At 42.7% G+C, this 576716-nt stretch overlaps 1 protein-coding gene across 6 annotated transcripts; it reads left to right on the top strand.

Moving 5' to 3' along the window:
• Window positions 1-223725: 223725 nt before the first annotated feature.
• On the top strand, window positions 223726-550551 carry KIAA1217 (KIAA1217 ortholog). 6 transcript variants are annotated; one of them, XM_060292855.2, is made up of 21 exons: window positions 223726-223862; window positions 233382-233665; window positions 380576-380774; window positions 431032-431230; window positions 435176-435269; window positions 472929-473761; window positions 498208-498312; window positions 498777-498826; window positions 505329-505495; window positions 517443-517618; window positions 521557-521687; window positions 522178-522325; window positions 524774-525203; window positions 527562-527745; window positions 529483-529646; window positions 530436-530594; window positions 545485-545520; window positions 545669-545746; window positions 545859-547454; window positions 547975-548097; window positions 548807-550551. In XM_060292855.2, exons 1-21 carry the CDS (start codon window positions 223793-223795, stop codon window positions 549299-549301), a joined length of 5721 nt encoding a protein of 1906 aa, XP_060148838.1. In that variant the 5' UTR covers window positions 223726-223792; the 3' UTR covers window positions 549302-550551. The 6 variants fall into 6 exon arrangements, with proteins under 6 accessions (XP_060148838.1, XP_030693020.2, XP_030693024.2 ...); XM_030837160.3 differs by lacking the exon at window positions 545485-545520 and adding an exon at window positions 541280-541399; XM_030837164.3 differs by lacking the exon at window positions 545485-545520.
• The last annotated feature ends 26165 nt before the right edge of the window (window positions 550552-576716 follow it).

Genomic DNA, 576716 nt, shown 5'->3' with positions numbered 1-576716 from the left:
GGACCGGGGCACGAACCCGTGTCCCCTGCATCGGCAGGTGGACTCTCAACCACTGTGCCACCAGGGAAGCCCCTCATTGTAGTTTTGATTTGCATTTCTCTAATGATTAATGATGTTGAGCATTCTTTCATGTGTTTGTTGGCAATCTGTGTATCTTCTTTGGAGAAATGTCTATTTAGGTCTTCTGTCCATTTATGGATTGGTTTTTTGTTTTTTTGTTACTGAGCTGTATGAGCTGCTTGTAAATTTAGGAGATTAATCCTTTGTCCGTTGCTTCATTTGCAAATATTTTCTCCTATTCTGAGGGTTGTCTTTTGGTCTTGTTTATGGCTTCCTTTGCTGTGCAAAAGCTTTTAAGTTTCATTAAATTCCATTTGTTTATTTTTGTTTTTATTTCCATTTCTCTAGGAGGTGGGTCAAAAAGGATCTTGCTGTGATTTATGTCATAGAGTGTTCTGTCTATGTTTTCCTCTAAGAGTTTGATAGTGTCTGGCCTTACATTTAGGTCTTTAATCCATTTTGAGTTTATTTTTGTGTATGGTGTTAGGGAGTGTTCCAATTTCATACTTCTACATGTAGCTGTCCAGTTTGCCCAGCACCAGTTATAGAAGAGGCTGTCTTTTCTCCACTGTATATTCTTGCCTCCTTTATCAAAGATAAGGTGACCATATGTGCGTGGGTTTATCTCTGGGCTTTCTGTCCGGTTCCATTGATCTATCTTTCTGTTTTTGTGCCAGTACCATACTGTCTTGATTACTGTAGCTTTGTATTATAGTCTGAAGTCAGGGAGCCTGATTCCTCCAGGGCCATTTTTCATTCTCAAGATTGCTTTGGCTGTTCGGGGTCTTTTGTGTTTCCATACCAATTGTGAAATTTTTTGTTCTAGTTCTGTGAAAAATGCCAGTGGTAGTTTGATAGGGATTGCAATGAATCTGTAGATTGCTTTGGGTAGTATAGCCATTTTCACAATATTGATTTTTCCAGTGCAAGAATATGGTATATCTCTCCATCTGTTGGTATCATCTTGAATTTCTTTCATCAGTGTCTTATATAGTTTTCTGCATACAGGTCTTTTGTCTCCCTAGGTAGGTTTAATCCTAGGTATTTTATTCTTTTTGTTGCAATGGTAAATGGTCGTGTTTTCTTAATTTCACTTTCAGATTTTTCATCATTAGTGTATACGAATGCCAGAGATTTCTGTGCATTAATTTTGTGTCCTGCTACTTTACGAAATTCATTGATTAGCTCTAGTAGTTTTCTGGTGGCAATTTTAGGACTTGCTATGTACAGTATCATGTCATCTGCAAATAGTGACAGCTTTACTTCTTCTTTTCTGATGTGGATTCCTTTTATTTCTTTTTCTTCTCTGATTGCTGTGGCTAAAACTTCTAAAACTCTGTTGAATAATAGTGGTGAGAGTGGGCAACCTTGTCTTGTTCCTGATCTTAGTGGAAATGGTTTCAGTTTTTCACCATTGAGGATGATGTTGGCTGTGGGTTTGTCATATATGGCCTCTATTAAGTTGAGGAAAGTTCCCTCTGTGCTACTTTCTGCAGGGTTTTTATCATAAATGAGTGTTGAATTTTGTCGAAAGTTTTCTATGCATCTATTGAGATGATCATATGGTTTTTCTCCTTCAATTTGTTAATATGGTGTATCACATTGATTGATTTGCGTATATTGAAGAACCCTTGCATTCCTGGAATAAACCCCACTTGATCATTGTGTATGATCCTTTTTCTGTGCGGTTGGATTCTGTTTGCCAGTATTTCGTTGAGGTTTTTTGCATCTATGTTCATCAGTGATATTGGCCTGTAGTTTTCTTTCTTTGTGACATCTTTGTCTGGTTTCAGTATCAGGGTGATGGTGGCCTCGTAGAATGAGTTTCGGAGTGTTCATTCCTCTGCAATGTTTTGGAAGAGTTTGAGAAGGATGGGCGTTAGCTCTTCTCTAAATGTTTGATAGAATTCACCTGTGCAGCAATCTGGTCCTGGGCTTTTGTTTGTTGGAAGATTTTTAATCACAGTTTCAATTTCAGTGCTTGTGATTTGTCTGTTCATATTTTCTATTTCTTCCTGGTTCAGTCTCGGAAGGTTGTGCTTTTCAAAGAATTTGTCCATTTCTTCCAGGTTGTCCATTTTATTGGCATAGAGTTGCTTGTAGTAATCTCTCATGATCCTTTGTATTTCTGCAGTGTCAGTTACTTGTCCTTTTTCATTTCTAGTTCTATTGATTTGAGTCCTCTCCCTTTTTTTTTTTTGATGAGTCTGGCTAATGGTTTGTCAATTTTGTTTATCTTCTCATAGAACCAGCTTTTAGTTTTATTGATCTTTGCTATCGTTTCCTTCATTTTTTTTCATTTATTTCTGATCCGATCTTTATGATTTCTTTCCTTCTGCTAACTTTGGGGGTTTTTTGTTCTTCTTTCTCTAATTGCTTTAGGTGCAAGGTTAGGTTGTTTATTTGAGATGTTTCCTGTTTCTTAAGGTAGGATTATATTGCTATAAACTTCCCTCTTAGAACTGCTTTTGCTGCATCCCCTAGGTTTTGCGTCATTGTGTCTCCATTGTCATTTGTTTCTAGGTATTTTTTGAATTCCTCTTTGATTTCTCCAGTGATCACTTCGTTATTAAGTACTGTATTGTTTAGCCTCCATGTGTTTGTATTTTTTACAGATCTTTTCCTGTAATTGATATCTAGTCTCATAGCGTTGTGGTCGGAAATAATACTTGATACAATTTCAATTTTCTTAAATTTACCAAGGCTTGATTTGTGACCCACGATATGATCTATCCTGGAGAATGTTCCATGAGCACTTGAGAAAAATGTGTACTCTGTTGTTTTGGGATGGAATGTCGTATAAATATCAATTAAGTCCATCTTGTTTAATGTATCATTTAAAGCTTGTGTTTCCTTATTTGTTTTCATTTTGGATGATCTGTCCATTGGTGAAAGTGGGCTGTTAAAGTCCCCTACTATGATTGCGTTACTGTCAATTTCCCCTTTTATGGCTGTTAGTATTTGCTTTATGTATTGAGGTCCTCCTATGTTGGGTGCATAAATATTTACAATTGTTATATCTTCTTCTTGGATTGATCCCTTGATCATTATGTATTGTCCTTCTTTTTCTCTCGTAATAGTCTTTATTTTAAAGTCTATTTTGTCTTATATGAGAATTGCTACTCCAGCTTTCTTTTGATTTCCATTTGCATGGAACAACTTTTTCCATCCCCTCACTTTCAGTCTGTATGTGTCCCTAGGTCTGAACTGGGTCTCTTGTAGACAGCATATATATGGGTCTTGTTTTTGTATCCATTCAGCCAGTCTGTGTCTTTTAGTGGGAGCATTTAATCCATTCACATTTAAGGTAATTATCGATATGTATGTTCCTATTCCCATTTTCTTATTGTTTGGATTTGGTATTGTAGGTCTTTTCCTTTTCTTATGTTTCTTGCCTAGAGAAGATCCTTTAGCATTTGTTGTAAAGCTGGTTTGGTAATGCTGAACTCTCTCAGCTTTTGCTTGTCTGTAAAGGTTTTAATTTCTCCATCAAATCTGAATGAGATCCTTGCTGGGTAGAGTAATCTTAGTTGTAGGTTTTTCTGATTCATCACTTTAAATATGTCCTGGCAGTCTCTCTGGCTTGCAGAGTTTCTGCTGAAAGATCAGCTCTTAACCTTATGGGGATTCCATTGTGTTTTATTTGTTGTTTTTCCCTTGCTGCTTTTAATATGTTTTCTTTGTATTTAATTTTTGATAGTTTGATTAATAAGTGTCTTGGCGTATTTCTCCTTGGATTTATCCTGTATGGGACTCTCTGTGCTTCCTGGACTTATTAACTATTTCTTTCCCATATTAGGTAAGTTTTCAACTATAATCTGTTCAAATATTTTCTTAGTCCCTTTCTTTTTCTCTTCTTCTTCTGGGACCCCTATAGGTCGAATGTTGGTGCGTTTAATATTGTCCCAGAGTTCTCTGAGACTGTCCTCAGTTCTTTTCATTCTTTTTTCTTTATTCTGCTGTGCAGTAGTTATTTCCACTATTTTATCTTCCAGGTCACTTATCCGTTCTTCTGCCTCAGTTATTCTGCTATTGATCCCATCTAGAGTATTTTAAATTTCATTTATTGTGTTGTTCATCGTTGCTTGTTTCCTCTTTAGTTCTTCTAGTCCTTGTTAAATGTTTCTTGCATTTTCTGTATTCTGTTTCCAAGATTTTGGATCATCTTTACTATCATAATTCTGAATTCTTTTTCAGGTAGACTGCCTATTTCCTCTTCATTTGTTAGGTCTCGTGGGTTTTTACCTTGCTCCTTCATGTGCTGTGTGGTTTTCTGTCTTCTCATTTTGCTTATCTTACTGTTTTTGCACAGCCTGCAGGTTTGTAGTTCCTGTTGTTTTTGGTGTCTCTCCCCAGTGGCTAAGTTTGGTTCAGTGGGTTGTGTAGGCTTCCTCGTGGAGGGGACTAGTGCCTGTGTTTTGGTGGATGAGGCTGGATCTTGTCTTTCTGGCGGGCAGGTCCACGTCTGGTGGTGTGTTTTGGGGTGTCTGTGGACTTATTATGATTTTAGGCAGCCTCTATACTAATGGGTGGTGTTGTGTTCCTGCCTTGCTAGTTGTTTGGCATAGGGTGTCCAGCACTGTAGCTTGCTGGTTGTTGAGTGAAGCTGGGTGCTGGTGTTGAGATGGAGATCTCTGGGAGATTTTCGCCGTATGATATTACGTGGAGCTGGGAGGTCTCTTGTGGACCAGTGTCTTGAAGTTGGCTCTCCCACCTCAGAGGCACAGCACTGACTCCTGGCTGGAGCACCAAGAGCCTTTCCTCCACACGGCTCAGAATAAAAGGGAGAAAAAATAGAAAGAAAGAGGATAAAATAAAATAAAGTTATTAAAATAAAAAATAATAATTATTAAGAAAAAAATTTAAAAAGAAAAAAAAATGGAGAGACAGAACCTTAGGACAAATGGTGAAAGCAAAGCTATACAAAGTCTCACACAGAAGCATACACATACACACTCACAAAAAGAGGAAAAGGGGAAAAAATAATATATGTTGCTCCCAAAGTCCACCTCCTCAATTTGGGATGATTCGTTGTCTATTCAGGTGTTCTGCACATGCAGGTACATCAAGTTGATTGTGGAGGTTTAATCCGCTGCTCCTGAGGCTGCTGGGAGAGATTTCCCTTTCTCTTCTTTGTTCTCACAGCTCCCAGGACTCAGCTTTGGATTTGGCCCCGCCTCTGAGTGTAGGTTGCCAGAGGGCATCTCTTCTTCGCTCAGACAGGACGGGGTTAAAAGAGCAGCTGATTCGGGGACTCTGGCTCACTCAGGCCGGGGTGGGGGGGGGGCAGGGGGGAGGAGGGAGGGGCACAGAGTGCGGGGCGAGCCTGCAGCGGCAGAGACCAGCGTGACGTTGCACCAGCCTGAGGCGCGCCGTGCGTTTCCCAGGGAAGTTGTCCGTAGATCACTGGACCCTGGCAGTGGCGGGCTGCACAGGCTCCAGGAGGGGAGGTGTGGATAGTGAACTGTGCTCGCACACAGGCTTCTTGGTGGCGGCAGCAGCAGCCTTAGCGTTTCATGCCCGTTTCTGGGGTTCGCACTGGTAGCCGTGGCTCAAGCGCGTCTCTGGAGCTCCTTTAAGCGGCACTCTTAATCCCCTCTCCTCATGCACCCCAAAACAATGGTCTCTTGCCTCTTAGGCAGCTCAACTTTTTCCCGGTCTCCCTCCCGGCTAGCTGTGGTGCAGTAGCCCCCTTTAGGCTGTGTTCACACCGCCAACCCCAGTCCTCTCCCTGCGCTCCAACCGAAGCCCAAGCCTCAGCTCCCAGCCCCGCCCGCCCCGGCGGGTGAGCAGACAAGCCTCTCGGGCTGGTGAGTGCCGGTCGGCACCGATCCCCTGTGCGGGAATCGCTCCACTTTGCCCTCTGCACCCCTGTTGCTGCGCTCTCCTCCGCGGCTCTGAAGCCTTCCCCCCTCCGCCACCCGCAGTCTCCGCCCGCGAAGGGGCTTCTAGTCTGTGGATACCTTTCCTCCTTCACAGCTCCCTCCCACTGGTGCAGGTCCCGTCCCTATTCTTTTGTCTCTGTTTTTTCTTTTTCTTTTGACCTACCCAGGTACGTGGGGAGTTTCTTGCTTTTTGGGAGTTCTGAGTTCTTCTGCCAGCGTTCAGTGGGTGTTCTGTAGGAGTTGTTCCACGTGTAGATGTATTTCTGGTGTATCTGTGGGGAGGAAGGTGATCTCTGTGTCTTACTCTTCTGCCATCTTCTCAAATCTATACTAGATAAAGTCTTATCCATCTTATCCACATATGATGTAGGGAAACTGGATACACAATGAAAAGCTGAACTTTGGCATCTACTTCATCCTGCACAGAGAAATTAATATTAGATGGATCTAATAATAAAAGCTAAAACTGTAAAGCATCTTAGAAGCCAACATAAGTCAATCTCTTCACTACCTTGTTTGGCAAAGATTTGTTTTCAGAAATGATACTAAAAACTCTAAATGTAAAAGAAAACATTGATACATTATACTTTATCAAAATGAAAAACTTCTGCTCATCAAAAGATGACAAGCATTTAGAAATGAAAAACTATATTCTCTGTACATAATAAACTCTACAAAATAATAATAAAAGACAGAAAGACAGTGAAAAAGTTGGAAAATGAGTTGAATACATACTTTATCAAAAAAAGGTATACAAATAACAAATAAACACATAGAGAAGTGGTCAGCAGCCTTGGTCATCAAGGAAATGTTAAATAATTCCGCAATAAGATATCATTCCACGCTAACTAGAATGGCTGAACCTAAAAAGATAGATGACACCAACTGTTGATGAGAAGATGGAGAAAGTGGAAGAGTCATGTATTGCTGATAGAGATACACATTGGAAAAGTTTGGCAGTTCCTAATGAAGTTAAACATACATCTCCTTTATGATCCATTCAGTCCAGTTCTAAGTAATTAAACAAGAAAAATAAAATATACATCCACAGAAAACACTTCTACAAGAATGTTCATGACAGCTTGCTTCATTATATCCACAAATAATGCAATTTGCATCAGTAGGAGAATGGATAAACAAATTGTGATATGTTCATACAGTAGAACACAACTCAGCAACACAAAGGAATGAAATATTGATACCTACAACCACATGGATGATTTTCAAAACCATTAACGAAAGATGCTGGGGCTTCCCTGGTGGTGCAGTGGTTGAGAGTCCACCTGCCGATGCAGGGGACGCGGGTTCGTGCCCCAGTCCTGGAGGATCCCAAGTGCCGCGGAGCGGCTGGGCCCGTGAGCCATGGCCGCTGAGGCTGCGCGTCCAGAGCCTGTGCTCAGTGACGGGAGAGGCCACAACAGTGAGAGGCCCGCATACCGCAAAAAAAAAAAAAAAAAGCTGGACACAAAAGACTGAATACTATATTAATCCATTAATATGAGGTTCAAAAGGAGCTCAGAACTAATTTGTGATGTAGAAATTTGAACAGTGGCTGCTTTTGGAGAGAGGTGGGGATCAATTGCTAAAGGAGATAAGGAAACTTTCTGCGGTGAGATGGAAATGTTTTGTATTTCAATTGAGAAGGTGGTTATAGACGTGTATATGGTCTTCCCTAGGTATCCATTGGGGGATTGGTTCCAGGGCCCAACCAAGATACCAAAATCTATGGTGCTCAATTCCCTTATATAAAATGGTGAGCATTTGTATCTGACCTACCCATATCCTTCTGTATACTTTAAATCACCTCTGAATTACTTATAGTATGTAATACAATGTAAATGCCATGTAAACAATTGTAAATACAATGTCAATGCTTTGTAAAGAGTTGCCAGCATGCTGCAAATTCAAGTTTGGTTTTTTGCAAATTTCTGCAATTTTTTTTCAAAATTTTGTTTGTATTTTTTACTGAAGTATAGTTGATTTACAGTGTTTCAGGTGTACAGCAAAGTGATTCAGTTATATCTATATATATATATACACATATAAAACTGAATCACTATATATTCTTATATGTATATATATTAAAAACTGAATCACTATATATGTATTCTTTTTAAGATTTTTTTCCATTATAGATTATTACAAGATATCAAATATAGTTCCCTGTGCTATACAGTAGGTCCTTGTTGGTTATCTGTTTTATATATAGTAGTCTGTATCTGTTAATTCCAAATTTATCCCTCCCCTTCTGTCGCCTTTGGTAACCATAAGTTTGTTTCCTACATCTGTGTGTCTGTTTCTGTTTTGTAAAAGAAGTTCACTTGTATCATTTTTTTAGATTCCACATATAAATAATATTCTATGATATTTGCCTTTTTTCTGTCTGACTTATTTCACTTAGTATGATAATCTCTAGGTCCATCCATGTTGCTGCAAATGGCATTATTTCATTCTTTTTCATGGCTGAGGAGTATTCATTGTCTATATATACCACATCTTCTTTATCCATTCATCTGTCAATGGACACTTAGGTTGCTTCCATGTCTTGGCTATTGTGAATAGTACTGCTGTGAACATTGGGGTGCATGTAAATATCTTTTCAAGTTAGAGTTTTCTCTGGGTATATGCCCAGAAGTGGGATTGCTGGATCATGTGTTAGCTCAATTTTAATTTTTTAAGGAACCTGCATACTGTTCTTCATAGTAGCTGTACCAATTTACATTCCCACCAGCAGTGTAGGAGGGTTCCCTCTTCTCCACCCTCTTCGAATACTTTTGATCCCTGCTTGGTTGGATCTGTGCATGCAGAACCCCCTGATAGGGAGGGCCAACTGCACATTTATCAAAACACAAAAAATTACATTGAAAATCTGTGCAAAGTAAATTTTATCTCAAAAAAAAAAAAACCAACCAAAAAAATCCCCTCATCTCAGAAGACTAAGGGGCTTTCAAAATTCTTTTATTATACCAGAGAGATTTTTAAAATCAAATATCTCTTCATTTAAAATAAGTGGTGTTTGCTGGAACTTGTAAATGATTCTTCAGTATATTTAGTTTCTAATAGTGGTAATACTTATTAGTTTAAGGGTCCATTTCTGTAGGATTCTGCGCATATGAAATTACAGGACTATTAGCAAGAAAGAAGCAGAAGGTCTGTTCTGATGTATAAAGGCTACCCACAGCTACAGAGGGCTTTTCAAGTCTCTGTACCTGTTTCAGCTCTTGCGTAACTGTAAAGTCTGGTTTGTACACCCTGAGAATATTTGGCTGTGGAACTTAGTCTCATGATTAGTAAAGGTCTACATAGATAATAGTTATAAGCCACACAGAATTCTTTCCGGCCATACCCACTTCATGAAACACGGCTAACCCTTCTTCTGGGCAGTTTCCCATCCTTCTCCACAGGTTTTTGCCTGAAGAAGTGCACACAGGCTGTGTGCCTCCAATGTCTGTTCTATTAAAAAGAAAAAAACAAAAAAAAGTAAGGGAGCTACTTGGCAGGTAGAAGAAAAGATCATGTAGAAAAGCAACCTGACTAAAATCCCATTAAGGCTTCCTGATTTATTTCAGGTCTCAGATTGTGTAAGTGTTTTTTTAACTATGTATGTATTTATTTTAAATTGAAATTTTACCCATACACACAGCCATGGTTGAGTTTAAATTCACCCTGCCCATAACAACAAATTTTCAGGCAAATGCAATTGACATCTTCACCTTCCAGAGAAATTAAAAAACTGTAACATAGAACAGCCCTGTGTAGAAATGATCACTGCTAAGTGTTGTTTTCATCTTTCTTTTCCTTTTTTATTATTCTAATACTTAACCTGGCAGGACTTTATCATCACATAACAGTCTACATATAGACTCTTCAAGAGTCCGTAAAAACCCATCTTTCTAAGGGGTGAAAGGTTTGTATAATATTCTGGTTTGAAGGGATGGGGGAGGGGGAGGAGAGAGTTTGAAAAGACCACTTTATTTATTCCTAGTAGAATTAAAATGTAAAGATCAGATGTATATACATGTATAATGAAACATTTGTGACTTAAAAAAAATGTAGTTAAAAATATTTCAAAGGAGCCTTTGTTTTAGCTGCCCCAAATCTGTATTATGACTTTTAAGCGGTGAATATTGATCTCATTAGCTAATTCTCCATTTCTACGACTTGTAATTAGAGTAATCACATTATATGCAATCAGTAGATAAACATCCCAAGGTTTTCTTCTGGCCAATCCTATACATTTCATCCCATAACAAAGCTTTTCACCTAATTATTCAAAGCAGTAAAAGTAACATTTTTGCATTTCATAATCTTTCCTCTCCTTCTCTCTTTTTTTCAGCAAGAGATAGTAATAGGTGGTGACTGCAGTAGAGTTAAAATTGTAAAATTACCATTAAATTCCTTCATTCATTCAATAAGGTTTTATTGAGTGCCTTACCATGTGGCTGGCACTGTTCTTGGCAAGGAGATAAACAGGAAACTAAATAGTTTAAACTCTAGTATGGTAATACCAACAAAGGTAAGTACATAGGTGACATCATAGATGGTGATGATTAATAAGGGGGAAAGTTATGAAGAAACATCTAGATAAGGGGAAATGTACCTAATCCAATTTTGGATAATTGAGAAATTACTGCATTCCCATCAACTCCCAGCCCTAACAGAGAAGAGCATCTTCTTCCTTAAAGCATCAACTCGGATCCTTCCAACACTGGTCATTTACTCAGTTACCTTTCACCCACCGCCATATGGAACAGAGGCTTTGCAACATGTCTGTGACCTAATCTGATAATCTTCTCCGAGTTCTTATATACAAAAATATTACACATTGTCCATTTGTTTGCCTTCATGAGGTTAGTTCATGAGTGTGTGCTGCTGGTACCAATGGAAACCCAGTAGAAACATGGGAAGTTAGCCTGTCAGTAGATAAGGGCTCAGATTCTAGAGAAAACTGCCTTGGTTCAAATCCTATCTCTCACCAGCTGTGTGAGCGCAGCAAGATACTGAATTTCTCTGTGTTTCAGTGTCTTCAGTTATAGAGCGAGGATGATAATACTTCATAGCATTATTGTGCTAATGTGTACACAAAGCACTTAGAACAGTGCCTGACACATTGTTTATTAAATAAAACAACACAGAGAAGACCACTTGGGGTATTTGTTCAGCAGGGTTTCAAATTTAGGTTGGGTTGAACGTTAAGTTCAATACCACAACCAAATGCTATTTTGTTAATACCTTGAAGTGATACTGGATTTACTGACGTTTTCTTCTAGACTTAAAGAGGTGAGAGATACTGTATCTCTTAGTTATGTTGTGGTTTTGAAAAGAAAGCTGAGTCCCTTATATCAGAAAAGCTTTATTTGTTCTTTACTCTTTACTGTCATTTTCCTTCCACTAAAAGGTAAGCTCCATGAGGGCAAGGATTTTATTTTTGTTCTGTTTCTGTTTTTGCTTTGTTGTTGTCTTGTTTTGTTTATAGATGTATCCCAAGTGCCTAGAATAGTGTTTGGCATGTAGGAGGCATTTAATACATTAGATAAATACATGAACAAAAGAATGAACGAATGATGAATGAATGAGCGAGTGAATGAAGTACAATGTAAATAGAAGTCTGAGGAGCTGGGTTTAATTCTGGTTTAGTCACTGATCCTGACAGGGCTTTATTACTTATCTATCTGTAAAATTTACTCATTTTTAGAACTTTTTTGAATGCCAGTCTATACAAGTTAATCTGCTAGACTGTGAACCCTCAACAGGCTCACAATTTGGGAGCATAGGTATGAAAGGGACATAAATAAGTAACACAAGGTAGAAAGAACTAGGTATTCTTAAAAGAAAAAAAAAAGAGCAGTGAATGTAATACAGTGGGAGAGGCAAGTGGAGGGATCAGAGAAGATTCTTTACTGGTCTTTTATCTTTTAGGGATAGTTGGGCTGATTTATGTGATCTTCTCATGAAGTCTTCTTAAATAAATCTTTTGAAAATTAAGATATTTGTCAAGTTCACAAACCCTGTGAAAGCCTGACAGAAAATACATGGGGAGTTCTAGTAAAACAAAATACTGTCATGTGCAAAAGCAAATAAGCAGTGAGAGGACAGTTGTTTTCTAGGGGACTCTGATGAGATTTTGTAAGTCTGATTATTTTTCAGTTGGTTCATATATATTTACACCTCCAGTTGTTTCGTTACTTCTCAGAGTTATTTATGTTATTTAATTTGTAGAAATACACAAGATTGTATGACATATGCAGAGTGAGAATGTGTTTCTCTGACAATGATTACTTATAATCGTACAGGATAACATTACAAATGCATTAAATCCAGATACCCCCAAAGAAACTGCAGCTGTAATTTTCACTTAACAGAAAAGCAGACATCAACTTTCCTTTATTTTTTACTTTTCTTAGATTTAATCTTTATAATATCGAAGAAAAGATTGTCTAGTCTTTTTTTAAAAGCCCCTCTGTTGAAAGTCATTTATGATCTTGACAATGAAGAGGTCCTGTGAATGAAATTTTTATTTTAACCAGTTGAAAGGTGTTCAGTTTTGTGCAAATAAAGCAATTGAGAAATATCAAAATGAGAAAATTGTAACTTCTTTTTTTAAAAAAAGTACCTATCTGTCTATCTATCGGGCTGTGCCAGGTCCCAGCTGCAGCATGTGGGACCTTTGTTGCTGCAGGCGGGATCTTCATTGAGGCGTGAGGGGTCTTCAGTTGCAGTATGCGGGATCCTTTAGCTGCGGTATGCAGAATCTTTAGTCGCTGCATGTGGAATCTTTAGTTGTAGCATGCGAACTCAGTTGCAGCATGCATGCGGGATCTAGTTCCCCAACCAGGGATCAAACCCAGGCCCCCCGCATTGGGAGCATGGAGTCCCAACCACTGGACCACCAGGGAAGTCCCGTAACTTCTTGATAATTAAAATTCTCTGGTTTGTTTGCTAAGCCATCTTCAGTTGCACAGGAAGTGAATGCAGTGGGAGAGCATGACAATCTGGAATCAGAATAACAACAGCTAACATTTACTGAACACCTGTTATATATCAGACACTCTTTTAAGACTTTAAATTTTTTTTTTTTCTTTTGCAGTACGCGGGCCTGTCACTGTTGTGGTCTCTCCCGTTGCGGAGCACACAGGCTCCGGACGCGCAGGCTCAGCGGCCATGGCTCATGGGCCCAGCCGCTCCGCGGCATGTGGGATCTTCCCGGACCGGGGCACGAACCCGTGTCCCCTGCATCGGCAGGCGGACTCTCAACCACTGCCACCAGGGAAGCCCTAAGACTTTAAATTTTTAAACTCATTGGATTCCATGGGAGGCTGATAATTTTATTATCTCAGTCATATAGATTAATAAATCAAATGAGAGGCATTAAGGAAACTGCAGTCTTCCAGGGCCACTAAGTGGCAGAGCAGAAATTTAAACCAAGATCGCACTCCCTTTAACTCTTTAATCCCTAAAGACTCTGTATCAAATGTGTTGACCCACCAGGCGAATAGCGGTTGTGTAGTAGTTGTAATTATGGCAACTATCTAGGCTCTGTCTACAAAGTTGAGGACATTTTTCTCCATAAGATTATTAGGATTTTTGGGTAATTTTTACACTGAAGTGTTGTGAGAATTCTATGATTGCTTTATGAGAAGACAGCAGTTAAGATCAAGTTGAAACGCTGAATGGTGGAGTATTTCAACATTATTTCTCGTATGTTTCCATAGTGTTAGCTTTACATTTCATCATTTCTGATCCACGGAAGTTTTAAAGACATAAATGACAAGACTCAATCGCAGACAGGAGGATGGGGGGAAAGAAACATTTAATGAGCATGTAATGGCGCCAGGCTTGTGCCAGGGCCTTTACTGGTATTATCTCAGACAAAACACAAAAGAATTCTGTTACTCATTTAGTCACTAATTCATTCACTGGGGATGGTGATGGAAATGAATTTCAATTTGGAGAAGTACAGATGAAAGTGGGGTAGGGTTAGGGACTGGGATGGGGCTGCAGTTGGGTCCAAGAATACAGAAAAGGATAGGATGGAGATGGTTTTGTGTTGGGAATGGGAAGAGGTTGGAGACAGCATATCACCATCCGGCATATTATATGTATTACTTATTTGTTTATTGTCTCTTTCCCCCTACTAGAATATGAGCTCCATGAGGGCTCAGATTATTTTTGTGTTTTCTCTGCTGTTGCCTTTCTGTGGTCTAAAACAAGGCCTAAGCTATGGTAGGCGTAAATACTGAATGAATGAATGAATGAATGAGTGAGTGAGTGAATGAATGAATGAACAATTTTATAAATATTCAACTTGCTGTGCCAATACTGGAGTGTCCATGATAAAAGAAACTGCCTTGGCTCTTAATAAACTTGCAGTTGAGAGATGAACACATAAACGGGATATTACCATTGATGTGAAAGGTATTACTGTGACAGGAGGAATTCAGAAGGCACCTCTGTGATCCCGTGAACCTAATCCAGCCCTAGGGAGGTAGAATGGCCTTCCTAGAAGAGACAAGAGCATCTAAGCTGAGACCTAAGGCAACATAGCAGTAGCAGAAAAGCTAGAGGGAAAGATATTTCAGTCAAAGGAAACAATAAGAAACAGGCTGACAAGTAAGAAGCAGCAAGGCAGGTTCAGGGAACTCTTAAGATTCTCTTAATGTCCTTGTTTTAGTTTTGAGAAGATTGAAGGTCAGAAAATAAAATAATTGGCCCTAGGTCACAGTGAATCAAGATTCCAATTCAGTTCTGTCTACATTCAAATGCCATAGCTTTTCCAGTCTGCTGTATCCATGTGACCTCACAGACCTGAATCTCTTGGTGTATCAAACGCCCTCTTCCTATTCATGTAGCTATAGCTTTCCACATGGAAAACATTAGTCTCATTTCTGACCATTTAACATATTCCTTAGAGAACCACAAAGCTAACTTTTCTGTTTTCTCCCATGCGATGCAGACTGGGACCAAGCTAAACATACAGGGAGTTGTGTTCACTTACTTAGGACACCAGAGATTCATTTTGTGGACTGAAATGTACATTTAATCAATGTAGCTTAAAGGGTTGGAAGAATTCATGCACCATCCAAAAAGGTGGATTTTTCTCCTGGGAAATAGCTTGCACACAGGGAGTATCATCCTTGTTCCAGGAGAGTAACTGCTCAACAATTGTTGGGCCAAATTCTATCATAAGCAGAGATGAATTGATGGAAGATTGGCTTGTGTCCAGCCAGTACCATGTGCATCACGCAGCCTCATTGCACATCACCTGTTGGCCAGCTTTGCCTTCTTCTGAAACCTTCCTTTGTCCTTACCCACAGAACCACACATTTCTGAGTTGGAAATGTTTCTGTCCTCTTATTTTACATTTCTGCTCTAACCATCACCACCCATGTACTCTAGACCTTTCTGTCTCCCCGCCATTTCTGTGTACTCAGCAGGTATCGTACAACGGTAGGAACGTAGTGAGATTCAAGTCTGTAAAACGCAGTCCTGTCGTGATCTGTGCTTGAAACCATGGGGGCTGTAATAGTGTCCACTGCTGAGAGAAACTGCCCCCGACCGAATGCTACAAACAGGGCAGTTCTAAATACTTGGAGTCAGCTAGGGATTCAAGAGTTCTTCTTTCATGGCAGTGTTAACAAGACTCTTCAGTACTCTTCTGGACCATTTTCTTCCATCTAGGAACAAGGTACTAGGATTTGGAAAATCTGAGTCTCAGCTTTAGCTCTGCCGATTAGAATTCCATAGTCTTCATGAGCCTCAGTTTCCTAATCTATGAAATGGAGACAGTAACACTGGACTTGCCTACTTCCTAGTGTTGTCAAAAGGAACAAATGAGATAGTGTGTGTGAACATAACCTGTAAACCATAGAACATTCCATAAATGCAAGCCATTAACATTATTATTATTATCCATGGGTTGAGATACAGTTGGGTGTTTTTATTCAGCTCTTTGACTGTGACCATCCATCATTTCAAGCAAGAGGACTTGGCTCAATGATGTATCAATAGAAACGTATTGCTGAGTGTCGGTGGCACCTCCGAATCACTTGGACCACCTGAGCTCACCTGAGGAAAGGCAGCAACACAGATTTCAGGGATTTCACACAAGGGGTCCTGTTAACGTCACTTCTTGTCTACTTTCTGGGAGAAGACAGTCGAGAAATTCTATAATTCTGTTTGATGATATCAAATATTATTGAAAGACTAATTTTAGGACTGGGCTGTTAGCAAACGTGAGGTACATGGTCTAGAAGGTATCACATCGTGGCTGAAAATATGGGTTCTGATGTCTGCCTGATCTTCTAACACAGTGTTTTAGTTGGGTTTGTACTTGCTTATGCTACAGGGACAAATTAATCTTGAAATACCCATGGGTTAACATACTGTAAAGGTATTGATCTGTTATGTAAACTCTGATGCAGGTCAAGAATGGTTCCCTTCCATCTCCAGTGTCTCAGGAATTCAGGCTCCTTCCAGCTTGAGGCATTGCTGTCTCAACATGCAGCTTCCAAATTTGCCAAGAAAAGGAAAAAAGCCGGTATAAAATTGACACACCAGCTCTTGAATGCCTTGGCCTCTAGTGTCACCCGTCACTTCCATCCCTGTTTCATTGGCTAGAAAAGTCTAGTGGTTTTGCCTGACCACCAGAAGTCTGGGTAGCATAGTCCTCCAGTGTTGCCAAGAAGTAGGGGAGAACCAATATGGAGAAGCATTAGGGGTCTCTACTGTACCCAGCTTTATCCCCTTCTTAGCCAAGTGAGTTTTGGCAAGTTAGGTTTCCTTATGTATAAAATAGAAGTAATGATAGTTTCTGCCTCATGTGGCTATTGCACTGACAGATCAAATGAGATAATGAATCTAAAACACTTAGCATAGTACCTGGCACAGAGTAAGTACATAATAAACGTTAGGTATTATTATTGTCGTTATGGACGAACTGATTGACCTAAGAGTTCATTGCATCAGGAGCTGACTTCTGAATTACTTGGTGGAGAGCGTTCAGCACAAGAGTCAGTTTATTTCCAGGAGGCTTTGAGTTTTTTCCCAACAACGATTAAAGCATTATGAGTTTCATAATTTCTAAATGAAACTCTTCTCTTGCTACAAAACCAGTATTTTCCTGATTTAGGTCAGTTTGATCCAAAGGCCGGATGAAAATGCATTTGTGTGATAAGATGTCAGCTCTTTGAAGGGTTTGTCATTTTCTGCATCCATTGAACAAGGCCGTGGTGTGGTTTTTTTTCCGGTGGCTGTTTTGTTTTTATTTAAAACCATCTGGAGCTTTCTTCCTCTAGTAAGTCAAGTGCCAGAAAAATTAGAGCAGGTATAATCAGCAGGTAGGAAAATTCTCATGCGTCCTGGCCACTGGTTCACTCCTCAATGAAAAGGGAGGGAAAATGAACATGTACTGATTACCTGCTCTGCACTGAGCACTTGAAGTGTCATTTCAGTTAATCATCACAGCACATTTGTGAGGTAGGTACCATCCTTCAGTTTACAGATCAGAAAACTGGTTCTCAAGAGGGTCCAGTCACTGGTTCAAGGTCTCAAAGCTAGTAAATGGGGCTTGGATTTGAGCCATGGTTTGAGGGAGGGGGAAGAATAATAGAAAGAATGAACACTTTGCAGTGAGGAAGAGCTGAGTTTGAACCCTGACTTTGCATTTACCAACACTGTATCTAGACTAAGTTACTTAATCAAGTCTATCCATCTGTATATAATGAAGAGAATAATACTACCAACAGTAACAACCAACACATAGAGGGCTTCTTGGCAAGGATTTTTACATAGGGCTTACTATTCCAAGTCCTTTTAATGTGCTTCACGTGTATTAACCCACTTAGTCTACACAACTATCTCACTGAGATGGGCAGCATCATTATCCCTATTTTACAGAAGACAAAACTGAAACATTCAAGGATTAAGCAACTTGCCCAAGGTCACGTGGTTAGTAACTAGCAGAGTGTGAATTCAAACCCAAGCATCCTGGCTCCCCTCAGTGTGGGTTCTTAGCTCCTATAGCTGTCCTCCACTCAAGGTAATAAAGTTGTGCAGTGCAGATGATAAATGAACAAATGAAGTGCAGTGCCCACCCACAGGAGGGCCTCAGCGAATGCACATCATTATCACCATCACCTTTCCACTCTACAATTCTGAGATGATATTTCCAACAGATGATATTTCCTCTGAAAAGGGGCGATGTGGTCTGGGGACCACTGACCACTGGCCCAATGATGAATGACTCTTCACTCCCTTTATCCATCCAAAGGCCCCTCTCCTGCCCTTTATAGTGTCTTGGATGCTGTCCTCCATGGACCAGACATTTACATCGCTCTCATCATAGGGAAATCATGTTTGGGATGTCACTGTCCAGCCTCCATTAGTCCGTATAGGGCAGGTTGTCTGCCCCATGGAAAGGCTGTGGGTGATGAAATGCAAGGAGATTAAGGAAGCAAATCTTGGCATTTGAGACCATCCATCAAATGGCAAGTTAGCTGGAGAGTATAATTGCTTGGAGATTTTATCATGTATTTGGTTTTTGGTAATGGAGAGCCTTAACTATAATACTCTTAAATTGATTCACCATTACTTGTGTTGTTAGCCTGGTTGGTAAGAATGGTTCCTCATTTCCTTTCAGTCCATTTCATCACAGAAATCTACCAGACGAAGAGAAATTCTGTTTTCAGATGAGCAGTTGAGTGGACAGGAACAATAAGAGAAAATGTGGACGGCCTGAAATCTTTAGATTAGATACGGCATCTGATAAATTTGGAGGAAACACTGAAAGAGGGAACTACTTGCCAGCTGAACAAAAAGCTAATAAGCTATATTGACTACGGAGATCAGTTATAGTAAGTTACTACGAAAATAGTTTCCAAACCTCCAGGCAAAAGCACAGACTCAGTGAAGACAAATAACTCTCAGAGTCGTTCTGTTAGGTGAATCCATAAGCGAGCTACAACTTATGAACAACTCTTTTTTTTTTTTTTTTTTTTTTTGCGGTACGCGGGCCTCTCACTGTTGTGGCCTCTCCCGTCGCGGAGCACAGGCTCCGGACGCCCAGGCTCAGCGGCCATGGCTCACGGGCCCAGCCGCTCCGGGGCATGTGGGATCTTCCCAGACCGGGGCACGAACCCGTGTCCCCTGCATCAGCAGGCGGACTCTCAACCACTGCGCCACCAGGGAAGCCCATGAACAACTCTAATGGCCCCATTTTATCTTCTTTTCTAACACTGAATAAAAAAAGTAAAAGTTGGGGTTAAGTGAGAGTGTGGCCTTTCGTGGTACTTTTGTGCTCCTAGATCTTTTGACATTTTTACCCCACATTTAAGACCTAAAAAATATACAGACACACACACACACACACACGCATTAGTCTTAGCATTATTGTGTATCCTATGAATGGCTGTGTGTCCTTTGTAACTTAGGAGGAACATTACAGTAGTTCAATATACATCATTGCAGACATTATGTTCAAGGCAGTAGGCTAATTACCTCACTGCATTAAGATAAGGTGTCTTTAGCAGTCACCTTTATGCACCTTCTAATCGGTTACCAAATCCTGTGGACTCTACTGGGAGGACCTTCCCCACCCCACCTCCTCCCTGCCTTCCCTTTACCCTCAGGTCCTGCTTCCCACCCACCTCCCCATTCCTCTTCCCTTCCTTTGATCAGGCATCTGTCCTTTAAAATGTAAATCTCATCATGCCCCTCCCCCACTGAGAACTATACGGTGGTACCCAACTGCCCTCAGCATCACGACCCTATTCACCTTGACCTTACAGGATCTGGTGTGTGCTGCCCTCACGTACCTGGCCAGCATCCGCATGTTCCCGGTCCAGCTGCACTATTCTCCAGTCTCACTTGCTCTTGTTCATTTCCTCAAATGAGCCCTGTCCTCTCCTGCTACATCTGCTGCTTCTGCCTGCACAGATTTTCACCCTCACTTCACCTAGCTAGCTCCTATACGCCCTTCAAGCAGTCTGCACTCTTCTCTGTGTACTCTGTACTGTGACGATGTCGCCATCATCACAGTTTGTTTGCATACTTAATTGTATGAGTAAGTTGCAAGTCCCACAAAAACAAACTCCCAGACCTTTGTGAGGAGGTGATTGATTGCTGTATCTGCAGCATCTAGCCCACCTCCCCACGCATAGAGATGCTAAATGTTTGTTGAACGAATAAATGAAATAACTTACTATTCTTGGAGAGAAAAAGAATATTTGCAGCTAACCTAACAGAAAGCTGAAAGAAAGCCACCTTGTGGAGTACAGATAAGACAGCCATTCATTCCCAGGGGTGGGACTGAGAAACTCTCCATAGATTAACAGGGACTTGTAAGGATGAGCAGAATTCAGATATGCCAAATAGAGGGAAAGTTCCTCCCATTCAGAGAAAAGCACGTGGCCAAAGGCAGGCAAGCACATGGTACTTTGAGGAATGACAAGTCTAGTAGAGCTCAGATGTAAGGGGCTATATAGTGGCAGGTTGCTGGAAGGGAAGGTGGCATGGGAGGTGGATGCCACACCAGAAAGTTGGGGCAAGTCTATAAATAAAAGGCAGCCTTTACTGTCCTTGTGAGGGAGAACAGCATGACCCCAGATGATTTTAGCAACACTTTCTAGGTGAAAAAAAAAAAAAAAGAAAGCCTGAACTTGGCTAACGGTGAGAATAAAGCAGGAAACAGATGCAAGAGAGAGTGCAAAAACTGAGATTTCTTTTCACATTGAAATCAAATGCAAGTTTCACATAAGGATTTCTTGAGAACAACTGTGACTTTTCCCCAGTGAACAATTCATTCATTTGAAACGATTCTTTCTAACTTTTCTGGGAAATGAAAGAAAGAGATGGAGAAGATTGGTTGATTGTTTCGGTTGCAAGAGAGATGAACTTAACCTCACTAGTTTAGGCAAAATGGAGAATGTATTGGCAGCCTGTCGTGCTGTAGAAAGGCTAACTTGCTGCTGGAGACTCTTTTTACTTCTTGTCATTTTTCATCTTTGTTTTACTTTGGGTATCAGTTTTGCTCTCTCAGCTACTTTCTGAGCTTTTTCATGCAAAAGTCGTTACCACGCTTTCTTTTTCTTTCTTTCTTTCTTTTGTTTTGGCCGTGCAGCTTGTGCGATTTTATAGTTCCCTGACCAGGGATCGAACCTGGGCCCTCGGCAGTGAAAGCGCAGAGTCCCAACCACTGGACCACCAGGGAATTCCCCACCATACTTTCTTTAGATGTTATTCGAAAATTCCTAGAGAAGGGCTCTCAGTGACCTAGCTGGGAGCTGTACATGCACTCCTGGGGCCTAGAAGAGCTGTTCTATGACAGCCCCTCTCTAGAACCATAAGCTTGACATTGTCTGGTGGAATGGATCTCTAAACGAAGAGGAGTTCCATTAAGGAAAGAAGAAAAAGGTCTGGTGAGACAAAACAGTACATATCTCCTACATACACTGTGGCATACAGCATCTGAAGTGCTGGATATTGTCACATATTAAGGTGCCAGAAATGAGCACAGCTATTCACATGTCTCTTCCTGGCATTCATTCACTTGTCTTATAATAATCCAAAATACCTTCTCCAGTGGGCCCTGCTTGCAATTTGAAGAAAACAGAAAAGCTTTTTTAATTTTCCCCTCTTACGGATCTTGGGTTTGGTTAACTGAAAGATTAGGCTCTTCTTTTAATGAAGTTGGAGAGCCCTCTTTTCATTCCAGAGATAAAAGAATATTTGTGAAGAAAAGGAAATAACTGAACATAATATTTCTGCTGCTTCTGATTCTACTTTGTTTCATAGTTGAATAATGTGCTAGAGGGCCAAGGGGAAATAAATAAATGGAACCAATATTTCACTTAAGAAATTTAAACAAAGCAAAACAAATACCCATGAAAGCTCCAGGAATCTAAGCCCGTTTGACCCATCCTAATGGGTTCATTAAGGCTTTATTCCCCTATCTATGTTCAAAACAATTCATTTTACAAAGAACAGATGAATATGGGCTAATTGCTCAATAGCTCATCTTATATTTCATGTAATCACTCTTACATTATTTATTTTATAATAGCAAAATAAGATTTGACAGATGTGGATTTGAATAACTACATCTGAGGGCAGATAATTTAAAGCACGTTATACTTAAAAGAGATACCTTGATACTCCTAAGAAGCCCAAACCACTAAAATATGAAATTACAATACATTAAGAATGTTCAAATTATATTTTTATGGATTATAAATTGCAAGATTTTTTTTACAAAGCCTCCAGGGAATTTTAGAATTTGCATTGGAAGCCATTCTGTGGAATTCATAAAACACTTTAAAGATAGGAGTGTTCATGGGTCGCTAAGGGCTTCTGTAGGGCCCCATAAAAGTGCAGTTTCCATAATATATCATATTAATACATTTAAATTTATTTATCTTTGGGCCTTTCCTCCAGCAGTAACCTAACAATCATCCTATCTTTTACTTTTTATGTTATACTTCCTTATGCTTATATTCAGATATAAATCTCTACTTTCATTATATTTCATGTGGCCTTTTCCGGACCACGTTATCCAAAGATAATATTTGAAATGGCACTGAGAAACATTTTTGTGAAGCTCTCAGCCAGCAGTGCTGTGGGTCGGGAGCAGGTTGAAATGAAGACTTTTAAACATTTCCTAATAAGAATATTATACAGCAATAAATTTCATGACAGTTTCTATAATTAAAAAAAAAAATTCAGCAAGCATTGCGTTCAAAGTTGTTCCCTATTCTCTCTGTGTGTACCATGGGTTGGCTGGTAAAAGGGCACTTTCTCATGTGTTCTCACACCTAGAAACTATCTTAAAAATAATTCCTGTGCTTTTTTTTTTTTTAATGTGGCAAATTGAATGAAACAGATCTAATGAAGTCTAGAAAAATTATTCTTTTTAGAAGCAGCTGAGCAAAGATGGTGTATGAGTTTGCTAAGGCTACTATAACAAAGCATCACTGACTTTCTAGCTTATACAGCAGAAATCTATTGACTCGCAGCTCTGGGGGCAGAAGTGCAAAATTATGGTGTCGACAGGGTTGGATCTTTCTGACAGCTGTGACTGAAGGATCTGTTTCAGGCCTCTCTCCTTGGCTTGCAGATGGCTTTTTTCCTGTGTCTCTTCACATTGTCCTTCCTCTATGACATTGTATTTCCTGACATTGTATTTCCTCTATGAGTATCTGTCTCTGTGTCCAAATTTCCCCTTCTTGTAATAACGTCAGTCATATTGAATTAAGGTCCACCCTAATGGCTTCATTTTAACTTGATTACCCCTGTAAAGACCTTTTCTCCAAAGGCAATCATATTCTAAGATCCTGGAGTTTTAGGACTTAAACAAATGAATTGGGGGGGCACTCAGTTTAACTCGTAACAGGTCGGTTGGCCTGGCTGTCTGACCACGTTGGCCTGCACTGGCCAAGGAACTTCTTAGGTGTTATTCTTGTGGAGAGTGGTTGAGAGAGTAGGTCCTGGAGTTGGAGGACCTGGATTAGAATATCACTTCTGACACTTGTTATCTGTCTGACTAGGGACGAATACTTAACCTCTCAAGATCTCAGTTTCCACATCTGTAAAATAGGGGTAAAAAAGAACCTGCCTCATTGGTTGTTCTGAGGCTTAAATGACATATTCTACAAAAGTGCTTAGTAACTGGAATAAACTCAAATATGGTACCTCCTCTTATTATTTTTATCATCATTACATTTTCTGTCTAAAGTTACGGTTGCCCTCCGTTATTGGAATGTTTCAATAATAACACCTTTTATAATTATGTTAAAAAAAAAAGGAGGTCCCTTGGTCTATTTGTAGTTTGGATGTGCATCAAGGAACTTGAATGAAGCTACTATGTACCATGCCTGCAATCTGATTATATTTAGAAAACTAGTGGCAGACTGAATGGTCCCCTCCTTCCATTCCAGCGAGTACATATAAAAGTTCTGATTCCATCTGTGACATAAAAAAATTATTTGCACACATAGGACTGGAGTGGAAGTTAACTGGACTAGAATTTCTAGTCCAGATTCTGCTACAGTCTCTCTGTATTTGTTTCCTCTTCCGTACAAAAGAGGATCCCTGACCTGAGGGTAAGGTTTTGTCATTCAAACCTGAGCAGGAAGGGCTTCTCTTCAAACACAGCCACTAGCTGCCTATCATCAGACAGAGCACATGAGGAGGGGGTGCCCAGGCTCAGATCTTGCTTCATTTGTGTTGGGTATTTTACAGACAAAATCTTAAAAAAAATATTAAAAAATTGAAAATCTAGAAAGGAAAAAAAAAAGGGAAAAGATTTTCAGGTCCCAGGTAAGGATCTTCTTTATTTTATTTTATTTTATTTATTTATTTTTGGCTGCATTGGGTCTTCGTTGCTGCGTGTGGGCTTTCTCTAGTTGCGGTGAGTGGGGGCTACTATTCATTGCAGTGCGTGGGCTTCTCATTGCGGTGGCTTCTCTTCTTGCAGAGCACGGGCTCTAGGCACATGGGCTTCAGTAGTTGTGGCACGTGGGCTTCAGTAGTTGTGGCATGTGGGCTTCAGTAGTTGTGGCTCGCGGGCTCTAGAGTGCAGGCTCAGTAGTTGTGGCTCACAGGCTTAGTTGCTCGCAGCATGTGGGATATTCCCGGACCAGGGATTGATTGGCAGGCGGATTCTTAACCACTGCACCACCAGGGAAGCCCCAGGTAATGATCTTCTTAACTCAAGTATTGGGTTGAACTACAGTGAAATGGACAATATTTGACCTTTTTTGACCTACAAAAGTAGCAGTTTCATATGGAATGGATGAATTCTCAGAGAAAGGAACCAAGCTGATAGGTATATGCTTAACAGGGAAGGCTCTCCAAGAGGTATGTGTTGTTTCTTTTCACTTCTTTACTCATGAGGTCTGGCTTTATGGAATTTCACTTCTGGAAAGCACCCAGCATGACCTTTTTTGTTGTGGTTTTTAATAGTTTTATTGAGATATAATTCACATACCATACAATTCACTCATTTAAAGTGTACAGCTCAGCACAACGTACTAAAAAGTATATTCACAGAATTGTGCAATCATCACAATTGATTTTTGGCCCCCTGAAAAGAAATTCTGTAGCTCTTAACAGTTAATCCTCATTACCAACCAATTTCCTAGTCCTACACACCACTAATCTACTTCCCATTCTATAGATTCACCTATCCTGGGCATTTTATGTAAATGGAATCATACAGTGTGTGGTTTTTTATGACTGACTTCTTTCACTTAGTATAATGTTTGCAAAATTCATCCATCTTGTAGCATGTGTCAGTACTTCATTCTTTTTTGATTGCCAAATAATATTCCATTGCATGGATATACCACATTTTATTTATCTATTTACCAGTTGATGAAGATTTGGATTGTTTCTACTTTTTGGTTGTTATGAATAATGACATTACAAATAACTGTGTACAGGCTTTTCTGTGGGTATATCCTTTCATTTCTCTTGGGTGCATATCTTAGAGTGGAATTTGGGGGTCACAAACTACGTTTAACATTTTGAGGAGCTGCCAAACTGTATCCTAAAGTGGCACCGTTTTACATTCCCGTCACAATGCACAAGTGTTCCAATTTCTTCACATCCTTCCCAACACTTAATGTCTAATCTTTATTATAGCCATCCTACTGTGTGTGAAGTGATACCTCATTGTGATTTTGATTTACATTTCCATACTGCAGGTTAAGCATCTTTTCATGTGCTTATAGGCTAATTTGAGATCTCAGTGTCTCATGAGAACCTTTGCCCATTTTTCAATTGGATTATTTATCTTTTTATTATTTAGTTGTAAGGATTATACTTTTTTTTTCTGGATACAAGTCTCTTATCAAATATATGATTTTCAAATATTTACTCCTATTTTTGTGGGTTGTCTTTTCACGTCCTTAATGGAATCATTTGCAGCACAAAAGTCTTTAATTTTGTTGAACTCCAAATTATCTGTTTTTTTTCTTTTGTCATTTTTCCTTTTGGTGTTGTATCAAAGAAGGTTTTATCCATGGTGACAAAGATTTACTGCTGTGTTTTCTTCTTAGAGTTTTATAGTTTTAGCTGTTATATTTAGGTCTATGATCCATTTTAAGTTAAATTTTACTTACGGTATAAGAAAGGGGTCCAACTTCCTTCTTTTGCATGTGAATATCCAGTTAATCCAACACCATTTGTTGAAAAAACTATTCTTTCCCTCATTGAATTGTCTTGCCAGCATCACCTTCTGAATATTCTAGAATCAAATGTTGATCGATGGTTGATGAATTTTTATGGTTATTTTGTTAAACAAGAATTTCCTTTCTTGTGAGAGAATTTACATAGAATTTACATTACACTTCATGGGAAAATTACCACATAACGTTTTTTGTTGCACTCCAGTTTTCATACACATTTGTCAGTATTAAGATTCTGCTTGAATTGAAAAGCCTCAAGTTTGAAAGGCTCTATATATGTCTTTGAATTTTCTCTATCATTGTAAAATTGTGATACCACTTCGTCAGCTGATGCTGATGAGTTCAAAGTTTTTTATATCCTTGTTATTTAGGTGCAAAGAGAATTAAGTATAGGAGAAAACAAGAGCTCTAGAGAAGGAAAAGGGAATTACTAAAGAATGTTATATCCTGATCGTCATAATCATAGCTACCATTTATTGAGCACTTACTCTGCACTATGCATATTGTCTGATTTAATCCTTGAAGCGGCCTATTTTACAGATTAGGATCTAAGACTAGGCAGATTAAGTGATGTCTCCAAAGTCATGCTATTTATAAATGGTAGAGCTGGGATTCAAAGCCAGGTCTGAGTGAATTTAAAGTTCAAAGACAGCTTACTGCCCATTTCTGAAATGGTTTTCAGCCTCACGGAGGCTCATGCTGAAATCCCATAAAATGGCATCCTATATTAGGGCAACAAATTCATGTATTTGTCCAGATAAGAGACAGTTATTTTGCGCAGATTGAGAAATACCAGTTAGCAAATTCATAACCTGCTAAATATACTTCAAACAAGCACACTGCTCCCTCCTGCAAAAGTTCTTCTTTATCACAGGCAATCAGAGGTAATGCTGAGAAACTGGCTCTTGTTGTGGGTCTGTTTGCTTCTGTCAAGTCTTAGATTTCACACCAATCTTGATCAGCAGGTTTTTTCCCCATGGGATCAACTTCTGATCAAGACAGAAAGTATGACTAGAAAACAACAACAACAACTCTTATTTCAGCTCAGGAAGGAAATGCGACCACGTTCAGAATGGGCTTGCACGTTCAACACTCTGGAACAATCCTAGAATCAGATGTTAACAAAGTAACCTCCAAATATGTAACCAAGTTTGCCAAAGTTGGAAGTGAAAAAGGATGTGACTGATAGGGAAGAAACTGAGGTTAATTCACTGACCGAAAGAAAGGAGCATTCACATCGACTGTATATACCCCAGATTGCAAAACACAGCTTAGAAGGCTTAGCCCCTAGCTTTCTGGGGCTCATTATTAATAAGCTGCATAATGAAAGTTTTATACTGGGCAGAGGAGTAAAAGCCTGTGCTGTGAAGGACTGGGCTTGAAGTCTATGTCCAACAATTCCTAAGATGCTAACCATGGAGAAATTACAGAGCCTCAAATTACGGTTTCCTTGTCCATAAAATGAGGCTGCTATGAACTGTTAAATACGTAGTCTGATATAGAGATCAGGGACCTGGGCTTTGTACTTATTTACACCAGGGTCCAAATCCTAGTTCCTCTTCTTATCAACTGTGTGATGTTGGGTAAATAACTAGCCTCTCTGAACCTCCGTTTTTGCTTCTACAGATGGTGTTATTAATACAGAGGGCTTGTGGAGATTAAGTAAGATAACATGGATAAAGCACATAAAATTGAACTTGGCTCATCTTACATGCTAAAAAATACACGTACCATCTGCTGTTTATTATCTGTTGTTTATTATCATCACTACTACTACTGTTTGTGCTACGTGAAACACCTAGTACAACGCCTACTGTGAAGAGGAACTCAGTATCTATTACTTCTCTCTCCCCACATTATAATTTGTAAGAATCTTCATAAGCTTAATGATTATCCTTCCCTCCTATGGATGGGTATTTCCTCCTTGGCCACCATGTAAACGCAGAAAACTTCTGGCTCCTTTTCATGAGTTCTGGGTGTAGCTGTGTTCTTTCTTTCTCCTTAGCAGTTAACTTGAGAGATTTCGTTTAATTACTCAAAGCGCCTTGCAGAAAGCATGGCTTTCCTGGGTCAGTGGTGCACACAGCTGATACACACAGAAGTAGAGGAGCCGGGGTGATGGCTTGCGAGTGCCCTTTCTCCTTACATGGAAAATAGGCATTTTCAATTAAGAATCTCTGCGGAAGCCACTGGCTGCAGACGCAGAGACTATTTTTATCCGGAGAAGCTGGTCCCTAAAACTTTCTTTGCCAGCTGATGTTACGGTACCCTCACTCCTCTTGTCTGGCTCCCTGCATTCCTTTAGACTGGAAGTGAGATCGGGTTTCAGGGAAATGCTTGGCAGGCAAGCAGGACACATTTTATAAAAAGCAAGTAGCTGAAATGAAGATTTCAACCTGCTGTCCCCACAGCAGCGTCTTCCAGCTGTTCGTTTCTACTCTGAAACTAAATTAGAAATACCAAAATTCCTTTGAAAATAAAAGGTAAAAAACGAAGCACTTCCTTGGTTCTGATGAAAATGCACAGGCCGGTGCTTCCCTAACTTCCTTGTATGAGTCACGTCGCGAGGAACTTACAAAGAGGGACTCAGATCACTTACCAGGGTAGAAGCGACTCCCCATGGAAGATGCTGTTGGTGGGAGGAAATGTGAGGGTCAACTATTCCGAGCTGACTTTGAGGCCCCAGTGGTTATGCTCAGAGCCTCACAGGTACAAGGGTCCCACCCTGCCACCAAACAGCACACCTCCGTGTTGGATTGAGTTCCTGGAGATTCCCGCTACTCTTGCTTCCCTTCACTTGTGAAAATGTCACAGTGGATCCTTGTAATAGGGGCTGTTCATCTGGAAATAGAGGTGTTTCCACGTGGCTGTTACCGTCCCATGCCCAATTCCCTTTTTGACCCACTGCACCTATTTTCCAGACACCTTATCTGGGCTAGCCACGCAGATAATGAGGAACTCACCTGTCTGTGTAGGGACTGCTGCTAGTAGCAGTTTGTGCCTCTCTCTCTCTCTCTCTCTCTTTTAATGTATTTTTTTAAGTCTTTATTGAATTTGTTACAATATTGCTTCTGTTTTATGTTTTGGTTTTTTGGTGACGAGGCATGGTGGGATCTTAACTCCCCGACCAGGGATCAAACCCTCACCCCGTGCATTGGAAGGTGAAGTGTTATCCACTGGACCGCCAGGGAACTCCCTGTGCCTCTCTTTTGATTCATCCTCCACAGATCCAGAATGAACTCAGAGACTCCCAGTTCAGTGTCAGAACTAGCCAGATCAACCAATCACATCCACTTATTTTTAGTTGAAGGATTGAATTGAGTCTTAGGGAGATAAAGCAATTAATCTACAACCACCCAAGCAGTTTGTGGCAAAACTGGAACTAGAAATCAAGATCTTTCTTCGTCATTCCAGACTGCCCCTTTTCCTGTTACCAACCAGTGGGGTAACAGGAGTTACCCCACTGAGTAACTGAGTAGCAGCTTAACTGGATGTATTCTTCCTCTACAAGGTTAGAAATGGTCTAGTCACAAATGAACTGCGACTGTTATATCGTTGATAACGACTTAGGCAATATTAAAATACGATAATTTGTGCCCAAAGACACAACTGCTATTTCTAGGCAGATGACACATACATCTCTGCCAGAACTCTCCCCCTTGACTCAGGCTCACATAATATTTTGTACACGAGAAAATCATTCCTTAATACTCCATCAGCACAGATTTAATGAGTACCTCCAAGAGGTTCAGTACTCTTCTAGGTGCTCTAGAGATGAGAGGAAAAGACAAAATTGTCAGTACAGATTTAGAAGGAGTTAACTGTGGAGGAAAGTTAGAAGGAAAATGTCCAAAGACTTTGGTTCCCAAAGACACGCTGCATCTGGAAATGTCAATGGCTGCTCGTGGGCAAGTAGGGATCAGAGATTTTATATAAAGTCCCACTGAGGACAGTGTTGTATCGCACTGACCAGGTCAAGGGAAAACTCTTGATGTTTCAAGATGAAATATACTTTACTTTGCTTAAATCAAGACTCTGTGTGTGGGTTTAATTTGTTCTAAAGGGCTATAAGAGCAAAGTCAGTTGCAGCCAGAGAGCTAATAAAACCCCTTGAGACACCACTCTCTTTCTCAGCAGAATAATAGCTAAAAGTTAAAGATGATTGTGACTTTTAGTCTTCAAGCCTTTCTGCTGACACAGGTCTCTTTCCTTATATACGGAACGAGGGGTACCCTTGAAAAAATGTTGCCTCTAGAATTAGGTCCTTCTTGGTTCCATAAGGATGATTTGCAACCCAAGGTTTGAAAAGAATTTTGATTTAGTTGTGAGAAGAAAAGCATGTTTTGAAATGGTTTCAAACTCTGTCAAACTTCTTTTCTTTAACCAGTTATGTACCGTCTTTCAACCCTAGTTTTTAGAATGTTATAAATGTTTATAACTTTGAAGTTTATAAAACACTTTCATTTCCCTGCTTAGAGATGAGGGGAGAGCAAGGATTTTTTTTTCCCCCTACTGATCAGTACTATTTATTGAGCATTTACTATGTGTCAGGCACGGGGTTTTGTTTTTAACATGTTTATTGGAGTATAATTGCTTTACAGTGGTGTGTTAGTTTCTGCTTTATAACAAAGTGAATCAGTTATACATATACATATATTCCCGTATCTCTTTCCTCTTGCGTCTCCCTCCCTCCTACCCTCCCTATCCCACCCCTCTAGGTGGTCAAAAACCACCGAGCTGATCTCCCTGTGCTATGCGGCTGCTTCCCACTAGCTATCTGTTTTACATTTGGTAGTGTATATATGTCCATGCCACTCTCTCACTTTGTCACAGCTTACCCTTCCCTTTCCCCATATCCTCAAGTCCAATCTCTAGTAGGTCTGCATCTTTATTCCTGTCTTACCCCTAGGTTCTTCATGACCTTTTTTTTTTTTTTGATTCCATATATATGTGTTAGCATACAGTATTTGTTTTTCTCTTTCTGACTTACTTCACTCTGTATGACAGACTCTAGGTCCATCCACCTCACTAAAAATAACTCGATTTCGTTTCTTTTTATGGCTGAGTAATATTCCATTGTATATATATGCCACATCTTCTTTATCCATTCATCCGTTGATGGACACTTAGGTTGCTTCCATGTCTTGGCTATTGTAAATAGAGCTGCAATGAATATTTTGGTACATGACTCTTTCTGAATTATGGTTTTCTCAGGGTATATGCCCAGTAGTGGGATTGCTGGGTCGTATGGTAATTCTATTTTTAGTTTTTTAAGGAACCTCTATACTGTTCTCCATAGTGGCTGTATCAATTTGCATTCCCACCAACAGTGCAAGAGTGTTCCCTTTTCTCCACACCCTCTCCAGCACTTATTGTTTCTAGATTTTTTGATGATGGCCATTCTGACCGGTGTGAGATGATATCTCATTGTAGTTTTGATTTGCATTTCTCTAATGATTAATGATGTTGAGCATTCTTTCATGTGTTTGTTGGCAATCTGTATATCTTCTTTGGAGAAATGTCTATTCAATTCTTCTGCCCATTTTTGGATTGGGTTATTTGTTTTTTTGTTACTGAGCTACATGAGCTGCTTGTAAATTTTGGAGATTAATCCTTTGTCAGTTGCTTCATTTGTCAATATTTTCTCCCACTCTGAGGGTTGTCTTTTCATCTTGCTAATGGTTTCCTTTGCTGTGCAAAAGCTTTTAAGTTTCATTAGGTCCCATTTGTTTATTTTTGTTTTTATTTCCATTTCTCTAGGAGGTGGGTCAAAAAGGATCTTGCTGTGATTTATGTCATAGAGTGTTCTGCCTATGTTTTCCTCTAAGAGTTTGATAGTGTCTGGCCTTACATTTAGGTCTTTAATCCATTTTGAGTTTATTTTTGTGTATTGTGTTAGGGAGTGTTCTAATTTCATTCTTTTACATGTAGCTGTCCAGTTTTCCCCGCTCCACTTATTGAAGAGGCTGTCTTTTCTACATTGTATATTCTTTCCTCCTTTATCAAAACTAAGGTGACCATATGTGCATGGGTTTATCTCTGGGCTTCCTATCCTGTTCCATTGATCTATATTTCTGTTTTTATGCCAGTACAATACTGTGTTGCTTACTGTAGCTTTGTAGTATAGTCTGAAGTCAGGGAGCCTGATTCCTCCAGCTCCGTTTTTCTTTCTCACGATTGCTTTGGCTATTCGGGGGCTTTTGTGTATCCATACGAATTGTGAAATTTTTGTTCTAGTTCTATGAAAAATGCCTGTGGTAGTTTGATAGGGATTGCATTGAATCTGTAGATTGCTTTGGGTAGTAAAGTCATTTTCTCAATGTTGATTCTTCCAATGCAAGAACATGGTATATCTCTCCAGCTGTTTGTTTCATCTTTAATTTCTTTCATCAGTGTCTTATAGTTTTCTGCATACAGGTCTTTTGTCTCCTTAGGTAGGTTTATTCCTAGGTATTTTATTCTTTTTGTTGCAAAGGTAAATGGGAGTTTTTTCTTAGTTTCCTCTTTCAAATTTTCATCAATAGTGTATAGGAATGCAAGAGATTTCTGGGCATTAATGTTGTATCCTGCTACTTTACCAGATTCATTGATTAGCTCTAGTAGATTTTTGGTAGCATCTTTAGGATTCTCTATGTATAGTATCATGTCATCTGCCAACAGTGACAGTTTTTCTTCTCTTTTCTGATTTGCATTCCTTTTATTTCTTTTCTTCTCTGATTAATGTAACTAAAACTTCCAAAACTATTTTGAATAATAGTGGTAGAGGGGGCAACCTTGTCTTGTTCCTGATCTTAGAGGAAATGGTTTCAGTTTTTCACCATTGAGAATGATATTGGCTGTGGGTTTGTCATATATGGCCTCTATTAAGTTGAGGTAAGTTCCCTCTATGCCTGCTTTCTGGAGGGTTTCTATCATAAGTGAGTGTTGAATTTTGTTGAAAGCTTTTTCTGCATCTGTTGAGATGATCATATGGTTTTTTTCTTCAATTAGTTAATATGGTGTATCACGTTGATTGGTTTGCATATATTGAAGAATCCTTCCATTTCTGAGATAAACCCCACTTGATCACGGTGTATGATCCTCTTAATGTGCTGTTGGATTCTGTTTGCTAGTATTTTGTTGAGGATTTTTCCATCTATGTTCATCGGTGTTACTGGCCTGTAGTTTTCTTTTTTTGTGACATCTTTGTCTGTTTTTTGATATCAGGATGATGGTGGCCTCGTAGAATGAGCTTGAGAGTGTTCCTCCCTCTGCAATCTTTTGGAATAGTTTGAGAAGGACAGGTGTTAACTCTTCTCTGAATGTTTGATAGAATTTGCCTGTGAAGCCATCTGGTCCTGGGCTTTTTGTTTGTTGGAAGATTTTTAATCACAGTTTCAATTTCAATGCTTGTGATTGGTCTGTTTATATATTCTGCTTCTTCCTGGTTTAGTCTCAGAAGGCTGTGCTTTTCTAAGAATTTGTCCATTTCTTCCAGGTTGTTCATTTTATTGGCATAGAGTTGCTTGTAGTAATCTCTCATGATCCTTTGTATTTCTGCAGTGTCAGTTGTTACTTCTCCTTTTTCATTTCTAATTCTATTGATCTGAATCTTTTCCGAATTTTTCTTGATGAGTCTGGCTAATGGTTTATCAATTTTGTTTATCTGCTCAAAGAACAAGCTTTTGTTTTCTTGATCTTTGCTATTGTGTCCTTCATTTCTTTTTGATCTGATTTTTATTATTTATTTCCTTCTGCTAACTTTGGGGGGGGGGTTGTTCTTCTTTCTCTAATTGCTTTAGGTTTAAGGTTAGGTTGTTTATTTGAGATGTTTCATGTTTCTTGAGGTAGGATTGTATTGCTATAAGCAGTTCCCTCTTAGAACTGCTTTTGCTGCATCCCATAATTTTTGGGTCATTGTGCTTTCATTGTCATTTTTTTCTAGGTGTGTTTTCATTTCTTCAGTGATCTCTTGGTTATTTAGTAGTGTGTTGTTTAGCCTCCATGTGTTTGTATTTTTTTTTTAATTTCTTTCTTTCTTTGGCTGCATTGGGTCTTCATTGCTATGTGCGGGCTTTCTCTAGTTGCAGCAAATGGAGGCTACTCTTCGTTGGGGTGCGCGGGCTTCTCACTGTGGTGGCTTCTTTTGTTACAGAGCACAGGTTCTAGGCACACAGGCTTCAGTAGTTGTGGCACACAGGCTCAGTAGTTATGGCTAGTGGGCTCTAGAGCGCAGGGTCAGTAGCTGTGGTGCACGGGCTTAGCTGCTCCGTGGCATGTGGGTTCTTCCCAGACCAGGGCTCGAACCTGTGTCCCCTGCATTGGCAGGTGGATTCTTAACCACTGCACCACCAGTGAAGCCCCATGTGTTTGTATTTTTTACAGTTTTTTTTCCTGTAAGTGATATCTAGTGTCATAGTGTGGTGGTCGGAAAAGATACTTGATACAATTTCAATTTTCTTAAATTTACTAAGGCTTGATTTGTGACCCACGATATGATCTATCCTGGAGAATGTTCCATGAGCACTTGAGAAGAAAGTGTATTCTGTTGTTTTTGGATGGAATGTCCTGTAAATATCAATTAAGTCCATCTTGTTTAATGTATCATTTAAAGCTTGTGTTTCCTTATTTATTTTCATTTTGGATGATCTGTCCATTGGTGAAAGTGAGCTGTTAAAGTCCCCTGCTATGATTGTGTTACTGTCGATTTCCCCTTTCATGGCTGTTAGCATTTGCCTTATGTATTGAGGTGCTCCTATGTTGGGTGCATTAATATTTACAATTGTTATATCTTCCTCTTGGATTGATCCCTTCATCATTATACAGTGTCCTTCTTTGTCTCTTGTAATAGTCTTTATTTTAAAGTCTATTTTGTCTTATATGAGAATTGCTACTCCAGCTTTCTTTTGATTTCCATTTGCATGGATTATCTTTTTCCATCCCGGCCAAGCATTATTACCTTCATGTTACAGATGAAGAAACTAAGCTTCAGAGACATTAGGACACTTGCCCAAGGTTATACAGCTAGTAAGTGTCAGAGTTAGATGAGGAGAGAGGTCTTTTCTGATTTCATCCAGTGTTCCTTCTGTCACACTCCAGTAGCTTAGTGTAGAAGGAAGGAAGGGAGGGAGGGAGGGAGGGAGGAAGGAAGGAAGTTAGTTAGTTGAAGAAAGGCAAGGGTTAGGACTGGTGGATACCTACTAAGGTAATCCAGCTTCCTGAAAAGCAAAACAGTTGGAAATGAAAATCCTCTCCATTTTTATATGTTTTAAAGCCCTCCCCAGTGTCATATAGAATGAAAAATTAATGAACACCTGTAAAAGATTTCATTGCCCAGCTCCCTGTGACCATGATTTAAAGGTAATGTTATTTTCTATATTAATAGCTGTTCCCAATGATGTTTCCTTTTACATTAATGCAGATGCCAGGTAATTTGGAAGAGACCAAATAGACCAAGGAGCTGCTCAAATTGCTTACTCCGCAGCCCTCTAATTTGAAAAGAGAGCTTCAGGAGCAGTTACTACCACTGGGACCACGTCTGAGGTCATTAGATGCACACAAGCTACTCCTTAAGAATAACATCCCCTATTTCTTATCCTTCGGAAAAACTTGTGGACTCCTAGTAATTGTAGACTAGAATTCCATTATCACAATACTCCCACTGAGTTTCTCTGCCACTGCTCATTTCTCAAACATTTTCCTTAAACATGACTGCTTACCCCAGCACAGATAAGGGAGTAGGATGACACATTGTGCTCATAAAACGGCAATGATCATCATCATGGTGATTTCAGATGAAGAATGGAAACGTCCTGAGTCAGAGATCCAAGCTGAGTAGTCAGAGACATCCTCAAGATTTTGCAAACTCTTAAGCCGTGTCTTTATTCTGGAAGAGCTGAGGCTGCAGCACCTTCCTTTAACCTGCAGCCTGACCTCCCTCAAGGAAAGAGAAACTTCTGAATGTTCCCAGGTTCTTTGCTCCCCCTCTTCTGATCAGAAACGTATTTCTCTGCACAGAAAACAAAGGAAATGTATGGATGTCTTTTCTGACACTGGCTTGAAGTTACTCTGATAAATTAACCTGAATTAGAGGAGAATTTCTCAAGTCTGGTGAATAGTTCACATTGAATTCATGTTGGAGGTTTGTATATGCCTTTGGCCTTTGAAGCACAATGCTGTGGAGAATTAAGGGACTAGCTGTAGAAATAACAGACTCCAGATATTTCCAGTAATAGATGTACCTCCATCTATGTAGAATGTGCACATGTTACTCTACAAGCATGTACTAATACACAAAATGCTTTTAAACACACACGTAGAAAATGCAGGCTGAAAGATGGCATAACTATAAATAGGAGTTGTATTTTTTTTCTTTACTTTTAAGAATCACCTTAAGTTCTTCCTTAACCAGAGTTTTAAAATCCTCTTATGAGGTCACGGGACTAACCATCATGTTCCACCCGCCATTTGCTCTCCAATTATCCTGTGAGGATTTGGTAAGGAGAGCGATCTTCATGTACTTTACTTGATTTATTTCTACTTGCTTGTTACCTGGGTAGCAAAATGAGCACGGCACATGGATGGTGGCAGAGTTCCCAAATACCAGGAACATTAGGCAAAGAACAGTGGGGCAGAGACCCAGCTGCATCTTTCCCTCAAAGTCATGTCTCCAATGAATGACTATATGTCTTTTTTTAAAATTAATTAATTAATTTATGGCTGCGTTGGGTCTTTGTTGCTGCACGTGGCCTTTCTCTAGTTGCGGCGAGCAGGGGCTACTCTTCATTGCGGCGTGCGGGCTTTTCATTGCGGTGGCCTCTCTTACTGCGGATCACGGGCTCCAGGAATGCAGGCTTCAGTAGTTGTGCCACGCGGGTTCAGTAGTTGTGGCTTGCAGCCTCCAGAGCACAGGCTCAGTAGTTGTGGCACATGGGCTTAGTTGCTCCGTGGTATGTGGAATCCTCCCAAACCAGGGATTGAATCCGCATCCCCTGCATTGGCAGGTGGACTCTCAACCACTGCACCACCAAGGAAGTTCCTGGTTTTTTTAAAAAACAATTTTTTTTTAGGTGGATCCTTTTTTAAAGTCTTTATCGAATTTGCTACAATATTGCTTCTGTTTTATATTTTGGTTTTTTGGCCTTGAGGCATGTGGGATCTTAGCTCCCCGACCAGGGATCGAACCCACACCCCCTGCATTGGAAGGTGTAGTCTTAACCACTGGACCACTGGGGAAGTCCCTATATGTCTTTTTTTTTTTTTAATTTATTTTTGGATGCATTGGTTCTTCGTTTTTGTACATGGGCTTTCTCTAGTTGTGGTGAACAGGGGCTACTCTTCATTGCAGTGTGCAGGCTTCTCATTGCAGTGGCTTCTCTCGCTGCAGAACACAGGCTCTAGGCATGTGGGCTTTAGTAGTTGTGGCACGCGGGCTCAGTAGTTGTGGCTCACAGGCTCTAGAGTGCAGGCTCAGTAGTTGTGGCGCATAGGCTTAGTTGCTCCACAGCATGTGGGATCTTCCCGGACCAGGGCTCGAACCCGTGTCCCCTGCATTGGCAGGAGGATTCTTAACTGCTGCGCCACCAGCTGAGGCCCTCCCCATATGTCTTGATTTAAATGCTCTTATATAAAATCACTTTGAACCACAGAAAATAGAAGAGAAAAAATCTTACTCTTCCCAACATTCACTAGATATATGGACTTGAGATTTCAGTGGAATCTTAGAAGTGATTTTGATGTTCTCACTGAGTTCCAGAGAAGTTGACTGATGTGCCCCGGTTTACGTAGCCAGTCCCAGTGGGTGGCAGGTCTAATGCTCAAATCCGTCTCTGCTCGTTCTCACTTTAGTAGAATTCATATTTTAAGGTGGAAGAGTGTTAATTCCCGGGGCATGTAAAATCCCACATTTTATGCTCCCTTAAAACCTTTTTCTCTTCATGCCTTTCCTAAGGGAAAATATATTGTAATAAAGTCTCCTATGTGCCCTTCTTTTTTTTCTGATTTAAGATAATTTTTTCCATTTTATTGTAAAATAAAACATAGATACAGAAAACCACACAAAACCCATATTTTTTGTTTGTTTGTTTTCCTTGGGAGGATTTGAGAGCACAGTTGCCTGACCCTCAGCAGGTTAGCTGTGCTGCCTTTCCCAGCTGTGCCCCTCTCCCCACACAGCTGTCCTTTCCCATCCAGTGCTCTAGTGGGGAAGCCAACTTACAGCATCACAGTAAACCCCGCTCCCTCCAGGGCCCGCCCATCCTTGTGTCTCTGGATGGGCTGCTGCAAAGCCCTCAACCTGGGATGTTCCTTTGCTGGTATCAACTGATTTTCTATTTTAAAATAGGACTTCCCTGGCTGCCCAGCGGTTAAGACTCCGCTCGTCCACTGCAGGGGGCATGGGTTCGATCCCTGGTTGGGGAAGTTCCGCGTGGTGTGGCCAAAAAGAAAAAAATAAATTATTTCTTTCTTAGTCTTCATCTCTTTGCCCTGCTTTCTGGGGGATTTATTTAACTTTATCTTCCAGCTTGATTATCAATGTTTAAGTTTTTAATGATTAACCTTTTAAAATGTTGGCTATTTTATTTTCCAAGAATTCTTTTTTTATTCACTGATTGTTTCTCTTTTATGGCCTCCTGGCTTTATTTTATGGAGACAATATTTTCTCTGTCTGATGATAGGGTTGAACATATTTCAAGTTTTCCTCTATTCTTTGCAGTTTCTCATTTTCTGACGTGATTTTTCTTCCTGGCGTTCGTCTTTGTCTCTTCCAGGAGGAGGCTTTGTTCAGGGTCTGATGACCTCGGCCGTCTGTCCTGTTTGAGGCGTGGGGGGTCTGAAAGCTAGATGGAGGGTTCATGTGGGGAGGGCTGGCTGTGCTGACAGGTGAGCATCTCGGGTGATCAGGGGACCATGCAAACAGATGACAGATGGTGTTATCTGGAGACTACCTCTCTGAGGTCTTAAGTGTCTGCAGAGCTGAATCATTTGATTTAAGTGGCTGGCAGCATTCTGGAAGCAAGACCAGGGAAAGTGTCCAAAGATCCCACCATTCAACCTGTAGAGTTTCACCTCATCTTGTTTTGAGTGCTTCTCTCCCTGGCGGTCTTCACTCCACCTGGTGCTTTGAGTCCTGGGTTCATCCAGAAAGAGTGCGTCAGATTTCCTGTGGGCAGAGTGTGTTGGGTGGGTAGAGAAGGAAGGGGACAGCCATCTTGTAAGGCATTAGAGAAGCCCACTACTCTTTCAACCATCCCCCTACTTTGGCCTTCTTCCCCTTCTAAACCCCCCGCTTCCTGGTACCTGGTGTCTCCAAGAGCTCTGCTTTCATCACTTCTGGAGGGAGAATCAGCTGGCTACTTATTGGCCATAATTCTGCTCTGCACAATCTGTTATCATTCCTCTTTCATTTTCCTTTCCTAATATTTGTTAAAACTTCTCATCTTTGCTGTTTACTCCATGTTTTCATGTCCATATGGTTAATGCCTTTTTAGGTTTTACAAAAGAGAGGAGATAAATGGATGTGGTTAATTTGTTATTTTAAAATCTGATATTGGGACTTCCCTGGCAGTCCAGCGGTTGACTCCGCGCTTCTAGTGCAGGGGGCACGGGTTCGATCCCTAGTTGGGGAACTAAGATCCCGCATGCCACATAGTGTGGCCAAAAATAAAATAAAATAAGATAGACTATCTGATATCACTAGGCTTCATTTGCCTTCTCAATATTAGCCATTATCTCCATAAAGGAACTTCAGTTATATGGTCAATTGCTCAAGGTTACTTAAAAATTTTAAATAAATTAGACCGAAGTATAAAATGTCATTTATGTGCCAGGCGATCCTTTAAGACAACAGAAAATTTATCGCCTGCTCACATGGCAGTGATTTTAAACTGGCGAAAACATTTATCGGTAGCGTCTATATGAGATTTGTTTGGGTACTTTTTGAAATTATAAGGAAATTTAGTTTAATTCAGATATTCATTTCAAATTATAGCATTTTAGATTGAGTCTTCATTTTAGAGAAATTTTCCTGAAATAATTTCTTTGAAATTTTAACAACTTCATCTTAAGATTATAACCATAGCTTTCCTCTTTAGAAAGCATTCGCTAGATTTAGGCAGCCCAAACTTTATCTCACGCTCCTTGTTCAAGAGGAAGAGGTTTAATGCCAAACACATTTGACAGATCAAGAATGGGAGGCAAATAGCAGTCACTAAACACCTGTAATTCTGAAATCGCCCTGTGAAAATGTTGCTATAGGTCATGAACGAGAGCGTTCCTTGATCGGTCCCAGTATCCACCCTGGGAGCAGCCCCCAGTACGTGGTTCTCGGTTGCTCTTGGCTCTACCTGCCAGGAGGTCCTTCCTTTTGGATCGTCTTTCGTGGCCGCATCTGAAGAAGGTTGTATTGAATATATCCTTCCTGGTAGCTGAGCAGCTTTCTCTGCCACATCCCTGCCTAATTGTTGGCTGCCCTTAGGTCTTTTTACAGCCTAACAGTCATAGGTTCTTTTAACTAAAGCTGGCAGTAATTCTGCCAATATAATTATCTCAAAAGCTCTGCAGGTTTTCCATGTATTTGATTCCGGTCAATTCCTTGTGTTTAAGGCACACCCACCATTCTTTTCCTGAGGCAGTGTCTTACCAACTTCATCTTTGATTTGATAAGAAACAGTTTCATTTCCAACCCTACAAGTCCCCAAAACTTCTGGGCTCTCTATTCTGTTGGCAAACTGGCCTTTTCTGAATTCATCTCTTTCTTACAGTACTTTACCAAAGGAACCAACTCATTCTGTCAACATTTTGCCTCAAAACTTTCTCACCCAACACATTATTATGAATATTTTCTGTGCTCTGAATTATCACAGAGGACAGTCTTATCAGTTGGTTTGTCAATTCCATAACATAGGTCACAATTTTTCAGTTCTCCTATAATGATTTCCTTATTTCCTGGTCAGCTGATCTCATAGCCAATGCTGCAGTGATTTCTGTTGCTAGCACCCTACTTCTAGGTATCAATTTCTGTGTTAGTCAGCATTTGCCATGTAACAACCAAAATCAAAATCTTAAAGGGCAAAACAGCAAGTAAGTATTTGTCTCGCTCGTGGTTCTTCAGGTTTGCTTGGCATGGCTCCAGGCTTTAGGTTGGGTTCAGTTTGGCTCCCCAGGTCTCCTCATTCCCTTTGGACTAGTGACTACCTGAAACATGTTCTCATGGTGGATCACAAGAGGGGTGATCAGAGATGCATGATGCCTCGTAGAGTCTTAGGTCAGAAGAAAGTCACTGTCACTTCTGCCCCAGCTCTGTTGTCCAAAGCATGTCACATGGCTAAGCCCCAAATCAATGCCTACTTCACTTCTCTGCAAGTCATGTGGCAAAAAGAGGAAAAGAGTTGAGACAAACCATCAATTTATCTTATATTTCATAATGTACCTTTGTTTTAATATAATTGCTTAAATATTTACCCTGAAGACTTTAAGTAAAAGTGATATTCCAGGATTATTCCATGGCTTTGAATACTTCTGACATTCTACCGAATGCCACACCCCCACCTCCCAGTACATTTCGTCCAATTTAGAAGGCGGAGCTTCAAAAAAATTGTGCCTCAAGCGTTGGGATGGACGATGATCTTTCAGGTCCCTTCTGATAAGTATATTCTGATTCTGTGACAAGGGATAAGGGAGACACTGAACACTTCATCTGGTTCACAATTTTGCCTTAGGCTGGTTTGAATCAAATTATGTCACTTCTGAAATCTGGCCTCACATGCTCCCTTTTTTCCAGCAACAAAATTATGAGGAGTGAGAATGAATGCGAGAGAAAGTCTTCCTTTGAAAACACGTACAGATTGTTCAGCCTGTGAGCATTGCGAAAGGAGCAATGCAAGAATACAATGTCCTTTTACTCATTAATTCATTCATCAAATACCTTTTACACATCTGTCATGTGTCGGATGATGATGTTAGTGGCTAAGGATGTGATTTTGCGGTGGTTAACAAAGTGGTCTAGGGATGCTGCGTGTCCCTGAGAAATTTCAGGTGGTCCTCAAAGGCCAAACTATTTCTATAACAATCCTAAAAAGTTATTTGCATTTTCACTCTTGTTCTTAATATCTTAATAGAAGATAGAGAAGCTATCATTTATTATACCAGATACTTAAAAGGTTTCCAGAAATATAAAACAATGCCACTCTTCTCACTATTTTTTGTTTTATTTGGGAAAAATATAGCCATTTTTCATAAGGAGTATTATATGTATGTTACTATGTAAAGATTTCATTATTGTTATTTTAAATGAATTGGTAAATTAACACTGTTAAATATACGCAATTTAGTTTTCCATTATGGTAAATATTGGTAGATATAAGCCGTATAAACAGAAGCTCTTATGGATATCCTCAGAAAGTTTTAACAATGTAAAGGATCCTGCGACCAAAAAGTTTATGAACTCTCTCAGTAGAGAGAGTACACGAAAGCAGGGTGGATCCTTCCCGTTTGGAGCTTGTATGGAATTATCTGTAGGCAGCCTGGAAACACTCCCTTCTATGTACTGCCCACTATCACGGGAGCTGGAAGCCTGAGAACTCATTTCCCAGAATCCCTTGCCAGGAGGGCTTCAGATTAGATTCTGCCAATGAGACACATTCTCACAAGATGTGGAAAATAGACCCAAGCCACAGCACTACTCCATGGGCGGGTGTCTGGGCTCTAGTAGATGTGAGATTTTCAGCAGCTCTTGGTATTGCTATAATTACTGGTTTTGGTGATTCAGGCAGCTATGATTATCACCAATCATTTCCTGTACTTCCAGAAAGTTCCTGACTCTCTTAAAGCTAGTGGCAAACTTTACTTGTCCTCCTCCCGTCATTTCAACATTTTTGTAACCCTAGTTTCCTTATTTTTCTCTCTTTCTGCTTGTCATTACCTGGAGAAGTTTTCTTTTCCTGAACCAGCTTACTTTATAGCTGGAGAGTCAAAGACCAAATGAACAAATAAATTACAAAATGCATGCAGACTATAAGTACCACAAGAGAAATAAAACGAGTGCTGTAATATAGACTAAGAATGGACACTTTAGGTTAAAAAATGTGTACATGAGAACTGTATAATCTGTTCAATGGTGCTGATTCTGTATCTGTTTTTTGTTTCCTAAGAAGGCATTCAGTTGTTTTTCTTAAAGTTTCAAAGCGTGAGGAAATAAAAGCATAAAATTATATCAGTAAAATGACATTGACTTTTAGAAATTACTACCAGTGTTCCTTGTCACAGTGATTTGTGAATGTGTTATAAAATTTTACAGACTCTTACCATATGGAAATGTTTTACATAGAAATTCTTGGGAACATAATTTAGAATCTTGTTACAGAATAGCTTGATATAAAACATTGATTTGGTGATGTGATTAATGAAAAGCAAAATTTCCATTAATTTTATTTTCATTTCTGAGAACATTTCTACTTCATTAACTCTTCTAGAAATATCAGCACAAGCTAAGTCCTGTGAAACATAACTTCCAGTAACTGGAGAGAAAACTTAGATTGTAGCAACGAAATATATCATACCTCAGCTTTGCAGAAATAAGTGATGTTCACCGTCAGTAATTTATTTAATTTAAATATTTTGCCAAAGTTGGAAGGAAGACAGATGTTGCAATTATATTCATCAGAGAAAATGGATGCAAGGTGTTTGTGTGTGTGTGTGTGTGTGTGTGTAGTAGAACTAGATTTCCCTGAAATTTAGAGCTGTCTTCTTAGGTCTATAAGACAGAAAATAATGTGGCATGGAGGTACACACGTTTGTCATTATAAACAGTCTTAGAAGTCAAATACCAAATCAGTTCATTTTCCAGATTTCAAAACCCAACAGGGCTAGTGACTGTTCCAAGGGGACACCCAGAATGCAGCCACTGCCTCGATTCTAGAGCAGTTAGTGGAGCCCAAGATCCACCAGCCACTGAGAATTTTCAGAGCCAACTTTCTGGAATTTGTATTATGAAAACAACAGACCTTTAAACCTCTGTCTGAATATAAAATTTACTATAATATTTTAAATACTTTTGAATAACTCTGTCACCCTTCTCATTGTGTCATGTATAATGAAGTTTAGAGATATTAAGGAGCTGAGTGTATTGCAAATATATTTATTGGGATTAATTCATTGATGATAAACGATACAAAGAGAAGGGCTCTTTGATTAAGATTATTGTCTCCTAACTTCAAAAGTGAATCATGGTACTTTGTTCCCAACTAAGCAGGTGCTATAAAAAGTCGCACCTGAGTCAAGGGATTGGATTTTCATAGTTTTATTTGTGAATTCTCCTTAAACCTTTCCCTTTTCTACTTCTTTTCATTAAAGCCTTTAAAAATCATTTTTATCTCGTTCCAGTAAATATCAGTATAACTCCATCACTATTGTTAATATCCTTTGAAAAATGAGGTGGTTTTTTGGTTTATAATTAATTGCAAGAATCCACATTCTTTTCCTAATTTGGTTTCTATAGGTACCTTTCTCTTCTAATGATGAGTCATATCTGTGGGTGCTGAAAAGAAAGGAGGCTATCTAAAATATATTTAAGAAAAGCACACACTTTATTTTTTTTTCTGTGTTTTTTCCCCCAAAGGAGGCATATCTGTTTAAAGTACCACTAGCTTTGTAAAATCTAAATTACTACAGGAGGAATGACAGAACCATGATCAAATGAAAGCTGAGGAATTGTGTTTTAATTATTTTTAAATTGCTGCTCTACATCATTTATACAAGAGGTCCTGATGAACAGACAAAATGATTTTTTAACCTGGTAGCAATGGGTGTTACAGGTAATAAATTGATGAATAAGGTGAAAGTCAGAGAGAGAAGAAGGGCTAAAGAGAAAAGAAGTAGGTTATAAGGGCGTAGGTGCTGGAGGTAGAAAGAACCTTGCAGAACAATTTAATATTCCAAATCCCTCATTTTATAAATGAGGAAGTTGCAGGCAAGTGAGATAAAGTGACAGTAAAACAGAGAACCTGCCCCTGGAGAATCAAGAGTTATCTGACTTCGTCTGTACATGAAAAGCAAAGTGAGAAACGGAGACGCTTCTCTCTGCTTAAATTACATTTAGAACCAGAATCATCAAGTTGTGCTAAGTTGATTGGGTCATCAAACTACTCGGGTATTTCTCCGATTTCTACTAACAGTTGTGCTTTGCAAACCCAGCCTCTGTCTGTACAGGAAAGGAAAGGTCGGATCCTGGGACCCTGAGGCTACCTGGACAGCATTTAACGTCACATACAGCTCAGCTTTGTGCTGAAAAACGACCTTCCCACAATCCTGTTTACATTGGCTTCTCGGCTATTTTCCATGTACTCCATCATCTTAGCACCCGAGATGGGCACAGCCCTGGGTTCAGTGCTTAATGGGAATATAAAAGTCCAAGGAGCTTGCAATCTAATTAGGGAAGAAATTGATGGGTGCAGAAGTGAAGTGACAGATCACGTGCCTCTGTGTGTGTGAGAAGTTCAGCAAAGGGAGTGACTACTGCACACTGCCCTGGATTTGAGCTGGACCAGGAAAAGTGGATAGGTTCTAGATGTATGAAGTTGATGGGAACTGCATTTGAGGGAAGGAACAACATGTGTACACACTTTACGTTGGTAATAAACACCATGTATATCAGGATCCAAAAGGAAAAGTATCTGTAGGGGGATCAGGGTTTCATAGTGAGGAATAGTTAGGCAGATACATTTTACAAGGACTGGAATACCAAGCTGAAATACTTTATCTAGTTAAATACAACAATCTTACTACCTCTTCATGGTGGAAAGTAGGAGAGATAAATTGCCTTGCGATCCATTAAAACAATGACATGAAGCCAAGTTGCATGATTTCCCAAAAACCCATCATTTCATGAGCTACTCCTCGGGTAAAATTACTTTTCTGACTGTAACAATATAAAAGAATACTCTCCAAACCACAACATTGAAACAAGCTGGAGTGCTTTGGGTTGTGCTCCCCGGGCGGATTTATAAGTCTTTATTGCTTTTTCATTGTGGAAATTGTTTTGGCAAATATGAATTCAGAAGTGCATTCAAAAAGCAAAAGCTTACGAAGTGGAGAGACTAAAAATATAATGGATCTGACAAAGCAACAGAGAAATAGAAGTGATGGGGCTTGAAGTTCCGGTAAATGTATCAGTATTTTGTGTGACTGAACCAAAAGGAGATGAAACACCCTGCTTACCCCATAATGACCTCTTAAATGTGAAAATGAGACCTGAGAGAAACAGGAAAGTGGTGGGCAGATGGAGGGAGCCTCTAGAAGAAATCACTTGGATGTGCTCCTGGCATGATGTGAGGGTGAGGGTCCACCAGGATAAGGGATGGTCCCCATAAGATATGTTTATTTGGCAGATAACAAACGTCAAGGGAACCAAGTTCCATCATTTTTTCTTGGCTTCCCTCATGCTGGGATGTCTCAGCCAATGGTCTGGAGGGAACCTTTGAGGTCAGGATATGAGCTGTCACGGGGTCCCCATCGTTCCCTGTCACTGTGAAGCTCAGCGTCCCTGTTGGTTCCTACAAATGGGCCAGAAGAGCCAGTTTGGGGGTTGTGGCTAGGTCACACAGCTTGTCCCACTCCACCGGGCTTGCAACTCCAGAAGGGACGTATATGAAGGGGGATGGCAGATAGGGTAGAGCAAGGGAGGGCAGACCCACTTAACCAGCCAGATCAACTGAGTCAGCGCTTCAGGATAACAGAATCAGTGATGTCACAGCCAGCTTTCATTTCATCCTTCATTGTACAAACATGTAATTTAAGACACTTGCAGTCACTTCTTCCCATGGACTCTGATAGCTTTATTTTCATCCCCAGCTGCATACGTTGACTGAATAGCAAGCCTCGGGACTCCTGCTATGGTCGCCACTCCTTTCTTGTGCTGGGCTATTTGCTCAGCCCCTGATCCCAGCTGGAAGCAGTCAGAACCTTCAGGACCTCCTTGTGAAGCTCTGGTGACCAGGTCACTGTCCAGTCATCTCAGATGTCTCAGAGTCAGGAGCTTGGCTAAAGACATGCTGGATGGAAGCAGGTCTTCTGAGTCTTCCTGGGGCTCAGCCCAGGCTCCTAGGCATTCAGGAGAACAAAGAAACATTCCAGAGGTTAAAAGCCCTCCTGCTTCTCCTGGGTGGATGGGGTCCTACTCCAAGTTTAATGACTGCTTCAGCTCATGGTAGATTTGAGGATCCCTAGAGGAAAAGGGAGAGATGTGAGTGACAGAGCCAGCTCTCTTTGAACTAACCTGGTAATGACTGTGTTGTATTCCTAACCCAGCCTAGCCTAGAGAAAGCCTCATGTGGAAAAGCCTTCCTTGGTTTCTAAACCACAAGTTCATGCTGCTGAAGCCAAACATGACCTCAGTGGTCCTTTAGCTGCCATATCCTATACCTGACTTGGGAGTGTGAGGGTGTGGGCATTTGAGGAATGGGGGGGTCAGGGACGCCGACAATGCGAAACTTCCTTTGCGCTGATTTTAGGGCCTAGGACAGTCCCTCTGTGTAACACCATCTCACACGTGGGCAGTGTTGCTGGGTTCGTTGAAATCCTGAATCTCCTGCACAGGGCAGGCTTTGGATAAGTGGAGCAGAAGAGATGTATGAAAATTGAGGAGGGGCCTGAGACTAAATGTTTATAAGTCTAAACCCAGAAGGCTTTCTTGAAGGGGTTGCTGTGGAAGCCAAAGATCTTATCTGGGATTGACCCCCAATTTGAGGACGTTTCTGAGCGTCGTTGAGCATGACACCACCAGGGGGCAGTAAGAAGCTGCGTCCGTTACTCATCATTTCAGTCTTGACCAAAGTCAAATCCAAACCACACAACCCTTTCTGTCCCTGTACAGGAGCTTCGAGAAAGCCCTCAGGTGGCATTTAAACTTTAAAGCTTTGGCAATGATTAGTAAATCTGACAGCATCATTAAGATTATGCTGGATCTTCCCCTTAAAGCCAATACCAAATTCAGTTTTACTGGGAGTATGTCGCCGTTCATTTTCTCATCTAAAATGGCCATTTTTCGCTGGTTTCACTGTCTCAAATAAGAATGCAAATTTAAATAAGAATGCATTATGGAATGCTCCTGCCCTAAGTTGTAAAAAAGAAAATTTGCGGGCTTCTCTGGTGGCGCGGTGGTTGAGAGTCCGTCTGCCGATGCAGGGGACACGGGTTCGTGCCCCGGTCCGGGAAGATCTCACATGCCATGGGGCGGCTGGGCCCATGAGCCATGGCCACTGAGCCTGCGCGTCCGGAACCTGTGCTCCGCAACGGGAGAGGCCACAACAGTGAGAGGCCCGTGTACCGCAAAAAACAAAACAAAAAAACAAAAAGAAAATTTGCTTTCTTATGTAAAGCTTTGCTTCCAGTCCATGTTATTAAAATTTAAAAGTCTCCAAGGTCAGTACAGTATACCAGAGACGGATTCACCCTCAGATTAATGTTCTGTTCAGCTCTTGCCATGTGTCAAGCATTGCCCTGGGAATGGCATGGAGAACTTATGGCCTCCCAGGGCATCAGACGAAATAACAGAAGAGCCAGTTCCCTGGTACTCTGTTAGCTTTTAGGGAATAACTGGTCAATTTGGAAAATGAAAGAAGAAACAATAGAATAATTTCTGGAACCATCACAGCTTAGGGAACCTGACATGTTCATAATCTCAGATTTTGGGGTAGTACTCCTCAAGTGAATTTTCTACTCTATCAATTCCATCCCAGCCAAATTAGGGTAAACAGCTTTCCCATTATTAAGAGAGCATTTCCCCTTTTCTTAAAGTTTTCATCATTTCCTCACTAGTATTAAGTACTTTCTTAGAGCAGTTTTGCAAATATATGATACTTGGGAATAGACACAGGTTGAGGGGGTGATCCAGGACCGTCTCCTTAAAGCTTTGAGAAGTTTGGAAGAACATTGAGTTTTTCAATTGAAACAGCAATGAAATAATGTCACTGTATTATGAACAGGTGCTGCCTTCTTGCCTAATGTGTCTTAATTCTAATTAGTTAAACAGCAAAACTGAGCCCTGATTTTTTGGCAAGGTTAAGCATATGGTTGAGTGCGCTCGGCACAGGATAGCAATTTACAAACTCTGAATCCTGGTCCCAGGTCTATTATTGACTCCGGGAGAGTCATTGAACCTCTTGTTTCTTATTTATCTGGAGTGAAATGGAAGTAATAAAATGGGCCTGGGAGGCCGTGATTAATGTCACAAATGATGGAAATATGCTTTGCAAATTCAAATTGATATTGCAGTGCTGATGTGAACCCCTAGCAAAGGGGCATGTGTCCTGTTTCATAGACAAGGAGACCCTTTTCCTCCTTCTTTTGCCCACCTCTATCCTCTATGTCCAGACACTCCCAGAACCTTACCCAGCCCTTCTCGCCTTTATGTGAAGCAAACATGCAATAATTTCGAAGACATTTAGAAAGCATCTTATCTTTACAGGAAGCAAGACTGTGAGAGTCAAGTTACTGTAGCTGTGCTTGCACCCTTTCTTGCTTCAGAGTGATGGGGAAGGGGTGGGGTTTGGGGAAGATAGGGGCAAAGTGGCTTTATTACGTAGGAAGGAGACAATTTCTCTACCAGGGTATAGCATTGGACCAGTACCTCCTGCAGTGGATTTGCCCTCACTAGACAGTGAGCATACAAACTAGAACCAGGTGATTTTCCTTTTTATTGTGTACCCAGCAGCAGGTACAGTGCTTGACACAAAATAGCCACATGATAAATGTCTGTTGGAGGAAAGATGGGGGAAAAATCAGCTCATTCAGCTGCAGTGCTAACAGTCACACCGAAGTGCTCAGAAGCTGCATTTTCCGTGAAGATCTAAATAATGATATTTTCATGAAATAACAGGAAGTAATACCACTCAATTTTATCTCAATGTGTGCATAAAATAAAAATTTAATACATTCATAAATGAATTTTAACTTCCATCTTTGTCGGTTTTTTGGAGGTTTTTTTAGCTGTCAAAATTTTCTACAAGCCTGAGTGCCAAGAATGAAAAAAAAAAAAAATGAAGAGAGATGCTAGTTTAAACTTATATTGTGGAATTTCCAACTAAACGTAAGTCACTCACGTCGGAAAATGTAATTTCAGTCAGATGGATTTTATTCTTGTTTACTTCTAAGTATCCAAAATATTTTTAAAAGTAAAGGTATAAAGAGGAGATGCAAATGCCTTCAAAACCACTGTTATTTCTCAGAAGCCCAGCATTGCTTGAGAATTGAAAAGCAGCATAGCTTGGTGGTCTAATCTTTTTCAAAAGTCGACGTAATTCCCAGGTCTCACCTACAGATGATTTGTACTGGGACTTCAGCAGTTTGTTCTTTCAGTGTTCTCTTGAAAAGAAGCAGCCACATTTCAAGACTTTCTACCAACTTAGGGAAAGTTCTATCGTGAAAGGAAAAGAGAACTAGGTATTATTTCGGGAGGAGTTATATTCCCTCAGATTACCGCATGTCCCCAAAAAGCTATTGTTGAAGGGAAAATAGATGACCGCGTGGGAGAAAATGTAGGCTTAAAGCCATTTTCAAAAGAAATGCTTTATTTTTTTTTTAATGCCTTGGATCCATATTCAATAAAGAGCTTTGCTAATCATTTTTCCTAATTACTTTGGCTAACTCATATTTGATGCAAAAATTTATTGTGAAGACTGCAGTAAAGTGTAAGTTGCTCTCCCATGTAATTAGTTTGTTCTGGGAGCTCATTTTTATTATGAAAATAGTTTGCGGTAGGTAGTTATAAGGGAGGGGGCTCAGGCTGGAGGGCTTCGGGATAATATTTCCTGTATGAAACCTTCTCTACCATGACAGTTCATTTTATTCCCTGGAAGTCAAACATCTACTTTACATCTAATTTCAGATAAACAGACTCAACAAGCTCAGGCCCTGGACTGTCTGACAGCATTTCTGTGGCATTCCAGTTGTGAAGGGAATTAAAGGCTTCAGGCATCAGTGGCCGTGTATTTCCTTCCAGAGTACCTATTTCTGGGGTCCTGTTTCTCTTTCTAGCTTCCCTCTCCCTCCTGGTGCCAAATTGATTGCATGGAATATACAGGGACTGATGGAGGATGGAGGGAGGGGAAAGCCATGCCCATACCTGAGTGACTACCCTTTGGAGACATTGACCACTTTTGTTCATGGTACCCTGAAGCCAAGAGGAAAAGGGGAGGTGCTTTCATTTTCTTTTCTAAAACCAATCTCTCTGCCAGTGCCCCAGATCCTATCCATACCAGCCCCCAGGAACTTTCTCTCAACTATTTTCTGTTTTATCCTCCACTTGGCTGTTTCTCCTTTGCCTTCAAACACGAGTAAGTTCATTTGTATTAAAAAGAAAAAAGAAAAAAAAGACTTAATCTTACCAGTCTTCAAACAAATGTTCTTTCCCTCGCGCTTCTTTGTGATTCACTTCCTGACTTTTATGTACTTGGCAGTTTTGGCCCTATCCTGAAATACCTTTATTTCTAACACGTTAACTTAATAAAATCAAACCTCAGTACAGAAAAGAACTCCAGGAGACTATCTGATCTCAATCCATAACTTCAGGCGTCGGTGGCCATGCATTTTTCCCCCAGAGAACCTATCTCAAGGACCTTATTTCTTTTTCCTACGTCCTTCTACCTCCCGGTGTCGATTTCACTACATGGGAGATGGATGGAGAACGATGCTCTGCCTGTATCTGCAGTGATTCCCCATGTTTCAGATAAGGGACTGGGACCAACAGCCAGGGGAGGCTGTGTCTTTGGATAAATCTTAAGGTGGTGTCTCATGCTTTTCAATCTTTTAACTATGTTTGATACAGTTGAAAGGCTGGTTGGGTTTCCAGGACATGGTGTTTTCAATTTAATTTTGAATAATAGGGGAGAATTGGTTAAGGACCTGGACACTTATAAAAAGTCACAATAATCCTGTGGATCAGTAAAGAACTACCATAAACAGAGGGCCTTCTATGAGGAAAACTACCGGCATGATTCTAAAAGAGAAAGATTACTGACTTAAAAACGATTCAGAGCTGAGTCATTGTTTAATTAGGGTTCTTTACTTAGACTCTGGAAATATTTCCAAGACAAAAAGGAGGCACTGACTAAGCTACAGTATAAAAGACAGTATGTTTAGATATTATTCAAATACGCACAATTGAATCTCTTTCACTGGGATAGTTTTATAGTCACCTTTCCGAGAACAGTTCTATCACTGAAATAGCCATATATAATTTTTTCCTTTTTTTTTTTTTTTGACTATTCTTCTGGCCACTAATATTAAACAGTTGGTAAGAAAACTCTGCGTTGCATCTTAAAATGAAAATATATATACGTTAGATTGCCTTGTTGTACGTGTATTTGGTGGTGTTTGTTTTGGTTGGTCTCTTGAGTGATTCAAACAGGAAAATTCAGAAGAACAAGATGAACGCTGTGTATTTGCTCTGGGGAGAGTTCCTAATCACAGGAAATTGCAGGAAGCTGACCTGGCCTAGGAGACTGAGGGTTTGCAGACTCTGAGCTGCTAAGGCCCATCTTGGACCCTGGGCAGAGCCAGCTGGGCTCTGACAATCAAAGAGCAGGAGCAATGTGACAAAGGCAAGGCCACTGACATCCTTGCCACTACCATTACGTATAACCATCCCATTGTCTTTGAGTCATTCCCTTGGGGTTTAGAGAGGAGCTCAGGTCTCCTGCCTGGGCCCTGGCTGCTAAAAAGTGATAGGAGAAAGGGAAGGAAAAGATCTGAGAAAGATTACTCTTCCAGCTTCCTTAGACTGGAGGATGAGAAGACAGGTTCTCTCAACAAGTCTGTACAGTGGAGAGAATTTCTCTAGAAAAGAAAGGGGCCTTGGATTTTGGACAGCTCCGCCTGCTGCCCTCCCCCACCCTCAGTACTCATTATAGAGAGAAAATGTATTAGAAGACTCTGGCTAATAAAAATTCCATCTGCCCTCTGTTGATTTATTAAATTACTATAGAACTTATAACACTGTTCTAAGCGTGGTTAATATTGAATATATTGTAATAATTTCTAGCACTGTATACTTTTGTAATCCAACTCAGTTAAAAGTACATACCTTTACACAATTAGAATCAGGCATTGAGGAATATAACATGCGTGTTTTAGGGGGCGACGTCATTTCTTCAGCTTCAGATATCACCCTTGTTTCACATTAAACCAGCAACATCTAGCAAAGGGTTTAAATGCTTTATTTAATAGGAACTAAATTAACAAGATCCTCTGACCTTTATACTCTTCAAATAATTTTTCTTTAACTCTGAATACCATCATTTCACATTTAGGAGAAATTTCATCTTACATTCTCACATTCTATCTAGTGCAACCAGTTTGGATTTCTCAAATGAGAAAATTTCATCGTTAGCCAGTGGACCAGAGGGAGAAATTCAGTTGCAAAGAAGGACAAGTTTCACAATTGCTTTTCTCACAAAGATTATGCTAGTACAGGATAACCCTCTGATAATTAAAGTGTCACTCTGAATCGTAGACTGTTTTCCATAATTCTGCTACTAATAGTAATTTGTAGTATCAAACAATAACATTTCATTCATTCAGACTCAGTAGTTTCATATTCCTCTTATCTCGAAGTCTCTAAATTCTGAAATAATTTGGAATTCAGCTGGTTTGAAGTCAATATTTACTAAGCAAACTCTCTCTTCCAAAATCTTACAAACTGGGTAGCAATACTCAAAATATTCTAGGGGCCTCTTTATTTTATTCAAAGAAAAGATTTTTGGGTAGTACCAAGCATTTTTATTTTTTTAACAACCAAATGATTGCAAATGGCTGTTTTAGGGTCAACAATTAAAAATGTGTTTGTGACACATTTTAATTGTGTTCAATGAATTTTTTCATAGTTTCATTCATGATTTTCTTTCCACTTAGCAGTGTGTTTCTCTGGTTATTAAGAAGGATCGATGTAAACAGATTTCCATTTGGGGAAACATTGGCCTAGAGGGTTGTACTATTCTGTGTGCACTCAGTTCACTGACATCAACTAAACTACCAGAACTTCTGGCAGCATAGAAATCTGTGGACTATAGGGAAAGATGGCAAAGTCAAGTTCTATTTTAGAGGGTTCCTCAGTGATCCTGGAATCTTTCTCTGCAGACGAGGTGCCTCTTGATCTCATCCGTAATTTCAGTATCTTTATGTTGGGCAACTCATGTTCTTCGGTGGCCCAGCCTCCTGCTACGGGTCCTGGATCCCGTGGTTATTTCCCATTTAGTACAGCTGATGGAATCCAGGCCTCTCTGTGCAGCAGGCTCTTGAAATAATGCAGCAATCAGAGCTGCCCATCACTCCCAACAAAGGGAGCAGAGAGGCCCATCAGAGGCGGCCCAGCCGTTCATTCAGTCTCTCTGATTCTCAATTGGCCTTCCTGATTTCCTTCCGCCCCCCAACTACACAAGCCTGCCCTTATTTTCATGGTTGATCTAGTTTAATGTGTTTCCATTCTTTGGTAGTGTCTAACTTAGGTTTTGTGAAAAACTGGAAGTTAAAGCCTCTGACTTTGGGTAACTTGTACAAAGGCGTATGTGGGATTACGGGGCATTCTGTGCTACCCGTCATACATGTATACATTGTATTCTTTGTTCTTCCTGTGTTTTTTTAATCAGCGTGAATCTCTAATTAGCAGTTGCTGGGTGGAACCATGACATTATTATTTGTATTTTTCAGATGGAGAGACTGAGGTCCTGAATTTGTACTGGTTGTCCTGTGTGCTGTGTGTCCAGAAGACGGAGCTGGAGTTCCAATCCAGAGCCCCTGGGTGTCGCCCCAAAAGACTGTGCTACTTATCGGTGGAGGACGCCGCCTCCTCATTTTCTTTCTAGGTAGGTCTATCTTTTTATTAAATCACAAAGCGAGCATTCATCATCTTGACAGTGAACGAATTATGAGCTAAAGGCCTGTCTCTGAATCTTGGCTTCTGTTAATTCCTCCCTAAGCCCCGAGGAACAAAATGTCTGAGTTGAACCGTTCACTCTTCCTCCAATGTGTATTTATTCTGATATGCAGCTGTTTTATTTTTCTTTATCCATTCTTTCTTTGAGCTTGCAGGCAGTGCCGTCGATATAGGTATTGCTTTTCAGGCTATGTTTTATGTTCACTTATATGCCTGTCTTTGTGTTCAGACTCTGGCTTGAAGCCATCATGATGACTAAAGAATATGAGAATGTTCAAACATGATGAACTTTTCGCAAACAATTTGTGAACCTCTGTAGGTATCTGATGACTTTGTGTCTACGGAGTGAAGAGAATGAATCAAAAATAAGAACCCTTTTAGTCCTACCCCATGATATGATTTTGATCAAATTCAGGGTCCCACAAAAGTAGCAAAATTAATTTGCCAGTTTCATTGAGGTCCTTTTACTTTGCCCAGATCAGCCTATGGAGGTGGACTTGGGTGTCTGGAATGCTGGGATGACCGGATTGACCTCCAGCTTTAGCTGTACTCATTTGGCCCAAATTCTGATCATAAATCCACCAGTTCAATAATTTATACTAATAAAAGCAATTTCCATTTTGAGTTTTCTCCCATTGCAGAGGTCCTCATAGAGCCCTTACCATTGCAACACAACGTTGTAAAATTTTGATATTCGATCCAGAGGAAGCTAGGAAAGAGACTAGATAGACACTGTCCCAGTACAGTCCTTAGCAACGTGGACCTGCTTTAGTGAGCAGTGTGAATCAGCACGCAGCCACACTGCTTGTTACCCAAGAACATCATGACTTGAGAGTCACTGGCAAGAAGTCATTGAACTTGGTTTCAGCAACCTCAGAATCGGTAATTCATGGCTTCCATGTTTGTACCAGCTCTGATGCAGGAAGTTCACCGAGTAATACAAGAGTCAGACTTACAGAACAGCTCCCGAATTCAGGGAACCAAAGAGGGCGTTTCCTCCCCTTCTGTAAAGGGACAGTGTTGGTGGAACACCATCAAATAAGAGAGAACCTGTGGATGCCGGACTGTGTACAGCTAGAGAGCTGGTTAGTAGGTCCTAGTGACTCTCAGCCAGAAGCTGAACCTCAGAAAGGGAGTTCAGGAGTCCTCTTAGCTCCCGGAGATTTACTCTGATTTCCCTTCGTAGGCATATGGAGTCAATTTTCTACTGTCTCTATAAATACTGTTGTGTCTGTCTCTCTGCCAAACCAGCTACCTTTCTCACCCCAGGGAGAAGCCAGAGATCAGACATTCCTACACTACAGCCCCATTAGACATCATAAGGGGAGGGAGGCGATTTGGCAGTCAAAATGATGTGTGTATTTGAATCTTGAAAGAGCCAGGCTAAACTTAGAGTCAGTGGGCTCCCATAAATAACCTGTGTTCCTCTCTCTTTGTGTGGTTTGGACTAGAATGCCTTTCTCTTTAGAGTTGTACAAGCAGCCAGGATCAAAGAGTCCCCCGTTTATGGACGCGTAGTTCGTCACCAAGTCATCATACCGTTCGTGCTCAGCGGGGGGGCTTGGGCCCCAGCACTCGTAATTTTCTCCTGTTACTATTTTGTTGCATGGATTGGGTCTGGAGGGCACTCAAAGAACTTGCAACTACTTTAAGTCACTTTTTAAAAAAAGAGTAGAGATGAAAATTCACTTTCAAAGGAGGGTTAAAACTTAACTGGCAACTTTCTGGGCTGTGGAATGTGGTAAGAGGGAAGAGGAAGTAAAGAAATTGACCCATTACCACATGGAATGTGGTTTAAAAAGAATAATAGAAGGCAGAACAGTATCCTGTGTAATTGACTTACCCTGGAGTCAACATTACGGAGAGCCTTTGATAAGCAGAGCAGAACATATACAGGGATTTTTTTGTTTTGTTTTTTTAAAGTCCAAACTAGATAATGTATTTGAAAAACAGACTTTGAACTAGTTTGCTAGAATGTAAAGAATAAACATGTTTCAAAGTATAGCATTGGTGATGTTAACAGTCCCCGGATTGTGGATAATCACAGTGATTCAAACTAGTAACTACTATTTGTTCAATGTCTACTGTGTGCCTGTGCTGTGCGGTATACGTGGTATCTTTTAATCCTCCCAGCCACACACAGGGAGGTGTCTTCTCCCCACTTATACACAGGGAAACGAAACTCCACAAAGTTTAAGTGCGTTGCACAAGGTCACTCGGTCATTAAGTGGTGAGCCCAGAATCTCTGGAGTGAATCAGAAGTGGCGGCCAGTTAGCCTGTAGGTAGTGTTTCTGAATCCTCACTCCTCCTCTGGCCTCTGTTGCAGGAGTTGTCGGAGCTCCTTTGCTTTCTGAGTTGGGGGGCTTTGCAGTCTTGTGCTTGCAGCCATTCAAGCCAGGGTCCATCATCTCCAAGTCCTGCTTCCCTGCCTTCCCCATTCCCTCACCCACAAGTCCCGCTCTGGCTTCTAGAACTGCCACCGACCACACGCAGGCCTTCTGCAGGGAGCAATCCCTTGAAGGCATGATGAAGAAAGTGCTTAAAGAAAATACTTTGTCAGGTCTGTTGCCCTTGAAAAGGGCAATAAAGGATCCTTATTGGACTTCTTGTTTAATTTGTATACAGTATGTCAAATACTTTCTTTGAAAGGCAACTCAAGATAGTGAATGAGTCTGTGTGTTTGTCCACAGGGGGTCAGGCTTCATCCCTGCCCCTCGTACAGCATATTGCATAGCTAAGGTCCTGGTGTTTTTGCGTGAATATCAGGGACTAAGTATCTAGTAAAATAACTCCTATCACATGCTTGATCAGTTACAGTGATTGCCGAAGAACATTTCTTCAAACATATTCTTTTAACAGGAATCACGTTCTAGTTCCTTATACTTTGTTACTTAAATCTTAATCGAAGCTGAACTGTGTGAATCTAAAAAAAAAAAAAGTATGTGGTGTAGTGCAAAGAACTCAATGAATAGAGTCAATACAAAGTCTCAGTGGCTATGGAATCTCTGGGAGCCTTTGTCCTTGTCACAGGTAAAACCTGCGTCACAGGGATGCCACAAGATCAAATAATTCAGATGATGGGAAAACTACAACCCTCTACAAATGTTACCTTCTTTCTGTTCCTTTCCTGTGTTATTACCTTTTGTTTGTCCCATCTCTTTATAATGCTTTAAAAAATAGTTTAAAAGGGTCAGAAATAGAAGCAAAGAATCAATCGATTCTTTTTTTACCAATTTAATTGAAAAGCAATTGAGCACATCACGCAAAATCCTGAGGCTCTTCCCCCCGCCAAGTTTTCTTGAAAGATTTCACACGTGCAGCGTAAGAAATTGTGAGTCAGCCTTCTCCGATCCTGACTTTAAGAGTTGCAGAAATCATCTGCCAGGCAGCACATATGTTCTTAGTTCCATGAGAGGAAGAAAACACATTTGCTGAAAAGAAATGGAAATTTTAAAACCAGTTGAGTTGTAATACAGACACTTCAAATTTTGCTAGCTTCTTTTTCCCTCTGGTGCCTGACTGCTTTCCTGGCCCTGACACTTTCTCCTGCTCATGAGGCATCTGTCACCCCAAACTCTCTCTCCCTGGGGCGTGGGCTCCAGTTGGCCGTGGAGGGAAGGCACAGGAAGTGCAGAATGACAGAAAGATGGAATGATGATGCAGAAATAATAAGTCGACAGTGACTATTTCTTGAATGCGAGGCACTCAAAGGCTGTAAATCCATTTTCTTATTGAGATCTTGTAACAATTCAATGTGAAAATAAGCTTTAGTAATAAACTGCAGTCTGCAGTTCAGGGAACATGGCCTTAGCAGACGAAGTACTTGGCCAAGGTCACACAGCTAGTGAGCCAGGCAGAGGTGAATCATAACTCCCCCCAGTATAACATTACATACGGGACCTCCAGACGTGGGGGAGGTATTTTCTTATTTTCTCCTGGGCAGTTGTCTTCAAGGAAGCATACTCACGACCCCCTAACATCCTAAGGAACCGACTGCTGGCCAGTACTATTGCCTCTATGTTAACATTGCAGAAACCAGATGCCAACAAGTTGTGGGTTTCTTTTGAAGCAAAAGAGATCAATTGTAGGGGAAATGAAACTCTCAACTCAGTGCTCTACTTAAGACATTTTAGGGCTTCCCTGGTGGCACAGTGGTTACAACAGTGAGAGGCCCGCGTACAGCAAAGAAAAAAAAAAAAAGAAATTTTAAACTCATTTTATGATGCTTTTTGCCCTTCTTCACATCTCACTGAAGCTGTTCTGTTCCTCGGTAATTGGTACTTGGTGGTTCTCGTGGACTGTCGGTCAGCATGTTTTTATTCATTAAAATGTGTGAGTAAAAATCGATGCGATGGGAGAACCACGGCAGCCTCGGCCACAGAACAAAGGCTTTTCGAAACCAGCATTTCTCCCATCACATCTGGGTAGATGTTTCATGTGGGTTTTCTTTCCCCAAGTATCCAATGGCATGATTGCATGTTTAGACAGAATCGACAGTGACATTTTCTTCGACCAAATAAAAAAAAAAGTAAAGAAAAAAAAGGAAGAAATTTCTACATTTAACTAGAAAACCTAAAGGCAAGTTGGATAACACTCTGAAAATTTATTTCCATTTTGTGATCTAAAGCAGACCTCAGGTGTTTCTGCAGACAGGTGGTACAGTTGCAGGTCTGCTGTGAGTCCTTGGGTAAAGGATTGTGTTGACTTTCTGAGAATATTTCAGGATTCACCATCACAAAGGACTTTGAAACATGGTGTTAAACTCCCATTGAAACGGGTCACAGTGTAAATGTTAAAGAGGAAACCAAGCCAGGTAAACCCAGGATGTTGGCTCCTTGTCAAACCTCACCATTTGAAACCCCAGCTCAGGGACTTCCCTGGCGGTCCAGTGGTTAAGACTCTGCGCTTCAAATGCAGGGGGCTCAGGTTTCATCCCTGATCCCACATGCCATGTGGTGTGGCCCAAAATAGTAGAAACCCCAGCTCAGCCTTCCAGAAGTCCTCCAAGGGAGCCTTCTCTAAGCCCATCCTTGTCACAGACACCAGCCCTGATGCTTCCTTGATCCCGCTAAAACTTAGCCAAGAAGCAAAAGCTCAGAGAGTGCCATTTTGCATAAAACTATCAGGCAGGAACTAGCACAACAAGGGAGAAATTCCTTAGTCACAGAAATCCGAGGGTTTCGATGTTAAGACAGCAGTCTCTGTCTTTCAGATGAGTGGGGAAAATTCTCCCTTGTGCCTTTGAATGAGGGATTTCCCTAAAGACAATACTGAACTCTGTGTTTAGTTGCTGAAATTCTGCAGCCCTGGGATTTTTTTTTTTTAAAGTCAGAGCTTTCAGAGGCATGTATAGCCCATTATAATGAACTGCAACTTAGGAGCACCCAGTAGATACAAGAGAATTGAAGGCTTTTTAAATACAGTCAACCAAAATATTTAAACTTTGGCTAGATCAAGCCGACACTGATTTCCACATGCCTCAGTCAGTAGAAAAATGTACCTTTTAAAACTAGAACTTTTTTTGGTCACTGATGGCATCTTAGCCCATAACATTTTTTATGATTGAAATGCAGTTAATCTTCATTATTCACAGAGTCTGTATATGCAAATTCACCTGCTCACTAAAATATATTAAGTCAATACTTAGGTGCTTTCACAGTCATTCAGGGACAAGTTGCCGAAAACGCACACACGTTCCTAGCTGAGGTGCACCCTCTGCCTCCCTGTTTGGCTCGTACTGTAAGAAAGTGTCTTCTTCATGGCCTTAGTGTCACATTTTTCACAGTTTTGTGCTGTGCGTTGATGACATCACCATTTAAAATGGCCCCCAAGCGAAGTGCAGTCGTTCTCCCTAGCGACCCCGAGTACAGGAAGGCTGTGACGTGCCTTACAGAGAAAGCATGCGTTCGATATGCTTCGTTCAGGTGTGAGTTACAGTGCTGTTGGTGGTGAGTCCATGTTCAGGAGTCAACCAGATATGTTAACTAAGATGTCCTTTGACCGAAACACATAAAACGAGGTTATGGATTCATTGTTTGATGAAAAAGTTGTGACCAGAGGCTGTCATGAACCGTACCCTGTATTCTCCCCTAGGAGCAGTGGTTTAGTACCTGCTAACTCAGTATTCCATGGATACTACAGAGCATGAGTCCTGCAAATAATGAGAATTGGCCGTATGTGACTGAAAGCTCTGTACTGTCTGCTCACTTGAGTGGCTCTGTGGTGTGTAGAGAGTCTTCACTTACCATCTCAGGCGGGACTCAGAAATGTCCTGCTGTGTTTGGGACGGGGGTTATGGAGACTGGATGAGAATCCAGTGAATTTTATACATGAGGCAAAGAAAGGGAAGCTGGTACTGGAATGTGGAGAGAGAAGAGAAACGTGGCCGTAGGTCATGGCCAGGATTGCCATAAAGGAAGGGAGGTGGAGGTGGAGGAAGAAACTGAAGAGAGAAATCTGAAAGTAGAAGAAAAAATGCATGTGTTCATAGTGAAACTCAGAATCGGTACCCAAGATAATGCCATTAACCATAGAATGTGTCATTGAAAGTGTTCAACATACTCCTCCCACTGGATTATAGAGCAGGAACATTAATATGCATAAGATGTCATCTGTTGTATTTTCTTGAGAAGCAGTAGGTGAGATACGGAGACATTCAGCAGAGCTTAATGACAACATTTTTACATAAACTGAGCTTTGTTTATTTGTTTCGTTTTGTTTTGGTTTTGCCTCGTGTAAGGTCATGACTCATTGTTTCACAGCTACCCAGAAGAGACAATTTTGATTTTGAATAAATAGCATCTGTAGAAATGTTTCTCTTAAGCCAGGGGCACTTGGATGCACTTAAGGTAATGGAATTTTATAACCTATTTAATTTGCGATGGCAAGAGAGAGATTTTTACTAGCTAACTTAGAGAAACGACGTGTTCTCATATTCATGCAAAAGGTAATTTGTTTTATAGGCAGAAAGTAGAGTTTACAGTTTGAAATAAATAAATCATTGCTTTAAACAGTGTAGGAGAAAGCATACTACTTCAGAAACTATTGCTTGTTTACAGGCATTTGCCTGTTGGAAACAAAAGACTGAAATGAGAGCCCCTGTATCATTAGTCTGCTATGTGAGAAATGAGAAAGTATATACAGGGACCCAGAGCAGGAGAGAGAATTTCCCATAATCCCATGTGGACATGATAAATTGTACCATTTGGCCACTTACTGGTATATTAGATCAATACAGCATCTAACTCATGAGCTTCAGTTAGAAATCTCAAGTCTGATGGAAAAGTATTTTTTTGTATTTCAGGAAAGATTCTCAAAACTTTAGGAAAAATCAGTGCTGACGAAATATGGCCAAATTATATCTTCACATATGAAAAAGGTACTATTTTTTTCTAGGAGTTTGAAAGTCATTTTGAGCATTAAGATTTTTTTCAAGCAGTGTTAAAATCACATTGAGCTGCTGCTAATGAGTTATATCATACTCATATTTTTTGAAAATTAAACAAAATAAGGTACAAAATATACGAGACAAAAATTAATACAAATTTTTCAGTAAGTATTAGCTATTCTAATAATATTGTTTTTATAGTGGATGTTGACCCTACAATAGTATGTAATTATCCAAGTGTCCTAAACCAAGTATCATTCTCTTTTGATTATCATGCAAATGGCCTTGTCATTCTCGAAAACCCCTAGAACCAACGAAGTAAAAGATAGTAAATAACGAAGCAAAAAGGAATTTTGAGGGCTAATAAGTACTTCCCTGAATCCTCCAAGACATTTCCTATAAAAGACTATGCACTGATTTTGCTGGTCTGCATTCATATCTGCTTTGTTAGGGTAACTAAAACTCACTGCTATAACAAGCAACTTCAAAATCTCAGTAGCTTAAAACACTAAAGATTTATTTATTGCTAACGTCACAGTTATGTAGACTCCGGTGACTCCTCTGGGGGTTCTCCTTTAAATGGTTTCTTCCACCTTATAGCTTCCCCAGTCTCAGAGGAAGGGAAAGAGTTTGTACTGTGGTTAGGGAAGTTTAGGGCCAGGCCTGGACATAACAACATACTTTCCACTCACATTCTTTAGACCAGAATCTCATCCTAAGACCACAACATAACTTCAGATTATTCTGGGAAGTGCTGTCTTCCTGTTTGCATGGAGAAAAGAAACAGGATATGCTTTACTGATTCTTCAGAGATACTAAAGGTTTAAACTTGCCAGTGTGCTCTATTTCTTAGCACGCCATTAAATAGGGTTAATAATTTATTATAAGGACACCATTTGACACCATAATTTTTTTTTTTTTTTTTTGCGGTACGCGGGCCTCTCACTGCTGTGGCCTCTCCCGTTGCGGAGCACAGGCTCCGGACGCGCAGGCTCAGCGGCCATGGCTCACGGGCCCAGCTGCTCCGTGGCATGTGGGATCTTCCCGGATCGGGGCACGAACCCGCGTCCCCTGCATCGGAAGGCAGACTCTCAACCACTGCGCCACCAGGGAAGCCCAACGCACTAAACTTTAAGTGAAACACTTCCTGATATAGCATGTCTAAAATTCGGGATCAAATAAAACATCTAATTAATTTTCATGTATACCTGAGCTGTTAACCATAAACATAAAGGAATACCTGCAAAGGCCACAGATTATACGAAAGTGCAATTCCACAGAAGTACAGAAATTTATTCTGAGGTGTTTGCCTATTCCTTGTGACCTGGAACCTGGGTTCCAATGGTTACACACAGCAGATAAGAAACAAAGCCTAGGACGAGAGCAGAGTAAGAAGATAGATCAGAGACATAGATAAAAAGCAAGAAGGGGGATTAGTATAAAAAAATCCCACATCTCATAGAGAATTAATAGAGATAATTGCTTGCCTCAGCCTTCATTCACTCTGAGAGGAGCAGGAGAAAGAAAATAGCCATCTTCAAAATGCCTAACCTCAATCCTACCAGGTAACCATTGTAGCCACCAAAAAAGGGCAGAATTTGAGTTCAAAGTGGCATCAAGTTGATAATCTTCCAGGTACTTGACAGGAGAAATGCAAATCTTCTCTAGAAGAATGCATCTTAAACCTAAGCCTCACATTTAGGAAAAAAGTTTCCAAGGAACATGAACTCACACACAAAAAAATTACCAAACACAAGGGAATAGAACACTATTAGCAAGAGCCAAGAGAAACAGCAAAGTGAAGAATTTCAAAATTGGAGTTTTTATACCAGGAATATGTAAGTTTTATATCTTTAATACTCTCAAGAAACTAAAAGCATATAGCAAGTGTCAAAGTTACATGACATTAAACTGTGGAATTTAGAAAAAATTAGCTTTCTGGAAATGGGAGATATAATAATTGAAATTAGAAACTGCTTTAAACATCAGGTTAGACTAATTGAAGAAAGAATGTGTAAACTAGAAGATAGATTAATAGTAATAATTAAGAATGCCATGTAAACAAAGAGGAGGTAAGCATGAAAGAGGAGTTTAAAGGTAAAGAAAATATAGAAGGGAAGGTAGAACACATGTCAAATTGGAGCTATAAGACAGGAGTGGGCAAATTGTTCCTGTAAAGGATCAGAGAGTAAATAATTTAGGGTCAGTGGGCCACAAGGGCTCTATCAACCCTGCCATTGTAGTGCAAAATGACATTCTGAGAAATACTCAACTCTGTCATTGTAGTATAAAGCACCCATAGATAATAACATAAACAAATGCGCCTGGATGTTTACTTACAAGAAGACAACATACTTGATTTGGTGCATGGATCATAGTTTGTCAACTCCTAGCCTAAGAAATAATAGAAAATCAGGGCAGAACAAAATTTGAGAAGATAGTGGATTACATCTCAATCAAGATGCCCTCCCACCAAAAGTAAAACAATTAAATCTCGAAAAAAAAAAGAAAAGGTACAATAATGGCTGGGAATTTTCCGGAAATAATAGAACACAACAATTCTCAGATTCATAAGACCAAAAACTCCAAAGCAGGGTAAAGTAAAAATAAATTCACAACTAGATAAATTATTGTGGAACTGCAGGACAAGAATGACAGAGAAAGATTTTAAAAGTTGCCTTAAAAATTATTAACTTCAGTCCCCTAAAAAGATGTAGAAACTGGACAAAATTTTCAAAAATATATCAGGGCCCTGGAAATTGACCTAAGACAAACAATAATTGTGAAGCATTTATTCATGAAAAACTGCTAGAACTTTGAGTGAGAATGGTAGAAATCTGTGATCTTCATACCTGGAGTTAGTCCAGACACCCCACTACCAGCAGCAGCTTGGCTGATGCTATCTATAGTTTCACATGAGTGGGGTTGGATGTGAAAACCAGAAGTTTAACTGTCAGAGAGGAATGACTTGGAATGAAAGGTGAAAACCCACACTCAAGAGTTTTGTCAGTAAAAGTAGCAAAGTTGATAGGAAATGAATTGGAAAAATCTGGTGCGCTTCACCTTAAACTTGAGGTCCCATTTGAGTGAGCAATGGACAAGCAAGAAATTTAATAATGAGATCTTGGAAGTGAGAAAATCCCAAAGAAATGACAAAAAAATTCTTGGAACTAATAAGCAATTATAGCAAGGTAGGAGGATGCAATATATAAATGTTAAATCATATTAATATAATTATATAAAAATGAATATAATATATTAATATATTGTATAATAATGATATACAAATATTAATTGATGTGTTAATATTAAATTAAGTTGATGTTAATCTTGATAATTAGTTATGTGTTATGCATTAGTTACATCAATTAGTATTATTATAAATTAATTAATATTAAAAAGTCAATTGCTTTCCTATATACCAGGAATGAACAATTGGAATTTGTAATTAAGAACACAGTACCAGTTACATTAGCACCAAAAAAGTGAACTACTTTAGGTATAAATCTAGCAAACTATGTACAGGATCTATATGAGGAAAAAACTGTAAACTCTGATGGAAGAAGTCAAATATCTAAATAAATGAAGAGAGATTTCATATTCATGGGTAGGAAGATTCAATTTCCTAACTTGATCTATAGATCTGAAGATTTACATCCAAAATATACAAAGAACTCCTGAAACTCAACAGTGAGAAAATGAACAACCTGATTTTAAAATGAGTGAAGTCTCTGAACAGACACCTCACCAAACATGATACACAGATGACAGATAAGCATATGAAATGATTCTCAACATTATTTGCCACTAGAGAATTGCAAATGAGAGCAATAATAAGATACTATTAAACACCTATTAGAATAGCTAAAATCCAAAAATCCAAAACACTGACAACAGCAAATGCTGACAAGGATGTGGACCAACAGGAACTCTCATTCATTGCCAGAAGAAGTACAAAATGGTACACTCACTTTTCAAGATAATTGGCAATTCGTTACAAAGCTATGTGTGGGCTTACTATAAGATCAGCAAATGCATGCCTAGGTATTTGCCTAATGAGTAGAAAAAATTATGTTTACACAAAAACCTTCACATGAATGTTTATAGCAGCTGTTTTCATAATTGTCAAAAACTGGAAGGAACCAAGTTGTCCTTCAATAAGTGAATGGAGCAACAAATTGTGGTACATCCATACAACAGAATATTACTTGGCAATAAAAAGAAATCAGCTGTCAAGCCATGGAAAGACATGGAGGACACAAATGCATATTACTAAATGAATTAAGAGTTTGTAAAGGCTACATACTGTATGATTCCAGCTGTACAATATTCTGTACAATGCAAAACTATAGACACTAAAAAAATCAGTAGTTGCCTGTTAGGAGAAGGAAAAGGGAGGAGAATAGGGATGAATAGGTGGAATATTAGGAAATTTTTAAGGCTGGGAAATTGTTCTGTATGATACTCTAAAAATGGACACATGACATTATGCTTTTGGCAAAATCCATAGCATTGCATAACACAAATTGTGAACCATGATCTAAACCATGGACTTTAATCATTTTATACCAGAATTGGTTTATCAATTTTAAATGTACCACATTAATGCAAGATGTTAGTAATAGAGAAAATTTTGTGCAGGGGGATAGAGGGTATATGAGAAGTGTCTGTACTTTCTTTGTACTCCCTCTATAGACCTAAAATTGATTTTAAAAAAGAAAGTCTCTTAGATTGTTTTTAAAGGAATCAAATGAAAATTCTAGATTTGAAAAGTAAAATAATCAAAATGTAAAATACTTTGGATGGTTTCAACAGCAGTTTGAGATGCTAGAAAAAATAATCAGTGAACCTGAAAACAGATCAATAGAAATTATCCAATATGAATATTATAGAGAAAAAATATTTTAGAAAAATGAACAAAAGCTCAGAGACCTGTTGGACAACATCAAATATACAAATATGCATACAGTAGAAGTCCCAGGAAGAGAGGAGAGAGTCAAACAGGCAGAAAATTAATGGCCCAATACTTTCCAAATTTGATGAAAACTATTAATATACAGACCCAAGAAGTTCAGTGAACCCTAAGTAGGATAAAGAGAGAATCTAGACACATCACAGTTATTACTCTGCTGAAAAAGCAAAAGATCAAGAGAAAACCTTGAAAGTAACAAGAGAAAATTAACTTATTATGCACAGAGAATGACAAAATAATTAATATATGACATGAGAAACAATTGAGACCAGAAGGTAGTGGAATGACATTCATTCAATGTACTGGAATAAAAAATTCTCAACCAGGAATTCTCTATCCAACAAAACTGTCCTTCAAAACTTTGGGGAAATAAAGACATTCCCAGATGATCAAAGACAGAAGAGTCATTACTCACAAATCTGCCTTACAAGAAACATTAAAAAAAAAAAAAAAAAAGTCAGTATGAAAGAAATGACACCAGACAGTAATTTAAATTCAAAGGAAGAAATAAAGAGATTAAACACAGTAAACATGTAGGTAAATATAAAGACAACTGAATTTTTTTTCTGTTAATTTTTGTAAAAATCATAAAATTATATGAAGCCGTAAATTAACACTGTATTATTGGGCTTATAACAGATACACATGCAATATATATGACAATATTAGTGCAAGGGTGGGGGATAAAGCTATATTGGAGAAAAATTGCTGTATTTTACTAGAATTTAGTCAGTATTAACTTGAAGTAGATCATGATAAATTGGTATGAATCCCTAGAGCAGCCCCTAAGAAAATAAACTAAAAAATAAAGCCTAAAAATAATAAAGGGGGCTTCCCTGGTGGTCCAGCAGTTAAGAATCCATGCTTCCAATGCTGGTGATGTGGGTTCGATCCCTGGTTGGGGAACTAATATCCCACATGCTGCATGGCATGGCCAAAAAACTAAAAACTAAGAAAAAATGTTTAAATAATAAAAAAATAAAGAAATTAATAGTAGTACACTAATATTTCTTAAACACAAAAGGCAATAAAGGAGGAAAATAGGAAGAAAAAAGACATGAAACATTTAGAAAACAAATAATGACAAATAATGTATAGGCATCTAACACCAAAACCCCAAAATACATGAAGCAAAAATTGGAAGATTAATAGGAAAAATAGATAATTCAACAATTATAATGACAAATTTCAGAAGGAAATATAGTGGCAGATTTCACAGAGAAAAGATAAATCATCCAAAGGAACAACAATTTGACTATATCTGATATCTCAATAACAATGGGGGCCATACACAGTAGAAGTATCTATAAGGATATGAGGAAAAATAACTGTCATGCTAGAATTTTATACCTAGCAAATTATCTTTCAAGGATGAGAGTAAAAGGAAGACATATTTTTCAAAATAATAAATAAAAACTGGAGCATATTTTACCAATAGGACCTCCCTAAAGAGATGTACTGGGGCTTCCCTGGTGGCGCAGTGGTTGAGAGTCTGTCTGCCGATGCAGGGGACATGGGTTTGTGCCCTGGTCTGGGAAGATCCCACATGCCACGGAGAGGCTGGGCCCGTGGGCCATGGCCGCTGAACCTGCACGTCTGGAGCCTGTGCTCCACAACGGGAGAGTCCACAGCAGTGAGAGGCCCACGTACCGCAAAAAAAAAAAGAAAACAGAAAAAAGAAAAAAAGAGGTGTACTGTACACATCAGAATGATAATTTGAGATACAAGTATTAAGATTTGCCTCTTTTAGTATGTGTAGCATACTTCAGTAATTTTAAAAGTCATTTATGTTTCCATATAACAGGAACAAATAAAAAATAAAACTTGAAAATGATATCATTTTCAATAGTGCAATCAATGTAGGCTATCTAGGAATACATCTAACAAAAGGTGCATAATTCATAGGCTATTATAAAACATGATTAAAAGACTTCAACTCTTAAATAAACATGGGAATATATCTAAACAAGCAACTATAAAACTGTTAAAAAACTGACAATTTTACTGATGATGATGTTTAATTTATACTTTAAAAAAATCAAGGGACAATTAATCTTAGACTCCACTAGCATATAAATAAGGAGGGGATGATTGAAATAATATTTTCTGGGGCATTGTGATTGTTCTGAAGAATGGGGAAGGGAAAATATTCATTATTTTTAGAGTTATTAAAGATAAATATTTAAACACATAAGGTAAACATTAAAAATAGCATGTGTCTTTCAAAACTTATAGAAGAAAAGGTTACAAGAAAGAAGAAGAAAAAGTCTAAACAAAGAAAAAGGATCAAAGAAAAATCAAACAAAATAAAAAGGGCAAAGTATGAGAATACAAATAAATCTAAATGTATCAGAAATCACAATCAATATAAATGAACTATTAATGTAAATCATTACATTAACAGTTTAAAGGAGCAAAACTATGATTATTCCAAAAGATTCAAAATGAAAAATAAATGAAAGTGCATGATAAAATTCAGCAATCATTCATGGTCAAAATTTATAGCAACTAAAAACTAAAGGAAATTATTTAAAGTAAAAAAAAGGTCTACAAAAATCCTACAGCAAATCCGACCATATTGAAGTATTAAAATAATTATCTTTATTCAACAATAAGACCCAAATGCTCACTGTGACCATTTCATTTCAAAATTGTACTAGTCATCTTAGCCATCACAATAAGAATAGAAAAAGGAAAAAAAGGTGTAAGGATTAGAGATGAAGAAACAAAAATGTAGTTTTTTGCTGATTACCTACCTAGAAAATCCAACTGATTATTAAACTTAATAAAGCAGTTGGTAAAATTGCTATATGTAAGATCAAGCTAAGTTAACTTTGTACTTGAGCATATGAAGAAACTGGGATTCTCCTTCTTTGCTGAGTAAAGAGTAAAATTTTACAACCATTCTGACAAACTATTTCTCTTCATCTACCAAGCTAAATACATATAAACTCTGTAACCCAGAAGTTTCCCTTCAACACATACAGGTATAATTAAGGTATAATTAAGGGAAATAAGTGCTTATGTTCCTCAAAAGATATACTAGAATGTTTTTAGCTGCTTTATTCATAATATAAAAAACTGAAAGAGAGGAACCAAGATGGCGGAGTAGAAGGACGTGCTCTCACTCCCTCTTGTGAGAACACCAGAATCACAACTAGCTGCTGGACAGTCATCGACAGGAAGACACTGGAACTCACCAAAGATACCCCACATCCAAAGACAAAGGAGAAGCCACAATGAGGCAGTAGGAGGGGTGCAATCACAGTAAAATCACATCCCATAACTGCTGGGTGGGTGACTCACAGACTGGAGAACACTTATACCACAGAAGTCCACCTACTGGAGTGAAGGTTCTGAGCCCCGTGTCAGGCTTCCCAACCTGGGGGTACAGAAACAGGTGGAGGAATTCCTAGAGAATCAGACTTCGAAGCCTAGTGGGATTTCATTGCAAGACTTCGACAGGACTGGGGGAAACAGAGACTCCACTCTTGGAGGGCACACACAAAGTAGTGTGTGCATCGGGGCCCAGGGGAAGGAGCAATGACCCCAGGGGAGACTGAAACAGACCTACCTGCTAGTGTTGGAGGGTCGCCTGCAGAGGCAGGGGGTGGCTGTATCTCACCGTGAGGACAAGGACACTGGCAGCAGAAGTTCTGGGATGTACTCCTTGGCATGAGCCCTCCCAGAGTCTGTCATTAGCCCCACCAAAGAGCCCAGGTAGGCTCCAGGGTTGCGTTGCCTCAGGCCAAACAACCAACAAGGAGGGAACCCAGGCCCACCCATCAACAGTCAAGAGGATTAAAGTTTTACTGAGCTCTGCCCACCAGAGCAACAGTCAGCTCTACCCACCACCAGTCCCTCCCATCAGGAAACTTACACAAGTCTCTTAGGTAGCCTCATCCACCAGAAGGCAGACAGCAGAAGCAAGAACTACAGTCCTGCAGCCTGTGGAACAAAAACCACATTCACAGAAAGATAGAAAAGATGAAAAGGCAGAGGGCTATGTACCAGATGAAGGAACAAGATAAAAGCCCAGAAAAACAACTAAGTGAAGTGGAGATGGGCAACCTTCCAGAAAAAGAATTCAAAATAATGATAGTGAAGATGATCCAGGACCTTAGAAAAAGAATGGAGGTAAAGATTGAGAAGATGCAAGATACGTTTAACAAAGACCTAGAAGAATTAAAGAACAAACAAACAAATGAACAATACAATAACTGAAATGAAAACTACACTAGAAGGAATCAATAGAATAACTGAGGCAGAAGAATGGATAAGTCACCGGGAAGACAGAATGGTGGAATTCACTGCTGTGGAACAGAATAAAGAAAAAAGAAAGAAAAGAAATGAAGACAGCCTAAGAGACCTCTGGGACAACATTAACCACAACAACATTTGCATTATAGGGGTCCCAGAAGGAGAAGAGAGAGAGAAAGGACCCAAGAAAATATTTGAAGAGATTACAGTCAAAAACTTCCATAGGGCTTCCCTGGTGGCGCAGTGCTTGAGAGTCCGCCTGCCGATGCAGGAGACACGGGTTCGTGCCCCAGTCTGGGAAGATCCCACATGCCGCGGAGCAGCTGGGCCCATGAGCCATGGTTGCTGAGCCTACGCATCCGGAGCCTGTACTGCACAACGGGAGAGGCCACAACAGTGAGAGGCCCGTGTACTGCAAAAAAAAAAACTTCCCTAACGTGGGAAAGGAAATAGCCACCCAAGTCCAGGAAGTGCAGCGAGTCCCATACAGGATAAACCCAAGGAGAAACACACCGAGACCCATAGTAATCAAATTGGCAAAAATTAAAGACAAAGGAAAATTATCGAAAGCAGCAAGGGAAAACCGAAAAATAACATAAAAGGGAACTCCCATAAGGTTAACAGCTGATTTCTCAGCAGAAACTCTACAAGCCAGAAGGGAGTGGAATGATATACTTAAAGTGATGAAAAGGAAGAACCTACAACAAAGATTACTCTACTCAGCAAGGATCTCATTCAGATTCGATGGAGAAATCAAAAGCTTTACGGACAAGCAAAAGCTAAGAGAATTCAGCACCACCAAACCAGCTCTACAACAAGTGCTAAAGGAACTTCTCTAAATGGGAAACACAAGAGAAGAAAAGGACCTACAAAAAAAAAAATTAAGAAAATGGTCGTAGGAACATACATATTGATAACTACTTTAAACGTGAATGGATTAAATGCTCCAACCAAAAGACAGTGGCTTGCTGAATGGATAGAAAAACAAGACCCATATACATGCTGTCTACAAAAGACCCACTTCAGACCTAGGGACACATACAGACTGAATGTGAGGGGATGGAAAAAGATATTCCATGCAAATGGAAATCAAAAGAAAGCTGGAGTAGCAATACTCATATCAGATAAAATAGACTTTAAAATAAAGAATGTTACAAGAGACAAGGAAGGACACTACATAATGATCAAGGGATCAATCCAAGTAGAAGACATAACAATTATAAGTATATATGCACCCAACATAGGAGCACCTCAATCCATAAGGCAAATGCTAACAGCTATAAAAGAGAAAATGGACAGTAACACAATAGTAGTGCGGGAGGTTAACACCTCACTTACACCAATGGACAGATCATCCAAAATGAAAATAAATAAGGAAACAGAAGCTTTAAATGACACAGTACACCAGATAGATTTAATTGATATTTATAGGACATTCCGTCCAAAAACAGCAGATTACACTTTCTTCTCAAGTGCGCATGGAACATTCTCCAGGATAGATCACATCTTGGGTCACAAATCAAGCCTCAGTAAATTTAAGAAAATTGAAATCATATCAAGCATCTTTTCTGACAACAGCGCTATGAGATTAGAAATGAATTACAGGGAAAAAAACGTAACAAAACACAAACACATGGAGGCTAAACAATACGTTACTAAATAACCAAGAGATCACTGAAGAAATCAGAGGAAATCAAAAAATATCTAGAGACAAATGACAATGAAAACATGACGGTCCAAAACCTATGGGATTTAGCAAAAGCAGTTCTAAGAGGGATGTTTATAGCTATACGAGCGTACCTCAAGAAACAAGAAAAATCTCAAATAAACAATCTAAACTTACACCTAAAGGAATTAGAGAAAGAAGAACAAACAAAACCCAAAGTTAGCAGAAGGAAGGAAATCATAAAGATCAGAGCAAAAATGAATGAAATAGAAACAAGGAAAACAATAGCAAATATCAATAAAACTAATAGCTGGTTCTTAGGGAATATAAACAAAATGATAAACCATTAGCCAGACTCATCAAGAAAAAGAGGGAGAGGACTCAAATCAATAAATTTAGAAATGAAAAAGGAGAAGATAAAACAGACACCGCAGAAATACAAAGCATCCTAAGAGACTACTAAAAGGAACTCTATGCCAACGAAATGGACAACCTGGAAGAAATGGATAAATTCTTAGAAAGGTATAACCTTCCAAGACTGAACCAGGAAGAAATAGAAAATATGAACAGACCAATCACAAGGAATGAAATTGAAACTGTGATTAAAAATCTTCCAACAAACAAAAGTCCAGGACCAGACGGCTTCACAGGTGAATTCTATCAAACATTTAGAGAAGAGCTAACACCCATCCTTCTCAAACTCTTCCAAAAAATTGCAAAGGAAGGAACACTCACTTTTCATGTGCTTATTTGCAATTTATAAATCTTGTCCGGTGAATTAAGTGTTCAAATATTTTACTCATTTCTAATGAATTTGTCTTTTTATTACTGATTTGTAAGAGGTCTTTATATATTGTGGATGCAAGTTCCATTATCAGATATGTGTTTTGAAAATATTTCTCAATCTTTGGATTACCTATGTAAGTGTCACTTTTAAGGAGGAATTTTTAAAAATTTTGATAAAGTGCAGTTTAACAGTTCCCTCTTTTGTGGTTCATACTTTTTGCATCTTACCTAAGAAATCTTAGTCTAACATAAAGTCAGGTTTTCTCCTAGAAGTTTTAAACTTTTCCATTAACATCTGTGATGCATTTTGAGTGGATATTTGTGTTTGGTGTGAGATTTGAGTCTTGTGTTTTGCCTGTGATACCCAGCTACTCTAGTGTGACTTATTGAAAAGACTATCATCTTCCCCATTAAATTGCCTCAATGCCTTTTCCAAAAATCAATTAACCCGACATTTATGGGTCGATATCTGGAATTTCTATTGTGTTCCATCGATGTGTATGTCTATTCTTATTCTAAACACATTCTTGACAAATGTAGCTGTGTAATAAAATCTGACACTATGGAAAATAGGTCCTCCACTTTTGCTCTTCCTCTTCGAAATTGTGTTGGCTATCCTAGTTTGTTTGTTTGTTTGTTTGTGTGGTACGTGGGCCTCTTACTGTTGTGGCCTCTCCCATCGCGGAGCACAGGCTCTGGACGCACAGGCTCAGCGGCCATGGCTCACGGACTTACCCGCTCCGTGGCATGTGGGATCTTCCAGGACCAGGGCACGAATCCATGTCCCCTGCATTGGCAGGCGGACTCTCAACCACTGTACCACCAGGGAAGCCCCCCTTTTTTTTTTTTTTTTTTACATTTCTATATATTTTAGAATCATTCTCCAATTTCTACAAAAAAGCTGCCTAGGATTTTGAATGGGGTTGCAATGAATCTACAGATAACTCAAAGCAGAGCAATAGCTAGCCTTTAATCCATGAATATGGTATGTATCTCTACTGATTTATCTCTTCCTTAATCTTTCTGAGCAAAATTTTGTAGTCTCTGGCATACAAGTCTTGCACATATCTCGTTAAATTTATCTTGAAGTATTTCACATTTTTGATGCTATTATAAATTTTTTAATTTCCAATAACTCTTTCACTAAAATACAGACATTCAGTTAATTTTAAATTTTTAATTTTCTTGTTTTTATGTACCTTCACGTATTCCTTTTTTTTTTTTTTACATCTTTATTGGAGTATAATTGCTTTAAAATGGTGTGTTAGTTTCTGCTTTATAACAAAGTGAATCAGTTATACATATACATATGTTCCCATATCTCTTCCCCCTTGCGTCTCCCTCCCTCCCACCATCCCTATCCAACCCCTCTAGGTGGTCACAAAGCACCGAGTTGATATCCCTGTGCTATGTGGCTGCTTCCCTCTAGCTATCTGTTTTACGTTTGGTAGTGTATATATGTACATGCCACTCTCTCGCTTTGTCACAGCTTACCCTTCCCCCTCCACATACCCTCAAGTCCATTCTCTAGTAGGTCTGTGTCTTTATTCCTGTCTTACACCTAGGTTCTTCATGACATTTTTTTTCTTAAATTCCATATATATGTGTTAGCATACAGTATTTGTTTTACTCTTTCTGACTTACTTCACTCTGTATGACAGACTCTAGGTCCATCGACCTCATTACAAATAGCTCAATTTCGTTTCTTTTTATGGCTGAGTAATATTCCATTGTATATATGTGCCACATCTTCTTTATCCATTCATCCAATGATGGACACTTAGGTTGTTTCCATCTCTGGGCTATTGTAAATAGAGCTGCAGTGAACATTTTGGTACATGACTCTTTTTGAATTATGGTTTTCTCAGGGTATATGCCCAGTAGTGGGATTGCTCGGTCATATGGTAGTTCTATTTGTAGTTTTTTAAGGAACCTCCATACTCTTCTCCATAGTGGCTGTACCAATTCACATTACCACCAGCAGTGCAAGAGTGTTCCCTTTTCTCCACACCCTCTCCAGCATTTATTGTTTCGAGATTTTTTTGATGATGGCCATTCTGACTGGTGTGAGATGATATCTCATTGTAGTTTTGATTTGCATTTCTCTAATGATTAATGATGTTGAGCATTTTTTCACATGTTTCTTGGCAGTCTGTATATCTTCTTGGAGAAATGTCTATTTAGGTCTTCTGCACATTTTTGGATTGGGTTGTTTGTTTTTTTTGTTATTGAGCTGCATGAGCTGCTTATAAATTTTATAGATTAGTCCTTTGTCAGTTGCTTCATTTGCAAATATTTTCTCCCATTCTGAGGGTTTTCTTTTGGTCCTGTTTATGGTTTCCTTTGCTGTGCAAAAGCTTTGAAGTTTCATTTGGTCCTGTTTATTTATTTTTGTTTTTATTTCCATTTCTCTAGGAGGTGGGTCAAAAAGGATCTTGTGATTTATGTCATAGAGGGTTCTGCCTATGTTCTCCTCTAAGAGTTTGATAGTTTCTGGCCTTACACATAGGTCTTTAATCCATTTTGAGCTTATTTTTGTATATGGTGTTAGGGAGTGATCTAATCTCATACTTTTACATGTACCTGTCCAGTTTTCCCAGCACCACTTATTGAAGAGGCTGTCCTTTCTCCACTGTACATTCCTGCCTCCCTTATCAAAGATAACTTGACCATATGTGCGTGGGTTTCTCTCTGGGCCTTCTCTCCTGTTCCATTGTTCTATCTTTCTGTTTTTGTGCCAGTGCCATACTGTCTTGATTACTGTAGCTTTGTAGTGTAGTCTGAAGTTAGGGAGCCTGATTCCTCCAGCTCTGTTTTTCGTTCTCAAGATTGCTTTGGCTATTTGGGGTCTTTGGTGTTTCCGTATAAATTGTGAATTTTTTTGTTCTAGTTCTGTGAGAAATGCCAGTAGTAGTTTGATAGGAATTGCATTGAATCTGTAGATTGCTTTGGGTAGTAGAGTCATTTCCACAATGTTGATTCTTCCAATCCAAGAACATGGTATATCTCTCCACCTGTTTGTATCATCTTTAGTTTCTTTCATCAGTGTCATAATTTTCTGCATACAGGTCTTTTGTCTCCTTAGGTAGGTTTATTCCTAGATATTTTATTCGTTTTGTTACAATGGTAAATGGGAGTGTTTTCTTGATTTCACTTTCAGATTTTTCATCATTAGTGTATAGGAATGCCAGAGATTTCTGTGCATTAATTTTGTATCCTGCTACTTTACCAAATTCATTGATTAGTTCTAGTAGTTTTCTGGTAGCATCTTTAGGGTTCTCTATGTATAGTGTCATGTCATCTGCAAACAGTGACAGCTTTACTTCTTCTTTTATGATTTGGATTCCTTTTATTTCCTTTTCTTCTCTGATTGCTGTGGTTAAAACTTCCAAAACTATGTTGAATAAGAGTGGTGAGAGTGGGCAACCTTGTCTTGTTCCTGATCTTAGTGGAAATGCTTTCTGCTTTTCACTATTGAGGACAGTGTTGGCTGTGGGTTTGTCATGTATGGCCTTTATTATGTTGAGGAAAGTTCCCTCTATGGCTACTTTCTGCAGGATTTTTATCATAAATTGGTGTTGAATTTTGTTGAAAGCTTTCTCTGCATCTATTGAGATGATCATATGGTTTTTCTTCTTCAATTTGTTAATATGGTGTATCACATTGATTGATTTGCATATATTGAAGAACGCTTCCATTCCTGGAATAAACCCCACTTGATCATGGTGTATGATCCTTGTAATGTGCTGTTGGATTCTGTTTGCTAGTATTTTGTTGAGGATTTTTCCATCTATGTTCCTCAGTGATATTGGCCTGTAGTTTTCTTTCTTTCTGAAATCCTTGTCTGGTTTTGGTATCAGAGTGATGGTGGCCTTGTAGAATGAGTTTGGGAGTGTCTTCCCTCTGCTATATTTTGGGAGAGTTTGAGAAGCATAGGTGTTAGCTCTTCTCTAAATGTTTGATAGAATACACCTGTGAAACAGTCTGGTCCTGGGCTTTTGTTCGTTGGAAGATTTTTAATCACAGTTTCAATTTCAGTGCTTGTGATTGGTCTGTTCATATTTTCTATTTCTTCCTGATTCAGTCTTGGCTGGTTGTGCATTTCTAAGAATTTGTCCATTTCTTCCAGGTTTTCCATTTTATTGGCATAGAGTTGCTTGTAGTAATCTCTCATGATCTTTTGTATTTCTGCAGTGTCAGTTGTTACTTCTCCTTTTTCATTTCTAATTCTATTGATTTGAGTCTTCTCACCTTTTTTTTGATGAGTCTGGCTAATGGTTTATTAATTTTGTTTATCTTCACAAAGAACCAATTTTTAGTTTTATTGATCTTTGCTATTGTTTCCTTCATTTCTTTTTCATTTATTTCTGATCTGATTTTTATGATTTCTTTCCTTCTGCTATCTTTGGGGGGTTTTTTTCTTCTTTCTGTAATTTCTTTAGGTGCAACGTTAGGCTGTTTATTCGAGATGTTTCTTGTTTCTTAAGGTAGGATTGTATTGCTATAAACTTCCCTCTTAGACCTGCTTTTGTTGTATCCCATAGGTTTTGGGTCATCGTGTCTCCATTGTCATTTGTTTCTAGGTATTTTTTGATTTCCTCTTTGATTTTTTCAGTGATCACTTCGTTATTAAGTAGTGTATTGTTTAGCCTCCATGTGTTTGTATTTTTTACAGATCTTTTCCTGTAATTGATATCTAGTCTCATAGCATTGTGGTCGGAAAAGATACTTGATACAATTTCAATTTTCTAAAATTTACCAAGGCTTGATTTGTGACCCAAGATATGATCTATCCTGGAAAATGTACCATGAGCACTTGAGAAAAATGTGTATTCTGTTGTTTTTGGATGGAATGTCCTATAAATATCAATTAAGTCCATCTTTTTTAATGTATCATTTAAAGCTTGTGTTTCCTTATTTATTTTCATTTTGGATGATCTGTCCATTGGTGAAAGTGGGCTGTTAAAGTCCCCTACTATGAGTGTGTTACTGTCAATTTCCCCTTTTATGGCTGTTAGTATTTGCCTTATGTATTGAGGTGCTCCTATGTTGGGTGCATAAATATTTACAATTGTTATATCTTCTTCTTGGATCGATCCCTTGATCATTATGTAGTGTCCTTCTTTGTCTGTTCTAATAGTCTTTATTTTAAAGTCTATTTTGTCTGATATGAGAATTGCTACTCCAGCTTTCTTTTTGTTTCCATTTGCGTGGAATATCTTTTTCCATCCCCTTACTTTCAGTCTGTATGTGTCTCTAGGTCTGAAGATGGTCTGTTGTCGACAGCATATATATGGGTCTTGCTTTTGTATCCATTCAGCTAATCTGTGTCTTTTGGTGGGAGCATTTAGTCCATTTACATTTAAGGTAATTATCGATATGTATGTTCCTATTTCCATTTTCTTAATTGTTTTGGGTTCGTTATTGTAGGTCTTTTCCTTCTCTTGTGTGTCTTGCCTAGAGAATTTCCTTTAGCAGTTGTTGTAAAGCTGGTTTGGTGGTGCTGAACTCTCTCAGCTTTTGCTTGTCTGTAAAGGTTTTAACTTCTCCATCAAATCTAAATGAGGTCCTTGCTGGGTAGAGTAGTCTTGGTTGCAGGTTTTTCTCCTTCATCACTTTAAATATGTCCTGCCAGTCCCTTCTGGCTTGCAGAGTTTCTGCTGAAAGATCAGCTGTTAACCTTATGGGGATTCCCTTGTGTGTTATTTGTTGTTTTTCCCTTGCTGCTTTTAATATGTTTTCTTTGTATTTAATTTTTGACAGTTTGATTAATATGTGTCTTGGTGTATTTCTCCTTGGATTTATCCTGTATGGGACTCTCTGTGCTTCCTGGACTTGATTAACTATTTCCTTTCTCATATTAGGGAAGTTTTCAACTATAATCTCTTCAAATATTTTCTCAGTCCCTTTCTTTTTCTCTTCTTCTTTTGGAGCCCCTATAATTCAAATGTTGGTGCATTTAATGTTGTCCAAGAGGTCTCTGAGACTGTCCTCAGTTCTTTTCATTCTTTTTTCTTTATTCTGCTCTGCAGTAGTTATTTCCACTATTTTATCTTCCAGGTCACTTATCCATTCTTCTGCCTCAGTTATTCTGCTATTGATCCCATCTAGAGTACCGTTAATTTCATTTATTGCGTTGTTCATCATTGCTTGTTTCATGTTTAGTTCTTCTAGGTCCTTGTTAAATGTTTCTTGCATTTTGTCTATTCTATTTCCAAGATTTTGGATCATCTTTACTATCATAATTCTGAATTCTTTGTCAGGTAGACTGCCTATTTCCTTTCAGTTGTTAGGTCTGGTGGGTTTTTATCTTGCTCCTTCATCTACTGTGTGTTTTTCTGGCGTCTCATTTTGCTTATCTTACTGTGTTTGGGGTCTCCTTTTTGCAGGCTGCAGGTTTGTAGTTCCTGTTGTTTTCCGTGTCTGCCCCCAGTGGCTAATGTTGGTTCCATGGGTTGTGTAGGCTTCCTGGTGGAGGTGACCAGTGCCTATGTTCTGGTGGATGAGACTGGATCTTGTCTTTCTGGTTGGCAGGTCCACGTCTGGTGGTGTGTTTTGGGGTGTCTGTGGACTTATTATGATTTTAGGCAGCCTCTCTACTAATGGGTGGGGTTGTGTTCCCGTCTTGCTAGTTGTTTGGCATAGGGTATCCAGCACTGTAGCTTGCTGGTTGTTGAGTGAAGCTGGGTGCTGGTGTTGAGATGGAGATCTCTGGGAGATTTTCGCCGTTTGATATTATGTGGAGCTGGGAGGTCTCTTGTGGACCAGTGTCCTGAAGTTGGCTCTCCCACCTCAGAGGCACAGCACTGACTGCTGGCTGCAGCACCAAGAGCCTTTCCTCCACACGGCTCAGAATAAAAGGGAGAAAAAGTAGAAAGGAGGAAAGAAAGGAAGGAAGGAAGGAAGGAAGGAAGAAAGAAAGGAAGAAAGAAAGGAGGGAGGCAGGGAGGAAGGAGGGAAGGAAGGAAAGAAAGAAGATAAAATAAAGTTATTAAAATAAAAAATAATTATTAAGAAAAAAATTTCTTTTTAAGTGAAAAATACAGAACAAAACAAAAAAAACGGACGGATATGACCCTATGACAAATGGTGGAAGCAAAGCTATACAGACAGTCTCACACAGAAACATACACATACACACTCACAAAAAGAGGAAAAGGGGAAAAAATAATAAATCTTGCTCTCAAAGTCCACCTCCTTAATTTGGGATGATTGGTTGTCTAGTCAGTTATTCCACAGATGCAGGGTACATCAAGTTGATTGTGGAGCTTTAATCCACTGCTTCTGAGGCTGCTGGGAGAGATTTCCCTTTCTCTTCTTTGTTCTCACAGCTCCCAGGGTCTCAGCTTTGTATTTGGCCCCGCCTCTGCGTGTAGGTCGCCAGAGGGCGTCTGTTCTTCGCTCAGACAGGACGGGGTTAAAGGAGCAGCTGCTTCGGGCACTCCGGCTCACTCAGGCCGGGGGGGAGGGAGGGGTATGGATGCAGGGCGAGCCTGCGGTGGCAGAGGCCTGCGGGATGTTGCACCAGCCTGAGGCGCGCCATGCGTTCTCCCCGGGGAAGTTGTCCCTGGATCCCGGGACTCTGGCAGTGGCGGGCTGCACAGGCTCCCCGGAAGTGGGGTGTGGATAGTGACCTGTGCTCGCACACAGGCTTCTTGGTGGCGGCAGCAGCAGCCTTAGCATCTCCTGACCATCTCTGGGGTCTGTGCTTTTAGCTGCGTCTCGCGCCCGTCTCTGGAGCTCCTTTAAGCAGCACTCTTAATCCCCTCTTCTCGCGCACCAGGAAACAAAGAGGGAAGAAAAAGTCTCTTGCCTCTTCGTCATGTCCAGACTTTTCCTTGGACTCCCTTTCGGCTAGCCGTGGTGCACTAACCCCCTGCAGGCTGTGTTCACGCCGCCAACCCCAGTCCTCTCCCTGCGCTCCGATGGAAGCCCGAGCCTCAGCTCCCAGCCCTGCCCGCCCCAGCGGGTGAGCGGACAAGCCTCTCGGGCTGGTGAGTGCCGGTCGGCCCTGATCCTCTGTGCGGGAATCTCCCCGCTTTGCCGTCCACACCCCTGTTGCTGCGCTCTCCTCCGCGGCTTCGAAGCTTCCCCCCTCCGCCACCCACAGTCTCCGCCCGCGAAGGGGCTTCCTAGTGTGTGGAAACCTTTCCTCCTTCACAGCTCCCTCCCACTGGTGCAGGTCCCGTCCCTATTCTTTTGTCTCTGTTTATTCCTTTTTATTTTGCCTTACCCAGGTAGGTGGGGACTTTCTTGCCTTTTGGGAGGTCTGACGTGTTTTGCCAGCGTTCAGTGGGTGTTCTGTAGGAGTTGTTCCACGTGTAGATGTATTTCTGGTGTATCTGTGGAGAGGAAGGTGATCTCCGCGTCTTACTCTTCCGCCATCTTCCCTTTTCTTCTCCTTATTCCTTCTTTGATATTCTTCCTTTCCTTATTAAGATTTGAGTTTCTGACCTGTATTATTTTCCTTATCTCTAAAGAACTTCCTTTAATAGTTCTTACAAGACTGGTCTACAGGGAACAAATTCCCTCCATTTTTGTTTGAGAAATTTTTTTTTTTTTTTTTTTTGGCTGATGCCTCATGGCATGCAGATTAACTCCCCAGCCAGGAATTGAACCCACGCCCCCTGCAGTGGAAGCACAGAGTCTTAACCACTGGACCACCAGGGAAGTCCTAACATTCAGTTAATTTTATGTATAGATCTTGTCTCTTGTGACCTCGCTAAACTTATTGGTTCCAGTAGCTTTATTGTAGCTTCTTTTGTATTTTCTACATAGAAATCATGTCATCTATAAAGACAGTGTTACTTTTTTCTTTCTAATCTGAATGTATTTTTTTTTTCTTGTGTTGCTGTACTGGCAAAAATACCTCAGTAAATTGCTGAAAAGAAATAAGAGCAAACATCTAGTCAGAGAGAAAGCAGTCATTCTTTCAGCATTGAAATGTTAGCTGTTAGTGTGTTTTTTTTGTTTTTAATCAATGCCTTTTATCAGATTAAAGGTGTTCTCTTTTATTCTTAGTTTGCTAAAAGTTTTTACTGTGAATGAGTGTTGACTTTGTTCAAATGCTTTTTCTGGTTCTACTGAGATGATCATATTTTTTCTTCTTTTTTTAATCTGTTAAAATGGTGAATTACATTGATTTTCAAAAGCTAGAGTAACTTTGCATTTCTGGGTTATATCTTTCTTAGCATAATATATTATCCTTTTTATATAGTGCTAGATTCAAATTGCTAAAATTTTCTTAGAGACTGTTGCATATATTTTCATAATAAATTTTGGTCAGTAGTGTTCTATCTATTCTGATAATGTCATCTAGTTTTGGTATCATGTTAACTTGGCCTGATAGAATGAGTTAGAAAATATTCCCTTTGCTTCTATTTTTCTGGGAAATTGTGGGTAGAATTTGTGCTGTATTTCCTTAATTTTTTTTTTAGAATTAAACGATGAAGTCATCTCAGTCTGGAGTTTTCATCATGGAAAGGTTTTTAATCACCAGTTCAATTTTCTTTATAGATATAGAGATATTACCTAAATCTTCTTGAGTGAGTTCTGATAGTTTATATCTTTAAAGCAATTTGTACATTTCGTCTAGGTTGTTAAATTTATTGGTAAAAAGTTACTCATAACAATTTCTGTAGTGATGCCCTCGCCTCCATTCCTGATATTGATAATCTGTGTAATTCTTTTTTCTCAATTAGGCTGTCTTGAGTCTCATAAGTTTTATTGATCTTCTCATAGAATTACCATTTGGTTGCATTGATTTTTCTCTGTTACTTTTCTGTTATCTTTTTCATTGATTTTTGTTCTTCATTGCTTTTTCCTTTTTATTCTTACTTTAGATTTAATTTTTTTCAAGGTTGAAGCTTAAATCATTGTTTGAGACCTTTCTTATTTTCTGGCAAAAATACCCATAATATAAGGCTATATATAATGCCATAACCTTCCTTTTAAGCATGTTTAGCAACATCATTCAAGTTTTTTATGTCATGTTTTCATTTTCATTCAATTTAAAATATTGTATAATTTTCCTTGCTATTTCTCCTTTAACTCATAGATTGTTTAATATTTGGAGATTTTTAAAATAGCTTTCTGCTACTGATTTCTAATTTAATTCTGTTATGATCAGAGAAAATACTCCATGCATTTCCATATCTCTGTGTAGCACCCTCCTGTGATATGTTGCCCTAAAAAGTGTGCCTTTGCTTCCCTGAACTTTGAACTCTGTCTCCTCAACTCAGAGAGACAGCTGGCCTCAGTTTGAGTGTCCCTTCCCTTCACTGTGGTCTGGAAACTCTCCCAGACAGTAACCACAGACATTTGTTGGGCACACCTCATTTGTTTTTACTCTCACAGCAATCACTTTCCTGTGTTGTGCATTGTAGAATGTCTGAAAACCATTGTTTCATATATTTTGTCTATTTTCCCAGTTGTTTTAAGAGGAAGGGTAAATCTGGTCTCTTTTATTCTATCATTACCAGAAGCAAGCCATAAACTGTTTAAAGTCAATTGTGTTTCCTCAAAACAGCAACAAACAGAAAATGTAACTTTAAAATGATACCTTTTTCAGTAGCAGAGATAAGGTACCCAGAATATATTTAACAAAAAATGTGCAATTTGTAGAATATTATTAACTATGCTAAAAATAAATTATTTAATACCTAAATAAATGGATGGAAATATAATGTTAATGGATAGGAAGATTCAATCACATAAATTTATCTGTAGATCAATGTAATACCAATGAAAAAAATTTTCAGCTTTATTGAGGTATGATTGACATATAACGTGTAAATTTAAGGTGTATAATATGTGCATTTGATATATTGAAAAATGATTACCATGATAGCATTTCCTTTGCTGTGCAGATGCTTTTTAGTTCTGTGTAGTCCCACTTGTTTTTTTGCTTTTGTTGCCTTTGCTTTTGGTTTCAAATCCAAGACCCATGTCAAGGAGCTTACCCTCTTTTCTTCTAGGAGTTTTATGGTTGTAGGTTTTTCATTCAAGCCTTTAATGCATTTGACTTGATCCCTGTGTATGGTGTAAGATAGGGGTCCAGTTTCGTTCTTTTGCATGTGGCTGTCCAGTTTTCCCACCACCATTTATTGAAGAGTTTATCCTTTCCCCATTGTATATTCTTGGCTCCTCTGTCATGAATTAGTTGACATATATGTATGGGTTTATGTCTGGGCTCTCTATTCTGTTTAATTGATCTATGTGTCTGTTTTAATGCCAATACCATTCTCTTTTGATTACTGTAGCTTTGTAATATAGTTTGAAATCAAGAAGTGTGATGCCTTCAGCTTTGTTCTTCTTTCTCAAGATTGCTTTTGCTGTGCAGGGTCTTTTGTGGTTCCATACAAACTTTAGGATTCTATTTCTGTGAAAAATGCTATTGGAATTTTGATAGAGGTTGCATTGGATCTGTAGATGGCTTTGGGGAGTATAGACATCTTAGCAATTTTAATTCTTCCAATCCATGAGCACAGAATATCTTTCCATTTATTTGTGTCTTCTTCAATTTCTTTTATCAATGTCTTACAGTTTTCTCTTTCTGATAGTTTGTTGTTAGTGTATAGAAATATAACTGATTTTTATATATTGATTTTGTATACTGCAACTTTACTGAATTTTCAAATTTGTTCTAACCATTTTTTGGTGGAATCTTCAGAGTTTTCTGTATATAATATCATATCATATAAAATAGAGGTAGTTTTACGTCTTTCTTTCCAATTTGGCTGCCTTTTATTTTTCTTGTGTAATTGCTCTGACTAGGACTTCCAATACTATGTTGAATAAAAGTGGGGAGAGTGGGCATCCTTATCTTGTTTTTGATTTCAGAGGAAAAGCTTTGAGCTTTTTACCATTGAGTATGATGATAGTTGTGGGCTTGTCATATATGGCCTTTATTATATTGAGGTATATTCTCCCTACATCCAGTTTGTTGAGTATTTTTATCATGCAAGGATGTTGAATTTTGTCAGATGGTTTTTCTGCATTTATTGAGATGATCATATGATTTTTATTCTTTATTTTGTTAAAGTGATGTATCACAATAATTGATTTGTAGATGTTGAATCATTCGTACATCTCTGGAATAAATCCCACTTGGTCATGATGTGTGTTCCTTAAAGTACTGCTGAATTCAATTTGCTAATACTTTGTTCAGGATTTTTGCATCTGTGTTCATCAGGGATATTGGCCTGTAATTTTCTCTTCTTGTAGTGCCCTCATCTGGTTTTGGTATCAAGATAATTTTGGCCTTGCAAGATGAGTTTGGGAATGTTCTCTCCTTTTATATTTTTTTGGAAGAGTTTGAGAAGGGTTGGTATTAATTCTTCTTTAAGTGTTTGGTACAACTTACCAGTGAAGCCATCTGGTCCTGGACCTTTCCTTGTTAGAACCAGTGAAATATATGATAGCTTTTGTTTTGTGTGGAACTTAGCAAGATGTTCATAAAATTGCATGAAAGAGCAAAAGACTAGGAATACCCAAGACACTCCTTAAGAAGAACCCTTGCCCAGCCAGATATCATGATTTATATGAGTCAGATTTGCACAATCTGTTTGGATAGATTGGGTTTCTAATCCTGCCTAGATACCATTTATTTCTCTGAGCCTCAGTTTCCTCATCCATATAACAACAGTGCCCACTTCACAGGGTAATGATGAGGAATAAATAAGTTACCATGTAAAAAGTACTTGGAACAGTATCTGACATATCATACATGTCAACATGTATTAGCTATTTTATTATTATTTAGTTCTAATCATTAAGACAGCAAAGACAAAAGGATATTTGTCTATTAAGGGATAGACAAAGAGATAAACAAAACATATTCAAGAATTCAGAAAAGACTCACACAAAAATGGAAATGAATAAATGACAGAGCTGACATTGCAGATCCATGGGAAAGGATGTATTGTGGTGTGGTGTAATTGATTGCTTGATTATCTACGTGGAAAAAAATAAAAACGGATCCTTTCCTCACACTAAAAACAAAAACAAACCAAATGTTCATCAACGGCAGGATGTAATATGCTCCAGTCATGGGCCACTATATAAAGTGAAAATGGATGAATTACAGTTTGTCATGTACATACATATAGGAATCTCAAGAAACATAGTGCTGAGCTAAAAGTAAATCACAGAAGCACAAATATTATTTGAGGTCATTTATATAAAGTAAAAAAAAAAAAAGCAAAGCCAAACAATATAATGTTTATAGATATATGCACATTTGCAAAACTATGAAAAAAACCAAGAGAATCATTAAAACTTAATCCAGCAAAGCTGTCACATCAGGGTCCAAGGGGCATGTGACAATTGGAAGCACTTAGAGGATTTCACATTCTCCAAAGGTAGTATTTTATATCTAAAGCTTGGCAATAGGTGTGTGGGTGTCCTTGTATTTTTTTTTATCTTTATATTTTAGTATAGATCCTTTTTATATTTGCTGTATCTCAAAAATTTTAAAAATTATCTGAGTAGTATCTAAAAATCTAAATATCATTTATGTGGTATATCAGTAGTTTCCCACTTCCATAAATAAGTGTTATATTTGGTATTTTAAAATTTTAATACTGTGTAATAAACTCTTTGTCATAACCTTAAAAAAAACCCTCTATGTTGTAAATATCCCACGAAGAGTTTTTCCAAACAGCAGATTTTCCAGGGGTTAGAATTAGGGGTCTCCTGAGGACATAAACAAAGACGTCAAGGAAGCAGAAGTGAAGGAAGCCAAGGGCTGTGAAATGACGTTAAAATCTAATGGAAAATGAACTTGTATTTCACAGTTTTCTTAACTGCCCATAAGTGGGTACATTTTTCGTCTATGATATTTTTTTTTAGGGAGGAAAACAATTATCTGAATAATCCTACCTTGGATTGGAGTTGCAAAACAATCCAAAAAGAGACCTTTAGAGCCTCATCTGGTTTTGGAAATTAGAAGTGTCTAAAAACTGAGAAACACCAAACCTCTCTTTAAGATACATGCCGCTCTGTTTCTCTGCATAAATACCTACATTGCCTTGTTTGTGAACACGGGTCTGCAGAGATATGAGGGTTATGTGAGGGCTCTTGCACAGCATGGCATAAATTCTTTCTTTCATCCACTCTAAAGAGTATTCAGGGACTGGGCTGAGCTTCTTTTGCTTCATAAAGCAAATGCAGACTGATCGGTGGATCTTTATTCACTCAGAAAAAAAGTGGGACACTCTGGTATAGGAGCTTCTATAATATAATTCAGGGCAAATTTTGGAAAGTTGAGGCCAAAGCATTTGCTAGCAAGGATTCTAAAGCTATGAGGGGAACCTCTCCCTCACTTCGAGGAGGGTGTGCTCTTCCTTTCAAGAAAAAGAGATGCTCTCTAAGGAAAAGAAAGGACAGTGGCAGGGAAGCAGAGATAGGAGACAAGTTGTGAAAGGGTGGTTTTAGAGTCTTTCTGAGGCAGATCCACCTCTACTTGCTCTTTACTGTTAGAGCAGTCATTTACATTTGTCTTTGTTAAAGTAAGGAAGAGAGAAGGGAATTAAATTCCAATTCCAAGGGCTTTGCATCCTCTGTTTGCAGTGTGGCTGTGTGACAGTGCAAGGGGACTTGTTGGGTCTGCTGGCAGCCATGGTTTGGCCAAACAGAAAAAAATCACATCTCTTTTCTGGTAGCAGAATGACTCTGCGCCATCTCCTTAGATCCATCTTGCAAAAACAGAATTTGCATCTAGGCGTTGCCCAGAGGCTACAGAAAAATGGAGAGAGGGAGAAGGTGGACCATTGTCTAGCCCTAGTTTCACAAGGAGAAATTACAGTGCCAACTGTGTACAAATCTGAATATGAATAATTTTTATTGTGATAAAATATACCACTTTGACCATTTTTAAGTGTCCAGTTCTGTGGTAGTAAGTGCATTCACATTGTTGTGCAGCTATCACCACCATCCACCTCCAGAACTTTTTTATCTTTCGTAATTGAAACTCTACCCGTTCAACACTATTCCCCATTCAACCCCGTCCACAGCCCCTGGTAGCCAGTGTTCTACTCTCTTTCCCTATGATGTATTTGACACCCTAGGCACCTTATAAGTGGGATCATACAATATTTGTGCTTTTATGACTGGCTTATTTCATTTAGCATAATGTTTTCAAGGGTCATTCATGTTACAGCATATGTCAGAATTTCCTTCCTTTTTAAAGCTAATACTCCATTGTATGCATACACCACATTTTGTTCACCTATTCATCTATCGATGGACAATTAGGTTACTTCCATCTTTTGACTACTGTGAATAATGCTGCTATGAACATGGGTGACAATTATCTGTTCAAGTTCCTGCTGTCATTTATTTTGGGTATATATCCAGAAAGAAAATCACTGGAGCATATGGTAATTCTACACTTAATTCTTTGAGGAACCACCAATACCATTTTACACAGTTGGCTGCATCATTTCACATTCCCACCAAAAGTGCACAAAGGTTCCAATTTTTCCACATCCTTCCCAGTCCCTGTTATTTTCTGACTTGGGGGGATTTTTGTTTGTTTATTTGTAACATTCATCCGAATGGGCATGAGGTGATTTCTCACTGTGGTGTGTTTTTTTGTCTGTGTTGGGTCTTCCTTGCTGCACATGAGCTTTCTCTAGCTGCGGTGCGCGGGCTTCTCATTGCGGTGGCTTCTCTTGTTGCGGCTCTAGGCACGTGGGCTCAGTAGTTGTGGCTCACGGGCTTAGTTGCTCTGCGGCATGTGGGATCTTCCCGGACTAGGGCTCGAACCCGTGTCCCCTGCATTGGCAGACAGATTCTTAACCACCGCGCCACCAAGGGAAGTCCCCTCATTGTTGTTTTGATTTGCGTTTCCCAAATGATTAATGATGTTGAGCATCTTTTCATGTGCCTGCTGGCCTTGAATAAGTTTTAAAGGTGTGCAATCTTATATTCAAAGAGCCGGTTTTTAATTTCACTGTGTCTTGGTGGCTGGTTTCTTTATTACTTTTGTGTAAAATTTACTGTGGTTTGAATAAAGAGAAAAGAGAATTGTAATCGTTAAACATTTAAAAACAACATTTGTGTTGTCTTTGGAGCACATTTCAAAATGTTTAATGTTTAATGGATGCACTTTCTCATCATCTTGCATCAAAAGTTAATTGAATATATAGCACATTGTTAATTCATTCAGTTTTCTTATTCACATCATGATTTCTTGAACCCCTTACCACCATTAAATCAGAGCATTTTAAAGCCTATGGAAACCAGAAAGGATTTCTCTGGTATTTCAGAAAAAGCAGCAGGTATCTGTTGAACTAAAGGTCATTCTATATTTCCCCAAGTGCCTGGAAGTTCTGAAATAACCTCTTCTTACTTTTTCCTTTTTTAAGATTTGGCTTTTACTAACCTGGAATATTCAACATGTTGGATGTTTTATAATAACTAAGAACATGAGCAAGATAATTTGAAATTATACACATGGAGCCCCATCACCTTTTTAAGTTACTGCAAGAATTAATAAGCTCATGTGCTTGCCAAATAATCATTGTGTGTTGCTTGCCTCCTTCAAGTCTTCATTGGATTTATCTGGGTTTTTTTTTTTTGCTTCTCAGAACTATATAGATCTAGTTAGGATTCTTTAAAAGGAAGGTGGGCGGTGTCCTTCATCACCATTGCCTCATGTGCATTTTAGAGTAAAAGGTACTGCCTCTTTGAATTACAAGTATTTTAAAACCTCACAGATGAATCTGAATACACTATTATTACCAGTAAGTCATAAGAATAACTTTTAGGTTACTCAGTGTTTTCAAGCTGTTATATTTTAAGTTATACTTTCAATAATATCACTGAAATCCAGCCTATTAAGAAATAGCTTGTCTTTACTTTAGGATTCTACTGTTAAATATAAAATTTTAACTTGCACTTAGAGCAGATATGATTCTTAAAATGGCACATGGGAAACCAACCGTCTGTAACTACTGAATTCCAGCCTCTATCACAACCTGGCCGTCTAACACATTTTTGGACAACTTTTTCAGACTGCTTCCAAATCTACGCTTGGTTCCGATAAGTTGTTCTGCCTCCTCTGTATGGGAATGTTTTGCAGTAAAAACCAAAAAAGTTCTTCTTGGCACTGACAATTTTATAACATACCGAAGCATGTCCTAAATAACTTTAAGGTTCTTTTACAATATAGAAGTGCAGATGGGTGACATCATGGTGTAAAGCAACTTTTATTGAGCTCATAAAAAATTGTTTTTTAAAGGATTCTTAGAAATTAGAGTTGTTAAATCAAGAAATCTCTCTGTCACGTTTAACTAGGAAATTGAAGAATCTGAACATACAAGCCTTTTTCTGGAATCTTAAGCATGAAAAATTTTACAAGGTACGTTCAGACCACAGACTCAGTTATTCAAGCATTCAAACTATTCCTCTGTACATCTAGCAACCTATATAAATTAACTATAGGTACAAAATGGCAAAGCATGGTAGAATCCAGCCGACCAAAGTGGTGGGTGTTACTCCTGGTCCTGCTGTGTTTTGTCACTGTTAGAATCAATATTGGCTGTTCATGGAGATCATCATGAGACTTACCTTGAGTCCCTGAATGTGATGTAAGGTCTAACTAGAGGGAGGTAATCTGAGAAATTGTTCACATCTAGATTTGGAACCAGAGCACAGTGTGCTCAGTCAGACGTAGAATGAGACAAGGAATCCATAAAGCAGGTTTTAGTCAAGGAGATAGGAATCAGAACGATATTGTCATTCACAGACGGTTAATTGGCGGCTATAGAACAGAGATCAGCAAATAACAGGTAACTCTGTCACACCTGTTTTTATAAATAAAGTTTTATTGGAACACAGCCTTGCCCAATCACTCATGTTTGGTCAGTGACTGCTTTCACACTCCGATAGCAAAGTTGAATAGTTCCAGCAAGGATCATATGGCTCTCAAAGCTGAAAATGTTTACCGTCTGGCCCCTTACAGAAAAAGTTTGCTGACCTGCTGCTATATAAAAGACCCTGCTGGGATACCTAACTAGTCTTCAGGAAGGACAAATAGGAAAATTCGTCATTTACATCCACAAAAATTATTACCTTTAATTCATGTGTTATTTTACAATTGTCAGAGTGCTTTCGTATTCATTATCTTACTTGATCGTTGCAACAACCCTGTGATAGAAACAGAACAGATACTAGGACACCTTTTTCAAGGTGATTTGGCTGTGAGAGGGGAAGTGACTTCTCTGTGGCGACATAGCAGATGGGGGTGCTTCTATAGGCAGGGTGAGCTCCGAAGGCAGACCCATCTTACCAAGTTGTTTTGCTTGACGTGTGGCCAGAGAACAAGGGCAGGAGGCAGGGACAGGAAAGGGCAGGACGCCTGGGAGGTGCTGGTACTCAAGCACCTGTTCTCCTCGGGAGAGCGCGGCCGCCCCCTCAAGTTCCTTCTCCCCCAACCTTCTCCACGGGCTTGTGGGCTCCACCCCAGAAGCTCCTCACTCACACCTTCCAGGCGGCCGCTCTCCCACCTGCTCCCCAGTGCAGGATCTGTGCTTCCAGCCTGGAACTGCTTGACCCCCACGATTCCAGACTCGGGCGCACATTCTCTGCAGGAACCTCTTGCAGCTACGGGCTTGCGGTGCATTCAGGGGGTTGGCACGACATCTAAGAGGACAGAGGCACTTTTCCCAGGTCACCGCTGTGACTAACAAGCACTGAATGTTCACACTCACTGTGCAGTGTGAATTACAGTCAGACTTTTTTGGTGTCTAGAGCTGAGGGCAGACTCTCAGGCCAGACTGCATTCAGATTTCAGCTTCGGTACCTTCACTCTGTGGGATTTGAGGTGAGTTTCTAGGACTCTGAGTGCCATAGTTTACTCATCTGTAAAATGGGGATGAGAGCACACACCAAATCGGCCATAAACACGGTGGTCCAGAGACCAGGGATGTTCATATTTGTCCGACGAAAGCGTTGCTCAGGAAACCCTAACATCTGTCATCAGTTTTCTTCATGTTCTTCCTCTTAGGGTGACTGTGAGGGAGAAATAACTTAGAACAGTGTTGTGTATATAAAAAATGCACAATAAGTATTAACAATCACTATTAACGATCATTACTCTCAAAGAGAGCCAGGGTCCTGTAGCAGCCTGTCATGTTTTCATCTTGGGAGGCATCTCTGTTGTCTTGGGGGACCTGTTGCCGTTAGCCTCTGAACTGGACATGCATTGTCATCTACAATTTCTCACCTGCCCAAGGGACATCCTGCAGGTTGGGATAACTCAGTCCCTGTCTGCAACTCCAACAAATCCAAGGTGCACTGGGAAGACACTAATCATTCCAACTTCTGAGGCAGTGTGGCTGCCTGGGAAGGTGGCCAGGGCCAATGCAAGTCTCCAGGTCAAGGGGAAAACCCCAGTTAGACAGGACACAGAACTCGCATCACGCGAGACTTCTCTTACGGATCGTGAAGCAATGAGGGAGCGCATTCCCTTATGGATGATCTCAATTTCCATGTCAAAACAAAAGGAAGTTTGTTCAAAACCTATAGGAGGGGTTTGGGTGGTTACAAAATCAGAATTCAGGAGCTATAGCACAGGGTCAGAGCCAGGAGGAAGAGAGTTCCTGGGAAGAGCTGGGCGGTTTACCCAAGCCCCGTTCTCCAAACATCATAATGTTGTCTCTTTCGTGAGGAATTATGTCAGCAGAATGTGGATTTTTAGGGGAGTGGGCGGAGCTAGAGGCGTCCAGATGTGAAGCTAAATAAAGATATATGTGGGGGGGGGGTCTGGGAAGAGCAAAAGTACAATGAACACTAGTGAGGAACTTTTAGTGATAATACTAAAAATGGGTCAGTAAGATGTTCTAATACTGAAAGAGTGGCTAGTTTAAAATAGGGAATGTTAGAGAAGGAAGAAAATGTCTTTCTGAAGAGGATTATCCGTCAATTCCAGAGGTGCTGACAGTGAGATTGTGAGACTCAGGGAGAAAATCTAGAGTGCCTGGGGGGTCAAGGTCATCATCAGTACATGTAAGAAGTTTGTTACAAAGAGTCTTAAGTAGAAAGCTAACATCAACGTCCAGAGTGTTGACCAATGCTGTGATTAGGTCATTGTGGAAAACAAGTGGGAATAAAGCCCAAGAATTCAAAGTAAGCCTGAGTCCAGAAACTCAGCTAGGGAATGATCTTAGTCTGGAAGTGTTGTTAGGATCTGGAGTAGATGGACAAGTTGCCTGTTGATCACAGGAGAGGTATTGTCTGAAATTGTCTACTGTAGATTAAAGGAGCTTTCTTGGAACAAGCTGATAGATGTGTACTCTTTCCCAGAGAAAGGGAGGGTTTATTCTGTATGGGCTGGTCTCTACCCTGAGCTCACTCACAATTCAAACAAGAATCCTTGTGATCCAATGGCAGCTTCCTAACTTTGGAATCAAACAATGATAAAGTAACACAGACCACAAATTTTCCTCTTTCCCTTTTCCCTTTTGTGCTGGGAATCTCGGAGCCAAATTTGCTATCTGACTGAAGTGTGGAAATATATTTCCATGTTCTGACTTTTCTTCCAGCCTCTATTATTATTTATTTCTTACTTTAACTTCACATTAAGTTCCGTCTAGTAGTGTATGTATTTTGTAAGTCAACTAAGATCCTTTTCTGAAATGAGACAAAGAGAGAAAAACATTAGTAAAACCTCTGCTCTTAATTTCCATCTTCCATTTCTGTCAGGGTTTTGTTGGGCTGGTTTGGGGTTGCAATGGGCCAGCAAACGCTTCCGTGTCAGCTTTCACTTATTTTCTTGGTTTAAAGTAAACATATACCACCATTGTTAACCAGACTTTATGATGGCCTGAGGGTTTGATGTACACGAAGTGACAAAGCATCCCAGGATACTTCCAGTGAGTAGAGAGGAAAGATATTGAACCATGTGGTATTCTTCAATGTGCTTTAAAATATTGATCTTGTGGATGAACTAATGTTGTTGCTTTTTTTAAATAAATTTATTTATTTTTGGCTGCGTTGGGTCTTCGTTGCTGCGTGCGAGCTTTCTCTAGTTGCGGTGAGCAGGGGCTACTCTTCGTTGCGGTGCGCGGGCTTCTCATTGCAGTGGCTTTTCTTGTTGCAGAGCACGGGCTCTAGGCACGTGGGCTTCAGTAGTTGTGGCACATGGGCTTAGTTGCTCCGCGGCGTGTGTGATCTTCACAGACCATGGCTTGAACCCGTGTCCCCAGCATTAGCAGGTGGATTCTTAACCACTGTGCCACCAGGGAGGCCCCCAATGCTATTTAAATGGATGCATTTTTCCTGCAGACATGTAAAGTCTATTGTCTGAGTGACAAGGTAAGACAAGTATTACAGCTGAAACCAAGTATATTTACTGAAACTCTGATTACTTGACAAGTGAAATAGGTTTGGTGTTCTCAGACAGTTTCCCTGGAACCCCCATAAGGGGCCCACCAGGTAACCTGCTCATGACAGGTGGTCTCTAAAACTGGAAGGAGCAAACAGCCCTGCAGGTGGCCCTCCCCCCTTAGGTGCAGCAGCACCTGTAGGGCAGCCAAGAAAAGCCTGGTCTGGGCACAGGGAAGGGAGATGCCCTGGCACGGCTCCAAAGCCTGCGGAGCATCAGAGTCACTTGAGAATCACTTTTTAAAATTTTTTGGAACCCCTCCTGGGTGTTCTCCACCATTTGAATCCACTGGGCCTGAGATGGAGGGAGCCTCAGGGATGTACTTGTGTATATATATATATATATATATATATATATGTGAGTGTGTGTGAGTGTGTATGAGTGTGTGTGTGTGTGTGTATATATACATATATATATACACACACACATACATATATATTTTTTCTCAGGGGTCTCCAGAGAAACAGAACCAATAGAAAAAGATAGATAAAAAATATATACATAAATAAGATGTTTGTTATATATATACACATATACATACATATATATGTGTGTGTATATTTAACAGGATAGATATAGATATATATATATAAATAGGATGTATGTTTTATATATATATATACACACACACATACATAAATATGTGTGTATATGTTTAACAGGATAGTTAGATACATATAAATAGGATGTATGTTATGTATATACAGATATACATACATGTGTGTGCATATATGTTTAACCAGATAGATGGATAGATAGATCTAAATATATATATAAATAGGATGTATATTTTTTATATATATACACACACATATACGTATGTTTGTGTGTATGTGTAATATGTTTAAAGGATAGATAGATAGATAGATAGATGGGTCCTATTGGTTCTGTTTCTCAGGAGAACATGACTAATGCAGTCCCCGCCTGTACAAGCAGCCTGCTCCGTAGTCGACCTTGTGTTTTCCCTCTGCTTCATGAAATGTGTCTAATTATACTGGGCTCTCCCAGAGAATGAAAGTGCACTGCAATGAGCCGTAATTCCATTCCTCAGAAATGCTTGTATCCCCGTTACACAGGTAAACCACCTGCTTCCAATGGCGTTAGGATGACATTACGCTTCTTTCCTCATCCCTATCCTTCCAGCCGGCTGCCCAGGCTACAGTCACTGCCATGTGCCGTAGGTCTTCAGCAGCCATGTGCTTTGCACACCTCGGGGTCCAAGATATGTCGTTGTTGGTCATGGTTCTGAGGCATGATTTAAAATGTGAGCCTGGCCTTGAGAGCGGACACTTGGCTGGTGAGTGAACTTTTCTGACTGCCAGATGCTACGTCTCAACTCCGACGTTCCCCGCTCGACTGTCTGTGATGTGGTCAGAGTCAGTTTCTTTATGAAATCTGTTCTTGAAAAAAAAGCTGACTGCTAGTGCTGATGAAGAAAATGAAGAAACCCACAGAGGCCTAAGAAAGCAGTGGTTCTCAGGCAGAAGTAGAAAATAATGTGGATAAAGTAGAGCATGGAACTATCCTATTTGGACAGAATTACAAAGAGTAAAGGGGTCACTTAAGTTTGTAGTTATACTTTCTGGTATTTAAAGAGATGGATTTTGTGATAGCACAGTATTTGCAAATGTAGTGAGTAGTTCATTTTGTTGGCAGGACGCATTTCTCATGTTATCAGGGGTCTTCTCTCACATTGCTTTCTCCCAGATCTACGGGTTGGAAATCAGGAATGTAATCTTACAGTGGTCTCTCTGGTCTGGGTCAAGGATTTGATTTTGTACCTCTCACATTTTATAAGGCTGTACTAGACCTGTTGGGAATCATTAAAACTGTAAACTTTTAGAAGGACACAACAAGGAAATTCACATTTATTGGGTGCTATCATGTGCCAGACAGACAAGGTGCAGATTTGTCACTTTGGTTAAATTACTATCACCCAATTTTATTGATGAAAAAAAAAAAAACTTGCCCAGGGCCAGGCCCACATTTAGAATTTAGAGGTAACTTTAGGTGCAATTGATTCCAAAATTTATACTCTTTCCAGCTCATAATTCTGCCTCTGAAAAGTGCTAAGTAGCTGAGCATTAATCAACTGTAAACGGGGAATAGCACGGTATTTACACAGGGAGTGAAGTAGTGTGATCACATATTCCCAGAATCTTTTTATAGTTCATAGAGTTTGTGTAGACTCTCCCTAAGGGAAAACAGAATAATTGAGCTTGGAAACAGCTTAACCCCAGTCATAAAAATCGCTGACATGGGAAACTAAGAGGAAAATGGTTGCCCTTAGTGGGGAAAGGGTTGTGTGCCCCTGATACAGGCTGTGTGTTCAGTTGGTGGAAGGAATGTTTTCAGCCTCAGAAAATATGACCTCTTGAACACACTTTGTTTTTATATCACTACTATTGGTCTTTCAGAAAACATGGTAATTACAAGTATTCATTTGTTCATTAGAATGAAGTCTAAACTCTTTAAAAGGTGAAATCATTTATATCTTTTCCTCAGACGCCCCCCCACCTCACACATACACACACACGCGCACACACACGCACACCACACCACATCTCACTGACACACAGCTCCCCTTATCATGAATTAGTAGGTATCCCATGGCAGCCAAACAGGTATGGAAATTACATTCTTCTGTTTTCTCTCTATTCCACGGTTCTACACGAGTTCTGTAAACAGCAGAAGTAATTTGTAGGTGGGCATTCATTATATGGTCAGCCCTTGGAATATAATATAGAAATGTGCTAAAGTAAGGAAATATTTGCTTAAACTAATGCCTGGAAACTGAATGTGGTATGCACTTCATCGTAGTATAAACTGCATATCTATGGGGATATACGTATGCGTATAGCTGATTCACTTTGTTATAAAGCAGAAACTAACACACCATTGTAAAGCAATTGTACTCCAATAAAGATGTTAAAAAAAAAAAGAAAAAAACCCTGCACATCTGGCTTATTTTCATATATTGTACCTGAGTGGGTGGGTGATATTTACATTCTTTTTCCACTTTTGAGCTGTCTGGTGTCATCCAGTCTGTGCATTCTAGGAAGTTGTGTGTGTGTGTGTGTGTCTATTTTACATTCCCTCTTCCAGCATCTGCCGTTGACTCTGAGTTGGAGCATGTACCATTGCAAAACTGTCACCGGCATCTTCGAAACACACATGTACATTCCACAGGTCAAGTAACTGGGCTATGTGACTGCATGATGGCTTTTTGTTTAAAAGAAATCCAAGTGGCAAGCCCAGCACTTTCTATCCAGCAGCACTTTATACTGTTAACTGTGGCAGCTGAAAAGTGAAGCTCAAAGGATTTTTTAGAAGCTGCTGCCCCAGCAGGTAGCATTCTGGGGTTGGTTCTTTTTATTGTTGTTTGTTTTTTTTTTTCCTTCTGCTGTTTAAAATGTCCAAACCCTCTCGCTTGGCTAGACCTTTCTTTGCTAATGCAGCTTCTAAGCTGCCAACATCTAGAAGGGATGATTTAAACAGCAAACAGAAAAAAAACAGCTTAGGGGAGAAGATTTTGAAAACTGGAAGAGAAGGAAATTTGGTCAAACAGCAGCAGGTGCAAACGGCAGCCACTCCTGCCCAGCGGAAGACTTCGCCACACAAAGGTAATGTTTTAAATCAGCTGCTTTTGTCAGTTTAGGCTTAGAAACTTCTCTCTTAATAATACTGCCACGTAACTTGAATAAGACTCTTTATGGTTTCAAAAACTTATCCGTGTGAGCGTGACATTTCTAAAATCCTAGAGTGCCTTGCTAAAATAACCAATAATTAGGAAGATGGAGGTATTAGAACTTTCTTTCGTGAATTAAGGAATGATGAAAGAAAAACTGATTGCTTTCCCTTCTCTTCGAGAATGAGAGATGTTACTCTTGGTTGTGTTTCACAGTCTTTCTTAATCCAGTTATATACACATATTAAGTTATTAATCCAGTTAATAACACATACTAAGTTTCTTTTTTTATTGCTTATCTATATGAAAAGAAACAAAAAAAGAAATAATATGTTCTAAAAACACATCATTAAATAGCAAAAGAATTTTTGCATGCTTAGTTTTTTGCAGTCTCTTTGAAAAATGAATTTGTGTCTGAAATGATAATCTAACGATATGGTTCCTGGCCAAGCATGACAAAAATCTCTGCTAACGTTGTTACCTGAAGCATTTAAATGAGTCTTCTCAGGTGATTATTAGAATGTTTCACTGAACAAGAATACTGTTGAGTTTTTGACATGGAATTGAGAAATGGAACAACCAAATAAAGCCGTCTATTGTTTTTGTGTATATAATCACAGAGGGCAATGAAATCATAGCTTAAAATATCATCATAATTTCCTTCATTATACCAAGACCCACATATTCAATCACTAAACATTTATAATAGTTATTTTAATACATTTTGAACTCTCTATCAAAAATGTAATATTTTTAGCCCTGTGATTTTGTACTAAAATAAAAAATTGTTTTAATATACTCATTCTTATAAATAGAAGTTTTTATTTTGTAGAAAAAAATAAGTTCATTGTATAATTTTAGTCCTGATCTCTTCTCTATTAAAAACTGTTACCAATGAATATGCAGTTATACCTTTTTGTGCCAGGTGCTATTTTAAGGATGCAAATTTCTGTCTGGAAATTTAAAATTTTTCCCTTAATGTGGCTTATTATTGATTTATCCCCTGTGATCAATGAAGTGTTTGTACAAAAACTATTTCATTAACCAAACTGCTTTATAAAAGACACATACAGTGAGCACTGAAGGACTTTAAAATGCTTAATAGGCTGAGTTTCAGCTGCCTAAAAGGAAAGTTCTCTTTGATGTTATAATAGTCTAAAAAATTCTTCTAAAATGGAATGTCAATCACCTCAATCTGAAGAGTGTCCAAACATTTATATGGTGTGTATATATATATATATATATATATATATATATATATCTGTGTCTGTGTCGGGTATACTGGGGAGGGAGTTTTTAAACAAACAATCTAAGGCTAAATGCTTATCCCGAAGATTACTCAAAATACTGACCTTCTTTCAGCAACCTATGGGGTTTGAATGGACTTAGTGTGTGAAAATAGTTTTTCTTTAATAACAAATTTGGTTTGGGGGTTAGTTAAAAGTTATTTGAAACCAAGAATGATTATCAAGGTACAAGGTCCCTATAGATAATGCACGTTTTTGTAAAAAATAAACTGGGGGCAGATTAAAATATGGTGGTATTTCCTTTGCGTCTCCCTGAGAGGAGGATCCAGGCTGTCCAAAAGGAAAACTTCAAGAATTTTGAAATTGGCAGCAGGACTGAATTATTTGGAACGACAATACTCATCAGAATGTATATTTGTTTTTCTTTTTAATCAGAATCCTTTTTTCATGGCCACACATCATATCATACAGAACCAATAGGAACCTTTAATTGCTGGAGAACAGGGCTAAGGCTCTCTTTATAGGATAGTCATGTTGTATTAGGCTTTTACTTAAAGTGGTTATTATAAGATCAAGAAATCCAAATAATAGTCATGCTATCTTAGATTGCGTTGAGTTGGTATATGCGTTCCTACCCATGGCGATAGGATCTTAGTGTTCGCTCTTTAGAATGTTTATTTCATGTGATCCACAAGGTTTAGTTTAGTCTCTTTATGTAAGTTCTTGTGGACCCGACTTCCTTTTTTCCCTTGTGTAATTTGTTTGGTAATGTATGTGTATTCTGGTACCTTTTTAACTTAAAAAAAAAAGTTAGCCTCTCATTTAGTTTATTCCTTAAATTAGTGCAGTGAGCTTTCCCTTTGCTTCTTTTCTATGCCCCCCTCTCTACCTCTTAAATTTTATCTTCTGTACTTTTGTTTTCTTATTAAAAAGGTTGATAACAGTTATTTTTTCGTTATCATAATTCATGGTTTATCTATAGGCTAATTCTAAAAGTTGAAAATCAATAAAGTATATAAGTAATAAGAGTTCATAAATATTTTCATTGCTAAGCCAAAAAGTGTGCTGTCATCATTTTCTCTTACAGCCTTAAAACTCTTTTTATTCTTCTCTCCTCAGCATTTCCAATTCTCCCAAGGACAAATGGCTCTGATCCTGTTTATAAAAACTCATTTTCAGATACTTCTCTCTGTATCCCTCAGTCCTTCAAGGCTTTTCTCCATAACCTTTCAGGATCAAGAAGTGTTGACGAGAAGTCCCATGTCGTTCACACATTCCTTTGTAGGTGATTTTTTTCTCTCTCTCTTGAAGCTTTGAGGATATCCTCTTTATCCTTGATGTTCTGAAACTTCTCTGAAGTATTTAAAAGTGTGGGGTTCTTCCCGTTCACTTTTACTGGATATTTGATGAGCCCTTTCAATTTAAAGAGTAATAGTCTTCAGTTCTGGGAATTCTTTTTTATTATTACTTTGATAATGTCTTCCTCTGTATTTGCTCTAATTTTCTCTTTATGGATCTCCTATGAGTTCGCTGTTAACTCTACTGTATCAATTTTCTCATACTTATCTTTCCCTTATATTTTTTATCTCTGTCTTTTTATGTTTCTAGATTGTTTTCGACCTTACCTTTCAACTCCTCTAACTTTGATCATCATCATATTTTTAATTTCTAAGAAGCTTTTCTTCGATTATTTTGAGACCTAAATACATGGGGGTTATTTTCTATATATAAGCAGTAGATCTGTGTGCTTTATTTACCTGATGTAGTTATCTTTGTCTGTTCCAGCTTGAAGGTACAGTTCATCCAAGTTTAATGATGTGAGTAACCACATCACTGTGATGTTGGTGTGCTTTTCATTCTGAGCCAATAGTCCATATTGGCCCCTAGAACAGAAAAGCTTGGCAATCAACAAACTTTAGGACAACAGCATTAATATCTAATTTTCACCATGAAGAACTTTCTTCATGATGAAAACTGTCCACATGGAAGATGAATGTTGAAGTGTATATTGAGATGTACCAACAATTTTATTCAGAATCAGGGTACGAGTCAACATCTGAGAATGTGACATTTCTTCCCAAGTTTTCTGTACTCCCCTGAATTCTGTTTAGGTATATTCCCTCAAATTGTCTTGTCCTGATTTTATTCATTTATGTAGCCTCTTAACTCTTCTAAATAAAGGAAAGCATTTTTTTCAGAAGTGGCAGGAGCGCTGACCACTATCTTGGTTTGAAAAAATATCTTCTGTCTCCTGTACATGTGTAATGATGATGATGATAGACTTCAACCTTTATTGAGGTCATCCTATGTGGCCAGCACAGTTCTAAGCACATTATCAATATATTATCTCAGATAATCTTTAAAACAATCCTCTGACATCCCTAGTCTGTAGATGATAAAACTGAGACAAAGAGTTTCAGTTATTTTCCCAAGATCGTAAGGTAGACAGAAAAAGGTAGAACCAGAATTCTGCTTCTCGCGCTTTTGACTCATGCACCTACACACTTCGCCACTCTGCTAAAGCACCTTTTTAGACAGAAAAACAATTCTTTCATCAAAGAAGTTATTAAAAATTAATCAAAACCTTGAGATTGGATGGACTGGTCCCTGAAAATAACTGTCTGGTGACACTTTGTAGTTCAGAATATGCTCTTCTGTTTTCAGCCTTTTGATTTGTTGCCCAGGGTGGCTGTTTCTCAGATAAAACGAAGAAATGAAGAGGGAAGAGAACAAATTTCAGAGTTAATAAATATATTACAATACTGTAAATGTTTTTTGAATATTGAGGCATGAAAGGTTGCATTGAATATAGGACCTTGCAATCCCAACATGTACACTCTTGCCTACAGACTTGAGAACGTGTGGGTGCGCGCGCACACACACAGAAACACAAATACTCTGCGTACAATTCTAGGAAGGCTCTTCCATCTCATGTGACCTGGTGGTCCAAGTACAAGCCTGTAGGACACAAATCACTCAAGTCTAATTCTTTTCTAACACAGGCTACCTATGTGGCCTTGAGCAAGGCAATTATCTCTCCTGACTGAGTTTCGTCAACCATTAAAGAATAATCATATGTGGTTTATGGGGTGAAGTCGTGGTGAGGATTAATGACTTAGTTAATGTGTGTCCAGAGCTTTCAGGAGCACATGTGCTGCGTGAATACTCTAAGTCAAGCACAGTGGGGTCTCTGTTTACCTTCAGTTGCTGTGGAACTGTATTTTTCCACAGATATCACACATGTACTCCCACCAGGAAATCTCCACGATCAACCCCTGATTGCATGCCTTACACTCTTCTGTTTGCACATGGGGTAACCCCACGTGCATCTTATTTGCCAAAGCACATATCGACTGAGACTGTCTCTGGATACCTGGTGTCCAGTATTGTCCACCTCTGTAAGTCAAAAAGATTAATAACCAGAGCACAAGTGTGTTTTCTCTCTAGTAGGCTTCAAATTCATTCTCGATACTGCTGATGACTACAGTGACATTAAGCCCTTGTACATTAGACTTTCACACAGGGAAGTAATGTGGAAGGTAATCATGTCTATAGGTAGGCAGTGTTGCTAAAAGGTGTCCTCAATGGACTGCTTTTACGTGTAACAAGCTGTTAATACCAGTGAACAGTCATCAACCACTGGTAGGGCCTGCACTTTGTCTAGTACTTTCCAAAAGCAGCAGTGGTTTTGTACTGATCGTGTATGTCCTTTATCTGGTTGCCTTTGTGACCAACACCTCTCACTTTAGAGGAGAGCTGAGGTCAAGTACACAGTAATTCTTCAACAAGGCAGTGGTAACATGCTCACACAGTTACGGAAATCATACTTTTGGCTCTTTATTGATAACCATTCAGTCCAGAGTCATGCATTACACATCTGTATAGCTCTGTATAGCTCTGTCATGCATTACACATCTGTATAGCTCTTACACATCTGTATAGCTCAATAATAGGTTATTATTGAAACTCACGTGGCCTACCTTGGACAGTTGTTTTACAAATAAAATCTAAACATACTTAATGCTGCTTACCAGTATTTAATGGCATTTTTTTCTTCAACTAGACGCAGTGTGCACTATGACTGTGTGAATATTGAAAATGAACAGTTTCTTCCCGAGTTCGCCTTACTTTCCTTGATTAATCTTATCTATATTTATCTTCTTCTACCTAGTAAGATGAGAAGAAATATAACATGTATTCCCATATTTCGTTTGCTTACTTGATGCTGTTAAAATGTAATATGTCAGAGAAGGAGTATGAGACCACCTCTTAAAATTAATCTGGGGTTTTCTTTGAGTACATCTGTGTGTTACTAGTTACTTTGAGATAGTCAATTTATTCTAGAGGGGTCAGTAACTCACAAGTCTGATCAAAAATGAAATGCCGAGCTTCCCTGGTGGCTCAGTGGTTAAGAATCTGCCTGATAATGCAGGGGACACGGGTTCAAGCCCTGGTCTGGGAAGATCCCACATGCCGCGGAGCAACTACGCCCGTGAGCCACAACTGCTGAGCCTGCGCATCTGGAGTCTGTGCTCCGCAACAAGAGAGGCCGCGATAGTGAGAGGCCCGCGCACCACGATGAAGAGTGGCCCCTGCTTGCCACAACTAGAGAAAGCCCTCACACAGAAACAAAGACCCAACACAGCAAAAATAAATAAATTAATTAATAAACTCCTACCCCCAACATCAAAAAAAAAATGAAATGCCCCCGTACCAAAGAAGCATAGGCTACTGAGGAAAAAAAGAATTAACAGTCTCAGAACTTTAGAGTGGGATAAAAACGTTAAAATCATCTAATTTATCTCTCTCTTTTGGTACATATGGAAAAAGCCTAGAGTTGCTTCTTTTGATCAAGACTGAAGGTGCACTCTTTGAGCCAGTGTCTTCCAACTCAGTGCTTTTTTCCCTTTCCTTTAGCCTACACGGAAAAGGCAAAAACTACTAGAACGTCATGAAGCTTCCCTTCAAATGTTTGCTTCCTTGACATGGACTCCTTTTGACCTCTGATATGTAACATCTCTTGTGCTATGCAACCTACACTCCTAGTTCTCTGTTACTTGCTTCTTCCAAGTTTAAGATTACTGGGCAACGAATGGCCAATGGTTGTGCTAATTCTTTGTTGGATATTATATACGTAATTAAATTATAATCAGAGCTCATTTAATACTGAAAAGTTGTGAGCACTATCTCTTATTATGTTTATGTTTGGTTGCTTATCTCTAATGAACCTGATAAAGAAATATATTCCTTACCTTGATAAAGGTAGAAAATCATCAAATGATTTTCTGTCTCTCCTTTAGCTAGAGTTGAAACCTAAAGTAACAAACTATTTTTACAAATCTGTTTCTAAAATCTGTATTATTCAGTACCTTCCAAAATTTAGATCTGTGTCCCAGTGAAGTTTTCCTTCTATAAAAAGCTTAAGAGATTGTATACAATCACAAATGAGAAATTTGCCAACCTCAATAGAATATTTTACTACCTGGGCTACTTTTTCACTTTCATTCCCTATACTCAGCTTTTTACTTTGTTGTGTATATTGCTTCTAACTTTGAGTTGTCAGGTCTAATGAGCCAGATTCTCTTCAAAATCCTTCTATTCCATTGGGTTTATTTAAGCAATAAGAATTTGACCATTTGAAAAAAAAATCAGAATTAATATAGATGAAAGAGTTTGTGGTTACCTTGCTATTTGGGGATATAGTTATAAAAATTCTTCCAAGCTAATAAATCATCTCTGTGTATCATTATATGCCACATATGTTCTTAAGAATAGTTTCATTGATTGTGGCCATTTAGGAGCAAACTACCATGAATCTCTACTTGTCTGTCTGCCTACAAGGCACTTATCTCTTCTATAATCACATAATACCAAACATCTTAGCTCATGTCCAGATATGGGTAGGATGACTGTCTGGGAATTTGAGAACCTACACAGAAGAAAGGCCTTCTTGGTGATGCTGCTATACCTGGTTAACTATTATGGCTTCTTGAGTTAATCATCTCTAGGGTCTTAAATTAAGTCAAAAACTCTACCTCTGTGTTTTTTTCCCGCCTTTTTGCAACAGGAAAAAAATCTCAGGTGGGTTCAGGTTCATTTTATTTTCCATGTTTCCAAAGTGTACATTTACATTGCCAAAATAAACTAGAGAAAACCACAAACAAGTAAAGAATCCTTTCTTATAGAAGAAATTTCAGTTGAATGTTATCTGTCAAGAATAGAATTTTTGTTATATTTTGTACTTCTTGATAGTTCATCTTTACAAATACACAAGTTAGGCTTTAAAGGAAATTAATTTTTTAAACATAAGTATTTATTCAGACCGTGAAATATTATCCTTATATTTGACATGCTTATCATATTATGCTTATATCTACATATGCTTATCATATGCATTATGAATATGTATAATATGCTGGTATATTATATGTATTCATTACTTTGAAATTAATAAACTTAGGAAGTTCCAGTTGAATATGTGTTAGATAGATAGACTTTTTTGAGCCAGTATTTTAATACTTGATCTTGGTAATTAGGTTGTTTTCTGATAATATAATTGCTACAATCCCCTACTCACCTAAAAAAAATAACTCACTGACTATCTACTGTATGTCCGACATTGTGCTAAATACTAGAAAATTTAAAAACAAACAAAACAAAACCTAAAACATGGTTATTGACTTTGAGGAAGATCATATTGAGATATCCAGGTTATCTGATCTAAATAGAATTCTCTGAATAGGTTTATATACAACATTGAAATGAGTGCATGGAAAAAGCAGAGCAGGCTACTTCCCCCAGGTAATAGGAGTTTATACCAGGTAGGGAAGAAAGGATTATAAAAGACCACATTGCATTTATAAAATGGCAAAGTAGACCAGTGTTGACAGAGTAAAACAGAACTGGGGGAAAAAGAGATGGAGGGAGGGAGAGGGCTATTTGGAATGATTTCAAAAGAGAAAAAGATGTTCATATTTCCATTCCTTCAGTAAACAATTATTGGGCCCCTACTATTTGTCAGGTGTTCTTCTACGCTCTAACCAGCTCGAAGGCCATGACAGATGAAGGCTGTGGTTGCACAGGGCTTACTTTATAAAGTGGGTTCTGTGATAAACAGTAAACAAGGCAAAGTCACAGAGTAATGGGAAGCAAGGCAAGGAACTGAGAAAGTCAGAAGTTCTGTTTGTGATATGAATGTGGACCGGCTAGTCAGTATTCAAGAGACAATGCCAGAAAGGAAATTAGAAACGTGGATCTAGAGATCAAAACAGGGCAGGGGCTGCTGATACAGAAAAGTGGATCACCAATATATAAATATTATTTAAAGCCATGGGACTGGATGAAATCACCTATGGAGGATGTAGAAAAGAGACTGTAGCCCATGTCTGAGAAGAGAAGGTGGCCCAGGACTCCAGAGCACCCCAATATTCAAGGGTCAACACAGGGACAGGGGTAGGACCAAAATCTTAAGGCTTGTGTACACCAACTTGAGAACGTTCTTTTAAAACTCCAGGCCAGAGTATTCTAAACAATCTCTCTCAACAAAACAAATGCATTCATGCCCCCATCTGTGGATACAAACAAATACCCCAAGTAAGAATTTTCTTTGAAATGTTTTATATTTAAAATTATGCAAGCCTGAACTCTAGACCATGATATATTTTTTTGAAGATTTTTTTTTTTGATGTGGACCATTTTTAAAGTCTTTATTGAATTTGTTACAGTATTGCTTCTGTTTTATGTTTTGGTTTTTTGGCCACGAGGCATGTGGGATTTTAGCTCCCCGACCAGGGATCGAACCTGCAACCCCTGCATTGGAAGGCAAAGTCGTAACAACTGGACCACCAGGGAATTCCCCCATGTTATATTTGATATAACATCACATTTAACTGAATTACCATCAGAATTAAAATGTTTTCGACTGTGTTTAACTTATAGCTTTAGGTATCCACAAAAGCCTATTACATATCATGGGGGTACCCCTGTTACACTTTAAGAAGAAAGATTCAGCAATGGGGAGCCATTAAGAGACTTTCAACATCATTTCATTCTTATTTACAATTTCATATTTATATCACAGAATTATTTTATATGGCTTATTACTATTTGGCTGGCTATTCTTCACATATCCCTGAGAGTAGTGTTTTCTGTTTTTTGATTATGAACTTCTTTCTCAGAAGGTGAGGGTTCATTTGCTACTTCAATTTCTAGCACAACATAATGTGAATCTTTTTATGGTGAAACGTCTATTTTCATTCTTCGAGATTTGTGAAGACACATCTTGAATATTTAAAGATAATACACTAGGAAAACTTCACATCTGTTCTATTTGCACCCTATCTATTAATTTCACAAAGATTTTAAAATAGCTGTAACTAGAAGAATCAACAAAAAATAATAATGGAAATAGTACATAACAGATGTTCAGAGAATGCCGTCCCAGGAGAACAAAGCTAAAAACACCGGATTTTTAAAAAATACCATATATATCTTTTGTAATGCCTGGTTAATCTGACAGGAAAACAAATGAGTTTCTCAGAGGCCAAAAAACAAAAAACAAGAAAGCTTCAATGCAAAGGAATAACTGAAAGCCAGACCCATCATTTGCTGTAACGGTGTCTGTCCATCCCTTGTGGCCCAGGAGATTTTAATAGACACCTCCAATGGAGAAGAAGGTGTCTTGGAAAGAAGATGCTCTATATCCAGGTATCTAAGAATTCCCACAGGTAAAAGTCCAAAAACATGAGCCCCCAATAAAAATTCACAAAATATGTAGAGGAACAAGTGACCATAAATAAGAGTCAGAAAGGGAAAAGAATTGCAGAATTTCAAAATCTACATAAATTGCCAATATTAGAATTATCAGATATAGACTATGAAGTAAGTGTATTATATATATTGAAAGAATAGATTCTAACAATATTGACCTGTAACATTTGAACAATAGATTTTCTAGGAATGAAAAATGTAATAACTAAAGAAAAAACTCAGTGGACTTGTTAAATGGTTCACTAGCTTGATAGACTTTTAAAATTCCTAATAATACAGCACTGAGAGACAAAATGATGGAAAATATGAAATAAGGGTTAAAAACACAAACAATAGAGTGAGGAGGTCCAACGTAAGTCTAATTGGATGTCCAGAAGAAGACCATATGGAGACTAAGAGAGACGTATTACTTGAAAAGATAATGGCTGAGAATATTCCAGAGCTGATCAAAAGACATTAATATCTGAAGTCAAGACACCCAACAGTTCTTAAGAAAGGTGCGTTAAGAAGAAAACACCACCACACCTAGACAGAAAAATTATGATAAATAATTATTTAATTTTTATATCTATGGAGGGTTATGATCAAACAGCAGTTGATAGATCGGTATACAGCAGTTCCTTAATTTTAATAAAATGTGTCCTCTGTAGATATGTCTATGGATAATACATTAACATGTAAGTTACTGGTTACTAGTTCTTGTTATAATTGGGCCAAATACATTTGAGAGGTGTGTGTTTTCCGGCCACATCTTGCTTTTTGACCCAAGCAGAAACACAATAGTTAAAACTCAACGTAAAGTGTAAGAGCTACCACCTGTTTTCCCATGGGGGCAGGGGAAGGAACATCAGTGCTAATTTGTTCAAGTTTTGCTGAAAGTGTTTTCAACTCATTTCCATTTGCATACTATCAGATGAGAGAAAGGTTGGAAAAAGGGGAAACTATATAGACAACACTATGCAAATGGGCATTAGAAATTGGAATTCTAGAATGAATATAAATTGTTTTATACTCAGGGCATGTATATGCGTCACTGAAAGCATGTCTCTATGGAATTCAACAAGTAGTCATGTTCCTTGGATGACATTGTAGTCTTGTAAATATTTGTAAGGATATTGCTATAATCATCATGTCTTGAGTATTCGAGAAAGTAGATACTATATCTACTAAATAAATCACTATATGTTTTAGCATACCTATTGAAACCGATTAAAGGGAACACTGTACCGTCACTGAGGGAATTAGAACTTCCCTTAATGTATAATCCCCAGTTACTGAGATATTGTTTCTTTTCCAGTTATCCATCTAAACAGCTAGAAAGTCTAAAAACTGTGCAGATAATTATGTAATCCTCTTCTCTATTTGTGAATCAGGAGTGCACAAAATATTGCAAGTTTTGTTTGTAAAACCTTCATTGGGGAAAAAAAAGTGGTTTGATAAGTGCTTTTATACTCACTGGTTTATTTATACATATAAAACTCTACCAAGGGACTTCCCTGGTGGCACAGTGGTTAAGAATCCGCCTGCCAGTGCAGGGGACACAGGTTCAATCCGTGGCCTGGGAAGATCCCACATGCCACGGAGCAGCTAAGCCCACGTGCCACAACTACTGAGCCTGTGCTCTAGAGCCTTCGAGCCACAGCTACTGAAGCCTGCGTGCCTAGAGCCCGCGCACCAATAGAAGCTACCACAATGAGAAGCGCGCGCAGCGCAACGAAGTGTGGCCCCTGCTCTCCACAACTGGAGAAAGCCCGCGTGCAGCAATGAAGACCCAATGCAGCGTAAAATAAATAAATTTATTTAAAAAAACAAAAAAACTCTACCCAGCTGAACTTCATGCACTAAACATTGGTCGTCCTAAGGCTAACTTTCCTCTTTCCACTTGTACTCAGGTAATCTCAGTGTTTCTCCAGATATGACCCTTAATTGCTTAGTGAAATCAGCAAAAATAGAGAAGAGGAGGGGGTGTTTTTAAATCTTTCTTTATAACTTAATATTTTGTTAAATAGACACCTTGCTTAATGATTTCTGATTTTGAACCACATGTTTTGGGAAGTCACGTTTCTGCTTTGTTGATCTTCTAATGCCAAAAAGTGAGTAAAAGATCAAGTATTATACATACAGCCTGGTGTGGATTTACACAAGATGAAGAGCATATCTACACCGTGCTGAATGGTTAACTAAATGCCTTCAGTTATCAGATGACCAAACGTGAACCATGACTGCTGCAATGACCCTGAAAAGGCATTATTCCCCATCATTGTCAGAATGTAGGGGGGAAATGTGGTGAGCATTGAGGAAGGAATGGGGGAGTATGGCACAGAAGGAGAGAGAGAAGTGAGATAAGGAAAATATATTTGGAAAATGACAAAAATAATAGAATATTATTTTGCTTATTATTTCACCATCTTTTAACTCAGCAGACAGAATCCTTGATTCAGAAGTACTTCCTCAGCATTACTTTTTTTTTTTTTTTTTTGCGGCACGCAGGCCTCTCACTGTCGTGGCCTCTCCCGTTGCGGAGCCCAGGCTCCGGACGCGCAGGCTCAGCAGCCATGGCTCACGGGCCCAGCCGCTCCGCGGCATGTGGGATCTTCCTGGACCGGGGCACGAACCCGTGTCCCCTGCATCGGCAGGCGGACTCTCAACCACTGTGCCACCACAGAAGCCCCTTCAGCATTACTTTTTACGAATGTTACTGAAAAGCAAAAAGGGAAAATGTCTACTCTGTTTTAATAATAAAATCCAATTCCAGAGGAGAGATATCTTAGAAGCACTAATTTAGTACAGACATCCTAAGTGGAAGATTGGTCAATTCATCAGGAAAGAAGAAATAAACATTGTTCTTTCCTAAATGTATAAGGTAAACATAAATCATGATAACACGATCATTTGTGTGCTGCTATTGAGATGTTTAATCTGAGTTCTCAGTAACATGTTACCTTTGTAAGATTCATTGAGGGGCAGTGTGTGCTTCCTGACAAATGTGGTCAAATAGCTTCAAGGATCATTAGGTCATTCAAAGGTCAAATGACAAGTGTCATTATTAAGTAGCCACCACCACAGAAGCCTTAGCTGTGCTTCAAACACTGATAATTCAGCAGGACCTGGAAGACTGGTGAGAAGGGGGTGAGTGACATCAAATTTATGATATCAAGGTAACTTTGGAAGCAGTTTGGAGGATTGGGAGTTGGAGATTAAGAACATGGACAGAACTAAAAGTAGAATTACTAGATGATCCAGCAATCCCACTCCTGGGCATATATCCAGACAAAACTATAATTCAGAAAGGTACATGCACCTCTATGTTCATAGCAGCACTATTCACCATAGCTAAGAAATGGAAACAACCTAAATGGCCATCAATAGATGAATGGGTAAAGAAGATGTGGTACATATATACAATGGAATACTACTCAGCCATAAAAAAGAACAAAATAATGCCATTTGCAGCAACATGGATGCAACTAGAGATTATCATACTAAGAGAAGTAAGTCAGAAAGAGAAAGACAAATACCATATGATATCACTTATATGTTGAATCTAAAATATGACACAAATGAACTTATCTGTGAAACGGAAACAGACTCACCGACATAGAGAACAGACTGGTGGTTGCCAAGGGGGAGGGGTCTGCGGGAAGGATGGAGTGGGAGGTTGGGATTAGCAGATGTAAACTTATATATATAGAATGGATAAACAACAAGGTCCTACTGTATAAAACAGAGAATTGTATTCAGTATCCTCTGATAAACCATAATGGAAAAGAATGTTAAAAAAAAAAAGAATGTAAAAAGAAAAAGAACACAGACGGAGAGTAAGTAAACCCAAAAGAGAGGGACAGGATCCGGGGCAGGTGAATCTTTTCTTTCACTCTCTTGGGGAACTTCTCCTGCCTCTAGGAATCACATTCGCTTTCAAGTGTACAGAGCAGCTCTTTCAACCTCCCTAACAGTCCCCCTTTACAATGAGGAAACTGAAGCTTAGAAAAGTTAAGTGCCTTATTGAGAGGTGTCAAAAGTTGGAGAGTTGCAACCCAAACTCAGGGTCCTCTCTCCCCTGCTCTCTCCTGTCCTAACCAATAACATACAATAAAAGCCTGTTCTCCTTATTATGCTAAGAGAATACTAGAAAAGAGGTAGAGAGACTTGAAATCTCGTGAGTTCAGACATTTTTAAAAGGATGCTATTATACTCTCAGATATAATAAGTTGAAACTACTATTTAAAGGAGATTCAGATGTAAGGGACTATTTCGGATGTAAAGGAGGGTCAAGGGAAGAAGCATTATTTAGGGAAGAATTTGGCCCAAGGAATGGAACTGGGCCTTGGGGTTTGGAGACTGGCCACTATTACAGAGAGGAAGCCCAGATGGAGTGGTCCTCTGGGGACCCTGAGAAGTCATGCCACCTGCAGAAGGGACGTTTTCTTTTTTTTTTGGCCGTGCCATGCAGCTTGTGTGATTTTAGTTCCCCAACCAGGGATAGAACCCAGACCGCCAGGGAATTCCCTGTGCAGCTTTAACATATTAGACTGGCAACTTTCTAGGATTCTCCCCAGCAAAGCCAAATCTATTTACTTTGAATGAACTACTTTTCTCTCCTGTGAGAATCTTCACATTGGACATTCACCAGCAATGCCAATGTGTGGGCAAGTTCCTGAGCTCTAACATTGGTGTTTCCTGCGACTAGCTGAGTGACCCTCTCTGAACCCCAGTTTTCTCGAGTGGGATGCAGGGCACAGTAGATCGTTGGTTTCTAAGTTTCCTTCCATGGCTTTCTTATTCCATGAGAGTGTGGTCAATGCCATGGCACTTGGGGTCCTCTTGCCTGTGGAGCACACTGGAGGGCTTTGTTAACCCCCTTCATCCCTCCTTTGATGGACTGATTCCGGAAAGGATTTGTCGTGTCCATTATGTGCAGGGATTGTGGGAAAAGACACCTATGAAAGAGACATGAGTAAAGGAAACAAATACTGAAAGGCAGAGAAGAGGAGATGTCCTGGGATGTGTAACTGTGAGGTTTGGAATAGAGACAGAGTGTAGGGGCAATGGGAGAGCAGCAGTCACTTACACCCCCAAGGAGGGCATATGAATTTATCGTAGGTCCATGAGGCAACTCTGAGCACCAGAGCTGGGTTTGGACACTTCCTGTCCACACCATTAAGCTTTCCTGATCTGCTGTTTATCAAATGACCACCTCTTATCATTTTCTCTCTGTATGAGGAGGGTAACCCTCTCCTTTTCCCATAGAAAATAAATGGCATAATACCATTTTCCCCTTCGTGGTATCATATTGTCATTAAAAGGAAATAAGGTAAGCCTATTGAAATACAAATAAGGTATCTGATTATTCCTATTCCTTTGAAATACTGAAACAGGCTTCCTGTAAAAGATCTGTGGATGCTCTTGGATAAGAGACGACCCGTTCCTTGATAGAACATTTTCTTGCACCCAGATTGATCTTTTGCAAAGGGGAGTGCCGCTCCTGATGCTGTTCATAGATAACTTCTGGGACGGTGGCACAGCTCACATCTACATCCTTAGCACCCACAGACGTGGCCCCGACGTCTATAGTAATATTCGCATCCCCAATGCCAGACTATAGGTGACACTACTGAGATGAAACACTGATATAACCGATAATCTCTTCTGAAAATTTAGAATTGGATCTGAGAGATGATAGGAAGTTTCTGTTGGTACTTAGACCAAAATACCCTGGCACATCCAAGTTTGGCCCAGTGCATAGAGAATCAGAGAAAAACAGTTTACAGGGAGAAAAAAATAAAGAGACGTGCAGAGAGACAGATGAGAGAGGCAGAGACAGATGAGACTGCTGAGTCCAGACTCTCCTGAGGTCCTTCTGTGCATCTCTGTGTCTTCTATGAAATGTTGCCGCATCCTTTAAATCTTTTCGCTTAAGCTAGCGTCAGTGGGTTTCTGTTGCGTATAACCAAAGGATCCCTAATTAAGTGTCTGGATTCCAAGGCCTTTTCTCCCTTTCTTATTTTTTTTTAAGGTTTCTTGTAGGTGTGTCAGTTCTGGCTAGCAGGGTGAGAGATGAAAACAGGCTCATTGTACTGGTATTGGCTGTTGGCTGTGCAGGCTTTTTCAAACTCTGATGATAGTCTAAGCTGTTTGGTTGTTTATCCAGTGCTCCTGGGTCAGTGTTTGTCCTTGGTTTTATTAAAAAGGATGGAGGAATAAGCAGGGATACTCTGTCCTTGGCATGACTAGCATTGCTCAGTGGCACATCTGTTTTCCTAAGTCATTAATGGGTCCTTCCGGAAGCAGCCAATCCTTCCTCAAGCATTAGGTCAGCAATCCTGATTAGAATCGCATCAACCACCCATGAAACTAGAAGCTTCCCTGTGATTTATTGTTACAATAAAACCTCACTAATTAATCATAATTAGGAGGAAAAGCCCATCTCAATTTTAAGGTTCTGAAAGAAACAACATTTTAATTTCTTCCAACTTTACATAGTGATTTAAATTAGGTTAACCAAGCATATTTGACTTAACGTATAAATAAAAATTATTTCTAGATAGCACATCGACTTTATATGTGCACTTTTGGTATGTAAGTGGTCTTTAAGAAACAGATTGTTTTTCCAGGCAATTTAAATATTCTACTTACATTTTTAGAGTATTAATAGTTCAGCAAGTGCTTTTTCCCATTGAAAGCACAGTGGCTAACTTAATCTTAGCACGACATGCAGAGAGACAGATGAGAGCGAGAGAGATTATTTTTAAAATAATCTGTCAAAATTATTTTTAAACAAGTAGGTCCTGAACTGTAGAGATTATTGTTATTTTTGGATCAATATGACAATGATTAGGGTAACAAATGGGTTGAGTTCGTGTCATGAAAGCCTGTTTGAAAGATTTTCTATATTTTTCACCGGGGTTTACATCACAGTCACAAATAAAGCTGATTTATTTAAGTCTAGTGGGATGATTGTATTGTGGATGTGCTGAAAATTGTGTCTCCTGCCCATTTGATAACTCTGTGATCTTTACACTATGGTTCCAATTTACAGAGAGACAAGGGTACATGCAAATAAGCCTGGGACAGAATGTTTGGTGCCCCGTATCATTTCCCCTGATTGTTTATTTGCTTTTATGAAGTCTAAAGAAAATGAACTAGGAAGCCAAAACTGATGCTGTGAATAAAGCTATCTTAAAAGCTATGCTGATTTCAAGCATGCAGGAATGTCTCTATAGGACACCTGATGTGTGCTGCATTGGGCTGTCATGGCCCAGAGTTTTTATCTTCTGTTTGGGAAACAGATAAAAGCTGGGACGAGGGAGCTGGACACAGCATTTGGATTGACCCTGGGACCACATTTGCTGCGGAGTCCAGAGGACCTGACTTGTGCTGGCTGTTCGCCTCCTGCCGGTGCCCCCCCTCCCCCGCTCCCCCCCCTCCTTCCTGTTACATTGGACACTGTCAGCTTCCTGCCTCACTTTTCACCTGAGCCCATAAAATTATCTGCACAGTCTAGTAGGTTGATGCATGCTTGAAAACTAAGGCAAGGTTTTAGAACCCTTGGAAACTGCCTACATGCTGGCATTCCTTCCCCTAGGAGGAGAAGCTGCAGCCTAGCCCCGTTGGGCCCAAGAAGAGCATCTTCCGACTTCACAGGGTCAGGTCTGCTAGAGGTGTACCCCCTTGGCAGATCTCCCAGGCAGGTAAAGACAGGGCTAAACACGGCATTAACGTTGCCAGAATTAGTACAGGAAGATGAAAAGAAGCTTTCTGTCATTGAAAGCCATGGGGCTTTGTCCCCACTTGCCTCTGGACAGGAATGACTGAGGAGAGCAGATAACTTATCCTCCAAGGAATTTACTATGCTCGCCCAGGGTACCAGCTTCCGTCCCAGTTTTGGGGGGCTTCAACATTTTTGAGTATGTCTGTTATTTGTTTGCCACCTTTACTTCCTTTTTACAACTTTTTACTTTATAAAAATAAAGCATGTGTCAGATACCACGATCGAATTTTCCTAAAGAGGGACAGGAGGGAAGCAGGGCCTATGGCATGAGCACAGCCTTCCTTCCAGGGCCATACTGCGGTCTCTCTCCCTGCTTTCCTCCAGTCGTGGTTTCCTGATCACAGCGGGCACCTGGCCTAGAGGACGTTGCTGGTACAGAGCACCTGAGTATCACCCTGGCTGGGCTCTAATCCAGGCCCTACTATTTGCTATTTGCATAACCTCTGGCAGACTCCTTAGACTCTCCAGGCCTTGGTTTTATGAAAAATACAACTGAATGATATAAGAGGATGTGCTCAATGATCACTAGTTAGCTTCATGACGTAAGAGTTAGGGTAATAGATGGGCCTTCATATATCCTGGGGGAGAATTGGTCTCCACATCTTCCCAAGCACCTCGACGCAGTAGAGGAATAGCACTTTACGTTTCTGAGTACTTGGACAGACATCTCAATATTTTGTTCATCGACTATTAATTAAATTATGTTTGCTTAATTGGTGAGGTGATAAAGCAAATTTAAAGCCAAATGCAAATCTAAAATTACATCATTAAGAAATTGCAACTAGTCCCATAGAGGGGAAGGGGGAGGAGGGAGCTGAGGCTGCCCTGGGTTTCAGCCTCAAGTGGTGAGTGATGACAGCTCTGTTCACCGAGGCAGGGATTGCAGGGTGGGGGGTGGGGCCACAAACAGGTTGTTGATCATCAGTCTATCTGAAGACCTGTTGGGTTTCAGGTGCCCTGGGAACATCTAGGGGAGATGTCCAGTTAGAGGCTGGACCTTGGGTGAGAAACCTAAGAGCTAACACGTTATAGTTACTAATGGTTTAGTCTTTGCATCTGCCTTCTTCCTGTCCGGAACACTCTCTTCGGGGAATCGCCACAGTTGGCTTTCTGTCTCCTTCAGATCTTTGCTGAACACATCGTCCTTGCAGTCCGACCCTTCCGGGCACCCAGTTTTAATGGGCAAGTGTTTTCCACCCAAGCACTCCCTGTCCGCCTTCTCTGCATCATATTTCCCCCATAATATGTAGCATTATCTAAACTACTATACATTTTCCTTATTTTTACTTAATTGTCTCGCTTACGATATTCTATTTATTAGAATGTAAGCTCCATGCAGGCAGGGATTTTTGTCTGCTTTGCTTACTTCTGTATCTGCAGTAGCTAGCAGGGGGCCTGGGACATATAAGCCGTCAGTAGATAGTTGAGTAAGAGAACGAGTCCTTCCTGTGTGCCTGCCAGTAAGTGCTTCGTATGTACTCTCTCCGTCTCGGGGAGAGAAGTTTAGGAGCTACAGCTTAGGGTTAGTAATGAGCGCCATGAAAATGAATGAGATCTGCAGAGAGAAGAAGACCTGGAACAGAAAAATAAAGAACGTCATCCTGTCAGAGACAGGCAAATGTGGAAGTGGACTACACACAGGAACCCAAGAAAAGTCACTCAGAGAGCAGGAGACAAACCAAGCCGCTGTTTTGCTGTCAGACCAACTGGGGGACCATTTCAAGAGGGAGGAAGCACCTGCAGGTGTTGGATGCTGCAGAGAGGTCGGCTTAGATAAGGCACAAGAAGAGATTAAGAGAGGTGAACCTGTAGAGCGTCCCCAGCTTGTCCGCTGCATCTGATTCAGATTCCTACTGACAAACCTCTTACCAAAATGGGCGGAGTTGTTTTTACTATCTCCTCTGACAAAGCATACTGCAAGGATATAAATGGCAGAGTTTACTTTTAAGCAAAATGTAGGTAATGATATATAGTTCAGTGGTTCCTAGACTGTGGAATATCAAGAGCTACAAATATTTGAGAAGAAAAAAATGGGTCACTGAAATGTGAGATTGCCTTGCCAATCATCTCGTTATTCTGCTCAATGCATATCGGGCAGCCTGACCACAGGGAAGGAATAAATTCAGAATCATTTAGGAGACATGACACCCAGACAACAAGATCATCTCTGTTGGCTTGGCTTCTGGTCCTCAGTGTAAGTCAGAAATGCTTTTGGGAAAAGGGTATGACTTCCGGTCCTTTGCCCCCAACAACTCACCCTATTGCGGGCGCTCTCATTTGCTCTGCTGCTTCCTTTGCCTTTGCCTTGACTCACATCTGTGAAATTCTGGATTGAATCAGAGAAAACAGTGGTTCCTAGAGGTGCCAAGGAGTAGCCTGCGAAGTCTTTAGCACCTTTGACCAGTAATCTCCATCAGTCTCCCCACCCCACAAATAAATACATAGCCATGTAATCTCAGTTTTTAAGTGTATTGGTTATGTCACTTGAAGGCTAGCCCCCTGGCTGCCCTCAGTGTCCCCCTACACACACACACACACACACACACACACACACACACACACACACACACACACACACACACACACCTAGCACTGGGCAGGTGAGATTCTATGCGATGTGGTGGTCTGGTGCTGGTTGTTAATAGAGTGAGGCTTTAAAAGGAGGCGAATACTGAAAACAGGGCGGAAGTAACTCCAAAAAAGAGCCTTGACAGAGGAGGCTTTTTTCCAGAGGCTTTTGGCAGTTGAGCAAATTAGTCATTCCTTTTGCTTCTGACAGTATTTCAAACCAGTATAGCCTCCCTCATTTTTGGAGAGTACACATACTCTTTCGTTATCAGATTGACATTAGCCAGAATATTTTAATGTCAACAAAGACACGTGAATGATTGTTCCCCTAATTATTTCTTATTTCCCCTTTGGAAGTTTCCATGTGTACAAGATTTTAAATAAGGAGTATGTCCAGATTAATTTTTTTTTTTTTTTTTTGGTTCTTGTAAGAATCCTGAATTTTATCAAGGATGCAGTTTAAGTGAACTTGGAATAAAGCTTTAGTTTCATATTTTCTGGCTAATGTTCCATAAATGTCGTAACTTTGCTGTTTAATGGGGAATGTGTTTTTTTATATAATAGATGCACCAAACATTAATGGAGGGAAGAGAGGGAATGACTGAGAAATGCCATCTCAAGCTCAAGAACATCAAAGTTAGCAATAAAAATAGAAGGTTCTTATCACCAGGAATGGGAGGAAAACAGTCACAGACATTGAAACAGATACAGCCCAGTCCGTGCTCCCAGTTTCCCATGAGTCCCTCATGGGGTGACCTTGACCCAGCAGTTCAACTATCTCATGCCTGTATTTCCTTCATCTGTTCATCGAGGACTAATTGCCTAAAAGACACGGAGGTTTCCAGCTGGTGCAGGGGGGTTGTTACAGTACTTCCATGACATGGACCTAGGTCACCCCACTGTCCTCTAAGGCCCTGGATAGGGGCACTCGTCTAATCTGGAGATTCACGTATGATATCTGTGGTCTCCAAGCTCAGCAAATCCATTAATCCTTAACTGAAAGCCACTCTGCAGGAAAAGGTTTAATACCAACCATGACTAAGGGCGGCAGAGAAAACGGTCTGATTTATTTGGAAGTATGAATCCTAGAAAAGCTTTAAGAAATGTAGTTTTGTTACTCTGACAGATTGATAGTAACTAGGATCAGGTTAAATCTGGCCTAATGGCAATTCTTTAACAAACACTGAGACAAATTTTTAAGAGTCGTCTGTTTTTAATGTGTTTTCTTTGTGTGCTTCTAAAGGCACCTCTAAAGTGGGGGTCCTTGAAAATTACGGTCCTACATAATTTGCGCATTCTTCTATGACTATATTTATGTTACTCTTTGGCTTAGTATTTATTTCAGTGTTAAATTTTACATACTTTCCAAATGAGTCTCAAATTGTTAACTAAAGGGGTCCAAATATATGAAGTTTTATTATTGTGATAGTTATCTTTTAGCCCAGATTTTCTCTGCTCGTGCAGTGCTTGGCAAACATAATAAATGTTTGAATAAATGAATTAGTGAATAAGTGAATGAATGAATGAATGGCAAAAGGCCATAGATTTAACCCTTATACCCCTTAGTTGGTTTCACGTTATTCCATTCTGCAGAGACAGAATCCTAATTCTGACCATCTATTTAGTGCCATCTGCAAAGTCCATTTGTACAATCTAGGCTTAGTTCAGGCTGCTATAAGAAAGTACCATATATTGGGTGGCTTATAAACAACAGAAATTTATTTATCACAGCCGTGAAGGGTGGAAGTTCAAGATCAGAGTGCAGCATGGTCAGGTTCTCATGAGAGCCTGCTTTCTGGTTCACAGATGGCCATCTTCTCACTCCGTCCTCACATGGAGAAGGGTCAAGGGACCTCTCTGGGGTCCCTTTTATAAGGGCACTAATCCCATTCATGGGGGCTCCACCCTCATGACCTAATAACCTCTCAAAGGCCCCAACCTCCTACAGTCATCACATTCAGGATTAGTGTTTCAACATATGAATTTGGGGGTGACCCGAACGTTCAGTCTGTAACAGCCACGAAGGAGAGCATATTACAGCCGTGTGACATGGGGTTTGTTCCATCACAGCAGAGTCTTCTCGCTCATGGTGACAGATCTCAGCATGCTTCACATTTACACATTTAAGAGTAGGAGGGATTAATAGGGGTATGCACTTCCTGGATGCACAGGAGTTAGAAAGAGCACATTGTGAGTCATTCCCTCTGTACACCAGACCAAGCTGCATCAGGTTACCCGGGGCTTCTCGGATGGGATGTGAAGGAGCAGGGCATCTGCTGGTTTCCCAAACCATGTGAGTGGACTGTCCGCTATTGACGAAGTAGCCCAAATGTCCCTGCTCTGGGCTCCCTGGTCCATTCCCATTCCACATCTCCCAGTGGCCCCAAAACTGTGTTGGCATAGGACAAACTTCAAGGATTAGGATGAGAATGGCTTTTCCCTGGAGAACAGGTTTATGGCTTTGGGACACATGGCTTTGCTTCAGCCAGGCTCAAGGAGTCCTTTCCAAACTCACATTCTCCAAGTCTCTGTATTCTTTTTTTTTTTTTTAATTGAAGTATAGTTGATTTACAGTGTTGTGTTAATTACTGCTGTACAGCAAAGTGATTCATTTATATATATATACATTTTTTAATATTCCTTTCCATTATGGTTTATCATAGGATATTGAATATAGTTCTCTGTGCTATAGAGTAGGACCTTGTTGTTTATCCATTCTGTATATAATAGCTTACATCTGCTCACCCCAATCTCCCACTCCACCCCTCCCCCAAACCCCTCCCCCTTGGCAACCACTGGTCTGTTCTCTATGTCCGTGATTCTGTTTCATAGATAGGTTCATTTGTGTCATATTTTAGATAATTCAAAAAGATACATGCACCCCTATGTTCATAGTAGCATTATGAACATAGCAGCACATAGCAGAAGCACAATAGCCAGGACATGGAAACAACCTAAATGTCCATCGACAGATGAATGGATAAAGAAGACATGGTACATATATACAATGAAATATACCCAGCCTTAAAAAAGAATGAAATAATGCCATTTGCAGCAACATGGATGGACCTAGAGGTTATCACACTAAGTGAAGGAAGTCAAATAGAGAAAGACAAATACCATACGATATCGCTCACATGTGGAAAAGTCTCTGTGCTCTAACGCCTCTTGGCCACTCTGCCTTGCTCTCTGCCTTCTCCGCTGGGGACACCTCGACCACTCACTGAGATTCAGTCACTGTAGACACTTTCTTAAACACGTCTTCTCTAGACTTTCCAAACAGAGCTAAGCTTCCCTTTCCTGTGCTCCACAATGACACAAATCACATTGGATTCTAGTCTCTGCTTTCCAAGGGCATTTGTGACAGGGGTGGGGGAGCGGTGGAGAAGTAGGAAGAGGGGCTGTGAGCGTTTTGAGGGGAGGGTCTCTCTCTGTAACCCACACCAGATCCCCAGCCCCCAGCATAGAGTGGCTGTTCTCGAGATTCTGGAGTGATTCAAAATCAAGCGACAACTTCCTAATCACAGAGCTACTTCCTGACATTCTCAGCCCTGCTTTAATGGTGCTAAGTATTTTGGAAGGAATTTCTCAAAGGTATACACAAATGTATTTATAGTATGGCAGGCTTGCAGTATATAACAGCGTAGCTGAGAAAATCAAAACAATAACCAAAAGTCATTAAAGCACTAGTCACCTGTGTAGATTATTTTGGGATTCACAGCCCAAGTTGCCATCTGCAGAATTCTTCCCTGGTTATATTAGACTTATGACTGTCTTCAAGCCTTTTCCAAAAATAAGAGGTTATGTTTCCTGATGTTAAACATCTCGTTTTTTCAGGTACATTAAAATGAGATTACTGCAGCAGGTTCTTTTGTACAGAACTATTCCACAAAACGTTTATTGGTCCCTATGAGTTCTGAAGGCATTAAATCGGATATCCAGCAACTGTGTTATTATCAGTCCTGGCTTACAAATTGCTCTGCACCATATCACAGTGAGGCTTTATGGAATCTGAGTGATTGGCTGGAGTCATTCAAATATCCCCTGAAGGTCTTAAATCCATCACTTCATCCACAATCTACCCAACAACGTGCATCATTATCGTTCTGGGGGATAGAATGCTCTTTTTCTGAATGGGTCATTCTTGTTACACTATTTTCTTTTTAAGGGTAGAAATAGATGAGGAAAAAATATAGCCTGCTTTACTCATTAATGAGTCAGAGGAAAAGTCACCACCGCTTCGAATTATCAAGGGTCAATGTCAGGGTCCGTAACAAGGAAACATGTTTATTTTATCAAGAAGCCTGGCTAAGATGCCAGACTGTACAAGGTTAGGGGAATTTCCATGATCATGTCACCTGCCCTCAAGTCCTGTACACACCCAAGTCCTGTGACCTGGGGACTATTTGGTGACTTGGTGGTTATTTGTGACATTGAGATCAAATTTTGAATATCAGAAGAGTATTTTTATAGAAAATGAGGCAAAAACATACCTCTGGGGATGAATCTGTAGCTTTTCTTCTTTTCCTGGCACCTGCTTCATCACTGCTGGACAAGCAAATGTGACAGACGTCCTCCTCCAGAGATGGTGATTGGCTCTTAGAGAAGAGAGGGAGCATGATGTAATCATGAGACAGTCCGGTTGGGGTCAAGGGTTTACGTGGTTGGGTCATCTGAAAGGTCTGACCTTGTCCTCTACTGTCCCCTGTGAGGTCACTTTAAGGTCAGAGTAGGGCTTTGAAAGGCTTGTGGCTTTCCTGCTCTCCCAGTAAGACGGAGTGGGTACCTTCTTCAAATCAAAACCCAGTCCCTCCCAGCCTCTCAGCAATCTTACTCTGCCCTTCTCCCCCACGCTCTTCTCTTTCCCTCATCTTCAGGCTCTCCCTGTCTGCTTTTCCTTCTCACCATCATTAAACACACGCAAGTCTTTTTTATCTTTGGGTTTTATCTTTCAAACCCTCCCTCCCATAACCTCCAACCACAGCCCTGTTCAGCATCTCTGTGTCAGTTAGAATTCTCCAGAGCCTTGCTTTCACTTACTGTGTCCCCCTCCTCTCTCCTCTTCTACGTCTTAACCCTCTCCAATCCTGTTGTGACCTTACCACCTCCGCAAAGTCTTTACAGTACTTATGATCATCAAGTTAAACATAGCGGCTTTACCGTAAAACTCAGCAATCACACGCCCAAGAGAAATAAAAACTTATGTTCAGGCAAAACCTGCATGCGAATGTTTACAACAGCTCTACTTGTAATCAACAAAAACTGAAAATGGCCAGCGTATCCTTCAACCTATGAATGGCTGGACAATTTGTGGTATGTGTATCGCAAGATGGAACCCTACTCAGCAATGAAAAGGAATGAGCTACTGATTCATGTAATAACATGAATGATTCTTAAATATATGTTGCTACATGAAAGAGGCCAGGTCCCAAAGGCTACATATGTATGATGCCATGTGACATTTTGGAAAAGACAAAACTCTAGGAGTGGAAAATAAATCGGTGGTTGCCAGGAGCGGGAAGAAAGGTTGAACTACAAAGGGATAGCGTGAGGAAATCTGGGGGCGAGGGAACTGTTCTGTCTCATGACTGTGGTGCTGGATAGATGGTTCTTTGCATTTGTCAAAACCCAGAGAACTCTATAGCACAGTAAATTTTACTGTATATTAATTTTTTTAATATCAACTAGGATATAGGGGACCAACCCAAATGGAATTCAAACTAACAAATGAAAAAACAAAATAACACTAAGGACCCCCGTGGCCCCATGGTGCATCCGGCACCTTGACAGACTTTCTGCCCTTAGCTTTCTGGCATCCGCCCTCTTACTTTCCCGCTGCGTAATCGGCTTCTCTTTCTGAACCTCCTTTGCAAGCTCTTTCTTCTCTCCTCAGCCTTTCCATGTGGCCGTTTCTTGAGCCTCAGGCCTAGGCTACTCTTTTCTCACTGTACAAGGTCTCCCTAAACAACTTCATCCACCCCCATGGTCTCAATCACCAGATACACCCATGAATTTCCAATTTCTGTCTCACACTGGGACCTCTCTTCTGAGCTCCAGACCGATGTATGCTACTGCCTGCTAGAAGTATCCACTTTGGACTAAACTGTCCCAAGCTCAGCTTCGCACCTAAGGCTCCCCCACACTCATACCTGCTTCTTCTCCCGGGCCCCCAACTCATTAAAGACTAAGAACTTGGACTTCCTGCTTAACTTCCCTCCCCATCTCTTCCTTCTCCTCACTGCTGATCCCGGCATCTCGTTCTCTCTTGAATCCACATGTTTTGTCTGTTTCCACTGACGACCGTGGTACCACCCTGGTCCAACCCACCCCATCTGTTGCCTCCAGTCCCACCCCCCACCCCCATTGGTCACCCAGCAGCGTCTTCTTCAAACCTTCTCCACTGTGTAGCTGGAGTGATCTTTTTAAAACACAATAAATTGTTACATTTCTCTGCTTGAAACCTGTCTGTGGTTTCCCATTGCTTTTATAATAAAGCCCCAGTTCCTCAACGCATCCTCCCAGGAGTTGTGTGGTCTGCCCCCTGGTGACCTTTGGCCTTTCTTCCCCCATCTCTCTGCCCCCTTCCCTCTTCCCACAGATGCATCAGTCTCTTTACCCCATCAGGCCCTTTGCGTACACGGTCCCCTTCCCCTGCACCTCACTAATTAATCATCATTCCCCCTTCAGGCTTCAGCTTAAATGTTGTTCTAGGGAGGCTTTCCACGACCCAAGAGACCAGCTTTGCTTCCCTCGTTACGTGCTTTCACAGTTCCTCTTTCTGAGCATTTATCTGAAATATCAACCCCCTTCTCTAAAAGGCAAGAAAGAAACGGGTCTGCCTATTCATTTCCCTAGAGCTAAGGATGATGTAGAAGACTCCGCAGGTATGGAACAAATATCTGTTGGAAGGAAATAAATGAGTTTAGTAGTGCACAGCACAGTGCATTGCATACAGGTAGTGGTGCGCCACTGAATGCATCGGTGCGTGCGAAGAAAAGAGGAGAATGTGTCCAATGGTGTTAATTTGGTAGTCGTGGGCAGGGGCGACGGGGGAAACCTAAAACCCAGAGATGACCATATGATAGGCAGAGTATGGGGTAGTAAGATTCTGGGTTAGAATGGTGACAGTACGAATGGAGAGGAAAAAAGACATTATAGGATATGATGACTCATTGTATTTGGAAGTGAGAAGGGAAAACAGAGAATCAGAAATTAGGGTCTGGAGAGTTTTAAAAAATAGTAAGACATTAAGAAAAGAGAAGTAGGTTTCAGAGGAAGCTGATGATGTCAGGTTAGTAAACTGTCCTGGGGACGGTGAGGCTTGCAGAGAAGAATTCCAAGTGGCCTAAAAAAGAGAAGTCAGATTCCAAAGACTGTCTGCATGCCTTCTCCAAATCAGGACCATCTGCAGGGAACGCTGGAGTGAAACTGTTGTTTATGCAGATCATTTTCTCCGCAAGTGGTCCCCTTCTCTTGGGCCTGGGGGGCGGGGGTTGTGTGAGGTCAGGGCCACAGCAGCGTGGGAGGTACCTGCATTCTCTTCCAGGGAAGCTGCCTGGAACTGGAAGCCGCAGTCTCCATAGTTCAGGGCGTCCTACCCTCCCTTCCTCTTGCCTTCCCACAAGGTGCCAGCGGCCTTTGGCACAGGGTGACGCAGAGGAAAGGCCACAGAGCTCGACAATAACGCAGTGACCTGTGCGTGTGTGGGTTGTGGACCTGGTGCACTCTGGCTTTCTGAGAAAAAGGAAGAGGAGTAGCCATCACTAAGACACGTGGGTTCTACGGAGACAGCGAGGCTGAGGGGGCCCTGGGCAGGGGGGACTGGAGGAGAGGTTGCAGAGACCTGTCTCAGTGTAGGGGCTGAGAACTCACCCAAGTGTGGACGGGATGGAACTCTTTTGCCTAACTTAGAGTGAGGGGAGAGGATAGAGAGTGGTTTTAGGCTACACGGCCTAGAGAAAGGAGATGTCTGAATATGGAACTGAGGTTTGCAGAAACCCAGTAGGGAGGGAGCCAGGACTGCTCAGCTGAGCTCTGCAGGGGTGGCTTCTGGCCCGGGAGGGTTTTGCCCAGCTATGTCCTCAGAGACCAGAGGCCCAGGTTAAGGGCTCAGACACTCTAGTGGAGCAAGATCCATGCCAGTCACTCTCCGGCAGCTCTGGAACCAGGGGAAGTTCTCTGAGCTCTGCGGGGAGATGGGAAGTGGGTTTCACTTGGGCTCCATAGTGTCGTTCTTTGTTCAGACTCCAGACTATTTGACTATCTGATGAGAGCAGTTTGTAGTTCTCATCTGTCTGAGTGAGAGAGGGAGAATGTGTGTGTGTGTGTGTGGCTGTGAGATAGAGAGAAAACACTTCTGTCTGAATGTGCCAGTGTCCATCTTGGCCGGGATTCAAGACCAGACCACACCCACTTGAGTCCACCCATGGCTGAAAAAACAGCAAGAAAAGCTTCAAGGCTCCCTCTCTGATCCCGCTCACGAATCCTACTCTTGTGTCGGCAAATCATTTCCCAGCTCATAGGAGGAAGCCTTTTATCAATATTATCCACTGCAGGGCTTCCCTGGTGGCGCAGTGGTTGAGAGTCCGCCTGCCGATGCAGGGGACACGGGTTCGTGCCCCGTTCCGGGAAGATCCCACATGCCGTGGAGCGGCTGGGCCCGTGAGCCATGGCCGCTGAGCCTGCGCGTCCGGAGCCTGTGCTCCGCAATGGGAGAGGCCACAGCAGTGAGAGGCCCGTGTACCGCAAAAAAAAAAAAAAAAAAAAAAAAAAAAAATATTATCCACTGCAGGGGTCAAGTTTCCTAGTTCTGCCACTGGGGAGATTATTCCCACCTGCAACACAACCAAGCTTCACCTTCCTGAAAAGGAAGACTTAATTTTATTTACTTGTGTTTTGTTTGGTGGCCAATAACATCCTACCTGGTAGAAGGGTGATGGTAGCTATTAATGCATCATTAGGACAATCCATTTCTTTATTTGGCCTCCTTTTCTCTCTGGTCCTCACTCTAGCAATCACCCTGCAAGATCTGTGGGTCTTATTGCAGTGGTCTTCAGATCTTTGAGGGTTTTTTCATCACTCCACCAGGAAACAAGGGTATGAGACTGCTGTTAGGAGAGTTATGTTGGTAATGAGCCCAGGTTGTTACTCTACTTGGCCAGTAACTTCTAAGGACACCAGGATGCACGTCTGTTTCAGGGACTGAGAATAAAAGGTGTCTCTGCAGATGGCAGCCTTGTGGGTGTATGTTCTAACGGTCCCCAGAGAGAACTCTCTGTAACTCCTGGTACTGAGTCAGGGGAGCAGCAGTAGTAATCTGGAGAGATTTATCCTCCCCCAAATACTGTATATTCCATACTTTGGGCCCCAAAATTATCAAAAAAAGAATGACAACAAAATAAACATAACTAAAAGTTGCCAGATTATAACATACACTTTCTCAAGTCTATCTACCTATCCTCAGCTTTTTCCGTAACTAGGATGCATTTTCACTCTTATATAAGGCTAGCACTTAATACATAAAGTGAATATTGCTTTTAACAAGACTGTCATTTAGTTTGTGTCCTGGCCCAGTTTAAAGAGTTGCCTTAAAGGCAAGAAATATTATTAACTCTTCTCTTTCCAAACAATTCTAAAAGGATATCAGTTTTTACATTAGAGGATGTATTTCTAGTAGAGTGCAATTTGTATTATAAATAATCTAAATTATCCCAGATAGTTTGCTTCTCCATTTTCTTCCTTTTAGTATCAGTTTTAGGGAAATTGTTTGTTGACATGTTTCTTGTAAGATGGGCTAGGAAAAAAAAAAACTTAGCTATGCAAGCCTGTTATTAACTGCTCTAAGAAAACACATGCAAAGAATATATCCAGGGGACCTAGAGCGGGTATTCAGTAATAGGAACTTCCTGGCCATTTTGCTGGGAATTTTAGCTCTGCTAACAAGCATTTTTAAGGTTTTATGATTTTTTTCTTTTTCTTAAAAAAAAAAAAATGTTCCACGTGTTACTATTGTCCAAAAGAACTAAAACAACAAACTGCAATTTGCTCACTCAAATCACAATAACAGTCAAGGTCAAAATATAGTCACAGCTTGGAGAAAGCAGCAACCTGTGTTAATAGCAAGAACCCAGCTGATGGGACATCTCAGGAGGAGATGCTAGCAGAGGGCACACGGGATTGGCACGAGTTCCATGGTTTTTTTCTCAAATGGGTGTTAATGGAGCTTTGTAATATGTTTATAGATTATTCATGAAATCCCCTAACAAGTTTAAATGCTGTAAAAAAAGATTTCTTTTCATTAACACTAGTTTTAAGTAGTTAAGTAATAGTTAATGGCAACCGCCCAGGGCATCCATTCTTATGGAGATGGCTAGACTGGAGGATGCTTAAATCCAGGATTTGAATGTGATTTGAAAACGTTTGCAGAGTTTTCATGGATTCATGTTTTGGTTACATAATATTATTCCTATGCCTGGGAGCCGATTTTCAGTTAAATTGAAGGGCTAGAGTCATTAAGATTTTCTGAAACAATTCAGTGATCCAGATATCCCGATGTAAATATTAGATCGAGCCGTATGAAATTACCACCGTTAGGTCATTTTGCCTATAAAAATGACAGTTGCATAGCGTTTAGCCTCGTATTTTTCACTTGGAAATCAGTCGTATTGTGCTTTTTTCCCTTCCAGTTTTATTGGAGATATAACTGACATACAGCACTGTATAAGTTTAAGGCGCACAACATAATGATTTGATTTACGTACCTTGTGAGATGATGATCACAGTACATTGAGTGAGCACCCAGCATCTCACATCAAAATACAAAAGAAAAGAAAAAGAAAACCCGCTTTTCCCTTGTGATGAGAACTCTTAGGATTTCCTCTCTTGACGACTTTCATTTATCACACACAGCGGTGTTCATTATATCAATCATATTATACATTACAGCCCTAACACTTGTTTATCTTATAACTGGAAGTTTGTACCTTTTGACCACCTTCATCCAGTTCCCCCTCCCCCCGCCTCTGGTAACCACGAATCTGATCTCTGTTTCTGAGTGTGTTTTCTGAAGTGTAATCGGCCTACAACACTATGTTAGCTACTGGTGCACAACATAGTGACTCGATATTTCTATACATTTCAAAAGGTTCACCATGATAAGTCTAGTTACCACCTGTTGCCGTACAAAGATATTATTGGCTGTATTCCCCGCGCTGTGCATTTGATCGCCATGACTCATTTATTTTGTGACTGGAAGGTTGTACCTCTTAATTTCCCTCATCTATTTCACTCACCACCCCCCAACCCTCTCCTCTGGCAACCAGCTGTTTGTTCTCTGTATCTACGATTCTGTTTCTGTTTAGTTTTGTTTGTGCATTTGTTTTTTAGATTCAACATATAAGTGAAATCTTATGATGTTTGTCTTTTTCTGTCTGACTTATTTCACTTAGCATAATACCCCCCAGGTCCATCCATGTTGCTGTAAGGCAAGAGCTCATTCTTTTTATGGCTGAGTAATGTTCCATTTTATTTATATATATATAATTTTATACATATAATTATATATATATCACATCTTCTTTATCCATTCATCTATCAATGAGCTTCCATATTTTGGTTATTGCGAATAATGCAATGAACATAGGGATGCATATACATTTTCTTTTTAAAAAATTTTATTTATTTATTTATTTTTGACTGTGTTGGGTTTTCGTGGCTGTGCACAGGCTTTCTCTAGTTGCGGCGAGCGGGGGCTACTCTTCGTTGCGGTGCATGGGCTTCTTGTTGCGGTGGCTTCCCTTGTTGCGAGCACAGGCTCTAGACACGTGGGCTTCAGTAGTCGTGGCACATGGACTTAGCAGTTGTGGCTCTTTATATGACAGAATAAAACCCCTGTGTGTTTACGCTTCAGTCATGGGGGTGGGGAAACTCACTTACCTTCAGCTGAATAATAAGCCAGGAAAAAGGTTCTCATTGAATATCTCAGCTTGTCTCGCCTTTCTGTTATCAAGAGTCTATGCCAGATGAACAACAGAATACATCTCAATCTGCTCTGATCGGTTCGCATATTTTTCTGCCTAAATGCACAGGATAGAACCAAATCCTCTTGCAAAGTCCCCATCAGCTATTTCATAACCCATATAAATATATATAGTATATCTTGGAATGTCTTGGTACACCAAATCTCCTAGCGATCAGAATTTTTTTCCTGATAAAAGGCCCTTGCCCTCACAGAAGGGATGAAGAATATTGCTTAGTGTTGCGAAGGGGCAGAATAGTTCTGGCAAGGTGCTGGCTGTGATATCATTGATAAGTTACTTCCTGTTAGTTGTGGAACTGATAAAGTGGAAGAGAAAAAAATAAATGAAAAATTCGTGGTTTGATCACATTACTCTACGACATGGTTGGTGACTCAGTGGAGTTGCTCGCACAAAAGCAGATCTGGGGGTGAACCTAGGAGAGGGTTCAGAGCACCCAGCAAGAATCCTGTGTCAAGGCAGGGAAGAGGGGGTAGAGAAAGATGCTGTGGGAATTAGCAGCCAGGAAGGTTCTGGAAGCCTCCAGATGTCACATTTGACCTCTTACCGTAAGGCAGGCTATTTTACTTTATCCACTAGTTGTGAGCAACTGTGTAACCATAGGGATCGTTTATAACAGAAGGAAACCACACATCTTCATAAAAATACTAACCTTGATTGAGGCAGGGACAGAAATGCTAGGATTACCTCAGAGCCAAAATTATTTAGGTGGCAAAAATCAGATAAAGCCACCTGATAATCATGTTATTAACTAGAATTCAATGACTGAAGGGCTCTTGAGCTTAAAAAGACATCGTAGGCTGGATAGTAAATAAGAGCTAGAGGGAGTCGAAAAAACGTGGCACTTTAAGTTTTAAAAGATGTTAGCAAAATACATCTTAGAATTTACTACCCTGAAAGCCTAGCTTAAATCTGTTGTGAAACAGTTGAACAAATATTAAGAGAAAAGAAACCTTTAAGCCAACTAAAGGTTAGAAAAACCTGGAGTTAGAAATCATGTTTTTTACTCACTCGATTGCTTTTTCATGGAATGATAAAATTAATGGATAAGGAGAATGCAATAGACATAATATACCTGAACTTCCAAAAAAGCAGTTATTGTGGGCTTCCCTGGTGGCGCAGTGGTTAAGAATTCGCCTGCCAATTCAGGGGACACGGGTTCGAGCCCTGTTCCAGGAAGATCCCACATGCTGCGGAGCAACTAAGTGTGTGCACCACAACTACTGAGCCTGCGCTCTAGAGCCTGCGAGCCACAACTACTGAAGCCCACGTGCCACAACTACTGAAGCCTGAGCTCTAGAGCCCGTGAGTCACAACTACTGAGCCCATGAGCCACAACTACTGAAGCCCGTGTGCCTAGAGCCTGTGCTCCGCAACAAGAGAAGCCACCGCAGTGAGAAGCCCGCACACACAGCGGAGAGTAGCCCCCGCTTGCCGCAACTAGAGAAAGCCCATGCACAGCAACAAAGACCCAACGCAGCCAGAAGTAAATTAATTAATTAATTAATTTTTTTAAAAAAGCAGTTATTGCCATGTCACTGAATTTTCCTCGATAAGTCAACTCAGACCCGCCAAGATCTAAATATGTCCCCTGGATTAAAAAGTAGATAGAAATCTTGGTAACATCGAATAATGATGATGGGGGCGGGGGTTGAAAAAGCAAAGAGCTCCCAAAACTGGCTGTAGCTTGCCTTTTACTTTATTCATCACTCTTTTCCTTAAAGATCAGAGAAATGGGATCAACACTATGAATTAAAAAAAAAAAATGCCACCATGGATGTTTAATTTATTTAATGTCACAAATGGAAAGAAACATAGTAACTCTTTTGTCTACCTTCCCAGTGGCCTTTTTAATTTTTCATTGTGATAATTACCTTGCTTTATGTAGCTAGTTGAGTTCATTAACTTTTCAGTTGAATTGTGGTCTTTTTTTTTTTTTTTTTCCAACACTGTAGAGTTCACTGGGTATATTACTGGGCAGTATTTACATTGATCCACAGCTTTACGGTCTCTGGATGCTTCCCACTTTCTGTCAATAATTCTCTGTGTGCCCGAGAAAACCAGCCAAAAGGAGACTAGATGGAAATTGGGTGATGGAGTGGAAAGTAAGCAAAAGGGATCTGAAATGAACAGAAATCCAGATGGACATTCAGGGGGAAATGAAGAATGTTGAAAAGGAGAGAAAGAACGCTTAACAGTTAAAAGATGAATGGAATGCTGGATCCAGAAATAAATATAAAAAGAAACAGAATAAAAAGAAAATGATGAAAGATGAAGCTATGCTAGAGGGTTTAGAGCAATAGAGGATTTGGTTTGAGAACAGTTTGGAATTGGGGGTTATTGAAAAAAAAATTCAGTTTGATTGCAGCTGACAATTCCTATGTTTTTCTTCATTCATCATGTTTTTACATACCCGTCAAGTGCATAATGGCTCTGGTATAACTGTGGTTGAAAACCGGACTTTGGGACAGTCTTACAGACTTGAGTTTGTACAAGAGAATTGTAGTTCATAATTTTCCTTCTCAATATTGGTAAATCAGTTAATCTCTGTCTTCATATGAGGATGGACTAGTTGTATATTTGTATCCATCGTAAAAAAGTGAAGTATCAGCACAGATGTTCCGAGCTCTCCTTTCTCCGTATGTAAAGTAGGACGATCTGTGATTTTATTCATTGGCCTCAGGGAGCAAAAGGAAAACAAAAGCGTAAAAACATGAAGATTCATTTTCCAAAAGAGTTTGTGTTCACTATTAGTGATTGCCATGATTGGGCAATAAAAACGTACAAATTTCCGGTTGGCATCCCTTTAACAGTGAAATGAAAGTATGTAATTATGCGGCTGGAGAAGAGAAATACATGTAGATTGGGGCATATATATGCAAAGTCCTGACCAATAGCTTTTTTCCTGTCTTCCTGTGGCTCCACCTGAAGCAAATACATTACAAACCTTTGTTGCAAAGTGTTACGGAAAATAATTCATTAATAAATGTTAAATGTTCCCAAATGGCAAAATGGCACAGGTTTTAAGTGCCTATTATGCCGGTAATGTCTCTGCATTGTAAATTTGAATTTTAAATTGTCAGGGGATAAATAGTTAGGTTAGAACAATGCAGGTTTTAGTTTCCTCAAAGTGCATATTAAAAGTCAGGGAATTTGACAGCCATTCACCAAAACCTATTTTCAAATTATGTTTTTCAGACGTGACATACTTTTAATACTTTTTTCTTTATGCATTCTATTAGCTTAACTATTCAGACTTTTAATAGCTACGATGGGCATTGTATTGACATTTTTAGTGACACATTAATGTATGCCAAGAATGATTGTGCTATGCGGTTTGTTTTACCAGTAGTTATTTTTGATGTTAGCTGTTTGGTGCAAAATACAATTCTTACGTGTTATGGGAGCATAAACTTTATTGCTGTCTCATTACCATGCAGAGGCCGAATATGAGCAAAAGAATAACATCCTATATTAATCTTCCAAAGGTTGGTTATGGGTAACCCAAGTGATGGTATTATAGTTTAATTAGTGGAATAGGAGGGAATGAATAGGTTCAGTGCTGCCTGATAAATGTAATTCTCTCATGGAAAGATTTGTACAGTGAAAACCAATAAAGGAGTGCTGATGGAATGGCTTTTTGTCTAGTTCAGTAATGCAATCATCTCTTCTATGCCCATTAAAAAAAAAAATCTCCATCCTAAGGCTATATTTTGTAGTGTCATTTTAGGTATTCATTTTGGGGGAAAATAGTTGCTTCTTCAACTTTAAAGAATTAGATCCCATTGAACTAGAAAAAAAGCATCTAAAATAGCTTAAATTGTTTTTTTTTTTTTTTGGAAATGCAAAAAGTCATCACACTGTACATGAGTGAAGTGGTGTTAGTTTCAATGACTGTGTCTGACATTTTTGTGCTCTGCACAAACACTTGTCCTTTGCTGATGGTCCTGTGGAAATTTCCCCTGGACAGAACAAAATCAGAGGGGTGCATTCACGGCAGAAAAAATTTAGATGAGGGGGTTGGTAGTTTTGAGGGTTTATTTGGGGTCAATTATGGGCATTTCCCTGTAACTTTAAGATTTTCTGAACACAAATGCGTTGGAAGAAAGCCAGGCATTACTATGTATACAGAGTGGTAGGTACCTATACGCATACTATGAGTGTTAGGTTGTGTCTGAAGGTAAAACAAACGGCAGTGTCTTTCTCTTCCTTCCACACCAGTATGCTTACCTGTAAGTCCTTCTAACCTCATGTGTCTGTAGCTGTTTGGTTCAGCTGACCGGGAACCAATAGCCATGAGGCCAAGATATTTGACTTCTCTGTAGGCCAGATAGCCTTATTTTGTTCCATAGGCTGCAATCTGTACCTTGGTGGAGTGGGTTGAATAGTGTCCCCACAAAATACATCTCCCAGATCCTCAGAATGTGACCTTGCTTGGAAATAGGGTCTTTGCCGAGGTTATTAAGTGACAATGAGGTCATAGTGGATTAGGGTTGGACCTGAATCCAATGACTAGTATCCTTATAAGAAGACATGAGAACACAAAGATTAGAGAGGAGAAAGCCATGTGCAGACCCAGGAGGCAGAGGTTAGAATAAAGAATGCCAAGGAATGCCAAGGCTTGCCAGCAACCACCAGAAGCTAGCAGCGAGGCATAGAACAGATCCTCCCTCAGAGCCCCCGGAAGGAACTGATTCAGCCTCACCTGGATCTGGGACTTGTGGACTCCAGAGCTGTGAGAGAATAAAGTCCTCTTGTATTAAGGCACCGGGTTTGTGTTATCTTGTTGTGGCAGCCACAGGTCACGAGACACCTGGACGGACAGCTTGTTCACATTCTACCTGTCACAATGGCATCCCAGTGAGACTGTAGACAGGTATACTTCTAGGTCCACCAGTGGGAGTCAACAGTCTACCAGTCAGGAAAAGAATGCATCTTCACAATGAAAGGGTGTAACTAATGTGCCCTCGTCCATCCCTGCCAAACAGCAGCTCAGGTTCTCTGCCTCGGAAACACCACGTCCAGAACAGGGAATCTCAGTATGACCGCTAAATTCTAACATCTCTCCAGTACAAAGTCTGATGATAAAACACTGAGAAAGCTCTTTCAGAAGCCAGGCTTTTCCTCCAGGTGTGTCCTTAATGAGGGATTCGTATGGTTGAAGATAATGGAATCCAATCTATTTTAAACAAAAAGGAAATTTTGCTCAAAAAATTGTTGGAGGGCTTCCCTGGTGGCACAGTGGTTGAGAGTCCGCCTGCCGATGCAGGGGACATGGGTTCGTGCCCCGGTCCGGGAAGATCCCACATGCCGCGGAGCGGCTGGGCCCGTGAGCCAGTGGCCGCTGAGCCTGCACGTCCGGAGCCTGTGCTCCGCAACAGGAGAGGCCACAAGAGTGAGAGGCCCACGGACCGCAAAAAAAAAAAATAATAAAGAATCGAGACAGCAACAAAAAGCATTAAACCAAGTGTGGGCCCCTCTAGACGTGGGCCCTGTGTGACTGCTCTGGTCACAGCCCAGGATGCTGGCCCCAGCTCTCGCCATATTGGCCTGCTAATCGCACCTGCAAAACAGATGCTTCCTGCACCGTTGCTCCTCCCCACCTACATCAGGACCAAATCCACGTCTGTGAGAGCGCAGAAGCCTGCAGAACCCTGGCTGCAAGGGCATCTGAGAAAAACATCCTTTCCGGCAGTGCAGGCTCTTGCCCAATGGAAGCACTCTAGGAGGAGCTGGGAAAGACGCTGGGCTGCTCTGCTTATCTACCCAAATGCACAGACGCCAGAAGCAAAGATGCCTTTTGCGGAGCGATGTCTTCTCCCTCTGTTGTTTCGAGACCCATCCTGCTCTGTTGTGGCTTTTCACTCACGACACCTGACGCACAGCGGACCGAATGCCATGCGTGCCTTCTCTGTGGGAGGCATGTGTTGGGTGCTGGAGATGCCATGGTGATGAAAGAAGATGAGGTCCCTGCTCACTGGAGTTTCCCTCAAGTGGGTGGAAATGAAACATTAACGCCTGAACAACCAAGTGGGATGATGTCAGGTGACCATTTCTGGGGGGCAGAGTTGCTATATTCCAAAATACATCTCAAAACCATTCTCTCCCCTTGAGCATCAATGGTACCATTTTATCCCAGCCAACACCATCTCTTAGCTGATCTCCTCATTTTCACTCTTACCTCCCTCCAATCCATCCACCACGGCACGGCTAGGCAAATCCTTTTGAAAACCTAAATCAGATCATGGACATTCCGTTGCTTAAATCCTCCCCCTAGTTTTGGCCTGTCCTTGGAAAAAGTCCATACGTCCTCATGAGTCCTACAAAACTACATGCCAGCTGGTCCCTGTCTGTCTCTAACCATCCCCCACTTGCCCACTATGCCGCACCAGTGTCCTTTCTGCTTCTGGGGACACGCCAAGTTCCTCCTGACCTCTGTCTTTGAACTTACAGATCTTATAGTTCACGGGACACGGCAGTCCTTCTCAGCTTGCGGCATTCAGCTGACGGGTCACCTTCTCAGAAAGGTTATCTCTGGCTACGTACCTAGGGCAGAATCTTCACACCACCCCACAGTTACGCTACAGCATGTGTTTCTCCCCAAGCATATCACAGTCTGAAATTATCCTGTTTATCTGTTTCTGGGTTTCCCCTTCCTCTCCATGAGGTCAGAGACCCTACCTTTGTGATTCAATCCTTCACCCCAAGCTCAGCACAGTGCCTGACACATAGTAGCAGCTCTAGAAATATTTGTTAATGGGCTGACTTTCTGACAGATGGATGAGTGGAAACACAGCTACGCTCACGGGGCCTAGAAAGTTGGATCAGCGTTCCTTATTTAAGGAGAAGGAATTCAACTTAAAAACCTGAGCAAGATTTGGGGTGGCTGGAGAGTTTGGGAAAATTGAAGCAGAGATTTCAAAGTGACAGGCCGTAATCAAATCATGCAAGTCAGCTATTCTGGAAAAAATGCAGGCTGGCTTCGGGGTGAAAAGGCCAGGCCAACAACTGTCCAGTAGGACGGATGATCTCACACTTGTTCAGGGGTTGTTCTGAGGTTATTCTCTTCCTGTTCACGTGGTGCACGTTGTCACAGTGAAATCGCTGGAACCAGATGGCCTGTTCTTCTCCGGGGGCTCCAGTGGCCCCTGTAGCACTGGAGCGGCTCCCTGCTTCTTATACCAGCCCCCTAAGGACAGAGGGACTAAGTGCTGGAAAGGCCCAGCTACCATGCTTGAGGGTTTTCTTTTTAGGTTGATTTCCCAGCTTTCTGCCCAGCCCCAGATTAAGGCAGACAACTGTCCAGATTCCTTGGGGCTGAGGAGGTCCCCGGATGGCAGGACCTTCAATTTTAAAGCTAGGAAAGTCCAGATTGGGACAACGGAGTCACCCTTCCACCAGGCCACCGAAGGAAGGTGTCCAGCATCCTTATTTTTTTCCTCAAGGTCTTAGTCCTGGCAGCTTGCTGTAGCCGCTTCCCACCCCACATCCTGACTTGTGATTAATGTTCATTGTTTTTCCCTCCACCTGTGGCTTTATGTACTTCTCACTCTCAGCCCTGCTTCTTTGGCTTCCCTCCTTGATGGTGTCCGGATTCTGCCTCCAAGTGTGTCATCCTACACCACCCTTATATGGTCTGATCCATTTTGTACCCCGGGAGCTCAGGGTTTCACCTCCTCCTTGTAACCCCAAGAAGCCCTCCTGCCTCGTCTACTCTGGGAGGAGTAGGAGAACGTTTAGGGACATTCCTTAAATACAATTATAATGATACCTCTGACGATACAACTCAGGGGAAAATAATGCCTAACTATTCATAGTAGTGACCCTCTGTCACATTGAAGATGGGTCTGCAAGCTTTTTCTCTAAAGCTTGCAGTAATCTTTTCGGCTAGATGGTAATCTTTTAGGTTGTGTGGACCATACAGTCTCTCATAACTACCGAGCTTTGCCACTGTAGCATGAAAGCAGCCAGAACAGTATGTGAACAAATGGGCCTGGCTCTTCCAATAAGACTTTATTTACAAATACTGGCAGTGAGCCTGATTCAGCCCCTGGGCCATAGTTTGTGGATCTCTTATGTAGAGCATGCTTCCAGATAATTAAAACATTTCTTTTCTTAAGTCCACAGAAGCTTTCTTTGTCCCCACCACACAGATAGGCCATAGCTCCACGTACACCTTACACACCTTCTTCTGTATTCCTGTCTTTCCCTCCTTTAATCATTCATGCCATCACTCAACTGGGCTTATGGAAACATCTGCCCCACAAAGTGAATTCTTGCACAACGACATTGATATGGAAAGAAAGATCACGTGGAACTTACTTTTAGAGGATGTTTAATGCCAGTTTGTAATATAAAAGCTGGACATGGAGTCTGAGCCAATAACTAGGATAATTGAGATGAATACCTAGTTGATGCTTTGTCAATGGGATTGCTAGGTTAATAGGGTAAAACTCCTCTGATGAGGAGGATCACCGTCACCCCAAATAGTGGCTTTAAAGGGAGGTTTTGAGATGTTCGCTGTTTCTGGTTTTGTTTTTCAAACTAAAGAGTATTAATCTGTGGGATCGGGGGCAGGCCTCTGTAGGCGTGAGTGGCTTACTAGAGCGCTGCTTTCATCCTATGTGCAATTTAATATTCCTGAGCCAACCAGCATCTTCGTAGCATATTTTGAGTTGTGCTGTCCTTAGAAGTATACTTTGTTTTCATGTGCCCCTTGGCCATCTGTATGTCTTCTTTGGAGAAATGTCTGTTTAGGTCTTCCACCCATTTGTTGATTGGGTTGTCTGTTTCTTTGATATTGAGCTGCATGAGCTGTTTGTATATTTTGGAGATTAATCCTTTGTCAGTTGCTTCGTTTGCAAATATTTTCTCCTATTCTGAGGGTTGTCTTTTCATCTTGTTTCATCACGAATTATTAGAGAAACGCAAATCAAAACCACAATGAGGTATCACCTCACACCAGTCAGAATGGCCATTATCAAAAAGTCTACAAACAGTAAATGCTAGAGAGGGTGTGGAGAAAAGGGAACCCTCCTGCACTGTTGGTGGGAATGTAAACTGATACAGCCACTATGGAGAACAGTATGGACATTCATTAAAAATAGACCTACCACATGACCCAGCAAGCCCACTACTGGGCATATACCCTGAGAAAACCATAATTCAAAAAGACACATGTACCCCAATGTTCATTGTAGCACTATTTACAATAGCCAGTATATGGAAACAACCTAAATGTCCATTGACAGAGGAATGGATAAAGAAGATGCGGTACATGTATACAACGGAATATTACTCAGCCATAAAAAGGAACGAAATTGGGTCATTTGTAGAGATGTGGATGGAACTAGATTCTGTCATACAGAGTGAAATAAGTCAGAAAGAGAAAAACAAATATCATATATTAACGCATATATGTGGAATCTAGAAAAATGGTACAGATGAACCTATTTGCAGGGTAGGAATAGAGACGCAGACGTAGAGAACCGACATGTGGATGGGGTAGGGAGGAAGGGGATGGTGGGACGAATTGGGAGGTTAAGATTGACATATATATACACTACCGTGTGTAAAGTGGATAACTAGTAGGAACCTGCTGTATAGCACAGGGAGCTCAGCTCGGTGCTCTGTGGTGACCCAGATGGGTGGGAGGGAGGTCCAAGAGGGAGGGGATATATGTATACACATAGCTGATTCACTTTGTTGTATAGCAGAAACTAACACAACATTGTAAAGCAACTATACTCCAATAAAACAGAAAAAGCATGACAAAAAAAGTATACTTTTTAAAATTGAAGTATAGTTGAATTACAATGTTGTGTTAATTACTGCTGTACAGCAAAGTGACTCAGTTATACATACATATATCTATATACACATTTTTTTCATATTCTTTTCCATTATGGTTTATCACAAGATATTGAATATAGTTCCCTGTGCTATAAGAAGCATACTTTCAAACGGAGAAGGGGTAGAAGGGGAAAGAAAACACTGGTAACATTTTAAATTAATTTTCAGAATACGATCCATCGATTGTGCACATACATGGAAACTGTTTATCTCAGGTGAGAAGTCAGGAGGTGAATGTGAAGAGACAGGGAGAAAAAAAAGGGGGAAAGAAGCTTGTATTTCAGCAGAACGGGCTTATGTGCGTTTACCTGTCCCAGAGGTTGGATGTGATTGGAACAGGGACGATGACGAACAGGGCACTAACATTCTGTTGACCCTCTTCCTCCAAGTCCTCTCGGCTGGTGGGGTTATTGCAGAAGAAGAGAGTTCTCTGCAGAGCAGCAGCAGCCCATGTGGGCTCATTGCTGAGCAGATACTGCTGAGTCTAGAAAACGGAGAGCCTTAACAAGTAAATTCCACACCCCCTCGAATTTGTGCCTCGGTAGGGAAGCCTCAGCAGGAAATCCTCCATATGTTTTCCTTTACTACAAGGAACTTCAGAGAATGAGTTCATTCTCTTCAAACATCCTCTCACTGCTGTAAAACGGCACTGGCTGGATGATGAGAAATGTCACCAGGAACACAAGAGGACGCCTACAAACGGAGATAGGGGAGCAGTTACTCTTCTGAATTAGATATTAGTTTGGGAGAAGTTTTATTTTTCCTTTGCTGCTTACATTCTGGACTTCGCGGGCTTTTTTCATTTTGGTTTTCTTTTTTTAAGGACAGTCTTTTGTTTTTGACTGCTTCCTAGTAGAGCTTGGATACTTGGAGAAATAAATATCAAAAGAAGATTTCTCAAAGATTTGTCCTATGGAGGAATGGAGCTCATACCCTGAGGACCAAAGGATTATAGCTCAGATTAGCCTTTGCTCTTAAACAAAAAAGCCAAATTTAAATTCAGGATTACTTGAAAAATATCACTGCAAGTAAGTACTTTGTCTTTATTGTTTTCTTTCTTCCTTTTTAATCTCCTAATAAGCATCTTTTTGGCCTATTGTAATCTCAGTGAAGTTAACAGTTGGATTCTAAATATAAGTAAAATGATTTTGCTAGCTCGTAAATTAATTGCAAGATGAGATATGAAGTGTTCTGCTCTTAACAGTTTAGCAGGTAATATTTATAGAAATGTTTATGTTATCATGCCAAGAATCACTTAATTTCATTAATGTCTCAAGTGAATATCTTTTGCCTCATTTCCTCCAGTAATATAAACTCTATTTTAGATTGGAAAATAAGCCAGTAAAAATGTCTTCTGAAAAGAGCATGGCTGCCCTAGCAAGCAATCAACTTTTGTTGACTTCTCTGGAATATTAAGGGAGATTTGCTGAAGGACCTGTAAATCTACAAAGTAAAATTTGCTACAACTCTGACTCTTGTGAACCCCTTTTGAAAATATGATGAAATCAATGTAGCAAATGTGAAAAAAATCTTAGTGGCGAAAGGGCATTGAAACATCAAAATATTTCAGCTGCTATTACCTTTTCTTAATTACACTATTAAACTGAGCTCCAGCTGTGCATACGTTGTTACCTGCTCAGGACTCCAGGAGTCAAGAGCTGTCAAGCTGATCTAGCAGGATGTGGTAGACGGTGCACAAGTCATCAGGGAGGAAACTAGAAGTGGCCAAGATGTCTTGTTTCCCTCCAGATTCCTAATTTCCACCACCCGTCCCTCTGCCCTCCCTTCCTGATGTGGTAACTGCATCAATTTGTTAGGAGGCGTCCTGCTCCCTCCCTGGCAATCGTAAATAAAGAACTGGCTGCTTTCAAAGTCAAGCCACGTCTGATTGATCTTTGGACAAGAATGAACATAGGAATGATCTGTGCTTTCTCTGCACTCCAGTTCCCCCACTGTACCACTAAAGCCATCCTCCGGGACCCAGCTTTCCGTACACCAGCTGGTCTGAAACGATGTATTCCAAAGAAAGATAATGGTGAAAGTCCCTTCCATGAATGGAGCGTGTTGCACTCCTTCCTCCCTCCAATTTCCCCTAGTCTGTAGAGACTGTCTGCCTTGTCCTCTAAGAAACATGATTCCTGTTCATCACTGGTTGCAAAGCCAAATTCTCCCAGCACTGGCCTCATGACTGTGCAGCCTGTCAGTTAAAGATCATTATCTGCCAAGCCATCTGTTGTTCTCCCTTAGGAGAGGGTGTTATTTCAGTTCTGTAGGTATCCTTTAAATGTTCCCTACATGTTGTGTAGTAGCTAAATGTAGCCTGAGGGTTAAGTCCTGTTGATAGCAATGGGAGTCTGTGTCCCGCTCTTGAAAGTGTTAGTGGTAATGGTGTAATCTTGGATGGCCCAAAAGAGAGAGGTGAGCTGGGGACTGTGAAAAATGCAGCCAGATGAGAGGCTGGTCTTTGCCATCCTGGAAGGTTGTTGCTTTCATTTTATTTATTTATTGATTTATTAGAAAATTAGCTATAGGTAGAATTGTTTGTTTGTTTGTTTGTTTATGGCTGCGTTGGGCCTTCGTTGCTGCCTGCGGACTTTCTCTAGTTGTGGTGAGCTGGGGCTACTCTTTGTTGTGGTGCATGGACTTCTCATTGCGGTGGCTTCTCTTGTTGCGGAGCATGGGCTCTAGGTGCATGGGCTTCAGTAGTTGTGGCACACGGGCTCAGCAGTTGTGGCTCACGGACTCTAGAGCACAGGCTCAGTAGTTGTGGCGCATGGGCCTAGTTGCTCCGCGGCATGTGGGATCTTCCCAGACCAGGGCTTGAACCCGTGTCCCCTGCATTGACAGGTGGATTCTTAATCACTGCGCCACCAGGGAAGTCCCAGTTGTTGCTTTTAGAGGAATTACTTGCTTCCTGATTTAGTTGTGCCTAAGGGCTTGTGCTTCTGTTATGGGGCATCGTGTTGTCCTACCAGCCCCTGTTACGGATGCTGGCTACCCATCAGCGATGGCAGTTTGGAGGCTTGACCCTTACAAAGGAGACCCATGAAGAATGTGAGCTTTCCTACTTGTCACACTCCTCCTTCACTAGTTAGGAAAAAGATTCTGCCTTCTTTAAGCGGTCTATGCTCTATCTGCTAAGTGAGAGTGGACCTCTATAACTTCTCGCCCTCAATAATGGAACTTACATTGCTGAATTTCAAAAGCCATCAGGTCATCTCTGCAACCTTGGAGAACTTTCCTTTTGTAAAGAGAATGTTTCCTTTGCTTTGAGGAGCTCTTTTATAAACTTATGTCCTGGACAAACCTGAAGTACCCTGTCCTGTGGTACTAGCAGGTGATGACAATGACGATGATGATAATGACATGTAACCAGTGTTGACTGCCATCTTTTGCCAGGTGTGATACTAAATATCTATGACACTTATGACATTAAATCTTCCTTGCCTTACCTGTAATGCAGATAATGTAGACAGCCTCCTTCACACATTTCAATGGAGGAGGAACAAAAGAGATAAGAACGTTCCTATCAACTGGCATCCTGTCTTCTTTTTGTTTGTTGTCTTTGTATCTTTCATTCAACTGTCTAATGACCAAGGTTATGGATTGTCCAGGTTCCTTTCTGCATGACTTTAATTCATGGATAACATTCCTGGCGGAACCTAGGCAGTGGGCTGGGGTGGAGTGGCAGGTGAAATTGGAACTTCAGCAGTGAGCTTTAGGGCATGTATTGGAAATGGATTTCATTTCTTTCTGCTCTGCATTAGACTCTGTGTAGAGTGTGGCTTCACCCACATCATGCTTCTCTATGGTTCACTTTCTTCAGGGTTATGGGGATAATTAAACTTTGTTGGCTTAAAAGCATCAAAATCCTGGGGAGAAAACAGCACATTCGTGAGCAAACGTGTTTTAACTGTTCATGTTGGGCCAGGTTCTCATTGGGAGCAAATAGTACACTTAGAAGATAGAACACAGTCTTTCAAATTACCAGAAGGTGGGTAATATGGAGGGAGAGGGTTCAGATTTTTTTTTGCAATCATAAAACGTATATTTTAAGTAAGGTTTACTATTAATATCTACTGTTATAAAGATTTTATTAACATATGACAAATTGAGATAAGCTGGTTTGTAGATGATGATTCAGGACAAATGACATATGAAATAATCAATGAGTAAATGAATAAAGAAATAATACATTTATTAATTGGGAGATGGAAGTCATTGGGGATTTAATAACACTTTTTTTGCTTTTTGATATTGTTTCTAATCTGGGTCATGGAAACATTTTAAGATAATTTACTGCCTTGATTATATCTTTGATTCAATGATTGTTTATTGAGTATCATTTAGGGCATCACTCTCTGGAATAATCCATGATTACATTTGGGAACAAATGTAGGGCTATAGGGTGAGTGAGTATATTAGATGAGGAGAGAGAACAATTGAATTCAGAAATACTAACCTCTCACAACTTCAGATTCACAGAAATTTGAAACTAGGATAGATTTTGGATCATCTTATCCAACTCCTTTACATTATATAAGAGGAAACCGAAGTCAAAAACTGATTTACACATCACTAATTAGCTACAGAACTAGGATGAGAATTCTAGTCTCTGGCCTGCAAATCCAATAGCTTTTTGTTTACTTTTCAGTTCTATGTTTTTAATATATTATTTTTTTAATCATTCAAAAATAAAGATGTGCTCCATGATCATGCCAATTGCATTGCTTTCGCCTTTTAAATATCTTAATGTAAAATGTCTCAAACACACAAAAATAGTATCATGATTATCTGCAAACACACCACCAAGATTAACTATGTTATTTTGCTATCTTCAGTTCAGATAATGTGTAAAATAAAAGGAAGCACATTACAAATACAATCAAAGCACTATCCCCACCTTTCTCCCCTCTTCCCTCCCAAGAGATAGTTATCCTTAAATTGCTATATATGATTCCTATGTACTATACTTTAGTACTTTTACTGTGTGTGGGGGTTTGTATATGTGTGAGGGGGTGGTGGGTTTTTAGGTCCAGACGTGGATATATCTATGTGAGGTTATATCTAACATCTATTTGTGGTTATACTGTTGCTTTGTGTTCAAATTTTAAGATATATAAAGCATTGTCTTTATATATTTATATATTCTCTAACTTTTTTATTCAAAGTTGTTTTGGAGATGTATCCATGTTGATACATAGGTATCTAGTTGATTTTGTTATAACTGCGGGATAGTATCACATTGCATAAATCATCGAAGGTTGATTTATCCATTTTCTTACTGAGGGAAATTTGCATCGTCTCTGCAGTTTTGCTATCTGAACAGTACAGCAATGGTCTTTGTATGTATCTTCTTACACTTGTGCTAGGATTTCTCAAGAAGAGTTCAACCTAGAAGTTGAACTGTCAGGTCATAAGGGTACACATTTTCCCTAGAGATTGTTAAGCTCTTCTGCAAACTCTACTGGTTTATTTGACCACCAACAATGTTGAGCAGTAGTTCTAAACTCTGCCTGCAGAAAGAATCAGCTAAGGAGCACTTTAAAATGACCAATGCCTAAGTCCCACCCCAGACCAATTAAACCAGAATCTCTGGGGATGGGAGCCAAGACAGTTTTCAAGTTCCCTGGGTGATTCTAATGTACAACTAGGGTTAAGAACCACTGATTTAGCATTTTTCTGTTTCCCCACATGTTTTCCAACATTTGGTATTATCAGACATTCTGTTCTGCTAATCTCTGGGTGCAAGGACTCTGTAATTACTGGTGAAGCTGAGTATATTTGTACAGTGTTACTGAGCATTCCAATGACTTCCATTGAGAATTATGTGTGGCATATTTCACCCATTTTTTTCTCTTTAATTGTCTTTTATTATTGATTTGTAGGCACTTTCTTTACATTCTGGACAGTAATTGTGAAAGGGGGGCATATAATTGCCAAATATCTACCCTAGTCAATAACTTATCTTTTCACTTATTTGTGCTATAGAAGTTTAAAAATTTGTGCTATAGAAGTTTAAAAATTTTTTAATATACTTAAATCTGTCAATATTTTCCTTTATGCTTTGTATGATGAGAAATCTTACATATTTTCTATATGATTTTGTAAATCTATGTTTCTGTCTTTTCTTCAAAAAGTTTTACAGTTATACTTTTTCCCAATGAAGTTTTTAATCTGTCTAGAATTTATATTTCTGTATGGTGTAATGTATTGATCAAATTTTATCTTTGCTTTTTTTTCTTCTTCTTTTTGGTTCTAGTACAGTTTTCTAACTAGTCCATCTTTTCCCAGTGACATTTAGTGCTATTGAGACCTCATATGTCTTTTTTCCATTCCATCCTTGTACCAATACCATGTTTTAATTATTACAATCTTATAATAAATGAACCATTTTAAACTATTTTTCCAAAAATGTGCATTGCCTATTCTTGAATATTTACTATACCATATGAATGTATGTGCAACACCGTTACATGAAAGACAGTGCTGTGAGTTGGCTTACAGTTGCTTTGAATTTATAGATTATTGGGGGGTGATTTCTCTATATAAATTCGAGTCTCCCCATTCAAGGGCATAATTTAGCTCTCCATTTATTTAAGCTTACTTTCATGTCTTTCAATATATTTTATAATTTTCCCTACAAATATTTTCCAGATTTTTGTTAGATTCATAATTGTTGTTGAAGTGAATTATTTTTATTGTAAATTTTATTTTTTCCTGAAATGTTCTAACTACTGGCTGACGGTTCATAGAAACATACTAGATTTTTGTTTAACTCTTGTTTCCAACCATGTTGAACTCATTTGTTTTAAAAGTTTATCAATTACTTAGATTTTCTAAATAATCATATATACAAATAATAACAATCCTGTTCATTCTTGTAACATTGATACGTTTTATTTTAATTTAACTGAGTATAAAGATTTAATTGATTAATTAATTTATATTCTCTATATATTTTTTTCTACTTGCTATCATGATTAGGCACTCCTGCACAAGGTTAAATAGAAGCATTGACAGCAAGCATCCTGTCTTGTCCTGAGTTTTATATAAAATCCCTTTGACTTTTTCACCATTAAGTATATTTTCTTGAGTTTTTACTGGATATTTTTTATCAGGTTAAGAAAAAGTTTCCTTCTAATTCTTCTTTGCTGAAATGTTTTATTAAGAAAGTATTTTGAGTTTCAAATATTTTCTGCATCTGTAGAGATGAATTTATGGTGTTCCCCTTTTAATATGTTAACTGGTAAATTATATTAATAAGTTTTCTAAAATTGAACCATCCCTGTATTCTGGGATAACGCCTTGATCATAATTTTTAAAATATTCATTCTAAGTTTGGTTTGCTAATATTCTGCCTAGGATTTTTATATTTATAGATGAAACTGGCCTGTAATTTTTCTTACTCATTTTACATCAGTTTATCTTCTTATGGGTTAAAAAATGATTATCCGCTTATTCTATTCTATGGAAACATTTAAATAAGATTAGGATTACTTTTAATTTGAAACTTGATAGAACGTATCTGAAAAAATCCTAGGTCTGTGTGTGTGTGTGTGTGTGTGTGTGTGTGTGTGTGTATACAGACTTTAGTGATTCCATTTCTCTTAATATTAGTCAATTAAGGTTTTCACTTCCTTCCTGAGTAATTGTTAGTTACATTTATAGTGAATTTACCATATTGGCTAGATTTTCAAATGCATTGACATAAAATTGTTCCTGATATTCTCTTTTTTAACAATTTCTACCTTATCTGTAGTTGTTCCTTTTTTTCATACTAATATAGTCATTTGTGTTGTCCCTTTCTCTCTTTTTAAATCAGTATTGCAAGAATGTTATCAGTTTATTAGTTTTTTTCAACTAATAAACAATTTTTGTTTTTCTAGGATATCTCTGTCATTAATTGGCAAATACCCTTGGCAGTCAAACCATAATTTAGTTGGGTATATTATTCTAGATCAGCAGGTATTTTCTCTAATTCATTTTATTGGGTTGGCCAAAAAGTTCATTCGGGATTTTCCGTAACAACTTACAGAAGAACTCAAATGAACTTTTTGGCCAACCCAATAAAATATTCTATTGATTTCTGTTACTTATCTTTGGTTTTGGAAGTCTACTGTGCCTATTGTTATCCCTTGGTGCAACTTATCTTTTCTCTCTGGATACTTTTAAAATCTCTTTTAAGATCTCTTTGTAGTTCTGCTGTTTCACTACAATGTATCTCATTGTGGATTTGTCCTTTATTTATCTTGATTACTTCTTAACTCATAGGAATCATATATTTAATCTATTCTGGGACATATACAGGCCTATATCTTTGAATATTGATGCTTTGATAATTCTGTTCACTCTCTGAAATTAATATTAGACATGAATATTTTGTTCATTTCATGCTCTCTGTCTCTTAATTTTATATTTATCCCTTTATCTCACTGTGCTGCATTCTGAGTTGTTTCCTTAAACCTGTCTTTCAGACCACTGATTATGTCGTCAGCTGTGTCTATTCAGCTGTTTCACCTCTCCATTGAATTTCTCATTCCATAGCTATAGTTTTCATTTCTAGATAGTCTACCTACCATTATTTTAATACCGTGTTTTTCTTTTCATATGGCTTGTATTCCTTTTGGTGTTAGTCATTTAAAATTTATGTGAAATAATCTCTTATTTTGTTCATTTATCCAAAGTCCTTAGGGTTCAGAGTCTTCTATTTGTTGTGTCTGGTGGTATGATTCTTCTGACGGATTGTTTCTTCGTGTGATGAGTAATTTAGGACAATGGGCTCATCCTCAGTAGGGAATACTGTATAAAAACATGCAACCAGTGTCCCCTTCAGACATTTTGCATTTGTTTTTGCTTTTTGTGTCCTAGGATGAATCCTTAGGCTAATTTCTTGACTCACAAATTCCTGGACCACACAAACAATCCTGATTATAAATTCTGGCACTATCTTTTCCCTTCACTTGGTATCTAGATAGAGACAGACAGGCATCTTTACCGTGTCCATTTGCTGGGACTCTATCACCTGTCCGTACCCTTACATTGGAATTTAAACCCAACCTTCTGGGTTACTGAGACATGTAAGTTTCCTCGATGCAGACCACACTCTGTTTGTGCCCTTACCATACTGCTTTTTAGATCCACATATCTTACCCCTGGCCTTCTCTCTTGCATGCTCTTTCTCTCACTCTTGCTTTCTTTTTTTGCAAACGTAGTAATGCATTTAAAAGAATAGCATCTTGGGCTTCCCAGGTGGCGCAGTGGTTGAGAGTCTGCCTGCCGATGCAGGGGACACGGGTTCGTGCCTCGGTCCGGGAAGATCCCACATGCTGCGGAGCAGCTGGGCTTGTGAGCCACGGCCGCTGAGGCTGCGTGTCCGGAGCCTGTGCTCTACAACGGGAGAGGCCACAACAGTGAGAGGCCCGCGTACCGCAAAAAAAAAAGAATAGTGTGTTTTTATCTGTTTTTTATAAGTGGGAAAGTTTTCAAATTTTCTTGAGAAAAAAATTCAGAACAAGAAGTCCTAGTTTGGCCTTTTGGACATTAAAAAAGAAGCCTAAGAATTTCACAAATCATATTCTCCATGCAAACTTTTCTTGCTAGTTTCTGTAGAAATGTAGTTTATCCAAAAATCAGCGTGAAAATTATTAATGTAACTCTGAATGTTTTGCTGTGTAACTGCTGAGGAATTGCATTCCTTTGAACTTCTACGATAAACTCAGCCACAGCCTGGTGTGTTGAGAATAACGGGGTGAGGAGGGGCTATATCCTACTTTGAGAAATTTTTCAGGGAGTGTTCTGTAGAGGAACAAATACTGTTTTCTGAAAAAGTGCAAGCATCATTTGCTTTTTCTTAGTGAGAGACCAGAAGGATATATATTTTTAAAGGTTATAATGAAACCCCAAAGCCCTTTCTGGCTCTATAATTCTGTGATTTTTTTTACTATCTTGAGAAAATTTCCCAAAAAATCTTATAGCCTTTGTGCAGCTTTGTAACCAAATCCTAGGAATCAAAGTTCCTTAATCTTCCTAAGATGCTCTCCTTTTCTCTCTGTCATTCACCCTAGCGTCTTAGCAAGTCCATAGATATGAAAGGGACTGTATTCAACCTTTTTTTGCCGTTAATGTTTTTTGATCTGATTTTTCCACGGGATGTCAAAGAATACATTGCCAAACGAAACAATTATTTGACTAAAGAGAACGTTACTTATTGAATACTATCTAAACATGACATATTTCAAAGTATACACTGTTGGAAGTTTTCAAAACTTCCGCTGAACATGCTATAATTTTGAGATATTTTGCCCCAAAATTCTCTTTGGAAGCAACAACTTAATAATAAGACACAGTTGAAATAAAAACAAAGGATTCTTTTAAAAAAATATCAAATATTCTTTCAACACTCGATACCCAAAGTTATTTCTGAGGCCTCACCATATTATTTTAGATTAAATATCTAAAACAAATTATTACAAAAATAAACCCATCCCTTCGCTGGATTTCATTCTGTGTTTGGATTGGGGTGGAGTCAGTTGTTAGGTGCATGACCAGAGCACAGGCGCTGAGTCTTTTTATTTTCTTAATTATGAATTATCGTTTCAAGCCCTCATTGGCGGTTTACCATGGCAGTAATCCCTACCAAAACAGTTGTTCGTCTAGATCCTAAGTGGTTTGCTAGAACATTAACCTTGACTTGACCCCTGATGGTCACAGGGTCAATAATTACAACTTCTAGAAAAACTATCAGTAGGGACTGTACCCTGAATTATGTTACTTGCCTTTAAAAATAATTATAGTATGTTTGTCATTCAGAAGGACTAGATCAGCAAGGCTAATGAAAATGTTTAAATCCTTATCAGTTGGAATGAAAAGGGCTGGCTCCAGAAAGTGCTGACCTTGGAATTTTTGTGCCGCTTGTGTTGATCCTGTTTGCTGATGCACATGACCTACTGATGTGTGGCTTGGCAAGCCATAGAGGCTTATTCACCCATGCTGGATGGGAAAGGGGTTTCCGGGCCGCTCCCTGGGCTGTGGCATTCCTCTGGTTCTCTAACAAAGCTTTCAACTGGCGTCTGGGACTAATGAGCATACAGTCCCAGGAGCAATGGAGCACAGTTTTCCGTCACCCATTAAGACGAGCTCTAAGCCCCAAGCTTATCAAGCCTGAACCAGGAGAAGCTAGGGCCAAAGGCTGAAGATAAAACAGTCACTAATAGTTTCATAAACTGCGTGAATAATTCCACGTTAACAATAAATACTGCATGTTTAGTGATATTACCTAAGCCCTAATAGCCAAGGTGCTCACTGACCCTGGCCATTAAAGGCAACATAGCTCTTTTCAGGAGAATCTGAATTAAGCCTACTTTACATAAAGTTTAGTCTGAGGACATTTCTCCAAGTAATCTTCCCCCTCTTTGTGTAGACAAGCGACCTCATTCTGCTAGGGTCACAAGGGATGAAGTAAGTGCTAGAGGTGGGCCATCCTGAGCTGGTGGGAGATGTACAGAAAATCCTGGTGCAGATGATTCTGCCTTAGGATGTCGGTTATTTTTGCATTTTAATTTAAGCTTTCAATTATGTGCCTTGCTGCAGTGTAATCGGGGAATAAATAGATTAGAGGAAAACAGGGTGAAAAACTACTCATAGTCGTTACATATTATTTATTCTATTTTGTCAAGGATGTCAGAAATATAAGGTCATTAAAAATCAGTAAGTTGCTGGAAATGGGGATGATGGGAAGGGGGAGTCATACCCCTTCCCTGAGACCTTAGCATTGATGTTTGAAAGGACACTTGAAGATCCTATTCGGCCACTGGTATATTGTAGACTTCATACATATAAGTGGCATAAGTGAATATGGAGACCTACTCAGTAAAAATATTTTAAAAGTCTTTAAAGTACATAATCATTAATTTGTAATTCTAAAGCTGTTATATTCTTCCCCACTCGCATTGGTGATCTTGATTTTACACAGCCATCCCTGTACTATATGGCTCTACTATTTTTTGTCCTATATATTTGCATCCTACCATTTCTACTTCTCTGTCTCATTTATTTCACAATTCTGTTTGAGAATCCCTGGAGACCTGGCTTAAACTTCCTTTCATCCTGTCCAGATTGGCCATCTCGTTCCAGTTTTTCATTGAGCTCGTCTTTCTTTCCTCTATCATGGCATTCCATCGTTGCTCTTAATCAGGTCTGATTCACGGTCACAGGTCTCATGGGTCTCTGCCCATGTACACTGTTCCACGTTACCTTTGATGCCCCTTGCCTCCTTCTTCCTTTCTAATAGGACCTGCATCCTTAACATCTACAGACTAGTTGAGAAACTTGTTGATCATTCTCTCATGCCATCTCTCACACAAAATGTTTCTTTGCACATCCCCTCTGCCCTCAGTATATAAATTAGAACTCAACCTTTCAATGTAAACTTACTCGATTTGGGACTCTTGGGTATTTGAAGTATAACTTGAGCAACACTCCTTTCCTATGTTAAAATATGTGTGATTGACATGTATTGGGAAGGCAGGATATGACTGGATACCAGATTATAGGCAATTGTAAGGCAGTTACTAGGTTTCATGTTCTGTAGCATCTCGTGTGAATCCGTGAACTCTTAATTTGCAGAATCAGTATCACAGAAGCTGATGGTGGTGGTATCCAACCCCCTAAATGAACTTCTAGCAAATATATAGAGTTGGCAGAGTGCCGTGGAGTTCTAGCATTATTTAAATTATTCTAAAAAAAATATCCAGGAACCACCCCAAACAGATAAGTCATCCATATGCTTATAAAAATCAGAACAGTATCCATTGGAATTACCTTTTCAAGCACCTAGCGACTGACATATACAAGTTCTCAATAAGTACTAAATCTATCATCATTGGAATATGTTTCCAATACCATATGATTGATCACCATCATCAACTCTTCCAGCAATTTTTCTATAAAATCTGTAGCTAGTTTATGGTTACGTCAAGAATCCCAAAGCCACTGTGAAATCAGTGCAGCAATTGGTGGTCACAGCTCCTTAAACTGAAGTTCTTTAAACTAAGGATACAAGCTTCCACCTTCCCTTGATATGCCTAAAAGATAAAAAGTTAACATTTTTCAAGATTGATGAAACAGTGATAACAGTTCTTCCTCATGGAAGAATGAAAATATACATCTTTAGATTACTACATGAATGATTTAATTCACACATAAAGAATTATCACAGTTCAGTATTATTAAATATTGAAACAGAAGTAGAAGATATATGATCACCTTTCTTATATTTTATTAAAAGTAGGGTAACACATTGAGATCCAAGGTGGATTTGGAGACTAATTTAAGCTCTGCAGACCTTGGATTTTATACTTATCAATAATGGTTCCCCTGTTCTTTGATTACATGGGTTTCTTTCAAGGTATTTTTAACTTTAGAACGCTGAAGCAAAGATATTCAGATTCAACCTTGGAATTTAATACATCATCTCTTTCGCCAGAGACATTTCACTGATCCTGTGTTATTTAAAGGCCAAATGGAACTGTTATGGTGAAAATCTGAAAAGAATGTCAGAACTAACACAGTATGGAGATCACATTTTCACAGAAATAATGATTCCAAGTCTTGTCATTTAATTTGCATGGTTGAATGAACTTGTCTTTCTCCTACTCCAGAAATACAGCCTACCACGTCCCGAACTGCAGCCCTTTCAAAAAGAGGTCAAGTCCCTGGGTTAGCATTCCACAATCGCGCCTACTCCACAACTTCAAACCCAGTAACAATTTTTTAATTAAAAATGAATTCTAAGCCTACAAGCTTATCCTTTCTGAGAGAATGATGGGAGGAGGATAGAATTGCTCTATATTTCTTTTAACTAAAAATGAAGTCACTTAACGTAGAAATTTGTATCTCAGGTAGGGGCATGTGAACTATCACAGAAAGGAATAGATCGTGTTACCCAGAACCCAAGGACCACTGATGGTACCTTCTCAGGACAGCTGACAAAATTCTTCCTAGGAGAATTTCCCTGGGTCGCTTTCATGAGTATATTATTAGCATCCTCTGTGTTAGTGGGCATAGTTCTATAATAAACAATGTCCACATTTCAGTGGCTCATCACTAAAATGTGTGTTTATTACTCACAACATAGTCCATTGGTGTGAGGATGAACAAAGCGTGAGGGTTCTGCTCTAAGCAGTCACTCAGGGACCCAAGCTCCTTCAACGTGTGACTTTGCTATTTCTAGGACCCCTGCCTTCTCTGCATTCAGCCCACCAGAGGGAGCCAATCACAGAGGACTTCCTGGGAGGTTACCTGGGGCCAGATCTGAAAGTAGTGTCTGGCCCTTCTGTCCTCATCCCATTGGCTGGAACTCAATCATACAACCCCATTTAACTGCAAGGGAGACTGAAAAATGAAGCCTAAACGGGTGCCAAGAGGAAAAAAAATAGGATCTGATGAACCCTGAGCAATGTCTGTCACATCTTCAGTAGTTTTGAGTTGGGGTTGATTAACAGGGTATGTGAAGATAGCCCCATGGTTGGTCTTGAACACTAGTAGCTATAAGAAAATATTGGACCAAGGGTGCCCATCCCAGGAAGCTGTAACGATATGTTCCCTGCTGGGGAGGGTGCTCAATTTTAATGTTGTGAGAAATATAAGATGAATCAGATATTGTTTCTGCCCTCAGGCAGTACATAGTCTCCTGAAGGAGTAGGCTTTCTGTATAACTAGCTATGTTCTAGCTCATATAACAGGCTATTAAATTGGAAGTTTTTACTGAGCCTCCTAGATCTAATAGACAGGAAATGCCAAAGTTAAATACCAGATCAAGGTTCAGATTTTCAAAGGGCTACCAAAAATGTGTTCCATAACCTAAAATTTTCTTAGCTACAAAGGGGATATAAATATAAAAGGTCTCTGAGACTGAAAGTTGAGAGAGGATATCCTGAGGAGGATTTCTGCTTAAAAAATAAATTAAAAAAAAAAATTTTAAACATGCTGTGTTTTCATCCACATCCATGAGGATGAGGGCTGGGGGCTGTCTGCCACCCCACCTCAACTCTAGTAAGACTGACTTCTACAGAACCATCTAGAGAAGTTGACCTCTACCTCCTGAGGTTGGGAGAGGGGACACAGTAGACTGAGGTCTCCCTTAATTCTGAGAAAGCTGGAGGGGGATACACCATGACTGGTTAGCTGTTCTGATGGCAGGAGCAAAGAGAAGTTGTTGCTGGGTTGAAGTCAACCTGCATAGTGGCATCTTAGATTCTGTCCAATATGGCGGCCCAGGGGTGATGAGACCTCAATAGAGAAATGCTGGAGGTGGACCGCTAGATGCCCAGGGGCTAAGAAAGGAGCAGCAGGCTGGACTAGAGCTGCAGTGATTGAGTCAGCAAGTCAGGAGAAGACCTTAGAGTGGGAGAGTGAAGAACCCACAAAAGTGATCTTAGAGAAAAGTCTAAGAGAAAAGTCTAAGTGATCTTAGAGAAAAGTCAGCTTTCAATATTGGCCACACTCTCTTATGATCCTGTCAGTCAAAGAGATCTTTCCTGTCCCTCTTATCTGTCTTCCATACTTCAACTGTGGGGATGGAGGTTGGTCAGAAAAAGCAATTAGCGGATGAAGAAAGATGGAAATGAGGGACTTCCCTGGTGGTGCAGTGGTTAAGAATCCACCTGCCAATGCAGGGACACGAGTTGATCCCTGGTCCGGGAAGATCCCACATGCCGCAGAACAACTAAGCCCGTGCGCCACAACTACTGAGCCTGCTCTCTAGAGCCTGCGAGCCACAGCTGCTGAAGCCTGAGCGCCTAGAGCCCGTGCTCCACAACGAGAGAAGCCACTGCAATGAAAAGCCCGCGCACCACAACGAAGAGTAGCCCCTGCTCACCGCAACTAGAGAGAAAGCCCGTGCATGGTAATGAAGACCCAGTGCAGCCAATAGATAAATAAATAAATAAAATTAAAAAAAAAAAAAGAAAGAAAGATGGAAATGAGACAGATGGAGGAAACCAAACACACTCTTCATGTTGAAGACACCAGTTTGCCTGCAGGCAGCCTTGGATGGGAGATGATGATGGTTCAGCTTTGAGTGATGGTTCAGGGCTGATGAATCCCGAGCTGGGCATTCTCATTTCTGAATTGAGACTGTGTTTTGTAACCGGCAGAGAACGTAGAACTTTTCCTTAACTAGGGATGAAAAGTATAGCTCTGCAGGAATTTTCATCAGGGACAGTGGAAGAGCTAACTTCTTTGATTAGGCTTAAAGGGACAGTGACAGGCGAAAACAATGCTCTTTTTAAAAAAAAATTATTTATTTTATTTTTGGCTGCATTGGGTCATTGTTGCTGCGCACAGGCTTTCTCCAGTTGCGGCGAGCGGGGGCTACTCTTCATTGTGGTGCGTGGGCTTCTCATCATGGTGGCTTCTCTTGTTGTGGCTCGAGGGCTCTAGAGCGCAGGCTCAGTAGCTGTGGCACACGGACTTAGTTGCTCCATTGCATGTGGAATCTTCCCGGACCAGGGCTCGAACCCGTGTACCCTGCATTGGCAGGCAGATTCTTAACCAATGCGCCACCAGGGAAGCCCAACAGTGCTCTTTTATGACTACAGCTGGCATAGCTGATTTGTTCATTGTGCCGTTCATGTTTGAATTCTGGTGAAGTGCCCTAGGAGAAGTACAAGTAGAATGCTCTGGGAGGCCGTATAAACAGTGCTTGCTTCCAGCTGGAGTGGAAGTGTGCCTAAGGTAGGGATGTGTGGAGAAGAAGGCACATGCAGCAGACCTGAAAAGTAGATTGAAATGTGCAGAGATTTGGGATGGGCTAGGGAGGGTAGCTGGCTGTTGGAGCTTTGTTACAGGCATTTCTAGCAGAGCAAACAATAGAAAAAGCAAAGGATGTGTCAGTGTACATTCATCCTTGGGGAAAAAACAAAACAAAACAGAAAAGTGCCATTCTCATGAGGGATATTGGTAACAGAGAAGGCTATGCATGGGTGGCACAGAGGTAGATGGGAAATCTCCTTACCTGTCCCTCAATTTATTGTAAACCTAAAATGCTCTTTTAAAATTGTCTTTTTTAAAACAGGTAGGGAGACAGAAAAACATAACAGATGCCTATAGAATAGCAATTAGTTCCATCTGGCTGAAGCCAAGCATGGGGCAATAATGGAAAATAAGGTGGAAAGTGTTGGCCTACAGCTTAGGTAAAAAGCATTAGGCAAGCTTGAAACCTCAGCAAGGAGTCTGCAGAAAAGGCAAGGAATCAAGGACGAGGCAGGCTACCAGGGCAAAAGGAGAAGCCTTGTAGTCGGGCTGACCTTCATGGTAGGCGGCCAGACGTCTACCTCACAGTGTCCAGCAAGGTACAGGGCATTAGTTTCTATCTAGATAGACCAGGTTGATGTCTAAGGGGGGATAATGTGGTAAGTAGGGTGTGAAAACAAGAACCTGTAGGCAATGAAGATGATAAATTCAGTAAGTTGTACCTGAAGGTAGGAATTTCACCTTGGATTAGGTTTGGGAGTCAAATCTATACAGATAGGAAAGGCTTCTTTTCAGAAAGGCAGCTCCACCACACCAGTCCTATGACCTCTGACCAGTAATCTAACTCCTCTAAGCCTCAGTTTCCTCATCTATGAAGTGGTAATAATAATAATATATGATAATTCAGGGCTTCCCTGGTGGCGCAGTGGTTGAGAGTCCACCTGCCGATGCAGGGGACACGGGTTCGTGCCCCGGTCCGGGAAGATCCCACATGCCACGGAGCGGCTGGGCCCGTGAGCCATGGCCGCTGAGCCTGCGCGTCCGGAGCCTGTGCTGCGCAACGGGAGAGGCCACAACAGTGAGAGGCCCGCGTACCGCAAAAAAAATAATAATAAATAATAATAATAATATATGATAATTCAGTCCACACACAGATTACCCAGCATGGTGCCTGGCACATTTTTGGTGACCAGGAAAAGCCTCTTCTCTCTCCTTCAAGAGGAGGAGGCTGGAGATTCCTAATAAGCAGACTGCAAATCAGGTTATGGTCCCTGTCTTGGTGAGGGAACTAGAGAAAAAACTCTGTAAGCCACAGCAGATGCTCTGTTTCATGGACCAAGCCAGTGGGGGGCGGGGGTAGGGGTGGGAGGGGGCTTGAGAACAGTGGGTCTCTAGATGCCCTTCATACTGAAGTTAGAGCAAAGAGCACCCACCTTGTGGCAGTTCTCAGCCTGCTGGCCTTGCCTGGGATTGGCTGAGGGACTGGGTAGGGCTGAGTTTGCAAGTCTCAAGCTCTCAGTGTTTTAAGCCTGTCTGGGAGGCAGGAGAAGAATGGAGAGTGGAGAGCAGGTGTGCAGGCCAGGAAGTTTGAACATGATTCCAGTGCAATCTCCGGCTTTCAAGGAGGGCAGAGCTGGAAGAGGGGAAAGACCTGAGACTTCACGTGTCCATGCAGCCGGGGAGATGGCAGGGTGAGCTGGTGGGGCAGCCCCAAGAGTGAAAACAGCATGGACCATGGCCTGGAGGCAGAAAGAACAGTAAGAGTCCAGGGATGGGCTCTAGTCATTGTTCTGCCGCTAAGCTTTCTGAGCCTCGGTTTCTCCAGCCATCAAATGCGCTTACGGTGACACTTTCCTTACCCATAGGCTGTGACCTGAAACTTCATCTATGCAGAATTTAGCCAAAACAGAAAAGTAAATTAAGATGGTCTTTGGGCAGTCAGTGTAGGCGTGATTACAACCTTCATGCTGAAAGCATGAGACAGTACTCCTCTCCAGTTTATTCATCAAGGACTATGTACTTAATTTGGACACAATTTTAATATGCTTGACATCCTAGTTACTCTTCCCAGGAAACTGAAGATGCAAACAGAGAGGGGGCGTTAGAGTAGGAGGCGAGCAGAGGAACAAGCAGGGCCGGAGAGCCCACTGCAAACAGGAGATAAAAGGAAGTAAAGGAATGATTTTAGAAATAGCAATGTGGATCCACTCAGTACAGGGACAGACAACGTGTGTCTCTCCATGGGCTCTGGGGACTATGCAGATTTGTGCTCTAGTTTCTGGAATCTGCAAAAAACATGACTAGTCTATGTTTGATAATTGAGTCCTCAAAAAATGGATAAATTATAGAAGAGACAGAGCAGGGAAGTAGAATGTATTTTTAAAGTACTATTGAAAATTATAGAATTTTAAAAATGTGGGCCTTCCAAGGCCCAAGTCTTCATTATATGGATATATTCATTTATCCAATATTTGTCTCTTATAGATCACAGTATTCTTATACAGACCCACTGTGACTATAAGATGTTCAGACTGCTTAAAAAAAAAAAAAAGAGGAAACAGGTATACCAGAACATAGTTAAACGAATGGTCATATCGGAAGGCTAGAAACTTATATTGATAATCCTACCATTAGGTAGGATTTTTTGTGTGTCATTTGTATTTATTGAGTATATATAGCCTTTTTAATAAGTTTATAATAATATAAGGCAACAGCTTCCTTACTTTAGAATCTCAAGTTATTATTTACAAAGAAAACCACCAATGACAACATATTTTAAGCCTGGTTCTTCTAGAAAACACTGGCTGAGCACTTTATTCCATAAGGACACACTGGCTGGCCCTTGAAATTAGCTCAGAGTGAGGCTGAATTATTCGTATTGTTCACTTTTTGATGACATTCAAGACATTAGGCCTACCGTAAAGGTCAAAACCCTGCCACCACTGAAAAGATTAGTTTAAAGGTACCATAAACCCTGGTGTCAGGATCCAAAGTGGAGTGTCAAAGATGGTTTGAATGATGGTGGCATCATTAAAATAAGGTGACTCCTTTGAAGGGGACAGTGGTCATTTAGTGTGTAAGTTCGGGCATATATGTTTTAAAAATGCATCCCATGGAATCCCATTGGAGAAGGCATTGATCGTTATTAGTACCTTTACAAAAGTAAAAAGATGGTTGTCATAGTGGATGCTACCTTGGAGCCTGCAGACTGCAGAGGCTCAAGTTCACCCTCACTGCTGCCGGCAGGATTAGAGTTCTCTGTCTGCCCCCGGCAGCTGGGCAGGTTGATGACTGAATCCTGCCAAGACCCAATGGCTACAGATGCCTGGGCTTGTAGCAAAGCATCCGTGGGCCCTCAGGAAAGTGCTTTTCCAGTGGTGATTGAGAACAGAGACCGACTCCTGGCAAAGAGCCTGATGTTCCACCCACACCTGCTTTGAAAGGCCACACCACATTTGAACGAACCTGCTTTTCCTGAAATGTCTAGCACCATGAAGGTGGGCCGAGAGCCAGCACTTTTTGCCCAGACTTTCTTTCAAACTGTTATGAACTGAGTTCATTTTTTAAGCATGTAGTTTTAAAACATAGAGTAAGATCATATTATTACGTAAAGTATCGTAAGCCATTTATAACTCTACCAGGATGTGCCAAGCCTGAACCTGAAAACTGTGAAGATGGTATGTTGTATTTGGAAGGTTTTAGCATAAAAAATACCTTGTTCACCCTAATGACTAGGAAGCATTAAGGTTTAATTATCTATGTATTCTCTGATTAAACTGATGTCATGACATCTTATTAAAAACACTTCTTGGGACTTCCCTGGTGGTGCAGTGGTTAAGAATCCACCTGCCAATGCAGGGGACACGGGTTTGAGCCCTGGTCCAGGGAGATCCCACATGCCGCGGAGCAACTAAGCCCATGTGCCACAACTACTGAGCTCACGTGCCACGCTCTAGAGCCTGCGAGCCACAATTACTGAAGCCCTCGTGCCTAGAGCCCGTGCTCCACAACAAGAGAAGCCACCGCGATGAGAAGCCTGCGCACTGCAACGAAGAGTAGCCCCTGCTCACCACAACTAGAGAGAGCCTGCGCACAGCAATGAAGACCCAATGCAACCAAAAATAAATAAATAAAAATAAAATTAAAAAAAAAAAACACTTCTTTTCTACTCATGGTCTTAAAAAACCAGATTTAAGTAGACATGTCAATTCATATTTGGCAATTCTTTCAAAAGCACAAATGAATTCTGTTGGGATTTTTTTTAATTGCAAAGGGCATTTGTTTTGCTTTAAATAACATAACTTAAAATATAAAACTAATATATTCTTAATGTAGATTTGAAAAATAGAAATTTAAAAAATCTGTAGATAATGACTATTAAAAATTGGACTTGATCAAAAATTAAAACTTACTCTGCAAAAGACACTGTTGAATGAATAAAAAGGCAAACTATGGACGGGGAGAAAACATCTGAAAATCAGATGTTGACAGAAGACTTGAATAATGAACAGAAGACAAGAATAATGAACACTTAAAACTCAACAGTTAGAAAACAACCCAATTAAAAAGCAGCTTGTGACCACCTAGAGGGGTATTGTGACCACCTAGAGGGGTGGGAGGGAGATGCAAGAGGGAGGGGGTACAGGGATATATGTATATGTATAGCTGATTCACTTTGTTATAAAGCGGAAACTAACACACCATTGTAAAACAATTATACTCCATTAAAGATGTTTAAAAGAAAAAAAGCAGCAAATGACTTGAACACTTAACCATAAAGAAACATTTATGGCTGGCACATAAGCACATGAAAAGGTGTTCAACTTCATTAGTCATTAGAAAAAGGCAAGTTAAACCATGATAAGATGCCACTATTAACCTATTAGAATAGATAAAATGTAAAAGATTGACAATGCCGCGTGTTGGTGAGAACTTTCACATACTGCTGGTGGGAATGCAAAATGCTGAAAAACAGCTCGGCGGTTTCTTGTAAGGTGAAACACACTCTTACAATATGATCCAGCAATCCCACTTCTAGGTATTTCCCCTAGAGAAATGAAAACTTGTGTTCACACAAAAACTACACAAATATTTATAGAAGCTTTATTTATAATCTCCAAAAACTGGTAACAACCCAAATCTTCTTCAGAGGATGAGCGGGTTAAACATACTGTGATAAATACTGCTGACCTGAAACAAATAGACTGCCAGGTGTTTCTCCAGCAAAGATGGGTTTATTTGGGATCAGCAGAGAACTGCAATCTGAGTCGGCAAGGCAAGTGCAAGTCCTGGAAGGGCAAGGCTTTTACAGAGGGGAAAAGGAAGTCGGGAGGACTGCAGTAAACAGAGTCCACGGCTTGTCATTGGCTGAACCTTGCCAGGTCTTTCTTCTTCCTGTTGGGCTATGGACACAGGGTATGAGAGCTCCCCCTTCTGGTCTCCCTATTTATTTAATTGAGGTTTCTGTTTATAAATTGTTTTGCAATACATATAGGGGAATAGTCCTCGACAATAAAATGGAATGAAATTTCTTTTTTTTTTTTTTGCGGTACGCGGGCCTCTCACTGTTGTGGCCTCTCCCGCCGCGGAACACACGCTCCAGACGCGCAGGCTCAGCGGCCATGGCCCACGGGCCCAGCCGCTCCGCGATATGTGGGATCCTCCCAGACCGGGGCATGAACCCACGTGCCCTGCATCGGCAGGCGGACTCTCAACCACTGCGCCACCAGGGAAGCCCATGGAATGAAATTTTGACACGTATAAATCAAACAACTTGTATAAATCATAAAATAGTTATGCTGATTGAAAGAAGCCAGACAAAAAAGTTTACCTAATATATAATTCCATTTGTATGACATTCTCAAAAACCGAAAGTATAGTAACAGAAGATCAGTGGTTAGGTATTACGGGATTGTGACTGCAACTGGATTATAAAAGGGAATTTTGATGGGTGATAGAACTTTTAGGTATCCTGATGGTGGTAGCAGTTACATGAAACAATATATGTGTTTAAATTCATAGAACTGTTAAATTCATAGAACACACATGCACAAAAGTTAATTTTATTGTATATCAATTAAAAAAATAAAATAAAATAGGGCTTCCCTGCTGGCGCAGGGGTTGAGAGTCCGCCTGCCAATGCAGGGGACACGGGTTCGTGCCCTGGTCTGGGAAGATCCCACATGCCGCGGAGGGGCTGGGACTGTGAGCCATGGCCGCTGAGCCTGCGCGTCCGGAGGCTGTGCTCCTCAACAGGAGAGGCCACAACGGTGAGAGGCCCGCGTACCGCAAAAAAAATAAATAAATAATAAAATAAAATAAATAGTATCATGAGTAGGCATAGGTACTAGGATTCCTATGAGAAAAATTAATTTTACTATTAAATTATCACAGCATAAATAATTTTAAAGTAGTTCCAGAATTTTAGTTCTCTTCATACTATAGGCTACAGCATATTTGAGAGCAATAGCCACAATTTTGCAGAAAAAACTGTCCTCCCCCGCTTTTCCAACTTCGAAATCTTTATTCCGTAACGTTCAGGAGATCACAGAATTTTTCCAGCCATCCAGACTAATCTTTTCCGTGCAGTCACTGAGCAGTGCTGGCGTGTTAAATTTGATAATGGAAAGAGTTACTTGATTAAGAAATTGAATCGTTCTTCAAGGGTCTCCTGAGGGTTTACTCAGTGATGCGAACAAAATGGTCCAATGCACAAACAGGTAGAATACTTGCCTTCCCAGACTGTAAGTGGACAGGAGAGAGTGTGGAGGAAGTAAAAGACAGCCCCTTGGAAACAGGAGGAATGATTTCTGGGTCAAAGAATATCCTCTTCAAGGTCCAGAGAGTTCCATTGTATTGAAGAATAATCCTGCCTGCTTGGTACAAAATTGCACAAAAGGAAGTGGGGTTGTTTTTGGTGGGGGGATGGGGGGTGGCAGGGAGGACTGCCAGCTCAGGACTTAGTGAAATGCGAATTCTTAAATTGAAATGAGATCGTTTTCCTGCCCTGACTGTGGATTCAAGCCCCCAGGTGTTCAGTGGGAGAAGGTGTTGTAATCTCTGCCGGTGTGTTCTAGCTGGAAGACTTGCTTGGAGGAGGCATCTGGGCTCCTTTCAGTCGTGGCTCTGGCACAGGTGACTCCACGCTCACACCTCTGTGATCTGTGTTGAGGCTCTGGGAGTTTTGTGACTTCATGGCAGCCACTCTGAGAAATAAGAACTGGGTGATTTCCTTAAGGGGATGTTGAACCTTTGGGTATGCGATTTTGGCAACACTTTAAAACAACAAATATCTCCATGAGAAATAAACTTTAGGTGTATTGTGGACAAGAATGAAAAGGACTCTTCCTTCCAGAACAAATGGGTGGAGGAAAAAGAATGGGGAGAGTTAGTGTTGATCTTGCAACAGCATTTAAATATTTGGGTTGGTTGGGTAAAGAATTTATGAGCAATATTCTTCACCCTCAGATGGTTATTAGCACTGTAAATTAGCATTGTTCTTAACCCTCAGATGATTCCATTGGAGAGGGTCAGATCATGACTCCAGAGAATTTCCTCCGAATTCTGAGTCCAGTCACTGGATTGAACAGCTGTGGTCTAGTGATATTCAGCCACTGTTCTCTAACAAATACATATCTGGGGCCCATCGAACCTCTGATGCCAAAAAGACATAGATGATAAAAGCAAATTGAATCTGATCTCTACTTTTGATCATTCAGAATGAGCCAAGATCAACATACACATATAGTACAAGCTTACGGAGCTGTTATATTTATTTTTTAAATGTTATTTTAATTGACTTATTAAAACTTAGAACCAAGTAACCCATAACAATGATGTTAATATAAATAATGATTCGATTCTTAGGCTATCCTTTGAGGATCTATTTAATCTATGACAGAGCTGGACCATGGAAACTTGTCACACACAACCTTCCTTCTCTTGGAAAATGAATTCCAATTTGAGACACAAAATAGACGGTGCACATTGTTCCATCCAGGCAGCTAGAGAAGGACCCCTTTACCCTCAGTGGATTCTCTGGTGGGCACACTACACATTTTCTTAGGGTAGAAACAAAGCAGAAACACTAAACCCCTTGCTATGGGGTGAATGTCTGTGTCCCCCCAAATTCACATGTTGAAATCCTAATTCCCCAAGGTGATGGGACCTTTGGGAGGTACATAGGTCATGAGGGCAGAGCCCTAATGATTGAGATTAGTGCCCTTCTGAAAGTACTGTTCTCAATACTAAAAAAACAGCATATATACAGGAAGAGAAAAAGAATTTATTACTAACGTCAAAGACCAAAACTACCATAATTCCACAGCAGGAGAAAGACATGAATCTACACCATACTGAAACTGTTTTCTTACACCGTTAAGAAGTAGGACACAGAGGAGAAATAGTAAGGAGCAGTTCTCTGGTTGTTTCAGGTAGATTCTTTAGGGTTGCAAAGGGCACAGTGATATGCACTTTACCTTAGTTGAAGAACATTTAAAGTTAAATAAAGAAATAAGGAGGGAAGTGTCTCCATAGCTGCATGGAAACCTGGTGGAACAGGAAAGCGGTGCAGGATGCAGCTGGAGCCTTGCTGCCCTCTGGTCACAGCAGCTGTAACGACCCGGTTATCTTGTCAGCTTGTAAACCTGTGCCCCACCGTGTTAGGGGCTCACTTACTTTCTGTTTCTACTTCTACTTATTTTGCTGCTGTAACCTACTAGTGAACCTTCCCTCTGTGCCCCATACTCAGTCTCACTAAGAACCAGGGTTTGAATGGTTCAGCCAGTCAGCACTGAGATGTGCGGCCTTCTTCACACCCTGGCCTCCTATGTGAGCAGGGAGCAGGATGAGTAAAAAGTAATACACATGTTGGCTGTCTGCATCATTAGACTTGAACCTACACAATCTAGACAGAGAAGTGAAAAAACAAAGGATCCAGAAATAAATAGGAAACTATAATAGAATTTTTAAAACTAAAAATAGAGTTACCATATGATCCAGCAATCCCACTCTTGGGCATATATCTGGAAAAGACAAAAACTCTAATTTGAAAAGATCCATGCACCCCAATGTTCATAGCAGCACTGTTTACAATAGCCAGGACATGGAAGCAACCTAAGGGTCCATCAACAGAGGAATGGACAAAGAAGATGTGACATATATATATATATGTATATATATGTATATGTATATATATATAATAGAATATTACTCAGCCATCAAAAACAATGAAATAATGTCATTTGTAGCAACATAGTTGGACCTAGAAATTATCATGCTAAGTGAAGTAAGTCAGGCAAAGACAAATATTATATGATATCACTTATATGTGGAATCTGAAATAGTACAAATGAACTTATTTACAAAACAGAAACAGACCCACAGACATAGAAAACAAACCTATGGATACCAAAGGGGAAGGGTGGGGAGAGATAAATTAGGAATATGGGATTAACACATATAAACTATGACATATAAAATATTCAATAGATAAACAACAAGGATATACTATATAGCACAGGGAACTATATTCAATATCTTGTAATAACCTGTAGTGGAAATAGTCTGATACATATGTGTGTGTGTGTGTGTGTGTGTGTGTGTATATATATATAAAACTGAATCACTTTGCTGTACACCTGAAACTAACACAATTATAAAGCAGCTATACTTGTTTTTTAAAAATCTAAAATTTAAAGGATCAGAAAAATTGTATTAAATAAAGAATTTTATTTTTATTCATGCATACACTCAAACTCTGAAGTATGGTACTTTTCAGTCTTCAGTAAGGGACTACATTTTCAAAGTATGTATCTCACTTTATCAGTCACCTATGACATATTGGTAATTCAGAAGCCTTTCATTGATTAATGTTAGGAAAACCGAACAAAAGAATATTTATGTAGCCTCTCTTGTAAAGCAAAGGCAAAAGGAAATAAAAGGAAAGATACGAAGCAAAAATAAATGTAGAGTGAGCCCTGGTAAGGGTAGAAGGGGTGCAGATTTTAAAATGTGTTTGGAAGCCTCGCATCTGCTCTACCCTCTTGCTTCCAAGGTTGGTTACAAGGATGAGAGGGGAAAATGTTATTGACTCAGTTTTGTGATTCATGTAAATTCACAAAGAGAAAGCAATGTAAATGAGACGGACTTTTTAAAGTAAGAAATTCAGAAATCCGGGCGTTAAGGGCCACCAGTACAAAACAGGATATGTAATCAGTATCTTTACTGAATAGATAGGATGGAGGTGATGTATTTTTAAAAGACGTCTTTTTATAGGTCCAAACTGAAATGGCAGGATTTGAGTACAATGGCAGATCGAATTCCCCTGGGACGATTTCCTACAGTTCTGCTATATTTAGATGTTTTGTGCTTACTTCTTCCTTAGGTCCTACCGTAGCCTGTCTCCAAGTTAGTGTCCTCCAAGTTACTCGTGCATCTGCTTTTCCCTCTTAACCCCACCTCTCACATCCTTTATAATTTATATATCCTGCTTCTCTGTGAGTTTTCCAATCCTGGACAAAGAGTTATTTACAACTGCCAAGTGGGCACAATGGTTTTGTAAACAGGGAACTCATTTGAGTTAATGATTATCATCTTATTTGGGTTTTCGCTGCAGGTCAAAGAACACTTTGGAACTTGCTTTAGTATGAGATTGAACATTGTAGAGGGTCTCTTTTGGAGTTGCACAGAGAGAACACAAGCAAAAGTCTCCCTCCACGTGAACTGTCTGGTGTTCACAAAACCTACCTCTGCAGTTCCTATTTATTTGATCTCTGCCCTATCAGCAGCAGCTACATAAACAGGTCTTGAATTGTTAGAAAATCGGGATAACAACCTTAAACGATTGGGTCAAGGTTAACTCTGTCCTATTCTTCCTTGTCTGTTTCACTGGAGTTCCGGGCCTTGCCCACAAACACATCCGGTGTTGATAATCTGAGATTACTCAAGAGCTTAAATTATAATTATTTTACACACCTATACAGGTGGACAGGTAGCTCTTTTATAAGAGGTAAAAGGTAGCTCTTTTATAAGAGCTATTCTGGCCATTAATTCTTATAAAAGAATCATATAAACAAGACTTCAAGAAAAGCAAAGCCAGAAAATAATCGTTGACTGAGTAACCAGCATATGTTTATGCTTTTTTTTTTTTTTTTTTTTTTGCCTTTGTAAGAAATTCAAGGTACTTCCCTGGCAGTCCAGTGGTTGGGACTCTGCGCCTCCACTGCGGGGGCGTGGGGCGCGGGTTCAATCGCTGGTTGGGGAACTAGGATTCCGCATTCCAAGCAGCTCGCCAAAAAAAAAAGAAAGAAATTGAAAGGAGACAAGCATCTACCTGTGATAAGAATCAACCACTAAGTTTTGCATTTGTAACATTTGGTCAGGAAAGATACAATGATTGAGCTCCCCCTGCACATTTTTCTGTTTTTTCAGCACATCTTTAAAAGTATTTGGTGTGAATACCCTTTGACGTTTGAAGAAAATTCCAAAGTTGCCTGTTATCATTTATAGATTAAGTTTCTAAGTTGTATAAGGTTTATAGAGAAATACTCTCTTTTTAGAAATTATCTCAAAGAGAATCTAGGCGCTGTTGCAGGAACTGTCAACTTGATCTATAGAGGACCTGGGTCACTAATTTCACACAATCTGATCACTATCAAGAATATATTTATTACCTGATTGAAATATCAAACAAGGTGAATACATCCTTTGCCTGCTAAGCCCTGATGGGAGAAGATAGGCCAGGACGACCCACCTTTCTACCTCCCAAATATGGAGGAAGAAAGGTGCTTCTTTAGGGATCTGAGGTTGCTCTGTCTTCAACATCCTATGCTTTGGCTTACAAACTTCAGTGCACCTAAGAATCACTTACGCATCTTGTTTAAAAAAAAAAAAATTCGTGGAGATTCTGACTCCAATACAAAAAGATTTGGTGAGGTCCCAGGATCTGCAGTTTTAATTAGCCTTTCTCAGCAGTTCTGGAAGAGTCTGGGTAATAGCTTCTGCTGGTTGACAAATGTAGGACATCTTGTTCTGTTCTACCACTGTTTTCATTGCAGAGATCAAATAAGCACCCTGTTTCCTTTTGAAAGTTTGCAAACTTAGTTTTTTTATTTTTGTAATTCAGTGAGGCTAGGGTGAGAGTGAAGAGAAGATAATCTTTATTTCTCTAAATACATTTTGTTTTCTAGGAAAAGAAAAACGTTTCAAAGTGATCTATATCGTCAGTTCTTAGAGAGCCTCCCTAAACCTTGAAAGCACCACTTTGGGAATTCTTGGAGGGGTCCAGTTAATATCAGAGTTTTAGAGAGTAAGTTGTCCAGCAGATGTGCTGGGTCTAAACAGGGGTAAAATCATCGTAATGTCAGAGATGTACATTGAACAAAGTCATTTAGTCATCTGCAAAATGAACTTTCTACTCTGTGACTAGATTCACTTTGCAATGACGTATTTTAGAAAATACAAAATAAAAGCTATTAAACTTAATGTATGTGTTATTGAAACACTGGTTTTTAAAAATATAAGGTTAGGGGGCTTCCCTGGTGGTGCAGTGGTTGAGAGTCCGCCTGCCGATGCAGGGTACACGGGGCAAGGATCCCACGTGCCGCAGAGCGGCTGGGCCCGTGAGCCATGGCCGCTGAGCCTGCGCGTCCGGAGCCTGTGCTCCGCAACGGGAGAGGCCACAGCAGCGAGAGGCCCGCATACAGCAAAAAATAAATAAATAAAATAAAATAATAAAAATATAAGGTTAAAATATTGTCTTAAATATAAATAGTCACTTTTGAGCATATAAGTCCAAAAGAGCTAAGGAGTTGTGTTTTTTTTTCTCCAGCTTCCTAAAAATAAGTTGCCTTTGAATAAAAACCATATATGGAATATTTATCCCTAAAGGAGATTTTTTTTTCTTTGTTTTAAATGACTAAAACTATTTTGCATTCTTAACTACAGCATTCATTCCTATGAATAGATTTGAATTTTTTCTTGCACACAGTTGAACTGAGCTTTCTAGAACACTATCTAGTGTTATGTGCAAGAACTGCTACTTCTGATGCTAATCTTTTACATCTAAATAGAAAGACACCGGTTTCTAAAGCTAAAAATAAAGTTAAACTAAGTATTTTTCCTACTTACTGATATTTAATTGTACTAAGAAAAGATGTATACTTTTAAAATCTGAATATATATTTTCATTTCTATGAACTGTTTATTCCTGACCCTCAGACCTTAATCTCTTTTGTGTGTCAAAAAAATAATATGAAAACTGCTGTGAGTTCTTATTGTTGTTGACACAGATAACCTCATTCTGTCCTAAAGTGAGAACCTTTGGGTTTTGTAAAGCCCCTGCTTACTGCCTGGCATTGGGTTTCCCTATGACATCGTCCTTAAGGCCTCCTGGATTTTATAGATGCCCGATGTGAATGATTTGATAGAACTGACCGTTTATAAAAGGGTATAATATCAGCAACAAATATTTGCTCCTCAAGAATAGTTGTGTGTGTGTGTGTGTGTTTTCATGTAAGAAAATAGAGGTGGTTTGTTTATAAACGGGTACTGGATTTCATGTGCGAGCTTGAAGTGTCTGGAGGTAAGAAGAAAAAAATAAAGACAGATTTTCTTTTTCAGTAGGACTGCAAGAAATTCTGTATTTTTCTTAAGCATATTTTTAGAAGGCAGGAAGACCTTGTTCACCAATGTGTCCCTAATTGGGAGAAGAGAGCCAACACTGAGAATTTGTTTAAGAGGATGGGCAGGTCTTGCTTCCATATCTTCAGGGACTGGTCTGATTCTGGGTCCACTGGAGCGTGTGGGCCCGACTGGGGAAGATCTATGGGAACGGAAGGGCTTGTTTAGAAGCAATCCTGGAGGTTCCACTGATTTTCAGGTCTACCTTTCCCTCCCTCCTTCTACTCTTTCATGCATTCTTTCAGTTGTCTGGGTGGAGTTCAGCTATCAGACCTCTTTCCCTTGCCATGAGCAGAAAGCAGCATAAATTGGCCTGGGGGTGGTATGAGGTAAAGATAATAATCAATTGATTACGCAACAAAATGATTCGGATATATCAGCATCACGCATGTCTGCCTCCAAGGTCACTGTCATGGGGAATCTCTTCCCCTCCCTCCTTCTCTAGGCTCTTCGTGTCTTCCCGGTGACTTATTCTCAATAAGTGGATGATCTCACAGAGCTGACATCTTAAAAAAGGGCATCATTTTCCCATGAGGATTTCAGTAGTTGGAACTGGAGAGTGTTATCCCTCCTGGGAGACACAGAGGCAAGACTGGCCTGGTCGGCAGCCTTGAGAATTCTGGATTCCAGCTCACACCTGAAATGGACAAGCATGTTATCCGTAGGGGCCAGGAGTAAGATGAGCCAGGGGATGAGGCTTGGAAGACCGGAGAAGCTGAGATCAGACCTCCAGATCCTGGAGATGAAGCCAGATATTCAGAAGCCCATTGTGCCCGGAGCTGAACAGAGAGAGGTGATAAGTCAGAAGGAGGGAGGCACACTTGAGGCAATTGCTAGAACTAAGTCCTAGAGAAATGTCCCAGTTCTTGTATTTGTGAGAGCTTTGTAAAGACAGACATCACATACTTTGCAATTCCACAGTAGTTTGTGCTGCTCAGATCACATTGGGCTTATTTTACCTGGTTGAATAAAAACCTCATGTTAAGAGTCAGGAGACGGAAGCTTTGAGAGACTAAGAAAGTGACTTGCCCAAGGTCACTCTCCCCAGGCAGGGCTAGAATCTGGCCAGAGGAGGGATCTTCCTGGAGTTCATTCATTGAGCATGTAGCATGTGCCAGGCATGCTTTGAGATTCCATGCTACAAGCTGGAAGAGAGGTGTCCCAACAATTCAATGCTGTGACATGTTTAAGAGAGGGATGGACCCAGTGCTGTAGGGAGTGGTGTCATCTGGGTGTGAGTGCTTCATGAGGACGTAAAAGCTCCCTGGAGAGAGAACGCTGTCTTATCCCAGGAAAGAATACATCTGTCTTCCTCTCTACTTAATTTCCTCCCTAAATTTTGCTGAATGTCCCGTTGAGGGTCCTTTGCTAGATGCACTATTAGCTTTTTATGTGGCTTTACCAGAGAACCATGGGACTTCCCTGGCAGTCCAGTGGTTAAGACTCCAAGCTTCCAATGCAGGGGTTGAGGGTTCGACCCCTGGTTGGGGAACTAAGATCCCACATGCCGCACAGTGCGGCCAAAAAATAAATAAATAAAAATAATGCTATATAGACCCAAGGGAAGGATTTAATCCAGTCCCCTCATTTTACAGGCTCAGGAACTGAGGGCCAGAAGGGATGGGTGGATCACTTGAGGTCACACAATGGGTTAGTGGCAGTGCTAAGACGTGAATCCAATTCCAAATTTGGTGTTTTTTCCATACTAACCCCAATCATGTAAGTTTTCAGATAAAAGTTAAGTCCCTTGCTATTAACCAAAGTAGTGAAGTTTTGTGACCATAGGCCAGACCTGACATTTTAGGTTAGAACAGGCTTTCTCTCTTGTTCTGCCTCCTTCTTTCCTCGCTCTTACTTCTTAACTTCCACTGTCGCAAGAACGCTTTGGTTCTTGGCTACGGATAATAAACTCTCTCTGTCTCTCCCTCTCTCAGCACTGAATATATCATGCAATGAGTGTATGATTTTCTTCTGATGTGCTTTTATGTATTTTAAACTCTGGTTTGACTAGTGTGCCTTTGCTGTAAATGCCCAGATTGCAAATGGTAGCGAGGCGCTGTAAAAACAAAACGCTATTATTCTGGTAGATATCCACAGCTAGAGACAGAGCACCCGTTCCCATTTCCTTTCCTTCTCATTTACTGGATAAGTACTTAGCCTTTTCAAAACCCTTCCTGGTGAATAAGTATGTAAAATATTTGCTGTATGTGTCAAAACTGGAAGTTAATGAATTACAAAAAAATTCTTATTTTGTGAAATAGCATTTTCTAGCTCTTTCAGCATGAAGGATACAAAAATAGGCAGTGGCTTTCAGTGTAATGATGGTCTTTACAAAGGGGAGATTATGTTACTTCTGTGAGACTTCACAATCCCCCTCAACATCCAGTAAATCTCCTTTTGGACTAAATAAGGCAGAACATATTATGCCTTTTTCATTTATTGTCTAACACTTAAAACAAACAAACAAACTTTACCTTGTACTTCCTATTAAAAAGTACAAGTTCTCTTTGTCAAGAAAGATTGTATTGCTTTATTTTAAAAGCAATGCCAAATGTTTTAGCAAGAAGGGAAGACTCCAAGTTTGGATTTTTTTTTTTTCTCATTAAAAACAATCTCTTCCTAGAAACTGTGGCATGCTCTCAAGGTTCTTTATTAATGAATAAATAAGTTTCATAAGACCCGTAGAGAAAAGGAAAGAAATTCATGCATGCTGGAGTTAAGAATAAACCTAAGAACAGTTTTGTTTGAAAAAAAAATAAATTCTTGAATGTCAACAAAGCTGACTTACTCAATAGGGTGCCTGCTAGGTGCAAATCCAGTGTTCTTGGGCCTTAGGGCCTATTGTCACCTTCATGAACTGTTACCCCAAAGTCAGTAGGCCCATCACAGGCAGGCCCTTTATCCTTTCCACCATGAGGTCTGGCTGTGGGACTGTCTGGTTCACTCTGGGGTTGATTGACTACAGCTGGTCTTGGAAGCAAATGTTCCTTCATGTAACATTAAGGATTGCAATCCTGCACCCTAGGATCCACCAACAGCTGAAACAGCAGACGGGAAAGGGTTCGTTTACACTTTTGAGGGTAAGGACACCACTTGTGGTTATGTCTGTCTGGAATCTTATTCTGTGTTTTCTAGAGACATTTCACTCTAAACATGGGAAGTAATAAAAACATAGACAGTGGTTACACGACATTATGCTTGTTTCAGGAAGAGCTTGGAGCTTTACACATTTTCTCTAACTCATTTTTGTTTCACCTTGGTTTTAGGAATAAACCTAAGTAATATAAATAAACACACACACACATAATTTATAGAGATACGGAGACTGAGCCACTAAGGTCTTAGAGGCCTATTGTAGTCTAATCAGGACTGGCAGTAATTCCACTGACCTATATACTGTTTTCCGTCTTCTGTCCCCACTTTGCTAGATCACTGCCTTTTCACTGACTGTGTTATTATCTGATTACAGTAATGGAAGGATTAGGACTTTGGAACTAGCTGACCTATGTTTCAATCCTGGCTCACTGATGTGGTAGTTGTGTGATATAGAGCTCCCCACTCAAAGTCTTAGTTTGTTCACCATTTTTTAAAAAAAGGATAATTTCTACTTTTTGGAAGGATTAAAGGAGATAACATAAGAGCACTTGGTACTGTATGATTCGACTTATATGAGGCACCAAGATAGTCAGATTTATAGAGACAGAAAGTAGAATGGTGGTTTGCCGGAGACTCGGGGGAGGAGAATTCGGAGTTATTGTTTAACGGGTTCAGAGTTTAAGTTTTGCAAGATGAAAGGAGTTCTGGGAGTGGATGGTGGTGACGGTTGCCTAACAATGTGAATGCACGTAATGCCACTGATCTGCACACGTAACATTGGTTTAGGTGGTATATTTCACGTGAAATGTGTTTTCCACATATAATACTCCGTGCGTTGCCAGGCCACTTTTGTTAAGCTGCCACTCCTGCACCCTTTCCTTGTCTTCCTTTTTGCCCCTGGCGGATGGCTGACCTCACTGGACATCTGATCAGGGGTTATCTGGAACTCTCTCAGCAGGGCAACTTGGGCAGATCCACGTAACCCTAAGTCGCAATGCTGAGTCCACTGCTCAGAAGCTCAGAATCACAGATTGTCCGAGATGACAAGCTCAGAGAATATCTAAGTCCCACATTAAACACAAGAAAACTGAGGTCCATAGAAACGGAGTTTTTTGCCTAAAATGACATGGAAAATCAGTGGTGGAGCTGGATCTAAAACCCAAGCGTATAAATTCCTAGTCCAGTCTTGGGAATCCTCTGCTTCCCAAGAGATCATGGATCTGTGGACATATCTAGACATCATTTGGGCCCCTCTGGTACCTCAAATTAGGGTAAGGGTTTTCTGTACTCTGATAAGATAACCTCAGAGACTAGGATGTAAAACATTACCTTGAAAGGCAGTTGTTCTAAATAGCTTTATGGAGGTATAAATGAGCTACAGAACTATAGACATTTAAATTGCACTATTTGAGGACATATGGAATATTCAACTCTTTATAAAGTCAAACCCATCTATCTTTTCCTTAGTGATATGTTCTCCCACTTTGAAATTCAGAAAGTCTTTGTCTACTGGAGTTTATTAAAGATTCATTTCATCTTCAAAAAATACTAAATTGTATGATCTGATAAGACTTGTTGTATGTATATACCGTGAAGCCATCACCACCATCAAGATAATGGCATGTCCATCGCCGCCACAGTTTTCTTGTTCCCATTTTTTTTTTTTTTTTTTTTTTGTGGTATGCGGGCCTCTCACTGTTGTGGCCTCTCCCGTTGCGGAGCACAGGCTCCGGACGCGCAGGCTCAGCGTCCATGGCTCACGGGCCCAGCCGCTCCGCGGCATGTGGGATCTTCCCGGACCGGGGCAGGAACCCGTGTCCCCTGCATCGGCAGGCGGACTCTCAACCACCGCGCCACCAGGGAAGCCCCTCTTATTCCCATTTTTAATGTTGCTCCCTATCCTACCTTGTCACCAGACAACCACTGATCTGTGTTCTGTCACCATAAATTGGTTGGCGTTTTCTAGAATGAATGGAATCATACATACTCTGTTTTTCCTCCGTCTTTTACCCAGCATAATTATTTTGAGATTCATCTATGCTGTTGCATTTATCAATAGTTTATTCCTTTTGTTGCTGAGTAGTAGTCCATTGTTTGGATATACCACAATCTGTTTATCCATCTAGCTGTTAACACGTATTTAGGTTGTTTTCAGTTTGAGGCTATTACATATAAAGCTGATATGGACATTCACGTACAGTCTTTGCATGGACGTCTGATTTCTGTATTAACCATGTGTTTCTGATGTGACGACATCTGGTGATCTTGGAGAGGCTGCCCCCCAGTCAAGTGTGCATTTCATGTGCAAGCTATTCAATCCAGAGCACTTACTCCCCAGTGCCTCTTTTTTGGTGCTCTTACAATCTGGGCCACTATCCCCCTGCACTAACTACCCCCAGGCCAGGTATCAGACAACAGCTAGGAGCAACCTCCACACTTTGGAGACTGTTGAAATCATTCATACTAGCCAGTCCGCCTTACCCTGACTCGTTCATTCCTTCTCGAAAACACCACAGTAAAAGCTCTTGCCTTTATCTTCGCCTCGCTCCTTTTGCCTCCTGATTGAGCCAAGTGCTTCCTGGTGTGGTACCCCTGCATGGTGTGCCATGCCTCCAGTTTCTAGGCAACTGTGAGTAAACCATCTTCCTTCCTGACAGTCATTTCTACATCTGCATGTCTTACCAGACCTGATTAAAACAAATCCCAGTTGCATTTTTAAACACTTTCATTGCTCTTGAGTAAATCCTAGGAGTGGAATGGCTGGATCACATGGCAGGTATATGTTTAAGTTTTTAAGAAACTATCAAACTGCTTTCCACATTGCTTGTACCATTTTACATTCTCAACAGCAGTGTAGGAGAGTTCTAGCACGTCCATTTCCTCACCAGCCCATGGTATTATCAGTCTTTTTAATTTTAACCATTCTAAAAGCTGTGTATCTCATTGTGGTTTTAATCTGTATACCCTTAATGAATAATTCTGTTGAATATTTTTGTGTGCTAATTTGCCATCCTTATATCTTCTTTGGAGATGTATCTGTTCAAATCCTTTGTTCACTTTTTTATTTTTTTTTTTTATGGTTGAGTTTTGAGAGTTCTTTATATATTCTAGATACAAATTCTTTGTCAGATACATGATTTGCAAAGATCTTCCCCCAGCCCCTGACTTATCTTTTTGTTCTATTAGCAGTGTCTTTTGAAGAGCAGACGTTTTCAATTTTGATGAGTCCATTTTGTCAATTTGTTTTTTTATGGATTTTGGTTTTGGTGTCAGATCTAAGGAATCTTTGCCTGACCCAAGATCACAAAGATTTTTCTCTTCTGTTTTCTTTTAGAGGTTTTATAGTTTAAGGTTTCACAGTTAGGTCTATCATTTACATAGTACTACTTTTTTATCTGGTGCAAGATACCAATTGAAGTTTTTGTTTGCTTTTTTTGCATATAGATATCCAATTGTTACAGCACCATTTGTTGAAAAGACTGTTCTTTCCCATAGACCTGCCTTTGTATCTTTTTCAAAAATCGGTTGTGCATATACAGGTAGGTCTGTTTCTCAATTCTCTACTCTGAGATCTGTCAGTCTTTCTGCTAATTCCACACTGTCTTGATTACTATAATTTTACAATAAGTCATGAAATCAGATAGTATTAGTCCTCCAACTTTGTTCTTCTTTTTCAAAGTTGTTTTGGTGACTCTAGGTCCTCTCCGTTGGATATACACGTAGAATCATTTTGTCAATTTCTACACAAAAACCTTCTGGGATGTCAATCAGAATACATCAATTTGGGGAAAACTGACATCTTAACAATATTAAATCTTCCAGCCCACGAACACAATATATGTCTCTCCATTTACGTAGGTCTTTTTAACCTTTCGAGCAATATTTTGTTGTTTTCAGTGTACATGTATTGCACATCTTTTGTGAAATTTATCTTTAAGTATTTCACATTTTTGATGCTATGTGAATGGTATTCTTAATTTCAACTTCCAATTAGAAAAAAACTTATGTCAAACTTGAATGCTCTCTTTCCATAGAGAAAAGTAAAACAATGGTTTCCCTGTTCTATTTTGGCCCCTATCTCTCTTCGTTCTATTTTGGCCCCTATGTCTCTCAAGAAGTTCTACAAATGGATTTTCCTCTCTGCCTTTCAAACTAAATGCGATGAGTCCTATCGTGAGGCTGAAAATGTAGCCATGTTGCCCAGAAGGAGCTAACTGTGCTGTCCTCTTTTGCCAAAGGAGCTCAGCAAACTGAGTATATCAGAAACACAAATTTCTAGGGCTTGTAAGAATTCTGTGAAGAGTGCGTAATAGGGATAAATTACTCTTGCCGTGAGAACTTCCACTTTTGCACTTCCTGGCTTTACTATGGTTAAAATTGAAATACCAACGTGGTAGTACCCAAAGTGCTTGAACTTAATACCATTAATTCCCAAGTCCCCGCAAGTCTATAAATTCTTATTCTAAAATTCAACTTTTCTATTTGCAATTCCTAAGAGTGCTTAACTTTCAGTTCCTTACCTGTAAACTTTACAAAAAGTAAACAACCTCGCATCTGATATCAGGTCTTTATAAGAAATGAGTGAGCAATTCTGTCTCCCCAGCAAAGCAGTTGCCCTCACAAGCTATCTCTTGGTCAAAGTTTGGCTGACTCTTATCTCTTTCTTTTCCATAAAAGTCTTACTGTTCAGTAAACCTGTTCAGCATAAAATATTAAGAACAGAGAGCTGGTTAATACTTCTAAGAGTATCTGCATTTCAAAAGACTATCACTGTAATGCAGACAGGTATTGTAATCGTGGATTTCAGGCATTGTGGGAGGGAAGGCTACAGAGGGGCAAGAAAGCTTCCAAGATTCCCTCATATCTCACTGTTGTCCTACCTTTGTGTAGTTCTGACCCAGCCTTCACCTCTGACTGTGTGACGGTTGGGTTTTAACTCTTGAAAGACGTTACTGATGCACACAAGACTTTTGTGTCCCTATGTCCCCATCTATGTAACTAGTAGATCATGGATCTTCCTTCCTTCCCTCCCTTCCTCCTTCCCTCCTTCCCTCTTTCCTTTTCCCTTTCTTCCTCCTTTCCTTCCTTCCTTCTTTCCTTCCTTCCTTCTTTTCTTCCTTCCTTTCTTCCTTCCTTCCCTCCTTCCTTTTCTCTCTCTCTCTCTCTTTCCCTCACAGGAAAGTTGAGAGGTAGCACACGATATTCAAAGGCACCCTAAAGAAAGTTCAGACCCAAGTTGAATTGCCATGATTACCATGATTCAACTCCTTCCCTACATGCCAGCCTCTCAGGCACTGGCACTATTTGGTGACATTTATTAAGCCCCCACTGTTCAAAGTCTTGAATGTCCTTCAATTCAGAGAATTAATGTGGGGAGCTGGAAAAGACACCCCCAGAGACAAACAGGATGTTGAACCAAGCTCAGATCTACTCAAGCGTGAGGACTAGTGATAAGAAGGAGAAGGGTAAGAAATGATACTAACTAGATAGCATCTCTTTAGAAAAACTTTATGAATCTAGTGCACTCCAACTGATATCTGAAGAAAGAAAGAGACATAGTCTAGCAGAGGAACAAGGGTAGGGCGACTCAGGTGCCAGGTGCTGCCTTTAAGACCCAAGGCACACCAGCATAAGTATAATCCATGCCCTAAATTGCAATTTTTAAGAAAGTATCCACATACCTGGAACAGGTTAAGAAGGTATGAAATTTGAGTTCATTGACATCTTCAAAAATCTTTTCCACCAAATCCAGGGCAGGGAAAGAGCAGCCTCTGGGAATTTGCAGTTCTCTGAAAGTGTGAAAATAGCAGCAGGACTGTTCATGTTTAAAGGAAGTCTGCCTAAAGCCATGCTTTATATTCACGCTTCTCTGTGAACATCAAACTACTGCCAGGCCTTTGTTCCAGGTTTTCCAAGGAAAGTTGAACACAGGCTGCCACCTGCCATGAGTTGTCCTTAAGGAGGTGATGTTGGTGTTCGGCAGGACCCCACTCTCCCCTCTACATCCCAGTTGGCAGAGACTGAGCTGAGGCAGGTCCTTGAACAGAGCAAGTGTGTCTGTCTCTGTCCTGTGTGAGAAGGGCCAAGAAGATGGAGTTATCCCTGAGTAACACAGCCCATCACATGGTACTGAGGAGGATTTAGAAGAATTGAAGCACTCTGCCTGTATCTGTTACCTTTAGTGGCACAAAAAGTGACCCCTCAAGATGTCAGCCTAAAGAGCAAATATTTATTATCTCACAGGTTTTTGTGTGTTTTTTGTGTTAGGAATCTGGGAGCACTTCAGCTCGGTGGTTCAGGCTCAGGATTTCCTATGAGGTTGCAGTCAACCTGTTGGCCGGGACTGTAGTCACATGAGGCTGGAGGACGTGCTTCCAAGCTCATTCATGTGTTGCTGGCTATTGGTTGAGCATCTCGCTTACTCACCATGTGGGTCTTTCCATAGGCTGTCTCAGCATCCTCACACCATGGCAGCTGGTACTCCCCAGAGTAAGTGAACCGAGAGAGAGACCAAGATGGCAGCCACAGTCTTTTATAACCAATCTTGAAAGTGGCATACCATCACTTCTGCCATATTCTGTTGGTCATCTAGACCAACCTTGGTATAATATAGGAGGGGATTCTAGAAGGGTGTGAATATTAGGAGGTGGGAATCATTGGGGGCCATCTTGAAGGCTGCCTCCACCATAGTCTAACTGTGCTGAGAACACAGTTGGCCCTGGTGTTTGATATAATGTATATCACGTAACATGTCTTAGCTTAGAGGTCCTGCAGTGTAGTGGCAAGACTAGTGGACTTGGAGTAGAGGAGTTGGAATTCAAGTCCAACTCTGGCAATTATGAATGCTATGTGAATTTGGAATGCTGCTTAACCTTTCTGAATATCTGTTATCTCATCCGACATCTCAGGGTTTTCCTTAATAAGGTCAAAGATATCTTTCAGCTCCAAAATTCCATGCCGCTAAGAAATAGGCTATTTGGGGCATGAATGTTATGAAGGCAATTTTAACAAAATGGGCAATTCTAGTGAGAGTTCTCTTACTTCAAAGTAATAAACCAACTGGAGAATTGGCACCTCAGAGCTTCCTTGGACCTTATTTCTTTTTCATTCATGATCCATATTTTATTCTGGTAAGTACGCCTCACAATCGCATATTTTTATTTGATAATGCTTTAAGATGTAACGTACACATTTTAACGTGCAAGTAAACTCATCTGTAAGCCCCATTAGGAAGATATTAGGCATGGGAAGTCTTACAGCTCTGGTTTTCCGGTTCCTGGTGGCTGATGTCTACATGGGTGACAGTTTGCCCAGAACTACTGATAAGGATGCTTCCTGGCACGTGACCCAAATAAATGGATGGAATGCTCATTTATGAAGAAAAGTAGAATTTCGAAGTCTAAAGAGACAGCTGTTAACAGCCTCATGTGTACAGGTGCACTAAGACGAGATGAACAGTGGAGTTCTTTATCTCATGTACTAGCCTGGAGCGAGCAGAGGGTGGGGAGAAGGATCCTGGGATGTGTAAGTCTAAGATGAGACTGGGAAGACCACCACTTGCTTATCTTAAATTCCTTCAACGTGCCAAACAAACTCTCCTTTCAGGGCCTTTGCGTTTGCCCTGCTCTGGAATCCTTTAGGTCCAGTTCGGTGATCTCCCCTTCAGAGGAGCCTTCTCCAGCCACCAATCTTCAATGGCACCCTTCTCCTGGTAACCATTCTACCCGCATTTTACTATCGCAGAGTGCTTAGCGCTATCTGAAGTCATCTCGCGGGCATACCTGTCTAAGGTGTTCACCTCCAGTAGACTGTAAGCTGAGAGAGGTCACCCATCCATCCCGCTGCTTCCATATCCCTGGTGCTTTCAACAGTTCCCAGAGCAGGGTAGGCACTCGAGATATTTGTTAAATGGGTGAATGAACTGTGGTTTGATGGAGGTCAGTTTCAGGAGATGTCTGGATGGGGATATGAGAGAATATTAACTGGGCCTTTTTCCTCTTCCCTTGGAATCCATAACTAGGGACTGAATCTGAGAACACAGGCTCCAAGCATCCCACACACCAAAGATAACCCCCAACAAGTGGAAGCAGACACCTTCCCCAAGGCTTCAGGAAGAACAGGCCCAGCTACTAGAAGCAACAACTGTGTTCCAGGAAGGGGAGAAGAGGAGAGAAGCGTTTCCTGTAGTATCAGGGACTTTGCCATGAATGCATTGTGACAGGGCAGCCTCTCCCCTGGAGACAGGAGGGATGCTTTTCCCTTCTTAAAAGCCAAGGGAAGATTGACTTTGAAGAGAAGGGTACTGGCAAGAGGGGAAGACTGGCACCCCTCTCGCTTGCCACCTCTGCTTAGGTGATGGGCCAGCCAATCAGCTTCTGTGTCTGGTTGACCCGGGGAGAGGGAACAGGAGAAAGATGGCAGAGCAAAGCAGAGAAAAGAACTGGCCATGAAGCCAGTGGTCCTTGCAGTGTGTGGGTGGCAAGGATGGGTGAGTTTCTTGCGTGGACCATGGGGGAGGGCAGGCTGGGGCCATCTTGAAAGTTCTCCACTAGCAGACAAGGCTCCCAAGTTTCTAAGAGGATGCACGTGTGGGGCTGGGGGTGGGGACGGGGACAGAGGCAGGGGAACACTGCTGGTAGTGGGAGCTGGGGGTGGGTGGGTGGAAGAGGCTGAACAAGGGCCTGTTCTCCCATCTCCAGGAACTGTGTAGACCCTGCAAAGTTAGCCAGAAGATTCAGTCAGGTGTTCGAGAGTCACATTTACACAGTAGATGCTAAGAGCTTGCCCGTGTGAGCCCAAGAAGCAAAGAACGCTACCCAGAGCGATTTCATCTGATCCCTTCTCACTGCCCCGCACCCACTGAGGAGTCAGATTTTGGAGGAGGGTGGGGTAGAGGGGCCCAGAGGCAGACCGTGTCCCGTCCCCGTGGGGTGTCCTTAGAGCCACAGCCCAGCCTGTGCTGGGGGACAGAAGACATGAGATTTTGATTGGATACAAGATTGGCGTTTTAAACCAATCTGGATTTTTTAATAGGGGAAAGCGACCAGCAGTCTATAGCATCTAGCAGAGTTGTCATTAAGGGACAGGCGAAAGGTATCTGACAGAGCATGGTGGAAGGCAGGAGAAGAGAAAAAAAGTAATATTGAATATTAAATTAAATATTAAATTTTCAACACTGAGTTCAAACTATCCAGTCGCCTAGTTATAGCAGGAAAAGGCAGTTCAATGGACCTTTATCAAGCGAGTTTCTCAAGCCTTTGCTTTTTCTTTGAACTATTGCTGCTTTTTGTCAGAGGCTAAGGTGACAAGACAGTTTATAAAATCCATGATTCCAGACACACCCTTTAGTACTGCAAATTCAGTTACCTTTCCTTCTTGCACGCACCCTCCCCAGCAGAAGACTAAATGCTAATTTTGTGAAAATCGTTTTCCTACAGCTTCAAAAGATTTTTTTTAGATCTTTGGGAAAATCATTTTTAAAATTTCAAAGATACTTTTTACTAAAATGGAGTGGCTGGGCTGAGAGAAAAGCACCTCCCTCGTTCCCTCCTTGCTTGATAAATAAATCACCAGGAAAACCCATCAGACTATTCCCAAAAGGGGGGATGTCCTGGGAAGGCATTTCCTGTTGCTGGTGAAAGCTAGTTCAAGGGAGGACCTACTGAAATCCATGTTCGGAACATCCTGGGTCAGAGGCAGCAGTTTGGTGGTTGTTAGCTGAAAGAGAAAGTTTTCTGGAAAGGAATGATAGTTGAAGAAGTTAAAAGTTCACTGTATAGCTTTGGGTTTTACATAATCTGTTTTCAAAAGGAAAATACATTTCTTGAATGGTAAAAAAAAAAAAATCAGAAAACACACTTACTTTTATCTGATGACAGTAAACTGGTAAAACTGTCTTGCGTGGACCTCTCTAATCTCTGCTGCCAAGAACCCCTTTCATCTTCCTGATAAAAAGCACTGAGTAACACCTACACCTACGAGAGACATTGGAAAGGGTGTGTGTGTGTGTGTGTGTGTTACTTTAGATGTAACAAAAATGTAAAGCAAAGCAATGCCGTGTGTGTGTCCTTTTCAGAATTTTGTGGAATTCGAAAACTTTGTCATGGTATTTGTGCAGTCGTTCGTTGGTTAACAGCCAAAAGTCAAGGTGTCTTTATTTTTCCTGCAGTTTATACATGAAAAACCCAGCTTGCAATGGAGAGGTCCCTCTCTGCCGGGCATGGGATGGTGATCTTGTAAGGGGCCAGGTACCCTGGCCCTCCCGCCTCCGAGAGCCCGGAGCTCTTTCCACTCTGCCCAACGCTGAAAGCTGTGAACTACTCATTGGCCTTCCATTATATGATTATATCCATCAACAAACCCCTTTCCTCACTGACCCTACTCCCCTCCCTCACACAAAACCAATATTTTCTTTAAGTGTTTTACTTCTTTTTATTTTAATTTTATATTGAAGCATAGTTGACTAAGAATGTTGTGTTAGTTTCAGGTGTACAGCAAAGTGATTCAGTTATACATATACATGTACCTATTCTTTTTTCAAATTCTTTTCCCATTTAGGTCATTACAGAATATTGAGCAGTGTTCCCTGTGCTATACAGTAGGTCCTTGTTGGTTATCTATTTTAAATATAGTAGTGTGCACATGTCAATCCCAAACTCCCTAACTGTCCTTCCCCCCAACCCTTCCCCGCTGGTGACCATAAATTTGTTCTCTAAGTCTCTGAGTCTGTTTCTGTTTTATAAATAAGTTCACTTGTATCATTTTTTTTTTAGATTCTGCATGTAAGTGACATCATAGATATTTGTCTTTCTCTGTGTGACATACTTCACTTAGTACGATAACCTCCAGGTCCATCCACGTTGCTGCAAATGGCATTATTTCATTCTTTTTCATGGCTGAGTAATATTCCATTGTATATATGTACCGCATCTTCTTTATTCGTTCATCTGCTGATGGACATTTAGGTTGCTTCCATATCTTGGCTATTATAAACAGCACTGCAGTGAATATTGGGGTGCATGTATTCTTTTGAACCATGTTTTTCTCCAGAGGTATACCCAGAAGTAAAACCAATATTTTCTAGTCGTCATTTAGACCCAGGATAGGAATTAGGTTTTATCTCCTTTGATGGTTGCCATCTATCGTTAGAGGATGCTGCGGGTGCTGAGCTGAGAAGGATTCCGAGCAGATTCTGGACAGGACTCTGTGGTAAAGAAAAATGTGATGGATGGAAGAAGTCCTGGAGCAGAGGGTGGTAACAGGTTTATGAAACATTTGTCTTCCCTCATCTAGGCGTTGTGTCTTCCCTTAAAACCTCAGGCTTTGCTAATGGAGAGACCATTAGGATCCTGATTCTGGAAGACTTTTCTTTCTCAGACTGCTGCTGAAATCGAACCCTTGGAGTCTCTAGGGACATGTACCATAGGGACCTCAAAATTATAAGATTTGAACTGTTATTAGTAATAGTAATAAACATGTTAGATTATTATTAATAATAGTAATAAAATGAATTCTTATTAATAGTAATAAAAATTATGCCCATCAAGAATTAATTTTCTACTAGACGCTAGGTAACATGTAGATACGGATGTAGGTAAGGCTACAGGTATATAACTTCCAGTCCCTAAAGCCTACATATAAGGAGGGAATTATTATTTTTACAGAGGAAGAGACCGAGGCTTGCAGAAAGTATGTAATTTGCCCAAGGACACACGCGAGTAGGTAGATAAGCAGGGATTCAGTGCTGAGTTTGTCTGACTAGAGCGCGGCCTCCTTCCAAAGAAAACTTTTCAGCAGGAGCTGAAGTACTGCAGGCCGTTTCATCTGGGCTGTGGAGACCTTTTGTGGAGGGGTGGACATGTCGAGAAGTCTCTCCCTCTATGGGATCCCTGCATTTTCTTTTTTAAGAGAAACATGGCAGAGTGAAGAGCTGATTACTAAAGAATGAGGTTCCTTTCTGAATGATAAAGGGAGGTGGGAAGAAGGAACCGGCTAGCCCAATATATCAGGGTTTCCTGACTCCCCCGCAGAAGCAGAGGGGGCTGCCCCCATTCAGCCCGTTCACTAGGCCAGTCTCGGGCTCTCCCTGGCCGCTGCCTGACATTATCAGCGTTCACATGTGTTGGCATCCAAGGACACCCTGCATTCCAGAGCATCCCACCTCTCAGTTGCTGGAGAAATCATTCTTCTTTTAAGCAAAGAAAAACCCCACAGTCTAAAGAGGCCGTTTTTCATCTGGACCATCAAACAGCAGCTCTGAAGGTATATATAAGTCCTCTCTTGGCTGTGCTTGCCAAGCTCGCGATCCAGGGGCTGAAGGGGCATAATTCACGGGATTCCGGCCGCCAGCAGGGCCTGGAACCCAGCAGGAAGGTTGGCCGCTCTAATGAGCTTAGTTAACTCTTCAGAAGCCTGAGGTACAGCAACACTTCCAAAGATCCTCCACATATTGAAGTTTTGTGCTGTGGCCGCTTTTATTTTTAGGTACCTTTAAATTAGCAAGGGCATTAAATTAAAACTCAGGGCTTTGGGGCAAGAAGGCTCTTGATGAATACACTACCACTTCTCATCAGTGCTCGGCACGAAATTAACGAGACCCTTCCGGTTTGGGCGGGGCTGGACCTTCCTGACCGCGTTCTACCACTCTCCTCTCTATTGTGTCTTTTCTGGTCACTCGTAGAGAGTTTCATGGTGCTCTCTGTGTTTATCAGATATGCTTTGCCTCCAGACGTTTGAGTGTGTTTGCTGTTCCTTCTACCTGGAACGTTTTTCCTCTAGGTGCCAGCGTGGCTCCGTCTGCCACCTCATTTAGGTCCCCAGAGCATCAGTGTTACCTCATCAGAGACATCTTCCCTAATCTCCAGCCCCTGCCCCCCAAGGCCCACTGCCATCACTCTCTACCCTTTATCCTGCCTTGTTTTGCTTCGCTGCATTTATCAGTCCTTGTTTACTGTTGTCTGCGTGACCAGAAGGCTAACTCCATGAGGACAGGGAATTTATTTTGTTCCCTACTATGTCCCAAAGCCTAGCCATTATTTAATAAATTTTTTTAAAAATCACGGTAAATGGGGGCTTCCCTGGTGGCGCAGTGGTTGAGAGTCCGCCTGCCGATGCAGGGGACACGGGTTCGTGCCCCGGTCCGGGAAGATCCCACATGCCGCGGAGCGGCTGGGCCCGTGAGCCACGGCCGCTGAGCCTGCGCGTCCAGAGCCTGTGCTCCTCAACGGGAGAGGCCACAACAGTGAGAGGCCCGTGTACCTCAAAAAAAAATCATGGTACATGAAGGAACGAAATACTGATCTGGAAAATATGTTGGTACACAATCAGTCAGCAAGTCAGTCAAATTTTCCTGAGGACTTAACCTATCCTGGGTTCACTGGGCCAGGGTCAGGCATCCTAGATTGCCAGGACTCTTCCAAGGGAGAGGGTGCTTCTCTTAGAAAAATGGGATTAAGTTTCTGTTCTCATTTTGGTCGCCATCTTATTTTCGTGGCAGCCTGTACGTGGCGCTTCTAACGCTGAGCCATTTGTAGGCAATAAAGCACCCAACGCTTGTAAAACAGGGAAAAATCCAAGCTCACTGCATTACTATTTTGCAAGGTAATTTACTAATATTCAAAAGGCTTTAAGGGATTTTATTCCCCAGAAACAAGCTATACTTAACAGCAATAGTTGAATATATTATGCCAGTTCATCTCTGCTAACCATGGAAAATGTACAGATTTTGTCCTACTATAGAGGCTATTGGGTCTGGTTATCTGCACGTGTTCATGCATTATACAAAATCCCAAACTAAATTTAGAGTAACATTTTCCAGTGCTAGTTTGTTTTTGTCCTAAATACAGCAGCGTTGGAAAGACTTTATTTCATTTGCTGCCCTTTGCCTGGCGGCAAGTTGAGACTTCAGAACAGAGAAATGGAGTTGCTTCCGAAAGCAGAGAGGAAGGTGGGAGTCCCACGGGGAACTGGCCTTTGTGTTTGGATGAGTGAGTCTTTTTCAGGTATCTCTGTTCTTTGGGGGTTTTTTTGTTTTTTTGTTTTTTTTGCGGTACACGGGCCTCTCACCGTTGTGGCCTCTCCCGTTGCGGAGCACAGGCTCCAGACACGCAGGCTCAGCGGCCATGGCTCACGGGCCCAGCCGCTCCACGGCATGTGGAATCTTCCCGGACCGGGGCACGAACCCGTGTCCCCCGCATCGGCAGGCGGACTCTCAACCACTGCGCCGCCAGGGAAGCCCCTGTTCTTTGGTTTTTAAAGGAAACAGAGACACTCTCCCATCTGTCCCCAAGTCCATTGTGTGAAATTTGCCTCGTTTGGGGACTCCGTTATTTTCCTGGCTGTGAAATGGAGAGTTCCTGGGATTTGCAGGAATGTGCTGTCTGGAGACGTTCCCAGGGGAGATTCTTTTTGGCAGCCTTCCTCATACTACAGTCTGGGGACGAGCGCTCAGTAAATAAGCCCAAATTCCATGACAGAGAGGGGACAAAGGCAGTGGTGAATGGTTACAACGGTCAAAAGACACTCTCCACTTCAGACTTTTTGTTCATATTCTTGCCACCTCTACTGCTATAGGTAACAAGAGGTTGAAGTTGTCACCATCCATTTCTATTCTGACTTGACTAAAGTTGTGTTCATCTAAAAGGCACCATAAAAACTTGAAGAAAAGTCTGTAAGGTTTGAAAGTTAGAAAAAATTTTTAAAATAGTATGGTTTATAGTTTCATGTCCTCTGGTTGCTCTGACTATAAAACTGCCTTGAAGGGGGGTCCCAGATGGACCTGCTTTTTTCAGGGTAATATCCTTGGAAAAGCGAAGTTCCATTGTTTTCTGAACATCCTCTTTTCTCTCACCTGCATCAGCAAAACGGAGCCTTACCAGCCCATTTAGGAGAGCTAGAAGCTTAGATTGACAGGACCAATTTGCCAAACAAGGCGTAATGCAGTTCATTCACTCAGAGACTTCTCTTCGTACCACTGGAATTTCAGAATTATCCTCAGCTGAATTAGGTACCGTTACAGTGTGAGAACTCAGAGAGAAAAGGCTTGTTACTGTCATCGTCATCACCATCATCATCACCTTCATCATCATTTTGTAGTGAACTTGTAACAACAAAATATACCGCCCTGACGAGAAAAGTTCCAAGACACATTTTTGTTGAAAAGGTCTCATGAGTAGGGGGTATAGTGTGCCTGGAAGGGACTTCGCTAGGCTAGGTATTTACAAAAAGCTCAGAAATTCTTTTTAAATAAACAATCTTATTAAAATTTTTAATAAAAAGCATTTGAACTATTTAAAATAAAATACTGTTTTCCCTTCAATAATGATGATCAACATCATAGTCCAAATCATAGCAAATAGCTAAGAGTTATTGAAATCTTCCTACCAACCAGGAGCTGTGGGGAGCAGTTTACGTGCATTGTTTTAATTTAATCTTCACAACATCCTCTGAGTTTGGTGCTATTTTTATCCCTATTTTACCAAGGAGAAAACTGAGGCTTAGAGAGGGCAAGTGACTTGACAAAAGTCCTATTGTTGGTTTGTGATGGAATCAAAATTTAAACCCAAAAGTGTTGGCTACTGTACTGAGTGTGTAATTCACACAGGCTGGTACAGAAAAGAATTGAATAAATTTGACATTCTGGGTTTTTATTGAGAGAGCAGCCATTTGAATGCGATATAAAGGTTTGTTGTGACTTGCCGTGAAGTGGTGAACAAGGAGAAAAGTTTTAAAGGAAAAGCTGTCCAATAATTTGTCTTTCCTAGAGGAGCTGTTTTCCTACTACTGCTATACCAAGAAGGTATTCTTTCATGTCCAGATTCGTAGAGACGGGATAAATAGCCCGCTCCAGGATTCTGGAAGGCAACAGCTCAGTCACGATTCTGAGAAGTCTGTGTAGTTCTTAGAAGAGCACAAACCCTGGAGCCAAACTCTCTGGGTTCAGGTTCTGGCCCCAATATGTACTGGCTGTGTGACTTCTGGAAAGTTAGTCAGTCTTTCTGTGCCTCCATTTTCTCATCTGTAGAACTGAGACAATAACAGCACCTATTTCAATGAGCTTTTGAGAGGATTTAATGAGTCAACATTTGTCCAGTGGTTAGAGCATACAAGGCACATAGTAAGTACTTAATAAAGGTTGGCTATTACTAGTGCCTACACGGGAATAACCCTTGTTTAAGGCCCGACAGTTGACCAAAGATTTCAGTGCTGTTCATGATTCCCTGTCTGTCCACAAGTTCAAACTCAGAATCTCTGTGCATCTTGTTCTTCAAGGTGTTTAGGGTCTATTTATTTGCTACTATTTTCTCCCTTTGACATGATGCTTCAGACCTGCTTTCACCTTCCTGGCTCATTCTTAAATGAACATGGACTTTTCCTTTGTTCTGCCCCCAAATTAATGTGTCAATGAAGTTAATTAACAAGATCATTCACAGAAGCATAAGACTCAGAAGTTACCGAGACTACTTAGATGATATCATAGGAGTTACAGAGACTGAGGATTCCACTTCTAAACTGATCTGGTTCAATCCTCTATCTAAATGGATGGTTCAACTTTGTCACATTAAAATGTTCTGTAAGAGGTTAACCTCAAAGGAAGCAGGAGACAATTTTGGGTGGTTGAGACTGTTTTGTATATTGATTTTGGTGTTGAACCGTATACATGTATCCAAACTGTCACTAATGAACACACTAACATGTATAAATTTTACTTTATAGAAATTGTCTTTAAAAAATAAAGGAGAGGGCTTCCCTGGTGGCTCAGTGGTTGGGAGTCCGCCTGCCGATGCGGGGGACACGGGTTCGTGCCCAGGTCCGGGAGGGTCCCGCATGCCGCGGAGCGGCTGGGCCCGTGAGCCATGGCCGCTGAGCCTGCGCGTCCGTAGCCTGTGCTCCGCAGCGGGAGAGGCCGCAACAGTGAGAGGCCCGTGTACCGAAAAAAAAAAAGTCCCCAGACCCACGCGTTTCCAGGTCTGCTAGCTCCAGGCTTGCTGCCGTGTGACCTGGCTAGATCTACGCTCATCACAGGGTGTACGCCAGCCATCTCCATGTCTCAGAGTGCACACCAAACCACCACCAGAGCCTAGGAGAGAGGAGGACACCCCCATTCCCCCCAGCACCCCTCCATCACACGCCTGCAGCCTCATGCACGCCCACACACCCAATTTCCTGTCACAGAAAATGATTCTTCCAGAAGATTGAAGAGCAAGGCTTCCACTTCCTACTTAGTAAAACCACATCCTCCTAAGAAGAGGGTGTTCTTGCCTCCCCCAAGCAAATAATTTACATCAGAACATACTGTTTCAAACTAGTACATTTGGGTTACAGCTCTGCTAAAATATTTAAGTTGCGCAATCAGACCCCTTAATATTCACCCTGAAATATCTGCATTTGGGCACTTCTTTAGTACTACTTTTCTGTCTTTCCCGTGCTTACATTTCATTGGTTAAAAAGCCCATTGTCTGTCCCAAGGTTAAATTCAAGTCTCTAAGACTCTATAAACTGCTTATAACTTGAATTGATCAAATTGATTTTAAAGCTTAGCGTACAATCTCAGGGAATCCCTTGAGAAGGGACAAATAGGTACGTACCCACCCACAAACGCACATACGCATGCAGAATAATTAAAAGCAGAGAGAGAATATTGAGGATTTGATGTGCTGTCCCTTAAAGGGAGTCACTACAAACTTCTTCACAGGGCGATGGGTTAGCGGGCTCTTCCAACAGTTTATTTGGGAGGAGATGGTGACTTTGACAAGGTGGGAGCAGTGGAGGAGGGGGAAGGGGTCACATTTGGGATATATTTTCAAGATAGTGTTAAAAGACGTTACTATGTAAATTGGATATGAGATGTTAGGAGGTGAAAAGTGATTTTGATTTTGTGGAATATTATTCAGCTATAAAAAGAAGGAAATTCGGCAACAGTCACAGTATTGGGAGAAAAGGCTCACACGTGCCCTATAGGATCATCTCATAAGATCAGATCTGTTTGGAACTGTTATGGAAGATGTCCACGTGCAGGTGAGTTAGGTGCCACAAGCCAGGATGGGCTTGGGGCTACCAGAAGCTGGAAGAGGTTAGGAAAGATTCTTCCTTAGAAGCTTTGGAGGGACCACGGCCCTGCCGACAGCTTGATTTCAGACTTCTAGCCTCCAGAATGGGAAAAAACAAATTTATCTTGTTCTAAGCCACCCAGTTCACTATAATTTGTTACAGCAGCCCTAGGAAACTAATACAGGAGCTACAAACATTTTTGACATATTACACATATATGTGTAAATCTGTGTAATAAAGGTATTCTAATACTTTTACAAATATCTCAAAGGATGGCATTTAAAAAAATCTCAACTCAGGGCTTCCCTGGTGGCGCAGTGGTTGAGAGTCCGCCTGCCGATGCAGGGGACACGGGTTCGTGCCCCGGTCCGGGAAGATCCCACGTGCCGTGGAGCGGCTGGGCCCATGAGCCATGGCCGCTAAGCCTGCGCGTCCGGAGCCTGTGCTCCGCAACGGGAGAGGCCACAGCAGTGAGAGGCAATCTCAACTCAGAAAAAAAATGCACAAAATCCAAATCAATGCCCATATTTATTTTTTCCCCAAGTAATTAAATTTAAGGTGGTGGCAGAGGCTAGCTTCCCTTGACTTCCAGTGAATAGTGTTGATGAGTCAGGACCATTATCTCTCAGCAAATGTCCTGTAAAGCAAAATCTGAGTGTTGTGTTTACTGAAGTGATAGCATATGTCGGCTGATTAACAAGTTGTCGAATATTAGAAATTCTTGTCTGATTGCAAGAAGGAGCATCTGTTTGCTAAATCTTTTATCTAATATGTGTACAGATAAGTACAGGTTTGGCACTTTTCCTAAATATCAGATATAAATTTTTGCAGCATTTAGCCTTCAGAGAGTGACACTGATGTACTGCTGGGGTTTAAGATATTTATTCTCAGGAAAGCAAATGGAGTAAGGCCAGTGAGACAAAGTGTACACTTAAGAGTATTATGAGTCATTCATAATTGTTTCACCATTTTATCTCACATCATCTCCTACAACTAATGTTTCCTTGAGTGTCACTTGCATAGTAATTAAGGAAAAAATAAAGATCACATCTCCTTTAGAACTATTTATTGCTTTATGTATTGATAGAATTTAATAATGCCTTCTATTTACAAAGCAACTTACAGTTTACAAATGCTTCGGGAAGGTTGCTCCCAACCCTGTAAGGATGACAATTAATCGTATCCGCATTTCACAGATAAAGAATCTGCAGTTGAAATGAGGTAACTCAATCCATCTGGCTTGGAAGTGATAGAACCAGGACATGCAGCCTGGTCTTTTTTTTTTTTTTTCAGCCTGGTCTTTTGAGCTCCACCTCTGCACCACCTGCAAATTCCATATGTAGAAGTTCAGGAGCAGGTTGTGGTTACAATAACAGGATCTAGTTAGGGTGAAATTCTGGGGTTTTCCTTTGCACCTTTTTACACGCCCTCCCCCCTTGATTCAATCAGCCACCATATAATAGATTGTTCCATTCTAATTCTAGCAAGTAGATTCTGTTGAGGAGGAAAAAAAGACTTTTCCTCTACCCTCTTAGGTTCAGTGTGTGGGGTCTGCAAATTTAATTGACAGAAAAAAAAAACAGATTAAGAGGAAAAAGGAATATAAATTTTATTAATATTTTACATGCATGAGATTTCTCAGAAAAGAAGTGAAATTCAAAGAAGTGGTGAGACTCAGGGACTCATATACCATTTTAACAAACGCTCTCTTTCCTTTGTTTGGGCTTCGAGGGTTGATAAATTGTGGGAAAGTGACTAGAAAATACATGGGGGAAACTAATGGAAGATAAGGGTTATTTTAGTAAGGTTTGTTTATGCAGACTCACCTCAGTGCTGACTGTCTCCAGTGATGAGAGTTGCTCTCCTCTTCCTGGTACAGGAATGGGGGACCCCTTCACAAAGGGAAGTTTATGCTCTGCTTTTAGGTCGAAAGGGGGAGGGTGGAGAGTTCCTCCTGCAGCTATTTCTCAATTGCCTTCACCTCAAAATAGTCCTTATGCCAAAGTGGCATATTTGGAGGTGGCATGTTCTGACTCCCTTCATTAACTTCAAGGACCTCTACAGTCGGGCCCTTCCCTATATTTCCAGTCATATCCCCAACCACTCAATTTCTGAACCTTCTTTTCAGCAAAGTGCTTCACTTCTTGCCCTAGACTTCCCTTCCTCTGAACTCATGCTCCTCCTTGTGTATCTGTCTACAATGCCATTTTCCCTCCTCCCCTTCTTTCCAACATTACCCATCCTTCAGCACAAGATCAGAGTAATTTTCCTATTTTAATACCTCCTCTGACCTCCAGCCACGTCAGGTAGCTGCCTCTTCGAACCATTCTGGGCTCTCGTTGTCTGAGGAATACATCTGACAGTCTGTCATTTAGTCCTTCAGATTTTCCGTGGTTGTTTGAACAGTTACATAAATCATCTCTTGTTATTTAACTTCTCACACTTTGCTCCCTTTTGTCTCTTTAACCTCAATTCTGGTTCTCTCCCCTTGCTCTCTGTATCCTGGAGTATTGCTTTGCAAAGTGTGAGCCAGAAACAGTGTGCATCAAAATCTCCGGAGTTCTTGTTGAAAGGTAGATTCTGGGACTGATCATGGACCAGCCAGTTCACTTCCCAGGTGATTCTTCTGCACGGTGAAGTTTATGAATCACTGATTTAGAGAGCACATCATTCATTAATGCATTCATTCAACAACTATTTGAGCACAAAGTAGATGCTAGGTACCTGGGATGCAACAGTGGTTGAGGCAGACAGGGTCTTTGTTATCTTGAAATTTGTAACCTAGTTTGTGAACCAGACAACGAACAAGGAGATAAAAGTATGATGTGGGTTACAAAGGAGAGCTGTAAAGACCCATGAGACTATCTAAGAGGGGACTTGCAGGGGCAAGCGTCAGGGACTACTTACCTGAGGATGTGGAGTTGATATCTGAAGGAAGAGGAGGATCTGGCTAGAAGAAGAAAGAGAGGGAGAAAGGAAGAGGCAGAAGGAATAGCACGTATGAAGCTCTGAGATGCGTAAGAGTGTGGCCTCCTCTTTGGAGGGACGGGGAGTGTCATGACTTGAGTTCTCGAGCACAAGGGGGGAGTGACAGGAGGGACAGCCCGAGAGGTACCAAGTGGCCAGATCATGCAGGACCTTAAGGCTAAGGAGTTTGGAACTTATCCTAAGGGCAGAAGGAAGCCATCAGAGATAAGTTTTGTCTTTCAGATCGTTTTGGTTCTAGAATGGAGCAAGCGTGTACCTGCAGAGGCTGATTGGGAAGCTTCTGCAAATGTCTAAGACAGAGAAGATGATGCGTTTGTCCAGGGTGGTAGCGGTAGGGTGGATTCAAATGGTCCTTAGGAGATGGATAAAGTAGAATTTAGTTATTAATAGTATACTGGGGTGAAAGAAAGGGAAATGTAAGGGATGTCCTTCATTTTTGTTTTGATAACAGTTGTCGAAGCCTTGTATCACTAGAGAGGACCAGGGCATGGGATAAAATTACAAGTTCAATTCCAGGTATACAGATTTTGAAATACTAGTGAAATATTCAGGTGGCCCCAGTCATGTACTTTTTCATATTTCTCATGGAAGAGGTGGAATTTAAGTGGGCTTTGAGAGAATCGTGGAAATAATTAGTACCAATGGGGATCCAGTTAGAAGACCACAAATATGTTTTTCCATCAAAGGGGTTTCTTTGGGCTTCCCTGGTGGCACAGTGGTTGAGAGTCCGCCTGCCGATGCAGGGGACACGGGTTCGTGCCCTGGTCCGGGAAGATCCCACATGCCGCGGGGCAGCTGGGCCCATGAGCCATGGCCGCTGAGCCTGCGCGTCCGGAGCCTGTGCTCCGCAACGGGAGAGGCCACAGCAGTGAGAGGCCCGTGTACCGCAAAAAAAAAAAAAAGGGGGGGGGGTGTTCTTTGTGTCTTTTTTCTTGCTTGGTATTTGGTATTGAGCTGAGTTCTATATTTTTTCAGTTCATCTTCAGAAGTGATTCATTTCTCCAAGGAGATTATGATGGCTTTGTTTATTTAATTTTGTTTTGTTTAGGAAATGGTTTGGCTCTTCGCGTGTATTTGTTGGTTCCTTTGGTTGAGGACAAGCTTAATAAAGATGTGCATGTTCTCTAAAGTTAATCTGTAAATACAGCCTGTATTTTCCTTAAGGTAGCATATTAACTAGTTACAGATGAGCTCAAATATACTGGAAGATCTGAGAGAACTTCCGTGAAGAGAACAAATGAAAACAAGGGGTCTATCGTTTTGTACCAACCTTGTAGTGCTGCTGGTGAAAATTCAGGTCCTGTGAGAGATTTTAGGAGACTGTTTGTAAGAGAGAGCTGGTCTTTGATGTACTTCAGTTGTGCAATGCTTTAAATTTGATATGATTATTCAAATATAGCCTAATTTCCAAGAAAGAGAGGATAATGGAAGGCTGTGGATTCTCCTTCTACCCTCTGATCTTCCTCCCCTTTTTCTGTTCATCATTGGCTTCTCATTTATCTTCACAAAGAGAATAAGGAATAAAGAAGCAATGGGGCTAAATTACTCTCTTTGTCTTAAAAATAATAACCCCCAAATCATTATTCTCTGAGTTTCAAAAATTACACAAAAGGCTTTAAACTAAGCATGCATGTAAAAATAGGTCATTTGGTTGGTCCTGCATTCCAGGATGAGAAATCTCTACACACAATTCCTGAGCAATGCTCATCTGGCCTCTATTTGGTTATTCTTAGTGGCAGGGAGCTCCCCCTCTATTTTAGGAATCAACAAACTTTGTTACTAAATCCAATTAGACAGAGGATCTTTCCTAGAATGAATCAAAATGAGCCCACTTGCTGACACTGGTTCTGCACCCCACAGCAACACAGAGTAAATCTATTCTGTGTTTCGCGTGACAGCCTTTCAACGTATTAACACAACTGCCGTGTCTCCACAAGCCTTCTCTTCCGCAAACAAAATAGCTCCAATTCTCTCAAATACATTTCTTGCAAGGCTCAGTTTCTACATCATTCACATTCTTTATAACAATGTCTCTCCTCTGGGCCCTCTCCAAGGGCATTCACCCCCTTCTAAGTGAGAGCCACACTGACCAGGGAGGGACATGTCTGGCAGGACGGCTGCCACTTACTTGTTCTTGTGCTTATGTTCAATGACAGACACTTCCGTTTTAAACAGAGGACAATTAGTAGAGACCCAGGGCTGCGTGGGATGCATGTTGTTTTTAGAACTCTGAGGCATTCCACAGGTAGGTGGAATATTTATGTTTGGTTTATAACAGAGTGGTTTTTCACTTGTGGGACTTGAAATGTGCTGATGAATTCCAGTGGAATGACTCGGTAATAAATGGGAGGGATTTTAAATTCTGTCAGAGTAAAATGGGAAGATATTTGCCTTTTTCACTTTTTATGTAGCAGTTGTACCTTAATCTGCTTTTAGGCACAGCTGTTATGACAGATGTTCGTTTTAGATGCTATCTTTTTTTTTTCTTAGTATACCTAGCAAAATCCTTTTCATGAAGAGATGTTTCTGAAAGCCCAGATCTTTTTTCTAATGCAAATAAGCTTCCATTTGTATAGCATATTCAGTCTGTCACCCACACTGACTAAGCACCCTCCAACCTTCCAATGACACAGTCTGCTACTCCAAGTCATGGAGGCCTCACATGGAACCAGCGCTTCTTCCTGGCTTCAGGAAACTTGCAATGTCCTGACTGCTGTCCGCACAGGCTTCCAGCTAATGGGGACGTCACTGGCCAAAAGAGTAGATTTGATGGGAACAGGAAAGTTGGTCCCATAGCTGGGAGTATTAGGCTCAGAGCCAGGAGCGGCATAACATTGTTCTTTTTCCTAATTAGACTCATTTTTAGATTTGGGGCCCTAGCCCCACAGATAGTCATTAAAACAAGAAGTAAATCACAGATGTGCTGGTACAGCCTTCTCTTGGTTGGTGGAGGGACAAAAACTATATTACCTCACAGAAAAAAGTATTTCTCTCATTACCTACTGTATATAATATAGATACATGTACCATTTATAAAACAGGCGTTTCTATATGCAAAAAGAGAAAGAGACACGTGCTGTATAGTATTTTTCAAATCACTGACCTAAAATGAAACAGGAGACCCTCAAGAAGAGGTTTCCCTTCCAACCTCTGGTCTCCATTTATTTATGAGCTAAAAGGGGACATTCTTGGCTCAAGAGTAGACTCCTGGGATCACCATTTGCCCAACTGTCACTAACGTGAAAGTCTTCACACTTGCACTGTGTGCCCATAAAACCACAGGTGAGATCCCAATTTTGAGTAATATCGATGCCCCCAGAAGATATGCCATGTGTTAACCCTACAGTATAAGGAATTCCAGTTGAAGTAACTTACAAGTGCATATGCCAGGACACTACTCAGTTCTGCTCTTTGGTTGGTAAAATTTTAGTTAGAATCCCCTCCAGGACATTCTCTCTTTAGCATTCTCCTTGGAAGTCCTGAAGCTCTTCCTTGTAACTGTTATTTTATTATTTTTTATTTATCTTAAGAAGGGACCTGTAGTAATGTTATTCAGCCATGATAAAGAAAGAAATCCTGCCTCTTGCAACTACATGTATGGATCTTGAGGGCTTTATGCTAAGTGGAATAAGCTAGACAGAGAAAGGCAAATACTGTATGATCTCACTTATATGTGGAACCTAAGAAAGCCACACTCGAAGGAACAGAGAGTAGAATGGTGGTTACCAGGCACTGGGATGAGGGAAATGAGGAGGTGTTGTTAAAGGTACAAACTTACAACTAGAAGATGAATAAGTCCTGGAGATCTAATGCACAGCATAGTGATTACAGTCAACAATACAGTATCGTAAACTGCCAAGTTGCTGAGAGACTAGACCCTTAAATGTTCTCACCACAAAAAAAGTAGTGATAATTATGTGAGGGTAGTGCAATGGTGGTAATCATATTGCAATATATAAATATATCAACTCAGCATGGTGTACACCTTACATCTTACACAATGTTACATGTCAATTACATCTCAATTAAAAAATTAAAGAAAAAACATAACCTGTACACATGATTTTAAAAAATCAGAGTACCAATCCGTACATCTGTTACCTGATTTACTAGCTTTAAGGAATGCCTTTTGACCCTCGATGTGAAAAACAAAGAAATCAACCTATGTTCTCTAACTTCTATTCTCTCTCCCCTCCACTTTCCAATACATGTTAGCAATATTGTTAAATTCAGTGGCTGTTGTTCATAAAATTTATGTTCTGAAATTGTAATTTTTAGTACCAGATGGATTCTGTCCTCAAGGCAGCTCTTTGACTCCAGTTTTTTCAATCTTCTCTTAGATGACTGGGGTTTGCTCTTCCAATATTTCTGCAAAAGGGCTTACAGAAGTTATTTACCTGAATTCTTAAAATTGAAAATCCTTTGCCTTTCTACTTGAATGACAGTGCTGAGTGTAAAATTCTCGAGTCACACTTGACATTTCTGAATCCTTTGTGCTATCATCCTCTGCCTTCCAGAGTTGACTTCCTCTCATGATTTATTTGATATGCGTCCATTTTTTTCTTACTCTACCTTTCAATCTGTACATACAAGTCTTATTTCAGAAAAGCTTCTTGAATGATGTCTGGATAGAATTATACCTTTTTCCCTTCCTTGGTCTTCTCCAGAGATACCTATTATTTACAAGTTGGATCTCTTTGGTTTTCCTCAGCTACGATTTTTTTGTCTAATCACTTTTACCCTTTTTTCCCCAGTTCATTTTACTCTGTTTTCTCAACTCTACAATATGACTCAGATTGTGTTTCCAGCATCATAACCTCCTCCTCTTTTCTTCTTCCAGCGTTGTCTCGTTCTAGGATAGCTTTATTTATGTGCCTTTGAAACTTTCCTCACAACCCTGACCTCTGCCCACTGTCTTTAGGATCTGTTCCTAAACAGTTTCTGTTTTCTTTTTTAAAGAATAAGAAGTGGATTTGATTTTATTTTTTTAATATTTATTCATTTATTTGGTTGCACCAGGTCTTAGTTGCAGCAGGCAGGCTCCTTAGTTGTGGCTCGCCAGCTCCTTAGTTGCAGCACGTGGGCTCTTTAGTTGTGGCATGGGTGTGGGATCTAGTTCCCTGACCAGGGATCGAACCCAGGCCCCCTGCATTGGGAGCACAGAGTCCTATCCACTGAGCCACTAGGGAAGTCCCCATAAACAGTTTCTGAAAACTTGATTATGGATCCAATTTTTCACTCAGTTTTTCCTAACCTGAGCTTCCTCCCTAGTCACAGCATTGTGTGTTCACTAAGCCTCTTTCTCTCATTCTTTTCTCTTTTATATTTGCTCACACAACTTTTGTAGCTGACTGAGCTAGTCAAAATTAACCTCTTCACAGTTTTTCCCGCACCCCAAACCTCACCTCCCAGGTCATCTATTTCCTTTCTCATTCTGGAAGATCCAGCTTCTAGAAAATATCACTGTCTCTATGTGTCTGTCTCCTTTCACTAGTTAATACATTCTTTGCCTTTTAGCTGTCCCTTCTCTAATTAATACATTCTGTACTTTTTAACTGTTTCCACCCAGTTATGAAGGAAACTCTATCAGAGAGAAAAGAGAAGTACCACCCTTGGGAACTCAAGGGTGTAACCCTGAGGGAGGTGACCTCATGAATGCAGTTTCTTTGAAGTCCAGCGTTTTATCTTAAAAATAAGGCAATATTTTTATTCAACTCCATAATATCTGCGTTTGTTTTCAATGTTTGTTTGAAGTGTTGTAAATTACTTTGCTATTAAATTACTTAATTCCCCTACCCCACCTCTAATCTTTGAGTAAAATTGAAGCCTCAAAGAGACAAGCCATAATAATAATAATGAGGTTTCAAGAACTTTCTAGGATGCCACTGGGGGATCCCCAGGAGTATGAGGATCACAGCCATGAATAAATAACATGTTTAAAAGGATCCCTCATTTGCATCTTTCAGTCCCCGGCCTCTGGCACAGTACCAGGTGCAGATTTGGCAGTCAGTAATCGTTTGTGGAATTGACTGGCATTGAAGTTGCAAGATTTCTTCAGTCCATTCGGTAGCTGCTGCCTGTTCTGGGCTGGTTCTTGGTGCTTTTCTAACTAAAATGCAATCCTCCTTTGTCCTGAAGGAAAGATGGAGGTGGGGCCTTAAAGAATCAATTGTAACATGTGTTTATACTTTGATTATCAGGCGTCAGCTATTGAAGTAGGTGTTTTCTGGTGGCTCCTTCCTGCCTCAAGGAGACCAGACACTGTCTTGAGTACAGTGTCTTGAGGACTTGAAGGAGTACAGTGGACCGTTTGGGAGCCTGGGCTCTGCAGTCAAACTGCCTGATTGCGAACCCTGGCATTACCCTGGTATCTGTGGGTTTCCTAGTTGACCTGTCAAGGCTTCATTTTCCTCATGTGTAGTACGGGCTGGTAATGAGACCTACCTCATCAGGTTGTTGAAAGAGATAAATGATGCCACCTATGAAAACGTTCAATATAAATCCTGAGACAAAGTCTGCACTCATTAAAAGGCAGATGTTCTTACTACTAGTTGACTGAAGGGGTAGAGAAATCACAGGATGAGCCCAAAACAGTTCATCTAAAAATACTTTGAAAATGTGACCCAGAGACGAGGAAGCAGCTCTGGACAATAATTAATTGCCTTGGTGTAAAATTCCAAAATTCCCACGATGAATATAATAATTTAAAGCATTTTGGCACTCTCCACCCGTCTGCCATACACACATGCACATACACTCTTAACCAGCAATAGTAAAATAGTAGGGGAAGGTTTTGCCTAATAGAGAAAGGTCTTACGCTGCAGCCATTTTTCATCCTTTTCTTCTAAAGCCAGAACTTCCCAGAACAGCTTGGTGTGCATGGGATGCTGAACCACCTAGCTCATGGTAGAGTGGTGAGCAGCCTTGGACTCCCGCCGAGCTTTAGAAGTTAGCTTGAGAAGTTAGCTTTAGAGCTTTCCTGCGGCAGGATTGCCCTGGCTGACAAACATAAGGAGCCCCAAAGTTTCTCCTACCCACAGATTTCCCCATTCCCCCATATGTCCTGGGAAAGCCCAGCACTATCAAGGAATTCCAGAATTAGAATGCGCTACTGAAGGTGTCATATTTAAGGGTAGGAAGGCTGCTGACTAGTTATTTTTTTTAACATCTTCCCATCCTTTGGCATCTACTCCAGGAAACGCCAGCCAGAACTCTCTGATTAGGTACCATATGGATAGAATTTTATAAGAAAACACTGTATAATCTGTATCATTTAAGTGCTGTGGTGAACAGGTGATTTCATGGTAAGGGAAGGATCACAAGCACATTGGTTTGGCCTGCTGGCTTATTAAAAAGTTATCAGGCAACCTTGAACCACTATTTTTTTCCTAGCACAGTTTTATTCTGTTGAATGTGATTTAAAGACCTGCATTTTTACCTGATTGATTTGGTCAGGAGTAAGAAAAGAGATAATGCACAGAATAGAAAAGTTTTTCATTCAAGAGAGGTATTTATGGTTTTGAAATTCCTGCAAAAGAAATCCAGATGGTGATCAAAGACCAAAGCAGTGAAATAGTCATTGTGACCTCATTTTCCAAAGACATCTCCACAAGGTTAAGTGCTTCACATTCCCCTGTTCATGGCCCAGGCTTCTAAGAGAAGCATATTGGAGACAGGTGACATGGGGCCATGCTAGGGTCCTCCCACCAGAGCTAAAGGTCACACCCAGATGAGGATTAGCAAGATCTCTAAAGGCCTGGAGAAAACCATAGGGTCTAATGAATTCATTCTGTGTTTGTGACCAGAAGTGATGTAACAATGGCTCGGGTAGTGCCTTCCTCAAGACTTTGGGAAGCTTACCCTGATAATGGCTAAAAAGCTCTAGCTGCAAAAATCCCTCAGGTAACTTTCCCTTAGTCTCAAACAAACCTTACAGCTCCGGTTTTATTGAAATCCTGTGGATTTACCTTGTTACCAAACCAGACTTAGGTCTGCTCATCCACCATGCAGTAAAGCCAATTTACTGACACCAGACTGTGGTGAAAGTACAGCATTTATTGCAGGGCCAGCAAGGAGTCTGGGCAGGTCGTGCTCAAAAGACCTAAACTCCCCAGTGGTTTTCAGGGAGGCATTTTTAAAGGCAATATTTGGGGTGAGGGCTGCAGGGTGCCTTCTTCTGATTGGTTGGTGGTGAGGTAACAGGGTGATGTTTCAGGAATGTTAATCATCAGCCTTTTGGTGTCAACAGTCTGGGGTGTAAGTGCTTGTGCTCAGCTTGTAGTCAGCATCCTCTACCTGGAGTGGGCCGGGAGGTGTCTTTGGTTCCTACGGAACAACTCAAAGATATCCTTCAGATTGTTATGTGTATCCCTTGAGGAGGAACTAGGACTCTCTTTTTTTTTTTTTTTTTTTGCGGTACACGGGCCTCTCACTGTTGTGGCCTCTCCCGTTGTGGAGCACAGGCTCCGGATGCGCAGGCTCAGCGGCCATGGCTCATGGGCCCAGCCGCTCCGCGGCATGTGGGATCCTCCCAGACCGGAGCACGAACCCGCGTCCCCTGTATTGGCAGGCAGACTCTCAACCACTGCACCACCAGGGAAGCCCTAGGACTCTCTTTTATTGCTGAAGTGTTGTTATTACTTTTCTTGTTTAAACTGATTTTCCTTTGTTTCTGCATTCCCTCACTTCCCTGATTAGTTACTGACTGTGCCTGCTCTTTGGAACTCAGGAAGGGCCTAGGAGACTAAAGCCTTTTTCTACAAACAAGAAATGGGGATATATTGCAGGAAGGTAGACCCCTTCCAGGGCCTGAGAGTGGGCTCTTGTCTAATACTCGGAAATGAATTGTCAGAGGAGACACACGTGCTGGCCAAGCAAGAGACTTTATTGGGAAGAGGCGCCCAAGTGGAGAGCAGCAGGGTGCGGGAACCCAGGAGGACTGCTCTGCCACATGGCTCGCAGTCTCGGGTTTTATGGTGATGGGGTTAGTTTCCGGGTTGTCTCTGGCCAGTCATGTTGCTTGGCACACAGTCTGACTCAGGGTCCTTCCTGGTGGTACGCGCGTCGCTCAGCCAAGATGGATTCCAGCGAGGATTCTGGGAGGTTGGTTGGACATATGGACTGGCATCTTCTCTCTCCTTTTGACCTTTCCCAAATTCTCCCGGTGGGTGGTAGCTTGTGAGTTCCGCATTACTTACCAGGACCTCCTGTTGTAAGATAACTCATGCAGGTGGTTACTATCGGGCCTGGCCAGGGCCAGCAGTTTTGGTCAGTGGTCCCCCTAAAAGATAAGGATGGACTTTTGTACCCGGAGGGCCCTGCGGGGTCCTGCTTGTTTTCCATCTGGAGAGAGTATTGGCTATGAAGCAGTAGAGGTCTGTTACAAGATTTTGTGCCAGTGACCAGTTTAAACAGCCCCTTGGCAGTGTCCCTCCAGGATCTAAATGCTGAGCCCTATGTAGACAGGAGGGTCTGGGCTGTCGTAAGGATAGCCTTCTGTCCTGCTGGGTTATAAATACAGCATGAGAAACTCCTTCCTCATCTTCTCCACCGTCAGGTCACATAATATTTGTCTTCCTTTAGCTACAGGGGAGAATTCTCTAAATCGTTGCCATATAACCTGAACAAGAATGATGGTTTAAGTTGTCTCTCCTTGAGGAAATAAGTATGCTGCTAGCTGCCCTAATCCAAATAGCTCTGTCTGTGTCGACAGTAGATGAGAAAAAATGTTCTATCCTTAACATTTGAAGGGTGAGAGCAGATCTCAGCTCTCAAGAAAGGGCATTTCTTTTGTCTCGGTGGTTTCTCCCTCTTCTGTGTTTTCTTCACAAAAAGAATAGTCACATATGTGCACTTTGGTTTGTTGATTTAAAGAGAATTTTTACACTTGGTTAGAAAAAAAATGAGAGGCTTATACCACAAAAGAAATTCGAGCAGAGGCAGCGTCGCCTGGAAGTAGTTTTGGGGCTCTACAGGTGGAAGTGAGCTTGAACGCCAGCTCCTCCTCTTCTTAAGGATGGGAGCTTGGTCAAGCTAATGAATATCTTGTTTCCTCATTTGCAAAATAAGAATAATAGTAATACCTTCTTCCTAGGACTGTAGGGAGGATTAAATATGAAAGCACATTTAAAGAGTTTAGAACAATGACTAACACATGCTAAGGGATAGTTTGTGATTTTAAAAAGGCCCCACTTTCCTTACCCAAGTTCTGAACAAATTAAGCGTAAGACAAAAGGAGACTAAAATACTGGGGACTTCCCCGGTGGTGCAGTGGTTAAGAATCCTCCTGCCAATACAGGGGACAATGGTTCCATCTCTGGTCTGGGAAGATCCCACATGCTGCGGAGCAACTAAGCCCATGCGCCACAACTACTGAGCACTCATTCTGCAACTGCTGAAGCCCGTGTGCCTAGAGCCCGTGCTCCGCAACAAGAGAAGCCACCGCAGTGAGAAGCCCGCGCACCGCAACGAAGAGTAGCCTCCGGCTCGCCGCAACTAGAGAGAGCCCGCGTGCAGCAACAAAGACCCAGTGCAGCCAAAAATAAATAAAAATTAAAAAAAGAAAGGAGACTAAAATATTAACTTGGTTCCTTGATAAAGTCAATGCTGAAATATAGCTGAGGGTTAGGGCAGCAGTGGGCTGTACCCCAGAATGAGGCTAACATCCTCACCAGTTCCATTCTCACCAGACACATGTGGACCATCTCAAGCCTTCCCACATGGGGGCCCAGAGAGAGACTGGGAGACACAGTGTTAGACTAGAGAAGCCCCATTGCTTTTGGGAGAGAGGGAGGAGCGGGGAGAGGGTTTGGGGGAAAATCACACTTTCTGGAAAGTCAGCGAGTGGAAGAGGTGCCTCCCTGCCAACGTGGCCATTGTGAGCCGTTATAATGGCTGTGTCGTGTCTTTTGCTGTTTGTTTTTATTAAAAATCTCCAAGGAGACTATAAATAATTTGCCACCCCTTCTAGGACACCTTCCCCACCAATCCTGGCCTTTATTTTCACCCTCTTCTCAATTTCCAACCCAGGAGTCTGTAGAGCTGGCTTGGGCCTTAGCACAGGTGAGCTGTATTTGCATCGATTTCATATACCTGTTCTCTCTCTCCACCCACCTCATCCCTCCATGTTCCTCAGCGCCCTGGGCATTATGGGTGTTGCACCATTTCCCCAGATTTCATGACATTTCCCGCTCCACGCAGAGGCCAGAGGGAGACCCTGGATATGTATCAGAGGAGACCAGAGCAGAAGCGAGGGCTGATCCATGGACCTTTCTGGACCACAGGGTCTCTACTCTTCACACTGTTTCTACCCCCAAATTGGTGAATTTGCTCTTTAATTTAATTCAACAACCACTTAATAAAAACTGGTGGTCAAGGAGAATGAGACGGGCCCTCCCCTTCCCCCCCCCGCCCCCTTCAGGGTCACATTCTGGGGAGACCACACTCAACCAGCAGCCCCTGTGGAGCTTTCTCTCTCCAGGCTGCACGACGTGCTCCCTCCTCTTGCCTTTTCAGGCCTAGAGAAGGTAAGCATCTCCGTGCTGACTGCAGCATCCCTTGTGGGCATGTGTCGGACCCTTCCCACCCCTATGGAAACACTGAGGTCCCTTTACTAACCTCTCCTCAGTTACCAGTTCCGGGTGCTATCTATTCTCACTCCAGACCCTGCCTGAACAAGACATTAGGCAGATGGCCCAGGAGCACGTGTCCTTGTTTAAACTGAAACCCGAGTTGTCCTTGGATGGTGGCTCTGAGCCTGCCCGCTGCCCGCTGCCGGGGACACGGCTCCAGGAGCAGCAGGCTCTCGGGCAGGAGGCGGCTGTATGCCTCTGCCCCGTCCTGAAGGCTCTCTGGGTGTCAGTTGTTGGTAAAGGGTCTTTTCCAGGGTATCCACCCACAGAAAGGCGGGTAAAAACAGAGGGGAGGGAGGGATCAGGGGGCAGCAGAGCCAGTAAGGTGATGTGTGAAAGTGTTCCCGGGAAGGTAGGGATGTTGGGAAGTCTGATGATTCCAAGGTGGGTGAGGAAGTGGCAGAGTGGGGAGAACAAATGAGGAGGAGAGGCGGCTAAGAGATAAAATGGGCCCAAAAGGGAGCCGTGGGAGATGTCTATCTACCTACCTATCTACCTATATAAAGAACTAGGGCTTTGCTATTATATTATTTTAAGAATATGTAACTGTGTTGAGTTTCTGCGAGGAGCTGGTCTCTGTGCTAGACACAGAGGACACAAAGATGAGCTTCGGACAGGATAGAGGCCTCGCCCCCAGAGGGCTGGGAAGCCCGTGCAGTGGTTTCCAACCTTGCTTTTGCTTCCATATATAGGAACTTCCATACATTTATCCCCTCCCTTCTGGCCCCCACTGAGAATCACTGATGCCCTGGCGCACACACACACCTATCTGAAATGCTAGGCAGGCGCGATAAGCTACACCGCGTAGGTAAGCGTCACCCTAACAGCACTGAAGAGGAAGCAAGAGGTAACATCCAAGCCGGCCCTTGAGTAAGGAGTGTGATACGGGTGGTGAAGCGAGCAGAGCATCCCACACGGGGGAGGTGGTGTGAGCAGCGGCAGAAGAGTGAAGTACCCAGTAGGTCCAGGAAGAGCAGGCATCCTTGCGCCCCACGCAGGAAGGGTTGCTGGATTCAGTAAATAAAAACGGCAGATTGTCCCCCCATTAGGGCAGATTGATATTTTAAAAGTATTCATTGTTTATCTGAAACTCCAGTTTGACTGGGCATCCTGTATTTTACCTGTTGGCACCCCTACCTGACCCATAGGGCCTCTGGGCACACCTCCTGGCCAGTCTAAGGAGCATGTCCGGCCCCGGGGCTTCCGGGAGTTTGCACGGGAAGCTGCTCAAAGCAGTGGCCTTACTGAGACTTGCTTGGTCAGCGGTGGAAAATGTTCCTGATTGTGTTCTGGTTTCGTCTTTAAATTATGATTAGCACAAGAGGAAAGCATTGCCAAAGGTGGCTATTTCAAATATCTCGGCGGTGAAATCATACGACTGTTCCTGCTGTACCAAGTATTGGGGGCTATTAGTGAAAAGAAATGCTGCATGGGAAGCATGGATGTTTCCACTCTGCAAAGGGCAACAACGCTGACACCCAGATGCAGGCTTTTGACTCTCTTGCCCTCTGGTGGCCGAATACCTACACAGGAATTTGAGTTCCTGCTCCTCTCGTGCCCTTGGACTAACTGCTCTATCTCTGCAGTAAGTGACATAATTAAGGAAGATGCAAACAGCTGCAGGTCCAGGCAGATCCTAAGCCCCAAAGCCAGCCCGAGAGGTGCTTGGATCCAGGGAAGAGGCGTAGAAGGCTGTGTTTCTCTTCTGTAGCCTCTTTGTACTTCATGAAGCTCCTGGGCCAGGTTTCAGGCCCTGGGGATTGAATCTGCCCACCGTTGCCTTTACTTTCATTCATTCATCCGACAGGTACTTCCAGAGTCCCTGTGATGAGCCAGGCACTGTGCTGGGTGCTGGACGTAACATCTGGCGTATTTCATTTTGATGTGGAGTTAAACCAGAGGGTTGGCACACAGCTCTAGAAATCACACTCAAGGCAAATTGAACAAATCACTAGGCACAGGAATTTTAAAATTGTGAAAGCACCTACATGACTAATACATTTTTCGTTGACTCCAATTTTCCTGCCACATCCTTCCTTTATAACTCATACCTACAGCGTCTTTTTGATAAACGGTCCTGAGACTTCTTGGTAACCGTTCATAATTTGGCACACAGTAATCAATCAGATTGCACATAATGCAAAATTAATGCCATGTGACGTGCCTAGAGCTATTCCTAACTTTATGAAAAAAGAGGGTCTTGGCAGAATGTTGGATTTTTCCTCCTTTCATAGAACATGCGATGCTGAGTTGCTGACAGTGAAAGAATGTACCAACAGAAAGCTATTAGAACGGTGAAGTTGTTTTGGAAAGAGTTGGGTCTGTTTGTGGTCGTACTGACCCAAATATATCAGTGTAAAATCCTAGGTGGGATGTTGCTATGTCACCTGAGTTCGTTCAGCTCTACAGGGTCACTTTCCCAACTTCTGCCACCCCACATGCAGTTCATCTTCACACCATGCCTATTTCACTTCCTATGTAGTTCTCAAACCTACCTGCTCTTGATGCAGATTAGTATATAGAGGCTGGATAAACAACAAGGTCCTACTGTCTAGCACGGGGAACTATGTTCAATATCTTGTGATAAACCATAATGGAAAAGAATATGAAAAAGAATGTATATACACGTGTGTGTGTATATATCTGAATCACTTTGCTTTATGCCAGAAATTAACACAGCATTGTAAATCAACTATACTTCAACTAAAAAAAATTTTTTTAATGAAAATTTGCCTTCAGCTTTCCCTTGAAATTTAAAGCACTCAGGTTTCAAATCAATAAATACTTTCTTAAATGATCAAAAAAAAATCTACTTGCTCTTTTAATCCTTACTTCCTCCTTAGGTCAGATCCTTGCATCTTTTCCCCTGAACTGTTATAACAGACACTTTAGTGTAGTCCCTTTTTCTGCTTCTCTGAAATACATTCTCCACACAGATTTGTCTAAAACACAGATCATGTCTCTGCAGCACTTACAGGATAAAGCAGACTCCTTGCGCATGGAACACATGGGACCACCACCTGTCCAGCCGCATCTAACATCACTCCCGTGTCCTTCCCATTACGTCCCTGCTTGTAGCTGCTCTGAATTGGTTTGTGGACCTGTTAAACGAATATCCAAACATAGATACTACTTCTGTGCTATATTGCTTAAGGGTTTTCTCCCTTATATAACCAGATAGCCCTGAGGTGACCAAATCCCATTCTAACCATACTATGAATCTGCCCTGACTGTGTTTTCAGAGTGCTGTCATCCATGAGTACTGTGTTTATCAGATTCCAGGCTTCCTGCCTCCCCCGCCACCCGCCCCCAGCTGTGTAGGATTCTCTGGCTAATTCTCTTTGTGTCCCCAGGGTTGCGTGAAATGGATTTTGACCTCAACATGGAGTAAAAATGCTTTGGTTATAAAGGCCTACCACCTTTTTTTTGGAAAGGTTACTGGTGGGGCAAGGGTGGGGACGCCCAGTCTCTCTAACTGGGGAACAAGTTTGTTCCTGGCAGGTGCTTCCTACACTAAATTTTAACGTGTTCTAATTTTCCCAATCAGTCTTGCAAACGTAATGTCACTGGGCGTGCCTCATCCGAATCTATTCTTGATATTTCCATTATGTTTAGATTACTGAGGTCACTGCATTTTATTTTTGTTGAGAGCTCTACAGACTTTGAAGAAAAATGCCAAAATAAATTCCCTGAATTTAGTAGAGAGGGAATAGCTATGCGTATCACCGTGTGGGAATGACCTGATGAATACCAACGGATCTCGGGGTTCTGCCCAGCAATGTCACTTTCTACTTTGACCCACCAGACTTAGTCACCTGTCTGGCTCTCTTAGGGATCATGACCCACATGGGGATGATAAAGGATGGCTTATCATGTTATCACTGAGATTGATAGCACTGCCTATCAGGTTCTATGTATTCATTGACCACACTAAAATGGCACTTATGAGGGGCCGGGCACCGTCCTTCTTTTATCCTTATAACAACCCTATGAGGTAGGTACTACTATTATGTCCATCTTATTGGTAGGAAAACTGAAGTCACTTGCCCATGTTGGCATAGTAAGTAAGGGATGGAGCAGAGACTCACGCTTGGACTCAGAGTCTGCGCTGTCTCCATGCTGACACTCCTGGAGAAACATGAGCAGCTCAAGGTGACTAAAGCCACGTGCTTCTCCTCACCTTAGAGCTCAGTGCGTACCCCGCTCAGCCTCTGTGTAAAGACGAGGCCTCAAGAGCTAGGCTGTAGCTTGTATGTGCAGACAGCATTGGTACTCAAGGTAGAACGCTGGGAATAAAGCATAAGCAACTCTCTGCTCCCTCCCGTTAGTACAGCTGGGGCCCCGATGGAAGAGCTGCTTAAGAACAAAGACGCTCCAGCCTGAGTTGTTATCCTCCTTCCTGACATGAGCCTGGGTTGTCTGCAAAAGCTGTAGGAGAAGAACTGAGATATTAGGTTATCATGGCGAGGGGTCTCAGAATTTATCCAGCCTAAAGCCTTCATTCTACAGGTGAGAAATCCCAGGACCCAGAGAGGTTAAATAACCACTCATCCAGGTTTCCCTGGTGGCTCAGTGGTTAAGATTCCACCTGCCGATGCAGGGGACACGGGTTTGAGCCCTGGTCCAGGAAGATCCCACATGCTGCGGAGCAACTAGGCCCATGTGCCACAACTGCTGAGCCTCTGCTCCACAACAAGAGAAGCCAAAACAATGAGAAGCCAGCGCATCGCGAGGAAGAGCAGCCCCCACTCGCCGCAACTGGAGGAAGCCCATGCACAGCAACGAAGACCCAATGCAGCCAAAAACCAAAACAAAGCAAAACAAAAACAAATAAATAAATTTAGGCAAAACAATTATTTAAAAGAGGCAAATCAGCTTTATTAAAAACAAACAAAACCACTCCTCCAAGATCACACAGCTCAAGAGTGAGCAGGAATTTGCTTCTGTGTAAACTGAGAACCTGAATAAAACAGCACTTTGTTAATTACTAGTTTACTGCCTCTGTTTTGTTATCTTTGGATTTTTTGTTCACCAGGCCACACTTATTGTTGTTGATTTTTTTTTTCTTATTGGATAAACATAGATGCTGGTCTACGTAACTTCTGTGTCATAGTGACTCAGACTGGTGTGAAATCGATGAGCTTTTCCTTGGGAGAATATTTAAACCAGAGTGGGCAGATCGCAGAGCATGTGCTCTTGTGAACAAATACGCAGAGAAGGCGGGAAGGGGTAACAGAGAGACATTGCCCAAGACCCCAGCAGACACACCGTGAAACGGTTCGATTATTATAGCTCCAAACTAACTGCCCTGCTGCTCATCTGCCCCCTCCCCGCCACTCCATGCAATAAAGCCCCCACTGTGCGAACAGAACCACTTTCTAAAGCACGGATTTGGTCCATTCACCCCTCATGGCCTACAGATGACAAGTTAAACTTCTCCTTTGAAATGCAAGAACCCTCGAAATGGCCCTTACTTGTTTTAACAATCTTCTGCCAATCCCCATCCCCATCATCAATTTTTTATTTATTTTTTAAAAATTAGAAAAGAATTGAACTAGAGTTGATTTACAATGTTATATTAGTTTCAGGTGTACAACGTAATGGTTGGATATTTTTATAGATTATACTCCATTTAAAATTATGATAAAATATTGACTATATTCCCTGTGCTGCAGATTACATCCGGTGCTGTGTCTTTTTATTTTATACCTAGCAGTTTGTACCCCTTAATCTCCTTCTGCTACCTTGCCCCTCCCCCTTCCTCCCCGTGGGTAACCACTAGTTTGTTCTCTGTATCTGTGAATCTGCTTCTGTTTTGTTATATTCATTCGTTTGTTTTATTTTTTAGATTCCACATATAAGTGAAAATGTACAGTATTTGTCTTTCTCTGTCTGACTTACTTGACTAAGAGTAATACCCTCCAGGTCCATCCGTGTTGCTGCAAATGGCATTATTTCATTCTTTTTTATAGCTGAGTAACATTCCATTGTGTATATACCACATCTTCTTTATCCCTGCATGTAATGATGGACACTTTGGTTGCTTCCATGTCTTGGCTATTATAAATAATGCTGCTATGAACATCGGGGTGCATATATCTTTTCGAATTACTGTTTTCGTCTTCTTCGGATATATACCCAGGACTGGAATTGCTGGATCATATGGTGGTTCTATATTTAGTTTCTTGAGGAACAGCCATGCTGTTTTCCACAGTGGCTGCACCAATTTATATTCCCAGCAACAGTGCACGGGGGTTCCCTCCTCACCAACGTTTATTATTTGTTGTCTTTTTGATGATAGCCATTCTGACAGGTGTGAGAGATCTCATTGTGATTTTGGTTTGCATTTCCCTGATGATTAGTGATGCTGAGCGTCTTTTCATGCACCTGTTGGCCATCTTTATATCTTCTTTGAAAAAAAATGTCTATTCGGGTCTTCTGCCCACCATTAATTTTTTAAAATGTCTTCATTTTCGGCCATTATTTGTCACCATCCCCTACTCCCCACACTCCCCAACACATACCCCACAACTCATGCTCTCAAGGCATTGGCTATTGCACTTGGGTTCCCTGAGTTGAAATGCTCGTTCCCCAGAGATTCGCCTGGTGACACTCTATTTATTCTTTGAGACCACATGGCACCCTCGCTCCCGTCTTTCCTGTTCTTGATCAATATGGTTGCTCCTCCTTCCATGCCCCTGGTTTATACCTTTACTAGAAATCTTCTCATCTTTCTCTAATTAAGTCAACATAGATATTATCTTCTTAGTCTACGTGGTACCATCATTCCTTCATTGATCCCACCATGCAAAACATTTTCTCAGTGTCTCAGTGGGCCAAGGGCTGTGGTACGAGCTGGGGATTCAAAAATGATCTAAAGCTATTCTCGCTCCTTTGAGACCTTACAATCTCATGACAGAGGCTTACATATGAGCAAATAAATACTGTGCAGTGTGACAAACATTCACAAATCTATGGCTTGTCTTATCACTTCCTCCATCCTTAACATCCACCGATGGCAAAGGAGTGCTCGATAACTTCTTGAACAAGTGATGGTAGGAAGGAATGATGCCATGGATGGAGTGGTCACCTTTAACCTAAACCAGCACTCCACACGGCAGTGTCTTATGAGGCACTTTTAAGAGTTACACAAACAAAACATTTTACTTTTAAAAACCAGTTATGTGTCTACTCTACTATATGTAAGAAAATATATAATTATCAAACCCATACTTTTAACAATATTATAGATGAGAAAAAGCTTAATCTTTTTAAGTGAGTCAATATAAAGTCCATACTAATATAATGTGAAAATTTGGTTGCAGAATATAAATGGCTGAACTTTTAGAAATACTGCCTTAAACAAGGTAACTTTCAGTTTCCTTTCCTTTTTCTTTTTTTCATAAATTTATTTATTTATCTCTGGCTGCGTTGGGTCTTTGTTGCTGCGTGTGGGCTTTCTCTAGTTGTGGAGAGCGGGGGCTACTCTTCGTTGCAGTGCGTGGGCTTCTCACTGCGGTGGCTTCTCTTGTTGCAGAGCACGGGCTCTAAGTGCGTGGACCTCAGTAGTTGCAGCATGCGGGCTCAGGAGTTGTGGCTCGTGGGCTCTAGGTGCGTGGGCTTCAGTAGTTGTGGCACACGAGCTTAGTTGCTCCGCAGCATGTGGGATCTTCCTGGACCAGAGCTTGAACCCGTGTCCCCTGCATTGGCAGGCGGATTCTTAACCACTGCACCATCAGGGAAGTCCCCACCGTTTGCTTTTCGTAGGTTTTGTTCTTTTCCTCAATCCAGTCTATATAAATTTACCTGTAGAATTTGGGGAACCTCTTGAAATAAATCTTTTAGTGTAAAAACTTGCAGCCAAGGGCTATTTAAATCTTTAAAAAGATAGGACAAAGAAAGTGTGTGTGTTGAAGATGTACCAAACCATATTTATATTATTTTATTTCAGAAGTGATTCTGTAAACTCTTCACTTGGATGTCCTGATTTTCACAGGTGAGACCTGTTCAGATGACAGGGGATAGAACTGCACATAGGCTGGGTTGAGGAGGGAGGAAGATTAGGGAATGGCTTTGCCAGGCATCCTGAGCAGTTGGACATGGTTCTTTGACATTTATTAGGTACAGCAGTAGCTACATGAGGACGAGGATGACAGCAACTCTGGGAAACCAACAGGGATCTGTCCTTGTCCTCGTACAGCCGTTTCGAGCCTACCTGGTCTTTTTTTCCTGTGGCTGCCGCTTACTCTTTTTTTTTTTTGGCTGCGTGGCATGTGGGATCTTAGTTCCCTGACCAGGAATCAAACTGGCGCCTCCTGCATTGGAAGCGCAGAGTCTTAACCACTGGACCACCAGGGGAGTCCCTGCTTACTCTTTATTTCTCTCTTCTCTCTCTCTCTCTCTCTCCCTCCCTCCCTCCCCCTCCCTCCCTCTCTCTCCCTCTCTCTCTCTCTCTCTCTCTCTCTCTCTCTCTCTCTCTCTCTCTCTGTCTCTCGTCCATGGCTTTTGCCTGCTAACGTCTCTGTTTGTGGGTCTCAGCTTTTCGCCCACCATATGCTTGCATCTGGGGTGACTAACTCAACCCAAGTTCCCTGGGACTTCCCAGGTTTTAAGCCCAGAATTTCCACATCCTGGGAACACCCAAAGTCCTGGGCAAACCATCTCTTTTCTATATGGCTCATATGCAAATTCTGTAAGAAAGAAGAGGGAAGACCTGACTGGGTCTCTTAACCCCTCCCCAGCCCAGAGCATCAGAGCTCTCCCACCAGGCTCTCCCATCAGGGTGCTAATCCCTAGTGGCTGGACCAAGGTCAGGCTTGGGGGTGGCATAGAGAAGCTTCCCCAGTGCCTTCCTCAGAAGGTGCTTGTGAGCTGGGCAAGCCTGGAATTTGCTTTGCTGGTCCCCTTTTCACTGTACACACCAGCTTGTCATTTATCAGGGTCCTGGGGTTCTTATGCATATTGGCTGTGGGTGTGTTGAATGGCGGATGTATATATGTGAGGGACCAGGTAGAAACTACCTGTTATCATTTCATTCCTTTCATTTTTATGAAATCAATCATGGTACACAGATTAGACTTCTAATATAGTGTTATGGAAACCCTGGCCCAGCTTCTAATTATGATCCCAACCTTGTCCACTCCAGAGAACATAAAGTTTGCAAAAAGCTGTGTTTCAATAGCAAAACAGCATAACCTGGGAAACGTCGAATTTTAAGCACATGGGGATGAACGCAAAATTCCCCGTGTCCCCCCCCCCCCCCGGCTGGAAGGCAGAGAAGCTGAGCTGCAGAGTGGTTGGTAAAGGCCGGAGGTCTTCATCTCCCTCCACAAGTTCAGCACCCCACCCACCCACTTGGCCCCAGAAATTAGGTCCTTCATTATTAAAACTGTTTTTCCCATCTGTAAGAAACAGAAATTCTCCCCACCTCTTAAATTCTAGGGGCCGGGTTGGGGGAGAGAAAAATGAAATCGCTGTAAAAATACTTAAGTTCTGAAGCACATGATTGGTTTTCAGGAATTGACCGTAAAACTAGAGGGTGAAGAAGCTGGAGGGCTGAGGCTCGGGGCGGGGCTGCTGCAGCATCCCGTACCCCATTGCACTCCCGGGGCACCCCGCGTCCTAGGAGCATCGGCAGCGCCGTACTCCACGTGCGGGGTGAACTCGGCCAGCTCCGCGCCATCCCGGTGTCACTGCGTACCCCTGTTGCCCCCCACCCCCTCCCCTCCCTCCCCCTCCCCTCCCCCACCCCCTCCCCTCCCCCACCCCTCCCCTCTCCCCCACCTCGCGGGAACCGAAGGGCTGTGTATTTGCACTGACCTTTCCATTCTCTGCTGTCGGTGGCCCTCTTACAAATAAAGTTTGTGGCTAAGAACTGCTGAGAAAACTGAAAAAACAAGTCTAGATGCATTATTGAAACGAAGTCTAGTTCAGCGTTTACTTGGCAATGAAGCATAGGGAGACCGTCAGTCCAGTTTGAAATGGGTTCCCCTGCCCTGGTAGGAAAGGTGGGGAGCTCTGAGTTCTAGAGGTAGGGGTGGAGGAGAGCAGAGGCTCAGGGGAGGGAGCAGTAAGGACCATCCCCTCCCCTTGGGGCCCCAAGACGCACGTCTGTAGACCTGGTTTCTGCTGAATCAAGGTCACCTCCAGGGCAGGCTCTCAGGGCCCCACACCCCACCCCTGTACTGTACAGGTGTGCCTTCCCGGCCACGCCTCCCCCAGCTCATCTCACGGGCTCTTTCCCCTACTGACCATGCCCAGGCTCCTCTCCAGCATCTCTGATGGCTGGTCCCAGCCTCACCTCCTCAGGGAAGCCCTGCCCACCTGGGATGGTCCATGGCGGTACAGAACCAGCACACCGGCTGGCACACACAGCACACAACAGGTCTCAGTGAGCAGAGAGGATGCTACTCCTGGTGCCGCGTGGCTTGTACAGCAGTGCTCCCCGAATAATACCAGACCCAATTCTATAGTCGAGGGGAGAGGGATTTTAGAAGCTGGGTATAACCTCCCCCTTTACCAACCCTGACTTGATTCTTCATTTCAGTAGAGCAAAAGGAATTAGAATAATTGAGAGACCCCCTAAGGTGGTCGTGAGAAAAGAGGATAAAAGATCCTAAGTAGGGGGGAGGGATTAATTGGGAGATTGGGATTGACATGTACACACTACTATGTATAAAGTAGATAACTAATAAGGACCTACTGTCTAGCACAGGGAACTCTACTCAATACTCTGTAATGCCCTGTGTGGGAAAAGAATCTAAAAAAGAGTGGATATATGTATAACTGACTCACTTCGCTGTACACCTGAAACTAACACAACGATGTAAATCAACTATACTCCAATAAAAATTAAAACAAACAAAAAAAAGTTCCTAAGTATTCAGCAAGTTTAACAGGGTGAAGGCTGACCAGGATACAGGAGAGACAGGACCCTGACTGGCATTAACGCTCTGGGCCTCAGTTTGCTCATCTGCAGAATGGGGGAGGCCAGTGGGGAGAAGGGAACCACAGGATCCCAGTCTTCTGGCTCTGTGATTGGCTCCCCTTAGTTCTTGTTCCCCCACGACCCCCGATGGCTCACCGCAGCTTTTGAGGGAGGCCATGTGGAGAAGCCCCAAAGCAGAAATAGGCCAGCGAAGTCCCTTTCCAGTGAGGCCTCACCAAATACTCCATACTGAAAGGGTTCATAATGGTATCACTGGGAAAGGCGAGGAAGCCAGCAGGGCACTAACGTCTGTGGAAGTTCTCACGTTCCCGTGGATTCCATCCTGGGCCTTTAGGAATTCTGTGGACTATGTCGTGGTTTAGTTCACTCTGGGAGAAAAGGCATGAGCATATACGAGTTGCAGTTTTCACTTAAAAGCTGCCACCTGGGATCCAGACCGGGTCTGCGGTGACGTACTGCACACATGGCAGCTTAGCTGCAGTGTTTTGCAGAGGAGGTCTGTGCTCTCCTGTATCTAGCAACTTAAAAGAGATAAAAAGAAACCCCAATAAAAACTAACATCAATGGATTCTTTTGAAAAGAAAGCAAATCTGCTTAAAGCATTAACACATTGGATCTAAGTGTGGCTCATGAGGAATTTGTTATGACGTCGGGGAGGAACGTTCCAGGACATCGGAATAGAGAGACTTGAGTGGAGCGGGGGGCTCTTGGCCACCTCCCTTCTCCTTGGCCAGCAGGGTCTCTTTGGAGCAATGGGGATTTTAAGAACTGTGAGGAAGATTGGTTATTCTGTGGAGAGATGCTGGAGCTATAAATGCTTACCTGGTCCCATCTGTGAGATCTTTGCCCTAAACACAGAAAGGAAAATTCTGTTTTGGTGGATGAATCATACAGAATATCATATTGTAGAATTTGTGTTTCTTGATATGAAATTGTTGGTGGGGCTTGTAATACAGAGATGAGGCTCACACCTTTAACTAATGCTTAAGTTTCTCTTTTGAGGTCTGTGTTGGGAAACTCAAGCAGCATTATTATGTTCATTTTGCATTTGGAAACCAGAGGAGTATGTAGGGCTTATCTTGGACTACACGTAAGTGACCATCTGTGCTGGTTTGCCAGGGACAGTCATACTTTCTGCATCTTGTCCTGTTGTCATTATTAATGGTGTCCCCTTTCCCTATCACAAGTGCTCTGGTTTATATTTAAGTATACAGTCGCCCTACCCAGCTGACACACAGCTGGCAACAGTAGGATTGAAGATCCTGCATTTCATTCACCAGATCACCCATTTAAGCAAATGTTTTCCCAGTTGTCAAAAGTCCTTTATTTCTGACTTACAGAGCGACACACAACAGTGTGTCCTTTAGAAAAGGAGGTGGGTGACACGTCAGACATGAGGTCTCTGACTGAAACATTGTTGCTCGTTTTTCACTTCGTTTTGTTTGACTTTCACAGTTATCAAGGCCTTGGAAAATTATATTTTATGACTTTGCCCAGCAATAATTATTTCTTTTGTGTCCCAATGTCATATCATTTTAAGCTCTCGTGTTCTTAATAGGGTTTAAAGTTAAAAAAAAAAGGAAAGAAAAGAAAACAAAAATTGAAACATAGCAGCACAATTCCACAGATGCTTGATTCTAGCCATGATTTCTCTCTTGAAAAACTTACACAAAGGCAGTTGACGTGCTTTCCTCAGCCCTGTAATTAAATAGGCCTGCCGAGAAGTCATACACAACAGTTTATGATTTTTGTTATTAATGCCCAGCATGGCGATGCCTGTTGAAGTTTTATTATCACAACCAGTAATGGCCCAGTTCAGTCATAGGTTTACTCTGAGTGCAAAATCACCATTTGCCCTTACATCACTCTTTTATCTCATCAGTTGTCTTTCCTTTTATTTATTTTTACATTGTCTTTATTCAGATGATATGATTTTTTTTTTTTTTGGCCACACCACGCTGTATGTGGGATCTTACTTCCCCAACCAGGGATCGAACCCACATCCCCTGCGTTGGAAGCGTGGAGCCTTAAACACTAGACTGCCAGGGAAGTCCCATCTTTCCTTCTAAATGACACGTCTCTGTGTCTTAGCTCACTTTGAGTCACGAATTGCCAACATATGGAGCCATTAACCAAGAAATCGTCTTGCACCCTTGCCGGTTAACTGAAATGGAGTTGAAAATGTAGCTTGCTGGTAACCTCTTGTAGTTCTTTATGTGACTGTGGGAAAATCGCATGTCAAGTTCTTCCCGCTTTCCTTACGCCTTTCACAGCAAATTTCAAAGGCTGGCAGTAGGCAGATTGGTTTGTCCTAGCAAGTTTTTAATCCAGAAATTAAATTAGACTGAAAAGCCTTGTATACATCCAGTTCAAATAGTGTTTCTTCCAGAAGGAACATCTCCACAGTAACGGCAATGACAATAATAGTGTGTTTCATGAAGATATGAGTTACTAAGCTAATGTAGATTGTAGAATACAGTTACTGTTTTCCAGAGACCCCTTTCAGAGAAACTGACAATCAGCGAAAAGTTCTTAGTAAAGGGCTGTGTGTTTTGGGGAGCGATGTATAGAATAGTGCCATGGCATTAACACAGAGCCTCTCAAAGTGTTGCCAGTTCCTGTGCTCAAGGAGGAGGAACAAAGGGCCAGTAATGAGTAGAGAAGAAGCTTTCCCCCATATTGTGGTCAGAAAGTTTGACTTCAGGAGAACATGTTTTACTGTAAATATGTCTAAATTTCATGGTCCTTAACGATTTATGTTAATGATCTTCACTGCTAATGCCTTTTTCTTTTGTGCATTCCCCAGAGAATTCTGCTTCGAGGAATGTCTACAGAGGCAGCAGTCTGCTTTGCTTTGGGGGAGGGGAGGGTTCGATCAGCTAAGACACGTGGTCCCCCAAGGGGGTTCCTTGGGCTGCCAGGAAACTAAGCAGAGTTCAGGATGCTTGGAGAGCTGCCCCCATCTTGCTTACCCGGGCGTCATCAAGAGGAGCTCGTTTGCTCTCACACTTTCCAAACAGCCCCAGGCAGGCAAAATCTGCATCTCAAAATGGATCTTTTCTTCCTGGATTGAGCTAGTTTGGAAGGGCCCAGGTAGGGCGGGGTGCTGTTGCTTGTTGAGGACTGCCCTTGGAGGTGCCTTGCTGCCTCCTTCATCCTGGGACCCTGCACTCTCCTGGGCCTCTGTACTGTGTCAGGGGACAGGTGGAAACTGCCAGAAGCAGGCTCTTCACACACCACATCGAGTCAGGTTGGTGTCAGAGCCCAAAGCCCAGGGACATCTGGTTTAGGCTGATGACCTGGTGCTGCAGGGTTGCTTTCTCTCTCCGTCTGCCCTGCCCCCATCCTTTCTGGCATGAATCATCTGAAGACAAATACACAACATCTATACAAGGATCCGGATAATATGGACCTGGGGGCCTGAACACAGATCCCTCCTTCATAAGCACTTTGTACCCAAGGTAATAGTCAGGTTGAAAGGAGATTCGGCTGGCTTTTGCCGCAGGCTACCAGTACAGAAACTGTGTAAGATTAGCTCCTCCTTAAAGCAAGATTACCAGGTCCTTCTGTTGCAAAGTCACGGAGTCCTTGAGTTACCTGCGCCTTCAAACCCAACTGCCTGCCTTCCTGCTACCAGGCTTGGCTTTAACTTTCTAGATGATCTACCACTTCTTGGGTTTCAAGAAAAATTCTTTTAGGAGTTGAGGGGTCTCTTCTTCCCTTCCTGATGTGAGTTGAGCTCACCTCCTGGCAGGATGACTTTTCATTGTCCTTTACAGCCTTCCGAATCTTTCTTCTCCCAAGTGGCCAAAATATGTCCCCCACGCTGCCAAAGCACACAAGTGACTCAAGGTCAGAATCAGGAGCATAGGCCAGCCATTGTTCTGCACACGTTCTTCATCTAAATTAATCTAAAACCTTGCCTGAATGACCTGTAAACTGGCTCAAGTTATGGGCAGCGGCCTAACCTCTATGTTCCCCACCCCCCAAAATGATGGGGCTCCTACAGATTAAAGTATCACGCTCTCCCTACCAGCGAGTGTGTTACTTGTCCGTATCTGAAACAGCAGCACCCACGTTGCTCAGATTCGTTTCCCGTTTTGTTGTTGTTGTTGTTTTTTTTGTGGATACTGTGCCTCCTCTTTTCACTTTCTGGGAAATTTGCCAGTGTTTCAAGGACTGGGTAAAGAACAAAATAAATATTTGTAGGTAGTTTAAAGGGAGAATGAGTAAGTTGGATGTAACCCTGTCCCTTCCAAAGAAAAGCATTGAATCCATTCAAATATTTTAAAGTCATTAACTGGAGAGATTCAAAAGGTTGATTTTACTAGTTTGCTTTTCAGATCTGTGATCAACGAGTGTGTGTGTGTGTGTGTGTGTGTGTGTGTGTGTGTGTGTGTGTGTGTGTGTGTGTGTGTGTGTGTGTGTGTGTGTGTGTGTGTGTGTGTGTGTGTGTGTGTGTGTGTGTTGGGGAGAGGAAGAAGAGTCGAGAAAGCGTAGGGAAAGGAGTACAGACTTTTTAAGTCCAGCTGAAGACACTGAAGTTGATTGCGTGAAAAGTCAGCTGCCTCTTTGTGTCTGTTAATCAAGTTCTAAACAGTTGGTGCCGGGAAGTGTTTACTCAAGAACCTTCAGCATATACCCTGTCATTCTCACTGTCCTTTTAAAATGGGATTTCACTGAAATTTGGGACGTTCCGCAGTCGGCTGTTTATTTCTCTGGATATCAGCCTATTGGGAAGGCTGATTCTGTGTCTGAGATTAAAGAGACGGGAGAAGCGGCTTCCAGCAAAGGCTCCTGCCGGCGATCCTGGGAAATGTTTTCCTTCCTAGGCTGCGGAGTCGCCGCAGTTGGTGGCAGGGGCCACAGGCCGTGCGGGTCCCGGGCAGGAGAGCGCATCACCTGTTGGGGCCTACGGGAGCGCGCGGCGCGGGGCTGGCCTGGGCACAGCCCGCGTTCCTCGGGGGCCCGGCCCGCGGGCGGGCGGACAGACGGACGGACGCGGGGACGCGCGCGCGGGGGGACGCGGGAGGCCCGGCGCTGGAATGCAGTTTTCCCCGGCGAGAGAGACTTTGTACCGGAGTGGAGAGTAGTTTGGGGTGGGGTTTCGCACCGTTCCCTCCTCCCCACCCCCGGGCCCCCTTCCAGGCGCTTTCTGGGAGCTTTTTCAGAACTGCGCTCTGAAGTTTAAAGACCAGCGAAGGGCCTGGGCCGTAGGCAGGGACAATGGAAGAAAATGAAAGCCAGAAATGTGAGCCGTGCCTTCCTTACTCAGCAGACAGCAGACAGATGCAGGGTAAGTAACAGGCTCATTCAAAGATGGAGTTACGGTTCCGCGTGTCCCTCGCCGCTGGAGGCTGCTTTTTAGAACTGCAGACCGGGCGCCTGGCACAGAAAAGGCGTATTTCTTGGGGTGGTGCGTTTCCCAAACTGAGTGGAGAGCTGTGAGCTGGACTTTATCTCTGGAAGGATTTGCTTAAGCAGCAAAAGAAGTGGCGAGGTGATGTCACGTTTGTAGCCCCGTAAGCCGTCAGTACGTGCTAGATCTCTAGGCAATGACAAATATATCGCTAAAAGCAGCTTTTCATACTCACGGCTCCAGCCGTGGGAGAGAGGAGCTCTTTCTGGAAAGCTCTCTCTGGGACGGCAACACTTCCATTCATTGGTTGGGGGATTCCATGAGGCAAAGGCACGTTGAATGCAAGTTTTGTCGTATTTGAGAGTTAAATCGCAGAGCTTGGGCTGTTTTCTTTTCCAGATCGGAACAGCAGGGGAGCACTTGTCCAAGTGGGGGAGAGATGGAAAACTCGGTGAATTTTCTGTATGCTTTCATTCAAAAGTTGGGAGCTGTTAGATAATTTTCTCCGAGCAGTTTCCCTTTGTGTTTATAACAGACTTGTCTTTTCCGTAGGGAATTTCCAGAAGCCTATGTTGTTCCAAAGAAATTTTGCAGTGGGGTTGGGTTGCAGTGGAGAAAGGACTCCTTTGCTGTGCAGTGTCTGACGTCTGTGATTCCAGAGCCTACCCTGCAGTATCATACAGGCAGCATGTTCAGACACCAAACAATCGAGAAGCCCCCAGCCCCCAGCCTACCCTAGGTTCATCCGGGGGCCAGTTAGTAACGGTGTTTGCCGGGCTGCTGTGATGTGCGTGGGAGAAGCAACTGCACAGGGGGAAAGGTGTGTGTTTTTTAAGAAGGCAAAAGGGAAGTAACGAATGACTCATCCGCACCGAAAATGCAAAACTAAGCCAGACAGAAGAAAATGCAATTAGAAGAGATAGACGCGCACACACTCCCACCCACCCACCAGTGAAATGCAGGAAACCTTAAGACCAGTAAATCCTGGAGAATCCCAGTCGCATAGCCATCAACTGGCCGGCTGTGTTTGTGCTCCCAAAGCACCACGCTCTCCTCAGTGGGGCTCCCTCGCCTCCCTTTCTCTCCCCATTTTGATAGACAGGATCCTACAGCAGGAATTCAACCTCTGGGCTTCTGTTGAAATAAAAATACTCAGAATCTAGAGGGGCAACAAGAGTGGGACCGATTTAAGAAACGACTTTCAAACCGTAGCAATTCGAAGATACTTCACAGGCTGGAGACCGTCAGACTGAGTGTGATCCCTTTCTTTCTTCATTCATTCAACGAATATTGAGCATCTGTTACTTGGGAGTTACTGTTTTAGCTGCTGGGGATCCAGCAATGACCAAAATAGACTAAAAACACTTGCCTTCATTAAATTTTTATTCTGAGGGCCAAGTTTGGGGGGAAGGGGAGTGGTGGAGCTAGACAATGAACAAATAAGGAAAAGAGATGGCATATTAGGTGGCAGGGTTACCAGATTTGGCAAAGAAAAATACAGAATGCTTAGTTAAATTTGAATTTCAGATAAACGGCAAATAATTTTTTAGTATAAGTATATCCCATGCAATATTCAGGACATACTTATGCTAAAAATTATTCGTTATTTATCTGAAATTCAAATTTAACTGGGCATCTTTTATTTTAGCTAGTGACTCTGTTAGGTGGAAATAAGGCCGTGGGGAAAAATAAGGCAGGGAAAGGGAGGATTGAGTGTGGGGAGGGAGCAGGGGGTGAACCCGTAGTAAGGTCATTAGGGAGAACGTCACTGCTGTGATATTTGAACAAACATCCGAAAGAAGGAAGAGCATTTTCAAAGAACAGAGTGGGGAAAGGACGGGAAGAAAAGAGGTTAAGAGATAATTCTAGGCCATATCAGGTAGGGCCTGTGAGAGTGTAGTAAGGACTTGGGCATCTGTTTCAAGGGAGGTGGGAGCTGCTGGCAGGTCTGAGTGGTCTCATAAAGGGTAGATCCTGGGTGCTGTACTGAGAATCACCCCAGTGGGAGTGGGGGAGGGCAGGGAGCCCAGTTGGGAGGCTTCCACAGTAAACCAGGCCCTCGCTTGGGCCAGCGGGTAGGGTAGTAGAGTATTGAGGATGAAGCCAGATTTGCCAAGGTATTGGATATGGGGGTGTACGAGAGACAGAGGAGTCAGAGATGAGTTCAAAAATTTTGGTCTGCGCCTTTGGGGAGTTGCCATTTACCTGAATGGGAAAGTGTTTGAGAGGAGTAGCTGAGAGGGTGTTTAATGGCTTGGAAGTGGGTGGAGAGCAGAAAATCTTTTGGATATGGTGGGATCGAGAGGCTTATCAGGCGTCCAAGTGGAGATGATGTTGATTGCGATTTGGATATTCATGGCTGGAATTGAGGAGAGGGGACCGGGGATTGTGAAAGATGGGCTAGGATTGGGTCCATGTGCAGAAGGAAAGGTCCCAGAGATGCGCCCCAGGGCACACCAGCATTTAGAGGTCAGGGAGGCTGGAAGGGGTGGCTGGAGAGACTGTGAAAGGGAGCTAAGAATCCCAGTTAGATTTCTAAGATCCGGTTGAGTCCTGGGTGAAAATGGTGCTGTGAAGGAGTGTGGCCTCCTCTCCAGTTCTTTGATGCGCGAGAGGCCCACGCAGGGAGGCCAGGCCTCTGATACCGGCATCACCCGAGATGCCACACGCCCACTCCTATCCTTGCACACTTGATCGCATTTGGCATTGTAATGCCGGTGGCAGTGTGGTGTTCGGGGGCAGAGAACATACCTTCTTTGTCTTCACATCCCCAGCACCTAACTGAGCACCAGGCATGAGACAGCGATCAAGAAATTCGCGCTGAACAGAAGGCTAATTATACCACCCCAGGGCTTTGAGTTTATCAATCTACAATAGATAAGGATCCCTTGGGTGATCATGTAACTTGTTCAAACCGAGACAGTTTTGAGAGTGAAAGGGGGGAATGCTATAAATAATTTCGCTGGGACGACAGTTGTAACCCAGAACTGTTTGGCAAACTGGGCGCATATGGTCACCTCGAGAATAGCTCTTATAAATGAGCTCCCAGGGCTAAATCGTCAGCTAGTGAGTAATAACAGTGTGAAAGGGTACTCGCAAGTGCACAGAGGTGCTTAGTAATTAGCGGTTGAATTTGAATCTAACCATATCACGCTTCTTTTGAAGGCCCTGGACTCCTCAGAGGGGTCCTGGGGGTTCCTGGGGATGCCTGTCCACCCACAGCAGCCCTGAGGCGACTGCTTTTGCTCTGGCCCCAAAGGTCTTGAAACCCCTGTGCAAGTGAAGTGCAGTCAGCCACCTGCTTACCTCTGCCACCCCTGATTCTCCCGTGTCTTAAGATACTAGTATTTACTGTGGTGGTAATCATTTCACAATATATAAGTGTATCAATTCAATACATTGTACACCTCAAACTCAGACAAGGTTATATGTCAATTATATCTCAATGAAGCTGGAAAAAAGAATAGTATTGGCAGCCCCACAGAATGCAAGCTCGGGGAGTCCCAGACATTTTGGTCTCTGCTCCGGTCTCCTCTAAAATTGCCCCATCGGTTTCTGTCTCTTATCCTGCTTTACTCTTCAGAGCACTTATCACTATGTGACATTTATATGCACATTATCTGTTCGTTGTCTGTCTCCCTAATTATAATGTGGATCCTCTGAGGGAAGGGAATTAAGTCTATCTAGATCGCCATTTCACTACACTTCCTAACTCCTTTCAGTGTTTGGAGCAGTCACTCAATAAATATTTGCAAAAAAATGAATCAATCAATTAATCAGCAAACCAACCTTTGAGACAAGAATGCTCTCCTGGGCAGGGGAGGGGCTGTTGCTATTTTGTCTAAAATCTCTTCCAGAAACCTCTTTTTTTAAATTTTGTAAGGTTTTTAGAGCAATGTACATAATGATCTGGTTTCAGCTGTAATTTCTGTGCCCATTTGTCTCTGGTGGTGATCTTTATGATATTAACAAGAGAGCTGGCAAACTGAGGGACCCTGTGGGCCCCCAACAGAATGTGTGATAGATACACAGGAGTCGGATAACCTGATCGCCGTAATGTCTGTGGTTTAGCGTAATCAAGGTTCATTTTTTTGAACGCATTGGAATGTGGACATTCTTGGCCGAGTGGAACTGCTGGGTGGTTTACCTCCAGACCACCCCGGGGCCTAGGTTCCTTCTGTCTAGTTATGACGCCATTCCCCAGGCTCTGGGAAGCTTCTGCTGGAGATTTTGAATTTAACCAGCCAAAGGGGAAAGAGAAAGGGCACGGAAGATTATTCAGGAGGTCAGGGGCCAGGACTACAGGTGGCCCACATCACTTCTGCCCACATGGCATTGCCCGGGATTAGAACAAGACCCCAGCTAGATGAAGGGGACTGGAAAATGCACTTTTCTTCTGTGTGCACAGGAGGATGTTATGGTTTGAATACACGGACAGACAAAATGTGGCTGCTGCCATGGTAGATCCAGGTAGATTGTACAGCGAGTCAAAGCTGCAACTCCCTGCGATGTTCCGATGCAAGAGAGCATCCCGGCACAATTGAAAAAGCGACACCTTAGAGACAGCTGACCAGCAGCCACTAGGAAGCAGTGGGGGACTCCTTCCCTAGGAGGCCAGGGCCTGCCTAATCTGACCCAGGAATACAATGTCAGAAAAGCCATCAGCCCTGTTCCTGGCTCTCGGGTAGCAGGCAGGCGTGGGATGCCTAAATGATGCCAGGTCCGGATCCCGTTCTGCAGGTCAGCCGACCCAGCCCAGGCAACCCGAGAGGGGGCCAAGAAGCCAGTCTCGGCAGCTCCCGCGGCCTCCCGCCTGCAGGATGATTTGCTGTGTGGGTGTCTACCTATGGATGACCCATCTTCCATAATCTTCTGCCTCCCCGGCATACCTGGTACATACCTTCCCCTCCCCATGTCCCCACTTTCTACTTTTCCTTTCCAGAAGCCTCCATCCCAGCCAGGAGGCCCTTTGAAACTCAGAAGAGTCTCTCCCTGGCACTTCTGCTCTCTTGATCCCCACCCACTCCTGCTTGGGAAAGGTTGGAGGGGCCATTCTCCCCTGGAAGCTCCCAGCTGGAAACGAGCTGCCGGAGGGATGGCTCTGGGCTGGGGAGGGGTAGGGAGGGAAAACTGGAAGCCTTGTCTCCAGGCTTTAGCTTCATTATTTGTTTGACCCCGATTCCCAGAATAGCAAACAGCTCGACACACCCAGACTTAAATGTTAGCACCAAAGTGCCCTCCAGGCAAGGGTTAGCACTGTGTTTCTGTTTGCACGCCGGGGACAGCATGTCCATGTGGATGGTGAGGAATTGGTGGGACTTGAGATCTCTGACTCCGCGCTGTGGAATTGTGACTACGCGTCCTCTGCTGCTCCCCTTTGTTTGTTTCCTCCTCGGCTGAAAGATCCCATTCTCCCCAGATGACCGGAATGGGAGAGCAGTCTCCTCTCCCTCGGGCATGGGAGTCGGTGGCTTCCAAGAACTGAGTCTCATGGTGGGAGAGGCTCCAGTGACCGGGAGGCTTCGTGTGGGAACAGCGTTGGGTTGTTATGGGTGCCGTGAAAGTGGAGCAGGGGCCTGGTGGGGACCCGTGAGCAGATGGGGCCCAGAGCTGAGTGAGGGGCAGGCAGGTGAGGCCGGGGAGGGAGTGGGCGCCGAGGGCAGTTAGGTGTCTGCCAGGGGCAGTGCACTGGTGCGGTTCGCTGCTGCCCTCCACCTCGCCTTAAACCTCCGTAAGCACCTGGAGACATTTTAGAAGAATCCACACGACAGAAAAAATGGAGAAGTAACCTAAGATTGATGTGACCTTCTTAGTGGGCAGTGTTAGGAAGGGTGGGGCTCCGAGGGTCGCAGAGCTGGGGGCTGCTCAAAAGTGGATGTTGACAGATGGACTCTGAACTCCAGCTCTGCCCCTCCCCACTCCTTTCCCAATTTATCTCAAAGAACGTGCAAAACTCTTTTCAGTCTCCAAGGGATTGCTGTTCTGGCGGTTTCGACCCCTTCTGAGGATCCTGAGATGAAACAGAATGGTTCTTGTGAGTCTGTGTGGCAAAGCGAGGCCGGGTGGAACTTTCTGCCCTTGTTGGTAGTTGAAGAACAGGAGTGTTTGTCCTTATGGGTGTGTGTGGATACTTGCGTTATGTCCAGGTGAAGAAATCACCTTCCCAGCGATTCCATCCTGCTAATTAATCTAGCTGTCCTGGATGACTTTTCAAATATATTATTTTCATGATGTCAAAAGTAATCAAGGGCATTTCCTGGCGGTCCAGTGGTTAGGACTCCGTGCTTCCAATGCAGGGGGCACAGGTTCAATCCCTGGTTGGGGAACTAAGATCCCACAAGCCGTGCAGTACGGTCAAAAAAAAAGAAAAAAAAAGTAATCGTAAAAATCCATTTGGAAGTCAGCTGTGTTATATCACATATATAACAATTTTGGCTAATACAAAACTCACATGCACACACTCACTCAAAAAGATAAGTCTGAACCTCTTCAGATTGCCCACATATTTACCAACCTGAGATATGGCATTTTCTGCACCTGGCTTTATCCCGTAGATCCTATTACCTCTGTGTCTTTAGAGAAGAAACCACAAATAAGGTAGCCGTCGCGTGAGCCCATATAATGAGAAGGTAAACTAAGTGAATGGAATTATAGTTACTCTCCCAATATCTTTTTTTTTTTCCAACCCAAAGGTCTTTATTGGATGCTTACTAATGATTAGCACAGGCTGGGTGCTAAGGGAAATTCCAAAGAAACACGTGCATGAAAGCTCATAATAAACAGTCGCGTACTCTTCTCACAATTTTCTTATTGATCCTGCAGTATCAATGGCACAGGTAATGTTATCGCACTCTCCATTTTGTAAGTAGGAAATCAAGACAGACAGACACCAGACGGCTTGGCTAAAACCACATGTAGAGTTGGCAGTGGAGCAGGGCCTAGTACTCAGGGCTTCTGTGTAATTCCTACCGCCATCCCCTTCCCTGTTGAAAAAATACTTCACTCAATAATTGCGTAACATGAGGTGCTCCCATGTTCAAGGTGATTTTCAGTGGAAGACTCTTCTTCTCATCATTTGAAGAAAAAGGGAACCATTTCCACCCATTCTTCCAGATTTCAATTCCATTATTTCAGGAGTGATTTGAGCCTCCCTGGTTTCATACTGAGTCCCAGAGCCTTTTTATTTATTTGTTTTTTTCAATGTCTTTTAATCCAATAGTTCTGTCTTCTCCCCCTTCTACACGTACTGCTGAAACTAATGAAAAGGAGAATGAACTAATTGGGCTCTTTTTTTTTCCTTCCCTTTCCTCATCAGTATCTGATGGAGAAGCTGTAATTAGCCATGTAATGAGAAGTGAAGGGTAAACGAGAAGAATTATTCCCAGAACACACATCTAGGGGTGAAAAACTGGAGCAGGACAAAGAGCCAGAGATTACAGTATTTTCTGTGCCTAAGCAAGGCTGTTGTACCTACAGTTCTAGACACGAGCATTTCTAGGTAAAGAAGAGGGAAACTGTATTGGTGTCATTGCCTCTGGAGGAGCTAGTTTACGTGTAAACTCTGGACACGTGTTGGTTTATATCACTGGTGTCAAGATTTAGTTCTCTGAGACTCTATCCTAAAACTCTTAAATATTGGGTGTATTTTCTGTACTTAATTTTTTAAGATAATTAGCAAATAAACTCTTAAATTGGAAACTTATTTTTTTTAAATAATTTAGAGTATATTTATAATAAAAAATTTTTAAAAATTAAAAAAATGGGACTTCCTTGGCAGTCCAGTGGTTAAGACCCCGTGCTTCAAAGGCAGGGGGCGCGAGTTCAGTCCCTGGTCGGGGACCTGGGATCCCACATGCTGCGTGGCGCAGCACAGCCAAAAAATAATTAAAAAATTAACAAATAGAGAGAATTTAAAAGATTTAAATTGGCATATCTAATAGCAGTTCAACCATGCTTATTTTATTAATGAAGACAGTGAGGCTGAGAGAGGTCCCATCGTTTGTCCTGAGTCTAGGATTAAAGGCAGGACTCCTGAGACCCAGCCCTGTGCTTTTCCAGGGAATGCAGTGGACGAGGATACCTTACTCTGCCTGCGTCTGCGTTACTGTATATGAGCTGCTCTCCATGAAGAGAACTTGCAAGCTTCTCAAGTACTTCAGAATGCTTATTACTTTCTCTTCCTATTCTGTTTTTTGTTCTGTTTTGTTTTGGTGTTTTTTTTTTTAAGAAGTAACTCCTGGGACTTCCCTGGTGGCGCAGTGGTTAAGAATCCGCCTGCCATTGTAGGGAACATGGGTTCGAGCCCTGGTCCAGGAAGATCCCACATGCCGTGGAGCAACTAGGCCTGTGCGCCACAACTACTGAGCCTGTGCTCTAGAGCCTGTGAGCCACAGCTACTGAGCCTGTGTGCCACAACTACTGAAGCCCGCATGCCTAGAGCCTGTGCTCTGCAACAAGAGAAGCCACCGCAATGAAAAGCCTGCGCACTGCAACGAAGAGTAGCCCCCACTCGCCGCAACTACAGAAAGCCCGCACGCAGCAACGAAGACCCAACACAGCCAAAAATAAATAAATAAAAAATAAATAAATCATTAAAAAAAAAAAGGAAGTAACTCCTCTTTCTCAGTTAACTGGAATAGTCAAACCTGACACTCCATTTGCCATCCATTGAGAATGAGCGGAGATTCGCTATGCGTGGTCATTGCCAGCCTCAGTTGCTCAGTTCTAAGTAGGAATCACTTGTTGCTACCTGGCCAGCTCAGAGGCCAGGTGTCTAGGTCAGGACCTTCAAAATGCACCATCTCTCTTCCCTTTTCATTGAGTATTTCAGATAAAGTCTGTTTCAAGTAAAACGTGTCTAAGCCTTTACATCCCCTCGATTATTACCTGTAATAATTATTCTTCGGCTTGCTTGGTTTGTGATAACAGGGAGAAATTGAATTTTCAAGTGGTTCACGTGTCCATGATTATAACGGCTATTTTTGGTCTTGGAGATAAAACAGATGTTTCAGAAACCACCTTCAGATTATAAAAATATACAAAATCCTGTTACCAGGATGAAACTGTGTTTAAAAATAAAGAAATAATCAGAATCACGGAAGTTAACTTTTCTGTAATTACAGATGAAGGTGAAGGGTAACCCAAATTGCCTGCAAACTAGTCCGACCAGGGGTTCTCGTTTTGAATAACCTCAGGGAAAGAGTCAGAAATTGTAGAGTTTTTGCTGCAACATCTTGATTTCTAAAGTGCAGTTTTGCATATTTCTTTCGACTGTTGATTTGCTCCCCTTCTTGCCACACACACACACACACACACACACACACACACACACGCATGCACAAATGTGCTAAGTTGCATTCATGTTTTAACAGCTGCTCCAAATGCTCTTGGTGCTCTGTAGATGAGATTTCTAGTGTGAAATCATTAATTGTGAGCTGTATCTTTTTTGTTTTTCAGAGCAAGGAAAGAGCAATTTGCAGGTAGCATCCTTAGAAGATGCAGAATGTCGCAGAACCAAGGAACGCCTTTCTAATGGAAACAGTCGCGTTTCAGCTTCCAAATCTTCCCGAAACATCCCAAGGAGACACACTCTAGGTGGACCTCGAAGTTCCAAAGAAATACTGGGAATGCAAACATCAGAGATGGATCGTAAGAGAGAAGCTTTCCTAGAACATCTGAAGCAGAAATACCCCCATCATGCCACAGCCATCATGGGCCACCAAGAGAGGCTGAGAGACCAGGTACAGATATATGCTGCCGTTTCACTCTGCAGAGCTCATTCTTTTTTTTTTTGTTTCTTCTTCTTCTTCCACTTTTATTGAGATATAATTGGTCTGTGGCACTGTACATTTAAAGTATATAGCATAATGACTTACATTCATCACGAAATGATTATCACAGAAAATTGAGTGAACATCTATCATCTCATTTAGTTACAAAATGAAAGAAATAGAAAAACAATTTTCTTCCTTGTGATGAGAACTCTTAGGGTTACTCTCTAAGCAGCTTTCATATATAACTTACAACAGTATTATTACATTTATCATGTTTACTTTACATCCCGAGTACCTATTTATTTTATGACTGGAAGTGTGTACCTCTTGACCACCTTCATCCGATTCCCCCTCCCCGTGCAAAGCTCATTCTTTAATGAACATGAGGGAAAGTAAAGACCTTCAGTTTAAAGGGGAAACAAATAGTTGAGTGCTTGTGCCCACTGTTGCGTTGTCCCAGATCTCTTTGGGGGGTTATGGGAAGGAGGCAGATTGGTTTGACCTGACGGCTTAGCCCTTTTTATCAGCAACAGTCAGAGAACCGGAGGTGAGAGAAGAGAGACCCGGAGGATATGCAGTTCCCCTAAAAGAGCATCCCACCTTCAACCACAAATACATGTAAAGTGCAGGCAACGCACGGGTATCACTTGACTGAGTAAAGCACGGGACCAACTAATGTGTACCCCGATAGCACTGAGTGCTGGGCACAGTGAATGAATGAATACACGCATACATACGTACATAGATTTTTCAGGCTAAAACAGAGCATGCCAAGGGGTAGACTTGTGATGAACCCCTTTTCCTTAAAAAGCTGACATTAGGGTTTTGTTTTCTGCTCTTTTCTCTTTTCTAATCGGAGATGTTTTCCTTTTGCGCGCTTGGCTTTCTGCTGTCATCAGCTACCTGTTTTCTCAGGTTATCTTGACAACCATACAGATACCACCCGACTGTGGCTCGGGATGCTTTTGTTTCTTGGCTGTGTGTATAGTTACTTGTTAGCAGACAGCGTGGGTTTGGGGTTACAGGAGATGGGGGGGCCACCCTCCTCTGTACCCCTCACAGATAGGCGTCTCCATCTGCGGATGGAGACCATGGTAACGGAAGCAGAGCACACTTAGCCATAGGACTGGTCGGGACAAGGGCAGGCTGTTATTGATTTCGACACTAATCGAAATTAGTAGAGAGACAGGTAGAGAGACAAGCTCTGTGTTTTAAGTCTGCTCTCTCGCCAGTTAGTTACAAAAGCGATGTCTAACTCGGCTTTTGATCGTCCGTGGAAATGGAGATTGGCACCAGCCTGAGTAATTTAAATCTATACTTTATCCTCAATCTCCTGTGCCCCTTTAAATGGAAGCTTCTCTTCTATGAAATGTTCATCAGAGTGCCTAAAAATGTGAAATATGCCTCATGAACTGTATGTTGAAAAGTTCACATTCCCAAGAGGCAGTAGGCCCAGAAGAAGAGAAACAAAAGAAGAATCCGGGTTGATGTAGTAGAGATGAGCAGATTAATTCTTCAGTAAATAAGAAAAGGATGGCCATCTTCACTTCAAGCATGTATAGAAAATACCCCTATTTTCTTTTATTTCTATTTATTTATTTTTTAAATTTATCTCCCCATCCCAGTTTTATTGAGATATAGTTGACATATAACAAAAATACCTCTATTTTCTATTGATAGTTGGACACCGTCCATTTAATTAATGGAGTTTGTGCCTCTCTCTGTGTCATAATATATGAGGCATCATACTTTATCCAGTGCTCTTCAGATCGAGGAAACTCAGGACAGTTACGCTTATACAATTTGGTAAAGAAAAGTTGGAATTTGAATCCAGTTAAGTCTAAATCCTTGTTTATTCCACTGTTCTATTAGTTGAAAATCATTGCGTATAGAGTAGATAGTATGGTCTGTGTATGAGGTATAAGGGACATGGTGTGTGTGTGTGTGTGTGTGTGTGAGAGAGAGAGAGAGAGAGAGAGAGAGAGAGAGAGGGAGAGAGAGAGAGAGACAAAGAGACAAAGATAGAGAGAGAAAGAGGCTATAGGGACAGCGATCTGGGTGAAGGAGGCTAGAGAGTTGATTTGTGTTGAGTGAGGAAGGCAAATGTATATTTTTGAAGTTAAAATGTATTATTTTGCAGAGAAATATAGAAATTAGTCTGTCAAAAATGGTAAATTTTCCATTTAAAAAATTTTTCAATTGCTGTAACTGTTATTATTTGTGATGTCATGATTGTTGCTACTACCACGATGATGATGGCTTTGGATAAAGTTATTATATGGGGAGCCTAAAAATAACCAGAAAGTTGTAAAGGGCGATGGTGTCAAAAGACAGAGAGTAATGAATGTGGCTGAGTGGCCTCAAGCTCCAATCTCCTGTCACTTGCATCTCCGCCATAATGTAGTCTGGCCACGGCTGGTCAGCTGCCCCTTCGTTGGGTAATTTGAGATGAATTCTTGCGTATTCCAAGCTGACTATCCAAAAGGGGAAAGGTTGTGATGCGTGGATCTGTGTGTACGTTGTTCCTTCTGCTGCTGTGTTGCAAAGGAACCTTAATCAGCACTGTAAACATGAGAGATAAGCTTAGGTGACGACTTAGGAAATTCCTATAGACAGCACTTCACCTTCTGTCTTTTTCATTCTTTTTCTCCTACCGCCCATTTCCTCTTTCCTGTCCTCTTCTCCGCAACACGCTTTGCTCCTCCCTGACCTTCTGACAATGGATGACTCCAGGCTTCCTTTACAGGAAGATCACGTGACCGGCCGTAAGGAGGAATGCACATATCACAAGTCTGATGCACTTTCCAGATAGGGAGTTTCTAAACACCACAGACTCTTCTGGTGGCTGTTTTCTTGGTTGCTTCCCAGAAAAGTGGCCTTAGTGAGAAGAGTGCCAGTGAGAGAAGTCAAGGATAACGTGACGAAAATGCTGTATCCAGTACTATACATGAAATATCTTGGTGCTGAGGGAATCCGGGTTCTAATTCCTTGGTATCAAACATCTGGAGAATCAGAGCACGCCTTATGTTTTGAAATATGAATTCAAACACTTGGAAGATTCCTGGTTGAAAACTTATACTGGAGACTTTGAAAATAAGTCAGTCAAGAATTTCCTTCTGTCTAAATTATTGAAAAGCACAAAGGTTTCCTTTACTCTCTTCTACTGTCTTTAAAAAATGCAGGTGACAGTATTGCGGAATAGGGCTTATCTGCATAATAGTAGACGGGATCTTTATTGACTCCCCAGCAGACTCCTGTGAGGCAGGCAGGCTGTGAAGCTGCATCATCTGGCAGCGAAAAGGCTTGGCTCTGGGGTCAGGCAGGACTGGGTTGGAATCCAGTCTCCACCATATGCTCGTTGCATGATTTGGAGCTAATGACTTAATCTTTCTGTTTCAGTTACCTCATTTGTCAAGGGAAGATAATACCTATATCACAGAGTATTGAGAAAGCAAATGATGGATTCTCTTCCTGTTTCAGTGGCAGCTCTTAGCATGACAGTATTCTGATTTGTGATGTCCAAAAGAAGAGCCTCGGAGGCTCTTATTTTCAAATTAGTGTTTAAAGTCATTTCACTTTTTTATCAACACATATTTGGGTACCTGAAGGAGTTAATTTTTCCCATTGTCAGAGCACAATTTTGTTATAGTTCTGAAATTCGCTTGTATTTTTCCTTCATTAAAAGCTTCCAGTTTGGATTTCTTTCACTTATTCTTCCCATATATATTTATTTGGCACCTACCATGGAAAAGGCATTGTGAGAAATACAGACAAAGAGACATGGCCCCTGCCTTCAAGTCAGTAAAAGAAATGAGGCATTCACATGCAGAGACTAATCTTTCCAGACCCAGCCTGAATGTCACACCTGCTGAGCTGGTCATAGCATCTTGCAGTACCCGTATCGTAGCATCTAATCATGCCTTTATTGTGCTTTTACTTATGTTTCTTCTCTCATCTAAAATATGCTTTTGGAGCAAGAACTTTGTCTGAATCACCTTTGTAAAGTCAGCATTTATGGGAGCACACAACCGAAATTAGGCGTGATTAATTTTTGTTGAATGAATAAATGAATGAGTGAATACTTCTAATACAATTAGAATGTGACAGGTACCATTTGTTTGGTCCAGATAGCGGTGGGGAATCCAGGGGTAAAGAGATTGATGACAGTTTGGTCAGTCAGAAGGGACTGAGGCTAAGAAGCTAAGGAAGGCTAAACAATTTCCCTCAAGTCAGGAAGCCAGCAGGTCAGCCAGGGTCTGAATTTCCCAAGTCTGTGGTCTCTCCATTTGTTTTTGACCTTAGTGTTTGCTTCCTCTGCCTTTCATTTTTATAAAGTTTTGACAACAAATTATGTAGCTCACAGTGGGTCAGGCAATAGAGACATTCATTCCATTGCCATTTCTTTAAAAAGAGAAATCTTATTCAATTCCCGAGCATATGAGATAACCATAGAAAATAGATTCCAGTATATATTTTGCCTTGACAGAAAGTTACTTTTTTGAAATAGCTCTGAGTTCAGAAAGGTCTGTAGTTCAGCCATCTCTCTCGGTCATCGTCACTGTGTCACTCTACAGTGTGGAAGTGCTCTTCTTTCATGTCTTTTCTAGTGAAGAAACAGATGTCCAACTGGCCTCTCTCCTACAGAAGCCAGCTGTCCACTCCTCGTCTCAATAATTTTTCAGTCCTTATTCAGTCCTTATTCCTAGTTACACACAGAGTTTCTATCTAACTAACTAGGTATATAGTATCCTACAGAGTATTGTTTATGTGTGTTCTTGTATCTAACGTGGTCAAATCTTTGGAGGAAAGAGGAACACAGTCGGACCTCCGTATCTGCGGGTTTCACATCCTTGGATTCAACCAACCACAGATAGAAAATATTGGGAAAGAAAAATTCCAGAAAGTTCCAAAAAGCAAAACTTGAATTTGCTGAGCTCTGGCAACTACTTCTATAGCCTTTGCATTATACTTAGAACTATTTATATAACATTCTATTGTATTAGGTATTATGTGACCTAGATGATTCATAGTATATGGGAGGATGTACATAGGTTATATGCTAACACTATGCCATTTTGTGAAAGGGACTTGAGCATCTTTGGATTTTGTTATCCGAAGTGGGTACTGGATCCAATCCCCCATGGCTCCCAGGGACCACTGTACATTTTAACTTAAAAGTCTAATGTGTTCTTCCGTTTAGTACAAAGAGTGAGAGAGCTATAAAGGTTATTTTCCTTTAACGTGAACATTGTGGAGGGTTAAAATAAGGAGATAAGCACATGAACAATGACAGTATCTGAAATGGGGTCCATAAGTCCAGGAGGCATTTTGTCCGACCTGTTGCTGTCTCTGAGTGCCCCTCAGGTCTCCCTAGTGTCTCTCTTGTGTGTCCATGTGGAAATGACACTAGAGCTGTTTTCTCAGTGCCTGGTGAGTTGGGCACCACTTCCGCTGTCTACTGTATGTAGTCCAGCATATCTGGAGCCTGCATGTAATTACGCTGCCAACTGTGGAAGTGAAGAGAAGGAAGATATCTATCAGTCTGTTTAGTCAGAACCATCTCAAGTTCTAGTTCATGCTAGTCTTTTAAACAGCCTCTGAAGAACTTTATCCATTAGTGAAGAGCTGTACTATGGAACTTGGAACTAGAGTTTCAAGTTCAAGCTCAACATTATCCCTTCCTCCACTATGGAAGACAGTATGGAGTTTCCTTAAAAAACTGAAAATAGAGCTACCATATGATCTAGCAATCCCACTCCTGGGCATACATAGGAACAGACAAAAACTCTAATTTGAAAAGATAAATGCACCCCAATGTTCATAGCAGCACTATTTACAATAGCTAAGGCATGGAAACAACCAGAGTGGCCATCAACAGTCAGTTGGTTTAAGATGTGGTATATATATGCAATGGAATATTACTCAGCCATAAAGAAGAATGAAATAATGCCATCTGCAGCAATATGGATGGACCTAGAGATTATCATACTAAGTGAAGTAAGTCAGAGAGAGAAAGGCAAATATCATGTGATACCACTTATATGTGGAATCTAAAAAATAATACAAATGAATCTATCTACAAAACAGAAACAGACTTACAGACATAGAAAACAAACTTTTGTTTACCAAAGGAGAAAGAGAGGAGAAGAGGGATAAGTTAGGAGTATGGGATTAACAGATACAAGCTACTGTACGTAAAATAGATAAGCAACAAGGATTTACTGTATAGCACAGGGAACTATATTCAATATCTTGTAATAACCTATAATGGAAAATAATCTGAAAAACATATATATATAACTGAATCACTTTGCTGTACACCAGATACTAACACAATATTGTAAATCAACTCTACATCAGTTAAAAAATAAACATCCATTCCTTTGACTGACATCTCCTTTTCAGATGGTATATAACTGATTTTGTCAAGAATCATGAAAATCACACAGTTAAAGACAGAAGACAAGAGAAGTCTTAACTGCATTTGAATCAGAAGAGCAGGTATTAAGAAATGAGCACTGTTGGGGCTTCCCTGGTGGCGCAGTGGTTGAGAGTCCTCCTGCCGATGCAGGGGACACGGGTTCGTGCCCCGGTCCGGGAGGATCTCACATGCCACAGAGCGTCTGGGCCCGTGAGCCATGGCGGCTGAGCCTGCGCGTCCAGAGCCTGTGCTCCACAACGGGAGAGGCCACAACAGTGAGAGGCCCGCGTACCGCAGGAAAAAAAAAAAAAAAGAAGTGAGCACCATTTCCAGGTGGTAGAATGAAGGCATTCCTACTCCTGTTCCTTAGTAACTCACTGAGAACAATCAAGAGTATCAACAATGGAAAGAAAGAGGGGGTAAAAAAACCCCCCAAAAAACCTCCGTCTTGCAAAAAACAAGGAAATTATAAGGATCTATGGAATGTTTCTGTGAAGTATCCACAGAATGTAGAAAGTGAAATAGTTTTTAAAAAGGAAAGTGTTCTACCAACAATTTATATGATCTTGACCTTACCTTCAGTAGAGGAAGCTTTCTGGATGAAAAGCCAAGTTCATAGATGAGAGGAGGCAGTGTTACCAGATCAAAATACTGCCAGTCGCAGAGAGCCTGTGATTTCAAGGGCTGTGCTGTGTGCCTCCCAGATGAAGAATGAGGGTAACACGATTTTAGGGCAAAGCAAGTAACATATTATTGTGGGGAAGGCGTTTGATGTCACAAATCACAGACGATGGTGCAGGTTACCTCTGCTGACTTCTCTCCCTTGCATGCTAGCTTTCAGTAGCTGGCTGGCCCCATTCAAATGGGAGTTATAAAGAGAAAGGAGCCAAGAGGAGAGGTATACCTTACAACTGACGTGTTAATCAGGATGGTCTTGATTATGCTGCATAACAAGTAAACCCTGTAGGTTTTTTGTGGTATGACACAAGGCCGTTTTATTTCTCATGCACACAAAGTCAGTTATTTGCACACCTCTCCAGAGAAGCTGTCCTTGCAGTGACTTTGTGATTCAGGCTATATCCATAGTGTGGTGATGCCATCTTAACACATGGATTCCAAGTCACCGTGACAGGGAAAGAGAGAGCCAATGGTTCTGCACAGACTCTTAAATATGTTGGCCCAGAAGCGGCATCTGTCACTTCCCTTCACCACAGCATCTTGGTTCTAACACCTACAGGGATATTTGCTTTACGCAGATTTGGGCTGTGGAGTTTAGTTTAAGAAAGAAATCCTCCCCCACCCCCATTTCCTTGTATTAACTTTCCCAAATGTAATGAATGGTTTTATCTATTTTGTTGTACATAACACTTGATGCCTATCTGTACGCTAGCATCAATCACATTTATATGTAATATAAATATATTAACATAGATTTACATCTGCATGTAATGGCACCTTTTTCATTCAAGTATAGTTGATGTACTATATATATATATTTGTTTTTTGGGTTTTTTTAATACAGTTATTTATTTTATTTATTTATTTTTGGCTGCATTGGGTCTTCGTTGCTGCACACGGGCTTTCTCTAGTTGCAGAGAGTGGGGGCTAACTCTTCATTGCAGTGCATGGGCTTCTCATTGTGGTGGCTTCTCTTGTTGTGGAGCACAGGCTCTAGGCGCGTGGGCTTCAGTAGTTGTGGCACGTGGGCTCTAGAGTGCAGGCTCAGTAGTTGTGGCGCACGGGCCCAGTTGCTCTGCGGCATGTGGGATCTTCCCACACCAGGGATTGAACCCGTGTCCCCTGCATTGGCAGGCGGATTCTTAACCACTGCGCCACCGGGGAAGTCCCCTATGTATATATTTTTGGCCGCACTGCATGGCTTTCGGAATCTTAGTTCCCTGACCCAGGGATCCAACCTGTGCCCCCTGCAGTGGAAGCATGGAGTCCTAACCACTGGACTGCCAGGGAAGTCCCGATGTACAGTATTATATGTTACAGGTGTACAAGGTAGTGAGTCACAATTTTTAAAGTTTATAGTTATTATAAAATATTGGTTATATTCCCTGTGTTGTACAGTATATCCTCATAGCTTTTTTTATCCATAATGGTTTGTCTCTCTTAATCCCCATGTAATGACATCTTTAGACTTATTTTTGATGGATTTAATTGTGTCATAGCAGAACTTCCATCACAGTGGATCACGCCTCATGCCATGGATTTCAGACTATCAGTTTATACCTTGGGGATAGATGTAGTCCCTCTGTCATGTATGAAAAGCTCCAAATTAATCACATTTTTGTCTAGCCCATTTGTCTTAACCCTGATCAACCCAGATATGTGAAGTGTTCAAAATTCACAAACATGCACTGATATTCATGGATCAATGTATCAGCAAAGCCTGGAAAGGAAGGCTAATGGGAACTAAAGATACACTAAGACCATAGACGTAGTGGAGGGCTTGGGATCTGGTAAAAGGCTAACATTGTAGAGGGATAGGTTTTATACAACTATGCATGTTTTGTAAATAAATAAATAAACAAATGAAAAGCTTATAAGTTATAGTAAAGGAGATAGACCCCCCAGCTAAGAATTTCCTCTTTACAGCTATTACTTTATCCTAATCCAAAGTGGAAGATGACGGTAGAATAGCCATGTTTAGCATCCGAAACATATTTAGCTGTTTAAACTAATGACTGAATTGGGGTTTACAGACCAATTTCTTGCCTAAATCTTAAGGGAAAAGGAAACAGCTTCTTGGCAGTTAAGAAATCTAATACAGTGTATGCAGAGCAAATAATAATACCAAGTCACAACAGGAAGAGGGAAGAAGCACCCTTACACAGACTGCCGTGCACGCAGAGAATCTTAGTTCAACGTTCAGGTTTTCTTTAGCACTGTTTTCTCAGCTGTTATTTATCGTGGTGGAAAAGTGGAGAAGACCTACAAGGACTACCTATTATCGGCAGCCGCCAAAACTGTGACACTGTTGCTCTTTACACATATAAGTATAGTCCATCCTCCCCCAAACCCAGTGGGTAGGCACTATTTATTATGAACTTTACTTAACAGAATGGCACAGAGCAGTTAGATCTTGCCCAAAGTGACACAGCAGGTAGGTAGCAGCACCAGGACTTAGTCTTATTACCTGGGTTTGGGAGCCTTGCTCTCACCCTCCAGATTATCCCATCTTTCTGATCAGTGACAGAATCCAAAGATACTCCAAAACATTGAAGAAATAAGGAAGGACTGGAATGGGAGAGCAGTTTGCCCAGCATCAATATGTAAGAAATTTAGTGGTATGGGAACATATGTATATGTATAACTGATTCACTTTGTTATAAAGGAGAAACTAACACACATTGTAAAGTAATTATACCCCAATAAAGATGTTAAAAAAAAAAAAAAAAAGAAATTTAGTGGTGATCCCAGAATGGCTGAAGTACCAGCCTCCTGATTAGCTCAGCCTTTAATCAGTTTGGGGAAGAAAAGGAATTTGGCACAAGAGAAGCAATGGCATCAATCGTGGTGTGTATCTGAGAAAGGTAAAAATTGAGAAGATGTTTCTATTGCCAGAGCAGTGCCTCCAGATGAAAGGAGCACATGTCATAACGGGATGACACAGTGTATTTGGAGAATGTATATTAGTGTATGTGTGAGTATGTATTTAATGAACTACCACAGGCTTGTGAATAAAGAATATGATAGGAAAGAATCAGTATAAAAAAATCTCTTGTTCTCAGAAATTTCAAATACTATTAGATATGTCAAAGGGAAACAATAGTCATCTAAAGTTGGATGTGATGGAAAACAACAGTAAAAAAACAAGCAGAAGGAGCATTATGATACTTAACAGATGATGTTACTCAAGGAATCAGATGAAAGAGCTGCCCTGGAGATATTTCCCAGAAGACTGATAGTTTGCCCTGTGGCTTAGAGGGTGGGGGAGGTGTATTTCAGCAGATTTGGAATATTACGTAGTACGATGTGTGGTGGGGACTCAGAAAAAAAAGACTAAATTCAAGGGGGTGTAGTTTTTACTTGTAAACTTGACATCGAGTTTACATTACTCATACAGGATACAGAAAAAGAGAGAAAGAATACTGAATGGGGATCATTCATAGCGCATGGCTTTTGATCCATGTTTAATTGGGTACCACCAACCCCCGCGTTAGCTTTCATTTTAATTAGTGTTGAGGAAGAGCAGGAGAACACATTCTGAGAGCAGTGCTATATTAAGAAGGGCTCTGCAAAAAAAAAAAAAAAAAAAAAAGAATCAAAATAAGATTCGACTGGAAAATCTGCTGAAGGATGCCTGGGAGTAGGTGGGAAAGTTGGGGGAAGTCAAAAACCCAAGTAGAGCTGTGCCGTGGCAGGAGACACCTGGAAAGTGATAATCAGTAAAACCTAGAGAAAATTGCCACCGAATTAGATGGAAATTTTGGTATTGAGGAATCCAGAAAAGACCGGCGGGATGCAGTCCACACATTGATGCAGAAGTTATATTGCAAACGTCTGAATTGTCCTAACTCTCCTCACTCATCAAGCTCACTTCTTCGCCATTATTCATCCTTCCCCCTGCAGTGTTTTCTTGGATTAATTCAGTCAAATGGTTACTTATCATGGTCCTACACTATGAGCTTGGCATTGGGCAGTATATAGAAAATACAAAACACAATACCTGCCCTGCCAAGTGTACATCGCTTTAGTGGAAAGAGTACCAACTTTTGGATCCAATATGAGTGAGTTGATATATGCTAAGATACTCAGCCGTGTGGTTGCAGGCCAGTCAGACCATTTCCCTGAGGCTTTTTCTTAACCATAGAAATGAGATAATAGTGTTGGGGTGCTGATTACATGAGATAATATATCTCTACTGTAACAGGTGTTGAATGCATGTCAAAACTCTTCTCATCAAGGAGAGCATTCTCCTGGGGAAGTCAAGGCCAGTGCCATTAGGGCAGCACGAAACAGTGTACGTTCTCAATGGCAATGATCGGGACCAGCATTTTGTAAAAGTATGTTCTACAGAATCCTAGATCCCTGGGCTGTTAATAGCTGTTTCGGGAATGGGGAGAAAGTTTCTAATTTGGGGACATTCTTGGTTAACCAAAGTTAAATGAATTTCTACATTGCAGGGCTGGTCAGATCTTTTAATGTGCCAGAAGGCATTGTGAATCCCAGGTGGGAGATTTGGGAGCAGGTGGGTGAGGAATGAAATAGGCAGTGTTTCCCAAACCTATTTGCTGAAGAATTATTGTTGGGCACTATTGTCTTATGGGACACGTTAGAAAGTGATGGAATGTTATGAGAAAGCTTGTATTCAGAGCGGTGGGAGATTTCAGAGAGGGAAGATTTCATACAGGAGATCAGAAGTCGAATGGAGTCTCATGGAATGATAGAGGGTCTTGGTGACCGGAGACTGTCCTAATTATCTATTTCCTCAATGCCCAGTATATAGTAGGTATTCAGCAAATATCTATGGCAAGGTTATTGACAGATTATGGTCTGAATGATATGATGAAGGTGTGGAGACATTCTGATGGAGGAGAGTGGCCAGGAGAGGCAGTGATGTGACAAGAATGGAGGTGGCTCCCTGGTGAGTCAATGAGTAGGCCAGTCTGAGTGAGGTGGGAGTGCCATTTGGACAAGCCGGGGGAGGTCAGTGGAGTTAAGTAAAGGGAAGTCAGATTGTACTGGACCTTGAATGTCCGGCAGAAAGCTCAGAATGGCAGACACAGGGTACCGCTATAGCCTTGAACCCGGAACTGGAATAAAAGCCAAGTTTGAAGGTTAGCTTTCCAGTGCTACGCAGGAGGGACCATGTGAAAAGCCTGGGTGCTGGCTGGAAGCGGATGGAGTGTCCAGGTGGCTGTGATAAGGTCCAAGGTAGTGGCAGTAGGCATGGTGCTCAGCCGGAATAGAAGGATGATGACACATCAGATATTTGAATGAAAAAATGAGAATGGGGACTTCCCTGGTGGCGTGGTGGTTAAGAATCTGCCCGCCAGTTCAAGGGACATGGGTTTGAGCCCTGGTCTGGGAGGATCCCACATGCCATGGAGCAACTGAGCCTGTGCACCACAACTACTGAGCCTGCACTCTAGAGCCACAACTTCTGAGCCTGTGTGCTGCAGTTACTGAAGCCCTTGTGCCTAGAGCCCACGCTCTGCAACGAGAGAAGCCACTGCAATGAGAAGCCCATGGACCACAACGAAGTGTAACCCCCGCTCGCCACAACTAGAGAAAGCCCATGTGCAGCAACAAAGACCCAACGCAGCCAAAAATAAATAAATTTTTTAAAAAAAGAAAAGAAAAAATGAGAATGACTTGGCGACTCATTAGAGAAGGATGAAGGTGCGAAGAGCTGCAGCGGTGTAGCAGAAAGGCAGGAACACCCAGGGAGGCCCCCCAAAACCTGGTTTCTTGTTCCCACTCTTCTCCCACCTGTGCCATCTCCTTGTGCAAGTCACTAAGCTGTCTGCATCCATCCATATTGTGTGATCCACTGAAGATCTAGAGGAGTACCATTCAAGGTTACAGCCACTATCACAAGAGGAATGGGGAGAAAAGGACACCAGTGTTAACACTTGGGATCTGATGTTGGAGGTGGAATATGGGGGGGAAGATCTGGTCTGAAGCTCAGTGGAATTTTCGACACAATTCTATAGTGTCTTCCTTTTGAAAGGCTCTCAGATTTGCCCTTGCAGGGCCCTGCTTTGCGCCAGCCTCATTTTGCATTCCCATCCCGGCATCTTTGTCGTGTCTGGCCTTTTCTTTCTCCTTCCCTTGCCCTAATCTGAGGTTTTCAGACCCTGCGCAGGTGTGAAGGTGAATCGTGAAGAGTGAGTTAATGTTATGGGCTGTCAGATGGAGCTTAGAACCGAGGTGTTGATTTTGACAGAGTGTGGAGGGAGGTGCAACTTACTGCACTTAAGTAAGAGGCTTCGCTGTATCTCCTGCTTGCACCTAAGAGGTACTTAGGGGTTAATGAATGTGTGAGGACTTTGTTTCATGAGTACTTACTGAGACCACCACTGGGCCAGTCAACAGTTCTACTCGGACAGCACCAAGATGCTGAGGGGAGAGCAGGTGGTTGGTGTAATACTTTAGGTAGCGATGTACCTGAGAAAGGAACGGGTGTATGCACTGTAATTATTGCGGGTGGATTCCATCTTTTGGGTCCTTCTGCCTCCCTCTATCCCTCCTTTCCCATTCCTTTGTTCCTTCTTTCTTTCCTTTTAGCTTTTAAACATTTAAGTTAGACCGGAACATTCTCATATACGAAAGAGTGCTGAATATTAAAAGTGTGAGAACCGTCGCTCTTCCAAGTCAGCTGTGTACTTGTCCCATCTCTGTGATTCTTTCTCCAGCTGCTCTGTACAACATCTGTTTTACTTCTGGTTAAGTACCAGGCAGCTTAGTGCCCATACAGGCTTCTAGAGAACAAATGTCATTTGTGTACTCTTGGGTTTACCTGCTTTATTTGTTATTTCAAAGAATCAGTTTGGGCCACAACAGTGACAGGCCCACATACCAGGAAAAAAAAAAAAAAAGAATCAGTTTGCATTTATTTTTCTTTTCCATATTATTGTTTGCTATCTTGTTACTCTCAGCTTTTATTATAGTTTAGTCACCTTTTCCTAGTTTTTTAAGTTATCATTGTCTTTTATACTGTCTTAGAATGTGTATTGAGTTCACTTATTTTTAGTATTCCTTATTTAATAATGAAGGCATTTAAGGGCAAATATTTCCTGACGCCAGCTTGGGCCATGTCCCGCAGGGGGGTATTTTTGGTTTTGTTTTTCTTTTTGTTTTTGGCTGTGCCGTGCAGCTTTCAGGATCTTAGTTCTCTGACCAGGAATTGAATCCCGGCCCTGGCAGTCAGAGTGTGGAGTCCTACCCGCTGGACCACCAGGGAATTCCCTGTCCCACAATTTTATATGAAATATTTTCTGTTTCATTGTTTAAAGAAAGGTGAAAATTACAGTTTTGATTTTTCTCTTTTATTTAAGGATTGCCCAGGAATATTTCATTTCCAAGTAGTTGAGGTTATCATTATTTATTTATAATTTCACTGGATGTGATCAGAGAATGCAGTCTGTAAAGTTCCTACCTTTAAATTTGTTTAAGGATTTGTTTAAAAACCATTTTTTTGAAAAGTCAAATATGCAGTCAATGTAAGTGTGCCATAAATATTCACGGAAAATTACCTATTTTGTGTTTTTTATATATGCCCATGCATGCACGTATATATGTCAGGTTTTTTGTTGTTGTTTTGTTTGTTTGTTTTTTAGGTTTGTTGTTTTTATCACTCATTGCTTCTCAGTCCTTATTTTGTTATTCTACTGCTATTCAGTTTTAAACAAAGTATAATAAAAACCACTCACTATACTTGTATTTTTATCCTGTTTTTGCATTCTTAAGAATTTTTGCTTTATGATTTTTTAGTTGTTTTATTTGTTGTAAACGAATTTGCGATGATTAGTCCTTCTTCCTAAATTATGTCTTTTTACATTCTGTTTAGTGTGTGGTTAACTTTTCTTAATATTAACATTGTCACTCTTGCTTTAAACTTGTTTGCATTTGCCTGGTATGTTTTACCCATCTATTTTCAAATTTTATTAATGAGTATGTATTAGAAATGACATATAACTTGGCTTGCTTTTTTAGCCTAATGTATCAGTCTTTGTCTTTAATAGGAAAATTCAGTCCTTTGATATCTAGTGTAATAACCAATGGACTTGATTATATTCCTTCATCTTAATTTGATAGCAAATATGTTTATTCTTTATTAAATACCATTCACTCTCGCTAATACTAAACAGTTACTCGAGTTTTAGTCTTGGGACTTCTCTGGTGGCGCAGTGGTTAAGAATCCACCTACCAATGCAGGGGACACGGGTTCGAGCCCTGGCCCGGGAAGATCCCACATGCCGCGGAGCAACTAAGCCCATGCACCACAACTACTGAGACTGCACTCTAGAGCCCACGAGCCACAACTACTGGGCTTGCGTGCCACAACTACTGAAGCCCATGCGCCTAGAGCCTGTGCTCCACAACAAGAGAAGCCACCGCAATGAGAAGCCCACGCACCACAATGAAGAGTCACTCCCGCTCACCACAACTAGAGAAAGCCCGCATGCAGCACTGAAGACCCAACGCAGCCAAAAATAAATTAAAAAAAAAAAGTTTTAGTCTCGACAAACCACACTTGACATGACGGTAGGAGCTCCAAGTGAAAATGACTGTTACACAGTCGGAGATAGAAGAGGACCAGGACCTGAGCCAGGAAACAAGACTGGACAGAAGCGTATTGACAGTATCTGCTCTATTACGGTTCTCCAGAGAAACAGAACCATAGGTTAGAGATAGAACAAGAGTGAGCATGAGAGAAAGTGACTGATTCAGTTTAAAGGCTTGGCTGCCACCGTTGTAGGGAGTGATAAGTTTGAAATCTGTAGAGCAAGCTGGGAGGTTGGAAATTCAGGTACGAGTTGATGTTGCTGCCTTGAGTCCAAGATTGGCAGGCCGGAAACTCAGGCAGGGTTTCTGTGTTACAGTGTTGAGGCAGAATTCCTTTTTTGGAAACTCTAAGTCTTTGCTCTTAAGGCAAAGGCTTTGATTGGATGAGGCCCGCCCACACTGTGGAGGGCAATCTGCTTGACTCAAAAGTGTGCTGACTTAAATGTTAATCACATCTAGAAATACCATCACAGCAGCATCTAGACAGTTGTGTGACCAAACAACTGAGCACCATAGTCTAGCCAAGTTGGCACATAAAATTAATCATCACCTCAGTACCATAGAAAAAGCTGACTAAATGTGAATGGGTAATTTCTAAAGCAAATGACATCTAAAAACAAAAACAGAGCCACAGATCAAGGACTTAGCATTAGGGAATTACCACAGTTGGTTTCCATTGTTTCATTAAAAAATCCAAGTGTTCTTATGCTTTTGGTGATGCTCTGTAGTGTGCTCTTGATTTACAAAATGTATCGTTGTTTTATTCTTTTGAATGTTGGTCAGTTTTTCTTTACACCAGAACTTCAGGTTGAAGGTGCTGTTTGAGAGCCTGCTGTTTTGTTAACCTTATCTGTTTCGTAGTGGTTCTGTTTGTCCCAGGGTTATTAGCTGTAACATGTTAATCCTGTTCCATGAAGCCCTTGCAGGCCTCCACACAGCCCAAAGCTAAACAAATGCCACCGCTCCGCCGATGCTGCTATGCTGGTGGAACATCTCGGTCTGGACTGTTCCAGCCCCCATACCAGCTGTTGACTTGGTATATATGAGAGTCTGTGTTGCCCTTTACAATCCAGTATAGTCAACATTCCTTATCTGCGGGTGTTGCATCCATGGATACGGAGGGCTGACTGTACTGCACCACTTTGAATAAGGCACTTGAGCATCTGCAGATTTTGGTACCTGCGGAGGTCCTGGAACCAGTCACTGGTGGATAACAAGGGACGGCTGTATATATTTTCAGATTAGTCTGCTAAATAAATCTTTTCAGCATAGCTTAGTTTAGTTACTATTTAGTATCTCCAATTATAAGCAAATTATTTTATTGGAGCATAGTTGATTTACAATATTGTGTTAGTTTCAGGTGTACAGCAAAGGGATTCAGTTATAAATATGTGTATATATATTTTTCAGACTCTTACATTATAGGTTATTATAAGATAATGAATATAGTTCCCTGGGCTATACAGTAGGGCCTTGTTGTTTATTTTATATATAGTAGAGTGTATCTGTTAATCTCATACTCCTAATTTATCCCTCTCCGCTTCCTCTTTGGGAACCATAAGTTTGTTTTCTATGTCTGTGAGTCTGTTTCTGTTTTGTAAATAAGTTCATTTGTGTTACTTTTTAGATTCCACATTTCAGTGATATCATATATTTGTCTTTCTCTGTCTGACTGACTTAGTATGATAATCTCAAGGTCAATCCATGCTATTGCAAATGGCAAAATTTTCATTCTTTTTCACAGTTGAGTAATATTCCATTGTGTGTATGTCTGTGTGTGTGTGTGCCACATCTTCTTTATCCTTCATCTGTTGATGGACATTTATGTGGCTTCCATGTTTTGACTATTGTAAATAGAGCTGTTTATGAACACTGGGGTGCATGGATCTTTTCAAATTAGAGTTTTCACATTTTCCAGATATATGCCCAGGAGTGGGATTGCTGGATCATAAGGCAGCTCTCTTTTTAGTTTTTTAAGGAACCTCCATTGTTTTCCACAGTGACTGTACCAATTTACATTCCCACCAACAGTGTAGGAGGGTTGCCTTTTCTCCACACCCTCTGCAGCATTTATTGTTTATAGACTTCTTAATGGTGGCCATTCTGACCAGTGTGAGGTGACGTCTCATTGTAGTTTTGATTTGCATTTCTCGAATAATTAGCGACGTTGAGCATCTTTTCATGTGCCTGTTGGCCATCCGTATGTCTTCTTTGGAGAAATGTCTGTTTTGGTCTTCTGCCCATTTTTTGATTGGATTATTTGTGTTTTTTGACATTGAGTTGTATGAGCTGTTTGTATATTTTGGAAATTAAACCCTTGATGGTCACATCATTTACAAATATTTTCTCCACATCTGTAGGTTGTCTTTTTGTTTTGTTTATGGTTTCCTTTGCTATGCAAAAGCTTATAAGTTTGACTGGATCCCATTTGTTTATTTTTGCTTTTACTTATTTTGCCTTGGGAGACTGATCTGAGAAAATATTGCTACAATTTTTGCCAGAATGTTTTGCCTGTCTTCTCTTCTAGAAGTTTTATGATGTCATGTCAATTACAAGGAATTTTATTAAACTAGGGATAGCAGTGCCTGGTGGTTAAGCACATGCGTTTTGGTGGGGTTTTTTTATTTTATTTTATTTTATTTTTTTGTCTGTGCCACACAGCCTGTGGGATCTTAGTTCCCCAACCAGGGATCAAGCCCGTGTCCCCTGCCTTGCAAGCGTGGATTCGTAACCACTGGACCGCCAGGGCATTACCAAGCACATGAGTTTTGGATTCAAATCTTGGATCTGCCTGGATTCAAACCGAGATTCCAACCCTTAGTAGCCATCACTCAAATTACCTAACCTCTCTTAGGCTCACTTTCCCTTTCTCAACATGGGGATATCCATCATTCTTGCATCATACTACTGTTATGAGGCTTAAATGACATAAAGATTGGTTATTTTCGTTATGAAAGTACTATTTTTTTTCTACTCAAAGTGGTATTCCTTTTCTACGTGACACTTCTAACTCATGTTTTTAAGAAACAAAAATTCAGGCCATCAGTGGTGAAAGCCAGTGTCTTTCCCCAGTTATTTGTGTTCCTATCTTTCCATGGACTTTTTCAGTGAGCAGCTTTCTATGTCTGTTATAAAATAGTGCTGTTAAAGCTTCATCCTACTGGATGGTTTCCTCATTTGGGGGATGGTAGGAAAAATCAGAAATGGACTGGTCACCTTTCAGCAAATCTTGGCCTTCTGCACAGCCCTCACATGTGTTGTCCTTACTGCCGAGATTACTGCTCAAAACTTTCCCCACTCTAAATAGTTCAAGATTGTCACATATCATAATGATGTCATTGTTTTGGTTACAGAGTCTTCGGTCAGTGATGCATGAATGGGTTAATCTAAAGTGGCTTTCACATCTGAGTTATTTGTGGGACTGTCTCCACTTGCCTGACTCTCAGATTCTGACTCTTCTCCCTCTCTTTTCCAAGCTTGAATTCAGCAAGTAAAAGCTGAGATATTGTCATTTCCTAAATAACCCAAAGGGAAGATCTGGCATAATTTATAAGCACTCTGATGGTTGCATCAACTCTCCCACGCTCCTCTCCCTAATGGAACTTTGAGGAATAACCCTAAAATTGAATAGAGCCTCCACTCCATCTTTTATTTTCATTTATTTATTTATTTTTGCGGTACGCGGGCCTCTCACTGTTGTGGCCTCTCCCGTTGCGGAGCACAGGCTCCGGACGCGCAGGCTCAGCGGCCATGGCTCACGGGCCCAGCCGCTCCACGGCATGTGGGATCTTCCCAGACCGGGGCACGAACCCGTGTCCCCTGCATCAGCAGGCGGACTCTCAACCACTGCGCCACCAGGGAAGCCCTCCACTCCATCTTTGAATTTCACCTAACAAAGCCTAGATCTGGTTATTGCTTGTTTTTGTTTGTTTCACACTGTCTGTGCCCCACTGGGTAAAGCACGAGCATGGCCTTCATCTGGATGTGTTTCCATCTCACAGAAGCAGTAATTGAATCTCTGACATAGCCTTGCCTCCGAGGAGTGTTCCAACTCAGGCTGCTATCTTAAACCCGTGTAGTTCTCGGTTCCCTTAGAAGGTAATGTCCCATCTGTGGACTGTGAAGGATGGTGATGCAAAACTCTCAGAAGCGTCAAGGTTGGGGATCCAAAGCATCTACTGTTGCTTCCATGCAAAGAGCCATCCTGAGTTTGTGAACATGGTGCTTTTACCTATGACCCTCTCTGCAAATACCTAGGCAGCTTCAGCGCGGGGCCCGGTAGTGGGGGGGTTAGTATCTGCTCTCTGACCTTTGAGGACAGAGCTGTTGAGCCTGTCGCAGTTTGCAGCAGGAGCTATGGCAAATGAGATCAGGCTGCACCCTCAGCCCCTGCTGCTCCCAGAATCCTGCAATGTTATAGTAGATGCTACTGGAAGCTGCCTTCAGGTGCTCCCCAGCTCCCTGCTCAGCCCCACTGAAGAATTTTCCATGATGGCATTTGACAACCATTTGACAATATTATTATAAATTCTCACAGATTTGGAGGAAGTCCCATTCAAACCTTTCTGGTACCTCGACATCATGGATCTTGGACTTGGGGGGTATGCGGTGTGTCTGGGGTGAATTTAGAGGTGAGAAGAAAAGGTGCTGAGCCCAGTGTCACCAAGAGGGATTGGGCACAAATCTGGGGACTCCATAAAATTTGGGATAGTGAAAAGTGAATGAATTAAAGAAGGATTGAATATCTTACAGCCTATTGACCCTTCCCAAGAAAAGTCAAGAACATGGATTTCAGTGCTATTGTGGTAACATATATAAACTAGGACAAACGTACAAAAGATGTGAGTATGTTAGGAAAGAGTTAAAAAAATTCTCAGCACCTTCTCCTACCACCTCTGCAAACACAGAGGCCAAGAGAAAATGCACACCACACACACACACACACACACACACACACACACACACACTCTCTCTCTCTCTCTCTCTCTCTCTCTCTCTCTCTCTCTCTCTCTCTCTCTCACATTCCAGCAAAGAACCTGTTTTGCAAGTTTTGCTGGTAAAAAGCAGGAAGGGGGTTGCTGGAGAGTGGAGTAGAAAAGCCTTAGAAGTATTCATAGAAGGTTTTTCAAAACCCAAGTTTTCAACGTAACTTTATCCTGCAGAGAGGGGCACATGGCCCACTGTAGGTTTTTCTTCAACCGATTAAGCGCATTGTTGGACAGGGAGGGGCAGATTAACGAATGCCTATAATTTTGATCATTGTTTTCTGCAAAACAGCTCAGGCTTTGAAAATGAAGCCATCGTTCTTGGCAGAGTTTCTGCCAACAGCACAAATTATACTGTACAGAGATCCAAAGCCCCTAAAAAGGTTTTATTAATGAACAGTTTCAGATGATTGTTTAAGTCTTCGCCCGACAGGTAACGTTGGCATGTAAGCAGGTGGGGTTAGGGTTTCCGTGGAGATTGATGATGTCATGCTTGAAAGAGCATGTCAAGACAGCCAATTTAACAAGTAGCTACTCAAAAAGTCCTATAGGCTGGAAGTAGCTTTTATGCAAATGACAAAAGAGTTTCACTGGGAAAAACTGCAAAAGAAAACAGTAGAGACATGGAGGGGGGTTTACCTGACAGCTCGGAAGGATGACCCCGGAGTCCATTAGAGACAACAACTTCCAGGAGCCGAATTAGATTTTTCTGCTTCAACGGCCGCTTCACCTGTGGAGCTCCAGGTATGGGTAAATATGGTTTTTTTTTTTTCTTCTGAGTTATTGCCAAAAATTATTTGGAAACATTGAGGTCTCTTTCTCTGCATTGTTCTCTTGGCAGGAAGCATTGAATCAATAAGCATGGCTTTCCCACACTGAATATTCCAGCGCTCACGCTTCAGGGCTGTTTTTTCAGGGCTTTTTTATTGAATGAACTGAGATTTTTGAATAGAGTTGAAAAACAAGTGATGCATTATGCGTTCTGCTGATTCTGCCCTGTGAATAATGCTGTAATAATGCGTAGGTAAGGATTAGAAGGATGACCTGAGAATTGAGATACTATATGTGTTTGTGGATTATTCCCAGATGTTGGTTTCTTTCTCTCTTTTTAATTTTTTTCTTTAAACTCTTCGAACAGAACTGAAATTGGGACTATGTGTATTTCTGTATTTTCAAGTTGCAAACTACAACCCGTGGAATATTACAGAAACAGGTTTATGAACATTGCACTTATTTTTTAAGTGTGTCTGTATATTTTTTTCTCACAGAGGCATTTTATAAGACTAGAAAAATATCCTGTTTGAGATATCAGAGTTTCTGGACTTGAGGGAAGCAGGAATTGTAAATCCTAAGACAGATAAAGGCTTCTAGGGTGGGGGAATGCTTGATAAAAGTAGTTTTTAAAGCGCACTTTCAGAAGGAAACCTTACTTTGGTGGTACGAGGTTTTCTGTTTGCATCAGTTACTAGCAAGACTGCGTAAACAGTCTTGCCGGCGATATGGATGTGATAACAATCGCGGAAGGTAGCTGTGTGTCTGCAAAGTTGACTTAAAGGGGTTAGTTTGGGGACATCAGGGTGCGATATGAGTAGTTAGGTCCACCAAGCTTAAAAGGCAATGAAAATCACATTTTTTTTTTCTCTTTCATACACTGCATAAGGTGAAAGCACAGAGTTAAGAATAAAGATAACCTGTGCAATGGGAATTTGGGCTTTTGAAAGCAAAACTATTTAGGAGCACGTGGACAGGATTTAAATTATTTTAAAAACTGACTAATGTCTGAGAATGAGAGCCTCCTGAAATTTGGCCATCAGCTAATGTAGGTTAGCATCTGCATTGATATTCATGTTAAATGGTTGGGTTACCACAGTTATTGCAGAAAATTCGAGTGGCAGAGAATTCTGCCCCTAACATCAGAATGCCTGGGTGTTGAATCCACCTCCTACCTGTGCAACCTTAGCAAAGTAAATTCACGTCCTTAAGCCTCAGTGTTCTCCTCCGTAGGATGGGAGTGATAATTGTGGCGTGGTGAGGATTAAATGACAAAATATATATCGCACAGTTCTCAGAATACAGGCTCCACGTGTTGACGATTGTTTTTGTTTACTACTTTTGTGGTCCTGGACCGTTTGTAAAGTGTTTTCATCTTTTCCTTCATCTTATCATTGTAACAGCCCAGTGGGATTAGCAGAATCTTTTCATTCCCACTTTACAGATCAAGAAACCCTGGTTCAGAGAGATACTGAAATATACAACACGATAAGCCATCCTTCTACATTTCCTGCTATTTTTTCCTCCTTTTAGGGGTCTCTAAAAAAAATTAATGTGTTCCTGAAATAACTCCCAGTGGCAACTATTATTTCTATAAAGTAATTAAAATACAAAATGCTAAGTGTGTCAAAGGAGCTAGGGTATTCACGTTTTTACATTAATTATATGCGACATTTTTTTCTTGACGGGCCAGAGAAGTGATATTAATTTACTTTTTACTGGCACCTACTGATAGGAGCTTATCACTGCAGAGGCTTATGTGGTTAACTCTTACCTGCCTGCGATTTTTCTGGGCCCTGCAAGAAGAGTCAGGTTTTGCTGTTACCTGAGCAGGAAACCAAGTCACCAGGAGGCCGTGGGAATGGCCACAGAGAGCTCGGGGTCGGACACACTGTCTTTTCTCCTTTGTCTTCTAGACCTTGGCAACTCCCTCCCTTGTCTACGTCCCAGACCAAAACAGCCCATAATTGTATTCTACATCCATTGTGTGTCAGAGACAAATATGTTTTTCTTTGTGTTATTTTTAACAGCAGGGTTTCCAGCCAGAGAAAACACTCTGTTAGTTCCAGGGTTTTCCTAATGACTTGTCCGATGTTACCAAGTTGTCCACATCAGACTGTTCAGAATTGTTCGGGTTCCCCACTCCTAGAGGAAGGCTCTTAGCAGGAGTGGTGGGTAGATTCATCGAGTGGAATCCTGAAGGCGTTCTGATCTCTGAGCTGCTGAGGGCGAACTCATTCTGTCCCAGGTAATTCATTAAATGTGGTCATCTGAACGGCAGCAGGCTGTATGGTACCCAGTGCTGTTTGGGGACCCTGGGAAAAGCTCTGATTATCTCAAGGGCAGATCTCTGAGTCTGAAAGCAAAGGTTGATTTCATTCAGAGTTTCAGTTCCAAATATGAACCACCACGCTGCGAGAAACCAGTCATGAAATCAAACAGCCACAGGGTGCTGAATTCCACATTGGTTCGGAGTCACTCATGTATATTCTTATAATTCTTTTTCCCCACAGAGTCTGTTTTAGAAGTCCATTAAGCTTTTTATTACACTTAATTGTTGTATTGCTCAGAGATTATCTGCTGACTCATAAGCAGTGATTGCATCTAGAAGCAGGTTTTGCACCCAGTGGGGTTGAATAAAGATTTATTGAATCACAGGGACTGTGCACACAAGGGTTCAAGGGCCAGGTTTCCTGGGTTCGAATCTTGTCTCCATTACTCACTAGTAGCAAGGTTTCCTGTTGAAGAACATATGTAGGTCTATTCATACTACCAATAAAATGTAACATCTGAATTTTAAAAGCCTCTTAGCACAGGGATTAGTGATCTTTAAATACAGTTGACCCTTGAACAATGCGGGTATAAAATCCACGTATAACTTTTGACTCTCCCCAAATTTAACCCCTGATAATAGCCTACGGCTGACCGGAAGCCGTACTGATAGCGTAAACAGCCGGTTAACACCTATTTTGTATGTCATATGTGTAATATACTGTATTCTCACAATAAAATAAACTGGAGAAAAGCAAAAGTTAAAAAACCGTAAGGAGGAGAAAATACATTTACAGTATACATACGTATTTATTGAAAAAAATGGACTGACCTAGTTCAAACCCATGTTGTTCAAAGGTCAACTGTATTATACTTTTCTCTTTTAAAAACGTTTTGGAGATTTCTTCTTCAGAAGAAAGGCACTGAAATCTTCTTCAGAAAGAAAGGCACTGAAATCTCACAGTACAGGAAGTGGAACCAGGACTTGCTCTGGAGGATGTGTGCGTAAAGCTCTTCTGAGTGGGGGTGAAGCTAGAAGCTGCTTAAGGCTCAGGCCCTTGTCCTTGCTATTCATCAATTTAACTTTGTCAGAAACACTCCTGTTTAGAAGCTGATGGGGAGTTGTTTCCAAAAATCTATTTATTAAAAAAAAAACACGTCATCCTGGAAAATGGTGGCATCCCAGTTGATGTTGCTTTTCTCTTCAGTGTGAAGGCCTGAAGGGACCAGCAGGTGGACTGAGAAGGGCCTTCCCTCCTCCTCTCGGTTTTCTTTCCTTAACTTTTTCTTAAGCAGGAGAAACATAATTCACTGGAAGCAAAAATTCCTCAGGGACCTGAGTTTGGGATTTGTTTCTATGATGAATTGTGAAACACCATGGCCGGGCTCTGAGTATGAATTTTGGCCACTGCGTATTTCAGGGTGAAATTTTCTTTTTTTTTTTTTTTTACATCTTTATTGGAGTATAATTGCTTTACAATGGTGTGTTAGTTTCTGCTTTATAACAAAGTGAATCAGTTATACGTATACATATGTTCCCATATCTCTTCCCTCTTGCGATTCCCTCCCTCCCACCCTCCCTATCCCATTCAGGGTGAAATTTCCTCAGAAATCATTCGGATATGGATTGCTTTCTTGTAAACTTCCTGTCCTGTGCATTTAACTTGTAACCTGATGAGAGAAAATATGGGAGAGAAGCCTTTTTTTTTTTTTCTGGAAGCATACTATCAAGGTAGACAGGGTTCTGAGGTTACCAAATCTCTCTCCTGTACAACCAAAACAAGTCCTCCTTGGCTTGTGCAGACGGTTGTGTAACATCTGTGCACCTGGAGGTCTTGGGGCCCGTGGGTTGTGGTGGAAAGGATGGAATTCCGGGCAACCTTAGGGAGGGAGGGACCAGAGGGGGGCAAAGGTTGGAGACTGGGGTGAGCTTTATACCAATGACAGGAAGTTCAGCTGCTTTTGTGTCCAGACTTACAGGCAGCGGGAAGAATTTTGAACTACTCCTTTGTACGAATGGCAAGAGTGAATGTAAAGTATTACGCGTTTGGAGAAATCCCTTCTCTAGAGATCTTCCAGAGAGGAGCGTACAACTGATTTTATGTGATGACCTGAGGACAGTCAGTCCAAGGTAAAGGCAGGTGATAGCTTTTCTGGCCTCTTACAGCCCTAGGATTCTAGCCGGTGGTCTCCCCTCACACATGGTTCACTTCACTTCCACCCCTGCCTGTTTGCTCAAGACTAAGCAACAGAAGTGATAGTGGGTTTCCCATCAGCATTTTCACCAGGGTTCACCAACGCAGGTGGTCACGTCAGTCCCCGTAAACCCGACGGTGGCACCGTCCTCCAAGCTGTTTGGGTGGCACAAGGCAGAAAACAAAGACCCCATCAGGGGGTGTTTTTGGTTGATCCCTAGTGCGCACTGTGAACTTTTCGGAAGGGACGTTCTTGGGCCTTACGACCTGCCACTCAGAAGGAAAGCAGTCTGCTGCCACACACGCTTTTTGGAATAGCTGACAAAACAGATTCGGGTGGACCCTTGGTCATTTTCAGTCTTTGACATTAAGAATGTTTGTAAACACCCCTGAGAATGTCACATGGATGTCAAGTCACAATAGGCATTAGTCGGGTACATGTGTCACCGTCACGCAGCCTCCTGGTGCAGAGGGACAATTTTTAAAAATCGTCCTGTTTGCATTTTGCACCAGGAAAGGTTGCATGGGCCCCCTTCAACTTCAACTCTACCTCTATTCGAATCCTTTTTCAGGGTAAATTTTAAGACTGCAGAAGAGGGCAGCTCCAGCCCATTGACTCATAAAGGACCATTTTCAGTCTCTTCTTTGGGGAGTGTGTGCGTGTGCTTCTGTGTGTATCTGTGTGTGTTTACAATGGTGAGAAGAGCCCGAACTGATTCAGAGCTCTTCTGTCTTCAGAGCAATGAAAGTAGTACCCTATCATCTGTTAACTTGACCCTTCGTAATTGCTGTTTCGATTGCTTCTTTTTTCTCCCCCTGTTATGAACAGCACTGCGGTGACCTTCTGTGTGGCTGTGCACATGTCAGTAAATCCGAAGCACAAGTTCCTAGACGTCAGATTACTAGGCTTTTACTGTTCATGTACAGGGCTTACTCACATTGAAAGGTACTGCCCAGTTTTCTCTCAAAAAGACTTAGCAGTTTATTCTGTCAGTATGAGTGCTTGAGAATCAGTTATGGTATGTTCAGATAATACAGTTCTGATAATACAGTCATGACAGTAGATGGCGTAGGCTGGATGTGCAGGTGTGGACACGTAACCAAGCTATATTAAATAAGCAGTATTATTCATGGAGCAATGTAGGTAGTGGGATCCCATTTATTTTTAAAAGGCTGGGTCCTGTGTGTATGGAAAAGCATGTCTCTTTTCTGGGTACTTATTTTTCCGTTAAACATTCCTAGAATGACGCCTAGTAAATCAGAAAGAGGGCCCAGTGGGCTGGTGAGGACGGAAGCTTTTTTTTTAACTTCTAGACTTCTCTACTATTTCTATTTTTATCACGTGCATAATACTTCCCTGGAGGCCGGCCGTTTCCAGGTGGACTGAGAGAGTGACTTTCTCATGCACCAGCCCATGAGCAGATTTGTGCTTTGATGTAGTTGTCCCTTGAAGAAGGAGGTGATTCTCTTTTTTTCCTTCTTCTTGGGAGCAGTTGCTTCTGATGGGACTAGTAACCTTATTCCCAGCAGAATTTTCCCTAAACCATTTTATTCCGGTCACGACCCCATTTATTTATTTATTTCTAAATAAATGCTCTTTGGGGTTCTGAGCCTTAGGTGTGTGTGGATTCAATATGTTTAGGCTGCCTGAGCTTGTCAACAAAAGCACTAACTTCACCTTCCCTTGGTCAAGTCATCCTCTGACCAATGGTATAAAACATTCACTTCACGTCCACATGAAAATACTTTACAACCAAACTTCACCCCTTGCCCGTTAGTGGGGATCCGTTTGGGATAAAGCGTACTTAGGCTTTTATGTTAAGTCTGTAACTATATAACTATGATTCGGTTTCCTCGGTGAAAAAAGAAAAAGCCCTGTTTTAACATACAGAATATCTAGATTTGAAAAGACTTTTCTTTTACAAGTCAAGAATAGAAAGCATCGTGTCAGAGGCTACCTTTTAAAAGAAAAGAAACATTTTTTTTATGCTCCCAAATCAGTGAAGAAAGCTTTAGACGTTATTTTAAACTCCAGCTCCTTTTTAATTCAGGTGCCCGGAATTCATTAAAACTGCAAGTGATGTCTACGTTCCCTTCACACAAATCAGTACAGATCTCCACTGTAATTAGACTTTTCTTCCTTTCTCCTTCTCCAAAGCTACTTCTGAAACTTCACATTCTTTCCCGGATATCTATTTTTTTGCTTCATGAAATATCACAGTTCTTCTGCTAAATGCAAATATTTGCAAAAGAGAACCAATATAAAATAAATGCCTCTTAATGTGGTAGTTTGTGAATAAGTGTATGCCTGGCATTAGTTGGTTAACCAAAGAAATAATGAGGAATAACTATGCTTAGAGAGAAAAGGGTAGGATAGTGGCTGTGATGTGCAAAACAAGGAGAGCTATAATTTAAGCAATTCCATTAAAGAGAATATAATTACTGTAGCCCCAGGGTGGTGGCAGGTCACTCTTAAGCCTACCTGAACTTTTTCTGTATCATTAGAAAAATGGACCAAACTTCGGTATCATGGGGTAAATACAATATTTTCTTCCTCCAGGTTTTAGGTACCACTGGCTTTTTAAGACATATACATCCAAATCTCAAATGCCTTTATGCATGCCAAGATAATACATTAAAAAATTTCCCTGTATGTGTTCAAACCACTGCAAATAAATACATTCTAATGCCCATAATTATTACTATATGCTAAGACTTTCACACAAGTTATCTCATAAGCCTCTAAATGTAAATTAGGAAACCAAGGCTTAGAAAAATCTAGAGAGTTGATTCTTTTTTTTTAATTTAATTTTATATTGGAGTATAGTTGATTTACAGTGTTGTGTTCGTTTCAGGTGTACAGCATAGTGATTCAGTTATACATATACGTATAGCCATTCTTTTTCAGATTCTTTTCCCATGTAGGTTATTACAGAATATTGAGTAGAGTTCCCTGTGCTAGACACTAGGTCCCTGCTGGTTATCTGTTTTAGATACAGTAGTGTGTGTATGTCAGTCCCAAACTCCTAGTTGATTCTTTAGGCGACCGAGCTGGGATATGAACCCAGCAGTTCTGCTGCAAACCTACAGCATTTTCCTGGGACCCTGGAGGTGTTCCTTACGAAAAGCATTGTTGCTTTCACGAGGGTGGATTTCCAAACAGGGAACGATAATCACGCAGGGGGTGATTTACTTCTTGCCTCTGTAGTCTCACATTCCTTTGCACCTCCTACCTTTTTTGCCATTTCAACATTACTCCAAAGGGTGGTCTTGGAGAATCTGAGGGGTTGGAACAGCAGTTCATTTTGTTACTTGTTAGCAGGTTTTCTGAAGTCAAGCCTGGAGCTGGCGCGTCAGGAATGCACTCACGAAGCAACCTTCCTCTTGGCGTTAGAGGAAGAAGGCCTCCTGCATGCATCAAATCCCTTCCTTTAGAAACCTGCACTCTGTGTACAGACCTTTAGAATTCACTCTAGAGGAAGAATAGTACCTGGTGGTTCTTAGAAAATGAAAATTTACAAAATGGCGTGGCTCACACCCTTTGCATAATAACCTGCAAACACTCTCTCTCCCATTGCCAATATTTTTACGAGAGATTGCAAAAGTTCTTACTGGAATTGAAGGGACAAACTGGGCAACTTTCATAGGTAAATTCCTGGTGCAGGCCAGAATAAGTATGGGTCCCAGGCACCAGGCCTGGGGCCAGGTTCTCCAGACAGGCCTGGGCAAGGGCTTCTACAAATTTTTTTTTTTTTTTTTTGCGGTACGCGGGCCTCTCACTGTTGTGGCCTCTCCCGTTGCGGAGCACAGGCTCCGGATGCACAGACTCAGCGGCCATGGCTCACGGGCCCAGCCGCTCTGCGGCATGTGGGATCTTCCCAGACCGGGGCACGAACCCGTGTCCCCTGCATCAGCAGGCGGACTCTCAACCACTGCGCCACCAGGGAAGCCCGAGAATCAGGAGTTTTTACATGCAAATCAAATTTCTTACATTAGGAGGGGAAAAAGAAATCAGACGATCAGTAAACACTGGGCTCAAATTCCTTTGTTAAAATTTCTAGAACTACGTTGCAGCTGTCCTGTTAAGATGGGGGGGGAGGGTAACAGATCCTTGGGGTCATCACAGCCCTGTACTTTCTATTTATTTTTTTTAATTTTTATTTTTAATGTTTGTTTATTTGGCTGTACTGGATCTTAGTTGCAGCACACGTTATCTTTAGTTGCGGCACGCAGGATCTTTAGTTGTAGCATGCATGTGGGATCTGGTTCCCTCACCAGGGATCGAACCCGGGTCCCTTGCATTGGGAGTGTGGAGTCTTAGCCACTGGACCACCAGGGAAGTCCCAGCAGCCCCCTACTTTCCATCCCACACCTGTCTCCCTTACCTGCCTGACTCACATCGAACTGTTTTTGTTCTATGTAGGCTTGCTCCATGGGGCACTGTTGGTGGGAGGAATCTAGCCTTTGTTGTTGGACAGAGTTAGGTTTGGGAACTGGTTCTGCCAGTTATTCTTTGTGTGGTCTTGGGCAAGTCCCTTAATCTAAGGAAGCTTCCATTGCTGCATCTGCAAAAAAAAAAAGGCTAAGACCTCCTACCCAGCCAGGTGGTTTGCAGATCAGAGACAGTGTGAGAAGTACTTACCCCCGTCCCTGGCATGTAGTAGATGCTCAATTCACAGAAACAACATAATGGAAACATCTCATAAAGCATTTTATAAGAGAGGATCAGTGTCTACCCATCCAAGTCTTAAATACTCATAGGTTGTTCAAGGTGGGAGGGAGCACAGAGATGCCTCACAACACATCCTGGCTTTATGGAGAAGGACTCAAAGCTGGGAGTGGACTTGTCCCAGATTACTCTGTTACTTCAAGGCAAACAGGTCCAGAGCCAGTGACTTGCCACTGACCCACACAGAGGCCTTAGAGAGTGGCTTTGAGGATTAGGAATGTGAACGTGCTTCTTGAATTATTGAGTGTGAGAATAATAAGGTAGTTTTGATTAGCATGGCGATGCACAGTGACTCAGGAGTGTCGGATTTAGGAAGAATGGACTGTCATCCTGTCGTTCATTCATTCATTCATTCATCAGCATGGATTGAGTCTCTCGGTTGGACTGGTGCTCTGATTACAGCAAGCCTGACAAGGCCATTGCCTTCAGAGAGCTTAGACTCTAAAGAGCGGGTGGGAGGGGGAGGCAGAGGAGAAAACAGATACAGGGATGATTTCAGATTGAGAAAAAATGTGAAGGAAACGAGGAGGACTGTGTAAGCAGGAGCCCGTCATGCAAACAGTGGGGTAAGGCCCCAAGGAGGAGCCCTGAGCACAGGGGCCCCAAGGCAGGAAGCGCCCTGTGTGTCTGAAGAACCAGGTGACCTGGGAGAGGCAGCTGGAGTCCTAGTTCGGAGTTTGGGCTTTATTCTTACTACAGTGCAAAGGGTTGTAATCAGAAGAGTACAGAATAATTTTAGCTTTTGTTCAGATGCTGTTTTAGGCAGAAGTCCCTTTGGGGGGACAGAACTTTGAACTAAGCCAGTCTCCCCTCACTCCGTCTCTGGGACTGTCTCCAAATGGGCTTTTTGGCTCTCCAGAGCCCCTCATCCCCTCACAACACATGGTAGAGTCCCCAGTGCAGGCAGGTTACAGAATCCTGAGGGTCTGTGACTTGCCCACCCAGGAGCCCTCGCCTGGTGTCCAGAAACAGGATTCAGTGTTCAGTTCTTGTCATTAACCCAAAGGCCGAAGGCTGGTGCTTCTGTTCTTTTTCTTGTTTGAATTTTTCGTAATTCTCAGCACTTCTGTCAGTCTCACTCTTAGGTCACTAAAATGTTTCCCCCTTGACCACAAAAAAGGCATTAAGTCGATGAAGGACTGCCTGAAACAGGATACGTGAGTCACGCGTCCCTGAGTTTGGGTTTTTCCAGTGACATTGTGATACATCAAACTTTTGCCTTTTCATCTGCTTTCAACTACAAAAAAGAAATCATTAATTTGTATTTCAGTCCAAGTCAGCTTTTTTGTTTTGTGATAGTTGATGTGAGGTCAGACAGACATTATCAACAGCAGAAGCCACCAGCTTCCCCAAGGAGCCCACCAGACGGCGCCCAGGGAAGGCTGGCTGATCCGTGCGGTGTAGACAGAGCGAATCCCACTGGCACCTGTAATACTGGCCGTTGTTCACTTTGTTTGTAAAAATTATGGAAATGCCGGAAAGGTGAGTAGATAGCATTCAACGCCCTCATTTTACAAGTAAAGAAATACTTAGAAAAGTGATGTGAATCGGGTTAACCTCATGCTTTGTGGGATCCAGGCTTCTGATGCCGAGTGACCCCTGCACACCGGCTCATGCGCTTTGGAGAGCACATTCTCAGAATGGTCAGGTGGGGTGGAGGGCCTAGCACAGGTCCTGCCATCAGGAAATCGGGGGCGTGTCCTTTGGGTGGTTCTCAACCCGTGGGCATCATAGCCTCCCCACCTCTTGGTTCTGTCCTGGAAGTTCCAACCTGGTGGGGTTTGAGGCAGATATGGCCAAAGATGAAGCATATTCACCATGACTGCACTGCCTCTGAGGATGAAGCAATTTGATCAGACGCTGATGTGGAGGCAGTTGGCAGTTTGAGATCTGGCTCATGAAGCTATAAATACGTTTCCATGGGAACTGAGATCTGCAACTGCATCTGAACTTGCACTGCCCAATTGTGCTCATGAACTTGATTTATTTTGAAGTGGATCATCTTTTTTTTTTTTTTTAAGTCTTTATTGAATTTGTTACAGTATTGCTTCTGTTTTATGTTTGGGTTTTTTGACTGCAAGGCATGTGGGATCTTAGCTCCCCTACCAGGGATCGAACCCACACCTGCTGCATTGGAAGGCGGTCCACTGCCTTAACCACTGGTCCACCAGGGAAGTCCCATGTGCTGATGAACTTGAGATGCTGCCTTCCCACTCCGTTCGACTCGAATCTTTTTTAATGAGCGGTGGGCAGGCCGAGCCCATTTGGCCAAGTGAAATTTATGGAAAAGAGGCCCATCTTGCCTTGCTTTTTGGCATCCACATCCAGATTTATCTAAACCCCACCCAGGTTGCATTTGCGTAGCTATGAAAAACCGGTATTTTCTATCCGTGAATCACACTCCAAATCCTCTGTCTGTCAGGCCTCTGTCTGACAGAGGTGCGGCAGCCCAGCTTCCGGGAAGGGGGGGCACGGCCGAAGGTGAGCGGAGTGTGGAGCGGGCAGGTCCCGCTGCCCGGGGATCGGGCAGGTAACTGCTGATGTCTGCTTTCGGATCTGGACATGGAGCCGTCCGTGTGCCCTCCTGTAAAAAGGCCAAGCAAGGAAGGAGGCGTCCTGAGTTTCTGCTGCCAGGGGCCCTGCAGTGCAGTGGACAAGAGCGAGGTACAGAAATGGCCTGATTCTGGGGGTTGCCACCCCTCCCTGGGGTCTCTTCTCTGCTGTGTAATGCATTCCTGACCACCTGGGCATCTCACCTGGGACTGAGCTCTTCCTGGCCACTTAGTGCTGGGAGAGAGCCAGAGAGGGTCATGGGTCCCTGTGGTTTCTTTTAAGTTAAATTACGCTTCGGTGCCGAGGATGATTGCCCACAGCAGTTAAACCTTATTTAGTGGTAATTAAATTTCTTTTCTTTACTCTGAAAAATCTCTTCATTTTCTGTACAAAGGCAGGAAGCGTTTTTCTTTGATTATTACAGAACGTCTCCAGGTAAGGTGTAATCCATCTTACCACACTGGACTCTGAAAATACTGAGTCTGTGGAATCCTGATTTGGAAATGCCACAAAGAATAGAACACTGAGTGCTTCCGGTTAAGAATTTTCTCAGAAACCAAAAACGCTGCTTTTTCCTCCTTCCTCCTCCCCCTTTGGTTCAGAGTTGTTAGGAGACTCTCAAAACATGCACGGCTGCTTCTAAGCCGGTCTGGATCACCTTTTCGAAGCACAGGGGAGTTTTGGCGTGTGTCATCTCGTTCCCGCCTGACTTAACCCCTCCGCACAGGCAGTGCTGAGCTACTGTGGGAACCTGCAGAGCGTGGACAGTAGAAACTTCACCTCTTCCCACTGCTCCAGAGGTTGACCAGCTCTCTTCCCATGAGGAAAACGCTTTCAGGCCGCAGGGGCAGCAAAGAGACTTTGGCTGAAGCCCACATTTAAAAAAAGAAAAGAAAAAGAAAAATTTCAAGAATGAAAAGCCCTAAAACAGGAATTCATTGGATGAGTTCTATCATTTCACATGCCTGACTTCCCACTGCCAGAATCAAGGTGTTCTGAAAAGAAGCTTTAGGAAATGGGTCACGGTTACCAAGTTTGACGGAGGGAAAAACTGACTTTTCATGAAGGAACTGAACCAACCGTACTCTCAGAAACCCGAGTTTTAAGTTTTATTGGAAACGTTTGGCAGTATGAGGATTTGGGGGCCGTGCGTGTGTGTTGCCTTGTGTTTGAGCACGGGAACACTTCGGTTCAGACTCATGTCGCCCTCTCAGTCTTGGAGGTTGGTTCCCTGGCCCAGTGTGCCTTGTTCAGACGTTTTGAGCTGCTGGCAGCAGAAGAGCTGGGGATCGAGGTATGGGATGTCGGGCCTGCGGGGAATAATTACAGAATAAGACGCACAAGGTCATGGGCAGGAGAAAGAAGATGCTAGTCGTTGATGTGGAGAAGAAAGAAAGGCCCAGGGACCAAGGACCGTACAATTTGGACCGGGCAGAGCAAAGGAGTTTGAGTACATATAAATGTATTTAACCAAGATGGTCAGAAAAATCTTTTTTCAAAGAGGGTACGAGTGGAGTGAGGTCAGGGAATTCACAGTCATGTATTGGTGGAATGATAAGGAAAGGTAATGACTTGAGTTCTGCCCTCTTCCAGAACAGAGGATTCAGAGCATCCCGTTCTAGAGAGGACACTTCTATTTCTACCTGGTTTTCTTTTGGCTGCACCTCGCGCAGCTTGTGGGATCTTGGTTCCCCGACCATGGATCGAAGCGGCGCTCTCGGCAGTGAAAGCGCTGAGTCCTAACCACTGGACCGCCAGGGAAGTCCCCTACCCGGTTTTCTAATGGCTTTTAAAACTTGGGTCTATGAGGAAATGCAGAGGAAGCTATCATTAGAATTGGTTGGCCAGAAGTGCCAAGCATATTATTGAGGGAGGATGGAGCGGCCTTCGGGGGACGGGCTTGGAACCACACTCCAAATTCCCCAAGACCGATCAGAACCTGGATCCAGCTGGACCCCTGATTCCCTCACACAGCTCCAAGACCCTTTTCTTTTCTAAAACTAACTCAGAGCAGGGCTTTCCTGGTGGCGCAGTGGTTGAGAGTCCACCTGCCGATGCAGGGAACACGGGTTCGTGCCCCGGTCCGGGAAGATCCCACATGCCGCGGAGCGGCTGGGCCCGTGAGCCATGGCCGCTGAGCCTGTGCGTCCGGAGCCTGTGCTCCGCAACGGGAGAGGCCACAACAGTGAGAGGCCCGCGTACCGCAAAGAAAAAAAAAAAAAAACCTAACTCAGAGCAAACTCTAACTCAGAGAATCAGAGAACACAGGAGCAGGAAGTTGTATCCAGCCATTCCCCAAGTGACAGATGAGGTCACAGGAGCCAGAAAGCTTAGGTGACTTGTTCAGGCTAACAGCTCAGCCTTCCTGAGAGTCCTGCGAGAATTTTACCCAGCTTATGACCCTTCTTGAGGAAGGACAGACGGATATGGAGAAGGCAGGATAACTTAGGAGTCCCAGGTGGCTTGGGCACACGCCCTGCTGGCTCCCCTGTGCCCCAGCGTCCTGCCTTCTGATGGTCCTTGGCCTGATTCAGGCCGTGCCTCCTGACTCTGCTTCTGGCTCTTCCTTCAGTGGACCACACAGGGTACCACAAGAAGCTGAATGCTGGTCCCGCCCAGGCAGCGCCTTTCCCTGGGCTCATGCCTCTCTCTGTTAAAAACTCTGGTGACGAGCACTGTCTGTGACATGTGTTATATGCCACACAGTTTCTGGATGGGGAAAGGAAAGTGATTGTAGGTAAAAGGGGAAACTATCACATAGTTACTTTTTTTATGGTGTTATCCAGACCTCAGATGCAGACGTGCACACGCACACACGTAATGGGATGGGATGTTTGAAATGCTGACTGGCTTTGAAAGCCTGAGGCTAACAGTTGTAGTAAGTGAAAGGTGACTGTAAAAAGGCAGATTTGCAAGGACCTCTCAGTTTAGTCCTAAACAGGTTTTTCCTCCAGTTGTCCCTCTACTTGTGCTACTCAGTGTGTAAAGGTACATAGTTATACCAGCCCCTCGATTTCCTCTAATTGTTTCATCTATTGTGCAGTGTTTAATACATTACACCCTTATTAAAGCTGTCTGCCCATTTATCTTTATTTCAGAAGTCCGAACGTAGGGCCAGCATACACTTATGTTCAGTGTTGGTGAAATCTAAATGTAAGTAAAATAAAAATAGTATACCCATGTTAAACAAACAAGGGGCAAATCTGTGAAAGATCCAGGCTGAGAATGGGGACCTGTGACTCGGCCTACAGTCTTGTTATTGAAGATGAGCATTATGGTGACTAAAACCAGAGCCAGCCAGGTGCAAACAGCGCTCAGAAAATTCCTGTCATCCGGGGGCTTACGGTTTAATGAGCCTGTAGATACCTATCAGCATTGTGTCATCACAAAGGTGATAGCTTTTTTCCAGCAAGCCATTTTTCCCTCAAAGCCCAGGGCTCAGGGGCAGCTCTTCAAAGATAAAACCCTGTCTGATTCTAACAGACGCATGTGGGCAGAAGTTAAGCTGCTTCTGCCCTGTTCAACTGTGATGAGATTCCAGCTCAAGTCAGTCATCAGGGGATTGTGTTTGCAGAGGACTCTGCTATCTTTTTAAAAAAATAGAGGTATCTATCTGTGTGTCTGTGTTTGTGAGCGTTTCTTTTCTTTTCTTTTTTGTTTTTGACCGCACCGCATCTTAGTTCCCCAACCAGGCATCGAACCTGTGCCCCCTGCAGTGGAAGCACAGAGTCTTAACCACGGGACCGCCAGGGAAGTCCCAGCGTTTCTTTCAGTAGGAAAATGCAAGCACAGATTTTTCACAAATTAAGTTGGGAGATTTCTCATAGTCTTTCCTAACTAAACGCATGCTTGCCAGATCACTTGGAATTACCCTAATAAGAACTTTGTCAAAATACTTCGCGCTAAAAATGAGCCCTATTTGGGGGTCCCTTCCGGCAAGTCCTGAAATCTGTAAGTGAGCCCTGTGTTTCCCCTCCTCACCCCTTCCAAGAGTCCAAGCACCCCTGAAGATGCCATGCTCACAGGGTAACCTGGGGATGGCTCCCTTGCTCGGGTCCCACCTCCACCTGCCCTGCAGAGGGGTCACTCCCAGGCGTGATGGAAAATGTCCTGTCTCAGTGCTTCCCACCCGCCTCATTCTTTCTCCCCTAGATAGAGGAAGGGGGATGTGAGAGGAAACGCAACAGACTTCTGTTTCCTTCCCTGCACCCAGGCCCAACCCCCAACCACACACACACACACACACACACACACACACACACACACACACACACACACACACACACACACACACACACACACACACACACACACACACACACACACACACACACACACACACACACACACACACACACACACACACACACACACACACACACACACACACACCTCTCCCAGGGTTGAGATTCTTTCTCCTGTGTGACTGGATTGTGAAGGGCCAGACCATTCCATCTGGGTTTTGGCTCAGTTGCTCAAACGAGCTCAGGTGTCTGAATCCAGAATTTTCCCATGGTTTTAAAATTTGGTCCTGCAGATCTGTCCCCACCATGGAAAACCGAGGGGCCTTCCTTGGATTTGTTTTTCTCACCCTGTAAAGAAAACAGAAAGCTTTAGACCTCGTTGGAAGAGCCTAAGTAGGAAGGAAAGATCGTTTGAATCAAAGCAGTCTCATTGTAGAGTCATAAACCTGGATTTTGTGTGTGTGCGGTGCTAGCCGGAGGAATGAACACAGGGGTCGGACCTCTTGGATGGATTAGAAAGGGGATGCAACAAATGAGCAGTTACGCTTCAGGCAGCGTGTTTCCACCCATATTCCTTAGAAGGGCTCTCTCCAGGTGGATAGGGAACCTCTGACTAGGGAGATACCAGGAAAAACAGAACAAAGTGTTTGCCACAGTCAACATCTGAATTGCGAAAGGCACAAGCATATTTAAAAAGACAATTTGGAGATGTAAAACAGTCCACTCTCAGCTTTATTTAGACTACCCCCTCTTCTCTAGACTTGATAGAAATTGTTAAATACTGGGATGTGACACTATCTCGCCTCACCTGTTCTGTCAGTGAACAGAGGTGTCTGTTTGTTACCTTAGTCTGCCGGACTTCCGTGAGGAAAAGTGAAGTAACAATAGATTCACAGTATTGGAGGTGGAGGCTCAAAATGCCTCTTCATAGAGGAGACCTCGTTACCGAGCTATGTGACGAAGTCACCGTTCCGTGTGTCAGTTATGGGTAGTGGTTCTCGATGCCACAGAAACAACGTACCAAGACCTCTCTGCCCTTATACTGTACGTATGTCATTCCCCATAGGACTGTTTATGGCTATAGGAGTGTATCTTCTGAGCTGGTTGTACGGTACCCGCCTTTCACATAGTGCTATAGAAGTGCTTTTAGTCTACAGGTTAGCTGATCTCCAGTGCTCTGGGTTTTCTGTTGTTTCTGTGGGAAGTGGGTCCTGAGTTCTAATTCTGTACTGGGACTAGTAAGTGCTTCTTTCCCTGGCTGGGAGGTGGAGGGTGGGCGATGGAGGGGTGGGTACGTGAGATGGGAGCCATTCCCCTGTGCTGGGGGTTGAGGGGCTGTGTTATGGTGGTTGTTTTTTTTCTATGACTGATTTTTTTTTATTGGAGTATAGTTGCTTTATGATACTGTGTTAATTTATACTGTACAGCAAAGTGAATCAGCTATACGTATACATATATCCCGTCTTTTTTGGATTTCCTTCCCATTTAGGTCACCACAGAGCACTGAGTAGAGGTCCCTGTGCTATACAGTAGGGTCTCATTTGTTATCTATTTTATACATAGTATCAATAGTGTATATATGTCAGTCCCAATCTCCCAATTCATTCTATCCCCCTCCCTTCCCCTTGGTGTCCATACATTTGTCCTCTACGTCTGTGTCTCTATTTCTGCTTTGTAAATAAGATCATCTATACGAAATTTTTCAGTTTCCACATACGTGCGTTAATATACGATATTTGTTTTTCTCTTTCTGACTTACTTCACTCTGTGTGACAGTCTCTGGGTCCATCCATGTCTCCACGAATGACCCAATTTCGTTCCTTTTTATGGCTGAGTAATATTCCATTGTATACATGTACCACATCTTCTTTATCCATTCTGAGGGGCTGTGTTGTTGGTGAGGGCCTTCCTGGGTTGTATGCCAGGCTGGGAAGACGAAGCTTCTGCAGTGGTTCTGTCTCAGGAGGGATGTGGGAGAGGGGAGCGGACTCCACCTGTGAAGAGGGATGGGTGGGGCTGCTGGAGGTTGGGGCACAGTGTAAGCTTGGTTACCTGGAGCCAGGGCCCTGAGGAGAGACTGGGGCCAGCTGACGGCCAGAGAGAGTTACAGGGCCTGCTGCCATTCGTGGTGCATGGAAAGGACATTTGTCTGAGCTAAGCCATGGGAAAGATCTAAATTTAGAGACCTTAGTTCTTTCCAGCAGCTGAGCCAAGACACAGTAGACGAAATGATTTGGCCTTTGAAAATCTAGTTTTTGACCTACAAGGATCCAATTTCATAGGAGAGTGAAGCTCCTCAATGCTGTGTGCATATGAAAAAAGCAGACATGCAAAGATCATCGCAATGTATGGGGTCCACATCACAGTGTTCAGCCCATTTGAGTTATCACAGAGGATTCAGGGAGGGAAGGGTGACAAAGGGATGGGGTTGTTTTTGAAGAGAAGGCTGCCAGTGATGTGTTTGTTGTCTCGGAGTATCAGAGGGACTGCTCTGGAGAGGATTCAGTCATCATTTCAAACGTCCAGAGAGTGCCACACAAGGAGGAAAAGACTTTAAGGCAAAATGTTCGTTGACCCAGTTGGACAAGTTGCCGTGACAAAACATTGGCCTCTGTTACCAATTAGGTAGGTGGGCTGTTGCTGTTTCAGAGGCTGGATGACTCTTTTTTTTTTTTTTTATTTTTTTATTTTCTTGGAGTATAGTTGGTTTACAATGTTGTGTTAGTTTCAGGTGTACAGCAAAGTGATTCAGTGACACATATACATATATCCGTTCTTTTTCAGATTTTTTTCCTATAGAAGTTATTACAGAGTATTGAGTAGAGTTCCCTGTGCTCTACACTAGGTCCTTGTTGGTTATCTATCTTATTATGTAAGTAGTGTGTGTATGTTCATCCCAACCTCCTGATTTATCCTTCCCGCCCTGCCCTCACCTTTCCCCGCTGGTAACCATAAGTTTATTTTCGATATCTGTGTGTCTGTTTCTGTTTTGTAAATACGTTCATTTGTATCATTTTTTTAAAATTAGATTCCACATATGAGTGGTATCATATGATATTTGTCTTTCTCTGTCTGACTTTCTTCACTCAGGATGACAATCTCTAGGTCCATCCATGTTGCTGCAAATGGCATAATCTCGTTCTTTTTTATGGCTGAATAATATTCCATTCTGTATATGTGCCACATCTTCTTTATGCATTCGTCTGTCAACGGGCATTTAGGTTGCTTCCATGACCTGGCTATTGTAAATAGTGCTGCTATGAATAGAGGGGTGCCTGTGTCTTTTTGAATTATGGTTCTCTCCGGATCCGTTTTAAAGAGTAAATATTCATGGGAGTCTCAATGTAAGGGGCTAGGGAAAATGGGAGTTCTTCCTGGGGTACCTTCTGAAGCACTTGTAACTTTATCATGGAGGGGGGTCAAGGTCCACCTGTGAAGTGGTCCCAGGAGGAAGGCTCCTCTCTCTGTGCCTCAGCACCTCCTTGAGCTGAAGTCACATCAGTCTTCCTGCTTCTCCATCTCAGACACTCGTGATACGTGAGTGTGCGCATGTGTGTGCTGGGGCCTCACCCAGAGCCTGGCACGCTCACTCGCTCTCGCCCTCTCCCTCTTTCCCACTCCATCCTTCCTCTTCTCCCCTCTCTCTCTGTCTGTGTAAACGTCCATAGAAGATTAGCATCTATTTATACATTTTCCAACTGTAGAGATTCACTGCTACTCCTGTTCGTGGTGGCTGGGAGGCAGGTGTCTGTCTGCATGAAGGTGGCTTCGAACTGAAAAGGTGCAAAATGCTAGGCCAATTTGGGGAAGGAAAAAAGGCTTGAGAAGAAAGGCTTGGGTCCTTCGGCTGTGCTGAGCTTTTGTGGGGAAGCCTTGCCACGCTGCTGCGTTGTCCCCGCCTGGGTTTCAGCCCACGTGAACGGTGTCTTTAATGTCTTACGGAAGGGACTTGGGCTCTTCAAGGCCAAAACGGGCTTCCCCTTCCGCCGCTTCTGCCACCACTGACTCCTCTTGACTCTCAAAAGACATCAGAACCTCTGAATATCTTGTTTTCCAGCCAGAGATGAGTTAGCTGTCTCCCCTGTGCGTCTGGAAGACTGACCACTAAGCATTAAGTTTTTTAGGTTTGAGGAGCTGTTTCTTTCTTGGACGCATTGTTCTTGGCTGGCCTTAGTACCCAATTGAGTGGAGTTATGTTTACAATTCTGTGGAGAGCCTCTAACATTTTTTATTTTAAAACTAATTTTTTAATCCATTGAAGAGTAGGTTTGGGAGGAGTATTTAAGGTTGTGTAGGGTAATCATAGATTTCGTGGCAGCTATACCCTGTCCATCATACATATACCTGAAATCCATAGACGTGCAGGGTGATTTTTCTTTCTCTGCTCTGAGGCTAGCAGGCTGAGTAACACATATATAATAAAGGTCAGAGCTGTGTTAGGCTACTCGAAATTCAGTCTTTCCCTGTTTTTGTTATATTTTCCAGGCATAGAGAGGGACAGGATAAAGATGCCTTATAAAAGGGTCTGCTAGTGAACATATAACCAAATGGTAATTTGGGAAAGGGGTGGGCAAAATGAAACAAAAGCATACAGGTTCTGATTTTATCATGTTGACACAGTTATGTAAGGAGATGGAAGATAACGTTTGTGATAATGTGTTGAGCTAGTTATACCAGGTTTAGAGTTAAAAAAAGAAGAAGAAAAAGGAAAGCACAGACAGGACATTCCACGAAATCACTGAACTGTGGGTGATAACATGCCTCTTTCTTTTCCTTCAAAGACTTGTTTCAGAGGTTAGCTGGGGTAAGGACCAGTACTGTAAAAACAACACAGGGGATCTGTAAAGAACAGGGGAAGGAACTGTCTGACACGACATTGATTACCAGCAAAGTTTTAAAAAATTTAATCTGAATTTCGTACAGCATTGGTCTTGATATCTCAAAGACATTGGCCATGGCCTTCCTAATTTTCTGGACCTGAAGACTTGCTGTCTTCAACCACAAGTAATGCTTAAATTGGCCCCATCCATGGTCTCAGACCCACCAGCGTTTCATTCAGGTCAAATAACAATCATCTTGGTAATGCCAGTGTGGATGAACGTGGTCCTTTAGAAAATATTAAAACGTGAATTCCCTGGTGGTCCAGTGGTTAGGACTCCGCCCTTCCACTGAAAGGAACACAGGGTCCATCCCTGGTCAGGGAACTAAGATCCCGCATGCCGTGCCGTGTGGCCAGAAGAAAAGAAAAGAAAAGATTAAAACATCTTTTGTAACTGACAACACTTTCGCCCTCATGTTAGTTCACACTCCTTAATCCCACGACAGCATGCACCGTCCTGTATTCAGCCTTCCTCTTAGCTTTCTTTCCTAAGCTCATTTTCATCCCAAGACAGTGTCTGAACAAAGACTCTTCTTTCCTGAAGCAGCTCAGAGTGGGAAGAGTAGAGGGTGAAGAGACACTGGCCATCCCATCATCTCTGTCTTAATGTCATTGTCTTGCAACCGTCTTCCTGTGAAAGTTCTCCTTTCCCTTTCCTCCCTTTTATCCTCCATTCACTGAATAAAGAGATTGGGTATCTGTTTTGTACTGGGCACGGTGCTAGGCAGTGGTCATAACTCAGCGAGCAAGATGGACAAAATTTCCATCTTCTTAGCAGGGATTAAAGTATTAAGTAATTACAAGGATGGTGAGTGTTTAAAAATAAGAGATAAGAAATGTCGAATGAGGGACTGACATAGTCTGTGGGTAGGATTGAGGAGTCAGGGAAGTGTGAATAGGGAGAACCAGAGAGGAAATCAAAGACCTCTAAAATTTATCTTTCGAGGAGAGGAAGGAGAAAGCAATAGAATTCCAAAAGAAAAGGGCCAAAGATGCTTTTTTTTTTTTTTTTTTTTTTAGCCTCGCTGCACAGCTCATGGGATTTTAGTTCCCCCATCAGGGATCGAACCTGGCCCTCGGCAGTGGGAGCACAGAGTCCTAACCATGGGACTGCTAGGGAATTCCCAAAAGATGCTTTTTTTATACAGAACATTGGGGGCTACATTACATTCAATTCCAAGTCTGTGCAACTGTGAAGACTGATCATTTTTTATTGGTTTTCCAGATACTTCATCTTTTCTCTTTCTCAGCTAACAGTACTTTTGACCATTATGCTACTCAACAAACAGTGTCCTCTGTGACTAGATGACAGGAATCCCCCCGCCCCCCCAAATCTGCCAGTGTGCTACTGTGATCATGTGAGTAGCTGTCATTGGAGGTAAAAAGTTTAGAGTAGAAATTTGTTAGCTTTGATTACAGTGAGACTGAGTTATTTATTTATTTATAATTTTTTAAAAAATTATTTTTGTTTGTTTTTATTTTTGGCTGCATTGGGTCTTCATTGCTGCACGTGTTTCTTCTGGTTGCAGCGAGTGGAAGCTGTTCTTCGTTGCAGAACACGGACTCAATAGTTGTGGCACACGGGCTCAGTAGTTGTGGCTCGCGGGCTGTAGAGCGCAGACTCAGTAGTTATGGTGCACAGGCTTAATCGCTCCATGGCATGTGGGACCTTCCCGGACCAAGGCTTGAACCCGTGTCTCCTGCATTGGCAGGCAGATTCTTAACCACTGTGCCACCAGGGAAGCCCGAGACTGAGTTATTTATAACTTTTTGTTTTTCCTCTTCTCCATAAATATAACAAAATAAATTTTCATCAAGCATCCACCAAGAGCGAAGAATTCATGTAGCTGGTGGAAACATAAAGATTAATAAAGATAATTTGTGTCCTCAAGGACCTTCAGTCTGGTGGCAGAGACTCATATCTGTAGAACTGACAGAATAAATCTTCTGCAGGGAATATGAATAAGGCATTATAGGAACCCAGAGGGGGAAAGAGTTCTCCCCAAGTACGGGAACCTGGAAGGACTTCAGAGAGAAGGAGGTACTTGAATTGGTCTTAAAAGAATGATAGCCTGCTAATACAGCTAGCCATGCTTTTTTAAACAGTCAAATTATTTTTGTAGTTAAGGCTTAATATGAGTAATAATGCGAGTAGTAATGCTATAAAGGGAGAAAAAGCACCAATTGAAGCAGATCTGTTTTCTTTTCATCTAGGTGTCACACTTGGCATATGTTGGTCTAGAAACAACTTGATGTTTTGCTCACTGCTACAGGGTTTGCCTATCGTTGCACAATAAATGGAGTCTTGAAATTTGGGTGTCGGTTGAACTTTCATAAATCAAAGCGCATTTCCCATTATCTTACGTTTAATTAAAGAGGTGGTGTGCTTTCTGATTACCCTGTAATTGGCTGGTAGTTGTCTCTTTAACTCTATTTTCCTGCCCTAAAGCTCTCTTCGCCAGCAGTTAAACATTACTGCCCTTAGACTAAGAGCAAGTTACTAGGGGTGATGCTGTTAAAAAAAAAAAAAAACAATTGTCAGTGATTCTGGTGCAAATCATCTGCTCCCTAGTTCTTTTGGGTAGAAAGGTCAGTTTTCTTATACTGGATTTTCATAAAACTGAGCAAACTAACAGTCCCCTATATCCAATATGTCAACAACATGTTATATTTGAAATTACTCTTTAAAATGAGATGTAAAACTGCACTACACTTTCTCCCTGTCCATTAATTGACTTGCTAACCTCCTGCCAAGATTTGTCCATTTTAAACATAGCTTTAAACATTCATCAGAAAAAGCGTAGAGCAAATTATACCCTGGCAGAAACACGAAGGCTAATATTTGCATCCGACCAGCCACTCACTCAGGGTTTACAACACTGAAGGCAGAATGAGTGGGGTCGGTTTTCTCTTGGAGGAATGTTGCTTTGGGACAGAGAGTTGTTGGTCTTTGTTCTGTGCAGTCCGCCACCATAGAATAGGTTTGGTTCTGTGATATGTTCAAACAATGCAGATATTATCAAGGGGCACTTTCAAAAATAGCAGAGTATCAAATGGTCCCCCTCAGCTAAAGATTGGGGCCCCGTGCTGTATAAAACCCGAAATAAACCTCAATTCTGTGGTTGTAAGAGACCGGGAGAGGGCCCCTCATCTCTTTCCAACATGTCACCACCTGCCGTAGGCTCAGGCCTAAATCAGCACAGGTAGGGAGGGGTCTCCCCCACCGTGGGAGAGAGCAGTGGGTGATGGAACCAGAACCCAAGTCAGATTGCTGAGTTCTGGGGTCAACCCAAGTCACTGATCTGGTCTGTTTCCCTAACTTGCCTAGGTGTTGGCAATGGAAAATGCTCAATACTTTCTTTGATTTCCAAAAGAGAACAATCAGTTTTCATCATCTCTCTTAGTAACTCTTTCATGTTTACGATGATCCTGGACTGATACCCAAGACTGTTGTTGATGTAGAGTAAGTTTGGGGGCTTCCCTGGTGGCGCAGTGGTTGAGAGTCCGCCTGCCGATGCAGGGGACACGGGTTCGTGCCCCGGTCCGGGAAGATCCCACATGCCGCGGAGCGGCTGGGCCCGTGAGCCATGGCCGCTGAGCCTGCATGTCCGGAGCCTGTGCTCCGCAACGGGAGAGGCCACAGCAGTGAGAGGCCCGCATACCGCAAAAAAAAAAAAAAAAAAAAGAGTAAGTTTGGTCACTGAGCACTGTCCCTTCCAGCTCTGTGACACTCACATGCATTCTGTCCTGGGCGGCTCACACTCATCCCCTTATCAGGCTCTGATGACTTTTTTGTTACAAGCAGGATGTTCGATAAAATGCTTACAAACCATCCCTCCATCGTTACAAAGGCAGTTCATGTGCACACACTCCGATGAAATACAGCACACTGTCATTAAATTACATGAAGTGTGACATCTTTGTTCTTTTCATCTTTTTGCCAATTAGCAAGCATGAAAAATAAAGGTGATGGGTTAAGCTACTACGTGGTGGAGAAGTGTAGTTTAGGTTTCTTCTTTTTGATGATACACAAGAGTAATCCTGGCATGTGCCCCCCTTCCCATTTGCATTGTAGAGTAATATTTCCTTGAACTAAAACCCACAACATATAGTTCTCTATTTATTCTGCTGAAGGGAAATGGGTGAGATTGCCAGATTTCTCTGAGAATTATAGGGTTTTCAAATCATTGTGAAGAAAATTACTGAGGTTCAGTGTCAATGGAAAAAGCATATTCTTAATTTGCCTGTAATTTTTCTTTTAATTGGTACTTTGGTTCCACTTTCAAAGCACTTTTGAAGCTTTCTTTTCCAATTTGGCAGCAACATTATTTTTTAAAACGCCATTTCACTTCAGGATTATTTTCTATTTTGATTGACATAAAATATATCATTCTGAAGGGAAAAATATTAACACATTTTGGGGTAAGGAACGCAGATAAATTGAGGTTTGTAATCACTTTCCTAGGAATGCAGTTTCGTGGTTATAGATATTGGAAAAACCTCACAATATAACCAACAAGCTGTTGGAATCTTGGTTGAGATTCCAGACCATAAGTGCTCATTTCCATTCTAAAAATAACCATTTCACTAGTGAACACTGGCCTTTTACTAAGAGAGTAAAGAATAGGGATAATGAAATTGTACACACACAGGCCTTTTAACAAACTTTTCCCTTGTGCATAGCTCATTCTAAATATATATATATTTCTTGCCCCACCTCCCCGCCTCTTCACATGAAAATCGTTTCATTCAAAAATATGACCTGGCCCCATACAAGATAAAGTAGCACTCATTGTCAGGTGCATGCAGAACTCACCGCTGTTTTAGGCTGGTCACGAGAAGCACAGAGGGAGCAAGACCAGTGGAGATGCTCAGAAGATTGAGAAATAGGGGCCGGAGCTCTGGGCTGGGGAGGCAACCTGGCATTGCTCTACCCTCTGTCGTATGTCTACTAGCAATGGCATTAGAAGGTCCCTCAGGCCTCTCTCTCCCTTCTCTCCACACCATCAGGGTCCCATTCCTGTAACAGATGGCAATGTGTTTAGGCAGTAAAATTAGATAAGAGGGAACCATCAGGAGAATCACTATTCACTTAGGGACGGCAGTGATGCTCTCACTACAGACCTCAGTTAGTGATGGAGCCGCAACCAGGAGGGCTCCGATCCAGCCTTGTCCTATTTCGAACGCACTGTGTGACATCGGTCACTTAATTTCTTAGGCCTCGGTAATCTCATCTATTGGAAAAAGTGTTCAAATTGCGTAGGTGATGAAATGATGTCTGAGGCTTCTTTCAACTCTAGAAGTCTTCAGGGAGAGACCACTGAAAAGAGTGTAAATTCCTGACGTCACACTCTCGGGAGCCCTACCTTCACCAAACCACTCTGTCATTGTTGAGAATAAAATGCGGAGGTTGCCTGTCAAATTCTAGTCAAATTGAATGTACATACACAAATTTTAGCCACCTTCTGGTGAAATTGAGATAGCTGTTAAAATAGTAACAGATTTATTTAATAACTGTCTTTGAAATTTCTCACTTATTTCTTTCAAGGTAACCATTAACAGCCATCCTGGAATTTTAGCAGAGATCTGTTTTCACATACTCTTTAATGATCCCTGTGAAATAAATCATATTGAAGGGTTTTTTTCTCCTTATGAGTTATTTGCCTGGAGGAAAAATTCTTAACTTTCTTTTTCATCTAAATGCATGCTAGAATAAAGTATCCTTTGAAAAGTCTTAATGAAAAGAGCAAACATGGGAATATCTTCCACCCCAGTTCTTTCTGTGGACTCTGGGCTCTGAGAATGAGGCCTCTGACTGCAGGAGGAATGTCAGGGGACTTCCACTGCGTAAAAGTCCACACCCTTCTGCCCCTTAGACAGCTGGCCTGTTGACTACTTATGGAGAGCAGCCTTTGGGAAGAAAAAATATTAAAAATTGGTTCATTTTCTATGAGTTATTTTAGCCACACTAAATATATAAGAGAGAGAAGCTGGCATTTTCTATGTGAGATGCCTCTCCTCTTTGCCCAGCTCAGGGGAGAGAGTAAGAATTATGTTTAGAGACTGGTAAAGTTTCCCGTGGTTACTATCAAGAGATCAGAGTCTTATTAACTTTTGCCGAATGGGAACAGGGAAAAACATTTGAAAAATAAACATTAAGTTATTACTCTCTCCTTCGTTCCCCTTTCTCTAGAGATATTCTTAGGGAGTCCATGCTATGCATTAACAGTCTTCTTTGAAGCAAAATATACCCTTGCTACTTTCATGTTATTTATTTATTTTTTTTTACCAGTTCCCCCTTTGGCAGAATCTCTCACGTCCAGCTCACTATCCCAACCCAGTGAGGATCCCACAGAAAGGCCTTTGCTTTCTTCTGTGTACAACTGTCCCACACCACACGCTTAATTAGAACCCCAGGTTATCTTTGAGAGGGTCATGGTGCGTCCCTTCCCTATGTCGATTTGAGAACATGGATAGTACTCCCAAACTTAAACATTGAAGATCTGGAGCCTGACTAGAGCAGACATTTAGTGCCGCAAATTTTCCAGTACAGTACCAATGAGTTAGAACTACATACGTTAAACAAGCAAACAAAAAACAACTGAAATCTCATAAATAATAAGACAATGGTTTCCGTTCCACATCCTGCCAGAGTCTAACAGCACACATATATATGAACTGATTTTATGCAAATTACTAGAAACATTTGTGTCAGGGGAAGATCTGAGGTGACTGATACTTATTTTCAGATTGGTTCAATGGTGTTGGATAACTTGGGGGGAATATCGTATGTGTTCTAGGATTTGGTGGTAAGGAAATTCAACTATTGCTTACTTTAAAAAATTTGGTCATAGATTTAACAGTGTGATACCCAAGTCAGATGACAGTGGTTAGTTAAAACTGAGGTAAATAACTTTTACTTTGTCTCTGTTAAGAGGATTTGTCTGTTTTTATTCTAAGAATCACGCTGTTGAAGCTGAGCTTTCCATAAAAACTAGGTCTTGGAGAGCAGTGGCGATGTGCTGTAGGCTGCATAAGCACTCCGTTCCTGAGTGGAAGCAGCGGCCTGACATTTCATATTGCTTTTGTTAAAGATCACCTTTGCAGAGTGAGCACATATTAGTCTTAGTTTGCAGAATAGGTTAAGATTAGACTTGAGGTCCTGAAGTCTTAACTCTCCAATGAATATGAACCATACACCTGTGAAATCCTCATTTCGAGGAAGCCCATTTTGCAGGTGGTTAAGAAGTGTAACCTCCTCTTTTTTAAGCTGAAAAATATACATTATGTTGAGCAGTTAATCATAATAATTATGATTAATTGCTAATAAAACTTCACAATTTATAGAGGACTACGTAAGTAGTAGCTGGCTATGTTCTCCCAACGCAAGCCAGGGATCAGAAATTGGCAGATTCTTAAACCTGCAAAAAGTAAAAAAGGACCTACTACAGATGAATACCCTTTGCTTTTTTCCTCCAAGTCCTGTTCTATGTACTTATGGAATTTTTGCTGTAATTTGAAAACACAGTTGATTCTTGTTATTCGCAGTAGTTACGTTCTATAAAGTTGCTACAGACACTGAATTAGTAAAAACTGAATTCATGAATATTGAATTTTCTAGGGGAAATTCAGGTTAGGTTCCTGTGAGCCTCTGGTCTCAACATTTTTTTTTTTGCGGTACGCGGGCCTCTCACTGCCGTGGCCTCTCCCGTTGCGGAGCACAGGCTCCGGACGCGCAGGCTCAGTGGCCATGGCTCACGGGCCCAGCCGCTCTGCGGCACGTGGGATCTTCCCAGACCAGGGCATGAGCCCGTGTCCCCTGCATCGGCAGGCGGACTCTCAACCACCGCACCACCAGGGAAGCCCTCAACATTTTTTGTCAACTCGTCGACACAAAGCCTTGTGTGTGTGTTTCTGTCTAAAAACACCTCAGGTAGGATATATTGTTGATTCACTAACATTGAACCCATGGCCGCTGGCACTATAGTTCATGCCTGAAGGAAGCTTATCTAAGACACATCATTTTGTCCATAAAGCATGTCATAGCCTTCTTGCACTCAGGACGCCAGACACTTCAGCAGACATGGGGGCCTTTTCTTTTTTTGGCCGCACTGCTTGTGGGTCTTAGTTCCCCGACCAGGGATCGAACCTGGGCCCTGGCAGTGAAAGCGCCGAGTCCCAACCCCTGGACCGCCAGGGAATTCCCTCGGGGGCCATTTTAAATAGTGCAATCACACACCAAAAAAAGGCAAAAAAAAGAAAGCAGAAATTGTGGCCCTACATAGCCTGCAGAAAAGGACACTTTTTTACAGTATGAGCTGGAACAAGAAAGCAGAGTGTAGCCTTGTTAGCCTCCAGCTGGGACCATGCTCTACCTGCAACTCAAACTGTTCCCTGCTCTGTGAATGTTGGCAAATGACAGCAAAAGTGCTGGGAGTATTATTGGGGGTTGCAAATAAATTTGAGCAGGTAGGTGAGTTTGTAAATATAGAATCTGAGAATAATGAGGATTGATTGTATAATAATACAGTGGTTTCTAGTATCTTTTTTTTCCCATTAAGCTTCTGCTTGAGATGCAGGTGAATGAAGTACACTTTAAATATCTTACAATTTTATTGGTCCGTTATACCTCAGTGAAAAAAATTTTTTTGACCAGAAAAAAACACTGCAGGTGAAATTGATGCTACTGGCTTGGTTAACTTTAGCACCAGTGTAACTGGCTCCTGATAGAATTTTCCAAAGTTGAGTTTACTCGCTATTATGGCAGCGGGAGTCCCAGCCATCACTTCTACTTTCTTGGCTTCTTTGATAGATATTCTTTTCTAACCTGTCCTTTTCAACTCCACCCTCCAGTGAACTTGGCGGTGTTGTCCTAAACGATGCAGGAGAGGCAGCCTGCCGCCCCAGTCCCGACCGTTTCTCTTTGTGCCCAGACCCGCTCAGAATGTGGAAGAGAAGTTGAATTTAATTCATAAATTCAACAGCTTGAGTACTGTTGCTTTTGCTCTTATGTAGTGAAACTGTCAGTGAATTGGGCCGCAAGGTCATTGGAATCAGCGCTGTTTCATTTCAGATCATTTTACATGTTATTATTCTAATAATAGTGCAAACGGCGTTCAATGCCGTTTGCTGATCCTCCATCTTTTCTTTTTTTAAAGAAGATGTTGGGGATAGGAGTTGATTAATTAATTAATTTATTTTTGCTGTGTTGGGTCTTCGTTTCTGTGCGAGGGCTTTCTCTAGTTGCAGCGAGTGGGGGCCGCTCTTCATCGCGGTACGCGGGCCTCTCACTGTCGCAGCCTCTCTTGTTGCGGAGCACAGGCTCCAGACGCGCAGGCTCAGTAGTTGTGGCTCATGGGCCTAGTTGCTCCGCGGCATGTGGGATCCTCCCAGACCAGGGCTCGAACCCGTGTCCCCTGCATTAGCAGGTAGATTCTCAACCACTGTGCCACCAGGGGAGCCCCTCCATCCTCTTGATGTCATTAGGCAGAACTCAGGAACACAAAGGGCATTTCAGCTTTGATGTCCTTTGAATAAGGAAGATCTTTTCAGAAATGTCCAATTCCATCTAGTTCTGCCTAGCTTGAGAGCCTCCTTTCCTATTCCTGAGATACCTACTAAATCCTGTGGAAACCTGGGTGTGAGTTTTTCAAAAACTTTCCAATCTGTAGTCAAATGTTTTGACTCTACAGTCCCATCCCTAGTTATGTAGATTGGAGATTCTCACTTTGTTCAAACCAAGTCTTAACTCTAACCTGATTAAAAGGTGGCAACTTTTCAAATACAGGCTGTGTCAGTTACTCAGCCTGGATTTATTACTTCTAGAGCGTGGCTTTTTCAGAATTGCTGAATTTCCTTCCAATAATTCAGATGTTTCTGAGGCAGGCCCTGGAGGGGCTCTCACACGCAGCAGTGCCGGAAGGTCTGTGGCAGGTCGTCCTTCTAGAGGGAAGCCTCGGAGGTGAAATGGGGGAGATGCTGCCCTGGGTGGCCTTTGAAGAAGAGGACGGGAGGCTGTACTAGACTAGAGCCAGCAGCCAGGCCTGGAGGCCAGTGGCCCTCGTGGTAAAGCAGTGTGTGCTGGCTTTGCCTGTGATCCTTGTGGAGGGCAGCTGTATGATTTGTGCCTTTTGTCCTGCGGAGGCCTGGTCTTGGCACTTCGAGGGGGATGTCATGGGTGGGATGCTTTAAAGCGTGGTGACGCCGTCTCTTAGGCTCTGCGTGAAAACAGCGAGGAGAAGCAAGCCTTGAGGAGCCACCTGGGAGAGGGCCACAGGTGCCGTGGAGAAGCACGCTCCAGCCACAGTGAGGGTACCAGGGGTCAACTCAGCCACTACCTTCTGGCAAGTCTTCATCTTTGAAGGACTGTCCAGTGGAAGATGGATTAGAGTTACCCTGAGAGGCCGATGCCTAGACCTCTGATCATCGTGCTCCGGCTACCGGGAAAGGCAATGTTTGCAAGGAGATGAGGACGTTTTGAAGCTATACAGACCTGGTTTTCAGTGCACATGTGAGCTGTGTGACCTAGAGAAAGCTGTTTAATGCCACTGACCTTCATCTGTAAAATGTCCAAAAATAATACAGAGCTTGCCGAGTTGTGTGGATAAGAGATAATCGAGTCCAAGCATCTGGCAGGTTGCAGCCTGTAGTGGGCGTTGGTCAGTTGCAGCCTCCTTGTACTGGGTCTCATTTGTTCATTCTCTCAGTGTTTGCGTGCTGACTCAGGTCTGGGTGTTCTCTTCAGCACTGGAGAGACAAAAGGGGTAAGAGAGGCAGGGGAACCAGGTGTTCACGGGCCAGCGGGGACAGCCAACAAACAGGCGGTTAAAATAGACTCTGAGAAGTGCTGTGATAACAGAAGTTAGTGACATGAGAGCACAGAGGAGGGGCTCCTAACCTCATACTTGTGGGGCTAGGAAACTTTTCCATGAGGATGAAGCGTCTCCACTGAGCTGCAAAAAAGAAGTTGAGTTAGCTGGCCAAGCAGAGAGAGGGCTGGGCTTCCGCAGACCAGCATCTGCAGAGACCTGGCGGGAAAAGAGAGCATCCGTCTGTAGTGGAACTGAATTAAGGTCAAAGCACATGAGCGCAGGTATAACGGGGGGGTTGGAAACGGTAGAGAGAGAATGAACAGAGCCAGGAGGCCGTGTCCAAGAGGCTGTGTCTAGATTTTATGTTGAGGCAATAGACAGCCATTGAAGATTTGCTTTCAGAAAGGCCACTGACTGCAGGGTGGAGATGGGATGGCAGGCCAGGGCTGTTGGAAGACAGCAGGCTGGTGTAGAAGGCCATACGGGAGAGGAGAGCGCCTGATTCAGGGTCGACTGAGTGGCAGGGAGGATGGAGAGAAACGGATGGATTCAGGGTGTATGAGGGAGCTGCAGTCAGCAGGACTTGGTGAATGGCGGAGAGGGCAGGGGAACGAGAGGGGGGAAGGGCGACTCTTCAGTTTCTAGTGTGGACATCAGGGTGGATGATGGTGTGTTTCTCAAGATGAGGGAGCAGTCTGAGAGCTTGAGGACTTCGGTGCTGGGTGCTGTGTTTGGGATTATAGAGTACATTCAAGGGGAGATACCCATTAGGCAGTTCAATAGCACAGGTGGAAGCCCAGGAGAGATGTGTGAGCTAGAGGGACCGATTTGTGGTGCATTGACATATATCTGTATGTATGGCACATATCCATAGGTCCTTTGAAGCCAAGGGAGTGGATGGGATGGCCAAGGGGGGTGGGCAGAGAGAGATGCGGGCAGAGGACCACCCTGCATGCAGTGGTGCCCAACCGGAAAAGTTGCGTGCTCTGCCAGAGACTTCTTTGCATTCTGCCCAATTTGATTGGCTGTAACCATCATCTCATAAGGGTGAACAGAAAGGTTTTAGGGAATGTTCTACACCTTTTGTTGGCCGATGACAGCAAAAACAAAACTATATTTTAATAAAGCACATTTTGAGAAGTTTAGGAAAGTAGTGAGAGGGACTTAATAGAGACAAAATAGTCTAAGAAAGAAAGGGAAATTATTACATAGATCAGGGCCCAGCAATAGCAAAACTGATGTTGAAATGCTGAAGGGCTTTGCAATTAAATGTTGTTCTTTGTTTTTGTTTTTGTTTTTTTGCGGTACGCGGACCTCTCACTGCTGTGGCCTCTCCCGTTGCGGAGCACAGGCTGTGGACGCGCAGGCTCAGCGGCCATGGCTCACGGGCCCAGCCGCTCCGCGGCATGTGGGATCCTCCCGGACCGGGGCACGAACCCATGTCCCCCGCATCGGCAGGCGGACTCTCAACCACTGCGCCACCAGGGAAGCCCTTAAATGTTGTTCTTTAGGGGATTATGAATTTTCTCCCTCAGGGTGTAGGATTCAAGCCCTCCTAGCCATGCCTCACTTTCACCTCTTACTTTGCAAATAAAATAGAACAAAAAGAGTTCAGTTCTGCAGGGAAATACAGTTGTTTATGTTCCCTTCAGTAACACGGAGGATATTTCAACTGAAATTCCCGAAGTTCTCCAGGTTTGCAGAAAGGGTGCTCAATCAAAATGGATGTTTCAGATGCTTGGCATTTATGTTCTGCTTTCAGTCTTGCGAAGATTTCCTGTGTAATTCGTAGTGAGGATAAGTTCTCTGTGTGCCCAAGAAAGAGGACTCCTTAGCCTTCACTGGTGTCCAGCTTCACATTCTTAAAAGTCCGTGCTGTGGTCCAGATCAGGAAAGGCTTTACAAATACCATCCAAAATGCATCTTGGGAAAAACGATGTTATGTCTTTGAAAAACTTACTCTGGTCTTATTATCTCTAAATTGCATTCCTGTTTGAGGCACTTAAAGTAGTTTCTGCAGAGGAAATGGGCACAGAGTTAATGATCTAGATCTTACAGAAAGTAAGACTACAGAATGAATACATGTCCAACACACACTTTAATTTCTTAGTAAAGTAACTCAGATTACAACGGGCCGCCGGTAATCCCCTCCTGTGCCTCAGGTTACAAGTTAACAGCACTATAACGTCAAGGGCTTTAACCTCTCAGCTGGTTTACAGTGAGCATGTTGGTTCTATAATTAGAGGTTAATAAACAGGTTGGAGATGAGGTGGTGTCACACACCCCATTTATGTGTGAGGTTCTGGTGACTAAGAAGAGGCCATGCAAACTCTTTCTTGAGCCTTGGGGAACTTCAGGTTCCCTGCCATGGGATCCTAAGTTGTTTCAGGCAGCTTCCTGGTCATCTCTAAAGAAATTATAGGTGGGAGCAGTTCCCGAATTATGTCTGTTTGGGCAAAATATTGAAATACTATGAACGTTGCTGAAAACTTCTCCAGAAAGCTTTTTTCTTGAAAGTCTTACCCAGCAACTGCCTGTCAGGTGAACTCAAGTTTTGCATTTCAACCGTCTCCACACTCTCTGTACCTTTTCATGACACATCCTTTCTGTCCCGGCCCATTCCTCCCACCCAATATAATATGCGTTTCAGAGGGAATGATTCTAAACCCCAGATTCAGTTTTGTTAGGAAAGTCATCATAAGTTTTTTTTGGGGGGTGGCATCAGTGCTTGTTAAATTTTTTATTTTATTCGGGGTGAAAATGTTGGAAAAATATGAAAAATACTCCCTCGTAAACCTACCCCCAAGAAGTAATCCCTGTTCACATTTTTGTTGATAATTTTCAGTATTTTATTGATGCAAAGATATTTTTAGACAAAAGTAGCATCTTTTGGTACACTCGAATCCTTTAAATTTGTCAACATTTCATGAGCATATTCTCAAGTTGTCAAAATACAGGATATAAAATAGCTTCGCTCATATCCTCTTAAAACTGAAAATTCATCCTATTTCAGCTCTCCAATCCCTGTTCGGCAAACCACATCTTAGAGGCTGTCTTTAAGCAGTAAATGTAAAATTACCTGTGGCAACACCCTTAGAAATAATTATAATTCTTCTACCTTACTTATACCAAGATGTCAGGTTAACTATGTGAAGGGCAAGTAGAATCCCTTCAGTTGTATTCAGTTGTAGAAAATCATTGCATTCCATTGTAGAAAATCCCAGCCGGATGTGTAGCATGTCATAATTGTTGCCCTCTCCATCAGAAAGCATTAATTGATCACGTAATTTACAAAGTATCCCAGGATCAGTAGGAAAACTACACTGCATCACCGCAACCTTTAAGGACTTACTACTGTAGGCAAATGAGCTCCCGGTTTCCTTCCCTCACACGTGGCTTTGGCATAACAAGGGCCATTATTGCTCCTGGCTCCGTCACACATAGGTTGGCTACTGTAAATCACCGATGCCAGCTCAAGGCACAAGGTATGTTCCAGAAAATCAGAATTGTACCAAAGCACAATGGTTTTTGAGTCCACTAATTCCAACAGCCTGATACTCCTTGCAGAATGAATTGGGGGTTACCACCCCCATGCTTTACAACATGATGCTAGATAGAAATTTGCCTCCATCAAGTGGCCACTCATCTCTTTGTTTTCAAATAAAAAAGAGATTGAAGTAGAAGTAGAAGAGGTGAGACAGTTGAGTCTGCTGGGGTTGAACTCAAATTAATGGGCATGATTCGGGATAGGGCAGCGTGGGTATAAGGATATGTGCTTTCTTTCTTTTTTCTTTAAAACAAAGTATGGTTTATTTTGATGCGCAAATGCAAAGTGGAAACTCAACAAAATTGAACTTAGTACCATTTAAGCAGATTGCTCTGTAGGGACATATGCTTTTTCTTCTTCTGGTCCTTTATATCTGTGTTTTGTAGGTGTGTCCAAAGAAGAAAAAGATTTCCAGGGTCCATCATATACCACAGTAGCATCCTTGATTTCAAAGTCCTCTAGCATTAATGGCATTTGACTCAGACATAATTGTCTTTAATACATCACTGTAAAATCTACCATATTACACAAGGGAGGTGCTACCGTTTAACTGGGAGATGCTACTGATTAATGATTATATGGAAAATTTATCTAGAAAATGAAGTCTTTGTGAAAAGGAATGACGGATGTTTGCAAAAGAGTGTATGAGAAAGATATTATAAATCAAAGGTTTATGAATTCTGCATATTAAATATAAATAGCTATTAAAATATTTACTGTATTACAATTAAAAAGAGTAATTAAATTAGAGCCTATCATGAAGAATTTGGAATTTATGTGAAAACTTACAAAACTTAAATGTAATAAATCCAAAACAGAAAAAAATTTCACCAACTGACTCCAGTTAAAAAAGTTTCCTGCTTCTTCTTTTTGCAGTACCAGAGGGGAAGAATTATGTGATAAACATGTTATTATGGGAAAAAAGTGAAAATAATATTACCAGTGGACAGAAGAAAGTGAGAGGTAGTGAAAGGGCTCAATTTCATCTGAAGGTTGCAGCTCTGATGTTCTAAGGAAGGTCTTGGTCATTTGATTTTCCAGGTTTAATGTGTGACTTTTTGAAAACTAATTTGAAATTTCACTGTGTACAGGGCTCAGGGAACTCCTCTTGTTGAAGAAATGACTCACTAAAATAAATGAACGTATGGGCCCTTGACCATTTTTAACGCCATGGAGCATAGGTTTGAAGAGGTCAATGTTCTTCCTTTGTGCTCAGATTATTGGTGACGCTTCTCTAGAAAAGGAAGGTTGAAGTCTTTCACATGGAACCACAAGAAACTGACACTTAGATATGTCAAAAATAGGCGAATATCTGCAGTTTCATGTAGTTCATGCTAACAAATTCTAAATGGGACTAAGACCATGACTTGACTGAGTTGAAAAGGAAGGAGGTACGTGTTTTAAGGACAAAATAACATTTGCAAAAATGTAATAGAAAATTGAAAGAAGTAAAACAGTTTTGCTTTGCTGGAATTTCTGGAATAATCTGTGGCACTAATGGTGGACTTCAGGTGATTACCATGTGTCAGTGTATGTTCATCAATTGTCACAAACTTACCACTCTGGTGGGGTATTATAAAGTGATAACCTGCTGTCAGGTCAAATGGGAGGGTGCTGAACTTCACCGATAATTTGAAATTTGCCTAGATTATAAATTGAAAATGACCTTTCCCCATCTGTAAATAAATTATTCCCATTTTTAAAAAATTTATTTATTTAAAAAAAAATTTTTCAAATTATTTCAATTAAAAAACCCTAATTTAATTATAATTCTTCAACTTAGGAGAGATCTTTTTTTTTTTTAAGATTTTTAAAAATTTTTGATGTGGACCATTTTTAGTCTTTATTGAATATCTTACAATATTGCTTCTGTTTTATGTTTTGGTTTTTTGGCCACAAGGCATGTGGGATCTTAGCTCCCCGACCAGGGATCGAACCCGCACCCCCTGCATTGGAAGCTGAAGTCTTAACCACTGGACCGCCAGGGAAGTCCCACGATAATTTTCTATTTAAGAAAACATTAGTTTTTTTTGTTATATGAGATACACGAGAAAAATTTGTTTATTCTTAAATAGTGTGATCTCAACACATGTGAAGGTCAGTGTTCCTTAGATTGGTGTGTTGATAGCTTATTTCAAATCAATATTTTTTATTTATTAAAACTAGACTTCTGGGAATTCCCTGGCAGGTCCAGTGGTTAGGACTTGGCAGTGAAAGCGCAAAAAAAAAAAAAAAAAAGCCTAGACTGCCAAGGCACTATTCGGCAGAAAATAATGTGATTTTCAAAACTTCACTTACATATTTAAAATAAACTTTTTAATTTTCGACCAATTTTAATATCATAAAGATCATTTAAAAGTTCCCATTTACCCCACACACAGTTTCTTCAATTATTAACATCTTAAATGGTACATTTGTCACAATTCATGAACCAGTATTGCTAGATATTATTATCTGCAGTCCATAGTTTATTCAGTTTTCCATAGTTTTTACCAAATGTCCTATTTCTATTCCAGGATCCCACAGTACATTGAATTGTCGTGTCTTCTTAGGATTCTCTTGGCTAACAGTTCCTCAAATTTTCCTTGTTTATAATGACCTTGACAATTTGGAGGAGTACTGGTCAGATATTTTGTGGACTTCCCCTCAGATGAGCCTTGTTTGATGTATTTTTAAAATATGTTTTTTATTAAGACAATATTTTTAGAGCAGTTTTAGGTTCATGACAAAATGAGGGGGAAGTACAGAGATTTCCTATCTACCCCCCGCCCCGCAACAGACTGGTACATATGCTACAACTGACGAACCTACGCTGACACATCGTAATCACCTGAAGTCCATAGTTTACCTTATGGTTTAGTCTTTTTGTTTGTTTTTTTGTTTTGTGTGTGTGTGTGTGTGGTACATGGGCCTCTCACTGTTGTGGTCTCTCCCGTTGTGGAGCACAGGCTCCGGACGCGCAGGCTCAGCGGCCATGGCTCACGGGCCCAGCCGCTCTGCGGCATGTGGGATCTTCCCGGACCGGGGCACGAACCCGTGTCCCCTGCATCGGCAGGCAGACTCTCAACCACTGCGCCACCAGGGAAGCCCTACCTCTTTTTTTTTTAGTTGGGTTGTTTGTTTTCTTATGGTTGAGTTTTGAGAGCTCTCTGTATAATTTCACTTACTTTTCACAACCGAAATACTCTACGTATTTTAAGACACCTTAAGTGCTATCATCAACTTTCAATTGTACAGGATTTCTTATTAATTTAGAATAAGGTTTACGCTTCCTCTATTAATACAGGTTAGAAGGTTTATTTATTTAGTTTCAACAGATACATATTTGTACGCATCAAATGAGCCAAGCAAGGACCCTACATTTAGAAGTTTACAATTCAGGAAGAGAGAATCAAAGGGAGGTATTGTTATAGATTTAATTTGATGGGAAAAGAGGCAGAAAGTTTCAAGGACAATTAGCCCCTTAAGTCTTCCTTATCCTTGTCTGATTCTGGCTTTAGAGACTTCAGAAGTCTTCCCCAGACAGTTCTGTATTCTCTGAAGGAATGTTAAAAATCCTAATTCTGGGTAACTTTGTTTTACTCCAGACTCTGAGTGCTAAGGTTAGTTTCTCAAGCAAAACATTCTGTCCCCTCCAGGAATGGAAGCATGGATGAACAGAAAATATCCACCCTCTCTTGATTCTTCTACTCAGCAGTATTGGAATAACGCCCTGGTCAGCTTTAAATCGTAATGGGGGGGATGTGTAATTATGTTTGATTCAAGCAAATAATCCAAAATTCCCCAGTCCATGCCTGTGAATTTGGTTTTAATAGCATCCTGTACGTTACCTCTCAGAAGCTTTTCTAACTTGTCTTCAATTAGAATGTTAGGTCAGTGAGAACTTGGGTGAGTTAAAAAGGACCACATTGATATTTGAGAAGACCTAGGCTGACAAATCAAGTTTTTAATTACAGGAAATGATCAGAAACTACTGTAGATGCAATTAAAGGCCTTTTTCTTTGGGGGAAGCTTGTTTGTCTTTTTTTTTTTTTCCTAATCTCAATATAAAAAATACTATACTCTTTCATGCTTACAGCCTGAACTCTATAACTTCCTGCTGTGAATATGGAAATGAATTTTGTCAAAATCAAAGAAATTAGTTAATAGGATTTTTTAAAGCCTGTTAGTAGAAGTGGTTTAACATTTTTTAAGAAAATGTTTGCTTTGTTCATGATTAAACTGAACTAGACATCTGACCTCTGATAATCTCTCAAATCCCATACCTCTCTTTCTGTAACCAATGAATTGCTTTAAATTTTACGAGTTGAGAATTGATTAAATAAAACCATAATTTGATTCTCCAAACTGGTTAAAATTCAGATGTATAAAGTATAGCTCACTTAATAACATGAGAGTTTTTTTGGTTTTCTTTTTTTTTATAACTTTTTTTAAAAGTGAATTTCCTCCCGTGTACTTGCTGTGGGTTTTTTTTAACATTTTATTTTATTTATTTATTTATTTTGCGGTACACGGGCCTCTCACTGTTGTGGCCTCTCCCGTTGCGGAGCACAGGCTCCGGACGCGCAGGCTCAGCGGCCATGGCTCACGAGCCTAGCCGCTCTGTGGCGTGTGGAATCTTCGCGGACCGGGGCACGAACCCGTGTCCCCTGCATCGGCAGGCGGACTCTCAACCACTGCGCCCCCAGGGAAGCCCAACATTTTATATTTATTTATTCATGTATGTATTATTTATTTTGGCTGTGCCTGGTCTTAGTTGCGCCACAGGGGATCTTCGTTGTGGCATATGGGCTTCTTAGTTGTGGCATGCAGACTGTTAGTTGTGGCATGCATGTGTGTTCTAGTTCCCGGGCCAGGGATCGAACCTGGGCCCCCTGCATTGGTAGCCTGGAGTCTTACCCACTGGGCCACCAGAGAAGTCCCTTGGTTTTCTTTTTAAATGGTCACTTTGGCATTTGGTAGCTACCAGAGAAACACATGGGTTTAGAAGGGCATCTTAGGTCAATTCAAAAGCCTGGAGAAGAACTGAGTTGGCAGAATATAATATTGCCAGCTGAAGTTCAACCAGCCTTTGAAATTTATTCTCATCTGAAAAGTACTACAGGATTTCAAAATAATGCAGCAGACATGCTGCTTAGAAGCCCACTTCCTAATATTCCTCTAATTACGCAGTTGCCAACCCAGCTTGTTTATTTGAAAGACATTGGGATGGAGGTTGCACAAAATATATTAGGATTACTTTTCTTCCCGTGTATTATTTTAATTTGAAAATGTTAAAGTATATTACAGAGTATTTTCCTATTTCACAGATTTGTAAAACTAAGATTTTGACGGGCTTATGCTCCCAGGGCTAGATCTTCCTTTAGCTTTTTCTTCTATTATTCATTGCAATCCATACAAGGCAGCCGCCCTGTGAGCATTTTCCCTGCATCCTCCTTGTGTTTACATTCCTACTGCATTTATGTACAGGCGTACTGTACTCCATGTGGGTTTGGTTCCAGACCACTGCAATAAAGCAAACATCGCGGTACAGTGAGTCACATGGATTCTTTGGTTTCCCAGTGCGTATAAAGTTATATTTACACTACACTGTACTCTGTTAAGTGTGCAATAGCATTATGTCTTAAAACAAACAATGTATATACCTTAATTTAAAAATACTTAGTTGCTAAAAATGCTAACCATCATCTGAGCCCCCAGCGAGTTGTAATCTTTTTGCGGTAGTCACATCACAGATCACTGGTCACCCTGACACATATAATAATAATGAAAAAGTTTGAGATATCGTGAGGATTACCAAAATGTGATACAGAGACATGAAAGGAGCAAATGCTGTTGGAAAAATGACCCTGATGCACTTGCTCGACACAGGGTTGCCACAAACCTTCAATTTGTAAAAACAATGCAATAAGGTGAAGCACGATAAAACAAGGTCTGCCTGCATTGGACAGCAAACACGTGGCAGACAGTGGAGCTGCACGTGTGGACAGTGCTCATCTCTTGCCCTCAAGTCTCTTGGTGGAGGTGGCACAGGGTTGCTCTATAGGATGTAGGTGCTGACTCGAGGGACAGAGCATGCAGTGGGACCTGAGCGGGGGACACCTCCCAAGGAGATGAGAGGCGACCAGGGAAGGTTGCCCAGAGACGCTGACCCTGAAGCTGATTCTTAAAGAATGAGTCAGAGTTTGCCAGACACAAAAGAGTCAAGGGGAAACAAAGAGTCACAATGTGTCCAAGAAATGGGCTATAAGTAGTTTAATGAGCCTGCAACTCAGCGTGTATGTGGAGACTCCTGGGAAGTGAGGGAGCTGGGGCCGGATTCATGAAGTGCTTGGACTTGGTCAAAAAGTCTGGATTTCATCCTGTGCACAATGGGAAGCAAGTGAAAGATCATCCTTAGGGAAGCGATGTGATCCAATGTGCATTTTAGGCAAGTCCAATGAGAAGGGTTTGAGTTTCATCTTATAAAAAGCAGCTTCTAGATGCCCTTCACACTTACATAGCTGCCATGTATTAATCCCCTACTGTGTGCCTAGGCATGCCCAAATATCTTTTTTTTTCCCCCCATACTCTTTATCCCTTTCTCTCTACTGGCTTTTGTCTGCCTCATCCCATTCCAAGTTTATAAACATGACTAAGTCCAATGTTATAAATAAAATAATGGTACTAAGGCATTACGGTGAGGGTATTGCCATCGCTGTTGGATTCAGCAACGGTGAAGCCAGGCGACCTTGGAAAGAGCCGTTTCAGTTGAGGGATAGGAGCAGTGGGTCAGGAATTGATTGGCAGGTCAGGAAGGTGAAGTGGGGAATAGAGATGCTCTTTCTGGGAAACTTACCATGAAAGGAAGGAGTTAAGCATAGAAGATTGTAAGAAGTGTGTGGTACCCAACAGAGCCTGGAAGGGGAGAGCCCAAAGGCATGAGAAAGTTGGTGGGTGGATTTGTTTCAAGAGGGGAAAGAGGAGGCAGAGGAGGGATGGGAAGTTCTTTTCCATTGTCAGTGGAAGATGACTGGAGGTTGAATGGAGATTGTCTGTGGTGTGTTGGAAGTTGGGGAAGTCTTACCAACTGCCTTCGAGTTTTCCGATGAAGATCTTCTGCTGAGAATGGAGAAGAGGCTGGTGAGAAAAGAATCTGAAGGGAATGGGCAAGGTTTGAGGGAGTGTTTGTGTGAGAAGGAGAGGGACATGTCGAGAAGGACGATCACCAGTGCCCTGTGGGAGCCCAGCGAGGTTGGGGACCAAAGGCAGGATGGGGCACCACACAGCGAGGCTGTGGGGAACTTCCTTCAGCCTCATCAGCAGACCGGTGTGGGAACAGAGAAGGTGTGAGTGGAGGGTGAGGTTTGGTTGTGTGGGTCAGAGGAGATGAAGGGTTTGAGAAAAGTGTGGAGACGTGATAGATAACAGCATCCAGTCCATTTAGGAAGAGATGCTCAACAGGGAGGAGACTGTAAGAAGACAAGACATAGTCAGAGGAGGCAATTGTGAGAACTGAAAGGTTGTGATCAGAAGTGAGGATAAAAGAAAGCTGAACATTTCAGACCCAGAGTAGCAGTTGTGGGCTCAGCTCCAAGCGATGGCCGTTAATGTGGGTGGAAAGCTGGCAAGGATCCTCTAAAGTAGAGACCCAAGGGACTTCCCTGATTGTCCACTGGTTAGGACTCTGTGCTTCCACTACAGCGGGCACGGGTTTGATCCCTGGCCAGGGAACTAAGATCCCGCAAGCTGGGCTGCACGGCCAAAAGAAAAAGAGAGAGAGACCCAAGATCCTGGAGGCAAAGGTGTGCAAGGCTGGTCCTCAGGGCACTGGAGCACCCAGGGTGGTGGCGGAAATTAGAGTGAAGACAGGGAGGGGAGGAGAGTTCCAAGCATCGGTGAGCAGTGGAGTCATTATCTGAAGGGGAGTAAGGATTCATGTAACATGGGGTGTGTTCCTCTGTAGAAGAAGGCTTCTTCCTTGCATTCAAAAAAATTAAATATAACTCTTAAAATCGGATTTTCATCACAATTTCTCACAATGGAAACGTGACCCAAAGTTAACATCTATTGGAATTCTGAAAGTATCCTGAAAACCATGCCTGTAAACATCCCCTGTCATTCATCTCTCAGGTGAGGTTTTATAGGTTCCAGAAAAAGAGAGAGAGAAGGGGTAGTTCTCGCTCCTTTGCTGAGTTTCATCTTACTGGCATAATACAACAGGAAGAAGGCTTTTCAAAGCATGATATGAACAGACATTTCTCTTAAGACCTTTTATTTTGAGAGGATTAAAATCTGTCTAGTAGGGATAGCCAACTGTCCTCTCTTTTCAAAGCTTGGTTTCCATCCATCACCTGTATCGGTTGTTCTGTTTTATATTAAGTTGTTCAGTGCCACCACCTCCACCTCGACTGCAGTTGGTGTTGGGATAGGAAGTATAGCCCCTGAGATGGTCAAGGACAAGGGGACCCAGGCTGCCTTTTCTTGCCACATACCCACTGGCAGCCCCAGAGCCCGATCCCCAGTGGGAGGGAAGTTCCTACCAGCTTTTATCTTAAAAACCCTTGACCAACCATCCCACTTCTTCTGTTCCTCCCATTCCTCCTTGGCGCATGGGGACACATATTATTATTATTATTTTTTTTTTAGTTTTTTTTATTTTTGGCTGCGTTGGGTCTTCATTGCTGCATGTGGGTTTTCTCTGGTTGTGGCGAGCGGAGGCTACTCTTCGTTGCAGTGCGTGGGCTTCTCATTGCGGTGGCTTCTCTTGTTGCGGAGCACGGGCTCTAGGCGCGCAGACTTCAGTAGTTGTAGCACGTGGGCTCAGTAGTTGTGGCGCATGGGCTCAGTAGTTGTGGCACGTGGGCTCAGTAGTTGTGGCACACGGGCTTACTTGCTCCTCAGCATGTGGGATCTTCCTGGACCAGGGATCGAACCTGTGTCCCCTGCGTTGGCAGGAGGATTCTTAGCCACTGGACCACCAGGGAAGTCCCTGCATGGGGACACTTCTAAGGCAGACTTTGCGGACAGTGCATTTATGTTCCTGTCTACTCATGAACTTTTCTCAGAAGTATGTTTTTGGTCAAACTGCAACGTTTATTTCTATGTACTACCACAGAGTTAGTATTAACCCATTTCATCTTGCTTTACTACCCCCATTTGAACAGAATCCTACAAAGGATCATATATCCCTTGCAGATTTTTAAAATCAGGAGCTACTGTTAAAATGCAAGGGATCCCCAGAGTCTAAGACTGAAGGCTTTAGTTTCATCTACTACATGTGAAATTCTCCCGTATATATACACAGGGCTTTAGGTAAATCATAGTTAATGTGTGTCCCTACTTCTCTGGCAACATTAGAGGGTTTTTATTTAGTGGCTTAAACATTCAATAATATTTGAAACACTTTGTCCAGGTCTCTAACGGAGATGCTTTGATGAGTCCTCCAGCTCTTGTCTAATCAGGAAAGACTCACGGGAGAATTAAGGAGAGCATGCGTGAGAAAATAAAACAGTCAAAACAATGCATTATTCTGGGTATGAAGTGGATTATTATGATGGTATTAAAAAAAAAAAGGACCCCAAAGGATTACGTTGATGCAGTTTGCAGTGAGGACTAAATTGTCACCACAGTTTGCTGTGGGCATTGGTTAACTGATGGAAAACTCCAGAAGATGGGTCCAAGGGGCACTGAACTGGACCCATGTGGACCAATAACCAGGAGCTCAGTCGCAGACTCTGCCCCTCCAAGTATGCCTTCCTCTGCCCTGGCAGCTTGGGCTGGGCCAGCACACTTTCCCCAAGCCCCACGTGGTTCTGGTGCTGGAGGGGGCCTGCTTGCCTCCCTGGTCAGAAGGCAAAGGGTCTGTTCCATGAACTGTGACCAGGCTAGAGGGAAGGGTGGGAAGGCTGTGTGTGTCCCGACGGTTCATCTGGAGTTAAACGTACGCCATTAACTTCTTAACAGCCTGGCGGGACTTGCCCCAGACTATCCCTGGTGCGCTGCTTATCTGCAGCGGAATTACATGTGTAGTTAATGTACTGGCTCCAAAAATTGGGAAAAGCGTTGCACTGCTCTGTCTCCCTGATAAGGAAAAACTCCCAGGTCGTGGTTGAGGTGGACCGTCTGAAGAGATCAAAGCCTGAGTCAAGTTAAAATTCAGGACGTTAGCTCCCGAGTGGCAGACACTGCCTATTGCGATGGGGAGGGGATTCAGAGCACATCCTTGAGTTTAAGAAGAAACAAACAAACAAGCAAAAAAGCTGGTTTAAAATATTCTTATTTAAGTAATCTCTAGAAATATACAGACATTTAGGACTTTAGTTGCGGCAGCCTGTGAACCAGAAATCTGACTCCTGCTCGCTGCAAGTTGCACCTCAAAATGCATCTAACTGTAAGCTCGGAAAGTCTTCTTCAACGGCAGCAACTAAATGAACTCTGTCTTGCCCTTTCCGCCTCTGCACTCACCGCCCCGCTCCCTGCCTTCTCCTCTCTTCCCTCCCACTAATCAGAGGAAAGCACCTGGCATTTTGCATCTTTCATTGTACCCCCGGGAAATGACACAAATGCTCAGGGACTTTTCTTCTGCCTTGTCATCAGGTGTGTTTGTTGGGCTTGGCAGCCGTCAGGATTAGAGGAACTCAACTTCAAAGCTTCCAATGTGGATCTCCACCCCCAGCATGTGCGTGGGGCTTAGAGGTCCAGGATGTCTTGTGTGTGGGCTTCAGCCTCTGAAGCCCCCTGTTGTCTGCTCTTCATCAACTGCATCATCAACAGTGTCTTCAATTAATGGCTTCTCTCTACCAGCAGTCACCTTGGTGCCCACGGATGAAGCTAACACGTGGGACAGAGAAAACCATGCAGGGTCTGTTTTATGAGCATTGCTAGCAGCACCTGTCGTGAGAGTCCCCACAGCAGTCCTTGTCATAGTCTGCTTCCCCCAAGGGGAGGTGGGTGGAACAGGCCACCTTGGGGCTTCATCTCTGCCAGGTTGGTCCAGACAGTTTCCTCCTATTTCATGTACATTTCACTCTTTCCCTCTGCTAGTTTGCATCCATTCAAGTTCTTAATGCAACTGTCTACTCAGATAAATATTTCTTTTAAGAGTCAGTCAGTTAAAGACTCCCATTTTTTCTTTTTGAATTTTATTTTATGTATTTATTTTTTATACAGCAGGTTCTTATTAATCCATTTTATACATATTAGTGTATATATGTCAACCCCAATCTCCCAATTCATCCCACCACCCCCTTTCCCCCTTGGTGTCCATACGTTTGTTCTCTACATCTGTGTCTCTATTTCTGCCCTGCAAACCACTTCATCTGTACCATTTTTCTAGATTCCATATACATGCATTAATATACGATATTTGTTTTTCTCTTTCTGACTCACTTCACTCTGTATGACAGTCTCTAGGTCCATCCACGTCTCTGCAAATGACCCACTTTCGTTTCTTTTTATGGCTGAGTAATATTGCACTGTATATATGTACCACATCTCCTTTATCTATTCATCTGTCGATGCGCATTTAGGTTGCTTCCATGGCCTGGCAAGACTCCAATTTTTTTATGTCAGTGAGGTGGAGACAGAACACTGACATGAGACATTTTCCGTTCCTCGAGGGGCGTGCCGTTTGCTGCTTCCATTAGGCAAATTCATGGCTGCTACACACGCTCACACCGAGGAGAAAAGACACTACTGAATATGTATTTCATAAACAGAAATGCAGTCGGTGTATCTGTTTCCTTAATGTTAGAACGTGGTCCTGCTGCCCTGTACAATTTCACAAACTGCTTCAGGGCGAAATTATTCCTTAGAAGAATTTTCACCTAATTGAGATTTGGAAAGGAACATGGATACTTTGCGATCTCCATTCGCTTCGCTGCACATTTCAGGGGCTTCTGCTGTCTCTTGCTGAGAGGGGAAAAGAGTCAGTGGTCTGAAACTTTAAGATCCAAAAGGTAGACACAGTTTGGAAATTGTCCACATTACCGTGGTGTCAAATCACAAGATATCAAGCCTGACAATGCGGAAATTGGGGGATTTAAAGTTATAATAATTTCTGCCTTGGAACACCTTGCATCCTCCCACCCTGTGAACTAATGTTTTGGAGGCAGCCTCTTACTCTTTTTCAAAGCCAGACCCTTTTCTCTGGAAATACATCTCTTTCTAAGGTGACCTAAAACTAACAGAGTGCCCGGCATGGGAGTCAAGGAGAATGTGCTTAATGACACTGAGACCAACTCTTCTGAGAATGAAAAATGACGGAGTATTTTGTGTTAGATGGGACATGATTCATTAATAACCAACTTAAATTTTAAGTCTCTAGAAAACAAAATGACAGCATTTCTTAGTTATTTCTGATATAGCCCAGGAATGCGTGCTCCATGACCACTATAACTTTTAATTCATGTACTTATCTGTTTTTCCCAGACCTTTTAAGAAATGCTTATAGCTTTGCTTGTCAAATCAGGAGAAGGTAGATCATTATTCAAAGGAAAGCCCAATATAGGAAATTCAGATATAAATGGTTCAGCATTTTTTTTCTTGTCAAAGATTTATGACCGTCTCTATTTCAGACCTTCCTTAGCACTCTCTGGACTATTTCAGTAGCCTCTTCATTGGTCTGGAGCCTCTGTTTCTCATCCTTCGTCCCTCTGTCTGTCTCTCCCGCTGCTCTGTGGGTAGTTGTCATGAGCTCGGATCTAGATTTCCTGACTGGGTGTCCTGGGTGCTTCTCAATCTTCTTTCAGCCTGACTTTCCAACGCCGTCTTCCACCATTTTATTCACACCTCTGGTAGTCATTACCTCCCGATGGGGAAGAGACCCCTCCTTCCTCACCTGAGTACACCACACTTTTTGATGCTGTCCCTTGTCGGCCTTGGTCCCTCTGCCAGCCCTAGCCTCTCTGTGGCCACGTGCCCAAGCCTACATCCACTAAGGGGCCAGCCTAAATCCCACCTTCTTCACCATCTCTCCTCAGACACCCAACCATCCCCAAGTCAGGAGTCATTCTTTGACCTTGAATAGTGCCTTATGTGTTGTGTCGCTCTTAGAGCAGGTAGCTCTTCTGTTTACTTGGAAGGTATATATATATATCTCCTGACCTAAACCATGAGTTCTTAGAAGGCAGGGTCTGTGTTTGTTTATTTGCTTCCCTGAAGCTCCTTGTTACTCAAAACATGGTCTGCTGACCAGCAGGGTCAACATTACCTGGGAGCTTGTTAGAAATCCAGAATCTTAGTCCCCATCCCTAATCTGACGAATCAGAACCCACGTGTTAGCAAACCCCCTGGGTGATTAGAACACACATGAAATTTCAAGAAGCTCTGCTTTGTTACGTTGCATGGACCCTGGTGTGAAGCAGGTACCCCCTGGATACTTGTTAATGACTGGGTGGCATTGAAAGCTGAGGTTGTTCTCATTGACTTATGGGAAGATTATCTCATAATCAGACGTCGAAAATATAACTCAGCATACATCATTTTTCTGTGACCACTTTTAGTCTTAAATCATGGAGACCCTTTTCTCCTTTTAAAATCTTTGATTTGTTACTTTCAGGTCACCTCAGTCGTTGTTTGGGGTTTTTTTGGGGGGGGGGCGGGTTGGGTTTTGTTTTATGTTTTTTTGTTGTTGTTTTTCATTAAAAAAAAAAATCCCCTCACAGGGCAGTACTGTATTGGCCTTAGGTGAATGAGTATAGAAAGAAAGCTTGCTAATTGGGTCTAAATATAGATTATGTGCAAAAAATAATAGCTAACGTCTGAAAATAAGCATTCATATGGCGTGTATCGTGTTGTCATCTTGGTAGCTGTTTCTTTAGTCAGGGACAACTAAAGGCTAAGGGAATGCTCTCTGTCACTGTGTCAAAGGCCGAGTGATCCATTTCACACATGTTTGCTAATAACCACGGAAGAAGATAAATGACAATATGATATGCCGAGATTTTTAAAGTGCTGAAGAATTTGATATTAAAGTATCCTTTGCTGCCTGGGAATAAAAGGAGAACTGAGAGAAACTTGTAAAGTAAGGAGGAGTATTGCTACAGCTTAGAGCAGCGGAAAGTACCACCCACTGCAAGGCCATCTCTGCTTATCTCAACAGCTAGGGCGGTAGCATTTGCATGGGCGCCACGCAGGGATGCTAGATGCCCTGCAATGCATAGGGTTGTCTCACGCTGTGAAGAATGGTCCCCTGTGAGGCCACGACTTCAGAACACACTGGCCAGATGTTTCGGGGAGGGGGTGTGAAAAAGTGTTTATATCACTAAAATCTAAACCTATTTTGTATATTTTTTGTATTTTTATTTACTTATATTTCATATAAATAAATGTTTTGATGTAAAATGTTTATATACATGTACATATATATATTTGTATATATATATGTACATATTATATATTTGTATACGTATGTATACAAAAAGCATTTTAAATACATGCTGAATTTTCCAGGAACGCGACCACCATATTAATTGAGAGGATATTATTTCTTGTTTTATTTAGAACTTTTCTATATGTTTATTTCAGAAAGATCATGTCGCGGCTCCTGTCGGTCTGCATGGGTAGCTGTTAAATTCATACTGGTCTCACGTAGAGGTACCAGCGTCCTCCTATTTTTTCTTTCTTTCTTGCTTATTTTTGGCTGTGCCACGTGGCACGTGGGATCCTAGTTCAGGCTTTCCAGTCCAGCAAATTTGTGACTTTCCCGTGGCAGCGTAAGTGCCATTGACACACGTTAGCTGTTGTTGCTGCCGTTGTGTTTGAGCGTCACTACAATTTTATGAAGGAAGAGGAGATGAGAAAGGGTATTTCCTCAGGCACTCTTTTCCTCCAGGTATTCCTCAATCATCCCAGAACCCACTTGGTGCTGAGTTCTATCCTGCAGCCACAGGGCTTTTCTCTCTAGATTCCACCTGTCACCTCCTTAGGAGACTTAACTAGAATTAAGTCTCCCTCCCACTCCAACTTCCCTGCCTCCCCCGCCAAGCCATTCCTGGTTTCCTTCTCTTTGAGCCTCCAGAACCTAGGCAAGCTTGGATCCAGCAACAACTCTGCCTATAGATTTTTTCCTAATTGGTTTAATTTCAGATATAAAAAGGGTGGACTTCCCAAGTGTTCCAGATCTTTTTAAGAGTGGCTTCACTTTTATCTTGGGGAGGCTAAGGCTGTGCCAATAGTGATGCTTTGCTGCCTCTTCCCCTCCCTCCTGGGGACGTCTGGAGTTGGGGTGGGGATTGCTGGAGAAAATGTGAGTTTCTAAGACAATGTGAGTTACTATTTTGCATTAAAATTCCTTTTAAATGATAATAACGAAATGAATCCCCTGCTTTGTAGAGAAAAGACATGACTGCTTAGGTCACTTTTGGAAGAATTATTTCAGATTTCTTTTGAAAGTTAAATGCTCATCCTTAGACGTGACACCATGGCCCCTTGAGTCTATTCTGACCTTTCTGTCCATGTTTTTTTTTCTTCTCCACCTCTTTGTTCACTTGTCACAATGTGTTCACAGGTTCCTTCTGTTCATGTCTTTGGCAAGATTGTCTTCGGTTAAGTGTGGTATAAATATATCCCTCTCCGGTCCCATTACCAAGGCTGCTCTTAGTATTTCAACTCTCATCTGCGTTTTGGGTGGCATCTACCTTCTTAATGCTGCTTCAAGGCTTTGGCATCTCAGCCAGTAAAATCCAGCGCATCTGGGGCAGATAACGCCCTCTGCTCTGATATTCTCTTTGGTCTTGGTGTGTTAAAGTTAGACCCAGGTCATTATTTTTGTAACAATGACATTTTCATAATGCACTAAATAATGAAGTGTTAAGAACACCCAGCAAAAGCCTTAAAGATGCCTAGAACATCTCCTGAAGCATTTAATATTAAGGCTATTAACTTTTTACATCTCTTTTAATATAAATTGATCATAAAGCATATTGAAAGTGACTTTACACCAAGGTATTCAGTATCAGGAAAAGTGACGTTTAATTGCAGTCTGCCCCAGATCATTGCAGTCTCATGCCCAGCTCCGGCCTCCGTGCTCCAAGCACCTTCCACTTCGAATCCCAAATAGTCCTAGGTCTTCTCTCTACCTCTCCCCAAAGCCCAACCTCTCCACCTGCTGAAAACCCAGCCAGGTCCACGATCACCCTAGCTGGAAAGTGGTTTGCCCTTTTCCGAATTCCACGAGTCTTTTGCTTGCAAAACTGGCAACAAAGTTTCCACACTCACTGTTTTATAGTCACACTCTATCTTCCTGAATATAACACAGTGGAGACTCCATGAGGGCAGGCGATGACCAGCTGCTGTTTCACTCTACCGTGTCTAATACTCAGCTTGTCAGTCACTACAGTGTGTTTTGAATGAGGAGTCAAATAGACATCTCCTCTGCACTAGCTATAGAGTAGCATGTGAATTGACTTTTTTAAACGGAATCCTTCAGAGAGAGAAGCTCATCGTTAAAAAGAAACTTTCAGAGAAGGCAAATGATTCTTTTTTTTGGCGTAATGAGTCCCTGTCTAAATGAACTACCTTTGATCTGGCATTTCAACTATTATATACGTCTTGCTTCTCTTATACCCTTTAATTTATTCAGCACGTATTTAATAAAAGCATATCACATACCACTGTGCAGGTGTGGGAACACAGTAGTGAACAGGACAAAGGACCCGCCCTCTCGGCACTAACTTCTCAGAGAAGAGGGGCAGGCAATACACAGATCTAAGAAATGCCACGTGGTATAAAGGCTGTGTAGAAAAATGAGGTGGGATAAGGGAAATGGAGAGGCAGGGGGTGCTTTTTATAGAGGAGGAATTTCAAATGAAGGGATAGTCTGAGCAGAGACCAGGGAGGACGGAGGGTGGGAGGCCCCCAGGTGGGTATCCGTCAGAGGAAGAGCCCAGGCTGCAGAGGAAACAGCAAAGGCCGGGGCTGGGCAGTGGGCGTCTGGGGAACAGGGTGCAGGGAGGCCATGTGGCTGATGTGGCTGAGGGACCGGTGTGGGGTGGGTCTTGAGACAGAGCTGGGCAAGGTCAGTAGAGCTAAGGGGCCGTGGTAAAGACTTGAGTTTTTAATTAAGAGAGGCTGTCATTGGACGTCTGGAGGACCTACATACTGCTGTGGAGAGTAGTCTGTAGAAGCAGGAAGACCCACAACAGCCTCCTGAATAGGAGACAACAGGGACCATGACTAGGGTGGTGACTTGAGGGGTAAGAAGCCATCAGACCCTGGTTCTTAGAGGTAACGGGATTTGCTGCTGGCCAGACTGTTGACCTTCTTTCCATGAGAGGAAGAGGGAAGTTAAGAGTCATCACAAACAAGGTTTGGTTTTAGCAGCTGGAAGATTCATGTTTTCATTGACTGATGCGGGGCAGGTCTGAGGAGGATTGAGTTTGAAGGACACACTCAAGTTGGGTGTTAGACGGATTGTCGAACATCCCAGCCTGTTAGCTGTGAGTCTTTCTTCCAAAACTGTGAGTCCTTGAATTCAAGGTCACGTCTTGGTCATCTTTGTGTTCTCCTGTTAATTTGCAGAAGTTCTCGCTCACAGGACCCCTAACACTTGCGTTTGAGTTCATGCAATTCAGATTCGCATACGTGGGAGTTTCTGAAAGTGGCCTGTGGTTTCACTTGCATTTTCGTATTCCTTTTCATCATAATCTGTAAAAGCAGAGAAGAGACAGTTGGAAAAAAATGCTGTATGAAACTTGCTGGAAATGGGTAGAACCAGAAATGATGCTGACAAGAGGTTTAGAAGTACAAAATAGATAGTACTCAGACCAAATATAAGTAAATTAGCATAAATCATCAATCTCTGATTTCCATGCCTGTCTTCTCCGAGTTGGCTGACTCAACAGCTGCTTCTGTGACTACAGCTGTATAATTCCTCCACATTTCCTTTTTGCATGGAAAAAGTATTCCAGTTTGTCATTGCTTCAACATTTGCAATTTTATATTAGGTTCTCGTTTTTTATTTTTTGGGCCTGACCATGTGCTTAAGAAAGTCATGCAACTGTCATCCATTCTGAACTGTTTTGTTTTCACTTGGGGTTTGGTTTTGGGTCCACTTGGGGTTTTATTATTTGCCCTTGGGGTTCTCCAGGCTTGGAAATGCTTCTCTCAGTAAAATTCCCGATCCCTGGTTGAAACTTGCAGGACGGTGGGGATTCCAGGTAGAGAAAGCCCTCACAGTCAGAGGGAAAAGCAGGGTGAGGGCAGGTGCCTAGTTTGTTGTGGTTGCAACATAAGCTTCATAGGGAGTGTGAAGAGAGTGAAGAACACGTGATGAGAAGGTAATAAAGGTCATTACGGGGACTTCCCTAGTGACGCAGTGGTTAAGAGTCGCCTGCCAACGCAGGGGACACAGGTTCGATCCTTGGTCCGGGAAGATCCCACATGCCACGGAGCATGTAAGCCCGTGCGCCACAACTACTGAGCCTGCGCTCTAGAGCCCGCGAGCCACAACTACTGAACCTGCGTGCTGCAACTACTGAAGCCCGCGCGCCTAGAGCCCTTGCTCCACAACAAGAGAAGCCACCGCAATGAGAAACCCGCGTACCGCAACGAAGAGTAGACCCCGCTCGCCGCAACTAGAGAAAGCCCGCGTGCAGCAATGAAGACCCAATGTAGCCAAAAATAAATAAATAAACAAATACATTTTTTTTTTAAAAAAAGGTCATTATGGGCTATGCTAAGGAGTATAGAAAACGAGGAGCTTCAGACACTTAGAGTCTGGAAGTACTGTGATGAGATTTGTATTGTAGGCAAAGCTGCTTTGACTGCCATAGGAAGAGCAGACGGGTGGGGGAGACAGGTAAGAGGTTCTGGTGATGAAGGCAAAAGATGGTGAAGGTCTTGTAAAGTTCTTATAGACCAGTGACTGGCACGCATTCAATAATATATCAGTCTTTATAAAATAAAATTAAACAAATGAAAGTAGAAATGCTTGTGATGGGGAGAACACCACATTAGAGAGACATCTTACAGGTAGGATGATTACAGCATCTACTTGGGTGAGTGGTGACGTCATTCCAGGGCAAGGAGCAGGTGGGGTCACGGGGAGGTTGACCAGATGCCCTAGTTCTGCCTGGACATGCGTTCTCCTTGTGGAGCCCATGGGGCATCCATTAGACAGCTGGCAGTATAGCTCTGGGACTCAGCTGAGACTTTGGCTTGGACGGACGTGTTTGGGGCATGTTTAGAAGTCTTCAACATCTAGATAGGAAAGAAAGAGATCACTCCAAAAAAGGAAATAAAGCAAGGAGAGTCTCTTATCATAGCAATGAAGTTAAAAAAAGTTATCTCCAAATTCTGGTTGATATAACCTCTTATTAAGATCTTCTGGCTAACCTACTGGTACCTGTTCCAGGAAAATAGTACCTTATTATTATTATTTTTTTAAAAGAATAGAAGCTACTTATTTGATCACCCTTCAGGCAGGGCTAGGTGGTGTCACTGTCAGCATCTTAATAATGTGCCCTTTCTACTCTGAAGACCCACCACAACTGACCTGGAAGTTCAGTCTTCGTAGAGGATCAATGCACGATCCAGCTTCCCCAGAGCACCGGTAAGCTACAACTCTGGACATGGCTGTTCCATTTTTGATATTGTACAACCCTCAGTGGTACGTGAGCCTTCTGGCATCTTAAGGAGTTGAAGTAGGGGATCATTCTGCTCCCAACCTAAGTGCCACAATAGATAACCAAACAGCCTCCTCTTAACAGCAGTGTAGATTCCCGAAAGATGTGATGGAAGAAGAATAAGTGCGTATGTACGTGAATTCTCTCCAAAACTCCATGGCATGGTATTTAAAGCTGCCTCTCTGGGCACTGGCGTGTCTTAGTGACTTGCAGGTAGAGTCGGCCTTTAGCAGGAGCGATTCTCTGAAGCCGTAGCGTGCATCAGGGCAGGCTGGACGCATATCACATACGTGCCTGGGAAGCATTGCATTCAGCAGCAGCATCTTCCAAGTGATAAAAATAACTTTGCTTTGGTCAGTAGCCCTGGAGCCAGGTGTCCCCTTTCACTTCCTGTTCTCTGTTGGGTCCTGCAAAGGGACATCTCGTCTTCCAGAGTTTGGAATGTGACATTTCTGGTCTCGCCACTTTAACCGTCTAATATCTAGCTGTCTCGTCTCCTCTTGTTGTGTATTTTGGGGGTCCTCTCCTCTTGAACCTTTGCATTTTACATCCTCGTGTCTACTGCTCATTCCTGCAGGGGGAGATTGACAGCTCCCCCCTGCCAGACACTCGATAACCTAGATGTTTATACTTTGATTTCTGTCATGTCCCCACTTTTTAAAGCCTAATCTGTATAATTATGGGGCAACAACTTTCCTGTCCGTGATTCTCTTAAAAGTCTTACTTTATCTTATTCCCCCGTCACAGAAGCTTCTTTCTGGTCCTCTGTTCTGATAATAGATGTATTTCCTGCCCAATATCGGATCATCTTTTAGATTCTGAAGTTCTTCACAAGTCTCCTTTTTGAAACTGTTGTTGACCTGTGAGTCTAATTTCTTCTTTTCCACGAGCTCCAGGTCAGACTCCTTCTCGAGAGTTCTTAACGTTCTAAAGCCTTTGTGAGCTCGGAGGGGTGGATGGTGGGTGTGATTAATCCCTGAGAGATGTGGCTGCTGGTGGGGTTATTTCTGTGTCAAGCTTCCCACTGTCAGACTTGGAAGAGAGCTGACGCTCTGGGGGGCCGCCTTCGTGTAGACACTGCCCGACCCCATGCTCTCTCTCTCTCCTTCCTTCCCGTTGACATAGAATCGTGTCCGTCTGCACCCAGCACGCCAGAGCAGGAAGGCTGTCTCACTCCCCGTGGAGAAAAACCTCCCATGGACCTGCTAAAGTAACTGCTGAGTGGTTTTTTATTGCGGGAAACAAAGAATGGTTAAGTCTCCTGAGTCCTAGGTTGCTAGTCTATAGGTTTCTCTGGCGTGAGCCCTAGAAAATTCCTCTTGATTTCAGCAGCCATATTTAACTGACCGTTGACATTTAAAATTGTAGAAGAAAACTATAGCCCAAGATAATTGGGTACAAGAAACCAATTTATCTTATCTGTGAGGACATGTCACAGCTGTGGTTTGGGGACTATGTCCTTTATCACTAGGCAATGTATGGAGCCTTCCTTGTGAACCCCTGGCTCTTCTTCCCCATCTTTTCCTCAGCCGTGTCCCTTCTCAGCCTCCTGTGCTAACTGATAGCACATGTGTTTCAGAATGGAACCTGGAAAAGGAATGTATAGGGCCTCGTATGGAAATGCCATTCCAGATTCCATACGCCAATCGATAATACACTGGCTAGACTGTCGAGAGTCACCCCAGAAAGGAGGAATTTGGGTTGGAAGGGAATCAAAGGAATTGTGGACCTAGCATAATTGATTGCAGTGAAGCAGTGACGGGGTGGTCTGGACAACTGGACGCAGGCCAAGTTCAAAATCACAAGCAATTCCCCCTACCCTCTGAGAATGAGGTGAGGTCTACTGAATGGAGAACAGGGCGAGTCACCAACCTTCTTATGGTTTAATTCAAACCTGGGCCCTGAGCTTTGTCTGTTGTTTTTTGAAAGGGACAAAGGTGTTGAATCCAGCCAGAAAAACCTGTGCTTATCCGTCCAGTTACTTCTTTTATCCCCGCTGCCCTTCTCTCTCAGAAACAGGATTCTAAAGTAAGTTCTTAGTTGTGTCTGATAAATGTCAGCTGATATCCAGGGCTCATTTATTTTCTTTGTCCCAGGCATAATGTCTAGCATAACATACTTTATAAATGAATGAATAGCAATCGTGTGAAAAAACAGGGAAAATGTTAGTGGGTGGAAGAAAGAGTGAAAACAAATCCTGGTGTTAAGAAGAAAGAGTTGGCCCTTGATGCCATGGTGGAAGCAAGATGGTATGACCGTGGGGTTACCAAACTCTATTCCATGGAACAGTAGAGCATCTCACACGCACACGCACAGGGGCTTCCATGATGTGACAAATATTGCACACTATATCACACTGTGGAATCCACAGTATAGGTTTGCATACTGAAGTCTCTGAAAAGACCTGCAATGAAGACAACCTGATTAACCTTTATTTAACTCAGCCTTTCTCCCAACATATTTGGCTGTGGAATTCTCTGCCTTACATCTCCTTACATCCAGACCCACTGAACACGCTTTGGCCAACACTGGTAGAAATATACAAAATTGTCATAGACTTGAGTCCAGCTGACCTGGGTTTGAATCATGGCTACCATTTTCTGTGTGATCCTAAGTCGAATTAAGTAAGCTCTAGTCTCCTGTTTCCTCATCTACAAGATCAGGATAATGTCCACTTCCTGAAATAAGAGAATTAAAGCAGGTGATGGAGATAAACCATCTTCTGGGCACCTAGCACAGGCTGACTCCTTTGTGGCTGCCTATTCCCACACTGATGCGCTGCATTTCTCTGTACCACACTGGTACCCACATACAGGGGCTTCTTAGGATGCAGCCTATTCTCCTCAGTCCTTACAACCAGTGGCAGACAAATTGTTGTTTGCGCTTGTAAAATGTGAATAATTAGTCTTTTTTAAGAAACTGCTTTCCCAAAGGAAAACTATGGCAGAGAGCACATAGTTACTTTTACATTTGTTGGTGCTGTTGGCTCCCAAATTCTGGCATCATTATTGCCCAGTTTTTTTTCTTGGCTCTCCAGCTTCTTCTAAATTGGATATTAGAAAGGAAAAGTCCTTCTGGAAATGTCTTATTAACCCACCAAATAAATGGCTGTTCAAAAACTATACGTAACAAGAATACCAGCCATGAGCATTTGTTTCGCTTTTACCGTGTACCAGGCACTGCTCAGAACTCTTTATGTGTATATCTCATTTAATCCTTACAGCAACCCAGTGAGTATGCACTGTTATCTGCATTTTGCAGATGAGGAAACTGAAGCTTTCAGAGTAATATGTCCAAGGCCACCAGGTAATAAAAGATGATGATGACTCTGAGTGACTCTAGTCGTGCAGGTTAGCACAGACAGGGACAAGCTGAAGATTGGAAAGCCAACTCGTGGTCAGCCTTGAGGTTGTTATTTTCTTGCCTAGTCTAGGTGAAAACTTTTCCTTTTTTTTAGGAAATAAAAGTTATCTATCCTATATTAGTCAGGGTTCTCTAGAGGAATGAACCAACAGGAGATATATATATATATATATATATATATATATATATACACACACACACACACACACACATACATACACACACACACACATATATATATATAAAGAAATTTATTATAAGGAATTGGCTCACTCAGTTACAGAGGCTAAGATTTCCCAAGATCTAGAGTTAGTAAGCTGGAGACCCAGGAGTGACAATGGGAGAAGTTCCAGTCTGAAAAGGGCAGGTGTAAGACCCAGGAAGGGCTGATGTTTCAGCTCAGGTCCTCAGGCAGGAAAAACTGCTGTCCCAGCTTAGGCAGAAATGTAGGAAGAGTTCCCACTTATTCTTGTGAGTGAGAGGTCAACCTTTTTGTTCTCTTCAGGTCTTCAGCTGATTGGTTGAGGCCCACCCACACTAGGGAGGACAGTCTGCTTTACTCAGTCTACCCATTCAAATGTTAATCTCACCCAGAAAACACCCTCGCAGACACACCCAGAATAACATTTAACCAAATATCCAGGCCCCTTGTGGCCCAGTCATACTGACACATAAAATTAACCGTCACACATCCCATGGTTTGAAATCACAAATTAGACATCCTCCTCTCTTGTTTCTGTTTTCACGCAGACCAGTTGAACCCAGTGGGGTTCTACTGAGTTCAGAGACCTCATTCCAAAGGTTCCTCCAAAACTTTCATAAGACATGCATAATTGAATATTGTCAAATATTCAAATGTCAATTACTAGTCATTTAAATACTTGAAGTTTGAGCAGGGGATCTCCTTAAGTCAAAAGCTGCTGTTTCCCATAATGCCAGCAATCATAATAGGGGAGCCCAGGCTCTCTGGGGGGATCCATAGTGACCCCACATTCAGAGCTTTGTGCTCTGCATGTGTAATGCAGCCCCAGGATCAGATATGCGTTAGGTCATAGCCTGTGCCCCGTGACCATTGGGAGGATGAGTGAGACTGATTTATGTTGGCAGAGGTGGGGAAGGAAGCTTTCTTTCGCCAGCTGCTCTGCTGTTGTCTACGCATCTTGAAGGCAGTGAACTGACCTTAGTTGGACACGTGTCTGAGCTTCACACCTGGCCTTGTACACAGGAGTCAAGTAGTAAATATTGGCTGAAGGTATCAGTAATGTTGTAGGTATCCACTGTAATCTTCTTTGATATTTGCTTGGGAGACGGTGATGAGAAAAAAAGACCACGGGACCAGTACAGAGCTGTTTTCTGAGTGAATCAGTGACGCCAATTATGTTACATTTCTTAGCCCATGGTTGCAGCTGTATGTAACTGTTTCTACCTGATTACCTGAAAGAATCACCTTCAAACCCTGATAACTGATTCCGTGCAGGGCAGTACTGCAGCAGTGGCCTCTCAGTTTGAGTTAGGGTTCCTTATATCTCACTAAGAGACACATATTCTTCTGGAGTCAGGGTGTTAAAAATCATTTGTCTCTTTTCTGTCATCTGGGAAAAACAAGGCTCTTCCAGAAAATAAAAATGTCTCCTTTTTTACTTCCTAAAGGTGAAAAAGAAATGCAGTTGGAATGGGTAGGGGCTTTTTTTTTTTTTTTTTTTGCGGTACGCGGGCCTCTCACTGTTGTGGCCTCTCCCGTTGCGGAGCACAGGCTCCGGACGCGCAGGCTCAGCGGCCATGGCTCACGGGCCCAGCCGCTCCACGGCACGTGGGATCTTCCCGGACCGGGGCACGAACCCGTGTCCCCTGCATCGGCAGGCGGACTCTCAACCACTGCGCCACCAGGGAAGCCCAGATAGGGGCTTTTTATAGACAAGAAAAGTGACGGATTTGACAGATGACTCCTGAACTTTGTTCAGCAGCAGAGACAGGGGGAAGAGGGCAGAAACATAGCAGCTTTTTTAGACTCACTGACCCTATGGCCCACTGATAAGAAGCTCTGTGCCCTGCAAAGTGGACTCTTCTTGCAGCGGAATTTTATGTTCCTCCCTGGGCCGGTGTTGGATTCTCTGGATACCTAAGGTGACACAAGGAGGGGCAGATGATGTCAACAGTTTATTTGTGGAACCTGGGCCTCCTCTTCAGGGCCAAAGCTTTTCCTCCAAAGGAGGGAGACTTATGCCCAGGATGTCTGCTCCCACACGGAGCCTTTGGGCACGAAAGCAAGAAGAAGATTCCAGCTAATGGGGGCCAATCCACAAGTCATTTCAGGAAAAATGGATATAAATAGAAGCGCCTAGAAGGCTGAATATGTTTTCTGCTGTGGGAAGGTTAAAGTGGAACTCTAAGTCATAGATTTTCTGCAAACCAGCATTTAAGAATATGCCAGGTGTGGAAACTGGTAGGAGAGACTTGGTTTAATAACATGTGAAGGGAAATTTAGCACCACCAGTATTCTCCTTCCCTCCATCATCTCCTCCGATGAACCTCTTGATGAAGATCAACAGGAAACTGGGACATATTTTGCAGTTAATTTTTTTTTAATTAATAAATTTATTTATTTAATTTTGGCTGTGTTGGGTCTTCGTTTCTGTGCGAGGGCTTTCTCTAGTTGCGGCAAGCGGGGGCCACTCTTCATCGCAATACGCATGCCTCTCACTGTCGCAGCCTCTCTTGTTGCGTAGCACAGGCTCCAGACGCGCAGGCTCAGTAGTTGTGGCTCACGGGCCTAGTTGCTCCGTGGCATGTGGGATCTTCCCAGACCAGGGCTCGAACCCATGTCCCCTGCATTGGCAGGCAGATTCTCAACCACTGTGCCACCAGGGAAGCCCTGCAGTTAATTTGCAGGGAACTTGGGAGGGTAGACTTATACATGTTTCTCTGAGGACAGTGCCAGGCGCCCTGGTTGTCAGTAGAGCTGAGAGTGAAGCTGTCGTTCCGTCTGCTGGCAAGCACTGATATTAGCGTAGGATGGAGTGCTCTCGTTGGCAGACGTGGGAAAAGTAGCCTAGTGATTAAATGCTCTTATTACAGAGTGAGCGGTGTGACTGTGTTCAGAAGAGCCCATGAATGTTGAGTGTGAGGCTCATCAACTGTCCAGTTAAGAGGAAAGGAAGTGGGAATATCTGTGGGTTGTGTTGCTAAAGCTGCCTGGGTTTAGAGCCAAATGGAAGTTTCCAGTACGAAGTCGATACGAATCTCTGGTGTGTTTTCATGTCAGGTGCCCTTCTACAGAGGGGGGTAAGTTTTAGAGAATGATTGTTTTGCTTCTTTGGGTACCACCTGCAGAAATGTGTTCATTTTGACTATTTTGTGGAAACCTAGTGAAGCAGCCTTGTGAGAGAGGATTCTTTGGATGGGGGTTTTCTCATCAGTTGACAACGCCCAGCTTGGAATTGCCATCAGGCTAAAGGTTATAGGCCATGATATAGGAGCTGAGTGTTGGTTTACAGAACTGCTGTAATGGTTTTGGTGGGCGTCCTTGGGAACCATGGGACCAACCTTATTCGCATCTGAAAGACAATCCTCAGCAAGGGAGCTTCAACAACACCTATTATTCCATACTTTCATTTAGAAAATAAATCCTTATTGCCTTGTTCAGCCTTATGCAACTCCTCCTCTAGTTCTGTTTACATGTTATAAAATGAAGGGAACCCACTGCATGGCTCTGCAGAGGACTAGCCCCATTAATCTGTGCTAACATTTCTGCCTGAAATGTAAGCATCTTGATAACAGGGTGAAGACTCCTGGGGCGGGGCAGTTAAGCAGCAGCTCAGGACCATTTTACAGAGGAATGACCCCTTAGCTCGGCAAAGTTGTGCCATCTGTCCAGAGAGGCACTTTCACAGGTGCTGCAAGCACAGTTTGTGTGTGGAAGGAGCCCTGCTGCAGTTCCACTTAGCTGCCTTGGTTGTTGATGGAGGTTCAGATGTGTTATTTGATCACGTCTGCTATCTACAAAACAAGCCCATTGTTTACCCAGGAACCCATGTGGGTCTCTTGGGTGGCTCTTCATCTAGCCTTAATGTTGACCATCTCTAGCACTGAGGGTCTTCCGTGGGACCCAGCAATACCCAGAACCATCTCTGAAAGGCTAATGCAGAGAAAGGAAGGGGTGTGGAAAAGGTTAAAGGTGCAGGGAGGGATGCAATGTACAGGAACCTTACAACGAGGAGAAGGTGGTACAAAGCAGTCAGGAGCAGTTGCCTTAGCTACTGATGTTAAAGATAACTGCAGGGCTTCCCTGGTGGCGCAGTGGTTGAGAGTCCGCCTGCCAACGCATGGGACGCGGGTTCGTGCCCCAGTCCGGGAAGATCCCACATGCCGCAGAGCGGCTGGACCCGTGAGCCATGGCCGCTGAGCCTGCGCGTCCGGAGCCTGTGCTCCGCAACGGGAGAGGCCACAACAGTGAGAGGCCCCGTGTACCGCAAAAAAAAAAAAAAAAAAAAGATAACTGCAGAAAATCAGTGCTGCTATCTTAAAGAAAGGGAGAACCAAATTTGAGGCAGAGAGTGGGTGTTTTTCAAAGGTGAAAACGAGCCCAAGAGTTTCACAGGATTACCAGGGCAAACAGGAATTCTTCTCTGTCTTTGTCAGATCTTCTGCTTCAAAAGAGGAGATCCTGTAGTTAGAGGAGATAGAACACAGGGCAAACTACATGCTTTTCCACCTCGTTTCTAGAGAGTGATCCTGGGTGTTGGAGACTGTTTGAAAGGAAGAGGTGAATCTGTGGTGAATCCTGCAAACAGCACTTCTCTGTTTTCACAGGGGGCAGATTTATTCGCATCCTGCCTCGACTCAGCACATCAGCTGGATCTCCTGCCCCTGCGCTCTGAGTCTTAGTGTGTTTTCAAGTGAGATATCCACTGATGGAAACAATTGTCATTTTGTCTGTTGCCAGAATGGGAGTTAAGTATTTTAAAAACATGACCAGTGAAACAGTATCAGATTATACTAAACACATTTTGTTATTTGCGATGATTTTGACTTTTGATCATTTAAACGGTAACTGCAAAGTTTATCGTGATATTATCTAATAGTGGATAAAAGGAGTTGATCTAAAAGAGATCTGATGTAATGAGGACAGTAAAGAAGACAGTTATCTACTAAACTGAAAATGCTTTCTTTAAACACTTTGGGTATCCCTTTCTACCTAAAGATGAGGTGGAGTCCAGTCTAGAACATCTTCAGCCAGTGCTTTTCATATGTTCAGTACACATCCTGATGATGTAGGAAATTCCAGGTTTCCTTCATGTGCTCTGGATAATGCGTCTACTCCAACAGGTAGCCCTCAATCTGGGCTCTTCATCGGTTGCTGGATGGCTGTGGTTGGAGACGCTTCAAAGTGAGGTCAGCTGCCAGCAGGGGCGATTCTGTAGTATTATGTGGAGGGTAGAGTATCTAACTGCCCTGTCCCCCTTTGCCAGCAGAGAGGGGGTTCCCGGGACATGGGACTTCCAGTTTTCATACTGGGGAAGTCCTGGGCAAACCAGGATGAGTTGTCACCCTGTGTGAGGTAATGGATTTGACCATAAACTTCAACATTACACTTCAAAATACTAAGCGGATGGAATTCTGAGTGTTCTTGAACTTACTTTACGGTACAGAGTGGACTTGCTCCCCAAATACCCTGTGTCCATGCCTAGCTGACCCCATCAACTCTTGACGCTCTCCTTCTAGAAAAGACCACCAAAGTGGCTTCAGAATGCATCCCATTTCCCTTCAATGACTCTTTGTTCTTGCAGACTGGGGCGGAGAGCAGCCTGAGAAGACAGGGAAGCCCCTGACCCCACCCCCTTCTTCAACCAAAATGTCATCGCTTTTACCTACCAAGACGAAAGCTTCCCAGCTCAGATTTTTAAAAAATAGTACATTTTCAGCAACATGAATGGACCTAGAGATTATCATACTAAGTGAAGTAAATCAGAGAAAGACAAATATCATATGATATCACTTGTATGTGGAATCTAAAAAAATGGTACAATGATAGATCTGTGAGTCTGTTTCTGTTTTGTAAGATTCATAGGTGTTGAAAACAAACTTACAGTTACCAAAGAGGGAAGGAGGGGGGTGATAAATTAGGAGTTTGGGATTAACATAGACACACTACTATATATAAAATAGATAAACAACAAGGACCTACTATATAGCACAGGGAACTATATTCAGTATCTTGTAATAACCTCTAATGGAAAAGAATCTGAAATATATATACATGTATGTATACATATGTATAACTGAATCACTTTGCTGTACACCTGAAACTAACACAACATTGTAAATTTTTTAAAAATAATATATTTCCAAGCCAGTGACTAGATGCCCGCATATATCCCTTCTCGCACCAGTATTTTGTGGTCTTACATGGAGAATTGCTAATTTTCCAAAGGCTTTGAATGAAATGAATTTAAAGAAAACTGCCTGTTCCAATGGTTCTTCTGCGAGAGATACTGACTGTGTGGTCCTTTTATTTTTAGCAATAGTGTTGGAAAAATCAGGTTATGTTTACTCTGTCTCGGGGGCTGGTGAGATTGTGTAGTCTAGAAAATGCTGGAATTATAAATTATTATAAATGTTGACTGAGTGGAGAAATTCGTATATGAAAAAATATTGTAATATGCAAGTCAGCCTATAGGTTTTCCCCTAGTTCATTGTCCAAAAATGTATACATTGGCCAAGGAGGATAAACCAAGAAAGTACTTTCACAGAGAAACATAAATACGTTTACTGTGCTGTTCTTTTGTCAGATGCGTTTTTACATCATATTTGTTGCTCATCCCCAAAGCCCCAGTTTTGAGTTTATTTATTTCTTGCTGCCTTCATTGTAAATCTCATAGTGCGAACTTGTTTTTCTATTAGATAAATACATTCAGACTGTAATACTTCCTGGTTTTTAGCATTAATCAAATAGTTTATGCACTTAGTCTCTGAGTTATCGTTTATTTTTAGCCTTTTGGTGTTTGTTTTCACTAGAATACTGAATTTTTTACAGGGCTGCCTACTTCTTTAGGTATCTTGAGGGCTGGTGATAGCAGCATTCACTCAGCTGGGGCCAGAAGCTCCATTTGAATGGGTTGGCTTCTTTTAGTTTATTTATTTATTTTTAAAGTTTTTATTGGAGTATAGCTGACTTACAGTGTTGTGTTAGTTTCAAGTGTACAGCAAAATGAATCAGCTATACATATACATATATCCACGCTTTTTTAGACTCTTTTCCCATATAGGTCATTACAGAGTACTGTGCTACACAGTAGGTCCTTATTAGTTACCTATTTTATATATAGTAGTGTGTATATGTCAACCCCGATCTCCCGGTTAATCCCTCCCCCCCGCCCCCTTACCCCTTGGTAACCGTAAGTTTGTTTTCTACATCTGTAACTCTATTTCTGTTTTACAGATAAGTCCATTTGTACCCTTCTTTTAGATTCCACATATAAGGGTTATCATATGATACTCGTCTTTCTCTGTCTGACTTAACTTCACTCAGGATGATAATCTCTAGGTCCATCCATATTGCTGCAAATGGTATGGGCTGGCTTCTTCTAAATGGCAAACCTACTGCCCTCAATGAATAACAAGTTCCCCTCCTTGACAGGGAAAAATCACATTGCCTTGGTATCTCAGGAGTGCAGCTCCATAAATATTATTATGCCTCATGGAACACATCTTTATTCAATAGAGCAGATATTGCCAACAAAAATGAAATAATAGAGGAAATAACTTCTAGTGGTTTCCAGCTTTAATTATGAGAAATAAGTGAAAAAGAGAGTTTTCAATCAAAGTTTTTCGTACAGTGATAGTTTACTATCTTTCGCTCAAAGATACTTATGCTCTCGGGGGAAAACAGATAAAATGAATGTTTTGGGTTTTTTTCTTTTTTTCAGCATTTTCTGCCTTTGGTTTTTGCTTTATAAGGTCAAATGTTACACTTGTCTTTTAAGCCACCCACAGACTCAGCTCTTTGGGTGGGGCTGGGCTCATCACTAGAACAGAGGGAGGGCGAGGGCGGGGGTCAGTAGGGGAGGGCTCAAGTTCATGAGTGTGGGATGGCCTCATCACATCAAGACTCGCTTTCATGAAATGTCTGCCTTCAGAATGTTTCACTAGAGGCAATATTTTAGAGTGTTGTTATTCTCTAAATCAAGGAGAATTTCCCTTAAAAAGAATCCTTATTTATCACCAGGCTGGATACTGTCTCTAAGCTATCTTGACTGCTTTTTCTAAATACAAAGACAGAGAAGAAGTGAAAAATAAACATTATCCACTAAAAAATTATAAGCCCATAATTTGTGACATAGGTAAAAATCATTGTATTATACTGCTTCAAGAGAGTGCCATGATGGGGGTGGACTGGATAGTTAATGGGGAGGAAGAGTGGCGAGGATTAAAAAATACTTTGTTGGGAGCTTCCCTGGTGGCGCAGTGGTTGAGAGTCCGCCTGCCGATGCAGGGGACACGGGTTCGTGCCCCAGTCCGGGAAGATCCCACATGCCGCGGAGCAGCTGGGCCCGTGAGCCATGGCTGCTGAGCCTGCGCGTCCGGAGCCTGTGCTCCGCAACGGGAGAGGCCGCAACAGTGAGAGGCCCGTGTACCGCAAAAAAAAAAACAAAAATACTTTGTTGGGAGTCAGACTGACAGTAGATTTCGTGGAGGAAATAAGAAATTGAGTTTAGGAACATTTGAGGTGAGGTAACTGTGGAAATTCTCCTCTTTGGAATATACATGTATATTGAAATGAATTTAGAACCTACATGTATATATATTTTTTAAATTAATTAATAAATTTATTTTATTTTTGGCTGCGTTGGGTCTTCATTGCTGTGCATGGGCTTTCACTAGTTGCGGCGAGCAGGGGCTACTCTTCGTTCAGGTGCATGGGCTTCTCATTGCGGTGGCTTCTCGTTGCGGAGCACGGGCTCTAGGTGCGCGGGTTTCAGTAGTTGTGGCACACAGGCTCAGTAGTTGTGGCTTGCAGGCTCTAGGGCACAGGCTCAGTAGTTGTGGTGCACGGGCATAGTTGCTCCGCGGCATGTGGGATCTTCCCGGACCAGGGCTCGAACCCATGTTCCCTGTGCTGGCAGGCAGATTCTTAACCACTGCGCCACCAGGGAAGTCCCTAGAATCTACCTGTATATTGAAGTGCACTTAGGACACATGTATATCCACAAACATAGAATATGTATGTCAGGATTTGGGGAATACAGGCTGGACTGCAGCCATCAATGTATAGGTGCGTTGTTTTTTTTTTAAACATCTTTATTGGAGTATAATTGCTTTACAATGGTGTGTTAGTTTCTGCTTTATAACAGAGTGAATCAGCTCTACATATACATATATCCCCATATGTCCTCCCTCTTGCATCTCCCTCCCACCCTTCCTATCCCACCCCTCTAGGTGGTCACAAAGCCTATAGGCGCGTTCTTAAGCTTTTTCTGGTCGCGATATTCTCCGTGCCCCTGGGCCAAAAGAAATACCTGAGAGCTCTGTTCGTTTAGGCAGTAGAGTCCGTACAACTTAATTAGAATTTATGTCCTAACAAGTTAGTGGCCAATTGAAAATATAATTGTACACACTGAAAGGAAGTACATATATCTTTTTCATTCTTAAGTGATGGTTAATTTCATGTGCCAACTTGGCTTGGCCTAGTATCCATGTATTCATCTGGTCAAGCACCAGTCTGGATGCCGCTGCGAAGGTAATTTTTATATGAGATGAACGTTTGAATCGGTAGACCTTCAGAAAAGCAGGTTACTCTTCATAATGTGGGTGGGCCTCACCCAGTCTTCCTGAGGCCTTAAGAGAACAGCCAGGCTCTCTGGAGGAGGAGGGAATTCTGCCTCCAGACTGTCTTCAGACTCAGCTGCATCACCAGCTCTTCACGACGTCCCAGCCTGCTGGCCTGCCTTGCAGACTTGGGACTTGCTTGCCCCTACAATGGCATGAACCAATTCCTAAAATCAATCTCTTTCTCTCTGTACACACATACATACACACATGCGCGCGCGTGTGCGCGCGCACACACACACACACACACACACACACACACACTCTACTGTTTCTGTTTCTCCGGAGAAAACTTAGCAATGGGATGTGTGTACCATTGGATACTGCACAGCTTCTCAAGCATTGGACACAGGTGGGGCACCATTTCTTGTTCCACCTTGATTTTTGTACAGATCTTGCTTTTTATCACAACTACTTCTCAGGAGCCTACTTTGCAAAGATGACATCATCCAAGGGAATGTGAGCGATCTCATGTTGAAACCGGGAGCTACCTCAAGCTTGTATTTTGCACAGTGTTCAACAAGTGTTGAATATGGCTGTGTTTCCCTCCGAAATTTAATGCATCCCACAGCGCATCTGTGCACTGGCTGTGACGTCAGGGCAGCTGCGCACGTGGTTTGGGAACTGCAGGTACCAGTGTGGCAGCAGTCATAGGGATGAGATTAGCTCACACAGAGAGCAGAGATGAGCCCCAGAAAATACCTGCAAGGAGGAGGCAGTAGCAGAGGAGCTTTTGAGAGGAGAGTCTAAAGAGAGACTCGAGACGCAAGAAAAACTTCATACGCTCTCTGAACAGAGCAGGGGAAGTATGATACCAGCTAAGAAATGAATCCAGGCATAGGACGGAAGGCAGGAGGAAATATTCTCTGACTCTTACACGGTTGGGGAGTTAGGGTGATGGGGCTGTGGTAGTGTTTTCACCTTTCTCTCTCTTTTCCAACATTTTTTCACGTCTGTGTCTTCATTGTATAATGAAAAAAGAGATGTTTACAACCATTAAAAAAAAAAAGTGCTCTCTAGCTTTCCTATTACTCAACATACCCAGTCTTTTTTCCTTTTTTTCTGTCCAGTTCCAGCATTCAGCTGCGTGTGTGTATGTGTGTGTGTGTGTGTGTGTGTGTGTGTGTGTTTGTGTGTGTGTGTGTTTGTGTTCAGGGTGAGGAGGTGGGCAGGAATGAGGAGATAGTAAAATAAGGATGTAACAGAAAAAAACTTCGAGGTTTGCTTTCCTTCATGAAACATTCAGTAGAGTTGGGGAGGTAAGATGTGAAGCAGGTTCACAGAAGTCCATACAAGGAAGCCACAGATAGAAGCCAAGGCCGCGTGCACTAGAGCAGGAGGTGGAAGGTGGGCAGGACTGGAGCAGGCCCTGGGGAGGGCGTGAGAATCGTGCAGGTGAGTAGAGCTGGGAGGAACCCCCCGGGGTGAGCCTTAGCACTGCGCTTGGGCAAGACCCCAGCAAGGGGCCTGAACGGGTGGTCTGGGGCCCTGCTTTAATTCAGAGCCGTCGTTTTCCCAAGCCAGCATAAAAGCCGTCAGTCTTTGCCAAAGCACTTTAAGTTTCTTGGCATTTATTGAAATTAATTTACCTGCAAGAAAATTCATATATCCAGCTTTGTGAAGTATACATTCAGGGAAGTGTTTCTTTGCATTAGCTAAAGCGCATATTACTGATATAATAATGTGATGTGACACAACAGAAAGGTGATATAATTTAAGCATATAAAACTCCAGATTGTTTTGGAATTACTATCATCTTGACACTGGTTGTTTCCTCAGGTAAAAGTAGTGATTCCAAGAGTTATGTGGCTGGAACCAGTGGGCTTATTTTGCATATAATATGAAACTCTCTTTGGTATCTATTTTTATTTTGAGGAAAGAATAAAGGACAAGAAAGCATCCTGTTCCAAGTCTCCAAGAAGGTTGTGATTTTCATTACACACCACAGAAAAGGCAAAGAAATTTGGAATTACACTTCATGCATAGAGCTCTGTAGAGGAAAAATAAATGGGTACCCATCTACCCCAAATCCATAAATCAGACATAGAATGGCTAATCACAGACATAAATTGTATAAATTGTATGCTTGGCGCTGATTACTTTCTCCTCGGTCTGTTGTGGACAGTAAAGGATTTAGATCTTAGGCCGGCTGTGCTGTTTTTGAAGTGTGACTCAAAAGCAAAAGTTCGTTTTAAATTCTCTTAATCCTGGTTTACACTTTTTTTTTTTTTTTTTTGGTTTACACTTTTCCTTCCTTTTTGGTTGAAGTATTATCTTCAGGGGGCCCGTATTAATCTGTAAGTACCAACTTGGGCTGTTTTCAGAGTTAATAGAATGGAAATGGTTCTAACGGGCCCAGCACTGGTTTTCCACGTTCTCATTCTCATCACAGACATCCCGGAACATCTTAAAAACTACAGAATAAATGATGCAGCTGCTAGGAAAACAGTGTGGTCGTTCCTCAAAAAAAAAGTTACAAACAGAATTACCATATGACCCAACAATTCAGCTTCATGGTGTGTACTCAATAGAACTGAAAGCTGGGACGCAAAGAGATTTTTGTACGCCCGTGTTCGTGGGAGGATTATTCATGACAGCCAAGAGGTAGAAGCAACCCAGGTGTTTACCAGTGGAAGAATGGATACACAAAAGGTGGTCTGCACATACAATGGAATATTATTCAGCCTTAAAAAGTAAGGAAATCCTGTTACATGCTTCAACGTGGATGAACCTTCAGGACACTATGCTAAGTGAACTAACTCAGTCATGAAAGGACAAATAAGATTCCACTTTTATGAGCTACCTAGAGTAGTGAAATGCTTAGAGGCAGAAAGTAGAATGATGAGTGATTATTAAATGGGTACAGAGTTTCAGTTTTGCAACATGGAAAGAGCTCTGGAGATGGATGGTGGTGATAGTTGCACAGCAACGTGAATGTACTTAATGCCACGGAACCATACACTTAAAAATGGTTAAGACGGTAATTTTATATTATGTTTATCTTACCATCATTGAAAAACCAAAACCAAAAACGACAGAGGAGTGGGCTCCACCACAGAAACTCAGTTTCGGTTAGTCTGCAGCAAGGGCCAAGGTGCAGTGATTCTGGTCTAAGGCGTTGATGGTGTCTGGAGTGGTGAGGCCTGAGTGGTACAGCCAGCAGTGGGAAGCCCACGCTGCCCTATGATGGGAGGGGACACCAGGCACTGGAAGGAGTGAATGGCAGCGCACAGGGCAGGGAGACCCCTGCAAAGAAGACCCTGCGTTGGCCAAGGAGTTAGTCCAGTGAGCAGAATTTCAGGCATTTTGGAATAATTTGTGCACGTGAGCCAGAAGGGTCTTTCAGTCACATCTGAGCTACTGTCTGTCACGTGGATGTCTGTCACGCCTCCAAGAAGCATCAGCTCCGCCCTGGGTCTTGCCTCACTGGCTGCTCAGGTGAGAATCTGGAACATAGTGTACACGCATCTGCTCAGAGTGAAGCAGAGGTAGAAGGGAGGCTCAGAATGAACAGACCACGCTACGGACCAGCAATTCGTGACTGAATAAAACAACGTTTTTAGATGCTTCAGAGAGAGACGAGGTGATGTGCCTTACAAGTGATCCTTCCCTCTTTCATTTGTGAGCACGTGAACCTGGGTTCAGACCTTTGTTTCCTCATGAGCCTGGCCTCCTCCTGGCGCAGAAGCACTTTACTGAGCATCTGATTAATGGAGTGACATGTGCATCCATTCGATTAATACATGTGCACAGGGAGTTTCACACGTGCTGCAGTGGCTCACCAAATAAGACGAACCATAGTTCAATTGAGTCAGTCCTTCCCCGCCAGGAGAAGTCTCTGACAAGGCTGCATTTCTCCTTGGCCAGAGAATTTTATGGCAGTCAATAATGGCTAGCCCTGGTGTCCCTACCGAAGCTCTTTATTGAATGCAATTCATTTTAAGTGACCTTTGCTTTTCTGGAGCAGTTCTTTATTTGTGAAGTGCAGATTGCAAACAGCCTAATCAGCCCTCTGGCTTTTGGTTATTAGCATTCCATCTGCTTTATAATGCCATTTAAAAACCAGCTGTGCTAGGGAAGAAAAAAGTATTCACTGAATCTTTTTCTCTGGAAGAAAAATTTGTGTGACATTAAGATTGCCAAATGGCAATGTCTTCTTTTGGTGTGTGTGTGTGTGTGTGTGTGTGTGTGTGTGTGTGTGTGTGTGTGTGTGTGTGTGTGTGTGTGTATGAGTGACTTAAGGTGTTTGTCATATTTCTTCTTAAAGGACCAGAGTTCATGTGCCCTAGTTAATGTTAGAATTATGAACAAAAATGTTTCTAGAAACCAAAGGAGGAATAATAATTTAAATAATGAAATGTTGTAAGTAATTTTATTATAAATGATACCATGTTACAAAGTTAAGTATTAGATCTTGGGCTGAGGAGCTGATGTAAACATGGAGAAGAAAATACGGATGAACGGTTGAACGCAGGGTGGGAGTATTATGAAGAATTCTTGGATTTTTCGTCCCAAGGTGTGGCTCGTTAGTTGTTTATTTTGTAGTTCTGCTTCTTCGGTACTCTTCGTGTCTTAGACCGTACATTTTTAAAAGGTGATGTTGATACTTGTTTCTATGCTGGTCTTGTCAAGTCTTGCAAACTTGTACTGCTGCTGTGCTAATTGCTTGGATAGAAGCCTAAAATCATCATGTGTGTTCATAATGATGTTTATACCTGCTTTTATTCAGAGACTGCTTGAAAGAGCCTTGCCTTCCTGGATTGATCATGGCTTGACCCTCCTCCCCGCCCCACCCCAGGTACTTGAGTTGGGGAAGGTATAAGCCGGTGATCATCAAGGTGCTGGTTGGGTACCACCATCTCAACTTGAAATAATCCTAGAAATTCTCATTTCTGTTTATCAAGGAACAATGCCAAGGTCACCTGGAAATGAGCAGTCAATTGAGGCTCAGTTTTCTGACTGGTCTTCATTCTCTCAACATTCCCTCATTACAGACGTGTGGGACCCTGATTTGCAAGTTCTCTGAAGGTAGAATCTTGTCTTTGGGATTTTCTTTTCCTTTTCAGGTTTGGAGCTTAGCTCTTTGATTTCAGGGAGGAAAACTCGGACAGGCTATGGCAGTTCAGCTCTGTCCACTGGCATCAGTTCCTGGAGTTATGGATAAATTGGGAATTATTAGGGGGGGAATATGGAAGTGAGATGAGATGAGAAAGAAAGGTGTGTTTGGTCCCTGGGTGAGCATCTAAGAATGAGAGCAGGAGGGTCATCCTGGACTCAGCCCTTCAACTTACAGATGAGACCCCGGAGAGAACACAGGGTTCTCGACCAAGCTCCCAGGTAGTTAATGGCAACTCAGCCGCCATGCCCCTTACTGACTACATTTTACACCACAGTGTGGATGGATCCTCTTACACCTCTCAGACAAGACTAATTACAAGCAGCCGGTTGATCCTATAATGTACCGATTGGTCTGGTCTGGCTCTAAGATGAGAGAAAGTGATGCTCTTCCTGCAGAGTGAGGAAAACAATGATGTAATGGGGCAGAAGTTTTGGTCTGCACGTGGATCTGAGTGGACGCGTATGGGCATGTGTGTCCACTTTGGCGTGGTGTTGAAGAAAGTGCAGAAATCTGTTAATTTGCTAGTTTCTCTCCTAAATTCGATTTCAGTATTTTGTAGTCTTTCTATCCCGTGCTGTTTTCTTGTATGGGTTTGTGTTCTTTCAGTCATGTTTTCTGGGACTGGATTTGGGGTTCTTGTTCTTCAAATCCAGGGTTCTAGAATTATCTGAGCTTACAGGTGGGAAAGTATGCACTGGTTAAGTCACTCGTCCACTCTAGTCGGTTGCATTGATGGTTTACAGCTGTGGGCCTGTCGGAGACAAGGGTGGGTTACTGCCACCTCCCTCCTCGATACACTGTTTTAGGTTACTCATGGGTCCATTGCATAACTTGTTAGACAAAATGTGCATGTTATTGAAAAATTGGCTCAAAATTCTTGTCATCCTTTTGATAACAAAAAGAGTTTATCCTGAACATTATTCCCTACGTTGGAATTCAGAGGAGATGGCGTAAGGATGATTCTAGGATATGCCTTTCTCCCCCTTGCCCCTTGACTACTGTACCGGTCTTCTGCCTCTTTCTATCGTAAGTTGTGCGCTGTAGCCTCTAGTCTCCTTTTCATACACGCTATGTATGTCAGCATCTTTCAGGATTGTCTCTCTACCAGGCATCCCCCGGAGGGCAGGCAGGTCCAGATCCCAGGCCTGCTCAGGAGGTTTCTAAGAGAACACCACATGGTTGCTTTTTCCTAGACCCATCACCCCAGAATGAACAGAGGGTACCATTCCCAGCCACCTCAGGGACTTATCCTGCCTTCTTCTCAGAGGTTTTACCCACCATGGCATGCATGCATTTGAGAGAGAAGCCACTCTCTCTGAATGACCCCTCCGATGAATTTGTAAGGAAAAACCTCCTTTGGGAATGCCAAGGAATTACACTCAGATTTTTGTTTTAAATTTTGTTCATACTGTACGTAGTCTTGTTCCGTTTACGTGTTACATTGTCAATGAAATAGCATATTCTCCAGCTAAGTAATTTCTAGAAAATTGCTAGGTGTTCATGTACTTAGAGCTACTCGGCTAAAGGACAGGTCATCTTCGTAAGAGCTAAAATGTTTTGGTTTCACTTCATCAAATATATATATATAACTATTGCAAATAGTTAGGTTGAACCTGTATTGACTGCCGGGCTGGTGCAGTGGCAGAAGAGAGGGTCAAGGCAGATGAAGATCACTGGCAAGGAATTGACCATAAAGTTGGACCACAGAATCTAAACTGGGTATGGTGAAGTGGACAGTGGATTGGGATTGAAGGATAAGATCCCTGTGGGTCAAGGAATCGTTGGAAAGTGTTTTCGCCGGTTTAATCATTATGCCTTCAATTTGTTCTGTTTTCGCCGGTTTAATCATTATGCCTTCAATTTGTTCTGACTGTGCATTGTTGAAACTATGCCCTGTGTGGCCAGCTGTCCTGAAGTTGCTTGCTGGGGTAGCTGGTGGGGAGGATGGATGTCCATAGGTCCAATAGCCAAACTCTCATATCAGGAGAAAACTAGGGAGCATGGTTTTTATTTAAACGACTATGTTAGCAATTTGAGAAATGATAAAAGTGGGTTTTTTTTTGTTTATCAGCCTTTATTCAGTTTGAGGTTAGTAATTTTTTTAAAGCTCAGCTATTTTTTAATAGATTTTAAAAAATAGCTGTCCCTTTTTATTTTAATTAATTAATTTATTTATTTTTAGCTGCTTTGGGTCTCTGTTTCTGCACATGGGCTTTCTCTAATTGCGGCGAGCGGGGGTTACTCTTCGTTGCCGTGCGCGGGCTTCTCATTGCAGTGTCTTCTCTTGTGGAGCACGGGCTCTAGGGGCACGGGCCTCAGTAGTTGTGGCTCGCGGGCTCTAGGGCGCAGGCTCAGTAGTTGTGGTGCATGGGCTTAGGTGCTCCGCGGCATGTGGGATCTTCCCGGACCAGAGCTTGAACCCGTGTCCCGTTCCCTGCATTGGCAGGCAGATTGTTAACCACTGCGCCACCAGGGGAGCCCCTGTCCCTTTTTAAAATTTCATTTTTACTTATTTGAAGAGTAAATCACAAGTAAAGGTGAGAATTAATATTTAGTCCTCTGGAAATAATTTTTTTTAAGTAAATCACATCCATTATGGAAATTCAAAAAGTTCAAAAAGCATTTTAAAAAATCCTGTCCTACAGATAGACAGAAATGTCTTTCAATCTTTTTGGCATATTTTTAAAATAGTAGTTATTATTACCTAATGTCTTGTCATTTTATTTTTAATGGCTGTAAGATATTTGTGTTAATTTTTAAAATATATGAAATTATTATTGTTATTAGACATTGAAATCTTTTCACATACATGTATATGATGAATAACTCATCATTGAGCCCCAGAAAGGGACTATCTTAAGTTGTAAATATACCAGTTAAAGGGTCTATGACCTTCCCTGCTAAGGCCTTGCTGGGAGCAGTGTTTCTGTTTCAGCAAGTTCTAGGACTGTCTGGAAGAAAGTACCACTATGAAGACTTTGGATACCTGCGAAAGTAAAGGGACCTCACTTTATACCCAGTTTTTACTTCTTTATCTTTTCCATCAAGCTCTTTCATCACTAGAGTACCTGTTGGTTGATGCTTTTAGATGTTATAAGTTGTAAAGTTGCCTTCCTGTAGGCTGTCATCTTACATATCTCCAGGATCTTGAAATTAACATCTTATAGGAGAAAACCTTAAATCACAAAAATTCTACTTGTTTCCTCTACCCCGTCCCCCACTCAGAATTAAAAAGAGTGCTATTTTTAAAATTTTGATGGCAGAATACTTTGGTCTAGCTCATGCAATGCAAATATTTGTGATAGCCTAGTTTGAGAAAAACAGATAAAAGCTCTTTATAACACAGGCATTGTACTTATCGAATTCATTTTTTCCAGCGTGCTCTAACATTTCTCAGATGTAAAGGTGTGAAGGGCATGGTTACCAAAAACAAATAGATGTGAACGGTGCTGTGTTATTAAATGTCACGCTTCTTGATTTGTCGGTCATGTATTATCTCAAACAAAAATGGATTTTCCTACTCACGCTTTTGCACTTTCTCAGCTGGGCTATCCACGAACTGGTTTGTGGCATTCTTATTTTGCAATGAGGAATGAAAATATAAATTGCTTTGGTTCCTTTCCCAATTATATGAATTAATACTGGTTCTCAAAATTCTTATATATAAGAAAGGTACAGTTGAAGTGGAAGGGTGTTTTGTTGGTAACGAGGGAAGAGAGTGATGGAACAGCTGATGGTTTGTCAATGATGCTAATAATTTAAGCAGAGTAAGGTGGTAAATTCTTGTCCACATAGGAGATGTTTTGTGCATATACCACTCTTAGATTTCCTTTCACTGGATTATACTGGTTTCTTGGCATTTTCAAAAGAGAGCATAAATGTTTGGTTTTTGTTTTCTGGAAGATGAAAAGTGCAAAGTCATTGCATTTATATTAGAAAGGGCGCAAACCAGTAGTAATCTTCTAAATTGGTTTCGCTTCTCCTTTGGTAAGAACTAGACTGAGTATTGTCAGCGTTTTAGAAAACCTTTCCATGGGTGTTGCCTTCACAAGGCAAAGTAAGATGCCAGATAACAGATGTTTCAGAAATGTTAGTTCAACAGGCTAGCATCACTGTGGTACCCAATTTTGACGTATCAAGAAAGTGAGATGTTCAACAATCTTTCCCAAAATGTGACTACCTCTGTGATTTTTAGTGTATTTCTGCTCTTTTTTTAACTGGTATAAAATCCCCTTTCAGTATAAATTTAAGGGAATTGCTCATTGAGTCCTCCGTACTTCCACATTATTATGTATTAATACCTCTCAAATACCCTTTGTTTTGTTTTTTGTTTTTTGCGGTACGTGGGCCTCTCACTGTTGTGGCCTCTCCCGTTGCGGAGCGCAGGCTCCGGACACGCAGGCTCAGTGGCCATGGCTCACGGGCCCAGCCGCTCCGCGGCATGTGGGATCTTCCCGGACCGGGACACGAACCCGTGTCCCCTGCATCGGCAGGCGGACTCTCAACCACTGCACCACCAGGGAAGCACCACCCTTTGTTTTTATTCCCATTTCACTGATGAAGAAATAGAGGCAAAGAGGATATATGTAACTTGTCTGGGATCACAGCTAACAAATGGCGGCGCCAGGATTGAAATTCTGGTTGTAGAGAGTGTAATCTTAAATCTATGTATTGTATTTTTTTCAGTTCCAGGATTCTGGGACCTAATGTGCTCTGTCTACTACATGCTATCGTGGTGCACTCTGTTCTGGAATGTTAGTCATCTTTGCGGGTGACCTTGTGACTCTGATTGGGATCCAAACTCGGCCACTGAGCAGTCAGACAGCTCTATTAACAGAGATGTCAATGTCCTTATTTTTTATTTACTAGGAATAAATCAGTAATTGACATGTTGTTTTCAAATTTCCATGACTGTATCCCTCTTCTCTTCTTTATATCTACAAAATGTCCTAGGAACAGCATAAATAATATATAGCTTTATCTCTTTATTTTTGAGACCCACACTTATATCCCTATTCATAGCTTGTCTTAGGATCCGTGCAATTCTATGCACTGAACTGGTCACCATAGATATCACTGTGTGAGCTGCGATCCCAGTTTTATTAACTGAATTTGCAACATGGGATATGAAATCACTGTCCTTCTGTACGTATCTTTCCAAGTTTCAAAACTAATGGCATTTTTTGATAGGGTTCACTAGTAGCGTTGTTATGATTTATACAATATTACATTTATACTGTATTATACGATCTATCCCTTTGTGCCTGTTACTCAGAGGAAAATAAGAATTCTTTTACACTTAAGTAATGAAAAAAATCTCTTCTGTGGGTAAGACCCCATAGAGTATTCCCCTTGCTCCAGAGCCAAAGGAGAAAGGTAAATTGTCTTACGGTGTAAGTACATCTCTCGTCCTTTTACTGACCTGAGGGGGTAGCGATACAATGTCCCCTCTGATGGAACACAGCAGTGAGAAGTTGAGTGTGAACCCTCCTGTATTTAATAAACCAGGTGTTTTTTAACTCCTCTGAGGCTTCATCTTCTCACCTGTTAACTAGGATCAAGAATACTTATCTTGGGACTTCCCTGGCTGTCCAATGTTTAAGACTCCATGCTCCCGATGCAGGGACATGGGTTCGGCCCGTGGTCAGGGAACTAAGATCCATGCTGCATGGCGCGGCCAAATAAGAAAAAAAAAGAATGCTTATCTTACTGGCTTTATTGACATTTAAGTATTTCATATGATGTGCTTAGTACTGTGCCTCTCTCCTAATGTAGGCATTTAGTAAGGGGTAGTTACTTGATTTTTAAAAAATATTTATTCATTTATTATTTATTTTGTGGCTGCGCTGGGTGTTAGTCGCGGCACGAAGGATCTTAGTTGCGGCATGCCGACTCTTAGTTGCAGCATGCGTGCAGGATCTAGTTCCCTGACCAGGGATCGAACCCAGGCTCCCTGCATTGGGAGCTCAGAGTCCTACCCACTGGACCACCAGGGAAGTCCCGTTACTTGATTATTGATTATTAGTAGGCTACCAAAAGGAACTAGGGCAGGTTTGGAGAATCAGTCATTAGCAAAGAAATCATAATGGAAATGCACTTAGGCAAATGCACTAAGCCAGTAAGTAGTGTTTCATGGGTTTGCCTAAAACATAGGAAATATAAAAAATCAGGAAAAATAGGGATAAAGGAATCTCTCCTGTTGACTTAAGGCCTTGTTTGACTTGTCTCATGTGTAATTTATGTAAGACTCCAAAGTGTGGACTGTTTAAGAATAGGTGGGAACTTGAAAAGTAAGACTGTGTTACCCTTTGCACAATTCTTTGGGTGACTTAAGAGCGCATAAAATGAGGTCATCAGACAGAAAGGTTGTAGTTTCCAAAGAAACACTTTAGAAAAAGCAAAGGGAACCCTTTCAAGGAATTTTGATGCCGATCTCTCATTTAGGAGAAGAGGTCGACAGGCTTTCTGAACCTCTGAACAAGTCATAGATCTGGACGGTGTCAGGGATCTCCTTGCCCTCTTCTGCCTTATAGAGCCAAATCAACCCCTAGAGAAACAGGGTGGTCATTCTGGAGAAGAAAGAAGAAAAATCAAACAGGATGACTGGCCTGTTTGAAATTAACTATTTTTGTAGGAATTAGGTGAGCGTCTAATTGTGAAAGATGTTAGTATTTCTTAGGATCTTCAATGGCTAAATGTCAGCAGTATTAGTAAAATTGAATTTGTGAAAGAGGATTTCAGGTATTTACGAGGAAACTCTCACTTACAGAGATTGAATAGAAAACGACAGGAGAATCCCAGTGGTCCTGAAGGTGCTTTAATGAAACTCGGTTACAGGAAACAATGAGAGGCCAGACTAAGGAAGGTAGGGAAGGTAGGAGGAAACCCAACAGAGTGAACAAAGAACTGCTTGAATAGCTGAGACTTGATCAGGAATGCTGCCACAAAGCAGGGGGCTGGCTGGCAAAGGGCCAAGGAATACAAAGAAACAGCAGCAGAGTGAAGCAGGCAGCAGAGTGAAGCAGGCAAAACTCTAGCAGGAAGTGAGAAGCAACTTTCAGAACACGTCAAGGGAAGCCTTCTTTAAGTACATCGGAAGCAGCAAGACAGGGAAATGTCGTTTCTCTCTTCGGTGGAGGGAGTTGATTTTAAATGACAGCAATAGGTCAATTTGTCTACCTTCCCTCCCGCCCCGCCCCTCCCCCCAAAAAATACTCCAAAGCTTCTTTGTTTTAAAAGAGTCCGATAGTATTGACTGGGAGTGGGGGGGGCAACATTATTAGAAGAGCTGGTGGAAGGCTGTTTTAGCAGACTGCTTATATTAAAATCTATAGGCACCAGTGGGTACTGGAATAATTGTTTAGAATGATTGCCTCAGAGAACACCAGTTGTAGAGAGAATATGGAGAAAAAATGCCCTTGAAATAACAAAGCCGGACGCTTATATGACTTGGAAGAAAAGGGGATCAGGGTTGGGGGGCGGAGACGTAGCAGGTGTCATCACAACATTGATTTGGAAACACCCTGCAGACTGAAAGGTAGCAGGGGTACTAGTGTGATTTGAAAGAGACCAAGTTCTGTCAGCCTAACGCAGTCTCTCTCTGTGACGCAGTGGCAGCCCGGTAGCTTGAGGGAGAGTGGAAGTGATCCAGTCTGATTTTAGGAAAGCGGATGATGCCCCTCCACTGGTCACACTTCACGGGACCTCAAAGAAATGAATATTTTTCACTACATCACTTTCGGGCTGAGTGGCCACCACGTTGGAGCATACTGAAAGTGTGTTTAAATACGAACTGATGTTCATGGCGAAATAGGTCAAAGGGTCATAACAAGACATGTTCTAAAGTGATCAGTACCAGATCCAGTGCTTATTCAAAATGTTCTACAACCTGTAGGATGTGCAAGAAACACAGAAAATGACCAGGCTGTTGGTGGGGATGGGAGGTGGGAGGGATTTAGGTCAGGATGGTCTTGGCCATTTGGGACGCATGGTTGAAAATGAAGTAGTGGAGGGTGATGTGAGGGCAGAAGGGTAATACTTACATTTTCATATGTAAGGGTCATGATGATCATGATTTTTTTTTTTCTTTTGCGGTACGCGGGCCTCTCACTGTTGTGGCCTCTCCCGTTGCGGAGCACAGGCTCTGGACGTGCAGGCTCAGCGGCCATGGCTCACGGGCCCAGCCGCTCCACGGCGTGTGGGATCTTCCCAGACAGGGGCACGAACTCGTGTCCCCTGCATCGGCAGGTGTACTCTCAACCACTGTGCCACTAGGGAAGCCCGATGATCATGATTTGAATTCACGCTCAGAAGACATACATTTTGAGTTTATCTGATGGTTTGTTTTTTCCCCAAAGCAGTGTTGAGTTGGTTTCTTTCTGAGCCCTGTAAGTTGTTTTTTTTCTGGGCCAACTACCCTCTAAGAATAGTTCAAGAGAAGGTCTTGTGGGTGTAAAGTTCAAAATCAATAGGCCAACCTTCACGGTCAGGTAACAAAGTACCTTCTACTAAGTTCAGGTCTTAGCCTTGTGTAAGCAAGGATCTAGTCTTAGCTCTACAAGAAAAGGAGTGGTTGAAGACGTTGAAAAGAGTCACAAGGATGGTTAACAAACATGAATATATTTTAAAAACATTGTGCTGGTCACCGAGGACCACCTATTACATGATTCCATTTATGTGAAAGGTCCAAACTAGGCAAATCCACAGAGATAAAAAGTAAACTGGTGGCTGCCTAGGGCTGAGGAAGTTCGGGGGAGATGGGAAGCGACTGCTAGTGGGCGTGGGGTTTATCGTAGGATGATAAAAATGTTCTAAAACTGACTGCCATGGTGGTTGTACAACCCTGTGAATATACTAAAAACCATTCAATTGTATACCTTTTTTTTTTTTTTGCAATTTTTAAAACTATTTTGAAGTATAGTTGATTTACAATATGATATTTGTTTCAGGTGTACAAGATAGTAATTCAATATTTTTATTTTTTTATTTTTTTATTTTTTTATTTTTTTGCGGTACGTGGGCCTCTCACTGTCGTGGCCTCTCCCGTTGCGGAGCACAGGCTCCGGACGCGCAGGCTCAGCGGCCATGGCTCACGGGCCCAGCCGCTCCGCGGCATGTGGGATCTTCCTAGACCGGGGCACGAACCCGTGTCCTCTGCATTGGCAGGCGGACTCTCAACCACTGCGCCACCAGGGAAGCCCGTAATTCAATATTTTTATAGATTATACTCCTTTTAAAGTTATTGTAAAATATTGGCTACATTCCCTGTGCTAAACTGTACCCTTTAAATGGGTGCATTCCTGGGGCACCAGGCACCCTGGTAATAGGCCTCTAGCAAGAAAAAGAGCATGAAGAACATATTCAGACAGCACAATTTTTTTCTACTGTCCAGTTTTGCCTTTGGCTAAGGGTATTTAAGAATTATGTTTGGCAAACACCTTTTCTACAAAACAAGCATCGTAGAGCATTGCTGTCTTCCCTTAGAATATGTGCAGACCTCCTAATCTTGCCCTTAGCACAAAAGATCTAAAGTGTGGGTTTCTGTGTCCGTCTCACCCTTCACAACATGGACATGGGTATGTGATCCCATCCTGTTCAGCACTCTGTCCTTGTTGGTTTACCCAGGACCTGGCTCAGGGTAGGAGGACCGCATTGTTGCGTTATCTATAACTAATAGGTAAATATTAAATATAAAGGCCTGTGCAGATTTTGCCTTAAGATATGGTACAGACTCTGTTATGAGCTTGAGCTGCTTACTTAGAAAATGCTTTTTAAAAAATTATTTAAATGATTTTCAATAAGCATACCAAGACTGTCCAATGAGGAAAGGACAGTCTTTCAACAGATGATGCTGTGAAAACTGAATATCCAAAACTTGGAGCCTTACCTCACACCATATACAAAAATTTACTCAAAGTGGATCAAAGACCTAAATATAAGAGCTAAAGGGCTTCTCTGGTGGTGCAGTGGTTCAGAGTCCGCCTGCTGATGCGGGGACGCGGATTCGTGCCCTGGTCTGGGAGGATCCCACATGCCATGCAGCGGCTGGGCCCATGAGCCATGGCCACTGAGCCTGCGCGTCCGGAGCCTGTGCTCCGCAACGGGAGAGGCCACAACAGGGAGAGGCCCACTTACTGCAAAAAAAAAAAAAAAAAAAGAGCTAAAACTATAAAAACTCTTGGAAGAAAACATAAGGGAAAAATTTAATGACATTGAATTTGACAGTGATTTCTTGGATATGATACCAAAAACACAGACCACAAAAGAAAAAATAGATTAAATTGGATTCAAAATTTAAACATTTGTGCAACAGTAGAGTGAAAGGCAAGCCATGGAATGGGAGAAAATATTTGCAAATCATTTATCTCAGAAGGAATTGCTCTCCAGTTTATATAAAGAACTCCTACAACTAAACAATAACAGCATTTTTTTAAAACCCAATTCGAAAATGGGCAAAAGACTTGTAAAAGGAAAAACTCTTCCTTCTCAATATTTCACTTCCGACACTAGATATGTGCGTTTTTCCACATCAAACAATTCTCCAATTCTCAGCAGACACCAATTTCTTATCCTACAATTTAACTCCCCAGAGTTAGTACAGACCCCACAGCTTAAGGGCTCAGTTCCACAAGTCTGCCTCCCATCCTGCTTCAGACTCCAGTCACAAGTAGTGGGTTCCAGGTGACCCGCAACTTCTGCCTGGCCTGACTACCAGTCGGAGGTTCATCTTCCTCCCTCCTCGGGTTTCATAATTTGCTAAAATGGCTCACAGAATAGAGGAAACAGCTGAATTACTGTTACCAATTTATTACAAAGGATGTATTACAGGATACAAATGGACAGCCAGGAGAAGGGGTGCGTAGGGTGAGGTCTGGAAGGGTCCTCGGCTCGGGAGCTTCTGTCCCTGTGAAGTCTCGCGTGTGCCACCCTTCCAGAACTTGAATGCATTCTTGTTCACAGGCCCAGAAGCTTTATGGCGGCTTCTTTGTGTAGTCGTGATTGATTAAATCACTGGCCACTGGCGAGAAATTCAGTCTTCCTTCCCTGAAGGTTGGGGGGTGGGGCTAAAAGTTCCAACTTTCTAATTACAGAGTCGGTGCCCCTGGCAACCAGCACCCTCATCCCACGGGCTTTCCAGAAGTCACATCATTAACAACTCCAACGTGCTTGAAAGGGGCTTGTTGTTAATAACAAAAGATGCTCCCTTCACCTTTATCATTCTGGAGCTGTTGCAGGAGCTGGGGACAGAACCCAAATATTATAACAAAAGATGCTCCTATGGCTCATATCACTTAGGAAATTACAAGGGTTTTAGGAGCTCTAGCCCGGAGCAGGGAGCAGGGACCACTTTATGTTTCTTATTAGAAGTTGAATAAACATTTCTCCAAAGAAGATATGTGAATGGCCAGTAAGTACATGAAAAGATGGTCAACGTCATTAGTCATTAGAGAAATGCAAATCAAAACCACAATGAAATAATACTTCACACTGTTAGGATGGCTGTTGGAAGGAAGGAAGGGAGAGGGAGGGAGGGAGGGAGGGAGGAAGGAAGGAAGGAAGGAAGGAAGGAAGGAAGGAAGGAGAGGAGAGACAGGAAAAGAGAGAGAAAGAGACAGTGTTGGTGAAGATGTGGAGACGTTGGAACACTTGTGCATTGCTGATGGACTGAAATGCTGCAGCTGCTGTGGAAAACACGATGACAGTACCTCAAAATAGTAAACATACAATTACGATCGGATCTAGCAAATCTACTTCTGTATGTATACCCAAAATAAGTAAAAGCATGAACTCAAACAGAAATCTGTGCACCCATGTTCATAGCAGCATTATTCCCAAGAGCTAAAAGGTGGAAGCAACCCACCCAGTGTTCATCATTGGGTGAATGGATAAACTAAGTGTGCTACATACGTACAATGGAGTATTATTCAGCCTTAAAAAGGAGGGAAAATTCTGACACAGGCTACAATGTGAAAAACCTTGAAAACATTATGCTAAGTGAAATAAACCAGTCACAAAAAGACAAATATTGCATCATCCCACTCATGTGAGATTTCTAGAATGGTCAGATTCATAGAGACAAGAGTAGCATGGTAGATGCCGGGGACTAGGGGGAGTTACTGATTAATGGGTACAGAGTCTCATTTGGGAAGGCTGCAAAGGATGATGGTGGTGCTTGCACAGCAATGTGTATGTACTTAATGCCAGAACCGCACCCTTCAAAACGGTTAAATTGGTAAATTCTATGTAATATATTTTACCACAATAAAAAATATTATTTTCAAATGAGGGCCTTTACGTATACAGACAGAAGTCTACCATAAAAGTCCCATGTCAGGCTTCCCTGGTGGCGCAGTGGTTGAGAGTCCACCTGCCGATGCAGGGGACACGGGTTTGTGCCCCGGTCCGGGAAGATCCCACGTGCCGCGGAGCGGCTGGGCCCGTGAGCCATGGCCGCTGAGCCTGCGCGTCTGGAGCCTGTGCTCCGCAACGGGAGAGGCCACAACAGTGAGAGGCCCGCGTACCGCAAATAAAAAAAAAAAAAAGTCCCATGTCACCCGTCCCAGCATAAGTATCCTCAGTTGCTTCTTCTAAAACATAGCAAGCACAGTAAGCATCGCCTCACCCAGATTCTTTCACAGCTTTTACTACAAAATTACTGAGTTAGGGACTTCCCTGGTGGTCCAGTGTTTAAGACTTCACCTTCCAACACAGGGGTGCAGGTTTGATCCCTGGTCGGGGAGCTAAGATCCCACATGCTTCATGGCCAAAAAGCCAAAACACAAAAGAGAAGCAATATTGTAACAAATTCAATAAAAACTTTTAAAAAAATGATCCACATCAAAAAAAAAAAAAATCTTAAAAAAAAAGAAAACAAAATTACTCAGTGAACCAACCAGTAATTGACAACATTTTCAACAGTGCTTCAGAGACTATTGTAAACCCTGGGATTCGTTAGTCATCACCTGGAGCAAACTCTATGAGATTCCATAATGTTATTTTGTATTTGTTATAATTTTTCGTACTAATTTATTCAATTCAGTAATTTAAAAATATATTTATAAGTAATGCATTTTTGAAAGATATACTGCATCTCATAAGCTATTTCTTACTAGAAACCAAAGACTTCCTGATAATGATGGAATGCAATTTTGATGCTTGGAAAGGGGTCTGGAAAATGGATGCTGTGCACACATTATTTCTTCCATGACCTATGGCTTATCATCTTGGGCTGGGCTGTTCATGCATACCTCGCCTTGTGGGAGCAGGACGCATAGCAGTTTGTTAATCTGCAGACTTAACATTTTTGCGTTTGCCTTTTTCCTAGACTTTTTGCCAAGTTTCAGCAATGAATTGGACATTGTAATCTCTCAAAGTGTTTTCTAAATTTAACTTAAGTGAGTTTGAAGTCTAGAAGGCAACCAAGAAATGCTGAATCCGGCATAAGAGTCACCAGAAGTGAGGAGTAGTCTCTGTCCCACTGTGGGTTGTTTTCTAGGTTCTTCTGTCAAAGATTCCTTCAGGAACCTTCCCAGGTGATTCTGGTATCTGAAGTTCAAGGCCTTTGGCTGTACCCTTCAGAATACTTACCATCCCATTATGGGGCTTCAGCAACCTTCTCAGCCCGCATCCCCCAGTCCTGGGGGGCTCTCACCTAAGTGGCACTGAAACAAATGACTTGAATGGCCCCTTCCTCCTGGAGGACAGACAGACTCTTCAAGTCCTGTAGGATGTGCACATTCTGGAAACAAGCTCATGAAATTATTGCCTTCAAGCTCGGCTGAATTTAATCCTTCAGAGACAGGCAGCTATCACGTTTTTAAGATGTCGAGCATCTTTATTTTATAATTTTGACCTGGCTGCTCAAGATATTGAGTCTAACCTCAAACTGGTTTGAAATGGCTTTTCTTTTCACATAATATAAATTATATATTTTACATGTTCCTTTTAAACGATTGTCCATTTTTAAGACATTTTATTTCCTTGGTTCTTTTCTTGTGGCTTTGAAATTTAGACAGAATTGATTCTTACAATACAAATGACTCTTAAGGAATTGTCATTTCATCTTAACAGAATCATGTGGAAACTCTTTTAGAGCAACATCTAGAAAAATGTAAACTAATGTTTCTAGAATACATTTTATTTTCATGGAGAAGGAAAACTTTGAGTCCAAGTGACACATTTAGATCCAGGTTTATGCCTGAACCAGCTTTTTAAAGCAAGTTTTCAAGCTTGGTTTCCTTATCTATAAATTGAAGAAACATGTTTTTCTCAGGGTTGCGTGAACTGAGTAAAATACTATATGTGAAAGACCCTGATAGGAATCAGGTACACAGAGTAGCTTCTCAAATAATCATTTCTCCTCCCATACCTTCTCCATCTCTTCTTAACTTCTTTTTCTTACATATATTATCCCTTTTTAGACATCTCTTTATTAGCACAGAAAATATGTTTTTTTCTGGGTCGTGACACTGCAATTCAGTCATTGAATATATTCTTCCCCTTTTGGGTATTGCCACCCAATTTTTGGCCTCTCAAAAAAATCTTCAAATATAGTTCATTAGTTATTACCTGAATCTAAAATTCCAACTTAAAGAAAATCAGTCTTCTAAGTGTAAAGAAATCCCGTGCCATCCTTTGTAAAGGATTTGCTTTCTCACTGTCAAAGCAAAGTGTGTTTGGGGCTGGGCCTCAACCTTCCATGGACCTGTTGAATTACTAGGTCCGGAAGCTAGTAAACTCACAGGTAAGCGGATAATCAGGAATTTTGGCACTACTTGTACCAATCACCAGGAACTAGGTCACGTGCGTTATATGTGTTTCAATTCTAATCTCCCCAGCTCTCCAATGGGTATTATTATCACTATTTTATGGAAGAGGAAAGGAAGATCCTTAGAGGTCGGTCAACTCCCTCGGGATGGCACAGTGAGAAAGTTCTAGACCAAGACTGCACCGGGTCTGCCTGAGACTTTTAGTATTTTCCACAATTTGATTACATTTAGGGGGTGTAATTATGGGAGACATAGCCTAGCTTGCAGAACAGCAGTGTCCCATCAAAGCCAGTGTTTGTCTCACAGGACAGAGTCTTTCCTGTCCTCTGACGCCGTCTTCTCTCTGCTGTCCCTTGCTTGCCAGGATAACAGGGTCATGGTTGAGAGTGTGTTCATCAGTCTCGCTAATTCCAAGGATTGATAGTATCATGATGTCCTACTGCAGGCTGTGCAGTTCTACACAGAATGAAAGGAGAATCTAATCAGGACTTGATCTCTAGGCCATTTGGGATCAGGTAGGAAGGAGGACTACCTGGTCTGTTCACTATCCCGGAGGAGCATGAATTCAACCACAATTGCTGTTCTAATTCTCTCCCAACTCGCATCTCTCCCCTCCCATCCCCACGGTGCCCATCATGGGGCCGAAGCCAGGCAAGGCTCCCCGACCCAAACAGACTGATTCATGGTGAAGTCTACTCCTGGGAGCCTTCTTTGGCCTTAAACTGCCATCCAAAGAACTCTCCAGACGGCTTCCTTCTGTCACTGAGTTGACTATCTCACATTTAGTTGAATGTTCTTTTCTGTGATAGCCGCCTCACAAGGAATCATAGGATTTGCTTGGACATTATTTTCAAGTTATTTTCAAGTAAGCAGAAGTAACTCAGCATTCAATCCAGCTTTTTAATGGTGGAAATATTCTCTGTGTGTGTGTGAAAATGTGTCTGGCACATGTTATGTGGAGATAGTTCTCTGCCACATAATCCTCAAAATACACATCCTGTTCTCTGACTGCTTTGCTCTTTCTTTCCTTGTAGATAATTGTGTTATGTTCACTAGGATGCCACGTCCATATGGATTAGAGCTGCTTGTTATCGTTCTCCTACTCCTGTCAAAATAAGCAGCCATCATTGTGCAAAAGGAAGACCAAGAAATGCATTCTTCCTGGGCTACCGTGGGACTCAGGGTCCCAGCTTGCCAATGAACTTATTCTTTCTTTCTAGAAGCATTCTGTCATCGTATGTAATAGGATTCCCTTTTTCATGTCTTCTGCACATAGGCAAAATCTTTATTAAACCCCTGTTGAGGTGACGGTCAGGAGGTCACTTGGAAGATTGTCATGCCAAGGTGATTCCTACTCCTCTCTTCCTGAAAAGGAGACTTCGCAAAGTTGTTTTTATTTAAATTGTATTTAAGTCACTATGCGGAGTTGAGTTCTCCTTTTGCTTTCCTTTTCAGTGGAGACTTGATGTTTATCTCATTACTTCCACTTCTAGATAAGTATAGATTCTCCCTTATCTGAACCCAACACTCCTGGGAAAACTGTAGGAAATTGAATCAGGAAAACAAAGTATATTTCCTTTCATGCTCTATGTCATATCCTGTGGCTCTTTTCTTTTTTTTTTTAACCGTGTGCAGGCCTCTCACTGTTGTGGCCTCTCCCGTTGCGGAGCGCAGGCTCAGCGGCCATGGCTCACGGGCCCAGCCACTCCGCAGCATGTGGGATCTTCCCGGACTGGGGCACGAACCTGTGTCCCCTGCATCGGCAGGCGGACTCCCAACCACTGCGCCACGAGGGAAGCCCTCCTGTGGCTCTTTTAATATTTATTTTTATGAACTGAGGCTGTAGTTTAGATTTCCTCAATATGGTTTTTAGAGCAAAAAAGCACAAAACTGGCATTCGGGAGATCAAGGATTTCCCACTGGCTCTGCCAGTTGCTAACTGGTGACTTCAGACGAGGCATTTAACTTTGGTTCCAGTCTCTTCAACGTGTGGGTTGAACTGGATGGCCTCGAAAATTCCTTTTAGTGTCAACATTCTGGGACTCTGAACTAAAGATAGTTGCATGGAGTAAAAATATTCTTCTTTGTTCCTAGAAGATTGCCCTTTATAATAATTAATGTTGCTTGAAAGGAGTGCCGATATACAGATCTTGGACAAATAATTAAAATTTAAGGAAGTCTACCAGACTGTTATTACGAGCATGAAATTATGCTTCAGGGCATAGCCCTGTGGCCTTTGCAGGAAGTCAGCTTGTTTTTGAGAAACACCATCCGCTGTAGACCTGAGGGTAGCCGCTGAGCTCTGTGTTCAGATGTGTACAGGGTCACCAGCGCAGAGAACAGCAGCCACAAACATCTGGAATATAGCCATAAATTCAGATGTGGAGAAAATGATTGTCCCTACACCTAAACATTTCAATTAGAGAGACAGCCACCTACCTTATATACTTGCCCAATTTCGTAGAAGACTATGACAGCAGAAAGAAGGCTAATTTTTTTAATTAAATGTAACATAAGTACATGGTAAAATCTTCAAATCATACCTGAAGCCCATGCATACACCCACAGATTAAAAGCTTCTACCCTCAATTCTCAGTCCCTCTATCCAAAAGTAACCATTGTTAATAATTTCTTGTTGGATCCTTTCTAAAGATGGTACATGTATGTCCCAGTAGATACATGCATAGCTTCTTTTTACATTTATATAAATTATATACAGTTGTTCTATACTTTGCTTCTTAATGGTGCATCTTCGAGATACGACCACATACGACGATCTTCTGTATGACCACATAAGGTTATACAGAATCAACTTATTCTTTAATGTCTAGATTGTTTACTACTGTATAGATTCTCATAATATTAAATCAGTATCCTGTATAGAGTATCGTAATTTTAAATCAATGATCATTTCTCTGTTTCAACCTCTCTCAACCTGCAACACCTGCGTTTTGGTCACTGTTCTCATTCTGTTCATGTATCTAAGTCTTTTCCCCCAGCTGTTCTATAGGGTAAATTTCTAAAAGTGGAATTGATCAAAACATGTATAGATTTTACCAGAAAGTTTGAACCAACTTAAATATCCCTGCAACATATAAGGGTGCTGCTTTCCCTATTGTTGCCATCCTGGGTATCCAATTTTTTAAAATTCTTCAAATCTAATAAGGGAAAAAAAAAGACACTCGTTTTGATTTAGCTTTTTAAAATAAATGGTTGATTTTCCTATTAATTAGTTGATTTGTGTGTGTGTATAAGGTTTCAGTTTGTGGTTTTGCTCATTTTTAATTGGATGATGACTCTACATTGATTTGCAAGACGGAGTCATAAACTAAGGAATTAACTTTCTATCATACTTGTTGCAAATAATTTTCCAGTCTGTCTTTGGATTTTGTTGGCGGAAATTTTTTTCCCTAGAAATTTAAAAATTGCGTGTAATCAAATTTAGAGATCTTTTCCTTCATACGTCTGCCTTTAGAGTTGTGTTTTTAGAAAGGGCACCCCTGTTGAAATATTACATATTAAAAATTGTTTGTGTTTTATTCTAGTACTTCTCTTTAGAGTTTAACTTTCCTAGGTTGTAATATTTGACCCTTCTGAAGTTTGTTTTTGAGGTAAGGAGTTTGATGGGCATCCAGCCTAATTTCTTTTTCCAAGTGGCTAATCAGTGACGCCACTACCACTGGCTGTATAATTAATCTTTTCCCCACTGATTCGAAATACCACCTTGTGAGAGCCAGATTCTGCTTGTTTCTAAGTCTGTTCCTGAGCTCGGTTTGGTTCCATTGAACTACTTTTTTTTTTCCTTCTCCAATGCCAGTATGTTTGAGTTGCAGTAGTTTCAGATATGAGTCAAGCAAGGGGAAGGTTAGCCACTGTTCTGCTCCACTCATAGGCACCCCGTTTTGAGGCTACTTAATGAAGGGACCTCTGTTTTCAATTGTCTCTAGTAACATCAGAACTAACGTTCATGCCGACATCGTATCATTCAAAAAAGAATTAACTTTTGCCATGATACAAAGCTTAGAAAGATTGGGTGTATGCCAAATTAAAAAAGGTGATTTAAAAAAAAAAATAGCATCTAAAAAGATATTTTAAGAATCTTATCTGGAAATCTCACTTCTGTGGCAATGTTCCGTAAATAAGACATTACTGTATCTATTTGCACATTTGTAGATCAGCCAGGAAAGTATTCGTGTTTCTGTGCCATGTCTTTTAGTATGTGGCATATCAAATAGAGTTATGGGTTTCCTTGATCTGATTGATTTCATTTAAAGGTCTTTTTTGGCAACGTTTGGGACCTCTTCACTCTCCGAGGTAAATCTTGCAGAGCAGGAAGTTGAGGTTTTGGGGTAGATTCCAAGAGTCAGTTCTGATCTTATGGTTGGGGAATGTGGAAACCTAACGCTTTCCTTTACTTAATAATGTGAGTAGTGAAGGATCTTTTTCCCCCTGAGCTAATTAAGTATTTTCTAAAAGAGGGTGAACTTTTAATAGTAGGAATATAATTTTTCACTTTTTATTTTACACAGATCTGTGCTTAAACGTGGTCAGAGAACAGTCCCTGCTTTAAAATCTCCTTATTTGTACATGTTACAGTTCAAAGGAGAGACCTTACCATTTATGTGGAGAGAAAATAAATGAGATTTCTTTCTATCTGTCTTCCATATGTTTAATGGTAGGATTTGTGTCTTGGATCCTACTTTGAGTTAAAACAGACGGTGGATTCAAAGAGTTGCTACAATAAAGAACTGTTCTTATCTCAGAATCAGCCCTGCAGACGATCTCCGAGAATCCCATATCAACTGTCCAGGCGGTAGATCCATCTTAATCTGAACAGGCAGTTTGATTGCTTCTTTTCGATTAAACAAACATGGGGCCTTATTAGCCCCAGACCCCAGTCAGAGAAGCAGTGTGGGCGAGACACCAAGCATAGTGATTTCTTCACCGACAATTTGCACTGAAAATGAACACCTGTGTCTTCCTTCGGTACATAAGAAGGGTCAGTGAAAAGCTATGGCAGATGGTACTTGAGAGACCGTTGTAGCGCTTGGCTTGAGTTCCCCTCAACCCAGCATGGAACTGCCCACTTGGTACCAATACGACAGTATTTGCCTGCACATCACACTCACCTTGAATAAGAAGGGCCGCATAGACTGAGCACGGTCTTACCTCAGCGAGCCTATCCAAAGGGCATCCGTACATAGTCCAGCATTTGGGGTAAGAGCATGTTTAAATATCTCAAGGAATCAAAAGATTGGGGAAATACCAAAGGGACCATCAGGCCAAATGAAATGTAGCCAAGATCTTCATTCGAACTTGATCGGGTCCAGAGCCATGTCCCTCTGGAGCGAGCTCTTAAGGTAAGACTTAGCTTTCACTATACACAGGCAAGGACTTGCTCCCGCATCACAAATGATGTGCTAGGAATAATTTACCATTTCAGCCCTCCTTATATATCTAGATACTTTGTAGAGAACCCTGGCTAGAGGTTACTCTTCCTTGTTCACTTCTTTTCTCTCTCTCATTTTATTTGTTTTGACAGTTGACAGGATTTTATTATTTGTTAAATACTTAATTGTGGTAAAATACACATAACGCAAAATTTTTACCATCTTAACCATTTTTAAGTGTACAGTTCAGTAGTGTTAAGTATATTTACAGTGTTATACAGCTAATCTCTGAAACCTTTTCATCTTGTAAAACTGAAACACTATACCTTTTAAACAACAGCTTCCCAGACCCCTTCCCCAGCCCCTGGCAACCACCATTCTACTTTCTTTCTTTCTTTTTTTTTTTTTTTATTGCAGTATAGTTGATCTACACTGTTGTGTTAGTTTCTGCTGTACAGCAGAGTGAATCAGTTATACATATACATATATCTACTCTTTTTTAGATTCTTTTCCCATATAGGCCATTACAGAGTATTGCGTAGAGTTCCCTGTGCTAGACAGTAGGTCCTTATTAGTTATCTACCTTATATATAGTAGTGTGTATATGTCAATCCCAATCTCCCAATTTATCCCCCCCAGTAACCATAAGTTTGTTTTTTACATCTGTGACTCTATTTCTGTTTTGTAAATAAGTTCATTTGTACCATTTTTTTTGATTCCACATATAAGTGATATCATATATTTGTCTTTGTCTGACTTACGTCACTCAGTATGACAGTCTATAGGTCCATCCATGTTGCTGCAAATGGCATTATTTCATTCCTCTTTATGGCTGAGTAATACTCCACTGTATATATGTACCACATCTTCTTTATCCATTCATTCCTCTGTTGATGGATACTTAGGTTGCTTCCATGTCCTGGCTATTGTAAATAGTGCTGCAGTGAACATGTGAGTGCATGTGTCTTTTCGAATTATGCTTTTCTCCAGATATATGCCCAGGAGTGGGATTGCTGGATCATAAGGTAGCTCTGTTTTTAGTTTTTTAAGGAACCTCCATACTGTTCTCCGTAATGGTTGTACCAATTTACATTCCCACCGACAGTGTAGGAGGGCTCCCTTTCTCCACACCCTCTCCAGCATTTATTATTTGTAGATTTTTTTTTAACATCTTTATTGGAGTATAATTGCTTTTCAATGGTGTGTTAGTTTCTGTTGTCTTGTAGATTTTTTGATGATGGCCATTCTGACCGGTGAGATGATACCTCATTGTAGTTTTGACTTGCATTTCTCTAATGATTAGTGTTGTTGAGCATCTTTTCATGTGCCTCTTGGCCATCCATTCTACTTTCTGTCTCTGTGAACTGACTACTCTAAGTACCTTACATAAGTGGAATCATAGAGTGTTTGTCTTTTTTTACTGGCTTTTATTTCACTGAGCATAATGTCCTCAAGTTTCATCTATATTGTAGCAAGTTTCGGCATTTCCTTCTTTCTAAGGCCGAATAATATTCCATTCTATGTATAGACCACATTTTGTCCATTTATGTGTCAATGGGCATTCAGGTTTTTTTCATTTTTAATTAGCAAAATATACCCACACTACTATTACCCATGTGCATATGTCTGAATTGAAAAGTTTTAGAATCTGAAGGGACTTCCCGGTCAGACTTTTACTGTTGCCAGTAAGTGTGAGATGGCTTAGTAAGTGCTCAGGCACAGAATAGGAGTCCAGATGGTTGCTTTAAAAATAAATTACAGCAGGGCTTCCCTGGTGGCGCAGTGGTTGAGAGTCCGCCTGCCGATGCAGGGGACACGGGTTCGTGCCCCGGTCCGGGAAGATCCCACATGCCGCAGAGCAGCTGGGCTTGTGAGCCATGGCCGCTGAGCCTGCGCGTCCGGAGCCTGTGCTCCGCAACGGGAGAGGCCACAGCAGTGAGAGGCCCACGTACCGCAAAAAAATAAATAAATAAATAAATAAATAAATTACAGCAATCGCTCACTGGTCTCGAAACTTCAAGTCTCCCCCATTTCAAGTTCAGGCAGCCGCGGGATCCACAAGAGAAGTCGAAGGACAAAAGTGGCAGCCACTTGGTGAGAGATGTTTACTTTCTTAAATTGATTTCCCTCTACCTGGCATCCAGAAAGGTGTGTTTTCCATGGACATTTTCAGACCTCGAAGCTTGAGATGTGGAGTTATTTCCTCAAAGACACAGTACGTGGTCTTTCTCACCAGACTCTCTTGAAGGCTCCACCAGATAAACACTCAGAGGTCTGGGAAATGGGAGGAAGGGGAGCCGTTTAGATTATTTCACATCCTCTGCCCTGGAGTACTTGTCTCACTCGACTCTTTCCTTACATTTCTCAGAGGAAGAAAGACTTGGAAACTTGGTACGTTTATTTTTTACATACGTGCCAGCTTTGACCACTCTTGGCACTGGGTGAGCGGGAGATCAATGATCCAGGTTATGCCGTGGAAAAAGCCATAAACTTTTACATCACGATTTTTGTTTTTAAGACATTTTATTTTCATAGCTGGGTATTCCTCTATTAGCATGGGGGGAGGGAGAATGAAAAAAATATAATAGGATAAAAGAGAGAGTACTAATTTTAAAAAAAAGAAACAAAACCCAAAGTACACAGCACGCACATACACAAAAAGATACTCAGTTTCCTTGTCGGTTTTGTGAAGGAATGCTGAGTTTTGAGGTGAATAAACAGGATAGGATCCCTGTGTATATGCCGTTCACAGATCATTCCTTGACCTGGGGAACACTGCTATACAACTAAGAGGTAATTACTCACCCAGTGAACTTAGGGTATGATTATTCTTATCCTGAAAGGATTACCAATGAAGTTACTTCTAGAAGAGAAGTTACTCTAGTTCATTTCAATATTGACATACTAGACACAAGTTATTTTACAGCCGTATGCTAAATGGTGAAAATTTAACTATAGATAAATTACAAATGAAAATAAAAGCATTGGTATAGTCCTAATAATTAACTAGTTAAGAAATGAAAACTATAATTCCATTAATATTTGTTTGACTTTTATGCAACTTTGGGGGAACTTCCTGCTCTATAACTTGATATACACAAGTAGCTAGAAATGTGTAAGTGCGTGTGCATTGTTATTGCTCGTGGTTACAGTGGCTTTAGACTAGTGTAGCAAGTGGGCATATATGTTGACCTTGAGTATATGCTCACAACAGATAGCTCTTTGCTTTATACTCTATTTATAAAAGTATAAATACTCATTTATATGAGTATATATTTATTTATATATCTTATTATATGTAAATATATAAGTATTTCTATTTACTTATCTAAGTGTATCTTATTTATATGAGATCTATCTATCTATCTATATATACACACACATATATATGATTTATATAAGGGCATAAGAGATCTTTGAAAATTATTTTGTATTTATTTTTGGTAAAAACTACCTAAGGATAAAGGGAAGTGATTACATTTTTTAAAAAATTAAAAATTAGCGAGAGCTTAAGAATTAGATCTTTGGGAAAAAAGAAATATCGTATATGGTCAGGAAGGCTACCTCTTGCACATTCTGTAGGATCTTGTAGATAAGGAGACCAGAAGATCTAAGTTAAGGGTAGATCTCAAGAATAAGCAGACCAAAGTCTCGTACCCATTCCTTGGGCAGTGGGTTCGATGAAAACCAATGACTTTGGGGAGAAACATGGGGCCCCAGCAAGGGTACATGGTGCTCTGGGCAAGTTCCAGCTCCCGTGGTATAGGCCCAAGCATGCAGAAGAAGCTGGGCTCCAGTATTTCTATAGGAGGTTTACGCTGATTATCAACAGATACATATTCACTTAGAGATTTTGTGAAGAACGTGTAACCTTGGTCATTTGAAAGGAAAAATGACCGCCAGAATCAGCCAATGTGTACTATTGAAAACCACCCCCACAGCCTGGGGATCCCCTAAGATCTGTGTATATTCTAGCAGGCTTGTTTGGAATGAGCAAAGCAAAAGTATTTGTTGCACGTGGAGCATGTGCCAGGCACAGGAGTGATTCCATTTACTCCTCACTGAAACTCTGGATAAGCTACGTGGTGGTTTCCCATTTTGCAGACAAGAAGACTGACGCTCAGTCAAGCTAACTTATTTGGTAGGCAGTGTATATATCCCGGACAGTCTGATTCCAAGCCTGCGCCCTTTCTTAAACACCCTCCTGCGCCACCTGGCCAGCTGGTTCCAGCAGACGCACTGACGAGGCACCTTCCTCATAAAACCTGAGGCTGTGTTACCTCCTCTGCTTGGAGTAATGGAATTGTAAACGTTGGAAGGGGCATGCCAGTATCTGAAAGCCATTAAGGGAAAATGAGTCACTTGCTGGATGCATTGAACGACTTTCGATTATGAGAGTTTCATGGTGAAAGAAAGCACCCAATGATTTTTCTTAAAAAGAATTGAATCTCTCTGCTGAACAGAGATCGTTGGCAAGTCCATGTGCAATCATGGTCAGCAGAAAAGAACTTTAAGCAGTAATGAAAAGCTTGTGGGCCCAGACGCCTTTACCTCCTCCCTCCCCCCAAAGAGCGCTAAAGAACAGGCCTTTGGGGGGACTGACGTTGAAAAGAATTCTGATCCTGGAGGAAAAGACAAGTAACACAAAATAAGAAGATTAAAAGCAGTCATGATAGGTAGTTACTCATCACCCCTGGGTTACGTGGTGTACATCGCTTTGTCTCACCCCCTATCCTCCAAATATTTTTGTTGTTGTTGTTAAAGAAAGAGAAGAAAATATTTTTGAGGTAACTCATTACCTTTTGGCTTTAGGCCTAGAAGCTTCAGAAGTTGAAAGTAATTTTATATGCTGCAGATGCTTCCTGGTTTTAAAAACTATGACCTGGCCTCTAAACAATGATGACATCAACTCAGAAGGATAATAATCTTCCATATCGTGTAACTCCAGTAGCAGCTGTGGGGTAGTCTTTATGAAATGAGAAGGAGGGGAGGCAGTCTGATTTAGATCATGAAATAACCGAAGCAAAGTTAGTGTGACTTCTCTTGTATGTAAAGATAATTTTTTATTGCATCTTCGTTCTGAGACAGTTTATTTGATAAACTTGTCTTGCCTGTACTTTTAAAAAGTCTTTTTATGGACTACATACTTTCGATGTGTTTTCACGATCCGTTCAGACTACCCAAGACGACCATAAAACACCAGTAATTAAGAAAAACTCTCCTTCAGAGAAGAATCAAGGAAACTCTGTTTCCATTATTTAATTTTTGACGTCTCTGGAGGGACACAGTAAATTTTTTTTTTAACCCATTAAGAGTTGACCTTGAATCAGGATGTGGATTTCCTCTGTAGTGCATTAGTGAGCCTCGGTTATAGCCTTGTTAGCATGAGGTTAATTAAGTGTTAGAACCAAAAGAAATTTCATAAAACAGCTGGTTTCCAAATCCCATCCTCCTACATTCATGGGAGCTAGCTATCAGTAGATATGTGATGCTTATGGTTGATGAGACCTTAATGGGCCATATATTTCAACTGCTGTTTTTTGGAAGAGTGAATATATGGTTTGTAAATAGATTTTTGGAATCTAACCCTTCGAAGATTTCTAGCTGGCTTCCTTCCTTCCCGTCTAAGCGTCCTCATTTCTTCCCTGCCCTGGGCTGCATTGTTTTCTGGAGCTCCTGCCGGTGTCTGTAACTCTGCCCTTCACAGCACAGTCCAAGGTCAGCATCATTCATGTCTTCGTTTGGTCATTCACCATATGGGGGGTTGAAGCTGTGCTCTGCCACTGCGGGCAGGAGAGGGATACTAACAGTCTCAACCACCGTCTGACCCTGTTGCCCAGTATAAGATGGGGAGAGTCATCCTGTAGGAGACGGGGAGATGGAGAGCCCGTGAGAATAGTGGACTTTTTCCCACCTTGGGTCTAGGCTCGTGAACTCATGACAAACAAACAAGAAAGGAATAGTTGCCTTTGCACACGTGATTTCATTTCTGGATCCCGTTTCCTGCTCCTTACCAAAATCTCCTCTCAAGAAAGGCTCTCCTGAATTACTGATACGAATTCTGACTATCTGATGAGGCTGCTGTCGTTTCTCTCCCAGCAGTATCTTGTGCTTTTAGTGATGGAGTCCAAAGCCCCTGCTTAGCTGGGCTAGGGATCTGCAGGGTTCTGCCGGCAGGTTGGTGGGGCATTCCTGGAACAAGATGATGGTTCCTTAGTGCCCACGAAATCACCCTCCTCCTCTCGCAACCCATCCGCAAGCTACTATCCTGCCTGCTCGTAGGGCAGACCCTACCCTTGTGGTTGATGGACAGGACAAGGGTCCATATACACTGGTGGATGGTGGCACAACGGGGAAGAGCTGTGTTCTCCTGCCTGGGGGTGTAATGCAGCTCTGTGTCAGGAATGACCCTTCCAGACACCCTTGGGATGGCTCACTTGCCCAGCGGGGCTGTTTTCCCTTGTTCCTGGGTGGCAAGGGCTGCCTATCAGCATGACAGCTCTGTATGCCCAATGGAAGCCTGCCTTCCCCCTCTGAGCCAGCTGGAGTAGGGAAGAAGTGAGCAGACAAATCTGCAACAGGGCTGAACATCGGATTCCACTTCATCATAAATCTTTTCGGCTGATCAAAGATCTGCATGATGAATGGGGAGGAGGGTGGCTCACCAAGAGAATCTTTTTTTTTAAATAAATTTACTTATTTATTTATTTTTGGCTGCGTTGGGTCTTCGTCGCCGCGCGTGGGCTTTCTCCAGTTGCGGCAAGCAGGGGCTACTCTTCGTTGTGGTGCACAGGCTTCTCATTGCTGTGGCTTCTCTTGTTGTGGAGCCTGGGCTTCAGTAGTTGTGGCACACGGGCTCAGTAGTTGTAGCTCACGGGCTTAGTTGCTCCGCGGCACGTGGGATCTTCCCCGACCAGGGCTCAAACCCGTGTCCCATGCGTTGGCAGGCGGATTCTTAACCACTGCGCCACCAGGGAAGTCCCAAGGTAATCTTTAAAGAGTGATTGAGTCCATAGAAAGTCTCCCTTCTTTCCAGTGTTCCACATGGAACAATCATGGGTCACATAATAGTTCTGCACTACATGCAATTAATTGCAAGGTGTGGTGTATATTTTAAGTAAAACTTAAAAACTATGCTTTACGCTTCTCATAAATGGACACTGATCTGCCTCTTGTAGATTATGGTGGCCAGAGCCCCACCATTCCCTTAAAAATATAATCTTCTTTTTTTAAATTGCCAACGAATCAAATGCTTTATCTGCTTAAACTCTGTCCTGTGCTCTGGAGTTTAAAGCTCTTCAGTCGCATTTCAGAATCAGCTCTATGTTGAGAAGGTCAGTGTCAATCGAAGTAAATGGAGAGTCGAGGTTATTCTTGCTCTGCAGTCTTGCCTTCAAAGAGTGAGTAGCTGTACCCAGAGGCAAAGGAACTGCTACCGTGCTTCAGTTGATGCTATGCAAGTGGGATTTATTAACTTCGTGAAGGAAGTAGAAGGCCATCGTGATACTTGGTAAATTATGAGAGAGGCCAGGGGGTCAAAAAGAGGGGGATTCCATGCCAGACATCTTGGGCTAAGAATTGAAATACCATGGAGCAAATAGTCTGAAAATTGTGAGTGACCTTCTCAACTTTATCCTAAGCCAGGATCCTGCCTGGGGGTGCAAACCCATGGAGGGAGTGTGACTTGGCAGGGACTTGGGGGAGGGGAGGATGGTGGCTGGCCAATTTCTTGGGATTCTCCAGGGAGTGCTGGAGGGTGAAAATGATGTTGCGGCCTCCCCGTGAGCCCTAGAATGACCGTGTGTGCCTACACGGCAGCCTAAGACCCACGGCAGCCTCAGACCCACGGCAGCCTCGTGGGTCTTCCTGGCAGAAGAGGAGAGACATTTGCACACAGGAGGTATTCAGACCAGTGAGGAGTACTCATCTCAGTGATGGGGTTTCCTCTTTGCTCCCCGACCGCAGTTCCCCTATCCCCTTTACTGCACCTCAGAGCTGCCAAACCGGACCTCCTTCAGAGGAGGGAAGAGAAGGCCACTTCACCCTGTGGTGTTAACATTCTAGCGTTGCACCTGCCCAGTGTTCTCAAGGACAGGAGGTGGGGCAACCCAAGCAGATGGTCCGCATGGAAATGCCTGTGACCCATTTGGAGCTTATTGATGGTGAAAACCACCTTTACAGTAGCTCTGTAGTTTGTTTGTAAGTCGCAATTTCTGTTTTTCTTTCTCTTAGAACACATTCCTCATTGGGTTTGTTCCAACATATATTTTCAACGTGTTTCTGTGAAGTTTGGATGGGAGGAGGGTCAGAGGAGTTCTGCATTAAGGTTTTTGTGCCCTAGTTCTAGAAGGGTAGCTGGTAATCTTCTTAAATGAGTTTTTTGAAAGCTTTTTAATGGCACTACCCAGTGTCCTGCTGTGAACTGTGGCTCATAAAATTCCATATTTACAATGATAAATAGGAGTTCTACGACTCTTAGTTTTGCTGACAGGCTCTGTCCTCTCTTCTGAGGACAGTCTGTCAGTTTTTCAGTGTAAGGCTACAGGCTGTTTGTGCACTTAGAGCCTGTTTTCAACTTTTTACTTCTGCTATTTCCAAGCAGTTAGGAAAGCCTGTTTAGAGTTGAATTGTTTTGTGCATACATTCTATTTTAATTCATTGTAATTAGAGGAGCGCGTATTAAACTTCCTCAAGAAGAACTGCTAGGATCCAACCTTCTGTTTCAAAAGATTATTTTATGAGAAAAAATTTGACTGGATATTTAAAATGACAGCCAGTAGTATTCATCCACCTAGAAGAATGTGTGAACTCTACGCCTGTAACCTCAAAATCGTACTAGAGAGCTACAGCTGGGGGTTTTGTTGGTGGTGATGGTGGTGATGTTTTTGTTTCTCCATGGGTTATTTACCTTAATTGCAATGTTAAAAATACTAATTTGTGGGCTTCCCTGGTGCAGTGGTTGAGAGTCCGCCTGCTGATGCAGGGGACGTGGGTTCGTGACCCGGTCTGGGAAGATCCCACGTGCCGCGGAGCGGCTGGGCCCGTGAGCCATGGCCGCTGAGCCTGCGCGTCCGGAGCCTGTGCTCCGCAACAGGAGAGGCCACAGCGGTGAGAGGCCCGCGTACCGCAAAAAAAAAAAAAAAAAAAAACTAATTTGTAATTATGGCCTCGATCATGTCGTATTTACTATAATGAAGACGTTTGATCACACAAACCAGCTATTGATCATAGCCTGTGTTCCTTGTCTACTTAAGTAACAGTAATCCACTTTTGAATTTACGAAATGGCATCACTCTCTTATTCGTTTGCTCTTAGCAGTGAAATGGAACTGTCAAGAAGAGTATTTGTAGAAGAAGGGATTTTTCTCCCAGTAAAGCTTATTTGTTTTCACAATAATTTTCAGCCCCTAAAATGTATTGGGGCTGTTTCTGGAGAATAATAGGCCAGAAGCTGGGAAATGAGGCCAGAGGCCAGCACTGAGCTCCCAGTAGTGTGGGCTGGGTTAGGAGCCCCATCCACAGGGCTCCACACACCCGCGGCAGCAGAGAACAGGAGATCCAGCCAGGAGTTAGGTTGGGGTCGGGAAGGGTTGCAGCTCCACGGGAAGATGCGTCTCGGGACCTCAGGACAGCAAGCCTCACGTCGCGGCCCAGGCCCCCACCTGGGGATGGGAGTGCTGACATCCGCCGCCTTGAGTTTCATCTGCTCGTGAATTGAAGCTGTGCGTTGAAGGTCTTGTGTCCCTGCTGCAGAGCCAGCTGGGATGGGCATAGGCATAGCCAACCTCGTGCTTGAGCAGCAAAACATTTTAGCAGCTCTTTTCTGTGTGCCTGCCTCAAGCCCCTTCTCTTTAACCATAACACCGCCACTTTATTACTTTTAGAGCTTTACAGTTCGCAGTGCTTTTGTCTGCTTTACCTCACTCGTGCTTCTTGGTGACCTTGTGAGGTCTGCAGCATGGCTGTTGCCGTTTTGCAGATGTGGAAAGGGAGACTCGGTTGGTTTAATGGGCCCCATACAAAACCTAACGTCGGGTTAAATCACTCCTTCAAAGTAAAAGAGTTAATGAGGGCAGAACCTTGGTCTTGAACCCAGGACCTTCTGACTCCAGGTTCTTCCCACCTGCATGTGGAGCCTTGGAGTTGAGCACTTGCAGCTCTGGCCCAACTTGCCAATAAGCCTTCCTTGGGAATGACTTGTGAGGGGCTCTCTGGTGTGACAAGGGTGTTGCGGGGCAGTTGCGTCTAGAGCTAAGATCTGCCGTAGAGGTTGACTCTGTGCTTTACACGTAAGGCCGTCAAGGACCAGGCTGATGCTACCTTACGTTGCGTGGGCGTCTCCTACCCTCTGCCCAGTGCTTTCTGGACCACTGAGTCATGCCCCCGCCTCACACAGTGTGCAGGACCCCCCTGGGTAGTTCTGCCAGCCATCCAGGAGTCTTCCAGAGTAGATGTGTGTGGAAAGGCCAGCCTCTGCTCGCTACAGGTCAAGGAAGACAAGAGTCTCAGGGCGGTGTGGATGCCAGCGCCTGGGGAGGTGTGAATCAGCACACTTCTGACGCAGGTTTGGGGATCTGAGAGATTCCAGACTCTGTGTCTGTTTTCTGTGGGAGAAAAAATGGAATTAGAATTGCATTCTCATCTGGCCTCAGTAAATGACCCGTTTCTTACCCCACCTCCCCTCCCTATTAAAATTAAATTCTCTTACCTCTCCGCCCTGTGAAAATTCTTTTTTTTTTAATTTCTATAAGGTTTTAAAATTTTTTTTAATTTTTAAATTTGTCTTGGAGTATAGTTGATTTACAATGTTGTGTCAGTTTCAGGTGTACAGCAAAGTGATTCAGTTATACATACACATATATTCATTCTTTTTTAGATTCTTTTCTCATATAGGTTATCACAGAGTATTGAGTAGAGTTCCCTGTGCTAGACGGCAGGTCCTCGGTGGTTATCTACCTTAAATAGAGTAGTGTGTGTATGTTCATCCCAAGCTTCTGATTTATCCCTCCCCCCAGCCCCGAAAGTTCTTACCTTCTGTCAGGTCTCGAGCCCGAGAAGGCTACTCCCAAGGCACGGTCCAGTCAGATCAAGTGAGGCAAGTGTTAACTGCCACCTGCCATTCGGGCACAAAGCACAAAGCTGTGACTTCTGCAGCACTTTCCCGGACTGGCCCCCATTAAAGCAAGGGTGGAATGGATTGCAAAGCCTTTGTATAATGAGGGAGAAATGGAAACTTCCGGTTTGGAAGGCCTTTTTCTTCTTGAGGGGTTTGGAGTATTTTTTGATTAACTTGAGTTTCGTGTTCCAGGGGAAGAGGGTTTTGGTGAAAATGGAAGAGAAACCCTGCCTAACAGAAATTCCGTATCAGATGGAGATTTTCCTCTGTTCGAGAAGGTTGTGAGAGCGGCCGAGGAGCACAAGAGCATGGGGTGGCGGGGGGGGGGGGGTCGGGGTGACGGGCTGGAATGCTCTGGGGGGGCATGAATGCTCTGGTGGGGCACGAAGCAGCGGTGGCTGGAGAGGCTGGCGTGAGTACGGCCGAGCTCGCCCACCTGCCGGCTGTAGGCACGGCCCCTCGGGCACGTATCTGAACTCACACCCAGCGAGGTCATTGGGTCCAAGGGGAAGCCCTCAAGTCAGGAGGCTGCAGGAAGCCCAGGCTCCCAGAGGCCACCGCCTCCTCTCCTCCAGCCTTCCATCCATTCATTATAGAAGGGAAGTCTGAGCCCTGGAGACACCCTGCCTTCGTGGTGGTTACACTCGTGTGTGGGGCAGGGGGGCACCGGGGAGACAGACAAGAAACCACCAAGTAAGTAAAATATCTCGTGTATCCGGTGGCATTCATGCTGCAGAGGAAAAGTCAGCAGGGTTCTCGAGGAGCCGGTCATCCTGGTGGCCGTAGGCTGCCCCCAGTGGGGGGACACCTGTCACCCTTGTGGAGGTGACCCGGGTTAACTCTTCCCAAACGCTCTGCACCTGGCAGGCATATTTCCAAGTCAGCTGACTTCCATTTCCCTGTTTGTCATGTGGGAACGTGGAGGGTCAGGAAGGGACCCGGAGATCTGTTCACGAGACACCAGTCAGCTTTATAAATAGCTCCCCGCAGCGTTTGTTATCCTACGGACACCTTTCATTTCCACGGGACTCGACTCTTTCAAATCCCTCATAGATCTATTGCGTCACTTAAGGCTCCTGCTCTAGGAGGTGGGAAGGGTGGAGATTGAGACACCAAACGGAAGATGTACTACCAGGGTTAGTCTTAGGATGACTGAGAGTCGCTGTGGCACAGGCTGTCCTATGGGAGAAGTGACCATAAACCACGGTGGTAGCTGATTCACTTTGTTATGCAGCAGAAACTAACACACCATTGTAAAGCAATTAGACTCCAATAAAGATGTTAAAAAACAAAAACATGGTGGTGCAGCTCCAGGGAGAACTGGCTGAATGTCTGCCCTGCAGGTGGCAGGTTTGCTTGCTTCCTTCACAGTCTGTTTCTGCAGACAATGGCAAGGTCATAGAAAAAATTGTGCGACCCTGCAAACCCACTACTTTGAAGACTCCATTGTATGCATAAGAATACTAAGTTTATTGGGGTTTTGTTTTTCTTTAAAGCAGACTCCTTCCCACCATTTGACTCATGAGAACACGCGCACAGAGGGGTTGAGACACTTCCCCGGGCCACATACTGGGTAAGAGCCGTGGCAATCCAATTATTTATCAGGCTCTTATTAAGTCAGGTGCTGCCTTATTGTATGCTAGGCCCTGGGGTTAGCATTTTTCATAAGTTATCTTATTTCATACAATAACCTGTAATTTAGGTCTTATTATTAATATTTCTATTATCTCATGGACGAGGAAGCTACACAGGACCGCGGAAGGTAGCATTTCCAGGGTACATGGCCCAGAGTCTCACAGATATTAAGTGTCGAAACAGAGGCTCCAGCCCAGTTTTCTTTCCAAAAGAAAATAAAAGTTGCATTCCCAATCACTGTCCAAAATTCACTACAGAATTACTTAGGATTTTTAGTTAATTAGAAATTCTTCAGATTTCTTAAGATTCTTAGTTAATTAGAAATTCTTCAGATTTCTACCCTGAACTCTTTCTGTGACATGCTGCAGCCTTTTTTATTTGTGTGTTTATCCTTCAGAATCCTCAGGCTTCATCCTACATTTTAAGCTTACGGTTGACCCAGGTACAGCATGGGTTTGAACTGCGTGGGTCCACTTATACATGGATTTTTTTCAATAAATAAATTGGAAAAATTTTTTGAGATTTGCAACAGTTTGAAAAAAACTTGCAAATGAACCGCATAGCCTAGCAATATCCCCCCAAATTAAGAAAGAGGTATGTCATGAAGGCATAAAATATATGTAGATAATATATAAGACACACACAGTATGTGTTAATCAACTGTTTACGTTAACAGTGAGGCTTCCTGTCAACAGTAGGCTATTAGTAGTTAAGTTCTGGGGAGTCAAAAGTTGTACACGGATTTTCAACTATGCAGGGGGTGGGAGGTGGAGTGCCTCTAACTCCCCAAGTTGTTCAAGGGTCAACTGCATTCTTATATCAATTATAAATCTTAGCATGACTTAGAAAGCCTCACACGTCCACCTAATTTGATTCCATCTCTAATATTCTAAACATTTTTAGAAGAAGAATTATATTACACTTGGGTTTCTCAGTTGAGTAACTTTCTTTTTTCTTTTTACCCCAAATAACCTGAAATTGCTTTGGTCTCCAAGTTACTTATAGAACTCTGTGTCTTTAGGATAGAATTATTTCTAAGACTGTTTCCCCAACATTAGCTTTTGTTGGGCTCTTTAGTTTTGTGTCACAGTGGCTACTAATGTTAAATCAGCTCTCTTTCCCTTCTGTCATTGGTAGCAGCTACACAAGCTGTCAGCCCATTGTGGTTTCTTTCAAAGATTGGTTACGTACCTCCAAAGTGAGTTTGTACAGGGGACTCTGTGAGGTATACTGAAGAGGGTGAAGACTGACGAATAGCAGTCAGTGTGGAGTGCGTCTTGTTTCCTACTAAGCTTGGGACGTCAGCTGCTTCCTTCCATCATGCTGGCGACTGTATTATCGTACTTGCTAAGTTCAAGGCGCCCCCTTGTGGTGAGACTGATACTAATCAACATGAGAAAGCAAAATGGCGAGATTACAAGTGATACAGAGGCAATGCCTTTGGATATAATCTTATTGCTCTCCTCATTTTTAAGGCTCTCAAAGGAATAAAATATTTTTTCTCCTTTTGTTTTAAATTCATCTGTAGCTCTTCAACTCATATTCAATGCTAAGTGTTTTGGAGGTAGAAGCGAATCAGAAAAGCAAGCGCAAATAATTTGATGCCAAATCCCAGGTGACTTTTAAAAATAATTTCGTATTTTTTATTACAAAAGTAATACTTGTAAATCCTAGAAATGTTAGAAAGAACAGATAAAGAGTAAAAGAATCATTTACCCTCTCACAACCCACGTGGATTAACATTTTGTTATGTATCTTTTTTTTTTTTTTTTTTAGGCATATAGACTCAAAAGAAAACCAAACATGCCATTTTTCAAACATGATTATATGTGTGGACTTCATTCCGTGTTGTTAGAGTCGGCTACTTCATCATTCTTAGTGTTGCTTGATTTGGTCGGTTCCATTGTGTGCACACCTTACGATACACAAACACAACACCATGTGGGGCTTTCTTGTGGGTTATTGTAGATTTCCTTATGATTAATTGCTCGAAATGGAATGGCTGAACCAAAACGGTGTACAAAATTTTAAGACATTTGACATTTATTGCCTGGTTATTTGTTTAAGTAAGGCATCTTTTTGACAACGCAATATTTTTTTTTAAAGTCTCAAATTCCTAGCATTTGCCTTCTTAGTCTGTGCCAAGAATTGTGCACTGTGTTTTACATGCCTCAATCTCAGTTGATCCTCACAACAACCATGAGACTTAAATACTATTAATGTCCCCACTTACAGATAAGGAAGGTCAGGCTCAAGGAAAATAAATCGCTGTCACGTGACTTCAAAAGCAGGAAGACAGTAGTAGGCTTTCAGAAAGGTGATTAAAAATAGCACTTTGCATCCCTCGAATATTGAACTCAGTGGAAACTAAGAGTGATAATTTTCTATTTGTAAAATAAAGACGGTAAGAGAGGAGGAAGAGGAAATGTGCTTCCATAAATTTAGAAACATGAATAAGCATCTAAGTTGATGCTCTGGTAATTAGATCTTCATGTTAGAAGATATGGTGGACAACTCAGTGATTACCGTGGAATTACAAACTCTAGGGAGCTCCTAATATAGACATGTTTTCACTAGATCTTTTCATTTTGTTCCTGAATGCATTTTCTTTAACCACAGTTCATCTTCAGACTGGTTAAACCACTCCCAAGTAGTCAAAAGTTGACTAAAGGGAAAGTGGTATCAGAAAAATCTCCAATTTCTGAATAAAACCAGAACTTTTTTGTGAGTACAAAGAATTTGGCAGTCTCCAACTTTTTTGCAGTTTTTCTCTCATTGTTGCTCGCTAGAGACCTACATTTCACTTTTGTCACCTTTGTCCGTACTCTTTGATTTTTCTATTATTATATAACTCTTTATTATAGAAAACTCAGGCACAGCAAAACAAAGAAAATAAATATCCCCCATCAGTGTTATAAATACTGTGTTTATTGTTCATCTTTGGTTCTCTCTGCCACATCTGGGTATTAGGCATTTACCCAATATTTGCTCTTCCTGATCAGCTCTTCTTGGGCTCATCAGCATTGTTTTTATTCTTAAGGAAAAAAAAAAAAAACTGTTGAACCTGTTTTCCTTCCAGCTACACTTAGCCTTTCAAAGACATTCCAAGTACCATTCAGTATAAGAGCAACATCTGTAGTTTCTCTGCCATTTTCCTCTTCGGATAGCCATTGGATTTATTGGAAGTCTTTGAGGTAATTAAAGTGTCCTTCTGTTCCATTTTTACAGCGTTATTATTTTTGCCGCTCCAGCTGTTTCCTTGTGGCGGCGAGCTGTCGTTTTCTTCCAGTTACATTTCCCTCAATCTTGATGCAACCTCACTATATTGATAAAGTACTTGATTATCATTGTAATTCTCTGAAGTGACTTGCAGACGTTCAACTCCTTTCCCACCCAGTCTTTTTTTTTTTTCTTTAAGAACCATTTTCTGGTTTATAGTCAAATCCATAAATCAGGCTTCTGAGTTCTACCCACCTGATTTAATGGGGGTATGTGAGTGGCCTAATAAAATCCAGTTTTCTTTCTCTGCTTTCTTACTGTCGGGCTCAAAACCTGTAGGGCTCAAAATATTTTCCACGCAGATGGAGCCTGGCAAGAAGTGAGAAAGTTTCCCTTGAGTTTCATTTTGTAATGCTGAGAAAATTTCTATCAGTGTAGAGATTAATGTTCCTGTGGCCTCAAGTCCCTTTCTCTGTAGGAGGCATTGCATCTTCTGAGATGGACTCCCCCACCCCAGCACCCCTGGGTCCTTCCTGCTCTGACCCAGGGACACTCTTCCAGCTTCTGCATTTCCTCGACCTTAGTCAACGAAGGCAAGAAAGATGCAGCCACGGTCGGGTTTGCTCCAAGCGTGGAGCGTTCGACCATTTATGTGATTCTCTTGCCCTTTCTTCCTTGGATTTCAGGTGCTCTTCACCTAAGGCAGCTGCTGTAGTGACTTGTTTTGTCCCCTCGTGTCCAGCTTTTCTAAGCTTGGTGCAGGTTCCTCTGCTGAGAGTCGCCTTGCAGAGAGAGGTTGGAGGTCTCCGCCCCTCCTGGCAGCCTCACGGTTGGGGCGCTGGTCTCCTCCAGCCCCTTCCGTTCTCTGTCGCCTGTGTGCAGGGCTGTGTCCCCCCCAGGTCCTCCGCCCTCAGCCCATTTTATTCCCCATCTCCTTGAGATGGAAACTGTGATTTTCTGTACCTCTTTCCCCCTTGTCTGTCCACAACAGCTCTTCAAATCTATCATCCTGTTTGCATCTTGCACTTTTATTTATCATGTACCTACAGGGTGTTATTATTTGTGGTCTTCATTGGGGTATTTCTTTCATAGTTGAGGAAACCTATAAACTTGGGAGCAGGAGAATCAGAGGCCCTACAGCAACCCTCACCTTTCAAAGGAGAATATATTCACCTCGAAAAGAGCTTTTATGAGGTCAGTCTAGCTAATAGTTCTTCTAATGGTGTCACTCCCCTATCCTCTTAAAAGTCTCTTTTCCTTTTTTTTTTAACCCCCGAGTGCATTCTGGGTAGAATATTTGAGTACTGTTCTTGTCTGCAGACCTGGCTTTTGGCTTTTGGAGATCGCTCTCTGAACTCAAGTGTGCTTTTTCTTGTGGAGATTTGCGTCTGATATGTGTGAGACTAGGTTCTAAATAATACAGAATTATTCAGAAGTAAAGGAAATACACGCATAGTACATATCTATATCTAAGTCTGTCATGGTGTATGAATCATGGCTATTGTATAATCCAGTTATGATGGTATTTAGGGGCTCTGTGTGTGCTGGTTATCCATGTGGATATATCTGTATGCACACGCCGTAACTTATGAAGTGAGCTGCCAAACCGTGACACCTCATTGGCTGATTTTTTTCTCTTTTTTACTTTTTTCTTTTGAATTGTGGAAAAGTATACATGACTTACAATTTAGCACCTTAACCATTTTTAAGTGTACAGTTCAGTAGCGTTAAGTACGTTCACGTCGTTGTGCTGCCAACCTCCAGAACTCTTTTCGTTTTGCTAAATTGAAACTCTGCATGCATTGAACAGCTCTTCCCCAATCCCCCTTCCCCAGCCCCTGCTGACCACCGTCCTGCTTTCTATTTCTACGAATTGACTACTGTACGTACCTCACGTAAGTGAACTCATGCAGTATGTGTCTTTTTGTGACCGGCTTCTTCCACTTTGTATTATGTTCTAAAGGTTAATCAATGTGGTAGCATGTAACAGAATTCCTCTTTAAGGCTGAATGCCTTTCAGTATGTATAGACCACATTTTGTTTATCCGTTCATCTGTTGATGGGCATTTGGGCCGCTTCCACCTTTTGGCTATTGTAAATAATGCCACCATGAACGTGGTGGTAGAGATATCTCTTTGAGACCCTGCCTTTCCTTCTCATGGCTGATTTTGGATGCAAGAGTAAGTCATTCTTCTTGCATGAGGATTATGAAGTTTTCATTTTTTAAAACACAAAACCATCTTTCCATCATGGTTTTTTTTTAAAATTAAGTTATCCGAAAGTCAGTGGATCAATAAGAATTGAAATGTTTAAATACTGGTACAGTAAGCATAGTAAGTGGAAGACATCCTCCAGGGTCAGCCAGGTTCAGATGTCAGAATTTGTTCCCTGAACTATAATTCTGATCTGCTGTTCCCGTAAGTATTCACCTGGGATCTTCTCGTGAAGAAGTCTTGTCATCTGGTGTGGCGCAGCCCAGGCACAAAAAGTCCTGCACTCTTGTCTTCACAGAGCAGCCCAGTGGCCAGTGGCCCAGTGGCCAGTGCCAGTCAAGATGGCAGGCTGGGGCTCACCACCAGACTGCATTCTGACTGAGGAAGGTATTTCATTCTGGCTCTGGTCACCCGCCTGCAACCTTGAGACACCCTCAAGGACAACAAGCCAGTGTGACATATTCTCAAATGACCAGGTGAATTTAGAAGGGCCCCGCTGTGAGACATGTCGGGGAAAACTCACTGCTGGTCAGGGCTGGCTTTCACCATCTCTCTCTAAATCCTAAGGATGGGACTACCACCTTTCTGTCTTTCTTTGTCAGGGGAGAGGGCTTCACGGTGCTGCACTGTCATCATGAACAAATAGATGATTCCTTTGGGTCAACTGTTCTTTTTCTGTTCGTGTTTTCACCCTTTTTCTTTTCTATTTTTTTTTCTCTCTTTTTCTCCTGATACACAGGCTTTGCAGCACATGCTGATCTCTCTTCAGGCAGAACTTGACATTCAAAGGTACTTGATGAAAATTGAATCATCTCAGCGAGTTAGTACTTTACCTTTTCTTCTCTGCATTGAGTCTTACCTCGCCGCATGCCTTTTCACTCAGCTGCGTGTGGCATTCTAATCAGTGTCAGCCTGTTCCTGTCCCCGTCTACCCTGAGCCTGGGTTTAAACCTCTCAGAGCCAGATGCTTGCAGCATTCCCAAACTTGTGCATTTTTTTTAAAATCTTGAGAGTGAATATTAAAAATGAACACTAATCGCATGCTTGCTTCGAAATCTGTCATCAACTTTTCCACAGTTGGAGTTGTGGGATCGGCAGTAACGCGACGGCAATTCAGAGATCTCTGCACAGTCCTCTGAAAAGTGGGGCTCTGGCCCCAGCAGCTTTCTCAAGGCAGAAAGGTTCTGGAGCTGAAACAGAAACCTATCCTTCTAACAGCCTCAGAGCTCTGGGACTCTTCTTTCGCTTGGCTCCCAAACACCCAGTATGGGGTCCAGACCATTTCACTGGCCTACATCTTAATAATAAACATGATAGGAACAGACATATTTATATAAAGTTTACTAGGCACCAAGCACTGTTCCAAGTGCTTTACAAGCGTTAACCTCTCACGCCAGCCCCATGGGGTAGGCATCCTATGGTCCCCATTTTATAAATGAAGAAACTGAGGCACAGGGAAGTTCAATACCTTGCCCAGGGCCACATAACAGGTAAGTTAGAGTTGGGACTCCAGGCAGTCAGGCCCCAGAGTCAGTTTCAATATATTATTTATTTCCCCATAACCCTCAATGTCCCCTATTTCATAATAGGTCAGTTTAGAATGTTACACCTGGAAGGGGGTGGAGAGTGTCCAGTACTTGGACACCTGGCTTGGCATTGGATACGTGTACCAACTGACCCATTGGCACATGGCCACCCATATCCTTTTTGTCCCCCAGACGTGGCCTGTTTCTTTATTGTGTCCGGAGCTTGCCCAGATGAGAACCATTTGGTCTTTACTGTGAGGCCCAAAACACACTGTGCTCAGGAAGCATCCGGCGGTCTGGCTTTAGTGCATCTGTGACTTCCTGGCCATTCGGTCAGTCTTCAATGACCTCTTCACCTTCCTTTTCTTATAATCATTCTCTTTGATCTTGTCTAAAGTCACAAGCTCAAACTAGAAAGTTCCTGCCCAAACGAATAGACATAGAAGGAAAAGTTGGGGGACACATACGACAGAGACCCATGGTCCTACTCTACACCAGCTCAGTTCTGATGAGGTGTTTACCGTTCATTTTTTCCACGAGTTCTTCATTGTTTTCACAGCTCTGTAATTCATGCAAAATAGAGCTGTCTTTATGATTTCCTTGCACACATATTGTGCACCAAATAGAAATGCAGAAAAGGAAGCATGGAGAGCTCTTCCCCACGACTTTACATGCTGCCATTAGCTACTCCTTTCTACTTTCAGAACAGAGACTTGACATAGTGATGTAGGGTTTTCTACAGAATTTGGGGTCCCTCTCACTGTTCTTTTTTTCTTAAAGCCTGAAACAAATTCTCATTGCTAACTTCTATTTTTTGACATATCAGCAAATAATGGAATATGTGAGAATTTTTCAAGAGCTTTTTTTTTTTACGGTTTTAAACACAAGTTACAGTGACAATGGTGTTTTTTGGAGAAGGAGTGGGATGAAAGTTAAGGTGGGAAATTGAAGATTTTCTTTCTTCTCTTTGATAAAGAGTGACTCCCAGAGCCTCTAAGGAGGTCACAATCTCTATTTTGAAGTTGGAAGTAATCATTTACCGACTTCAGGCAAGGTGGTGGCAGTAAGAGGTTGGGTGTATCCTCTCCTCTCACACAGGACCCCACAAACCATGGGACCTTCCCAGCACAGCAGGGAGCCAAGCCATGTAGAACCATCCCTACGAGAATGTACTACATAGAGCAGCTGAATGCTTCCCATCATTTATTGTTGACAAATTCCTGTGCATTTTTTCCTTAGTGACTCCTCACCACAATCATATCAAGCAGATACTCAGATTTTTTTTTTTTTTTTTTTTTTTTTTTTTTTGCGGTACGCGGGCCTCTCACTGTTGCAGCCTCTCCCGTTGCGGAGCACAGGCTCCGGATGCGCAGGCTCAGCGGCCACAGCCCATGGGTCCAGCCGCTCCACGGCATGTGGGATCCTCCCAGACCGGGGCACGAACCCGTGTCCCCTGCATCGGCAGGCGGACTCTCAACCACTGCGCCACCAGGGAAGCCCAGATCTTTTTTTTAATAAAAGTGAGAACTAAGGTTCAAAGAGCTTCCCTATGGGGTCGCACTGCCAGTGCATGGCAGGATTGGAGCCTGTGTTCTGCAAGAACAGCGTGATAAAAAGATTAAAGTCCTCTCATTCTAAATCTTGTTCTCTTTCCATCTCTCCAGACTCTGGTATTCCTTCTTATAGCAGAACTAGAGGGAAAAAGAACCTTTGACCTGAAAAGCTCGTCGGAATTTTCACAAGGTTTTTCTCATTTGAAAATCAATGCAGGGAAATTGGGAGGGCAGTTGGTGGTGGTAATGGGCTGTGTGTGTTTAGAAACGAGAGTTTGAAAACCAGCAGCAGCTTCTACTCCCAAGATGTCCGGATAGGGTCTGGCCTCAAGCACTGAAGCTTGGTGACCTCGGGCACCACAGTATCCCCGCTGACACTGAAGGCCAGCTCCTTCTTCACTGTGAGGATGCGCATCCTCAAATCTCCCAGGACAGGCTGAGGAAGGGGGGCCTCTGCTATCGGGGAAACCTCTCTGGTTTCACAACAGTGTAGTTAAGCTCTAGGGGCATCACCCCTGGGCCTGGCGTCCCCCATCCTCTCCAAACTGAAGTCTGGGCTGCAGAGATGAGCTGAATGATGGCTTTTGAGGAGGCCTTCTAAGGGGCATACTTAGCACTAAGTGTCATGCTGGTTGTATTTCACTTGAAATTTCAAAGCTTGCAAGCAGGCCCCTTTCCTTTCATCTCTGTAATAACACATCCTCACGTGGACACCTATTATCCCGAAGCCTTTTAAGTGCATTCCAGGCACTCTGAGTTGCAAAGGCACCTGCTACCTTGCTCAAGCCCCTCCCAATGCGGACGGTAGGAGCCAAAGCCTCGGAAACTGTTTGTTTGTTTATAATGCACACCGTCTTAGTTCACGAGTAAAAGGAAAGAGAAAGAAACGGATTGATTGACTTAAGGCAGCTCACAATAAAGAGACATCTGCCTTCAGGTGGCTAAACTAAAAATCGAAAGGGAAAACCGCATAAGAGGAGGAGACCAAGTTATGAATATGGCCAACTCTGATTAACTTGAACATTAAATTTAGCTTCGACTTTCCTGATACATGCGGTATTTTTATATATATTTGATATACTTCTCATTATAGGACAAAGCAATACTTATGACTCCTTCACAAGGCAGAATTATTTTCTTTGTTTTAAATTCTAAAAGAAACATTGTTTGCTCATGCCTTCAGAAAAGGGACATCCGTCAACGTAACAGACAGGATCAACAGGAAAACAGCAGTATTCTTCATCTGGCCTTTCATTTTACATCAACTCCTTCAAGATGAAGCACAACACTAAATAATAATTGTAGGAACGTGCGTCTGAAGGGGGTGGGGGGGCTGAGTTAATGAGATCCAGTTTTGGAACTTGCTGATGGTGTAAGTTTCTAACTTGATGGAAGGATGCTGAAGAGAGATGATGGCGAGCCAGGACCTCATCATCTTTAAATAGGATTTGTCTCTTTCTGTCTTTGAAGGGAAGTCAGAGAGCAGCCGATTCAAGGTGTTATATCAGAAGCGAGTCTGTGTCACATCCCAGGTAGACCACCAGGCAGGCGGGTGGCAGGTTGACATCCAGACATCCTGGAGGTGGGAGAGGCCACACCTTACCTGTGGGTCAACCCACTTTGGCCTCTTCTCCAGGCACAGCTAAACCTCTTAAAGGAAAAAAGAAGAAGAATCGCATCATCTACACATTATGAAGGGGTTGAAAAGTAGAAAATATCCAGGAGATGGTAGAAAATCGCTGAAGTTCCAAATTTACCTGGAGTCAAATTGTAAAAGCCTTAAAATGCAGTTACTGTCAGGGTGTCAGAGCTCTGGATGGGAGAGTCTGTCTCCTTAAAAGGTGAAGTGCGTGATCTGCATGTCCAAAAAATTGCATTGATGGCTTTGGGCTCTTCTTTCTTAATCATTTCTTTCTTGAAAGTGGAAGTCTACGCAGTTTCGGATTCCTGCAGATTTTTGCATGGCATGAACATGGAAATGTGTCTTTGTTCCCGTGTTTTCCCCATGAATTAGTGTCCTCAATTCAGGGGCCATCTGTGAGGACAAACCTTCTACCTGGAATCTAATTGTGGGAAGTAACACATGAGAGGCCCAGGTGGGCATGGGTATCTTCAGGTCACCATAGACAAGAATCCTTCTGGATTCTAAATGTTTTGCGAGAAGGTCTTCCCTTCCCCTGATTCACTCTTTAAAAAGATCATGCTTACGCAGTAAATCTCTGATTTGCAAAAGCAATATTATCCTCGTTTTGGAGAAATAAAGACGAAGGTATATTACTCATAATACTACTGTGTAAAAGAAACCAAGGCTAGTATTTGGGTATATTCCTTCCATTTCTTAGATTATGAAAAAAAAGTTCTTAAAAGCACCTTGATCATGACTGCATAGTATTCCATAGTGTGGCTCCATCGCGACCTGTTAACCAGCCTTCTAAGTTTCTAGATTTATGTATTCTATTAAAGATGTAACATGTACAGATTTGTTCCCTGACCCTCAACTATAGTAAGTAACACTCTTCTCCATGTTTGTATATCAAATTAATCTGGCTTGGCTTCAGCAGTTATTGAGAAATGTATTCTCGTCACTCGCGGTCATAAAGAAATCCTAGGGATGGCATCTAGTCTGATAGAACTGGGTAAGGTTCCTGGGTCTCCTGGGACTCAGCAGATGGCCTCCCAGTGGTCTGTTTGCAGGTGGGCTCACGGGGCTGTCTGCCAGGCTAAGCCCTTCAGCCGCTCTGAGCACACCACACACACCTCCTCCACCCGGGGCCACTCCTTGTAAGTGGAATCCAGGCCTCCAGAGTTTGAAGAACATCCTCACCATCACCACCACCACCAACAAAGCCAGCAACCTGTTCCCGGCCCTGCAAAGTCACTCAGCCCCCCTCTTCCTGCCCAATTAGCAACCTTTCTCCTCTCACACTGGGGGGGTCGGGGGTGGGCAACCCCAGACTCATCTTCCAAATGCCTTTACCCCCTGAGCCCAATCTAGGGAGGGAGTCTTTGGGGTGACCTCTGTAGCACTGAGACACTGATCACAGCCCTTGCACCCGGGAAGACCTTGGAACACAGAGGCTTGGCCGTTTCCCCAGGAACTTCGGGATGGGGGTAGATGTCCCATCACGTTTGTTGCTGGCAGCCGTGAGGACAAGATAAGTTGATGATACCTCAGAAGAGTCATCTGACGCACAGATACCTCGAGAGAGTGTCTGTGTCATGCGATGCTTCTTGAAATAACGAGGAAGCATCCTTGTCTGAACAGAGGTGTCCTTGTCATGCGTCTCTTGGCATCTGCGGGAGGGGGCTTCGCATGGTGAGAGCGCGTCGGCAGAGGGATCCTGCTCGTCTCGCTCGGCTCTGTGCAGCGCCTGCCTCGCCGCAGGGATGCCTGTGGCCGGCTCTGGCCGGGGAGGCGAGGGGAGCTGACTCCCCAGCCTCACGGCCTTTTCATCTTTCTGATCTGTTAATGAACTAATAGGCACAGTGAAGGAAAAATGGGGAAGCAAAAGACACAGCTGTACTTTGCTCAACTGCTGAATCGTCTGATTTGAGTCCAGACCAAACATCTTTTCTGTTTTCACAGGTGAAAATCATGAAAAATGTCTGGGTACCCTTTTGGGGGAAAGAGGGAGGAAGGGGTTGAAATATTACCCTTGAAGAAACAGGGTATAAACTGAGTTTATCAAGGATAATTCATCGAAATAAATCCTAGAGAAAAATGTATCCCCTTTGTCCAAGCTGGGGAAGGGAAATACTGATTTGCAGGGCTAAACCTAAGTCCGTCTTTATGAGAATCTCAGATATGCACAGTTGGAAGTTGGTATTAGAATGGGAGGTGTGTGTGCATGTATGTCCTTCTTGTGTTAAGACCCAGGTTACCGGTGAACCTGGCACGTGTCCACAAACTACTCCCAAGAAGCACCCAGGTACACATTCAACACTGTATCGTGTGTGTGTGTGTGTGTGTGTGTGTGTGTGTGTGCGCGCGTTACCAGCAGGACCCTTTTGTGCTTGCACCCAAGTTTTCTATTGAAAACAAAAGCTGATTTCTTGTCCTCTGAGTCATTAGCACCAGGCCCCCCCCCAAAATTACACATTTGTTACAAAACTAAGTACAGTTCTCTCCTACACTTGTGTTCCAGTTCTCACATCGATCTGTCATGCTCTAGAACCGGGATGTCCTCGGTCTGTTCCCCAGATCGGCCATCAGGCTAAGACTGGCCCCGAGGAGATGTTGGCTCAGGTTTCATCACTGTGGCCATCGGCCACGGAAGTTGTGAGAAGTAGCCAAAGAGCTGTGGGGAGACCCGGTCCCGCTGCTTTAGAAGCACCCCAGGGTGTGGGTCCCCGCATGCACCTGAGAATGGCAGGTCCTCAGCTGCTGCGGCCACCTGGATGGGTTTATGTAAGGGGAAGCCCCTGTGGGAGCTCTTGGTCTTCACATCCCCAGACCCAAACCCAGCAGAGGCCATAGACTTTGGAAACAAGGAGGGCTGGAGAAGGGAGCGGAAGCACTGCCTTGTGGTTCTAAACAGGACTCTGAGCACATTTCAAAGCTTAAACCTTCCATAGCGGCGACTTGTCCGTTCTCCTGAGGTTAGAGGAGCGCAAAGCAGGGATGGTAAAGAAAACTAAAGTCTGGGGATCTTCCAGTGTTCGTGAACTTCAAATATTTTGCTCCTTTTATCTTTCATAAGAGTACATAACATCTAGAAATATCTCTTCAGTTGACGTCACAATTTTGACTGGATTTTGAGTTGAAAGCTTCCTAAGCGCAAGAAATGGGGTGAAAGTGTCTGAATGTCATGATTAAATTAACCATGTCAATTAGTGAGTATTAGGATAATGAGTCATTCTGAATACATTTGCATTTGCATGTGGGAAGCTTTACTCTATTTCTGAACTCTCTGTGGAAATTGGGCATTCATTAAAATGGAGTAAAATTCCAGTAAGGCAACTTTGGGTTTTCTTTTTAAAATAGAACATAATCTGACGCGAAGTGTGCGCCCTGGCTAATCAGACACCCCACTGTTGCCAACAGTTAGCATCTTACCTAAAGGTACATGTGCAGGCTTTATTTTCTGGACCTTGGCATTTCAAATTAGAGTTTACAGGGTCTGAAAAATGGGAATGACGAAACATCATCAATGCCTCCAGCCCTAATTTTCTTTTCTCTTTGCTTTTAGTCCCCAAATACAACACTGCATATAATAAGAACAATTTGATCTCCTAGCAGAGCATACTCCTCACGGTGAACACTTCAGCCAATATTTGTTCATGACCTTAAAATGCATGTATGGCAACCTTTTAAAAATTAATGCTCTGCAACTGTGTTGCGTGCACTTGAGGACATAAATACAGGAACCTGGATCTTGGTGCTAGCTAGCTACATATTTCTGTAGAGCAGATGCAATGGGGGTAATCATTTGGGGAAAACCATTTGAAGGAATCTCAGTCAGCTGAAGTTTTCTGGGTGACATGATTTTTCTTCTTCTTTGTGGTGTGTATCGTAGAGTGATGAAATTTTAGTCCTGAAAGGACTAGCTACCAACCAGTCAACCTCTGGTCTTACAGAAGAGGAAACTATGACTTAGTGAGATTGTACGTTGCCCAATTTTGGTGCAAGCTGGCCGACAGACTCCTGGTTAAATGACTTTACCCCTGTCAGCTCTGGAATCCTGCAGACTTGGTCCCAGTTCCTCCACTAGCTAGAATTTTTGGGTAAGTTGCTTCCACGATTTGTCTCCTCAGTGTAGCCAGTATTATGAAGTGGCAGTGAGGGTTCAATGAGATGACCACACAATCAGTCACAGTGCAGCAGGCACTGAATTTGTGAGTTCCTTTCTCTCTCCCCACACCCCCTCACTAGGAAGACAGTCTTCCTAGAGAACCGGTCTGCACTTGTTACGGGTGATGCAGAGGAGGGATCTGCCCGAAGCCTCCTACCCCAGCATCCCTTGGTGATTGAAAGCCCTTTTTGAAGAAGTAAAGACAAGAAATGATCAGTGGGGTTCAGGTGGCCTGGTTACACAGACTGCCCCTTCCTGCATGACCTCAGAGGACTTCCTGTTTGAGTGGTAGGTTTGGGATCACCTGATGATTTAGGGAAACATCTAGAAGGTTGTGATGGAAACAGAGGGAGGTGGTAATGGGTGTCCGTGAAGCGCTGAAATCCAGCTTTCCAGGCCCTGGAGTCCTGCCCAGGTGGCTCAGGGAGCGTTTCCACCATTCTCTGCTTCCTGAATCTTCCCAGTTAGGGGCAGCTCTCCTCCCAGAAGCTTGGGGCAGGGGCTCCAAACACCATGCTGGAGATGATGCATGACCAAGAAAAGGCTTCTTCTGAGTCAAAATGAGAACAGTAACTCCCAACAGAAAGACTTTTTTCTTGAGCCAAATCTGAATTGTGTGAGTATCCTGCCTCCCATTTTTTTGGTATTAAAATATCTTTCCTTTCTCGTGGCAACATGGTGCCGTACAGAGGGAAAATTTCAAGCGAGAGGGCATGTTTGGATGCCCCTTACTTTGCAAAATAAAATCCTAGTAACCCTGCGTTGTGCCCTCCCCCATAATTTTTAAAAGAATGTTTAATTTGTGAAATACAAAATGAGAACAAATGCTCCAGAGAGTTTAACTTTCTCCACAGTTATTACCAATGTTATAAACCTGTGAGCCTCATGGCTGCCCAGGCAGGGGAGCTGTTAGAATTGGTCTTTGTCTGTGATGGTTTGCTTGGAAGACACAGAGTCACCTCAAACTGGTTTAAGTATAAGAATGGAATTAGTTGGAAGGAATAATTTGGAAAGACCTCACAGTGTACTGGACTCAGGAGCTGGCATGCCGAGGGGCCCAGAGAGCTGTTCTGTCTTTTAGGGTCTCCATTGGAGGCATGGGGGTCTCTTGTCTCCCTTTTTCTATACAGATCTGCTTCATCCTTTCTCTGTACTCTTCTCTCTCTGTTTCACATTCCCTTGTGCGTGTCAGCCACAGCTTCAAATGACCTCACATTTTAAGTTCTCAGTGGATACAGACTAAAGAGCTTCATTGTCCCAGGGCTCCATTTCCAGGAAGAGCATGTGATTGGTCCAGCCAGGATCAGGTGGCTACTGCTTGGTCCAGTCAGCTGCGACTGGACTGGGAGTGGGTGACCATACACTGCATCACTCAAACCAGGATACCTTTGAGAGTGGAAGGGAGTTACTACTAATATTTACACTGGGACAACAGGTGCAAAGCAGAACGGTCCAAGGATGCTACAATCTGTATTTACCCTGGATGTGGGACATTGGACATCAGGAACTTATCCATGTGGGCAGGGAGGAATTCCGCAGAGAGGGGGGCATTGTTTGAGGGCCAGAACCCTTTCAAAGATGGCTAAGTGTCAAGTCAAATAACAAAAGGGGAACTTTGTCATGTATTCACTGTTACTGGAGAGGGGGTTGCCTGTACGAAAAGACGACTTGGTACTCAGCTGCTTCTGGACGGTGCATGTGTTAGCTCCTTTGAGAGAGCAGAGAAGGACCTCAGAGTGTGCACAGGGGGGACAACTCCTTTAGAGGCCGCCAGCTGTCCCACTCCCTCCTCCCATGTGCCCCCGAGTGCACACAGACCTGAGAACCTCAGTGGGTGACTTCGCTCAGACCATCCCTAGCACCTCTCACTTCTGCTCTCCGTCCTCTCCCAACCCATCCTTTAATGTCAGCACTTATCCTCCAAACCCCGTTCTGCCCTGTGCTGTCACAGTGACACATCTCTTAGTGCCTCTTGTCCAACTGTTACACGTATATTATCCTTGGCCCCAAAATATACCTTAAATGCGTTATGAGCTTAAGAACCACACACAGCGCTTTTAACCTCCGGAGACTCGCACCGGGCTGAGTACCAAGTCCCTGTTTCAAATGCTTTTTGACTTTTTTTTTTTTTTAATATGTCAAGTCATAGGGTATCTGACACCAGTGTCAGCAATTTTCATTGTCTTTTCTCTTCCCTAAATGATGTCTCAGCATCGAGCTGGCATCTGAGGGGAGAGCACGGTGTGAGAAGATTGCTAATATGCAGTGATAGTTTGCAATGAGAAAGTGAATGACATAATAACGAGAGCAGGCGTTTATATTTGGAACTGAATAGCTGTGTTTAGGAAGCTTAAAAAAATAAAAAAGGATTGAGCCCTTATATTTTTATACATGCTCCAACCACGATGACCCTGAACAAGAAATAGAAATTTGATTTTGATTTTCTTCAAGGATTATTGCCTTTTGCAATGGAAAATGACAACTCATCAGATGCATTGTGTCTTCCATGGGCTGCAAAGATGACCAAACACCAGAGGTTGTCATTGTAGCCATGTTGCTTCAAGTAATATTATTTCTTGGCTACTTTGCTAAGCTGAATGTATTTTCTTTCTTTTTTTTTTTAAGTCAGGGATGAGGTCATTTGAGTTTGATATTCTGCTGAGAATAGTAACCAGCTATCTACCTCACTGAAGACCATATGAATTTACATAACTCTTGGTGAGCTGGGCAGTGATTTAGGGTTGGTTTTTTTTTTTTAAGTCTAGCAATACTCTTAAAGAGTGCCAAAGCCAGATCCCAATCTTTGTAACACAAGCAGACTTTATGAAAAATAAACCACTTCGGGGCCTTGCACGGAAACATTAACCCAAAGCAAAGAGACAAGTTAACTGTTCATGGGTGTCCTTTCTGGCCATGATGTGGGCATGTCATCTGAGCGGAGAGTTTCCTGTGGAACACCGAGGCTGGCCACCTCGATGAAGGGGGTACAGCGGGCTATGTTCTGACCTTACTCCTGTTTTCTTCTGTGGAAATGTCCTAAGAGGTGTAGCAGGGGTGGGTGTCTAGATAATACAGTAGTGCGCCTGCCAAGAGGGGTCTCCTGGTACTTTTAGCAAGAAAAGGGAAAGGAACTGACCATCGCATCCTCAAAGGGCTCCCCTAGAACATCAGGCACACCTGGGGCATCCCTGAAAGAGTTCTGCAGCTGAAGCCTTGAGGCAGGACCGGCTGTGTATAATTCTTAGTGTATCTTGTTCCAAAAAATTATTAAGGGTTTCAAGATGGCCACAGCAGAGCATGAAACCAAGCCCAGAGCACTTTTAAATGCTGGGTCGCTTGTACACCCACAAAGCTGGTCCTACCTTGACAGTTAAGTGCTTTGGTGTTTTTAACTTCAAAATGCATCCTTAGGAAGACTTAAGAGGACATTAAGGAATGCAAACCACGCCCCCCCCCAAAAAAACCTGGCTCCTGGGGACTGCCTGTGTCCCACGACCAGCCCGTCAGCACCTTCGGCATCTTAGTAAGAGAAAACTCACCTGCTGATTAATTCAGATCAGTTTGCCTGGAATTGTAATGAAAGCAGGGGCAGGCTTTGGGAGGGGGAAAGCTGAGATCGTGCATTCATTCATCCTAAGCCCCCCAGTTTCACTGACTCCCTTTCTTTGACCTTCTACACGTATAATCTCCAGCCTCCACACAATAGCCCAAATGATCTTATGAAAAATGTGTCTGATCCTGGCCACCTCCCCCTTCTCCCTGCCTCGAATACCTCAGTGGCATTCTGGTAGCTTAGAGTCACATTGAAAATTCTCCCCTTGACGCTAAGGCTCCGTGAGATCTGGGCTCTTCTGGTCTCCAGTCCCACCATGTCTCCAGTACTTGCCACTTCTTTCTGCCTCGGGGACTTTGCACATGCTGTCCCTTCCACCTGGAATGCCTTTTTCTTTTCACCCCACCCGCTGGCTTGCCCCCTCCTCCCAACTTTGCACGTCCTTGGGGTCACAGTTTACTTGCTTTTCCAACTTTCCACCCACATACACCCCCTCCCCAGCCTGGGTTACACACTGTCAATGTCTTCAGTGTCTGTCCCCTGACTCGACTGTAAGCACCATGAGGGCAGGATCATGTCTCTTTTGTCTGTCGTTCTGTTCCCAGTACCAAGCATGTGCTAGCGTGTACCTAGCAGGTGCCTGGAACACAGTAGGCACTCAACAGGTGTCTGTTGAAAGGATGAATGGACGTACCACACAGTTCGTGGTTTAAACTTAATTATACATTATCTTGTGTTATTTGTTGTCCTTCATTCATTTCACCAATTAGTTTTGAAACTCATTCACATCAGGCAACATGACGTCTGTCTGTCTCTGAATCGCCCACAGTGCTCAGTATATGTTCAAGGAATGTTATTGACCAACATAGATTATGAGTGTTTTACACATTCAGTCCCTTGCCATTACAGTATAGATAACCAAGAGAGAAATTAAATTTTGTATTATGTGTGTTTAAGTTATTATAGATACCGTCTGTTGATTGGCGAGGTAAGTAATAACCAAAACTAGACATAATCCAAATTATGGGATTTCTGCCTCAAAAGAAAAAAATCAACTGTGATAGAAATATCTCCCTCACAATCATATTTTACTGATTTTGGAAACAGTCTTAATAGAAGAGTTTAAAGAACTGGGTGTGTTCAGTTTACTCTGGTGCGGGTGCGTCATCCGTGTTAGGTGATAAAAACGTGCACAGTCCCCTCTGCTGTGATCGTAACAACCACTAGAATTTGGCCAAAGGAATTGACTTGCCATCGTTCTTTCCTGTGATGTGGCTTGTCCACAATGCCTTGCTTGAAACGGCATATGCACAGTAGATGTCCAGTGATAAAAATCTTAATGGAATACTCAGGGACTCTTTTCTCTCACTAACGTTCACAACTGATACTTTGAACCACTCTGCCTTTATTTTTGTATCTAGTCCTTCCGATGGACTTTTTCTCGTTGCCATGTTGTTTTTCCAGATTAGTAGACCTTGATGGCATTAAAAATATTTTCAGCATAATTAATAATAGGCTATTTCCCACTTTCTTTCACATGCCTTTTGCAGACAAGAAGCCCCAAACTGTCTCACAGTCCTCAGCCTCCCAACGTGGGTGACCCGGCAGAGCGTTTATCAGAGGCGTCTGGAGAGTCTCTGGAAGCCATGTCTGAGGGAGAAGCTCCAAGTCCTTTCTCCAGAGGCAGCCGGACTCGAGCGAGCCTTCCAGTGGTGAGGTCGGCCAACCAGACGAAGGAAAGATCTCTGGGTAAGCTTCGAAAGGCAGATTCTAATGTTTATTACTGCATGTGTGTATGTTTATACTTCTGGACACATACCCCTGCATCTGGATGTTAATTTGATCTTGATTTGTAAACACACAAACTACTCAGAAACTCTGTTGATGTAACATCGAGCCTTGAAGAGTTACCTGCTGAAGAAGCAGCAAGTCCAACCGGTCTTTGGGGCTGGGCACATTCAGAACGGGCTGGGGTTAGTCACTCAAGCAAAGACTAGCAGTGCCTGTGGGTATTCCTGGTATAAGGAATAGCAAGGGCCGGATTACAGAATGAGCCTCGTTTCTTAGGGAACCTCCTCCACGGTTTCAGAATTGTGGGCGGATGGGGTGTGAGCCCCACTCCACTGTCTGGCAGTCCAGGGGAGGATATGAATGGCTGCAGGAAGAAGAGGTACAAGGTGGCCAACACCGCCGTGACTGGTAAGGAAAGCCAGAAACACAGGGCTGTTTCCTCTACCACCACATGAAAGGGTGGAGGGGTTTGGCAAGAGTTTGGCATAGCCTTGTCTTTCAATAAGCTTTTAGGAAAAGCAGGATTCTCTCCTTCCGCCTTCACTTATCATTCGCTGTTTCATATTGGATATTCACTTTCTATCTTGCTGTGCCTTTTTTCTTCCTCCTAGCCCCTTAACAAAAGGTACAGGCCATAAAGATTTAGACCTTTTTGCAAATTGTGCTGGTGTTTCATATGCTTAACCTGCCATCTCAAGGTTCTGAGTCAGTACCTGTGTTTTTCAGACGTTTGTGGTCAGGAAAAACAGGGGACAGAAACAGGGTCAACCCACAGAAGGCTTCAGGGTCTGGCCTCTGCAGAAGACAGCTGAATTCTGCCTCCTATAACTGAGCAGATGCCTTGCTTGAAGAAGAAAAGAGAGGGATGTGGGGAGGTATACTGATTTTATTTCCTCCGTTGCAGATGATAACCAGAGCAGATTGGGTTCAGACATGGTCCTAGCTCTTCTGAACAAAAACAAACAAACAAAAAGCCCTGTTATTTACTTGTATTACTCATATCAATTTTTAACGTTAGACTTTGTATACTTCATCTTAGTTTAATAATCCAGGGTCGTCATTTTACAAATGAAAGATGAAAGGCCCAGAAAATCTGGTTTTTGTTCTTTGAGGTTGCATAGTTAATTAAATGGCAGGAGTGGGAAGCCCCTGCAGTTCCTATTAACTCCACTTACCAGTGAAGGCATGGGACTTGCAGGGGTGTGGTGCACTCAGGGAGCACACAGGGCTGGAGCAGTGTCAAGATGACACAGGCTGGGGCTTTCCATCAGGACTACAGAGCTTAGTGTTCTCTTAACCCCACTCATGCTTGAGGCAGGGGCACAGGAGCCTGCCAGGAGTGGAATTTCTCCCCTGTGCTTTGCAGGAAATGAATGAGGTTCAGGTCTCTGTAAAGATAGCCTGTGCTTTGCAAAGTAGAATGAAAGATAAAAACAAACGCCTGTGCGCTTCCCCATACCTGGGGAACGGCGAGCCTGTGGAATAATGGACCCTCTGTCTTGCAGGCAGGAATTTGCCCCACGGCCAAGTGCAGTTGGCAATGCAGGTAGATACCGGCTGCCTTCAGGAAGCAGGTCTCTGGGTGCAGGGGCTGCAGGAGCTGATGGCAGCCTTGCCCTAGGAGCTGCTGAGCGTGGCTGCTGTTTTCTCAGGAGGTGGCTGCACTTTGGCGAAACGCTGCTTTACGCTGAGCATGCCTTGCTGTGAAGTTCTGGTGAGTCACAGCAGATTCAAAACGCACAGGAGGTACTTATTCTTCCAGCTCCAGGAGAATGTTTTTGGCCAGTGATTTCCACAACTTGTGGATAGAAACAAAGGAACACAGGGAGAGGAGAGGAATGAGAAGTTTGCCCCAGCGAGGGGAGCCCTGGGGTCAGAAAATGAGGCTGGCCCTGGGCCGGCGGCTTGGTGCTGCCCTTCACCGCCGCTCTGTGGCCAATTTGCGAATGTCCTTGCGGCCGCACCTGGCTTTCACAGCATAATTCAGTTGAGCGGGGATGGGAAATAAACAGGAAAGTGTGAGTCAGGGGGAGTCTAAACACAATCTCCTGCCAGGGGCCTTGCTAGCCTTGTGTTCGGGAAAATTCCCATGTGCCTGGCTGTATTTAATGCACAGACGTGGGCTCCTGGAAAGAGCAGGCTCCCCAGAGAGCCCCGGACCGGGAGCAGCGGGATCCCCCAGCATCTTGGTGGCGAAGCGCAGCCAGGACCCCAGGCCCCAGAGGCTGCAGATGGAGCCTGAGCTGGGACCTCCTGCAGATCCACTCTTCGTGCCACCTGGAAGGCCAGCGTTTCCTTTGGGATCTGTACAATGTCATTTTATCTTTTATTTAAATTTTAATTTTTTTATACAGCTGTTTCTTATTAGTTATCTATTTTATACATATTAGTGTATATATGTCAATCCCAATCTCCCAATTCATCCCACCACCATCACTCCCCACCCCCCCGCCCCACCACTTTCCCCCCTTAGTGTCCATATGTTTGTTCTCTACATCTGTGTCTCTATTTCTGCCTTGAAAACCATTTCATCTGTACCATTTTTCTAGATTCCACATATATGCGTTAATGTACGATATTTGTTTTTCTATTTCTGACTCAGTTCACTCTGTATGACAGTCTCTAGGTCCATCCACGTCTCTACTAATGACCCGATTTCGTTCCTTTTTATGGCTGAGTAATATTCCATTGTATATATGTACCACATCTTCTTTATCCATTCGTCTATCAATGGGCATTTAGGTTGCTTCCATGACCTGGCTATTGTAAATAGAGCTGCAGTGAACATTGGGGTACATGTGTCCTTTCGAATTATGGTTTTCTCAGGGTATATGCCCAGTAGTGGGATTGCTGGATCACATGGTAATTCTTTTTTTAGTTTTTTAAGGGACCTCCATACTGTTCTCCGTAATGGCTATATCACTTTACATTCCCACCAACAGTGCAAGAGGGTTCCCTTTTCTCCACACCCTCTCCAGCATTTGTTTGTAGAATTTCTGATGATGCCCATTCTAACTGGTGTGAGGTGATACCTCATTGTAGTTTTGATTTGCATTTCTCTAATGATTAGTGATGTTGAACAGCTTTTCATGTGCCTCTTGGCCATCTGTATGTCTTCTTTGGAGAAATGTTTATTTAGGTCTTCTGCCCAATTTTTGACTGGGTTTGTTTTTTTAATATCGAGCTGCATGAGCTGTTTAAATATTTTGGAGATTAATCCTTTGTCTGTTGATTCATTTGCAAATATTTTCTCCCATTCTGAGAGTTGTCTTTTCATCTTGTTTATAGTTTGTTTGCTGTGCAAAAGCTTTTAAGTTTCATTAGGACCCATTTGTTTATTTTTACTTTCATTACTCTAGGAGGTGGGTCAAAAAAGATCTTGCTGTGATATATGTCAAAGAGTGTTCTTCCTCTGTTTTCCTCTAAGAGTTTTATAGTGTCTGGTCTTACATTTAGGTCTTTAATCCATTTTGAGTTTATTTTTGTATATGGTATTAGGGAGTGTTCTAATTTCATTCTTTTACATGTAGCTGTCCGTGTAGTTTTCCCAGAACCACTTATTGAAGAGACTGTCTTTTCTCCATTGTATATCCTTGCCTCCTTTGTCACAGATTAGTTGACCATAGGTGCATGGGTTTATCTGGGCTTTCTGTCCTGTTCCATTGATCTGTATTTCTGTTTTTGTGCCAGTACCATATTGTCTTAATTACTGTAGCTTTGTAGTATAGTCTGAAGTCGGGGAGTCTGATTCCTCCAGCTCCATTGTTTTTTTTTTTTTTTTTTGCGGTACGCGGGCCTCTCACTCTTGTGGCCTCTCCCGTTGCGGAGCACAGGCTCTGGACGTGCAGGCTCAGCGGCCATGGCTCATGAGCCCAGCTGCTCCGCGGCATGTGGGATCTTCCCAGACCGGGGCACAAACCCGTGTCCCCTGCATCGGCAGGTGGACTCCCAACCACTGCGCCACCAGGGAAGCCCCAGCTCTCTTTTTTTCTCTCAAGATTGCTTTGGCTATTCAGGGTCTTTTGTGTCTCCATACAGATTTTAAGATTTTTTGCTCTAGTTCTGTAAAAAATGCCATTGGTAATTTGATAGGGATTGCACTGAATCTGTAGATTGCTTTGGGTAGTAGAGTCATTTTCATAATATTGATTCTTCCAATCCAAGAACATGGTATATCTCTCCATCTGTTTGTGTCATCTTTGATTTCTTTCCTCAGTGTCTTATAATTTTCTGAGTACAGGTCTTTTACCTCCTTAGGTAGGTTTATTACTAAGCATTTTATTCTTTTTGTTTCAATGGTGAATGGGATTGTTCCTTAATTTCTCTTTCTGATCTTTCATTGTTAGTGTATAGGAATGCAAGAGATTTCTGTGCATTAATTTTGTATCCTGCAACTTTACCAAATTCATTGATTAGCTCTAGTAGTTTTCTGCTGGCATCTTTAGGATTCTCTATATATAATATCATGTCATCTGCAAACAGTGACAGCTTTACTTCTTCTTTTCCGATTTGGATTCCTTTTATTTCTCTTTCTTCTCTGATTGCCATGGCTAGGACTTCCAAAACTATGTTTAATAATAGTGGCGAGAGTGGACATCCTTGTGTTGTTCATGATCTTAGAGGAAATGCTTTCGGTTTTTAACCATTGAGAATGATGTTGGCTATGGGTTTGTCGTATATGGCCTTTATTATATTGAGGTAGGTTCCCTCTATGCCCACTTCCTGGAAAATTTTTATCAAGAGTTATCAAGAGTTTTTATCATAATTTGACAAAATTCAGAAGCTTTTTCTGCTTCTATTGAGATGATCATATGGTTTTTATTCTTCAGTTTGTTAGTATGGTGTATCACATTCATTGATTTGTGTATATTGAAGAATCCTTGCATCCCTGGGATAAATCCCACTTAATCATGGTGTATGATCCTTTTCATGTGTTGTTGGATTCTGTTTGCTAGTATTTTTTGAGGATTTTTGCATCTATATTCATCGGTGATATTGAATTTTCTCTTTTTGTAGTAGCTTCGCCTGGTTTTGGTATCAGGGTGATGGTGGCCTCGTAGAATGAGTTTGGGAGTGTTCATTCCTCTGCAATATTTTTCCCTTTTTTTTTTTTTTTTTTTTTTGCGGTACGCGGGCCTCTCACTGTTGTGGCCTCTCCCGTTGCAGAGCACAGGCTCCGGACGTGCAGGCTCAGTGTCTATGGCTCACAGGCCCAGCCGCTCCACGACATGTGGGATCTTCCCGGACCGGGGCACGAACCCGTGTCCCCTGCATCAGCAGGCGGACTCTCAACCACTGCGCCACCAGAGAAGCCCCATTCCTTTGCAATTTTTTGGAAGAGTTTGAGAAGGATGGGTGTTAGCTCTTCTCTAAATGTTTGATAGAATTCACCTGTGAAGCCATCTGATCCTGGACTTTTGTTTGTTGGAAGATTTTTAATCACAGTATCAATTTCATTATTTGTGACTGGTCTGTTCATATTTTCTATTCCTCCTGGTTCAGTCTTGGAAGGTTATTCCTTTCTAAGAATTTTTCCATTTCTTCCAAGTTGTCCATTTTATTGGCACAGAGTTAATTGTAGTAGTCTCTTATGATGCTTTGTATTTCTGCAGTGTCCATTGTAACTTCTCCTTTTTCATTTCTAATTTTACTGATTTGAGTCCTCTCTTTTTCTTGAGGAGTCTGGCTAAAGGTTTATCAATTTTGTTTATCTTCTCAAAGAACCAGCTTTTAGTTTTATTGATCTTTGCTATTATTTTCTTTGTTTCTATTTTGCTTATTTCTGCTCTGATCTTTATGATTTCGTTTCTTCTACTAACTGGGTTTTTTGTTTGTTTGTTATTCATTCTCTAGTTCTTTTAGGTGTAAGGTTAGATCGTTTATTTGAGATTTTTCTTGTTTTTTGAGGTACGATTGTACTGATATAAAGTCCCCCACTATTATTGTGTTACTGTCGATTTCCTCTTTTATAGCTGTTAGCATTTGTCTTATGTATTGAGGTGCTCCTATGTTGGGTGCATATATATTTATAATTGTTTTATCTTCTTCTTGGATTGATCCCTTGATCATTATGTAGTGTCCTTCCTTGTCTCCTGTAACATTCTTTATTTTAAAGTCTTTTTATCTGGTATGAGTATAGCTACTCGAGCTTTCTTTTGATTTCCATTTGCATGGAATATCTTTTTCCATCCCCTCACTTTCAGTCTGTATGTGTCCCTAGGTCTGAAGTGAGTCTCTTGTAGACAGCATATATATGGGTCTTATTTTTGTATCCATTCAGTGAGCCTGTGTCTTTTGGTTGGAGCATTTAATCTATTTACATTTAAGGTAGTTATCAATATGTGTATTTCTATTACCATTTTCTTAATTGTTTTGGGTTTGTTATTGTAAGTCCTTTGCTTCTCTTGTGTTTCCTGCATAGAAAAGTTCCTTTAGTATTTGTTGTAGAACTGGTTTGGTGGTGCTAAATTCTCTTAGCTTTTGCTCATCTGTGAAGCTTTTGATTTCTCCATTGAATCTGAATGAGATCCTTGCCGGGTAGAGTAATCTTGGTTGTAGGTTCTTCCCTTTCATCACTTTAAATATATCATGCCACTCCCTTCTGGCTTGTAGAGTTTCTGCTGAGAAATCAGCTGTTAACCGTATGGGAGTTCCCTTGTATGTGATTTGTCATTTTTCCCTTGTTTCTGTTAATAATTTTTCTTTGTCTTTAATTTTTGTCAGTTTGATTACTATGTGTCTCAGCATGTTTCTCCTTGGGTTTATCCTGCCTGGGACTCTGCGCTTCCTGGACTTGGGTGGCTATTTCCTTTCCCATGTTAGGGAAGTTTTCGACTATAATCTCTTCAAACATTTTCTCAGGTCCCTTCTAGCCCTCTTCTCCTTCTGGGACCCCTATAATGCAAATCTTGGTGTGTTTAATGTTGTCCCAGGGGTCTCCTAGGCTGTCTTCATTTCTTTTCACTCTTCTTTATTCTGTTCTGCGGCAGTGAATTCCACCATTCTGTCTTCCAGATCACTTATCCATTCTTCTCCCTCAGTTATTCTGCTACTGATTCCTTCTAGTGCATTCTTCCCTTCAGTTATTGTATTGTTCTTCTCTGTTTGTTTGTTCTTCAATTCTTCTAGGTGTTTGTTAAACATTTCTTGTGTCTTCTTGATCTTTGCCTCCATCCTTTTGCCAAGGTCCTGGATCATGTTCACTATCATTATTCTGAATTCTTTTTCTGGAAGGTTGCCTATCTCCACTTCATTTAGTTGTTTTTCTGGGGTTTTATCTTGTTCCTACATCTGGCACCTAGTCCTCTGCCTTTTCATTTTGTGTATCTTTCTGTGAATGTGGTTTTCATTCCATAGGCTGCAGAATTGTAATTCTTCTTGCTTCTGCTGTCTGCCCTCTTTTCTTTTGTCTTAATCCACAGAATTTTAGGATCTCCCTCCCAAGTCCTGTTGATCTTGTGTTTAGTTAAAATGGTCATAGTTGGTTCATCATGGGTTATTGCATTAATTTTGATTTTTAAAATTGTCTCATTAAAATATTATTTTATCTTGATTATTGAGTTCGGTGGGGAGGAGCCTTCAATTTTGCACCCGAGGAGAGTACCTCACTCTCCTCACCCCAGTAGCTGCCTGTGTGTCACCCCAGGGACTTCACATCTCATGGGGTGACCTCCAGCCACAGAGCCCAGAAGAGGCAGAGTTGGGAAAGCCCAGCTCCCAGGCTTCACTTCTGCACATACGCAGTGTGTCACTGGAGCCGTTCCCCAGCTCTGGGAGTCACGTCTGGACCAATCCTCCAACCACTCCTGCTCCCTGGAGGGGATGCAACCTTGCTCTCACTCTAGGCAGCCTGTGCCTGGAGATAAACCTGCCAGCTTAATCATTTTTCCACTTGGATAATCCCTCCTTTCTACTACTTTGGCATAGTAGAAAGCGAGGAGCCGGGGGAGGCTGGGCTTGGTGCATTGCACAGAGGCTTTTAGAAGCCATGCAAGAGAGAGAAGGTTTAGCCCTAAGCTGCTGTTTAGGACAGAGAAGTTAGACATTGCTGGTGTCTATACAATATTCTTTCTCCGTTGCTGTCCTGGATGCAAGATGTGAGCTTCTCATTTAGGCACTTCAGGCAGGACCAAATGACAGCAAAACCCAGAAATCTTTTCTGATGCTGAGGACCAACTAGTAACTCTTGGAGACTGACAAAGCAGAAAGGTAAAGAAAGAATTTGATCAGCAGCTCTGATTTATAACGTGACCGGGTTCCAAAAACCTATCACCTCTAAATCTTCACTTGTACAGAGTGGTGGGGTCCCCATGCCCTCCACCCATCCAGAGACCAAATGAAATTCTTCTCAGTGGAATTTATGCCATTTCTGCTTACCTCTCTCTCTTCAGTGAAAAGAGAGACCATTAGGAGAAAGGAAGTCTACAAAAGAAAGTAAAATCAGTTTTGCAGTAGATTTGAGTTTTAGAAATAATTTCCGTGAAGAATTGTCCCGCTGATATTAGGTCTGGGTCTTAATGATGGAGTCGTTTCCTTTTAATCATTGCTGTCTTATAAATGTCTGTCTGGAATGCAACCACGGGCAGGGGCTGCTGTCTGGCTTCTTTGTGGTCGGCCTCGGGGGAAAGGGTAGCCACAAGATGTTCCCACCCTTCTGTGTACCCTCAGGAATTTGAAAATAAAACTCATGTGAAAACAAGAACAGCAACTTCCTTCTCCCTGCAGCCACATGCCTTGGTTGACCGTATCCTGAATGGTTAGCTTTGGAAAAGGCACCTCCCTTACCAGCCCAGCAGCCAGAGGTGCTGCCATTTCTGTAACAAATTACCTGTTAAACACTCAGACCCAACAAGCAAGAATGATTTTAAAAGGCTCGGGAGGATTTTAGACTAATTGAGGGAGAACTTGCCCAACGTGTGTCCCTTCTCCGTGGCTGTTCTTTTATTTCAAGGTGGTTACAGTGATGGTGACCATTTGCTGGTGGGGGTATTTAAGGAACAGAGGGTTCTCTGTTGTCACAATCGCCCCTCCTGTGCAGAAGAGTGGGTAGGAGGTTAGAGAAAAAGATGGAGGAAACGTCCGTCTGTAAAGCGGAAAACCAAGAAGGTTTATAGGCAAAGACTGTGAGCCTCGTATTAGATTGAGAGTGAAGAGGTATCCGTAGGATAGTTTAAAAAAGAAATGAGTTTCAGACAAATGGAAAGATATGTATTGCTCTATAGAGTAAGTGAAGCACTTCTGGAATTTGTTTTCCTAAGTGCCAGTAGTGATTGACATGTAATAGTATAAAAACTAAAATTTACAGAAGAGAGTATGATTGCAGGTCAGTAGCTTTGGGGCACATTCCTGACCTTTTTAAAGTGCAATCAAAGAAAAGGTCAGAGGATCGTCTCTAGCTTGGGAACTCAGTGGACAGGGTGGGAGGATTTGGTGACCGGCCGGCGTGGTCCACTCCAGTCTCCTTCTGGCGTGCCTCCCTTTACTTTGGAGCCTGGAAGGCAGACCCATTCTGGAATAGAAGATGCGCTGGGTTCTGGAAGTAGGGACCAAGGCATCTGTGGAGGCTTTGGGTTTTCTTTAGCATCGTTTGCTGAGAGGTCTCTAGGCAGTCACTCGCTGGATAGGGTTGAAAGTCAGGGTACCAGGCATCCATTTTTCTCCTTCTGAGGGCACGGGTGTGGTCTGGTTTTCAGCAGGGCCAGCTGCTTCCTGACTTCCAAAGTGGAGTCACAGTGGTCCAGGGCTGTGACCGTGGACCGGAAGCTTCCTCCCCAACAAACGGGTTCTGCAACGTCCCAGTTCTCCAGTGAACATTCAGCTCAGTGATTCCACAAGCCATTTAATAAATCTGTCTGGGTTTTTTTTGTTTGTTTGTTTGTTTGCTTAAAGCTGGAGTTGGTTCAGTTCTCTGCAACTGAACTCTGACAGATACGTGGGGTCTGATTTGCTGTTTTTGTGGAAGTTGTAGTGCCTGCCCCTTCTTCACGTTCTAGAAAATATGGCAAGTAGTGGTAGATCCAGACTGATGACTTTCAGAGACTTGGCAGTGAACTGGAGAATGGACTGGAGGTGTGGTTTCCCAACTGTGTTCCTCAGAGCTCTGGAGTTTTGTGGAGTTTTCTCTACTCTAAATGTTGTACTTTCATAAAAGATTTCATTTGGCAAATGAGCTATGCTGAACTGCTAACACCCACACAGTAAAAAACATTAAGTAGACCAAGGGGCGTTGGAGAATAAGGAAAGAGAGAAGTTATGAAGAAATTTCCTTTCGATAACAGGAGTCCTCGAGTACTTCTATTTGGCTATATCGGGTGAGTCAAAAAGATTGTCTCTTAGGTTTTTTGCACTTGATATCATGAATGTGCTGAAAGGTAATTTTTTAAAAAAGTGAATCAATCTTTAAGCTAAGGGAGAAAAAATGGATTTGGGACAGGGAATTAACCACTGAAAGGAATATTTCAAGAATTCCTCTGGTATAGCAAAACATGTTTTTGTGATAGAAGTAATCACCCCCCCATTTTCCTTTACAAGCTTGGATTTTCATATATGAGGTTTTCTGAAAGAAGGGAGAACTCATCCAAGTTTACCCACTTGGCTCTTAAATTCACCCATATGAAAGAATGTTCTTGCAAAAGATTGTGTAGAGTCATGATTTGTTTGTACTTACTTTAAAAAATAAAGTTAGTCAGATGTCTTTCGAAATCCCTTGCTATTAACATTCCTGGGTTGAAACTTTAGAACAGATTACTCAGACCTTGAGGAAATGATGTAGTTAATGCGGAACCTACAGAGTTCTGTGCCCTTTACCGACATCTCAAGGATTGCTTTGCAGGCAGGGTGCAGGTAGGGAAAGCATCAATGAAGGTGAATAGAAGGTTTGGTGGAATCTAAGGGTCGGAGCCCTCCCCAAGGCACCATTAATTTACAGGGTCTGCCGTCTGTTGGCTGAGTACCAGTGAAAAGACTTGCAGAAGACTTGGGGTGTACTGTGTCTGTTCCCTCCTTTACAACCGGGGTGTTGCTAAACCTGGACCACAGGTCACCTTTTTGTAAACCTAACAGCAAACATGTCTAAACTGCAGGTGGAGCTATAGGGCTAAATATCTGGAAAGGTGACTACGGTTTCCTAAGCTATTTCGGAAAATCAGTCTGCCTATAAGCCAGCGTGAAATATTTCTCTCTCTCTGTCACAGCCATGAAACCCCATTCAAACCCAGAGACCTAGATAATGTTTATGCTTTTTTTTCTGATGTTAAAATACCCTTATTCAAAAAAGAACTCTTCATCGAGTTTCATAAGACAACAGAAGAAAGCAAGGCAAGTTTTATCTGTGTAAGGTATAAATATACTTCTCTACATCCAAAATAGATTTGATTTGGCGTAAAACAGTAATGGTATATAAGAACCATTAAAACAAGAATTAATACAAGTAGCAGTTGGGCATCATATGTGTGCCAGGAAAATTAGGATAAGAATAATTGCTGTAATTGCAACCGAGACAAAAAAAGAAGATGAAAGGATTAACGTGTAATGAGCTCCATGAATTTCATGATTTAAGAAGAGGTTTAATACAGGGGACACAGGTTCGTGCCCCGGTCCGGGAAGATCCCACATGCCGCGGAGCGGCTGGGCCCGTGAGCCATGGCCGCTAAGCCTGCGCGTCCGGAGCCTGTGCTCCGCAACGGGAGAGGCCCCAACAGTGAGAGGCCCGCGTACCGCAAAAAAAAAAAAAAAAAAAAAAAAAGAAGAGGTTTATAGCAGCCCATTTAGAACATTATAGTCCAAGAACCCCTGTATCTTAATGCTGTTGACATCATATTATGTAATAGACAGTTATATTTAACAGTTGTTTTATGGAAAGCTTCTTTGTCTAAAACTTCAAAATCCAAGGACATAGTATGAAACCATCTTTTTAGAGGTTATGTCTTTTGGACTCTGTAGGTTTCTAGTGATCTAATCTGATACATGGAAAGAGTTCATACCGTCTTGATAATTCACCTGGCCCCCAGGTGGTTGGCCCTTGGCAATTAATCATCTCATCAGGGTGGGTAACTTCAGATAGAGAGGAATATTTGAGAAGCATGTCATGGCTGAAGGCTTGAAAGGAAAAAGAGAGTTGAAGAAGAAATCTCTCCCGGAATTCCAAATTCCTAATAATACCAACTGTTACTCTGTACTCTCTCCAGGGATGAGGTTGAAAGTATCTGGATTGAGATGATGTAGTCTGATATACTCCGCTACAGTTTGGTTGGAACAAGAGATGAGACATTGAACTACTTTTGGGGGAAAAAATTTCATTTACCAGTTGCTGTTGTTTTCCTTTGCCTCAAAAACTCTACCTAAAATCTGTTGACTGTGCCTTGCTATTTTTTCTGGTAAGTGCAAAATTCATTGCACCCTTAAGGGTTTCTTGCCAAGTTAGTTTGTTTTTTAAAAGCTGACTTTAAAACATAATCCTTTACATGCATCTAATTCTATAAGAGTTCGCACACATTTTTTGCACCTGCTTTTTAAAGATGATTCTATGGACTGCTAAAAATAATATTAAGATGCAAGCCAGCTTTGTGTCATATACCCAAGTAAAATTCCATCCATGGTGCCCTCATGCTAAACGTGGCCTCCAGAGAGCTGCCTGCTGACATCTGGAAACTGAGATTTGTGGCAGCTTCTTCTATTTCAGGCAGAGTGTAAGAACAGAGGGAACTTCACATCTGTGTTGTTAGAGGGTAGATGTATAGCTTCTTAGGCAAAGAAATTGGTGATTTTCCATCGAATTTCTCAAGTAAGCTCTGTGACAGGGGATTGCAGCTAAGTGGCTTCGGGTCTGGAGATGAGGTCCTATCCACCTCACCTATCTGCATGAGGTCCAGTCTCCATTCCAGAAGCTGCTTTTGAGCACGACAGTAGGTGAGTGCCAAGGCGCCACCACAATGGTCTTTAGTTTCTTATCAGTTTGAGCCGCTCTCTGAGGGGCCGTTATTGGCCAAACTGTATCTTCCCCTGTTCCCCCACCTCCAAGTTTGTATGTTGAAGTCCTAACCCCTAGTACCTCAGAATGTGACTGTCTTAGGAGAAAGGCCTTTAAAAAGGTAATTAAGTTAGAATGACGTCACAAGGGTGGGCCCTCATCCGATAGGACTGGTGTCCTTATAAGAAGAGAAGGTTAGGACACAGGCAGGTGCAGAGGGAAGGCCATGTGAGGACACAGGGGGAAGACTGCCATCTATGAACCAAGGAGAGAAGCCTCCGAAGAAACCAATCCGGCCGACATCTTGGTGTCAGACTTCTAGCCTTCGGAACAGTGAGAGAATAGGTTTCTGTTGTGAAGCCCCCCAGTCTGCGGAGCTTTGTTATGGCGGCCCCAGCACACTAACACAGGGACTCATGACACTCTTTTCTCCTACTTCCTTTGTCATATGAGGGGACAGTCAGGTTTATGGCAGTTGTCACAAACTTAAAGTATTTCTTTCTTCAAGACAGTAAAATTAGATTCGTCAAGGTTTCTGTTTATTTGAAGTTGAGTTTTATTCTATCCTCTTCCACCTTTGCTCATGCATCAACTTGGTTTCTTCGCATTGCAAGGGAAAATCTTAAACTCCTGGGACAGATTCATCTTCCGTGACTGCTTTTCTGTCTGACGTCTCCCCAGCCCCATCCTCAGATTTAGCAAATGAAAGTGGCTTCACATCTAAGTGACTTCACCGGATTCCATCAAGAAAAGCTCCGAATGTCATCATGCCGAGTTTGAGGTCTCAGGAGTTTGGTGATGTCATTAAAAATGATACTCCACCCACTTTCAGAATTTTTCTAGGGTGTTAATTGGCTTTCAGACGTCTCTGGCTAAATGTCTCCCAGTAATATTAAAACTAAACATGATAAAATTAAATCCTTCATTTTTTTTTTCCTCCGCAAGTTTTGCCCATTTCTCAATTTTTTTTCTCCATTCATGTATTTATGCATTTATTAAGAATCTGTTCAGTTCCTGGCACTGTTAAAGGTGTCATGGTGAGTTATTTAAAAAATATATGAAATCTGGTTCTTGTATTCAAGGAATTTTCAGTAAACTAAAGACACATGGTAACCATGTAAGGTCTTTAAAATGTACATAAATCAAAGAGTACACAGATGAAGCTGTGCGTACACCCAGCCATACTGGCCTCTTGGCTGTGCCGCATCAGGAATAGACCCGTGCTGCTCTCTCTGTCTGGATTCAGCCCCCATTCACAGGCCCCCATGTCTGCATGGCCCCTCCTCACTTCATTCAGAGCTAAGCTCAAATGGCCTCATCAGAGAGCCCTCTCCTGAGTAAGATGGGACCCACCCTGCCAATCCTTTTTGCATCCTTTCTCATGACACATCATTTGGGACAGTGGTTCTCAAATTTTAGCCGAGATATTATTAAAACACAGACGTCTGGCTCTGCTTATCGCATTTATGGTTCAGTGGACCTGGGGTGAGACCCAAGAATTTGCAGATCTAGCTAGTTCCTAGGTGATGCTGGCGCTTCTGGTCAGGGGATCGCTGATTCAGGGTAATATTGTGCCCTAGGAAAGATGTTAACGTGTCATTACAATGTAGCACCACATGAGGGCGCTTTCATCGGTTCACAGTAGGGGATGGAAAGTAGTCCTCCTACTTTGGCAGGAAAACGTGGAGGCCTTAAATGTCTGGCCTGGTCCACGTCCTTGAACTAGAGTATTTAATTCCAGCCCACGTGACTGGCAGGACCGTCACAAGAAGTATGGGGGTACACAGCCTCCTGCAGCAAGCCGTGGAGCCAACCTGCTAAGCTAGGACTGTCTTGTCTTCTGCTCTGTGCAGTTCCTGTTTCTGATCCCTACTTGGTCGCTGAACTACCTTTATCTTGCACCTCATCACCCAGCTTGACACACTTGGAAATGTCGGTAGAGCCAACAGTGGAAAGGTAGCTGGACTCTTCACAGGACTTCATGCCTCTCTCTACCATGTCCCAGTTTCCTCAATTCAGGTGTTCCCCCCACCAGCGTCCTGCCCTTGTCTGCCCCAGGGGAACCCTGGCCCCAGTCATGGTCAGTTAACACCCAGGTATTGGTACTGCTTGTTGTACTGACAAGGCAGAGGCAGATGGACGAGGCCAGGGCTGAAGACTTTCCTGGAGGAGAGAGTTCCCTTGGATTTGCATGATTCTAGAGTAGCGTTCTTTCATATGCTTTCATTTGCCTTCATAAAAAGAGTCAAGTAATATAGGAACCTTTTTAAGAGGAAAAGAGTTCAATTTAACATATTAATTGAGTACCTTTTAAATACCTGCAATACACATGGTGCTGTATTAGGTAGGAAGAAAGGAAATCATTCTTTTGACAAACACTGACTGAGTTCCTACTAAGACAGCCCTGGGTACAATCAACAAAAGAGTCACAACCCTCTAGAGCTTCTATTCTGTTGGGAGAGGCGGAGGATAAACAAATAAAATAGGGAATAGATGGTATAGATACTAAGGAGAAAAATAAAATAGGGGCAGGGGTATAGGGAGTGCTGAAGAGATGAAGGTGTTAGAGTTGTCATTCTGAAAAGGATGGACAGGGAGAGCATCACTGAGAAAGTGGTACGTGAGCCATGATCCAGAGCGCGTGAAGACGTGAGCTGCACAGATGTCTGGGGGAGGAGAATTCCAGGCAGAGGGATCAGCCAGTGCAAAGACTTTGCGCAAGGGCACACCAAGAGCATTCAAGGAACAGCAAGGAGACCACTGTGATTGGAGTCACTCTGTAACAGAGGAGTAGGGAATGAGGTTGGAGAAGCCCCGGGAGCCGAACAGTATAGGGCTTTGACAACGGCAAAGGCTTGGGCTACACTGTCCTCATCGTGATGGGAATGGCTATGTTGCAGAATTATGAGCAGTGGCATCGCTCCCATTTTAAAGATTGTATTGTGGCTGCTGGGTGTGGAATAGACTAAAGGGGGCCTGGGCACATGTTGCGAAGACCAGTTAGGAGTCTTGGCATAATGTGGGGAGATGAGAAGGTTAGCAGTGGAAGCGGTGAGAAGAATTTGGATTCTGTAGGTGTTTCGAAATTAGAGTAAGAAGGATCCCTGCCATGCAGGGGGTCTAATGAAGGAGGCTTACATATAAGAAATCACCACAGCAGCTAATACTTACTGAGCGCTGACTCTATGCCAGATACGTGAATCTAACACACGGTACAGCAAAGCCAGGATCTGAACCCTGGCAGTCTGTCTGCAGAGCCCACATGCTAAACCACTATACTGAAAAGAGAAAGCAAGAAGAAGGCAGAAAACAGTGGAATAATATCTTCAAAAGCCTGGGGAAGATATCACTTTGAATGAATATTTCTTTAACTGGCAAAATTATTACTTAAGGGTGAGGGCAAAAAGAAGACATTTTCAGGTAAATGGATTAAGAGTATTTAGCATTCACAGGCTCTGGCTGAAAGAACTAGTAGCATATGTATTTCACACAAAAATCCTCAACAAAATATTAGCAAATCAGATCCAAAAATGTATTAAAAAAATACATCACCACTGAGTGGGATTTATTCCAGGTATGCAAGGCTGGTTCAGTGTTTGAAATACAATCAGTGTAATCTACCATATCAACAGGCTAAAGAAGAAAAAATCATATGATTATATCAATTGGCACATAAAAAGCATTTGAAAGAAACCAATACCCATACATGATTTTTAAAAAACTCCTAGCAAACTAGGAATGGAGGGGAACTTTCTCACATCACAAAGAGCATCTACAAAAAAAACCCTACTGCTAACATCATACTTAATAACGAGAGACTGAAAGCTTTCTCTCGAAGTTTGGGAACATGGCAGGAATGTCCAACCTCACCACTCTTATTCAACATAATTCGGGAAGTTCTAGCCAGTTCAGCAGACAAGAAAAAGGAATAAAAAGCATGCCATTTGGAAAAGAAAATATAAAACTCTCTGTTTCCAAGTGATGTTATCTACATAGAAAATCCCAAAGAATGTACCAAAACAACAACAATGACAACAACCCTCTTGGAGAATAAGTGAGTTCAGCAAGGTCACAGGATCCAGGATTAACATACAAACTCAACTGCATTTCTGTATGCTAACAGCAAACACCTGGAAGCTAAAACAAAAGGCATAATAGCATTCACAGTTGCTCTGAAGAAAATTAAATGTTAAGTATAAATCTAACAAAACATGGATAGGATCTGTATGCTGAAAATTACAATATGCTGAGGAAAGTAATCAAAGACCTAATAAGTGAAGAAACACGGTTTTCATCAGTTGGAAGCCTCAGCAAAGTAAAGATGTCTGTTTTCCCCAAATTGATCTATAGGATTAAAACAATTCCTATTAAAATCACAGCAAGATTTTTTTTTGAAACATACACAAGCTTATTCTGAAATTTATATAAAAAGGCAAAGGAGCCTTTTATAGAATATTTAGAATAGCTAAGACAATTTTGAAAAAGAATAGAACGCGAGAACTCAATCTACCTGATTTCAAGCCTTACCATAGAGCTATAGAAATCAAGACTGTACCATATTAGCAGGGGGGTAGACACATAGATCAAGGAAACAGAATAGAGAACCCAGAAATACACCCATAAAATGATGCTGAACTGATTTTTGACAAAATTGCAAAAGCAATTCAATGAAAGAAAGACGGCTTTTTCAACAAGTCATACTGGATCGATTGGACATCCACAGGCAGAAAAGAGAACTTTAACCTAATTCTCACACTAGTACAAAAATTAACTCAAAATAGATCATGGACTTTATTTATTTATTTATTTTTGTGCTACGCGGGCCTCTCACTGTTGTGGCCTCTCCCGTTGCGGAGCACAGGCTCCAGACGCGCAGGCTCAGCGGCCATGGCTCATGGGCCCAGCCGCTCCGCGGCATGTGGGATCCTCCCAGACCGGGGCACGAACCCATGTCCCCTGCAGGCGGACTCTCAACCACTGCGCCACCAGGGAATCCCTAGATCATGGACGTTAATGTAAAATGTAAAACTATAAAAACCTTTAGAAAAAGATAAGAGATGTTATTCTGGACTTGGAGCTTTGTGAAGAGTTCTTAGACGTGACACCGAAAGCACAATCCATAAAAAGAAAAACTAGACCTTCTCCAAAGAAGTGTCCAAAAACATGGACCTTGTTAAGATGAAAATATAAGCTACAATCTGGGAGAAAAATATCTGTAGTCATGTAACTGACAAAGGACTAATATTTAAAATATACAAAGAACTCAAGCTCAACAGTAAAAAATCAAACAATCCAATTAGAAAATGGACAAAATACGGTAAGAGACATTTCAACTGGAAAGGATGTACGGATAGTAAATAAGGACATGGAAATATGTTCATCATTAGCTTTTTGGGAGGTGCAGATTTAAATATAGTGCAGAGACATCACTACACATATGTCAGAGTGGTTGAAATTTAAAATAATGATAACAGCAAGTGTTAACAAGGATGCAGATAAACTGGGTCACTCATACACTGCTGGTGGGAATGTAAAATGGTACAGTCACTCTGGAAAACAGTTTTACAGTTTCTTTTAAAACTAAAAATGGGGGCTTCCCTGGTGGCGCAGTGGTTGAGAGTCTGCCTGCCGATGTAGGGGACGTGGGTTCGTGCCCCGGTCTGGGAAGATCCCACATGCCGCGGAGCGGCTGGGCCCGTGAGCCATGGCCGCTGAGCCTGCGCGTCTGGAGCCTGTGCTCCGCAACGGGAGAGGCCACAACAGTGAGAGGCCCGCGTACCGCAAAAAAAAAAAAAAAAAACAAAACTAAAAATGGCTTATAGTAGGACTCAGCATTTACAGTATTTGGCTTTTATCTCAGGAAAATGAACACTTATATTCACCAAGAAACTCGTACATGGATGTTAACAGCAGCTTTGTTTGTAATACCAACAGCTGGAAACTATGCACATGTCCTTCAGTGGGCGAATAGTAAGTAAAATGCAGTACCTCCATACCTTGGAATACTGCTGCCATAAAAAGGGGCAAGCTGTTGATTCTTGCAACATCTTGGATGTACCTGAAGGGGATTATTCCGTGTCTGTGGGGGGGTGGGGGAAAGCACCAATTTCTAAAGGTACTATTCCATTTACTGAAAACACTATTTAAATAAAATTATACAAATGGGGAACAAATTAGTAGTTGCCAGGGGTTAAGGGGTTTCTACACGGGGGTAGCATGAGGGGGACTTGTTACGATGATACAATTATGTATTGTGATTGGGGTAGTAGTCACACAGTTAAATTTCATAGAATTACACACACATGTAAATCTAAGCTCTGTGGGTGGTTCCAATGCCAACGGCCTGGTTTTGTTATTATACAAGAGGTCATCATTGGTGGAAGCAGGGCAAGGGTGCGTGGGACCTCCCTGTATATTTCTTTCCAACTTTCTGTGAATCTGTAATTATTTCAAAATAAAAAAATGAAAAAAAATTTACTAAGAAGTGTAATAAACCTAGGAGGAAGAAGCAGAGTATGTGAAGTGATGGTGAGAAAAATAAATTGGTAGTCGTGTTTTCCAGAAAACTGTAAATAAGTGTCAATCCCAATGAATTCTTTAAGGGAGTTAAAAGCAGAATAAAATAAAGATACCAGAGAGAAACAAGGTCAGACCAGAGAGCGTGATCAGAGTAAACGCATTCTGAAAGCTTCTTATTACCTAAGAGGACAGAAAACCAAATATTTGAAGTGTCTTTATGATGAAAAGGTAGGACAGCATCTAAACCAACAATGCTATTTTAATTCATACTAAAATCACTTACTGAGTATCTGCTGTATGTCTGGAAACCTACTAACGTCACTAATTCTTATCATAATTTTGAAAGAAGGTCGTTTTATCCCCTTTTCATTGATGAAGCAGAGCCTAAATGGGGGTGAATGACATATACGGAAGGTCATAGCAGGAAGTGGCAAAGCCAGGATTTGAACCCTGGGCTCTCTGATGCGTAAGCCTTTGTTCTTATAACTCCACTATGCCCTCCTGGGCATGATGAATATTGAAATAAGTTAATTTTCTAAAGAGAATGCTTGCAGCGTTTTGAAGGTGACATATTTTGACTTCTTATGGAATGAAATATGAATCATCTCTAAATTATGGGAAAAACAGAAAGCTTTCAAACTATGGGCAAAAACTTACTGCAAAATGGAAAGCTTTCAGGACTTCCCTGGTGGCACAGTGGTTAAGAATCCGCCTGCCAATGCAGGGGACATGGGTTCAACCCCTGGTCCGGGAAGATCCCACATGCCACGGAGCAACTAAGCCCGTGTGCCACAACTACTGAGCCCACGTGCCACAGCTACTGAAGCCCGTGTGCCTAAAGCCCGTGCTCCGCAACAAGAGAAACCACCGCAATGGGAAGCCCACTCACCGCAACAAAGAGTAGCCCCCGCTCGCCACAACTAGAGAAAGCCCGCGTGCAGCAACAAAGACCCAACACAGCCAGAAGGAAGGGAGGGAGGGAGGGAAGGAGGAAGGAAGGAAGGGAGGGAGGGAGGGAGGGAGGAAGGAAGGAAGGAAGGAAGGAAGGAAGGAAGGAAGGAAGGAAGGAAGGAAGGAAGGAAGGAAGGAAGGAAGGAAAGAAAGAAATGTATTAAAAAAATATTTCTCCCCCCCCAAAAAATATAGAAAACTTTCATGTCTTCCCTTCTCCTTTGTCAGTGCTAAACAGTCCTTGTGAAGCTGGGTATCTCAGGAGCCCATACTTCAACTAGTTGTGTTACCTGGAAGAATAAAGAGCATCAATTAACATTCGAATTTAATGTTTTCTCAGTAAAGCTATGAGCATAGAAATATAATTTTTAAATCTCATCCTGTGTGGATGAGATAAAGGTGATTTTTAAATTTTAATTTAATTTCAATTGAAATATAGTTGATTTACAATGTTGTGTTAATGTTGTGCAGCAAAGTGACTCAGTTCTACATATATATACCTTATTTTTCATATTCTTTTCCATTATGGTTTATCAGAGGATATTGAATCTAGTTCCCTGTGCTGTACAGTAGGACCTTGCTGCTTATTCATTCTATATATACCAATTTTCATCTGTTAATCCCAAACTCCCACTCCATCCCTCTCCCTCCCCACTCCCTCTTGACAAGCACCAGTCTCTTCTCTATGTCCATTCTGTTTCTGTTTCATAGGTAGGTTCATTTGTGTCATATTTTAGGTTCCATAAGTGATATCATATGGTATTTGTCTTTCTCTTTCTGACTTAACTTCACTTAGTATGATAGTTTGTAGGTCCATCCATGTTGCTGCACATGGCATTATTTCATTCTTTTTTTATGGCTGAGTAATATTCCATTGTATATATGTACCATATCTTCTTTATCCATTCATCTGTTGATGGGCATTTAGGTTGTTTCCATGTCTTGGTTATTGTGAATAGTGCCGCTATGAACACTGGGGTGCATGTATCTTTTTGAATTATAGCTTTGTCTGGATATATGCCCAGGAGTGGGATTGCTGGATCATATGGCAATTCTAATTTTAGTTTCCTGAGGAACCTCAATACTGTTTTCCATAGTGGCTGTACTAACTTACATTCCTACCAACAGTGTAGGAGTGTTCCCTTTTCTAGGAGGTGGTATTTTGAAGATCAAAGAAAACCACACGTCTATCGAACTCTTGGTTAATTTCCCATTTGTAAATCTTATTTCTGTTTCTCCGGATGCTAAAATGATCTTGAAGCCCAAGTATTCTAAGATACATTTTCACACACACACATATTCACAGAGCATGTGGTGAGAACACACACACATGCACGAGCACGCATACAGACACACACACAGGTTGATAATGGATCCTTAGGAAAGAGGTGTTAGGGCTTAGTTTCTCCTGTTTGTTGACAGGTGTGAATAAAAGAAACCTGAAGATTCATCTTTGATCTGGCAAACTTTTTCTCCTTCTTTTAGTCTGGAGTAAATGGCTAAATAAAGCTCTCCATTTTATAGGACTGAAGAGAAGGAGTACTTTGATCTTACTTGAAACATTGTTCAGCAGAAGCTTCTATTTACTGGCTCATAAAAGGTTTTATGCCTCATCCATCGTACTTCGGATGACTCTAGCAAATGTACTGGGAGAAGATTTGAAATGTGTTGCTTCCTGAAGTTAGAATTATAATCAGGTGTATTATTGAACCATCCAGCTTTCCTTAATGTGTACAGCTTTCTGCGCTGGCAGGAAGTCTTGAAGTTAAACTCAAAGAGAACATTAAGCAAAATGTAGCCTTAGACTCTGAAAACATGGTGATCACCCACCTCTTTGTGCACAGACTTCAGAACGTGTGTGCCCAGCTCTTCCACAACAGTTTTATCTGATGAAATAACAGAAACACCTGTCACGGGCTGAGCTCACCGCCATCTATGAAAACATCAGGAACATTCTGATCCCGGCTCTGTTATGGAACAACTCAGAGACCTTGGCCAAATCTTGCCTCCTTGTTAGGCTTCTATTTCCTCATCTGCAAAATCTTGACCCACTTCCCAGGAGATCTCAGAAAAAGATTGGCACTAGAGAGATGGTTATGAAAAGCATAAAAATTTCCAGAAATTCTTATTGATCATTTAAAAAAGGGACCATTGGTCTATGTTCTGCCCTTGATAAAGGGCACTCTTTCAACAAGGCAAAAACAAAAGGAAAGTACCAGAAAGAATTCCCCAAAAGACAGGCAGCCATGGCCCTAGTGCTCTGATTCTTCATGTCCAGCCCCGTTTTAGAGTCAGTGCTTTTCCAAAGGGTCACCTTCAGTGCAGTCTTAACAGCACTCACCATTCACATGGCCATGGTCATGAAGAGTGACCAGGGAGCTCTGCCTTACCCAAGTGGACCTATGAAAAGTGGCTCCACTGACAATTGGTTTATCTTTTTTTTCTTTTAATTGTTTTTCTTTAGATCTTTATTATTTATTTTTGGCTGCGTTGGGTCTTTGTTGCTGAGTGCGGGCTTTCTCTAGTCATCGTGAGCAGGGCCTACTCTTCATTGCGGTGCACGGGCTTCTCATTGTGGTGGCTTCTCTTGTTGTGGAGCACGGGCTCTAGGACTTCAGTAGTTGTGTCATGCGGGCTTAGTTGCTCGGCAGCATGTGAGATCTTCCCGGACCAGGGCTCGAACCCGTGTCCCCTGCATTGGCAGGTGGATTCTTAACCACTACACCACCAGGGAAGTCCCTGTTTATCTTTTTCTTAACAAAAGATAAAAAGATATTTCTGAAATTTTTGTTTGAGACTCTTAATTTTTTAATAACTGGCCATTAAGATATTTTTTCTCAATTTTTTTATTCAGTAAGGTTCACCTGGTCAACATAGTTATTAATTCTCTTATACATTAACCTTGAGAAGTCAGATAGCATATACTAAAAGCACAGACTCTGAAGCCAGATTGCTCGGGTTCACAACCCAGCTCCATCATCTACCACTATGTGATGCTGGTCAAATTACATCACTACACTTTGCCTCAACTTCCTCATCTATAAGTGGGAATAGAAGTAAAACCTACTTCACAGTGTTGCTGTAAGGAGCAAATGAGTTTATGTCAATTGCTCAGTGTGATGCCTGAACCATAGTAAGTACTACATAGTTGGGAACATTATTAAGTATCAATATTTCTTAAAACCACTGTGGGCAGGGCTTCCCTGGTGGCGCAGTGGTTGAGAGTCCGCCTGCCGATGCAGGGGACGCGGGTTCATGCCCCGGTCCGGGAAGATCCCACATGCCGCGGAGCGGCTGGGCCCGTGAGCCATGGCCGCTGAGCCTGCGTGTCCAGAGCCTGTGCTCCTCAGCGGGAGAGGCCACAGCAGTGAGAGGCCCGTGTACCGCAAAAAAAAAAAAAAAACAAAAAAAAAACACTGTGGGCAGATAAATCGTGAGCTATCAGCTCACCTTCAAAATGTACCTGGAACCTGACCACTTTGTACCCCCTCTGCCCCTAGTCCACCACCACTTCTTGCTGGGCCTGTTGCAGTAGCCTCCTAACTGGTTCTCCTGCTTTCATTCTTGCCACCAACAATCTCCATAGAGCAACCTGAGTAGTCATCCCAACCCCTGAGTCACATCACATCACTCCTCTGCTCCATGTGCTTCATGACCCATCATCTGTTCAAAGTACCGGCCATCCACCATCTGGATGAGTTCAGGTTTCTCCACCATCTGGCATCATCTTACGCTACCCTGTTCTCATCCCTCTGCTCCAACTACTGACATCTTGGTAGTTCCTTTCTTTGTTTTTTTTTTAAACATCTTTATTGGAGTATAATTGCTTTACAATGGTGTGTAAGTTTCTGCTTCATAACAAAGTGAATCAGCTCTATGTATACATATATCCCCATATCTCCTCCCTCTTGCGTCTGCCTCCCACCCTCCCTATCCCACCCCTCTAGGTGGTCACAAAGCACTAAGCTGATCTCGCTGTGCTATGCGGCTGCTTCCAACTAGCTATTTTATGTTTCATAGTATATATAAGTCCATACCACTCTCTCACTTCGTCCCAGCTTACCCTTCCCCCTCCCCATGTCCTCAAGTCCAGTCTCTACGTCTGTGTCTTTATTCCTGTCCTGCCCCTAGGTTCTTCATAACCCCTTTTTTTGTTTTTTTTTTTAGATTCCTTATATATGTGTTAGCATATGGTATTTGTTTTTCTTTTTCTGACTTACTTCACTCTGTCTGACAGACTCTAGGTCCATCCACCTCACTACAAATAACTCAGTTTTGTTTCTCTTTATGGCTAATATTCCATTGTATATATGTGCCACATCTTCTTTATTCGTTCGTCTGTCGATGGGCACTTGAATTGCTTCCATGTCCTGGCTATTGTAAATAGAGCTGCAATGAAAATTGTGGTACATGACTTTTTGAATTATGGTTTTCTCAGGGTATATGCCCAGTAGTGGGATAGCTGGGTCGTGTGGTAGTTCTATTTTTAGTTTTTTAAGGAACCTCCTTACTGTTCTCCATAGTGGCTGTATCAATTTACATTCCCACCAACAGTGCAGGAGGGTTCCCTTTTCTCCACACCCTCTCCAGCATTTATTGTTTGTAGATTTTTTGATGATGACCATACTGACCAGTGTGAGGTGATACCTCATTGTAGTTTTGATTTGCATTTCTCTAATGACTAGTGATGTTGAGCAACCTTTCGTGTGTTTGTGGCAATCTGTATGTCTTCTTTGGAGAAATGTCGATTTAGGTCTTCTGCCCATTTTTGGATTGGATTGTTTGTTTTTATGATATTGAGCTGCATGAGCTGCTTGTAAATTTTGGAGATTACTCCTTTGTCAGTTGCTTCATTTGCAAATATTTTCTCCCATTCTGAGGGTTGTCTTTTCATCTTGTTTATGGTCTCCTTTGCTGTGCAAAAGCTTTTAAGTTTCATTAAGTCCCATTCATTTATTTTGGTTTTTATTTCCATTTCTCTAGGAGGTGGGTCAAAAAAGATCTTTCTGTGATTTATGTCAAAGAGTGTTCTTCCTATGTTTTCCTCTAAGAGTTTGATAGTGTCTGGCCTTACATTTAGGTCTCTAATCCATTTTGAGTTTATTTGTGTGTATGGTGTTAGGGAGTGTTCTAATTTAATTCTTTTACGTGTAGCTGTCCAGTTTTCCCAGCACCACTTATTGAAGAGGCTGTCTTTTCTCCATTGTATATTCTTGCCTCCTTTATCAAAAATAAGGTGGCCATATGAGCGTGGGCTTATCTCTGGGCTTTCTATCCTGTTCCAGTGATCTGTATTTCTGTTTTTGTGCCAGTACCATACTGTCTTGATTACTGTAGCTTTGTAGTATAGTCTGAAGTCAGGGAGTCTGATTCCTCCAGCTCTGTTTTTCTTTGTCAAGATTGCTTTGGCTATTCGGAGTCATTTGTGTTTCCATACAAATTGTGAATTTTTTTGTTCTAATTCTGTGAAAAATGCCACTGGCAGTTTGATAGGGATTGCGTTGAATCTGTACATTGCTTTGGGTAGTATAGTCATTTTCACAATGTTGATTCTTCCAATCCAAGAACATGATATATCTCTCCATCTGTTTCTATCATCTTTAATTTCTTTCATCAGTGTCTTATACTTTTCTGCCTACACATCTTTTGTCTCGTTAGGTAGGTTTATTCCTAGATATCTTTTTCTTTTTGTTGCAGTGGTAAATGGGAGTGTATCCTTAATTTCTCTTTCAGATTTTCCATCATTAGTATATAGGAATGCAAGAGATTTCTGTGCATTAATTTTGTATGCTGCTACTTTACCAAATTCATTGATTAGCTCCAGTAGTTTTCTGGTAGAGTATTTAGGATTCTTTATGTGTAGTACCATGTCATCTGCAAACAGTGACAGCTTTACTTCTTCTTTTCCAATTTGGATTCCTTTTATTTCTTTTTCTTCTCTGATTGCTGTGGCTGCAACTTCCAAAACTATGGTGAGTAATAGTGGTGAGAGTAGGCAACCTTGTCTTGTTCCTGATCTTAGTGGAAATGCTTTCAGTTTTTCACCATTGAGAACGATGTTGGCTGTGGGTTTGTCATATATGGCCTTTATTATGTTGAGGTAAGTTCCCTCTATGCCTACTTTCAGGAGGGTTTTTATCATAAATCGGTGTTGAATTTTGTCAAAAGCTTTTTCTGCATCTATTGAGTTGATCATATGGTTTTTCTCCTTCAATTTGTTAATATGGTGTATCACATTCATTGATTTGCGTATATTGAAGAATCCTTGCATTCCTGGGATAAACCCCACTTGATCATGGTGTATGATCCTTTTAATGTGCTGTTGCATTCTGTTTGCTAGTATTTTGTTGAGGATTTTTGTATCTATGTTCATCAGTGATATTGGCCTGTAGTTTTCTTTCTTTGTGACATCTTTGTCTGGTTTTGGTATCAGGGTGATGCTGGTCTCATAGAATTAGTTTGAGAGTGTTCCTCCCTCTGCTATATCTTGGAAGAGTTTGAGAAGGATAGGTGTTAGCTCTTCTCTAAATGTTTGATAGAATTGGCCTGCAAAGCCATCTGGTCCTAAGCTTTTGTTTGTTGGAAGATTTTTTATCACAGTCTCAATTTCAGTGCTTGTGATTTGTCTGTTTGTATTTTCTATTTCTTTCTGGTTCAGTCTCACAAGGTTGTGCTTTTCTATGAATTTGTCCATTTCTTCCAGGTTGTCCATTTTATTGGCACATAGTTGCTTGTAGTAATCTCTCATGATCCTTTGTATTTCTGCAGTATCAGTTGTTACTTCTCCTTTTTCATTTCTAATTCTATTGATTTGAGTCTTCTCCCTTTTTTTCTTGGTGAGTCTGGCTAATGGTTTATCAATTTTGTTTATCTTCTCAAAGGACCAGCTTTTGCTTTTATTAATCTTTGTTATTGTTTCCTTCATTTCTTTTTCATTTATTTCTGATCTGATCTTTATGATTTCTTTCCTTCTGCTAACTTTGGGGGTTTTTTGGTTCTTCTTTCTCTAATTGCTTTAGGTGTAAGGTTACATTGTTTATTTGAGATGTTTCTTGTTTCTTGAGGTAGGATTGTATTGCTATAATCTTCCCTCTTAAAACTTCTTTTGCTGCATCCCATAGGTTTTTGGGTCATCATGTTTTCATTGTCATTTTTTTCTAGGTGTTTTTTTATTTCCTCTTTGATTTCTTCAGTGATCTCTTGGTTATTAAGTAGTGTATTGTTTAGCTTCCATGTGCTTGTATTTTTTACAGATTTTTTCCTGTAATTGATATCTAGTCTCATAGTGTTGTGGTCAAAAAGGATACTCGATATGATCTCAGTTTTCTTAGATTTACCAAGGCTTGATTTGTGACCCAACATGTGATCTATCCTGGAGAATGTTCCATGAGCACTTGAGAAGAAAGTGTATTCTGTTGTTTTTGGATGGAATGTCCTATAAATATCAATGAAGTCCATCTTTTTTAATGTATCATTTACAGCTTGTGTTTCCTTATTTATTTTCATTTTGGATGATCTGTCCATTGGTGAAAGTGGGTTGTTAAAGTCCCCTACTATGATTGTGTTACTGTCGATTTCCCCTTTTATGGCTGTTAGCATTTGCCTTATGTATTGAGGTGCTCCTATGTTGGGTCCATAAATATTTACAGTTGTTATATCTTCTTCTTGGATTGATCCCTTGATCATTATGTATGTCCTTCTTTGTCTCTTGTAACGCTCTTTATTTTAAAGGCTATTTTGTCTGATATGAGAATTGCTACTCCAGCTTTCTTTTGATTTCCATTTGCATGGAATATCTTTTTCCATCTCCTCACTTTCAGTCTGTATGTGTCCCTAGGTCTGAAGTGGGTCTCTTGTAGATAGCATATATACGGGTCTTGTTTTTGTATCCATTCAGCCAGTCTGTGTCTTTTGGTGGGAGCATTTAATCCATTTACATTTAAGGTAATTATCGATGTATGTTCCTATTACCATTTTCTTAATTGTTTTGGGTTTGTTATTGTAGATCTTTCCCCTCTCTTGTGTTTCCTGCCTAGAGAATTTCATGTAGCGTTTGTTGTAAAGCTGGTTTTGTGGTGCTGAATTCTCTTAGCTTTTGCTTGTCTGTAAGTTTTTTAATATCTCTGTCGAATCTGAATGAGATCCTTGCTGGGTAGAGTAACGTTGGTTGTAGATTTTCCCCTTTCATCACTTTAAATATGTCATGCCACTCCCTTCTGGCTTGCAGAGTTTCTGCTGAAAGATCAGCTGTTAACCTTACGGGGATCCCCTTGTATGTTATTTATTGTTTTTCCCTTGCTGCTTTTAATATTTTTTCTTTGTGTTTAATTTTTGATAGTTTGATTAATACGTGTCTTGGTATGTTTCTCCTTAGATTTATCCTGTATGGGACTCTCTGCGCTTCCTGGATTTGATTATGTATTTCCTTTCCCATATTAGGGAAGTTTTCAACTATAATCTCTTCAAATATTTTCTCAGTCCCTTTTTATTTCTCTTCTTCTTCTGGGACCCATATAAATCGAATGTTGGTGAGTTTAATGTTGTCCCAGAGGTCTCTGAGACTGTGCTCAATTCTTTTCATTCTTTTTTCTTTATTCTGTTCTGCAGTGGTTATTTCCACTATTTTATCTTTCAGGTCACTTCTCCGTTCTTCTGCCTCAGTTATTCTGCTATTGATTACTTCTAGAGAATTTTTCTTTTCATTTATTGTGTTGTTCATCATTGTTTGTTTGTTCTTTAGTTTTTCTTCATCCTTGTTGAACGGTTCTTATATTTTCTCCATTTCTACTTCTAGGATTTTGGATCATCTTTACTATCATTACTCTGAATTCTTTTTCAGGTAGACTGCCTATTTCCTCTTCATTTGTTTGGTCCAGTGGGTTTTTACCTTGCTCCTTCATCTACTGTGTGTTTCTCTGTCTTACTTTGCTTAACTTACTCTGTTTGGGGTCTCCTTTTCACAGGCTGCAGGTTCATAGTTCCTGTTGTTTTTGGTGTCTGCCCCCAGTGACTAAGGTTTTGGTAGTTCCTTTAACAGCCTAGCTTATTGCTACCCAAGGCTTTATATTTTCTGAAATGTTCTTCGACTAGACATCTGTGACAAGGGTGGCTTCTTCATTCAATCTTTATTTACATGTCATCCTATCTGAAGTGTGTTCTTGGCCACAGTTTCTGAAATACCATTTCCTTTGCTCTTAGGTTTACCCTTACCTGCTTTATTTTCCTTTAGTGAACTACAGATCTTCCCTGGTTTATGATGGGCTTATGTCCTGTTAAACCCATAATAACTGCAGAATACCATAAGTTGAGAATGGGTTTAATACACCTAGCCTACCAAACACTGTAGCTTAGCCTAGCTTACGTTACACGTACTCAAAACACTTACATTAGCCTACAGGTGGGCAAAATCATCTAACACCAAGCCTGTTTTATAATACAGTGTTGAATAACTCATGTAATTTATTGGATACTGTACTGAAAGTGAAAAACAGAATGGGTGTCTGGTACTGAACGGTTTTAAGTGTCTTGGTCGTTCACCCTGGTGATCACATGGCAGACAGGCAGCTGCAGCTCTGCATCTGTACAGCATCACGAGGGACTATCTACCGCATATCAGTAGCCCAGGAAAAGGTCAGAATTCAAAATCTGACGTATGGTTTCTACTGAATGCATATTACTTTCACACCACCATAAAGTCAAAACATCGTAAGTCAAACCATTTTAATTTGGGGACCGTTTGTAATTACCGCCTGACATGGTATATGCTCGTGTGTGTAGTAGCACATCCCTGACTCTCCCCAACTCGCATAAAGGATCCAAGAGAGCAAATGTCTTGTTTCGTTTGCTGCTCTTTTACAAGCTCCTAATATGGTGCCTACGTATAGTTAGATGCTCAGTAAGTACGTGTTGAATGAATTAACGAACTGGCGTAGATAATGTAGTTGTTTATATTTGAAAACACTTTTACGTACACTATTTTATTTGATTCCCCAAAGTTGGAGTCAACAGGGGGGCAAATTTCTTTTCTTGCACGTTACACCTATATACAGTGGGTCCGATCCCAGAATGATTTCCATAGTGACAGAAAGCAGATCAGTGGTTGCTCAGGGGATGACGAGGATCACAAAGGAGACGAGGGAATATTTGGGAGCCATCAGGTATTCATTATCCTCGTTGTGGTGATAGTTTCATTGGTATATGCGTATATCAGAACTTTCCAAGTTTGTACATCTTAAATACGTACAATTTATTGTATGTTATTTTCCCTCAATAAAGCTGTTTTGCAAAAAAACACATTAGATAACTTTCAAGATCATGCAACATTTTAATGGCAAAGTTTGGAGCCACATCGGCAGTGTCCTTGGGTCTTTATTAACAGTAACAGTTTACAATTTTCTTTACATATTCCTCCACGTTGAAAAGGGGACTTTGATTTTAAAGTTTGGAGATGTTCTCCATCACTTACGCTTCATCGCTTAAATTAAGTGAAAATCAAAGAGCCAAAAGTAATTGGATAGTATTTGAAGAATTGCAAGTTTATAGAATTTTCAGATGAGCAAGTTAGAGAATTAAATGATTGGACCGAGGTCACCTAGAACAGCAGGTTTGGCACAGGAATTAGAAACTGGATAACCCCGAATTTTGTTTCTCAGCATAAAAGCCACATTTCTCTTCCTTCCATTCTTTATTGACAAATTGTAATTTTTTTCCCCCAAAGTACTGAAAATATCTGTTTCTCAAAGTCCTTTGAGTGTGTTTTCTTTTCCTCTTTGTGAATGAGGAGTTCTAAATGCCTTCTGGCATGTACAAGACTCACTGCGAAGCTCTTTTTTTTTAAATTTACTATTTAAGAGAGGGACCCTCTATTGAAAAAAAAATACCAATAGAACTGGGGTCAGTGAAGATATCAGCAAGATATATGTGTCAGGTCAAGTTAAGGCTGAAATCCCATCTAATGTAGTCAAAGAGCCACCCTTTAATTAATAAATCTGTTCCTGAGAAAGCAACTCTTCTCAAATTGATCAATATTTTTCTATTTAAATGGACCCATTTTTTAAATTTTCTGCTGTATGCTACTGAGTACTTACTGAATGCGGAATATACAGAGGGATACAAAGAGGTCAGCCTAACTCTCAAGGAGATGGAATAGAACAAATGACAAGTATTTTGGAATGCAAGGAGCATATGTTTTTGAGATTCTTAAGACCATTTTGTTTTGTTTTGTTTTGAATTGTTACTGAATCTTTACCTTTTAGCTTTAAATTGATTGGTTTATCCCCTTTATTTCACTAACATTCCCAAGACCCTTGGTCAAATAATTTATAATTGTGATTTTAAGCACATTTGAGTACTAATAACTACTTAAAAGTTATGCTTGGTGAATTCTTTCATAATATTAATAATTACTCCTTGATTACTTATTATGAGAAATTGTGTGTATGCATGTATATGTGCATATGCACATATGTGATTTTCTTAAATTGGGACAACCTTTTCCATTATATTTGCAAGCATCACTCAGTAATCTTAGGCAACCCTATTTGGGCAGAGAGAAAGAAAACAATGGAAAATTAAAACTCCAATGTGATTATTTTTCCATTTGCATCACATCTCACATCTAAACAGACACTAGGATGTTTCCGTGTGTCTAGCTGTGAACATTGAATATTTTTAGTTTCTCTTTAGAATTGGAGACTAGACATACCAGTAGGAAGTTTCTAATGGAAATTGATGCTTTTGCTTCTGGCCAAGCATACCACAGAGATCATGGAGGTAACATCCAACTCATGCACAGAACATGCCTTATAAACAAGAGAAGTCATCGCCCAGGATAGATTAGTATATCTGTGTAGAAACAAGCTCTAGCTGGATTGCCAGATACCACTGTGACTAAAAGTTGTTTGTGTCTGCAGAATTCTAAAAGAAAGTTCCCTTGCAATTTTTTACATTTGTTATAATTTTCCATTAAGGTTGTAACAATACCACAAAAATGTTTGGTCAAAAAAAAAAAAAAGAAATCCGAATCTTCTAAAAATATTTCTCGTATTACTGATGGCATTTGAGCAGTGTCTCATATGACTTGCTTTGCCAGTCGTCTGCAATCCTTTGGGACTATTTTGAGACTGGATTACCCAATGCTTTAGCTTAAGTTCTCCATATTTTACAAAATCCCCTTCGAGCTATGTGACAGAATGACTAGAAAGTTCTCTATAAGCACTGTCTCCAATTCCCCTCCTGTGGTTTCTCTTGAACCCGTCCATTCAGAACTTTAGTCCCACCACTCCATACAAACAGCTGTAGTCAAGGTCACCAGTGACCGCCCCATGTAAATCAGCCCTCTTTTCATCTGACTTCTGAGCACTCGACATGCTAGGACTTCCTGTCCTTAAGGCATGAACTTCTCCTGGCTTCCTGGACGCCTCTCACTCTCAGCCATCTTCTGACCTCACCACCCGCTCCTCTTAGATCTTCTTTGTTGACTCCTTTTCAATTTCTCACCCTTAAACACTGGCCTCAGCCCCCAGACCACTTCTGTTCTCAGCTATGCTAGTGCCCTCAGTGGTCTGATCAAGCCTCCTGCTGCCAAATGTCACCTATATGATTGTCTTGGTCAGCTCAGGCTGTCATGACAAAATACCATAAACTTAGTGGCTTAAACAATGGAAATGTATTTCCTCACAGTTTGGAGGCTTGGAAGTCCAAGATCAGGGGCCAGCATGGTCAGGTTCTGGTGAGGCCTCTCTTCCCGGCTTGCAGATGGCCACCTTCTCAGTGTGCCCATCCATGGCCTTTCCTTGGTGCCTATGCATGGAGAGAGAAAGAAGGTAAGCTCTCTGGTGTATTATTTTATAAGGGCACTAATCCCTTCATGAGAGCCCCACCCTCATGCCCTTATCCAGACCTAATCACCTCCCAAAGGCCCCACCTCCAAAAACTGTCACATTAAGGTTTGAGGCTTCAACATATGAATTTGGGGGGGGGACACAAACATTCAGTGCATAACAATGATAATGACCCCTCTGGCCCAGACCTCTCCCCTGAAGTCCCCAGATACATATTTCACATCACCTGCTTGACATCTCACCCTTAACAGGTCTAAAAATGAACTTCTAATTCCTCCAACAAAACCTACTTCGCCAACATCAGTCCATTGCAGCCCTCCCCTGCCAGCTGCTCACACCAAAACCCTGTCATTTTCCTTGACTCTTTTTTTTTTTTTTTAATCTCATTTCACATCCAATCTGTCGGGAAATCCTGTTCACTCTCCTTTCGTACTATATCCAGAAATCTGACCACTTTTTACCACCTCTAATACTCTGCCCAGGTCCAAACCACCATAATTCCTGTGGTCTCCTGATGTTAACCCTTGTCCTATTTAGTCAGTTCTTAACAAAGCAGCCCTGGTAAATAAATCACACCTTTACCTTGTCTCACCTCCGCTCATAACCCTCTGTTGTTTTCCTAGCTTATCGAGAGCTAAGGGTCTACACCATCTGACCACTTGCTTCCTTCCTAATCTCATCTCATCCATTCACTACCTCTCACACTGTCCTCCAAACACACTAGTCCTTTACTGTTCCTGGGACGCACCAGGCACACTCCTGCCCTAAGAAAACTTGCTCCTCTCTCTGTCTGGATTGTTCTTCGCCCAGATATCTGCAAGCCTTGCTCCCACCCTTCTTTCAAATATCTTATCAGCAGGACATCCAACTACTGGGAATAAAATAGCAATGCCCCACTCCCGCCCCACTTCTCTCTGCCCCCCACACTCTGTTTTATTTTACTCCTTGTTATTTGACACATTCTCCACTGTCTCATCTATGGGCTTATTGTCTACTGTACATCAGTACAGGGCTTCCCTAGTGGCACAGTGTTTAAAAATCTGCCTGCCAATACAGGGGACCTGGGTTCAAGCCCTGGTCCGGGAAGATCCCACATGCCGTAGAGCAACTAAGCCCGTGCGCCATAACTACTGAGCCTACACTCTAGAGCCTGTGAGCCACAACTACTGAGCCCACGTGCCACAACTACTGAAGCCCGCACACCCAGAGCCCATGTTCCGCAACAAAGAGAAGCACCACAATGAAAAGCCGGTGCACCGCAACGAAGAGTAACCCCCACTCACCGCAAGTAGAGAAAGCCCGCGCGCAGCAACGAAGACCCAACACAGCCAAAAAAAAGACTGTTAGGAAACTTTTGTACATCAGTAGAAACTCAGATCTCTGAGCTTACCGTTCTACAGCTCACCTGTATTACACCCAGGTACTCAATAAGTATTTCTAGAAGGACCGAAATCTGTCTTTCATGCTAATTCTGCTTAAGTGAATGCAGTGCCGCTGCTCTAAATCTGAAACAGCCCCAAGTTTCACCAACGTTTCTCCCTTCCTAAAGTTTTCATTGTGGGATCAAAATAACGATTCAGTCTCCTTTTGCTCTCAGTTGTTTTAAACGGCACAAACACACTGTGTAGGTTGAAGTACTTGTCCCGTGGAAAGGGTACAGAGTCTATGATTCTGCCTTCTGTTATGCTTGTTTTAAAGCATAATGTTTATGTATCAGTTGAACTGCTATTATAGAAGATAAAGCCGGGAGAATGCATAGATGCCCGGATGTGATAGTAATTTGGGTTGGGTCTTGTGTCTCCAGGTTACTTCCAGCCTAGGGGAGGGACTCTACTTGTCCAGTGCCTGTTGTGATGGGGCAGCCCAAGAGGATTGCTTGATAAATTCTTTAGCCTTTAAAGCAAGTAGAGATATTATGGGCTTATCACTTCTTTCCCAGGGCTTTCAGTAGGAATACCAACAATTTTGATCTTGAGGCATTTAGGGGTGGGGTGGGGGGGACTCACCTCTGAAAGCAGGGAGAAAGGTTATTGATGGTAAGTCTGGAAGCAGGGCTTGTACTTTGCTGGCAGTGATGGGAAGACCTGGGGACATGGATCTGGGCAGGACCGCTTTGTCATCACGGTCCCTTCCCGCCCACCACTCCCAGAGCTGCTTTTGCCACCCTCAGGCCATCTGTTCTTTATTGTGATCGTGTGGTGGAGAACAGAAGCTACTTTCAAAAGGCAGCACTGAAACTTCAAAGGGAAATGGGGAGGAAGAGGAAGCAGCCATGTGTCATGTCTCTTAAATGCCTCTTCAGCAAGTACCAGAGGAAACAGAAGGTAAAGGTGCGATAAAGTCTCTTGGGGTCTTGTGAGGGCAGACTGGAAAGCTCAGATTGCCAAGCCCAGCCCTGGAAATTCATGCCACGGGAACCAGTGCCCAGAGCCAGCCACTGCGGGCTGGAGGTGGGGCCTTTGGGGGGAGGGACTGTGGCTTCATCTTGTTACCCTCTTGCACCTAGAATTCCACTGGCAGCAACTCTCTCTTTCCACTTGCTTATAAAGCAAGAACAGGCATACAAGGATACCTCTGTCAGAGATTAGATAAACCTTACAAAAGCTTTGTAAAGCCCCCTTCCAACCAGGACAAGGGCCACCAAGTGACCTAGGTTGGCACACTTGACCGGCAGGTCCATCTCAACCCCATTCTCTCTTCTCTGTGGCTCACACCCTTGAACACACGACTGTGATCCTGAGCGCCCATCCGGGCCTTAGAGAATGCCATGTCTCTTGGGACCCCCTTTAATCCTCTGGCCAGGGCTGAGAGAAGGACATTCCAGATCTCCCCAGAGGGGCAGGGTGTGGAGAGGGCTGAAGACAGGAGACACAGAAGAGGCTTCCAGAAGAGCCACACCCTCTGGCCCGGGCCCAAGGACACAGGAGGAGCGGCAGGAAAGACACAGGGAGAGGGGAGCAGGCAGGCGGCCAGGGACAGGCCTTGGAAGGGCCTCACCCACCTCTCGCTGCATCACTGCCCACTCCAGGCTGGAGTCCGGCTAGATTTGTCTGGGAGGGTCCACAGGGCAGCTGTGGCCCGTTGTGGCGGAGGGGAACATGTATTACAGCCTGGGAAAGCCTATTGAAAGGCTCAGAAGAACCCAGTGGTGAACAAACAACAGAATAATTAGCACATAATCATCATGGTAGAAATGTGAAGCTTAGATAGTCACCGAAGCAGTTCATCCGTGTAAACACCGTGGAGACACTAAAAGCATCTCAGCGTGACTCGGCTTTGCTGCCAACATCCAACCAAAAATAAAGTGAGCAAATCTCTGGAGAGGTAGAGGACACGCAAGTACCCGGGTGCACGAGGACTGCTCAAAACATAAACGTAAGATCACCTGTCGCTGGAAGATGCTATTCCTAGCGCTGAGGCTGATGTTCAGGAAACTTTCCTCATCCTTCTGTGTCACAGAGCCTGCCCGGGGCAAGATCACAGAGGCTCCCATACTGTGTGTCTGAATATCTTTAAAGCTGTAGATCAAGCCGACAAGCTATTAGATAGAATATGTTCTAGCCTCTCGTGCTTTGACCAGTACACCTTCGTAACAATGTAGAAAGACACTTTTGCTTTTAGCATTTTTGAAATTCTCAGAGTCCTCTACTGGATCATGAAGCAAAGGGGGATCCCCCTCACCCCCTACCTACAGCAGTGCCCCTTCCTCCTGACTCTCCCTCCGGCTCTTTTCTCGTTTCACTTGTGAGTGATGCCCGACTGCAAACACAAGCTCCCTCAACGCGCCCTGCAGGTGCCCGAGCCTTGATTCCCCCCCCCTCAGCACTTGGGGTGCACATGCTGATGTTGGGGTGAGGGGGTGCTCCAAAGTGTAGCCCCCGAGACAGGGCCCCTCTGCCACCTACTCATCCAGCACGGAATTCAATCCTCGTTCCATCAGGACTTAAACACATAAGCCCTGCCCTTCCATCAGATATAGAAGTGTGTAACTGAATCCCTTTGCTGTACAGCAGAAATTAACGCAGCACTGCAAATCAACTATGCTTCAACTAAAAGCAATCAGATCACAGGCATTGAGGGAAGCTGAGCATTCCTATGAGAGCTGGCACCGGATGGGTTAGTTCCTTTATGTTTCTCATGTGACGGAGCAAGTCTCTTGTTTAAGAGCTTTGAAATGAAGGCGGGTGAGATGTGAATTCCCCTAATGGCCCACGCCCTCTTTCTCACCACTCTCCTCCACAGACCTGGAAGCAGAAGAGCAAAGAGTGAGATGTGAGTGTTCTGGAATATTCGTCAGTGGCTACCTATGCTCAGAGTATCACCCTTCGACCAAGGCCCTCCCGGCTTTCCGGCTCCATTACCTGCGTGGGTGCTGCCCCCCACCCAGGCCTGAGGGTGGCAAAGGCCAGCTGCTTGCAGACAGATGGGTTTTATCCCCCAAATATTTCACTGAGGCGCTGGGGAACGGATGAGTCCCATGAGAGTCACAGATGGACAGAGAGTAGAATTACTGGAGCCAAGAGCCCCGGCGGAAGGCTGGGCCTCCAGAGGAGACCAGGATGTGGAGTCCAGGAATGTGAGGAAGGGAAGGTTGCAGGAAGAAGTAGCACTAAAGGCTCTTTGGGGTCCAAGCATCCCACAGTTACTGCTTTTAAAACATGAATTTGAAAAAGTGGGGAGTCTGTCTAATGAAATGGAATCCACAGATATCGATCTACTGGAATTTGTTTACAACATTTGTCATCAAAGGATAATTTTTATTTTTTGTCATTTGCGTGACTTAGGGCGTAAAAGTATAAGGAAGCAGCACGGTTCCCAGTTACCCTGAAAGTTTCCTCTGGAAGTTGTTGACGATCCTGAGGTTTGCTTACCAGAGGAGAAAAGAAGTTTGTCCTATCAACACCTCCCAATGTCTTTCTCCCCCAGTTCAGGGACCGGACAGGTTGTCTCTTTTCAAGTAGAATAATTTTCATATAATAATAGAAAATAAAAGAAATTCTGAACAATAAAATTCATAACACTATATATGGGTGGGTATTTTTAAATCTACATGTAATTTATATAAAAACCAGCATTTCATACTGAGAAGTTTTCTAAAGATATATTCATTCATCCATAATAATTACTGGTTATTATTATGTAAGACACTAATAATTTAGTATAGAAGAAAATAAATTTCCGATTAACTCAGATGGTTTCTCACTAATGTCCGTAATCTCTGGGCTTAAATCTGCTAATCAGTGTGATTGAAGACCATGCACGATGTATAAATCTCCTAGTGGGATGGGTATGTATACATTTTGATTTATAGTCAAAGTCTTTCTGATACTTGGAAAACATGCATTGGAAATTCTGTAAAAGTTGTACTTTTCATATCCATAAAAGGCCAATTAATTTTTTTCTGGGACCATGATAATTGTACTTTTATACTTGTGTTCTTCAAGGAAATCTGCTTCCTTTTGTGGCCTTTACTCTTTGGGTCTGTATTATAGAATTTCAACACCCACTTTTTTATCAAAAGCCGAGGAAAACTTGCCAATTTCCATAACTACATCCAGGTTTAAGCTCCTGGGTCAGATCTGGGTGCTCTGTGGAAGCAACACTATTTAGATAGTATTATTTTAACATTTAAAAAAAATGATTTATTTTTTAATTTTTTTGGTAGGAAAAAGTACAGAAAACCTAACAATATAATAACATAGTAGACATTACTGAAATTAAACAGATACTCGCATCCGTTTAACACCTAAGAGGCAGAGTGGCGCAGTGGTTAAGATCATTAGCTGGGTGAGTCATACAGGTTACTTCTCTTTGCCTCAGTGTTCCTCATCTGTAAAATGGGGATAATTACAATAGCAACCTCATAAAGAAGATTAAATGAGTTAATCTGTTTGGAGAAGGTTTAGATCAGTGCCTGGCACACAGCAAGTGCTATGTAAGTTGTCAAATTTTATTTTTTTTATTCCCCCCCGCAAAGCTTATCAAAATATAGTCAGGCTGACCTCTGGTAGCCCTCAAATTTTAAAAAGAAAGGTAATATTTCTATAATAGCTTCAGGCTTCATATGTTTTTAAAGAAGTAAAATGTAAAGCCCCATCTTCTCCCCTCCCTCCTTCTTCTTTCCCAGAGCTAACCGACCCCTGCAGTTGGAGAGTATAACTGCCATGCAAGTTTTGGCGCTTGTGCTGTATTTGGTACACGCATAAACAATATATATTACTATTTTGTGTTATAAAACCTTACATACATGGGATCGTACTGCGTGTATCCTTCTGCAACTTTCTGTGTTCACTCAACTTTACCTTTTGGAGATTCATCCATGTTGGTAGATGTGGTTCTACTTCATTCATTATAACTGTTGTTGACAATTCCATTATATGAATGAACCACTGAGAACAAATCAATGAGAAATAGTGCCACAGTGAGCACCATGGGGCCGGTGACCACACATGAGATTTTTATCTGTGATGGATAATTTACAGGAAATAGCGAGCTTACAGTGTGCACATCTGACATTTCACCAGGTGTCCTAAAATGATTGTGCAAGTTTTCACTTTCACCGGCAGTGAATAACAGACCCCATTTTCCCATGGCTTCGCCAGTAATTGAGGTTATTGGATTTACTGACTTTTGCCTATCTGGTGGGTATAAAATAGTACATCATTGTTTCCATTTTTGTTTCCATAATTACTAGTGAGATTGGGCATTTTTATATTTATTGGCTGCTGGGGTTTCTTCTGCCATGCGTTGCGTATTTATATCCATTTTTGCATATCCACTATTGCCCATTTTCTATTTTCTTATTGATTTATGAGGGTTCTTTAATTATTCGGACTACTAATCCCTGGTAGAGCATGTGAGTTATAAATATCTTCTTTCAGACTCTGGTTTGTCTTCTTTACTTTGTTTTCAGTGTCTTTTGTAGTACAGAATATTCATTTTAATTAAGCAATACTTTCTGGGAGTTACCTGACCGTCCAGTGGTTAGGACTCTGCACTTTCACTGCCGAAGGCCCAGGTTCAGTCCCTGGTCGGGAAACTAAGACCCAGAAAGCCATGTGGTGCAACCGGAAAAAAAAAAAAAAAAAAGGCAATACTTTTCTCTGTGGTTTATAGTTTTTATTTCTTTTAAAAGTCTTTTCCTCTACCAGTATGCAAGGATACAACACCATGTTTCATTTTGTTTCATAGTTTAGCTTCTCACACATAGGTCTTTAGTCCATTAGGAATTTATTTTACTTACGCTGTAAGGAAAGGATATATTTTTTACTTTTTCCATATGGTACACCAATTTTCCTGACACTGTGTATTGAATAGTTGTTTCTCCATGGACTTGTACCACAACCTCAGTCATACCAAGCTTTCATAAAACCTGTGTCTTCTTCTAGGCAATCTATTTTGTTCCGTAGTCCTGTTTGTTCTATCCCTGTGCCAAAACCACACTGTCCTAATAGTGTTGATATCTGGTAGGAAAATACTCCCTCTTACTATTGTTCCTCAAAATTGACATATTGTTATAAGTGGTATGTTTTTATCAAACTATATTCTCTGATTTTTTTCTAGTATTTGGGGTGGCTTTCGAGTCTCTATATTGATCTTGTATTATTCAGTCATATTCTAACACCGTGTCTGCAGGTTTCCTTGGATTCTCTGGTATATCATCTAAGAATAATCACAATTTTGGTGATCCCTTCCAATCCATATGCCTTGTATTTCTTTTTCTTGTATTGACTGGAACTTTAGCTGCAAAGATAGCAAAAATTCTGAATTTGAAGAGAATGCCTCTAAGATTTCATCATAGAGTGCTGTGCTTGTCGGAGGTTTTTGGTGGATGCCTTTCACCACATTAAGAAAGTTCTCTTTCATTCTTTTTTTTATTTTATTATTTTTTAATTTATTTATTTTAATTTATTTTTGGCTGCGTTGGGTCTTTGTTGCTGCACGTGGGCTTTCTCTAGCTGCAGTGAGCTGGGGTTACTCTTCGTTGCAGTGCGAGGGCTTCTCATTGCAGTGGCTTCTCTTGTTGTGGAGCACGGGCTCTATCTAGGTGCACAGGCTTCAATAGTTGTGGCACGCGGGCTCAGTAGTTGTGTCTCATGGGCTCTAGAGCACAGGCTCACTAGTTGTGGCACATGGGCTTAGTTGTTCCGCAGCATGTGGGATCTTCCTGGACCAGGGCTCGAAGCCCTGTCCCCTGCATTGGCAGGTGGATTCTTAACCACTGCGCCACCAGGGAAGCCCTTTAATTCTTAAGTTATTGTATTTTTTTTTAAATTATAGATGTGTTTTGGATTTTTCTTAACATTTTTCTGACACTATCAAGATTACTATAGAGTTTCTCTTTACTTATTTATTATTGCAGAACATATTAGTACTAGATTTTCTAGTGTTAAACCATCTTTACACTCCTGAGATAAACTCTTCTTGGTCATGATGTACTTTTTTCATACATTGCTAGAGTTGCTTTGCTATTATTTAATCTAGGGGATTGCATTTAAATTTGAAGTCTTTCCTTTTATTACTTTCCTAATATCCAGGTGAATACTAGCCTTATAAAATGAGTTGGTATGGCAATGTTTAATTTAACCAGCAGTTCACCCTAACTGTAAGAAAGAATCCAATTACAGTTGTAGTATACGCACAATCAGTTATGTTTCTCACAGCATTTTCTTATAATATATATATTTTTTATAATTTCTGTTGCTCTTTTTCTTCTAACTTTATTATTTTTTTTGGCTGCATTGGGTCTTCATTGCTGCATGCAGGCTTTTTCTAGTTGTGCCGAGTGGGCTCTTCTCTTGTTGCGGAGCACGGGCTTGTCATTGCAGTGGCTTCTCTTGTTGCAGAGCATAGGCTCTAGGCACATGAGCTTCAGTAGTTGTGGCTCGCGGGCTCTAGAGCGTAGGCTCAGTAGTTGTGGCACATGGGCTTAGTTGCTCCGCGGCATGTGGGATCTTCCCGGACCAGGGCTCGAACCCGTGTCCCCTGCATTGGCAGGTGGATTCTCAACCACTGCGCCACCAGGGAAGTCCTTATAATATGTTTTGCCTTAATTGTTGAGTAAGCCTTAAGATTAAATTATTGACCCGGCTGCTGTTTCTCTGAGTGACTTTGCACTGTAACCTCTTCATAGTCAAGTGTCTAACTCTCCATGTAAGAGGGCAGTAAGACCCACTGGGAAGGACTGGCTCATGGCACCAGAAATCAGCATCTTAGATATGCACATCTTTAACACAGCCTGAATTCCAAAAGTTATCAACAGATATCAGTGTTTTTTAGAGAAATGCTTTGGGATGCTCACTTCAACAGTATTATCATTTCACTTGAGTCCCAACTGTACTAATTTGTCTGGAACAAAACCAAGTTAAGTGATTAAGCACTACCGATGCCGTTACTAAGACTCTATGTCAAGAATGAGTACCTCCCAGAAGGATCTCTGTCCACTGACTGCTGTCAGTCAGGTTGTTGGGTGGGCAAGACTCTATCATATTTAACTTCTATACAAACTTATTTTTTACACACCCTGTCATGATTCTAACACGTGTTGCTCCACAGTCATGACTCTTTAAAGCACGTTCTAAATTAGCATTTCGCTTAAAATTGCTGCTGCAATTTTTCAGTCCCTCATGAAGACTTTCCATAGGGTCTTCATCGTTCTCCAGTTATAACTCATAGAAGATAAATTAGTTAAAAGACTTAACAAAGTCTTGCCTTGTCTTTAAATATCACATGTCTGAAAGAAATAAGAAAATATCTGATTGATATAATCCATTTCAGTTACTGCAGCAAAGATTTGGTATTTACCTAAATCAAAGACACTAAAAGCTGAGTAAAGTTATTCCCCACCCCTCCCCCCCCAGAATAAAAGAGCATCCAGACTTCCTGTGGAGAACACATTTTCTATTATCTTTTTCTTCCGTGCAAGGCAACGCTCAACATCTTGCTTTGTCACCTACTTGAAAAGCTATTCCGTAGGAAGGGGCGTGGCAACGTGAGTCCTCTCCGGAATGTGAACTATTTCCGACATCAGAGGGCATGGTAGCACTTTTCAAGGAACACATGTGGCCAGGTCTTCAAACTGCTGCTGTGTCTGAAACAAAATGTCAGCTGGTGTTGGACCTGAATTGTTAACTTCTACATAACAGTGTCATTTATGGAACCACTGTGTAGGTTAGAACACAGGGTGTGACCCTTGGTTTACCGCCGTACCTCCCATTCCTGGCACAGTATAGAGGCTGGTCTCTTGAATGAATAAAGCCATCTCTACAAGTCCGTCCAAGGTACATTTCAGTGCATTACACTTCTTTTTTAAATCATAAGACTCTTAAATTCAGTCTCTTAAGGATAACACCACGACATTAACTATACTAGAATCTTTCGCTTGTATTAAATACCAATGTCTTCCCCATTTCAGATGCCAGTTTACATTCTGCCAGCTCCACTCATAGTTTAATTGTTCCCCTCCCTTGGCCCATCACTTCTGGCTTAAAAAATTACCCAATTAACTGAATAGAAGCCCTAACTGGCCAGTCTCTTTAGATCTGTGAGGGTCATCTTTTAAGATGATCGAATCAAAGCGTGCTAATTTGAGAAAATATAAAAAATATAGAAAATCATGAAGAAAAGAGCATCGCCCAGGAACTTCCCACCCAGAGACAACCTCTCTGGACATTCATCGAATAGGAAGACTAAACCATGAACCTGATGAGACCAAGGTTCAGGCCCCTATAAATAAATGATTTACTTTCATCATGAATTTTATGTTTCTAACTTGGTATTCTTATTCTGAAGGAGGTCCCTCAAAATTGTAATAAGCTTCAGGACCCACAAAACTTGGATCCATCACTGCCATTAAGGTGATTAATTGGTTTTTTAACGTCTAATTCCTTTCTGTTTTATAACATACTTTGCCACTTGACAAATTTTTTTCTCATTGCCAGTTTCTTTTAGAATTCCTTTTAATAACAGTGTAGTGTTCCAGTGAATGGATTTATTATATGAACTGATTTATTAAATGAATCCTCTAATTAAATGAATCCTCTAGAGAGGAATCCACTCTTCCTCCCCCACCCCCGCTTATTCTTATAAACGATGATTTACTGAGCATCCTGGTAAGTATATCTTTGTGCGTAAACGTGTAGAAGTTGAATTACTGGCTCAAACCATATGTGTATTTTGGGGGCTTTTGACGCATATTGCCAAGTAGCTCTTTGGAGAAGTGGGATCAACTTTCTTTCCCAGCAGTGGTTTGTGAGGGAACTCATTTTCCCAGCTCCTGTCAGCCCTGTTTATTTTATTGTAAAAACTTTTGCTAATTTCATGGGTATAAAAAGCTATCTTATTATTTTAATATTTATGTTTTTCTAATTAAGGTGAAAATTGTCAGTTTTCCATCAGAAAGTACTCTGAGAGCTCTTTGTATTTTTAGGGCATTAGCCATTTGCCAGTTACAATGTGTATTGATTCGCCTGGATTTGGAGAAACGGAGGCATTTAGGTCATTTGGAATTGTCACCATCATCTGCCTGCAGAAAATGCCGTTTAGGGGAAATTGTAGAAGGCATTCCAGAAGGCAAGCCTACGTCTGATTAAGTCATGGCCACGTTACCGGGAGAATTGATTTCAGCTAAAAGATATCTGAGCATCTATTACGTGCCTAACACTTTACTATCTATTACCGTTTGATGAATGCAGCTAATTGGGATGCAGAATTTCGCAGAAATGCAAAAGTCATGCTTGCAATTTCAATAAGACATATTTGAGAAAATTTCCTCAATTCTTAATGGAAAAGTGTTGGCGGAAGATGGCTCAGAGATAGAGCACGTGCTACGCAGAAGTGGTGGGAAAGTCCCCCAAGTGGGTGGCACAGCGTGGAGAGTGAGCGTGCTTCATAAGGTCACAGAGCAGCACAATGTCCAGTACAACTATGATGTCCTAGGAATGTGGCGTGATTTGGGGTAATAAGGCAGCGACGGGAGGCTGAGGTCTGTTTTAGTTGGTTTGGGCGGCTGTGACAAATTACTGAAGACAGGGTGTCTTAGACAACAATGTATTTCCCACAGTTGCAGAGGCTGGGAAGTCCAAGGTCAAAGTGGCTGGGTAGGACCCACTTCCTGGTTTGCAGTTAGCCATCATCTCATTGTATCCCCACAAGCCAGAGAGCAGAGATAGAAAAGAAACTCTGCCATGTCTGTTCTTATGAGAGTGCTAATCCCATTGGGGAAGGGGCTCCACCCTCATGACCTAATTACCTCCCAGAGACCCCACCTCCAAATGCCATCACAGTGGGGATTAGGAGTTTAACATGAATTTTGGAGGAACATGAATATTCAGTTCTTAGCAAGGTCACACAGTGAAAATCCTTGCATGCCATATGAAGATAAAGAACATTTTAGAAGATGTCCCGCATTCTGGAATGGATTCTGAGATTCAGAAAATTATGAGGATGTGTAACACGATGTGACCTGCCAAGTGCACTTAATTTTTTGCAGAATGTCACCAAGAGTTCTTGGTGACAAACACACATTCCATTTGCAGAGCCATTGAGATGGAAGAACCCAAGTGTTCAGGCTTCTCAGAAGGTCTGCAAGTGCTGTGAGGTTCCTTTCAACACTCTTGCTTTCAGGGCTCTGCGCCTTCCCCTACTCCCCCAGCACGTGCATTATTTCTAACCACGTGTCATCATTTACTTCAGTTGACTTCAAGACAGGAATATTTTTTCCAAGCTGCCCCCATCATGCTTCCACATCTTCAAGCAGATGGTCAGGCTAAAAGTGTAAGGACAGCTAAGATGGTCCAGAGAGGCCAGCTAGAGGAAATGGATGTGGCTAAATGCAAAATTTTAGAGGCTGTGTGCTTCCAGGGAGAGATTGTGGCTTCTGCGGATTGACAAAGTGGGGTATATAAGTTAGTTAAGCCATTTTACCACCTGTAACTTGTGGCAAGTTACTTGGACCTCCTGAGCTACCTTCTCCCTATCTGTGAAATGGGGCCATAACACCGACCTCATCAGAGGTGCTGATTCAGTGAAATTACACGCGTACCGTTCCTGACACACAGCAGACATCCTATAAATGCATTTCGCATGTCCTCTTCCCTTCTTCACAAAAAGGGAGTTTATCATCTAACGTCCTTCAGCCTTCCTCTGAATCTGGAACAGCCAGCACTAACTCAGCGCGAGGGAAGAATGCCAGAGCATGCTGAATCTCATCGCCGTGCCAACAACACGCCATCGTAGATTCAGAAAATTCCTTCTGAGTTTAAGCATTTCTAAATACCTTTCCTGAACTGAGAAGGCAGACCGAACCAAGTGTAAAAAGACTCTTCTCCTCTGTTTGTAAAGGCATCTTTTCCGTCTTCTGTGGATTTTCACGATCTGTAACTGGACTTGTGTACCCAGCTGGCAGCTGCACCACCCAGACCCCGAGGTAACTGTAGTTTAGCCCCAATTGTTTTTTTCACTCAGAGCAGCCTACAAATTCTATTTCAAGCACACACACGTACAGAATGCAGATGTGGGAATGAAAACCAGGCCCTTTTGGGGAATGAGGCCGTGATATTTGACTGTAGTGAGGCCACTAGTGGCCCATGTACAGGGGCCCCACCCAGGCATAGTTGGGGCTCAGACCTCAAGAGTGGTTTTGGCCTTTGGATATGACATTAGCAATCACATGGACAGTCACCACATCTCCCGTTCGGGGCAAAGACGTTGCACAATCTATGATCAGACAGGCTTGAAAGGCTTTTTCTGTACACTGAAAAACGTGTAACAGCATGGAAATTCTAGAAAACTAACTCTCTGAAGGTCTACTCCAATCAAGGAAATGGCCACTTCAGAACGTGCTTCTCATGTGTATCCAAACCAGGAACAAGATTCCTAGGCTGTTCACATCATGCAGCAAAAGCTCTTACAGCTCAGATGGATCCCCAAATGAACATTCCTTTTGACTAATGACTAATAAATCATTCATTCATTCATTCAACAAATATTTATTAAGAACCTACTATATCATTGGTAGTATCACAGGTACTAAGGATGCCCTGGTGAACATCAACAACAAGAAACATTTTTAAAGAAATCCCTGGCCGAATTCCCTGGCGGTCCAGTGGTTGGGACTCTGCTCTTCCGCTGCCGAGGATGCGGATTCAGTCCCTGGCGGGGAACTAAGATTCCGCCAGCCGTGAGGTGCAGCCAATAAATAAATACATACATCATAAAAAATTAAAAGGAGACAAGAGGAATTGGATGTATTTTTTAAAATCCCTGGCCTCATGAAGCTTCCATTTCGGCAGGAGAGACTGACAATAAACAGTAGTAATAATGAAAATATGAGTTACAGTGTCTAGTGAAAAACACTCAGGAAGAAAATGAAGCAGGGCTGGGGTATGAAATATGAGACAGAGTGGGTGCTGAAATTTTGGAGAAGGTGGTGAGGGGAGGCCTCGCTGGGAAGCTGACTTTAATGAAAGACTTGATGAATGGTTTGGATAAATATAGACTTAGATCAAAAATATTTCCTCCCGGGTTTTCGAGGCTGTGTCTCCATTGTCTTTGGTTTCTGGGCTGCTGTTAAGAAAGCGAATGCCCTTCTGACTTCTCCTTCCTCTGTGACTTTTCTCCACACCCGCTGGGAACTTGTAGGAACCTCTGTGTTTCCCCTGCCATCTGGAACGTCTCAGGGACAAGCCTGAGTGTGTTGAGCATTTCATGAACACTTTCAGTCTCCAAGCTCATGTCCTTCAGTTTGGGGAGAAAAAAAAAAATCTTATAATACTTTTGGAAAACTGCTCTGCTTTTCCTGACCTCCTTACCCAAATCCCCATTATTAGGAATTGAGAGGCTCTGAAGTCATTCTCTATTGTTCTTACTGGTTCTCACCTTTTCCCCTCTCGTAGTCGTTTTGCTGCCCTTTTTGAGATTTCGTCAACTTTTTCTTCTCCACTGAATTTGTCATTTCTGTTCTCATGGTCCCCAGAGCTCGCTCTTGCCCTCCAAATTTCCCCTCTTCTTGGACTGTCTCATCTCTTCTGAGTTTCTGTTTTCTGTTTATTTCTCACATGAAAGAGGCTTTATGAAATGTCTGTTAACCCTTGCTAGTCTGTTCATGCATAAGCGAGGCACGGTTGTACTCACTGGAAGCTTTTATATATGGCCCAGGGTGCTTCACGATGGAGTGACCGGACAGAATCGAAACCTTACCCTCAAAAATCTGTTGGTCTGTTCTTGGAGGACAGTCAGCTTTCCTCCAGTTTCCTGACCAAGACGTCAGCCCTTTGCCAGAATTTTGTCAGAGGGCACCTCATGCACCTTCCCCTGTGCTTCGTGACCCAGAATCCAGTCCGTGGGTTCAGCCTCTTCAGTGGTTCTGCTGTGGCTTTGGGGAATCGCCTGGCTGAATGGCGTAGACAGGGGGATGGAGGAAGCGTGTTGCACCATTACAAAGATTCAGCCAGCCCTCATGCGTTCCACTCACTCTGCGTTCTTAGCTTCAGAAGGATCTGGTGCCTCTTTTCCTGAACTTCCCTGGCCCTGCAGTTATGCAGAGTTCTGTGCTTGAAGACCTAGGTGTCAGCTTTCTCTCGTCTGCTGTTGTCTCCTCTCTCCTCCCCTTAATTCTTTGATGTACACTTTTTTAATTCTTCATTGTCATCTGAATGGAATTTCAGAAGGAGATGGACATAAATTGGTTACATCAACTGCCATATTTAAGCACAAGTCACATTCTGTTCTATTTCGAGTCTCTCCTGCCAACAATTACTCTGTTGGTCCTGGTAGAGTGCCTCAGGAGATTCTCACAAGAAGTAGGAGTCAAAACGAAATGTCAGGATCTTCCGTCCCGACGCAGTTATCTATCTCTGAACAACAAGTGACCCTAAACATAGTGACCTAAAGCAACCACAATTGTTTATTTGCTCATGATTCTGCCATTTGGGCAGTGTGTGGAGGGGGCATCTCATTTCTGTTCCATGGGACATCGGCTGGGACAGCTCTCCTGGGACTGAGGGTTCCCCTCTCAAGATGGTGCACCCACATGACTGGCCAGTGGTCCTGGCTGGAGAATGGGTGCTCAGCGGGGGCCGTCAGTCAGGGCTTCCGTTCTTCTTCATGTGGCCTCGGTTGGGCTCCATGGACGCTTGGTTCCGTGAGGGAGCGTCCAAGACCACACTCACCAAGAAGGCAAGCTCTCTTGTGCAAACTCGTATTGAGCTTCCGTTTTGCGTCACACTTGCTAGTGTCCCATTGGCCAAAGCAGGTCACGTGGCCAAGCCCAGACCCCACGTGGGAAGGGACACTCCACAGGGCCGTGACGGCTGGGAGGCAGGGTTCATGGGGAACCACGTGCCCCCTGGAAGTTTAAAATGCTATGATCCTGTGCTTGTGTTGCTCTTTGTGTAACTGATTTGCTCCATTTTCTTTCTGATACATCGGGGCCCCAGGCTCTTGCAGATATTTTCATTTGATATTAACATTCAATATGTATTAGAGCCACAGAAATGCATTTCCACCTAAAACACTTCTGAATGGACATAAAGACATAAGCTATGTCGTTTACCTATGGCTGTAATGATTGTGTTCCTGGTCAGTGAAAGATGTGGGAAAAAATTCACCCTATGGGGTCAAATTCCTAAATATACCTTTCAAGGGAATTGAGTATTGTTGTCTTTTGCCTTAGGTTACCAAAGGTTAGCTTCTTGTCCTTTTGGTTTTAAAATAGTTGAAAATGAGCCTCTTTAACACCTGCCCAGACTCCAAAGAATAAAAGTGGGTATTTACATCATAACCAGAGAGTGCATTTCTTGGAAATTCCAAACACATGTCTCTGGTGATGTGCTTTGCAAGCGTGTCCTGCCTGTGGTAGGGCAGAAGTGGCTTAGCTTGTGCTGTGTGTCGTTGAGTCTTGGTCTGTGACTGATAACTGTGTCCATCTTGTGCGCAGGGGTTCTTTATCTCCAGTATGGAGATGAAACCAAGCAGCTCAGGATGCCGAATGAAATTACAAGTGCAGACACAATCCGTGCTCTCTTCGTAAGTGCCTTTCCACAGCAGCTCACCATGAAAATGCTGGAGTCGCCCAGTGTCGCCATTTACATCAAAGATGAAAGCAGAAATGTCTATTATGAGTTAAATGATGTCAGGTAAGCAGTTACGTCATTTGTTCGTGTGCGTGTGTCCACCATCTTGCGTTGACGGTTGGTTCCGACTCCTTATCTCTTTGTGTTCCAGTGAAGAAAGCACACCTGTTGTCCTGGTGGGCAGGTTTATTTTACCCAGGTGTGAAACCACTATCTGGTTTTCTAGAACTTATTGACAAGGTTTGGTTTACAAAGGTGAGGACAGACTTCTCCCACACAGATCTTTGCATGTTACTTGTGAAAGGAATGGAAGAAATGAGCCAGTCTGCTGTTCATCTAAGAGTTAGGAGAACTAAGGCCCAGAAAGATCATATGAGTTGAAGGTTATACTTACAGGTGGAATTTAACCAACTCCTTCTCAAGGGTTCTTGTCATCACAGACAGAGCCTGTAGACATTTTAGGTAATGATCTCACTGGCCTATTCTTTATACGAACAAGTTAGAATAAAAGCAGTGGACTCTATGCTATTGTCCACAAGAAAGGAGGCTAAGAAGCGTTCCTTTTCCATTTGTTTCTTAAATAGTTGGCCTTTACTAAAGGATCCCACTTTCTCAGTGAGCTTTCTCCTGGGCTTCTAGTAAAATGTACTCTAAAACGAGGCTAAATGGAGTCATGCTGTGGCAGGTGGCATGGAAAGAGAAACGTCTTTATCAACCGCAGGGGTGTTGTGCATAGAACAGAAGGGACCATCTGAGCTCTTCCAGCCAAACAAGCCTGAGAAACAGGACTTAAATCAACGCAAGTAAGCAGTCGCTAGTATAGCCGCTGAACATTCTAGAGCGGAAAAAAATGATTGAGCGACTCATCCAGCCCTTTCATTTGATGGGACCAGAACCTCAGATGCATAAATGTTAAGACTTACTCAAGATCATGTAGCCAATTAATTTCTAAACCCAGACCCAAACCTGACTGTCCATATTCTGGGCCAAGAATTTTTTATTCCCTCAGAATGTTCTCCCCTCAACTCATCTGGGCCCCAACTTGGACTTGTGGATCCCTTCCCTGTGGGGATAGCAGACTTTCCTGTTTCTTCATCATGGAATTAATAGGAACTACTTTTTTAAAATATGCCTTTAGTGCATAATAAATGTAAACTGATAAATATCTAACAGTGATCTGAAATGACATATCTGGGCATGTACCAAGGCATATGAGTAATTTAGAGCTTTCAAGGTTTGACACATGCCCTCAGGTATAGGTGCTATATCTGTTACCCAACCTTCCTGCTTTTTAAAAACATGTTTCAATATTCATGAATTTCAGAAAATTCACATTTGTTTTTTGAAATAAATTATGAATCAAGCTCTCACCAAAAACATCCTGAATTTACAAAGCATAAACTTAAACATGAAGTACTCACGTGATATTTAGAGAGTATGTTCACAGTAATATAATCCCATGTAGTGGTTTAACATGGACAACCATCTTCTTGAATTTCTGCGTTTTGCAGTTAGAGAACTTGAGGGATATGGTAATAATAAATACACATGAAACTACACAAAGCCACTTTCGATTGTGGAGCTCAAGGCTGATGAGATTATTGTAAGCAGTTGGACCCCACTGTCTTGCAGCCCGTACAAGAATTTTTGTATTACAATGAGTCATGATTTTCTAGAGGCTTTCCCAAGCCTCAGAGTATGACTACTAAGACTTTCTGCACACATTCTTTGGGAATGTGTGACGTAGTCACAAAAGGAGAAATGGGAGGGACGACAAAGAGGAAAAGGTACCCAAAACTTCCAAACTGAGATGATCTTTCTTGATGCAAATTCAGTTGATAAAATATTGGATTGGCCGAAAAGTTCATTCTGGTTTTTCCATAAGATGTTATGGAAAACCTGAATGAACTTTTTGGCCAACCCAATAAATGAAAGCAGAGCCTGAGAGAAGTGATCACTTTAAACAATAATAATTTTCAGTTAGTTTGTTTCTATTTGCGGAAGTGATGGTCTCCTTGATTCTTAGGCTGCGGTACTGATAGCCTGATTTTTTTAAAATCTCATTTAAAATGTTTAAGTGGAAAGTCCTTGGTTTATAAATTTGTCTATAATTTTACTTTTCAGTGTTTTGATTTACATATAAAAAGTAGATCTCAAAATATTTAAGTGGATAAAATGTGTTTATGTGGTGATGATTATAATATTTATGTGAGATGATCACATGTGTGTCCTTTCCAAAGAATTATTATTCTTTGCTTTTATGCATAAAATGCCCCAAGTATATTTTATTTTATTTTATTTCACCATCAGCATTAAATAGAACCTCGCTCCTTGCAAGAAAAAAAAATGTAGCGTGTAGATTTTACCTGAAGACACTGGCTTTAGTCTTCTAAACCCAGAGACAAATATCATTTCACATCCAATATTTTTGAAGTGACGGTATATTTGTTAAACATTTGGTTCTTTCATCATGGTGTTGGGTTCTCCACCTTTTCCTTAGGGAAATGCTACAGAGAGTTTAGGCTGAAATTCTGTGTTGTAAATGTCGCCATGGTAAACGCAAGCTGGGCCTTTACTGTTGGTTCATCTTGGATGAACATGTTTCTAAATTAATAAATCAACCTCCTGTGTTTTAAATACCTTCAGACCCACACTGAGTTTTTTTCATGGCTCAAGTAAGGTTTTCAGTTTCCTTACATCGTCCCTTGGGACTTTGCCCCCTCCTCCTCCCAGCCACAGGGTGAGTTCCTGCAGTGAATCCCCACATCCTTTTCTTCCGCAACCTCTTTACCTCCTAGTAACTTAGTCCCTTCTAATAACAAGGACCGCACGCCTCCCCTTAAGCAGACTTCTAATGAGCTGCTTGAAATTTGGAGCAACCGTGCAAGCTGGGGCTAGTCACTGCTTTAAAGCAACCACTGATGGGTATTTGTTGGAGGGAAGCGAGCCTCGTCCAAGGATGCGCCACTTCGTTGAAAACAGAAGCACAACCCAATAATCCCAATGATTGCGATCGGCCCACAGAACATGTGGCTGCAGCTGGAGGAAAGGAACGTGTCTTCCTGCACAGGGTTCCCTGAGCTCACCACGCTGGCACTGGCAGGAATCACAGTGTAGACGGGGCTAAACGTTCCTGGGGGTGTCCCTTCTGCTGATGAAAGCCGCAGGTGGAGGGCGAAGGACTTCGTAGACATTCCTAAGCTCTTAAATAATTTTGAGGTAGGCTCTTAGCAAATTGTGGTTCTGTCCTTTGCAGCAGTACGAGTGACTCCAGGGTTCTAAGTGTTTTCAGAGGGAGAGACAGACCAGTGGAAGAATTTATCCGCTGCTTTTCCTGTAATTCAACTTGTATGTAGAACAGTATTTTTAAAAATCCACTATGGAGAGAAGAATCTAGTAAAATTTTTAAATGCCTTCAAAAAAAAAAATCCACTATGGAAGAAAAAAAAGGCATCGTAAAGATACTAGTTTTGATCTTTGTGGTACTTTTTTTTTTCTGGACTGCAAATACATTTTCTTTCCCTTGCTTAAGGTGTTTGAAGGGAAAAAAAGCATTTTTCCTTTGCATGTATTCGTGAGATAAGCAGAAAACCAGGTGTCTGGGCAAAGTAAACAATTAAATATTTAAATATTAACCAAATTCCTTTGAATGTATTGTAAATATGGGAGCTTTATTGTTTCTTAAAGTGTTAACTTTCATTACCCAGAATCTTGAAAGAAGGTTTATGCTACCCGATGTTTACGGGTGGAGAACTGCGGGGAAAGAATAATACTTTGCTGAGGAACCAAAATAAAAAGGAAAGGAAAGAAAAGCTGAAGTCATTTTTCTCCTTTGCCTTATTTATTTTTGCCTATTTTTATGGTAAAAGAACGTTTTGCCTGGTTGATTGCACACAACGGCTAGATTGTCTGTGGATGTCTTTTACCTGATGCTTACGGGCAGACGGAGGAAATGGCCAAAATAAGGCTCCTTTCATCTGCCATAGTTATTGATGTTTCCGATTCCAGGAACATTCAGGACAGATCCCTTCTCAAAGTGTACAACAAGGATCCTGCCCACGCATTCAACCACACGCCGAAAACTGTGAACGGAGACGTGAGGGTGAGTGTCCCTGTTCTATTTTTACTTGAATTCTGTGGGTTGAACCATCCCTCCTTCTGGTGTTGGTTCCCTGTGTAATCACACCCAAACACCAGATCTGGGGGGTTCTTACTGCTCTTCTTGTCTGATAACTCATTATTTGTTCATTGGTAGAGAAATCAGATTTCCTTATCATTTGGAGTAAAGGGATTGAAACAGGGCTTCACACATCCTAATTCACCTCTAAGCATGGAGTTTAGTTATATCCTGACTCCAGGGGGGTCCTGAAAATCTGTACATGAAAGAGTTCTTGGTCTATAATATATTAACTTACTCAGAGGATCTCTTGCTGTTTTTTCTCCAGTTAAAAACAAGGGTAACATACCAACAACAACAAAGCCCGTGCACAACTGCATGTAGAATCTATTAATATCCTTATATCTGCTATGCCAAGTCCTAGCAGCCTAATTAAGTTATTCACCTCCTAATTCAGGACTGTTTGCTGTTATAACAGCAAATAGTGTTAAATATTATCCAATGTCACCTGAATTGTGTTGAGGGCAAAGTACAAAAATCCGCATGCTTTGTGGGCTAAAATTCTCTAGATTTAGATCATCGTAGAAGATTATCCAGACATTCAAAGCACACAGGGATATTCTGAAGAATAAAGAACAGGGAAACTGAAAAGACAGATTGTAAAATCACACTAATGCAAGTCCATTAGAAAGGGATTGAGTTTCTAACAGTAGCGCTACATTCCTCTGCAGTAAAAATGAGAAGAAAAAAAGATTAACTTCTCCAGATGCACCTTTCCCCTACCCCAACCCATTGCCCCACACAAATTTAGAAGGTGCCTCGCCATTTTATATCATCCTTTCTGAGGATTAGCACTAGATGCTGAAAAGAGTTTTACTAGAAGAAAAGTAAATGAGGAGGTCCTATTGCCAAAGAAACCCAGGCACTGTCTGTCCTAGAGTTGCAGTAGTGTTCTTCAAGGTCTGTGCTTCCTGACAGTGGGTATTAGTTTTTGTACTGCTGCTGTAACAAATTATCATGTATTTAGTGGCTTACAATGACACAGATTTACTACCTTACAGTTCTAGAGGTCAGAAGTCCAACATAACTCCAGTGGACTCAAATCAAGAGGTCACTGGCATTCCTTTCCAGAAGCTTGGAGACAATATGTTTCCTTTTTTTTCCTCCAGCTTCTAGAAGCCACCCCCATTCTTCATCTTGTAGCCCTTTTCCTCCATCTCTAAACCCAGCCAAATAGCATCTTTCTGACCCTGCTTCCCTCATCACACCTCCAGCCCTCCCTCTTCCTCTGTTAAGGACACTTGTCATAACATTGGGCCCAAGACTCCAGAATGATCTCCCTGTATTAGGGTCAGCTGATTGGCCACCTTCATCCCCTTTTCCGTGTAGTCACAGGTTCTGGGGACTAGGACGAAGACATCGTTGTTCTGCCTACCACACAGGGTCTGTGAGTTTAGGTCTGTGAGTTTAGGACCAAGAGGCCAGGAGGTAAGATAGAAAGTGCTGGGAGAATTTCCATGTCATTCTGGACTGGAAGATGAGTGATGACATTGTGGGATCAGAGCCTACACACTTTTGGAGGAAGAGGCCTCTTACATTCTCCACGGCTGCTTTTTTATGTCAGAAATAATCTGTGATTTGAAGTGGAGGCTGTGCTGCTACTTGAGGAAAGCTAGGAGTTGGAAGTTGGCTTTTAGGCATTACACTTTCAGTATAAACCAGCTCCACGTGAAGACTGATGGAATCACGCTATTCACAAAGCCTGCGCCGGATTTTATGGTACACTTTGCTTTTCATGACCCCATTCTTCTCTTTCTCGGTGACATTCTTCAGAGTCCTTGCTCCCTTGGAGATCCTTACTTTTTGAGACATCTAGCCTTCAAAGTTTCATGAGTTTCAGAGTTCTGTTTTTGCTACATGCAGTCCGCACAGGGGCCTCAGAATCGCCTCTGAAAATCTTGTTTATGGCTGGAGAGGACACCTGTTTTTAACTCTTGAGCAGATGTGGTACCTCCGTAAGGAGCAGCAGTGAGCACGGAGAAAATCAAGTATTAACCATCTGGACAGAGTCTATGAGGATTCAGTACTTTGGCTCTGGGTTTCAGTAGAGTTGTTCAGTTTTTACTTTTCAATGAGACCCTTGTGGGTCACTTTCCGAGTGGCCCACAGCCTGCTTTAGACAGCAGTGTTCTCTGGAGGAAAGTCAGACTGTTCGCCCTAGAGGAGGGGAAACGAATGTTCACCATCCAGCCCACAGAAAAACTTTCAGGTTTCAGTGAAGACGACTTAGAAATGAGAAATAGAACGCAGTTTTAAAACCAACTCAGTGTGATCGTGCCTGCAGTTTGCAACTTGGCCCCTATTGATGGATTCCAGAAGCTAAAAGACCTGGAATTCCTTCTGCCTCACCTTTTGGCTCTGGGGGTTGGAATTCTGTCTCCTTCTTGATGAAGGTGGCTGCCTTGCTATTAAAGGAAAGGAAGCTTTGTTGAGTCCTGCCAGGAATGCAGCTGCATAAGCCCACTGCTCATGGTAACAGAAATAGAGAACAAGGATCAACTGCTATAGACTAAACCAAGCTGCATGGTGGGTGGAGAGCTCCGTCTTCTCGTGTGTTCGCAATGCTCACGTGGCCGGGAAGGAATTCGATGATAACTGCTCACCTGAAGCAGTTGTGCAGCCCTGCACCTCATGTCGCTGGTCTTCATCCACCAGCCTCCAGAGGCAGCCTGGGCCAGACCTCCCAGCTGCCCACTTGTTACCAATACACATGCGTGTCTCGGAAAACATGGGTGGGACCAGGCCGAGGTACGACAGCGGCAATGCCAGCACTTTGTGGTGGCCTCGGGGACTTTCCTTAGACAATGAATTTAATATCTTGCCTGTGAGAGAGGAGAAAATGTGAGACTCCGGATCCAAAACGGTCAGTTATCCAGAGCAGTGATGGTAGTGGTGTTAGTCGTGAAGCATGGAGAGCTATTAAGTATTAACGCCGAGGTTTGGGGCCTTAGGGTGTGCGTGGAATAGATGTTTGGCGGGGAAAACACGTGTCGAGTTTTTCATTGAGCATCTAGCTGAGCATTTTTTAAATTGATTTATTTCTTTAATTGAAGTATAGTTGATATACAATATTGTGTTAGTTTCAGGTGTACAGCAAAGGGATTCAGTTATTTTTTTCAGATTATATTCTATTTTAGGCTATTATAAGATATTGAATATAGTTCCCTGTGCTATGCAGTAAATCCTTATTGCTTATCTATCTTATGTATAATAGTTTGTGTCTATTAATCCCATACTCCTAATTTGTCCCTCCCTTCTTCCCTCCCTCTCCCGTTCGGTAAACATGTGTTTGTTTTCTTTGTCTGTGAGTCTGTTTCTGTTTTGTATATAGATTCATTTGTAATATTTTTAGGTTCCACATATAAGTGATATCATATAGTATTTGTCTGTCTGACTTCACTAAGTATAATATTCTCTAGGTCAATTCATGTTGGTGCAAATGACAATATTTCATTCTTTTTATGGAAGAGTAATATTTCATTGTGTGTGTATGTGTGTATATATATATATATATATGTGTATGTATGTATATACACACATACATACACACACACACCTCATCTTCTTAAGCCAGTCATCAGTTAATGGGCACTTGGGTTGTTTCGATGTCTTGGCTATTGTAAATAGTGCTGCTGTGAACAATGGGGTGCATGTATCTTTTCAGTTTAGCGTTTTCGTTCCTTCCTGAGCTGAGCATTTTTGAAGCTAGTCTATCCAATGAGACTTGTGGTTCTCTGCTGGGACTGAGCATCCCCTCACTCTTTACATGTGGGTGCAAATCACCCAGATCTCAATGAATCGCCTGGCTTTTGTTTCATCACATTAGATAGTAGCTTTGATAATTAAGTTCCCAAGGGGCTGAGCGCACCACATGGAACGGGCCCTTTTGCCAAAATTACATATGTACTCATGGGTTTGTAATTCACACATGTACAACTCAGAAGATGAGCTATTCCATTCTGTGGCTCTCAGAGGGTACCAGGGACTTCCAGTTCACCAAACCTAGTGGCTCTTACACAGTTTTCAGGCTTTTCCACAGTTTTCAGGCTTTTCCACCTTCTTGTGTGCTTTGAGATTACTTCCCAAGGTTCTTTGCTCCAGTCCGTCAGTTCTCTCCTTCCTGTATGTCTTAATTTTTACTTGCATGTAAGATAGCTTCCACATTTGCATAGAGAATGCATTCCCCAGAATTGCCCTGCATCTTAAATTACTTCCTAATGGCCAACTCACTGCCCCCCAGACCTCTTCTATCTGACCTCTGCATTTCACTATGACGGGTGGTCTCCTTAGAGACCTTGGTTCCCATTACACTGTCATCTCTAAATCCCTTGCCTACATGCAAACACACCCCAGCCTCCTTCATTTACTAACTCTTCTTCTTCCTCTTTCCTTCTACTTGGTCTTCAGTGCCTTCAGGCAGGCTTCACCTGTGTGTGTGTGTGTGTGTGTGTGTGTGTTTTAATTTGCTTTTTTTCTTTCATCTGCACCTTTTCATTTGTCATTTTTGTCTTACTACTGATTTAACCATTAGGTCAATGTAGGTGACCCTTAAAACTGTCCCTAACTCTGCCATTTCTCTAGAGTTCAAGACCAATGTTCAACTTTCAAGTGGTTGTCTCCACATGGATATTCTTCCAGTGCTTCCAGTGTTTCCAGTGTATCCTGTAGAAAAAAAAAAAAATCCTAATCTTTTTTTTTAGCCCCAAGCCTTTTCCTCCCTGTTTTTCTGTCTTTGTGAATGAGTGCATGACTGCACATGGTGTGTACGTGTGTGCATGTGCCTGTGTGTTTTGAAGGGTGAGAGAGAAGAGATTTAAGAAGTCGAGTTATCAGAGAGTCTTCAACGGCCTAACTCCTGTTTCTCACCCCATCCCACCAGTCCCCAGAGCCCGTCCATTTCACTCTGCAAGGACTCTTACACACCTCCTGCCGCCCTGGCCTGCACCATTACTCTCACGATAGCTAACATTTTTGTGCATTGATGAAGCACGTTGACGGGTAATTTCATGGAAATCCTTAAGGCGCCATTTTGAGGCAGGTATTGGTACAAGCCCTCGTATTTATAGCTCAGCAAACAGTTGCTTAGGTCTTTTGAAGACACCTGCCCAAGGCCACACAGCAAGAGAGTGCAGAGCTGAGATCTGAATCCAGGCAGCTTGGCTGCAGATCCCAGGCTCTTAGCAGCACCGCTCTGATGCTGTAGTTCTGTCATTCTTTATTTTTCTATCAGTCGATTATGCAACAGCCTCTAACCGGTCTCCCCAGCTCTTTTTACTCCAGTCAATCAGCTATTTGCCAAGTCAGGTCCCTGAGCGCAACTTGCCATTGTGCAAAGAATAGCACAGGCTGATGGTCGATATCATCTCCATCCCAACAACCAGCCTGAGCCCCCTCAGTTCCTGCTACGAGTTTCTGAAGTGCACTGTCCTTCCCCACATACAGTGAATCCCCTGTATACAAATGAGTTCCGTTCTGAGAGTGAGTTCATTAATTGCAGTTTGTTCGTTAAGTCCAACTGAGTGAGCCTAAGTACCCAACTAACACAATCAGCTGTGTAGTACTGTACCAGCTACATCGCCACTGCTCTTATGCTTGCTTCCGGACATCCTGGGCTTGAAATAAAGATACTGATTACTGTACTCTATACAGTAGTGCACAGTAAAGTACACAAAAGCACAGCCATTTGTAGGGGATGCACACACCTGACAATGTATGCCAGACACATGAACTAACTTACGTGATTGGACATGCAAACGCACGTTCGTATCTTTGAGTTTGCAACTTGAAGGTTCGTATGTAGGGGACTTACTGTCTATACCTTCCGGAATTCCATGCATCAGACATACTCCAAGACAATTGCTCAATTATGCCGACAAGCTGCTGGCATGAAAAAAGGGTGGGAGGGGACACTGTTCTATTTCTCAGGTCTCTTCTATCCCCTGACAGCCAAAGGCCACGTGTGCACCATGTTTGGATCCTGATTGGAACAAACCAACCGTAAAAGACATCTTTGAAGCCATTTGGGAAATCTGAACATGTGTTAGGAATCAGATGATATTAAGGGATAACCAGTAATTCTGTTGGGTAGAATAATGGCTGGATGGTTATGTTTTTAAAAATGAGACACACTAAAGAATGTACAGGCTAAAACGGCATGACTGCTGGGGTTTGCTCTAAAAGGCTCCAGCACAACAAGCCCAAGAAGTGGCATTTGATGAAACAAAATTGGTAAAATGTTGAAAAATATCAGAGCTGAATGACGGGAGTTCATTATATTATTTTCTCTACTTATTTTATGGTGGAAATGCCCATCATAAAATGCGAAAAAGTAAAAACTTGCTTTTAGAGGCCAAATAAAAGACCGCCTACTCTATGAAGCCTTCCCTGTCAGATTTCATCTTTCCTTTTGGGGGAGGCATGTCATACATTCTCCTGGTGTTCTAATCCTTTAGGTGCCTGCTTATCTTATCGCACAAGATTGTAAGCTCTCCGAGGGCACACGCCAGCTCATGTTCATTTCTGGAAGCCAGTCCTGGTGCCTCATCCGTGGCGAGTGTAAATGCTTGTTAAGCAGATGCTTTGAGCGCTAGAATCATGGTGCTACGACTGGTGTTTTATTCATTTTCTGTCATTAATGAGAACCCACTGTAAAAATATCTCTCTGTTCTCATCATCAGAAATAGTTGTGCTCCTCCTGGTTTATTTTTATCATAGGGACACTTTGAATCTTGTAAGTGATCATTTTCCCTCTTTGTGTTGCTACTCTAAAGCTTAGAATTAAATTCATGGCTCACCCACAGCTAGCGTACAGGCATTTACAGCGTGAGTGTTGGTGGTGTGCTGGCTTCGTGCCTGGACTCTATTTTTAATTTTTCCTACTTTAGTCTTCTTTCTGTCATACATTCCAATTTGACTTTTTCGGGGGGTGCAAAATTGTAATGATTTCTGTGAACTCTATTAATTTCTTTGTGGAATCAGTCAGGTTACGAGTAGTATTCAGTTGGGACTTCCCTGGCGGTCCAATGGTTAGGACTCGGCGCTTTCATTGCTGAGGGCGCGGGTTCGATCCGTGGTTGGGGAACTAAGATCCTGCAAGCCACACGGTGCAGGCAAAAATAAATTAATTAATTTAATTTAATTTTCTTTTAAAGAGTAGTATTCATTCTATACCATTGTGTTTCTAGATGTGGTAATAGACCTTTTTGTGTCCACATAGAAGGCAATGTGTTAAATACTTCACATGTTATTTAAATTAGTCAACAACTCTACAAAGCATGTAAACTGACTCAGTTGTTACAGATGATAAAATTGAGGCCAGTGACGTCTTTTCCAGGCCCGAATAGCTGGTATATGTCAGACATGGGATTTGAACCCAGTTCTTTCTGACTCTTTGTACTCAGCCCACAGCCTCCCTTCCTTGATATTCCATTCAGGTTTTGCAAGTTTTGAAATGATGCTCTTAACAAGATTTTAGAACGTGTAACGTATCCTGTTTAAATATTTGTCTCACTTCTTAATTCTATTATGTGTCTATTTCCTGGCATCTTTTTATATTGAACATGCTTCATTCTATTCTATTCTGACTGGGCTGAAAGGATATCCCACCAAAAACAAAAACAAGAACAAAAAAACGGAGAAAGAATAGAAGAAAGAGAAAGAAGAAGTATGTACCGTTTAGTATGTGTGTCTGAAATGGCCCTTCCACAGAGCTCAGAGCCCTCTTTTCTACAGGGCAGTGCTCTGGTTGAGAAGTGTTTGGGATTTGGGGAAGGATAAAGTAATCCTACAGAAATGGAAGACAGGAGAATCCCTTAGAAACAGAAGTTTCAGAAACCACTCCTAACTAATTTTCTTTCATTCACTCAAGGTCCTCCTTGACCCGGCCACCCTGGTGTCCCCTTCACTCACACAATGGCAGTGATATTAATAACTAACAGTCATGAAACACTCTGTGCCAAGTACTGTGCTGAGTATTGTGCTCATAATCACTCTCATTTGTTCAAAACAACCCAGTGTGAGAGGAACTCTTATGACCGCCTGTTTCAGATGTGGAAACTGCGGATCAGAGAGGTTAGGGTACTTGCTCAAAGCCACACAGCTCATCAGAGGTAGAGCTAGATTCGGAGCCAGACAGGCCAGCTCCAGAACTGACCTTCTTACCACTACAGTCACTACTGTCATTCCCCACGCTACTGTCTTCATCATCAATGTCCACGGGCCACCCATTTTTTAATTATGTAAGTTTCAGGTGGGCGGCATCTGTATAGACTCCGGAGCAATCACCACTGCACATCTAGTTTCCATCCATTATCGTACAGTTGGTCCTCTTCACCCATTGCACCCTTCCCCCAACGTCCTTTCCCCCTAATAACCACCAATCTGTTCTCTGTATCTGTGAGTTTGTTTTTGTTTTATCTTGTTTGTTCACTGATTTTGGTGTTTTTGTTTTTGTTTAGATTCCACATATGAGTGAAATCATATGGTATTGGTCTTTCTCTGTCTGGCTTATTTCACTTAGTGTAATACCCTCCTGGTCCATTCATGTTGTTGCAAACAGCAGGATTTCATTCTTTTTTATGGCTGAGTAGTATTCCATTGTATGCATGTATGTGTGTATGTTTATGCATGTGTACATTTCACATATGCACATGTACATTTCACAGCTTCATCCATTCATCCACTGATGGACACTTAGGTTGTTTCCATATCTTGGCTATTGTAAATAGTGCTGCAGTGAACATGGGGGTGCAGATATCTTTTCAAATTAGTGTTCTTTGTATAAATACCCGTAAGTAGACTAGCTGGGTCATATGGCAGTTCTATTCTTATTTTTTTTGAGGAATCTGTGTACTGTCTTCCATAGTGGCTGCACTAATTTACAATCCCACCAGCAGTGTGCGAGGGTTCCCTTTTCTCCACGTCATGTGCTGCCCGTTTCTGAAGACCTAACTCAACAGCCACTGTCTTCTTCAAGCCTTTCCTTACTCCTCTCGTCTCCAAGCCTCACTCGCTACTGTCCCTTCTCTGATTCCGTAGAGCCTCACCTGTCCCCCCCGCCTCTGATCACCCTCACCTTTTCCTGTCTGCATTGTAGTTATTGATGTGCACTCTTAAGTTCTGTTCTAAACTCCAGGCTTCAGGGGGCAAAGCCCCTATTCCATTCATCTTCACACTCTCTGTTTCCCTGAGAAAATGTCCTGCTTTGAGGAAATTCTCATTAAACGTCTGGTTGGAAAAGGGGCTCATGTCAGCACTTTTTGTATCACAAACTTTTAGTTAATACCTTCTCTGCTAAGACCAGTACAGTGATTTGCACGTGTAAACATTTGAGATTTACAGCACATCCCCTTGTTTATCCCAGGAATAATTCCTGACCAAAATGAGAACTAAGAATGTCTATTCTAACAAAATTACCCATCCTATAAATATAATTTTATCACAGTTAATTACCCTATAATTTAAGATGAGAGTAACAGATTTGTCAGATTAAACTAAGTGATTGTCAGAAATGCACACATACCTGCATTTTATCTTCAAGAGTTAAATTCACCTGTGGTAGAAAGTAAGCAAATCTCTGGATAACGATTAAATAAGACAGATCTTGGTTTACTGTATTTATAACTCAGCAGGACAGATCTTGCTTTTAGACTGAATGGGAATCAGTATTTCAAATACCTCCAGACTTATCAAGTAGGGGTGATGATTTTGGAACAGTTAACCTACTTCCGTTATCGTGAAGTTTTGCTAATCCACTCACCCAACCATTATGCATTGAGTCCCTCTGGTGGTTCAGGCTCTTGTACAAGTTCCGAAGATATAACAGTGACCAAGTATGGTAACTGCCCTCACAGATCTTGCAATCTAGTAGAAGATCAGAAAGTCAATAATCAGTAATGATACAGACATCTGTAGTTGTCACATCCATTACAGGCTACGTGCCATCTTGCCTTTGCTGGAGTTAACACTATGGAACTGGCATTCGAGGGATGCACCTCGTTGTGTCCCTTTTATGACGTGTCTTTCTGACAGGCGAAAAGATGTTTCTGTGGCAGTTGGTAAGGAATTACTCTTACTGAAATGATTAGCTGGGCAAACACATTTTAATACAGTGGCTATCCAGAGCAAGGTATTTTCTTCCTTCCTCCCTGCTTCCAGCTTTATTTTTTAAGACGCAAGAAAGAGTAATATATGCATATCTGATAGGCAGCTTCCAAGTGTTACACATCTCATCTTTCCTGCTGTGTGGCTGCACTTTTTTTTTTTGGTCGTTGAGAGGTTATGACAACATGAGCCATATTGTATTTATAAACATCACGTGTTCCCTTGATATGGCTTTGCCGTTTCTGCCAGACGGAACACATGGAAGAAACATTTCTTGTTAACTCAGCATTGGTTTTTAGTTATGCTGATTTCCGGGACGGGAAAAATGCCTTCCTACTCAGATTTAACTTTCACAGAGGAGAAACAAAACCTCTGAATGTCCGTGAAATAGTTTTAACAAGGGTGGATACAGCTCCTTTAAACCACATATTTTGACTAAAACTTGCCTCGGTAAAAAACCCCAGCCTTGCATTTAGTTACCATCAAGACAGGCAGAGCTGGAAGCATTTGAGAGATGGGTGGTTTCAGGGTCTCTGCACGTCTAGAAAGTTTCTTCTAGAAGAGAACGGTTCGTGGAAGATGTAAGGTAAGAACTGTGCCTTTATAACAAAATAGGATTTTCAGAATTTTTTGGTCCTGCTGTAGCACACTTACCTCAATTTGAGTTAACGTTTCTGTAGTCAAGTTCAATGCAATGTGGAATTTAAATGCTAGGTTTTTATTTTAACTTCTTGCACGCTGCTTAGAAGGAAACTTCTTTGTTATTGGCATTAGTCTGTTTTTGAAAATGCACTTAAGTTACATTGGCTGTCTCCAATCTATAATCTCATGATCTAGTTTCTGTTTAACCTTATAATTTAGAAAAGGATTTCAAGTGTCAACCTTGTTTGCTAGTACAGATCTCATTGATGTATGTGTTTTGTGATAATTTTCAGTGTTTTCACAAAGGTATTTGACTTGCCTTCGGTTTCCGAGACAAATGAAAATTTGAAGGCGTGGTACAAATTGGGAGCAGAGGGGGATTAGTGTGCTTCTTTCAACATTCAAGGAAAACATTATTTGTTGTATTTTCCTTGTGAACATCACTTTACATTTTAAAATATAAAGTGCGGGCTTCCCTGGTGGCGCAGTGGTTGAGAGTCCGCCTGCCGATGCAGGGGACACGGGTTCGAGCCCCGGTCCGGGAAGATCCCACATGCCGCGGAGCGGCTGGGCCCGTGAGCCATGGCCTCTGAGCCTGCGCGTCCAGACCCTGTGCTCCACAGCAGGGAGAGGCCCACGTACCGCAAAAAAAAATAATAATAAAATAAAATATAAAGTGCTTTTTTATCTGGGTTTTAAAAAATTCTTTAAAAAATATCAATTTAAGCTTTATGTATAACATTAAAAATGTCTGCAATTTTTATATAACAGATATAAGCCTGTTATTATCAGGTTTAATGGAAAAACCTGGAAAAAAACCTTTGGCAGAAATTATATTGACTTGAGATAACTATTCTGTCTTATTCTTGTAATAGTTCAGTCACAATGTTTTGTATTTATTTCTTTTAAAGACATTTAATAAGAGCAATGTCCTTTTAAGGCAGTCTGTTTCCTTTTAAAGGTACATGTGTGCATGGATCTGTTTATCTTTATCTCAATTTATAGATGAGTTAGTATGGATGAGAAGTTGTTAACCAATATGGTCTCAATTAATATATATTATTTCATATAGTCATCATTATAACCCCAAGGCATAGGTACTTTTATACCCATTTTAAGGTTGGAAAACTGAGGCTGAGAGAGATTAAGTGACAAATGACACACTGGTAAGGAGCAAAGCTGGGATTCAGCCCCAGGCTGACTGTGTCTATAGTCCCTGTTTTTAAATCCCACACTGCACACCCTTCCTTACCAGTAGCTAAGACCTCCCAGTCTGTCGTCAGATTCAGATAACTTATCTTGAAAATAACAATTATCAAAGAGCAATGCTTATTCGGCTTCAAGAGAAATTATTTTGTACAGTTTGGGGACTTTTTGGTTCAATCTGTAGCATCCAAAAGCCTAGGATCAGACTGGTTGCTTCTCCGGGGACTTGGTTGCAACTTACTTGGAGTAAGAAGAACACAGTGAAAGTCAGATCGCGTGGGGATTGCAAAAAGCACTGTGGATGAACTACCCTCTCCTCCTTCCTGCTTCCTTCTTTGCTTCATGTGCTGCGTCACTCATAAAAACCGTCTTCCCGGGATAGGGCAGGGAGCTGATTCATGAGCCTGATTTGGAAGTGAGAAAGTGTCTTGGAATGGAGATTTGCCTACATGTGCCTGCCTACTGCCCTTTCAGGCTTCTGGCAGAGCTGTTAGGAGAAGGACAGCAAGAAAGTTACAGAACATCAGAGGTGGAGGGCTCTGGAGTCAGGGCAGCTAGCCAAGCCACCCCAGAGGCAGGGACTGTTGCTCTCCTGAACACACCTACCCCCCCACTGCCCAGAGATTGAGACATCCACTCGGCTGCAAAAACATCCTGGTGCTTTGCGATGAGAAGTAATTACTGCCAGCAGCATCAACGGGGATGCAGCTGCTCATCACAGCCCTGAACTTGGGCTGTAGGATCAAGGCAACTTGCTTCCAGCTCCATGGCTGCATAAAATCCAGGGCTGGCCAACAACCAGCCAATTGGATCAGAACAGGACTTCCCTCTTCCTTCAGCGCGGGCTGGGTTGTTAGCCATTGCTGGGGAGATCCGGAGGGGTTTAGGCCACACCCCTTTGCCCTTTGATATCCAAACCGCATCTCCTGGCTTGGCTTTTGTAAATACAGATGTTAGCAGAAATTGCCTCTGACGGGGAGTTTATTGTCCTGGTATTTTCAGGTTGTATTCTTTGCACCCACGTGTTGCTTTCTTCCTGGGGTTTTGTTTTTCTGTCTTCTCCGTGGGTCCCCATCAGGGAAGCCCAGACTATAGGAGACTGCATCCGGCCACCCTCAGCACAGGTTCCCTTGGTCCAAGATCCTAATTTGTAGAGAGCTTCCAGGGGACCATTCTTCTTTTATTTCTTTTTTTAAATTGAAGTATAGTTGATTTGCAATATTGTGTTAGTTTTGGGTGTACAGCAAAGTGATTCAGTTACATATATTTTTTTTTCAGGTTCTTTTCCCTTATAGGTTATCATAAGGTATTGAATATAGTTCCCTGTTCTATACAGCAAATTCTTATTGCTTATCTAATTTATGTATAGTAGTGTGTATCTGGGGGCCATTCTTTTCTTTACACTTTTTCTTAAATTTCTCAGCATTTTATATAAATGCTTTTATATAAATCGTGTTACTTTTATATATGTATATATATATATTTGTAGGGGGAAAAGCACATGTTGATTTTTCTTAAGAGGGAAGAAAAAGTTTTTAAGCTATAAATCACCTAGTGCTAAGCCATTTCCTTTCTGTCCTGCTTTTTGCCCATGGGGTCTGCATGTAATTTGCAGGAGCGATATGTCTGCTCCTGAGACACTTGAACTGCTCCTCCAGACTGGTGGCTGAGGAAATACACCTGATCTGTGTCATTGAACTTACCTCAAGAAACAGGCCTGGATGACTTGGAATCATAGAGTTTCAGAGGTAGAAATAAGGTCTTACACATCATCTTTCATAACCCTTCACCTGTCAGTTGAGACTCTGGAGGCCTGGCGTGGATGGAGTGACTGGGTCCAGATCACAAAATTAGGAAGTGACAAAAACCTCAGACCAGCTCTTTCTCCATCTCTAGTGCCCCCCTGCTTTAGTTCTCACCCCACTGGGTCCCCCAAGGTGTGTTTTCTTGGTTGATTTAGGAAAAGACTCTACGTCTGACTTCCCTGAGCCGTCCGTGTTGCAGTTAAGTGTAGCCAGGTCCCCGCTTCCTGTTCAGATAGCAGCCCAGCCCTGCAGTGGGACCAGAGCTCATTAATTGGAAATGCATGGGCCTGGCCCAAAAATTAAACGGATTTTGAGCTAACCAGATTTAGATTATCCAATATTTTTATTGAAAGAGAATAGGCCATCAAGTCAACTGAAGAAACAGCAGCTGCTTCAAATTATGAGATGCTTTGAATGAAGCAATCTTGGCTTAAAAGAGTTGGGAAGTATTATAGCATTATTTGCAAAAGTCAGCCTCTTTGCTGAAGCAATGGCTTCTATGATAACCCTGTTGGAAACTCCCGCATATCCCTACTCAGAGTACTTTGAAAGTTGTTCTTCACTTGGAACCAGTGATTTTTGACAGCACATAGAAAAACAGATTCCTACATTTTAATGATTATATAATGTTGTTGTATGGAGTATTGGAAAGATAAGTAGCACAAAGAACCTGAGAGTTAATGAATATGATCGTTCATCACAACTAGGTAAGAAATAAAAGGTCAATTTAACACTGACATGAAGAAAAGCATTAAAGGGCTTCCCTGGTGGTGCAGTGGCTGAGAGTCCGCCTGCCGATGCAGGGGACACGGGTTCGTGCCCCGGTCCGGGAAGATCCCACATGCCGTGGAGCGGCTGGGCCCGTGAGCCATGGCCGCTGAACCTGCGCGTCCGGAGCCTGTGCTCCGCAGCGGGAGAGGCCACAACAGTGAGAGGCCCGCGTACCGCAAAAAAATAAAATAAAATTTTAAAAAAAAAGCGTTAAAGAGTAAATAATACAGCTGGTGTGAGGATGTGGGCGAAATGGTGGTAGTCTCTTGTAACTGAGCAAAGTGTAGAAACCAAGGCTTTAAGGTAAAGCCCAAATTACGGAGGGGCCAGAGCAAAACGTCATTAAAGATTATACAGTTGACAGCCATTAACCGTTCTGATGTCAGAATAAAATCTAATTCGTGTTTAAGCGTCCTCAGGACCTCGGGTGTCTTGTTACTTGGCCCAAAAGAAAAGCTGTTCAGTACATCACTTTTGTGCAGATTTATTTATCTAAGACCTGTCCAGATAAAAGGTGTGAACGCCGAGTGCATCGTTCCAGCTGGAGGGACACTGGTCCTTGCTCAGGCTGCGCTAACTCACCCCATATTCCTGAAATACGAAGACTGTTTCCCTCAGTTGGTTGATGGCCACATGTACTTGATTTCTTTCTTTTTATTTATTTTTTTCTTTCCCCGTGAAATCAAAGGTCATGCTTTTCCCTAGTTCTGATTGAACTCTTTGAACCTGTTCCTTTTCGCTTGCCCTTGGTATGGTATCGAGAGCTGCCAGAGGAAAACCGAAACGAGAAATGGTAATGATGTCAATGATGAGGTAGTTCAGACATAGTGGGGACCTGCTCTACAAGGCACTTAAACTTCAAAGCAAACGCCTCTAAAGCGTTGGGTGTCACTGTCAGGGTCTGAAGGCTTCATACAGATGAGCGACTAGGGCTGCTCCTTGTATCCCCTTCCAAGAAGACGGCAACTGAATGGAACATTCTGTAGGTGGGTCCCTACTCCCTTGCCAGAGGGACTGAGGGAACATTCTGGTTACATATCCGCAAAGTGGGTATCATTTTTGCTTGCCTTGAAAAGCAAATCTAAAAATATATTTCCTAGCAGCTGTGTAACTGCAGAACAAAACAAAAAAAATCTGCTCTACTGCAGCGCAAATTACTCACTAGATATCTCCAGGGTTCAGATGTTAATGCTTCAGAAATTTGCCGCAGATTTTACTGTATATATTTAGACCAAGGAACCTATTAGCTTGCGATCCACTAGAACCTCTACATTCTCATGAAAATAAGAAATGTGCCACTGTTGGCAACTTAAGGCTATAATTATGTTAATCTGACCATTCTAAGACTGAAATACGTTGTTTTAAAATGTTTCTGTATTTTTTATTATTCGTAACGATGATCTGAAGAAACTTGGTGAAATGCTAATAAGTTTCTATTCAGTATCACTTTGTGACTAGAGCATAAAAATGAGTCAAACGTGGTATTTGGATATTTTTAATTTGGGCAGAGAATTTTTATCTACAGATATGTACTCATATACACAGTGCATCTTAATAATATGAAAACTACCCAAATGTACTTTTATATTTTAAATGTAGAGACAGTGCATATACATGCAAGGCCGTCTCCACGTATATGCCCAATAACAAAAGTTTCATCGTTTGCATTGAATCACCACACTTTGCTATACCAAGAAAAAGAAAGGTCAAAAATCATTTTTTGAGCAATACCACAAGGTAAATGTTTTTCTATCAGGAAGTATTCTAAAGCACATGGGTCCCTGTTTTTAATGTGGGACCAGACTAAAATGGACTGTGTAGTTGAAATTCTGAGCACATCCGAAAGCTTGCCTTTAGCGACTTGGTCCAGCTTCCTCCTCACCAACCAAAACTTTTATTCCAGCCACAGTCAAGTGATGACATAGATCCTCTTTTCATTCCCAAAGAGAGGTTCTCCCGGCTGATAAGATAGGAAGGGAAGGGCTTCCCTGGTGGCGCAGTGCTTGAGAGTCCGCCTGCCGATGCAGGGAACGCGGGTTCGTGCCCCGGTCCGGGAGAATCCCACGTGCCGCGGAGCGGCTGGGCCCGTGAGCCATGGCCGCTGAGCCTGCGCGTCCGGAGCCTGTGCTCCGCAACGGGAGAGGCCACAGCAGTGAGAGGCCCGCGTACCGCAAAAAAAAAAAAAAAAAAAAAAAAAAAAAAAGATAGGAAGGGAAGAAGAAGGATCCAAAACAAAGATGTGGGTCATCACCCATCTCACAATTTTTATAAATAATTAATACTTGAATCTGCTAGTTGAACCAGGATCAAGTGGATGGAGAGTCTTATGTCTCCTGATCTGGGGTCAGGATCACCAATTCGTGTGGGAATGGGAATGAGGAAAAGCGCCTCCTTGAAACGTTATTTGATTGCATATGAATGGACTTTTTTTCCTCAAGGATGAGATCTTTGGAATATAATACAGCCTGGTGTTCTTGTGTCGGCTGCTTTCAGAATCTTCTTTCTTTCGTGAGCTCTTGTATCTCAAGAAGAGAGTGTATCATTCTCTTTACCCTCCTGTGCATGTGTTAAAGCGGGGATTAGCCATTCTATTCGTGTTGCTGTCACAGTTCATGGGGTGAGCCCGTGAATGTTCATCATACTGTGTGTGGACCATGCTCTTCTGCATGCAAAGTCACATAAGGGTAATTCAGCTCATTTGATGTTCACAGCACCAGCAGGGTGAGTACAGAGGGTGTTCCCCAACTCACTTAGCAGCAGAACCAGTGGCAGGACCACAGTCACCGCCGTGAGACCACAGCCCAGGGAGATCTTCGGGAACAGAAACCAAGTCTCTTCATTCATAATCCAGCACTCTCTCCACCACACCCTGCTGTCCTCCTTCTGTATCATGGTGAAGAAGGGTACTGATCAAAGAGCGAAGATGATTAAATCTTTTTTTAAAAAAAAACATTGGAAACTACTTTGTGGGCTTCAGCACATTGAACAAGTTGAGAGTTGAGGGTCTCTGGAATCCAGACAACGTCTTCTGATTTTAAGAAACTCCCTTTGTCTGTTTATCGACCCATATCTTCCTGTCCTCTTTTGGAGAAATTTTGCCCCAATGTTGCTTTTCAGAGAAAGGAAGAAAAGTGAGAGAAAGGATAATACAAAGAAGAAAAAGAAAGCTGGAGGTTGGCTTGGGCAGTGGGGGAGGATGAGGTACTTTGGGGTCAGCCTGGAGCCTGTTTCCCTTTGAAGGGAGTTGCAAGCTCTCCCTGATAATCATGAACTTTGGAAGGCATCCCATAGGTGACAACGCATTTTTGTCACCTGCCTCATCTCCTGTGTGATCGGATTCTTTCCTTTCAGGGGGCAGTGTTTGGAGGTGGGGGGAACACAACTGGATCGGGGCTGCCCTTTTGCCTGATGTGGGCATTTTGTCACATGGCACGTGACTTCCTTACATACTGGGCCGGTAGCTGTCCATTTGGTTCCTCGTGGTTACTGCGAGTCAGGAATGCAGGGCATCACTCGAGGGTAGGAATGCTCAAAGGCTCAGCAATGTGTCCCTGGATGCAGGGAAGCAGATCTTGTGTCTGGCAGGGAAGCTCCTGGCCTGGTCAGAACCTGGCGGGGAGCAGGGACTGTCAGTGCAGGGTGAGGCCTGGCGGGGCATGGACAGAGAGGCACGCCAAGCCCAGCCTCAGGGTGTGCTCGACTCCCAAACTGGTTGTCTTTGAGCATGTTATTTATCCAAATAAGGAGAGGCAGTGCTTTTGCTGACCACCTCAGATTCCAAGCCTTGTGCACTGGCTGGCTGGTTGGCTGACTTGATATTTGAACTGAAAACACAAAGGTATTCCTTTGAAATGGAGCATTCTCGTGGGGCTCCTGGGTGCCCTGGAGTCAATGTTTGGAAGGCAGTTATCTACCCACGTTTGTAGATAACAGTAATATGGTCTGATCTATGTTACTCTCCTCTCATGCCTCTTGCAACATTCAATCCAGATGACTTCGTTCAGGTATTTCTGGACCTGATTTTAGACGGGAATAATACTGACCTTAGCGATTCTTGAACCACTGCCCTCCTTTGAACCTTGAACCATTCAGAGAAAGTCAGGTCTCTACACCGATTTCTTAACCCTAGAGTTTGAGATTGTTCTGGTCCTGGTACTTGACTTTGTTCCTTCATCTGTCAAATGGGGATTATATTGTTTATCTGATGGGAGTGTGCTAGGAATTAAATGGAAATGCATTTGATAAGTAAGAAGTCTCCAAAAATATTAGTTTCCCTTCCCTATCTCCATCTTCTCCTGGCAGATTTAATTGCCAATATTTACAGATGGAGAAACTCTAGGTAATTATGATTGTCACCCAAAGTTGAGTACGGTCAGCTTTCTGAATTAGGATTTAACCAAGCCCACAATAGAATGGAGATTTGGATGGGAGCTTGCCTCTCCCCTTTACTCCCTAGAGCAGTTTTTGTCAAAGAGTGGTCCCTGGACCAGCAGGTCAGCATCATCTGGGAACTTGTTAAAAAGGCAAATTCTCAGGCCCCACCCGAGTCCTGTTAAATGGGAAGTGGAACGCGTTAATCTGGGTTTCAGCAAGGCCCCTGGGGGATTCTAATGTTGTTGAATTACGTTGAATTTGGAGAACCACTGCCCTAGAATAATTTGATGGTCGGAGCAGAGGTCTAGTCATTCCCCAGGACTCTTGACACTTCCCCACCTCTGGTCTATGACCATGCCTTTCTTCCTGCCTGGAATTCCTAAGAAAGGAAACTCTTTCTTCCCTACGGAAATTCTGCTCATAATTTGTGGACTCACTTAAATCTCACCTCTTCAGAGAAGTGTTCCTCAACTATCCCAGCCAGAAAAATCTTATTCTTCTGGAGATTCCAGAGGGTTTGTCTGTCGCACCTATTTGACACTTGCCACAGTTATTCTTGCTTTTTGTCTTATTTTTATTACTCATGTCCATGCTTCATCTTCTCTACTCTTAAAAGGTAGGAACTGTGGCGTAAAGATTCTTTTGCCATCCTCAGCATGGTGAGAGACACCTGACTGGGACACGCGGGGCCACTGGCCTGGTCCAGACTAGCAGATGTCCTTGGTTTGCTGCCACAGACTCCAGCTAAACCCAAGGAAAACAGATGGGTTTTCAAAAGTATATTCATGTAATTTATAAACCTGGAACCTTTTCAGTTCTTCCATAACTAATGAGAACTGGGAAAGTTCACAAGCCTATATAATTATATAACAAATGGCATCTATTTCCCAGTCATACGTGAGAGAATGTTGCCAGTTCACATACTGAGTATACCTGGGACACCCATGGAACTTCTTTTAGTTTCAAGAGTTGCTGTTAAGAGTAGAAAGAAAGTGGCTCTTCTGAGCCCAGGAAAAATACGCACAAGGGCTGTTTTGATCTGGATCCACATCATTGTTTTTTCATGTTTATTTTGAGGGAAAAATTGAACTTGGTGGATTTGTTGAATTATTGTCCCTCAATGTTATCCTCTGGGGCTCTTTGCTCACACAACCCTTTCTTCTTTTGACACTGGCTAATATTGTGCAGCCGAGGATCAAAAATAATGGCACGGGGCTTCCCTGGTGGCGCAGTGGTTGAGAGTCCGCCTGCCGATGCAGGGGACACGGGTTCGTGCCCCGGTCCGGGAAGATCCCACATGCCGCAGAGCGGCTGGGCCCGTGAGCCATGGCCGCTGAGCCTGCGCGTCCGGAGCCTGTGCTCCGCAACGGGAGAGGCCACAACAGTGAGAGGCCCGCGTACCTCAAAAATAATAATAATAATAATAATAATGGCACGACTAAAACACCTTTCATCAGAAGCCATCCATAAAATTCCCTTTAAAATTGGCTCTGCTGACATAGCTCACCTTATATTGTGTTGTTTGTTCTATCACTTGCTAACAGAACCAGCACATATCCTACCCCGATCAGTATGAAAACAGAGCAGAATGCAGGCAACGGGATGATTCCAATAGAAGGGCCACGGTTATAACCCAGGTACACAGAGTTGATTCCAGAAAAGTTGTGAGGAAAGAAGGGGGAGAGGGGCAGGGGGACAGGAGGCAGGCCTGAAGGGGTTAAATCTACCAGGGAACGCTTGGTGTTAAGAAGCCGAGGCTGTTCGAAGCCCTGAGATAGGGGCTGATGGCGATTTGAGTACTACATTGTGAGAGGGCAGTGGCAGACCGAGAATAAAAGACCATTTGTTTTCCAACTTGGCATCATCCATTCATCAGTTTGTTTACCAGCATTGTCTCCAGTGGTCTCTGAAGAATATCTGTCCTTTAATCTGTAGCTGTAGAGCGTAAAATTCTAGGTAGATCGTTGTCAGTTTGCTGTTTAGGTTTGGATACGGGGAGGATACGTTGTATCATCAAACTAAACTTTTTAAAAAAATTCTTACATTGTTGTGAGCATCCTAAAGCTATATAACATTGTGTCAGCTTTCTTTCACTTACAACATAATCACCTAGATCCATTTCCTGAATGAAAGGTAAGTGGGACGTAGGGCACAGTGACAGAGGTGGAACGCATCTGAGAGATGTGGTCCCAGGAATGTCACCCAGTAGCGGAATCGGGGTCCTAATGGTAAAGAATGTTAATCAGATGAGGCCCAGATATTTTATCCCATAAGCAATCTGTTGTCTGTGACTAATGAAGACATATATATGTGTGTATACATATACGTATTTGTGTATATACACGTATTTACACGTATGTAACTGGTAATGTAATGATACCCATATAGTGATAATCAACTAGTGGTATATATGAGGATATGTAAGTATATATAAGCATAATGTATACTAATATGTATATTAGTTAAGTACAATGTATAATTAATTATATAACTAATTTTGCGGCAGGAAGATAAAAATTAATAGGAAGTCAAGAGAGTACCTGTATCATTATATCCTAAAGCCACTGAGATGTCCTGTTACTCTTTTCCTTTGCCCTGAAAATCTGGACCTGAAAGGCGAGCAAATGAGGTACTTCTCGAGTGGAATTCACCAGACTGCCCACTCATGGTCAAAACTCAAGTGCATTAACCCTCAGTAATTCTGTAGGGAAGACCTTGGGAGCATGAGTCCTCGCAGAGCTGCTCAGCGACCTTAAACAGAGAAGGAAGTAGTGACAGTGTTGAGGCTGAAGATGGGGATTCTTGCTGCCTTGCTTCTTAGTCCTGTGTGAAGTTGGACAAGGTTCTCATCTCCTCACACTTCCATTTTCTCACCATTCACATGTGGAGAGTGACACCGGACCTCCTGACCCGTGCATTTCACTTCGTTCTGTGGCTCGTGAAATAAAATCACCACTGAAAGCACTGTCTAAACTGCAAACTGCTGGATGATGACGATGATGATGGTGTGTGTGTGTGTGTAGCCATCTTCCGTCATACCTTCACCCCATGGAGTTATCTAGATTTTTCTTGGCTGTCATCCCAAGATAAGAGAAGTGGAGGAGAGGGGAATTCCCTGGCAGTTAGGACTCCGTGCTTCCACTGCAGGGGGCAGGGGTTCAATCCCTGGTCGGGGAACTAAGATCCCACATGCCTCATGGTGTGGCCAAAAAAAGGGGAAAAGAAGTAAAATCCTTCGTAGAATAAAAAACATTATAAATAAATAAAACAGTATATTATATATTGTAGGATGTTATGTTGACCAGTGAAAAAGGAGTTTAGAGACTTGTCCTAAAAAGAAAAACAAAATCTAAGGCACTGAACGTTTGTATTTGGGTGACGGAGATGACTTATCTCGGAGCACCAAAAGGGGGTTGTGTATAAAAGTAATTGTCTGTGCAGGAAATGGGTGGATGTGCAGAGAGAGATGAGATAAATAATGAGGAGTTCTTTGTACCATCCGTTGCAAGTGGTAGCAAGAAAATACCGTTTTACAAACTGTAACTATTTTAGATATAAAAGGAGGTTGTCCTTGCCTGAGTGTCCCAACAGAAGATTGAGTGTCGGTATGAGGACATTGTTCTTTTATCTGTGCTGCAGCTCTGCACAGTTACTGATTGTGGCTTGGAAGTTACATGATTTATTTCATGTTATTTGTTATGCGTTTCCATCCTGAGATCTTGACTCACCACTGGGCACAGTATTAAGTCAGCCAGCGGGTCTGGTGCAGGAGGGCTCAGCAGAGTTGGCTGTGTCAAAATATTTGTGGGAATAACACTCATCTTAAATATAGCCAGAAGCTCACCGTGTCTTTCCTGAGAATTAAATAATTTTGGCAACAGTCTGTCTGTCTCGTGTCTGGGAAACATTCCATTTATGACCAAATGAAACATTAATAGACCTTCCAAATGACCATCTTTCCAATTTTAACAGTGTAAGAAAGATGAATTTGAAAATTTTCCAGCATCAAAATCACTCCCCTTCACAATAGCATCTTTGTGTTTATAAGAGTGGTTTAGATTTTCTTTTAGCATATGTACTTTTTAAAAAAGCCAATAAAGCAGCGAATGCGAAAGGGGAAATAGGAATAAATTTCACAAGACCGTTAGCCTTACCAGAGCATAAAAAGTATTTCCTGTTGAGGTAATGCTGACTATTTATTAGCATCTCTTTTCTTAATACTCACTAGAAATAAATTGCTTCCACTTTGCCTATAGTGCCAGTCAGTGAAAGGAACAGGGAGAATGAATAGTAGGGCACTTAACACACTGCCGGGAAGCGCAGGTTCACAGAGGCTGTAGCATCCGAGCTAGGCAGCTGAGAACTTGGCCAAGTAACAGAACCAGAGCGTGGGATGTTGGTGACTGGGTCCACCCAGAATGAGCCAAACTTTGCAGTAAGTTGTCCTGTAAGAGCCATTCTCTGGAGGGCACAGGCCACCCAGGTGAAGCTGAGTTCTGTGGCAGCAGAATCCTGCTTAGGAAATTACCTTGCCTGGTCCCCCAGCTGGCACTGGGTTACTGAACTGCCCTCTCTCTTGGGTGAGCTGGGCGCTGAATCCTTACTAGAGAGCATTTAACTCATCCCGATTCACCACGGGATTGGGCCAGCTCTCACGCTCCTGACGGTGGATTACTGCTCTAGTCCTGACCAAGCCATCCCTCTCATGCCCAGACGGTGCCCTGAAGCATTTTGAGTGTAAAAGAAAATTGCCCTGAACATGGCAGGAAGGAAGGGATGGGAGAGGTGACCAGGACCATGTCTCACCGTGCACCCACCGACTCCCAAGGTAGCAGGGCCCACAGAAGCCACCTGCCACTAAGGCGGCGGACGTGGACTCCCATGCTGAGCTTGGCGGGGTTCACGTGGCCAACAGCAGTGACAGCTCAGTGCTTCTGGGCCGGGGGGCGGGGCCAGCAGAACCCAGACACTCCCGCATTCGTTCACCTCCCTAACGGTCCTACACATACGAAGAGCCAGGTCCATTCGTACAAGAATGCTGCTGGTTAGGACATCTTATGCGCTACAACTGGGGCTTTGGAGAAGCAGTCGGGGTGGGCCCACAGCTTCACCTCCATCCCCCTTCCTGGAAAGCACGCGTTTGACTAAGGGACCAAGACCTGCCAAATGGATACCAGATGTGTCAGGGGCCAAGACTGTGTGCTTCCCATACTCTGGTGAGAGATAACAAACTCTCGCCAATTAGATTAAAAATCAAAACAAGGCTTTTCACGTTCCGTCTACTCTTCTACGACCTCTCAGGTGGCATCTGTTACAACCACTTCATCCAAATATTGTTTCGAATGAGACATCTTAGGAGGAAAGCAATGTCATGGGCTCCGTGTTCTCCTTCCTTTAATCAGAGCTTTTTGATAGCAGTAAACAGTTTTTTTAGAGAGAGAGAGCCTGCGACACTGACTGGATTTGAATTTAAGAAACATCATGGAATTCTTTTGGTCAGCAAGAACGACCTCTAAAGGCCTTAAATGTTTGAAAAATGCACGTGGTCGTGGGGTGTGGCATAAGGCCAGCAGGGCCTCCATCCCAGCCTTCGGAGCTGTTTGTCCCTGGGTTCCCACTGGAATGGCTTTCTGCCCCATTCAGTCCCCGAGGGCTCAGAAAGCACGATGGTGATTACACAGAGCCTACCTGGGAGCTAAGGAAATGCTTCCTCGCTCTCACCTTTTGTTGGTAATATGCTAATACCTGTCTCTTCTGAGGGCTGCACAAGCCACTTCTTGTTGGGAACACAGCCCTCCTAGTGCCTGTTCCCCTGGAAGAAAAGAGCTGTGTTGACAGTGATTGCCCACGGGCGTCTCCGGAGACTGCCCCGGCCTTCCCCTCCTCTGTCTTGTCGAGGGTAAGGCAGGAGGACTCGGGCTCCCTTTCCCAAACACCCTCTTTGCTTAGCCTTGGCTGGTCCTCTGTCTCTTTCCCGCCCCTTTCAGGTATGTTTTCTAGAATGATTGCACTTGCCTGGTGCTGCCTAGGTCTGATTCATGGCTGCTACTCAAAGTTCAGCTTGGTAAAACCTGGTTAATTAATAGACAGCCTCCTCTGTCACCCTCGTGTTTACCCTCCGGCGTTATAAACCAGGGGGAAAGGCTCACGTTTCTTTCGGCTGTCAGCCCACGGACTTCAGAAGTCTGGCAGCAGAATGGGCATTGGGTGCTGGCCCATCTGGGTTTTCTCAGGAGCCCCCCGTCTCCATCAGAACACTGAGAGGTGGACCCGGGGAAAATGAGCATGTTGGGTTTTCTGATGATTTTGTTTGTTGGTGGCTGGTCGTTTGCTTGTGTTCGTGACCCTCTTCGCCTTAGTAAGATCTGTCTTGTAATATTTCCTTCATTGTTACCCCATTTACCTAGGCCTCTCTGAGTTCATTTGTTGGTGTGTGTTTTCCGTGTGAGCAGTTGTTAGAGGACTGAGTCACCCGTGCGGTAGCCTGTGGTTGGATGTGGGCTGAGGTTATTCAGTGACTAATATCCAAGGGGAGGAGAAATTGGCTTATCATGGGGAGGACGTCTTTTTATCCATGCCTGTAGCAGCTTCGCTCAGAAGACCGGGGTAAAAGAGAATGGTCCTTCCTGGTCGTGAACACCAGGGAACATTTTAGGATCTGTGTTTGTGTGTGTGTGATTTCCTCTCTGAAAAGAAAGCTGTCTAAAATGTCCACATGTGGAACCGAGGATTGAGATGAAGCCAGCAAACAAAGGAATCGCGTGATTGAGAGCTCAGCCAATGTGCTTTCTCCCGGCGTTAGCTGCACAGGTGATTTCCTTAAGAGAAAGTAAGTGGCTTTAATTCTTTGAGGATGAAAGAGTCTCCTAAGACCCATTTTCAGTTTTGTCTGGTGACTTCATTGTATGGTCTGATTGAGTGGTGTGTTTACAAATCCTAGACTTGGAAGGGTGGGGTTTGAAATACAATAAACTGTACATGATACTCCCTTCCGCAAAGAATATATATATATATATATATATTTTTTTTTTTTTAATGCTCCATAAAGAGACATGATTACAATGAGACAGTTTCCCAAATCATTTGAAAGAAACATTTTTCATCCTGGATTTTTTTTTTCCCAGAAGCCATTGTAAGTTTTTTCTCCTCCTCTTTTATATTCAAGAAACTTGTAAATGAGTAATATTGGATTTAACTTACGGTGTTTGGGGGGAAACGAAATATAGGTATGTTAGGATTCCTACCTCAGACTTCAGGTGATTAATTTGAAACTGCCCCAGATTCATGCTGGTCTTTGAGGAGGGTGAGCCTAGCAGCGTATTGAGCCGGGTGCTATGAGCAGGGCAGCGGCCTCTCAGCTGGGGGCCACGGTGCAGAGGCTCTGGAAGAAACTATGCTGTTTACAAGAATTGGAGGGACTCACTCAACCAAGAGCTGGCCGTAGTTTGGGCAGTAATGGAAGGAGGGAGACAATGCCCAACAAACCGACGAACAATGAGGAACAGCCTCATTCATGCGTTGCCAATTTATCTAGCGCAAATAAATGACTTTTTTCTTTGTCTGGGCCAAGGTGCAGGGAAATAAATATCCATGTTGTGTCCTGGGGAGGTGTTAAAAGAATCTTTACTTTTGTGTTTAGGTCATCTCTTTCTTGCTGCAAAATTAAATGCTTTAAAGCTCACATAAGGACGTTAGGGTTGAAATTTTCTGGGCTAAAAGTGTCAGTGAGATAACATGTCAGATATTTTCAACTTTCTAAGAGCGATGAAATGATACAGAAGATTAGTGACCATCAGAAGAACTGGTGGGAGAATAAAGGATTCAGGTATTTTAAGGTGAATAGCAACTGTGGGCATGTGTGTGTATGTTTTGCTTATTTATTTTACATTTAAAGTTTAATATAAGTTTCTCCTAAAAGGTCTGACTGAGTAATAGTATAGGAAAAACCTAGCATGTATTTAAGGTCATTTCTTTACTCGTTAGCCAAAACACAGTTAAAATACAAAACAAAACAAGACCATGCAAGTGCCTGGTTCTAGGAAGATACCTCCATAGAAAGAACACTAATACAAAGGGCTGGGATTATTTTTAAACTATGAATTATAGAATCTTAACTGTCATCCTGGTTCAGTCAGTCAGGCAATGGGTATCTCCTATATATAAAGTCCACTTTTTTTTTTTTTTTTTTTTTTTTGCGGTACGCGGGCCTCTCACTGTTGTGGCCTCTCCCATTGCGGAGCACAGGCTCCAGACGCGCAGGCTCAGCGGCCACGGCTCACGGGCCCAGCCGCTCTGCGGCATGTGGGATCTTCCCGGACCGGGGCACGAACCGTGTCCCCTGCATCGGCAGGCGGACTCTCAACCACTGCACCACCAGGGAAGCCCCTAAAGTCCACTTCTTATTGGAATAGCAAGTGGACTCTGGGAGATCACACTGAAGACTTCTTCATCACCGTCTGCCTCATCCTAAGAGTGATTTCCCTTTGGTTGCTCTGTATCCTTTAGTGTACGAACCCAAGTTACCTAATTTTAAGGGTTTATTCAAGCGGTAGGTTTAAAACATTTCCCTACTATATCATGGGAAGATGATGTCATTCTCTACTTGGGCTCCATGTAGAGCCAAGGATGAAATTATCAAGGTTCTTCTCAAAACTCAGTCTTGGAAAGTCAGTCCTGGGTTGGCAAACCAAGAGAAGAATTTTGCCAAAGGCTTCCAACCTTTAGGTCACCCCTATCGATGGAGACATTCAACCTTAGATGACCTGTTTTGGCATAGCAGAACGCTTGTATTCCCCTCCACTGTGGATAACTCAGGTGGACAGCAATTCATTCAGTGACCCTGTTGGATAATGGCAGGATTATTTTGAAGTGGACAAGGCAGGGCTGACATACAGCATTACCATCAGGTACGTAGTGTTCATTGCTTATGGCTACGATCCAGCCTCGTTGGCTGAGGTCCCATTCTGGCTGGTTGGTACTCATGAGATACAGGCTGTTGGATGTTAAATATTTTTACTATCACCTGCATTTCCCATATGAATGCACAGTGTATCTGAATTATTGGTAATTAATTGTTACATTTCTTTCTGAATTCATCTGCACAAGGCGTCCAGAAAGTCTAATGAGATTTTTCTAATAAGTTTTTTGCATGTGTTTTATTTTCAATTTTACATAACTTCATTTCACTTAGTTATATAATGTGCCTCCTAGCCATTTCTTTTCACATCACCAAACATGTTTTTAAAAGACCTACGCAGGCATCTCTGTTGTTTTAAAAGAAATTTACTCAAATTTTTATTAATTAAACTTAACTTTACATTTTTCTTTCATTAATACTCTTTATTCTTCTAGACAGTTCTGTACTCCTAGGAATGTTGATGTCTCATTTTGCTCTCTTACCAGAAAAGGGGGGGTTCTCTATGTGTTCATTTGGTTCAGGATCCCCCAAATCCAGATGAAGCCGGATGAGGAGGAAAGAGAGAACAGGGAGTAGTGACTAACCCCGTTAGGATTATTGTTCATCCTAAGTGGGTTCTAGACATTTGAAACCCTATTTTGGGGGGAATGGGGATGAATAACGATAATGACAACAGTACCTACTATTTGTTGCACCTGGTTGACCTTGAGCACCATGTGATGCTTTACACACAGTGGCATGTCTGAATATATCTTTACGTGTGTTTGGGTTGATTATTGCATTGTGTGGTCTGACTGGGTGGGGAATTTGGCCAACTATGCACCGCCGGCTGAGCCAGTCCCTCTTGTATTTTATCACCTGTGAAGCCCTGCCATGCTTACCACTGAGCCTGACCTTTCTTTTCATTGAGCCCTGCATTGAGGAAGACGGGGGGGAGAGGTATTTATAGAGGATCCGTGTTGATCTACTACAAAACTTTGGTTATATGGTTGCTCCAGCCATTCTGGAATGGGAATCAGGTATATTACCGCACAGTGACCTTGGGAATGCCCTCCTGGTCTATGGCCGTGAGCCCCTGAGCCTTGAGAGTGTGTGGGCTGGAGCATCGGGACTGGGCCATGTGGTGGAGCGGACACAACTGGAGGCTGACCTTGACCTCACCCTAGGTGTGACTCCCCAGGGGCTAGGAACTGGGGTGAGGGTCCCAGGGGTGAGGACAGCCTGAGGATATCCCAAGTCCGGTTTAGAGGGGGAGAACAGACTAGTCTACTGTGGCGTGTGTGCGTGTGGCGTGTGTGCGTGTGGCATGCGTGTGGTGTGCGTGCGTGTGTGTGGTGCGTGTGGTGTATGGTGTGTCTGTGTGGTGTGTGTGTGTGTTGGGGAGGCAGGGGTAGTGGAGATAAAATTGTACCGTCGAGTGAGGAGCCTGCATACTCTGGGATCCCCTAGGGGGTCAGGAGCCAGTTCAGTAGTGCTTGGATAATGTACCCCTCAAAGGGCTCCTTTTGGTTGCTAATACTTGCATTTTGCCTGCATTTTTTTGTCAGTCATTTCTATTATGAAATCCACCATAATGTGTAAAACTCCCCGGGTCAGGGACTCTGCATTGCTGGGTCCTTCCAGTGACAAGATGAGGAAGCCTGTGGGAGACCAGCCAGTTCATCCCCTGCATCCTCGTGACCAGGTGTAGGTAAGAATGTATCCTCTCAAGAGCAGGACGTTCCCCTCCAGGGCAGGAACTTACGGGCTTGTTTAGAGCTGTGTCCTAGAATCATGCTTGGTTCTTAGCAAGTGCTTGGTAAATATTGTTTACTAAGTGAATGAATTTATAAGGTAAGGAATCAACATGTCTTCAGGGCATTGGGCTCTGTTTCCTTTTCAGCCTTCTTCTTGTTGCCTCTTCTATGTCTTCTCTCACCCACACTACGGGTCTCTCAGCTGCTTATCTTGATTTTCGTCCATTTGAGCCCATCTCCTCTCTCCTCACGCCCCTACCTCACCCACCCTCCAATCATTTATACCCTCCTTGTCTGTCACATCTCTGAGAAGTCCAAATGGAAATGTGGCTTCTGTGATAGCACAAATCAAACTAGAAGACAGAGCTTGGGAGGTGCCACTGGCTGTCCGTCCCCTCCCTTGTAGCCGTTTGGAGAATCTCAGTGAGCATGACCCTCCTGGGCTTTGATCAAAACAAAAAGTACCACCTATTCACATCCTGAATTCATTTGTATTTTTGATTCTGCCCCTTGCTAAATAAAATAGTGCACTTGCAAATTAGTTTCCTCTTTTGCCATTAACTTGCTTCCTTTTTTTAAAATTAAGATCTAATTGACATATAACATTATATTAGTTTCAGAGGTACAACATAATGGTTCAATAGATGCATATATTGCGAAAAAATGACCACACTAAGTCTAGTTGACATCCATCACCACACAGTTAACGATTGTTTTCTTGTGATGAGAACTTTTAAAATCTACTCTCTTCACTTTCAAATACAATACAGTATTATTAACTATAGTCACCATGCTGGACCGTACATCCGCAGGACTTAAATGTATTTTATAACTGCAAGTTTGTATATTTTGACCATCTTCACCCATTTCACACACATACCCCCAGCCCCCCGGGCACCCACCTCCTGCGTCTGGCAGCCACCGATCTGTTTTCTGTATCTATGGTTCTTGAGTTATTGATTCTTTAGTCATTGTTTCTTCTAAAGGAGAGCTAGTGGGAGAGTCCTAACTCTCCTGAACTGGGTGGTAATGAAACAGCCCAGAAATCACTGCTGCCTGGGCAAGTACTGCGGGGCTTATGACGACCTCTCCCAGCATGCTCACCATCGTCACGTGGCAGCCCCAGAGCGGGTACTGTTAGCATTCTTCCTCCCCGCCATGCCTGGGGTTCCCTTCCCTCTTCTATCTCTTGCCATCCCTACTATGCATTTGCCTCCAATTGCACTCATCTCCTGAATCATTATTTCCTCCTGACCTTTCTCATAGTAAGGCATCAGCAAATGAGTAAAACTTCCCTCCAAACTTTTCCCATGCATCTCCTTTCTCTCTCTGGCCATGTCCCTATATTGTATCAGCTTGAAAAGATGGGAAAGATGCTTACTATCTACTTTCCAGGGCCTCCACTCGAAAAATGTGCCCAAGATGAGCTTTAGGAGACAGTTTAGCCCTTTTGGTACATTAGACCCACATAGTTTCTTAGTGTCTCTAAGAAGCTATGACCTCAGTATTTAAACCACTGCACTGTTTTTTCCCTCAGACCCCACAATGTTGAGCTCTACATCAGGTATATTCATTTCCAGTGATTGCTCTGACAAACTACCACAAACTTAGTAGCTTAAGACACCACAAATTTGTTATTTCCCAGTTGTGGAGATCAGAAATACAGAATGGTTTCACCGGCCAATGCCAAGGTGTTGGCAGTGCCACACTGCCTCCGAAGACTCTATGGGAGAATCCTGTTCTTTGCCTTTTCCAGCTGCTGGGGGCTGCTGCATTCCTTGGCTCATGGCTCTGCTCCATCTTCAGAGTCAGCAGTGTAGCCTTGTAATAGGGAAGAACCTTTTGTGTTCTATTACAAGCTAGCTAATCACTAAAGGGATGTTACCTATAAGCTTAAATTACACATAATGGCCCATCTCTGGGAACCCTGACTCCCAGGTAATAAGCATTAAGTTAAAATAATTTTTTTTTAGCTCACAAGAAACGTCTTGACCAGACCCACCTGTGAATGACTGCAGGGAGAAAGAAATTAACACCTCCCCTCTGGAGGCTGACCGGAAACAGGAAGTGTTTGACTTTACGCCCTCCCCTTTTAGTATAAAAGGAGCCTGAGTTCTGACTCAGGCAAGATGGTTGTTTGGTGGGTGTGGGTACGTTGTCTTCTCGGGCTGCTGGCTTTCCGAATAAAGTCGCCAGTCCTCGCCCCGACACCTCATCTCTTGATTAATTGGCCTGGCGTGGGGCGAGCAGTATGAGCTTGGATTCAGTAACAAATTTGGGGGAGCCATCCAGCAGCCTTGCTGCTCCTGGCCAGCCGGCCCCGGTTGGGGAATTTTCCGGTAAGGCCCTAGCAGCTGCCGGGCCCACTTGTCCTGAGGGTCTTCCCTTCAGAGTTCCTCGAAGCAGCACCGGCTGCCCCAGCACTTGGCAGTTGGAGCAAGGAATGGACATCTGGGAGCCGACAGTTTGCTTGCAGTAGGGTAAGTCGCTCCGGTGTGTACAGCCGAGAACTGTGCTTCCTCTCTTCGTTTGGGGCGTTTTCTCCGGAATAAGCCAATTTGTTCTGTATTTGAGTGGGATACCCTGTTGGAGAGAGGAAGGAGTTGTTGGGCTTCTACCCTATGTGTCAACTGGTTTGTTTCTTTGGACGCTAGCATGTGTGTGGTGCCGTTTGTGTTTTGTTTGTCTTGAATTTCTATCTTTAAAAATGGGAGGCTTCCCTGGTGGCGCAGTGGTTGAGAGTCCGCCCACCGATGCAGGGGACACGGGTTCGTGCCCCGGTCCTGGAGGATCCCGCGTGCCGCGGAGCGGCTACGCCCGTGAGCCATGGCCGCTGAGCCTGCGCGTCCGGAGCCTGTGCTCCGCAACGGGAGAGGCCACAGCAGTGGGAGGCCCGCGTAGCGCAAAAGAAAAAAAAAAAAAATGGGGAATGTTTCAACTATTCCTGAAGAAAGTTCTCTAGGGTGCGTTTATGGGTAAGGGATCTGATTACAGCTCTGAAGCCATGTGTCAGAGGAAGATGATACTTTGTTACAATAGTGCGTAGCCGCAGTACCTGTTAGGATCTCTACAGGGGGGTTAGGCAGGGTTATCTTGGGGCCCTGTGCACCATGTACTGGTACCCTTGCTGTGTTAATTATGTCATTTATGGTCTCCTGTGTCGTTGGTATATGTAAAAACCCAAGACCAAACTTGAGGGTTTATTTAGGATTTTCTGTGTGTTCTCTGGGTTTTGGGTTTCATTTTGTTTGGTACCGTTTACAGCCAAATCAGTTTTGTGATACTTCAAACTTTTACTGATGTCAGATGGAGAAAAGGAACAGGGAAAAAAAACCCTGTCTGCTCTTGTCCAAGAGTGGGACATTCCGAGGAAGAGAACGTTTCCACTTGGTTCTTAAAATCACCAAAAGCTACAAATAGAAATAAGTCTTTTCCATAAATATTACTAAAAAGGGTTTAGCCATCTGTACAGGTGACCTTGATTTGCCCCATCTGCCAGAAACCCCGTCTGCATCCAATCTTTTGTAACTGATGCGTTTTACATTGTTGTACTTGATTCATGGCTAAAATTTTGGAATGGGAACTACGACATCCCTGTGTGTGTTTGTACGTGTGTTATAGTTGTGTGGCATCGCCAGAAATTTGTAAAAGAGCTCTATTTAATTGGCTTAAAGGAAATTAAGTGCTTAAGTGAATACTCAAATATAAAAGAAACTCTCCAGAATGAGTTTCAGGCTCTCGTCATCTAGGAAATTCAGTATTGAATTAATATCTGGTGTTAAAGTTAGCTTAAGCTTGTTGGTTTGATACAGGTATGTCATTAGAGTCATCAACATTAGGTATAATACTTTCATTGTACCTGGATTTACTAGAAATCAAATAAGACCTTATTATTCCTGTTAAAAAGTTTGTCAGCAAGAAAAATAATGTGACAAAGCTTTTAAGTAAATAAAATAAAGGTAAATGAAGTAAAGAGTTTTGGTTAAACTCTATGGGAATAATGTTCTGGAAACGTCTGTCTGGAATAGTCTCTCCAGATTTTCGTACCTTGAAACTAAACTTAGTTCTAAGATAAGATTGAACTTAATTAAGAAAATAAATCTTGGGGCTTCCCTGGTGGCACAGTGGTTGAGAGTCTGCCTGCCCGATGCAGGGGACGCGGGTTCGTGCCCCGGTCCGGAAATATCCCACATGCCGCGGAGCGGCTGGGCCCATGAGCCATGGCCGCTGAGCCTGTGCGTCCGGAGCCTGTGCTCCGCAACGGGAGAGGCCACAACAGTGAGAGGCCAGCGTACCGCAAAATAAATAAATAAATAGATAAATCAATCAATCTTGAAGGTAAAGTGGTACAAAATCTGAATTTGGTTCTCTAAGAGGACAAAGTTTTCTTAAAATATTGAACTCCTGTTGGTAATAGATCATGAGTTTTTGTTTAAGTGACCTGTATTTGCCATTGGGATCTTTTATCTCTGGTTAAAACTTTTGATATTTTTGACAGATGTCCCAAAGATCAAGTTCTAAGTGGGATTCATTTGACCTCTGGCTAACGTTGGGGTTTTCTGGAGAGTCTCTGGAACACCTCAAATTACTTGTTTTCTCTCCATCTCAGAGAGAGGAATGTTAAACTAATTGGGCTTATTTGGTGTGAGGAATTGCGTGGGAGGCATTGTCAAATGGGTGGTGATAAAACTTCTTAGGTTGTACTGTATGGGTAAATGTTATTAACATATATATTCCAGAAATTATATGGAACTCCTAAAATTCTGGCACATCCTGGTAAATGATATCAGTCATAACTTTAGTAATTACCGTATTGTCATAGCCACAGCAGTAGTCAGTTTTCTGTTCAGTTGCACTGTAATCCCAGCTGGCTGATGCCAAGGCAAAAAGGCATCCTTTTAACGGCTAGGTGATCCGTTGCTATCTATAGTTTTACAGTGGCTTTTGAATGACACTCCAGCTATTTTGTGAAGAAACAGGCCAGAATAATGAACTCCTTTATGTGCAAGCATTTGTACTATTCCCAGGGAAAATAAGGAAGGGAATGAGAGGACATGTTGCCTCAGACCTTAACTCCTCTGGCTGAGCTGGCTGTCCCAGCCGCTCCGGCCGTTACGCCAGTATATCCAACCCTTACACCACCTTCCATTCCTATCCAGGCCCAGGACTTCCCTCCTTATAGGATCAATTAGAAAATGCTGGGAATTCCCTGGCGGTCCAGTGGTTAAGGACTCAGCACTTTCACTGCGGTAGCCTGGGTTCAATCCTTGGTCGGGGAACTAAGATCCCACAAGCTGTGCAGCGCGGCCAAGAGAACAAAACAAAACAAGAATCCTGTGCTAGTTTCTGGGGCGCAGGGACTTGGTCTGGAATCGCCATCTAAGACCCAACGGGGCACCGGATTTGGGCCTGGAGCCACTTCTGGGACGGGTATTTTCCTTACGCCATTATCTCATGGGGGGCCTAAATGGAAATAACCAGCGGCTGGGTTTCTCAAACTTGTTTAGTTGGAAAAATTGCAGCCCTCCTTGTAGAGAGGATGCTCTACACCTGAAGCCCACTTGCCAGCACCCACAGCTGAACCAAATGGGGACCCCGGTGAGGGAAGAAGGCCCTTAGGAGAGCACTGCTCGTTAGTGCATCTTAGCAGGGCCTTGAAAGGGGAAACCAAGGCAAAAGGGTTGGAACGAAATTCAAGAAATTCAGCAAAACACATGAAGACCTCTCTGAATTTTTGGAAGGGATTTATCAGGCCTACACACATCATACTAATGCAGATCCTGAGGCCCCTGCACATATTAGAATGGTAAATTTGACCTTTTGGGGCAAAGTGCCTCGGATTTCAGAAGAACACTGCAAAGATTAGATGGTACATTTGGAATGAACCCATCTCAGTTGGTAGATGTTGCTTTGAAAGTGTTGAGGGAACAACAACAGAAGAAAGATACAAAACGAAATGCCACTTTTTTGGCAGTGGCCTTGGCTTCCTGGAAGGCAGGTAACCCGGAGAGGTAGGCCACGACTGGGGAAGGAACAATACGCTTATTGTGAGGAGTAGCATCGCTGGAAAACAGATTGCCCTCTGCTGAAACAACAGTAGAAGATGAGAGCCTCTCATGGTAGAGAGGATGCTCTGAATGAAGAGACCCAGGGACTCCCTTGGCCTTGAAGTACCCAACTCCCCACAGGAGCCAGGGGTGAAATTGACAGTGGGGGGATGACCTGATTGACTTTCTGACAGGCCTCACCCTGAAGTTTTTCAGCACAATAGGGTGACATCTGAGTCCAACCAGAACATGCTTTAAGCCAACAGATGGTACTTACGAACATCCCAGAAAAGGAGACCAAGCCCTTACCCCCAGAGTCTTAAAAATAACCCAGAGACTGCTGTCAGACCTCCAGGTAGGGACTCAACACAGAGGAACCTGCCCCACCGAGGACTGACAAATATTTACTCAAAGGCCTTGAGCCTCAGGAAATCTCAGATACCTGCTAGTGTTTGTGTGGACACCTTTTCAGGATCGGTGGAAGCATATCCCACCTGGACAGAAACTCTCTGAAGCGGTTAAAGCCCTCCTTAGCGAAATTATCCCGACTTGGATGAAGGCATTAAAACTGCATTCATCCTAGAGACGGCAATCAACAGGAAAAACCAAGAAAATGAATCATATATCAGAAAGGAGCGTTGCTAAAACATCAGGAGACATTTAACTTGGGATAACCTTGCTAGTTGCCATGCTGTGGATCAGTGGCTCCCAGAAGCAGGCTTAAATTAAACACCTTTAAAATACTGTATGGTACTCCATTCCAGGTGTGTGCCCAGGCAGGAGAATCTATAAACGCTAAAAGACCTAGCGGTTGCCAATTACATTAAAACTTTGGGCTCTATACTGACCTCTGCTCCTGAGTTTGACTCCAACAGGTCTGTCCATCCAACTGAAGTAGATGGGAATTCCATTGCAGCTGGAGAAGGGGCAACCAATTTCTTTAATTGTGTCCAAATAAATAGCACAGGAATTTATATGTATTAGGAACTGGAACCAAAAGCCCAAGTCAATTATGAATTAGACAACAAAGTGCTAATAGGTTTCATCGGGTTCAAATAGTTGTAGATAAACAAAGGCTGACAAAAGATTCTAAAAATATTCGTCACCTCCGTTCAACAGGAAGTAACCAGCCAGAGTGGTCTTCCTCCCTTTTCCCACAAGATTGTGGAATGGACATTGACAATGGGGAATTATTATAGGGAAGAACCTTTTGTGTTCTATTACAAGTTAGTCACTAAAGGGATATTGCCTATAAGCTTAAAATATACATAATGGCCCATCTCTGGGAACCCTGACTCCCAGGTAGTGAGCATTAAGCTAAAATACCTTTGTTTAGCTCACAGGAAACATCCTGACCAGGCCCACCTGTGATTCCTTTCTGCAGGGAGAAAGAAGTTAACACCTTCCCTCTGGTGGCTGACCGGAAGCAGGAAATGTTTGACTTCACTCCCTCCCCTTTTAGTATAAAAGAAACCTGAATTCTAACTCAGGCAAGATGATTCTTTGGGGAATGGGTCCACCATCTTCTCGGTCTGCTGGCTTTCCAAATAAAGTCACTCTTCGTGCCCCAACACCTCACGTCTCGATTTATTGGCCTGTTGTGGGGCGAGCAGTACGAGCTTGGACTCTGTAACAGCATCTTCCCATTCTCTCTCTCTGATTCCGCTTCTGTCATCACATCTCCTTCCATGACGCTGACCCTCCTGCCTCTTTCACATATAAGTGAATGCATTGCATTACTTTCACATGATTGTGATTGCATTGGGTCCACCTGGATAATCTCCCCAACTCAACATCCTTAACAGGGGGTATCTACAAAGGCCCTTTTGCCCTGTAAGGGGACATGGTTACAGGTTCCAGGGATTAAGGTGTGGACATCTTGCAGGGGCCACTCTTCAGCCTGCTTCATCAGGGAAACCACACTGAGATGTCTCTAAAAACATGAATATCAAAGTAGATTTTCTAATTTCTTGTTTTCTTTTCAGATGCAGAGAGAAATCGTTTATGCAAGAGGAGATGGCCCTGGTGCCTCTCGACCTGGACCCGCAGCTCTTCTACCCCACGCCATTCCAAATTCTCCACCGTCCACTCCTGTGCCACATTCCATGCCTCCCTCTCCATCCAGAATCCCTTACGGAGGCACCCGGCCGATGGTCGTTCCTGGTAACGCCACCATCCCCAGGGACAGACTCTCCAGCCTGCCGGTCTCCAGATCCATCTCTCCCAGCCCCAGTGCCATCTTGGAAAGAAGAGACGTGAAGCCAGATGAAGACATGAGCTCCAAGAGCCTCGCGATGTACCGCAACGAGGGTTTCTACGCCGATCCTTATCTTTATCACGAGGGGAGGATGAGCATAGCCTCTTCGCACGGCGGGCACCCCCTGGATCTCCCCGATCACATCATCGGGTATCACCGTGCTGCAGTTCGTTCAGCCAGTGCTTACTGCAACCCTTCTTTGCAAGCGGAAATGCACATGGAGCAGTCACTGTACAGACAGAAGTCAAGGAAGTATCCAGAGAGCCTCTTGCCTACTCTGGGCTCCAAAACGCCCCCGGCCTCTCCTCACCGAGTCAGTGACCTGAGGATGGTGGAGATGCACGGTCTCCATAACGCCCACGGGCCCTCCCACACCATGCAGTCAGACCGGGTCTCACCCAGCCGCCAGGCCTTCAAAAAGGAGCCCGGCACCTTGGTGTACATTGAGAAGCCACGGACGACTCCAGGATTAGCCGGAATTGTGGACCTCGGCCCTCCTCTAGTTGAGAAGCAAGTGTTTGCTTATAGCACGGCTACGATACCCAAAGACAGAGAGACCAGGTAAGGCGGCGAGGGTGGCCAAGGGTGGGCCACGCCCACGTGCTGGCTTTGAGGGCTGCTTTACAGAAGTCGAACCAAGAGAACAGTGGTCAGCTGAGCTCCGGCCTTGAGCACTGTGCCCTGTGGGTACTGGCCGCTGCGGGGTAGGGGAGGAAGAATAGGACCAGAGGGCTGTTGTCAGCAGAGAGTTTCTAAATCCGGTGGTCGAGTGAGGCTGGGCAGTAGCCAGGCTAAAGGCAGGCAGGCACCCCAACAAGAGAGGTCAGAACGGGCCTCCCGAGTGTGGATCTAACGGCAGCATCGTTAATGTAAGTCTGAATACTTGAGAAGAAAATTATGATTTCAGAAACCATTCAGACAAATCATCAAAAGCTGATCATAACTGATCTCCCACGGAAAGTGAGTGAGCGGTTCGAGTGTTAACTGTTTGAAATGGCGGTTTTTGTTCTTCCTTGTGAAATGCAATTTTGTTTACTCATCTGGTTGTGAGAAATGAGAAGGGTGTGTCATCCAGGGTGATAAAAACATGAATTTGCATAAAAATAGGATGGTGTTGATGTAATACTCATTCAGGAGTGGTACAGTGATCAGCAAAATTTTTCTAGTGGATGTGACACTCCAGGAATTTAAATTTCTTTTTAAGTTTACATGTGTTTATAATTTACCAGCCCAGAACCTTCATACTACATCTTGAAAACCCTCAAGTCTGTAGAGTAATAGAAAAGCTAATCTTTTTTTTTTAATTTATTTTTGGCCGCGTTGGGTCTTCGTTGCTGCGCGGGCTTTCTCTAGTTGCAGCGAGCGGGGGCTTCTCCATTGTGGTGCGCGGGCTTCTCACTGTGGTGGCTTCTCTTGTTGCGGAGCACGGGCTCTAGGCACGTGGGCTCAGTAGTTGCAGCAAGTGGGCTCTAGAGCGCAGGCTCAGTATTTGTGGCGCACGGGCTTAGTTGCTCCGTGGCATGTGGGATCTTCCCGGGCTAGGGATCGAACCCATGTCCCCTGCATTGGCAGGTGGATTCTTAACCACTGCACCACCTGGGAAGCCCCAGAAAAGCTACTCTTGATAGAGGGGATTTCTCTACCCTGAACTGGCTGACAGAAGGCAACATAATAATTATAAAAATCTGGTCAAAGAAACTGAGTCCAAAGGAGGGTTAAGCATTTGACCTGTTGTCATATGGGAATTCAGAAGGGGCATGAGAAATAAAATTCAGATATTCAGCCACTCAGTACCTCACTGGAACCACTGTTGCATCCTCCTTACCAAAACCGGTCATGTCACTTTCTACTACATGACCTTGTAAAAAGAAGGCCAGAATTGTGACTGGAATGTGATGGTATATCACTATCTTAATCACACAAATGGGAACGCTCTGTCCTCACTGGCAGAATTTTATCATGAAAGGGCCATCTCTTATCTGGTTCCAGAAGAAAGATTCCAGGAAAATGGAAAGAGAATAAACCTGGAAGTTGGGGGATTATCAATGTACCAATAAGCTCTAACCCTCTCTACACAGTTTAAAAAAAAAAAACACAGCAACAGTGGGCTTCCCTGGTGGCGCAGTGGTTGAGAGTCCGCCTGCCGATGCAGGGGACACGGGTTCATGACCCCGTCCGGGAGGATCCCACATGCCGCGGAGCGGCTGGGCCCGTGAGCCATGGCCGCTGAGCCTGTGCGTCCGGAGCCTGTGCTTCACAACAGGAGAGGCCACAGCAGTGAGAGGCCCGCGTACGGTTAAAACAAAGAAACAAACAAAAGAACAGCAACAGTGACTGGCTTGAACTAGAGTGAAGTGGTTTATAGACAAGAGCTACCAAATATTCAAGGAACAAGAGGTTACAAATTGTCTTTGCTCTGCTGCTGTAGTACTGGTTGTAAGGGCTACAGGTAACTTGGCTCTTTAGTTAACTGCTTGCAAGGTCAGCAGGAGCCACATCTGATACCGATGGGGCAGGTTGCACGTTTCCCAGAGATCCTGTACATGGCGCTGGATTCCATGACAGAATGAGACTTTGCACTGTTTCCCTTGTGGAGGGAGGGTATACATTCTTTGTGTGGAAAGAAGGATGAAACAGGTATTTGCTGAGAGAAGAATAGAAGAATAGATGATGGCAGAGACAAGGCTATGTGGTTACCAAACCATATTTTCTTTTCCTCTGGGGCACAAAACTATCTGCACCTCCGAGCCTCCCTTGCAGTTAAGTGTGGCCATGTGAGTGGGTTCTGGCCAATGGCAAGTGGGTAGAGTTGATGTAAACTGTCTCCAAGAATAGTTCCTATTAAAAAATCTGCATGGGAAACAAGAAAAACGATGACAGGCTTGATTATGCAGGACTAAGGAAAATGACTCGGAAAAAGGTATTTATTCTCTCCTTGCCCAAGTCCTTAGGAAGTTAAATTCTAAGAAGCAAAGAAAGGGATGCCTCCCATGACCATAGAAAGCTGAGGGGTGTGGGATAAATACTGAGGCTCTTTGAACAGACCAGTGTCACAACCAGAGGGAAGTCCACCAAGACGTGCCTTAAGGCTGTAGGGAGCTTGCGCCCTGTGCTCCTAACGAAGGGTAACACATCTGCCCCGGTGGGCTGTGCGGCACTGGTTGGGAAGTGTGTGTCACTGATAGGAAGGGACTTGGAGTCATAAGAATTTAGTCCAGGAAATAATAAGAACTGTCCGTCTCCAGGGCCAGAATCCGTCCTCCCCCACCACCCTGCTGACCCACCTCGTGGGAATGAGATGATCGTGAGCTTGATTCCACTGTTTATCACATCCAGCCACATGCACCCTGCTGAGCGCCAGGCACGCTCTGGCCAACGATGGCGTCTGGCTTCTCGCTCAGCACCTAGTTCATCGTCACGCATGTGGTTACCACGTGCATATAACTGAACATCACTGAACCCAGTTCCCAGGATTGGGTTATGGGTGGGACCAAAATGAAGGGCCCTCTGCTATGTGGAGTTGCCTCTGTACTGCTCCCTGATCAGAGTCTTGAAGAATTTTAGCCTTCGGTAGCATCGGTATATTTTCAGGGCCTCTGCTTCCTCAGGTTTCTGTTTTTTAAGGAAGCTCAGAAAACGCTATGGGTTTCTGCCTTATGTGTTAGCAACTCCTTTTAGAAAATCTAAGTTCTTATTTCTAGAAAAACAAGGATTAGGAAAGTTGACTAAAGATTAATGTTCACCTAAAATACACTGTCATGATCACTGCCGTATTCTGACATATGGTTGTAATTCAGAATATGATTTCACATTTTTGAATTCATTCCTGTAAATGTGGAATAGCAGAGGAGGAATTTTATCTCACATCTTGTCTAGGTGATTTCTCACCACAGGCTAGATTCCCTTCTCCTGTAGCCCTACACACGCGTGTGCGCGCGCACACACACACACACACACACACACACCCCGTCTACATTTAGAGTTGGTATTACTGAAACACCTAAACATTCCCACTGACTCAACCCAGGCACATGACAAAAGTATGTAAAGAATGATTCTCGAGTAAACACTTGAATCTGGACATTGTGCTGCTAACACTGCTACCCACCACCCCACTGTTACCTGGACAGGTCGGAATGCGCCATACTTCCTCTTTTTCAGCTGCAATTGTAAACTCTTGGAAAGCTGGATGTCTAGGCTGAAATGTAGTCCTGCTGGGTAATATAAGAACACTGACGATAGCTATCATTTATTGAGAGTCTTTTATGGACCAAGCGTGATGTTAAGTAGTTTCCATACATCATCCGATGTAACCGCACTGGATGACGATCCAGTGCGGTATGTACTATCATCATCCCTATTTTACAGATGCAGAAACAGAGCTCAGAGAGGTTAAGTAACTTGCCCAAGGTCACAAAGCCAGTAAGTGGCATAGAATGTCCAGGTACATTAAGGAATCCATACTTTTTACCGCTGTGCAGTATTCTGCCTGCTGGGTGAGAACTGTGAGCCCCACCTTCACCCAGCAGAGAAGTGAATTTGGGAGTGAATTCGAAGCATTTCAACCAGGACAAAATGCTAAGTAGCTGGGCTTCCCTGGTGGCGCAGTGGTTGAGAGTCCGCCTGCCGATGCAGGGGATGCGGGTTCGTGCCCCGGTCCGGGAGGATCCCACATGCCGCGGAGCGGGTGGGCCCGTGAGCCGTGGCCTCTGAGCCTGCGCGTCCGAAGCCTGTGCTCTGCAACGGGAGAGGCCACAGCAGTGAGAGGCCCACGTACCGCGAGAAAAAAAAAAAAAAGCTAAGTAGCTGCTCTGAAAGGATATTTACAATCATCAACATGGTAGAATTTGCATAATTATGCTGCTAAATATATACATGTCATTTAAAATATAACTGTCCCAGCTAGTATATTAGCAGAATTATGCAGAGATAGGGGAAGAAAGAAGAGAACACTCTTGGTAGATTTTATTTTGAAAAAAATGAATGTGAGTACCATGTCAAAGAAAATTTTAAAAACAAGAACACCAGAAACAATTACTGAAGCGCACAATTATAATCCATTGTTACACCTATACAGTGGCGCTGTTTTAGGTGTATTTAGTCTGTGCAAGTAAATATTTGTAAAGAAGCTCCAACCCCTAACAGTAACTTCGTGAGCACAGGGTCCTGTAACGTGTCAAACCAATTCCTGTTGCAATTTCATAATATTAAAAAGCAAATCCAAGTGTTTTTTATATGAAACTCTCAAGTGAAATTTTACTTCTAAGATGTGAAGCTACAAAAACACAGGAGGGAGACTGAGGAATCTGTAGAGATACTTTCTTGGGGCACTGCTGGATTCATATACTCTTCAGAAGAGCACTTCTGTGAAATAGCCCATTAACTGCAGAGTGTTTGAAATCAGAGAGAAAAATTTTCTTTCTCATCTGTACTCAGGAAACTTCCAACGGTAGCTTTTTTTTTCTTTTGAACGCAATTTTGTAATAGCTCTATTGACTTGAAAATGAGTTAAAGACAAAGTAATTTCCCCTTGACCTTGTACGTAGCTCATGTGCTTCGATTTAATGAATTTGGCATCTCTTATAAAGATGCTTCCACAGAGCATCTAGCGGTGACAAATTATATATAGGAGATGTGGAAAAAATAGTGTAGAACATATATGATGGTAGCATCTTCCTCCCAAGACGGCCATGGACTTTGGGGTAGGAAAGCGGATTACAACTGCTTTGACCTTCAGAATAGTATGGTTGTCTCTCAGTATCTATGGGGATTGGTTCCGGGAGCCCGTGGATACCCAAATCCGCAGATGCTCAAGTCCCTTATTTAAAAGGGCATAGTTCAGTCAGCCCTCCATATCCGTGGTTCCACATCCACGGATTCAACCAATCTGCAAAATTCTTTCTGCGGTTGGTTGAAACTGAGGTCGCAAAGCCTGCGAATATGGAGGGCTGACTGTAATTCTCAAGTCTGAGCTTCTAGAAGGAAAATGACCTTGAGTGCTGAGGTGGTTTTACCCAGATGATTTCCTTTCAGCAAGGCCTCCAGGAAGAGAGTGGGTCCATGTGACTAAGAGGCCCTGTGCAAGGGAGACAGTGTGTGACAGGTGACTGTGGGCGTGAGGCTGTGTCTTGCCAAGGTTATAAAATTACTTCATTAAACAGCATCATCATCCCTATCCATGGCACATAAAACAGCCCTTAAGAACTGTAAAACGCTAGGACGTTTATGTTTTGCTATTTTGTATTTATAGCCCGGCTCATATAATGTGAAATATCTCTATCGAAATAACACTCAAAATTCAAGGGTGCTCACTGCAAAGTGACTAATAGCTCTCCTTCCAAATGTATAACAGATTCCTCCTAATAAAGTATTTTTCAAGACATGGTAAACTTGAACTGAGATCATACTTTTTACACTGTTCTGCACCTACAGTAGCTAAATTCAACAGACTAGTCAAGAATTCACTTGGGAGCAGATTCTTGCCTGTCTGGGCACTTGTATGTGGAGGAAAAGAAGCCACATGACAGCTGCTGTGATTTCTAAGGCATCGCAGATTTAGAGAAGTAGAATCCCGTGCCTTAGAATGAAAGGGAAGGAAAATTTCTATGTACAGGAGGAAGCCTGCATGCTAACTGGTAGCTTGGGTCTGTTCTTAATCATTTAACATCACTTTCTCATTTTATGAGCATGAAGTATTATTGTGTTGGTAGCTTTGAGGAATAGGATACATCCTCGGTTTACCAGTTAATTGAAAGTCTGAATTCATATTTGTGTCATTTAAAATGTTCACAGTGCCTGGCATACCTTTGAAGATTTTCTAAACTATGTTAGATATCCTGCTAGAGAGGTGATTCTGAAAAAGAATGGTTAATTTGTTTCTTTCTCCTGGTTGTATAGTCAAAAGGGAGCTATATCAGACGTCTTGTAAGTAGTTAGACTTGGGACCTTCCCAGAGCAAGGTTTCTTAACTTCTGCACGCTTGGTATTTGGGGCCTGTCCTGTGCATTATACGATGTTTAACAGCATCTCCAGCCTCCCCGCATCCCACTAGATGCCAGTAGCAAACTCCCATGAAATGCTGCCCCAGTCGCAACAACCGAAGATGTATGTCTCCAGACATTGTGAAATGCTGTCAAATCCAAAACGTGGATCTTGGTGATGATTAGCTCAGTTCTACCCTTTCCCTCGTGGTAAAGCAGCTTCATTATTGTTAGAACTTGCTGTTATCTTTGGTTCAACCAACCTGTGATCAGTCATTCATTGAGAGGCAGTCACGTGCCATGTTTATGAACATGGTCTCCAAAGCCAGATAGCCTGGGTTCAAGTGCCTGTGCTAACACGTGTTAGCAGTTGTAAACTTTGACAGATCACTGAGTCTTGCTCTGCCTCAGCTTGCTCATCTGTAAAATAGAGATAATAATAGCACCTACCTCATAGGATGGAGCAACTCATTACAGTTAAGTGCCTTGTGCCATGCCTGGCGTAGCATAAGTGCCGAGTTCCTACTTTGAACAAAGCACTCCACTAAATGCTACTAAGCCCAGAGGTGAATACACAGAAATGGTAGGACAAGGACTGTGCCAGAGGAAGCAGGGAGACAAATTGTTAACTATAATGCTAGGAAGAATATAAAGCAGGTGGGCGGGGGATACAGGAGAGAGTAAAAGTAAGTGCGCACAGAGAATGGAATTAGGTGGGATGAAAGATCCAGTTGAGAATGTGTAGGCTCTCAAAGCCACTTTTCAGTCCCTATCAGGAGAATAGTGGGGGTCGTACGTTGTCTTGGGACCAGGTGCCAAGAGACAAGCCAGGATTACAGCATCTTCTTAAAATTGCACCTGAGCTGTATGACGGATGCCAAACCGGGTAGCGCTGAAATTATTAGGTTATCTGATGCCTGTTTTGATGCCTAACAGTGCCTGACCGATTCAGTTATTGCCTGAATTGCTTTCCTGGGTAGCTCTAATTAGGGATCAATACATGGTTATTGAGCTCTTTGTGTGCTTAGCTGGGGACTCATTGCTTTGCAGGGTACAAAGAAACTTAGATGTGTCCCCACCTACAAGGAATACGAACTGGGGAAGACAGTCATAAAACATTAAAAGCATAATACGAACGTGTAAGCTATGCCACGGTTAAGCGCAGGAAGCTTCTGAGCTACGAATGCTTATTAAATAACTGGTTTTTAAGAACAATCCCAACAATAGGATTTCATTCGTAGGTGTTGCCCAGGGATGATCTCGTCGCCCTAAGAGCGGCAGTGTCTCCTGGTGAAGTGGAGAGAAGAGAGGAGGCTGTACAAGTCACTAAGGGGGACGGTGTCTTTCCCTGAGGCTGGAGGTGCAGGGGGAGATCTGTTCCCAGCATCTCCCAAGTTCAGCTGGAAAGTCAGGACACGTTTTCCTTGAAAACAATGAGGAACAATGAAAGGACTAATAATACACTGTAGGTTAAAGAGGCTTCCATGGGCCAGCTGGAAATCCAACCACCATTTTATTCCAAGTTCTAAACAATGAAAGTAGACGAAAACTTTGCAGTTACAAGCCTACCATAATTTGGGGACGGCTTGTACATAATTAATTCCAAAGAAGTGATACAGAGAGTGATTGCTGTGAGTTCAGAAATGGGAGCATTTTCCTGAACTTAGGCTGGGCTGGAAGCCTTCATGAGAATGCCAAGATGGACTCGCATTTAAGGAATTTACATAATGGAATGAAAAGATACCATTTGGAAAGACAGATTGGTCTCTATTCAAAATTTGCTGTATTTCTTCCATTATGCTTCCTATAAAAATGACATCTAGATATGCTGTTTTGGCAGTCTCAGAGCGCATAGGTGCTGATAAATTGAATTATGATTTCATTCACAGGAATATAACTTTATGGTTAAGTCATATTTGCTAGACATTCCTTAGGCTGCTGAGTTCATTCAAGAGCTGTCTGACAAACGTGATATTCAACCAACTGACAAATGTCTGAAGCTAGCCCTACTCTTATCCAAGGGGTATTCTATCAAAAATACCGGTGGAATGACTGCCACAAGCTCTGTGTTACTTTAAACAAATCAGTTTCTCAAAAGGGAAAGCCATCCTCTGTCACTAATTAGGTGACATTAAAATGCATCCCTGTATCTCCTCTGAATATTCACGAGGTGCTGTCCATCAGACACCTTAGGTCTGAAACCAGAAACTAAGTCAGAGCAACCTAGATTCTGTGAGATTCAGATAAGCCCCTTTCCTTGCCAACTAAAACGTCTTTCTTCAAAGAGAAGAGGAATAAATGTTTAGGTACAGGTTCAGCCTGGTAAGATCAACTCACTGCAGAATTGGTGTGACTATGACCCAACCTGAAGATGGGGCTCATCTAAAAATAGCCTGACGGCCCAGCAGCTGAATAATCCAGGGCTGCCATGATGTCCCAGCCATTTAACCCCTCTTGTGATTAGTTGTCCTGCTCTCTGGTGGAGTTTACAGAGATTACACTTGTCCTTATTTGAGTTTTGGACTTGATTTTTCATGAATGAAGTGATTCAAAAATATAGCCAGGTCTAAGCATTAATTTGAATTTCCAAAAATTTGGAAAGTCTTTATTGACTCTTACAGGGCCAACATGTATTGCCAGTAATATCTACTCTTTCTCCCTGTCCATCTTCAGAGCTGAAGGGATGCAATCTCTTTTTTTTAAGTTTATTTTCTTGAAGTATAGTTATTTACAATGTTGTGTTAATTTCTGCTCTACAGCAAAGTGATTCATATTCTTTTTCATTATGGTTTAATCACAGGATATCGAATATAGTTAGTTCCCTTGTTGTTTATCCATCCTATATATAATAGTTTGCCTCTGCTAATCCCGAACTCCCAATCCATCCTTCCCCCAACCCCCTTTCCCCTTGGCAACCACAAGTCTGTTCTCCGTGAGTCTATTTCTGTTTCATAGATAAATTCATTTGTGTCATATTTTAGATTCCATATGTAAGTGATATCATATGGTATTTGTCTTTGTCTGACTTCACTTAGTGTGATAATCTCTAGGTCCATCCATGTTGCTGCAGATGGCATTTTTTCATTCTTTTTTGTGGCTGAGTAGTATTCCATTGTCTGTATGTAACACATCATCTTTATCCATTCATGTGTCAGTGGACGTTTAGGTTGCTTCCATGTCTTGGCTATTGTGACTAGTACTGCTGTGAACATTGGGGTGTATCTTTTTGAATTAGACTTTTCATCTTTTCTGGATATATGCCCAGGAGTGGGATTGCTGGATCATATGGCAACTCTATTTTTAGTTTTTTAACTGTTTTTCAAAGTGGCTGCACCAATTTACATTCCCACCAACAATGTAGGATAAAGGGGTTCGATCTCTTAATTGCAGACTTTTAGAAGGAGAAACAGGACACTTCCCAAAGGACCAATGATTGCTGCTTCTCTGGTCAAATGATGTTTTCACTGTCATGCAGCCTCAGGTTTTTTTGTCTTTGTAATAAAGGCAGTGTGTCCCTACTCCTGCAACAAGCACAGGGATCTAAGAAGACCAAAAAAAAAAAAAGAGAGAAAGAGAAAGAAAAACTCATGAGAGAGACCAAGTATAGGAAATGCCTTCCTTCTTTTCCCTAGGAATCATTATCTTATCTCTTTGGGAGTCCACCCTGAGAATCTGTGGATCAAAAGCAGGTGGGAAGGGCTTCCCTGGTGGCACAGTGGTTAAGAATCCGCCTGCCAATGCAGGGGACATGAGTTCGAGCCCTGGTCCAGGAAGATCCCACATGCTGCAGAGCAACTAAGCCCTTGTGCCACAATTACTGAGCCTGTGCTCTAGAGCCTGTGAGCCACAACTACTGAGCCCATGTGCCACAACTACTGAGCCTGTGCTCTAGAGCCCGCAAGCCACAACCACTGAGCCCGCACGCCTTGAGCCCGTGCTCCGCAACAAAGAGAAGCCACCATAATGAGAAACCTGCGTGCCGCAACTAGAGGAAGCCCGTGTGCAGCAACGAAGACCCAATGCAGCCAAAAATAAATAAATAAATTTATTATTAAAAAGAAAACAGGTGGGAGTGAGGAGCTTCCTTCTGCAGCCCCCGTAGGATCACTCAAGAGACCATAACCCCGTATCCTCTGATACCTTCACTCATTGGAAGGTCAAATACAGGTCTGTATTCAAGTAGCCAGAACGTGAACAAACAGCTACTCATACTGGTTTGTACCTGTACAAAAAAAAAAAAAAAACTGCTCTGTCACTTCCAGAGCAGGAATATTAAAAATTGCCCTCAGGGAAGAGGAAGAAAACGCAAAGCACATGATATCATAAGGCAGGGTGTAGGCTTGCCCTGGGGAGCGAAGGCGCTCGTCAACTGGGAAGTGGAGCCTCACCCCAGATGGTGGGTGAGTCACAGGAGGTGGCCCAGAGCCCTGCTGGGAGCCCTGGATGGGGGAGGGGGTACACGTGACCAGCTGTGTTTCCTTAGACCCTGCCTTGCCAGTAAGCCTCGGTGTCCTTGTTGTGACCAGGGGATGGCAACTAGGACCTCCTACGGGTTCTGTTGAAATGAAAACGGGTGTAAAATTGCTTTGTGAACTGGAAAGTTCTCCATAAATAAGAGACTTTATGACATACACCGTGAAGCCATAGCCCCTTTGCATAAAGGAGCAGTAGCGCACGGGCCGTTTGGAGACTGTGTGTCTGAGGCACTGTGTGTCCAGAGGCTGGCTTAGGTCCGTATTCTGGTCTCAGCCAGAACAGCCCGCCCAGACAGTAGGTTGTGAAATAGATTAAAGGCGACCTGGAGTTTTTCCAGGTGCAGTTGCTATGCTGCGCAGAAGCCTCCCCTCACGGAAGTCAGCCATTGTGCCTGTCAGGAGCGCAGGCCCGGGCGTGGCTGAGCTTTGCCCAGCCTGCTGGGCCGGCCACACATTTTTTTTTTTTTTTTTTTTTTTTTTTTTTGCTTCAGTCAAGATCACCAGACCAGAATGGAAAGAAAACTAGGGGCGTCTAAAATAAGTTCCTTCTAACTAGACAATTGTGTGAGTCTAGAATTCTGCATCTGGCAGGATGCGATTCTCCTTGGGTTATGGGGGTGAAGAGAAGGGGCGCCTCTATTTAACAAGGGGTGGGAGCCCCTTGGGGGAAGGCGGGCCGTGTTTCCTCTGTGTGCCAAGTTCATTCAGCTGCTTACGTTTCCTGCCGTGACCTCGTTCACTGGCTTCCTGTGTTTGAACTTCCTGGGACTTTTCTTGCCTCTGGCATTTTGCATTTACTCTTCCTTTGCCTTGTGCTTCCTTCCACCTTCATCTACCTGGATGGCTCCTCCCTGACGTCAGGGCTTCACCCGAAGGCCATGAGCTCAGCAAGGCACACCTACACACGTACCTGTGCACATACACATAACCGTATGATTAGTATATCGATATTACAAATAATATATTACATTATAAACAAGTAATATCTGTATATATATATGTACATACATATATATATAGGCTTGGCTAAAAAGTTCATTCAGGTTTTTCTGTGATATTGTATGGAAAAACCCGAAGGAACTTTTTGGCCAGCGATATATATCTATATCTATATCTATATCTATATATATATATATTTTTTTAAACTATGTTGTACCATTACTTTCAACCCCTAGAATGTAAATTCCACCAGGGTAAGCCCTTTGTTTTATTTATTTATTTTTATTTATTTATTTTATTGGAGTATAATTGCTTTACAGTGTTGTGTTAGTTTCTGCTGTACAATGAAGTGAATCAGCTCTATGTATATATATATCCCCTCCTTCCCACCTCCCCCACCTCCCACCCATCTAGGCCATCACAGTGCACCAAGCTGAGCTTCCTGTGCTTTATAGCATGTTCCCACTTGCTAGCTGTTTTACACATGGTAGTGTATATATGTCAATGCTAATCTCCCAATTCGTCCCACCCTCCCCTTCCCCCCGTGGGTCCACATGTCCCTTCTGTATGCCTGTGTCTCTATATCTGCCCTGCAAAGAGGTTCCTCTGTACCATTTTTCTAAATTGCACATAAATGCGTTAATATACAATATTTGTTTTTCTGGCTTCACTCAATATGGCAGGCTCCAGGTCCATCCACATCTCTACAAATGACCCAATTTTGTTCCTTTTTATGGCTGAGTAATATTCCATTGTATATATGTACCACATCTTCTTTATCCATTTGTCTGTCAGTGAGCATTTAGGTTGCTTCCATGACCTGGTTACTGTAAATAGTGCTGCAATGAACATTGGGGTGCATGTGTCCTTTTGAATTATGGTTTTTTCAGGGTATATGCTCAGTAGTGGGATTGCTGGGTCATATGATAGTTCAATTTTTAGTTTAAGGACCCCCCATATTGTCCTCCGTAGTGGCTGTATCACTTTACATTCCCACCAGCAGTGCAAGAGTGTTCCCTTTTCTCCACACCCTCTCCAGCATTTATTGTTTGTAAATTTTTTGATGATGGCCATTCTGACCAGTGTGAGGTGATACCTCATTGTAGTTTTGATTTGCATTTCTCTAATAATTAGTGATGTTGAGCATCTTTTCATGTTCCTCTTGGCCATCTGTATGTCTTCTTCGGTGAAACGTCTATTTAGGTTTTCTGCCCATTTTTTAATTGGGTGGTTTGTTTTTTTGATATTGAGCTCCATGAGCTGTTTATATTTTGGCGTTTAATCCTTTGCTGCTTTGTTTGCAAATATTTTCTCCCATTCTGAGGGTTGTCTTTTCGTCTTGTTTATGGTTTCCTTTGCAGTGCAGAAGGTTTTAAGTTTAATTAGGTTCTATTTATTTATTTTTGTTTTATTTTCATTACTCTAGGAGGTGGGTCAAAAAGATCTTGCTGTGGTTTATGTCAAAAAGTGTTTTTCCTGTTTTCCTCTAAGAGTTTTACACTGTCCGGTCTTACAGTTAGGTCTTTAATCCATTTTAAGTGTATTTTTGCGTATGGTGTTAGGGAGTGTTCTAATTTTCATTCTTTCACATATAGCTGCCCAGTTTTCCCAGCACCACTTACTGAAGAGGCTGTCTTTTCTCCACTGTATGTTCTTGGCTCCTTTGTCATAAATTAAGTGACCATATGTACGTGGGTTTATCTCTGGGCTTTCTATCCTGTTCCATTGTTCTATATTTCTGTTTTTGTGCCATTACCATATTGTCTTGATTACTGTAGCTTTATAGTATAGTTTGAAGTCAGGGAGCCTGATTCCCCCAGCTCTGTTTTTCTTAAGATTGTTTTGTCTATTTAGGGTCTTTTGTGTTTCCGTACAAATTGTAAAATATTTTGTTCTAATTATGTGAAGAATGCTATTGGTAATTTGATAGGGATTGCATTGAACATGTAGGTTGCTTTGGGTAGTATAGTCATTTTCACAATATTGATTCTTCCAATCCAAGAACATGGTGTATCTCTCCCTCTGTTGGTGTCATCTTTGATTTCTTTCATCAGTGTTTTATAGTTTCTGAGTACAGGTCTTTTGCCTCCTTAGGTAGGTTTATTCCTTGGTATTTTATTCTTTTTGTTGCAGTGGTAAATGGGATTGTTTCCTTAATTTCTCTTGCTGATTTTTCATCATTAGTGTATAGGAATGCCAGAGATTTCTGTGCATTAATTTTGTATCCTGTACCTTACCAAATTCATTGATTAACTCTAATAGTTTTCTGGTGGCATCTTTAGGATTTTCTATGTATAGTATCATGTCACCTGCGAACAGTGACAGTTTTGCTTCTTCTTTTCTAATTTGGATTCCTTTTCTTTTTCTTCTCTGATTGTCATGGTTAGGACTTCCGAAACTGTGTTGAATAAGAGTGGCGAGAGGGGACATCCTTGTCTTGTTCCTGATCTTAGTGGAAACGCTTTCAGTTTTTCACCATTGAGAATAACGTTTGCTGTGGGTTTGTCATATATGGCCTTTATGTTGAGGTAGGTTTCCTCTATGCCCATTTTCTGGAGAGTTTTTATCATAAATTGGTGTTGAATTTTGTCAAAAGCTTTTTCTCCATCTGTTGAGATGATCATATGGTTTTTATTCCTTAATGGTGTATCACATTGATTGATTTGCGTATATTGAAGAATCCTTGCATTCCTGGGATAAATTCCACTTGATCGTGGTGTATGATCCTTTTAATGTGTTGTTGGATTCTGTTTGCCAGTATTTTGTTGAGGATTTTTGCATCTATGTTCATCAGTGACATTGATCTGTAATTTTTTGGTGTCTTATAATGTCTTGTTTGGTATCAGGGTGATGGTGGCCTCGTTGAACAAATTTGGGAGTGTTCCTCCCTCTGCAATTTTTTGGAAGAGTTTGAGAAGGATAGGTGTTAGCTCTTCTCTAAATGTTTGCTAGAATTTGCCTATGAAGCCATCTGGTCCTAGACTTTTGTTTGTTAAAAAAGATTTTTAATTTCAGTTTCAATTTCATTACTTGTGATAGGTCTGTTTATATTTTCTAATTCTTCCTGGTTCAGTCTTGGAAAATTGTACCTTTCCAAGAATTTCTCCCATTTCTTCCAGGTTGTCCATTTTATTGACATATAGTTGTTTGTAGTAGTCTCTGATAATCCTTTGTATTTCTGCAGTGTTAGTTGTGATTGCTATTTTCATTTCTAATTTTATTGATTTGCATCCTCTTCCTTTTTTTCTTGATGAGTCTGTCTAAAGGTTAATCAATTTTGTTTCTCTTCTCAAAGAACCAACTTTTAGTTTCATTGATCTTTGCTATTGTTTTCTTCATTTCTATTTCATTTATTTCTGCTCTGATCTTTATGATTTCTTTCCTTCTACTGACTTTGGGTTTTCTTTGTTCTTTTTTTCTATAGTTGCTTTAGGTGTAAGGTTAGATTGTTTGAGATTTTTCTTGTTTCTTTGGTGAGATTGAATTGCTATAAACTTCCCTCTTAGAACTGTTTTTTTTTGCATCCCACAGGTTTTGGGTCATCGTGTTTTCATTGTCATATGTGTCTATGTATGTTTTTATTTCCTCTTTGATTTCTTCAGTGATCTCTTGGTTATTTAGTAGTTCACTGTTTAGCCTCCATGTATTCGTGTTTTTTACAGTTTTTTCCCTGTAATTGATTTCTAATCTCACAGCATTATGGTTGGAAAAGATGCTTGATATGTTTTCAGTTTTCTTAAATTTTCCAACGCTTGCTTTGTGACCCAAGATGTGATCTATCCTGGAGAATGTTCTGTGTGCACTTGAGAGGAAAGTGTATTATGCCACTTTCAGGTGGAATGTCCTATAAATATCAATTAAGTCTATCTGGTCTATTGTGTCATTTAAATCTTGTGTTTCCTTATTAATTTTCTGTCTGGATGATCTGTCCATTGGTGTAAGTGGGGTGTTAAAGTCCCCCACTATTATTGTGTTACTGTCAGTTTCCCCTTTTATAGCTGTTAGCATTTGCCTTATGTATTGAGGTGCTCCTATATTGGGTGCATATATATTTATAATTGTTATAGCTTCTTCTTGGATTGATCCCTTGATCATTATGTAGTGTCCTTCCTTGTCTCTTGTTAACATTCTTTATTTTAAAGTCTGTTTTATCTGATATGAGTATTGCTATTCCCGCTTTCTTTTGATTTCCATTTGCATGGAGTATCTTTTTCCATCCCCTCACTTTCAGTCTGTATGTGTCCCTAGGTCTGAAGTGGACTTCTTGTAGACAGCATACATATGGGTCTTGTTTTTATATCCATTCAGCCAGTCTGTGTCTTTTGGTTGGAGCATTTAATCCATTTACAGTCAAGGTAGTTTTCGATATGTATGTTCCTATTACCATTTTCTTAATTGTTTTGGGTTTGTTTTTGTGGGTCCTTTTCTTCTCTTGTGTTCCTGCCTAGGGAAGTTCCTTTAGCATTTGTTGTAAAGCTGGTTTGGTGGTGCTGAATTCTTTTTGCTGAACTTTTGCTTGTATGTAAAGCTTTTGATTTCTCCATCTGAATGAGATCCTTGCCAGGTAGAGTAATCTTGGTTGTAGGTTTTTCTCTTTCATCACTTTAAGTATATCCTGCCACTCGCTTCTGGCCTGCAGAGTTTCTGCTGAAAAATCAGCTGATAACCTTATGGGGAGTCCCATGTATGTTATTTGTTGCTTTTCCCTTGCTGCTTTTAATATTTTTTCTTTGAATTTAACTTTTGTTAGTTTGATTAACATGTGTCTTGGCGTATTTCTCCTTGGTTTTATCCTGTATGGGACTCTCTATGCTCCCTGGACTTGGTTGGGTATTCCCTTTCCCACTTAAGGAAGTTTTTGACTATAATCTCTTCAAATATTTTCTCAGACCCTTTCTTTTTCTCTTCTTCTTCTGGGACCCCTATAATTCAAATGTTGGTACGTTTAATGTTGCCCTAGAGGTCTCTGAGACTGTCCTCAGTTCTTTTTTCTTTATTCTGCTCCTTGGCAGTTATTTCCACCTTACTGTCTTCCAGCTCATTATTCGTTCGTCTACCCCAGTTATTCTGTTATTGATTCCTTCTAGTGTATTTTTTAGTTCAGTTATTGTATTGTTCATCTCTGTTTGTTCTTTAATTCTTCTAGATCTTTGTCAAACATTTCTTGTATTTTCTCGATCCGTGCCTCCATCTTTTTCCAAGATTCTGGATCATCTTTACTATCATTACTTTGAATTCTTTTTCAGGTAGGTTGCCTATTTCCTCTTCATTTATTTGGTCTTGTAGGTTTTCACCTTGCTCCTTCATTTGTAACATATTTTTTTGTCATCTCAATTTTTTTTTTTTTTAATGGGTGGGATTGTGTTTCTGTCTTCCTGGTTGTTTGGCCTGAGGCTTCCCGCACTGGAGTTTGTAGGCTGTTGGGTAGAGCCGGGTCTTGGTGCTGAGATGAGGACCTATGGGAGATCTCACTCTGATGAATATTCCCTGGGGTCTGAGGTTCTTTGTTAGTCCAGTGGTCCTGACTCAGAGCTCCCACCACAGGAGCTCAGGCCCGACCCCTGGCTTGTGAACCAAGATCCTGCAAGCTGCATGGGGTGGCAAAAAAAAAAAAAAAGGAGCAGAACAATAACAAAGAGTAAAAAATAAAATAAGATGAGAAAAGTAACAGCTATGTTGGAAAAAATAAAAATATAGATGAAACAACAGCCAGAAGGTAAAACAGAACCACAGTAGCATACACACAAAAAACAAACAGCTGGAAAAGGCCTTGGCTGTGGGAGGCGGGGCTTTGGTGGGGGCGGGGTTTAGGCTGGGGCGGGGTCTAGGTTTAGAACCCGCATGATTGGGAAAGGCCCTGGGGTGGGGGGCTTAGGGTCAGCACGGCTGGAGGGGCCCAGGAACGCCTCTGGCCTCGAAGGCCAGAGGAGCAGGCCCAGGACCCCAGCAGGTTTTCTGGGCCCGAGTGGGCGGGGGAAACACTAGGTGCATCCCCCCAGCCTCTGATTCCGGAGGCTCCTTCCCTGTTCGTCTCTCCTCTTCTCACTGTCCGCCCCACCCGCCCCATGACCCGTGCAGCTGGAGGGGGCCCTGAAAGGCAGGGGACCAGGCCTGGAAGCCCAGCAGGGCCCAGGTGGGTGGGGGAAACTAGCCGCATTTCCCCTGATCCTCCGATCCTGGAGGGCCCCTCCCTGTCTGCCCCTCCTCCTCTTCTCCCCCTCCCTACGCCCCTAGGACCAGCATGGCTGGAGAGGGCCCCAGAAGGCAGAGAACCCAGCCTGGGACCCAGCAGGCCTCCCGGGGCCTGATTGGGCAGGGGAAATGCTAGCTGCACTCTCCCCTGATCCTCCGAGCCCCCGAGGGTCCCTCCAGGTGTGGGAACCCCTCCCCTTTCCCAGCCACCCCTCAGGGGCACCGGTCCCATCCGGCCTCCACTTTTCCTCCTACCCAGTCGCTCGGGGGATCCTCCTGTCTCCTTGAGTGTCGAGGTCCCCCACCAGCATCTGGCAGGTGCCCTAGTTGTGGGGAGACGTGAACTCCGTGTCCTCCCACTCCACCACCTTGACTCCACCAAGCCCTTTGTTTTATTCACCACTAATGCCCCAGCAGTTAGAACTGTGTCTGGCATAGTTGATGCCAGAAAAATCGTTGCTGAATGAATGAACTTGAAGGGATAAAAGGAAGCCTTACGTATCCATCAGGTTTTGCCTGTTATAATGTGCTTGTGCATGTATTTTCTTCTTTGCCCTCCTTCCCCATGTCACTGTGGGAGGACAGCCCTGTGGCACAGCTAAGGCAGTTGTTCTCCTAGTTTGATGGTTGAGGAAACTGAGACTCAGAGACATGAGTGATTTATGAGCACTGATTTGTATCTCCCCTTGAGTGTCTGTTGGCCAACTCAGCATGTCCAAAAACGAACTCCTCTCTTCCCATCTCGGGTATGACTACTTCTTTCATCCATTACTGGGGCCAAAAGCCTTGGTGTCTTATTGATGCTGTCTCTCACATTCCACATGGGACAGCAGAGGATGCTCTCGGAGCTGTATCCCAGATGCCCAGACTCCAGCCCTTGCTCTCGACCTCACTGCCACCACGCCAGTCAGTTTCTTCTCATCTGTTCTTCTCCTCAGTCATTCAGGGGCAAAGTCATACCAGCAGAGGGACAGCAAGGCTGAGAGAGAGGTCAGGACAGTGGAGAGTATGTGAGGGGGTCTCCCAGGTAAGGAGCAGGAAAATTAAAGGGAATTCCCACACAGTATTGATGGCTGGCAGTGAAGGAGGTAAGGCCAGCCTTCAGGCAAAGAGCTGGTTTGTGTGGATGGGAACAGAAGACAACTGAAGATTGCTATTCTTAAAGGGGATTTTGGAGTTTCAGATCTAGAACGTAAAACTGTATCAAGTAAGAATTTAAGGTCAGAGAATGTCTGAAGAAGACCTTGGGGATCTTAGTGCCAAATTTCTGAAAGGGTTATTGGTGCAAATGTTGAAGCTCTCAAAGGTCATGGCCTGGGGTGTGGCAGCCAGGAGGCCAACTTCCTGTGCTGAGGTCATCCAGGGATGTGTGGGAATTTCCTGGATGCTGGTAGGGAACTTCAGGATGAGTAATTCAGAACCCAGAAACAGGGGAGATGTTGAGGGTTTGGACAGATGACGGATTGAAGTGGCAATGGGAAGATAGAACAGCCCTGGTCTCCTTTCTCCATGAGCAGAGGGCAAGGGGAGAGATAGCAGCCTTCAAGATCAGGGTTTTAGATGATATTTCTTCATGAGCCTCTGTGTGCCCCGTCCTCCTCTAAGGACTGAGGATGCAAGAAAAGGTGCGAGATGTGGTTGTTATCCCCAGGGAGCATGCAGTGGTACCCAGGCAGTACTGTTGCCTATGAAATATTTAGAGGTACGTGTCATTGTAGCCCCGTTGCAATTACCACTAACTCTGTTAATATCTCTTCAATAAATCTAGGTGTTTCCATGAGAAGTTAAATTTATTGGGCATTTTTAGAAGAATGTCCTTAATTATCAGCTCTTTCACCAATAGGTCACCTTTGGGCAGAAATAGAAAGCTCATGGCTCAGAGTCCTCCTTAAAGCTTTACCACAAATTCAGATCATTTGAATTCCAGTACTCTGTTGAATTCATCTAAAAACAGTGTCTTCAATTACTCTGGATTTTTTTCCCTCATAGCAGAGAATCGGGGCATGAACAAACAAGGGCATGGCCTAGCTTTCAACCTGTTCACTATTCAAGTTCTGGGAAAAACGCCTTTGGCACTGCCAAGACGAAAGGGTTTTAAGTCACTTAGATTGCTCCTAGAAAAAAAAATTGACTTTGTGAAAGGCAGGCATTGCTTAAGAATGATGATACTTGCCACGTCCACAGCAGCTCACATGGTACCTAGCACATATTAAGTGCTCAGAAATGTTTGTTGATGACTCATTGACCATTTATCACTTTCTGAAGGGGAGAGAGTTGACAGGGAATGAGCAGGAACCAGAAAAATAATTACAAAATATTAGAACTAGAAGGGAATGATGGACCACCTAGCAAGTACTCTCAGAAAGCCAGCCCTGGTTACTATAGTGGTTGCTGACTATCCTGTACCACTGCGTTCCAAAGTTAGTAACTGGTTACAAAGGTGAATGCGGACTTGGGACCTATCACATCAGCTTGGTTGGCTGGTGTCAGCCAGCTCCCCGCACTTCGGGATATTTAAAAACATTTCCTTAGGGGTTTGTTATAGGGAAATTCCATTCTCATACTACTTGTTTTTTAATAGCCATTAATTTACCTAGATACACAATGATAAAGACTTAATTCAGGCTTAAGGAGGCCTCAGTCAGTCCAAAGACAAGTCCCCAGTCAAAAAACATTGAAAGTGAAAACTTAAATCAAAGTCGTATGAATGGACTCAACTGGCTAAAAATATCTCCCCAAATGCAGATTTTTTTTTTTTTTTTCCTTCGCTGGACTCTGCAGACAGAGAGCAGACCACGAGCAGACTGGGTTTTGCTTCATCTTCACAGGCAGACATGGGGCTCGCAGGAAAGCTGGTTGTAGCAACAGGAATTTAATACCGGGATCAGCACGTTCTCTGGATTGGATTTGAATTTTTTATTAATATTATGCTTGGACCCCGAGAAAATTCATTCAGCCAGCCCGACTTATGACACTAAATGACTAGTTAACCATACGTACTAATCACATAAATATGGTTTATGGAATGATATAAAATGGTTTCTGAAATCACTTTTAAACCATCTTTTCAACAGTAATTATACCTGCCCTGGAATACCTTAAACCAAGCGATACTGGCAACAATTAACTTAAGCATCTTTAGTCTTCTGATGATTATCGTACAAAATTGCCACTGCAATAAAATGACAGGGTTGTTTTAATTTCTCTTCTTCCACTGCATTTCTCTTTTTTCCCCTTTCCCATTAAAACATACTTCATAACATTTCATCATGGGAGAAGTCTGCCTAAGTTTCCAGTTGCTGAAATTTAGTTAAACCATAAAATTGTTTCCAGATTACCAACCATGAAATGGAAAGACAATCTTATTTATGAATTTATAAATCAGATAATCTCCCTCAAATGAATCCTGAAACCAGAAACACTTTGATGATTAAACAGGAGGGGGAAAGTTTTCTCATTACCATGTGTCAAAAGAATTGTATTTCTGTGAAGTGGATTTGGCCAAGACGGTGGAACACGCATGTGCAATCCGTGTGCACAGCGCCTGGGGCATGCACTGTTTCCTGAGCAGGGGGAGAGAATCGCTCTCCCTTGACCGTCAAGCTCAAGTGTACTGAACTCTCAAGGTTCTGACAGATCATGTCTCCTTCCTGGTGACCCCACTGGTGACATAGCCTGGAGGAGGCCACCCAAGGAGCATCCCGTCCTGTCCTCACAGATACAAAAAGGAGAACAAGCGTGTGGATATCTGGACTAAACGCAGGGCTGTTGCTCTGCAGCATCCAGACCCTCATCCTATGTCAACGTCATCCCTGGGTAGTCAGGAGACTGGGGCGCCGTTTGGGGGTTTTCTTTCTCTGCATCCTAAAACCGTTGTCTAGGGGAAGATGGGTGAGAAGCCAAGTACCTGCTGAGCCAAGGCGGATGCCAAAGGCGTGTACGAAGCCCTGTGGACAGCCCTCTGAGAGGACCCACCTGTGCTGAACCACTCGGCAGTTCTCACCATGGTGATGAATCTGTTGACGGTCAACGTCTTGAATCTGGAATGATTCTAGTGCTTTGTTTCAGTTTTTAATGCTGCTGCCCTCCTTTGTTAGACCAGTTAATGAAAGCTGGTGACCAGAGAGGGACCAGAGAGTACACTGATTTAGCCCTAATCAGGACCGTGCCTAGGCCAGCACTGGAATCCGTCTGCCGTTTCTCTCCCACCAGACTCTTGCTTATTCTCTGCATCTGTGGACTTACCTACTGTTTACATCTCTTAATGTGATTGTCTCTTGAGTGTAGTCAGTCTCCGCACCTTCGTATCCTGCACTACAGCTTCACAGAACACGTTAAGCCTCTTCCTAACCAAAGCTGTCTAGACCCTAAGAATGTCCTGCCATTTTAAAAGAAATGAAATCCTTTGCATTTGCCTAGGATTGAATAAGAGCGTTAAACTCGTACATCTCGGGGTAGCTCTCCGCCACTCTTAGGGTCTTGAGTTTGGCTTCCAGCATTACTGTGGGAAGAATGGGGGTTCTGGACAACTTCTACCTGGAACTCAGCAGGTCCTCCCAGAAGTGGTCCATTTCTCAAGAGTTCATTTGTGTGAGTCTGTACCTCCGACACATGGAGACCAGCCACCACCCCATCGCTTCTGAGCTGCCATGCAACTTGGGTCTGATAAACTTGGGATCTCCCATGGGTATTTACTAACCTGCTTTCGTGAGTGGAATTTCTTACTTATTTTCCTCTTTGGCAATGCACTGCTTAATGGCAGACAGGCCGCCAAGAATACACGTATAACTGAAAACGCTCTGCAGCTCAGAGGTTTAGCGTTCACAGCTGTGCCTGAAAACACTTGGAAAGTCATTCCGGGTAGATGCGTATCTCTTCTCACTGTTTGAGATTTCTTCTTTCCACACTATTAGAACAAAGAGATCATACTATTAATGCTTAATTTTTTCCCCCCAGTGGGTTGACAACCATTAACTCTCCAGACTGCACGACTTACATCCAAGAAACCCAGTATTGTGACACAACCGTCCATTTTAAACTAAAGAAAATGCATGGAATTCTGAAGTCAGAAGCTTGCGATTGTGAAATGACTCTCAATGGGTTTTTTTTTACGGCACTAAGAGTTATATTCCAAAGGCAAAACGCAAGACCAAAAAGTTGTGTATGAACAAAATTACCCTTGAAAGTCCTCTTGATTGCCATGAAGTTCAGGATACAGATAGAGCATCTCTCGTGAAGTCCAGCATATCAGTTATTTTGTTCTAGTGAAAGAACAGACCCCATGACTTCTTCTGTTGGGTACCAGGTAAAGTAGTGGGCTTGTATTTAGAAGCCACAGTGTCTGAAAGTGCTGTTTGTAGCCCAGGAATCATCACCATTGCTCATACTACAAGAGGCCCGTGGGACTGAGACCCCCCGTGAAGAATGGGGTCCCTTTTCTGTCTCAGGCTGGGACTAGACACTTGCTGATGGCATACGAAGGCAGTCCAGGTGTCCACACTGTTCTCACTCTTCTCCCTTCTCTCTTTTATTGTCTTGAACTACCAAGTAGGTGTAACTGAATCCACATGCCAGTGCGTGTGTGATGGCCGTCCTTAGCAGAGGTCACTCTGTGGTGGTGATTTGATAATGTGTTGGGAATACTGGGAGTAGTTCCTTGGCACTGCCATTGTCTGACGTACAGAAATGGGAGCCAGTTTCAAAAGCTACATGCATTGTGCGTAGCCCCGGAGAGCCCTGAACAGAGAGGTGTAGTGTCTGTGCATAATATCAAAATCGGGAAGAGTTTTTATTTAGGTCTTGAGATAACCAGGTTGTTAGGGGTATTTGTTTTCCTGCTTGATCCTGTAAAAGCCCCCAGGTTCCTGTGACATTGAGTTGAGGAGCCTCTACCCTCAAGGAAGACACTGATGTCAAGCACACTTTTCCATGTTCGTAAGGGACATTCGCTTTGTGTTGCTCTTGGGCTTTACAACAAGTTTTACTCCAGACACACAACGAACATCTCCATCATTTACACCAAAGTCAGTCAGCAGCCTCCCAGCTGCGGGGAGGAACACAGCTCAGAAGTGGCCTAGGGTCCCCCTGGCGCAGAGGTCAAATAGTAAAAGAAGGGCAGAAAGGCTCAAACACACAAAGATGCACAAAGAGAATTATTTCCAAGCTTTTCCGTTTTCCATGAGGCCTCTGCTGGTCTGTCCAGTGTCTTTTCAGTAAGGCCATCGGGTTAATACTAAACTCTGTCCATCAAATCTTGAGCTCAGTGGGAATTTGCAGGCTCGGTAGCTTCCCCGAGCCAGGTTGGGGTGAACTTTGGAGGCCTGCTAAGTGGAACTTTTATAACCCTCAGATGATCATTCACCTAGACGAACCAGTCTGAAAGTCAACATAAGCTTTAACAAACAATTCTCTTGTTTTACAGAGAGAGGATGCAAGCCATGGAGAAACAGATTGCCAGTTTAACTGGCCTTGTTCAGTCTGCGCTTTTTAAAGGGCCCCTTACAAGTAATAGCAAAGATGCATCTAGGTAAAAAAAAAAAAAGCAAACCAATTCAAAGTAATTCAATCTGTTTCTCTTTAATGATTAAGATCATTCATTCATTCCAATCGTTTTCTTGTAATCATTTCAAGGCTGAAAATACCCGCATCTCTATGAATCATGGTTTGTTTGCTTGTCTATTTTTGGTAATTCTTTGGCCCAAGAAGGGTAAATGGGCTTCCCAGTGCATGTGGCTTCATGGACCACTGTGCAGTGCCTGCCGCCACCATCCACATGTATCCACATCCTCCGTCATCTGAGGGCCATGAGCGTGCCTCAGCTGCACACGTGGGAAGCCTTTTCCATCCCGGCCAGTAGTGGTGCTGACGCTGAAATACCTTCATTGCTTAATACCCTCACTAGCTGCTGCTGATTGCTTAGAATAGTGAATGGAAGGGGGGGCAAACGCATTTGGGAAACCGGATCGCTGACTCTCTTTTTCTTTCCTTCAGCGAGAAAATGATGAAAACCACAGCCAGTAAGAACCACACAGATGGTGCAGGTGAGTGTCCTCCAGACCTGCAGGAGGCCTGGACGGTGCCTTTGATGAGCCTGGTTTGCTTCCAGACGTATTAACCTCTCCCCAAGTCACCTATCTGATGCAACTTCAGAGGCTCTGGGGTAACTCCCTGCACCACCCCTTCCCTGCTTAATGCTGAAATTCCAGATGAGTCATTAATTTGCAGGGGGCGGTCTTTAGTCCTCTCCCTTCAGTCTTCATTCATTTATTCACTTCCTCATTCATTTATTCATTTATGAGGCCATACATCCAACAAATGCTTATATGCCTGATACTGGACCAGGGCAGTGGACATCACTAGGACAAGGCTCCCTGCTCCCTAATCCGATGCAGAAAGTGGATCTGGGACAGGTCATTATATGTGTGCTGAGTGTTAAGAAAAAGTGCAGGATGAATGCTTACCCAACAGAGCTGGCCTCAACCAAGGCCATTTCCCTGAGGAAGTAAAACAAACTGAGGCCGAAAGGATGAGGACAGAAGGAAAGAGCCATTCAAGTAGAGAGCAAAGCATGTACAGATGTTGTGGTGAGGAATTTAGATACTATTCTAAGTGCAGAGGGAAGGCAGTGGAAGGTTCTACAGCGGGGAAGGGCCTCAGCCCAGCTGCAGGATGTGACCGGATGAGAAAGGGGCACGAGCTGATAGGATAGGGTGTCCCCATGGGTCAAGGCAGGAGAAAGAGGCGTGCTTGGACCAGGGCCTGCTTTCAAATGCCAGCATCCCCTCAAAGAGGCCCCAGTTATAGCCCCTGTGCCCTTTACTAGTATCCAGGTATATTTGATGTCCATCTTATCCTGCAGACTCAAGGTGGGCCTCTCTCAAGAATATGAAGTCTTCCCTTCCCTTGGGTTAGAAATAGAAATTGTCACCAGGGACATGCTTGGCTACTGAATTACTCAGAAAGCATGTGGCAAGTTGGGTGAAACCCCTAATTTGGAGGAAGCCCCACAGAGTGTAGTGCCACACGGTAGAATGGACAGAACTGGGGACTTCAGTTGAGACGTCTATTGGTCCTGGTTCCGCTCCAGCCAAGTTCAGGCCCTTCAGCCGTAAAGCCAGCAGGGCTGCTCTTCCAGCATTCTAAGTCCTCATGGGATTGGTTGGTTTACTTAGAAATCAGTCAGTGACCTTGGTGGCAGCCAGAGAGTCGTTTCATGGAAATTGCTGAGCTTGTCTTCATAGCAACTGCCAGGTTGCTTTGGAGATATTTATTCATCTATTTTCTGATCTATTATGAACCTACAGAAAAAAAGGCACTTTCTGAACTCGTAGAAACAGCAGAAGGGTGGTTGCCAGGGGTGGGGGACATGGGAGATGTTGGTCAAAAAGTACCAACTTCCAGTTAGAAGATGAATAAGGTCTAAGGTACAGCATGGTGATTGTAGATAACAGTGAACTATATACTTGAAAGTTGCCAAGAGAATAGGTCTTAAATGTTCTCACCCCAAGAAAGACATGGTAATTATGTGACAGGATGGGCGAGTTAGATAATAATCATGTGGCAATGTGTAAGTGTATCCAGTCAACACATTGTACACCTTAAAGTTGTACAGTGTTACATGTCAATTATAACCAGTAAAGTTGGGGGGTTGGGAGGGGGAAGCTACCAAACACTAAAACATTTCACTGCTCTGGATTCTATTCTAGAAATTATTCATATCCAATACCATTGTTCTAATCGATATGTACATACTGGTTTGTATTCTTCTTTATTCCTTTTCCCTTTTGGTAAAATAATAATTAATAGTAATAATAGGAAGCATTTAGTGAAGTTTCCTATGTACCGGGCACTGTTCTAAGTGCTTTTCTAAGCTGAACTTGTTACCCCCGACGCAGCCTCGTGGGACAGGTACACTCATGATTCCCGTGTTCCAGATGACGACACTGAACACACATCCGTACACACATGACACACATCAGCGTGCTCCACCAAGCATGACGTGCTATCTCATGACATCACGATACCTCACCCTTTTGTGTTAAGGTGCCCCAGTCCCTTTACAGATATCTCATGACATCATGATACCTCATCCTTTTGTGTTAAGGTGCCCCAGTCCCTTTAAAGAAATGTAGGTTGCTTCATTTCTTCGTTTCGAAAAAGTTTTGCAAATGTCTTTTTTGAAGCATGGGGGAAGGAGCAGGTGTCATTTCTTTGGGATGCATTTCCCAGAGTGGAGTTAATAAAGCCAAAGGGACAAACAGCTCAGTGGCACTGGTGACACATGCCAGTTCTCTCTTCTGAAAGGCTGGGCCAATTTTCGGTGCCACTGGCAACACACACGTGGGTTTGCTCCCCTGCGTCTCTGCTGAGGTTGGTCTTTCTCATTCTCATCTGTCAGGGCTACATGTGGTCCACAGGGCTTTCGTTGCCATAGCAGCCTTGTACGGCGTGCAAAATACGTTCTTCCAGAATCCTACGAAGTTAGCGACGAGTATTATCCCTGTTCTGTAGACAAGTACACGGAATTAGGTAGTAAGTCAAGGAAGCTCATTTGGCCAAGGGTACATGAAAAAGGGAAACCCAGACTTGCTGTTACTTTAGGAATATTTGGTTGACCGTGGGTATAAGAGAACAGAAGGAACTTCCCATTTCACAGTCATAGCCTGTGTTTTATAGTGTATTATATCACTTAAACACATAACCCTGTAAAGAAGATGTTAGCTGTGGAGCTAGTAAGATTCGCAGCCAGTCTGGCGAACCCCAAACCCATTAAATTCCCATCAAATGTGTACTTAATAAGATTTATATTAAGATATACCTGACTGAAGTAAGTTACCTAAGAGCGGACTTGGTAGGAGGAAGAAGAGGCTGTTGCCTGGAGAGGGTGAGGTGCAGGGAAGGGAGGTTCTGAGGATAAACTGCCTGACTCTCCTCCCTAGACTAGAATGTGACCACCCCACATGTGGGTTCGGAGAGTGGGTCCCAGGTCCCGTGACTAATCTGAAGCAGAACTCATTTACCACTCGGGGTCCGCACCCGCCAGATCAGCTCCATCCATAGATTTTGGGGCACCTGCCTATAGCTCTCAGCCTGTCACCACTGCCACCTGCTGCCGCTCCAGGTGGGGCTCCTCCCCCTCACTCTGCTTAGAGAAATAATCACAGCCAGGGCTTCCCTGGTGGCACAGTGGCTAAGAATCCGCCTGCCAGTGCAGGGGACCCCGGGTTCGAGCCCTGGTCCAGGAAGATCCCACATGCCGCAGAGCAACTAAGCCCGTGCACCACAACTACTGAGCCTGTGCCCTAGAGCCCGCGAGCCACAACTACTGAGCCTGCGTGCCACAACTACTGAGGCCCAGGTGCCTAGAGACCATGCCCTGCAACAAGAGAAGCCACTGCAGTGAGAAGCCCGCACACCACAACGAAGAGTAGCCTCCACTCACCGCAACTAGAGAAAGCCCACGTGCAGCAGCGAAGACCCAACACAGCCAAAAATAAACTAAATTTTTTTAAAAAGTAAAAAAAAAAATAATCACAGCCAATCACAGTGGGGTCCTTCTGTGCCAGACACCAGGCGGAGCAGTTTATGTGTTAATTCCATCATCCTGCACAATCACCCTTACAACCATTTTACAGATGAGGAAACTGAGGGAGAGAGAGAGAGGTTAAGTCAGTTGCCCAAGGTCACACAACTAGGAAGTGGATGCTGAGAATGACTTCCAGGTTTCTGGTTTAAATACTTGAGTGAATAATAGTGCCATTGGCTAAAATGAGTTCAAAAGAGATTTGGGGGAAATAAGTAGAAATAATAAATTCAACCTGCTTGTGGAAAAGTCCTGTAGCAGCATGAAGGTATGGGGACGGGTCTGTAAAGAGAATCGTGTGCTGGAGGCAAAGGTGTGGAGGACCTTGGCGGGTGGCGTTGTGGAAGTGACCTCCCTTGAAGTCACGTCCAGTGAGAGAAGAAGCAGGCCAGGATTCAGAAGGTTGGCCGAGGAAGAAATTAGGAAAGAGGCTGGCCAAGATGGGCTGTGGAGAGGGAAGAAGACGAGGGAAAGGAAAGTTTCAGTTACTGAGAAGGAAAGGAGTGACTGACGAAGCCCAGCATCACATCAGGGTGCCATGATGGCAACGCAGCGTCTGTTGGATTGACAGCTGACCACTGGCCACCTTCTAAAGGGCCAGTGCAGTGAATGTTGGAGTTGGAAACCGGACTCAGTGGATTAAGAGGTTATAGATGAGGAAATTTTATACATGAGCATAGGTTCCATAAAGAAACTCGGTTCTGAAAGACATATTTTAAACGCGTTATCGGTACTCAATTCTCGCAGATGGCGCGTAAACTTGAGCCTCTCCTCCACGGAGGATGTCGGCAAGGTGCAACGGTGACCTCAGAATATACGAGGAGAAGCACGATTGTTGAAGGAATATGTGCCTTCATTTGACTGAGGCATTAGCAGGACGGTTCTCATTCGCGAACAGGAGTAGCTGGCTAGCGCAGTGTCATTTTTGTTGGAGAAACACCTTGAGAGTGTCATCGTTTGTACAGATGAAGTTGTGTGGTGAGGGTAGGTGGGTGTGCATGCACGCGTGCGTGCGTGCACACACGCACCTGTGCCTGAGAATGTGGAGTGATGATAACGTAACCTGAGTCTTAAAGGAAGACTTCCAGTTCATTGTCATCCCCTCAGAATACTTGTTCTTGAAGGTGCTGTGTTAACTCGGACAGGCTGCTGTTACTGGAAATGTTACTGGATGTTCTTGCACTGAGGACCTTCACAGTTAGGGAACCCTCTTTGGAATAACTACAGAGATGGCAAATCTTGCTCTTTCGAGGGTGACGTTGATCTGGGGGATGGTCAAAAGTCGGTCAGAGTCATGACTGGTGATGACGCAAGTGGCCAGTTGGGCTCATAAAGATAACAAAAAGCTCACCGTCTGGTCTGCTGGGTCTCCTTTGTAAATCCTTCGAATGCTTTCCCATGTGTTCCCCCGACTCTCCAAGGGGGCCACGAGAGCTGGGAGACCAGTTCTGTTGGGACGGGCGCCCAGGGGTGAGGAATTTGGTGCTCCGTCAGCTCTCCGTTGGCACTGCTGAGGCCACGCAAGTCAGAGGACGGTTTCGAGGCACTTCCTTGCTCACTGGCGCACCGTCCGTAGCCGTGGCAGCAGCTTGCGGGGCTGTGCAACCTGGGGAAGGACAGGTTTCCACGGCTGTTGAGCCTAGATGGAAGGAGAGGCTGCTGTGCTCTAAGCTCTCCAGGTACACAGAGCAGCGAGAGGTTCTGCCGTGCAAGGCCGGCCTGAACTAAGCAAACCTTCCACTTTGTCCCTTACAGGAAAGAGAGCTGAACAGCCCCTTCAGGTGTGAGTGAGGTGTGTGTGTGTGTGTGTGTGTGTTGTGGATTCCTTGTCTTCTCTCTACTTGAAGCCTCTTCCACAGAATTGCATTGTCCTAAAAAGGAAATAGCATCTCCTTTTGATTCCCACACCTTGCCGATCCTGTGAGCGCTACCTGGGATCCTTTGGGGGACATTTTTAAAACAGACTTGGTCAAATCAGGCCCTTCCCAGATGGACTTAGGAACTACATGAGGATGATTTAAGTTGCACTCGGGGAGCAGAAGTTTATGGCAGCAACAAAACTGTTGAGGAAGAGTTTCTCTCTGCTGCCTCTTTTTTTGATTCTTCTCCTCAAGAATATTCGCGTCATGCCTGATTTTCTCACTAAAGGAGGTGTACGCAGAGGTCCTGCTTCCTTGGGGCTGGAAACCCGAAGGGAGCACCCAGTTCCTATTAGTTTCCCCTTGGTGATCGGCCACATCTCTGCCCAGAACTAAGTGGGTGTTCTTGGGATACATCTGCCTATAGGGAATAGTCACAGGAAGCAGCCTGTGTTAGGGCCCAGAGTTTTAAGTTATTTTTTCTATTATAAAATTATAGGGAATTCCCTGGTGGTCTAGTGGTTAAGACTCCGTGCTACCATTGCAGGCGGCATGGATTTGATCCCTGGTCTGGGAAGTAAGATCCCACAAGCCATGCGGTGCAGCCCCCCGCCAAAAAAATTATAGATACTCGCTATGCAAATTTTAAAATACAAAAAGTGGTGATATCAAAAATAGCAAACTCACAGAATGCCACCAGCTAAAGTTACTGTTAACACTTTGTTATATGTACATCTGTCTTTTTTCTGTGCAAACCTGTGTGTTTAAAGAAGACACATGGATAGACAGACAGACAGCTAGGTTCCTTAATATGGCATCATGTTGGACATACCGCTCTGTGATCTCCCTTCCTATAGCACCAACTTCTAGAACATGACTTCTACAGACTACACCCTATAACATTGCATGCATGTTCCTTAATTTATTTAAATTCGATTCCCTCTTTTTGCCCTTTAGAGAACCAGTGTCATTTTTTACTATTCTTTTCATCGTGAAGGAAATGGGCGTTTTCAGAGTTACCAGTAGTCTGTTGGGATGGGACTTGAAGCTTAGACTTTCCTGCCTGGCATTCTCAGGGACTCTGCTGCTCTTTTCTCCTAGGAACTCCCCAGGTTTCCGGCGGGAAGCCTCTTGGCGCCCTGGAGTCCTCGGGGCCACCCAGCCAGCTCCCGCCTGCTGCCACCTCCGCCGCCCACATGAGCCTGCTCGACATGAAGAGGAGTGTGGCCGAACTCAGGCTCCAGCTGCAGCAGATGCGACAGCTCCAGGTACAGACCATGTTCCCTGTGGATGGTGTCCGCTGACTTAATGGCCCACAGTCAGCTTCCTCCTCCTCCCATCGGCCTCCTTCCACATCCCTGGCCCCACGGCACCTTCTCGGGGTTCTTTCCACCATCCTTTCTAGGGATAACCGAGGACCAGGGTGCAGGCGCCGTTCCACAGTGGTCTCCTCTCGCACGCACATAACCTTGGTCTAGAGCCTTCCACTGCAGTGGTGGTCTGTAGCCTCCTCTCTAAGCTGGGTATGCTTCTACACACGAGAAAAGCATTAAGCCTGTGCTTTTTGGAGGAGAGCTGAAAGCAGAAGAGCCCGTGGAGTGTTCTAAAGCCAGTTACGACTTCCTGCTTCACAGTGTTTAGCTCTTCGCTCTTCCCCACTGAGCATGTGCAGAGGTGCTGCGGGCAGCTCAGGTGTTTTGCAAGGAGCTATGGTGTATTTAGAAATAGGAGTTCAGACCGGAGGGTGAATTCCTAAGGAAGAGGAGCCTTCGTAGATGGCTTGAGAAGAACATCTGCATTTTATTTGGGTGTGTGTGTGCGCCGCGATATTCTCCTTACTCGTTCCCATTGTTGTGCACCGCGATATTCTCCTGACTCGCTCCCATTGTTAGGAATCTATGCACTACACAGGAAGCAAAGGGCAGGGGAAAATGACCCTTCGTGTCACGGGTCTTGGTGAACAAATCCCATGAATCTGACGAGGCAGGGCGGTGAGGACCTGGGAGGGGGGTGTACCTTTGTGAGATCATCTGTCTGCTCCACGGATGAGTCTCCCGTCTCTCTGCCCTTGGTGGCAGGTTGATGAATGTGCATGTAGTGCTGGCTTAGACTATACCCGGGTATCCTCCTGGACTTCGAGAAGCTCCCAGTGCAAACGTTAGTACAAGGCACACGTAGCCAGGAGCAGCCACACAGCTGTGGTGCCCTCAGTGGGTTGCAGGCTCCTGTGCTGGTGCGTCCAGGAAGGAAAGGGCTTCAGAGCACAGCTGCTCTCTCCCTTCAGCTCGCCGATGCACGAGTCCTGCATTTTCCACGGCCTGAGGAAAGCTTAGAAGATGATTTCCCCTTGCCCTCTACCTACTGGAGAACAAACAGGAGGGGAAGGTAGCTTGAGAGCCTGCTTTGAGGTCCCATCACCGAGCACGCTGCTCATGCTTAGGTCCCCAAAGGCTACTCTGCCTCTCAGGCAACGTCCCAGACTCCTGGACAGCCCATGCAAATTCACTTAAATCCTCTTCTGAATCGTGTCACCGGGGAAGTTCCCCATCCTTTACATTCGCTTCTCCTTGCTTTGTGATTTTAAAGACACTTTGCAGTGAAATGAAGTATTCAGGTTGGGCTGAGGGTGTGTGCAGGGTGCCAAAATCCAGTGCCCACAGTGTCTGGCGTTAACTTGAGTGGACGAGGGACAGTGACAAGTTGGCCTCTCTAAAGGACAGTTGCCACTCAGCTCCAGGCAGCTCTTGACCTGGTAGAATGAGAGTCCATTGTTTCTAGATGTTTCAGTATTTCAAGAGAATCTGGAGGTTTTATATAAAATACCTGTACTCATTCTAAAAATGTTGGAAGGTAATTTAAAAATCAGTTATTTCGTACTCTGCAGGCCAGAGAGGGTCTGTGGGCTCCCAGGTTCTTACCTGGAGGTTGTGGAGGTTAAGCCCCCATCTTGCGCTGCATCTGCCTTTTAGTGCCACCTGCTGGTCATTGGGAAATTGTGCACTCCTGGTTGGACCTTCACAAGAAAAAAATTCCTAAATGTGTCGTGTGTATGGTAGTTCCTACTGCTTTCAAAAGTGAGCATCTGCTGGTTTGGGGCAGAGGCGGAATAGCCCTGAGGTGTGGCGAATTTGATACCTAGGCCGTGATGTGTGAGGCTGCAGCATCACCCTGCTGGTGGCCGGCAGTGTTTGGTCCTCTGGCCAGGAGGGAGGGCTCTCCCACTTGCCGCTCCTTGTAACCCATGAACTGGGGAGGCTCAGTTGCAAAATCACAGCTTCTCAAACAAAGAGGTTCTCTAGTCAAGTCCGGGACACTATCTTAACCACGCAGTTTTCTTTATTGCCCCAGAGCTGCTCAGCTTTCCTGGTTTCTGGGTAAAGGACACCGAGCAGGTGTGCTCTTGAGCTGAGACGTTGGTACAGTTCTAAAGCACAGGCACGTGGGGGAAGAGAAGCACTTCGTTTCCTAACCTGGATGCTCTTATTTCTACCTCGGTCTTGGCATCCTCCGTGCCCCCATCAGCTTTAAGGGGAGTCTATTTGGGACAAAACCAGCTTAGAATAATTAAGCTATCTCAGCACCAATCCCCCCTCAGCACATGTATTATACACCAAAAGTAAAGTGCAACCCCCCAAAATGATTATAAGCCCAATAATGGAGCTATGATTAGAGAGCTCCGAAACTCCAGAACAGTCTCAAAAGAACAAAAATTGAATTAGAAATTCAAATGTTCTTTGAACTGTGTTATAAAATAGTGAAAATGAATGAAATCTGTTTGTGCTTGGCAGCCGGCTCTAGTAATTAGATAATTAAATCAATGGGGAAATCCTAGACTGTCAAGCATAGTCTATTTGAGCATTTCATTTGCAGAACTGATGGATTATTCTCCAAAGCAGAAATTTGATGCAGGCATTGTGGGGCGTATAGATTTAAATAGGGCAAAGAGAATGTTGAGGGAGGTGAAGGAGCCTGAGAAAATGATGCAAAAAAACGTGAAAACTTCGCTCCTGTCTTCCTGCTCACCAGTCTCGCGTGAGTTACCAGTCTCAGAGAACGGTTCTTAATCCTGGCTATGCATTAGAATCACCTGAGGCCTTTCACAGACATGTTGATACCCAGACACCCCTGCCAGAGTCTGACTTCATTGGTATGGGTCAAAGGCCAAGCACTGGTGGTTCTAGAACGTCCCAGGGTGAGAACTACTGCTCTCAGATAGTATGAACTCTCAGTCCATTGAGATGCCTTTTGGAAATTGAGATCTCAGCCAGCTATCACAAGGGGTGAGACAGAAACACCCTGTAAGCATGAAAAACACACCCAGTGGCTTCAAAGCCCCGATTCTAAACAATGCGCCTCATTCCCAGTGGCTAATCAGACGTATTCTCTGCTCAGTCATAAACGATAAGAGCTATATGGAACTTTTACATTGTGATGGTCCCACTCCCAGGTAAGGGCTGCACCTGCAGTTAGCTGGCAACAACGGAAAAAGAGACAGGGGAAGGTCTGGCACCTAATAAATGTGCCCTTCAAAAGATGATTGTCTATTACCTTTGCTGGTATGATGTAGAAAGAAAACAGAAGTGATGAGCTGCATCTTTTTTCCAAAAGGCCACCATACTTGGGTTTTACTAAGGTCGTCCAGTATCCACAGAAGTGGCTGCAGTTCTGCCCCCCTTTGTGGGCTTGAGGGGAGAGAGAAATTTCTGGAAGAGCGGGTTCAAGTTCCTCGGGGGTGCAGATGAGACTTGGCCTCCTTCTCCAGTTCCCACAATTTTTTTCTTTGTCTCCAGTTCCCACAATTTTTTTCTTTTCTGAAAATTAGATTATTCTGAACTTGGTGTTCCATTTTTAAGACTACTGAGAATTTACTGTGTGTTCCCAAGAGAGGGAAGAGGTAAGACATCAACATAAAAAAGAAACATAGCAGGACACAGGGCCATTGTACTTGAAATGATATAATTCAGCAGTTATCTTAAGGTGTCTTTTCATAAGATAGCGCCTCATAAAAATGTGCCAGAGTCTCATTTATCTTCTGACATTGAAAATAACGGTCATGGGAATGTGTGTCCCTGAGAAAAGCCCTCGAGAGGTTGGCCCGTGCTGAGCAGGCCTGTTTCTCCCCACCAGGCAGAAATAATCAATGGGACTAGCACAGGAGTTGACAATCAGGCTGCCATACAATGTATCAAGCCCTAGATAGACCTGCACACAGAGGCTGTCTAAGACGGGGCAACATCTCCCAGATAACACGTGCTTGTGAAAAGGCATCCGATACCTGGTTCCCTACAGCCTGGGGAGCTAAGCTGGGTGGTCAGGAGTCATTCTGGGGTCTGGCTGTTAGGAAACTTCCTGACCTGTTGTACAGCCACTGTTTACTGTCACTGCTGGACAGCAAAATCAGTTCAATTAAACGACACTGTTGGCAAGACCGACGGTCTTAAATTTTACCTGAGAAATCAAATGAGTATGTGAGGTACGTGTCCATTTTGAGGTGGGGGGAATTAGGTTTAGGCAGTTTCCTAGCTTCTCAGTGAAGCTGATATGGATAACTTGTTTGGTCCACTTAAATTTTTAATAGCGAAGAGCGTTACTTCCGTCTGAGTATTTTTGTAAAAACGTCAAGGCACAGAATAAACTGAAGTTTCCAGAGATGAAGGGATAACTACAGCTGTGCTTGCCTTCCTACTGTTGACATCTAGAACACTGAAAAATAAGTAGATGTGTGAAACGACTCTATTCAGACATTGGACAACAGACAACACAGGAGTGTGATCCTTAGGAGAACGGAAGGAAAGGAGGTGAAACCTGTAACTTCCTCAGCTTTCTGTCTGGGGACACTTTTTAGATTGTGACGCAGGGAGGGATAACCCAGACAGAGCACTGACCATCCAGCTGAGCTGAGGGTAAAGAGCTGAAGCAGCTAGAAGTTGTGGAGCGAAGTACCAAATAAAAGGAAGGTCTGTGGGAAAGAATTACGTAAATCTGTGGATCTGTTGTCTACCAGTAATCCAAGCATGTGTATTGTGAAAGACCACTAAGCCAGACACAAAGTGGGAGGCTGTACGCCAGAAATTTCCCAGAGCTCACACAGGGAGATGTTTATGTCTTAACCAGCAGGCACAAAGAGGTTTTATTAATCACCTGGGGCATTCAGTAGCAATCAGAGAAAGGCCATGCTTCGGTCTTAAGACTAAACTAGCCCTAGAGTAAAGGCTGCCCTAGATTCACCCTGACAAGCTTAAACACAAGCTTCTAAAGAACAAAAATGGTCCACAAGGAGCTAAACTGTCTGCCAAAGGAAGTCTAACATCTGTAAAGGAAAACAAAACCCAGAACTCCATGTCCAGCATTCAGTCAAAAGTTACTAGACAGGTGATGATGCTGAGAAATGTGACCCGTAAGCTTAAGAAAAATCAGTCAGTGGAAACCAATCGGAAATGACAGGGGTAACGAGGTCATCAGCAAGGACTTTAAAACAGCTGTGATAATCATTCTCAAGGATTCAAAGAAAAACATGGACACAATGAGACCAAAAAAAATGGAAGATATTTTAAAACTAAGTAAAACTTTCAAGAGCTAAAAACACAATATCTCAACAGACTTAATAGAAGATTAGTCACTGCTGAAATGAAATATCAGTCAGCTTGAAAAGATAGCAATGGACATGTCCAAACTGAAGGATAGAGAAGAAAAAGTCTGAAGAAAATGAACTGAAACTTAATGGTTCTTGGGACAATATTAAGTGGTCAAGGGGGAAGAGAAAATTACTAGAAGAAACAATGGCTGAAATTTTTCCAAATTTGATGAAAGCTGTAAATCTATAGACCAAAAAACTTAATAAGCTCCTAAAAGGATAAGCACAAATGTAACCACACCAAAAGCAATTGCTAAAAACCAAGAATAAAGAGAGAAATCTTAAAAGCAGCCGGGGGAGGTGGAGGACACATTACATACAGGGAAAGGTAAATAAGAACTGACTTCTCAGAGACAAAAGTTAAGTCAAAAAACAATGGCATCACATCCTGAAAGTACTGAAAGTAAAAAACTCCTTCAGAAAATAGAGGACGCTTCCCAACTCATTTTACGAAGGCAGAATTACACTAAGAGCAAAACCAGTCAAAGATATTATAAGAAAAGAAAACCACAGACCAATATGCCTCATGAAAATATATGTAACAAATCCTTAACAAAGTAGGACCAAGTGAATCCAGCAATATATAAAAAGGGTAATACATTATCCTGGATTTTACCCCAGGAGTCCAAGGTTGTTTTAATATGAAAAGAATGAGTCAATGTATTTGACCTTTTTAGCAGAATAAAGAAGACAATCATATCATTTCAGTAAGTGCAGGAAAAAACGTGACAAAATTCAATACCGATGATAAAAGCACTCAGCGCTCTTGGGGTAGAAGGAAACTTTCTTAACCTGATAAAGGATGTCTGAAAATCCTACAGAAAACATTATAGTTAGTGGTGAAACACTATCACATTCTTCATAAAATCGGGACCAAGGCCAAAGAAGCCTCCTCTCACTTCTGTTTAACTCTGTACTGAATATCCTAGCAAGTGCAGTAGGGCTGGAAAAAGAAAAAATAGGCACGTGGATGGGAAAGTTAAAACTATAATTGGCATTACTCGCAAATCACAATCATGATTGTGTAATATCAAATCAAAAAAGAGGGCTTCCCTGTTGGCGCAGTGGTTGAGAGTCCACCTGCCAATGCAGGAGACGCGGGTTCGTGCCCCGGTTCGGGAAGATCCCACATGCCGTGGAGCGTCTAGGCCCGTGAGCCATGGCCGCTGAGCCTGCGCGTCCAGAGCCTGTGCTCCGCAACGGGAGAGGCCACAGCAGTGAGAGGCCTGCGTACTGCAAAAAAAAAAAAAAAAAAAAAACCTTCCAGGGCCTTCCCTTTTGGCGCACTGGTTAAGAATCCGCCTGCCAATGCAGGGGACACGGGTTCGAGCCCTGGTCCGGGAAGATCCCACATGCTGCAGAGCAACCAAGCCCATGCGCCACAATTACTGAGCCTGTGCTCTAGAGCCTGCGAGCCACAACTACTGAAGCCTGCACGCCTAGAGACCGTGCTCCACAACAAGAAAAGCCACCACAATGAGAAGCCCACACTGCACAGCAATGAAGAGTAGCCCCTGCTCGCCGTAACTAGAGAAAGCCCACGTGCAGCAACGAAGACCCAACACAGCCAAAAATAAATTTTAAAAAAAGATGCTTCCAGAAATAAGTGAATATAAACAAGATCACCAGAATCAAGTAATATGTAAAAACATTAAAAAGTTACTACATGCAACGTACTAAATGCATACAATAGAATGCCACTCAGCATGAAAAATAATGAACTACTAAAACTCTCAACAGCATGGCTGGATCTCAAGAACAATATCCTGAGGGAAAGAAGCCAGACACAAAACATTTCATAGTGTGCAATTCCATTTGTATGACATTCTAGAACAGGAAAAACTAAGCTAGAGGGACAAAACGCGTATCGGTGGTTTCCTTGAGCTGGGGGTTGGGAGATTGCGTGCAGAGTGTCATGAAGGAATTTCCTAGGGTGAGAACAAATGCTGTCTCCCTTTTTAGTGGTGCTTCCATCAGTGTATACATTTGTCAAAACTCATTGACCTGTGCACTTAAAATGGGTATATTTTCTAGTTTGTAAACTATACCTTAAATAGAGTTTTATTAACTGGAATTTAGAATCCCTGCTAAGCAAAACTAATTGTCATGTGTTTTTTGTTTGTTTGTTTATTTATTTATTTATTTGTGGTACACGGGCCTCTCACTGCTGCGGCCTCTCCTGTTGCGGAGCACAGGCTCCGGATGCGCAGGCTCAGCGGCCATGGCTCACGGGCCCAGCCGCTCTGCGGCATGTGGGATCTTCCCGGACCGGGGCACGAACCCGTGTCCCCTGCAATGGCAGGCAGACTCTCAACCACTGCGCCACCAAGGAAGCCCTAAATGTCATGTTTTAAAGTGCTGGTGACTAGTTTATCCGAAGCATTTAGTGAGAGATGTTGGCACACTTCAGCACTGCGTTTTACACATGGTGGAAGTCCTAGAGACAGTGGTAAGGACTCCAGGCAGGGAGGGCAGGGGACCAGGGGACAGTGGCAAGAGAACCTGTGTATGTCTTTATTCCTTCATGATTAACTCATTGTTGCCCATGTGCCAGCCAGTGTGCTATGGGAATTCCCTGTTTAGTCTCTCTCTAGCTGGCTCCAGGAAGCCCCTCTTTCTGGGAAGGAAAATCATACAGCCTGGAACTCGAGGCAGGCCTCTCCTTGCCTCCGCTTTGAGTGGAATAATGTGAGTGTGATCTGACCCTGTTACCAGTTGAATAATTTGAATATCACATGCAGGTGTGTTCTTCTGATACGGCTGTAGACATCTCGGAAATGTTATACCTATGATCCGCAGTTGATTGGACCTGTGGATGCAGAAGCGTGACTGTGGAGGGTGGGCTATAAAGTTACACTCGGATTGTTGATTGCGTGGAGGGTAGGCACCCCACGCCTGCGTTGTTCAAGGGTCAACTGTATTGTCATTCATACCTCAGATATGTGTTGGGTACCTACCGTGTGCCAGAAACTGCTTGTGGCTGGGAATAAAGCAGACATTGCTATGTCGTACTGTGTCTAGCAGATGGCGATTGGAAAATTACTGGGTTGAATTTGAAAGACCCAGTTCTCATGCTGATTCTGCCCCCCCTACAACTGCTGAGTGACTCTTAACAAGTATCCTAACTTCTCAGGGCCTCACTTCTCCCATCTTTCAAATTTTAAGAATTTGAAATATTCTAGCAATAATTTCTGGCTTCATAGCCACTGTCAATATCCACTGCTGATTGGACCATAACTTCATTGGAGCTTGTCTGTGAGACTTGGGCAGGAGGGTTAGGTGCAGAGGGCCGTGCCACACAGCGCATGGCACAGTGACATCATCTGTCTATTCCTGAGCCCTTTTCTTAGACCACAGTGCTCACCCTTAGTGGCACATCAGAATCATCTAAGGGCTTTAAAAAAATTCTCAGTGCCAAGGCTGCACCTCAGACCAGTTAGAATCTTTCGGGGATGGACCTCGGCATCAGTCCTTTTTGGACACATTTAATTGTCTTCTTATTTGTGCCTTACGTATCCATTACCATTCACCCTCAACCCCCAAAGGAAATAGGTCTGTGGGACCTGACACATGGCATTGAACTTGAGCGTACCATTTTGATAACAGCTGATGTTACTGTGTGTGTTTAACAACTGCAGTCAGAGCAAGCCAGGGCACGCGCACTGAGCTCGAGGCATAGCTGAGCCCATGGGTCACCCCACGTTTCTACCATCCGGGAAGGAACTTTGGATACTCCATTGTCTGTTATAACCAACATTATTGCTTAACTCAGTTCACGCGTTCAACAAATATTTATCGAATGCCGGCCACGTGCCAGGCACGTGTGTCCTGGAGACTCCGTGGAGAGCAGAAATTAACCAGGTAGAGGGAGTAGCACATGCACAGTCCCCGTGGCAGAAAGGAGGTTGGGCAATCAGAAGAACTGAAAGGATGGTCCTGTGGCTAGAACAGAGAAAGTGCCGGCTGCACACAGTGCAAGGAGGCTGGCGACGCGGGAAAGTGCCCGCCTGCCCGACGCCTTGTGGGCAGAGCTGTAGCTGCAGAGAGCATGGGGGGAAGCCGCCGTCTGTGCATCGTCTCCAAACGTGTTGCCTTTCAGCAGTAGACTGACTGTTTTTAAGACCTTAATAAAAAGATATTATTAGCAAGAACAGTGTGAGACCACGATCATGAGTCATACAGAGGAGGTAACCCAAGGGCAGCACATTTTTATTTGCTTCCCTCCCAGACAGACCAGCAGGTCCCGCCCCCAGGGTGATGCCCCCTGATAACAACAGGTCATCTGCACCGAGAGCTCGGTTTGTGCCGGGCACGACTGAAAGCACTTTATTGCCTCTCGAAGCTCCATTACCAGTCTGTGAGATAGGAACTATTACTATCCCTTTTTCTGTTTTGGAGAGACACAGGGAGATTAATACATACGAACGCGTTTCGTTCCAAGAGTGCGTTCATAAGTCCAATTTGTTTGTAAGTCCAAGAAAGTTAGCCTAGGTACCCAACTAACACAATCGGCTATATAATACTGTACTATAATAGGTTTATAATACATTTCACACAAATAATACATAAAAAACACCAAAAAAATTACTTTTTTTTTTTTTTTTTTTTTTTGCGGTACGTGGGCCTCTCACTGCTGTGGCCTCTCCCGTTGCGGAGCACAGGCTCCGGACGCGCAGGCTCAGCGGCCATGGCTCACGGGCCCAGCCGCTCCGCGGCATGTGGGATCTTCCCGGACAGGGGCACGAACCCGTGTCCCCTGCATCGGCAGGTGGACGCTCAACCACTGCTCCACCAGGGCAGCCCGAAGAAAACATTTTTTTTTTTCAAAGAAAACATTTTTAATCTTACAGTACAGTACCCTGAGAAGTACAGTAGTCCAGTACAACAGTTGGCATACAGGGGCACGTCCGCATCTTTGAAAGTTCACAACTTGAAGATTTGTGTGTAGGGGACTTACTGTAACATAATCACACTAATTTCCCACTAAGTGGGAAAACTCGGAAGTGAACCCAGGCAGCCTCTCTGGATGGCCACTTACCGTGGTGCCATGTTGATGTTCGAACATGAGGTGGTTTCGCTTGAGTGGTTCGTGTTGAAACGTTTTATTTTATTCAGAGAAAATGGAAGCCGTGATGAGGTTTCAAGTGGGTAGTAGGTAACACGGTCAGATGGTATTTCCGCTCTGTTTGCACAGATGATGGACAGTTGACAGAGGCATCATTATCCCTATGAGGTGATACACAGTGCACGAAACCAGAAAATGAAGAAAACAATAACAGCTAATTGAAATTTCAGGGGAACTTTAGATAATAGAATAGGTATAATATAATTACTGGTTTTGAGGCTGGTTGAATGAACTCACTTGATGCATGTGCTGTCAGAAAATTATCCTGCCCCAGGAAAGCACTTAACGCCTTGTTGGAAACAGGACTCAAGTGTTTGGCTAGATTGTTGTGAAGCGTGGATTCAAACTCACACATCCTATAGTCTGGGGTGAGAAACAAGAGTGCTCTGGAAACTACATGGAAAATTATATGGAAATTGTGGTCTTATGTATGCAAGCAAGCTACGTATAATCCAGGGAAATTAGTTAATTGCCAAGAGCCTTGGGCTCGTCTGGAAATTATCATTGCCACCGTCAACATCAAGTTCTGTGTTTTGGGAGTTTTTTATTTTATTTTTTTATTGAAGTATAGTTGATTTAAAGTGTTGTGCCCATCTCTGCTGTACAGCAAAGCGATTTAAAGTGTTGTGCCCATCTCTGCTGTACAGCAAAGCGACTCAGTTATACACACACACACATTCTTTTTTTAATATATTCTTTTCCATTATGATTTATCACAGGATATTGAATATAGTTCCCTGTGCTATACAGTAGGACCTTGTTGTTTATCCATCCTCTATATAATATTGAATAGTTTACATCTACTAATCCCAAACCCCCAGTCCTTCCCTCGGCCACATCCTCAAGTATTGTGTTTTGATGGTCTGTGATTACAGGGCATTTGGTCCATGGACCCATTAACAAGAGGGACACAGATTCTCTTTTAACTGATACGCTGAAGTAGTCCACACTCTAATCAACTTCCGTTGAGTACTTTTCTGTACCAAACAGTATCTCATTTAATTTTCAGAATAGCCCTGGCAAAGGAAGTGAATCCCCATCCTTAGAGATAAGGAATGTGCCCAAAGTCTCTCAGTGCATCTGGGAGAGGGTGTAGGGTTTGATCCAAAGTCAGCTTGGCTCCACAGCTGGTACTCTTGGCTCTCCCTAGGAAAACACGTCAGTGAGGCTTTACACCCATTACCAGGATGCACTACCAGCGTACAGAAAGGACGCTGTTTTTTTTGGCAGACAGGGACGTGGAAGTCTGGTTGTCAGTTGACTGCTAAAACTTGGACGTTGGCTGAAGCCGCAAGATTATATACGGTCTGTGCTCCCTTCCCTCTCTCACTGAAATAAAGAGAGATTCAGCTGTGGGGCTCTTTATCCAAACCCGCGCCTGGAGCGTGTCAGGCACCCCCGGCACCCCCGTGGCAGCCCTCAGAGCCAACGGAGGGTGGTTTCTTTTGTCCAACAGCTGCAGAACCAGGAGCTGCTGAGGGCGATGATGAGGAAGGCTGAGCAGGAAATCAACAGCAAAGTGATTGAAACGTTGAAGAGACTGGAGGACCCTGTGCAGCGACAGCGGGTCCTGGTGGAACAGGAGAGGCAGAAGTACCTGCACGAGGAGGAAAAGGTTGTCCGGAAGTTGTGGTGAGTGCAGTCCCTTGTTGCGTGCTTAGCTGCTCAACCTGGAAGGCAAGCCTGTCTTTGCCAAGGAGGAGGCCCTTCCTAGACGGTGTTCTGAGCCTCTTTCTTTATTGAGCACCTACTGTGTACAGTTAGAGTTCTGCTGGTTCTGGGTATCCATGGACACTTAGCTAGTGCCCCTCCATCCAGGCCCAGGAAATTCAACAATCCTTGGGAGTCTGAGCTAGTCTCTTTATTTTTCTTTTTAATTATATATATTTTTTGCAGTATGCGGGCCTCTCACTGTTGTGGCCTCTCCCGTTGCGGAGCACAGGCTCCGGACGCGCAGGCTCAGCAGCCATGGCTCACGGGCCCAGCCGCTCCGCGGCATGTGGGATCCTCCCAGACCGGGGCACGAACCCGCGTCCCCTGCATCGGCAGGCAGACTTTCAACCACTGTGCCACTGAGCTAGTCTCTTTGAAGCCGGAGCATCACACTGTTCTATAGGGCGTGGCAATGCCTAAAATTAAGAGGAGCCAGTTGCACAATCCAATGATAAATGGGAAGTCTGCATTTAATCTCAATAAATTAAAACTAATAGCCAAAATAACACAGCGCCAAAGTTATCCTCCTATTATTCGACGGTAGTTAAAATCACAAAAGAAGAATTTAAATGTAAAGTATGTCTGATCCAGAATGAAAGATGCTTCCTTGAATGTTACCGATCTTCTGTGAGGTTCTTATTGAAAGCATCTATCAAGTCCCACTATTGAAATGAGCAGAGTTTTATTACGCCCCCGTCACTGGGGCAGGCCCATCTTTTATGTTAATGTATGTTTTGTTATGCGATGAAGATGTATCATAGAACAATTTCACCTTTTAGTATAATGAATAATCATTTGCGTGGGTTCTTCTAGTGTTGGTATTTTTTTTTTGAGTTTCATAAAGGCTTTTTTTAAATTATTTTTTAAATGTTTTATACAGTTGTTAAAGGTTATACTCCATTTATAGTTATTACAAAATATTGGCTTTATTCCCCATGTTGTGCAGTACATCCTTGTACCCTATCTTTCACCCACTAGTTTGTACCTCTTACTCCCCGACCCTTACGTTCCCCCCTCCCCGCCTCACTGGTAACCACTAGTTTGTTCTCTGTATCTGTGAGTCTGTTTCTTTTCTGTTATATCCACTAGTTAGTTGTATTTTTTAGATTCCACCTGTAAGTGATATCATACAGTACTTGTCTTTCTCTGACTTGTTTCACTTAGCATAATGCCCTCCAAGTCCATCCATGTTGCCGCAAATGGCAAAATTTTCACTCTTTTTTATGGCTGAGTAGTATTCCATTGTATATAGGTAATTCTCTTGTTTCCTGGAAAGCTTAAACCTCCCAAAATGGGACTGTAAGGGAGCAGCTTCCAAATTCTTTTCATGACCAGAATCACCAGAAGCCTACAACACGATGGAGAGTGCTGTGCTCTATCACCTATTTGCCAACCCAATGTGCCTGATTAGAATTAGAATACCCCTCTCAGTAGCAGTCTAGAGGAAGAAATCACTTTGAGTTATTATTTTCCTGAAGAAGAGAATTTGACGACCGTGCATCATCTCAAGAGTAGCCTCTGGGGCTTCCCTGGTGGCGCAGTGGTTGAGAGTCTGCCTGCCGATGCAGGGGACATGGGTTCGTGCCCCGGTCTGGGAAGATCCCACATGCCACGGAGTGGCTGGGCCCATGAGCCATGGCCGCTGGGCCTGCGCGTCTGGACCTGTGCTCCGCAACGGGAGAGGCCACAACAGTGAGAGGCCCGTGTACCGCAAAAAAAAAGAGCAGCCTCTTAATTTTTATTTAGTTCATGCCTTTATAGACAGACAGTTAATCACCCACCATGAGGTAAAAAGGCTATTATTTGTCTGAAACATTTCTGCAACAGCCCGATTGTCTACAACTACATCTCAAGGTTCTTCTTGAAAAGTTCTTTTAAAAAAACATAGCCTTTTAATATTTTTATAGAATTGCCAATTATTTTTCCTTCCAGCTTAATTGAGATGTAATTGTCATACATCACTGTAAGAGTTTAAGTACAGCGTAATGATTTGACTTACACACATCTTGCAACTATGGCCACAGTAAGTTTAGTGAACATCCATCATCTCATAAAGATACAAAATTAAAGAAATAGAAAAAAACATTTTTTCCTTCTGATAAGAACTCAGGATTTCCTCTCTTAACAGCTTTCATATATAACCTACAGCAGTGCTAATTATATTTATCGTGTTGTACATTACACCCCCGAGTACTTATTTATATTATAACTGGAAGTTTGTACTTTTCTCAACCTGCTGCCTACCCGAGCACACTCAAGGCTCTGGCAGTGGACTAGATGTTCGCTTACTGCCACCTAGTGGTTCTTCAAATCAAAGCGCTTTTCCTGTTTCTTTAAGAGGGGTTTTTCTGTTGTTGGACTTACAGGCAAACTGCAAGGATGCACCCCATCTAGGGTGGGGTTATTAATGGGCCGAGGCGACAGGATGTTATTATTGGTGTGTTTGTCTGTTGAAGTAGGAGACCTTAATTTAGTTCTATTGGAACTGGCAGTACCCTAAGAGGTGTGTGTAAGTGTGTGCACACACACCCCAGAAATCAGATCTGTGATCACTTCTTCTCTTTGTAGCCTGGAGAGGACACTCAGTCCTTATTGACAGGACAGTTGGTATAAACCAGAGGTTCTCGGTCAGGGGCAAGTTCGTTCCCCTCCCCTAAGGACATTTAACAGTGCCTGCCGACATTCTTGTTTGTCACAAGTAGGGGAGGTTGCTACTGGCATCTGTCATCAGTGGGTGTTGAATTTTGTCAAAAGCTTTTTCTGCATGTATTGAGATGATCATATGTTTTTATTCTTCAATTTGTTCATGTGGTGTATCACACTGATTGATGTGTGGATACTGAAGAATCCTTGCATCCCTGGGATACATTCCTTGCATCCCTGGGATACATTCCACTTGATCATGGTGTATGATCCTTGTAATGTGCTGTTGGATTCGGTTTGCTAGTATTTTGTTGAGGATTTTTGCGTCTATGTTCATCAGTGACATTGGCCTGTAGTTCTCTTTTTTGTGGTATCTTTGCCTGGATTTGGTAGCAGGGTAATGGTGGCCTCATAGAATGAGTCTGGGAGTGTTCCTTCCTCTGCAATTTTTTGAAACAGTTTCAGGAGGATAGGTGTTAACTCTTCTCTAAACGTTTGATAGAATTCACCTGTGAAGCCATCTGGTCCTGGACTTTTGTTTGTTGGAAGATTTTTAATCACAGATTCAATTTCAGTGCTTGTGATTGGTCTGTTCATATTTTCTGTTTCTTCCTGGTTCAGTCTTGGAAGGTTGTACCTTTGTAAGAATTTGTCCCTCTTTTAGGTTGTCCAGTTTGTCGGCATGCAGTTGCTGCTCCCAGCATCTAGTGTGTCGAGGCCAGGGGCACTGTTAAACATCCTACAGTGCACAGGACAGGCCCCACACACAGAAAAGAATTACCTGAGCCCAAAGGCCAAGTGCCAAGGTTGAGAAGCCGGACCTAAAGCCGTCCGGGCTCCTCCTCCTGCCCCCTCCGTCCCTCTTTCTCCTCTGTCACATCGCAGAGTGCACACACCCTCCCTTAGTTGGCATCAGCAACACTGAAAACGAAGAGGGGGTCCTTGGTCAGACAGGCGGCCAACCTGGGCCTCCCCGTGGACAGCCCCGGGAAAACGGCCTCGCACCTGCCTCATACCACAGCAGAATATCTTAAGCCAAACCAAGCTACTCCTGTACCAGCTGCTTCCGTCGCCTCCGTGGGCGTGGAGGGAGCGGCCAGGACGCGGTGCAGGAGGGGAGGCCAGGCGGTGAGGCTCAGGGGTCCCTCTGCTCCTGCACTGTCCTTATTGAAGGCCCCAGCGTTCACTCCATCTGTGGTTTGCCCTCCCCCCAGTGACCTGGAAGACTTCGTTGAAGATTTAAAGAAGGACTCTGCCTTGGCCAGCCGCGCGGTTACTCTAAAAGACGTGGAAGACGGGGCTTTCCTCCTGCACCAGGTGGGAGAGGCAGTAGCTTCCCTGAAAGGTGAGTGTCCTCCTTGCGGGGGGGAGGAGTCTGAAGCCTGTTTCCTGGGGTGTTTGAAAATCCATCAGACGGTGAAGGATTCATTCATGCACATGGGCAGGTGCTCATCCAACACCTCCGTGTGCCAGGCACTGTTCTGGGCACTTGGGATACATCACTGCCTGTCTTCTGGGAGCTGATACTTTAGTGGTGGCTGTAATATTTAGGACTGAATGACTCTTAAGTACAGTGCACCAGGCACCTGTACCAAATTCATTAAACACAACCCAAGGGGCGCGTGAGCTTATCCCAGACATACAGGCAGGAAATGAGGCCTGGGGCTCTGCCTTGGCCCAGGTCACACTGGGCCCAGCTCGGCCTCAAGGCACGTGAGCTGCCCTGTGGTGGGTGAACCCCGCGCTTCTCAGCCCTGTCCAGAGTTGGGGCTCGGCACAGGGGGCTTGCTGCTCTGGCTTTTTCATACAGCTCACCAGCTGCTCTTGGCCCGCAGGAGAATTTCCAACCTTACAAAACAAGATGCGAGCCATCCTGCGCATAGAAGTGGAGGCCGTGCGGTTTCTGAAGGAGGAGCCGCACAGGCTGGACAGTCTCCTGCAGAGAGTGCGAGGCATGACCGACGCCCTGACCATGCTGCGCAGGTGACCGCGGCTTCCTGGGCTGGTGGGGGGGCGGGGCTGGGGTGAGAACTGATAGTTTGACGCCAGACTTCTTGTTGGTTCTGATCTCACAGCCAGGCAGTCAGCCGTATTTGGACATTGTCTGCTCCAGCCCTGGTGGTGGTAGGTGTCAAGAATATAATAATAAACAGGACCCCTGCCCTTATAAAACTTCCTTTCCCACGTGGGAAACAGACACGACTACCACACATGAACCACTTCCCAGTCTTCCCAGTAGTGGCAGTCCTGAATTTTCCTTTTTTTTTTTAAGTAGAACTTGGAAATTACAAAGATGTTACCCCTTAGATCTTGGACCAGATTTGAGAGCAGGTCACAAGCAGAATATAAATTCTTGGGAGAATTTTAATCACTAATAATCTTTAATCACTATAATCTTTTGATCAGGTTTGTAGGAGAAATATGTGAACTGTGCAGCTGGCTTTAGATGAATTATTAACTATATTCTTGTAACAGTGACGTCAAAAAGAACCTCTTGAGATGCTAAGACTACAGAGCGCACTATAATCACCTGTGTAAGTTCCAGGATGCCAAAAATAATCTGAATTAGAACAACAAGAGGCCTCTTCCTGCAGAGACCTCGTCTGCCTGGGCACAGGAAGAAGTTGTATCCGAATTGCACTTTCTCACAGGTTCCCTCATTTAAAATTGCCAGAGTGAACTTTTCCTTCCCGTAGGATAAAAATATGTTCAAAGAATTCTTAACTAAGCTCTTACCTAAATGTGGTAACCCACCCACAAAGCCTAAAGCAAACCATCCTTATTAAGTGTTTAAAGAGGGAGCAGGCTGGCTGGTAACGTTGCCCACCCTCCCTTCTCTTCCCTGAAAAACAATTTTTAAAAAATTTTAGAGCCAGCACAGATGAAGCTCAGTATTTGTCTTATCTCCATCTAAAAACAGATGGGATTGTGTGTCTTGAATGTTATAGGACTTTGTGTCCCGTAAATGCTCAGTGGTGGGAATGATAGATAAAGCCCGTTAAGTAACTTTAACAATAAAAATAGAAGAAACATTAGCTGCTCATCACAGGCCTTTATACTATTGATCTTTCCTTGGTATCTTCCCGGTATAACATGCTGTACGCAGCACTGTGGAAGACACAAGAAGGAAGGTAGGAATATGCACGACCCCAAGGACAGGCACATGTCCTGGTGCCTGATAGAGAAGACAGAGCGGGTGACAGTCACAGTTCAGAGCAACTTAGCGGCTTGGGAAGATGCTGAAGGGATTTGGTACATGCTGAATTTGAGGTGCTGGAAGGATAGCAAAACAGAGCTGCCCATGAGGCACTTAGAGTTAAGGGAGTCCCTGCCTAACTCGGAGGGAGGAGAGGTTTAGAGTTGGAAGTCGCCTTCATGAAGGTGATTACTGAAAATGGAAGCAATGCCTATGATAGAATGAGAAGGAAAGGAGGAAAGAGACCCTTAGGGATTTGGGATTGAAGGGACGGGGTAGGTAAAGAGCAAAAGAAACAAGTGAGTAGAAGAGGAGAGTCGTAGAAAGCAATGTCTTCTTTCCAATCAAAAAAAAAAGCATTTTGCTAAGAAGGGAATGAGGGACTAATTAAAAATTATGGGTCGAGTGCCATGTGTGACAGAGTCTTACATGTAACTACATTGATCGTAGCACCGAGCCCCGAGGAAGACATTGAACAGCACTGTCACCGTCACTATTATAATCTCCAGAAAAGTATCTGAGGCTCACAGAGGTGAAGTTCCCGGCCTTGCAGAGCTAGAACAGGGCAGAACCGATACTCAAACACAAGTCTGTCTGACCCCGAAGGTCATGTCTTTGCCGCTGGACCATGGGTGGAGGTGGACAGACAGAATCAATGACCCCGCCCCCCAAGCAGAGGAGGACTAACCCGGCGGTTAGATTCGAAGTCACTCGTGATGTTGCAGAAAGGCTGCCCAAGTCCGGGTGGGGCAGCCAGATGGCACCAGGCTGAGCTGTAGGAAGAGCAAAGCAAAGGGAACTGGCATATAAACCACCTCCCAAGACGTGGAGCAGTGAAAGGAGGAGAGAATGGAGGGTTTAGGAAGCTTTGGGTTAGAACCGAGCATCTAGGAGAGCTGCCCAGGCCTGGATCGGGTGCAGGAGTTACTGTTAGAATCGTGTGTCCACTTGATGTCACCACCCCCCAGTCTGGACACGACAGTGCACGTGGAAAGGGGAAGACAGACCATGTCCTGAGGGAAAAAGTAGGCAAGCAGCAGCCGGAGATAACGAGGAGGCAGTTAGGTTGCTATGGGAACCCTCAACTCTAAGCTGCTACTCCGGGTTTTAGAATCTTAACTTTGCAACACAGTCGTGCCTGGCTTTGGGATGACACAGCACTCAAGCATACCATACAACTAAAATGCACATTACCTAGTTCACCAGTTCATGCTGCTGTGCGTGGTTTCTCCCAGGCATGTCACTGATGGGCTCTTGAAAGGCACAGATGCAGCCCAGGCAGCACAGTATGTCGTGATGGAAAAGGCCACGGCCGCAGAAGTCCTGAAGGCCCAGGAGGAGGCTCCCCGCGCCTCGGGCCAGCCCCTCCCCGGTGCGGGCGTCCCCGGCGACGTGAAGTCGGAAGTGGTGCCCTTGACGGTTCACCACGCTCAGAGCTCTCCTGTGGTCATCCAGCCGTCCCAGCTCTCCTCCGCGCTGCTGAACCCTGCCCAGCACTTGCCAGGGGGGCCCGGGCCTCACCCGGCCAGCCCTCCCGCTGTCACACAGGAGGTGACCTCAGCTCTGCAGTCCCCGCAGATGCCCGGGAATGGTTCCTCCGTGCAGAGCCTGTTCATGGACGAAATCCACAGTGTGAGTGCCAAGAACAGGGCAGTGTCTATCGAGGTAGAGTCCTATTTCCATTTTTCGTAATTCCATAAAGGAGGAAAGGATGTGGTCCTTTCCTTCCAAGAGTGTGTACAGTCTGGTTGTGGAGATAATGCATATGTGTATCAAAGATATATTTTTATCAAAAATATATATCTTTCTATTTTATATACATATCGGTTTTTTTAAACTGTAAATGGGTTTCAATGGCCAGGTTGAGAGAGAGGCCATCAGATTTCAGACAAGGCTTAGGCGCCCGACCTGTAGGAAGGTGAGGCAGTGGTGTGCGGCTAAGTGTTGCACAACCGGCATTCTGATGGGAGAAGCCTCCTTTGTAGTGTCTGCCAGTTTCTGTGGTGCAGAGACTCCCACCATTGCTGATATCAGTGACCATGCTGGTGGGAAGAAGGGTAACACTCAGCCCTCCCGAGCCAGTGTGAGCTGGGGAGGGTTTGCCAGTGACCTTGAAGATGAAGTAGAATCTGGGTAAGCAGAGGGTGGTAAGAACATTCTAGGATAGCGGGATCCTGGGGCAAAGGCTGGACCTTGGATAAACCAGTTTAAGTGGAACAAGAAAGGAGACAAGGCTGGCAGAACAGGCTGGAAGCTGGTTTGGGGCAGCTGACTCACCATCCCCATGGGGCCAAGGTTCATTTCATGGGTATCAGAGAAATGCTGTAGCTTGGACCAGTGATAAAAAAAAATGGCATCTTCAGAAAATTAATCTGGAAACAATAGGCAGAATAGATTAAGGTAGTGGGTCTCAGAAGGAAGGAGAAAGAAGGTCTCAAGGTCACATAATGTAGAGAGAAAACTTGCTGTGTTCTTAAATATTCTTTTCAAGAGCTGGTATAGGTGCTCAAGCAGCACATTGTGTTTCCCTGGCTCTCTCCTTCCTCTTCCCTAAAATGTTCCCTCCACTCATCACTGTGTCCTTAGCCACCTGGTCCTAAGCATTCCTGCCTCTCTTGCAAGTCAGCAGCAGATAACTCTGGTTTCAGGAGGAGATGGACCTCTTAAAACCACTAAGGCCACAGTCATGGCCACTGGGCCTCTGAATACTAGGTAGCTCCCCTCTGCTCCAGTCAGTGGCTGTGCCCCCTAATCCAAGTTAGCTGCTTACAGAATGCATAAGATGGGGTGGAGTGTGATTGGCTGATGATGATTCTGCCTATCAGAGTCAGGGAGGGGACCAAAAACATATTTCCTCCTGAAAATTAGTGGATTTACCACTTCAAACATCTCTACATTTAAAGGATGTCAGTAGGATGATTCTTTTATTGAAAAAATGTCTATTGAGAACCCACTAGGCATAGTTACCATTGTTACGTGTATATTTTAAGTAAGTTTTGATGGCACACTTACAAGTCATCTCTGAAATGCTCTGATCCACGATTAGGAGGCCTGAGTCTTCCTGACAGCTCTGCTACGGCGCTTCATCCACTCCAAAGATGTTACTGAGTCCTAGTATGTGCCAGGCCTTCATAGGCTCTGGGGTTGGCAGTGAACAGAAGGGACCAAGCCCAGGCTCTGGTGATAAGAAGTGCTACGAAGGAAAACTAGAGGAGGATAAGGATGGTGACAGTGGTGGCTGTTACTCATAGCGAGTGAATCTCGGGCAGATCCTTCGTCTCACTGGGCCCCAGTGTTCTCGCGTGTAAAATAGATTGATTCCGTGATCTCCTGGGTCTTCTCCAACCCTGACATTATGGGGTTCCACTAATCCTGGTGCTCATTTCCACTCTGTCCTCCTGGAATGATTAATGTGGCATCTCAAAATCACAGGAAAATGCTCTTTTAAAAAATGTACGGGTATTTAAAAATGCATTTTATATATTTCTCCCTCCTGTAGAACCTGATGGAGCTTAGAGATATCTCAATAGCCCCTCATTTTGTAAACAGGAGAATGTGACCCAGAAGATCATATAGCAATTCTTTGACAGCAGTGGAACTAAGACATAGGATTAGTGAGTGTTTTGGTGTTTGTTTCTGTTTCTTTGAACATCTCCTCTACAACGAAAACTCAGTGTAGAAAAACGAAACCTTAGTTATGGGATACATGCCTTTGAATGCATATATCCCTGTGTCCCTGCCGTGAGTGCTGGCGAGTATGTAGTAAGTGCTCAGTAATAAGTGAATGAATGAATGGTTGGGTTTCTGAGCGCGCCTCTCTGTGAATGAATACCACTTGGGCTTCAGTGGCAGCCCGTTTAAAACATGTAGCAGACAGCACAAGGGTCAGGTTTGTCTGATGTGCAGAAGTGTCTCTGGACACAGAAACCAGAGCATCACTTTACCAACACTTCAACTGTGTTATACTTCCTCCCACCCCGACATGCAATCTCAAAACTTTCTTTACTTGCTGTTGTCCTTCAGAAAGCAGAAAGGAAATGGGAAGAGAAAAGGCAAAATCTGGACCACTATAACGGAAAAGAGTTTGAGAAGCTCCTAGAAGAAGCCCAGGCCAATATTATGAAGTCAATTCCAAACCTGGAGATGCCGCCAGCCTCGGGCCCACAGCCAAAGGGCGATGCTCCAGTGGACAAGCTAGAACCTTCAGGTAAGGCGCTCCCAGAGCTTTGTGAGCTGCTCACCCTCGGGTCAGCGCGGTGCCGCCCACATAGGCACAGTCTCTCACTTCCTAAAAACCTCATCAATTAAAAGAAGAAAATTAATTGGAGAAGCAAGCCCCAGGTGTCCCTAGAGCCTCCCTACTAGTTTTTGTTGTTTTATTGACTACTACTTTTTAGTTATAAACATAATAGGGAAACTGTGTTCTGCGTTAGGGATCTAGAACAATGCTCACTAAGGAAGAATGTAGCTCCCCAGTTTCTGCCTTTCCTACGAATTTATGACCCTTCACAGCACCAGCTGGGAGAATATGAGACCTGCGTTTAAATTGAGAGGTTTTCTTAGAAAACGTCGGCTTTTATAGGGATATTAGATCACAAGGAGAAATCGCATTTTTTAAATCAAAATTATTAGATGGTATATTTAACCAGCCGAAACTATGGAAATTAAGCATCAGTGTGTCAATAATAATACAAAAAAGCTGTTAAAAAACTTAACCTGCTAAATCTTCAACCAATTACAAACTGTGTGCCTTATTCTCATCTTAAAATTACGGACAGTGTATCTCAAGTTGGTCAAAGAGGGAGCCCTTGTCATTACACATGAGAGGGAGACCAGAGCCCATCAGCCTGTGCCCGTCCCCAGAGGCAGCCATCCCGAGGCCAAGCTGCTGGCCTAGGACAAGACACGTCCCAGTGGTGCTGGTGCCCTGTGACCTGGCACCCTCTACATAAGACAGGGACCGCCCACTACAGATAATCACTGGCTTGTCACCCTGATGACTTAGCCAAATCTTCATTACAACTTTCAGCAGGAAGTCCTCAAGCACCTCCTCTAAACAACTCTGTTTCAGTTGCTCAGAAAAGACACACACACTCCTGGGAGGCCAGGCAGGCCTGTGTGTCCCCAGAGTTGGGACAGAGGCCAGCTGGAAGCTCTGATCCCGAATTTCTTGTTTTACCACTTTTGTAAGCTCTTAGAGTGTTGGTAAAGGGCAGGAGTGAAGCTCTTTCCATTTTGAGAGAGAAATGCCTTTTGGGGGGCATTTTTCTGGGGAAAGCTCAGCAGACAGCTTCATCTCCCAACCTTTGGTGTCAATACTGATTTGTAATTCTCTCATTTCTGCATTTGCTGCCTCCTTTTCTTAGCAGAGAACCTTTTCTAACCACATAACCGTGACCAAAACGATCCACTTTCTCCCTGACTTGTCCACTGACACCTTCTGCCTCTGGCTCTTCCTGGGCCAGATTCTACTCTAACCTCCTCTCCATGAATCCTTCCTGCCAACACTGCTTTCCAGACTCAGGGATGAAGGCTCTGCAAGCCATGCAGGGAGCTCTGACCCTTCATCTCTCCAAGTAACACTCAACTTTTTGGGGTAACAAGAGATTTGTTTAATAATAATAGGTAATACTTGCATAGCATTTACTATAAGCCAAGCACTCTTCTAAATGCTTTATGTATATCAAGCCCATTTGATCTTCACAACACCCTGGTGGAGATGATATTATTAGAATACGCGTTTAACAGATGGGAAAACTGAGGCAGAGAGAGGTTAATTAACTTGTGCAGGGCCTTTCTGCTTCAGGGCCTGTATTTTCAGTTATTGCACTATGAAGAGAATAGAGAAATTTTTCAGTCAGATTGCATCAAGTTTCTAGAAATACATTGGACTTTCTGGATGTTATCTTGAAAGATGATTTTGCAATGACACACTGTTTTCCAGAAGACCCTCCAAATTCAGAACAGGACTTGGACAAGCTGGGGGCTAAGTCCCCGCCTCGTCCTCCCCCACCTCCACGGAGGAGCTACCTGCCAGGATCGGGGCTCACCACCACGAGGTCCGGCGATGTGGTCTACACCAGCAGGAAGGAGAGTGCCACCACAAAGGTCTGATGGGTGAAGCCCTGGTAAACTGTCTCTGGGTTCAGATGCTGCCCGTAGACAAAGTCTTCTCTGCTCTCATTTAGAACATAAAAAGTAGTGAGGCAGAGAAGAGAAGTAGAGAATAAACTAGGTCTCCAAGGAAGTGCCGTTGGACTAGGCGGCACTGTGTTCCAAGGTGACACTGAACTAGGCTCTCAGGCACCTTTAAGACATGTGTAAGGAATGACCATTGCACGAAATTGCACAGATGGGAAAATGTCAGCCAGTGCTCTAGGACTAGACTGAGCACCAGGAGTTGTATCCTTCCTTGACTTTTAACTGTATGTGAAATGCAAATCACCAGCTACTTCCCCAGCAAAGCACACTGAGATTGAAAACGGGGGCCTGAGGGGCGAGCCAAAGGAAGATCATCTTACAGAGGTAACTGAGATTAGCTAACATAGCTGTGGGAGTCTTCAGAAAGAGGTTCAGAGAGCTTTAACTTCCACTTAACCTGGCAAGTTGTGTCATGTATGTTCAATGTAAAATACAATTTCCAAGGAGGGCCTTTCTTAAAGGCACTGAAGTTACAGTCTTATTATAATTCTTCAATCCGTTTGCCAGAATGACACCTTGGGCAAAGAAAAACCCAAACTAAATGCAAGTAGACAAAGCAGCCTTTCAGCTTGATTTGAAGAGCCAGGAAGCCAGTGCACCAGGCAGTGAGAGAACGTGTATTCTTTTGCGATCTGTCCCTCTTTTGCCAGCACCTGGGGGTGTTAAGCCAGTATCTGTGGTTTGACTCTTTCTCAGGCAAGCAGTGAAGATGCTGGACCAAGCCTGCAGGCTAGAGCCACAAAGTGTCCAGCAGAGGAGCCTGCTTCAGCCTGGGCCCCGTCACCACCACCTGTCACTTCCTCCTTAAAGGATGAGGAGGAAGAAGAAGGAGACAAAATCATGGCAGAACTCCAGGTATGTGGATGCGGTAACTGACGTGGCCGCCTGCCCTTCCCATCTGGGATTCTGGTTGTGTCTGACACCAGTTCATTAGCTAGAGAGGGCTGGGGAAGAGCCCCATGCCCCTGGGCCATGTAAGCTGCATCTCTGGCCTTGGCCTCCACTTTTCCAAGGTGGCACTGAACTAGGCTCTCAGGCACCTTTATGACATGTGTAAGGAATGACCATTGCACAAAACAACTCAGAAAGTTTATACCAAAAAATCAATCCCAAGCTTTCCTAGCTCTGGCTGCTAGGATTGCCTTTCCTTTCCTTTCTTTCAGTGTGAAAATAGTCCCTGCTTCATTTTAAAAGCACTTAAGATGGGGATTAGAAATACCAGCCATTGTCCTGTCTTCCCAAGGACTGAGTAAAGCCCCCTTCAAGGGGTGTCCCCTTCTTTGGCTTTAATTCTTAGAATGACAGGCCTGGAATCATGTGGCCCGTCTGTCCTCCATACCAAGTTTCCAGTCAGTGTCAATGTCATCTTTTCAGGGATTCCAAAAAGCTTAATAATTTTGTTTCCCATCTTCTTTGTTCTATTTGAGAAATGATACTTTACTTTTAGATTTTTATGTGTTAATTGCCACAGTCTACTCCTAGGACTAAGGAGGGGGTACAGGGCTACACCCAAAGCTCATCCCACATTCAGATCATGGTGTGAATCTGCCCTCGGTGTACATTCTAAGAACTCGTCTAATCAGTCATAAAACACAATTCTTGGACGACAGTCTGTTCATAAAGTATTTCATTTTGATCCATGAGTTAACGTAGGATATTTTGCCAATTTGATGGTCAGGTCACGACCTCCTTCGGGCTCCAGCACATGTTCACTAAGGTACCGATGATTTTGTCTAAGGTACCGATGATTTTGTGCAGGCCCAGGGATCTGCCTTCTTCATTTGGAGGAGGGAGAACATTCTGACCATGTCACTTCCACCTCAACTCTTCTGCTCTGCTTCCCATGGAAGTAATTGCCAACATTAAGCACCTTGGGTTTTCCAGGGAAAACAGGGCTGCTGGTTTACTTGTCACATGCGTGAGCCCTGTCCAGCCCCATTAAAACTCAGACTGGCCTGAGACATCCCCTCCATCACACAGTTTGCTTACAGGTTTTTAGATTGGTCAGAGAATTTCATTCTTAGGAACCATAGATTTATAAAGTTACTGACTCATGGAACAGTTGAGAGCATGGAGGCCTCCATCAGTTATCCACTGAGGGCCCTCTGACTAAGACACTGGTATGTCAGGGCTACATGTTGCTGGGCATTGGTGCTTCTCCTAAGATGTGTAGGCAGATGCTGGGGCCATTCATTGTAGCATTTGCCCCCAAATTATGGTATAAGTAACAAATATGGAGGGAGAAAGAACAAGATAGTGGAGTAGAAGGACGTTAGCTCACTTCACAAAAACACCAAAGTCACAACTGACTGGTGAACAACCATCAACAAAAGAGAGTGGAACCTACCAAAAAAAGATATACTACATCCAAAGATAAAGAAGAAGCCACAACGAGACAGTAGGAGGGGCACAATCACAACAAAGTCAAATCCCATACCCACTCAGTGGGCGACACACAAACTGGAAAATAATTATAGTGCAGAGGGTCTCCCACAAAAGTGAGAGTTCTGAGTCCCACATCAGGCTCCCCAGCCTGGGGGTCTAGAATTGGGAGGAGGAGATCCCAGAGCATTTGGCTTTGAAGGCCAGTGGGGCTTGGTCGCAGGAGCTCCACAGGACTGGGGGAAATGGAAACTTCATTCTTGGAGGGCGCACACAAGGTCTTGTGCCCTCTGGAACCCAGGGAGAAAGCAGTGACTTCATAGGAGCCTGGGCCAGACCTACCTGCTAGTCTTGGAGGGTCTCCTGGAGAGGTTGGGGGGTGGCTGTGGCTCACTGTGGGGTCAAAGACACTGGTGGGGGCATACTGGGAAGGACTCGTTGGTGTGAGCTCCCTGGGAGGCTTCCATTTTTACCTGCCCCACCTGACAGCCTGTAGGCTCCAGTGCTGGGACACCTCACGCCAAACAACCAACAGGGTGGGAACACAGCCCTAGCCCAAAGCCACCTCTAAACACACCCCCTTGACACGGCCCTGCCCACCAGAGAGACAAGATGCAGCTCCACCTACCAGTGGGCAGGAAGCAGCCCCTCCCACCAGGAAGCCTGCACAAGCCTCTGAGGCCTCATCCACCAGGGGGCAGAGACCAGAAGCAATGGGAAGTACAACCCTGCAGCCTGTGGACAGAAACCACAATCACAGAAAGTTAGACAAAATGAGACAGCAGAGGAATATGTTCCAGGCGAAGGAACAAGATAAAACCCCAGAAAAACAACTAAGTGAGGGGGAGATAGATAGGCAATCTACCCAAAAAAGAATTTGGAGTATTGATAGTAAAGATGATCCAAGATCTTGGAAAAAGAATGGAGGTACAGACTGAGAAGATGCAAGAAATGTTTAACAAAGAGCTAGAAGATACAAAGAAGAAACAGAGATGAACAATACAATAACTGAAATGAAAAATACACTAGAAAGAATCAATAACAGAATAAATGAGACAGAAGAATGGATAAGTGAGCTGGAAGACAGAATGGTGGAAATCAGTGCTGCAGAATAGAATAAAGAATGAAATGAAGACAGTTTCAGAGACCTCTGGGAACATTAGGTGCACCAACATTTGCATTATAGGGGGCCCTGAAGGAGGAGAGAGAGAAAGGGCCCGAGAAAATATTTGAAGAGATAATAGCTAAAACCCTCCCTAACATGGGAAAGGAAACAGTCACCCAAGTCCAGGAAGCACAGAGTCCCAGGCAGGATAAACCCAAGGAGGAGCACACCAAGACACATATTAATCAAACTGAAAAAAAGACAGAGAAAATACTAAAAGCAACAAGTAACATACAATGGAATCCCCATAAGGTCATAAACTGATCTTTCAGCAGAAACTCAGCAGGCTATAAAGAAGTGGCATGATATATCAATAGTGATGAAAGGGAAAAACCTACAACCAAGATTACTCTACCCAGCAAGGCTGACAGAGAAATCAAAACTTTACAGACAAGCAAAAGCTAAGAGAATTCAGCACCACTAGACCAGCTTTGTAACAAATGCTAAATGAACTTCTCTAGGTGAAAAAGAAAAGGCCACAACTAGAAACAAGAAAATTACAAATGGGAAAGCTCACCAGTAAAGGCAGGAAATCATTCACACACAAATGTGATATCAAAACCAGCAGTCGTGAGAAGAGGAGAGTACAAGTGCAGGATACTAGAAATACATTTGAAATTAAAAGACAACTTAAAAACACTCATATATATTATACAGACTGCTATATCAAAACCTCATAGTAACCGCAAACTGAAAATCTACAATACACACAAAAAAGAAAAAGGAATCTAAACACAACGCTAAAGTTAGTCATCAAATCACAAGAGAACAAAAGGGAGGGAAGAAAAGAGACCTACAAAAACAAATCCAAAACAATTAACAAAATGACAGTAAGAATATACATATCTATAATGACCTTACATGTAAACAAATTAAATGCTCCAAACAAAAGATACAGACTGGCTGAATGGATACAAAAACAAGACCCTTCTATATGTTGTCTGCAAGAGACCCACTTCAGATCTAGGGACACATACAGACTGAGACTGAGGGGATGGAAAAAGGTATTCCATGGAAATGGAAATCAAAAGAAAGCTGGAGTAGCAATTCTCATATCAGACAAAATAGACTTTAAAGGACTGTTATAAGAGACAAAGAAGGACACTACATAATGATCAAGGGATCAATCCAAGAAAATATAACAATTGTAAATATATATGCACACAACATAGGAGCATCTCAATAGATAAGGCAAATGCTAACAGCCATAAAAGGAGAATTCAGCAGTAACACAATAATAGTGGGGGACTTTAACACCCTACTTACAGCAATGGACAGATCATCCAGACAGAAAATCAATAAGGACACACAAGCCTTAAATGACACATTAGAGCAGATGGACTTAATTGGTATTTATAGAGCATTCCATTCAAAAGCAGCAGAATACACATTCTTTTCAAGTGCATGCAGAACATTTTCCAGGATCACACACTGGACCACAAAGCAAGCCTCGGTAAATTTAAGCAAATTGAAATTGTATCAAGCATCTTTTCTGACCACAGTGCTATGAGATTAGAAATCAACTACAAGGAAAAGAAAAAAAACCACAAACATGCGGAGGCCAAACAATATGCTACTAAACAACCAATGGATCACTGAAGAAATCAGAGGAAATCAAAAAATACCTAGAAAAAACAACCCAATCCAAAAATGGGCAGAAGACCTAAATAGACATTTCTCTGAAGAAGATATACAGACTGCCAACAGACACATGAAAGAATGCTCAACATCATTAATCATTAGAGAAATGCTACAAATGAAAACTACAAAAATTCAAAACTACAATGAAATATCATCTCACACCAGTCAGAATGGCCATCATCAAAAAATCTAGAAACAGTAAATGCTGGAGAGGGTGTGAAGAAAAGGGAACCCTCTTGCACTGTTGGTGGGAATGTAAATTGATACCACCACTATGGAGAACAGTATGGAGATTCCTTAAAAAGCTGAAAATAGAACTACCATATGACCCAGCAATCCCACTACTGGGCATACACCCTGAGAAAACCATAATTCAAAAAGAGTCACATACCACAATGTTCATTGCAGCTCTATTTACAGTAGCCAGGACATGGAAGCAACCTAAGTGTCCATTGACAGATGAATGGATAAAGAAGATGTGGCACATATATACAATGGAATATTAGTCATAAAAAGAAACGAAATTGTTATTTGTAGTGAGGTTGGTGGACCTAGAGTCTGTCATACAGAGTGTAGTAAGTCATAAAGAGAAAGACAAATCTTTAACACATACATATGGAATCTAAAAAAAAAAAAGGAATGAAGAACCTAGGGGTAGGACGAGAATAAAGACACAGACCTACTAGAGAATGGACTTGAGGACACGGGGAGGGGGAAGGGTAAGCTGGGACAAAGTGAGTTTCATGGACATATATACACTACCAAATGTAAAACCTATAGCTAGTGGGAAGCAGCCGCATAGCACAGGGAGATCAGCTAGGTGCTTTGTGACCACCTAGAGGGGTGGGATAGGGAGGGTGGGAGGGAGGGAGATGCAAGAGGGAAGAGATAAGGGGATATATGTATATGTATAGCTGATTCACTTTGTTATAAAGCAGAAACTAACACACCATTGTAAAGCAATTACACTCCAATAAAGATGTTTTTAAAAAAATACCTAGAGACATGAAAATGAAAACAGGACAATGCAAAACCTATGAGACATAGCAAAAGCAGTTCAAAGGGGAAGTATATAGCAATATAATCTTACCTCAGGAAACAAAACTCTCAGACAACATAATCTTACACCTAAAACAACTAGAGAAAGAACAGACAAAACCCAAAGTTAGTAGAAGGAAAAAAAATCATAAAAAATCAGAGCAGAAATAAATGAAATAGAGACAAAGAAAGCAATAGAAAAGATCAATGACACTAAAAGTTGGTTCTCTGAAAAGATAAACAAAATTGATAAACCTTTAGCCAGACTCATCAAGAAAAAAAGGGAGAGGGCTCAAACCAACAAAATTAGAAGTGAAAAAGGAGAAGTTACAACAGAAACCACAGAAATACAAAGGATAATAAGAGATTACTACAAGCAACTATATGCCAATAAAATGGACAACCTAGAAGAAATGAACAAATTCTTAGAAAGGTACAATCTCCCAAGACTGAACCAGGAAGAAATAGAAAATATGAACAGACCAGTCACAAGTACTGAAATTGAAACTGTGATTTAAAAACTCCCAACACACAAAAATCCAGGACCAGATGGCTTCACAGGCAAATTCTATCAAACATTTAGAGAAGAGTTAACACCTGTCCTTCTCAAACTATTCCAAAAGATTGCAGAGGAAGGAATGCTCCCAAACTCGTTCTTTGTGGCCACTATCACCCTGATACCAAAACCAGACAAAGATATCACAAAAAGAGAAAATTACAGGCCAATATCACTGATGAATATAGACGCAAAAATCCTCAACAGAATACTAGCAGACCAAATACGACAATGCATTAAAAGGATCATACACCATGATCAAGTGGGATTTATCCCAGGGATGCAAGAATTTTTCAATATCTGCAAATCAATCAGTGTGATACACCACATTAACAAATTGAAGAATAAAAACCATGTGATCATCTCAATAGATGCAGAAAAAGCTTTCAACAAAATTCAACACCGATTTATGATAAAAACTCTCCAGAAAGTGGGCATAGAGGGAACCTATCTCAGCATAATAAAGGCCATATATGACAAACCCACAGCTAACATCAACAGTGAAAAGCTGAAAGCATTTCCTCTAAGATCAGGAACAAGACATGGATGTTCACTCTCGCCACTTTTATTCAACGTAGTCTTAGAAGTCCTAGCCATGGCAATCAGAGAAGAAAAAGAAATGAAAGGAATCCAAATTGGAAAAGAAGAAGTAATACTGTCACTGTCTGTAGACGACATGACACTATACACTGAAAATCCTAAAGATGCTGCCTGAAAACTATCGGAGCTCATCGATGAATTCAGTAAAGTTGCAGGACATAAAATTAATACACAGAAATCTGTTGCATTCCTATACACTAACAATGAAAGATCAGAAAAAGAAATGAAGGAAACAATCCCATTTACCATCACATCAAAAAGAATTAAATACCTAGAAATAAACCTACCCAAGGAGGCAAAAGACCTGTACTCTGAAAACTGTAAGACACTGATGAAAGAAATCGAAGATGATGCAAACAGATGGAAGGATATACCATGTTCTTGGATTGGAAGAATCAGTATTCTCAAAATGACTATACTACCCAAGCCAATCTCCAGATTCAATGCAATCCCTATCCAACTACCAATGGCATTTTTCACAGAACAAAAAAAAATTTTTAATTTATATGGAAACACAAAAGACCCTGAATAGTCAATGCAAGCTTGAGAAAGAAAAATGGAGCTGGAGGCATCAGGCTCCCTGACTTCAGACAGTAGTACAGAGCTACAGTAATCAAAACAGTATGGTGCTGGCACAAAACGAGAAATATATTCAATAGATCAATGGAACAGGATAGAAAGCCCAGAAATAAACCCATGCACCTATGGTCAGTTAATCTTCGACCAAGGAGGCAAGAATATACAATGGAAAAAAGACAGCCTCTTCAATAAGTGGTGCTGGGAAAACTAGACAGCTACATGTAAGAAAATGAAATTAGAACATTCTCTTACACCACACACAAAAATAAATTTAAAATGGACTAAAGACCTAAATGTAACACTGGATACTATAAAACCCTTAGAGGAGAACATAGGCAGAACACTCTGACACAAATTGTAGCAATATCTTTTTGGATTCACCTCCTAGAGTAATGAAAATAAAAACAAGAATAAACAAATGGGACCTAATTAAACTTAAAAGCTTTTGCACAGCAAAGGAAACCATAAACAAAATGAAAAGACAACCTACAGAATGAGAGAAAATATTTGCAAACGAAGCAACCAACAAGGGATTAATCTCCAAAATATATAAACAGCTCATGCAGGTCACTATCAAAAAAAAAAAAAACAGCTCAATCAAAAAATGGGCAGAAACATTAAAAAGAATGAAATAATGCCTTTTGCAGCAACATGGATGGACATAGAGATTATCATATTAAGTGAAGTAAATCAGACAGAGAAAGACAAATATCCTGATATCACACACACACAAAAAATTCCAAAATCCCACCAGGGTATTTACTGTTGCTTTCTTTCTCCAACAAGTAGTTATTTTCTTTAATTGATTAATTATTAGTGATGTCTTAATAAAGATTAATGAACACGTAATAGTATTTATTGTAAACTCTACATTTAAAAAAAAAAAACAATGGGCAGAAGATCTAAATAGACATTTCTCCAAAGAAGACATATAGATGGCCAAAAGCACATGAAAAGATGTTCAACATTCCTAATTATTAGAGAAATGCAAATCAGAATTACAATAAGGTATCACCTCACACCAGTCAGAATGGCCATCATCAAAAAGTCTACAAAACAATAAGTGCTGGAGATGGTGTGGAGAAAAGGGAACCCTCCTACACTGTTGGTGGGAATGTAAATTAGTACAGCCACTATGGAGGTCCATAAAAAAGTAAAAATAGAACTACCATACTACCCAGCAGTCCCACTACTGGGCATATATCTGGAGAAAACCATAATTCAAAAAGATACATGCATCCCAATGTTCATAGCAACACTATTTACAATAGCCAAGTCATGGAAGCAACCTAAATGTCCATGGACATATGAATGGATAAAGAAGATGTGGTACCTATATACAATGGAATATTACTCAGCCATAAAAAAGAATGAAATAATGCCACTTGCAGAACATGAATGGACCTAGAGATTATCATACTAAGTGAAGTAACTCAGACAAAGAGAAATACCATATGATACCACTTATATGTGGAATCAAAAAAATAAATGATACAAATGAACTTACTTACAAAACAGCAACAGACTCACAGACTAAGAAAATAAATTTACGGCTGCCAAAGGGAAAAGGTGGCGGCAGGGGAGGGATTAATTAGGAGTTTTGGATTAACATATACACACTACTATATATAAAATAATCAACAAGGACCTACTGTATAGCATAGGGAACTCTACTCAATATTCTGTAATAACTTAAATGGGAAAAGAATTTGAAAAATAGGTATACGTGTAACTGAGTCACTTTGCGGTACACCTGAAACTAACACAACATTGCAAATCAATTATACTCCAATATTAAAGTATGGTATAAATAATAAATAAATCATGGTATAAATAAATGACCTGGTTTGTTTCAAATGGATGACTAAGCACTAGATAACTTCTCATTTGTGAAGGGTGAGCAACGAGCACTAATGATCAAAGAAGTGAGGCGTTTAAGCTTGTGAATAATCTTGCACTAGCCCCCGAGAGAAGTAACTTTCCTTCTAGCCACTTAGAGCCCGTCACTTGAGGATATTTCCCTCCACTGAAAGCTAAATATCTTTGATGCTTCCTTTGACTGAAAGCGTTACAAAGGCAGAGTATCTGGCTTCTCGTTATATTATTGGTGGTCAGGTAACAGTGGTGAGTGAAGTGCTCTGACCCTAAGGCAACCAAACCTCATTAGCCAGCCTGCTGCACCGAAGAGTCGGCCAGCGGCCATGCTGGAGCCTTTGCAGGCTCTCGAGTTGGACGCCTCCCCTACCCGCCAGCCCCTCTGAGGCAGGAAGGAGCAGCTGCAGCACCGCCCCCCCCACCCCGCCCGCCCCGAGTGTAATCGTAGCACAGCTTTCCTGCTCTGCGTCACCAGGCATCAGAAGAAACCACAAGCTCCCGAGTTCAGGGTCTAACAGCCCAACGGAAATGACGAGTGGCCTTAGCAGGCAGAGCCCCGGGCACCTCCAGGGCCCGCGAGGACCGGGTGGGTGTCTAAGGAGGGAACTGGGAGCCAGCGGAGCGAGGGAAGAGCAGGCCGGGGAAGGTCCCGGGCATCCGCTCCGCTAGTATTTTAAAACCTGTGCTGGAATGTTCACCCGGGGAGGGCGTGAGGCATTCTTTGTGCCTGCAGTTATTTCCAAATGACACTATTTGACATTAAGGAAATACGAGGCGATCAGTTGAAATTATTCACTTCAACAACTGCTCTTTAATCCTGCCTGCACATTAGAATAATTTGAGTTAAAAAAAAAAAAATCCTACAGCCCAGAGAGTCTGACTTAATTATGCTCTGGGTGAGGCCTGGGTAACAGTATTTTTTTTCAACTGGGTGTCATGTAGCCTGATTGAGAATCACCGATTTCAGGACATTTCGCTGCTTGGGTTACCGTCTCTCCTGCTCTCGCGATCATATATATTGTCACTTCTTTTCTGCCCTATAGACACAGCAGATGCTTTCTCTCTGAGAACCGACCTCCCTCACTCAGTGTTCACAGGAGTGGCCCTGGGCTCCTATAACTACGATCCATCATTAGTTTTCAGAGACAAGTCTTTGGGGGTCAGGCAGCTCCCAGGCCGCTCAGAATCACTTGCGTGCTAAAGGGATTGCTTTATTCTACGTGAGTCAGAACTACCCAGGGCACAGGAGTATGTTGCTACTGCAGACAACGAATTGTCAAGGATTACTTTCCTTTTAAGGTTTAATGGTTTGCAATATCTTGTGCCCTTTTATAATGAAGAGGAAAAAAGATAGCTTCTTAATTCATTTACATATTCAGCATTTTTTAAAGGTCAAAGCCCTTTAAAAGAAGCCCTACTAAATGCAAATCAGGTTCACCCGGACAGGAAGAAGGGGCGTTCTTTTCAAAGGCTCTATCCATTTAATCTTAGCCTGGACCAGAAAATAAGGAAGCCTTTGGCCCGGGCTTTGCTGACCTGAGGTCAGATGGGGAGCCGGTTTTCAGGGCGCTGACGCCCTGGCATGACCCGCATGTAGGACCCGGCCGGGGTCTCGACCGGGAGATCCTCTGGATTCCCTGCCTGTTCCCTCTGACCTCCTTGCTGCACTCGGATCCCTATTAACTCAGTGTTTTAATTCCTTAGGCATTCCAGAAGTGTTCCTTTATGGATGTAAATTCAAACAGTCACGCTGAGCAGTCCCGGGCTGACAGTCACGTTAAAGACACTAGGCCGGGGGCCACAGCCCTACCCAAGGAGAAGAAGGTAACGTGGCAATTACACGTTGGCCACCCGGTGGGCCGTCCTTCTTTCCTTGCTCTGACACTAATACCGCTCTGTGCTTGAGCTTCTGTACCTTCTCTTTTTTCCTCACCCTTCTTTTTTTTTTTTAAACTAATGGAGACACAGCTTGGGGTTTCACCAGCGATCTCTGGCTCAGGTTTCCTGAGCGGACGCTGTGTTCCTGTGCACAGCACACAACAGTATATGCAGAATTCAGGCATTATCTTCCCAAACCAAAGATACACATACACCTTCCAAGATTTTCCAGAACAATGCTGGTGGAACAAATGGAAACATCAACCAAGTAGGTAGCAGTTTTTCTAATTTGTATCATGTCTTCTGGACCAAAGACATCTACGTTAAAAGTAGGTGAAAGCTTTAGGGGCTTCTCTGGTGGCGCAGTGGTTGAGAGTCCGCCTGCCGATGCAGAGGACGCGGGTTCGTGCCCCAGTCCGGGAAGATCCCACATGCCGAGGAGCGGCTGGGCCCGTGAGCCATGGCCGCTGAGCCTGCGCGTCCGGAGCCTGTGCTCCGCAACGGGAGAGGCCACAACAGTGAGAGGCCTGCGTACCGCAAAAAAAAAAAAAAAAGTAGGTGAAAGCTTTAGATTCCAGGAAGAGAATGCATAGCAGAGCTGTCTATCCGCCATCCACAGGCGTATCCATGGAAACATACACACATGTATTTGCACACATGTTCGAGGATGCCAAGCAGAGTTTTTGTTACTCTTAGAAATTCTCAAAGTGTACCTGCCAAGGTAGTAAGTTCAGTATCGTTTTAGTGCTACTAAACTTTGTGGCATTCTCATGGCTTCCAAACAGACATCCAGGCTCTGAAACAGAGGTCACTATCATGACATAGAACTTTAAGGAGAGGAGATTAACCTGCATATTTGAACTTCAACTTTGTAAGTTGAATCTAGAGCTTTTGTGATTTTTGGAAATAGCGCCATCTTATTTAAATGAAGCCTCTGTCTAAACTTCAGGGTAAAAAGCTTATCATGACCAACTCAAGTCTTAACATTTTTTGCCAGGAACTTGTATCTTAGAATTCAAAGGTTCTAGCGTCCTTTAAATAAAGTCAAACAAATCAGCCATAATAGATAGCCCAGTAGTCACTCCGCATAGGTGCCTCAGTGCAGGAATAAGTAAGCTCAGTGAAAGAGATACAGGATCACACAGTCGGAGGGCTATTCTAGCAGAGTCCTTCAAGAGATGCAGTCCTGGGGCTCACAGCTCTCAGCCGTGCAGCCCCCCGCAGAGGCTGACCTGCTCCCCCCCGGCTCCCAGCTTTCCCAGAGCCCTCGTGTAAACTCCGCCAGCCACGGATCTGGCAAGTGGAGCTGTTAACCAGGCGATGGGGGTGGGAGCTCTCTAGGCACGGGGGAGATTAGGAGACTATCTGGATAAATCCTTCTTGTGAGGGAAACCTCCTGTTAATGGGAATTGAACCCATAATTATCACACTGGAAATACGTTGCTGCTTCAGTCTGTGGACTTTCCTTCTGTGGCCTTATTAAAGCCAATTCACAGAAGGTCCTGGCGGGTCCTGAGTTATGTGCTGTACTTGGGCCAGCGTGACCGTTTCTTTCAAACACTGACCCGGAGCTTCTCGAAGATCCCTCTGGAGACAATCATCATCTCATTGTAGAATTTTGCTAATTTGCTAAAAAGCTGCATGGGGTTTCTTGCCCTGCAATTAGAAATCCATATTCCATCGATCACACTGATCTCAATCAAGGTCCATCAGATACTAAGCAGGTCTGTACTGAATGCCCAACACCAGGGCATTAAACACTAGGTTTAATTACAGATGCTTTTTCTGGATAATTATACTCAGTAGACTGATGTACTTCACAATAACCGTGACTATCAGACCTGTCCCCAAAGTATTGTCCTTATTAACCTCTTCCTGGGCTATTCATCTACCCCTCTATAACTCAAATGTTTCTTAAAGTTTTTTTCCTCTTATTATGAAGTGCTAGTCTAGTACTTACTTTTATGCAATTTTTCTATAACTTAATGTTTCTAATTTTGGTTTCTTGCCCAAATGCATATGGTCCCTGCTTCACCAGTTGTCTGAACAACCCAAACCTCGGGGCCCCAAAACAGATATTAATGAGGCTTAACTAGCTTTCCTGCAGAGTCCTGACTATCTAAGACTACCTAAGATATCGTTGTGAGATTACATGACGACCGTGAACAAGTTACCCTGGACAAAGCTGAGGCACTTCCTTTGATCCAGGCCTTCATTTTTCTAGCCCACTTACAAAACTGCTGGGTCATGTGAAACCTACACTTGACATCTTTATCTTACTGACTTTCCATTGGAGGATTCCTGCTAGTAGATCTGTTTTAAAATACGTATATTGCCGGGTGGCATTTGAAATATTTAACAGTGGGTATGACACGGGCCCTGACCAATCAGAACAGATGCCAGCCCTAACCCCCCAATCAATGAGGCCAGCAGAACAGCAGCCCTGCAGATGCCAATTCCTCCTGTGACTCAAGGGTAAAGTCGCACTCAGGTCCTGGCATGATAACGCTGACTCCCTGTTTGGAGCTGAAACCTCATTTGTTTTTCTTCTTGCAACGTTTACTTGATGCATTAGTTGTTGATTCTAAATTTAAAATCCCACCAAAGAGATGATATTGTTCCACCGTAGCAGCTGAATCTCGTTGCTCTTGTTTGGGGCCTGATGCGGCCGAAGGGAAGTTGAACAGGAGGTGTTTGGTGGCTCGTGCACCTTGGATCCTGTGCCGTATTTCCATGTGATTAATACTGACTTTGTTGTCTCTGTGCGTGATTGCTTGAATGTGTACGGACATTCTTTCTGGTTTTAACCAGGCAGCAGGATCGCTCTAGGCTGTCATCGGTGGGAGCCTGGGTTCTTGCGCTTCGTTATGTTGTCATTGCTTTAACCCAACAGGCTTCTTGGGATCGTGTCCCATCCTGTTCTAATCACCTCTTCCTCTTGGGCTTCTACAGCCAGAAGAAAGGACAGCAGTGCCTTGGAAGTGACAAGGCACGGCTAGTGGTAGCATGGCGGCAGGGCCCGAGGCTACCGATACACCCGTGCCTGGTGGAGCATTCTCCATACCCGGTTCTCACTGCTGGGCTCTTACCTTCTGAATCTCTTGGCGAGAACCTCAGAAGTGCAGCTTTCCTCAGCATCAGAGCACACAGAGAACCAAAGCTGAATCATGTAGTTAAAATATTGTACCTGATGACCTATTTGGTATAAATACCCAGAAATGAGAATTGAAATTTCTAGGTCAAACAGAAACCATTTTAAAGGGTTTTGATTTGTTTGTACCACCAGAGGGCCAAGCAGAAAAACTGTAGAGTACCCAGATCTTCATGGATGAAAGCCGGAGTCTTTGTTAATGGGTATTATATTAAAAATTCTTGTCTCTTCAAGGAAAAGCTGAGTCATGTTGTCACGGTCACCACTTGAGCCTCAAATATCTGTTTTGTAAATGTTTAGATGACATCTTGGCAGCACTGTCACTCTGAACTGGGATTTGAGCATCTTGGCTACGATTAGTTTGAAGGTTATTTTGACACTTTACTTGGCAAGTTTAAGTACAAACTGCAAGTATGTTTTCAAATCTGTGATTTGACCAGGGAAAACTGGGTTTTTTTCATCTCAAAGTTCCATACCCAAGCAATGCAGAGTCGTTATAGGACAATCCCCAAACAAGAAGCAGAGATGAGACTGAAATATGAAATAACTAGTTGGCAGAGACGTGAAAACTTTCCTGGTCTAGTTCCTTGGTTTATAAGCAAGAAAACTGAGGCCCAAGGAAGTGAAATGACTTGCCTAAAATAACAGTTAAGTGGCAGATCCGGGTGAGAGTCACAATCTGCCTGCTCGTGTATTGTGCTTTCTACGATGCCATGCCACTCTTCTGGTTTTAGAGTTGGCTAAGCTCACAGTCAGATGTTGAAAAGAGGAGGTGTTGGTCCAGAACTGGTCCCTTTATTCTCTTAACTGCTCCTCCCACCAAAATTTGAAATCCTTGAAATATTTTGCTAATTGAGATTTTCATCTTGTGCAAACACAGGGCATTTTTGGAAGTTGGAGAACCAAGCCACCCAAGGTAAACAGAGCTGTAGGCTTTGGACTGGTGTGTGACGAATGTGCTTGGCCCGCATGTTTTGAAGTGTAATTAAAGAAACAATCTAGTTGTAGCCCACTTTGGGGGGGTGTGGTTTTGTGGAGTAACATGTCCTACACTGTTCTACCAGAATTTGGAATTTTTCCACGAAGACGTACGGAAATGTGATGTTGAATATGAAAATGGCCCCCAAATGGAATCCTGGAAGGTGAGTCCACCAGATCTGTGTTCCAACTGATACCATGCAGATTAATTCCCTTCCTTTGCAGATCCATTTCTGATCACTGTGTGTGGTTTCCCTCCTCCACTCTCCCTCCCAGGTTACCGCAGGGGCTTCCATACCTAGTGACCATCCTAAGTGGGAAAGAGGAATGGAGAATAGTATTTCTGGTGCAGCAAGAACATCAGAATACAAAACTGACATCTTAATGAAGGAAAGTTCCATATCCACTAAGAGTTTACTTAGAGACGGTAGAAACTATTCCCAGAAAAATGTGTCCAGGGTCAATTCTAGTTTCTCTGGCGTTAGTTCCTTAGAAGATGAAATCAACAAAGGACCTAAAATCTCAGGGCAGCCGTACCCTGTGTGTGACACTGAGAATCAGAAGATGAATTATGGGAAGACAAAGGGGGTGATCCAGCAAGGACAAGAAAATACAGATAAGTGTCACCTTCCCTCTCCCACTAGATCAACCGAATTGACTATTCGTGATGTCAAAACTCAAGACCAAGAGGTTCCCTTGACAGAGTTTGGCCAAGTTGTCCTGAGACCGAAGGGAGCCAGGCCTGCTAACCTGACGCCTGATGAGGATGGGGAGTCCACAGCAGGCTCTCCCAGCGAGGAGAGTGCAACCACCGACAGCATTGCCTTCATGATCACCAAAACCGCGGTCCAAGTTCTCTCCAGCGGGGAGGTCCGCGACATAGTGAGCAAACAGGGCCAAGATGTACAGACGGTCAACATTGACGCCAAAAAAGAGACAACTTCCCAGCAAGAAGGCACTGACAGTGAGGAGCCGGTCGTGTGCCTGGACAAGAAACCCGTGATCATCATTTTTGATGAACCCATGGACATCCGGTCCGCATACAAGAGACTTTCAACCATATTTGAGGAATGCGACGAGGAATTGGAGAGAATGATGACAGAGGAGAAGATAGAGGAAGAGGAGGAGAATGGAGATACTGTGGTCCAGAGTAACACCTCCCAAAAGTTTCCTAAGGAGGGGGCCTCGGGCAACCTCGGAGCAGGGCGGGAGGCTGAGAGTAAATTCCAGCCGCACTTCCTTTCAGCGGAGACCGGAATGTCAGGAGGACAGGAAGTGACTAAAACCGAGCAGAGCAAGTTCAACCCAGCCGATTCTCCAAGTTCAGAAAGCCAGGGCGACACGACCGATGACCAGTTTGAAAGCCCCAAGAAAAAGTTCAAATTCAAATTCCCAAAAAAGCAGCTCGCCGCTCTCACGCAAGCCATTCGCACGGGAACCAAGACGGGGAAGAAGACGTTGCAGGTGGTGGTCTATGAAGAGGAGGAAGAGGACGGCACTTTGAAGCAGCACAGAGAAGCCAAGCGCTTCGAGATCAGCGGGTCTCGATCCGAAGACACCCCGAAAAGTATGCTTAGGAGACTAGAGCAGCCCAGTCTGGAGAGCACAGCTCCGATCTCGAGAACTGATGAAATCAGAAAAAATACCTACAGAACGTTGGACAGCCTGGAGCAGACCATCAAACAGCTGGAAAATACGATCAGTGAGATGAGTCCCAAAGCCCTAGTTGAGACCTCGGGTTCCTCCAACAGAGAGTCTGTTGCAAGCTCATCCCACGTGGCCCAGGAGGCCTGTCCCCAGTCCTTGCTAGTCCTGGATGAAGCTCCCACTGCCCTAGAGCCCCCCTCGTCTGTACCTTCGGCTTCACGTAAGGTATCTTGGTCTGACGGAAAATGAAAAGAGCCAGCTGCTTTCTTAAACCTGTCATAATCACCATTAGCGAAAGTGTCTTGTGATTTACTTGCTTCCTTTCAGGTGGCTCGTTTCGTTTGGTTCCGTTGTCTGTTCGCAATGATCCTTTCTCTCACACTTTCTCCCTCGCCTTCAGAACAACAACAACTAGGTGTCTAACAGCTAATCGATTCTGTTTTTACCTCTGTTGCTGACTGGTGTTGGGAAAACCGCAAAGGATGCTGGGTCAGCCATTTGCCGTTGGAGTGATTGCTCTGATACTCACATTAAAATCCGTTTGATCAGTAGTGGAGCAGTGTTATTCTGTTTGATTCTTCAAATTAACCCCAGTGGTGTCTCCTGATGTCCGTCTCCTAGATCTGTCCTGCATGTAGGGCTGTGGCTTCTCACGTTGAGCTTCTCTGCGCACAGTGGGGCAGCCTCGGGGGTAAGCCGCTCACACGCGTCCTCTCTCTCCCCCACTTGCTGCTTCTCCCCACAGGGCTCCACGGGAACCCCTCAGACGAGCAGGATGCCGATCCCCATGAGTTCCAAGAACAGACCCGGAAGCCTGGACAAACCTGGCAAGCAGTCCAAACTGCAGGATCCCCGCCAATATCGTCAGGTAGTTTTACCTTAAACCCAATATTGGATGGACACTCTTGCGCTTAAGAAGCAAGTCACTGACTTAGTTTATACCAAATATTGCATTTTTCTTTGTAAGATACCGTTTACGTACACGTCCTGGATCTGGGGGCATGAAGAGAGTCTCAAAGCCTCTGTTGAATTTCTCACCACTCTTTTGCATGCTCGCAATAAAACAGCTTTTACTTTGTGACTCCAAAGTTGACCTGTTAACACAAGGTGGCGGGCCAGGTGGCTTTCCTTGGGGGAGTGTAGTGGTTCATCAGAACACCTTGGGAAACCGAGACAGACAAAGCCGCCCTGAAAGTCTCCAGCACTAACGTGTACGTGGACGGCATCGCACTAGAGGCCCATTAACACTCCGTCACGATGCCTCAGCCCCGCCCCAGTAACAGCCCTCACGCAACCCTCACGTCTCCACCCAGCACCCGGAGACGGTAGTAGAATGATGTGCCTGTTCTCACAAACACTCTTCTTCCTTCTTCCCTGTTCTGTACACCCTCTGCTCTGCACTTTGGGGGTTTCTCCCAGGTCCAGTACAGCACGACAAGACTTAGCTCAGGCCTTGAACTGGTTTGGTGTGGTGTCTTTGATTTAATGACTCTCAGAAGGGCTGTGTTGCCAGGCCCTGTGGATTGATGGTGTTACCAGCTTTCTGACAAACTGTCTCCTGCCGTCTTTATTTGCAGGCTAATGGAAGTGCTAAGAAAGCTGGTGGGGACTGTAAGCCTACTTTCCCCTCCTTACCTGCTTCTAAGATTCCAGCCCTTTCTCCCAGCTCTGGGAAAAGCAGTTCTCTGCCTTCTTCTAGTGGTGACAGCTCTAACTTCCCTAATCCACCTGCTACTAAACCATCGGTTCCTTCTAACCCTCTCAGCCCCCAAACAGGACGATCTGCTCCCTCTGCCTCCCTCATCCCCTCTGTCTCTAATGGCTCCTTGAAGTTTCAGAGCCCCGCTCACACAGGTAAAGGTCACCATCTCTCATTCTCACTGCAGACTCAGAATGGCCGAGCAGCCCCTCCTTCCTTCTCCTCCTCCCTGCCCCCCCCTGCCTCCCCAGCTTCACTGAATCAAGGTGCCAAGAGCATCAGGACCATCCATACTCCTAGCCTCACCAGCTACAAGGCACAGAGCGGAAGTTCAAGCAAAGCCACCCAGTCCACAGCAAAGGAAACCTCTTAAAGGCCAAATCCTATTAGGCACGAGTCGGAGTTGCATTTAAGAAAAAAAAAATTTTTAACAGTCTTCGACAAGTGTTTTCACAAGAGAATGTAACATATCGCTGTACTGTTTGAGGTTTACTGCTAAGTATGTGCTAAATACTGGATTAATAGATTTCAGTAAAGCTTGTTTGTTTTTTTACTTTGTCGCTGTTCTAATTACATAGTGTTTACTGTCTCTATTCAATACCTGTTAAATGAAGTAAGCATGTGTTACCAAAAGAGAGTATGGCAGGAGAGAAGGGTGTGGTGAGACAAGAAAAAAAATGTATGAAGCATGTAAAACATGTATGATTCCAGAATTTTAGTATGTTTTGTATAAAAATATTTTTCATTACGGAGACTAGACATGAACAGAGAAATACACAGGTGTGACTATACAAATTGTAAAACAGATACTATAATATTTCCTTTTATTTTAGTGTTATTTAGCTTTATTACAGATTTCTATTTTTGTCAAAACTTCATGGTTCCTTTCGAGATCTTTTTTGCCAAAACATTTTGATACTGTAGCCTTGTACATTTGAAAGTAGCGTGCTAGACAATAAGCCAATGAACTTCTGCACAAGCCAACACAGAGGCACATGTGGAAGGCAATGATCAACCCTACTGCACTGCCATGAAAATTATGTATAATAATTTGCCGGCCCAAGCAAGCTAGTTTTGTTCTGTTTCTTTCTTTTTTCTCTTTTCTAACATATTGGGATTCGCTAGTTGTTTTCTTTGCAGTATCTAAATCCTTCCTTTGTTTTCTGAGACCTGGTAACCCACACTATTGCATTGTGGATTTTAGAATGTACACTTCTGTACGGTTCTGTAAACTGATCAATTTTTGTAAATATATAAATAGACACCAAAAATACTGTATGTGACAGCACATAGAGTAGTTTTCCCACACCAAAGTTAATTTTTATGCATGCTTTAAAAATATATCTTGGGATGGGCAGAAATGGAACTTCCTGGACATTTTTAAAAAGCAACAAGTTTGCACAGCTAGAGTGTTTTTGTAAATAAATGTATTTGTATAACACAGTTATGTAATATACAGAACTATAAGCAGAGACTTTGCAAAACTAAATAAAGGGCTGCATGCTTATTATTTTTTGTACCTTGTCCCTATAACTACTTCCTAGTCAAAGAACGCAACCGTTACCAAGTTAAAAGGTTTTGGCTTTGAGGGCGTGGTAAGTAAACACATAACCAGATGCAAACTGCTTTTCTGAAAGTTGTGCTTTTCTTTTTTTCTTTTTAACATCTCTGTTGGAGTATAATTGCTTTACAGTGGTGTGTTAGTTTCTGCTTTATAACGAAGTGAATCAGTTATACATATACATACGTCCCCATATCTCTTCCCTCTTGCGTCTCCCTCCCTCCCACCCTCCCTATCCCACCCCTCTAGATGGCCACAAAGCACCGAGCTGATCTCCCTGTGCTATGCGGCTGCTTCCCACTAGCTATCTACGTTACATTTGGTAGTGTATATATGTCCATGCCATTCTCTCACTTTGTCCCAGCTTACCCTTCCCCCTCCCCGTATCCTCAAGTCCATTCTCTAGTAGGTCTGCATCTTTATTCCTGTCCTTCCCCTAGGTTCTTCATGACCATTTTTTCTTTTTTAGATTCTATATATATATATATGTGTTAGCATATGGTATTTGTTTTTCTCTTTCTGACTTACTTCACTCTGTATGACAGTTTCTAGGTCCATCCACCTCACTACCAATAACTCAGTTTCATTCCTTTTTATGGCTGAGTAATATTCCATTGTATATATGTGCCACATCTTCTTTATCCATTCATCTGTTGATGGAAAACCATGCACATATGGTCACCTTATCTTTGATAAAGGAGGCCAGAATATACAGTGGAGAAAAGACAGCCTCTTCAATAAGTGGTGCTGGGAAAACTGGACAGCTACATGTAAAAGAATGAAATTAGAACACTCCCTAACACCGTACAAAAAAATAAACTCAAAATGGATTAAAGACCTAAATGTTAGGCCAGATACCATCAAACTCTTAGAGGAAAACATAGGCAGAACACTCTATGACATAAATCACAGCAAGATCCTTTATGACCCACCTCCTAGAGAAATGGAAATAAAAATAAACATATGGGACCTAACGAAACTTAAAAGCTTTTGCACAGCAAAGGAAACCATAAACAAGACAAAAAGACAACCCTCAGAATGGGAGAAAATATTTGCAAACGAAGCAACTGACAAAGGATTAATCTCCAAAATTTACAAGCAGCTCATGCAGCTCAATATCAATAAAACAAACAACCCAATCCAAAAATGGGCAGAAAACCTAAATAGACATTTCTCCAAAGAAGATATACAGATTGCCAACGAACACATGAAAGAATGCTCACATCATTAATCATTAGAGAAATGTAAATCAAAACTACAATGAGGTATCACTCACACCGGTCAGAATGGCCATCATCAAAAAATCTACAAACAATAAATGCTGGAGAGGGTGTGGAGAAAAGGGAACCCTCTTGCACTGTTGGTGGGAATGTAAATTGATACAGCCACTGTGGAGAATAGTATGGAGGTTCCTTAGAAAACTAAATACAGGGGCTTCCCTGGTGGCGCAGTGGTTGAGAATCTGCCTACCAATGCAGGGGACACGGGTTCGAGCCCTGGTCTGGGAAGATCCCACGTGCCGCGGAGCAACTGGGCCCGTGAGCCACAACTACTGAGCCTGCGCGTCTGGAGCCTGTGCTCCCAACAAGAGAGGGCGCGATAGCGAGAGGCCCGCGCACCGCGATTAAGAGTGGCCCCCGCTTGCCGCAACTAGAGAAAGCCCTTACACAGAAACGAAGACCCAACACAGCCAAAAATTAATTAATTAAAAAAAAAAAACTAAATACAGAACTGCCATACGACCCAGCAGTCCCACTACTGGGCATATACCCTGAGAAAACCATAATTCAAAAAGAGTCATGTACCAAAATGTTCATTGCAGCTCTATTTACAATTGCCAGGACATGGAAGCAACCTAAGCTCTGCTTTTCTGAAAGCTCTGGGATGATGCCTGGTGAGTTCCTGATAAATTCATTGCAAGTATGGTGCCTTCCCATGTAACCTGCTGACCCTCTTCTCCATGGCTGACAGCAAGCAAACCAGATACAGTTTCCACCACCCTCATTTACCAGACAGGCTCTTATTACTTTCTTTTTTAAATTTCCAGTATTAGTAAAGTAGAAATAAAATGCCTTTATCACTAGGTTTTCTTGTTTTTTTGAGTTCTCAATTTTAAAAAATATTGTTGGTCTAGAGGGAAATACGCTAGCTAACATTACACCATATGTATTCATTTTAAAAATCAGGAGAAAAGCTAGTGAAAATAATATCAAGATTATGAACTGACTGTAAGAAATCTCAGGAACCTGTTTATCATGATTTTTTGCCCCCTCCCAATATTTAACTTGACTTCATGTAAAGTACAAATATTACTATTACTTTAGCACCTGATTTTTTAAATTTATTTATTTTTTGGCTGCATTGGGTCTTTGTTGCTGCAATGTGGGCTTTCTCTAGTTGTGGCGAGCAGGGGCTACTCTTCATTGCGGTGCATGGACTTTTCATTGCGGTGGCTTCTCTTTGTTTCAGAGCATGGGCTCTAGGCACTCAGGCTCAGTAGTTGTGGCACACGGGCTTTAGAGCGCAGGCTCAGTAGTTGTGGTGCATGGGCTTAGTTGCTCCATGGCATGTGGGATCTTCCCGGACCAGGGCTTGAACCCTTGTCCCCTGCACTGGCAGGCGGATTCTTAACCACTGCGCCACCAGGGAAGCCCAGCACCTGATTGTTAATGTTCTCAAACTTCAGGTTTACTGAGCTGGGATGCCTTCACTAGTAATATGTTAGTATGTCTCTACTCATTATATTAATTGTAATCACATATTTCAGGGCACACTCAGGAAAGTCATTATCTTTTTTGCCCCCCTTTTTGTCCAGTTTTATTGTGATATAATTGACATATAGTGCTGTATAAGTTTAAGGTGTACAGTGTAACGATCTGACTTACATACATCATGAAATGATGAGAACAACAAGTTTAGTGTCCAAAAAAGACATACAGATGGCCAATAGGCACATGAAAAGATGCTCAACATCACTAAAAGAGAAACGCAAATCAAAACTACAATGATGTACCACCTCACACCAGTCAGAATGGCCATCATGAAAAAGTCTACAAGTAACAAATGCTGGAGGGGGTGTGGAAAAAAGGGAACTCTTTTACACTGTTGTTGGGAATGTAAATTGGTAGAGCCACTATGGAAAACAGTATGGAGGTTCCTCAAAAAACTAAAAATAGAGTTGCCATATGATCCAGCAGTTCCACTCCTGGGCATATATCCAGACAACACTATAATCTGAAAAGATATGTGCACCCCTACATTCATAGCAACACTATTTACAATAGTCAAGACATCGAAACAACCTAAATGTCCGTCGACAGATGAATGATAAAGAAGATGTGGTACATACATACCATGGAGTATTACTCAGCCATCAGAAAAGGATGAAATGATGCCATTTGCAGCAACATGGATAGGCCTAGAGATTATCATACTAAGTGAAGTAAGTCAGAAAGAGAAAAACAAATACCTTATGATATCACTTATATGTGTCATCTAAATATGACACAAACCAACGTATCTATGAAACAAAAACAGACGCACAGACATAGAGAACAGATTTGTGGTTGCCAAGGGGGAGGGCAGGATTGGGAGTTTGGGATTAGTAGAGGCCAACTATTATATGTAGTATGGATAAACAACAAGGTCCTACTGTATAGCACAGGGAACTATATTCAATATCCTATGACAAACCATAATGGAAAAGAATATATATATGTATGTATAACTGAGTCACTTTGCTGTACAGAAGAAATTAACACAACATTGTAAATCAACTATACTTCAATAAAATTTTTTAAAAATTCAAAAAATCAGTTTAGTGAAAATCCACCGTCTCATATAGATACAGAATTAAAGCAATAGGAAGCCATTATTTTATACTTTCTAGGTATAAAAGGTTCCAACATTTCAATCATGTCCCATAATATCAACTATATTATATAAATTATAATGTATATATTACAATGTATACATAAAATATAATATAGCTAAAATATATACACAAGCTAGCTGTTCATGTCAGTTTATTTGCTCCTGTGTGTGGACAAGCTGAGAATCCTTTGTGAGCAGCTATACAAAGTTTTCAGTTGACCTTCAGACTTACCAGAGCTCTGGCCAGGATGATGGTCAGTTTCAGCCAGTGTAATAAAGACTGGAGCATGTTCGCCAGGTAAGGAAAAGCTCAGCATGTCTCCAGCATTACCTTGCCCAAGACCCAGCCAAGCGCTGCCTGCCTCCAACACCATACACAAAAGTAAACTCCAAATGGATTAGAGACCTAAATGTAAGACCGGACGCTATAAAACTCTTAGAGGAAAACATAGGCAGAACACTCTATGACATAAATCACAGCAAGATTTTTTTTGACCCACCTCCTAGAGTAATGAAAATAAAAACAAAAATAAATAAATGAGACCTAATGAAACTTAAAAGCTTTTGCACAGCAAGGGAAACCATAAACAAGACAAAAAGACAACCCTCAGAATGGGAGAAAATATTTGCAAATGAAGCAACTGACAAAGGATTAATCTCCAAAATATACAAACAGCTCATGCAGCTCAATATCAAAAAAACAACCCAATCAAAAAATGGGTGGAAGACCTACATAGACATTTCTCCAAAGAAGACATACAGATGACTAACAAACACATGAAAGGATATTCAACATCACTAATCATTAGAGAAATGCAAATCAAAACTACAATGAGGTGTCACCTCACACCAGTCAGAGTAGCCATCACCAAAAAATCTACAAACGATAAATGCTGGAGAGGGTGTGGAGAAAAGGGAACCCTCCTCCACTGTTGGTGGGAATGTAAATTGATATAGTCACTATGGAGAACAGTATGGAGGTTCCTTAAAAAACTAAAAATAGAACTACCGTGAGACCCAGCAATCCCACTACTGGGCATATACCCTGAGAAAACCATAATTCAAAAAGACCCCAATGTTCATTGCAGCTCTATTTACAATAGTCAGGACGTGGAAGTAACCTAAATGTCCATCAACAGAGGAATGGATAAAGAAGATGTGGTACATATATACAATGGACTATTACTCGGCCATAAAAAGGAACGAAATTGGGTCATTTGTAGAGAGGTGGATGGACCTAGAGACTCATACAGAGTTAAGTGAGTCCGAAAGAGAAAAATAAATATTAATGCATATATGTGGAATCTAAGAAAAATGGTATAGATGATCTTATTTGCAAAGCAGAAAAAGAGACACAGATGTAGAGAACAAACGTATGGCTACCAAGGGGGAAGGGTGGGGTGGATGAACTGGGAGATGGGGACTGATATATATACACTATTGATACTATGTATAAAATAGATAACTAATGAGAACCTACTGTATAGCACAGGGAACTCTACTCAATGCTCTGTGGTGACCTAAACGGGAAGGAAATCCAAAAACGAGGGGATATATGTATAGGTATAGCTGGTTCACTTTGCTGTACAGTAGAAACTAATACAACATTGTAAAGCAACTATACTGCAATAAACATTTAAAAAATAAAGTGGGTGATGTTAGATCGGGTGAGCTCCTGGATTTTCAGATTTTATTCAGCCACCATAATGGACTCTTGCTACATATTATTTTAAGCTCGTCATTCAACCAACAGATGGTTGCACCTGAAAAAAGATTCTTAGAAATAAACCATGGGGCTTCTCAGATTCATTCACCAATCAGTCCATCAACCAGTGCCCCTACTGGCTGTGCAACCTTGGACTTGTCTTGGTTTCCTCATCTATTAATAGAAAATAGTATTGGAGCCTCCCTCACAGGATTGTTGAGAAGATTCAATGTGACGTAGTACAGAAAACTCTTAAGACAGAACCTGACACCTAGCATACTCAATAAAGGTTAGTTAGGGTGGTTGCTGTCACTGCTGCAATTATGACTGGACACTGTCCCTGCCCTTAAAAGGCTTCTGGTCTGCCGGAGGAGGGGGTGGCACAAACACGGACACCCAGGGAGTAAGACAAGTCCAACTGTGGCCGGAGGAGTCCAGGAGAGCGATCATGTCATTGGCAGTGAGGGCATTTGGCCCTCGCAGGTACAATACAGAACTTTTAATAGTGTCACAGCACTAAAGAGGCTGCTTTTATTTTAATGCTGCTTGGGACTGAATTCTTTCCAACGTAAACAAATATGTACACAGACTAGGAGTCAAGCCAAGCCCCTGGAATTGTGCTTACAGAAAAGGGGTCCTTTGGTGAGATCTATCTTCCATTTTCAGGCATGGGAGAAGGTGCCCTCAAATCCCCCCACCCAGATGCCATGGGTGGTGAGAGGTGCCGGTGGCCATCCCTGAGCTAAGTCCCATGAGAACAAGTGGACACATCCACTGGGGACCGAGAGCAGGTCTGGCCATACCCCTCCTCCAGCCAGATTCATGGCAAACCCAGACCACCTCCACCAGCCGCCTTGTGATTAGAACTAACTTCCCTCTCCGTGGTTCTGTAAATGCAAACGCATTTGAGAGCAACCAGGAAGCTTTTTGGGAGGGAGTCAAGGAATCAAAACGGCTTCAACTCCAAATTCAAAAGTTAATTTTGCACAAGTAACCAGGTGACATCATCCAGGGAAACACACCACTGACCACAGGCAACCACGCACTCTGACCTCTGCTCCTGACAGGAGGCTGTCCAAAAGCAAGAAAGTGATCACAAGAGCGCTTCTGAGGAGAGAATCCCAGACTCTCCCAGGGCTCCTGGCCCTCCAGCTCCAGAGCCAAGCTCACCCTGGAGGCAGGAAGTTCAAGTTATACTCCGCACACCCCACCAAGAAGGCGGGGGAGCTTACAGGGCAGACCTTAGATTCACACAAAATGCTTGATTTGTTTAATGGCCATATCTGTGGACACATCAACAATAACGGCCATCTGTCGCCTATCATCATGGGCCGCGTTGTGGGCTAAAGTATTCTGCATATATTGCCTTTTAATCCTCACGAAAGCCCTGTGAGAAAGTTCCCGCCGTTATCCTCCCCATCGCGCTGCGGAACACACGGGCTGGGTAAAAGATGTAAAGTGCAGGACGGCCCTCTGGGATGAGGCTTGACCATTTTGCTCAGAGTGGACGGAATGAACCAAACGAATGAGCTTCATTCAGAAAGTCGTCCGTTTAGGGATTATTGGATGGCAAATTGTGGCTGCCTCACCTTCAAAAGAAGGGGTAGGCAGGAAGGCGCCCGGCTCAGGGGACTAATAGTCCCATCCTGCATCCTTGGAGGCAGGTGAAGCTGGGTCGGTAACTCAGATGGTGACTCCTTTCTCCCTGAGCCCCAGGAAGGGCAAGGGGCAAGCGCAGAAATCCAGCCCCCTGACACGAAAGGCCCCGCCCTTCCCGACCAGGCCACGCCCCCTGTTTCCCACGCTCTGCCCAACCCCTGCGGCTGCTCCCTCTAGGCCACGCCTCTCCCGCGGCCCTCGATCCTCCTGGTACCTGGTTGAACTGCCCCTTCTCCAGCCCTGAGGGTAAGAGGCTCCCAAGTGGCCCCTAAAAGACGTTTCTCAGGGATTTGTTTCCTGAGGCTTCCCAGGCACAGATGTGAGTGGGCAGTTCAGTCCCTCAGTGAGAGTCTTTGAAATGCGAGGACGAGGGTCTCAATCCTATCAGATCCTAAGCTTGCTTTTAAATTACAGATGTTTTGCACGAGATAAAATGCTTGATGGCATATCCTACCTACTCTCCTACTGTCCAAAGCAAAACGTAATATAATGCCCTAACGGTAATATAAGGAAGCCGTCACACTCCCGCACGGATAAGCAGAATTCAGCAACAAATGTTTTGCTGCATTTGGAGACAAACCCCGTGTTTGCTGATATGACTTTTCCAAAATAGTGAACGACTCTGTTTAAAGTTTCAAAGAAAGCAAAGTACGATTCTTCCTCATATTACACATTCCTGGAAATGTTACTGCCTATTTGAAGAATGCAAAAAAAAAAAAAAAAAAAGCTGCTTATTTGTATAACAGAACTGACCTCTAGACTCAGATCATTATAAACAGGTTTTTTGCTACATAAATGTCCAGTGGGACATCACACGGTCCTGCTGGAGGGGACAGTTCTTCCTCAGCAGCTCACTGTAGGACATCAAGCATCCCTAGCCTGCCTCCATGAAATGCCGGTTTTGCCTCCATCACTGTGACAAGTGGGAAAAAAAAAAAAAAAAAAACAACCTCTCACAAATACCCCAGATTTCCTCTAAAGGGCGCTGCTGCTTTGGCTGAGAACCACTGGCACAGAATAAGGAACAGACTCCGCTACTGAAAAAGGCAGGGCAAACCCCAAAGGCACAAGCATCCAGCAGTGAGGCTCCAGCCCGACACACCTCCCCAAAAAGTAACAGCATTTAGGGGCCACGCGCAGAGCTCGGGTCCACTTGAATGTCCTTCTGCCTTTTCTGGACCTTTCCCATGATGCTTCTACCCATATTAGCATTTATGCTCTTTCATTCATGCCTGGAAGAGCAAGTGATTAACAACAAAAGAAACCCAGCCTGAAAGCAACCGTAAGGAGGAGAGGGATAGGAAATCTCGGGAAGGTGGGTGGGAACGGATTTTTCTTTTCTAAGTGCTGAGCCTCTGGGTTTCGCAATGGGCTCTGTCATTTAGAATGAGAGCCCTACCCTGCTACAGATACTATCTCCTCTCTGATTTAATGTGAAAAGATGGGGAACCAGGTGGTGGCCCGTGGACTACACCCCAGCAGCCCAGTCTTGCATTTAGGATAACTCTGACTCATGTTCCAGGTTCTCAAACATGGCTGCAACCTGGGATCACATGGAAGACTTTAATACCGAGGCCAGGACTTCCCTGGTGGCGCCGTGGTTAGGAGTCCGCCTGCCAATGCGGGGGACACAGGTTCAACCCCTGGTCCGGGAAGATCCCACACGCCGCAGAGCAACTAAGCCTGTGAGCCACAACTACTGAGCCTGCGCTCTAGAGCCCACGAGCCACAACTACTGAGCCCACGTGCCTAGAGCCCATGCTGCGCAACAAAGAGAAGCCACCTCAATGAGAAGGCCACACACCACAGCAAAGAGTAGCCCCTGCTCGCCTCAACTAGAGAAAGCCCATGCGCAGCAACAAAGACCCAACGCAGCCAAAAAATTTAATTATTTATTTATTTTAAAAAATGCTGAGGCCTGGGTCCTACCTGCAAAGATTCTAAATCAGGGATCTGAGGTGTTGCCTGTGCATGGGGATTGTCAAACCTTTCCAGGTGATTCTAAGGGAAAGCCAGGGCTGAGAATCACAGTCTTACACTAGGAAAGAAGCGGCCCCAGGAGTACTGAGAAGATGCTGTCTCTTAAAAATAAAAGGTGACTATTGGGCTTCCCTGGTGGCGCAGTGGTTGAGAGTCCGCCTGCCGATGCAGGGGACACGGATTCGTGCCCCGGTCCGGGAAGATCCCACATGCCGCAGAGCGGCTGGGCCCGTGAGCCATGGCCGCTGAGCCTGCGCGTCCGGAGCCTGTGCTCCGCAACGGGAGAGGCCACAACAGTGAGAGGCCCACGTACCACAAAAAAGAAAATGTGTAAAAGTGACTATTACCACATGACAGCAGATTCACCCCTGGAAAGTATGATTTTTTTCAAGCTTTCCAACTGTTTAAAAAACAATAACAATTTGAATTTACAGACTTTTTCCCCCCCACTTCCAGCAGATATTGGCTTCCCCCCACTTCCAGCAGATAGTTTTTCTTAAGTTTTGATGCTTCCAGTGCAGTCAGGGTCTGTCAACACTGGCTGAACTTACAGCTTGTTTGGTTCGCAGGTAGCTGACATGTACAGTATTCAAGTGCCTTTGGAGCTGGAGCCATTTAAGGATCCGACTTCAAGAAAATCCAGATGTAGCTCCCCCGCTTAGCTTCTGGAGATCCTGGAAGTCCCCAAAATGGTTCCCAGGGTTTGGTTAAATGGGACATTTCAAGTGCATTTGTTACAGAGGCCCCACTTGATGGTGGATATCTTTCTAGTGATTATTTCAATTGTTGCATCTGGGTCTCTGTTTGACATATTATGAATGTAGAAAGCCGAAAAGCAGAAGTGGGGAGCTTCTCCTGGGGAGGGGGCCAGTGGGAGAGTGGCTCATGAGGACATGAAAACTATTCAGGTGACGTGGAGTCTGGGGACAGGACGGGGGAGTTCAGAAACAAAGACGTGCACAGCAAGCAGAGGAAGACTGGGCGGGAGAAAGCCTCTCTCCAACCTCACCCTTGCAGGGTAAGAAGGTGGGGGGGTGGGATGGAGGCTCTTCCAAGAGCCCCTCATCCTCCCCTTAGTCCTCAGAGGATTAGCTCTTCCAGCTGGCCCCTGCCCTCGCTCCCACAACACTGCGCCCTGGAATGGATCCCTCCAGTGGTACCCAAGCCTCCATATTGCCACGCCCAGTGCACATCCTTCAGTCCCCATTTGTGGCTTTATTTAAAGGTTTTACCTACTAATACTCCATATTAAACAAAGAGATGAAGTCCCTTTTCTATGATGAAGGGCAGCAGGAACCAATGTGCACCTTTACCAACCCATATAGGGCAGTAGGAACACAGACTAAAAACAGAGCTACCATATGATCCAGCAATCCCACTCCTGGGCATATATCCGGAGGAAACCATAATTTGAAAAGATACATGCACCCTAATGTTCATTGCAGCACTATTTACAATAGCCAAGACATGGAAACAACCTAAATGCCCACTGATAGATGAATGGATAAAGAAGATGTGGGATATATGTATACAATGGAATACTACTCAGCCATAAAAAAGAATAAAAATAATGCCATTTGCAGCAACATGGATGGACCTAGAGATTATCATACTAAGTCAGAGAAAGACAAATACCATATGATACCACTTGTATGTGGAATCTAAAAATACGATGCAAATGAACTTATTTACAAAACAGAAATGGACTCACAGACTTCAAAAACAAACTTATGGTTACCAAAGGGGAAAGGTGAGGGAGAGGGATAAATTAGGAGTTTGGGATCAACATATACCCACTACTACTATATATGACATATACATACACATACATACAATATAACACATACATACTATATATGACATATACTATGTATAACATATACATACTACTACTATATATAAAATAGATAGTCAACAAGGACCTACTGTCTAGCACAGGGAACTGTACTCAATATTCTGTAATAACCTGTGGGAAAGAATCTGAAAAAGAATGGGTATATGTATATGTATAACTGAATCACTTTGCTGTACACTTGAAACTAACACAACATTGTAAATCAATGACACTCCAATATAAAATACAAATTAAAAAAAAAAATGTTGGCCAACACAGTCCTGCATTAGTTAAGTGCTTCTCCATAGCAGTTACTTAATCATATTCTGTTTGGGCCAGCTCTTAAAGTGGTGTTCAGTGCTGCCTCTTAAGGCAGATTAGATCTAAGATTATACGCAGATTAGAGGGCTAAGCTTCCTTAGATCTGTAAGGAAGATGAAGTCTGTCTTTGAGCTGTTCAGTCTCCTTGCTTGAGTGTCTTTCCCCCTTTCTTTTTTTTTTTTTTTCTTGCGGTACGCGGGCCTCTCACTGCTGTGGCCTCTGCCGTTGCGGAGCACAGGCTCCGGACGCGCAGGATCAGCGGCCATGGCTCACGGGCCCAGCAGCTCCGCGGCATGTGGGATCTTCCCAGACCGGGGCACGAACCCGCGTCCCCTGCATTGGCAGGCGGACTCTCAACCACTGCGCCACCAGGGAAGCCCTTTCCCCCTTTCTGATTTTGCGATCACTGGACCACACACGCCACTGCCAGTGTCTGGGGCCTCGGTGCCGCTCGCCTCCACACCCCTGGCCTCCTCCAAGCCAGAAAAGAGCCGTATGGGCCTACTCTTTCTGAAACAGAGGGCCCTGAACACCTCCTGTATCTCAAGAAGGGCTTTTTTTTTTTTTACCCCTGCCACCAGCTCGGGTAAACCAAGCCAAGAGAAAATATTTTGCACACAAGGAAGAGTTCACCCCCCTGAAGATGGAGTCAGGGGGTGAGACTTTCAGGAATAAATAGGTCATCGTATGGTATTTGCAATCAGACAGTCTTCATTTCCGCAAATGAATAGAATCACACAGCAGAAGGGGTCTGGCCAGGTCTGACACGCCTTCCAGGTCCCAGAGAAAGAATGTCCTTTCATTGAGTGACCCCAGAGAAAGGGGCTATGCCCTCCTTCTGCCCCGTCTGTCCAAAATTCCTCAAGAGACACTCCCAGGACATTCCTGCCCTAGGGGATCTGGCTGTTACCTGCCCTTCATCTCAGCTCAGAGTACCTGCCACATCACTCCCTCTGCTCCAGCTGCCCTGCCGTAGGTTCTGTCCATCAGACAAGCCTGAGCCACGAGCTGCGCTCTCTGCCTGGAATATTCTCTCCAGGAAGCCTGGATCAGGACCCCTGCTATGAGCACCCTCTCCTGCATAATCCTTGGGAGAGCTGACAATCCCCCAAGCGGTATGAAGTAGTCAGTAAAAATTTAAGAGGTACAGGGATTAAGGTCCATCCATACACACAGAGAGGCCCAGAGCAGTGAGGCAGGAGGTAGATGCGCCCCAAGCTAAACAGATAAAAGACAGAGATCACATATTTCTCATTCTTGAGGTTAAGGAGACCTTCCCGACTACACATGCACAGAAAAGCTCCTCGGAGGTCAAAAGGGGAGTGATATCAACCTACCCATAGGCCTCTTTGCTGGAGTCCCTCTTGGCTAAGAAATGCACGCACACACGGGAGGGTCCTGAGATATACCACGTACAGATCCAGGCAAAGCAAGATGACCGGCCAAGGAAACCTGAAAGAAATGCTCCATATAAGTGATGTGAACGACCACGAGGACACGACTCTCTCTGAGTCCGCCCGTGTGTCTATCCTCCTAATAAACAATTTACTTGTTTCACTACTTTCTGTCTTTGTGGGAATTCATTTCTGCAAAGCTGAAGGGCCAGGGCCTTGTCACTGGTCATTAGTCTAGTGGCTAGGATTGGCTAGGAATGGCTCTCACCATTATGGCCTGACCTCAGTCTCTGGCCGGGAGCCAAAATCCTGCTTCAAACCACTGCAGGCCAAGGCCACCCAAGATCAGCAGGACCCGCTAAAAACCAGGAAGGACGATGCTCTTCTGTGGAACCTGGTGGAAGGGGGCTGGGAGGCTCATATAGTTTCCCCCCTCCATGCCATCCAGAGCTTAAAGACTCCCTCCCAGTTCAGCCGCGTTGCTGCCACCTGGTGGTCATTTCTGGAACTTCCTCCAAGAGACTTGCAAGCCCTGCTCCTCACTAAATCCAACTTCCTCTCAGTTTTGGCCACGGGTGTACAGACGTACAACCCACCAGTGGTACGCAGCCACGGCCTTGGATGAATGTGTGAGGCAGGTGGCATTTGTATTCATTTCAGGGCCTCCCTTTCAGAACTACTCAGTACCTCTCATCATTCCTATTTGGGGGAAAGTAATAAACTAAAGCACTGGAAAACTAATGTTTCCCTCTTATCACCTTAGAGCTATAGGAAGACGGCAATGTTTAATCAAAGGGTCGAGCATCCAGTGGTGGAATTCCAAGTTTCAGAGGCCAGAACTGTTATGGACTGAATACTGGTGTCCCTCCTAAGTCCACATGTTGAAGCCCAAATGCCTAACATGATGGTATGCGGTGGGAGGAGGGCGCCTTTGGAAGGTAATGAAGGTTAAATGAGGTCATGAGGGTGAGGCCCTCCTGTTAGGATTAATGCCCTTCTAAGAAAAGACACCTGACTCTGAGAAAATATTTGAAGAGATTATAGTTGAAAACTTCCCTAACATGGGAAAGGAAATAGGCAATCAAGTCCAGGAAGCACAGAGAATCCCACACAGGATAAACCCAAGGAAAAACATGCTGAGACACATATTAATCAAACTATCAAAAATTAAATACAGGGACTTCCCTGGTGGCGCAGTGGTTAAGAATCCGCCTGCCAGTGCAGGGGACACGGGTTCAAGCCCTGGTCCAGGAAGATCCCACATGCCTCAGAGCAACTAAGCCCATGCGCCACAACTACTGAGCCCGCACTCTAGAGCCCATGAGCCACAACTACTGCAGCCCACATGCCACAACTACTGAAGGCTGCGCATCTAGAGCCTGTGCTCCACAACAAAGAGAAGCCACCACAATGAGAAGCCCACACAGTGCAACAAAGAGTAGAGCCCACTCGCCACAACTAGAGAAAGCCCGCATGCAGCAACTAAGACCCAACACAGCCAAAAAATAAATTTATTTTAAAAAATTAAATACAAAGAAAAATTATTAAAAATCAGCAAGGGAAAAGCAACAAATAACATACAAGGGAATCCCCATAATGTTATCAGCTGATTTTTTCAGCAGAAACTCTGCAGGCCAGAAGGGAATGGCAGGATATATTTAAAGTGATGAAAGGGGAAAACCTACAACCAAGATTACTCTACCCAGCAAGGATCTCATTCATATTCAACAGAGAAATCAAAAGCTTTACAGACAAGCAAAAGCTAAGAGAATTCAATACCACCAAACCAGCTCCACGACAAATACTAAAGGAACTTCTTTTGTGGGAAACACAAAAGAAGAAAAAGACCTACAAAAACAAACCCAAAACAATTAAGAAAATGGTAATAGGAACACACATATCCATAATTACCCTAAATGTGAATGGATTAAATGCTCCAACCAAAAGACACACACTGGCTGAATGTATACAAAAACAAGACCCATATATACACTGTCTACAAGAGACCCACTTCAGACCTAGGGACACATACAGACTGAAAGTGAGGGGATGGAAAAAGACATTCCATGCAAATGGAAATCAAAAGAAAGCTGGAGTAGCAATACTCATATCAGACAAAATAGACTTTAAAACAAAGACTATCATAAGAGACAAAGAAGGACACCACATAATGATCAATGGATCAATCCAAGAAGATATAACAATTATAAATATATATGCACCCAACATAGGAGCACCTCAAAACATAAGGCAAATGCTAACAACTGTAAAAGAGGAAATTGACAGTAACACAGTAATACTGGGGGACTTTAACACCCCACTACACCAATGGACAGATCATCCAGACAAAAAATTAATAAGGAAAAACAAGATTTAAATGATACAATAGACCAGATAGATTTAATTGATATTTATAGAACATTCCATCCGAAAACAGCAGAATACACTTTCTTCTCAAGTGCACATGGAACATTCTCCAGGATAGATCACACCTTGGGTCACAAAGCAAGTCTTGGAAAATTTAAGAAAACTGAAATCGTAACAAGCATCTTTTCTGACCACAACACTGTGAGATTAAAAATCAATTACAGGAAAAAAATGTAAAAAAACACAAACAAATGGAGGCTAAACAGTGTCCTACTAAATAACCAACAGATCACTGAAGAAATCAAAAAATACCTACAGACAAATGACAACAAAAACACCACGACCCAGAACCTATGGGATGCAGCAAAAGCAGTTCTAACATGGAAGTTTATAGCAATACAATCCTACCTCAAGAAACAAGAAAAATCTCAAATAAACTATCTAACCTTACACCTAAAGGAACTAGAGAAAGCATAACAAACAAAAAAACCCAGTTAGTAGAAGGAAAGAAATCATAAAGATCAGAGCAGAAATAAATGAAATAGAAATGAAGAAAACAATAGCAAATATCAATAAAACTAAAAGCTGGTTCTTTGAGAAGATAAACAAAATTGATAAACCTTTAGCCAGACTCATCAAGAGTGAGAGGACTCAAATCAATAAAATTAGAAATGAAAAAGGAAAAGTTACAACAGACACCGCAGAAATACAAAGCATCATAAGAGACAAGCAACTCTATGCCAATAAAATGGACAACTTGGAAGAGATGGACAAATTCTTAGAAAGGTACAATCTCCCAAGACTGAACCAGGAAGAAATAGAAAATATGAACAGACCAATCACAAGTAATGAGATTGAAACCATGATTAAAAATCTTCCAACAAACAAAAGGCCAGGACCAGAGGGCTTCACAGGTGAATTCTATCAAACATTTAGAGAAGAGCTAACACCGATCCTTCTCAAACTATTCCAAAAAATTGCAGAGGAAGGAGGCTTCCCTGGTGGTGCAGTGGTTGAGAATTCGCCTGCCAATGCAGGAGATATGGGTTTGAACCCTGGTCTGGGAAGATACCACATACCGCGGAGCAACTAAGCCTGTGCGCCACAACTACTGAGCCCACGTGCCACAACTACTGAAGCCGTGCACTGCAATGAAGAGTAGCCCCCGCTTGCCACAACTAGAGAAAAGTCTGTGTGTAGCAACGAAGACCCAATGCAGCCAAAAATTAATTAATTAATTTTTAAAAATTGCAGAGGAAGGATCACTCCCAAACTCATTCTATGAGACCACAATCACCCTGACACCAAAACCAGACAAAGATATCACAAAAAAAGAAAATTACAAACCAATGTCACTGATGAACATAGACACAAAAATCCTCAACAGAATACTAGCAAACCAAATACAACAATGCATTAAAAGGATCATACACCACGATCAAGTGGAATTTGTCCCACTTGACAGAGGAATTCAGGGATGCAAGAATTTTTCATATCCGCAAATCAAATCTCAATAGATTCAGAAAAAGCTTTTGACAAAATTCAATACCCATTTATGATAAAAACTCTCCAGAAAGTGGACATAGAGGCAACCTACCTCAACATAATAAAGGCCATATATGACAAACCCACAGCAAACATCATTCTCAATGGTGAAAAACTGAAAGCATTTCCTCTAATATCAGGAGCAAGACAAGGATGTCCACTCTTGCCACTCTTATTCAACATAGTTTTGGAAGTCCTAGCCACAGTAATCAGAGAAGAAATCTGATTTATAAAAGGAATACAAATTGGAAAAGAAGAAGTAAAACTGTCACTGTTTGCAGATGACATGATACTGTACATAGAAAATCCTAAAGGTGCCACCAGAAAACTACTAGAGCTAATCAATGAATTTGGTATAGTTGCAGGATACAAAATTAATACACAGAAATCTCTTGCATTCCTATAAACTAACAACAAAAGATCAGAAAGAGAAATTAAGGAAACAATCACATTCACCACTGCAACAAAAAGAATAAAATACCTAGGAATAAACCTACCCAAGGAGGTAAAAGACCTGTACTCAGAAAACTATAAGACACTGATGAAAGAAATCAAAGATGACAGAAACAGATGGAGAGATATACCATGTTCTTGGATTGGAAGAATCCATATTCTTAAAATGATTATACTATCCAAGCCAATCTACAGATTCAATGGAATCCCTATCAAACTACCAGTGGCATTTTTCACAGAACTAGAAAAAAAAGTCACAATTTTTATGGAAATACAAAAGACCCTGAATAGCCAAAGCAATTGTGAGAGGAAAAAAATGGAGCTGGAGGAATCAGGCTCCCTGACCTCAGACTATACTATAAAGCTACAGTAATCAAGACAGTATGGTACTGGCACAAAAACAGAAATATAGAACAATGGAATCAGATAGAAAGCCCAGAGATAAACTCATACACCTATGGACATCTCATCTATGATAAAGGAGGCAAGAACACACAATGGAGTAAAGACAGTCTCTTCAGTAAGTGGTGCTGGGAAAACTGGACAGCTACATGTAAAAGAATTGAAATTAGAGGGGCTTCCCTGGTGGCGCAGTGGTTGAGAGTCCGCCTGCCGATGCAGGGGACACGGGTTCGTGCCCCGGTCCGGGAAGATCCCACATGCTGCGGAGTAGTTAGGCCCGTGAGCCATGGCCACTGAGCCTGTGCGTCCGGAGCCTGTGCTCCACAACGGGAGAGGCCACAGCAGTGAGAGGCCCACGTACCGCAAAAAAAAAAAAAAAAGAATTGAAATTAGAATACTCCCTAACACCATACACAAAAATAAACTCAAAATTGATTAAAGACCTAAATGTAAGACTGGACACTATAAAACTCTTAGAGGACACTCTTTGACATAAATCACACCAAGATCTTTTTTGACCCACCTTCTAGAGTAATAAAAATAAACAAATGGGACCTAATGACACTTAAAAGCTTTTGCACAGCAAAGGAAACCATAAACAAGATGAAAAGACAACCCTCAGAATGGGAGAAAATATTTGCAAACAAATCAACGGACAAAGGATTAATCTCCAAAATATACAAACAGCTCATGCAGCTCAATATCAAAAAAACAAAACAACCCAATCAAAAAATGGGTGGAAGACCTAAATAGACATTTCTCCAAAGAAGACATACAGATGGCCAAGAGGCACATGAAAAGATGCTCAACGTCACTAATTATTAGAGAAATGCAAATCAAAATTACAATGAGGTATCACCTCACACCAGTCAGAATGGCCAGCATCACAAAATCTACAAACAATAAATGCTGGAGAGGGTGTGGAGAAAAGGGAACCCTCCTCCACTGTTGGTGGGAATGTAAATTGATACAGCCACTATGGAGAACAGTATGGAGGTTCCTTAAAAAACTACAAATAGAACTACCATATGACCCAGCAATCCCACTACTGGGCATATATCCTGAGAAAACCGTAAGACACATGCACCCCAATGTTCATTGCAGTACTATTTACAATAGCCAGGTCATGGAAGCAACCTAAATGCCCATCAACAGACGAATGGATAAAGAAGATGTGGTACATATATACAATGAAATATTACTCAGCCATAAAAAGCAATGAAACTGGGTCATTTGTAGAGACGTGGATGGACCTAGAGCCTGTCATAGAGAGTGAAGTCAGAAACAGAAAAACAAATATCGTATATTAACGCATATAGGTGGAATCTAGATAAGTGGTACAGATGAACCTGTTTGCAAGGCAGAAATAGAGACACAAGTGTAGAGAACAAACGTATGGACACCAAGAGGGAAAAGGGGGTGGGGTGGGATGAATGGGGAGATTGGGATTGACATATATACACTAATATGTATAAAACAGATAACTGAGAACCTGCTGTATAGCACAGGGAACTCTATCTACTTCACTTCGCTGTACAGTAGAAATCAACACAACACTTTAAAACAACTATATCCCAATTAAAAAAAAGACAGCTGGGCTTCCCTGGTGGCGCAGTGGTTGAGAGTCCGCCTGCCGACGCAGGGGACACGGGTTCGGGCCCCGGTCCGGGAAGATCCCACATGCCGCGGGGCGGCTGGGCCCGTGAGCCATGGCCGCTGAGCCTGCGCGTCCGGAGCCCGTGCTCCGCAACGGGAGAGACCACAGCAGTGAGAGGCTCGCGTACCGCAAAAAAAAAAAAAAGACACCTGAGAAGATGGCCATCTGCAAGCCAGGAGGAGAGCCTTCAGCAGAACCCAACCACCCTGATCTCCAACTTCCAGCCTCTAGAACTGTGAGGAAATAAATGTCTGCTGTGTAAGCCACCCCGTCTGTAGCATTTGTTGGTTACCAGAACTAAGAGCCGAGGTATGGAATCCCCTGGGAACTCAAATCCCACCAGCGGGGCTGTGAGTCTGTGCAAGGCAGCCCTGTCTCCCACCTCTGCTCACCATGAACTCGCTGCCCTTGCATTTTCAGTTGTGGGACTTCTGGAAGCAGTTGTGCTGCGCACAGCAGGGATGAAGGAGCCAGAAGCTGGAGACGCGTGGGTGAGGAAGGAAGCCGGGGAAACCGAGGGCCCGACTCAGGTGTGCTCACCAGAACAGTGGTTCGACCCAGAAAAGGTAGTCAGCGAGCAGGTGACGCGTATTTTAATTGAAATCTGAACAAAAGGCTCCAGGCAGAGCCTAGTGAGAGGGTTCCCGCTCTTAGCCTGAAGATCCGGTTTCTATTCGAGCTCCCCAGGACTGCATTAGATTCTGAGCAACAGGACCTCACAGTTCATTCTCGGGTGTCAGCAGAAGACAAACGTGTGCAAATGCCAAGCCACGCAGCCCCGTTCTAGATTGTGCAATTGATACTTTGTACTCAAGGACGAATTTACATGTATCCCTGTTGCATTTCCACCTGTTACAGTCAACAGATCATTCCAGGTGCATTAAATAAAACACAAACCCTTTACGGGGGCCACGGGGCTCTGCTATGCAGCTCCTACCAACATCTCCAACCTGCTCTGCAGACGCTTGTGTTTGAATGCAAGGAATGCAAAGATATTACCTCTGTCTTTCAGTAGCTCTTAGCTGGTGGGAAACCCTTACTGTGCCCCAGAGCCCTATCAGGATGGCGGGGGAGGTGTGTGGAATTTTCATCTGCAACAAAAGGCCACGTGCTACCAAAAAAGGAGAAATTCTGCCCTGGCGTCTTTTTGAAGTGCCGCTGCCAGCACCTCCCTCGTCCATGCTCTCGGGTGTCAGCGCACCTGGAGGCCTCATCACTCGGAGTCGGGGTGGGGCTGGGAGGAGGCGTTCTCACTGCGCATGCGCTGAGTCCCCGCTCCCTCCGTTGACTCCCCTCCCCCAGTCCCTACCCCCGCCAACAGAGAGGATCCCCCATCTCCCGGCGACCAATAACTGTCTCCCGGGTTCCCAACTAGAGGGGATTTGCCCCCAGGAGACAGCTGGGAATGTCTGGAGACAATTTTGGGGTCTCACCACTGTGGGTCTTGGGGGGTGCCACTGGCGTCTAGTGGCTGGGCACCAGGGTGCTGCCGGGCACCAGGGTGCTGCCGACCACCCTACAACCCACAGGACAGGCCCCCAGAATCAACAGTGACAAGGCTTGTCAACACTCACCTGGGATGGCCTTCCAGTCTCTTCACAGTGGAGGGCCCAGGGAGCATGGCGTCTCGCTTGGACGGATCCGGTTCTCGGCTGTCGGAAGATGCCAGGGAGGGAGTGGGCTGTATCCCACTTTCCAGCCCCAAACCACTCCTTTTCGGGGCAGCCCCTTCACGGGCAGCTGACCGTGCCATTGTGGCCCCCACTGGGGAAGAAGGAAGAGGGCCTCCGGTTCCCCGAGGCACCAGGCCTCCTTCCTCTGGCCTTCACACTCGCCGCTCCCTCTTCTTTGCCACCACCATTTAGCCTTTTCTAACTTTGGCCCCTCCGTGCTGGTTTTAAGCTACGTCGGCGTCACACGCAGGGCGTGGGAGGGAGGAGCCGGGGGGCGTCCCAGGCTGCAGAGCCCGCTCTCCGCAGCCCAGCCCGAGTGGGCGCAGCTGGGCGCGCTGAGCCGTTAACTGCGGGGCGTGGAAAGCCCAGCGGCTGGGAATTTGCTGGAGAAGAGGATCAGCTGGAAGCTCAGCGAGGAGGAAAGGGCTGAGGACCTGGGGGCAGCTCCACGGAGCTGGAGAGGCAGGACCCACCCGGGGAAGCCGGGCCCGGACACCCGCTGTTCGGCTGGCCTGGTGCCTGAGGGAAGGAGCAGAGGCGATGTAGTAAATGTAGGTTGCAGCCAAAATCAGAAAGGCCTTGCACGCAAAGCCACAAAGGCAGTGCTTTTCCTAGTGGGCGAAAGGGAAGAATGAGTGGATTTTAAGCAGAAAAGGGACGCGATTTGCATCCGGAAGAGCATTTTGGAAGAGATGTGGAGAGAGACGAGAGGGAAGCAGAGGATCAGAGGTGGGAAGGGCCCGTGAGCGTGCGTGGTGCCCGCGCAGAAGCTAAGGGGGCAGATCACGAAGATGCGACTCCATCTTGTCCTAACTGGAGGCGTGGGTGTGTGTGTTTCCACTCGGCCCAGAGCCTCACTTCTCTTGCCCCTTCCATCCACCTCTGCCTTCTGCAAAACTAAAGCATACTGCTCGCCCACGGAGGACATTCACAAGAGGGAAATCTGAAGTCCATCAACATTAGCCATTGCTTTTGCGGCCAAGCGCGCGCGGCCTGCATTCTGTTGCCATAGCAATACCAGACGCTTCTGGGAAGATGGCGGTACTGAGAACTGACTTTTTTTTTTTTAACTGGAGACCAAAGTTTTGAAAAATTAGCTCAATTACTGTGTCAGGTTCAGTCACACCAAAGCCTAAGGAAGGACAGACCTCCCGGCAAATATCGTGACACTTCCCCAGCTTTTTCAAGGAACCGGTATGATGGGGGCAGCCACCCAGTCCACCTACCACCCTGGGCTCTAACCACCCGCTTCTCGGTCAGGGCACAATTGTCCTGCCCTAGCTGCTTCCAAAGAGGACGCCACCCACTTCTGGTTGCCCCTGCAGTGTGAAAGCTGCCAGTTCTGGGAAGAAGAGCACAGTCCCTTCAAGTGAAGACCCGTGTGGCCTGCAGCCTGGCTGACAGCCAGGCCCACAGGCGACACAGGTCAGCTCCAGGCCCCCCTGGAGCTCAGGCTGCCCTCCCCTCACGAGGGCGCCAGTCGCTGCACCAGGGCATGGAAGTGGCTTTCTGCCACACTGTCTTCCTGCCTCGGAATGAGAAAAGACAGGGTGTTGCTTTGAGTAAGTGACCCCATCCGCTTACCTCTCCCAAGACCTTTCCTCACATCTTTCCCAGTGGGAACCAGGGCTGGAAAATGGCACCTGAGGGGAGATGGCCTATTCCAGGGATAAGGAAGGGGGAGGAGGGAGGTGACTGAGGGGACAGGCACTCTGGGGTGATGTGATGGGGGTGATTGTGTCTCTGAAGTCGGGAAGAGTGGCACTGATGTCAGTAGGCAGCTTCCAAAAGTTGAGAAGCACCAAAGAGACGAGAGGTTAGTCAGGGAAGATTGCAGGTGACGTCTGCAGAGCCAGAGGGTTTGCTGTCCATGAGAAAATAAGAGGAGCTGCCCTAGAATGTGGCGACGGAACGCACGCCCAGGGCTCAGTTCCAGGCCGTACAGAGCTGGTATGTTCTGTCTGTTTCGTTTTTGAGAAAAGAAATTGCATGTACCAAGCTATTGTTTGGATTTCAAATGGGAATTGAGGTTGGTGGTATGGCTCGGTTTGAAAATTTGAAAATATATATTTTATCTAAGAAATGATTTTTGTTCCCAGAAAATAAAAATATTTAAACAAATCAAAGCTTTTTTCTTGAGGGAGTTTTGTTTCTCAGAACTTGGCTTTCCTACGGGAAACTGAGATTGCTTATAGAAATGGCCCAGAGTTAGTAACTAAAAGCAAGTTTAAGTTATATATGTAAGAGATATTAAAAGTGCTTAAACCATCGAAAGTCGTGTTCTGATGTCCTCTATTTCTTCCGGATACACCTCCCGAAGTAAATTCTCTCATTTTAGAAAAACCTCTGATCAGTCTAAAATCCTCAAGTGACTAGTAGGTTTTATTCAGATACATAATACTAACCCTATGTTTTTACTTTTGTGTTCTTAGCATATTATAAAGAGAGAGAAATCTCTAAGTTCTAAAATCCTGCCTTACTAAAACAAAAACTGGAACCACTGGAGTCAATTTAATGAATCCTAATGCCACTGCTAGGTATGGGACCACACGTGGTACACCTGACCTGGGTGGAAAACCATTTGGCATTCTTAGCTGCAAAATCTTGGTCCAGTGGCTGAAACTCTGCCTCTGTTTCCTCATCTGGAAGAGAGGGATATCATAGGATATTATACTTCTGGAACATCTGGGGCTAGGTTCAGCTACGCATGACAGAAAACCCCAAATAATAATGGCCTAAACCAGAGAGAAGTCTATCCCTCTGTCATGCCCAGGCCACCTAGCGGTGGGGTCCACAGCTGGTGTGGCAGGCAGTCCATGGGGTCAGATGTGTAGGCTCCCCCTCGAGGCTCTCTCCTGTTCCCGGTTACCTCATGGTTCAAAAGGGCTGCTGATGCTCCAGGATCCATTGGTGAAAAGAGGAAAGCAGGGAGAACCACATGCCCCTCCCTTTAAGGACACTTGCTGGAAGTTGCATAAACCACTCCTTTTAGCTGGTGGGCACATGGCCACACCTGGCTGGGAGAGAGGCTGAGAAGTGTGATCTTTACACTGGTGAAGAAGCAGGACTCTGCACCACATCTGTTGCACGGTCCATCTGTGCAGTCAGTGTTGTTGCCTAGAAAACACTTAGAACACTGGGTGCCTGGCAGTCGCCGCACCTCGTGTGAGCCGCTGTCATCACACATGCAGTGGTGGAGATGCTGAGGAAACATCCCTGTCGAGGAATTCCCTTCTCGGCTGTCCTTTTCTGTTCTTTCTTACTCCTGATTTTAGACACTGGGATTGGGGCTGGCGAGAGGCCACAGTTGTACTTTCTTTCATCAAGGACGGCTTATCCACTCTAGGCATCAGGGTGGTAATTTAGGGCTTAAAGCAGAGACTGCAGTGCTCTGTGCAGTGGCCCCAGGCTGGTAGAGGCAGGGGTGGGGGGCCTGGGGGAGCCAGAAAGCTGTAAGGAGTGGCAGCTACCCAGTTTCTGTGGGAATGTGGGTCTAGAGGAACCAGAGCTGCCGGATCTTCCAGTTTTAAGAGAATCTGGATTCTTACGTGACATCTCTTTTTGTTCACTGTGAACACTTTTCTTATTATGGCCACAGGCAAGCAATCCATCCACTAAGACCGCATGAGTTGAAAATAAGTAGGTAAGGGGCAGGCTGGACGAAGCGATCAGGAGCCACAGCTGGAGGGCGCGCTTGTGAAAAGCACATGTGGAGAGACATGGGGGGAGGTGGGCCCGAGGTCCTTGAGTCCGCGGCCCCTTCTTAGCAGGATGAGGAACCCAAGGAAGGAAGTTTGAATGCTTAAGCTATAATTTTATGATTTAAGAGCTTCGTTTGCATGATGTCTATTCCAAGGGGCTGGAGGAACGGGAAGATTACTGTTTCCTAATGTTTAAAATGGTATCAGGGCTTCCCTGGTGGCGCAGTGGTTAAGAATCCGCCTGCCAATGCAGGAGACATGGATTCCAGCCCCGGTCTGGGAAGATCCCACATGCCACGGAGCAACTAAGCCACAACTACTGAGTCTGCGCTCTAGAGCCCGTGAGCCACAACTACTGAGCCCGCGCGCCCTAGAGCCCGTGCTCCACAAGAGAAGCCACTGCAGTGAGAAGCCCCCGCTCACCACAACTAGAGAAAGCCTGTGCACAGCAACGAAGACCCAATGCAGCCAAAAATAATAAATAAATTAATCAAAATAGAATAAAGTGGCCATTTTGTAGTTTTAAAATGGTATCTATCCTAGAAATATAATACAGTGGTCACTTAAAAAAGAACAAAGTCATATTTCTGCTTTTGTGTTTGCTTCATTAGGAAGCTAGAGACATTATTCTCTGAATCTTAAGGGCTCCTCTAAGAAAACTCTCCAGAGGTTCTTGTGTGACCCTATGAGCTACTAGGAATTTTACGTTGACTTTCAAAGCCACAGAGGAGGTGGCATGAAGATGCTTGATTCTTCCTCTCACTTTCTCTTCAAAAAGCAACCTTCCGGTATTCTCAAAAATAGAAAAAGGGAAAATGATCATTTGGGTACATTGAACTATGTACACTGCGACCAAGGTATACTTTTTTAGCACAAAGATGATAATGATAAAATTATAAATCTCTTATTCTGACTTGTATGAGTCAACACTATAAATATATGAGAAAACAGAATCACCGTAGGCAAGGGTCAGTAGAAATATCAGATTAAAGAATTAGAGGTTAAAGATGAAAGAAACAGACCTGATAAAACTGAAGCTATGGCAAGCATCAGATCTAAAATGTAACAATAACAGCAAACACATATAACAGTAACTATCAGACTTCTCTGTGCCTTGTCTTCATTCCACGCGTGAGGAAAGGCACAGAGAAGTTACGTAGCTATCAAACTCATCCGGTTTGTAAACGGCAGAGCCTAGATTTGAACTCAGGCAGTCTGGTTCTAGAATTCATGCTAACATCAATGGGTTTAATATTTTATAGACATAAAAGAAAGCTTAAAATGTGATGCACACAAAAGGGATCTCAAAATTGACTATGCTGTTTTGAAACAACTAAACAGAACGTTTAGAAATGAGACATGTGAAATTTATTTAAAACTGGACAGATTTTTTAAATTTAACAATCTTTAAGTACCCATTATTTCTAAGAGTATCTTTGATATACATTTTGCAAGTAATGTGTGGCAAGCACTATATTTGGAAGAGTATCTCATTTAAATCTAATAACCCTTATAGCAGATATTATTATCGTCATCGTTTATACAAAGGGAATAAATTAAGAGACGTTAAATAATTTGTCCAAGTTTATGTATCTAGGAAGTATAGAGTTGGTTTGACTTCCAAATGCATGTTCCCTTCACTCATAATCTCCAGAAAAAGGTA

The sequence above is a fragment of the Globicephala melas genome, chromosome 2 (genome assembly GCF_963455315.2).
Source record: "Globicephala melas chromosome 2, mGloMel1.2, whole genome shotgun sequence".
NCBI classification, from domain to species: Eukaryota; Metazoa; Chordata; class Mammalia; order Artiodactyla; family Delphinidae; genus Globicephala; species Globicephala melas.
This window is presented reverse-complemented; position numbering and strand designations above follow the sequence as displayed.

Excerpts from the sequence above, each read along its gene's own strand:
- KIAA1217 (XM_030837160.3), top strand. The coding sequence starts at position 223,793 with ATGGAAGAAAATGAAAGCCAGAAATGTGAGCCGTGCCTTCCTTACTCA. Across the intron at positions 223,863-233,381 it reads AGACAGCAGACAGATGCAGG|AGCAAGGAAAGAGCAATTTG; the intron begins GTAAGTAACAGG and ends TTTGTTTTTCAG. Across the intron at positions 541,400-545,668 it reads CCCTACCCAAGGAGAAGAAG|AATTTGGAATTTTTCCACGA; the intron begins GTAACGTGGCAA and ends CTGTTCTACCAG.